The sequence below is a fragment of the Grampus griseus genome (genome assembly GCF_964374135.1).
Source record: "Grampus griseus genome assembly, chromosome: 2".
Classification (NCBI taxonomy): domain Eukaryota; kingdom Metazoa; phylum Chordata; class Mammalia; order Artiodactyla; family Delphinidae; genus Grampus; species Grampus griseus.
Window position 1 is genome coordinate 38,321,166 of NC_139018.1, and position 576,716 is coordinate 38,897,881.

Genomic DNA, 576,716 nt, shown 5'->3' on the forward strand with positions numbered 1-576,716 from the left:
TGGAATCACATGGATGTATAGTCTTTTACGTCTGGCTTCTAATATAATGTCTGTGAAATTTATCCATATTCTTGAGTATTTAGGAATTTGTTCTATTCCAACACTGTGTAATATTCAGTTAAATGAATATACCACAATTTATTTATCCATTCCTCTGCTGATGGACATTTGGTTATTCTTAGTTTAAAAAATTTTTTTAAATTAAATGAAATTAATTTTTTTATACAGCAGGTTCTTACTAGTCATCAGTTTTATACACACCAGTGTATACATGTCGATCCCAATTGCCCAAGTTTATTTCTAGTTTTTGGAGAATATTTTATTTTCATACGCATATCCAATTGTTTAAATGACTATGTCTTCTCCACTGAATTCCCTTTGTCAAAAGTGTGTTGACTGTGACTGAGCCTATTTCTAGAACCTTTACTCTGCTATGTTGGTCTGTATCTGTCCTTTCATTAGTACTTTACTGTCTTGGCCACTAGAGCTTCATATTTTCTTGAAATCAGGTAACAGGAGTTCTCCAGTTTTGCTCTTCTTTAAAAGAATTGTTTTGACTGCTTTAGTTTCTTTGCCTTTGACATAAATGTAAGAAATAGCTTGTTGTTATCTACTAAAAATGCTAGGATTTTCACTGAGATTATGTGGAGTCTAACGACCAATTTGGGAAAAATTCACAACAGTACTGAGTCTTCTGATCCATGAACAGTGTGTTTATCTTCATTCATTTAGATGTTCTTTATCCCAATTCTGATTTCTTTGATAAGTGTTGTATAATTTTCGATATAAAATACCTGCACATATTTTGTTAGATTTGTGTCTGAGGTGCTATTATAAATAGTACTCTTTCTTTAATTCTAGTTTCTAATTGTTAATTGTGAGTATGTTCAAATACAATTGATTTTTGCATCTTGCTAAACCCACGTATTAGTTCTAGGGGCTTTTTTTAGATTCAGTGGAATTTTCTAATAGATAATCATGTTGTCTGAGACTAGATGACAAACTCCATGGCTTTTATTTCTTTCTTGCCTTATCAAATTTGCTAGAAATTACCTCTTTTATGCTCAAACTCTTCATGTGTAAAGTTCAGGTGTTAGTCAATAACTTGAGGGGAATTTATATACAGCTCATGGGGCTTGCTTTCCTGAGGCTCCCTACTTTCTGTGATTTTAATTTTCAAGTTCTAGCTGCTTTGGCCATCTGATCTCCAAACTCTTTCTCCATAGCTCATTTAGACCACTGTATTTCTACTAGGGGTCTATGCTTCTGTTTACAGGAAATGGGAAAGCAACCTCAGGGAAAGCGCCAGATGAATATGCTAAATCTCACCACCTGTTCCTTTCTTCCCGCCTGTACCAAAGCTACGTTCCCTCCAGTGCCCACAGTTATTTTAAAATATTGTAATTTTTCAGTGGAATGATTAGTTTGATACCGGCTATCCAATTATGGCTAGCTTTTAAATGTACCTATTGGAAGCTTTTAAATGTACCTTTAAGTGAAAGAAACAAAAAAAATAAAAGAAGCTGATATCAAGGATTTGGCTGTACAAGGAATTTTTAGACTTTCCCTTTTCTATATGACTCACGCTCATGCATAAGTATTTAAAAGCGTTATGGAACCCCAACCAGATTGAGGAGGAGCTGCTTTGGGATTAATCACAGAAGATCTGCAACATTGACGTTGTTTGCTACCATTGTACAATGGTTAGAATTTCTAAAGTGGAATCCCAAAGTATGAATATGCACACATGACACTCCAGGAACCTTAGGTTTTTCTGGAATCTCTTGATAACACGAGTCCTTAATGTCAATACCCTTTTCTTTACTCTTAGAGTCCAGTCCAGGTACTTTGAGTATCCCTACACTTTTCTTGCTCCAAGCAATGACTCAAGAAGTATTAATCAGAAAGATTCTACCAAAATGTTGCTGATTCCTATCTCCATCTGCAATTTCTATTGCCCTTTCCAATTTTTATCTCCAAACTTGAGGCCTTTTCTATTATGCCATAAAATGCTTCCGTTTGTTACATCTTCCTTCTAAACAAGCTCTTCTGAGTATGTAGCTATACATATTTAATCCTTTCTGGTTTGTTTCACACCTTCCTTTCATAGACTCTTAGCATTTACATTCTCAATTTGATTTCAGATGAGTTTATACCTTTCCTTACCAAAATACAGTGTTGCCTCCCATGCTCTGGACCCTACATAGAGTGTACATTTTTTCAAGAAAAAGACTTTGTCATCTTTGTATTTTGTGCCTACCTCAAACTGTAACAGAATCCTTTGGTTCACAGCTGTTCTGTAAATGTGCTTACCAGCTAAATTACAGCATCATATAATATTGCCTTTTAGTTGCTATATGTATAGTTTTTCAAGGTTATTTTTTTTTCAGATGTTATTGGTGTTCAACCTAAAATTAGCTCCTTCAGTAAACAGTTTGAAGCACAAAAGCTGCTCCAAGACACCATAAATATTTTTGATATCAATTGCCTCTTTAGTGCTATAGGACAGATTTTACCAACATTTTTCCATAAACCTTAACTTCAGGGATTTATAATTGCAAAAGTGAAAAAGAATGTAAATTAAATTTCAGGAACTCATAATGCTAAGCTGTTTTGGAAATAGAGCTAGTGCCGCTGAATGTGTGTTGCAATTTGTTGTAGAAGTATTGGACACTTGGGTCATATGGTATCGTGTCTGAGGTGATGGTGGTGGTCATTCTGCCATGCACAGCAGCCCTCATTTGTGATCCATTAATCTTCTGCAGTTGGCCTTCTTGTGACCAGATTAATTGCAGTAGAAAAGTGTGGACATTTTATAATGAGGCTCAATTTATTCTGGAAATGAAGAACGTAAATGAATGTTTTTCTTTTTATATTTCCTGATAGGACTTCAAATTGAGAGACAAAGATAAATGTTCAGAATAGCTAAAAGTTGGTCCTAGAAATTGAAAATGATCACGAGTTCTTTGAATTACATTTCTGTTAACATGGTGGTCTATTCCTTATTCTCCCCACACTGAGCCTTCCTTTTTTGGTCAGATTAATGTTCCTTCCTTATTCACACAAAAGATTAAAGAGGACATATGAATATGAAACGTATTCTTTTCATTAATCAAAGTTTTAATTCGTCTTCTTGATAGACATCAAAAGACACATTTCTGTGTTAGAATTAGAATTATATAATACAACTAATATGAAGTGGGTAGCTTTATTTTAAACATGTAAAAGTATTTAATATATTTCTTTATTCTCATTTTAGATGAGGAGATGTGTGATGGGTGATACTTTCCCAACAGGAATCACCCTGTTTTTTTGTTTTTTTTTTTTCCTGTAGCAGCCTAACCTTTTCTTCTCTTCGTGGGAATGACAAGGATGTTTGATTGGAAGCAGTAGCTCTGTAGAGGGGGAGAAACTGTATCCAGGTGAAGGAAAATGGAGCTAATTTATTGTGATAATACAGTTCGAATTGTAGTGCTGTGAAAGACATTAGAGATGATCTATTCATGATTCTTATAGATGATGAAAACTGATATTCAGAGTAGAAGTGGACTTGCATGAGATCACATCACCATTTGGCTAAGCAGGAATATAGCCAGGAAGGATGCTCTTTACCACTCCATAATGGTCGCAACCCACAGTCAGTACTCACACTGCTCTTCAGTAGTCGGGAGCACCCTCAACCCCACAGGGTATACAGCAAGGGTTCACGAGAGGAATTCCTGCTTAGGGAATTTCATGACCCAGGGAAACTAGGGCATTCATGCTTCATTTTTAAAGATCTTTGTGACAAGGTACAGTAAAGTCAAATGAGCACCTATGAAGGAGCCTCATTCTCATGCAGGGTATCTGCCAGCTCCCCTCCAGCTACTTGTTCTCACACCTGGTGAGCCAGATCCCATCTGCTAAACCAGGAGCACAGCTCAGGTGAGATTTTCCCAGAGGGAGAGGTAGAGGTAAATGCTACAGCAACTCTAACATGGCTGACTTTTCTGATTGGTGCCAGGTGGTTTTGGCATTTTAGATAAAGGCAAAGTGGTTAAGTGTTGGAATGTCTGGTATTTTAAAAATCTGGGAAAAATACAAAAATGATACCAAACCAAGCCAAAAATGATTGAAAAATACTTAAATAATACCAGAGAAATTTCTTATTCCATCCTCCCTTCTTTGCTCCATGATACCCACTGGCATCAGATAAATGAGATTCCACCTCTTCTTCTATGGTTACACAAACAAAAAGAATTAGGATTTTATTTTGTTTTTGTAAAAATGAAGCTGTGTTCTGCATACTTGATTTCTATCCCCAACAATCATTCTTGGATTGCATTCCATATCAGTACCCAGCTACATAGTATTCCAAATTATGTATTATAACATCTCTGTGCTGAAGGATATATGTTACCTCTGATTTTTTTACTTACAAGTAATACTGGAATGAATATCCTATACCTATCTATGTAATCATGTGTGAGCATTTCCTTTTGCTAAATCTATGGAGGTTGAATTTCTTGGTCAATGCATTTAGGCATTGAAAAAGTTTCTAGATATAGACAATTCATCTTGAGGATTTGATATATAGGTGAAAACCAAGGAAAAGGGATAGATCTATATGAAAGTCCTAAATGTTCTCAGTACCAAAGATCTACAGAGATAAAGAAGTTAAAATAATTGGCTTTTCTTACTCATTTTGGTATTCACTCAAAGTGGCTGTGAACCAGGGCTCCCCAAGATCATACTCAGACTTGATGATTTGCTAGAAGGACTTACAGGATTCAAAAAAGCTGTTATATTCACAGTTATAGTTTATTACGGTGAAAGGATACAGATTAAAATTAGCAAAGGTAAAAGGTGAATGCGTGAAGTCCAGGAGGAACCAGATGTAAGCTTACAGGTCTCTTCTCCCAGTGGAGTCACGTGAACATGCTTAATTCTCCCAGCAATGATGTGTGACAACATGTACCAAGTGTTGCCAACAAGGGGAACTTACCTGAGCCTTGGTATTCAGGGTTTGTAGCTTTAAAAGGTTTCAGGTTGTTCTTGTAAGCATGCAGCACCCACATGATTAACCTTAGCTACACACTATTCAACCCCCCAGAGATCAACCTGGTAGAACATGGCCCAGGACCTCATGCATCCAATAACAGGCATTCACCATGGGTCACATTATTAGCATAAATCATCTGGTCAAACTGATACAATCTTGCCCCAAGGCCTCAGGGATATAAAACCCGTATCAAGCAGGATATTCCAAGGGCTCAGAGGTTGTCTCCTAGGAGTTGGCCAAGGGCCAGTCCTCTTGAGATCAGGCCTTTCTTTAGAATGTGCAGGGGTTTGAGCAACCAGGCCCGAGTTAACCCTTTTCTGTACAGCCTCCTTGAACTTTATTGGAGTGATTCTGTCATCATAAGTCTAGATCTATTTGAAGAGAAGGAGATATTAGGGCTAACTGGAGGATGTTTGATCATTTCTTTATTTTAGAACTGAGCAATTTCTACTTATAATATGGAGCCATAATGCATGTGGTGGGGTCAGTGTCTGATCAGGGCTGACATAACTTGATTTGATCCTAGTCTGAGCAAGTCCTGAATTTGAGTCTGTAGAGACTCAGTTACTCCCATAAAGATCAGGGATTTGTACATGGGAACAAAGCAAGACTTTTCAAGGATGGAAAGATAGTCATGTGTGTTTGAAAGAAGATGTACTTTTGGGGTATTGGTCCTTGGTCTGGTAAGGAAGAAGTGACATTAACAAATGTTAAATATCCAACACCAATTAATATCTATTCAAAAACCACAAACATTTGCTGTATACTTACTGTATGCAAGTACCATGATATCCAGGTGGAGACAGGACCAACAATTTTTCAAGGCGATAGGTGTTAACATTATAAAACTTTGACAACCCAATCAGTGACCTGACTCTAAGGAGAGTAAAATCCAGAACAAGAATACAATTTCTTGGTCATACTGAGATAGCAGGCAGAGAATTCAGAAATTGCAAATCCTACTCTTAAAGGGGAAAACAAGAATCTAGCCAGAGATGCTGGTCCAGAAATTAGGAACTTAGAGAAGGAATAAGAAGAAGAAAGGGTAAGGATTCAGTCACTGGGAGCCTGGGTCACCAGTCAGAAAATCAATTACTGACAAATTGAAGTTTTCTATTAGCATGGAACCAGAAGTATAGCTAAAAGCCAGACTCTTACATTCACTGCGTATTATCAAGATTGGATTCAGAGCCTGAGAGGGACTCATTGGGTCAATTTGTAGATTAGAGCTATTCGGGGACCAGGTGTGAAGGGCTTTATACCACTCTTGTGCCTGTGTGTGGTAACTTTTGTTTTATTAAGAAGAAATGTGTTTTATTTACTAAGTTACAAAAAATTCAGTAGGAGATAGGAGAGTATAGATCCAGTTGGCTTATGGGAAGAGGGGAGGTGGGTGATATGAATTAAGGGGTGATAAAGCAAAAAACACGGAGGAAAGAGTTTCCTAAAGTGCAGTGATTTTAGATGGCTTATTAAAGAGATATAAACTTCACTCACTGGACAGCAGGTGGTGCCAATTCTATTCTGGTCCGTTCTCAGAAAGACTCATCCCTCCTGTTATGGGTTCAATTGTGTCTCTCCCCACGCTCCGAAAAGTGAAAAAAGATATGCTGGAATCCTAGTGATACAGAATGTGAACTTTTTGGAAATACAGTCTTGAAAGAGGTAATCAGGTTAAAATGAGGTCATTAGGGTGGGCCCTAATCCAATATGACTGGTATCCTTATAAAAAGGGGAAATTTGGACACACAGATAGTCATGCACAGTAGGAAGATGATGTGAAAACACATGGGCAGAAGACAGCCATCTACAAGCCAAGGAGAGAAGCCTGTAACAGATCCTTCCCTCATGGCCCTCAGAAGGAACCAACCTTGCCGACGCCTTGATCTCAGACTTCTGGCTTCCACAACTGTGAGACAGTACATTTCTGTTGTTTAAGCTACCCAGTCTGCAGTACTTCATTGCGGCAGCCATATCAAACTAGAGGATCTCCTATATCTGCCTCTTATGGCATTTCTCATCCTGTGCTCTAATTCTAAGGACATGGTCCTTTCTTTGATCCTTATCTTATATTTTCATTTTTTTTATAGATTTTTTTTTTGATGTGGACCATTTTCAAAGTCTTTATTGAATTTGTTACAATATTGCTTCTGTTTTATGTTTTGGTTTTATTGGCAGCGAGGCATGTGGGATCTTAGCTCCCCAACCAGGGATTGAACCTGCACCCCCTGCATTGGAAGGCCAAGTCTTAACCACTGGACCACCAGAGAAGTCCCTATATTTTCTTATCTATCAGTTCCCCTTAAAAAATATATTTGAGTAAACATAATAGGTCAATAAGATGTCATATTAAGTAAGTAATTGGATAGGTGGCAGGTAGAATATAGACTAGAGGGAAGTGGAGAAGAAAAATAAAGAATACAGTGAGTAGAACAAACACCCTTGTGAAAGCACAGAACCATTCAAGGCTATTCAGTTTCAAGTAAGTTGCTGATTAGGATAATAAAAGGAAGGTGAGAGAGAACTAATTTTAAAATCTTTGTCCTGGGGTAGTTTGTTCCTTCGCTGAATGAATAAAACAATTCTCTAATATATTTACACTACATTACTGATAAATTTTGACATGTAGTGATTTTATTTTTGTTATTGTCTATCTGAAATTACATTTTGATCATTTTTTCTTTTTATTTGTAATAGTTTTTGCTTTACTTAGTTGATATAAAAATTTATGGTGGGGCTTCCCTGGTGGCGCAGTGGTTGAGAGTCTGCCTGCTGATGCAGGGGACACGGGTTCGTGCCCCGGTCTGGGAAGATCCCACTTGCCGCGGAGCGGCTGGGCCCGTGAGCCATGGCTGCTGAGCCTGTGCGTCCGGAGCCTGTGATCCGCAACGGGAGAGGCCATAACAGTGAGAGGCCCACGTACCGCAAAAACAAACAAACAAACAAAATTTATGGTGGTTTGTTCCTTCTGTCAACGTAAATTCCTCTCTTTGCTACTTAAGTCTTTGTCTGTAATTGGTATGTGTCCCTGGCTTACTTTTTTATTCTCTACACTTGATAAATATATCTCCATCTTCTTGTTTTTGACCGAACTGCTCCCAATTCACTTCCTAGTGTCTGGACGGCGTTCATGTGGTGTGGCAACTGCCTGGTTGAGGTAAGATCTTATTGTATTTCCACTGCTTCTGATTCCATGAATCATTGTGGCACATGAAAAATCATAATCCCCAGCACTGACTTCATCCAGTGCTCTTCCATTCGCTTCCTCCCTCCAAGGTTCTACACTGAGGACTGTACCTCATGTTCCTTTCCCCCTTCCTAGTTAGTTGGTTCCTTGAAGTTGCAGCCTCCTGGTGTGTGTAAAAACAGATGTTGTACTGTTTGAGCAATCTGGGGAGTGGTATTTCAGAATGAATTGCCACCACAGGAGAGAGACTTACTCAATTTTCCGTTAGTGCAAACATGGAATTTCTAACCTGAGGGCAACAGTAAGTATAATAGGTATTGTTTTTGCCCTCTTTTTATGCATTCTCCCATCTTTTGGTATCAAATTCAAATTTTCTTTGAGAGAATACTCTTTCTCTCTTCCCCAGAGCTGATAATGGGGTGGGAGTAGGGAAGCAAGTGTTCCCCTAGAGCACATTTTCCCAAAGTGATGCTGTCTCAGATAATTAAATCCTTTCAGAAAGTGTGTAGCTTTGTGTGTCCTCACCCACCCTGCAGGTAGAAAATGACAATATGTGATGCGGTTCCACTCAGTCCCTGTGTTTTTAAAAGGTGTCCTTCTCTGCATCTAAGGAGGAGACAGGTGGCTCGGGCACGGCCAATCAGAGAGCACTGCATATTTCCATAGCCACAGTGATTCATTCAAAGGTGGGGTGTGACCTGGGCAGAGCCAGTGAGACATAATTTTCCCAGGCTGAGAAAGAGATAGATGCTCTTTCTTTTTGCATCTGAGCCCAGGAGAATATGATCTTGGAGCTGGTAGGGCCACCACGTAGAGCCTGAAATCCATTCAATTCAGCCTTTTTGAGAAAAGGCAGAGTCAAAACATGAAGAGGAGCTGAGTCTTACTAACTGCCTGAATTTTTATGCTAATCTGAGTTGAATTTCTGTCATTTGGAAGCAAAGAAGCACTGGCTGATATAGTGGCAGAGGAATGGATTGTCTCTCTACTTTCTTTTTGGTCATCTTGTTACCTACGTTCTGGTAGCAAAGGATGACCCATAGGTCACCAGTTATTTTTAATTCCTACTTTAATGGCCTCACAGTTAGTTGAAATTCCTTCCAAATTCTTAGGATACATTAACAGTCAGCCCTAGTTTTCTCTTTCTGGTCCTTGTACTTGTCTAGTGGGAGGTTGAGTGAGAATTAATGAAGGACTCTTTCAGATGCATTTTAAACTGGAATGGTGATGCTGATGACTGAGCTTTATCATGTTCTCATTTGACAATTTTTCCCAGTCCTCTCATGTTGATCCCTTATTAATTAGACTTTTTAAGTTTGGCTGCATGTAGCAGAAAAGCCAAGCGAGAGTAGCTTAATCTAGTTATGTTTTCTGTTTTCCTCACATAATGAAAAGTTGGAGGCAGGCAGGATAGGGATGGCAGGGTGGTCTAGGTTGTCATCAGGGACCTGACTTCTATCTTTCTGCCCAAATATCTCAAGCATGGTTCTCAGTCTTCGGGTCTCAGGGCCTTGATACAGAATTCCAGATGGAGAAGAAAAAGACTGAGGAACAAACACCATGTGCCAGCTGAGTGAATTGTTTAAAAAAGCCTTCTTGGGGCTTCCCTGGTGGTGCAGTGGTTGAGAGTCCGCCTGCCGATGCAGGGGACACAAGTTCGGGCCCCGTTCCGGGAAAATCCCACATGCCGCGGAGCGGCTGGGCCCGTGAGCCATGGCTGCTGAGCCTGCGCGTCCGGAGCCTGTGCTCCGCAATGGGAGAGGCCACAACAGTGAGAGGCCCGCGTACTGCAAAAAAAAAAAAAAAAAAAAGAAAGCAAGCCTTCTTGGAAGCCCTGCTGAGTGACTTCCACTTACTTCTCATTGGCTCAAACTGTCACATGGCCACTGCTAGCTTCAAAGGAGGCTGGATCGTATAATTTCTTAATTGGGCACATGGGTGCTCCAAAGAATAACAGTGTTCTTTTAGTAAGAAGGGAGAGGCTAGGGCTTCCCTGGTGGCACAGTGATTAAGAATCCATCTGCCAATGCAGGGAACACAGGTTCAAGCCCTGGTCCGGGAAGATCCCACATGCCGCGGAGCAACTAAGCCCGTGCGCCACATCTATTGAGCCTGCGCTCTAGAGGACGCAAGCCACAACTACTGAAGCCTGTGTGCCTAGAGCCCGTGTTCTGCAACAAGAGAAGCCACCGCAGTGAGAAGCTCACTCACAGCAACGATGAGCAGCCCCTGCTCGCCGCAACTAGAGAAAGCCCGCGCCCAGCAACGAAGACCCAACGCAGCCTAAAATAAATAAATAAATTAAAAAAAAGAAGGAAGAGGAGAATGGGTAATTGATAGGTGGCTGGCAGGCTAATCTATAAGGAGAATAGGTACTGGATGGGTAACTAAAAGTCTCATCTGTGAAGTCCTTAATGCAACAACCCTTTCTAACATACTCAGTGCTTTGTATCTATTCCTATATTTTTTCATTTTTATAAATATTCTCTATTTTTTTTTTTTTGGCCTTGTGTCTCTTTGCTACAGTGCTCTGTTTTCTGAAGTCTCTGAAGCTCACACATACATATTGAAGGATACTAGTAGATTGCATGTTACTCGTGTTCAGAATTGTATTTTACATATTTAGGCCATGGAAGGACCAGTGGTATGCTGGAGCCTGCTCTACTGTCTCCTGAGAGTTGGTTGTTAAATTTTCAGGAATTTCGCAAGATGGCTGTTAAGCACAGTCATCATTAAAAAGTAAATTATGTAAACTTAACAATGAAATAAGTTATATTAAAAACAAAGGAAAAAACTTCTTAATTATTTTACTCTGTAATTATCCCTATGCTATTGAGGTTACTTGTATTTATTTTATCTGTGTGATGAAAATTAGATAACAGCATGCTACTGTGTATCTCTTCCCAATTCTGAATTCAATGACATCATGTTGGTAGCTGGAAGGGGCCATGGTGGGAATATTTACACCATGGAAATCAGCAAACACTACAAATTAAGGCTTGAGTTATTATTTTGTTGATTGTCTATCTAGACCTAAGAAAGTGGTGGAGGAAAGGCTAATAATGCAGATTAAACTTAAGTTTGTGATGTTTTTAGCTGTTTCATTGTGAATAGCACAAAAGAAGAAAAAATATTCTTTCAGTATTAGGAAATTATTATCTGGCTCAGCAGAGTTTGTTCACATAATTGGCGAACTGATGAAGTTTCAACATACATCTTAACTGTTTCATATTCATCTTTCTCACTAACAGTAACCAAAACATCAACCAAAATTCAAGTCAGAATTACACTTAGAGAGCCAGTTGTTAAGCAGTTACTAGTAAACCATGGCTGGAGCCTAAAGGGGAAGGAAGTTATATTCTTGACTTCTAGACTAGAGTTAGTTTATGTTGGAAAGAAACATGAGAGAACTTGCTTTACTTTTCTTCTAGACTAGAGTTCGTTTATACTGGAAAGAAACAAAGGACTTGTTTTACTTGACTTCTAGACTAGAGTTAGTTTATGTTGGAAAGAAATATCAGAGAACTTGCTTTACTTGTAAGAGTCAACAGAGCATCACTAGACCCCGATTCCAGCTTCTGCCTGCCTCTTACGCTCAAATGGAATCTGCCTTGCACCAGGTTCACTGACGCACTTTGATAATATTCTTTACTTTGTCCATGGTTTTCTTAAGTTATGCTTATTTGAACAAAGGGCTGGTTTGGAGTTTACCTACCTGTTTACCATTCATGAAGAACAGAGATTACTAAATGAATAGTCAAACAGGAAGGTGGAAGCACGAATTTTGAAGTACTTTCCCTGAACATTTGCAAATGGTTTTGTTTGCTGATGTTGCTAATTAGCTAACCGTTAATGCAGATCCTGAGGGCCTCCACTTGGCTGAGTTGTGTCAGTCACTAGGTGTGTTCAACTTACTAAAAAGTAACGTCATTGTATATCCTTACAAATCACCTATAATTAAGACTTTTCACGAATTCAGGTTTTTCTTCAAGTAAACTCAAACAAGTATTATGGTATAGAGTTATGCATAGTTCTTAACTATTATACAGTCAGTTGCATATAAGCTCACTGGAATGTATTTCTCACTGTTGTCAAAATTTTCGCATTTTTCATCCCTTGAGAGTCATCAGCCTCTAGTGTCTTTGTGTAGTTGTGTGTGCATGTGTGTGCGTGCGTGTGTGTGTGTGTACAAGCTAGAGGAGGGAAGAGTCTTGGGTCTTCTCCCCCTCCTTCACTGGATCACTGCTCTTGAGTCTTGTCTTCCCACCCACCACTCTTCATTCTACCGCTAGACATGGCTGTCGTTGCTAGAGTTAAATCCAACAACAAAAAGTCCATAGTACCTTTAAGACAGTGTTGTTCCTGTCTTAAGGGCCACTGTGGAGAGGGTTGTGGAGAAGGTAGAGGTAGTAAACACTTGGCAGGGCTCACTTCTCTTCGTGTTCCTCCTCATTTTCTTTAAGGACTTCACTGTGCTAAGTTGTATGAACAACAAGGATTATATAAATGGAAGACATTTAAAAGTTTATTCGAAGTGCTACCTTTCCCATGGTTCTATAGCAATGTATCCAAGAGCCTAAACCATTGTCAGCCACTTTGTGGGCCATTGTCACTCCCCTGTAACATTTCCTAACTTTATTTTTGTGTCCTCAGGTTTACCTTCTCTTCTAACGTCCTCAGGGTGAATCTCTGCTCATCTTTTGGAAACCTGTTCCACAGGGCCAAGTGTGGCTTCTGGATCTATCTCTTTTGCCCAGTAGTACATTTCTCAAAGTTTGAGTAATGTAGTGTAAAGATATGCCTTAGGGGCTCTAGGGATACAGTGTAGGATGGCTTTTGAAAGGACTTCAGTCTGGAGTCTAGTCCTTTCCCTTTCAAATCTCTCTGTTAAAATGAGTGCAGATGTGCTCTTTATATTCCTTTTTGAGTCATATTGATAAAAGTTTCTCTCTCTCAAATACACACACAACACTAAAACACTATAGACACATAAATTCTCAGATATTAGTTTAGTATAGTATAAATTCACAGATGGAAGAATATTCTCAACTACATTTTAATTTGTGAAGTCACTTACCTCAAAATATAAGATTTCACATCTTATGCAGAGCATAATTCACTCATCTTCATTCATTCCTCTCCATTGCCTCTAAATTGTGCCCCTTCCGTCTCACTGAAGATTAAAAAACCAACCAAATGGTATATACGTCTTAAAGAAAGCATTTAATGAAAAAAAGCCCCAGCTTGTGAGGGCTTCATTAAGCCTTCAGGTGACTTGTCACCTATTTCTTTAGTTTCTATCTGGATTGGAGAACGTTTGGTTTTCCATTCACACTACTCTTCCCCATCAAGCAATCTTCTACTCATTCTTTGTGACCCAATATTGGAAGCTTTTCTCAACTCCATAGACAATTGGTCACTCGCTTCTCTTTGCTCCTATATTACTTTATACGTATCTCTTCAACAGTCTTGGTCACCTGGTAATTATTTTTTTATGTAATGGTCTAGATTGTATCGTCCAATAGGGTAGTCACTAGTCACTTGTGGCTGTTTAAATTAATTAGAACTAAGTAAAATTAAATATTCATTTCATCAGTTGCATGAGTCATATTCCATGTGCTCCATAGCTGCATCTGGCTAATTGTTACCATATTTGGTAAAAGAAATTATACAACATTTACATAATCACAGCAATTTCCGTTGACCAAGCTGGTCTGTACTTCAGACTGTGAACTCTTGTATTACTAATCTTTGTGATCCTGGCCCTTAGTGTAGTGCCTGTAATAGATGCTCAATAAATGCTTGCTGACTAAACGAATGATGAAGAATTCCTTTATGTCACTTCTGAAGTCTAAGTTTTCTACAAATTTTCAGTCTCTTTTTTATTGGAATGAAGAATCTAGAGTTTGTTTCTGAAGTTTTAAGAGTACACTAGAGGTCACAAAGAATGAGTAGGAGATTGCTTGATGGGGAAGACAGGTACAAATAGAAAAACTAAACTTCCTCTAGCCCAGAGAGTAGAAGAAGTAGTTGATAACGAATCTGAAAGCTTAATGTAGTCCTCACAAGCTGGGGCTCTTGAGTGGCTTTTGAACAATGAGGACTTTGCCTGGCAAATAAAATAAGAAAAGGGATTTGAGGAAGATGCACAGAGACAGGAACAAAAACATCAGGTTCAAAGAAATTTGGGGTGGCTTGTCCATGAGATGGGAACTAGTGTCGGGCCAGGTACTGTTCCATGTACTTTACATATATTACCTCACTTAATTTTTAGGGAATAGTATGGTCTCCATTTTGCAGATGGGAAGACAGAGGCACATAGAAGTTAAATTCCTTGTTCAAATAACTCAGGAAGTGACAGAGCCAAGATTCAAACTCAGGCAGTCTGATTTCAAAGCCTGGGCACTACATCTGTAAGTTAAGACTACCTCTCCCCATGAGTGGGAAAGGCTTAGAAATTAGGCTGGAGAGTTAATGAGAGCCAAATCATGGTGGGGCTTTCAGGGCCCCCTGAGGTGTTGAACTTTCCATAGCTGTGGATAAAAACTGTTTGGAGCTTTGTTTTAGAAATATCATTGTGGTTGTGGGAGAGGGGATTGACTATTGGGGGAAGATGTACTACCATGGGATTTATTACAAAAAACCTGGCCAAGAAATGGTATGGGTAGTGTACAGGGGGTAGGATGGAAAGGAGTTGGTTTGAGAGAGATTTAGGTGCTTTTCTCATTAATAAAAAGAGCTGAATGGAGGAAAACACTTCAATTGTTAGCTGGATGTTGTCATCTACCTGTGATATCCAAAATGCTCTAGCTATCTTGTGACCATCAGGGGATGGTCCTGTTCCTGCATGGTAGGCACGCAGAGCAGAGAGAAGAAAAGAACCCAGAGGCTTTAAGATGTTATTCTGAAGCTGAAATAATTGGTCCAAAACTGACTCAAAGCTGCCTTTTCCTTGGTTTTCTAGTTGTGTGACATAATAAAAATTTTAATATTTAGACCTCTGTTAGTTGGATCCTCCATTACTTGTAGCTAAAAGGATCGTAATAGGTTCAACCACTCTTCTGGCATAAAGGTGATGATCCTCAGAACCCATTCATTATTTTATTTTATTTTATTTTTTAACATCTTTATTGGAGTATAATTGCTTTACAATGGTGTGTTAGTTTCTGCTTTATAACAAAGTGAATCAGTTATACATATACATATATCCCCATATCTCTTCCCTCTTGCATCTCCCTCCCTCCCACCCTCCCTATCCCACCCCTCTAGGTGGTCACAAAGCACCGAGCTGATCTCCCTGTGCTATGCGGCTGCGTCCCACTAGCTATCTATTTTACGTTTGGTAGTGTATATATGTCCATGCCACTCTGTCCCTTTGTCACAGCTTACCCTTCGCCCTCCCCGTGTCCTCAAGTCTGTTCTCTAGTAGGTCTGCGTCTTTATTCCCATCCTGCCCCTAGGTTCTTCATAACCATTTTTTTTTAAGATTCCATATATATGTGTTAGCATACAGTATTTGTTTTTCTCTTCATTCATTATTTTATACATTTAATAAATGTTAATTGAACATGTATGTGCCAAGCATGGCCCAGGTGCTTAGGCTACAGTAGAGAAGAGCACAGGTATGGAGCTGATGTCATGGAGTGTTGTAAAAACAGAGAGAAACTTAGTGTGTCTGGAGCTGAGTGAGTAGGGGGGAAGAGTATTGTGGGACACAGAAAGATAGGCAGGAACCAAATTATGCAGGTAGAAAACATTGAAGAATATAAAATGAAGGAGACATGATCAGATTTGAAGTTTTAAAATGACATGCTAGCCTCTGCAGAAGCACTGAAGAAAGTTTAGAATAGGGGCAGAAAGGGCAACTATTTACACTAGACCAGGTAGAGATGAAATTGGTTTGAACTAGGGTGGTCACCATAGAAATGGAGAAAAATATGTGACTTCAAGTTATAATTTAGTGGTAGAATCATCAGGACATGATGATCATTTGGATCTGGGCGCTAAGGGAGAGACCATTGTCAAAGGTGACTCCCAAGTTTCTGGCACTAGGTGGAGAACAGCCCAGCTTTCTAGATAAGGGACGCTAGAGAAAGAGCAGATTGAGGTATAAGATTGAGGCATAAGATACAAGAATTCATTTTCGGACATGTTAAATATGAGATAGCTGTGAGACATTTAAGTGGAAATTTTAAGAAATAAGTTAGAGATGTAAGTCTGGATCTCCAAAAAGGAGTCTGACAACTAAACACATGGGATTGCAAGATGTCTGCTTATAGGTCTTTGGCCAGGAGATCTTTAACAATAAATAGGAGCAAAGTTAACAGGAAAGTGAACTTATGCTCTCAGCCTCATCCTGGTAGACTTCCAACAATGTGAAGTAACCCGCATCTCTATGTCATAGACACAACTCTTAAAATATATCTCAAACTACTTCTTTTGCCCATCTTCACTGCTACCAATATAGTATTTCAACTGGACCAATGCCATAGACTCCTCATATCTCTTGGTGGAGATGAACAAGGCAGTTAGATGTGTGGTTTGGGGAGTTAGGAGAGAATCTGGGAGTAGAGATGTAAATTTAGAGTCATTGGAATAGGTAGGAGTTGGTAGACAAGGGGTCAGCGTAGGGAGTATTCTAAGAAGGAGGATAATGTATGAAAGCACAGAAATATAAGGTAGTATTGGTTTGGGGAACTAAAAATTAAAAAAGGAAACTAACATTGAGTATAATTAGTCACTGGTGGGGAGGGGAAGCTGGGGTGAAATGAAAGTTAACATCGACATATATACACTACCGAATGTAAAATAGATAGCTAGTGAGAAGCAGATGCATAGCACAGGGAGATCAGCTCTGTGCTTTGTGACCACCTAGAGGGGTGGGGTAGGGAGGGTGGGAGGGAGGCTCAAGAGGGAGGGGATATGGGGATATGTGTATACATATGGTTGATTCACTTTGTTATACAACAGGAACTAACACAGCATTGTGAAGCAATTATACTCAATAAAGATGTATTAAAAAATAATATGGTACATTGTTATTTAATCAATATAGCTTAAAATATATATGGGTTGGCACATAGTTCTGGGTGAATGGGAGAGATAAGGCTGATAAAGGGACAAGTATATGGCCAGTCTTGCATACTACACAAGGTATTTAGATTTTGTGCTATAACTCGATTTGTTTGGATGGTGTCAGAGGAGGCTTAGATGAAAACGAAAGAAAAATGTTCGTTCAAATTCAACAAATAATTATTGAGAACCTATTATGTAAGCTCTGGGTGATAAAAAATGAGGCCAGACTTGGTTCTGACTTTTGAGATGATCATCTGGTCAGGAAATGAGACGTGCAAACTAATAACTACATTATGAGGTGGAACGTGAGGCCTGAGGGCTTTAAAGGCAGGAAATGTGGGAAATAAAGATGTTCCAGGGAAGGTGGGTGAAGAATGATGGGCATAGACAAAGCTTTTGTGCATATGCAAGTGCATTTGTTGTCTGTGCAGAAGAAGAAAGGACTGAGATTTTCATAGAGCCTGTGGTGCAATCAGGAATAGATGAAGACAGAATTTGTGAGTAAATGAAAGTCATTCCATGAAATCCAACAAATAAAGATTCAGATTTAAAACAGATAAACTATGTTACCAAGTGATATTTGGTTTTATGAAGGAAGACACTGTAGAATAAAAGCAGTGCTCTCCCCAAAGGTGGTAAGACAGAATTTTATTCAAAAATTTTTCTTTATATAACTTTCTAGCTCTAACTCAATGCAAGGTCTATCTGTCAGCTCCACACACATGCCTCTAGCACTTCTCTTTCGGTACACATGACTATACTGCTACATCCCATTGCCTGAACCTGTATCAACCCCAAAACAACTAGGGGCACACACAAAGTAGAATTAAAATGTAGGTAATGAAAATAGATTAATAGCCTGAGCAGGTAGTTTGGGTGGCTGCTTTGGGGGAGGCTGATCACTTTGCTTTACAAGATCAGGTTATTGTGTAATGTTGGTCAAAATCTGCCCAGGGGAAGCAAACTGCTTTTATCTGTACTGCTGCTGGTTGGCAAACCATTAGACTGATTTTTGTGTTTGTTTGTTTATTAATTCTCCATTAAACCTGGGTAATACTCTAAGCATAAAGCAGCAAGCTTAAAATTAGAAAAAAATTTGAATTTACTCTGAAATCATGGTAATACTTTGTAAAGGAGAAGGAAAAGCAAAATTGTTTGTCAAAGCTAGTTATTTTGCTAGAAAATATTGGAAGGTTCATAAGGTAAAACAAAAAAGTTTTATTTTCATAGTCTGAGATTCAGAGCAAACAGGAGGAAAAAAAGAAAGTCTAAAGATCTTACCACTCATTTAATAACTAGTCCAGTGTCTATTTTAAAAAAACTGCAGAATTAAGACTTGCATTCTGAAGTAGTGTGTTTTTTCAGAATACAGGTCTATTGACGCGTGTATTTCAGAATACAGGTCTATTGATGCCTGTTAACTGTGAGCTTCCCAGATTGGAGGTACACTATATCTTGCAGTTGCACGTGTGTGCGTGTGTTTAAAGCTTTTGCTAAACTGGATTTTTTCGTACCAATCTTCCAGGAGGATTTGTGGAATCCTTTCCAGATATAATATTGCATTATTGTAAAAGCTTTACTCCTCTTATCTTTGTGGGCAGAGCGTCAGAATGGACTGCATATGAGGATTAAAATCAGCCCGTCCTGGAGTCAAATAAACCGGGATGGATTACACAAAACATTTTAACAAATACTGGAGGTTCTGGCTTGCCTTTATCTTTTACCTCTGAGATTTCAGAAGATGTTCCAGGAATATCATTTGGAGGAAAACAGAAATCAGATAAAAAGTTCAGCAGCCATGAAGGCTGAACTTATGTAAAACATGGATCTTAGTTTCAGGAACCACGTAAATGCTTTTAAAAAAAATAGTAGAAATATTCTTAGCTCTTCCTGCATTGGTGAGATGGGGCACCCCAAGACCTTGCCCTATGCTCTGCTCTCCCCAGTCTCTGTCAGAGGAGCTCATTGCCATTCCCTGGTTTCCTTTGTAACCTACCAGTGTGGGTCTGGGCAGTTTTCAGCTGCACTTCTGAGCTCACCTCACATCCGGGGCCATCCCACTGCCTGCGATGCACTAATTGGAAGTTCTGGAACGTCTCTCATTCCATGTGGCTAAAACATAGACCAGTCTCTTTGTTACTTATTTGTTATTGCTAAAGATTTTGTGGGAAAATATTAACTTAAGAGTATATTAATAGTGTGGTCTAGTATAAATATAATACCTTTTCTCTAAAATGTTATAACCTAAGAACAGTTTTGGCCTGCCAGTGCCCCTAGAGAATTAGTAACAATGCCTCTTGCTACCTCCATTTGAAGACAGGTGTTTTCTGTGTAATTAAATTATTAGTAGGTTATAAGTAATTCCTTAATTAATGTTAGTAAGAGTCAGTTAAAAAAAACTCCAAACTACAATGAACAGCATCTGACTTTTGAAGTAGGTAGAATAATTTACACAGGTGAGAGAAATAAACCTCTATCTGGGAGCTGATAGGGGAGAGGGAAAGAAAAGAGAGGAAAATGGGCTGTTGTCCTGTTCTTCTGGACACGCAAATCAGGGAACTCGGAGAAGCTGGTCCATTATTGAGCACATGAATGAATCTTAGAAAAGCAGCAATGCCCAAGCCAATCCACAGGGAGCAGAGAGCTGAAGTGTTCTGCAGATTAAAGATGGGAATTGAGTTTCAGAGGATTCCTGAGGGAGGAGAACTTGGGAAGCATCAAGTCTTTAGGGAATATTTAATGTCCAAATTTTGTTTGCCACGCAGTACATGGTACTCAAACTTCATGCCTTGCGTTTTGGGTAGAGACCAAAGAAAAAGGGTCGTGTTCTTTCTCTGACACAGAACTTGAAGGACAGAGAAAGCATGTCTAGAAAAGACAAAAGCAACCTCTTTTACTTTCTCTCTTTCTGTCCTGCCTCACTTAGGGAGAATCCCTGGTGAGGATGGGCAAGGTAGCCCGTTTCCACTGCCTGGGCATTGAGAAGTGCCTTCCTAATCTCTAAGGTCATCTGAGTTACACCTGGCTGTAGATGCCAGCTTGTTTGGCATTTTCAAAGGGAATTTTAGAAATTAGAAAATTATCTTTGGAGCCATCCTGTCCTGGATTTGAATCTTGGATCTGAAAATATATAAAACCTATATGACTATGGATAAATTTTAAGACTTGTAAAAAAAGTTTGACTCCTCGCCTATGAATAAGGGGCAATGATCCTTGCCCCAGAATGTATTGAATTATATAATATTTGTCAAGCAAGTGGCACTGAGCCTGATATGTGATAGGTATGCAATACACAGTACCTTATATTAATGTCAGCAGATTGAGTTTGTATAATGAAACTTCAGGATGCACTAAAGCTGAGGCAGGAGGAAGCATGGAGGTGGCTTACCCATTTCTCCTCTTGCCTCTTTCCTCCTTTTTAAGAATCTAAATTTTTTATTTTTGGGGGGGGTGCGTTGGGTCTTCGTTCCTGCACGCGGGCTTTCTCTAGTTGTGGCGAGTGGGAACTTCTCTTCGTTGCGGGGCTCAGGCTTCTCATTGCAGTGGCTTCTCTTGTTGCGGAGCACGGGCTCTAGGCATGCGGGCTTCAGTAGTTGTGGCTCGCAGGCTCTAGAGCGCAGCCTCAGTAGTTGTGGCGCGCGGGCTTAGTTGCTCCGTGACATGTGGGATCTTTCCGGACCAGGGATAGAACCGTGTCCCCTGCATTGGCAGGCAGATTCTTAACCACTGAGCCACCAGGGAAGTCCCTCTTCCCTCCTTTTTAACCTTCGTTATCATCTGTTCTTCCGTCTCTCAACTGGCATTGGAATGATGTAAGAATTGAAGCCAGGTGGTAGGGTAGGGATTGCTAGCAGAGAGCAAAGAGGAAAGGAAATGCAAAGATGGGCGCTTAGCAGCAAAGAGAAATTTCCTTGGTCTTCTTGGTCCAGGCAGCATTTCCTGTGCTCACTTGGCTGACAGAGGAGGGATGCTCCCTTCTACCTGACCCTATCTCAATCCATCCTGTCCCTCGGGGCACCTCCTTGTAACTTTGTCTTGGGCACTTTTCTAACAGGTGCTTCCCACAGTTGCCACTACCAGGCATTAGGGGTGGATGGAGGTGGGAGGAGGGACTGGACTGTCCTGTGGTTATTGGATCCCCACTTCAGTTGGCTAATTACAGGTTGGCCCTACTAATTTATCATACAGAGCATGTCAGGAGGTAAAACAGTTTCCCACAGCCTGTTTTCTGTCCGTGGTGCCCGGCCCTCTTCTGCCCTGGACAGCCATTTCCTGCACCTCTGGGTCCTAAATTCTGTCTTCACAGAGGTTTCTTATGATTTTTGATCTTCTGAGTTCTGTTAACTTCTTCTGGGCATTTCCAAGTCTCAGTTCAAGGATGAGAAGGCTCAGTTCTACATGTGTCATCTTTTCCCACAACTCCCTTTGGAAATGTTCTGTTTTTGCATCTCTGATTCTGCTCTGATATACTCAGCCTATTAGAAAGTTTAATTTTTTAACAGGTCTTTTGAATCTGAATGAGTCTACTCAGTATTGTGGAACCTTGGTTACACAGATTAGGTAGGAAGGGAGGGTGACATTGATTTCAGATAAGGAGAAACTCCATTAGGTGCTCATTCTGTGTATTGGAGAGGTATTTTATAACTTGTTAAATGCATATTTTAAAAAGTACTTGCAAATTGACCCAAAGTATAATTTGAGAAAATGGCAAAGTGTCACGCTTATCACTAAACTCTACAGGCTGGGTATCATCAGAATCATCAAGGTAGAGATGTCTTTTTATTTTCAGATCACAGTTAAGTATTCTAGATACAAGATGGAATAACAGATATTAAGAGCCTTCATCACAACATGCAAATAAGCTGTCTCAGGAGGTGAAGAATGCTGGCAATTTAGCTGAATTTGTTTCCTTTCTTGAGGAGGATTTGATCATCTGAAGGCACTGTGTGAAGGAAAACATTATAACTGCAAATCATGCCTTTATGAGAAACAGTGAAAAACCTATTCAATTCAGCTTACTTGCTACATCAGCTTCCTTGTACTACGGAACTTCAAAATGTAATTACTGGGCCAAACAAAGACAATGAATTAAAAAAAAAAAAGTCATACAACCAAGAAAAATCACACTCCCCAATGTTTCCGTGGTGGTGGGTGATCCACACTGCTTCCACGCAATAAACAATCCTTTGGGTTTTCTAAAGCTTTATTAATATTACAGTAAATTAAGTATTCTCAGAGAGTGATTATTTTCCCTTAATGAGTAATAATAATTGTTCTGTGCTGGCTTAACATGGCCGCTTTTCTCCAAAGAACTGATAATCTCTGTACTTTTGTTGCACTTTTGTGTTTATATTTGTGATTTTATTTTTATCCTAGGATATTTCAAAATGAGATTATTACCTATGCTATATCTGTGTCATTCAAGTGAATTTGTGAGACTAGAGAAAACATTAAGTGTTAGCTGGGCCATTTACTCTCTGTGTTGTCTTGGTCAGGTTAATTAATATCTTGTACTTTCATTTCTTCATCTGTATAATGTGACACAACACATGGCGTTTTTTGAAGACAAAAGAGACTATAAATGTGAAAGTTGTTAAAGCATGATACAAAATACAGTTATTAGTTGTTTCAGTTATTTATAAGATAATAATTACCACCATGTGAGAAACAGGTTTGTATCATTTACTCTTTCATATTCTGAGTTTTGGAGCATGTCTGCCTCAACTCAGAGGAATCTTTGAATCAAAATACACAGTGGTAAAAGTCCTTATTTCTAGTTTGAGCTTCTACAGTTACCTTCCTTTTTATTTCTCAGGAGTATATCCCACCAATGAATGGTCTGAGGGAAGAGAAACTTCAGCGCTACCCCACATACCCTACCACCTGTCTCTGTTGTATCCATCCTTTAGTGTGTATTTTACCTGTGAAAACATCTTTCTTCATAAGTGACCTTCATGCTAACAATCTGTTGCCTTTTTTTTTTTTTTCTGTTGCCTTTTAAGAAACGTATTCAGTTTATTTGACTTGATCTATCATCAAGACTCCTGCTTGGGCTTAAGCCATTATGTCCTCTGATAGATTTGCAAACCGACATTTTACCATATCTTTGGGTTCTGCATTCATGGTTTGTGTGGTTCAAGCGGTTCCCCATGTAGCATATTTGCCCTTTTCTGTGATCATTGTATAAAGCAAGCACACCAAAGACTTAAGTCACTCATCTGCCCAGAAGGTTAAATTTGGTTCACTCCTTGAATTTGTTTGTAGGACAAAGGTTTAGACATCTTTAAAAGATGTTTATATCAGTATTAGTTGCTTTGTTTTATTCAATTGACCTTACCCATTTTAGATGGTTTTCAAAAACTTGTTCTATGAATTAAGTTTCTGGACCTCTAGAACTTATAACAATGCTCTTTTGCAATGATGGAGACCCATCTCTCTGACCAGGTTTAAGCACTCCGGGCCTGTGTGCAGCAAGATTCACAGTAGCCTGGAGACACTGCCTGGACTAATAGTTATATGATCCCCCAAAATGTCGTACTTAACTGGAAAATGAAACATGTCACACTCTTACATATTTGTCTTTTATCTTCAATATTGTGACTTTGTAGAACATCTTTATTTGATCTATCTGTAAAAATTTTTTACAGAAATTTCCAAGTGTTCCCATTTGGATTTAAGAGGTCCTTATGCTACCACTTTCAAGTTGATGAAATATGAACTGTTTAAATCCATGCCTTAAAGCGAAATGTCTCAGAGATAAATTCCTAAGAAAGATATGCCGCAAATTGAAAGTTATAATTCATTTTCCTAGGAAGACAGCCAGGGGGTATTTTGATTTTAGATCATTTTATTCTGAATTTCTAAATATTCTATATCATTTTCCAGGCACTTGCTGTACGTTTTTGCCTGCATATAGTCTTCAGTAATTTTTGAAATATGAGTTGTTGGCCTACCTTTGTGACCTTAATGGTGCCTTCTGTTCTTCTTTGACGAAGGGGACTTACATTCATTGAGTACTAGGTCCTGGGTGCGGTGCTGGGTATATTACCTGCATTATCTTATTTAATCCATAGAGGATTATTATGAGGAAATATATTACTGTCCTTGTACAAATGAAAAAAATGAGGAAAAGAGAGCAACATATTCCGACATAATAGTAAACAAACTAGTATATGACAGAACTTGGATTGGATGTCAGACTCTGAAGTTTATGATCTTTCTACTATACCAGGTGGAGGTAAGAATGTTTTAAAGAAATCATCCAATTATAGTGAATTATCACAGTGTGCATGAATTTAATGTGTGTGTGTATTTAATGATAGTCTGCCAACTTGCAAGTAAAGATTTGAAGTATCTTGGAATCCCGGTGTATGTAGAGACCGCAGTTACAGAACCTAAACATGGCATGGTCTAGCATTTGCCTGCACTGTTGAGTCAGCATGGACATGACCCCCGCACATAACTTTGGATGCAGAGATCTTGCCTTTGGGTGTTTCCCTCTGCTGACATCTAGTGCAAGGGTATCATTGCTAATGAATGCAAAGAATTTAGAAAACTGGAATTTAGAAAACTCTAAGTTACCATGCAGTTCAGTGCCAGTGCTGTCCCGCTGGTGGGACTTTGAATCACTATGGGACCTAAAAGACGTAAAGTTAATTTAATCAGCCTGAGATGAAGCCAGTGGTCTGGTTACAGACAGGTTTAGAAATCAGCACTCAGGACCCAGTACTGATAGTGATTCACACTTCCATCCCTCTTGGAAGGAATAGGAATCGTGAGTGCTGAACAATGGGAGGATTAGGCCTTTTCATGATGACTCATATTTTTAAAAAATAAATTTATTTATTTTTGGCTACATTGGGTCTTCATTGCTGCGTGTGGGCTTTCTCTAGTTGTGGCGAGAGGGGGCTACTCTTCATTGTGGTGCACTGGCTTCTCATTGCGGTGGCTTCTCTTGTTGTGGAGCATGGGCTCTAGGCACGCAGGCTTCAGTAGTTGTGGCACGCGGGCTCAGTAGTTGTAGCTCACGGGCTCTAGAGCACAGGCTCAGTAGTTGTAGTGCACGGGCTTTGTTGCTCCACAGCATGTGGGATCTTCCAGGATCAGTGCTCGAACCCATGTCCCCTGCATTGGCAGGCGGATTCCTAACCACTGAGCCACCAGGGAAGTCCCGATGACTCAGATTTGATACAGAAGAAGATTTTAATTCCCCAATTGAATGGAGACTTGGAAAATGCAAGCTTTTCTTATGGCTCTAAATTAGTAATGTGGCATATAGGTAAAATAACCCGGGCAATATGTGGCTTCAAAAATTATTAAAAATCTACCTTTGCTTGAATGTGGAGAAACTGATCATGTAAAGTATAATAACTTCCTATGCAGGGGAAATTATATATGCATATATATAGACAGAGGGGTAGAGCCATTGATCCATCTATCCATCCATCCATCCATCCATCCATCCATCCATGTGCAACATAAGAATTAACAGTAGATTATGAGATTTAAGTGGGTTTTCTTCTATGGTCAATGGAACAACTGCAGTAGTAAAATTGAATCAGCAGTACTAATATCTGGATAAAAAATTTAAAAACCCCTCAATACTTGCAGTGACTCCAGTAAGGCATTATCCTGGCTCTGTGCTTGTATTTTTTCATTAGCAGAACAATGGTGTCCATGTCTTCTCAACTCTCAGAGTCAGGAATCAGAAGTTCTACTTTAACTCCTTTAAGTTTCCCCACATGTAAAACAAAAGAGTGAATTAAGTGATCTCTAAGATCCCTGTGAGCAGCTCAGGATATATGGAAAGAGCTTTTTTTTTTTTTTGAAGTGACCTTATTTATTTATTTGTGCACTCTATACACACATACATCTCATTGATACGAAATCAGGTTTCTATACCCTATACATTTTTTTTCCTTTCATGTAATTTTTTTAACATCTTTATTGGAGTATAATTGCTTTACAATGGTATGTTAGTTTCCACTTTATAACAAAGTGAATCAGTTATACATGTGTCCCCATATCTCTTCCCTCTTGCATCTCCCTCCCTCCCACCCTCCCTATCCCACCCCTCTAGGTGGTCAGAAAGCACTGAGCTGATCTCCCTGTGCTATGCAGCTGCTTCCCACGACCTGTTTTTTTTCTTTTCTTTTTTTTTTTTTTTTTTTTTTGCGGTATGCGGGCTTCTCACTGTTGTGGCCCCTCCCGTTGCAGAGCATAGGCTCCGGACGCGCAGGCTCAGCGGCCATGGCTCACGGGCCCAGCCGCTCCACGGCATGTGGGATCTTCCCGGACCGGGACATGAACCCGTGTCCCCTGCATCGGCAGGCGGACTCTCAACCACTGCGCCACCAGGGAAGCCCGACCTATCTGTTTTATGTTTGGTAGTGTATATATGTCCATGCCACTGTCTCACTTTGTCCCAGCTTACCCTTCCCCCTCCCCGTATCCTCAAGTCCATTCTCTAGTAGGTCTGCATCTATATTCCCGTCTTGCCCCTAGATTCTTCTGACCATTTTTTTTTTCTTTTTTTTAGATTCCATGTATATGTGTTAGCATACGGTATTTGTTTTTCTCTTTCTGACTTACTTCACTCTGTCTGAGTGAAGTAAGTCAGAAAGAGACCTACTTACTTCACTCAGTCTCTAGGTCCATCCACCTCACTACAAATAACTTACTTTCGTTTCTTTCTATGGCTGAGTAATATTCCATTGTATATATGTACCACATCTTCTTTATCCATTCATCTATTGATGTACACTTAGGTTGCTTCCATGTCCTGGCTATTGTAAATAGAGCTGCAATGAACATTCTGGTACATGATTCTTTCTGAATTATGCTTTTCTCAGTGTATATGCCCAATAGTTGGATCGCTGGGTCGTATGGTAGTTCTATTTTTAGTTTTTTAAGGACCTCCATACTCTTCTCCATAGTGGCTGTTTCAATTTACATTCCCACCAACAGTGCAAGAGGGTTCCCTTTTCTCCACACCCTCTCCAGCATTTATTGTTTGTAGATATTTTGATGATGGCCTTTCTGACCTGTGTGAGATGATATCTCATTGTAGATTTGATTTGCATTTCTCTAATGATTAATGATGTTGAGCATTCTTTCATGAGTTTCTTGGCAATCTGTATATCTTCTTTGGAGAATTGTCTATTTAGATCTTCTGCCCATTTTTGGATTGGGTTGTTTGTTTTTTTGATATTGAGTTGCATGAGTTGCTTGTATGTTTTGGAGATTAATCCTTTGTCAGTTGCTTCATTTGCAAATATTTTTACCCATTCTGAGGGTTGTCTTTTCGTCTTGTATATGGTTTCCTTTGCTGTGCAAAAGCTTTTAAGTTTCATTAGGTGCCATTTGTTTATTTTTGTTTTTATTTCCATTTCTCTAGGAGGTGGGTCAAAAAGGATCTTGCTGTGATTTATGTCATAGAGTGTTCTGCCTATGTTTTCCTCTAAGAGTTTGATGGTGTCTGGCCTTACATTTAGGTCTTTAATCCATTTTGAGCTTATTTTTGTGTACGGTGTTAGGGAGTGTTCTAATTTCATTCTTCTACACGTAGCTGTCCAGTTTTCCCAGCAACACTTATTGAAGAGGCTGTCTTTTCTCCACTGTATATTCTTGTGTCCTTTATCAAAGATAAGGTGGCCGTATGTGTGTGGGTTTATCTCTGGGCTTTTATCCTGTTTCATTGATCTATCTTTCTGTTTTTGTGCCAGTACTATACTGTCTTGATTACTGTAGCTTTGTAGTATAGTCTGAAGTCAGGGAGCCTGATTCCTTCAGCTCCGTTTTTCTTTCTCAAGATTGCTTTGGCTATTTGGGGTCTTTTGTGTTTCCATACAAATTGTGAAATTTTTTGTTCTAGTTCTGTGAAAAATGCCAGTGGTAGTTTGATACGGATTGCATTGAATCTGTAGATTGCTTTGGGTAGTACAGTCATTTTCACGATGTTGATTCTTCCAATCTAAGAACATGGTATATCTCTCCATCTATTTGTATCATCTTTAATTTCTTTCATCAGTGTCTTATAATTTTCTGCATAGAGGTCTTTTGTCTCCTTAGGTAGGTTTATTCCTAGATATTTTATTCTTTTTGTTGCAATGGTAAATGGGAGTGTTTTCTTAATTTCACTTTCAGATTTTTCATCATTAGTGTATAGGAATGCCAGAGATTTCTGTGCATTATTTGTATCCTTGTACTTTACCAAATTCATTGATTAGCTCTAGTAGTTTTCTGGTAGCATCTTTAGGATTCTCTATGTATAGTATCATGTCATCTGCAAACAGTGACAGCTTTGCTTCTAATCTGATTTGGATTCCTTTTATTTCTTTTTCTTTTCTGATTGCTGTGGCTGAAACTTCCAAAACTATGTTGAATAATAGTGGTGAGAGTGGGCAACGTTGTCTTTTTCCTGATCTTAGAGGAAATGGTTTCAGTTTTTCACCGTTGAGGACAATGTTGGCTGTGGGTTTGCCATATATGGCCATTATTATGTTGAGGAAAGTTCCCTCTATGCCTACTTCTGGAGGGGTTTTTTCATAAATGGATGTTGAATTTTGTTGAAAGCTTTCTCTGCATCTATTGAGATGATCATATGGTTTTTCTCCTTCTATTTGTTAATATGGCATATCACGTTGATTGATTTGCGTATATTGAAGAATCCTTGCATTCCTGGGATGAACCCCACTTGATCATGGTGTATGATCCTTTTAATGTGCTGTTGGATTCTGTTTGCTAGTATTTTGTGGAGGATTTTTGCATCTATGTTCATCATTGATATTGGCCTGTAGTTTTCTTTTTTTGTCTGGTCTTGGTATCAGAGTGATGGTGGCCTCGTAGAATGCGTTTGGGAGTGTTCCTCCCTCTGCTATATTTTGGAAGAGTTTGAGAAGGATAGGTGTTAGCTCTTCTGTAAATGTTTCATAGAATTCGCTGTGAAGCCATGTGGTCCTGGGCTTTTGTTTGTTGGAAGATTTTTAATCACAGTTTCAATTTCAGTGCTTGTGATTGGTCTGTTCATATTTTCTGTTTCTTCCTGGTTCAGTCTCAGCAGGTTGTTCATTTCTAAGAATTTGTCTATTTCTTCCAGGTTGTCCATTTTATTGCCATATAGTTGCTTGTAGTAATTTCTCATGATCCTTTGTATTTCTGCAGTGTCAGTTGTTACTTCTACTTTTTCATTTCTAATTCTATTGATTTCAGTCTTCTCCCTTTTTTCTTGATAAGTCTGGCTAATGGTTTTTCAATTTTGTTTTTCTTGTCAAAGAACCAGCTTTTAGCTTTATTGATCTTTGCTATTGTTTTCATTTCTTTTTCATTTATTTCTGATCTGATCTTTATGATTTCTTTCCTTCTGCTAACTTTGGGTTTTTTTGTTCTTCTTTCTCTAATTGCTTTAGGTGTAAGGTTAGGTTGTTTGAAATGTTTGTTTCTTAGGGTAGGATTGTATTGCTGTAAACTTCCCTCTTAGAACTGCTTTTGCTGCATCCCATAGGTTTTGGGTCATCATATTTTCATTATCATTTGTTTCTAGGTATTTTTTGATTTCCTCTTTGATTTCTTCAGTGATTTCTTGGTTATTAAGTAGTGTGTTGTTTAGCCTCCATGTGTTTGTATTTCTTACAGATTTTTTCCTGTAACTGATATCCAGTCTTATAGCGTTGTGGTAGGAAAGGATACTTGATATGATTTCAATTTTCTTAAATTTATGAAGGCTTGATTTGTGACCCAAGATATGATCTATTCTGGAGAATGTTCCATGAGCACTTGAGAAGAATGTGTATTCTGTTGTTTTTGGATGGAATGTCCTATAAATATCAATTAAGTCCATCTTGTTTAATGTATCATTTAAAGCTTGTGTTTCTGTATTTATTTTCATTTTGGATGATCTGTCCATTGGTGAACGTGGGGTGTTAAAGTCCCCTACTATGATTGTGTTACTGTTGATTTCCCCTTTTATAGCTGTTAGTATTTGCCTTATGTATTGAGGTGCTCCTATGTTGGGTGCATACATATTTACAATTTTTATATCTTCTTCTTGGGTTGATCCCTTGATCATTATGTAGTGTCCTTCTTTGTCTCTTCTAATAGTCTTTATTTTAAAGTCTATTTTGTCCGATATGAGAATTGCTACTCCAGCTTTGTTTTGATTTCCATTTGCATGGAATACATTTTTCCATCCCTCACTTTCCGTCTGTATGTGTCTCTAGGTCTGAAGTGGGTCTCTTTTAGACAGCATATATATGGGTCTTGTTTTTGTATCCATTCAGCCAGTCTATGTCTTTTGGTGGCACATTTAATCCATTTACATTTAAGGTAGTTATCGATATGTATGTTCCTAATACCATTTTCTTAATTGTTTTGGGTTTTTTATTGTAGGTCTTTTCCTTCTCTTGTGTTTCCTGCCTCGAGAAGTTCCGTTAGCATTAGTTTTAAAGCTGGTTTGGTGGTGCTGAACTCTCTCAGCTTTTGCTTGTCTGTAAAGGTTTTAATTTCTCCATCAAATCTGAATGAGATCCTTGCTGGGTAGAGTAATCTTGGTTGTAGGTTTCTCTCCTTCATCACTTTAAATATGTCCTGCCACTCCCTTTGGCTTTCAGAGTTTCTGCTGAAAGACCAGCTGTTATAACCTCATGGGGATTCCTTTGTGTGTTATTTTTTGTTTTTCTGTTGCTGCTTTTAATATGTTTCTTTGTATTTAATTTTTGATAGTTTGATTAATATGTGTCTTGGCGTGTTTCTCCTTGGATTTATCCTGTATGTGACTCTCTGTGCTTCCTGGGCTTGATTAACTATTTCCTTTCCCATATTAGGGAAGTTTTCAACTATAATCTTCAAATATTTTCTCAGTCCCTTTCTTTTTCTCTTCTTCTTCTGGGACCCCTATAGTTCGAATGTTGGTGCATTTAATGTTGTCCCAGTGGTCTCTGAGACTGTCCTCAATTCTTTTCATTTTTTTTTCTTTATTCTGCTCTGCAGTATTTTTTTCCACTGTTTTATCTTCCAGCTCACTTATTCGTTTTTCTGCCTCAGTTATTCTATTGATCCCTTCTAGAGTATTTTTAATTTCATTTATTGTGTTGTTCACGTCTGTTTATTTGCTCTTTAGTTTTTCTATGTCCTTGTTAAACGTTTCTTGTATTTTCTCCATTCTATTTCCAAGAGTTTGGATCATGTTTACTATCATTATTCTGAATTCTTTTTCAGGTTGACTGCCTATTTCCTCTTCATTTGTTAGGTCTCGTGGGTTTTTGCCTTGCTTCTTCATCTTTTGTGTGTTTCTTTGTCTTCTCATTTTGCTTATCTTACTGTGTTTGTGGTCTCCTTTTTGCAGGCTGCAGGTTTGTAGTTTTTGTTGTTTTTGGTGTTTGTCCCTAGTGGCTAAGGTTGTTTCAGTGGGTTGTGTAGGCTTCCTGGTGGAGGGGACTAGTGCCTGTGTTCTGGTGGATGAGGCTGGATCTTGTCTTTCTGGTGGGCAGGTCCACATCTGGTGGTGTGTTCTGGGGTGTCTGTGGCCTTATTATGATTTTAGGCAGCCTCTCTGCTAATGGATGGGGTTGTGTTCCTGTCTTGCTAGTTGTTTGGCATAGGGTGTCCTGCACTGTAGCTTGCTGTTCGTTGAGTGGAGCTGGGTCTTGACGTTGAGATGGAGATATCTGGGAGATTTTCACTCTTTGATGTTATGTGGAGCTGGGAGGTCTCCTGTGGACCAATGTCCTGAACTTGGCTCTCCCACCTCAGAGGCACAGCCCTGTCGCCTGGCTGGAGCACCAAGAGCCTGGCATCCACACGGCTCAGAATAAAAGGTAGGATAAAAAAAAAATAATATAAAATAAAATAAAAATAGTTATTAAAAGAAAAAATATTAAGAAAAAAATTTTTTAAGTAATAATTAAAAAAACCCCACAAAAACGGACAGACCAAACCCTAGGACAAATGGTAAAAGCAAAGCTATACAGACAAAATCTCACACAGAAGCATACACATACACACTCAGAAAAAGAGAAAAAGGGGGAAAAATATATATATATCGTTGTTCCCAAAGTCCACCTCCTCAATTTCGGATGATTCGTTGTCTATTCAGGTATTCCACAGGTGCAGGGTATATCAAGTTGATTGTGGAGATTTAATCAGCTGCTCCTGAGGCTGTTGGGAGAACCTTCCCTTTCTCTTCTTTGTTCGCACAGCTCCCAGGGTTCAGCTTTGGATTTGGTCGCCTGAGGGCATCTGTTCTTAGCTCAGACAGGACGGGGTTAAAGGAGCCGCAGCTTCAGGGGCTCTGGCTCACTCAGGCTGGGCGAGGGAGGCGTTCGGAGTGCCGGGCGAGCCTGCGGCGGCAGAGGCCGGCGTGATGTTGCAGCAGCCTGAGGCGCGCCGTGCGTTCTCCCGGGTAAGTTGTCCCTGGATCCCGGGACCCTGGCAGTGGTGGACTGCACAGGCTCCCCAGAAGGGGGTGTGGATAGTGACCTGTGTTCACACACAGGCTTCTTGGTGGCGTCAGCAGCAGCCTTAGCGTCTCATGCCCGTCTCTGGTGTCCGCGCTGATAGCCGCGGCTCGCGCCCGTCTCTGGAGCTCCTTTAAGCAGCGCTCTGAATCCCCTGCCCTCACGCACGAGGAAACAAAGAGGCAAGAGAAAGTCTCTTGCCTCTTCGGCAGCTCCAGACCTTTTCCCGGACTCCCTCCCGGCTGGCCGTGGCGCACTAGCCCCCTACAGGCTGTGTTCACGCCGCCAAACCCAGTCCTCTCCCTGCCAGACCGAAGCCCAAGCCTCAGCTTCCAGCCCCCTCCTGCACTGATCCTCTGTGCGGGAATCTCTCCGTTGTGCCCTCCGCACCTCTGTTGCTGTGCTCTCCTCCGTGGCTCTGAAGCTTCCCCCCTCCGCCACCCGCAGTCTCCGCCTGAGAAGAGGCTTCCTAGTGTGTGGAAACCTTTCCTCCTTTACAGCTCCTTCCCACTGGTGCAGGTCCCGTCCCTATTCTTCGTCTTTTTTTTTTTTTTTTTTGCCCTACCCAGGTACGTGGGGAATTTCTTGCCTTTTGGGAGGTCTGAGGTCTTCTGCCAGCGTTCAGTAGGTGTTCTGTAGGAGTCGTTCCACATGTAGATGTATTTCTGATGTCTTTGTGGGGAGGAAGGTGCTCTCCACGTCTCACTCTTCCGCCATCTTGCAACTCCTCCGAGAGCTGATTTTTAAGTCTGACCTATGTTTAAATCCTGGCTTCATAACTTTCTAGTTATATAATTCCTCTGTGTCCTGAATTTTGTCTGTAAAATGAGAGTGTAATAATATTTCATATGGTTGATGGAAATATTAAATTAGAATAACAAAAATGTTTTAGTGCACTGTAGGTAAGCAAGGGATTTTTTATTTTCTTTCTATAACTATAGGGACTAATTGAAATACTAAAACTTAGCTATTATTGTGGCTCTTTATTTTAACGGTTCAGATGAAACTGGTAAAAAGTATAGTATTACATGGGCCAGTATACAACAACTGCATTGAAATAAGCTGTGGTTAGGAGAGAAATATCTCCCAGGGCTGCTGTGGAAATTAAGCAAATAGAACATTTTTAAGTGACTTGTGGTTTCCTCCGTTCAAAATATATTTACTGAAAGGGTGTGTGTGCTGGCACCATGCTGGGTGTACATGGGTGTGTAAAACCAGACGAGGTTCCTGTTCTCAGAAAGCTTAGAGTCTAGAGTGGGGAGACTCTCATTATTCAAAGCAGCATACTGCAGAACCACTCTGTAGCCTCTTCTCTTTGGAGAATAAATCCACATTTGTTCCAAAGGGATACTGATTACGGTAGGCTTCTGGTTACCTGGTGGCGAGTCAGGAGTAGTGCATGTGAAGTGATTTTGATATAAGGAGCTCAAGATCCTGCTTGCCCCAGTTTATCATGAGGGCATCTGTGAGCTGACAAAGGAAAGTGGCCAAGAACTGGGACCATTTTAGAGACCTGGGGAGACTCTGCCTCCTCATGGTCTGCCATGGTCTCTGTGCTCATGGTGTCTTTTTCTCTCTGTGGTTTTTTTTGCCTCTTAACATTGGTTTTCCATGACCTACCATGGCCCTGACAAGATTTCATGGCTTTGTTCCAGCTTCTGCTCACTAGCCCCCTCATTATCTTAATAATGTCTACTTAAAATTTCCAAGAGAGACAACTTGGATCTCCTCACCTTTTTGCTCCAAGTCACACCAGAGTCCCTGACCAGCCTGGAATGCTGCTCCTGATTCATATCTACACTCCTTATCCTATCAGTTGTGGCCAGAGCTGCTGGACTAACTCTCAGCAGGAGGGGTGAGTAGGGAGGCCCTGGGTTGTTTACTGTGGGTCATCAGACCTCTACATAAAACCTGGATGAAATATTTACTCAGGCCATTGGCTTCATATACTCACCAAAACACTTTATGTTAACTCACATGTCTTCTCACGTACCTGACCTTGGGAACATGGGGCTGTGAATAAGTTATGAATGCAATGGTGGCTGGAATGTAATGGTCATGCCATTGAAAATTAGTACACGGATATTTGGTCTGTAGATTCATCTCTTTTTGGGCAGTGACCACCAATCTGACCAGCCTTAGGTGTAATGACAAAACTGAATGTGCGAAGTGGAGAAACACACACTAGAATGGTAACCTTTCCAAGAACCAGGTTTGGTTTTGGAGTCTTTAATCTCATAGCATTTGAACTTGACCACACTCTTTGAGTTCAAATTTGAGAATTAATTTGTTGGGGTACAATATTTGAAATTACTTTATCTACAAAAGTAATACAGAATAAACAGATAAATAAAATACAGATAATAAAAATAGCTTTAATCCTACTACTGAGCAATAACTGCTACTCACATTTTTATGTAATCCTTCCCCAAAGGGTGAAAGAATGTGTACAAAATATACATACTGCTACCTTTATAAACATGGGATTATACTGTTTATACTTTTGTAGTCTGTTCACCTCACAATATTTCTGGAATTTATTTCCATTTCTCTAAATGTTCTTTTAGTATATCTTTATTTATTTATTTTAACATCTTTATTGGAGTATAATTTTTAGTATACCTTTAATGGCTAATGGCATCCTGCTGTATGAACAAAACATATACCTCCTAAATTGTTAGGAAATTAAATGTAGTTCTTGTTGTTACAAACAATATTGGAACGAATTATTTTCCCTAAATATTTGCCAGCCTCCATGAGGACTCCTTTGGGGTACCAGGTAGATTTGGTTGGTGCTGTGCCCAGATCCCCTTTACTAGACCAGTGCATCCATCCCCTAGCTGCAGTGTTTTGGTTGCTAATGACTCACAGCTACTCGCTTTCATCAGATAGATAACAGCTCTCAGCTAATGGGAACCTGCTTGCTAAAAGGTTACAACTTCAACTGCTGGTGGCAGCTGCAAGCCAAAGACTGACTAATATGAGGATATATAAGACCAACCCTCTTGATTCAAGGTGGGGCCACTCGACAGGGGCAGTTTAGGCTCCAGAGCTAAACTTTATCCTTGCTTGACTCTTTCCTCTCCCAGAACTGCAGGCCTCACTCTCTTAAAAATTTTCCCAAAGAGCAGTCCCTCAATACATTATTTGCACTAGAATCCAAGACTCCGGCTCTGTTTCTAGGGAATATGACCTAAGATAATATGAATACCTAGACGATATATTAAGAAAGAGAGCATGCATAAAGGGCCATTGAAATTTTAAATTACATCTTTACTGAGAATAAAATTCATGTACTATACAATTAACCCTTTTAAAGAAATCAAATCAAGGGTTGTAGAATATTCACAGATATGTGTGATCATCACCACAATTTTAGAACATTTCATCACCTCAAAAAGAAATAGTTTAGCTCTCACCCCTTTACCCAACCATCCTTTCCAGCCCTAAGAAAGCAGTAATCTACTTTCAGTTTCTGCAGATTTGCTTAATTTGGATATATCATACAAATGGAATAATATGATTTGTGGCTTTTTGTGGCTGGCTTCTTTCACATAGCATAATGTTTTCAAGATAGATGAACATAGATGAACATAGAACATAGATGTATGTTCATACTAAAATTTCATCAATTGCCTTGTCTTGTTCTTGGAGAGAAAACATTCAATATTTCACAATTATGTATGATGTTAGGGGTCTTAGATGCCCGTCCCTTATTAGGTAAAAAAAGTTTCCTTTTGTTACTAACTTGCTAAGATTTATTATAAACAACTGTTGAATTTTGTTAAATGCATATTTTGCATTTATTTAAATGATCGTGTGGTTTTCCTTCTTTATTTTTTTAACATAATGAATTACACCAATTGGGTTTTAATGTTAAACTAAGCTTACATTTCTAGGGTAAACTCTACTTGGTCATGCAGTATTTTCCTTTTTATTTTGCTGGATTTCATTTCCTAGAATTTTCTTAAGGAGTTTTGTAACTATGTTCCTGAAGGATGTCAGTCTTGATAAAGCTAAAAGAGATGAATTTGAGGCCATAGGTTTATAATGCACACAATTATTGATTTGAAAAGCAGTGTTGAAAGTTTTGACAATTTGTATGAATTTATATATAAAAAAGACTTACAAATCCTCTATTGCAAGTTGTCATGTAGATTAAATTCACAAAGAATAAAACTAGAATTTGGGGGCTTTTAGCTTTTATGTAGCAAAGGTATTCTGTGTCCAGATAACAGAGATTTCTTTTATTAATAAATTGTTCTAACTCTGTGTTTTTTGAATATGTTTAAATAACCTTGCAAAGGTATTATTTATTTTCTTAAAGTTAAAAATATCAATAGTTATGGTTACATATTTTAAAATACTGCATGTAACTATTTCTTATCTTTGGACATTTATGACTTATCTTCTGTATTTTTCTGACAAGTCATCTGGATTTTGCCTTTCCCAAACTCAAACCCCAAATTCAAAATAATAAAATTATTAAGATGGCCTTTATGTCTAAACTATGTTTGAGTTTCCTGGAATGGCCATCAGGAAACTCAAAGATTTCCTTCTTCACCATTATAAAAGAAAGTGTATAGGAATAATTATGCTTGCTGGGCATTCTCTACATTTTAATTAATTCACAAATATTGTGAGAGCTCTTTTGTTTACCAAACACAGGATAAAGGAACAATATATGAAATCAACAACTCAAAAGAGAATTTCAGCCTTCCTAGGGTATTTATGTATAAATAAAATATGTTAATATGAATAGATCTCAGTGATTGTGTATCTTTCATATTAAAATAAACATTATCATGTTCATGTACAAAGGCTGACAATATCTCCAGAAAGGTTTTGTTTCTAGGTTTTAATACTCTTGTCAATCAGGGACAATTATAATACAGTTTATGGGATAAATTAAAGGCCTAGAGGTATGTCAGTTTTCTCACTTTTTATAATATAATCTTTCTCCCAGCATAATCAGTGACTAAATTTTTATAAAATTGATTATGTGTTATAGCTCCGTAGAAGGTTCCATTCTCCTTCATTCTGATATTGTTAGCTGTTATAATAAATTAACCAGAGCATTTAGTTTTATTGTCCACAGGGGTTTTTGCTGCTTCTTTTCATTCCCCTAAAGGCCTCTGATTGTAAGATTAGTACCTGGAATCAATCAATCAATCAATCAATCAATCTCTCTCTCTCTCTCCCTTCCTCCCCTCCTCTTGGGATGCACTCTTGGAAAACTGTCACCATATTGTCAGGAAGGCATTCTGGCCAACATCTCCAGCTAAGGTCTCAACCCACGGCCAGCATTAACCATCAGTCAAGTTAATGAGCAAGCTTTCAGATGATTCCAGTCCCATCCTTCAAGTCATCCCAGCTGGTGCCCAGTAAAGCACGGATGAACTGTCTTTACCAAGCTCTGCTCAGATTACAGATCCATGAGCAAATTAAATGTTGTTTTGAGCCACTAAATTTTGTAATAATTTGTTATGCAGATACAGTAACTGGAACTGGTTTTTCATCTGGAACGCAGTAACTGGAACTGATAGTATAGGGGATACATTTATAAGGATCACTGACCTCACCACCACCAACAGGTGACTGAGTCAGTATTCCCACAATGATTTGGGTTCAGAAGCAGAAAACAACATAAAGCAGGTTGCTTCTTTCCCAGATCATTGGCACAAGACTCCCAGATTCCAAGAGCCACTGATTTCCATGAGCTTCTTGGCACTTTTTGTTTGTTTGTTCGCTTTTATCTTCTTTGTTATTGTTACACTTTTATTTTAAAAGTATTAGTAGGCAGCCCTGTTCTTTCATCACAGTAGTCCCAAATGTTTTATCCTTGACAATTATGAGATATGTGATTAATTCTTCAAATACTGCAAAGTTGAGTAACTCATACCCAAAGTAAAGGAAAGGCCAACTGGTTATCTAAGGAGGATCAAAATAGATTATGGGATATATAAGTATGCTTCAAACTTTAACGATAATCTTTTTCACTGGAAGTAGAAGTCTACAAAAATGATTTTGATGTATTGGAAAATTATTACTCAGGGTAACCACCACCAGAAACAGGTGGAGGATGATTTCTGCATACCGGAATAAACACTTTTTTTTTTATAAGTTAGAAATGTCTTAGTCAATCTGATAAACAAAAACAGGTATAAATATTTTAAAAATTAAGTATAGCCGACTTACAATATTATATTGGTTTCAGATGTACAACATAGTGATTCAATATTTTTATAGATTATACACCATAAACTATTATAGTATTATTGACTATATTTCTTGTGCTGTACATCCTTGTGAATTATGTATTTTATAACTGTAGTTTGTACCTCTTAATCCCCTTCATCTATTTTGCCTATCCTCCCACCCTCCTCCCTTGTGGCAACCACTAGTTTGTTCTCTGTATCTGTGACTCTGTTTCTGTTTTGTTATATTTGCTCATTTGTTTTGTTTTTTAGATTCCACATATAACTGAAAACGTATGGTATTTGTCTTTCTCTGTATGACATATTTCACTTAGCATAATATCCTGTAGTTTCATCTATGTTGTTGCAAATAGCAAGATTTCATTCTTTTTAATGGTTGTTTAATATTTCCTTGTATGTATGTGTGTGTGTATACATATATATATATATATATATATATATATATATATACACACACACCACATCTTCTTTATCCATTTATCTGTTGATAAACACTTAGGTTGCTTCCATAACCTGACTATTGTAAATAGCAGTGCAATGAACATAGCTTAGGGGTCCAATATCTTCTCTAATTAGTGTTTTCCTTTTCTTTGGCTAAATACCCAGAAGTGGAATTGCTGGATAATATTCTAGTTCTATTTTTAGTTTTTTGAGGAAGCTACATACTGTTTTCCATAATGGCTGTATCAGTTTACATTCCCACCAACAGTCTACTACTAGGGTTCCCATTTCTCCATATCCTCATCAACACTTGTTATTTCTTATCTTTTAGATGGTAGCCATTCTGACAGGTATGAGTTGATATCTCTTGTGGTTCTGATTTGCATTTCCCTGATGATTAGTAATGCTGAGCATCTTTCCATATACCTGTTGGCCATCTGTATGTTTTTGGAAAAAAATGCCTGTTTGGGTACTGTGCCCATTTTTTAATCAGATTTTTTTTTGATATTCGGTTGTATGAATTCTTTATATATTTTGGATATTAACCCTTTATCAGACATATCATTTGCAAATATCTTCTCCCATTTAGTAGGCTGCCTTTCTGTTTTGTTGGTGGCTTCTTTCACTGTGCAAAAGCTTTTTAGTTTAATGTGGTCCAATCTGTTTATTTTTGCTCTCGTTGCTCTTGCATAAGGAGACAGATCCAAAAAAATATTGCTACGATTGATTTCAAAGAGCATACTGGCTATGTTTTTTTCTAGGAGTTTTATGGTTTCAGTGCTTAATTCATTTTGAGTTTATTTTTGTATATACTTTGAGAAAATAGTTTCATTCTTCTACTCAATATTGCTTAATTTGAATTTAGTTGTTACTAGTACAGTTAAACTTTCTTATGTTTATTAGATTGAAAAAATTTCTTCTGTTGTGAATTGAATGGTCACATTGAATATCTTTCTCATTAATGGGGTGTTCATACCTTTCTATTGATTTGTAAGAACATCTTATGTATATTAAGGATATTAATTGCTTATCTATCATATATTTTCATACAATATTTAGCTTCTAAATTTAAAAAAATTTTATAGTGTTCCAACATACAGAAACTTGTAATTTTTTTGTCACTCTATCTACTGATTTTTCCGTTATGATCTGCCTTTGGTGTTAGAAAATCTTTTTAAACTCAAGATTACAAATAACCACTTTCTTGTATACATTTGTAATTTCAATTTTTAAAATTAAATATGTATATCACATGTGACTTTTTTCTATGATTAGGATATAAACAGGTCATTTTTATATTTATTATCATAAAGCACAGCAATTAAGATAATTTATCCTCCAATTATTTGTTTTATTTAATTGTAATATAAACTTTATGATGACTATGAAAACACATTTTCCATTATATATTTTAGTATTTTTAGAATCATCTTTTTGAATTCCTACAATAATTTCACAATCTTTCCAAAGTGTGTTCTTAATTTTTCCCTTCTTTTCATTCATTGCGTACTTATTTATTCACTCACCAAACAGTTGTTGAGCCCACTAAATACAAAATGCTGTGCTAAACCTTTCTGCAACATATTATCATGTTACTATTAGTAATGTACTAGTTGCAACTAAAGCAAGAATCATACGTGTTATAGACAAGGCTGTAATTTAGTTACATATGGGAAATGTTGCCCAGCTTATTCTTATTGAGTTGCAATGTAGATGACCTAATTTGGGCAAAAAGTATTTTAATACATATTATAAAAATATTTATTGCATATCTGTCTATTTTGAAATTACTGAATAAAAATGTATCAAAGTTTGAAAAAAAACTATCCTGGTGATTTAAAATAAAGATCTAATCCTATACATAATGGAGAAAATTATAAGCTCTAAAATGAGAGTTGTAGAAAAATATGCTATTGTTTACATTTAATGGTAAAAAGAATTAATGTCTGAGGCCTAGAAAGCACAAATAAAAGTATCACAGGGAGAATCATAAATAATGACAAAATTAGGAACTCCTCGTGTACACATTATGTATGCAACATATTTGTTACTGCTAGAAATTGATTTGTTCTTTGGTAATAATGGTACTTGTAGCTCTATATGTCTCAGATGCTTAAAAATAATTTCCAATCTTGAGACTGTATTGACATGGAAATATTTACAGTTTCTTTCTGAGTGCAATTCTCAAGTCTCCTAAATTGACTTTTGCCCTCTATTTGAAATGCCCTATCCATCCTTTAAGGTCCTGGTTATTTTGCACCCTGTGTCAGGGATCTCCAAGACCACACTACAGTTCCATGATTCACTAGAAGGACTCACAGAATTCAGAAAAGTTATTCTATTCATGGTTGCAGTTTAATATAGTGAGAGGATACAGATTGAAATCAACAAGGTAACCAGGTGCATAGGGTAGAATACAGGTGAGACCAGGTACAAATGTCCAGTTGTCCTTTTCCAGTGGAGTTGTATGGACAGTGCTTATTTCTCCCAGCAATGATGTGTGACAGCATGTACAGAGTATTGTCAACCAGGAAAGGTCACTTGAGCCTAGACCTGCAGAGATCTAATTGTAGGTGAGCTAGGTAAGTGTGGATCACACATGTGGCTGACCTTAGTTACTCAGTCTCCAGCTCATCAGAGATTAAACTGATTCAGTATGGTCCAAGGCACCCCCCACCCCTTCCAATAATTCACATTGTTGGCATAAACTATCTGGCATTGGCCCAAGGTCCAGGTATACAAAGACAATCTTATCAAGCAGGATATTCTAAGGGCTTAGAGGTTATCTCCCAGGAGCTGGTCAAGGATCAGCCTTTTCTTTGTAGTGTGCAGGGTTTGAACAACCCAGACCTGCTGAGTTAACCCTTTACTGCCTGTGTCCCATATTTGACATGCTGAAATCCTGCTCATTCTCTGAGGTCCAGATGATTTTGTACCTATCCATGAAACTCTTCCTGATTCTGTCTCCTCCACCGACTGGCAACAACTTCTACCAGCGTTACATGTTTCAAAAGCACTTTTTATTGAACTGGTCTTATTATAATGCCTAACAATGTGAAAAGGAGTTATAAATTAAGCTAGTGCACAGTGTTTCTTCCCAGCACCTGGGGCAAGAGCTTTCATGTAATAGGTGTTAAACGTTTACTGAAAAGAATTACTGTTACCTCTGCTCGTGTTTTGGTGTTCCTACTAACTGGTGAACTCCTGATGATCAAGGACCACCTCGTGTGCATTTATTTGCTTTCCGCAGAGTTCAAGGCCTTCTGTGGAATGTGATGGTTAATTTTACGTGTCAACTTGACTAGCCTAAGGAATGCCCAGAAAACATTATTTCTGGATGTGTCTAAGAGAGTGTTTCCAGAAGAGATTAGCATTTGATTCAGTAGACTGAGTGAAGAGTACCCCCTCACCAGTGAGGGGTAGGCATCATCCAATCTGTGGAGGACATGCCTAGAACAGAAAAAAACAAAGGAAGGCCGAATTCTCTCTCTGTCTTCTTGAGCTGGGATATCCATCTTTTCTTGCCATTGGACATCAGAGGTCCTGGTTCTCAGGCCTTTGGATTCCAAGACTTACATCAGTGGACCCTGGTTCTCAGGCCTCAGACTTGGACTGGATTATACCACCAGTTTCCTGGTTCTCCAGTTTGCAGATGGCAGATTGTAGGACTTTTTGCCCTTCCATAATCACATGAGCCAATTCCTATAATAAATCTCTTTATAGATACAGATGTAGATATAGATATAGATAATCTCCTATCAGTCCTGGTTTCTTTGAAGAACCCTGACTAATACATGGAATTAGGGATCAATATATATGTTTTTAATGGTATATTCATGAAGCATTGGTTACATAGAAAATGTTATTTAATCCTCACAAAGCCCTATGTAGTAAGTACTATTATTATTTTCACTTTACAGATAAGGGCTAAATCTATGGCCACTTAGCCAGCAAGCAAAAGAACTTGGACTCAGCTGCGCAGTCTGGCTTCAGGGCCCTCACTCTTAACTGCCTCAGAGCCTCCCTGTTCTGACCACAGTGCTACAGTACTGCTGGTGACTTTTATTTTATTTATTTTTTAACATCTTTATTGGAGTATAATTGCTTTACAGTGGTGTGTTAGTTTCTGCTTTATAACAAAGTGAATCAGCTATACGTATACATATATCCCCATATCTCCTCCCTCTTGTGTCTCCCTCCCTTCCACCCTCCCTATCCCACCCCTCTAGGTGGTCACAGAGCACCGAGCTGATCTCCCCATGCTATGCGGCTGCTTCCCACTAGCTATCTATTTTACCTTTGGTAGTGTATATATGTCCATGCCACTCTCTCACTTTGTCCCAGCTTACCCTTCCCCCCTCCCCATGTCCTCAAGTCCATTCTCTACGTCTGCATCTTTATTCCTGTCCTGCCCCTAGGTTCTTCAGAACCTTATTATTATTTTTTTAGATTCCACATATATGTGTTAACATTCAGTATTTGTTTTTCTCTTTCTGACTTACTTCACTCTGTATGACAGACTCTAGGTCCATCCGCCTCACTACCAATAACTCAATTTCATTTCTTTTTATGGCTGAGTAATATTCCATTGTATATATGTGCCACGTCTTCTTTATCCATTCATCTGTCGATGGACACTTAGGTTGCTTCCATGTCCTGGCTATTGTAAATAGAGCTGCAATGAACATTGCGGTACATGGCTCTTTTTGAATTACGGTTTTTTCAGGGTATATGCCCAGTAGTGGGATTGCTGGGTCGTATGGTAGTTCTACTTTTAGTTTTTTAAGGAACCTCCATACCGCTGGTGACTTTTAAAAGACTGCCTCACCTTCCAAAAATATTGAACATTAGTTTTGACTTATTTCTTAAGCTATGGTTTCTTATATAACTACTGTTCAGGACTACATTGTCTTAGTTTAAAAATATGCATCAGCGACATTTATTAGTCAAGTAACTTATTTTCACTATCCCTGAGATTTATCATCCCACTGAGGTATATACACTGTTAAATGTTGATGACTGAAATTACCATGTTATCTTTCAACAGTGGAAGCAGCAGGCAGAGCAGAATAATAATTTTATTTTCTGTAAACCCAGCATTGTCACTAGCTGTATTAGGCATTCTAAAGAAAAGGGAATTTAATATATAAGATAGTGCAGAACACAAGAAAGTTCTTTCTAGTTGGCAACTGTTATACACTGTTATAATTTTTTAAAGCTTTGCCTACAATGGGTGGATTAACACTTGACTGTTTCTACTTCAATTCAAGTTAAATTAATCATTATTTTTCTACCTCATGCATCAGAAGGTAGATACTTTTATGACTGACAGAAATCCTTGCATCTGAAAATTTCCAGTAATTGTTGAATACTCTTTGAAACTTCCAACTTCAACAATATTTCATAAAACTATGCAGTTGGCTTTCCAGGTTTTAAAGCAGATAACATATATAATGTGATTTTTTACCCTCTCCTTTGCAAACAGAAGTACATTCTCTCCTCATTGGCAATATGCTACTCTAGCATAGACCATTGGGCAGAGAGCCTAGTGTTTTCTGTTGCACCATGGTTTCTACTTAAAACATGGTTTCTTGCTCCTATCTCACTGTCAGACTGATTCCTCTTGAACAACAGTAGCAAAAATGATAACACTGTTAAGTCTCTCAAGTTTAGGCTCACCCCAGGCCACAGACCTATTGAAAAAGAGGCAAGATGTATATTAATATCAATATTTTTCCCATTCCTCTCCATTATGTAGTGGGTCTCTCCGGTTTCATTTCTATTCCTCTGTCTCTCTGGCCACACCCTGCCTCTGAGTCTTTTGCTGCCGCAGACAGTGTTTGGTGTCCATAACACTCCAGGCTGTATTTTCTCCCTTCCCTTCCTCCCCTCCCCTCCCCTCCTCTCCTCTTTCCCCCTCCCTCCCTCCCTCCCTTTTTCCACCCTCTCTCCTTCCTTCCTTCCTTTCTTTCTTTTTCTTTCTTTCTCTCTTTCTTTCCTTCCTTCCTTCCTTCCTTCCTTCCTTCCTTCCTTCCTTCCTTCCTTCCTTCCTTCCTTCCTTCCTTCCTTCCTTCCTTCCTTCCTTCCTTCTCAGCTCAGCACTACAGCTTTTGCTCTGATATTTCTTTTCTCTCTTCTTTGCTTATTCATCATTTGAGTCCCAGGATCAACCTACTTTATGAAAATTTTCTTTTACTCACAGACTCTATCTCCTATGTTCCCATCCTACTTTGTCCATTGCTTTGTAAAAGCAATTTTTGTGTATTGAGGTAATTCAACTGCATACATGTAGTTTTCCTTTGTGAGATTGTAAACTTCTTGAAGGGAGAACCTTGTAATAGTTCTCTTTTGCATTCTCATTGCTTATCACAGTGACATGCAAAAATTTTTTGTTGAATGATTTAATGTATAATTTAAAAGCACAGATTTAGTAATTACACCTGGGCTGGAATCTCAACTCTGCAACTTCCTTGCTGTGTAAACTTAGGCAAGCTCCATATCCTCTCTGAACCTCCTTTTTATTAATTAAAGTGAGGACATTATAATCTTCCCCACAGGGTGATTGTGCAGTTTAATGAGATTATGTATATAAAGTTCCTAACAGAGTTTAACATGTATTTTTCTTCTAATAGATAAAAGTAGTTTCATCCCCAACATTTGCAAAATATATGCTCAGTTATGTCAAAAGGATCAAATATAGCAACTGATGATTGAATGTGAGAAAAGACAGTTATGTTAGAATTGGATATTTGTTACTGGGAATTTATAAAATGAATCATCTACATGTTGATTGAAAATTGACCATCCAAGGGTAGAGGTGGGAATTAGGACTATCGGGTAGATTTATCTTAATTTTATCTTGTAGAGGAAACTGGAAGCAATTTTTCCCTTTGTCTTTATGTGACAAAGTACAGTGTTGTCCACAGTGTATGTATGTAGAGTGTACCTACGGTAATAGGTATATTTCCCTGTATACCTGCTGGGATTGGATACCTGGTTTATCACTTCTTTCATTCATTCTTTTCCTATTTAAATTGGTTAGAAATCTTTTGGTTGCAAGTGACAGAAAACATAATTCAAACTAGCATAATCAATCAAGGGAATGATATGTCACCCTGACATATCATTACATATGTCAGATTTAGATGCCAAGGATGCACGTGTGGGTATCAATTGGAACGTACAATTGTTGACCCATTGTAGCTCTAAACTCTTCCTTTTAAATACAAAAATCACTGCTTTAATTCTAGGCTTCATACTCCACTGACTAGGGGAAAGAGAGAAAGCTTCTTCTTCCCAGGAGTGTTTAGTAAAGTCTTTCCACATCTCTTTGGTTCTGACTAAGTAATGTGCTCATCTTTAAACCAATCATGGTAGACAAAGTAGATAGGAAATGCTGACGGACTTAAGCAAAATAGACTCCTCTCCCAGAGCTGGTAGTGTAGTGGGGTCAAGGCCATCTACACCATGTGACTGAGTTTGGGAGATGGATGCTACCAAAGGTGCTTTGGGTACAGTGGAGAAAGGAGAGGGGGCGACAGGGGAATACATTTCAGAGAAGGAGCAAATAAATACCCCCTCCACATCTACTGATTATCTACTCTCTACCTGGCACTGTGGTGGTAAATGCTGCTATTTTTTGGCAGCCCTGCTCTCTTCCTGTTTCACAGGTAGAATATTGGACAAAAGAGAATGCAGAGGAGGTAGGAATGGAATATTCTTTTTTTAAGTGTGCTAAGTAGCACATGTTAATAGCATTATCCTGAATGTTGTTGAGAAGGTGTGAGCTTGCTTGTAATTTAGAATAGAGTCATTTGCTTTCATTTGATTTTTGTTACCATGGGCAGATATATTATGTTGGGTGTTTGTTCAGTTAGGTCCCTTGGGAAGCCCCCTTTTCTCCAACAAAGAGGTGCTTTCTGTTTCCTTTCATATGGAATATAGTTTAAAGCAGAATGGATTTTGAGCATTCCTGACAAAGTGAGTGGATCTTTTGAACGTGACATATGGAAAAATATGTTTTAAATCTTAGAGATGGTTCTAACTTTTTACTTCCTGATTTTATTTCAGCCTGATTCACCTTGTTGCACATAAGACAAAGTGAATTGAAGAGTTAACACATTATAAAAATCTATTGTGTTAATAAACATAATCTCACTCGCTGGAAATTTTATTCCAAATACTCCTACTCTAGGTTTCATAGGTACCAGAATGGAAATTTCTTTGTTTCTTCACTACATTTTGGTCAATTTTTCTACACTTTAAATGTGAAACATAAAGGTGAATGTGTCATGTAGTATGTAATCATTTTACTAGAAGAGAATAATTTTCTTTATATGATTATTATTTTATAAGATATTAATGAATATCTGGTTGAGATTTTATAAAGAAAATTTAAAAGACGTCAGTAGTGAATCACAAAATAAATAGGAGTCATACAAGTGAAGGTTTACTTTTGTGGATCCTTGTTATGGGCTGAATTGTGTCTCCCCAAACTCATGTGTTGATATCCTAACATCCAGTACCTCAGAATATGACTCTATTTAGAGATAGGGCCTTTAAAAAAAGATGATAAAGTTAAAATGAGGTCCTAAAGGCAGACCCTAACACAATCTGACTTGTAAGGAGAGGAAATTTGGACACAGAGAGACACTAGGGATGCACCAGCACAGAGGAAAGATTATGTGAGGACACAAAGAGAAGGTGGCCATCTGCAAGGCAGGGAGAGAAGCCTCAGAAGAAACCAAACCTGCTGACTGACACCTCGATCTTGAACTCCCAGTCTCCAGAACTACGAGCAAATAAATTTCTGTTGTTTGTGCCAGTCTGTCTGTGGTAGTTTGTTACCCTAGCAAAATAATGTAATCGTCTGTAAATGTGTATCTAAAGCCAGGTTACTTCCTTGTGAGTTTATTGAGGTCAGGAAATACGGTGGACTTGTCTATGCTTCCTCAACATCTAACCAGAGTCTGGCCCAGAGTAGGTACATGGGAAGTGTTTGTTGAATTGAATCGAATAAATAGAAACCATGTTTCGATCACAGCAGTGGCAGAGCAGCTGACTGCCAGCCTGGCTCTTTCTGGTTTCCACCTGAAGTTTCCAGACTGTTGTCTGTTTGGTTTTCCCTAAATAAAAATGGCTGTTTTTGTTCTTTCTGATTATAAAGATGTAAAAGCATACACATATAGAAATGTGTGTTCGTTGTAAAAAATAACCTGGTAATGCATCAAAGTAGGAAGAAGAAAGTAGAACTCATCCAGAATTTCACCACCCAAAGTAACTGCTATTCACATTTCAGAACATATGTATTTCTCAAGGCTTTGAGGGGGTTTATATCAATATGGTTATTAATTTTTCTCTTACAAATACATGACATGATATATGCGCTTTTGTTGTTTTTGTAATATGCCTTTTCCATATAATATAATTTGTATATCTTCCATACTAGAAAATAAACAAATATAAATTTATGGTAGCAATTTCAAGTGGCTGAATTAAATTACATTTAAGGTATGTGCAATAACTTATTTAGCCTAACCCCTACTGATAGTAATTAGGTTGTTTCTAGTATTTTCCTTATATGAATACTGCCGTGAGTATTTAGTCTTTTTGTTGTGGTTCTTATTATCCCTCTTTCTACTTCCAATCTCTTTATTTATGAAAAGAGGAAAGTATCAGACAACACACTCTGTAACATGTGTGCAATTGTGGAACTGGTGATATAGACACAGAGGTAATATATTGATAGATGCCTTAAGAGGAAATCCTTGCAGAATTCCCTTGGCTGGGATAGTTCCATCTGCTCCCAGGACCCAAAACCTTTCCTGGGAGCTCCACACTCAACTCTCAAGTTCCTTCCTTGCTGTCTCCATTTTGGATATATCAAATTCAAGATGTCCAAAATGCGTCTTCTGATTTTGCTTCTGAAACATGTCTTTCACTAATGGATCTTTCCCATCTCGGCCGATAGTGCGATTGTTCACCCAGTTGCTGATGTCTGGAACAGAGAAGTTATCCCTGACTTTTCGCTTGTCCTTACTTCTCACACCCGTTTCATCAATGAGTCCTTGTTGATTTTACCTCCAAAATTTATCTCCAACCTGCCCTCTTCTTCCTGTCTCCACTGTTCATTTTGTGGCAGGACACTTCTACCTCTTGCCCAGAGTATGGTAACAGCCTTCTCGTTGGTCCCACACTCTCCTCTCCTGTTTCTTTCTGCTGCAAATTGATCATGCTACACCCCACTGATAAAAGCCTCAATGGGTCCCCTTTGTACTTTGCAAGGAAAAGTTCTAACTCGTTGCCTTGGTCTACACACTGAATAATATTGCATTTGTTTATGTCCAACATCACTTTGCACTGCTCTCGCCTGCATTACGCCACTTCAGCCCCACTTTCTTACGGTTTCTTTAATATCCCAAACTTTTCTGCACCTGCAGCTTATTACATGGGCTTTTCCCTCTGCCTGGTCTGCTCTTCCTTTTACTCCTTTTGGGCTTAGGTTCTTTCCTCCCTCTTAGTGTGCAGCTTAAATGTGACTTCCACAGAGAGACTTTATTATAAACTTTTAATCTAAAGTATGTCCCCTTTCCCTTTTCTCTTTGATCTCCATCTTTTGTTTTTTCCTTTCTTAGAACTTTTTTTGGTATTTGCAGATATTTCACATCTTTATTGGTTTTCTTACCCATTGTCTCTCTCCTCTACTGGGAGCCATGCTTGGATACCAGTGCCAAAGACCTTCAACCTGCAGGCTTATTAACTCCGCTCAGAGGCTGAGGCAGTCTTAGGACTTAAGGAGGTATGTTCCCACCAGATGTGATTTTGCTGCCTAAGCCCGAGGCGTCGTGACGGGGATGACTGCTAGGGGCTTGCAGCATACTGAGCTGCAACTTTCGTCCCATCCCCTTCTCCTGAGCACCTATTCCATATGATGGGGCTTCTGCCTCCAGTTTGGGTTTAAATTTCAGTTGCCAGCTAGGGCTGATGGTTCCTTGACTACAAGCATACCTTGGAGATACTGCAGGTTCAGTTCCAGACCACTCCAATAAAGCGAATATCACAGTAGAGTGAGTGACAGGAATTTTTAAAATTTTCAGTGCATATAAAAGTTATGTTTACACTATACTGTACCCTATTAAGTGTGAAATAGTATTATGTCTAAAAAATTATATACCTTAAATAAAAAATACTTTATTGCTAGAAATGCTAATCATCATCTGAGCCTTCAGCAAGTTGTAATCTTTTTGCTGGTAGAGGATCTTGCCTCAATGCTGATGGCTGCTGGCCGATCAGGGTGTTGGTTGCTGTGGCCATTTCTTGAAATATGACAACAATAAAGGTTGCTGTGTTGATTTACGATTTTTCTTGTAGCATGCAATACTGTTTGGTAGCATTTTATCCACAGTAGAACTTGTTTCAAAGTTGGAGTCAGTCCTCTCAAACCCTGACAGTACTTTATTGACTGAGTTTGTGTAATATTCTAAATCCTTTGTTGTCATTTCAACAATCTTCAAAGCATCTTCACCAGGTGTAGACTCCATCTCAAGAAACCACTTTCTTTAATCACCCATAAGAAGTGACTCCTCATCTGTTAAAGTTTTATCATGAGATTGCAGCAATTCAGACACATCTTTAGACTCCACTTCTAATTCTAGTTCTCTTGATATTTCCACCACATCTGCAGTTTTCTATCATTGAAGTCTTAACCCTTCAACATTACACACGAGGGCTGGAGTCAACTTCTTCGAAACTCCTGTTAACGTTGATATTTTGACCTCTTCCCATGAATCATAAATTTTCTTGATTGCATCTAGAATGGCGAATTCTTTTCCAGAAGGTTTTCCATGTACTTTGCCCAGATCCATTAGAGAAATCACTATCTATGGCAACTGTAGCCTTATGAAACGTATTTCTTAAATAATAAGACTTGAAAGTCAAAATTACTCCTTGATCCATGGGTTGCAGAATGGATTTGTGTTAGCAGGCATGAAAACAGCATTAGTCTTGTTTGTACATCTCCATCAGAGCTCTTGGGTGACCAGGTGTATTGTCAGTATTTTGAAGGAATATATATTTTTTCTGAGCAGTAGGTCTCAACATTGGGTTTCATGTATTCAGTAAGCCATGTTGTAAACTGTGGATGTGCCGTTATCTAGGCTTTGTTGTTCCATTTATAGAGTAAAAGCACAGTTGATTTCACATAATTCTTAGGGGTTCTAGGATTTTCAGAATGACAAATGAGCATTGGCTTCAACTTCAAGTCCCCAGCTGCATTAACCCCTAACAAGAGAGTCAGCCTGTCCTTTGAAGCTTTGAAGCCAGGCATTGACTTCTTCTCTCTAGCTATGAAAGTCTTAGATGACATCTTCTTCCAATAGAATGCTGTTTCATCTACACTGAAAATCTATTGTTTAGTGTGACCTTCATTAATTAGCTTAGCAAGATCTTCTGGATAACTTGCAGCTTCTACATCAGCTGCTTCACTTTGTACTTTTATGTTATGGAAATGACTTCTCTCCTTAAACCTCATGAACCAACCTCTGCTAGCTTCAACCTTTTTTCTGCAGCTTCCTCACCTCTCTCCCTTCATAGAATTGAAGAGAGCTTGGGCCTTGTGCTGGATTAGGCTTTGGCTTAAGGAAATGTTGTGGCTGGTTTGATCCTCTATCCAGATCATAAGAACTTTCTCCATATCAGCAGTAAGCCTGTTTCACTGTCTTATCATTCATGTTCACTTGGAGTAGCACTTCTCATTTCCTTCAAGAACTTTTCCTTTGTGTTCACAATTTGGCTAACTGTTTGGTGCAAGAGGCCTAGTTTTTGGCCTATCTTAGCTTATGACAGGCCTTCCTCAGTAAACTGAATCATTTCTAGCTTTTGATTTAAAGTGAGAGAAGTGTAACTCTTCCTTTTACTTGAACACTTAGAAGCCATTATACGGTTATTAATTGGTCTAATTTAAATATTGTTGTTTTAATAGGGGGGCTCAAGGAGAGGGAGAGAGATGGGGAATGGTCGGTCAGTGGAGCGATCAGAACACACAAAACATTTATCAATTAAGTTCACTGTCTTATGTGGGCACAGTTCATGCCCACAAACAATTACAATAGTAACATCAAAGATCATTGATCACAGATAAGCACAACAAATGCAGTAATAATGAAAAAGTCTGAAATATTGCAAGAATCACCAAAATGTGACACACAGACATAAAATGAACAAATGCTGTTAGAAAAATCATGCTGATAGACTTGCTTGATTCAGGGTTGCCACAAACCTTCAATTTGTAAAAAAACGCAGTGTCTGCGAAGCACAATAAAGTAAGCCTGTATAACCATACCAGGCTGTCTCCCTGCAGTTCGACTTGTTCCCAATTCCATCCCTAGCCATTGGCTAAGATGCTGCCTTTAATCAGAGTATTCTCTTTTACTTGTCCTTCTACTCCTCCCTGCGTGTTTCACCACCTGACTGAAAATTCTGCTACTGTCTAGAGCTTCCTGTCATGCTTCACTCCCAGGTATAAATGATAACCTACACTGGAATCAAGCTCACCACTATCCCTTTGGCTATTAGGATTTGGATTGCTTGCTGTCCAGTTTCATTGGAGCCAAACTGTAGGAAGAGGGGTTTTGAACCAAATAGTTATGAATTTGAACTCTGGTTCTGACACTTATTAGCTGTGTGATCTTAGGCAAGTTATTGACTTCTCTGAGTCTCAGTTTCACCGTCTGTAATATGGGGGTAAATAATATCTACCTTGAAAATTTGTGAGGATTAGTGATTACCTATGACAAGTAGCTAGTGCAGAGCCTAGCATATAGCTGGCACTCAAGCCTCCCCATCTTGCTCGCTCTATCCTCTGTCCCTAGCTTCCTTCTCCCATTCTACTAGCCCATGGCACAGATTCCATCCTTTGACTACAGAGTTGCATGGGCTGTGTCAGGCTGTTCTTTCTCTCTTGATTTGAGCTGAGCTGACTGCTTTAACTTCCTGAGTTTATGTTTTCTTTTTGGCCCCTATCCTTTAAACAAAAATTCCTTTTTAACTGCCTCTAGTTTACACATCTCAGCCACTTTGATCTATTTCTTTCTAGCATAAGAGCCATTTGTTCTATTTGGAGGTAAGATGCATGCCATAGTTTTTTCAAGGAACCCTATAGTCATCTCCAGAGAAGATTGGCCTGGTCTCCCCAAAGATGATGTGTAGGGTGGATGGCATTCATTACATTCACATGCAAAAGCTGTTCTTTTGAACAAGAGTATTTTTTGCGATGAATTTTTAAGTGCACAATTTATTTATTTTTTTTCAAGGTTACAATTAGCATTACATGACCATATGACTTTTCTGGAAGGCATAAGGCTGCTTTCTGGAGCCCAGCACCCTCAGACACCTTGGCAGGAATGGCTGGGATCCCATATGTTTCTTCATTCCTCCTAGACAGTGCTGACATTTGGGGATTTATTCTTAGAGTTTGCTTCTTTGAACATGTTTGGTTCAATTAGTCTACTGAAGCTGAGGTGGAATAAACTGTTTTTTAAAGAAGTGGTACCATATTCAGAACAGGATGTTTGAGACACAACAGATGGGCTTGTGATCAGGCTAAATTGCCATTTATCAAATTTAGAGTAAACTTAAGTAGATCCACAGCACTTAACCCAGTTCCTTAAAAAGTAGAAGCTCAAGAAATGCTGGTTAGAAGAAAGAATGAATCATAAACAACTAATGGCTGGAAATCTGTTGACACCTTAGGGAAAGGAGAATATTTAAATAAGTTGCAGATCATTTAATCTTAGAATGTCAGATGTACTACAGTGTGAATAAATTGTCACTAATTTTCTTTTCTGAGATTAAAAGGTCAGAGCTGCTTTACGTGGTAGTGGGTTACCATTTGTTGAGGACCTACTGTAATGGGCATCTGTTCTTTTTGTTTATCCAGCATCTCTGTTCCTTTTGGGGAACTGCCTGTCGTCGTAGTCAGTGAGATGATTGAATACGGTATTGCCTAGCACATGTTCCACGCTGAGCCAGTTCCTGTACTGTGTACCCTACACAACCATTCTTGGTGCAGGCATAGACATGCAGATGTGTGACACAGGTAGTTCTCATCAGAGTCTTCCTCTGGACTGAAACATAGATATTGAAAAGAGAGGTTTCTATTTGAACTGGGATTACTATACTCAGAATTGGTGAGTCTGGGCATTAGATGCAGGTAAATGTTTAATGGTCGTCTCTGGCTGACTTCCAAAAAATGCATGTAATATATATATATATATATAAATTTATTATAAAGTCGACTGATATAAAAGGCATGTAGCACATAATTTTCAAGAAATATTAAAATATTCAGTACTCTTTCTTATGAATTCCATATAGCCCATTGATTCTCACAAGATACTTTCACTGATTTTTGCTTAACTCTTGAATTTGTGGTCAACCTATGGTTGTCATTGAGTATCATGTAGTTCCAACATAAACACTGGTTGATATTTTCATTTATCTTAATGATAGAAATCCAACAATGAAGCTATATGCTAGAACTTACAGTCATGCTAGTGATATGAGTGACTTCTTTGTTGAATTGTTTAACAGTTTTTGAATACTGGAAGAATATTTCCTTAAATGTTTTGTTGCTATTTACAGTGTGACAGCTATAGACATGAACACTTTAAAATTTAACCCTCATTATTTATAATCTGCATTTTCTCCATCATTTAGATAATCAACAAAACAGTAAATCATTTAGATGATCATTTTGATAATCAACAAAACAGTAAATCAAACCCTGATTTGTAGCATCCAATATCCATGGCTGACGTCAACATTCCAATGTGACATCATTGAACATGGGGTTGAAAATTGATGTGCAGTAGCACACCGGTATAGCGGATTTCCACTGTACAGATATAATAGGAATCAATAGCCTTAAGAGCATGGATAATACTAAAATGTAGTAACATAATTAGGAAGTGAATTTTGAATATTGATTGCCTTCATTTTAATATAATTCATTTAATTGCAAATTACTATAATTTTTATTAATGATTATTTTTAGCCACTCACTCACTAGATCCCTGAAAATTTAAAAGTTGGCTTTCACAAGCCAGTAGAAGCTAGTTCCGGCACATCACTGAACAAGGACTGTTGTGGTGTGGATAATTCCTTCACCTGATAGAGAGGATCTGTCTGCAGAAAACAGGCTCCTCCTCAAGGGAAGCACTGTGGAGAAAGGGACCAGCAGACAGGATTCTGCCCAGGGATTATCTCCATTTCTTTCTGTGTTCTAGCTAGATGGACCCAGACTTTTGTTGCTACCAAATAGTCCTGAAATGTGGAGAGTTCTGTACTTTATATTTATTACTTCCATTTAAAATGGCCTTCATTTTACAGGTGAAGTATTTTGGTTATTAAACGCTGTCTCATTTAATCTTGAGAACAATCTATAAGATGTCTGAATGCATGTTTTCCTTTGTTCTCATTTTTCCGATAAGCCATGAGAAGTTAAGTGACTTGGGCTTGGTTGATTTCAAGCCCAGCTCTGTCTGACTGCAAAACAACTTCCTCAGCCTGCCTTCTCAGCAAATGTAGGTTTACTGAACAGCAAATATATCAGCATCTGTAAGATTACTAAGCTTCTGCCCTAAAGAAAAGAAAACATTTGTTCACTGGCTTCTTCCACCTCTTAGCTCCCTCCCCAGTCTGCCATGATTCCTTAAAGCTCCCTTTTTGGCATTTCTTAGATATTTCATCATTTAATCCTCTTGTTCTCTCAAACCTAGAGATGTTAACAGCTTAGGGAAATACGCTTAGGGAAATAATATTATCCTGAAAGAAGGCAGACAAAAAAGAGTACATATTGTATCATTTATATACTATTCTAGAAAATGCAAACTATAGTGAAAGAAAGCAGATCAGTGGTTGCCTATGGACCAGGGAGGGATGGATTGTAAAGGGGTAAAAGGAAACTTGGGGAGTGAAAGATATGTTCACTACTTGATTGCGGTGATGATTTTAACATCATGTATGTCAAAAGTCAATAAATCCAACCCTTGAAATATGTGTAGTTTATTGTATGTCAGTTATACCTCAATATAGCTGTTTGTTTTTGAAAACAAGTTGCTTTATACTTATTCCCTAGACATTTTATGTGTGTGTGTCTATCTTTCAGACAGACTTTTGCTTTGGTTTTTAATGATCTGTTTAAACAACTGACAGTGAACATTAACTAGAAACATTAAAGTCAGTAGTAACATGAAATATTAATGTATGGAAAGGAAAAACAAAACCCCAATCTTATAAATCACGATTGAGTCATAAAATCTATAGCCTTTTACCATGTTCCAGCTTACAAGTCAAGATGTATGTTGTAGAAATCAATGAATATGTAATGTTGCGCATTACATATGTTTTTTCCATTAGCCTGTATTTTTAAAGATCTTTTCCATATTTCTACATAGTCCGTGAATTTGTCAATTCTAATGGAATTTTGCTGAAAATTAAATTAACATATCATGATTTGCTTGTTGATTTATTCATATCTAAATATTTGGGTCATTTAAGTTTACTAGTAAGAATGCATAGTTTAGTTTTAGCAATTTTTATAAATTTATTTTTTCATTTGAATCATCCCCTTGCCATATATTATTGATATTCCAATGTGACATAGGGGAAAGGACATTGAACATGGTGTCTGAAGAACTGGGTTGAGCTTTGACATGCCACATACTGGCTGAGGATCTTCTAAAAGTCACTTAATATATCTGGGATATTTAAAAAAGATGAGCAATAAAAATAATTATACTTGTTCTATTAATCTCACAAGGTGTGGTTGAGAATCATGGAAAAATTTACAATTATAATTATTATCCATTAATTCATTGGGCTGTTTTTTCATTGGAACGTCTTCTGTATAGATTTGTATTCATTCCAAGCAGATTTTGAAGAAAAAAATGTTTCCCAATCATATTAATTATGAATAATTTTTCTCATTCCTTCAAATTCTTCTTCATCTCCATTATGCTTTCTGTGTATGTGCAGGTGATATAGTTTGATGTAATCAAACCTGCTAACCTTGTTATTTATAATTTCCTGTGCTTCAGAAATAATTTAGAAACCTATTTTAAACAGTTTTAAACTATTTAACTCAGTAGTATATTTCGAATTTATTGTGGTGTATGGTGTGAATTGTGGCTAGAAATTAAAATCTTTAATTCTACACTAAAATTTTCTCAACAGCATCGAATAATTAACAAATCAATTTACTTTGTGGCCTGCATGTTCTAGGTAGGCACTGAATAAGAGCTAAAGAAACATACATATGGAAGACTCGATCTCTGACCTTAAATAGTTCATAGTGTAGTGAGGGAGACAAGTAGGTAAAACCAATCACATATATGATATAATTTCAGTGGGTTTCACTTTCTCTTCTTCCTGGGTGACCTATAGGGCATGTGAGAATCATTCCATAACATGTCCGTGTGCCCATCAAGGTGTGGGGAATTTCTCTGCTAATTAAGGTCCTATCTCTCCAACCATTTCTCCTCTATGGCCTTCTTGGCTTCCTAGAATTCTACCCAGGAGATGAGGCAGATCTTCTCTGTCTTGACTCCCATAAACCTATTGGGGTTTTTGTGATTTTCCTCGGAAATCTAGGGCTCTGCCCACTTTGCAGCAGAGATAGGATGTTCTTACTCTTTGCTTCCTCTCCTGCTTGTCTCCCTTCCCTGAACACAGGGAAATTTTTTCTCATCTAGGTTGGAAGTAAGAGCATTAGGGATAGCTGGTTCTTTTTTATTTACTAAATAACAGTGGTTAACAGAATAGTTAAGCATTTGGACTCTGAAGACAGAATACCTGGGTACATAATCCTGGCTACATCACATACCAGTTTTGTGACCTTTTGTGACTCTCTGTGCCTCAGTTTCATTTTTTGGTTCAATGGGAATAATTTAAACACTTACTATAGTGCCTGGCACATAAATGTTCAATAAATATTTATTTAATTGAATGAAATTCCGTTTTCCTCTACTAAAATTAAATGAGATTAAATGAGAAAATGCCTGTTAAGTACTTAGAACAGTGTCTAGCACCCAGTAGGAGTACACATAGCCTTTATTATAATACTTTTCTTGTTGCATTTCTGCTTTTCCAATGCCTAGGACTTTGAAATTCAGAAGTCAAGAAGGGGTGAGTTATGGTGAGGAGCAATGATGCAATGAAAGCAAGAGAGTAACAGTAAATATAGGGGTTGAAGGGGAACATTTATTAATCTTTCAAAAATATAATCTCTTCATATGCAGGGATCTCTTATTTTGTTTCCCCAATCATGATCTTTTCTTTCCCCAAAGCATTAAAAAAAATTGAGATATAATTGACATACAACATTATATTAGTTTCAGGTGTACAACATAATGATTAGATATTTGCATATACTATGAAATTATCAACACAGTAAGTCTAGTTAACATCCATCACAATGCATAGTTATGAAAAATTTTTTTTGTGATGAGTCCCCAAAGATCTTGTACACCAATCATATACAGATTCCTTCTCCTAAAAGAAGTTACTTTTTTACTGAAAACACATCTTTCATTGCCTACAGAATAAACCCAAACTCCTTAATGATGTGTCCCTAACTGTGTCTCCAATTCTCCCATTTGTCTTTTTCTTTTTTTTTAGTTTTTATTACAGTATAGTTGCTTTACAATGTTGTGTTAGTTTCTGCTGTACAGCAAAGTGAATCAGCTATACATATACATATATCCCTTCATTTTTGGATTTCCTTCCAATTTAGGTCACCATGGAGCATTGAGTAGAGTTTCCTGTGTTATACAGTTGGTTCTCATTAATTATCTATTTTATACATAGTATCAATAGTGTATATATGTCAATCCCAATCTCTTAATTCATGCCACCCCCACCCTTTCCCCCTTGGTGTTCATAAGTTTATTCTCTACGTCTGTGTCTCTATTTCTGCTTTGCAAATAAGATCATCTATACCATTATTCTAGATTCCACATATATACATTAATATATGATATTTGTTTTTCTCTTTCTGATTTACTTCACTCTGTATGACAGTCTCTAGGTCCATCTACGTCTCTGCAAATGACCCAGTTTCATTCCTCTTTATGGCTGAGTAATATTCCATTGCATTTATGTACCACATCTTCTTTATCCATTCCTCTGTTGATGGACATTTAGGTTGCTTCCATGTCCTCCTGGCTGTTGTAAATAGTGCTGCAAGGAACTTTGGGGTGCATGTGTGTTTTTGAATTATGGTTTTCTCTGGGTATATGCCCGGTAGTAGGATTGCTGTATCATATGGTAGTTCTAGTTTTAGTTTTTTAAGGAACCTCCATACTGTTCTCCATAGTGGCTGTATCAATTTACATTCCCACCAAGAGTGTAAGAGGGTTTCCTTTTCTCCACACCCTCTCCAGAATTTTGTTTGTAGAATTGTTGATGATGGCCATCCTGACTGCTGTGAGATGATACCTCATTGTAGTTTTGATTTGCATATCTTTTTTTTTTTAGGCTACGGACATGCAGGCTCAGTGGCAACGGCCCACGGGCCCAGCCGCTCCGCAACATGTGGGATCCTCCCGGACCGGGGCACGAACCCGTGTCCCCTGATCGGCAGGCAGACTCTCAACCACTGCGCCACCAGGGAAGCCCCTGATTTGCATATCTTTGATAATTAGTGATGTTGAGCATCTTTTCATGGTTTGTTGGCCACCTTTATGTCTTCTTTGGAGAAATGTCTATTTAGACCTTCTGCCCATTTTTAGATTGGGTTATTTGTTTTTTTGATACAGAGCTGCATGAGCTGTTTGTATATTTTGGAGATTAATCCCTTGTCAGTTGCTTCATTTGCAAATATTTTCTCCCATTCTGAGGGTTGTCTTTTCATCATGTTTATGGTTTTCTCTGCTGTGCAAAAGCTTTAAAGTTTCATTAGGTCCCATTTGTTTATTTTTGCTTTTATTTTTTTTACTCTAGGAGGTGGGTCAAAAAGGATCTTGCTGTGATTTATGTCAAAGACTGTTCTTCCTATGTTTTACTCTAAGAGCTTTATAGTGTCTGGTCTTACATTTAGGTCTTTAATCCATTTTGACTTTATTTTTGTGTATGGTGTTAGGGAGTGTTCTAATTTCATTCTTTTACATATAGCTGTCCAGTTTTCCCAGCACCACTTACTGAAGAGACTATTTTTTCTCCATTGTATATTCTTGCCTCCTTTGTCAAAGATTAGGTGACCATAGGTGTGTGGGTTTATCTCTGGGCTTTCTATCCTGTTGCATTGATCTACATTTCTGTTTTTGTGCCAGGACCATACTATCTTGATTACTGTAGCTTTGTAGTATCGTCTGAAGCCAGGGAGCCTGATTCTTCCAGCTCCGATTTTCTTTCTCAGAATTTCTTTGGCTATTCGGTGTCTTTTGTGTGTCCATTCAAATGGTAACATTTTTTGTTCTAAATCTGTGAAAAATGCCATTGGTAATTTGGTAGGGATTGCATTGAATCTGTAGATTGCTTTGGGTAGTATAGACATTTTCACAATATTGATTCTTCTAATTCAAGAACGTGGTATATCTCTCCATCTGTTTGTGTCATCTTTGATTTCTTTCACCAGTATCTTATAGTTTTCTGCGTACAGGTCTTTTTCCTCCTTAGGTGGGTTTATTCCTAGGTATTTTATTCTTTCTGTTGCAGTGGTAAATGGAATTGTTTCCTTAATTTCTCTTTCTGATCTTTCATTGTTAGTGTATAGGAATGCAAGTGATTTCTGTGTATTAATTTTGTATCCTGCAACTTAATAAATTTATTGATTAGCTCTAGTAGTTTTCTGGTGGCCTCTTTAGGATTTTCTATGTATAGTATCATGTCGTCTGCAAACAGTGACAGTTTTACTTCTTCTTTTCCAATTTGGATTCATTTATTTGTTTTTCTTCTCTGATTGCCTTGTCTAGGACTTCCAAAACTATGTTGAATAATAGTGGTGAGAGTGGACACCCTTGTCTTATTCCTGATTTTAGAGGAAATGCTCTCAGTTTTTCACCATTGAGAATGATATTTGCTGTGGATTTGTCATATATGGCCTTTATTATGTTGAAGTATTTTCGCTCTATGTCCATTACTGGAGACTTTGCATCATAAATGGGTGTTGAATTTTGTCAAAACCTTTTTCCGCATCTATTAAGGTGACCATATGGTTTTTTTTTTTTTTTTTTTAATTTATTTATTTATGGCTGTGTTGGCTCTTCGTTTCTGTGCGAGGGCTTTCTCCAGTTGCGGCAAGTGGGGGCCACTCCTCATAGCGGTGCGCGGGCCTCTCACTATCGCGGCCTCTCTTGTTGCGGAGCACAGGCTCCAGATGCGCAGGCTCAGTAATTATGGCTCACGGGGCTAGTTGCTCCGCGGCATGTGGGATCTTCCCAGACCAGGGCTCGAACCCGTGTCCCCTGCATTGGCAGGCAGATTCTCAACCACTGCGCCACCAGAGAAGCCCCGACCATATGGTTTTTATTCTTCAATTTGTTAAAATGGTGATTCACATTGATTGATTTGCATATATTGAAGAATCCTTGCATCCCTGGGATAAATTCCACTTGATCATGGTGTACGATCCTTTAAAAGTGTTGTTGGATTCGGTTTGCTAGTATTTTGTTGAGGATTTTTGCATTATGTTCATCAGTGATATTGGCCTGTAATTTTCTTTTTTTGTTACATATTTGTCTGGTTTTGGTGTCAGGGTGATGGTGGCCCCATAGAATAAACTTGGGAGTGTTCCTCCCTCAGCAATTTTTTGGAAGAGTTGGAGAAGGCTAGGTGTTAATTCTTCTCTAAATGTTTGATAGAATTTGCCTGTGAAACCATCTGGTCCTGGACTTTTGTTCGTTGGAAGATTTTAAATCGCAGTTTCAATTTCATTACTTGTGATCGGTGTGTTCATATTTTCTATTTCTTCCTGGTGCAGTCTAGGAAGCTTGTACTTACCTAAGAATTTGTCCATTTCTTCCAGGTTGTCCATTTTATTGACATATAGTTGCTTGTAGTAATCTCTTATGATCCTTTATATTTCTGCAATGTTAGTTGTAACTTCTTTTTCATTTCTAATTTTATTGAGTTCAGTCCTCTCCCTTTTTTTCTTGATGAGTCTGGCTAAAAATTTATCAGTTTTGTTTATCTTCTCATAGTACCAGCTTTTAGTTTCATTGATCTTTGCTATTGTTTTCATTGTTTCTATTTCACTTATTTCTGCTCTGATCTTTATGATTTCTTTCCTTTTACTAAGTTTGGGGTGTTGTTTTATTCTTTTTTCTCTAGTTGCTTTAGGTGTAAGTTTAGGTTGTTTATTTGAGATTTTTTTTTTCTTGAAGTAGGATTGTATTGCTATAAACTTCCCTGTTAGAACTGCTTTTGCTGCATCCCATAGGCTTTGGGTTGTTGTGTTTTCATTGTCATTTGTTTCTAGGTATTGTTTTATTTCCTCTTTGATTTCTTCAGTACTTTCTTGGCTATTTAGCAGCGTATTGTTTAGCCTCCATGTGTTTGTGTTTTTTACAGTTTTTTTTCCTGTAATTGATTTCTAATCTCATAGCGTTGTGGTCGGAAATGATGCTTGATATGGTTTCAGTTTTCTTAAATTTACCGAGCCTTGATTTGTGAAGCAAGATGTGATCTATCCTGGAGAGTGTTCTGTGTGCACTTGAGAAGAACGTGTATTCTGCTGTTTTCGGATAGAATGTTCTATAAATATCAATTAAGTCTATCTGTTCTAATGTGTCATTTAAGGCTTGTGTTTCCTTATCAACTTTCTGTATGTATGATCTATACATTGGTGCAAGTGGAGTATTAAAATCCCTTACTATTATTGTATTACTGTCGATTTCCCCTTTTTTGGCTGTTAACGTTTGCCTTATGTATTGAGGTGCTCCTATGTTGGGTGCATAAATATTTACAATTGTTATATCTTCTTCTTGGATTAATCCCTTGATCATCATGTAGTGTCTTTCCTTGTCTCTTGTAATAGTCTTTATTTTAAAGTCTATTTTGTCTGATACGAGTATTGCTACTCCAGCTTTCTTTTGATTTCCATTTGTATGGAATATCTTTTTCCATCCCCTCACTTTCAGTCTGTATGTGTCCCTAGGTTTGAAGTGGGTCTCTAGTAGACAGCATATATATGGGTCTTGTTTTTGTATCCATTCAGCCAGTCTGTGTCTTTTGGTTAAAGCATTTAATCCATTTACATTTAAGGTAATTATCAATGTGCATGTTCCTATTACCATTTTCTTTATTGTTTTCGATTGTTTTTGTAAGTCTTTTTCTTCTCTTGTGTTTCCCAGCCAGAGTAGTTCCTTTAGCATTTTGTTGTAATGCTAGTTGGGTGGTGCTGAATTCTCTTAGCTTTTTCTTTCTGTAAAGCTTTTGACTTCTCTGTCGAATCTGAATGAGATCCTTTCTGGGTACGGTAATCTTGGTTGTAGGTTTTTCCCTTTCATCACTTTAAATTAAATATGTCCTGCTACTCCCTTCTGGCCTGCAATATTTCTGCTGAAAAATCTGCTGATAACCTTATGGGGATTCCCTTGTAGGTTATTTGTTGCTTTTCCCTTGCTGCTTTTAATATTTTTTCTTTGTATTTAATTTTTGTTAGTTTAATTAGTATGTGTCTCGGTGTGTTTCTCCTTAGGTTTATCCTGTGTGGGACTCTTTGTGCTTCCTGGACTTGATTGACTGTTTCCTTTCCCATGTCAGGGAAGTTTTTGACTATAATCTCTTCAAATTTTTCTCAGACTCTTTCTCTTCTTCTTCTGGGACCCCTATAATTCAAATGTTGGTGTGTTTAATGTTATCCCAGAGGTCTCTGAGACTGTCCTCATTTCTTTTCGTTCTTTTTTCTTTATTTTGCTCTTACAGCAGTTATTTCCACCATTCTATCTTCCAGCTCACTTACCCATTCTTCTGCCTCAGTTATCCTGCTATTGATTCCTTCTAGTGTACTTTGCATTTCAGTAATTGTGTTGTTCATTACTGTTTGTTTGTTCTTTAGTTCTTCTAGGTCCTTGTTAACTATTTCTTGTATCTTAATTCATGCCTCCATTCTATTTCTGAGATCTTGGATCATCTTTACTATCATTACTCTGAATTCTTTTTCAGGTAGATTGCCCATTTCCTCCTCATTGATTTGGTCTTGTGGGTTTCTACCTTAATACTTTGTCTGCAACATATTTCTCTGTCATCTCATTTTGTCTTACTTACTGTATTTATGGTCTCCTTTCTGCAAGCTGCAGGGGTGTAGTACCTCTTGCTTCTGTTGTCGGCCCACTGGTGGGTGAGTTTGGTCCAGGGGCTTGTGTAGGCTTCTGAGTAGGAGGGACTAGGGCCTGTGCTCTGGTTAGTGGAGCTGAGTCTTTTCCCTCTGATGGGCAGGGCCACATCAGGTGGTGTGCTTTGGGGTGTCTGTGAGCTTAGTATGACTTTAGGCAGCCTCTGTGCTGATGGGTGGGTCTGTGTTCCTGTATTGCTGGTTGTTTGGCATGAGGTGTCCAGCACAGGAGCCTGCAGGCAGTTGGGTGGAGCTGGGTCTTGGTGTTGCAATAGATACTCACTCAGGCCGGGGAGGGTACGGCAGCCACAGCTGGGTTGTGAACTAGTTGCCTGCGGCAGCATAGACCAGCAGGCAGTTGCAACAGACTGGGGCACGCTGGCTCTCACTCCAGGCTTATTTTGTACTAGTTCATAATCGCAGAAGAAAAATTTTCTCTTTCCAATAGTTTCAATAAAAGTTCTGTGGTTGATGCTCACTGGAAAGTGCTGAGTTGCTTTCAGTCTTTGTGTTACAGCCTCCTTTGCTGCTGTGATGACCCTGGCCAGAGCCACCTCCTCAGTGTGTCTTGCTGTCTCCGTGGCCCCAGCACAGGCAGCCAGAAACCCCATTTGTCTTTGTTAAGTCTGAATTATACATTTTTAGTCACATATTATAAGGTTTCCTATCATTATGAATTTCCCTTTTTCTAGCTCTTTTACCTAGAAAGCTTTCCTCCTTCTTCTCACTGAGGGTACCCATCAAAGGGGACAAATAGAGGCTGATGTCCAGTTCACAATAATCTCACCAATTGATGTCCTTGCCTTGGACCTATGACTGTCCAAAGAAGACTTACTTTTTTTTTTTTTTTTTTTTTGTGGTACACCAGCCTGTCACTGTTGTGGCCTCTCCCGTTGAGGAGCACAGGCTCCGGATGCGCAGGCTCAGTGGCCATGGCTCACGGGCCTAGCCGCTCCGCGGCATGTGGGATCTTCCCGGACCGGGGCATGAACCCGTGTCCCCTGCATTGGCAGGTGGACTCTCAACCACTGTGCCACCAGGGAAGCCCAAGACTTCTTTTCTTAATTCTCGCAAAGATGCCAAAGTGGCTAGTGGCAGCTCTGGTGAGAAGATAATTAGGATTTCAACTGTATTTGTGATCTTTTCTTTACAACAGTGAGGCAAATGCTACAATAGAAAAAGCATATGGTGGCACTAGAAGAAGACACAGGGAGGGCTCTTTACTAAGTCTTGGAGAATCAAAGAAGGCCTTTTGGAGGAAATGATATCTAATCTATGATCTGAAAGAATATGCCTGGCGATATAGGATGTGGGTAAAGGAAGAAAGAGAGAGCATGGTAAGCACAAGGAACAAAAAGGAGTGCAGGGAGCAGGGAAGTATGAGGATGTGGGGTTGCAGTGGGGAATGGTGAGTGTCGAGACTGGATAAGTAAGCAAGAGTCTGATAGGGAAGGCTAAAGAAAGCCTAGCTAAGGGCTTTGGACTTTCACCTGAGGACATAGAGGAACTTAGAAGGGTGACATAAATAGATTGATGCCTTAAGAGCTTTAGCTACAGTGCAGGGTGGAGAATGAATTGGGTGGAGCTTGGAGATGGAGATGGAGAGGAGTGTGGCAGGAAAACAGTGTAAGCAGCAAGACAAGTTTAAATGACTGTTGCAGTAATTCAAGTGGAAGATGAAACCCTGCAGTGTTTATTACTGTACCATAACCTAGTCTATCCTGACTGATACAAATTACGAATATGCTTTAGGTACATGAAATTGGGGTAACAATAATTCTCAACTCTGATCTGACCTTGAGCAGTACCATCAGTGACAGTAAGAAGTGGGCTCTTTAAGAGATCTCTAGATGGTAGAATGAAGAGGATTGCCTGCCAGGGGTAGGGATAAAGAAGCATGGAAGTTATTGACTTGACAACTAGGTGGATGGAGGTGGTACACATTAGATGCAGAGAATGCTTGGGCAGGCTGCAAGATGATACACTTGTTTTGGATATGTTGAATTTGGGATCCCTGTGAAATTGCCACATAAAGAGAGTCAGTCAGCACGTAGGTAGGCATGTCTAGAGTTACAGGAAAGAGAGTTATATTTTGGAATTCAGAAATTTGTGGATTTCTATATATTCATATCTCTCCTATAAGGATTGGGGACAGCAATTCCTGTTATCAAACACATTAATGTCTGTGCAGCAAAATATATCAATATTCACAGCAAGTGGGATAAAGAAAAAGTACAAATAGCTTCATCACAATTCAGGTCAGCCTTTTCTGACAAATGAGTTTGTGACAAATTTATGAAAAAAAAAAGTTTAGGATTTCAGAGTTTTCAATTTTAGAAATGTTGATACAAGACTGCCTACCAGTACTATCTCATTTAATGCTTAAATCAACCATATGAAGTAGGGACTATTACTGTTCTCTTTTTAGTAATAAAGGAACTCAGGCACACATGGGTTAACTCAAATGCTGAGGTCATGCGATCATTATTCAAAACTAGGCAGTCTAAGGCAGGAGAATGTTTCAAGCAGATGGGGGTTGGAACAGAGTCAATCATCATAGGCAGGTAAAGTGAAATTAAGAATGAAATTGCCTCACTTGATTTGGCAATTAAAAAAAGGTGTTTGGGGGCTTCCCTGGTGGCGCAGTGGTAGAGAGTCTGCCTGCCAATGCAGGGGACACGGGTTCGTGCCCTGGTCCGGGAAGATCCCACATGCCGCGGAGCGGCTGGGCCCGTGAGCCATGGCCGCTGGGCCTGCGCGTCTGGAGCCTGTGCTCCACAGTGGGAGAGGCCACAGCAGTGAGAGGCCCGCGTACCGCGAAAAAATAAAAAAGTCTTTGGGAAGGCAGTTCAAGGGAAGTAGTAAGGTGGAGGCCAATCCGTGGTGGGTTAAGGAGTAGATAGGAGACAAGGAAGTGGAGACACCTACTACAGACTACTCTTCTGAGAAATTGACAGGAAGGGATGGAGCAGTGGAACAAAAGCTGGACTAAAAGGTGAGTTAAGAAAGCATTCTTAAAGCTTATTAGATGTTGAAGAGAGAGGAATGAGGGGACAGTCAGTAAAGTGAAGTCCCTCCAGAGGCATGAGTTAATAGGATCCAGAGTGCTAGTGGAGGGATGGTGAGGGGAATTTCTTCCTATTCACCTAGAAGAAAGAAGAAAAGGAAGAGAGAGCCAAGGCAGGAAATCTAAGAATTGACAACATCACCTATTCTCTGTAAGTTATCTTCTGAGACTGAGAGGTGAGAAGGTTACATCTGAGGTGTGAAAAGACAGAAAAAGCTTTGAGAAAGCTACTGTAAGAGAATGGAATGGATAGTTGACTAGGGATGTGGATAAGGATTGGGCTGCATAGAGAGGCAACTTGATTATGGAGGCCTTGAGTTTATTGTGCGTCAGTCTTGGAGGTTTTGTGATTCTCTCCTGAGAAGCTCAGCAGCTACAAGTATGAAGAAACTCACAGCAGGATATATTAGGGTTGAGTCTTTGCTGGATGGGTGTAACCATAGGTCTGATCCTTGAGAGTTGGGGATCTTGGCACAATATCTAAATCCCAGATATTCTCATAAAGTGCAGAACCATTCCCTGGTGGTGCGGTGGTTGAGAGTCTGCCTGCCGATGCAGGGGACACGGGTTCGTGCCCCGGTCTGGGAAGAGCCCACATTTTTTTTTTTTTTTTTAGCGGTATGCGGGCCTCTCACTGTTGTGGCCTCTCCCATTGCGGAGCACAGGCTCCAGACACGCAGGCTCAGCAGCCATGGCTCACGGGCCCAGCCGCTCTGCAGCATGTGGGATCTTCCCGGACCAGGGCACGAACCCATGTCCCCTGCATTGGCAGGCAGACTCTCAACCACTGTGCCACCAGGGAACCATTGCTCTAGGACAATGGTTCTTAACTTTAATGCACATTGAAATCACATGGGGAACTTTAAAGACTACTGATGTCTGAGTCTCATGCTCAGAAATTCTGATGTACTTGGTCTGGGGGCTGTGGCCTGGACATTGGGATTTTTATAAGCTCCCCAGGTGATTCTAGTATATAGTCAGGGAATTATTGTTCCCCTAATTTCTTGTACCTAAAGTAAGTTCATAATCTGTACCAGTCAGGATAGATTAAGGTACAGTACAGTAAGAAACAGTGCCAAAATCTCAGTGTCTTAACACAACAGAAGTTTATTTCCTGCTTATATAATGCCTACCGCAGGTCTAAGTAACTCTTCCTGCAATGGTTATCCTTGTGTTGCTCTGCATTCCATAGTCACTGAGGTAGCGGAAGAGGAGCATCAAGAACTGAGTCCTGGCTCTTATCTGCTTTTACTAGGAAGTAATACACATCACCTCCATTCACATTTCATTGACCAGAATTAGTTTATGGCCATAACTAATTTCAAGGAAGTGGGGAAGGCACTTGGTTATTGGTGAGCATTAGTAGTGACCACCACCTAGAGTTACTACTGTAAATGAAAGTAGAAGGGGATGAAAAGGGTTATTTACTTAACAAACACTTACATGGTCCTTGTTACATGCCAGGTATTATTTAATAGCTATCGAATAGGATCTCATTTAGTCCTCGTAACAGCCCTACTAAATAGGTCATTTTTAGTCCCCATTTTACAGCAAAGGAAATTGAGGCTAAATAACTTACTCTAGGTTATGTAAGTGGCAGGGACAAGATTAAATTCCAGGCAGTCTGGGTCCAGAGTCGAAGCACTGAACCTCTATACAATACAACCTATATTCTGCTTTCTCTCAACTTGGATTCGGGGGTGGGAAGGAGAAGGAGGAAGGTTATAAGTTTAAGTGTGGGACTGTGCAAGCAAAGGAATCAAACAATCATTTGGATATTTCATTGCTAGAGCAGGGGTAGGGCTCTGGGGGAGGCAGAGAGTGAGATTCGGAAAATAGACTGGGAAGGAGGAAATGTTTGGACTGACACTGCTGCTGATGACACCACTCCTGGAGGCCAGGATGGAGAGCAACTTCTGGCTTTCTGTTTTCTTCCTTCCGCCATTTCTCCTTCAGAGCCACCCATTTAGCATCTGCAGATTGCACCTTAGACCTCTGCTGAGGTTAGCTCAGAAACAGAGAGCAGGGTTAGAGAGAAAGATCATCCCCCTAGAGAGCAGTGGGTGGGCCATTTTCACATAAGGGATCAAACATTGTCAGACTGGACCGATTTTTAATGCATTTTTGAGAGTTTACACATAATTACAGCTACTGTCAAATAAACTATATTTTAAATCCTCAAAGGAAGATGTGCTTGATAAAAGAATCCTTCAGCAAACCTATAGTAATTACAAACCATCATTTCCTAATATATCAGTTTTCTAGCTCTTCACTCTTGTCTTGGTTACTGTTAAACTGGAACACACCTGCAGCTCAGCCAGCTTTCCTTCATTTCATAGCTGTGACTTAGGAGTTCGCAAACACCTCTGGGTATTGGAACTCTTCGTTCTCACAGACAACACCACTCTAATTACAATACCCCAAGACAAATGCTTCTGCTTTAAAATGGAATCTCTGCAAGGAAACAAACAAAAAGAAGCCCTTTGTGTGACATTGAAGCTTTTTGATTCCTGTCTCTCTCACCTGTATATGCTGTGGCTTGGTTACAACAACTCTGTCTTCAAAACACTTATAAAACGCTGTATTGGCACCTGCTGCAATCTGCCAGCACATTCCTTAGGGTCAGTCAGTCCACACGGTGCCAGTGCTGCTCTGTTTTCCTTAACTCTGTGTTGATTAGGAGCTATTGCACGTGATTACCAGCTGTTGCAAGTGATTCTCTCTAGTGCTACAAAACCAGTGATGGCAATAGAGATAATTGGATGCTGCTGGTTGTTACCACACTATGCCAACATCAGATTATTTTCTATTATTTACAAGGAGCTCTCACCACAGGATTAGAAGACCCAGTTCTAGTCATAATGTACCTCTAAAGCACCGTGTCATCTTGGATTAGGCACTTCATCTCTCTGGGTCTTGTATTTTTCTTCTGTAAAATGAAAATTTAAACTAGAGGATTAAGAACAGTGTGTAAACCAAGGATTTGACACTTTATAATGACCATTTTTTAAAATAATTAAAATAATTCCAAAGTTATAATGCTATGCAGTTATTAAGGACAAAGAAGAAAGGATAAATGTCATTTTAATTAAATCTGCAGATGGAAATAAATGGGGACGTTCTACTAGTAATTGTGTGACTGTGTCTTAACAGAGTCCAAAAGAGTTTCCTCTTTGAGAAGTGTGAGCTAATACACCCAGAGAGGAGTGATTGGGAACAGGGATATTTATACTAGATGGGAAATGCTGGGAAGCTGAGATTTTATATCAATACCCAGAGGCGAGATGTGGGCAGCTGATGATGTGCAGAAGAACATATAGATTTGAGACAGCTCCTGTTAATGGTGATGATGGATTTATCATATGTTAAAAGTCTAGGATAGCAGTCTAGGAAATAGATATATTTATTTTTATACATATTTATATATATTTTATTTTAATTTTATATACATATAAAATCAGCCTGCTTGTTCACCACTTCAGTCTGGGAATGGCTGATTAGTCATGGTCTGTACAGTAGCCTAGTCGACATAAACACAGGTCACACAAGACCCACCAGAGGAGAGGCAAAATCCAATTGTGTGTCTCAGCTCAGGTTTCGAGTTCCCCTTCCCCTTGAGGCAGGAGATAGGTGCGCTCCGGGCTAGACATTGACAACTGGCCTCCTATTCACACTTCCTGGGGTGAGAAGAAGATGGGCTCCAGGCTGGATGTTCATTACCAGCCCCCTGTTTACATTTCCTGAAGCAAGAGACAAACGGGCTCCAGGACTACATATTTACGACTGGACTCCTGTCTACATTTCGAGATCTGCACCTCGATGTAGAAACCAGCAACAGAAATAGGGTAAATAACCGGACATTGGACATTTTTATGTCAGGGACAGAGTGGGACTAAACCCTGTTAAAAGATCAAGAGGTCATACATTTCCCATCCTTGGGGCAAGGGAAACATTGCACACATGCTGAAAGGCTCCTTGGGGGTCAAAAAGGACCCATAATATGTGATGCTAAGGCCGTCCCATAGGCCTCCAGGCTGTAATCCATCTTGGAAAAAAGTTGCTCACGCATGTTGGGGAGGGTCCTAGGGCAGGGCAGGTGTGGAAAAAGAAACCAGATAATTGGCCAAAGGTAAACAAACACCTGGAAGAACTGCGGTATATAGATGACTTAACCACCTCTTTACTGCTCTCCTCCTCATTAGGGAGGACGCCCACCCCCTTTCTCTCCAGGTGTGCATCTCTGCCTTGCTTTTGTCTTAACTAAACAGTTTCTCTGTGTGCTCTCCCACTTGCTGTTGTGCTGTGTCTTTAATAATAAACTTTGTACCTGTTTTTTTTAACATCTTTATTGGAGTATAATTGCTTTACAATGGGGTGTTAGTTTCTGCTTTATAACAAAGTGAATCAGTTATACATATACACATATCCCCATATCTCTTCCCTCTTGTGTCTCCCTCCCTCCCACCCCTCTAGGTGGTCACAAAGCACCAAGCTGATCTCCCTGTGCTATGCAGCTGCTTCCCACTAGCTATCGATTTTACATTTGGTAGTGTATATATGTCCATGCCACTCTCTCACTTTGTCCCAGCTTACCCTTTCCCCCTCCCCGTGTCCTCAAGCCCTTCTCTAGTAGGTCTGCGTCTTTATTCCCGTCTTGCCCCTAGGTTCTTCATGACCCTTTTTTTTTTTTTAGATTCCATATATATATATGTTAGCATACAGTATTTGTTTTTCTCTTTCTGACTTACTTCACTCTGTATGACAGACTCTAGGTCCATCCGCCTCACTACAAATAACTCAATTTCGTTTCTTTTTATGGCTGAGTAATATTCCATTGTATATATGTGTCACATCTTCTTTATCCATTCATCTGTTGATGGACACTTAGGTTGCTTCCATCTCCTGGCTATTGTAAATAGAGCTGTATTGAACATTTTGGTACATGACTCTTTTAGAATTATGGTTTTCTCAGGACATATGCCCAATAGTGGGATTGCTGGGTCGTATGGTCGTTCTATTTGTAGTTTTTTAAGGAACCTCCATACTGTTCTCCATAGTAGCTGTATCAATTTACATTCCCACCGACAGTGTAAGAGGGTTCCCTTTTCTCCACACCCTCTCCAGCATTTATTGTTTGTAGATGTTTTGACGATGGCCATTCTGACTGGTGTGAGATGATACCTCATTGTAGTTTTGATTTGCATTTCTCTAATGATTAATGATGTTCAGCATTCTTTCATGTGTCTGTTGGCAGTCTGTATATCTTCTTTGGAGAAATGTCTATTTAGGTCGTCTGCCCATTTTTGGATTGGGTTGTTTGTTTTTTTGATATTGAGCTGCATGTACCTGTTTTTACAGTTTTTGCCTCTATGAGAAATGCATTTTTCACTGGGGTCAAGAGCCAGGGGTGGTGGTGGCTGGGATTCCTGGTTTTCATCCAGGCTACACAGGTTCAGTTCCTGGGCAGGGAATTAAGATCTCGCTTCACACCACCACTCACCGCTGCCTGTCCGAGATCACCCTTGTACACACCCGGTCAACTGCAGGAAGGGAGCTGTAACCTCAGCCACATCTCTGACTCCTGTCATGGCAGGCCAACCACAAAGATCCAATCTGTGCCTGAGTCCCTTGTAATTTAATTAGTCATAATGTACCTAAACACATTTAGAAGGCAGTCTATCTGTAGGGAAATAAACTTGCACCACCAGCCGTGCTTCGGGTAGAAAGCAAGGCTAGACTAGTGTTATTGTACCGAGTCTCTTGATTTTGTGCGGAAAGAATCCTAGCAGAGCCAACTGCTCTTTACCTCGCATCAACCTTCTGGGTTTGCTCAGCCGCCTAAGCACTGCAGGAACGGGTGGAAATTGCAGAGGAGAGGGAGAAAAGGATCCTAAGATAAAGCCTGGATCCTGGCTGTGTATTTATGTGTCTCTCAGCTACAGGCAATGGCCCTTACATCGACCGCTCTGGAGAGGCAGTGATGGTAACCTGAGGCCAGTGATTGGTAATCTAGGGGTTTAGGCAAGACACCGCCCCCACTCCCCCCCGTCCCCTCTCTCCTTGCCCAGGGTAGGAGCCGAGCAGGAGTTGTTTCCTCTGACCTCTGCCGGGGAGATTCCCAGATTCCCGCTGTCTCCGGGTAACCTAACCTTGACCGTTCCTAACAGAGGTTATCTAGCATATTCTTATCTAGCAAAAGGGGACGCCCCCATCCAACTCTCCTTTCGCCTGCCTACTTAACACTTTGCCTCGCCACCAACCTCTCACCTGGCCGCAGTGCACTTTCTGTCCTCACTCCTTGACCCTGTTTATGCAGTCGTCCTTTCTAGACTGGCCCTGGCGAAGCCTCTGGAGGGGAAGCCGTAGATCAGTTCCTCTCAAACTTGAGCGGGCATAATATTTATCCGGAGGGCTTGTTAAAACATTGTTGGCCCTCGCTCCCAGAGTTCCCGGTTTCCTAGCTCTTGGATAGAGCCTGATAATTTGCATTTTTGACAGGTTCTTAGGAGATGCCGCCAGTCCGGGACCACTTTGAGAACCACTGCCTTAGATAAAAGAAGGTGCCGGTGCCGCGGCGTGAGCTCCTCCATTTCTTTTCATCTCTTTCCCCGGTCCCTTTGCACTTACGCTATTTTCCCTTCTCCGTCATAGACTCTGGGTTTTGGACTCTGTTTCTAGCGGTTCCCCTCCTGTCGCCGGTTCCGAGCGTTGGTAGAGAAATTTCCTGCCCACACTCCCCAGTCCTGTGCAGCGTCACCCCCCCCCCCCCGAACCCCGCCTTTACTGTTTTTCCACAGCAAACGCTTCCCGCTGCACTCTCCCTTCTCTTGGGTGTGAATTATTCACTCTCTTCCCTTACTCCTTGCATTAAGTGCAACCTTTTCCGCAACTTAGCAGTGTCTGGGCTCGCTGCTCTCCTGTGCGCTCCGCAGCCCTGGGAAGCATCCCTGTACTGCCGCCACGCTCCTCCGCGGGCCAGACCCAGCCTGGGGCGCCGGGGCCATTCCCGCTCCTGCTCTGCGCTCCGACCCTATCTGGCTCGAGCTCCAAGGTGTGGGCCAGGGCGGGTGCTGAAATCTCCTCTGTTGAGCTTCAGGCGCCGAAGCCCAGAGGGGGGCGGTAGCAGCGTCAGGTGGCTGCTCTGCGTCCCCGCGCGTCGCTCAGTCAGTCCCTGCTGCGCGCTCAGCCCGGACTGGAGCGGGAGATGATCAACACCTCCGCCCCGGGAGCAGCCGGGACTCGGGACCTTGGCAGGAGAAACTGAGATGTGACCCCTCCGACTGCCCATTGCCCTCTTTGGCATCCTGCCTGCTTCTCCCACTTCCTCTCCCACTCCACGGCTCAACTGGACAGCGAGCGTTTGCCTCGATCTCCGGGGAGAGAGGAGCGGCCACCAGGCGCACAGCCGGGCAGAAGTTGGACTCAGCTGGGCAGCGCTGATCCAGCTGCGCCGGAGGGGTAGGCTAGGAAGTGGGAGAGGAAGGCGCAGTAGAGGGTCTGGGAGATAGGGCTTTGAGTGGGCTTTTCCTGCTCCCCCGGCCCCGGGGTCGGGGCAGGGGGAGAAATGCTGAGCCCGCGCCTAGGTGATCGCCGCCGCGACAGCAGCCTCAGCAACAGCTTCAGCATCAGCACCGGCGGGACAGCGACAGCGGGGGCGGCGCAGGCGCACTGTGCCCCGCGGAGCCTGCAGTTCCCGAGCCCCGTGTGCGGCACCGCCACAGTCTGGGCAGCGGCGGCCGGGGGAGCGCTACTACCATGAACTGCCTGGTCCTCCTCCCCAGAGCTGCTCATCCGGGTCGGGCTGGAGACTCAGTCAGGGGACCCCGTCGCCGCCGCCGCGCCCCCTCTTCTTTGGGCTCGATCTTCTCTTCCACCTTTTCCTCTTCTTTCTCCACCTTCTCTTCCTGCATTCCCCCCTCCCCCGCCGCGGATCCTGGCCGCTGCTCTCCAGACCCAGGATGCCGGGGGGCAAGAGAGGGCTGGTGGCACCGCAGAACACATTTTTGGAGAACATCGTCAGGCGCTCCAGCGGTAAGAAGAGTTGCAGTCAGAACACCTCTCCACCTCCATCCTGCCCACCCACGCCCCCCATCCTCCCCGTCCCATCCCTCTCCCAGGGCGGGAGGGGGACGCAGACCGCCCTACCTGGCGGCTGCAGTTACAAGATGGACCTGACTTTAGGTGGGAGTGGGAATGAGGTGGCAGAGGAAAGTTAGTTGCATCCCCTCCCCAAGACGTACTCTCCCCCCTCCCACCTGTCCAGAGCCCAGAACCGCAGGAAGCCAAGGGGGAGCAGCGGCTAGGGTGTAGGTACATCTGGAGAACAGAGTTGAGTTTCGCTTTGTTGAGGGATATCTTTTTTGTTCATCGTTTCCCCACATTTTTAAACAAGTAGGCTGAAGAGACTGATCAAATTCTTTGAGTTAATCTCAGTGGAAGGGTTCCCTCAAGTTGGGAATGGCTGTGAAAGTGGCTACTTAAGATTTAGTCTCTGGAATGGCTTTCAGGCCCAATGGGCACCTTTGAAAGGAGCCTTGTGTATGAGAGGTTAGCTGGGGTTGAACCTAAGAAAGAGAGTCAGTTCTGGAAAAATGGGAAGGCAATCATTATGGTCAAATTTGTGTTTAAAGTTTTTTTTGTTTTTCTGTTTTGCATTGGTCTGTATTGATCTATATGATATATTTGATTTGACTTAAACAGGAGAAATGTGGAAGGGAAGCAATAGCTACTGTGCTTTTAAAGTAACTGGAGAAAGAATTTTAAAAATGCAATTCTACCTTGCTACTGATGTTAGTGTTTTCTTGCCTTAAAGTGTCTTTGAATTGCCATCCATTTATGCATTCATTTCCTCTAAGATATCGGAATGGGGATGGTTATATATTTCACATTTTAGGACCTTATAAACTTTGCATTTTACTGAAATATACATTTTCTACTTGCTTTCAAATCTTTTATATAATTTTCAATTTTGTAAGATATGTAAAGATATCCTTTAAAGATATGTAAAATATCCTTTAAAGTTTTTTGTTTTTTTTCCTTCAGAGACCTGTTATTATATTTTGAGATCCTTTGCTTGGAGAATTATGAGAAAGACATTTCTGCATGTTGATTACAGTAGATTTTGGACCAAAGCAATGGAAATACTCTGTGCAATTCCATAATCATCATTCATTCATTCATTCATTCAGTGAAACAATATTTATTTGGGTGCCTTATACAAGAGACACTCTGTGGGGTCCTTCGGATAAAAAAATGATTAAGACACTTCTGCTCTCAAAAAGCTCCCTCCTTAGTGGCAAGACAGAGGCACACTCAAATGATAATAAATAATTAAATACAATTATGCTCTTCCTGAATTGGTAGATTAGGTTATATTAATTCCTAGGATATGAGCTCTTCTAAAACTAGGCTTGCAAATATTTCCCCTGATTTGGGGACTATATGTAAGTGTCCCAAGGTATTTCTCATCAAGCTCTGACATGGTATTTGGTTTTCATTTGAGGCTTTTGACTTTGTTTCTTCTCATTTGGTCAATGCCTGATACTATACAAGTCTTGAACAGACATTTTTGGGTTCAAAAAAAAAATAGCTAATAGGCCTGATTTAGTGTAAAAAAAACTATAATACTTTTAGCCATTCCAGTGTGATTTCAAATGTGTTTGATTTTTTATGATAATATAAAATATTAAAAAATATATACTATAAATATAAATAAATGGTAGCCAATTTCTATGTTTATACATTACTTTCTTATATTAATATTGTACAGAAACCTAGAGTACAAGGAGATATTACTGTTAAAACAACCAGGTTGGGAAATTTAAAGATTATTGGAATTAGCTATTTAAGGTATATCAGTCTGTTTTTCAGCTCTCTCATCCTCTTGGGTTATTTCAACTCCATGCAATTTGGTCTGTGAGAGGACTTCTCAGAGAAGGCCTTAAAGAATAAAATCTGGAGGCTGTCTATTGCTCTGCGCGGTAACCAGAAAGGAGATGAGAATCCTTGGCTGAAGTTCACTCATATAGCATCTTTGGTTGAAACTTCTCATACAGACTGGAACTATGAGCCAGTTTGTAGAATATCTTTTATTTCTGATACACCATGAAATTAAGACTTACCTTATGTGGCTTAGAAAGAGCTGCTTCCGTTGCCTCCATTTTAAATCTACCATCCAAGTCGATGAAGGTTTTATCTGTTTTACACTTCATGTTATAATTGCTTCACTGGTTTAATGTTTCTTTCCATGGATAGCACCAAGTACAAATGAAAATTTATCTGTTTTTGCATTTTAAGTACCACCTCTAATTGCTTATGGCTAACTTTTTTTTTTTTTTTTTTTTTGCGGTACGCGGGCCTCTCACTGTTGTGGCCTCTCCCGTTGCGGAGCAACAGGCTCCGGACGCGCAGGCCCAGCGGCCACGGCCCACGGGCCCAGCCGCTCTGCGGCATGTGGGATCTTCCTGGACCGGGGCACGAACCCACGTCCCCTGCATCGGCAGGCGGACTCTCAAGCACTGTGCCACCAGGGAATCCCTGGCTAACTTTTAATACCACTACTCAAAACCTCTGAGCTTTGTTTGAAATGTGTTAGATATTTGAGGAAAGTGTACGAGCATGTGTATGTAATCAATAACGGAAAGTCTCAGTGCCACTTGTACAGGAAGAACCTCAGAAATTGAGAATTACGGTACTAAATTTCTCTACACATTTATGTGTGAGTATCCCACACTTGTTGCCATTTCTATATGATTTGGCAGAGAAATAGAAAAATTCATTCTGAGAAATTGAGATTAACAGAAAATTCCCTTCAGGGTTCTCACAGATGGACTGAGTTTGTCACCGTGAAGATTTCATTATTCACTAACTTAACAACATTGAAAGTGAAGTACTGGCAGAGCTTTAGTGGAAAAGAAAAGAGGCAGCACTCCTAATACAGCTAAGACTTGACGAAGATGGGTTACTTTTACCCCATGAAGTGCTTCTCTTTCTGATACAACATCATTTTCTTCTTATGAAAATATCAGATCTTTTAGTGAGAGTCGGAGTAGAAGCATATCTAGAGATACACACAGATAAACATACAGACAGGTATCTACCCAGACACAAAGGTAGATGCAGAGGAAGTAAACTCTCTCTCTGTCTCACACATAGAAAGAGCAAAAGAGAGATGTAAAAAGTAGCAGAAATACAAGGAGAGAGGGAAGGAGAGAGAGGGAGGGAAGGAGTGTGGGAGGGAGAGGGAGGGGGAGAGATAGAAAGAGAGAGAGAGAGGGAGAAAAGGAGGGATACTAGATATGAAAGGGCAATGGACACCAAGAGAAAACGTCAAGCTTTTATTTGTCCACAGTGATCACTAATGAGCTGAAATCTCAGCAAATTAGAAATCTGTCAGAAAACTTATTGATGCAGAAGAAAAGAGCAAGAAGTGTGGTATATTTGGGTATAGCTTTTAAACATGAGGATATCCTAATAAAGTTCCAAACTCCTCAGTTGCAATTTCCCAGAATAACAGTGCTGTATTCTTTGCCTTAGAGTAGCACTGTAGCCTATTTGCCTTAGAGTAGCCTATTTGCCTTAGAGTAGCCTATTTGCCTTAGAGTAGCCTATTTGCCTTAGAGTAGCACTGTAGCCTATTTGCTGTTATTTTACACCTCTTGAGATTGGCTTTTTATTTTCCTTGGTTAGTTGACACAGTCTGTTATGGGAAAACATTTCAAATTGTCACTGGTGATTCAAAGTCTATAAAATAAAATAATGAGGGCCATTGAGTAGGATGGATACAAACATACTTTATAGCCAAATCCCAGAATAGTAGAATAGTAGAAGACGAGGGCCATTGAGTAGGATGGATACAAACATACTTTATAGCCAAATCCCAAAATAGTAGAAGTAGGGAATTCCTCTCTTTAGTTTTAAGATAAAAGATAAGATCATTTTTAGACAAATAAAAGTAATTACAATCATTTTTAACATGTGATTCTAGTAGGTATAGAGTACACATTATTACTCCAAGAAATTGTAAAGGTCAAAAGCATAAATGCAATAGCAAGGTTTAGATAACGTTTTTGGCTAGTAGAATCAAAATATGTTGCTAGGAAGGGAAAGTTTGGGAACCATGTGGTGGGTTCATTAACTGCGTGCAGTGTCTCATAGGAGGCCCCCGTCCAAAATGCCTACTGACCGAATCTGTGTCTGGAACATTATCAGGCCATCTTCCCTTATTTAAACCTTGCACAGTATTTATGCAAGCTATTCACCAATATATTTTGGGCCATAGGGAGCAGTACACTTATGAGTAGAGGGTAGGTACCTGAAAGAAAGCAACAGTTTTTTAAGACTTTTAGGTAGAATTTTAGATTAAAACAAAACAAAACAAAACATTTCCAAGGCCTTCAATCTGATTATTGCTTTGGGCAGTACATTTTATATATATGTTGTCTTTGATTCCTTAACAAATAGGCAGAAATGATTAGTTTGGGTGACAGTAAACCTGGTTGCCATCTCGAAAATTTTTAACTATAAAAATAACGTCTTTTAAATTAGAATGAACTGTTCTTTAATATTTTAAACATTATGAAAAACTAGAAATGTTTTTCTCTTTAGAGAAAAAAGGGGCCCAGGAAAGAAGAAAACAGAAAAGGCAGTATTTTATGAACCACTTAACCTTCAAAAGAAGAAGTCGAGTGTGCTCAGTTACCATTTTGCCTGAAATACCTGCTTGCACAAGCACTTCCTTTCCTCAGTGCTCTTACCTGTAGGAAAATCCAGAATCATTTTTATGCTATAATTAATATTTGTAAAAACTAAGGTCTTAAATGAGAACCTATAGGAGGGGCAATAAGGGAACTAGTGATTTAAAAACAAAACAAAAAAGAAATATTAACTCATAATTCTTATCCAATTAAAAAAATTGTGGAAAACAAATGGATTATTTTGGGGTTTTTTTGGTATCGAGTACTTGATATTTTTTCTTGGAAGATCTAAAATACTACTCAGGAAATGTTGATAAAACCACTTAGAGTTTTTGAAGCTTTGGTTTACCCAGGTCTTATAATGTATCACTTTTACCTTTAAAATATCATAGAGATTGAAATTATACTGACCACTTCCTAAATTATATTTATAAGTAAGCCAGAGGATTGTCCCTTGCTTTAGAGTCCACACTGCCTTGTATAACAAATGCAGTACTTTGTGGACTAGAGAGTTGCTTGTCCCAGGACATTCTTGTGTCCACTAGAAATTGCTCTGTTTGTTTATCTTTTGCTTGATTCCAGAAGCAGAGTATATAAGAAATCCACGTGCCTAGCCATCTGTCAACTGCCCTACTAAAAGAAACATAAAACAGTATTTTTGTTAATAGAAGGGAGTGGCTATGATTGTTCTAACTGATGGTGACTGAGTACATTTCTATAAAGGAGTCTTTTATTTTAGTCAATATTTATCTTTTACTTTCATTGTTAATAACAGCTGCTTGGTAGCATAGAGGAACAATGCTTCCCACCTTCTCTCCAGTGTCTGGTCTAGGAAAAGTTGTACCGTTCTCCAGAGTGCTGTAGTTACCATTCACCACAAGAGGGCACTATAGGTTCTGCCACAGGTGAACTAAGTAGTTAATATCTTTCTGTTTCTCTTTTCTGTCCTTTTCCTCAAGTTTGGGGGTTAAAATCAACGCAGTTAGTTCTTACTCTTGGCAGAAAATATCTAAAACACAAGACATATAGGAAAGTGAAACGAAGAAAGGAATTGACCTACGTTTTGTGACTGAATGTGGTATTAGTAAAAACAGTTTTTGGAAACAAATTCAAATAAATTTTAGACTAGTAGAGTATTTACTTTGGCAGATGAACAAAATTTTATTGTAATAAATCATCTCAGTGTGGTGACAATACGTATGAAATATAAAGTTTTGCAGAATAATAATGTATAAATAATGTTCATACCAGAAGGATGAATATATATTTTCTATTTCAACAAAAATTTTCCTCATCAGATGTCTTGATATAATTTTGATTAAGTTGGTGAAGCAGAATCAATTCGTGACAGTGCTTTGATCTTATTAAAAGATAGTTTACAGATTTACAGTTACTTACCTAGGGTATTATATGATTCTAGTATTTTGATGCTATCCAAACTTTAAAAATAAAATACAGAGCTAAAGTAAATATTCCTCAAAGTTCTTCAAATTTATTAAACTCTCAAAAAAATATGATTGGAGACATATTACTTTAAGAGGTTCTATTTCCTGTCAGTCATCGAGTCTGAATCTTGGTTTTAGGGATTTTTTTCTTTTTGGTAGGGTTAGAAACCATATTTTGAGAGATGCTCTGAAATGTCCCAAACAAAATCATTTTTAATGGGAAAAATTAAAGTATGCCATACAGCACTTTTATGAAGAACAGAGGTACACAGTGAAATCAAATGAACGTAAATAACAAGTCACAAAACCAGTGGTAATTATTGTTGCGGAAATTGAGGTCAAAGAAAGTAGTCTTGATGTGCTGTAAGAAATGGACATTTGTAAAACATCTTTCTTTACTCATAGAATTTTAAAAACTCCAGTCATATGTTCTCACCACACACACAATAAAAGAAAACACTAGCTATGTGAGATGATGGACATGTTAATTAGCTTGATTGTATATGTATATCAAACCATCAAGTTGTACACTTTAAATATATACAATTTTTTTTTTTTTTTTTTTTTTTTTTTGCTGTACGTGGGCCTCTCACTGCTGTGGCCTCTCCCGTTGCGGAGCACAGGCTCCGGACGCACAGGCTCAGCGGCCATGGCTCATGGGCCCAGCCGCTCCGCGGCATGTGGGATCTTCCCGGACTGGGGCACGAACCCGTGTCCCCTGCATCGGCAGGCGGACTCCCAACCACTGCGCCACCAGGGAAGCCCTAAATATATACAATTTTTATTTGTCAGTTATACCTCAACAAGGCTGAAAAAAAAAATCCTTAGTGTGTTCCACTAAATACCCTAGCTTAATAATGTATGATATAACTCCTTTTCATTATTGAAGAATGACTAAAAAGAGTAATTTAAATAGTCTCATTTTATATAATGTAGAAGTTTTAGTATTGGAAAGGCTTGGTCTTGAAAGATACTTGATCAAATGAAGGCTGTGACAATATTGTCACATATATCAGTGTGTTAGACATTATTTTAGTATTTGGTTGTTTATGGATACTGTTACTAATACAGAGAAATATTTCTGTACATTCTAGATAGTAGTTTTGTGATATGTTAAGTTTTCACATGGCAAAAGATAGGAAAAGTAAATAAAAAGTGAAATAGTTTATAAAGGAAGAGTGGTTGAAAAGCTGCTTGAAATTTTATTGAAATGCATTTCCTTCTTTCTTGGGTATGGTCCCATCAGAGAAACATAAGTACAAAATCCTATTGATTTCACAAGTTATATGATTTGAGATCTGAGCTTAGGTGCACAATCAGCAGTTTCTAGAGGTAATGACATGTAACTGGAAAGTTGTGGAAGTGTTGGTATATGGACTAAGCTTCTTGAGGATATGGGTTATACCTTACACATGCACATAGCACTAAGTACTAGTTGAATAAATGGTTTTTTTGCTATTGCCTCCTAAACTAACCAAGTCTAGAATTGATTTTTTTCTAAAACACTGCTGATTAAATCTATTAAGTAAGCTTGTGTCAGTAATTGTATAGTTTAAAATAGTTAGGTAACTAATGTGTATATCTGAAAATGGACACCACATTGTACAGGGAATATCAGATGGGACTCATGAGAGCATGAGAGGTGAATGTATATGTGATCTCACACTCATCTCTTATTCCAACTTGATGTACAGCTGAAATATTTCCTATCATTTTTGTTCTAATCTCCAAGGGCTTAGAAGATAGATTTTTATACAGGAAATAACTGTTTAGAAATTTGTTGATCCTAACTATTGTTTCAAAAACGATTTTGCAGTTAGGAGTTATGGATGGTAAGTTTTATCCTTGGGAGTTGATCCGTACCAGTTGATGTATCTTCTGAGTGAGTTCTGCCTTGAGAAGCAGCTTGCAGTCCTGTGCACTATCCAGAGGAAGAGGCAGAATAGATTTTGGCTTTTTAGAGGCTGCATGGCCAGCCTCAGATCACCAAGTTTAACTGAAAATCAAGCAGCTCACTTAGATTGAGGGCAAATTTCATCTTTATCCTGATCTTTTCTGTAAGCCTTGTCTGTCTGCTGGCATATTTTTGATTGGGGACAAATTATAGCACAATGAGTTTATTTTCACATATTTATGGCATTGAGAGAATAGAGGAATTTTTCAATGAGGGCTAAATAATCCCAGAATAAACTCCCCTAAAAATAACTCCCATCCTTTTGCTTGGTGTTCATTCTCTTTCTAGTTAGTCATTCACTAATTCAACATATATTGTTGAGTGCCCACTATGTGCTAGGCTCTGATCTAAGCACTGGGGATGCACATTGAACACAATGATAAAAATAACATTTCTCCTTTTTTTTTTTCTTTCTGTGAGGGGCAGTGTGCACACTGGTTAGGCACCATAGGTTCTGGAGGCTTGAATTAAAGTCCTGGCTCTGAGGCTTACTAGCTCTGTGACTTACTTATCTATACCTAGTTTTCTCCTTTGCAAAATGCAAGTAATAAAAGTGCCTTAGCTTATGGTGTTGGAGTGAGGATTAAATGAGGAAATACATGCAAAGTACTGAGAACAGTGTTTGGCACATAACAAGCACCATATCAGTATCAGTGTGGTTAGTTATTGTTATTAGTTAGATGTTTAAAACTTCGAATGCACCATCTGTAGCTGATGCCTTTAATTCTTGGTCACCATTTCCTTTTGCACCTCTTTTCAATAGATTTCTGTCTAAACCTTAATGTTGAAACTTCTAGAAGTTTACAGGTGAGCATTCTTCTTGTGAATCCAAAAACCTTTTGTTTGTCCATATTTTTCTGGCTCTGTAGGATTTAAGACTCTGCTCCCCTACCCTCTCCACACAAGTTCATCTTTTGGCTTTCATGACTTTTCACTTTCTCCTGCCCTTTTCCCTTCCTTTTTCTATACACTTTCTATTCCTTTTCTATCCCCCTTTCCCTTCCCCTCTCCTCCTCTTTCCTCTCCTGAAGGATGGTTGTCATTCAGGTTTAACCTTCAGCTGTCTTTCTTACATCTTTACCCTCCTTTTCAGAGCAAGTTTGTCCTCGGTCATAATTTAAAATGTATCCTTTCTGTTCTCCAGTCCTGTATTTCCAGTGGCCTGTAGAATTTCTCTTGTACACCTCACAAGTTATCTAAAACTCAGTGTGGCTAGAGAATTGAATTTATCATTGGTTTTGGCTTCAAATAGACTTACTTTTTTGGTATTTCCCCATTTCTGTCAGAGGTGTCTTTAATATTTTACTCTTTTAGTCTAGAAATCTTAGGGTCATTTTTGGCTTCCCACTCAGTGTAATATTAGTCTTACTTGCTAACCAGATTACTGATCCCTAGGGGTAAGAATTTTGCCCAGTAGTTTTTTCTTACCCTTTATAAGCGCTGTGTGCCGAGTGAGTGAATTCCTCTGCCCGTTCACTCTACTGACTCAGGGCATGAAACATGTCCATTACCGATATCATATACAGCCAGTGTGTATAGGTGTGATAGACCAAAGGAGGAGTAACAGGTTGAAAGAAGAGTTGCCTCACTACTGGGCCCAGAAACAAAAGATCTCCTCTGAGAGTGAGGAATGAAAGGTGTGATACATTCTCCTTGTTCATTCCCAAGCAGCTTCTTTTTCTACTAGAGCACCATCGTCAAGGTAAGTGGTCATCTTTCTGGAACTCTGTGGGGCAGAGAACAGTGCTCTCAACAGAGCAAAGGCATTTCCATCTTGTCTTGACACAGACTTCCGTCCTGACTCTAGCCATTACTCTTGGTGACATCCTAGGGCTCTACAGGATTATAGTAACTACCTTGTGGGTTTGCTGGGAAGATTCAGCAAACCCACAAATGTAGCGGATCTTGCACTGTGCTTCATCATAGCAAGGGCTTAATAAATATTCACCTGTTCCTATTTTCTCTGAGGTAGGGGAGATATACTTTTCTTTTTTTTAACCTGAAGAAAGCAAAGTATTAAATAGTTAAGGCTTTCCTAAGTCTTAAACTGGTGGATCTGAGATTAAAGGCATTTGGATTCACTTTCCCAAGGGCTTACTTATTTGGAGAAAAAACCCAAAACAAAAACAAACAAATAAACACCACTCTTTCCCTCAACAAAAAAAGCTACTACTTACAGTCAAAGAAACATCAGTTCTTTTTACCTCAGTAATTGGCAGTGCTTGGAGAAGCTGAAGAAGGCAGAAATTCAGCCTCTTTTTGTAACTGTCTCAGTGAAATGGCCAAAGGAGAGAAATGAATTGAATTTGTGGTCTGTGTCTTTCCCTTGAACAATTAGTTCCTAATGCATAGATAGTAGAAATTAAAAAAAAAATAGGACAAAGCTTTAGAAAATTAATCGGATTGTAAATGCATTCAGAAAAGCCTCACTTCTATTTTTTCTACCAGGTGTGGAGCTTAGACTAGTCTTTTAATTGAAATTCTCCATTAGTTATCTTGCTGTTAGTGTTTGATTGCCTTAAAAGGTTAACTTCAAAGAAAATAGAATCCCTTTAGAACAGCTGCAGTTCATTTGCAAAAACAGGGTTTGCTTATTTGCAAGATTGAAAAATGATGCTTAAACATTAAAAATGTAATACTTTATTCCCTCTGACAAACATATCTTGACTGATTTAGCTTTTATCCAAGATTATATAACTAGTGAATGTTTTAAGTCCTTAGGTATTTTAAGAAATATCATTGTAATGAAATTCAGTAAAAACTTGTTCTTATCTACAGCAGGGTGAAGGTTTTCTGTTGTACTATGAGACTGTGAATCTCATAGGCCATTATTGCAGTTATCTTTTACTTTTAATGATTCTGACAAGTATACTTTTTAGAAACACATCTTTCATGAACAAAACACCAGTGATTAAAAGTAGAAACTTTGAATTGTTGAACATTTGTGTGTGTGTGTAGAAATATTTTCTATAACAAAATTGCTATTATTCCTACCATTAGAATTTCAGGAATATAAGTTAAAGTATCTCATGAATTCTGAACCACTTTGGCTAGATGGAAAAATGATGAATTTAATGCCATCAAAGAAACACAGAAACTTAAAAATGTACCTTTGATCTTGAGGGAGATGAAAAGTGAAGGCATATTTTTATCTTTGATGACAGCTGAACAAGTTTGAATAAATTAAGTTATTTTTTGCATATTTCCAACTTCCACAGTGATGGTCTTCTTAATGTCACCAATTATTATATAATAATTAGTCTCATTGTGGAATGAGACAGGTACAGAGTGTATGTGTCTACACACACACGCACACACAGGCACACACACACACACATTTCCTTGATATAGAGCTGTAGGATAAAGGTGTATTTGTAAGGACATGAAACATACCAGTTTTATATTCTGTTATTGACATAGTAGAAGTGAGTAATGAACCTACCAGAAATCAACATTGTGGATGTGGGTATGATATATAAATTATTTATGCTTTTGTTTAGCTGTGTGTGCCAGGATTTTATTTAACCCAAATAGAAATGTGCTATATGTGCCTCAGGGATGGTTCTGCTGTTACTGTTCTCTGAAACTTAAATATATCTATAGATATCACTCACCCACTTAAGACAAGTTTGAAAAGTAATATATGCTCCATGAGTTAAACTCACAAGTTTCCAGAGTTCAGGGAAATCTGTGTCGGAACACCTAATTTTAATTTTTTTTACAGAATTGTCAGTTCTTTGAAGAAAAATACCTAGCATAATTCTTATCTATATTCTTGACAGTGTCTAGCATTGCTGTAGTAATTATTTATTGGCCGTATGACTTTAAATAGGAATAAGAATTTTTATATTTGATCATTCAACAAACTTTTGTGGGTATACAGTGATGAACCAACAGACATCATCCCTGCCCTCATGGAACTTGGAGTCTGGTGGGGAGATAGACGTTCAACAAACCCAGACAAAATATAAATTACAGACTGTGGCAAGCACTTTGAAGGAAAAAGGGAGGGTGCTGTGATCGAGTGTAACAGAAACTAATTTTGATTGGGAGATGGTGTCAAGGAAGACATTTCTAAGGAAGTAGTGTTGAATTGAGGCCTAAAGTAAGAGGTAACTAGATGATGAGTGGGCAGAAGAATATTTCAGGCAGAGAGAAAACATGTGAACCATGTGAAGCTTAAAAGCCAGTGTAGTTGGATTGCAGTGGGCAAAAAAAGAGGAAGGCGGGAAACAAGGGTGGAGAGACAGAGGCTTGACTGTTCTGGGTGAGGCTTTTGCATTGTATTCCAAGTGCAGGGGACAGTTCTCCTGGCCACAGGAAGACACTTGCTGTATAACAGCAAGTTGGGTTGGAGGGAGGAACAGTGACAGTAGGGGACAAGCCAGGAGACTGTTGCAATTGTCCACGCAAGAGATGATGGTGGGTTGGCCTGGGAAGTAGCAGTAGAGAAGGAAAGAAGTGGATGCCTCTGCTGGTAGAATTATTAGGGTTTAGTGTTGAATTGGATGGCATGAATGAAGAGGTGTGAAGGATGACTTACAGGGTTTTGGCTCAAGCATCGGGCATAGAGAGAGGTAAGGATGGAGACGAAGAAGACTGAGATGGAGAAAACTGGGAGATTGCCAGGTTTGTAGTGAAGGTCTAGAGATCACCTGCATTATCACTTTGTTATCTAGCTCCCTTTTCATTCCCTTGAAGTAAGTAAGAATGCAGCCAAAGAGAGCTTAGTTCAGTGAGACTGTGTACAGAGGTGATTTCTGTATTCTCCTTACAGAGGTTCAGAAGAGTATCACAGGCCAGATAATTGGCTTGGACCGTCTGGTTGTTCTTGTGGCTTAGAAATATGTAACTTCAAATTTTAACAGGAGGCTAGTTCAGATGAGAAACAAAGTAAATTTTTTTGTGTGTGTATGTATATATGTTTCCGAAGTAGGTTTTTTAAATTGAGGTATAGTCGATTTACAATATTATATCAGTTTTAGGTGTACAATATAGTGATTCAAAATTTTTATAGGTTGTACTCCACTTACAGTTATTATAAAATATTGGCAATATTCCCTGTGCTATACAGTATATCCTTGTAGCTTATTTATTTTATACACAGTAGTTTGTAGCTCTTAATCTCCTACCCCTCTCCCCACTGGTAACCACTTAGTTTGTTCTGTCTATCCAAAGTAAAATTTTGAATAAAACCAAGATTCCCAAACCAAATCTAACTTTATAGTGAATATTTGACAATCAGCATTGTTGAAATACCCTCTTCAGTACTTTTTAGAAAACATTAGTGATTGTTGCATGAGCTTCATTGTGTTGTTGCTTTTAAGCTCCAAATTTCCATTCTTGGCTACTGATTTTTGGAATGTGAATTCTTTAGCTCTTTGAATCAGAGAATTGCAGAGGGTGGGGTAATACTTGGAACTGTGAGCACCTGCACTCAAGTCCTTCCCTCATGGAGGCCCTGGGGTTCTGTGAGAGTGGCTGCAAATAGCCCTTAGCTCAATTTACCGGTTTCTGCCTATACTTCACCTCTGCTGGAGGAGGTCTATGCCAGGGTTTTAGGGCTTTCAGAATAAGGGTGATGATTTCTGGGTGGTGTGCTTCTCCAGGGTTAGGATTAAATGAATATAATGTGAGGGAAAATCTGGTTGACTTTTCTCAGAATCAGCACTAGACCTTGGAAAAAGAATAAATTAGTGAATGTGTTTTATTCAGCATGTTTGGTTTCTTTCTGTGAAGTCCTTTCTTTTCTCACCTCCATGTCTTTGTTCTTCCTCAGTACTCTAGAATTTTTTTGTGCCTTAGGACTTCTTAAAATATCTGAAAACTTCTCTGTGCTTGTGCTTTGAAATACTTCCCTCTAGGGTAATTTGCATAAAAAAGATGAGAGGAAGAGAGAGAGGTTTAACCCCCAAAAAGGTGTTCCACACTTGTTAATGTCCATGGAATTTCTGGATCAGAGAATGGGGTAGTTTTCATAAGAACAAATGAAACGAAAACCTAAATAACCATCTAGTCATGCCAGATACAGGTAGTGTTGGAACAGCTCAGAGGAAAAGATTATTTTCCTGGAATTGCTATAGAAAGGAAGAATACATGCTTTTATATTGTTTTCATTGACTGAATATAACCTTTCTTCTTCCAGAAACTTCTGCCAGCAGAATTATTGACTTCATGGTTTATATGTGATCTCCTTTAGGAATGGGATTAATATGTAGTGGTATTAAATTGTAGTTACTTTCCTTGATGTCTGAAGAAATACCACTGTAAAGAGGAAATGCTTCCTTTATATTAAACGAAAACAAAAGTTTAAACAGCAGTTCAGAAATACAGTGATGAAATAGAAAGTCTTAGACGGTGAGGCCTAATTCTGTCTTTCTCCCCCACTAGATGCCCTTTTCCTATGTTTGCCAAGTCCTCTAACTTCCCTGGCCTGCTTTCCATACTTAAAAGGAAGAAAAGGATGCACAAGATGAGTGTAGTCATGAGCTTGGGAATCACCTGATGATCTCACTAAAATGCAGGTTCTGATTCATCAGGTCTGGAGTGGGTCCTAGGTTCTGCTATGTTAATAAATTCCCAGGTGATACTGGTTTACACTTTGAGTAGCAAGGTACGAGAACAAAGTTTCCCAAACCTGGCTGAAAAGGAGACTGACCTCTGAGGCTGTATTTTTGTGTTCCAATCCTAGGGAGTCAATTCGGTGTGTCTGCATTAGAATTTAGCAATCTGTAGATTCTATTGCAGCTGCCAGCATTTAGGCATTATTGCAGTAGATCAGGGCTTCTCCACCCTGGCTGCATATTAGACCACATGAGAAGATTTAAATAACTTACGCCTGGCTCTCACTCCAGATCAATTAAAACTAACTCTTTGGGGCCTAGAACGAGTAACTCCTGTGGCCCCCTCCAATTCTCCTCAACCTCCATCCCAATCGAATGAATAGTCAAAATTGAGAAACACTCGTAAGGATCCTAGTGGGCATTTTGAATTAGGGGCTGGCGATTTCGTTTTTGACCTTCTAACACTTGAGGAAAAAGTGCTTGTTTTATTTCATGTCCATCTCTGAGAGGATACTCGATGGTCTTGAAAGAATATAATAAGATGTTTTAAAGCCTCAAGCCCTTGCAGAGATCCGTTTGAGAGTTTGTCCATGTGTAGGATTATTGCTTCTGAAATGTTTTACTGGACTACTGCCACCTGGTAGGGATAATTACCCAATTCTTAGAGCCCTCATACAGGAACATCTGTGTATTTAAAACATTTGGACATGATTGTTTAGAAACATCATCAAGGACTGAAACAGTCTGAATCCCAAGGAAGGTTTAATTTTTCAGAATTCATGGCTGTTGGTGTGCTAAGAGCTGTGAGGACAGATCAGAACTGGTTTCCCTAAGCTTGGCTGATGAATGTCAGTGTATTTGTGCTGCTATTACAAAATGCCATAAGTTGGGTGGCTTATAACCAACAGAAATTTATTTCTTACAGTTCTGGAGCCTGCAAGTTCAAGATCAGGGTGCCAGCATGGTCAGATTCTTTTGAGAACCCTCTTCCTGATTGCAGACTGCTGGCTTCTCAACGTGCTCTCATCATTATTATAAGGGCCCTAATCCCAATCATGAGGGTCTCCATCCACACGATCTCATTGAATCCTAATCAAATCTCAAAGGTCCCACCTCCTAATACTATCACACGAGGGGTAGAGTTTCAACATATCAATTTTGGGAGGACACAGGCATTCAGTTCATAACAGTGAGGATGATGATGGTTACTAAGAATTCTGGGCAATTTCTTTAATGACTTTATGTGTCCAAAACTTCTGAGCTGGTCTTGCTTTCTAGATTTGCAACTATTTCCTTTGTAAAGAAGTTATCCTTCAGTAAGTGTATTGCTTTTCCCTGCCATGTTTTAAAGCCAAAGGGAATTAAAATTTTCTGGGAAGCAATTTTAATTACTCTGCTATCTTGTTCTTAATATTTGTTAATAATACCAGATGTCATATTCACCAAAACAATAATTTTTATGACTATAGGGAAATGGAACAGTTGTGTGAATATTTCATATACACATACTGCGTTTCAACTAACAGACAAGTTTCCGAAAGAAGCTCCTGGACAATTTAATACTGAGCAACTTCCCTCTAATTTAGCTTTTAACATTAAAAAAATCTGTCTCCCCTTCTTCTTTCTATCCCCCTTCCTCCTAATACTTTATTTTGTAGTTTAGCTCTCAGTATAATTTTATAGGTTTTGGTTTGCAGGGTCAACATTTAAAAATTTATTTTTTCTAGGTTCTTTGTTTATACACACACACAGAGCTCACACACAGAAAGCTCTCTCTGGGTATATAATACAGTTGTAAAAGAATCTTATATATATATAATAAACAATAACAGTTTATAGTTCATAAAGTATTTTTACTCCAATGGGTAGTTTATAAAGATTTTGCCTACATTACTCCAATCTCCACCAACTACCCAGAGTGGTAGGTATCGTTATGAGGAAGCCAATAACCTAATTAAAACTCCCCAGGTTTTTCACAGTAGCTCCCTTGGTAGTATTGAGACAGGATCCAAATGCTGGCAGAAAATTCGGGGAAAGGATTTTAATAATAATTTGATTGTTATGACTGTTTACCAGTTGATGACTAGTTATATGAAGGACCTAGCACTGTGGTTGATTTTCTCAGTTATAGTTTTATAAAACATTCAGAAATGATAGAAGCAGTTCTTATGCTTGTCTTCCTAACCCCAGAGCACATATTGCTGATGCATAATTATTAAGACCTTGAGGTAAGGGCTAGTAAGCACAGAGTCCAGTTACTTTACTCTCTGTTGGTCTAAATTAATGGAATCAAACTTGAAGCATAAAGATAAATGGAGAGCATATTTCCTCGACTATTTTTTAAAACTTAAAAAAAACTTCGAGTTGCTAGGTTTGATTGAATATGTAAGCAAATACTCTAGAGTGTACCTAGCAATTACCTGAATTGTCCATATTATATGTTATTGGTTAAAATCAAGTATATATTTTAAAAAATAAGACAAGATAGGCAGCATCTCAACAACTCACTTATTTAAAATTTAATTTTTATTTTATACAGCAGGTTCTTATTAGTTATCTATTTTATACAAATTAGTGTATATATGTCCATCCCAATCTCCCATTTCATTCCACCCCCCCACCCCTACTTTCCCTCCTTGGTGTCCATATGTTTTCAACAACTCACTTTTGAGTCCAACTTCTAAATTCTTTTTCCTAAACCACTCCGCCTTCATGCTAATATGAATTGAACTCCCCCTGCCGTGAATTGTTTTAGGACTTACCTTTCATTCCTAGTCTTCTACTTTCCTGTCTAAAGCAAAAAATGAGGCACAGTTTCCCCTAGAAGAGGTTTGAAATTGCAAATGTCTCAGTCAAGAATTAGAATTTGGGCTTCCCTGGTGGCGCAGTGGTTGAGAGTCCGCCTGCCGATGCAGGGGACACGGGTTCGTGCCCTGGTCCGGGAAGATCCCACATGCTGCGGAGCGGCTGGGCCCGTGAGCCTGCGCGTCCGGAGCCTGTGCTCCACAATGGGAGAGGCCACAACAGTGAGAGGCCCGTGTACTGCAAAAAAATAAATAAATAAATAAAAGAGAATTTAAGGAACCTGGGTGCTAGTTCCTGCTTCTGACCTCCTGGGGCACTTGGCGCTTGGTGAGTTTCCAACTCACTGTGGGATGGAGTTGCATGTAGACATCTGGCCCAACACCTGGCAGAGAGTAAGGGCTCTGCTCTCGGTTGCTTTTGTTATTAATTTTGTTATTACACAGAATTACTAGGATGTAAGTGAAATAATATATCAACAGCAAATGGATAGTGAGAGCAGGGCCCTGCTGAGCTGGAGTCTTAATTTTCCCATCGTAGAGCTATTGAAAATGGTACGTTGGGGTGGGGTTACATTTTTGATAGAAGAATTAACTAGGAACAGTTAGAGCTTCTGATCTAAATCCTAAAATACGTCTAGAAAACAAGTCTGTTTATGAGAGAGGGAGGTCTGCAAGGCCTTTGGGGATAGTTTGAAGCAAGTTTTTAAAACCATGAAATACAGCCCTCCATAGGGTGTAGATCCGTTTAATGGGTCTTGACTGGCGCAGTAAAAAATTGAAATAGAACAGAAATAGAGTACATTTCATGTAGTAAGAGTGTTATCTGAGAAATTTTTTCAGTTGTGTGTACATGTGTGTAAACACACATTGAGTCACTCTGTAAAATTTGTTTCTTAATATGAGCTTCAATTAAAGAAAGTTTGAGAAACACTGATTTGGATAGTTTCTGGGGAAAGAAGGCCTCCTGCAGTAGACCTTTAATGTTTATGGTCCTTCTGTTTTAGAACTGTGGGATTCTCTTTCCTAGGATACTGACAGTTCCTTTAATCAATAAGTAATTACTGTATTGTGACTCTTGTATGCATAGTAGGCGTAAACTTTATAGTTCTGAGGACTGTATCATCTATTTGAGAAGACAAAAAAATAGCATATATGAAAGCATACATGAGGTATTTAGAGAGGCACTTCATACCATATTTCATGATATCAATTATATAGAGATCCCTGCAAGAATCTATGAATGAATGCATTTGTTTATTGATATAGTCAGACAATTAGCAAGCATATATTAGATGCCAGTCACTGTGTTAGGTATTGGAGGATCAAATAGAACTTACAGCTCAACAGGCAGATATGCATTAATCATTTCATGACACAAATAGGTGTCATGAGGCTGTCATAAAATTGCAACTTTGATAAGGACTTTGAGTGAGAGGTACATCATGTCTAAAATTATTATGGATGACCTGGTCAGAAGGTCAGGGAAAGATTCACTAGAGTCATGACGATTGAGTTAAGATCTAAATAAATGTAGGTGTCAACCAAATGGGGAGGGAAAGCAATGATGTTCAGGCAGAGAGAATGTCAAGTTAAAAGGTCCTCCTATGGTGGGAGAGGACTTGAAACTTACAAGGAAAAACTTACAAGGAAAAAGTGGCTGGCTGTCATACTCAGGGCAAGGTGCAGAATGGTGAGAGTTGAGGTTTGACAGACTCTGAGGTCGTTATAGGCCCTGCAAACTTGGGAGAGTTCTGAGAGCCCTGACAAGCTATTGACAGATGTTAAAGCAGGGAGGGGATACGATCCAGATTGAATTTTGAAAAGACCTGCCTGGCTTCAGTGTGGATAATCTATTGAAGGAGTCACTCAATGATTCCTTCATTGAGAGGGCCTGAGTAAACCGATTAGGTAGCTCTTGGCATGGTCTAGGGGAGAGATGATGGAAGCTTGGAGTTGGGAGATGATGATGAGGATCTAGAGAAATGGAGAGATTTGAAAGGGTTCTAGGAGATAAAATTAATAAGATTTGGTAATAAATTAGCTATAGGGGTAATCAGAAGGATGTTGAAAGATGGCTCCCAGATTGCTGCATAGATGGTGATCTCATTTTCTAAGATAGGAAACACTGGGAAAGCATCTGATTTCGGGAAATGACAGGTCATGGACATGTTCTACTGAGGTAAATTTAAGCTATCTATGAGGAGAGGTGAACCTGGATATAAAGATCTAGAGTTTATAGAAGAGGTCTGGTTTGGAGATAGAGTTACTGAATCTATGGAGATAGGTGAAAGCAGAAGAGGAATGGACATAGAGGAACTTTAATATACTGACTGGATAAAGAGTATTGAGTCTGCAAAGGAAATGGAGGAGTGTCCAGAGAATCAGGGAAATGTTGTTCTATGTAAGCTAAGGATTGAGACATTTTTAAGGAGGGAGTGGATACCATTGCTTCTGAATTATTAAGTGGAAAGGGTAAAAAGTGTCCTTTGGATTTGGTGACATGGAGAGATTATTGGTTACCTAGGTTGTCTTGGAGCGGTGAGGACGTAAGCCAGATAGGAGTGAGTTGGGTGAATAGGGGCTGAGAAGATAGAGCCAATGAGAATAGACAACTTTTATGAAAAGTTTGTCCTGTGAAGGGTTGGACACAGACAGATATGATGGTAGCCAGAGGATGTGGATTCAGTGGTAACCACTGAATGTGTCATAGAGAAGGGAGAGTTGAACTGGTTCTTAAAAGTTTTGATAGGCAAAGAGATGAAGAAAAAGTATTTCAAGTGGATAGTAGGCATCATGAGTGAGCATCTTTTGAGGATATAATGAGAAAACTGACCTAACTGCAATAGTATGGACTTCAGGAGAATAATGAGAAATATGTTTGCACAGGCAGAGAGGATGAGGCTGGATTTCAAAGGACTTTGTGAGTCTGGGAGAGGATTCAGTGATGTTAACAGTTGGGAGACTTGATCTGGATGAAGAGTGGTAGGATGGAGGCAGGGCTTGAGGGGGACAAATGAATGTTAGTCTGAAAATCAGGGAGACCATGTAGCAAGCTATATGCACTGCCACAGCTACCTAGTTATGAAGTGAGGAACCTGTGGATTAGAGAGGTTAAACTGACTAGGACCTGGCCTGGGCTAAGAAGGGAAAGAAGTTAATTTTTGATGATCATATTACAAATATTTATAATTGATGCTATATATAAATGAAAATATTTATAGAAGAATTTATATTTTATGAAGCATTTTTGCAGGAATAAGATCATTTTAAACTCTAATCACTGTATGTACCAAGGAAACGTAGTATTACCATTCTTATAGCTAGGGTTCAGCTCAAATGCCACTGGTTTCCTAAAACTTGTGACTCTCTAGTCCTTTGTCCTTCTTGTATTTTCTTTTAAGTTTGAGGTATACTTTATATGAAGTAAAACATACAGATCTTGTATACAGTTCAATTAGTTTTGGCAAATGTATATACCTCTGTAGTTTATATCTCTATAAAGATAGAAAACAATGACCTTCTCCAGAAAGTCATCAGTCCCTCTACCATCCCATCCCCCTCAGAAATCATTGTTCTGATCTCTATCGCCATAGATTGACCTTGCCTATATTTAAACTTCATATGAATGAAATTATAGTTTCTGACTTCTTTAAATCATCAGTGTTTTTCAGATTAATTTGTGTTGCTGCAATCTATCAGTAGTTTGTTCCATTTTAGAGCTGAGTAGAATGTCTTGTATGAATATGCCACAATTTTTAATCCACTCTCTTGTCGATGGACATTTGCATTGTTTTCAGTTTTGGGCTACTGTGAATAAATCTGATGTGAACTTTCTTCTACAAGTCTTTTTGTTAACATATCTTTTCATTTCACTTGAGTAAATGCCTAGAAGTGAAATTTCTGGGTCATAGTTGAATATTTAACTTTTCATGAAACTGTTTTCCAAAGTGATCATACCATTTTATATTCTCATTAGCATTTTATAAAGAATTTCAGTTGTTCCATATTTTCATCAACATTTTTGTATTATTAGCTTTTATAACCACTCTAGTGGTTAAGCAGTGATAGATCATTGTGCTTTTAGTTTGTATTTCCCTAATGCATGATGATGGTGAGTATCTTATTCTTGTGCTTATTGGCTGTTGCACATCTTCTTTTCTGAAATGTCTGTTCAAGTCATTTGCCCATTTTGTTAATTGGGTCATTTGCCCTTTGGTAGGATTTTTCGGGCCTATTTTGGATAGGAGTTCTTTCTCAGGTGTCTGCATTGTGAATATCTTCTCTCAGTCTGTGGATTCCCTTTTCATTTTCTTGACAGTGTCCTTGAATGAGCAGTTCATTTTAATTTTGATAATGTCTAATTTATTTATCAATACTTTCTTTTATGGTGATTACTATATGAGTCTTAGAAATTTTTGTCTTCCTCAAAGTTGCAAAGATTTCCTTCTATGTTTTATTTTTAGTTTTCACTTTTGTGTTTAAGTCTATGACCTGTTTTAAATTATTTTCGTGTGTGTGGTGTGAAGTAAGGGTCATGGTTCAATTTTTGCTTGTATGGATAGCCAGTTGTTTTAGCACAGTTCATTGAAGTTGTCTTTATTAATGAAACTGCCTTGGCATCTTTGCAAAAAATCAGTTGGCCATTTATGTAAGGGTCTATTTCTGAAGTCTTTAAACTGTTTCATTGATCTATTTGTCCCAACTCCAATTTCATACTATATTAATTACTATAGTTGTATGTTTCTCCAACTTGGTTCTTCTTTTTCAGATTTTATTTTGGGTTATTTTAGGTAATTTGTATTTTCACAAACATTTTATAATTATTTTGTCAATTACTTCAAAAAAGCCTGTTGGTATTTTCATTGGGATTGTATTAAATCTATAGACTGATTTGTAGAGAACTGAAGTCTTAAAATATCCAGTCTTTCAATTCATTCACATGGCATAGCTCTCCATTTGTTTAGAAGCCATTTGTAAGCAGCATTTTTTAGTTTTCACTCTAGAGGTCCTACATGTATTTTGTTAAATTTATTTCTAAGTATTTTATACTTTTTGATATCATTCTAAGTGAAATTGCTTTTCATTTTCCAATTGTTTAATGCTAGTTAATATAAACAAAATAGATTTTATATTGACTTTATGTCTTGTAACCTTGCTTAATTCACTCAATAATTTTAGATATCCTTTTGAATATTCCTTAGGATTTTCTACATAAACAATCATGTCATCTGCAAATAGAAAAAAAATTACATTTACCTTTTAAACATTTATATCTTATATACATTTTTGGTTTGTTTCTCTCTTTTTCTTTTTTTTCCTTTATTTTCTTAGATGGACCTCTGATGAAATGTTGAGTATAAGGGTTGAGAGTATATATATCATTGACTTTTTCCTAATCTTAGGGGGAAAATATTTAGTATTCTAGCTTTAAAAATGATGTTAGTTATGGATTTTTTAGCAGGTATCCTCTATCAGTTTGAGGAAGTTTTCTTTTATTCTTAGTTTGCTCAGATATTTTAACTATGAATGAGTATGAATTTTGTCAAATGCTTTTTTCTGCATCTACTGAGATATAATCATACGGCTTTTTCTTTTATTCTGTTGATGGATTGCATTGATTGATTTCATAATGATAAATCAACCTTATGTTCATGAGATAAACACTACTTGGCTATGATCTATTTTCTTTTTTTTTTTTCTTTTTTTTTTTTTTTTTTGCGTACGCGGGCCTCTCACTGTTGTGCCCTCTCCCGTTGCGGAGCACAGGCTCCGGACATGCAGGCTCAGCGGCCATGGCTCATGGGCCTAGCCTCTCCACAGCATGTGGGATCTTCCCAGACCGGGACACGAACCTGTGTCCCCTGCATTGGCAGGTGGACTTTCAACCACCGTGCCACCAGGGAAGCCCTATTTTCTTTTTTATATATTGCCGGATTCTATTTGCCAATATTTTCTTCTGTATTTTTGCAACTACATTCATAAGATCTATTGGTCAGTAATTCTTTCTTTAACAGCCCTTGTCAGATTTTGGTATCATAATAATGCTAACCTCATAAAACAAGTTAAGAAATGTTTCCTCACCTATTTTCCGAGTGTTTGTGTAATATTTGTACTATGTCTTATTTAAATATTTGAAAGAATTCCCTGAGCCCATAGCCATCTGGACCTTTAGTTTTCATTAAAAGATATTAAGCTATTTAAATTTTCCATTTCTTTTTGTGCCTGTTTTTTATTTTCAGAAATTTAATTCATTTCATCACAGTTTTATAATTCATTGGCAAAATATTGTTTGCTGTACCTTTATTACCATTTGCTATGTGTACTATATCCAGTGATGTCTACTCTTTCATTCTTGATGATGGTAACTTGTGTTTTTTTGAAGTTCACTCTTCTTTGAATGTTTTCTATTTCACTGATCTACATTCTGACCTTTATTTACTTCCTTCTATTTAATTTGTATTTAATAGCTATTATTTTTCTAGTTTCTTCATAAAAGAGTTTAGATTATTGATTTTAAACTTTTCATTAAAAAATAAAACTTTAAAATGAGAAATTTCTCTCTAAGCACTGCTTTAAATGTATACAACAAACTTATTATCATCCAGTTTAAAATATCTTCTATATTTCTGTTGATTTCTTCTTTGACCCAGTGGTTTAGAAATGAATTGGGTAACATCCAAATACTGTAGATTTTTCTAGATAATTAAAAAAAATGATTTCTGATTTAATTACTTTGAAGTCAGAAAATGTACTTTATGTAATTTCAATGTTTTGAAATTTATTGACAATTTTTGTGGCTCAAAGTCAGTTACATCTTGGTGGAATTTCCACACGCACTGGGAAAGAATGTGTATTCTGTAATGTAGTGTGGGGTGTCCTGTAAATGTCAGTTAGTTTGAGTTAGTTGATAGTGTTGGTGTTGTTCAAATATTCTGTATCCTCAATCAGTTCTTCATCTGGTTGTTCTGCTAGTTAAGGCAGAAGGTTAATATCTCCCTTTATTATTGTGAAATTGTCTATCCTAGTTATGTCATTTTTTTTCTTCATGCATTTTGAAGCTCTTTCATTACTTTCATATGCATTTGGGAGTGCTGTATCTTCTTAATGAATTGACTCCTTTATTATTATTAAATGCCCCTCCTTATTTCTGTTACCCCTTGTCTTCAGCTACTTTATTTTGTATCATCATGGGCAGACTTACTTTCTTTTTTTTTTTTTTTGTGGTACACAGGCCTCTCACCGTTGTGGCCTCTCCCGTTGCGGAGCATAGGCTCCGGACGCGCAGGCTCAGTGGCCGTGGCTCACGGGCCCAGCCACTCTGCAGCATGTGGGATTTTCCCGGACTGGGGCACGAACCCGTGTCCCCTGCATCGGCAGGTGGGCTTTCAACCACTGCGCCACCAGGGAAGCCTCCCAGACTTACTTTCTTATGCTTAGTGTTTGAGTAGTGTATTTTACCTCACACTTTCAATTTTCAAATTAAAAAAAATTTTAAGTCTTTATTGAACTTGTTACAATATTGCTTCTGTTTTATGTTTTGTTTTATTTGGCCCCAAGGCATGTGGGATTTTAGCTCCCTGACCAGGGATTGAACCCACACCCCCTGTATTGGAAGGTGAAGTCTTATCCACTGGACCACCAGGGAAGTCCGTATCTATCTTTTTATACTTTAAATGGCTCTCTTAAAATACTAGACTATCAGTTTCTATTCTGTTTTTAAAAATCCAGTCTGAAAATTTCTGTCTTATAATTAGTGTGTTTATTCTATTTACATTTAATGTAATGTTTGATATAGTTGGATTTAGGGCTACCATCCTGGGGTTTATTTTCTATTTGTCCTATCCGTTGTTTGTTTTTCCCTTCTTGACTTTTTTTGTGGAGGTTATTGTTATTATTATTGTTACTATTATTATTTTTTCAGCTAAAATACCTATTACATTTGTTTTATTGTGATTCTGCTGGCAATGGTTTCTCCCAATTTTTGTTTCTGAGCATGTCTTTATTTGACCATCAATTTTGAAGGATATCTTTGCTCTCTATAAAAATCTAGGTTGATAAACATTTTTCTCTCAGTATTTTAAAGATGTCATTCCATTGATTTCTGGCCTCCTTTGTTTTTCATTCTTTGTATGCTGTATTTATTACACCTCCCCCAAATATAACACATATAAATAATGTATCTTTTTTTGGATGTTTAAAATTTTTTTTCCCTTATTTTTCATTAGCAATTTTACTGTCATCTTCTTACTGTTGCTTTCTTTGGTTTATCTTGCTTGAGGTTTACTGAGCTAAGATCTCTGTGTTGCTATTTTTCATGCTATTTGAAAAATTTTAGTCATCCTTTATCAAGTAACATTTGTGTCCTATTCTGGTTTTTTTCCCCAGACTCAGCTACATATATTTTAGACTGCTTGATATTGTCCCAGGACATCTTTTCTGTTATTTTCTCTTTTTGCTTCAGTTTGCAGTAATTTGCATTGATATGTTTTTAAACTGTCCTTTCTTTTTTATTGTCCAATATATTGTTAAATCTATTCAGTTTTTTATTTCAGAGATTGTATTGTTTATTTCTATGTTCCCATCTCAACCTCTCTATTGCCCATTTTTTCTCTTGATTATTGTTACAGTTTCCTGTTTCTTTGCATGCCTAATAATTTTTAACTGTATACGGACATTGTATTGATACAATGTAGAGATTTTGGACTTCATTATTTTCCTCTGAAGAGGATTTCATTTTATTTTAGCAGGTGGTTAAATTACTGGTGCGTCACCGTAATTATGACTTCAGCTTTTTTTTTTTTTTTTTTTTTTTTTAGTATGAGTCTATTTTCTACATTTTTGATCTTAGACTCAGGTCATAACCATTTATCCTGAGACTTGATTTTTATTCCTGAAGTAAGGCCTTCTGTGGAATTAATGGAAAGCTCAAGGTATTTACCAAGCTTCTCTAACTTGATAGGACTCGAACTCCAAAATTTGTCCTATAGCTTTGGGAAGCTGATGAAGTTTCTGCCTACCTCTTTAGCCTTCTAGTCATTGCAAGACAAGATGGGTTCCTTGTAGTCTCATCCTGTGCATGCAATTTAGGTCACAGAGGAGGATTTGAGGTAGATTTATATACAGGTTTATGGCTCCATATGTTAAAGGAACTCCACCTTAACTTCAAGCTGCTTTGGCGGTCCCAAATTATGATCTTTGACTTTTTAGCCCCATAAGACTTTTCTATTTGAGCTCTATCACCCACGAACTTTACAAACTGAGACGTGCTCTCAGGGGAATGGACAGTTAAATGAATATCTCACCTAATGTGTCTTCCTTTTTTCAAGGGTTTGTCTTTTCCGGTTTCCATCCACTTTTGATTGTCTTCTAGTGCCTTGAAACATTTTTTTCCCATATGTTGGCCCATGCTTCTTGATTTGGCATCTGTTCTGGTAAATTGTACTTGGTTACATATTTGTTTTTCTTCATATGTAAGTTGTTTGAGAGTAAAGGGCATGGTTTATTGATCTTTATTTTATCCCATTGTCTGATCCAGAGTAGTGCCTTTTACTTAGCAGCTACTTAGTCAGTGAATTGCATTGTTATTTATATGAAGAGCAACTGTAAGTCAGAATTTAAACTTCAAGTCATCTACTCATAAGTTAATTTCTCTTCAGTACACCACTCAATATGAGTTCAAAGAAGATTTTTTAGGTAGATATTTTGAAGTATAGTACTCCCTAAAAAATCTGCTTGTAAAATATTGATATTTATTTTAAAAATAATTTTATGTTTTATATTTTAATATTGTTTTAATTTTGATGTTAACATATTTATCATTTGACCTACAAAACCGCTAAAGTTACTGCCTAAAACTGTTGGATTTTCAATCAAGGTATATGCCAAAAGATATTATTTTTTGTATTAATTTTTATACCTAAAGCAAAACCACTTCTCCATGCAAAACAGACCAGAGATGTTTCTTTTATTTAGAATAATGGTAGTTTCCAAATTCTGTGTAGCATGTGGTTGAAAATAATGTCTTTGAATAATTTTATTTTAAAAAGGGACTTCATTTAAAAATTTGATTTTAAATTAGACTTCTCTAGATCAAACTGATGGACAATGAATTTGTCCCATCATGTCAAAATTACATTAATACAGTTTTTGGAGGAGTCATCCAAACTTGTCTCTGTTATTAAGTTTAATATTCTCAGTTTGTAGAGAAGTGACTGTAGCCCTTAGTCTTAATAAATTAAACTGTTTTTAGCTGTGATTATTATAGTCATTAACATTTATTTAATATTAACCATGCTTTGTTTTCATAGTGTACTGTTTACTTGAATGCAGAGAGTATTGTAAACTGGCTTCTTTTCAATGGAGTTTTTAGTTTATATGCAAATCTTGTACTCATTGCAGATCTCAGTTGCTGATCATGCTAAAGTAATAATGCCAGTTTCAAGGATACGTTTTATTATTTGTACCATAACAAACCATAGTTATATTTGTTTATTTTTATGAATATGTCTTTTTAATTACTTGAAAGAAGTACATTGTTAAATGAAGCTAAAAAACTTCCCTTTTCTTCTTTCTCCTTTAGAATCGAGTTTCTTACTGGGAAATGCCCAGATTGTGGATTGGCCCGTAGTGTATAGTAATGACGGTTTTTGCAAACTCTCTGGGTATCATCGAGCTGACGTCATGCAGAAAAGTAGCACTTGCAGGTAGGTTAAGAGAACAGCTCAGGAATGTTTTTTAAAGTTTAACTAAATGTTGAATGTGGTTAAAAGGCTTAAACTTACTTAGATTCACTGTGATTTGGTCTTGCACCCAGTTCTTGGTACAGAGCTCCCAAAACTCTTGGAATTTCTTGTTATATGTTAATGAGGTGACTTTTGGAAAGCCCTTAGATAACCTAAAGATGGGGTTGGCTGCCAGAGGAACCAACCATGTAATTAGTACCATGCCCTCTCCCCAGTCTCCTGGAGAGGGGCTGGAGGTTGAATCAATACCAATGGCAATGATTTAATCAATTATGACTGTGTATTGAAGCCTCCATAAAAACTCAGAGGACAGGTTCTGAGACCTTCCAGTTTGGGCAACATGTGGAAGTGACGAGAGTGGCATGTCTGGTGAGGGCATGGAAGCCCCATACCTTGTCCTGTGCATCTCTTCCATCTGCCTGTTTCTGAGTTATATCCTTTTATGATAAACCAGTAATCTGGTAAGCAAAATGTTTCTGTGAGCTCTGTGAGTCTCTCTAGCAAATTATTCAAACCAAAGGAAGAGGTCATGGGAACCTCTCATATATAGCTGTTTGTCAAAAGTACACATACCAACCTCTGCTTGTAACTGGTGCTGAAGTTTAAGGAGGGTGTCATGGGAACCTCCAATCTGTATTAGGTGGGTCAGAAACACAGGCAACGACCTAGGCTTGTGACTGATTCCTGAAGTCTGGTGGAGGGTAGTCTTGTAGGACTGAACCCTCAATGTTTAACCTGTGGAATCTGATGCTATCTGCAGGTAGGTAGTGTCAGAATTGAGTTGAATCATAGGACACCCAGCTGGTGTCCCTAGAATTGCTTGTTGTTGGTATAGGGAAACTCTCCACCACCACCCCCACACCCAGATTGGAATTGGTACCAGAACCTATTGATTCACATGAAAACTATAGGGTAAAAATTATATTAGAATGTTAAGGAGACTAAACTGTCAATAGAAATACATAGTTTAAGAGCCACTGGTGAGAACTTTTGCAAAGAGAAATATTTTTGCATAGCTGTGAATTTATTAATTCATTCAATAAATATTTTTTGATCACCCTCTATGGGCCACAAACTATTCTAGGTGCCAAGTGATCAAAGGAACATCCTATATCAGAGGACCATTGATGTCATCAGCACTTCTTGAGTTGCTAAAACTGTATTGAACAAAGTAGAGGCAACAACCCCCAACCAAGTAGGACATGGTTTTTGAACATTAAAAAAAAAATCAAAATGAAGTTTTTTCATACTGTGTAAATCACACGTACTTTGTTATGTTGGTACATTGTACCACTGCTATTTTGTTTGACTTATGTAAAACAGAATCTGGCATTTATATTATTTATAACAATTCTTTTAAAATATTCCATATCTGTGAGCTTAAAGAGAGTATTACCAAAAAAGATCATAAAAGAGAAAAGGAAACTCTATATAAGGAACCAATTTAGAACCGAAAACTTTTCACAATATTTCGGTAATGCCAGATGGGATGTTTTTTCCTTGAGTTAATTTTTCTTTAAAGCTCACACTTAACTAAGTACCAAAATCATGTTATTTTAGAACTGCAAGGGGTCAATTTTTTTCTACTCCATATTCGTTATTTTTCAGAGGAAAAACTGAGTTAGAGTTAGGTTAAGGGATTTGCCCAGGGAAGCAGTGATTTATTTATCTTTTTTTCTACCCATTTATGCTGCGAAACATTATATGCATATACAAATATATATATTCTACATCTTCATGGAGGGTAGGGATTTCATATGGAGTCTAAACCTGACTATACATGGGAATCACTTAAGAGAGGTTTTGCAAAACACAGATTCTCAGACCTCATCTTAAACCTATTGAATCAGAATCACCTCAGGTGGGTAGGTGGGGGCAGGAATCAGTCCTTTTAACCAGCAGCTCTGATGATCCTGATGCTTAGCCAGCACTGAGAAATTATCTGTTCAAACATCCTCTTTCTTCGCTTATCCTCTCCCAGCAGTCCTCATTTTCTCTCTACTAAAGTCATTCTCGTATTCAGCCTTCACTTCCAGGCCTGAAATTGGTAGGTAGGAATGATGAAAAACTGTGGCCCCTCGTTGAGAAACTCTCTTTGGTAGCACGGATGTCTCTTGTGCCTTTTTACCTGCTGCGTGGATATTAGCTCTTGGCCTAGCACTGTCACTGAGGTGTGTGTTCTAAATTCTGGGAGGCCAAGGTTTGTATTGAGCATTTCTGCTCCCTTATGTCTCGGCAGGGTTTAGGTTAGGAAAAGGTTAGTTTTATGGTAGACCTAACCTGTGGAACAGGTTCTATAGAGAATTCCAGGAAATGTAGATGCTCCCATACCTATTTCCTGACCTCCCACCATCATCATGCCGGGCTTGTTTCAAGTTGCCATCTTCTACCTGAAGGTGCTCATAACTTTTCCTCCTTTGACTCCCTATAGTTCATCATTTGGCACCGTAATATGGCCTTAAACTAGTTTTTCTTATCCCTGGGGTTTTCATTGCTATTGCTTTTGGTGTCATTTTTGAGATGTATTGCTCTTCATATCTGGATGTATTGTAAAGTCATGCTCACATCTCTTCTTGCTTCCCATGTATCTGCCCCTATACCCCAGCCTGTTTTCTTTGGCACATGCAATTTTTCCTATAAAAAGTTCATTAAAAAATGCTGGCATGTTGTAACACAGAGAATGTATATTCTATCCCCTTAAAGCATTGCTTTCCCTCCTACCACCAGTGCCAGATTATACATGCCTTGAAGGTAAGGATTCCATCTTGTTCACTTTTGTATGCACTACAGGACACAGCTCAGTGTTCTGTGTCAGTATTGTTGAATTGGTTGGCTTGTTTTGCAATAAACCCTAACCTAGGTCTCACAGACTTCTGTATAACATGCTTTTATTTATTGTATTTTATCCCAAGTGTTACGGTATTTGAGGTGGGTAAGAAAGCAGAGAGCTTTGGATTATGTTACACTTTTTCACTGTGGGAAGAAGTACGCAAATCTCCCCCCAATTCTTCTTCACTTTTGTTAGAGATAGTATTTTCAAAATACCAGTATTCTTTTATTTTTTTTAACATCTTAAGTGGAGTATAATTGCTTTACAATATTGTGTTAGTTTCTGCTTTATAACAAAATGAATCAGCTATATGTATACATATATTCCCATATCCCCTCCCTCTTGAGTCTCCCTCCCACCCTCCCTATCCCACCCCTTTAGATGGTCACAAAGCACAGAGCTGATCTTGCTGTGCTATGCGGCTGCTTCCCACTAGCTACCTGTTTTACATTTGGTAGTGTATATATGTCAATGCTACTCTCTCACTTCCTCGCAGCTTACCCTTCCCCCTCCACATGTCAAGTCCATTCTCTACGAATACCAATATTCTTTAAAAATTTTTTTATTGAGGCATAGTTAATTTATAAGATTATATTAATTTCAGGTGTATAACAGTGATTCAAAATTTTTATAAATTATACTCCATTTGAAGTTATTGTAAAATATTGGCTATATTTCTTGTGCTGTACAGTATATCCTTGTAGCTTATTTATTAATCGTAGTTTGTACCTCTTAATCCCCTACCCTTTTCTTACCGCTCCCCTCTTCCTGCTCTCCACTGGTAATCACTAGTTAAACATAACAGTATTCTTAACACAAACAATTATTACTTGATTGCACAAAATGCCCATTGTGTTCTGCTAATCTAAAACTTGCAAGCAATTGAATGCTCTCGCAGAGCAATGAAGACTAGCATCTGATATATGAGCAAGTGTTTGAATCCTATCAGGTTTTCTTAAGGCATAGTTTATTTTAATGCACGCCCCTTTCAAACTTCTACATTCCGTTTAAAAACTAAACTACACCCATTTTACTTTCATTGACGCACTTTTTAGAAGAATGAAGACCTGGAAATAATAAAAATGTCTGGTAATATATTTATTAAAAAATGTTAAGGCAAAGCCCTAACTTCTTACATCATATGTTGGAAGAATAATGACACTGAAAGAAGCTAACAACGTATTACTAAGTAAAAAAATCAACCAACCAGCCAAATGAACAAAAAAGATTTCAAAACAATATCTGCATCATGATTCCAATTTTGTTTACATATAGTTGTTTTCCATTTCCTGTATGAATCTATAAAAGCCTTTGAATATGATACACAAGGAAACAGAGGGAGGAAAGAAACTTTTATACACATTTAGAAATACAGTGTTAAAGCTAATGTTATACAGTTTTGGAATCACTGAATTCTAGTTGAATATGGACATAAATAATTTGATACTGAGGGTAGCCTTATAACAAATCAAAGAATTTTACTGATTTTAATAATGACAAGTTTTAGACAAACATAACAGAATAAGAAGCTACAAATCAGTGAGTATCACTTTGTGAGGAAAAAATATGAATATTTTATGTGCTGAAAAAGAGTCATCTTTGTATACAACTTGCACTAGATGGATTAAAATTGATAGGATTAAAGTGGTAACTGCATAAAGATTACATGTCCTATTTTTAAAATATTCAAATGTGAGTTGTTTTATGGAAAATGACAAATATTAATTTGTAATTTTACAATATCAAGAGGCTAAGATTATTTATACATTATATATTATTATACATTATTTATACATTTGTATATTTATTCTGTTTTCTTATCTTTTTCCTTCTTTGTCTTTCCCAGTCCTTCTCCCATTAGACCAGGTGCATAGAATCAAATTAAACATACTCCTCAGTTTGTCCCAATATTATCATTTGGATCTCTCTAGGCACAGTCTATTTATTTTATTTTAATTTCATTTTATTTGCTTTATTTTGTTTCAACTTCTTTTCTTTTATTTCTTTTCCCCTTCCATTCCCCTTCATCTTCCATAGCTATTCATTTTAGTGTGTTCATTGTATGTCTTTCTAATCCATCTTCCATGTGTTTAATAAATACATGTATTCTTGAAATGATGTTGCTTTGTGTGTGTTTTTAAGGCCTACATAATTCATGCTGTGCAGTAAGGTATACAGTTTCTTACTCTTTTCACTCACCATTATGTTTTTGATATTTTTTAATGTTGCTATATCATAATCTATTTCATCATGTCTGACTGTTTTATAGTGTTCCAGTGTCCTCACAACCTTCATTTTCTTTATCCACTTTACTAGTCTTGAACTCCAACTTCTGACACTTTGCTACTCCAACAAGTTGGAGGTAAACATCCTCATACACATCTTCTTGTGTTCCCATGGGAGAAGTTGTCTGTCTCTATGCCCAGAAATAGAATTGCTGGATAGTAGAATGTATGCAGAAATTGTAAATTAACTGCTGTCAGATTGCTGTCCAGAATGGCCCTCTGTTTCTACTCTCAGCAGCCATGATGGAGGGTTTTCCTATATCCTTGCACTTTATAATAGTAGCTAAATTTCTATTAAAATAAAAATCTGGTGTGTGCCATGTACTGTCTCATTTTTATTTTAGCTAAAATTTCAAAAAATATTTTAATGAAATTTCTGGATTCCTAGGAAGTTCAAATGTTCATTTGATTGTCCAATAATTTCATTTCCAAGCTTTTGGACTGTTGCTGTTTACTGAAGGACACAAAATGTATTGCATGTTTGAAGGAAATTGTATGTAGGTTTTGGGGGGATGGCATTTAAAAACATCTGACCTTATCTCAGGACCCTTAGAAAGCCCTGACATTCGAGACATACTGTCATAGGTCAGGAAGAAACCACTTTAGCATTTTACCCTTGATTAGCCTGAACCTTTTAAAAACCTGTTCTACTTCTTTTAAAATTTACTTTTCATTTATTTATTTTTGTTTTTTAAGATAAAGGGGTGAGAAGAGGAATCAGATAGGTAGGGAAGATTGGAGTAGATAGATGCTTTCAAATACATTTTTTTTTTTTGGAAGGCCCATTAATAATTCTTAACCAAACTATCAAATTAGACAATGAAGCAGAGATATTAAGAGCCACTTTATTGGATGTATTTTCACAGGTAGTTTTATTAACGCAGGGTTACCTCAGTCAACAAGAGAACATTACACATGATGGATGTCAGTCAGTCTGGTTCCATTTGGCCGAGAGCTCTGCTTCACAATGAGCGAAAGTGTTGAAACATTCAGTGTTGACTGAGTGTTTGTGTGCTTATTAGTCCAGGAACATTGTTGACCATTAGCAGATAAAGATTGGCAGCACTCATGATTAGATTATATATTTTTTCAGTTTGTAAGATTCCTTTCTCCTTTGGAAGTCTGTCAAATTATAGCCATACTTACTGTCAGGTGTTATAATGAGGCTGGTTTGTGAGATTTTGATGGCAAAACAAGGGATCCAAAAATAAGTAAATCTTGCTATAAACCAAACTACTTAGTCCTAGAAGTTTCCTAGGGTAAGATATACAGGAAAGATATACTGCCAAATGCTCAGGCAAGCTGGATATGGCCCAAGCCAGGCCTCAGGAAATCTCCCTTACTCCCAAGATCAAGTCTTCCCACAAGTTAGTTGTGTGGCAAGGTAAGTGGCCAGATTATCCAGCAGCAGGCCCTGGGTGAATTTATGCCTCAATGTCATGGGTTCACAAAGAAAGAAGACACACAAAATGATGTGTGTATCCCTTTAAGACACAGGGACCCTGCCCATTAGCAGGCATGGCCCAACCCTTGCCCTAGAATTGTAGAGGAGCAAAGGAGTAGGGTTGGGCTGGAGGGGCTTCTAACCCCACCCATAAGAAGCATTCCAGTAATAAGTCATTGTACAGCACATTATAATTTGCAACTTCATGTGCATTATCCTGTTAATCCCCACCCTCTGAGTTATATTAACATTACCATCATTTTACTGATGAGGCAACTAAGAGTCAGAGAAGTTGTACGACTTGGCCATGAGCCTTACAGATTGTAAGTGGTCCTCTTAAGTGCAGTGGTCCTCTGTTATATTGTGGCTGCTCCATATTATAGCAGGGATAGATTGCTTCTGTGCATCTAATTTTATTTTCCTTCCAATAAGATAACAGTGAAGTTGTAGAAGTCATTTATTATTACTGAAGGGGAGCTTGGCTATCTAAGAGAGTAATTTGAAGTTCTGTAATTTTTTTAGTATTCCCATTATATATTCCTGGAGGATATTCAATAAGAGGCATAAAAAGTATTTAAGATTATTATATAGATATATAGTTTCTAAAGTCTGATGATTATCATTTCTAAATCTTGGTTTCCTTCAAATTCCATTAACCATTCAAAGGCTGCATTGAGCTTCAGCCATCTGCAATCAGGCTGCAGGAAACCTCGGTAAAGAAATTCAATATTTACACATAAAAAGTGCCGAGCAAGTAAGCAAATGTGCCATACACGTAAAATATGCAGAAGCATTGATTTAGTCATTTTGGTTTGGACAACTTCGGGTGGAAACACTTTCAAAGTTTGAATTAATCTCCAGAACACTTGCTTTGGAAGATTGGATAATACATTTCAGACATTCTTTCAGGTCATTTTGAAATATCTTTTGTTATGTAACTGCTGCATTTTACCACTTCAAATATGTGTTCTGTCTCTGGAAATACGTAGTTTTAAAACTTAAAATAAAAATATGAGTGAAACTGCGTAAGAAATAAAACCTATTTTTGAAAAATTATTCAGAGTATAATAAGCTGGGATTTTTTTCTTAAAATGATCCTATTTTCTTAGGACAGTCTATTTTAGCATTGGGAGGGCTAAAGAATGGGTTATAGAATTTTCAGAGTTTATTTGAGAAATTGCTTGTTTTCACCTTCTCTTCAGCATTTTAGCTGAATCAGACTTGTGTTGTATTTCTTCTTAAGTGGTATTATTACATCAATTTCTAAGACAGTTTCTTTTTTTTAAATTTGAGTTGTAACATTTTTAATCCTATTCGAGTTAATTTTTCACCATTTTTATCCTAGTTGCTTGTTATATTATAGATGATTTCTTTTTTATGTTTTTCTGTTGGCCAATTATGAATATTGTGTTTTGGTTTACTGAACTATTGACTCTGACATTTAGTAATAGGAGTAAATACTTTCTCTTTTTTTTAAGACCACAAACATTTATTTAGTTTAATTACCCTTATTATTATTATTTTTTGTATTTTTAATGTTTTCTCTTTATTAGTGTCTTTAGGTTAAAAATAACAGTCAATAAAAAAGTTTACTTGTCTGTAAAAAATATTAACAGTATTAAATAGTGTTTTATTTGTGGGGAGGAAAGGAGGGTGACTTTGTGCACTTTAACTGAGGAATTCTAATTTAATTATAATGCCCTCAGGAGATTTTCATAAAACTCGCATGAGCTGAAACACAGGCTTTGACAGGAACAGTGGCTTTTCAATGCCCTCTGAAGCTTCATGTGTTAGTCTGGCTATAGAATTATGGAGTTAGAGTCTGTCATCCTATTCTGATATTCTCTTGCTTATTTTACTATTATAATGACAATTAAAAATTCCTTTTTTTATAAAAGAGAAAAGTATTGTATTGAAAATGCAGGCCACAGATTGGACAGCCTTTGGTTGGCCTCATCTACTTTCTTAGTTTTCAGAATTCTAGTTGCTTAGGTTAGTGTTACCATAAGATGGGTCATTACTCTGTAATTTTTTTTTTTTTTGGAATTTTTGAATTTTATTTTATTTATTTATTTTTATTTTATTTATTTTTTAATACAGCAGGTTACTCTGTAATTTTCAGTTGTGATATGGTTTCATGGTTGAATCCTGCTAGTTTTGCTGGCTCTTGCTAACAAACTATGCTTTTCATGTTGTAAACTTTCTAGATTGAGACATTCAGGAACAGATTTCCCATGAGGATAAAGAATCTTAACCTTCAGGGGCCTTTACTTGAGTGCATGTCTTTCAAGCCTCTGTACCTAATTTTGTTTTATAATTTTGCATTCCTTTCCTTAAAGACGGCCCCTAAAATTGTATAAGCTTCAGGCCCCGCCGCACTTGGATTTACCTCTGGCTAATAAGCTAATTTATTGAAAACTCGAAGAAAAGCAATAACAAAGATATACTTGAGCCTTCAAAAACTTAGTCAAGTGCCACACATTTTTTCCTGGTGGAAGAAATGGTCTGGACAATTACAGCAAGTAGTAGAACTAGGTATCTGAAACCAGATGCACAACTGATGATTGGCAAAGCATCAGGAATAGGGTTTTGTAGGCTTGTAGTGCTTGACTGAGTTCTGTTTTGTAAATTCTCAGACTATTGGTGAGTTTCTCTTAGAAAAAATAGATAATTTAAAATGTTAGGAAATGTTTGTGTTATGTGGAAATTCACTCTTTATGTTTTGTATGTGCCGTAGTAGTAGCATATGTCTCCTTCAATTTCTCTTCTTTATTTTCCCTCCATTGGCTCTACTTGTACATATTTCAGAAAAATCCTCATAAATAGTGAGAATGCCAATGCAGTATATGTGTAATACAGAGTCTTCACATTTCATTGTAGTATGGGAGTGTAAAAAAGACCATGCAAGCTGAAACCATGTAATAGGATATTAATAACTGAAAAATTATGATTGTTCTGTGACCTTTAACAGTGTTTGTCAAAGCATTAAAAAAATCTCTTACTGTTGGTTATAAGTGCAGGGAAATGAAAATAATAGTCAAACTAATATTTATTTTGTACATTATTTAGTGATCTATAACATTAGAAACATTGAGATGAAAGTGTTTCATTTCTTTGTAAAAAGCTATCACAAGTCATTTGAACAATTCTTACATTCTCGTAATGTATTTTATGATATGAGGAGAGCATTTTTTTTTTATCTCTTAGCAAACAGTCATACTCGTTTTAAATTTGAATCCACTTCTACTCTTTTATCCTTCCACTTTCAGTATCGTGAATTACCTCCTAGGGCTCCTTTAATGTGAAGATTTTTTTACTGGCATGACTTCCTCTGGGAAACCTTGGTCTTTCTTGTAACAAGTCCTTTCCTGATTTATGTTGATAAGTTTGTCCTCACTAGGTTCCTCTGCCTGCATATCTAGAGCCTCTCAAATGACAGCAGTGTCAACATTCCCACTATTCTTACAGAAGAAATAACTGCATTTATGTTTAATTTGAATTTCACTTCCAGCATTATCACTTTACATTTCTTTGGTAGACTTTAATCTTTGATGGCGAATTCCTGCTTTTGTTTATCCGTTTTTGTAAAATGTCATATTAGTTTACCACTGAGAGACAAGGAGACAACACAACTACACACTTTGCTTTCTGTGCGTGAACTGAGTAGTAGTAGATGCACAGTAATACTGACAGGCTTTAAAAGAAGTGGTGTGATTTGTCACTAATTGTAATGTGTACTTGTTTTTTACTAGTGACTTGTAGACTGATGAGCTAGCAACAAAGTTTATATGCTATCATTCACAGTTAATATACTATGAAAACCAAAATTTGAACTGTGTTGTTGGGAAACTGGTATTATTTAACTAAAGCATAGTAACTAAAATTGCTGCATATTGGACTTGTGTAAAGTGAAGACTGCTTCTCCCTCTCTTTCTCTCTCTCTGTATGTTCAAAATAACTTCTAAAGCTAGATTTTAGCAGGAAGTTTAGCAGTCATGGTTAAAACATGGTTTAAATATTTCACTTCATTTTGTGGGAGCAACATTATATTTTGTAACTAAATCCGAATATTTAATTTAAAAAAGACAAATATATGATTTTATGTAGCATTTGAAAAGGAACACAAAACTGAAATGGATTATTTGGTGTTTTTTCCAGTTTTATGTATGGAGAATTGACTGACAAGAAAACCATTGAGAAAGTCAGGCAGACTTTTGACAACTACGAGTCAAACTGCTTTGAAGTTCTTTTGTACAAGAAAAACAGTAGGTATCTATATTACCAATAAGGTGTGTCAACTCTTTATTAATATTACGTCTTGGTAAGTGGTAGTTAAGCTATAGTGTAGAGAGAATATAAAACTTTTATTGCTTCTCTTGGCAGGAGGTACTTGTAAAAATTAGATAGCAAAATTAATGAATAATACTTACGAAAAGCAACCTTTTGAGGACTGAAAGAAAAATATAATGCATTTTGAATGTGATTTTTTTTGTGTCAGGTGACAAAATGTTCTGTGACTAATACTCATGATAAAGATCCTATAGTTGTGACAGCAACTAAAAATGACAGATAAATTCATTCATTTCTTCTTACAGTTAAAGGGAAAGTTGATTGGTGTCAATGGGTGTGTGTGATTACCTTTCTACACATATGTAGATGACGTGAGTATATGGTATCTACCTGAGGTGAATCTTTACCAGTATGGCTGTTTGCTAGACTCAGACTGTTTTTGTGCTAGACTTTTGAGTGGAAGTAATCATTACTTTCAGGATGGGCCATTCACACCTGGTAACTTTGTGTTGCTGTTGTTTGCTGTTCTCCATGATGGGATTTGTGGGTGGTCAATTGTCTGTTATATAATCACATAAGACCTCATGATATGGGTCTTAGGCAATTATGGGAGAGTCTGATGAGACTCTCCATTGGAGTTTGGAGGAAGAAAACAACCAAACAAAAAGCCAACTAGTACACTCATCAAACAAGTCTCCTTTCTGATTTGTTTTCTTTGAATAGTCACTTATTTTATTTCTTTTTTTGCTGCATTTCCAAACAGAGTTTTGGTTTTTTTTTAAAAAGAACAGTCACTGCATAAGATGAGTCAACTTATTTAGTGTTAATGTTAAATGATACCAAAGCCACTTATTACCTTTAGTGGAAATTGATGGTTACTAAATTCTTCCCCAGTTCAGGAAGCATTCTAGCTTCAACAGGAAGCGCTTGTACTGTGTTTAGTGCTGGTTGGGTTTTGTGGAGCATAATTTATCCTCTCCATTGTACCTTAAACATTTGTTCTCTATGGAATATTTAGAATTTTATTTAGGTTTCTCTTTTTATTAATAGACCATCATAGAGATAACAACAACCGTAGACATTGCTTCACAGTAGTAGTGAAGTTCCATTACCAGTATCACCTGGTTATGGGAGCACCGGTCTTCAGTGGTTTTACTTAAGGAACATCTTATCATCTTATCTTTCATTTTAGAATCAAGGCTGAAAATGTATTTCTCTTTGACATCATAGCCAAATGTCCGTTGGCTTACCAACTAGAAAACAATCCATTCTGAATGATCAGCTCTGTCTTCTACAAGAGAAAAGCCAGTTTCTAGGTGCTTTCTGGTTTTTTTTCCACTAGGTCCAAATACATACTGATAAGCTGTAGTAGACCCATATGCCAAAACTCCCTTTCATTGTTTTTTTTGTTTTTTTTTTTTTTGCTGTGCCACGAGTCTTCTGGGACCTTAGTTCCCCAACCAGGGATCAAACCTGTGCCCCCTGCCTTGGAAGTGCAGAGTCCTAACCACTGGACCAGCAGGGAATGCCCCCTGTCATTTTCATATAGGGTCGTTATCCCTCAAATGACTTCAATATGTACCTCGAGTTTAGCAAATAATTTAAGAATATTCCATATTACTAGGGTCATTTAACCCTGGGATTTAAACAGAATAAACGAATCTTTTTCAGATTTTAAAGCTTCAAAGCCAAGTCCATAGTTTCTGATTTTCTCAAAAATACCTTTGTGGAAATTTTGTTTTGTTTAGATCCTTTAAATCATGTTAACAATAGCTTTTTTTTTTTAACGTCTTTATTGGAGTATAATTGCTTTACAATGGTGTGTTAGTTTCTGCTTTAGAACAAAGTGAATCAGTTATACATATGTACCCATATCTCTTCCCTCTTGCGTCTCCCTCCCTGGCTTTAATATTTCATTTCCAAAAGTTTCCTTCCAAGGTGGTTTGGATAGTTTGCTTTATTTTAATAGCTTGTAATAATTGTCTGACCTTTGTTCAGGCCTGCCTGGTTCTTTTCAGATCTATACAGTACCTATACACATGTAGCTGTCTGCTTAGAGCCAGTAGGAGTTATGGCCCATAGCACTATAGATTAAAACTCCTGTCTCTTCTGGAAAGTATCTGCATTGAGTTTTTTTTCTTTCATATGAAGAATAGATATTATCCATGCATTATAAGGCAGTTCTACTATACTTAAAAGCAGCTTTAAAAAATCTTGTAAATAGCTAAAGGCTTTTGAACAACAACTGAAAAAAGTGTGTTCTTTTGACGTTTTTTAATGTTAGAAAAAGTCACATGCCTGTAGAGAACTGTTTTGGGAATGCCTGAATGCCAAGTCCTCCCAATACTTCCATTAAATAATTAGCTAAACACCATTTGCAGACAGGGAGATTGAGGTATCTGATTTAATATGTGTCATGATTGACATTTCAGTTTGCAGCTTCTATTGTTTAGGTCCATTGCTCTGATTAACAGTGGGCTGCTTCTACTGTTGAGAAAGAAGCAGTGGCTCTGGGATGATGACTGAAAATGGATCTTTCTGTTTACACAAAGGCAGAACTGTGATAGCTAGGGCAACTCCAGATAATCAATGCCAGGGCACTGCCTCAAGTTTCCAGCAGCCACAGGCCTTTCTACCTAACCCTCCCAGACTTCCCGTCTCCTTGAACCCCAAATCCAGAATATAGATATTTCACCAACCACTCAGCAACAACTGAGCCTACTTGGAGAAGTCTGAGCCTGTGACTAAGCCTGAAAATAGTATACCGTGATATCTGAAAACAATTTTAAAAACAGCTCTGACTCAATGCCAAAATTTGAAAAGTTGCTGTTTTCATAGGAAGGTATGAACTGTAACATCTCTTTCTGTTCAGATTTCTAGCAGACCTTGGAAAATGACTTATTTTTAATACCCCTTTCTCTCTGTTTATAACCTTGCTGCCTCAAGCTCACTGTGTTGGAACAGCCATAGGCCATGTATCTGCTAGCGTCTGGGCCTGGTGATTTGTCAAACTGTGTACATCACTCACAGTTCCTGGACACACTGTGTAAAATAAGAAGCAGAAAACAAAGAACAAGCCTTTCTGGGAGATAGTGTGATTGTTTTTGAGGTCCCTGTCTCATCCTGTAATCATTTTGGAAAAGGCCGTGTCCTTCTGTAGGCCCCCTGGGGTTGCAAAGGACCTGGTTGTCAGAACTGAATATTTATAGAAATCTCCTCTCTCGAATTCCCTGACTTCTAGCACCCAGTAGTTAAAGTCACCCGTTCTTGGGTAAATGGCAAATTCCCCTTTGTGGTGATATCGTTACCTGACAATTTTTGGCCACAGGTGTGGAGGTACTTCTTATTGGTTTTCATTGGAAGTCACTAACAGGCTATCAACTCTCACCTAGAGATTATTAACAGCTGCACATTTCACTCCCCAAATCCCAAACTGACAAAAGACTTTATGTCTTTAAGAATGAATATTTGGAGAGGCTTTACTGCCTGTGGCTTGGAAAGACTATAATGGAAAACATGTCTTTTTGATTCTGATGGAACATTCCCTCAGTGTTTTATCATTTAATGGGTAATTACTCCTTTGAAGGCATTTCTTGTGTCTTCAGACATTTATTATTTGACCCATTGCCAGTTTCTAATTTGTCCAAATCCTAAACCTTGAATGCTTTGAAACTCTGTGTCCTCTGGAGTCTGTAGGAGCCACTGTTTGAAGAACATGGTGACAGAGACCAGCCTCATGCTTGGAGTGAGGGAGGTTGGAAGCAGTGTCTCATGAAGATGCCTGAGACTTTCAAGGCCTGAGGACATTTTTTCTTTTCTTTAACACTGCCTTAAAGGCTTCAGGTATAGCTCTGTGTACATCAGGCTTCTAGTGTTGCTGACATCGTATCTCTCTGATGTAGGGATGTGGTCAGAGCCACAGAGTTATAAGTCTATCTGACTGATGAGAGAATCTTGAGATAGAAGCAACATTTCAAAAGTTTCTCAAAGAGGAATACTTATCAGAGCATCAGGTATTGATGTTGAAGTCGACTGGAAACACTTCTCAAAGTGACAAGGAGGAATGCTCACACTTGGTGAGACTATGGAAAGGAGGTGGTGAGAGCAGCAGTGGTGTAGGGACCCAGATCTAAAGCTGATGCTGGCATTGCTTAAATAGCAAGACTGCCTTTATTCCACTGCATTGTGAAATGACACCCCATGCTTTATTTCAGATTTTGATATTTTGGGTTGAAAAATATGTTCATTAATTTTTGAGCAACTGGTAGTTGATATAAAATGAAAGTTGTTTTGATTCTTTCCAGCAATTAAAATACTATTGTTTTGGTGCTAATTCTTGGCATAGCAGTTGGCAGCTGAAGGAGAAAGGAAAGCGGGAGACGATATCATCGTGGTGGCTATGTCACGCTCTGTTGTCCTTTCTCTCTTTTACAGGAACCCCTGTTTGGTTTTATATGCAAATTGCACCAATAAGAAATGAACATGAAAAGGTGGTTTTGTTCCTATGCACTTTCAAGGACATTACGTTGTTCAAACAGCCAATAGAGGATGATTCAACAAAAGGTAATTTTCAAGGGAATTACCATACTTAAGGATTAGCCTGTCATTTAAATATATTATTATTATTATTTTAACAGCATCCATTGGTTGAACTTGAAAACAAAATTTTACTGTGTGGCCGTTCTTTTGCTTTATTCATTCTAGTAATTGTCCAGAATCAGTTTTATTCAATCATATTGTTTGAATGGAAGTAGAACATTGAAATATTCATTGGTTAACTTAAATTATAAGTTAAATTATAAGAGGAATTGAGATGAGATAAGGAAGAGATTTAATTTAATAATAGAGCATTATTAATTTTGAATCAGTATAATGGGAGTTTCAACACCTTCTATCTTACTGAGCTTTAGAAACAAAGCTTGTGGGATTGTTTGGGTGATGTCCTATTAGAACACAGTTGATTAGTTGATTGAATTTTGTTACACTGATTAGAGCTTGATTAGTTGACTTTTCCAGGTTACTTTTCTCCCTTTATTTATTTGGTTGTTGTAGATTCTCTTGGGTAGATGTTGTTTAATTACGTAAAGAACAATTTTGTCATCCAGAAAGCGGCTGGCAAAATGCAAACATTCTGATTGGAGTCTTATTGACTATAATATTCAAAGAGACTGCTATAGAAAACATTAGTCAGTGGCATGTGCTTTTACCCCCTTTTATATGTAATTTACTCTCATTTTGTTCTCTCCAATTATGTTTAAATTAGAAACTGGTGTCATATAAATGCAGAATTTCAAATACCCTCAGAAGATTTTATGAAACATTATTTTTCATAATATCTTAGGAGACTAAAAATGGAATGTTTTCTTTACATTTAACAAACATTGCCTTTTCTTACCTCTTTAAAAAAACTGGCACAGAAGTTTTAATCATTTCAACTGTAATCATAATCATAGAAAAATTGCATTAGGTTTATTCCCTGCATATGAATTCATATGTATATTATATAAGCGTGTGTGTGTGTATATACATATGCTTAGTTTCTGGTTAGCAACAAATTGCAAGAGGAAAATTTTATGACGTGCAGAGCATTTAAAGTATGAGAGAAATTCATTTGTGACTATTTCTGAAAATGTGTGTGTTAAATCATCTCCTGGAAGATCGAATATTCACTTTTCGACATGTACTACCTGTTTCTCTGCCTTTACTCATAGAGCCAGTGTCTAGGAAGTTTAGGATAAATTTCAATATTATTTTTAAATAGAATATCTTTTAATAGTGTTTAGGTTTAATGCTCCTTCGTTTTAAAATTCAAGGTGCTCCATCCAATAGCAGTAGAATACATATTCTTCTCAAACTTACATGGAACATTCACTAGATAGATCATATTCTGGCCATAAAACATACTTTGACAAATTTAAAAGGATAGAAATCTTGCAAGGTATGTTCTTAGATCACAGTGGAGTTAAACTAGAAATCAATGAGAGAAAGACAACTAGAAAACCCCCAAATATTTGGAAATTAACACATTTCTAAATAGCCCATGGGTTAAAGAAGAAGCCTTAAGATAAATTAGAAAAATATTTTGAACTAAATGAAAATTAAAATACAACATATCAAATTTCTGAGATGCAGCAAAAGCAGTGCTTAGAGGAAAATGTATGTCATTAAATGCATATATTTGAATGAAGAAAGTTACAAAATTAATAACCTAAGCTTCCACCTTAGAAAACTAGACAAAGAAGAGCAATTTAAGCCAAAGCAAGCTGAAGACAAGAAGTAATAAACTTGAGAGTAGAAATCAATGAAATAGAAAACAGAAAAAACGTTCAAGAGAATCACTGTAACTCAAAGCTGACTCTTAGAAAAGAATATTAAAGTTAACAAACCTCTAGCCAGGCTAACCAAGAAAAATGGAGAACACAAATGACCAATACAAAGACTTAAAGAAGGGCCATTACAACATATTTCATGGGCATAAAAGCATGTAAAGAAATGCTTTGAACTACTTGATAGCCACTGAATTGATAACTTAGTTAAAGTGGGCCAATTCCTTGAAAGACACAAACTACCAGAACACACACTAGGAGAAATAGATAACCTGAATTGTCCTATATCTATTAAATAAGTTAATAATTAATACACTTCCCAAATAAGAAGTGCAGATGGTTTCATTGGTGAATTCACAGTCTCTTCCAGAAAATAGTAGTACAGAGAACTGTCCTAACTCATTTTATGAGGCCAGCTGTACCATCATACCAAAACCAGAAGACATTACAAACCAACATTTCTCATGAACGTAGATGTAAAAATCCTCAGCAAAAGTAGATTGCAGTGACATATTAAAAGAATTACACATAATGACCAACTGGGATTTCTTCCACATATGCAAAGCTGGTTCAAAATTCAAAAAACAATCACTGTAATTCATTGTACCAACAGCAGGGTAAAGAACAAAGTTCATTTGATCATATCAGTTGGCATAGAAAAAGCATTTCACAGTACCCAACACCTGTTCACGATAAAACTCTCAGCAAAGTAGGAATAGAGGGGAACTTCCTCAACTTGATGAGAAACATCTATGGAAAACCTGCAGCTAATAGCTGACTGTATGTTAAAGTGCTATATATATTTTAAAAAAAATTTATTTTATATTGGAGTAGAGTTGATTAACAATGTTGTGTTAGTTTCAGGTGTACAGCGAAGTGACTCAGTTATACACATGTACATGTATCTATTCTTTTTAAAATTATTTTCCTATTTAGGTTATTACAGAGTATTGAGCAGAGTTTCCTGTGCTATACAGTAGGTCCTTGCTGGTTATCTATTTCAAATATAGCAGTGTGTACATGTCAATCCCAAATTCCCAATCTGTCTCTCCTCCCCACCCTTCCCCTTTGGTAACCATAAGTTTGTTCTCTAAGTCTGTGAGTCTGTTTCTGTTTTGTAAATAAGTTTGTTTGTATCTTTTTTTTTTAGATTCTGCGAATAGCAATATCATATAATATTTGTCTTTCTCTGTCTGACGTACTTCACTTAGTATGATAATCTCCAGGTCCATCCATGTTGCTGCAGATGGCATTATTTCATTCTTTTTAATGGCTGAGTAATATTCCATTGTATGTATGTATCACATCTTCTATATCCATTCACCTGTTGATGGACATTTAGGTTGCTTCCATGTCTTGGCTATTGTCAACAGTACTGCAATGAACACTGAGGTGCATGTAACCTTTCAAATCACGTTTTTCTCTGGATATATGCCCAGGAGTGGGATTGCTCTCCAGCATTTATTATTTGTAGTTTATATATATGTCAATCCCAATCTCCCAGTTCATCCCACCCCTCTTCCCCCCTTGGTAACCATAAGTTTGTTCTTTACATCTGTGACTGTATTTCTGCTTTGCCGATAAGTTCATCTGTACCATTTTTCTAGAATCCACATATAAGTGATATTATTTGATATTTGTTTTTCTTTCTGACTTACTTCACTCTGTATGACAATCTCTAGGTCCATCCACGTCTCTGCAAATGGCACTATTTCATTCTTTTTTATGGCTGAGTAATATTCTATTGTATATATGTACCAGATCTTCTTCATCCATTCCTCTGTCTATGGACATTTACGTTGTTTCCATGTCCTGGCTATTGTAAACAGTGCTGTAATGAACATCAGGGTGCTTGCAACTTTTTGAATTATGGTTTTCTCTGGATATATGCCTAGGAGTGGGATTGCTGGGTCATAGGGTAGCTCTATTTTTAGTTTTTAAGGAACCTCCATACTGTTCTCCACAGTGGCTGTACCAATTTACATTCCCACCAACAGTGTAGGAGGGTTCCCTTGTAGACATTTTGATGATGACCATTCTGACTGGTGTGAGGTGATATCTCATTGTAGTTTTGATTTGCATTTCTTTAATAATTAACGATGTTGAGCATCTTTCCATGTGCCTCTTGGCCATCTGTATGTCTTTGGAGAAATGTTTATTTAGGTCTTCTGCATATTTTTTGATCGAGTTGTTTGGTTTTTTGATATTGAGCTACATGGGTTGTTTGTAAATTTTGCTAAAGAGCTATATTTTAAGATAAAATATAAATGATTGGCATATGACTTGTGTCCTAACATATTCTTCAAATGAATTTCTCCTGCCATCACACATGAATGATAGTCAGACTGAGTAAAAAGCTTTTATGTCATAGACTTTTCCCTCAAAAATATTTACACTTTTATTTACATTTATATTTGATGATTATTGTTTTTTCTCATTTACTTTAAGTGATTTCATGGCACAGCTAAAGTTGGCCAAGAAAAGTATAGTACTTTCTCACAGTTCTGACCTGCTGAACGTTAATGATGGTGTCTATTTATGGAAACTGAAAGTTGGCAGCATTTTACAATGAGACTGGGGAAAGGGTGCTAATACTGAAGGGTTGACCTTTATTTCTCAAGTTAGTACCACTCCATTTATCTGCCTCTACCTCCATCTCTCTGCCTTCTCACATCCACTCATTGAGCTTTTCTTTTAAATGCATAATTTTATTCTTACAAAAATGAACTCCATTCAAACAAACTCCAGACAGCTCAGACCACTTGATTTTTGAGCTATGTGTTCAACAGAGATGTAAATTAGAATTTATAGGGAAAATCAAACCCCATTGTGAAAAGGATTAGAGTAAAATATCTCTTTCCAGTGCCAGAATTTGTAGTGGAAGAACTTATTTTAAATAGACTTTTATTTTGAGACTCCTCCACACCTTTCAAATACATAACAGATTTCTGAAAAAGTATTGCACCATGTAACTATGAATGGTGTATATGAGCTACTTTCTATTATTCATGCGAGTTGTAAATATATGAAAAATTCAAGAGAAATAAAATATTTATGACCTTAAGCAATCGTCCTATCCCTGTGAAGCTAGCAGTATCAGAAAGTATGTTTTGAAAACTTGGCACAAAAATGTATCTTTCAACTTTTTAAATTGAGCCAAGGGGACCGTGGAACTTTTGGGAAAGAGCAGATGAGATTTCATGATAATACCATAATATCAAAATGATTTGAGTCTAGAGCATTGAACTTGGACACAGTTATCTTACTTTTGATTCAGCCTTGGGCAACGGAGTTACTTAACATGAGCCTTCTTATGACTCTTCTAGGAGTATTTGTTCTTTTTGTTTATTTTATCTATTTTTTTTTTCCCCAACCAAAAATGCTGATTGAGCAAACATTATGGTGCAGAGACTGTTCTAGGTCCTGGAGATACAAAGTTCCTTCTGTCGCATACTAATGGGGGAGGGGGAGGCACGACAAACAAGTAAATATATAGTGGAAGCTTTGTTCTGATTGCTCTTATTTTCTCAGTAAAAGAGGAAACACAGTTATCAACTGAGAGTAAGGATGGTGAGGAGATGAGGGGGAGGCATGAAACGGTTGTGTAGAGAGTAGAGCAGTGAGTGGCTAAGGTTAAATTCAGCAGGTTTGCTGTGAAGCACTAAGGTCCATGTGAGGCTAGTGGTCATACATTTTATTAGTATCTATGAGCATGATTATGTGTTTACTCCACCCGTGTTTAGTCACAGGTATATAGATGCTGAAGTAGGTGAGCTGGATTTAACCAGAGTTGGGATTTGGTCAGGTGAGCAAGATGAAAAGAATCAGGGAGCTCCTCAGGGATCGAGGAGAAGGGATCAGGGAGCCAAGGATGCTTGCAAGGGAGTAGGTTGAGGTTGTTTGCAAAATGTTGAAGCAATACTTAGGTAATAAAGGCTTGGCCTAGGACGTAGGAAATAGTGTTTTAGGATGCAGAACAAACAAGGGAATTCATGCATTGGAAAGCCAGGATATAACATTTTTCATCCCAGAACAAGGGCATTTTACCTTCTTAATGTGAAAAGAGGCCAGTGATTGGAGCAAAGGCCCACACTCAGACATATGGGTGAAAGACTAAACTGGCTAACTGTGAATTTTATTTCTAAATTGTATCTCGGATAGTAACTATAGCATGATGGCAGACAACTAGTTTGAGCACAGCTCTTATAATGAATCCTATGATCACCAAAACTTCATTCTAGATTAATTTTTCCCTTTGAAGTGAATGGCGCTGAGTGATGTCAACAATATCTTTGACTTATACCATGATGGATGGTAGCAGAAACTATTGAAGGGAAAGAAAACCAGCTTTGTTGGAGTAGTTAATATGTGTCAGGAGCTTTGTATTCGTTTTTGCTCATTCCTATAATTCTGAAAATTAGTATTATTATCTCCATTTTACTGTTGAAGATCCTGACACCCACAGTCTGACTGATTTCCAATCTGATGTTCTCTCTATTACACGATGCTGCCTCATCCTTTCCAGTGGAAACATATTGCTGGGGTTTGGCCACCCTAATCCCCTGCTCTCCTTTTTCCCTACAAAGATGAAGTTGAGAACACTCTCAACTTGTGCTTTCGTACTGTTTTGAATCAACGGAATTTACTAATAATAATTCAAAGAGGCAAAAGTGTTTTTGTTATCTTTTGTTCCTGGTATTGAGGTCTTAGAACTGTTGTTCAGATTATCAGTCAATGGTACCTGATACATCATTTATAATAATACAAAGGGGAAAAATTACAGCCAAGAAATCCATTCTGTTGATTATCCCTATGTGTTCTAAAAGAGACGGTCCTAATCTCTGCCCATTTATACTGTACAATATTTTCAAAGAGATTCCAAAACTGCCAAGACACTTACAGTGTGAAATATCCTGTGCCAAATAGTTAGGGCATCTTTGTGCCAATAATTGAGACAAAAAAAACTTCCTGTAGAATGAAAATAACAGCAAAAATAGCAACCTTCCCCTTGTAGGAAGCCAATGGTTTTCTTTAGAGAGTAAACAACAGATGAAATATGAGTAATTATACCATGTGGTCTCTATGGCCAAGAGTATAATTGTTTACCTAAGCTTTTTTCTTATAGATTAGAGTCTTGTGTTGCAGTCTGGTAGATTGATTGAACTGCCTTTGTGACTTCCTTTTATTTTTAAGATTAGGCAGTCCATGACAAAGAGGTTGATTGCAACCCAATAGAGCTAAACTAATGTTTTATTAAGAAGGAGTTGGCATCCTGAGCTTTTAGGAGAACAAATGTTCTCATAATGCCATGAACAACTTATAGAGCAACTATTAGGCTCTTCATATTAGGCAGTCTGTTCACATTGCCCTGTATCGACCACATCTAAGTAACATCAGCGAACTGTGCTGAATAATCAGTCACACCAGTTAGATCTCAGTAAAGGTGAGATCAGTAAATGTACTGCTGGGAAGAGTTAGAATTGCTGATGTGTCTTTTTTTCCTGACCTAGACAGTGTGGCTGCTCAACGTTTTCAAAGTTTGACTGTACAGAGGGGGTCGCTGACAGATCAAATGAACTAATCTATCTAATAACGTGCACAATTCCAGATCTGCCAAGAGCACAAAGGGATCGGCATAAGAAAATTCACTGGGGCATTGTTAGTGATAGTGGAAAATCTAGAAACCACTTAAATGTTCATGAATAGAATATATACATGATCAGGAAAGAGCAAATGCCTAATTCTCTGAGATAATAAAGGTACAGGCAAGAATCAGGTGCCATTGTGGGTGGGTCTTGAGGTGGAGGGGACAGAAGGGAGGTTGAAGGCTGTTGTGTTTCTCGTGTCTTCAGTTCTTTGATTTTTCTTTTCTTAACTTTTTAAAAGTTGGGATATAGTTGCTTTACAATGTTGTGTATTGAGGTTCTAAGACCTCAATACCAGGAACAAAAGATAACAAAAACACTTTTGCCTCTTTGAATTATTATTAGTAAATTCCGTTGATTCAAAACAGTACGAAAGCACAAGTTGAGAGTGTTCTCAACTTCATCTTTGTAGGGAAAAAGGAGAGCAGGGGATTAGGGTGGCCAAACCCCAGCAATATGTTTCCACTGGAAAGGATGAGGCAGCATCGTGTAATAGAGAGAACATCAGATTGTGCTATATGTATACATATGTCCTCTCCCTCTGGGGCCTCCCTTCCGCCCCCCTCCCTCCCATCCCACCCATCTAGGTCACCACAGAGCACCGAGCTGCGTTCCCTGCCCTATACAGCAGGTTCCAACTGGCTATCTGTTTTACACATGGTAGTGTATATATGCCAATCCCAGTCTCCCAATTCATCCCCTCCCCACCCCGTGTTCACACATCTGATCTCTACATCTGCGTCTCTATTCCTGCCCTATAAATAGGTTCATCTGTACCACTTTTCTAGATTCCACATATAGGCATTAATATACGATATTTGTTTTTCTCTTTCTGACTTACTTAACTCTGTATGACAGACTCTAGGTACATCCATGTCTCTACAAATGACCCAATTTTGTTCTTTTTTGTGGCTGAGTAATATTTTATTCTGTACATGTACCACATCTTTATCCATTCATCTGTCGATGGACATTTAGATTGCTTCCATGTCCTGGTTATTATAAATAGTGCTGCAATGAACATTGGGGTGCATGTGTCTTTTTGAATTACGTTTTTCTCTGAGTATATGCCCAGTAGTGGGATTGCTGGGTCATATGATAGTTCTACTTTTAGTTTTTTAAGGAACCTCCATACTGCTCCCCATAGTGACTGTACCAATTTACATTCTCACCAACAGTGCAAGAGGGTTCTCTTTTCTCCACACCCTCTCCAGCATTTATTGGTTATAGACTTTTTGATGATGGCCAGTCTGATTGGTGTGAGGTGATACCTCATTGTAGTTTTGATCTGCATTTCTCTAATAATTAGTGATGTTGTGCACCTTTTCATGTGCCTCTTGACCATCTGTATGTCTTCTTTCAAGAAATGTCTATTTAGGTCTTCTGCCCATTTTTTGATTGGGTTGTTTGTTTTCTTGATATTGAGTTGCATGAGCTGTTTGTATATTTTGGAGATTAATCCCTTGTCAGTTACTTCATTTGCAAATATTTTCTCCCATCCTGAGGGTTGTCTTTTCATCATGTTTATGGGTTTCTCTGCTGTGCAAAAGCTTTAAAGTTTCATTAGGTCCCATTTGTTTATTTTTGCTTTTATTTTCATTACTCTAGGAGGTGGGTCAAAAAAGATCTTGCTGTGATTTATGTCAAAGAGTTTTCTTCCTATGTTTTCCTCCAAGAATTTTATAGTGTCTTATCTTACATTTAGGTCTTTAATCCATTTTGAGTTTATTTTTGTGTATGGTGTTAGGGAGTGTTCTAATTTCATTCTTTTACATGTAGCTGTCCAGTTTTCCCAGCACCACTTATTGAAGAGACTGTCTTTTCTCCAGTCTCCTGTATATTGTATATCCTTGTTGCCTCCTTTGTTATATATTAGGTGACTATAGGTGTGTGGGTTTATCTCTGGGCTTTCTATCCTGTTGCATTGATCTATATTTCTGTTTTTGTGCCAGGACAATACTGTCTTGATTACTGTAGCTTTGTAGTATAGTCTGAAGTCAGGGAGCCTGATTCCTCCAGCTCCATTTTTCTTTCTCAAGATTGTTTTGGCTATTCAGGGTCTTTTGTGTGTCCATACAAATGGTAAAGTTTTTTGTTCTAATTCTGTGAAAAATTCCACTGGTAATTTGGTAGGGATTGCATTGAATCTGTAGATTGCTTTGGGTTGTATAGTCATTTTCACAATATTGATTCTTCCAATTCAAGAACATGGTATATCTCTCCATCTGTTTGTGTTGTCTTTGATTTCTTTCATCAGTGTCTTATAGTTTTCTGAGTATAGGTCCTTTACCTCCTTAGGTGGATTTATTCCTAGGTATTTTATTCTTTTTGTTGCAATGGTAAATGGGGTTGTTTCCATAATTTCTCTTTTTGATCTTTTGTTGTTAGTGTATAGGAATGCAAGAGATTTCTGTGCATTAATTTTGTATCCTGCAACTTTACCAAATTCATTGATTAACTCTAGTATTTTTCTGGTGGCCTCTTTAGGATTTTCTATGTATAGTATCATGTCATCTGCAAACAGTGACAATTTTACTTCTTTTCCAATTTGGATTCCTTTTATTTCTTTTTCTTCTCTGATTGCCGTAGCTAGGACTTCCAAAACTATGTTGAATAATAGTGGTGAGAGTGGACATTCTTGTCTTGTTCCTGATCTTAGAGGAAATACTTTCAGTTTTTCACCTTTGAGAATGATGTTTGCTATGGAATATCTTTTTCCATCCCCTCACTTTCAGTCTGTGTGTGTCTCTAGGTCTGAAGTGGGTCTCTTGTAGACAGCATTTATATATATATCTTGTTTTTGTATCCATTCAGCCAGTCTGTGTCTTTTGGTTGAAGCATTTAATCCATTTACATTTAAGGTAATTACCAATATGTATGTTCCTACTACCATTTTCTTTATTGTTTTGGGTTTGTTTTTGTAGGTTTTTTTCTTCTCTTGTGTTTTCCGCCTAGAGAAGTTCCTTTGGCATTTGTTGTAAAGCTGGTTTGGTGGTGCTGAATTCTCTTAGCTTTTGCTTGTCAGTAAAGCTTTGATTTCTCTACCAAATCTGAATGAGATCCTTGCTGGGTAGAGTAATCTTGGGTGTAGGTTTTTCCCTTTCATCACTTTAAATATGTCCTGCCACTCCCTTCTGGCCTGCAGAGTTTCTGCTGAAAAATCAGCTGATAACCTTATGGAGATTCCTTGTATGTTATTTTATTGCTTTTCCCTTGTTGCTTTTAATATTTTTTCTTTGAATTTAATTTTTGTTAGTTTGATTAATATGTGTCTTGGTGTGTTTCTCCTGTATGGGACTCCCTGTGCTTCCTGCACTTGGGTGGCTATTTTCCTTCCTGTGTTAGGGAAGTTTTTGACTATAATCTCTTCAAATATTTCCTGAGACCCTTTCTCTTTCTCTTCTTCTTCTGGGACCCCTATAATTCGAATGTTGGTGCACTTAGTGTTGTCCCAGAGGTCTCTGAGACTGTCCTCATTTCTTTTCAATTCTTTTTTCTTTAATCTGCTCTGCAGCGGCTATTTCCACCATTCTATCTTTCAGCTCATTCGTTCTTCTGTCTCAGTTATTCTACTATTGATTCCTTCTAGTGTATTTTTCATTTCATTTATTGTGTTGTTCATCACTGTTTGTTTGCTCTTTAGTTCTTATAGGTCCTTGTTAAACATTTCTTGTATTTTCTCCATCCATGCTTCCATTCTATTTCTGAGATTCTGGATCATCTTTACTATCATTACTCTGAATTCTTTTTCAGGTAGGTTCTCCATTTCCTCCTCATTTATTTGGTCTTGTAGGTTTTTACCTTGCTCCTTCATCTGTAGCATATTTTTTTGTTGTCTCATTTTTTTGGATGGGTGGGGCTGTGTTCCTGTCTTGCTGGTTGTTTGGCCCTAAGCATTCAGCACTGGAGTTTGCAGGCAGCTGGGTGGAGCTGGGTCTTCGTCCTGAGATGAGGACCTCCGGGAGACCTCACACTGATTAATATTCCCTGGGACCTGAAGTTCTCTGTTAGTCCAGCAGCTTGGACTTGGTGCTCTCACCACAGGAGCTCAGGTCCTACCTCTGGCCTGGGAATCAAGACTCTGCAAGCCATGCAGTGTGGCAGGAAAAAAAAAAGCAACAAACAGAAAAGAGCAGAACAATAACAAAGAATAAAAAATAAAATTAGAAAAATAAAAAATATATTAGAAAAAATAACAATAAAAATGAGACAACAACAAAACAAAACAGAACCACACCAGCAAAAATAAAATAAAATAAACAAGAAAATAAAAAATTAATAAAAATAAAAAATTCCCTGGTACCTCCTTTATCAGTGTCCTTGCCCCCATCGTGAGCTACAGCCTACCCTTGCCTCCCCTGTAGGTCTCTGGACCCATTTTTTCAGCCCCACCTCTGCATGTGTTCTCATCAGTGTTTCTTCCTGGAGTTGGCCTGGAGCACATGTGCCCATGCAGGCCACCTGGGGCACAGGCCTCCACAGGCGCACCCACAGGGGCCAGTGCAGCTAGAGGAAGCCTTGGAGAGGGGTGGCATTTGGCCCACCTTGACCCACGTCACCAGAGGAGGCCCTGTCAGGGGCGGCACTCGGGCTGTCAGCACCCGCGTGGCCCTTGGAAGCTTTGGCGAGGGTGGGGCTCAGGCCCAGGACCCACTTGGCCGGAAGAGGCTTTGTTGGGGCAGTGCATGGGCTGTCGGGACCTGTGTGGCCCATGGTGGCTTTCGGGGAGGCCAGTGCTCAGGCCTGCTGGGAACTGCGCTGCCCGTGGAGGCTTTGTTGGGGGGCAGTACTGAGGTCTGCTGGGACCCATGCATCCGGCGGAGGCCTCAGCTGAGGCAGGGCTCAGGTCCAGGACCCACGCGGGCAGAGGGAGCCCTGGGGGAGACAGGGCTCAGGCCTGGGACCCACGCAGCTGGAAGAGGCCTTGGTGGGGCAGAGGGGGGTGGGCAGCTCAGGCCCGGGACCCCAGCAGGCTTGCCAGTACCCAAGCAGGTGGAGGAGGCGTCGGCTGCGTTCCCTTCTGATTCCCCGATCCCCCGAAGGTCCCTCTTCTTCCCTGCTGATCCCCTTGCTGTTAGTGGGCCCCTCCAAGTGTGGGAACCTCTCCCCTCCCACAGCCCCCTCTTAGGTGTGCTGATCCCATCCTGCCTCCACTTTTCCTCCCCCCGCTCCTTCCCACGTCTTACCTCATCACGTGGGGATTCCTCGCATCCCCTTAGGTGTCCGAGGTCTCCCACCAGCGCCTAGTAGGTGCCCTAGTTATGAGGAGATGCTAACTCCACATCCTCCTACTCCGCCATCTTGACTCTGCCCCATCTTATGGTTTTTCAGTAATATATTTGATAAACTAATCTGCTGAGAGTGAGGACAGAGGGGTGGCATAGGGGTCTTGAGAAAAATGCTAACTGTTTAGAACTGAGGACTGCAAGAAAGTCCTAACCAGAGACAAAAAGATCTCTGAGCAGTTCAGGGAGTGCATCTTTTTGTGCTCCCTTTGATTTAAACGTGAAACAAAACATTCCTCAGCTTTGCATTTGTTTTCCAGTTCCAAGGGCATTTTGATATCAAAGCTCGTAAATGGTTACTTGATTAGACCACTGCCTTTGCTTTCTCTAGCAAGAACCCTTCCCAAGTACTTCCTCCTAAACTTCTCTCTTTGAGTAAGTCTGAGTCAGTTTGACAACTGTCACCACCTTTTTTTTTTCTGTTAGCAGCTCCCAACTCCTCTTTTTGAGGGAAAAATTATAATCCTCCACACACTTCCTCCTCAACCCTCTACCACACTGTTTCTACCTTCTCCAACCCAAAGCCCTTCTTTCACAATACCAATGAGTTATATTAGTATCTGCTAAGAGCTGAACATATTTCCTTCTTTATATTCTAATTTTAACTACATATAATGTGGGATGCTGTGTTAATTTCTATTTAACTTTTCTACTGATGTTCTCATTCATTCATTCAAAAATTTTTCTAGTGCCCAGTGTGTGCCAGTCATGGAACTAGACAACCGGGGATAGAAAGAATAAGATCTGACACCTGAAAGTCATATCATGCTGTAAACTCCCTTTTCATCTATATTTAAGGGTGGTCTCACTCAGAATACACTGTGTGAAAATTTTTAGAATGAAGAATTAACATTTTTCTTTCAGTTTCATTCTGCTGTTTAATCAATGATAGTCCTATTTTTACCATGGAGAAAAATGTTGGTGTTTTATTTTCACAGTTTTAAAGCTTTTTCTTCCTTTAGGAAATTGAAATAAGGTAAAGGGATGAAGTATTTCTTGATTTTATTGACTTCATGTGTAAAATGAGATACACCTACACAGGCACATTTGTTTCATATTTAAATGAGGAACTGCTGCTTCCTCATTAAGAAACAGTAGTGTGTGCTCATGATGCTTGAAATAGAAAACCAGAGGATGACAATAAGCTTTCATCATCGTGTTTCTCCTTCCTCACAAGTTTACTTCTTTTTATGATCCTAGAGAAGGAGAGAACACATAGCGTTTGATGATTTGTTTTCTTCCATGTGTTATTGAATTCATTCCTTCAATATCTCCTTTTATTTTTTGAAAATATTTTCTGAATAAACTTTATCACACACAGGGAATGAAACTGGGCTTCTCTTTTAATCCAATAATCAGATGTACTAAGCGGTGCAACATTATCTATCTTAGAGATATGAATCTTCAGTAAGTATAAGATTGACTTGTGGGAATTCCCTGGTGGCCCAGTGGTTAGGACTCTGCCCTTTCACTGCTGAGGGCCTGGGTTTGATCACTGGTCAGGGAACTAAGATCTTGCAAGCCTTGCAGCACAGCCAAAAAAAAAAAGAAACTGAAATCAAGATTGACTTGGAAGTTTCTAGAAATATTCAATGCAATTTTAATATTCATTTGATGCAGAAGAGAAATGATCAACAGGAAATATTTTAATGTAACTGTTGCCAACATAGTTACTGTCACCTGAAGACATCCTCACCATTTTAACCCAATAAAGCAAAAACCAAACCAAAACCCAGTGATAATAAAACATATTTCATGTTTATGTTCATGATAATACAAATGGAGCTTATTTTTAAATCTTATTTTTAAAGTTACAAATAACTTAATTAATTAGTCAATCAATTAAAGGCCTATTTTATGGCAGGCCTCTACCAAGTGCTGAGAATGGAGAGGTGATGGTAGTTTAGTGGGAGTGACTGACATGCTTATCAACAACTGCATTCGTATTGTTAGTGCCATGTGAGGTATGTATTCTGTGGTATGAATACACAGAGGAGAGTGCACCTCTCTCATGAGTGGATCCAAGAAGCTACCAGTGGATCTCAGAATGCTTTAACTGAGTTTGGGGGTACCAGTAAGCATTAGCCAGACAGATGGAGAGGGAAAAAGCATTTCAGGTAGACAGAGTGGTTATAACATGTGAAAGCATGAAAGCATTGAATGTCATAGGGTGTACAAAGATTCCTGGTGGATTTAATTTTACTTTTGCATTTGTTCTTTTAATTTGTTATTGATTTTAGTGAGGCCAGAATACAGAGCGTGTATGAAGAAGTGGAAGGAGATGGAAGCAGAACAAATCTTTAGGGTCAGAAACTAAATGACATGTATACCAAGGATATTCAGTGTTATCCTGAAGGCTTCCAGGGATCTCTTAAAGAACTTAAAATGGGAGAAATGCATGGTAAGATCTGTGCTGTAGAAAGGGCTCTGGCAGCAATGTGCAGAGTTGTTTGGAGAGTATGTGGTCAGAGAGCAGCGGCAATGGTTTTTAGGAGCTACTGTCTAACTCAGGTGAAAGATGATATATTGTCTAACATATTAGGGATGGAGAGGGGAGATTAAATTTGAGGGTATTTATTGATAAGTTATAGTCTGTAAGTCCTGGAAGGGATTGGATATGTGTGTGGGGGGTGGAGGTAATAGTGAAGGAGGATGGTGAATCTCAAGTTTCTGATTCGGACAGCTGGAAATATCATGGGGCCATTCACTAAGACCAAGAATATATTAAATATGCAGAGTTGGAGATGGGGGGAGAAGGTGATGATAAGATTGATTTTGAACATGTTAAGAGTAGAACATCTGAGTAAGAGGTGGCCAATGGCCAATTAGATACATAGGTCTAGTGCTTAGAAGAAAAATCTAAGTTGGTGGTATAGATTGCATGATGGTCTTTTGCATTGATGTTGAATTCTTAGAGAGTTGGTGGCATATCTGGTGCTTCTTTGTTTCTCCAGAACATTGCACAGGGCAAGGCTTAGGGTTGCGTACAATTCCCAAAGCCTAACGTTTTCTGTTCTAGTCACTAGGATGAGGCCCATTAATGAAAAAGAATAAAAGATCTTCTATTAACCAATGCCAGTTTACTTTTTTCCCCAATCCAATTGTTGATACCATAGAAAGAGCTAAATTGGTGGGGCAGTACAAAGCCTAATTGAAGTCAAAGTTAGATTGAAGAATAGCAGTAAAGTATGATGTCACCTACCTGGTATGGTTTGAAAGACATTTGGTTGGTGCCTGCCCAGGATTTCTTCTTTCATTTTCTGTCGCATTGTCTTGAAAGTTCATCATTACCATTAGAGTCATTGCTTTGGACCATCAAGGGTTTTCATTTTTAAGGAGTTGTTTGGTAAATACCCTAGTTAAAGGTAATACCATGGAAACTATCAAATGGTCTTAATGGAGTCCATAATAGATTAGAGCTTTTTGGGATACCTAGAGAAAGGATAATTGAGATACGAACAGAGTATGGCTTGTTTTGTCCTACTTGTTCATGTCTCATTGACATTTCCTTGAAGTTAATTAGCTTAATAATGAAAAATTAATGATTTTAATATTGGAAATAATGGAAGAAATTTCTTTCCTATTAAATTCACATTCCTTCCCCTCAGAAGTTAAGGTTACTACTCTTTTGGAAAACATTATTAAGGATTCTAGATATTCCAAAAATAGTCTTTAAATATCAATGAAATTGTTAATAAGAGAGAACCTTTGCTACGTTACAAAGAAGATGGAGGTGTGTGATAAGAACCATAGTATGTGAGATTTGTTGAAATTGGGCTTTATTCTCTTATGTGTATATATCTTCACATAAGTATACGATAGGACTGTTTTTATTAGGGTAATACTACCTGCTATAGTAAATAACCCCCCAACTTTAAGTGGTTTAACACAATAGAAGCATATTTCTTACTCATATGACAATCCAAGGAAGTTGATCTTTGACATATGGCGTTCTTCTATGCACTGATTCAGTGGCTTTGCCGTCCCCTGGGATTTTGTCACTTGCATCCAGCTGGTAGAAGGATGGAGAAAGTATGGAGAAGTTTCACTTGCTTCTTAAGTTATTGCATGCATGGAGGTGACACACATCAGTTCTGTCTCAATCCATTGGTGAGGACTAGGGACAGGCCCACACCTAGATGCAACAAATGCTGGGAAATGTATTCCTGGCTGGGCAGCTGTTTCCCAGTAACAAACCTATACAATGCAAGGGGGAGGACAGAATCTTGTGGACAACTAGCTACCTGGCTATAGGGACTATATGATAGATATGAGCAAAACACAAAGATCACACATGAAAATTACTTACCATTTTATAACTGCACTTGAAATATATGATGATGTCTGTGTAGAAATTAAGCGCTTTAGATTGATACTTTTCATTAGTTCCGCATGTTATGCTATTTCTGAGATCCCTTGAATATTAGCAAGAATGTAGGCTTCCATATTCATGACGTGTGAAAAACTGAGACTTTCTTTCCTTATTTTTAAGGTTGGACAAAATTTGCCCGATTGACACGGGCTTTGACAAATAGCCGAAGTGTTTTGCAACAGCTCACGCCAATGAATAAAACAGAGGTGGTCCACAAACATTCAAGACTAGCTGAAGTAAGTGCGAGATTAACTTTACTTCCCAACATGGTGGTGGTCATACATTTTTCCCCCCACAAGTATTTCAGTTATTTGAAACATTTATTATTATAAATGGCTATTATTTTACAAACACTTATATGCTAATTGATTTTTCCTTGTAGAATTATAGAAATTTTCTATATTTCCTTTTATGCTCTCCTACTTTGGAAATGGGAAGGTAATTTATGACATCCCAGGTGATGTCTGTACAGAATGAGGTTTTCTTTGAGCAAATGAGATAGGCAGTTCACTCATTCGTTAATTTATGTGTGCAGCACACACTTATTGAGGGTTTGCTCCATGCTTGGTACTCTGCAAAGGATGTAAAGATGAATAGGCCATTGGCCCTATCATCAAGGAGTTAAAGATCCAGCAGAGGAGGGAGGGGTTACCTGAATGAGATGATACCTGGGCTGAGTGAATCTTTTTTTTTTTAATCGAAGTATAGTTGATTTACAATGTTGTGTTAGTTTCCAGTGTACAGTGAAGTGATTTAGTTATATATGTATATATATATATATATATATTATATGTACTCTTTTTCATATTCTTTCAATTATAGGTTATTATAAGATATTGAATATACAGTAGGACCTGTTGTTTATCTATTTCATATATAGTGGTGTCTGCTAATCCCAAATTCCTAATTTATCACTTCCCCACCTTTCCCTTTTGGTAACCATAAGTTTGTTTTCTATATCTGTGAGTCTGTTTCTGTTTTGTAATTAAGTTCATATGTATCATATTTTAGATTCTGTGATATCATATGATATTTGTCTGTGTCTGACTTGCTTCGCTTAATATGACAATCTCTAGGTCCATCCATGTCGCTGCAAATGACATTATTTCATTCTTTTTTATGGCTAATATTCCATTGTATATATATACCACATCTTCTTTATCCATTCATTTGTCAATGGACATTTAGGTTGTTTCCATGTCTTGGCTGTTGTAAATAGTGCTGTTATGAACATTGGGGTACATGTATCTTCTTTTTTTAATAAATTTATTTTATTTATTTATTTTTGGCTGCATTGGGTCTTCATTGCTGCACATGGGCTTTCTCTAGTTGCGGCGAGCTGGGGCTTCTCTTCGTTGTGGTGTGTGGGCTTCTCATTGCAGTGGCTTCTCTTGTTGCAGAGCACGGACTCCAGGTGTGCAGGCTTCAGTAGTTGTGGCTCAGGGGCTTAGTTGCTCTGCAGGCATGTGACATCTTCCTGGATCAGGGCTTGAACCCGTGTCCCCTGCATTGGCAGGCGGATTCTTAACCACTGCGCCACCAGGGAAGCCCTGTACTACTTGATTTTGAAGCTACTTTCTTTTCTGCCTTTGGTTGTCCGTTTCTTTCTACAAATCAAGCTAAAGTGTAGGAGCTTGTTTCTGTGACTGCTGACTTTTGCAGTTATGCTTCTTACTGGGTCTTAACTCATTCAGTTTTTCTTTCTTTGTTAACACAGCTGGGCAAGAACAAGAGGAAAGAGACCATAGAGAGGAAATTTTCCTACCTTAGCACCCTGAATCACTCAGGATAGTTTTTTTTTTCTATATCAAATGGAAAGTTCCTTTCCGCTTGACAGCTTATCATTTTTACTTTTACTTTTGAGGAACTTTCATTCCTGTTTCTTCCCATCTGATTTTTTTCTTTTTTTTTTGCTTTGCCTTTTGATTATTGTTAGTTTCTTTATCAGTCATCCCTAATTCACAAACCTGATTCAAATACCAAACTGCTTTCTGTCAGGTCTTAGGCTTGATTTCAGAGAACATGTGGAATAAGAAGGTTTTCAACAGAGATTTAGTCTGTTTGTGCTCTTAGATCTTCAAAGACTGACCTAAAAGAAGCACCAAGTTAGCAGAAAGATATAGTTTTGCCAGTTGTACTCAGAGTCATATAATTTGCTCAGCTTGAGTATTTGGATTTGCTGTTAAATTTCAGGCTCTTTCACTTTTTCCAACACATATAAATTTTATCTTAATGCCACCAGGCCCCCTAAATTTGGAGCTGATCCCCACTTTCAAAGATCCTGGTCTCCATGTAGGCAGTTCATCTGTTTTCCACAGGTCCTGACATCGTGCTGATTGGCTTCAGCTTCTCACTTGTATCCGTGGTACTGAGTCCTTTAGAGTCAGTGCGCTCAGATATTCAGAGAGAAAGCGTATATCTGTTTCAGTACAAAAATACATCAGTAAATGTGATTTCATCCCCCCTCTACCTAAGGCTTATTGCTCCTGAAAGTACAAATGAAATAACAAAGCGAAGAGTTGTTACTCACTGCCTTATAAAGGAGTCCTAGTGATGGGGCTGAGATTAAAGTCGTGCTCTGCATATGAGAAAGCTCAAAGCTGCAGCACATAGTGAGTCCCTTTCTTTGTTGTTGCCATTCTTCTCCTCGCCTCCCTGCTCATTCTCCTCCTTCTCTTGTAGCAGTTTTGGATTGCTTTACGAATGCAAGTCACCTTCCGAAGAACTGGGTTATGAATGTCTAAAGAAATATAAGACAAGGGTTTTTATTTTGACCTGTACATTATAATCACCTGGAAAGATTTTGAAAATATAGATTCTCTGGGAACCCACACAAGATGAATTTAATTATTTTCTGGCATGGGGTCTGAGTATGAGTATACTTTATTTTTTAAAACTTCTCCAGAAGATTCTAGTTTGTGGCCAGATTTAAGAAATACTGAACTCAAGAGTGATTTCATTCCATCTCTAGAGGAGACATCTTACATTTGTCCAGGGTGCTTAGCGGGGCCGACTTGTCTATTAACACAGTGTGTAGGGCCCACATGATGTTTGAATTTCCACTAATAGTAGAAGGAAAAAATGAACTTTTAGGTAAAAGAATTTTGAATATATAATATTAATTTATTCATCTTTATAAAAAGACAGTTGTAAAATATAATTTTTATTATTTTTATGGAGGAAGGGGTCTAAGAAGGCAAAAATACCCAGGACCCATGAAGGTCCTAATGTACCCTGTTACTGAGTTTATTTTCTAAGTATGATTTCTTTGTGCTCAAACTGTAGACTGTGGTAAAATATTAACATTGAATATGAAGGAAATTTTCATGTTTAACACAGTGAAATTAGAATGAATAGATCAGTGGTTGAAAAGTGAAAGAGAGGCCATGGTTCTGTATGATTCTGTGTATGTAATGCTTTGTCTCAACATGAAGCTTACCTGCCTGTAGGATAATTTGTTGCTAAGTAATTTAAGACCTTATGGGAAAAGTATGACTGGGGCACTGATAATGAGGATAAATATGTAAAAATCTTTATAAATAGTTCTTATAACTCCCAAACTTAAAGCAATAATTATAATATACACCTAAAGAGAATATCAATGATGTTTTTCACATTTTAAAATAGCAATGATTATATTATATACTTAGTTTTCAGTTATGTAAGTTCTATTTATGAGAGACTTTTCAGGATAAATTTCAAGTTTCAAAACATGCTAGTATACTTATTTTGCTTTGTAGCGTAAGAATTACATGCTAACAGGTGTTTTTGTTTACATCTATTTGCACATTCACAAATTTAGTGCATTTATGATTTTATAGTTTGAACTTGTTGACTCCTACTTTCTGGGTCCCATTAGTCCTAGGGACACTAAATACTTGGATGCATAAGATGGTAGAGCTGCTGAAAACATTGTTTATCAAAGTCCCACTTGCAGACTCCTTAATACATAGGTTTACTCAGCTTTAGCTTCATTGATGGCATGGAGCAGAGGTCTCTGACGTGCTGCTTCAGCTCCTTTTCACAATTTCCAGGTTCTAGGTTCTGGAAGGAAGTGCTAAGTCCTGTGTTTGTTACCTTTGCCCAGACCTCTGCTTTTGCTCTGTCATCTGCTTTTTCTCATTGTCTCTTTAATGAGACCTAATCAGAGTAAGTCAAGGTTCATATAACATTACATTGAAATTTTTCCATTTGTCGAAAAGGTACGGAGAAGCAAACCTGAATATTTAGGTTTTTTTTTTTTTTTTCCCCTAAAGGGAATTTGCCTCTGGGCAGGAAATCCAATATTCTTTAAGTCCTGATTGAAAAGAAAAAAGGGAAAAGCAGGTTATAACATTTACACCCCTGATATTGCTGTGCCAGTCATTAGGGCCCTGGCTGAGTCCCACACAACAGCAAGATCACCATCAGTGGGGCCCTGGGGTTCAGCAAGGCCGTCAGAATCAAAGTTATGCTCCTTGAGGTGCCAAATATGTGAAGAATGGATAAGGGTGAGTCATGCAAATAACAGTTGGGCAGTCAGTGAGAGATGTGTGATTCTAGGCAAGCCTGCCAAGTGAGTGTGCAGAACTTGCAGAAGTTGGTGTCCAGCAGTGCTGTGGATCAGTGTTGGTGCTGGGGGAGGTCATCGAGAGCATGGGACTGCGGGTTGACCCTTCAGCTGGACCCAGGCAGTTGGAGGCTCCTTACCCCTACCCTTGTCCTTGGAATGTATACTCTGCTTACCATTCCCACAATGGGGGCCATTTTCAAGGATGCAGGCTTGAGAGAGTAAGGTGTTGTTGAGACCTTCAGGTGTTGTGGTGACCTTCAGTCACACCTCTATATGTGACTGAACCCAGTTAAGGCTTCTATATAAACTTTTAATATTTGGTGGGTGGGTTCAGAGATCTACTGGTCTTGTGGCTGCCCAATAAAAGCCTTGTAAGGGGCTTCCCTGGTGGCACAGTGGTTGAGAGTTCACCTGCCGATGCAGGGGACACGGGTTTGTGCTCCGGTCTGGGAAGATCCCACATGCCGCGGAGCGGCTGGGCCCGGGAGCCATGGCCGCTGAGCCTGCATGTCCGGAGCCTGTGCTCTGCAATGGGAGAGGCCACAACAGTGAGAGGCCTGCGTACCGCAAAAAAAAAAAAAAAAAAAAAAGCCTTGTAAGTAAGTTCCCTTGTATATTAAAACTGCCACCTACCAATCTGGAGTGGTCTGCCTCTTTCTTTGGTCTCTCCCTGCCCTCCATGTATGGGGACCAGTTTTTGAAACAACAGTTGGCCACTGGAGAGAAAGCCAGAGGGAATAGCAGACAGATCAACTTTGGTAGAGAGATTGGACATGGAGTGACTTTGAACAAACCTTGATACAACTTAGGAGAAGAGGGAGATGAAACCACAGAGCCTGACTGGCCTTGAAACCAGGAGTCATGATTAATAGGCTGTGGTTTGGCTGCCAGTAAATTTGAATTCATTACTAACTGTGCAGAGATGTCCGGGTCATTATATATATATTTTCTCTCTTTTAGGTTCTTCAGCTGGGATCAGATATCCTTCCTCAGTACAAGCAAGAAGCGCCAAAGACGCCACCACACATTATTTTACACTATTGTGCTTTTAAAACAACTTGGGATTGGGTGATTTTAATTCTTACCTTCTACACCGCCATTATGGTTCCTTATAACGTTTCCTTCAAAACGAAGCAGAACAACATAGCCTGGCTGGTGCTGGACAGTGTGGTGGATGTTATTTTTCTGGTTGACATTGTTTTAAATTTTCACACGACCTTTGTGGGACCTGGTGGAGAGGTCATTTCTGACCCCAAGTTGATCAGGATGAACTATCTGAAAACTTGGTTTGTGATCGATCTGTTGTCTTGTTTACCTTATGACATCATCAATGCCTTTGAAAATGTTGATGAGGTAAGTTTCTTTTTCTTTTTAGTACTTGAATCACATGTTTCGAGAAAATTAGGATAAAAAGAGTTTACAGATAATACAGACTTCTTTTGAGCCACCACTTTCAATCTTCATCCTACTAAACACTTGCCATAAATTGTCATATTTGATTACCTTATAATTTTCATCTGCTTTTTTTTCTTGATTTCTGGTTGAAAATACTGATTACTAGAAAAATGGCTATGGTTGGAGGTTGTGGCTGAAAGAGGTGGAGGAGAAGAAAAGCCACAGCATTTGGAGTCAAATATGGTTTATGAACTAGATAATTGATTGACAGGTGATGTGTTTTGATGTGTGTTTTGGTTTTATTTTTTTGAAAACTGTGGCATTTTAAAACTCTGTGCACCCATAGGTCTTTTGACTCCTCCTCCTCCAGATAGCAGTGCTTGAGTTAACAAAAAGATACAGAAAATTTTATGGAAGAAAAATTCTTGAATTTTTGCCTTTTTGGTTTCTTTTTTATAGTTTTTGCTTTAAATTTTGTCTAAGTACATTTGTGATTAGAGACTATATTGGATGACTTCTGATGTCTGGTCACATTCAAGATTCTGCTTATTCAATGTTATCTGCACAATGAGAAACACTTAAAACGTGTAATATCTTGGAAGACCATTTTATTCAGAGCTTCTTAGCTTCTAACCTAGTAGTGGATGATTTTCAACTTGCTACACGAAGGATGTATATAAATGAGTCAATATAGAATGTATCTATTATTAAAATATGTTCATAATAATAATTACAAACTTAATTTCCCTGAAGATTTTACTCTGTCCTCATAGACTGTTCAGATGGAAAATTCTGCACTACATTGTTGTCATTGTGTGTGTATTTGGGAGGTAGTTTGCAACTTTTCTTCAGTAACTTTTTCCATAAAATTTCTGCATTCAATCCACTTTAATGATATTAAAAATATTTCCCTGAAAGTTAAGTATAGACATTGTATTTTGATGCTGTACATGTAATTGTTACTTTAAAAATTGGGGGAAAAAAGGAATCGTAGTAATTTGTTTTCTAATTTTAGATTTTACCTACATCAAGCTTGTTAAGGTATATTTATTTCTTCCCTATTTACCTTCTGGAAGGGTTGAGAGGGGTTAATTTTGAAAATGCTAATCATATGATAAGAAGATAATAAGTAGTATTTATATGTTCACTTACTAAATGGATTAATATATTAAGATCAATGCATTAAGATTTCCATTATTTAGAACATAGGCATAAAGATTTTAATAAAAATAATTAAAAGATTGGTTTAATTCATAGAAAAGTGAATACATTAAACATTACATAATAATAAATGCATTTAATATACCATACAAATACATGAAGAAATCCTCAGACTTACTAATATTAAGGAAAATGCAAAGTAAACCTACAAACTACACTGACATACCATCATTAACCACACACACTAGATTGGTGAGAAGGTGGCTAAGGATGTGCACTCTTCAGATCTCCTTTCATGAAAACCTGCTGCATGGAGCACAGTTAGGGGACTCCTGGAAGTGGCTCCTGGTTTGGGAAAGCCAATCATTGGGCATCTCTTTCAAACTCAGCATTCAGTGATATCACACTATCACACTGGTAGCTTGAAACTGGCCACAATGGGAGTATTTACACCCAGAAAGTCACAAATGCTATGAATAAAAACTTTTCTTTAACTTTCTGTGGAATTAGTTGTTAGTCATTTACCAACACACCACTGAACACAGTTGACTGACACCTGCTATGGTTTTCTGATCTGCTGCAGGTCACACATCGAAGCCATATTTCCCCAACATTGTGTCCAGCCAGTGACTAAGAATGGTGGTAACATTATGATTAGTTCACTCCTGCTCAATAAAGAGCTCCTCTATTGAGCAACTTTTGCTCTGGGATTCCCCATTTACCTGTGCTGTGGTTGAGGCTCTTTCTACACAATTCTTCCTGCCCTCTTCACAGGTTTCAAATGGCATTGTGGTCTGAAGTCTCCTCCCTCCTCCGTTTCTCCTTCATAGGCATTTATCTCAGTAAAGATCTTGCATATCTAACCCTGACTTGGCATTACTCTGTCGGGGACCTGAACTGATGAAGCGATGGGGTGAGGCCTCTCATACATTGCTCAAGGGAATGTTGGTAAAACTTCCATGAAGAATAATTGGCAATGTCTCATTTTAAAAAAGAAAAGACACTAGGGGCAACCACTAGGGGCAATCCCCTTGTTTAAGGGATTCTTTGTTATTTGCTTCCATCACCAAACAGCAAGATTATGTACCTACCTCTTGGTTTTTCAGTTTTAGGACTTGTCTTTGACTTCTTACTATGGAATTTGAAGTTTTAGCCTCTTTATCCCTGCCCTAACTGTATATATGCACTTATTTCCCTCACCTCATTCTCGCAATATAGGTATACCATCCTCTTGGTTCCATAAATAGTAGGTATTTATATCATTACTACTACAAATATGCTATTTATAGCTGAACCTTCAACATGCTGTGATTACTTTTCCTTTTCTGCACTTTCCATTTTCCTGAGAGTTGGTTTTATCATTTGTTTAGTTTTATGTACTAATCACTAACTCAATCGCTAAGCTCTATGCCAGTTGTCTAAATCTCCCTCCAGTACATTGATACAAGTAATAGTCTATCAACATCATTTTCTTAAACAGATCTCTCTACACTCTGCCCTCCCACCTGATGGACAGTTTGGCTAGCTGTAATATCCTAGGCCAGAGATAATTTCTCCTCAGATTTTGAAAGACACAGTGCCATTACAGTCTACCTTCTAATAATTCCCTTAAGAAACTTTAAACCATTGTGACCTGTTTTCTCTTTCTGGAAATTTGATGTATCTTCTCTGTCCAGGGTTCTGAATCTTTCCAGTAATATGCTTTAGTGTAAGTCCCATTTTCATCAGTTTTGCTGGGTACTGACTGGGTAGCCTTTTTCAATCTAGAAAAGCACGTCTTCTGTTTTGATTTTTTTCTTATGATGATTTTCTCCATCCCTTTCCCCCCTCTTTTCCATTCTCTCTCTTGCTGGAATTCCTTTTGTTCTTATACCTACTAGACTTCTCCTCTGATTCCTTTTTTTTTCTTCCCTATTTTCCAATCCTTTGTATTTTTGCTGTACTTTCTGGAAGATTTTCTCAACATTATTTTCCACCTTTTCTTGTAACTAATAATGCTTTTTTTTTGCTTAAAGTCTTTTTGGCTTAATACTAATAGAGCCAAACTAGCATTTGTATACTATTTGATATATGTATTTCTATTATTTAACTTTTTATCATTCTAGATTATTATACTCTAGTTGTGTCTTTTATAAATAGTCTATACATTCTAAGAGTCTTTCTAACTGGGAAGTTTAGTCTATTTACACTTATTGTGATTAATTACCTTTTGATTTTCTTAGAGCATCTTATTTTCCATTGTAAAATGCTTTTTCTTCACTTTTCTGTTTTTATTTTTGCTTCTTCTCTGCTGTCTTTTGGATTGATTGAATTTTTTAAATCTCCTGGATTTCCTCTACAGGATTAGAAGTTTTTCTGTTAATTGATTACTCTTAATATTTTTAGCATCAGTATTTGACTTATGAGTATCTTTGCCCTTCTAAATAAATCAAGGGCTTCTGTTTACCTTCTCATCTTTCAAACTAGTATTGTCTTATATTTTGGCTCCGCATTATTTTTAACTTTCTCTTTGAATTATTGGAGGCCTTCTTTAGGGCATGTTTGTTGTGAGTCTTTGAGATGGTGATTCTGGGTCTCAGTTTCCATATTTGTAAAAAAAAGGGAAGGAATGCTTGACTTTTTTACTTCACACAACGGTTTTAAGGAATAGATGGGAAAACAGATATGAATGATTTTTGTTTGTAGAATTGTGCATGTCTGAGGGGATATTATTATTTCATTTGTGCATGTCTGTTTCCTCAGCTTGGTGATAAGCCCTGTGATATTGAGGGATGTGTTCCATCTCCTTGGTAGTCCTTCGTTGCTCTTAGTACATATTGGTGACTCACTGACCTGAAGCAATAAAGTGTTAGCAAGGTTTTAGTAGACTGTACAATGACATAAAACAAAATAGAACTTAAAAATGAGAAATTGAGCTAGTGGTGGCTTGGGAATAGGAGAGTATGAGTCTGAAGATCACAATTTAATCCTTTGACATGCTATGAGTGCAGAATGACTTAGAGGACTTAATAACACTTTTTGTATTCAAGATTGTCTCAGTCAACATGCTCTCTTAAGGCAACTTGATTTACTAGGCATTCACGAACTGGGTATGACATTCTTTAAGAGAACTGTGAGGATGGGAAGACAGAATCCATTAAAGGAAATAATTCTGTTTGAAAAGAAGTACGTAATGTAAATTTCCTAGAAACCATAATGGGGTAAAAGATGTTATCACCAAGAATCCAAGGAATAGAAATAAGCTCATTTGTAGCATGCATTTGAATACAGCTCTGGGAGGTTAGGGGGAACTGAATTATAAGACATCAGAGGAAAATGGGGCAGCTGCAGGTAACACACAGTTTGGTAGCCTGAGTGGACTTAGGAATCGTGATACATGGGGAATTCAGGGGACAATGAGTGGTATTAGTAAGTGGTAAACATGATAAACTAGGTTAGAACAAATTGAAATTGGAAAAATGATCACTTATGTATTGTTTCAGGAGACAAAATGATTGGGCCAGTGACTGCTAAGTGGAAGTATTATAAATATTTTTAATTTCCAGGGAAGTTTATGGAAAATAATTTTCTAAATTATTACTTTCTTGAATTATGCTTGTCAAGTGGCCACATGCGTTGTTTCATTTTAGCATATCTGTTTACATAGCAAATTTTTATCTCTTGCCTAGTCATCAAAACAAGAATTGGAAATCAAAGAAGCTAATTATACTCAAAGATTTTAGACGCTTTTTGTCCCCTTTTGTGGAATTTCAGGCGCTCCACCCAGAATAAAATTTTAGAAATTGCTAGTTAATACAATTTCATCACCATTACTTTTTTTATTAAAGCCTATAGGTAATTGAAATAATGTTTGAGTGGTATAGGTAAGGATTACATAGTATTATTTTTTTTTTAGTTTTACTAGTTTTAATATTATTAAACCCATAGAAACATTGCCAAGTCTACCTTAGAACTGATTGATTTTTCTTATCAATGTGTTTGCTCAGTTGATAATAGACTTTTTTTAAAGAGCTGTTTTAGGTTCACAGCAAAATTGAGAGGAAGGTACAGAGACTCCCCATACAGAGATTGCCCCCACACATGCATAACCTCACCCATTATCGACACCCCCACCAGAGTGAAACTATATTGACATATCATATTGCTAAAAGTCCATAGTTTACAGTAGGCTCACTCTTGGTATTGTACATTTTATGGGTTTTGACAAATGCATAATGGCATATTGTAGTATCATACAGAGTAGTTCACTGTCCTGAAACTCTGTGCCCTGCCTATTCATCCTTTCTTCCCTCCTAACCCCTAGCAACCACTAATCCTTTTATTATCTCTACAGTTTTGCCTTTTCCAGAAAGTCGTATAGTCGGAATCATACAGCAGGTAGCTTTTTCAGATTGACTTCTTTCACTTAGTAATATGCATTTAAGGTTCTACCATGTCTTTCCATGGCTGATAGCTCATTTCTTTTTAGTACTGAATAATATTCCACTGTCTGGATGTACCACAGTTTGTTTATCCACTCACCTACTGAAGGCTATCTTGATTGCTACTAAGTTTTGGCAATTATGAATAAAGCTGTTACAAACTTTTGTTTGCAGGTTTTTGTGTAGGCATAAGTTATCAGCTCATTTGGGTAAATATTAAGAAGCATGGTTGCTGGATCATATGGTAAGAATATGTCAGTTTTGTAAGAAACTACCAAACTCTCTTTCAAAGTGGTTTTACCATTTTATGTTTCCACCAGCAATGAATGAGAGTTCTGGTTGGCACACGTTCTCACTAGCATTTGGTATCATCAGTGTTTTGGATTTTAGCCATTATAGTAGATGTGTAGCGGTATCTTGTTGTTTTAATATGCAATTTTCTAATGATATATGAACATCTTTTCATATGCTTGTTTGCCATCTGAATATCTACTTTTGTCCGGTGGCTGTTCAGATCTTTTGCTCATTTTTAATGGGGTTCTTAATTTTCTTATTGTTGAGTTTTAAGAGTTTTTAAATATATTTTAGATAATAGTCCTTTATTATTTGCAAATGTCTTTTGCAAATATTTTCTCCCAGTGTGTAGATTGTCTTCTCATTCTTTCGACAGTATCTTTCACAGAGCAGTTTTTAATTTTAATGAATTCCAGTTTATTAATTGTTTCATGAATTATGCCTTTGGTGTTATGTCTGAAAAATTATCACCATCCCCAAAGTACCTAGATTTTCTCCCACATAATCTTCTCAAAATTTTATAGTTTATGTTTTACGTTTAGGTCTATGATCCATTTTGAGTCAATTTTTGTGAAGGGTATAAGGTCTGTGACTAGATTCATATTTTTTTGCATTGGATGTCCATGTGTTCTATCACCATTTGTTGAAAAAAACTATCTTTTCTTTATTGTATTGCCCTTGCTCCTTTGTCAAAGATATGTTGACTATATTTATGGGGGTCTATCTGGGCTCTCTATTCTGTTCCATTGATCTGTTTGTTTACTTTTTTCCACCAATACCACACTGTCTTGATTACTATAGCCTTACTGTAGTTGAGTGTCTGTCCTCTGATTTTGTTCTTCTCCTTCAATATTGTGTTGGCTACTTTGCACAGTTTTTATCCCTCCACATAATCTTTACAGTCAGTTTATTGATATACACAAAATAACTTAATGGGATTTTGACTGAGATTACATTGGTAGCTTTAGATCAAGTAGAGAAAAATTGACATCTTGACAATATTGAGTATTTCTGTCCATAAACATGAACTATTGCTCCATTTATTTAGTTCTTTTTCGATTTCTTTCATCAGAGTTTCATAGTTTTCCTCATGTACATCTTGTACATTTTTTTGTTAGATTTATATCTGAGTTTTTCATTTTTGTTGTGCTAATGTAAATGGTATTGTGTTTTTAAATTCCACTTGTTCATTGTTGGTATATAGGAAAGTGATTGGCTTTTGTATGTTGATCATATATCCTGCAAACCTGCTTTAATTGCTTAGTAGTTGCAGGATTTTTTTTTTTTTTTCTGGGTCAAGTTGTTTGGATTTTCTGCATAGATAATTATGTCATCTGCAAACAAAGACAGTTTTCTGTTTCCCCTTCCCAGTCTGTATACCTTTTATTTCCTTTTCTTTTCTTATTGCATTTGCTAGGACTTCCAGTATGAAGTTGAATAGGAGTGGTGAGAATAGACATTCTTTCCTTGTTCCTGATCTTAGTGGGAAAGCTTCTAATTTCTCACCATTAAATATGATGTAATATGACATAAGCTGTAGGGTTTTTGTAGATGTTCTTTTTCAAGATGAGGAAGTTCCTCTCTGTTCCTAGTTTTCTGAGAGTTTTTATCATGAATAGATTTTGCATTTTGTCACATGCCTTTTTTGCATCTATTGATAAGAATATATGATTTTTCTTCTTTAGTCTGTGATGTTATGGATTCTATTAATTGATTTTTGAGTGTCGAACCAGCCATGCATACCTAGGATAAATCTTACTTGGCCATACTATATAATTATTTTTATATATTGTTGGATTTGATATGCTAATATCTTGTTGAGGATTTTTGCATCTATGTACATGAGAGATATTCTTTTGTAGTTTTCTTTTCTCATATTGTCTTTGCTTTTGGTATTAGGGTAATGCTAGCCTCATAAATCTGGGTTAGGAAGTATTGTTTCTGCTTCTACCTTTTGGAAGAGATTGTAGGCAATTGGTATAATTTCTTCCTTAAATATCTGGTAGAATTCACTCATGAGCCCATCTGGGCCTGGTGCTGTTTTGGAAGGTTATTAATTTATTGAATCAATTTGTTTAATAGATGTAGTTCTCTTCAAATAACCAATTTTTGTATGTGTGTGAGTTTTGGCAGATTGTGTCTTTCATGGAGTTAGTCCATATCATCTAGGTTCTCAAATTTACGGGCATAGAGTTGTTCATATTATTCCACTTTGTTGTTGTTATTATTATTATCTTTTTAATGTCTATGGCATCTGTAGTGACATCCTCTCTTTCATTTGCCATGTTAGTAATTGTGTCCTCTCTTTTTTATTTTTCTTAGTTAGTGTGGCTAGAGGCGTATCAATTTTATTGATATTATCAAAGAAAAAACTTTTAAGATTTTGTTGATTTTCTCTACCGATTTCCTGTTTTCAATTTCATTGATTTTTGCTATATTTTTAATATGTCTTTTCTTCTTGTTACTTTGGATTTAATTTGCTTTTCTTTTTCTAGTTTGCTAAAGTGGAAATTTAGGTTATTGATTATAGTTTTTATTGCTTTCTAATATATGCATTCTAAGTTATATATTTTCCTCTAAGTACTGCTTTGCTGCATCCCACGAACTTTGTTTAGTTGTATTTTCACTTTCAGTTAATTAAAAAAACATTAAATTTTACTTGAAATTTTCTCTTTAATCCATGTCTTACTTACAAGTGTGTTGTTTAATTTCCACATATTTTTGGATTTTCCAGGTATATATCAGTTATTGATCTCTAGTTTAATTTCATTGTGGTCCAAAATCAGGTATTGTATGATTTCTATTGTTTTGAATTTGTTAAGGTGTGTTTTATAGCACAGGATGTGGTCTGTCTTGGTGAATATTTTACATGACCTTGAGAAGAATGTGGGTTTTTGTTGTTGTTGTTTTGCTGTTGTTGTATAAAGTAGTCAAAGATGTCAGTAATAGGCAGCTAATCGATGGTGCTATTGAGTTCTGCTCTGTCCTTACTGATTTCTGCCTGCTAGACCTGACCGTCTCTGACAGAGGGATATTGAAGTATGATAGTGGATTCATTTAATTTCTCCTTGCATTTCTATTAGTTTTTGCTACACATATTTTGATGGTCTTGTTAGGTGCATACAATATAAGGATTGTTATGTCTTCTTGGAGAATTTACCCCTTTATCATTATGTAATGCTCCTGTTTATCCCTGATAAACTTAGTTAGTCTGAAGAGTATGAGACTTTTAATGCAATGAAATGTATTATCTCTGGGATGATTTTACCTTCTATATGGGACTTTCTTAGTTTCTTATTAGCCTGCTTTAAAAACTTTTGCTGCAATTTTAAGTCCTATATACCTCCCAGTTCTTCTCTGCTTAAGAAAGCACATTAATAACACTAGTGCTTCTAATAATAATAAAAAACCATTTATATTTTTATCGATGATTGGATTAGTGGTTTATCAACACTTGTCTTTCATCTGTGTGCTCAGGGGAAGGTTTATGAGTGACCCTATTTTGCAACCTTCAATTCTACTTCAAGTTAAGAAGTCAAATCCAACAAGGATCTTTAGAAAACTCAGGGTTAGACCCTGTGCTCATTTCTGGAGGAATCAAACTTAGACCTTATGCTTCCTCAATGCAAAGACTCTGTCTTTCTAATAGCCTGGATTTGCAGTGCCTGACACATAATTGCCATACTATATATATTTCTATTAAAGTGAATGAGGGATTGAAGCTTACAATGTTTCCTAAATATACCTGTTTCTTGTTAGTAATGGAAAAGTTAGGGCCAAAGGGCAGTCTTTGTGGCATAACCTTATCTGTGCCCCAAACTTCTTCATTCAGACAGTAGGGCATTATCCTTTGGCCACTATGCTCACCTCTCTGTTCATAAGTTCCTTTCCATGAATATTCTCACTTAAATAATCTTCCAGTCATATGACCTACACTGCTAGCTTTCCATACATGTTTAGAGGTTACCTTAGGGTTTAGGTTCCTAAGCTGGGATCTCCCACTAGGAGTGCAAAACATTGTAGACTAATGAATACAAAGATGTACAAGGCAAAGTCACTGAACTCAAATGTACCTACCTTCTAGCTTGAGAGAAAAACTTTCTCAAAAATTATGCAAGAGTGTGAATAAAGGAGGAGTAGTGTGAAGGAGGAGATGAGGTAAGGATTTGGAGAATGGGTAAGAGTCAGCCACAGGTTCCAAATTGGAGGATAGTGGCAGTAGGCTGAACTTTTAAATTCTATTCCAAGTGGATATTGGTGGTACAGAATGGTAATAAACAGATTTAAAGATTGATATCTTTTTTATATTTGAAAAATTTGGTGATGCTCCAGGATATATTCTTTGCATTAATTTTCTACAGAGACAAAGTAGTCTGCCTGAGGGAATTAGCTTTGGGAGGATAGGAAGTTGCAAACAATCAGGATAGCAATAGGATTCCTTTATTTGATTTTGTTGTTTACAGGAATAGAAACTTTTATCAGAACTGATCTTCATTCATGATGAAGGCTTCCTATTGTTAAACATTAGGGAATAATTCTGACATGGAGGCAAAGAAGGCTGAAATATATTGCAATATGTATACTATGATCCTTAAAATTTTTTTGCCTGAACTATCTATGGATACTTGCATAGAAATTGCTCTTTATCTTTCTGCATAGTAATTATCACTATGCTTGAGAATACATCACTTCCTTACTCTTCTTTGAAGGAAGTTCTAAACCTCCATCCCTACTCCCTTTGGTCTTTCTGTTACTTCATTTTATTCCATGATTTTATCTCTGCTTTTACATAACACATGCTAACTCACAAGGAACATGTTTATCTTTATATTGGAATTTTTCATCTTTAGGAAGTTTGTTTATTAGACATTGTGGATAAAGGGTTAACAAAACTATTTCTCCTTCTGCATTGACAGATTTTACCTTTGATCAACTGTCTTCCTTTGTTCTCCCAGGGACTGATGAAGGAAATATGCTATCTATGTTTCTAGACTGTATTACTTGTATTTAAAAAAGATCTCTGATTTGTAAATTACATCTGGACTATGAAGAACTTTTAATGAGCTGTAAATAACCTGATGAGGATACCACAGCCTAAGGGTTCCCTGATTGATACAACTCCAAGCATATCCCTTGTGGAATTCTGAAAGCTATACCTGTGTTGTTATTATAGGTGCTGGTTTAGGTGACATTTAAACCTAGACCTGAAAGATGAGTAGAATTAACGAGGCAAAAGGAGTAGTTAGCGGGTTAGGGAGAGTGTTTTTAAAATTCACTTTTGGAGACCCCACCAGGTGAGAGAGAATATAAAAATTTTGAAGAAAGGAAAGACATTTTCTATAACTGGAGTACAGAGAGCAGAAGACAGAGATGCACAAGGGAGACTGGAAAAGTAGGCAGGGGCAGGTTGTGTTAAGGAGTTTGGATTATTGTAAAGGTGGCAGCAAGTTACTGAAGGTTTTAAAGCATCTCCCAACCTGGTTTGCTTGTGCATATATCATGATATTTGAAAAAAAAATCGAGACTTAGGCAATATACCTCTTTTTTGGTGCATATTTTGATCATGCTTTATATTCACTCTGGACCAATGGATATTAATGAGAACATTTTTTTTCCATAATAAGAAGCATTTAAAATTAGTATATCATGGATATTGCTTAAAACAGATGTCTGTCTATCTATTTATCTATCTATCTACTATCTATCTACCTATCTACTTATGCCACTGTGTATTGATAAGAATATAAATAGACTAAAACAGGTGGTATGTACAAGTTATTTAAATTGAGTTTCTCTATTGAAGCATATTAACTAATGCAGGGGTAATTAGTATTATTTCTCCATGGATCTCTTGGTAACATGAGTTGGAGAAATGAGTTCTGAATAGGAAGAAGGCAATAGAACTTGTTATATGGGTTAGAGATGCAGATAACAATTGTAGTTTGCTACATTAGTTTTCTTTCAGTCTTTAAATTGTACTCTACAAAAGGAAATGGAAACGGACTATTTAGTCATTCATGTACAAAATCTACTTAGAATAAGACCCCAATGCTTATAAAACAGAGTGGTTTCTATATAATTGCCTAATATTGTGCTACCCATGAAGATTAAATAACTATTAATTATTAATTACAATATCAGTGCTAGAGGAGTCAGAAATAATTATGAGAGATTTCTGTATTGCTTAGTTTATTCTTTAATTAATGTATTCATTTTCTTAATAAATATTTGGTGCTTACACTGTGGCAGGGAGTTCTAGAGTGTGTGCTAGGGATAAAAGAATGAACAAAACATGATATGAATACACAATCAGAAAGAGACAAATGGCACGAAGGGAACATACCTGGTCCTTTGAGATTATATAATGAAATGACCTGCTCTAGACTAAACCAAAACAGATTTTAGAACAACGGAAGCTATATGATTTTAAACTATGAGTGATTTCAAAAGATAACTCTTATATAGTGTTCAGAATAGAGTGGACGGAGTCAAATGAATGCCTTAAGATTTATTAGAACACTTCCATAGGTCTAGGAGAGAGATGCTAGTAGCATGGTTTAAGATGGTGTCAGTGGCGATAAAGAAAAGTGAATAAATTGGAAAGATATTTAGGAGTTAAAGTTAATAGGGTTTTAAGATAAATTGGGTATGGGAGATATCAAAGAAAGGGGCAACATGAATACTTCTTGGTTTCTGGTTTGTGTAATCAAATGGCTAGTGCTTATATATTAGAAAAGAACCAGGGCAATGTCTGGAATGGGAAGGTGGAGGTGAGAGTAGTAACTTTTTTTTTTTTTTAATGGGAGAGACATGAGATATTTAAATGTCTATGGGAAAGATGTAGTTGCAGGGGGAGTGGCTGGATTTTTGAGCAGAGGAGAGAAAGTTTAAAATATAGTGGATAGATGAATTCATAAGACAAGTAGTAAAATTGCTAGGTGGTTAGGAGATGTTTTGAGATTGATGATAATGAATTTCTAGTGGACTCAATCTGCCCTACTGTTTTACTTTCTTAAGCAGTTCTTAAACACAGCCCTGAAGAAAGCTGATAATTGAGTTAGAATTAGGGTTTTGATACAGGTTATAATGAAGAGACAGACATGCTAAGGAATTCAGGATGTATGGTGGTGTTGAAATTATAGGGCCACATAAAGAAGAAAATGGAGAATGGAAGGGTTAATAGATTAGGAAAAAGCAGATCTGTCAGTAGACTGGAGATTCAATAAGGTTGAATGTTGATGTAATTGGACGGTTTAGCTCAACATAGAAGAAGATGTGGTCAGAAAACAAGATGGTTCAATTCAAGATTTCAGAGCCGGAAAACGTTTTAGATATGAGAAATTTCAGATTATGACCTCGGGAGTGGGCATCTAAGGAAAAGTGAAAAGATTGTTGGAGATGAATTGGTGGAGAAACTGCGAGGCCAGGTTTTCAGCAGGGTCATCCACATGGAAACAAGTTATGCAGGGTGAGGGCAAGCTTTAGGAGAGGTTGGATTTAAGAACTATTTAGGAGGTATATGAAGTAATAACTTGGAGTTCTTTGTTCTCATGGAATATTTACTGGCATAAATTCTTGCAAAGCAAAATAGTGACACGTTTCCCAATACAAAAGGTAAATAATATCTAAAAATTGCATATTAACATTTATTTTATATATTCATATCTTACCTATTTGGAAGAATGTCTTGTTAAAATGAGACTTCTGTATCACATACATATCTGTGTTGCCCCCATTTTAAGTCAAACAAGTATGAAATACTGTGCACATAAATACATGTGCTTTCCTCACATTTGTATCAGTTAGCTTTTTTCCCCCACATAACAAACTACTCCAAAACTTTATGGATAACAACAATCACCATTTATTAAACTCACTTTCCTGTGACCTGAGTGATTCTGCTGACTTTGGCTATTGGCTTATCTCAGCTAAGTTCACCCATACGTCTGCGGTAGGCTGCTGACTAACTGATCCCAGATGGCTCAGATGGATGTCATAGGGCTGCTACTGTGGTCTCTCATCCTCCAAAAGCCTAGCTGCCATTCTTCATATGGCAACTTAGAATGGCCATGGGTTCTAAGACCATGACTGGAGGCTATGCTTCTTGAGGTCTAGGCTTGGAACTGGCACAGTGTCACTTACACCACATTCTGCTGGCCAAATTAAGTCATAAGGCCAGTCCAGACTGAAGTCAAGATGGGGACATAGACCCTATCTTTTGATGGGAGAGGTCACATTGCCAAAGGGTATGGATGCAGGGAAGGAAATGACCCGAGCTATTTTTTTTCCAAACAATCTACTACACATCCTGTGTGTGAGAATGCTAAATGTAGGTGAAAAACCAAGCAACTGGATAAGTCTGTACTCCTGCTCTCTCACCCCCACTTAATTGTCATGTGTCCTTGGACAAGAAAGGTCTTTGATCATTCCTCTTTTGTTTATAAAGCAAGGGGGGAAGAAGGTAGGAAAGAATACTAGCTGAGTTATCTGCCTACTATCCTTAGTGATAATCAAATGAGAGAATTGATTTGTATTTTAAATGGCTTTATCATTGTAAGCCATTATTTTTATGTTGATTACATCCCACATCTCTTTAATGTGGGAATCCACAAAAATATCCTGAAGAGTTAATAACGCTGAGATATCTCCTGGATATTTTTCTTTATGCTCCTATGGCCTGAGGGGCTTTTCAAGTAAGGAAACTGGCTAGAAAGGAAGGCTGATGACTGAAAGTTCTCCATTAACCCTGCTGTGTTCTATTATGCATTTGATGTGTTTGATATTCTCTTCCAGCAGTGGAACCCCAGGGATTTGTGAGCTAAGAGCTCAGAGGTTGGGATAGAGGCAGAATGCCACTGGAGTGCAGAGGAAGGCACAGGAAGATTGGAAAGCATGGAGTGAAATTAAGCAGAAAATGAATGAGCAGACAAAACTGGTGGAAAGCACAGAATCAAGAGGTTGTTATAAAAAGGTGTTAGGACAGAAGGGAGTCATTTTATTTTGGCCTGTCAAAGTATCCAGTATTACTATATGGGTTAAATTAAAATTCCCAACAAGGGATTAAATGTAATTTGAGGCGACTTCCCTGGCAGCCCAGTGGTTAAGACTTCACCTTCCAATGCATGGGGTGTGGGTTCGACCCCTGGTTGGGGAGCTAAGATCCCACATGTCTCGTGGCCAAAAAACCAAAACATAAAACAGAAGTAATATTGTAACAAGTTTAATAAAGAGTTTAAAAAATGGTCCACATCAAAAAAAAATCTTAAAAAAATTACATATACAAAAAAAGTATAATTTGAGGACCAATCTAAAGGTTATGAGGGTGAGTTGTAAAATCTCTTATTTTAGATAGAGTTGAATATGACACCTCTTCCCCCTCCCCAAATCACATGATGCAGAAGAAATCATTAATCTGAATTATGTACCGTGGTGAAATGTTAACCTTAACAACACAACAGTGACTAATGGATTTTCCTTAACATTGTTTTGATATTTAAATAAAACATTCTTTAAAAATTACATCAATATTACATGTAGAGCTCAAGGAAGCCACTTTGACTTCTAATGACGTCTAATCCCTAAGAGTAGTTCCATTTGTATTTAAACTTTTATAAATGGAATCATGCAATATATACTCTTTTGTGTCTAGTCTCTTTTGTTCAGTATGATACCTTTTAGATTCATTCTTGTTATTTCATATAGTTCTAGTCTGTTCATGTTTAGTTCTAGATAGTATTGCATTGAGTGAAGGTGCAATGATTTATCTATCCATTCTACTGGAGATGGACATTTGGATTACATCCAAATGTATTTCATCAAATTTAAGTTTTAAGTTTTTCATCAAATTTTAGAACAAAGTCATTAACTTTGAGTTTTGATGATAGTAATTGCATTAAATTCTTTTGGATACGAAACAGTGGAGAATGAGATAGCTAAAAAAAAACTTTCCAAATAAAGCAAACACTTCTGTATTACTCATTTTGAATAACAGTTTCTGGTTTGATAAGTAGATGAAAGGGACACTGTGGACAAATTAAAGGTGAAACTTTGGAGTTATGTTTGAGAGCAAAAAGGAGTTTGGTTTGACTGGAGCACTATTGCTTGGCAAAGGCATGGTTGGAAATGACCTGGCAGTGTGGACAGAAATGGGGTTGTGGACCTTGAAGGCCTGTAGAAATTGTGTTTAATGTCTATAATGAGCCTCTGGAGGATATGCTCGATACTGTCTTTTAAGAAGATTAATATTGCAGTGATTATTGGGATAAGGACAGGAAGACTGCACAGCAGTTGGCTATTGTGGGAAATGCATGAAGAATCTGCAGGACTAGGTCCATTCCTTGCTAGCTGTGTGACTTTAGACAAGTCGTGTAACCTGTCTGAGCTTCAGTGTCCGCCTATGAACAGTGGAGATAGGAGTCCTGGTATTGTGAGAATGAAATGAGTTGGTCCATGTTAGAGAATTGCAGACTCTCTAGGGTTCTGGGGCCTCCACAGACCCCTAAGTGGGCCACTGTTGGGCCTGGGTGGGAATAAATGGGAGGCAAGGTATTTAATCTCCTTTATTCAGTCTTATAGAGACTGCCTGTATTTAAGCCAAGACTGCTGGTACAAATGTGATTTGTTTATATCTAGAGCACATTATGCTCTAGATATAGTGAGGTTCAGAATGAGGTCAGATAGTGAAGTGCAAGGAGTGTGGACAAGACTGCCTATATTTGATTCTTGGCCCCTCCGCTTACCAGCTGCATGAACTTAGTCAAATTATTTAATGTTTCTAGGCTATGTTTAGTAATGATACCTATCACATAAGATTATTAACTATGCCCCCTCCCTGCCCCACCACACACTCAATTCACCCCACCCACATTTACTTGTGTCGTAAAAAGATTTTCATAATTTGTTGAACGTATTGACTACTTAACCTATTACCGTATGCCATACTTTGTAATTGACACTAGGTATATTCTTCAAGGGGTTTAGAGTTTCCTGGGATACCATACATGCAAACAGAGACTTGTAATAAAGTGCTATTATGATGACTGTTGTAATAGAGATAGACAAAGAGGACATGATAATACAAAATAAGGACACCTAACTCTCACAGTGGGTATAACAATGAAGATGGTGGGGGAGGTAAGAAGATGTCAGGGAAATGGACATGGAGGAGAGAGTCTCTGCCATAAACTATAAGTAAGACCCCAGCCACCAAGAGAGTGGGAGGGAAGAGTGCTTTAAGTACAGGGGACAAATTGTTAATGTGGCATGAAACAGCATGGGCACTCTGGGAACTACACATAGTTGAACATGGCAGGAGTCTAGACGGCAGGAGGAGGACTTGCTGGGAGAGGTGCTGACCAGACAGGCAGATGCTAGGTCCTGAAGGGCTTTGCATGTCATAGTAGGGAGTGAATACTTGATTCTGTAGGTAATGAGCTAATACTAAAGATTTTAGACCAGAGAGGGACATGATTAGATATATATGATGTAAAACGATAGCAGGCTGGCCTCTACAGTGTGATCACATAATTAAAGGGAGTGAGAACAGAGGTAGTATGGCTGATGGAGAGGCTATTCCTGTCACACAGTGAGAAAAAACATGAAGCCATGACCAAGGCATGGCCTTGAGAATAAGAAAGAAGGGATATTTTTGAGAGATTTCTTGAGCACTTTGAATGCTGAGATCCTCAAGACTTGATAACCGGTTGGATGTGACAGGAAAGGGGGTGTTCAGCCCCAGGTCTGAGAGACTGGCTTCATAATGATGTTGTTCACAAGAGTAGGGACATATTACCTTTTGAACACCTATGGAATATCTAAATGGAAATGTACAGCAGGTATTTGGCTTCTGTATCAGGAACTCATAGAAGTCAGTTGAAACATGGGCATGCAGTAAATCAACCAGGAGAGGCTGAGGGTAATCGTAATGAGAATCCTAACACATAAAAGAAGCATGGATAAGGTCAGCCCCAGAAAATGATTTTGAAAGACATGTCCGCTGGAGAGTTGGCTAAGATCTAGGAGAAAGTGGTGACATAGAGCCCATGACAGAGAGAGTTTACGATACTTACCAGACATTTTGTAACATTTAAATAATATTGGACATGGCTATAGAAAATGGTGCTTTTTGATTAAGTGGAGTCCAGAGTAGGTACCCCTCAAGGTGGATCACCTGCCTACATCAGAGGTCAGGGGAGTATGTCCTCCTGTTATTTGGGCCTAATTCGAGTGGGTCCTGATTCTTTACATTCTAGTTGAGGGTTGTGACTAGTTTTTAGTTTAAATGGGGTTAAAGGTTTCCTCTCTGTTTTCTCTTCTTTTGTTTTTAGCTGTGTTTCGAAAAAAGAATTCCAGTAGAAATAATTTTCTCTGTAGTATTGTGTTGGCCAAAAAGATCGTTCGGGTTTTTGTAAGATCTTATAGAAAATCCCGAATGAACTTTTTGGCCAACCCAGTATTTAAATAGAAGTAACACAGTTCCTTTAAAAATTGGAGCTAAGTGGAGGACAACATCTACAATAACACTGTTTTTATTTTTTAATTTAACCCTTTGAGTTTTTCATGCATTTTGACTATGGGTTTCTTTAGAGCAGAAGCAAGGCACATTTGTCTTAATGTCCCCAGGGCACAACTCAGAGCCTGTCATATAGAAATGCTCAATAAAAACTTATTTTTGTCTTTCTTGTTCATGATTATGTAGTTCCTTTTTTGAGAGCTTCCAAGCTCTCCTGAATCTTCTTACCTTTCAACATCTCATTTCATTGAATTATGCCAATTCATCTTCTGAATTTTATTAATGCTACTCTTACTGTCTAAAGTTCAATATCCCTGCCTAAGAGCCAGGCCTAAGGTTATCAAGGTTGAGACAGAAAACTGTCCGGATGCTACTGTTCCTTTTTTTGCTTCCTTAAGGTCTCCTGTTTTTACTTCTCTTTGTTTTCTCTCTCTCTATTTCAAATTTTTATTTTGCAAAATTTCAAATATATACTATCATATAGAGTATAACCAAATGTATTCCCAGCCTTTTTTCACTGTAACTTTACGATGCCATAATTGGAGTCTCATTAATGTTACATCTGTTCTACTGTACCAACCAGTTCCTCCATGTTGATCAGACTTAAGTTCAGAGTAGGTTATGTTAGCTGCCTTGTCTCCTCCCTGGGATATAGAATTAGCAGTAAGGAAGTCATGGACTCTGTGAGACTTGGAGGTGATGATCAGATGAGAGGGTCCTGGGTCACTGCTTTGTCTTTCCCTCATGCACCAGGAATGGCTTTACCCTCTCTACCTGGGTGGCTTATCACATGCTTCCTCAAAAAGTAACTTTGAGAACTTCACTGATTGAATAAAGTCTATGCTATGTTTCCATTTGGATAATGCTATATTTGATGGTTTTTTTTTTTTTTTTGCGGTACGCGGGCCTGTCACTATTGTGGCCTCTCCTGTTGCGGAGCACAGGCTCCGGACGCGCAGGCTCAGCGGCCATGGCTCACGGGCCCAGCCGCTCCGCGGCATGTGGGATCTTCCCGGACTGGGGCACGAACCCGTGTCCCCTGCATCGGCAGGCGGACTCTCAACCACTGCGCCACCAGGGAAGCCCTATATTAAGCTTCTTAACAAAATATGAATTTTCTTGCTGCCATTCCCTTAAAGTATTCTTTTCAATGACTATTGCCAGAAGATGATAGAGTTTTGTAGGTATGTTCCCATTCTAGGTTCAACTCTTCACTTTTTCACAGCTCCACAAATTTAGTGCTTATCATAACTGTGGCAGGAGGTGGTGGAAATAATGGCATTTGCTCATTCTAATATACACAGAAGTATTTCCTGTTTGCTTGACAGTAAAACTAGGATTCCTTTTTCAGAAGTTTTGCTGTTCATAGCATTTATAAAGAAATAAAATTAAATCTTTTAGAGTACAGGAAAAGTTTTGTAGGAAGAAGAAATAAAAGGTCTAAATTCATCACCCTATTTCTATACTCTGAGTATATTGCATTTGAGCTGTTTTCTCCTTTGGTTTTTCTCTGTGCTATTTATACTCCACTTATGAAAATAAACTCCGTCTTCCTTACCTAATGAAAAGTTTTTTTATCTAATAATCTACAAATATCTTTTTTCCTGGTGGGAAGGAATCTGCATTTAAAAAGTTTCTTTATCACTTCAGCTTTTTGTTGTTGTTGTTGACTTAAAGTGGGAGCTGTAGTATGTGTATGTTCTTAGTATATAAATGGTGATTGAGTTCATTAAGGTGAACCACTGTATTGTTTTCCTTAGCCTCTTCTTTTCTGAAAGTGTTGTGTCATTTCTTTTTTTTTTTTTTAATTCAGGGAATCAGCAGTCTCTTCAGTTCTTTAAAAGTGGTGCGTCTCTTGCGACTGGGCCGTGTTGCCAGGAAATTGGACCATTACCTAGAGTATGGAGCAGCGGTCCTTGTGCTCCTGGTGTGTGTGTTTGGACTAGTTGCTCACTGGCTGGCCTGCATATGGTACAGCATTGGGGACTATGAGGTCATCGATGAAGTCACAAACACCATCCAGATAGACAGTTGGCTCTACCAGCTGGCCTTGAGCATTGGGACTCCGTATCGATACAATACCAGTGCAGGGATATGGGAAGGAGGACCCAGCAAGGATTCACTGTATGTGTCCTCTCTCTACTTTACCATGACAAGCCTTACAACCATAGGATTTGGAAACATAGCTCCTACCACAGATGTGGAAAAGATGTTTTCCGTGGCCATGATGATGGTTGGCTGTAAGTATCTTTTCTTTTCTTTTTTTCAAAAAATTATTGTTGTTGATAGTTCTCCAGGCTCCAGTCTCTGACAGGAGTAAATGAAACTACTTTGTCTTCAGAAAAATGTTTAATTCATGTCATTTACATTGGTTTAATTTTTATTCAGCCTTAGAAAATAAAAAGGCAAAATAATATATTTTACTTTTTAGAATGTTTTAGCACATGAAAAGCAGTATGAATGGACTGCTACAAAAATTAGAATGGGAACTCTTTGATATAATTCTGTTCATAGCATTGTACCTGGCAGAGCTATCTCCAAAAGGAGACCAATGTCTAGAAAGGCAGCATCTGGCATATTCCATAGGTTTTGTGGGCAATGCATAAAATTCTGAAAAAGTAGACAGGATCTGATATGAGATACCCTGTTTAGAAAATGTTTTATTTAATAATTAGTTTTATGTAGCCTTTTACAATTAAGACTAGGCAAAGAGTTTATAAGTCTAGTCTCCATTACAAAATTCTAGCTGGAATATATTCCGGTCTGAGAGAATGAAAGTATTAGTAAATGTAAGCTTATTCAGCAGTGACAAAAGTGTCTAGGATGTAGCATATAGACCTGAGTACTAAATGTCTTGATGATGATCTTGGGAGTAGAATTCTCTCTACAGGAGTGAAGGACCAAGTATTCTAAACTCAGACTGAGACTAGATGATACAGAAGATCAGAATTAAGGAAATACATACAAAAGAAAATGTTGAAAAAGGAGTTTTTTGAGGGGGACTTCATCACCATACACACCCTCACGTTGACTTTGATGATTTATCCAAGCCTAGTTCTGAGACCTAGAGTAACCTTAGGACTGGAGTTTTTTGTTTGTTTGTTTGTTTGTTTTTTGCGGTACTTGGGCCTCTCACTGTTGTGGCCTCTCCCGTTGCGGAGTACAGGCTCCGGAAGCGCAGGCTCAGTGGCCATGGCTCACGGGCCCAGCCGCTCCGCGGCACGTGGGACCCTCCCGGACCGGGGCACGAACCCGTGTCCCCTGCATCCGCAGGCAGACTCCCAACCACTGCGCCACCAGGGAACCCCCACACGGGATCTTTTGTTGCGGCACGCGGGCTTTTCTAGTTGTGGTGTGCAGGCTTCTCTCTAGTTGTGGCGCATGGGCTCCAGAGCGTGCGGGCTCAGTAGTTGCAGTGCGCGGGCTTAGTTGCCCCGTGGCATGTGGGATCTTAGTTGTCCAGCGGCATGTGGCATCTTAGTTTCCCGACTAGGGATCAAACCTGTGTCCCCTGCATTGAAGCCGGATTCTTAACCACTGGATCACCAGGGAAGTCCCAGGACTGGAGTTATGATTAGTGTTTTTAGCACCTTTTAAGCCTCTGGGTCATGGTAATTGGTTTTTGGTCTAACCCATCCTTTTTGAGATTCCACATTATAGAATTTTATATTATGACACTAATGGGAAAAATGTTAGAGTCCAGGAATGTCGGCTGACTCGTGAAAGGTCAGTATCTTGGGTCTAAACAAGGTACTTTTCAGAGTTCATAATGTCTGCAGGCTATTGGTCACCAATGTTAACAGTTGTTTAGCCTTCTGTACTCCTTTGTACAGGTACAGAAACAAGAACACACAGGTTCTCTTCACTGCTTAAAAGTAACAGAGGGAGAGTGAGAATTCCAAGTGCTGTTTCCTCCAGAGGCTTTTAGGAGGAAAATGTTCTTACAAAGAGATCTTGATGATCTCTTAATTAAACTACTGCCTACACACTGAAAGTGGTAAGATGTATTGGCAAAAATGGTGCTTTATAAATTCAGAAGACAACGTTTTGTCAGATATAGTATTTATTACTGTACTACTTTTAATATTTATATAATGCATTTTGCCTTATACTTGAGCATAGTTAGATTAAAAAAATTATTTTGAATTACAGATTCACTGGAAGTTGTAAAGACAGTATAGTGAGGGCCTTTGTGCCCTTCCCTTAGTTTCCTCCAATAGTTGTATCTTACATGACTCTAGTACAAGATCAACATTGGCATTGGTACCATGTGTGTATATAGTTCTGTGTTGTTTTATCGCATGTGTAGATTCTGTAACCACCATTGAAATCAAGACACAGAATTGATTCATTACCGCAGAGATCTCCCTCATGTCACACTCATGGGCTTCCCCCAAGCCTCCCTAACCCTGGCAACTACTGATCTGTTCTTTATCTATATAATTTTGTAATTTTGAAAATGCTATATAAATGGAATCATGCAAAATGTGATTTTTTGAAATTGGCCTTTTCCACTCAGCCTAAGTCCCTTGAGATCCATCTGAGTTGTTGAGTGTATTAATAGTTTGTTCCTTCTTATTCCTGAGTAGTAGTCCATGGTTTGGATATACTGCTGTTTAATCATTCATCTATTGAAGGATATTTTGATTCTTTCTAATTTTTGGCTATTACTATAAAACTTCCATGCACGTTTGTGTAGTTTTTTGTTTGGACATAGGTTTTTAGTTCTCTGGGATAAATACCCAGAAAAGAGATTTCTGGGACATATAGTGTCTATTTATTTTTTTAAAGAAATTGTCAAACTATTTTGCAGAGTAGACATACTAGTGTAGTTTGATTTTCAACAAAAGAATAACAGAAAAATAAAATCTATGTAGAGTTGAAGGACACCATTATTTACTTTGTTTCTCAGGCCCCAAAACTTGGGAATCATCCTAGTTTCCTGTTTTTCTCATGTATTACATCTATTCATAACAAGTTTATTGGCTTTACCTTCAAAATACTCCATTCAAACCACTTCTTTAGAAATTCTACTCAATGCCACCCTCCTATAAAAAACCACCACAATGCCAATCACTCTTATTCTCTTCCCTTTAATCTTTTTCTTCATTGTATCTACCAAGACCTGAAACCATGTTTACTCTGTTTTTCTTTTCTTCAGAATGTAAGCTCCATGACACTAGGGCCTTTGTCTACCTTTTTTGCCTCTATATACTCAACTTCTAAATAATTCTTAATGCCATGCTCTATCTAAATTTGTTGTGTGAATGAATGAGGTTGAATATGTCCCTGATGATTATAATAAGAATCTCCTGTCATTGAATCCACCCCAGTTAGGTCTCTGATGAATATACATGCCAGAAAAATGCACACTTTTTGAATTTTAGCCATGACTCCTTTGTGGAAGCCCTGGTGAGCTCACCTGTATTGTCTGCCTGTGGTAGTATAGCAGCTTCTTCAGCTGGATTGCCCCAATCTTGTCTTTCATGAGGCCTGATAATAAGTTCTGAGAGGCTAGTCATTAGAAGCACCAACAACCCTTTCTCCCACCAATTTTTTTTTTTTTTTTTTTTTTTACCATCTACGTTCTGAATTTACCTACATTGGAAATTTTCACATAGATTCAGTTGAGTTTTCAAAACTTCATTTAGTTCAGAGTTGGTCCCATTCTTCTCTACTTCATGTATGGCTAATTATATTGCTATATCAAAATTTCTTTCTCCTCTCTTCGTCAGTTCCTGTCTTAATTTCAAGATGAAGTTCTGGTCATAAAGTGGATGCTTTTCTTCCTGAGTTTCTGCTATCTCCTTTCAACACCTGAATAAACCAATATCTGACATCTTTTACCTGTCGAATTCGGTTTTCTTTTTATGCCTCTGAACAAATCCAGCTTCTATAGCCAAAGTGTTCCAAGGAGATGCCTTTTAATTTCCTTCTTAGTTCTTGGGTCCTTAGTAATTTCATGGAATATTTCCTTTGCAACAACCCAAGAAGCTGATAGAAAACTGTTAAGACCCATGAAGTGTTGCAGTAACTTCCCACAATTCCAAACTAATTAGACACACATGCACAAAATATCAACCAAATGTGGCCATTTCAGCTGTTTGTGATCCTAGTATGATTTTTTTCCTGAGATAGTGTTGCCAAAATCTTGGCTCCCTGTACACTGATGTCAAAATGAGATACAGAGACAGAGTTTTGGAGGAGAAAGAAAGGGTGGCTTTATTCTTTGCCAGACAAAGAGGGGAACACATCAGGGTAGCACCTCAAGAACTGTGCCCCGCTCCCTGGGGAATAGGGAGAGGTCTTATAGTCAGGGCTCATGGTCAGGGGTATGTGATAAGGATCAAGGTGGTAACAGTTCTGCATTCTTCTTTCTTCTGCAGTTTCAAAAGGGTGGGGTTGCTGACAAGATGAGGGTGTGTGCAGGGTCTCCGGTGGTCACTCTCCTAATCTTGATGCGCTTCTCTGGTCCCTTTAATCTTGCCTCAGGTGGTTTCCTGGCTGCAACTGTTCGAATCTGCCCTTTGGAACTCAGGGAAGGTCATGGAGGCTGGAGTCTTGCCTATAAGAAACGGGGGACAAAAAGGCCTCTGTGCCTGGGAGCCCCATAGAGCCCTGCTGTGTGTGTGTGTGTGTGTGTGTGTGTGTGTGTGTGTGTGTGTGTGTGTGTGTGTGTGTGTGTGTGTGTGTGTGTGTGTATGTGTGATGGAGAAGGGGAGTAAGGGAAGAGGGAGATAGAAAACTGGTTTATGCTTTCAGCTGTGCTAGGATCTAGTCAATCTGTGCTGGCTATTTGAGAAGCACCACTTGTAACCTTATAACTCAATAACTGAGAAAGATGTTTTGTCAAAAAGTTGTTGGAGTTACCAAGTGCCTATTTTCTGTTGAGAAAGTAATCACGGCTTGTAAATGATAGCTTCATTTTTCTGGAGAAGTCATCTGAAATTTTTGTGCCTTCCAGCAAAATTTAAAAATTTCAGTGGCAGCAATTCCGGTTCCTAGATATTTTCTGAGCCCTCCTCTTTCTTTAATGGCCTTTCCTCTGAGACTCCTCGGTTCTTTCTGTTACTGAGTCCAAGCTCGCTCTGTTCACCGCGAGACAGGCCAATAAATCGGTAAACGAGGTGTTGAGGCAAGGAAAGACGGCAGACCGAGAAGATGGCGGACTAGTGTACCCAAAAAAACATCTTATGGGGTCTGGATGCCAGTTTCTTTTATAGAACAGAGAGGGGAAGAGTTGAGGAAGAAAAGTAAAAAGGCCATTTGTCTTGCAAAATCTTCTTGCTTGGCCTGCATCAGGGAGGGGATGTGTTAATTTCTTCTTTTCTGCAGCCATTCACAGGTGGGCAGGGTCAGAATGTCTCTCTGTGAGCTGAGCAAAGTCCTTTTAGTTTGTCAGGCAGAGGGTCAGGGTTCCCTGTGGCAGGCCATTATGTATACTTACAGCTGTAGGTAGTGATTATGATAAGAAAAGCAATGAAAAGCAAAGGTAAAAGTTAAAGAAACAGAACCAACGTGGAGTCAGAATTCGCTCTTCCCTGTTAGATTGCCCCCTGATGCTAAATTGCATGTAGGCTCTGTCCTGGACCACAGTCTCAAAGGTCTCCTTGTTGATATCAGACAAATCTTCAAACAAAGTTTATGACCACGGCCTCCCTTCAATCCCAGTCACCTTATGTTTCCCCTTGATCCCTTCTATGTCAGCAGGATCCCAGAGTATTTCTCTTACCTGCTGTCTAGGGATTTCTTAGGCTTATATCCTTTGTTCCTACATTCCCTCAAGGTAGAGAACCCTCCTGCTCAGATTCCAGATCTGGAAGTGTTGTTGTGTTTTTTACCTCAAATTTGTCTTCTCTTAGTTTTGGCATGCTCTATGCCTTGAGTGCACTCCTTGGTTCTGGTAGCAGCCATTACTACCCCAGGACAGGCAGTTCTGAGTGAACCTGACTACTCTGCTGATATTCACGAAATTCACTACTAAAGGGCTTTTGTGAAAAAGAGCATTTTCGAAGTTTAGTTCTGCAGCAGTTATGGAGAATAGCCTACCTTACTTTTTAGATCAAGATGTGGGTAATCTCTGCTAATTTGCTCAGTAAATACTTAGTGATGCCTTCCTGAAATATTTTCAAATCCATTTCATTTATATAATCTTATTATTGAGCCCCTAGTAACATTCTTTTTTTTCCCAAAGATTAGCAGACTGACTGATTTTGCTTCTATTTAGAAAGCACCTTCATACACTGATGATTTGTTTTGATGGCTATAAAACAAAGGAATATGAATTGGAATATTCTGATATGATTATCCTTTTTGTCTTAATGTATTTTTATGAATCCTCTTTTAAAGAGGATTTATCAAGAAAGCAATTGCTTAGCTCCTTCTTCGTTACTAAATAATCACATAAAATATTTTAGTTTAATCCAACAATTATAAAAAACTTTACATTTGCATATTTCACTACAATTTTATAAAAAAAGAAACAAAATAAAAATGTGAACAACTTTTTGCCATAAATCATGTCCAACCATAAATTAGTTTGCTTTTGTTGGCTTTGTTCTGTTTTAATATACTATAAAATATTAAATACATTAGTAAACATGTAGACAGTATATTTCAAAGGACTATAAGTATTTGGGTATTTATTTTATTTAAAAACATTTTTCACTCTTTCCATTGTTGTCTGCTTAGTTGCTAAATTGAGGCAGCCTACCTCACATGGTATATGACACTCAGAATTTGTCCTGGTAGGATGCCATCCAAACTAAGTCCTTAAGAGTAAAGCAAAGCAAAATGAAAAACTACAAATATGAAAATTGCTGAGGTTTAATTGGTAGAGAAGAAACCCAGTTATAATAATGCTAATCTGCAATTTTTAAATAGGATGTAATCCATGACAGCTCAGACAGTCTAAGGACTTTCTGTAATTCACTGGCAAATGGTTTAGCACATTTAGAAGAATAGCAGGGGAGTGGGATGTGTACGACAGGAAATTTGAATCTCCACGTGGGTGGTTAAGAGCCACCAGGGAGCACTTAGTTACACACTGGTCACTCAGCATCACACATCGGAGACTGATGCCACACATCATATTCTCCAGTTCATGGGCTCAGTTAGCACTCTCTGTGGGGTTCAGATAAAAGCCAAACTGAGATTATGGGCATTGCCCTCACCCCCTCCATAGGAAATGGAAATAAATACAAGATGGTGAGACTCAGAGATTGGGAGATTACAGAATAAGGTGGAGCAAAGGGCTGTGTGACCTTGGATGGTTTTTGGATCTCTTTGGGTTTTAATTTTTTCAAGTGTGAAATGCAGATTTGAGATAAATGACTTTTAAGGTTCCTTTCAGTACTAACATTCTGTATATCTAAAATTCGGTTAGCGCAGTTATGCCACTGTCCTTAGAATTGGACTGGTTATTGGAGATGAGGTTAATATGGAAAAGGAAGGGGTGTCACTTAAAAGTTTTAGGGCTTTTCATATACAGTGCATATCTTGTTTTATGGAGAATAAGATGTGTCTTATATGGAATATATTTAATAAAGAATTTAGAGGGAAGAACTTCAGGGAATATTATGGAGAATAAAATTATACTTTTGGAAAGAGCAGTGTTTTTCCATATAGAAGCTAGGAAGACTGAAAGGCATTTGCCTCAGGGCATAGGAATAGACCCCAGGGAGAGTGCCCAGTGGGGACTCTGAAGGATATTTGGCCTGGATGGATATCTAGGCAGGTTAAAAGTGAGTTGTTACACTTTTCCAAAATTAAAAAAAAGTTTCTTTACAAATCTTAACATGAAACTTTAGGTGACACAGATATAATATTAAGTTATATGTTAAAATTTTTCTTGCCCTCACTATTGTGGTGTAGGTAGGAAATGGAGTGTGAACATACTGATTTTTAATTCTGGTTTTAGTTTTAACCAGATGGAGAGAGCTTTAAGCTTAATGTTTATTTTAGAAACTGGGTCAATTCTTTGTATCTGCTTTACCCCTGCTTGTAAAAAAAACTTCTTCTTTTTCTCTTCTCTTTTCTTTAATGAGCTGAGTATCCCATGAAGAAAAATGTTTCGTGGAGCCCAAAGTTCAGGGTTATAGGCACCTTTTTTTATGGTTTAGTAGTTTCAGATGTACAGTCCAGTAGTTTGAAAAAGACTGTGAAGTGGACTTTACTCCCTGTTTCTTATTCAAAACAGAACTTGTATCTTTCGCAGGAATGTTCTTTTATACTCATATTTCTTTTTATGCCTAGTCACATTTTCACAAAACCTCTCAGATTCTACAAAGTTTGAGTTTTCCCAGAAAACAACAGGAAATTTTCTCATTCGCCTATTAAGTAGCCCACGTCTGTGCAAGGATTTGGTCTCTGGAACTACCTTGTGTCCCTGTATTACTCAAAATTATTGAATTCATTCAGCATTATGCCAGGTGTTCTGGTAGTTATTGGTATTAGGGAGACAGCCTGGATACTTCCTAACCCTCAATAAGTTAGCGGTATGGTGAGTGTCAGACAAAAAAATATCACTGAATCCTCTCTCTCTCTCCTTCTCTCATTCTTTTCAACCCCATCTCCATTCCCATCTCAGTCCCCATCGTCATCCCGGACCCTATCTCTCCATCTCCCTCTCCCTCTCTATCTCCATCTCTATCTCATCTCTTTTTGTACTTTGAGCTAAGAGCTAAGACTGAACAGGTGAATAAGGAACTTGGGCTGAAGAGTAAGGCTGGTAAGAACAGAGTCTCTGCTTGTCCTGTTTATTGTATTTTTAGCACAAAGTATTGTGCCTAGTTGGTAGCTGTGCTAATTAAACATATGTTGAATAAACAAATGAATAAACAAGTTCACCTGCCTCAGCCTGAGGAATCCAGGAAGGTTTCTAGGAGAAAGTGACTCTTGAGCTCAGAATACAAAAACAAGTCTGTGAATGAGGCAGGATTTAGGTACTTTCTAGGTAAAGAGAACCCATGTGAAAAAACATAGGAATGAACTGGGTTGGCCTTTTCTGCTGCACTCCGTGTATTTCACTTTGGCTTGAAGAGAAAGTAGATGTGGATGGGGAGGAAGAAAGGAACCAAGGTGCCAAAAGGCTTTGTATAGCTTGAGAAGGAGTTTGTCTTTTATCCTAAAGGTTATGAGCTAAGGCAGAAGTATTTTATTCTTCAGTGCAGAAGATAGATTGGAGGAGATACAGGCTGTGGGCAGAGAAGCAAATTGGGGGCTGTGGCAGTAATCTAGGAAGACATAAATGAGGTGGCAGGGATAGGGAGGATGATGGTATGGCTTAGAATCGGTAAAATCTTTTTTTTTTTTTTTTTTCTGTAAAGGGCCAGATTGTAACTGTCTTAGGTTTCAAGGGCCATAATGTCTTTGCTGCAACTACTCATTGTGCTGCTGTGGTGCTAAAGCAGCCATAGACAGTACACAAACCAATGAGCAGAGCTGTGTTCCAGTAAAGCTTTAAGCAGGTGGTATTTGGCACATGACCCATCGTTTCCCATGGTCTAGCACAGACAGTATCGGCTGTGAAAAGACCATGGACTTTGGAGTCAGACAAATCTAGGTTCGATCTTTTTTTTTTTTATCACTTGTTAAGAATTTACATCAGTCATCTAAACCCTCATCTGTAAAAGAGAGATAATAGTCCCTACATTACAGAGTTATTTGAAATACTCAGTAAAAGATTGTATGTAAAGTTGCTGAAACATTGTTTTAAGTTGTTATGGTGATCAAACGAATGAGTGAGATATGGTAGAAGGAAGAGTTCAAAAGGACTTGTAGATTTCTGGCTAATTCAGCTGAGTGAAAGACAAAGCTCTTTTCTAAGATGAGAAAGAAGGGGCAGGTATTACTGGGGCAAGAGTGCAGTTCTTTTTTGGGCATGTTGAGTGTGAGGGGTCTTCAAGTCATTTGTTAGAGATGTCCATGAGGTTAGAAGTGATAGAAGTAAGAAGTGTGGCTTTTGGGTTCCAGAGACATGAGGCACTGAGAAATCTCTTTAGGAATCACAGTGTAGAAAAAGGAATTGATGTCAAGAGCATGCAAGATAGAGTCAGAATGAAGCTGACCAAGGGTGGACCCTGGAGGAAGGAGAGCCAGAGAGGTTAGGAAGAGAACCCAGAGGGGTAAAAAGGAAGCATGGATCCAGAAGAAGGGTTTGTTGCTAACAAAGAATGAGAGAGAACTTGAGGAAGTAAGGGGGAACAGCAAGACAATGGATATTGAATCAGGGGCGATCTGACTGGAATTAGGAGGCCATGTGACCTTCCATGAGTAGTTTCATTGGATAGTTGAAGGGAGAGAGCCACAGGGGCATTTGTCTTTATGAGCTCTAAGTCTTTTTTTTTTTCTATGTGAAGGAAAATAATTTTAATCAGTAGCCGTTAACCTAGTGCAGGTAGACTATGCTTGTACAGTATTTTTCACTACCAGTGTTGCTTTTATCTGAATCAACTTTCAAGTTCAATAAAATATATTTAAATTAGATTATTAGGTGTATTATATATGCGTGGAGTTTCCTTTCATGTTACAAAATAGAAAACAAAAAACTGACTTTGAGAGAAGTTTTTATGAAATCCCACTTTCTAAGAACAGGCATTTTAGTCAGGGGAGAATTTTATTTACTGATGACTACAAGATGATTTGGGACCTTAGAATAAATTTAGTTTTGATTTCTGTGAATGTATATTGCCAGGGACAGGTTGTTACCTTGTAGGAGAAGTGGTGCTCTGCCGTAGAGAGCACTGGGGACTTGCATGATCCTTACATAAGTAGTATCAAGGATCAGTGGACATATGATTTAAATTTTGCTGGAGATAAAATAGTTAGATTTTTTCCCACAGGTTGAAGGACTAACAAGTCCATAGATGAATATATTTAGAACATGTTAAGATAAATATCATTCCCAAAGACCTTTATGCATGGATTTAAGAACTGCTTTGGAATGCTCCAAGAGGGGATTTTCTTTGGGGCAGTTTCTAAGCCAACTAGTTCCCAAGTGACTGCTTCTAACCTTCTTATTTAATTTTTACAAAAATTGTGGTGACTGAGGTAGGCCTCCCTTGGAGTTCAGGTGCCATGCTCACGGTCTTGGGTTTGGGCTGCGTGTGTAGGAAAGAAGATTTCTATGGGATGAGAACTATATCCAGGTTGACTCTCTGGAAATATTGGAGGCTTTTAAAAATTCTCTCTGGAGATAGCTCTGGAACTACCCTTTTAGATCCTCTCTTCTTTAAAGTCAAATTTATGTTTAACAACCCCCAAAAGGCTTAATATGTGAAAGTCTAATTTGGGAGACTTACAGATTTAAAATGAATCTGTAAGGGAAGGAAACTTAAATTCATGCCTCTGGTTAGACTTTAGCAAAGCAGACAGGTCTAGTGTTGACTCTTTTAATGAGCCTTATGGGGTGGAAGCCAAGACATTGGTAACTTTTCTTATACTGAGCTGCGTATGTGTTTGCCTGTCAGATTCCTTAGAAAAGGCCTCAAAGGACCTTCATAATAGGTGTGTTCCCCCAACTCCTTCCCTTAGCAGGGCCAGTCTTGAGAATAACATCACTTCCCTTCACCTCTCCCCACCATTACTCACACTGACTCTCTAGATTCCATCATCCCTAAACAATTCGCAATCTGGATCTACCTGCCTCTTTTGCTCCTGTTCCAGGATTGCTGAGCACAAGCTGGAATAAACCACACAGCCCTGTGAATAGGTGCCACTAAAATGCATGGTTCACAACCTTAGGGATCTTTACTTATTTTAGGTCATCTCCTGCTCACGTTTGCTGAGCAGCTATTCTTATGCAACTTACAATGTTTTCCTTCCACTTCTCTAAACCTATGACGACCCTTCTCCACCTCAGCAGATGGCCCTCCTTTTATTTCTCTGAAAAAGAAAGGACAACTGTAGCAAACATGCACTCCTTTTGTTCCTGACCCCCTTCTGACAAAGGCAGGGTAGAGGAGGGGTGGGGGTGAGAGGGAGGGGGCCGGCAACATGCACAAAACCTCACAGGCCAAGGTAGTGGCTTTTCTTCTGACTCAGATGGGGGGACTTTTGAAGGTTTGGGGCCAAAGAGTGGTATGATTTGTCTTATGTTTTATAAAGATCAATCTGGCTGCTGCGTGGAAAATGAGCTATAAGGGGACAAGGATGCAAGAGGGCAGACAGGTTAATAATAGTCAAGGTGAGAGATGATGGTGGTAGTAGTTAGAATTGATTAGATTCTGGACAGATGGTTAGGACCAATAAAATGTGAGGGTATGAGAGAAAGTGAAGGTCAGCATCTACTTTTAGGCTTTGGTACAAACAACTGTGAAGCTAAGTTGTGCATGGTCATTTGTCATGTCTAATGGGCAGTTACATATATGAACCCAGAGTTCTGTGAAGTGGTCTTGGGTGTGGACATAGATATGCTTTGTCTCTTGATATTTTATTTCCTCCAATTTTTTGCCCTTCTTTTTTCTGTGTTGTCCATCTCTCTGTCATTCTACTGGCTCTTTCTCATCAGCCCATAAACATGGTCATGTCTCTTCAATCCTAAAAAAAAATACACATATGTGAATAAAACACTTGACTTTGCACTCTCTTTAACTATTGACTATCTACCAATTCTCCCCATTTTAAGTAGGCTTCCTAAAGCATGTGTCTTTACTTTCTTATCTCCATTTTCTACCTATTGAAAGCGGACTTCTTCTCCTGTACCACCTCTCAAAGTACATTTGCCAAATTTCACAAACACCTTTTCATGCATATAGAGACATCTCCCTTGGCTTTGTCGACCTAAAAAACAAGAATCCAGTTCAAGAGGCAAAGTGTTTATTTGGGATAAAAGAATTACAATTGAGTGTATACAGATATAGGTAGAAACCCAAATAGTGTTCTGATTATATGAGAGGGGCTCAGGGTTTTCTCTCATGAGAAAGAAAGGAAGATGAGGTAAGTTGTTGTTTTTTAGAAGTGTTCATTGGTACAAGATGATGAAAAGCTAGATTTGTACTTCATTGATTGGTCAGGTGACGTAGTCACTAGGTAAATGTTCATTTATTATCCTTTCAATAGACAGGATATTCTGGTTTCTTTTGCTTACTTCTTGGACTGGTGGCAGATTGGTCCAGTTCAGAGGTACAGAAAATGGGACGTACAAAGTTATTCCTCTGGAATGGTTGTTCTGGCTCTATTTTAAATGGCTCTACTAATGTCATCTTTCACAGCTTCTTTGATGTTTATCTCTCCCTGGTTCCCCTCCCACTGCTCTGGCTATTTCTTCTCTGTTGCTTTGTTGGATCATTATACTCTGTCTGTCTCTTAAATATTGAACACTGTGATACTGGCAACAAATTATTGAAAGATCAAGGGCAGCTCTCCTGATAGGCTGAGCAGTGTCTCCCTACCAGGAGTGATTTAAGGGAGCCAGCCATCTTTCAGATATATCCCTGATCACTTTGCCTGATGATCCCTGCTTTGCGGGTCCTTCCCTTCAGAAGGCCCCCGTGAAACTGTCATTTTGTTCTCTGAACGGTGAAAGTCTCTAGCCCCCATCAGCATGTCAGCACAGACATGTGCTGTGCTGACAAACTAGCTCACTGTCACAATGAAGAGAAAAGAGATGCTGAGATTTCGAAGGAGGGTGGAGAAAGCATTCGGAGCATGGGGTGCTGCTTGGCAGGCAGGGGTGGAAAGGAGCGAAGGTGATGATGCCAAGAGGGAAGAGACTCTTCCAGAAGGATAGTTTTTTTCTTCCTACCTCTATGGTGGGAAAATAATCAGGGATTGATGATTCATGCCCCCTTTCTCTGGTTTCCTGCCATGAGAACCTTCTTCCAAAGCCTGTCTAAAGTATCCCTGCCCTTTATTTATATCCCATTATCCCTTTATTATGGTCTGTAATTATAGTTTTTGATTCTTTATATATTTACTGCTTGTCTCTCCAGCTAGAATGGGAGCCAGGAAGACAGGGAGCTTGTCTGTTTGATTCAACTGTATCTCTGTTGTAACAGGAACATAGTAGGTGCTCAACAAATTCTTTAGAAATGAATGAATGGATTTTGGTACTCCATATGTGAAAAGTTGTAAATTAAGAGCAAAGCAAAACCATACTGGTTCTCCAGAACTGAGATTTTGGTGTTGGGTTTAAATAGATATACAATAAAACTTAGATATATGAATATGTGATTGACTTCAGTTTTCTGTAACAGAGCTCACTTAGTTTGTGACCCACACCCCCCTACTCTTTTCTACCTTTCAAAGTGCCCTTTGATGCTGCATCTGTCCTGTGGTTGTACCTGTCACTCTGTGTCTGTCATGTCCCAGAATTCTGGATGGGAAGTAAGATACACTTCCCTGTTGTTTTCAGATTTCCTCTCAACCTATTTTAGGTTTCTCTTTTTCACCTATATTTCTTTCCATTCTGCCCACCTAGGTTTCACTGCCCCTTCCTCTGACCCCATGTTTTCTGGGAAAAGAGCTAAGATTTAACAGTAAAAACAAAGCACAATAAGAGTAACAACAAAAAAGCCATTTGCTATCTCAGGGGCCTGGCACTTGCAAAGGAAATCTATGCTTTCAAGATTATTGTTTTGGCTATGGGATTGAAAAATGTCTAATTTGAAATTCAAAGCTATGCTGCTTTCTTTGTTCTCAGCTGTATTTACACTTCCCTTGAAAAGTGACTGCCACTGTTTCAGTGGGAGGATGGCAGAGGGGCCATTAGGAAGAGCAAGGGATTAGAGGGACGAAAATACCGTGTGTGTGTGTGTGTGTGTGTGTGTGTGTGTGTGTGTGTATGTATGTTTGTGTGTGTGCGCACACACACACACACACACAATCTCACGTGTTCCTCATCCTCAATCATAAGTGAGTTTCTGGCATAAGTGAATGAATTTGCCACACTCCCAATCTCTTTCTTTTCTTTGCTTATAGAGGGAAACCACCTGGGAATTTAAGTGGTTTGGAAACAACCATTTGTACCATAGACAGAATTTGATGATAAAGTTTGAATATTCTGTTCTATAGAGGCAACATAAGGTTAGGACTCTTTCAACTTAGGTCAGAAGCAGAGATGATCATTTTTTGGTTTTTGTTTGCTAAAGAAAGAAAATCATATAAGTGTATTTTAGAGAAATATGCATCTTAAAACAAGTTAAGATAATGGAAAGTGTTTCCATTCATCCAAAGAGAGATTTTACTGGATTTTGATGTTTGGTGAGAGGCTTCCTATAGCTGTGTGACTCTGTTAGTTTAGTCATTAGAGAGAAATTCCCAGAGGAAAAAAAAGGTGATTGTAATGGAAGTTGGTTAATATGACAGCACCAGACAAGACAGCTGAGATAAACAAGAAAGAACCCAAGTCACACAGAGGAAGGGACGGAAATCCCAAATATTTTCTGAACCTCTGGTGTTCCTGGCTTCTTTTTAATTTAATTTGAAAGGTAATTCAGATTATCTGCCTGTTTTCTTTTGTTCTTAATTTAATTTTTACATCAAAGTAGTACATACACATAAAGAGTCAAATAGTACTGCTAAGGTTTATTTTGAAAAATAGAGGTTTACTTTTCTCCATGCCTTCTCCCATTTCCCAGAGACTACTTTAAAATATTTTTACTTTTGGGGTAATATTTATCTTTTTTTCCTCTAAATACCATGATTATTGGAGAGGATTTTCAGTTTCAGTCATTAGCTGTTGACTTACATCTTTGGAAAATGCCCCCTGTCCCTTAACCACCACTTCGTACACATATATACATTTCCAATTTTCTATCTTCTCAGTATATTTAGATCATGCATTTGATTGAATCAGTAGTCGGTGTTCATTTTTATGACTTGCAAACACTATTTCTATCTGAGTTGTGTGGTATTCGATCATTATCTTCCCATGCCACATTTGGTTTTCCCCAGGGTAGTTATGGTCATTCCAATTATTTTCTTAGTTTTCCATGTGCTTCTCTTTATTTCATTTCCAAAGTCTCCTGTATTGTGTAGCTCTTTCTCAATATGCTCATATTAGGTAGGGATCAACATCTTGTCTTTGGAGGCACCTTTCTTGGAGCCTTCTGACTATTCTGACCTAATCTCTGGAGTCTGATCCACAGCTCTCAGCCTGATACCTCCCTTCATCCATGATCTTCAGGATTCCCTTTGCCTTTCTCTTTTATGGACTCCTTGTTTTCTCTGTCTGTTTTCAAGAAACAACTCTTACAATATTAGCCTTCAGAGAAAGGATAGATAAAAGATATTTGGGCGGGGGGAGGATTATACATGTTTTAAGATGGCTTTCATTTATCCTTACACTTAATTGAGAGTTCTTCTAGGTAGAGATTTAAAGGTTAGAAATGATTTTATGTCCGAATTTTGGGTCATTCCTCCTTTGAATTTTGAATGGAACTATTCAGAAGACTGATTCCAGTCAAGTCTTTTTATTTTTTAGATTGAAGTATAATGGTCTATAACATTTTTATTAGTTTCAGGTATATAGCATAATGATTTGGTATTTGTATATATTGTGAAATGATCATCACAATTAGTCTAGTTAACATCCATTAACTTACATAGTTACAAAAAATTTTATTTCTTGTGATGAGAACTTTTAACATCTTCTCTGTTAGCAACTTTCAAATATGCAATATATTATAGTCATCACACTGTACATTACATCACCATGACTTATTTTATAACTAGAAGTTTGTACCTTTTGACTCCCTTCACCCAGTTCTCCCACCCCTACCCTCTGTCTCTGACAACTGCCACCAACCAATCTATTATCCGTATCTGTGAGCTTGGTTTTTTCAGTTTTTTTTGGGGGGGCAGGATTTCATTTTTCATGGTTGAATAATATTCTATTACATATATCTATATACCACATTTTCTTTCTCCATTTGTCCATTGATGGGCACTAAGGTTTGTTTCTATATCTTGGCTGTTGTAAATAATGCTACAATGAACATGGGGATGCATATATCTTTTCCAGTTAGTGTTTTTATTTTCTTCAGATAAACACCCATGGAATGGCTAGATCATCTGGTACTTCTATTTTTAATTTTTTGAGGAATATTTGTACTGTTTTCCATAGTGGCTGCACCAATTTCATTCCCAGCAACAGTACACAATGATTCTCTTTTCTCCACATCCTCACCAACACTTGTTATTTCTTGACTTCTTTGTAATCGCCATTTTAACTGGTGTGAGGTGATATCTGATTGTGTTTTTAATTTGCATTTTCCTGATGATTAGTGATGTTGAGCATCTTTTCATGTACCTGTTGGCCTTCATGTACCTGTTGGCCTTCGTGTACCTGTTGGCCTTCATGTACCTGTTGGCCTTTTCATGTACCTGTTGGCCTGTATGTCTTCTTTGGAAAAATGTCTATTCAGATCTTCTGCCCCATATTTAAATTGAATTTTTTTTTTTGCAGTTGTATGAGTTCTTTATATATTTTGAATATTAACCCCTTAAAAGATATCTGAGTTGCAAATATTTTCTCCCATTCAATAGGTTGTATTTTCATTTTGTTGATGGTTTCCTTTGCTGGTCAGAAGATTTTTATTTTGTTGTAGTCCCACTTGCTTATTTTTGCTTTTATTGCTTTTGCTTTTGGTGTCAGATCGATTCAAATCTTGATGCTTGTAAATAATATATTTTTCTCTCTTCTTACTTTCTGGAAACCTTTAAAATCTTTTGGTACCCAGTATTAGGAAATACTATGGTGATGTCTTTTTCTTTGGTTCTGTTTTCATCCACTTTTCTGGATTCTCAATGGGCATGTTTCATCATTTGGATATACCTATTTTTCACTCCTGGGAAATTTTCTTGAGTTATTTTCTTGACAGTTCCTCCTTTTTCTTATCTTTATTGAAACTCCTACTGTTTGGAAGTCGAGTCTTCTGGATTGATTTTCTAATTTTCTCATCCCCTTTCTATGATTTTCTGTAATTTTGTCTTTTTTTTTTCACTCTATGGTCTAGAAGTTTTCCTCAAGCTCATTTTCTAATCCTTCTGTTGAATTTTTTTTTCTCCTAGCCTATGTTAATTTCCAAGAGCTCTCGAGCTTTATCTTTGTTCCTTCTTAAAACATGCTGTTTTTGTTTCATAACTTCAAAATCTCCTCTTTTCTCTCTGAGGATGTAAGAGAGTTTATACACAGTTTTCATATGCTCACATAGTCTCTGTTTCCTTTGAGTTGAGTTTTGGTTTGTTGGTTTTGGTCTCTGTTTCTCATGTAGGAGGCTTTATGCAGATGTCTAGGAATCCTGGCTTTCTTTTTATGGCTGAATTTGTGACTGTGGCCTTAATGTAGGGAGATCTGATTGGGTCATTTTGTGGGGAATACTCAACATCACTATTTTTTACTTCATTTCTGTTGGGCCGCCCATTTTCCCAGAGAGGAATTTTTCCAATTTCTAGTCTGGATATTCCTTGCTTCCAGCTTTCTGGGAGCTGAATGTGGAAATAAGCTAGGGGGTTGACATCCAGTTTGGACACTTTCAAATAATCCCCCTGATTTCAGTAGCTACCCCTACTTGAGACTCTCCCTAGTCTTCAGCTGAGGTGTGAAATGGACAATTGCCCAGCTCTGTGGAATTAAGAAGGCGTCTGGGAGATGGATATCCATCTACTTTTTCAACAGACTTTCAACAAATCCTCCATTTTCAGCTCCCTTTTGCCCCCTCACTTCCAGAAGTATCTGGTGGTAGCAATTCCTGGGATATTTGGAGGTTCTGTACTGCAGATCAGTTTGGTTCTTGGCTTTCCCCGTGCTGGTTTAAGATTCAGCTTTCTTGGATCTGCTAAGTCAGTTACTACTTGTCCTATGCTTTCCAGTTTCAGAAGTTTTTGTTGTTGTGTGTTCTCCTATTTTCTTTGTCCTTGTAGTATCACAATTTAAAGAATCCATTTACTGTTTATTTTGTGGAGTTTTGAGAAGAAGCAGAGGCACATGCATGTGGACAATCCTCCATATTGACCATATTGGCTGAGCCTTTCTGTCTTTTTGCATGGTTCTCTCAGTTATGCTGGTTCTTCTCTTTCCTTTGTTTATTATCCAGATTTATACAGCTCTTGATCTAAAAATTTTCACTGCTATTTACCATTTGTCTCAAGCTACTTGGTTAGTAGGGAATATCCCATCCTTACTAAACCCATCAGAAGTCCACTGCTATAATATCTGTCTACTTAACCTGTAAGTCTACTCCACTGTCTGCTTGGCCTCTCAGCTATGCTCTATGGTCCCTGATCTTTGGAAGTCCTGTGCTGTTGTGACAATCTCTGCTCAGTCATTCTCTCTGGCATTCTTTCCCCCTGTATTCATTAGAGCCAAGCTTTCTCTTATACTACATTAGTCCTCAAGCCCATCTCCAGCAGAGCATCTTTTTCCAATCCCTTAAATATATAGAATGACACTGTAAAAATGATCAAATACTCTGTCATTAGCTAGATTGAATTGGGTGGGGGTGGGTCTAACCTTTTCATGTAGGTTTATACTTTAGAATTAAAGGGAGGCATAAAATTTATCAGTATCATGGATGAAGCCAGACCAAAATATATTCAGTTTCTTAAAGTCAGGATTCTGTTATACTCTTAGGACTAGAAGTGGTTGGCAATAAAGGGGTGAAAGGAAAAACCACTCTCAGTACTGTGGCCTAAATTTAAGTCAATCAGGGCTAAATTCCTCTTCTATCAGCCTTTAATAAACAGCATTCTATAGTCCACAGTGAATTCAGCACAGTGATGTTTGGATTTTGTTGAGAAACCTGTTATTGGTGTTTCTCAGTTTGTATTTGCTCTGAAATACTGTCAGTTGGAATACTTCACTGAGGCAGTCAGTGTGGGATGGGAACATATGTGCCGTTGATGAAAGCTGCTTTGCAGTGAAAATCACTGGGATTCCTGTGAAGCTCTATCTTGTGAACATTGTTATATGAGCACTACCTTTAAAATATTTGGCTTGAGTCTGAAATCCTAAATAGGTTTACAGACTACAGGCCTACCAGCTGAGCAGGAGTAAAAATGAAAGATTTCACTATTGTGTTATGTGGAGCTTTTCTGTTGTCAGATAGAACTTTGAATACATAAATTTTAATCAAGAGAAGCCTGACTAATAAAAATCATCATGGTTAGTGGTAAAAAGTAAGCTTTAAAGGCATTATGATTAAAGGCTGTGTCCTCATTATAAATCACGTAGCCAGAATTTCTGGAATGAAGAAGGGAGAAAATGGTGTGGGATGAGGTCAGAAAGGTAATGGGACCTGATCATTCAGAGCCCTGGAGACTATGTTATTTTGTGGACGGGAACCTCAAGAGTGTTCTGAGCAGACAATGACATGAATTTGCATTTTAACAGGATCACTCTGGCCACTGTGTTGAAAGTTAACTCTAGGTGACAAGGGATGGAAGAGACAATTCAGGGACATTCTTGCAGTAATTTTAGTGAGAGGTGCTGGTGGCTTGGATAAAGATAGTAGCAGTGGAGATAGAGGGCAGTGGGTAGGTCCTAGTTACATTTTGAAAATCAGACATGGTGCATTTTTAAATTAAAATACAGTTGATTTACAATATTATATTAACTTTAGGTGTGCCAGCATAGTGATTCAGTATTTTTGCAGATTATACTCCATCAAAAGTTATTACAAGATGATGGCTAGAATCCCCTGTGCTATATAATACATCCTTATTGCTTCTCTATTTTATACATAGTAGTTTGTATAAACTACTCTTAATCCCAAACTCCTGATTTGTTTCTCCCACCTTCCCTCTCCCCTTTGGTAACCACTAGTTTGTTTTCTATATCTGTGAGTCTCTTTATGTTTTGCATATATATTCTTTTTTTAGATTCCACATGTAAGTGATATCTTACAGTATTTGTCTTTCTCTGTCTGACTTATTTCACTAAGCACAATATTCTCTAGCTCCACCCATGTTGCTGCAAATAGCAGGATTTCATTCTTCTTTATGGTGACTATTCCATTGTATGTATATGTGTATATATATATATATATATATATATATATATATATATCTCCACATCTTCTTTATCCACTCATCTGTTGATGTGGGCTGTAAAAGGAAGAGAGAAGTTAAGGAGGATACCAAGTTATTTATTTTTGTTTTTGGTTCTCTGCACAGGTAGGGATGGAGATGATTATGGGGAAAGCAGAAAGGTTTTTTGTTTTTTTGAGTGAGATGTAGAATGAGGAGTTAAATTTTGACAAGATATAAGTTTGGGATGTTTGTTAGACATATAAGATGTCTAATAGGCAGTTGGGTGAGAAGTCTGGATTTCAGGGGAGAGATTCTGGCTGGAAACATACACATTTGAGAATTGTTGGTATCGAGCTGATATTTAAAGTCTGGGTGAGACTGGTTGAACTCCACAGGATTGAATGTAGTTAGAGAAGCGGTCTAAGAACTAAGCCCTGGGGCATTCAGATATTTAGTGGTCAGTAAGACAAGGTGAAACCAGCAAAGAGATGGGAAAGGGTGCTTTGGAGGTAGGAAGAAATCTAGAAGTAAAGTGTCCTGAGGGCAAGGAAAGATGAGTGAGCATCCATGGCAAGTGCCACTTACAAGTCAAACAGGACGACACCTGGGAATTGATCATTGAATTTTTCAGTCTGGAGGTCACTGGTGATCTTGATGGAATCTCTCGCTTCCTCAAACATCTGTGACAAGAGCACTGTTTTCTCTTTGGCAAGTTTTCCACAGTGTCTTGGGATGAAATCTGATGGGGCCAGAACACATCAACTCTTTTAGAGCTATTGATGTTTTGCTTTCTTTTTTAGTCAGTTTGTCTCCTGTTGGGTTTATGTCTTCTCTTAGCAGTGCTCTTTATAATCTATACCCTAGTCTGAATATCATTCTGCCTGAAGTAGAGGACAGGCCAAGCAGGGGTCAAGGACTTGTGTATCCTTTGTGTCATCCATCATCATTGACCTCCAACCCAAGAAGCAGGTACTATGAACTGAATTGTTTCTCCCCAAAACACATATGTTGAAGCCCTAACCCCCATGTGACTGTGTTGGCTATAAGGCCTTTAAGGAGATGATTAAGGTTAATTGAAGTTAAATGAAGTCATAGCATGAAGGCCTGATCTGATAGAACTTGTGCCCTTATAAGAAAAGGAAGAGGCAACAGAGCTCTTTCTCCACCATGTGAGGACACAGCAAAAGGCGGACTGCTGGAAGCCAGGAAGAACCCTATGCTGGAGCCTTAACTACCAGCCTCCAGAACTATGAGAAAATAAATTTTTGTTGTTTAAGCCACCCAGTCTATGGTATATTGTTATGGCAACCCAGACAGACTAAGATAGTGGAGCTCTGCTTTCTTTCTACTATTTATTCTCAGCATTTTTTCAAACATTAGTTCTTTGGGGACTTTAGATCTCTTAACAATCTAGTTAACAATCTAGTTTACTGTCTGCATAGCAATAACTCTCCATTTAGGCTTTGAAATACTGGCAGCTTCTTTAGCTAAATCCAACATAGTACTTTGTGCTGAGGAGCATCTAAAAGTTTCATAAATCAGAATGGCTATGAAGATGTACTCCTAGCTTATCAGGCTCTTTTGCATTGAATTACTTTAACTTCCCAGAATTAAAGGTTGGGTTGCGGAGGCAAGCCTATCTTTCTTGCCTTCCTTGCATCCTTTTCTCTCCTCTCACTCCCTTATTTTCCTTCTGTACTAATCACTTGCAATATTTCCTGCCTGAAACATTTTGAAATGTTTACTCTATGGTATTCCAGGATTTATGAAACATTCATCCAGTATTGATCAATATGTAGCATTTGTAATTTTTAAAGCCTTTGTAAGCCTGTAGTGGCAAGAAGAGCTTATCTGTTTCTCTGGTTTATGCATTAGCAACAACAAAAAAGTCAGTACCTGTGAGGTCTTTTCTCTGATTCTTCCAGATTTTATTTTTCTTAATATGGGCATTTCTTTCTTTAATATTTTGTCAGAAAGCACTAAAACATTAAACAATTATTTGTAGTCTCTGGAAATCCATAATTGGAAATCTAACTTCAGATTCCAGAATTATGTCTACAAGGGTTGATTATAGGCGGCACTGTGTCTATGTGGTCCAGACTATGGACCATCCCTATAACATAGGGACAAAAGAGAATGGCTACTCACTGGGAATTTAATGGTTTAAAGACACCAGGTGTATGTGCCAGGGGCAATGGAGGGGTTGGTTAATACTTTAATTTCTCTATCTTCTACCTGTGAGATGTAGAATGAATATGTAATATCTGTATTATCTATATGTATATCCTACGTAACATTATATGTCTTATTATATATAAATATATATTTTACGCTGACACTAATGTTGAAGGATATTCATCATGGTACTCAGGGGAAAAAATAAAACTGTACTTGTGGAGAATTTTCAAAAAGGAAGAAGAAACATTTAGATGAACAGTTTACACAAAAGAAAGCCCATATGGTTTAATGTCGTACATTAGTTTGTTTTAAACCTTTTGCGGTTTATTTTTGATTTAAAATGAATATGTGCCTTAATTAGTTTTGAAGTGGGATAGGAAAGCATATGTTTTTTAGTTAAACACAGAGTAATTTATGTGGTATTCTCTCTCTTATTCTTGGTGCTAGGTCTTCAAGTTAACCAAAAAAATGTTGTCCAGAGACCCAGGTCAGCCCATCCTTATTGTGTTGAGAATGTGGTTTTTGTTTTTGTTTTTCTTCTCATTACACTTTGCTTAACTGAAAAGAAAGAATTTCTAGGTCTTTATTCATCTATTAATCAAACACTTATTTGACAAATTTCATATTTATGTATATCTACTATGTAATACAAATTTATATGTGTCCACAGTGCCTTAATACCTGAGATATATTTATCTTTGTCTGGCTATCTTTTTTATCTATCTGCCTATCTATCTATCTATCTAATAGGGATAGGTATAGATATAAATATAGATATCTGGGCCAAAGGATACAAAATGAAATAGAATCCTTTTCCTGCTCTCCAAACCTCAGGGATATCAAAGAAAAACTGCCTTATGAAGTTGAATATGGAAGAAGTAAAATTTAGATACCTGAATGAACTCATGTAAGGTGGAACTCAGAATGTATGTCCTCTTCATCATTGTCTCTTGGGATAAACCAGAAAAAGAGCCTTGGTTATAGATATAATCATACAGTCCTATGTGTGTCATAGTGTTGTTATGAGGTCAGATGAAAGAATGCATAATGAACATGTTTTGTTTTAAGCACAAAAAATTATTGTTGATATTCTCATAATACTCAAAATCCAGCCCCTATGTGTCTGTCTCTGTCAAAAGGAGGCAAGTTAAGATGTATTTTATTCATCATATCTGAGCCCAGAAGGCTGACAGGTGAAAGAATCTGTTCTTGCCCATCCTGAAATCAGGTCATAACCAGCCTGGTGGACACTGAAGGACAGGTCGGCCCTGATTCACTGAAGGCCTCGAGAACAGCCAGTGAGACGGTGCAGAGCTGTTTCTGTGTGGTTCTCTGGTGTGATGCTTTCCCCAGGTTGGTTGTCTGCTCTTCCTGTGTCCAGAGCTGTGTGGCTCTAGGGAGTCATTTGCGGTCATGAAAAATCATGTGGCTTTTTGGAGATTTCCCAGGATGTTGATGACGCAAAACTTGGTCAGACCAGGCTGGAATTGTCTCTCAACTTTTCTCCACCGCTTTCAATTTCTAGGTATGAGCCAAAGCATTTTCTTCTCCTTACTAATAGTCTGTCAGACACTACATATCAGTTAGGGTTTTGAAATTCTATCCACAAAGTCATGAAAGCAGAAATCATACTTTCCTGTGCTTTAAAGAACAAGCTTAATTTATCTTCCATTTATTCATAGAAATGATAGGTTTTTAAGATCCTATTTTTGATTTGCTTTGGATTAATGAGCAGATTTTTGGTAGCAAGAGAGTGAAAATGGAGCCCTACGTCCTTGCAAATGTGTTTAATTACGAAACACGCTGAGCCACATTTGACCATTTTTTGTTTCTGAACTAATGTCAGCCTCTCTAGTCTGCTACAGAACGTGTTTTGCAGCTCCACAACAAAGGATAAAAATAAAATAAATGTTTGGGAAAGCGCTTTGAGATAGCTAAAGATAGAGAGCCACACAAAAGCATACAGGCATTGGTAGAATGACAAATTAATTGTGCTGCCTTTAAGTGGTAACACCGAACAATTAATGCACTTAATTGCTTTATTGAAACAAAAAGCTCTTTCGTAGTTTGCATGATTTCTTTTGTAATGAGAATGTTCATAAATTTATAAGTGAGTGCATAACATCTGATTTAGGGAGTTTTGGTAATGCATCTCTGTTTTCTAAATTTTCAGACAGCATTTTTCTTTCTTATCTTATACATTCAGAACTGAGTTCCTAATGAGATAAATTATTATAAATTGTTGGGAGGGGGAGGGAAGTGAAATTATTTTTAAGAAACTAACAGCTTTGAATAATTTATTGGTGTTTCAGATTTCATGTTTACTGAACCTTATTTTCAAGACTAATTTTAATTTCTTGGGAACATAACCTAAATAAGTTTATCGTGAGGAGTTTTTTCAAAACACAAAACAACACTGAGTCCAGTGGTTTTTGAGTTGCATTGGAGAGTTGAAGATTTCTGAGGGGTCAGCCTGGAACTGGAAGAGGGGTGGGGAAGGTGAGCAGGCAGGCACCACACTGGATGATCCGTGAGGGTTTTGCACCTCACTGTAATCTGGCACTTAAAGTGCTCTGCACATTGGAATAAATGAATGAACAAATTGACCCCCACTCCTCCATCCCTGCTTTAACTTGAGAGACTCGGTTCTTCCCGTTTTCTTTACTGCACTCAGAGTAAGTTTTCCAAAGTTCACTAGAGCAGTTCCAGAGATGATGTAAAATATTCTCTGGGGGGTCCTGCCCTATTGCTGCTACGCACACACACTGAGTGTCCTGGCTACTCTTCCTATCATCTGCCTTCTCTTCCACATTTCTCTCCACCATTCTTCCTAGACCTCCAGCTCCCCTGTACCACTAGCCCCAGTGGGAGTCGGTGTCCTAAAGTGCTGGTCAAGCATCAGTCTGTATTTCCCCATTGCACTGGCACGGTGATCAGAAACACTGCCAACCAATTATGGAGATGGGCAAGCTCTCTGAAAACTGTCATGCACTGTGTAAATGCAAGGTATTAGTAATAGTTTTATATAGGAGTTTATTGATTTGTTAAAGTAACTAATATCATCTTGCCAAAATTGGACACCCTTAGATACCCTGGGACCTTGGCTGTCTGGTCTACCTTCCTAAGCCTTCACTGACCTGTCTACTTTTGGTTTGGAGATATTATATTTAAATTTAATCACGTTCAATAGACTGTTTGACCCTCGGTATTCTGAGACAGAGAAAATGATTCATCCTCTCACAGTGTCCTTAGGTGATGCATGATGAGCAGGTAGATGATAACAATAGTAAATATTTAATGTACTTCCATGACAGGGAAGGATGATTCTTTACAGTATCTCATTTTACAGTGAACAGCTGACATTTTTTTAGGATGTCAGGTATGAATCTAAGTGCTTTACATAATTTGACTCATTTCATCCCCATAATAATTTTCTCGGTTAAGTGATATTATTGCCCATATTTTACAGGGGAGAGAAACTGAGCAAAGACAGATTGAGTAACTTGTTGAAAGCCACCCAGCTTGTAAGTCATGGGACTTGGTTAAGTAGTTTTACTCTAGCCTAGGATGTGAGATGCTCTCAGTTTGATCATCTCAGCAATACTGTAATTTCTTTTTATGTTTTCCTTTTCATCCCTGTGAATCCCAGAATGATTTTCTAACCTTATAAAGCATACAGAAAAAAAAACCTAGAGCAGTTACATTGTTATTAAAATATCTCTAGGGAAGGAGCTATATTCGTTTGCTACTAAGATGAAAATAGCTTCATTTTTTTCTGGTTATAAAAATAATACATACTATTGAAGACAATTGAAATAATACAGAAAATACAAATGAGAGATCATATCACCTGAAGTCCTACTACCTAGAGGTATTTGGGTGAATACACTCTCTGAAATTTCTCCATGTACATGTACCTATAGCTTTTTTGTAAGTAAGACAATACTATACATATTGTTTTGTAACCTATTCGTATGCTCTCAATGTTTTAGGAATGTCTTTTCTGCAGCAGTGACTATAAGTATCTACCATGTGTTTTTTTTTTTTGTATACCATATTTTAAAATGGTTATGTCATACTGCTCTGTTTGGCTGTAACATAATGTATTTAAGCAGTCCCATATTGATGAACATTTAAATTACTTCCAATATTTACATTATAAACAATATTATTATAAACATGATTTCCACAAATCTTCTAGTATGTCGACAGTTGCCTTTTGGGGAGTGGAAGTGGGATTGTTGGCACAAAGGACATTCATATTTTTTTGGGGGGGTATATAGTGCCAAACCTGAAAGGTTGTAACAGCTTAACACCCTACATATATATATATATATATATATATATATATATTTTTTTTTTTTTGCGGTACGCGGGCCTCTCACTGTTTTGGTCTCTCCCATTGCGGAGCACAGGCTCTGGACGCGCAGGCTCAGCAGCCATGGCTCACGGGCCCAGCCGCTCCGTGGCATGTGGGATCTTCCCAGACCGGGGCACGAACCCGTGTCCCCTGCATTGGCAGGCGGACTCTCAACCACTGCGCCACCAGGGAAGCCCTCTACCAATATATTTTTAGTGTGCCCATTTCTTTTGTTTCTTTCTATTGTTGATTTTGTCTATTTTAAAATATCTTTGCCTGTTCGATAGTTGAAAAAAATTTTTGTTTTTATTTCTGATACTTCAATGATTAGTGGGGTTGAATGTATTTATTATGCTTATTGACCATTTATATATATGTATTGCAAATTATGTAACTATTAATGTCATCTATCCATTGTTTTTGCTAGTCTGTGGTTTCCTTTTTATTGATTTTTATCTTTTTTTTTTTTTTTTTTTTTTTTTTTACATATTAAGGATATTAGTCTTTTGTTTATCCTGTGTGTTGCAGGTATTTTTTTTTCCAGTCAGGGGTTACTTCTTCCACCTTGTTTAGTAGTATACTTATGATTTGTCTATTTATTGTTTGCCATAAACATTTAAAAACTTTTATGTGATCAAACAAATTTTTTAATGGATTCTACTGGATTTTGAGGCATTCTTAATAAAACCTCCTTTACCCCAACATTGTAGAAATAGCTTCCTCTTAATAGAACACAGAACCAGGCAATGTAACTGTCATTTATTTGTCAATCACTTTTAAGTTTACTGAGCTTTCACAAACACTTTCTCATTTAAATTAGTTTATAATTTAATATTACTTTTAACAGTTCTCAGATGAGGGAAATCAGATGAAGAGGATAAATAACGTACCTCAAATCGCACATCTAGTAAAGATTAGAATGTAGGTTAGTCTGATGCCAAAGCCATACTCTCAGCCGTGGCACTTCACTATGCTCTCTTACATAGAATGGAAAACAGAGGAAAAGAAAGGTTAAATGGCCTGCCTCATGCTGAAAAGTATTCCCCTTTTACGACAGAAAGATTAGGAACTGAATCCTTTACTGTTTATACGATGCTTCTTGTAGTAATTGGATTCCAGTTGAGTCTTTTGAAAGGAATTTCAGTGGCAAAGCAATTAGGCATTAAAAGAAAAGAGCTATAGAATATAGCTGTATATATAGAATGTTAAGATTAAGAATAATGTGGGGAATGCTTTGGATTTTAAGAATTAAGAGGAAGAAGTCCAAGTAGTTAAATGAATTTATGAAAATGGGTCAATGAGAGAGCACATCTGAGAGCTTGGTCCATTTTCAAGCAGGCGTACAGAACAAATTCTTTCCTCCTCTCATTTCCAGTAAATAGTCAGAGCAAGTATTAAGCAGGATTTTACATGTACAATTAGGAAGGATTTTATCCCTGGTATTATACTGGATTTTGATGCAGATAAATTTCTCATTCACAGAACATTTTCAGTCTTCAGGTCAGAATTTACTGTTAGAGTAAAGTGGTGTATGGATTTCAGTTGATATCACATCATTAACTAACTAACAGCACTTGTATGAATGCACTGATATTTTCAGCAAACACTGTATTTAAGCCAATACAAAAAGTAAATATTTGTTTTTGCCCTCTTGTCCCTCTCTAAGGATAAGTTTGAATAGGCAGTAGTAAGTGGATGATTTCTGGTCTTGCAATGAGATGAACAGAGCTCAGTCTCATCAGAAATATTAGCACATTCAATGTGGAACAAAAGAAGCTATGTGACAATGTAAAGCTCGGTAACAGGAGTAAAGCAGCTCTTATGCTGACTATGGCAAAACAAAGTGTAACCTCTTTCGTGGCAGTTAAACATATTTTAAGCTGTAGGGTAGGCTCCAGTTTTTATGGTAGTCTGTATTCCCATTTTATTGGTGTTAATCCTCAAACCCTAATTTCTCAGATTTCTAGAAAATGAGCCACATTACCTCCCATATGAATTGCTTCTAGATCTTTCAGGATTCTTCTCAGTGATTAAGTGGATAGAAGATTTCCTCACTGTACAATGTGGGCTCTGTTATTTTTACCTTCGTGTGGACCTCTTCCCTTACAGTTGAATTGTCAGTCGTTTGTTAGGATCGAGAGCCCTAAAGGATGAGAAGACTGTTTTCTGAGGCTCAGCATTTATTTGCACCTGTGCCACACTGAAAGACTATTAGTGTGACCCTCTGTCGAGTTGTGCTTCTCTCCTCTCTAGTCAAACCTTTCAGTTCCAGAGCTTCTTTCTCTGTGTTCTCAAATCCCATTAGTCGTGTTTTCTGGCCCAGAGGTTTTCAGAACAGAATCCAGAGTTTATATGGCAGTGGGGAAAGATTTTTTCTCTTCAGAAAAATAGAAGAGGCACCTCGGTGGTACAATAAACTTAATTGTTTTAGTGTTCTAAAAAAGCTTCATTGAACCAGGGCTTTCCCCTGAAGTTAATTACTTCTCACATCAGGATTGTTTTTGTCATAAAATAAAGCAGTGGCCTTAGGAAGAAGCCAAATTTTTGACATGTTATAAAAAATAACACTAAGGAATTTGGAGGCTCAAGAAATGTATTGACCTTTTTAGCTGTGTCTTCCTTTCAGTAGTGTCCCCCCATCAATCAATTATGCCAGGTGTTGCTGTGGTAAGGAACATGACTGAACATCAGCCACACCTGGCTTCAAAGCCTGGCTTTGCCAGTTACTGGGTGAGTGACTTTGGGCAAGTTGCTTATTTCTAAGCCATAGTTCCCTCATTTGTCAAGTGGGCATTATAATGCCTTTCTCTCATTGAAGTTGCAACTTAAGATTAAATGAGATAATGTACACAAAATGCTTTCATAGTACCTGACATCAAATAAGTGCTCAATAAAAAAGGGTTTAGTACTACTATTATGTACTGATTGTTACCAAACTGTTGGTACTTCCATAAACAGCTAACCTTTATAAATAACTTTTGGAATAACATTTTACCCCATTTATATATACTTTTGCTTCAACACCAGTTGAGGACCTGCCATGTGTCCAGCATTGGGATACAGACAGAATAGTACATGGCTCTTGGGAGCTTAGGAGGTCAGGAGATAATGCCACCTTTGCTTTTACTGCCTTCGCTTGTTTCAATATCATGTGTAAATTTTCATGGGATTTGTAGCCCCTAAAATGTCTACTGGGAAAGAGTAAAAGCCTACACCCCCTAAGAATTCCATTTCTTGCTTTGGTGTTTCTTCATTAGATTTCTTCTACAAATGACAGTAGTTCTGGAACCTTACAAGCCTTAAATATTTTATTCAGTGTGGTGCATACCAGAACATATAGTCCCCATTTTCAAGAAATAGGGAGAGAAAGAGTTAGAAGAATATGCAAATTTATATAGTCAGTTGATAGTATTAATTCAATGCAGAAAAAAATACAAAAGCATAATTTGTTCTACCCAAATAATTGGTGGGAACCTCACAAGAGTTTTGACCAGTTAAAGTGTCACAGAGCCAATTAGATAAAAAGATTGTTATTCTTCATATACTGCTTAATTGGAGCAGGGAGATTTCTGGTTGAGACCTCTGGTATATTGAATTGATTCCATAAACATTTATTGAAGGTTTGTTCTGTGCCGTGCACTGGCTCAGCTCTAAAAATACAAAGGTGAATAAGACAACCTGTTCTCAAGGAATATAAAATCCAAAATCTAGTGGGAATTTTCCTGATAATTTATGCTTGAGAATTCACTTTCTGTCTTTTCTCACTGCTCAAATGGCAAGATATGCACATTTGAAATGTGAATATTCTCATGAGTATTTTATCAAAGTGTTCACTCTTTGTCACCTCTCATATGACAGTATTGCATATAATTGCCAGATTATGAGGGGCATGTGTGTATTTCTACAAATAAACACTACTATGTTTAGAAGTAGTGTATTAATATAGTGACTGGGTATTCCTTAAAAAGTAAGAGGAGGGAACATAAAGAAAATATCAAAGAAACTAGCTTCATGATAATTTCTAGTAAATACTTTTTTCAGTGGAATCATACTTCATACTCAAGCTGAAAAATGACATAAGTAAAGAAAGATTAGGTAAAAGCATGTCATTGATTTCTAGACTGTCAAACTTTAAAACTTATATTATTAATTTCAGGTCATTTTCTAGACTAGTACCCACAGACTGGAATAAGAATATATCATTCTTCTAAAGAAGAATTAAGGTAACTGGGAATGTGTAGGCTGCTCTTACTATGACGGATGGGTTCTTCTTCTACTTTACTTTCTTAAGGATGGTGGTGCTGGAAAATGGACTATTAGTTTCCTCTACTGTTGTTACCATTCATAGCTTACTTTCCGAAAATCAGAACTGCTGATGATGGATAACGGTTTTGACCCGTTCTTTCTCCTTCCTTTCTCTCCTGCGTTTACTGAGCACTTAATGAACACCAGACACTGTACTCCTGGGGAAAATGATGAGGCATGCATAGAACTGAGGTTACATTTGAGGTCAAAGTAGTAGGTATAATAATGTAGGTGCCCTAAGGCCATGCAGTAGTAATTCTGCACTTCCTGGTTGTGTCACCTTGGATCACTTATTGATCTTTATAAGGTTTGTTTCTTATCTTTAATGAAAGGTAACACCTATCTTATGGGTCGTTGTGAGGGTCAAAGATATATGTTAATTTGTTCACTCACCAAATATTTATTGCACACCTACTGTGTGTCAGATACTGTTGTGGGCTCTTGGAATACTAGAATGAGCTAAGCAAAGATTCCTACTCTCATGGAGCCTACATTCTAAAGAGGGGAGACAGGTGATAAATAATAGACATAGTAAATAAGGGAATTGATAGTATATTAGCAGATAATAATTAGCAGGTAAAAAAAGGATAAGTAGAGCAGGACCTGGGTGTTGGGGAGGGTTGGGGGCAGGGAGGGAGTCAGGTGTGTTCACTGAGAAGGTGATGTTCGAAGAAAGACTTGAAGGTGGTGACAGTTACCCTGTACGTATCTTGTGAAAGCACCTTACAAAAAGAAGCAACAGCTGATGGAAAGTGCTTTGGTGGGATTGTGGCTGCCATGTTAATATCTGAGGAATAATGAGGAGCAAGCCAATGTGACTACAGCACTGTAAGGGGGATGAAGGGAAACTACACACATGTAATGTGCCCCACACGGTGTTTGACAAATAATAGGCGCTATTCAGTTACATTACTACAGCAGGAGGCCAAATGGTCTGAGGTAGGCATCCAGCTGTTTTTGTGGAATCAGTGGTATTTAAGATGTAACCTAAAGCATAGATAGGACATAGACAATGCGTGCAAATTAGCCTGAATTTTGTTATTTAGTCCTTGCACCAAAAAGGGGCTAGGACTTTACCCCAAACCGTTTTGCCATCCTAGCAACATGATCTAACCAACTCTCTGGTTTTCATTGCCAGAGGTTGGGTACTGTAAGATTTCTTTCCCACTGATATTCTGCATGTTCCTTACGTATCTTCAAAGAAACATGTATATGTAATAAGTGTAACTGTACATGTAACATGTTTTATGTACATGTAGAGTACATGTAAATGTGAGAAGAGGGAAATGAGATGGTTTTCTTTTCTTGCAATAGAAAATTCCCAGGAAAAGAACAGTTCTGCTCACTTATATTATGAAGCTGCATTATAACCATACTTTTCAAATGAAGTTTTATATAAAATCATGATTTTAATGAGCTCTTTTCAGCTGTTTCTCTGTTAGAGGCCAGTTTTACTTAATTTATTCAGTAGGTCCTAGATAACTCATAAACTGGAATTCTGTGGTGGTACAGATCCCTATCACATTCTTTACCTCTATCCCCTCATTTTGTCTCTTCCAATTTAAAAGGGTGGTTTGGGGGCCTCTAGAAAATATAATCATGAGTGAGACTATCCCAGACCACATTAGGCCAACATAAATGATGACTCACCATGAGTAACTCAATTGAAATGGTGATTAATGATTTCTATTTTTGTAGAAGGAATATGGTTCACATCTAAGAGCTCTTTATACATCATTAACAAATTTAATTTTTTATAATAACTCCTGATATATTTCCTATTTTAAGAAAACAAATTAGTGTTCATCTACTCCTAAAAATTCATCCATTTTCACTCTGTGTGTATCCATTACCAGAATTTCTGTGACTGTGTTTTTTTGTTGAAACTCTCTCAGACTTGAGGATGAAGTGAGAATTAATTCTTGATTTTTATACACAGGGTGAGGGATTTTAGTTGGGGAGGTTTGAGGCTAAAATTGTTGCTTCTCTCTCCAAGACTCCATGAACCTATTATAGGAAGAAAGCCAAGAGCAATTTTTTTTTTTAAACCTCAGGGATGTATTACTGCCCTACAGTTACTTGAAAGATGAATAAAATTCTGTGACAAACTGTGTTATTTTAGGTGATAGTTATGAATCATTAAGAATCCAAAGCTTTTTCCAATATGCATTAAAAACCATTTTGGCTTGGATTTTGTAGTGTTCGTGCTCTTTAACTTCTCCAGAGTACTGTAATTTTCTAGGGGATTATATAAATTGAATTTAGAGAGTCTTTATAAATTAGACAAACCATTGCTATATTACCTACAATTCTGAGTCAGTTACCCACCACTACTTGCCAAATACAGAAGTTTCAAATTTATTTTAACATGCGGTCTATTCTTGATTTATGTCACTATTGAATTTTCATGGCTTATTTTATATCCTAGGCCATGAAGATGCATTCGATTTATCCTGTGGCTTCATTTGTCTTGACAAATCACTGCCCTAATCCCTCCCCACTTACATTTTTACTCCTTGGGAAGAAATTTTTAACTAAGTACTGATTTAGAAGTCATTTTCAAATAGATGTTATTTGAAAATATAAATATATTTGTTAGGTAAATCTACACAGTTTAAGGGAAGAAAAACTTACCACTTTTTGCTCTCTGTATTGATTAATAATCCCAGTAGGGGTTTAGATTTAGTAGATAGATGTACCAATCCCTCAAACTTGAAGGGAAACATACCTTGCTATGTGTGAATTACTTCAATGTTTAAAAAAACCCAAACATTTGAAGCATTCCATTCTCTCTTATTTTCACACTCAAAATGGCTTATAAGAGTGGTTAATCTTATATTTAACTGTGTTGAATTTGTGCATGGAAGATTGCTTTTTTTTAGCTAATTATTAAAATAAATCAAGACATAAGCGAAATTAAAAGATAATAGAGCAAGGTAAGAGAATGGAAGATTGATTCTAATGTAATTCAGCAAACATTCTCAGGACTAAAAGACAAGAATAAGATTTGAGCACTCACTCTGCCAGAAGGCAAGGGAAAGAGCTCTGTGGCTGGCTCACAAGTAAGAAAGAAAGCAAAAAAAAAGTTGTGTAAAGTGTTCAGCAGCTCTCTGCATGAAAACACCATGAGAGTTTGGAAGCTCATAATTTGAGTTCGTTGGTGCAAAACTGCAGAAACACAGCTAATCAATTATTAAGACCACCTTGATGTTTCCCTCAGCTCAGTGAAAACAACTGGTTACTCAAAGTCCCCACTGATGCCCTTGAAACACATCTCATTGGAGAGAGCTGTGTGACTGACAGGGTCTTGGAGCTCCAGCCGGGTGTCAGGCTTGTGCCTCTGAGGTGGGAGAGCCGAGTTCAGGACATTGGTCCACCAGAGACATCCTGGCTCCACATAATATCAAACGGCTAAAGCTCTCCCAGAGATCTCCATCTCAACGCCAAGACCCAGATCCACTCAACAACCAGCGAACTATAGTGCTGAACACCCTATGCCAAACAACTAGCAAGACAGGAACACAACCCCACACATTAGCAGAGAGGATGCCTAAAATCATAATAAGGTCACAGACACCCCAAAGCACACCACTGGATGCGGTGCTGCCCACCAGAAAGACAAAACCCAGTTTCATCCACCAGAACAAAGTACCAGTCCCCTCCACCAGGAAGCCTACACAACCCACTGAACCAATCTTACCCACTGGAGGCAAACACCATAAACAATGGGAACTACGAACCTGCAGCCTGTGAACTGGAGACCCCAAACACAGTAAGTTAAGAAAAATGAGAAGACAGACACACAGCAGATGAAGGAACAAGGTAAACACCCACCAGACCAAACAAATGAGGAGGAATTAGGCAGTCTACCTGAAAAAGAATTCAGAGTAATGATAGTCAAGATGATCCAAAATCTTGGAAACAGAATGGAGAAAATACAAGAAACATTTAACAAGGACCTAGAAGAACTAAAGAGCAAACAAACAATGATGAACAACAAAAACAATGAAATTAAATATTCTCTAGAAGGAATCAATAGCAGAATAACTGAAACAGAAGAATGGATAAATGACCTGGGAGATAAAATAGTGGAAATAACTACCACAGAGAAGACTAAAGAAAAAGAATGAAGAGAATTGAGGACAGTCTCAGAGACCTCTGGGACAACATTAAACACACCAACATTCGAATTATAGGGGTCCCAGAAGAAGAAGTGAAAAAGGAAGGGACTGAGAAAATATTTGAAGAGATTATAGTTGAAAACTTCCCTAATATGGGAAAGGAAATAAGTCCAGGAAAACAGAGTCCCATACAGGATAAATCCAAGGAGAAACATGCTAAGAAACATATTAAACTATCAAAAAATAATACAAAGAGAAAATATTAAAAGCAGCAAGGGAAAAACAATAACATAAAAGGGAATCCCCATAAGGTTAACAGCTGATCTTTCAGCAGAAAGTGTGCAAGCCAGAAGGGAGTTGCAGGACATATTTAAAGTGATGAAAGGGAAAAACCTACATCCACGTTTACCCATCAAGGATCTCATTCAGATTTGATGGAGAAATTAAAACCTTTACAGACAAGCAAAAGCTAAGAGAATTCAACACCACCAAACCAACTTTACAACAAATGCTAAAGGAAATTCTCTAGGCAGGAAACACAAGAGAAGGAAAAGACCTACAAAAACAAACCCAAAACAATTAAGAAAATGGGAATAGCGGGCTTCCCTGGTGGCACAGTGGTTGAGAGTCTGCCTGTCAATTCAGGGGACACGGGTTCGTGCCCCGGTCTGGGAAGATCCCACATGCCGCGGAGCAGCTAGGCCTGTGAGCCATGGCCGCTGAGCCTGCGTGTCCGGAGCCTGTGCTCCACGATGGGAGAGGCCACAACAGTGAGAAGCCCACGTAGCGCAAAAAAAAAAAAAAAAAAGGGAATAGGAACATACATATTGATAACTACCTTAACTATAAATGGATAAATGCTCTGACCAGAAGACATAAACTGGCTGAATGGATACAACAACAAGACCCGTATATATGCTGTCTACAAGAGACTCACTTCAGACCTAGGGACACATACAGACTGAAAGTGAGGGGATGGAAAAAGATATTCCATGCAAATGGAAATCAAAAGAAAGCTGGACTAGCAATTCTCATATCAGACAAAATAGACTTTAAAAAAAAGACTATCACAAGAGACAAAGAAGGACACAACATAATGATCAAGGGATCAATCCAAGAAGAAGATAAAACAATTGTAAATATTTATTCACCCAACATAGGAGCACCTCAATACATAAGGCAAATGCTAAGAGCTATAAAAGGGGAAATCGACAGTAACACAATCATAGTAGGGGAATTTAACACTCCACTTTCACCAATGGACAGATCACTCAAAATGAAAATAAATGAGGAAACACAAGCTTTAAATGATACATTAAACAAGATGGACTTAATTGATATGTATAGGACATTCCATCCAAAAACAACAGAATACACTTTCCTCTAAAGTGCTCATGGAACGTTCTCCAGGATAGATCATATCTTGGGTCACAAATCAAGCCTTGGTAAATTTAAGAAAACTGAGATCATATCAAGTATCTTTTCCAACCACAATGCTATGAGACTAGATATCAATTACAGGAAAAAATCTGGAAAAAATACAAACACATGGAGGTTAAACAATACACTACTAAACAACAAAGAGATCACTGAAGAAATCAGAGGAAATCAAAAAATACCTAGAAACAAATGACAATGAAAACACAACCCAAAACTTATGGGATGCAGCAAAAGCAGTTCTAAGAGGGATCTTTATAGCAATACAATCCTACCTGAAGAAACATCTGAAATAAACAACCTAACATTACATCTAAAGCAATTAGAGAAAGAAGAACAAAAAACCCACCAAAATTAACAGAAGGAAAGCAATCATAAAGATCAGATCAGAAATAAATGAAAAAGAAATGAAAGAAACAGTAGCAAAGATCAATAAAACTTAAAGCTAGTTCTTTGAGATGATAAACAAAATTGATAAACCATTAGCTGGACTCATCAAGAAGAAAAGAAGACTCAAATAACAGAATTAGGAATAAAAAAGGAGAAGTAACAACTGACACTGCAGAAATACAAAGGATCATGAGAGATTACTACAAGCAACTATATGCCAATAAAATGGACAACCTGGAAGAAATGGACAGATTCTTAGAAAAGCACAACCTTCCGAGACTCGACCAGGAAGAAAGAGAAAATATAAACAGACCAATCACAGCACTGAAATTGAGACTGTGATTAAAAATCTTCCCACAAACAGAAAACCAGGACAGATGGCTTCACAGGCGAATTTTATCAAACATTTAGAGAAGAGCTAACACGTATCCTTCTCAAACTCTTCCAAAATATAGCAGAGGGAGGAACACCCCCAAACTCATTCTACGAGGCCACCATCACCCTGATACCAAAACCAGACAACTATGTCACAAAGAAAGAAAGCTAAAGGCCAATATCACTGATGAACATAGATGCAACAATCCTGAACAAAATACTAGCAAACAGAATCCAATAACACATTAGAAGGATCATACACCATGATCAAGTGGGGTTTATCCCAGGAATGCAAGGATTCTTCAATATACGGAAATGTTATACACCATATTATTAAACTGAGCGAGAAAAACCATATGATCATCTCAATAGATGCATAAAAAGCTTTTGACAATATTCAACACACATTTATGATAAACACACTCCAGAAAGTAGGCATAGAGGGAACTTACTTCAACATAATAAAGGCCATATATGACAAACCCACAGCCAACATCATCCTCAATGGTGAAAAACTGAAACCATTTTCACTAAGATCAGGAACAAGACAAGGTTGCCCACTCTCACACCTGTTAATCAGTGTAGTTTTGGAAGTTTTAGCCACAGCATCAGAGAAGAAAAAGAAATAAAAGGAATCCAAATCAGATTAGAAGCAAAGCTGTCACTGTTTGTAGATGACATGATACTATACATAGAGAATCATAAAGATGCTACCAGAAAACTACTAGAGGTAATCAATGAATTTGGTAAAGTAGCAAGATACAAAATTAATGCACAGAAATGTCTTGCATTCCTATACACTAATGATGAAGAATCTGAAAGAGAAATTAAGGAAACACTCTCATTTACCATTGCAACATAAAGAATAAAATATCTAGGAATAAATCTACCTAAGGAGACAAAAGACCTATATGCAGAAAACTATAAGACACTGATGAAAGAAATTAAAGATGATACTAATAGATGGAGAGATATACCATGTTCTTGGATTGGAAGAATCAACATTGTGAAAATGACTATACTACGCAAAGCAATCTGCAGATTCAATGCAATCCCTATCAAACTACCAATGGCATTTTTGACAGAACTAGAACAAAAATTTTCACAATTTGTATGGAAACACAAAAGATCCCTAACAGCCAAAGCAGTCTTGAGAAAGAGAAATGGAGTTGGAGGAACCAGGCTCCCAGACTTCAGACTATATTACAAAGCTACAGTAATCAAGACAGTATGGTACCAGCACAAAAACAGAAATATAGGTCAATGGAACAGGATAGAAAGCCCATAGATAAACCCACGGACCTATGGTCACCTTAGTTTTGATATAGGAGGCAAGAATATACAATGGAGAAAAGACAGCCTCTTCATAAGTGGTGCTGGGAAAACTGGACAGCTATAAGCAAAAGAATGAAATTAGAACACTTCTTAACACCATACACAAAAATAAACTCAAAATGGATTAGAGACCTAAATGTAAGACCAGACATTATAAAACTCTTAGAGGAAAACAGGCAGAACACTCTGTGACATAAATCACAGCAAGATCCTTTTTGACCCACCTCCTAGAGAAATGGAAATAAAAACAAAAATAAACAAATGGGACCTAATGAAACTTAAAAGCTTTTGCACAGCAAAAGAAACCATAAACAAGATGAAAAGACAACCCTCAGAATGGGAGAAAATATTTGCAAATGAAGCAAGTGAGAAAGGATTAATCTCCAAAATTTACAAGCAGCTCATGCAGCTCAATATCAGAAAAACAAACAACCCAATCCAAAAATGGACAGATGAACTGAATAGACATTTTTCCAAAGAAGTGATACAGATTGCCAACAAACACATGAAAGGATGCTCAACATAGGTAATCATTAGAGAAATTCAAATCAAAATTAAAATGAGGTTTCACCTCACACCAGTCAGAATGGCCAACATCAAAATATCTACAAACAATAAATGCTGGAGAGGGCGTGGAGTAAAGGGAACCCTCTTTCACTGTTAGTGGGAATATAAATTGATACAGCCATTATGGAGAACAGTATGGATGGTCCTTAAAAAACCAAAAATAGAACTACCATATGGCCCAGCAATCCCACTACTGGGCATATACCCTGAGAAAACCGTAATTCAAAAAGAGTCATGTACCACAGTGTTCATTGCACCTGTATTTACAATAACCAGGACATGGAAGCAGCCTAATTGTCCATCAACAGATGAATGGATAAAGAAGATGTGGCACATATATACAATGGAATATTACTCAGCCATAAAAAGAAACAAAATTGTGTTATTTGTAGTGAGGGGAATGGACCTAGAATCTGTCATACAGAGTGAAGTAAGTCAGAGAGAGAAAAACAAATACTGTATGCTAACACATATATATGGAACCTAAAAAAAAAAAAATTTCTGAAGAACCTAGGGACAGGACAGGAATAAAGATGTAGACGTAGAGAATGGACTTGAGGATATGGGGAGGGGAAAGGGTAAGGTACGACGAAGTGAGAGAGTGGCATGGACATATATACACTACCAAATGTAAAATAGATAGCTAGTGGGAAGCAGGTGCATAGCTCAGGGAGATCAGGTTGGTGCTTTGTGAACAGCTAGAGGGGTAGGAAAGGGAGCCTGGGAGGGAGACGTAAGAGGGAGGAGATATGGGGATATAAGTATATGTATAGTTGATTCACTTAGTTGTACATCAGAAAGTAACACAACATTATAAAGCAATTATACTCCAATAAAGATGTTAAATCATAAAAAACAAAGGAAAAAAACCAGAAAAAACCTGAGGAGAATGAGAAGAAAAGAATAAGATTTGATTGTTGCCATCACTCAGTTTTCAATTTATTATTATAAAATTGTAAAATAATTATTAATACTTAATTTACTGTGTTTATTATGTTAGGGGCATTTTAATACACTCTATTATTTTACATGTAGTATTTCATTTAATTCTCACGATACTGAAGGTAGTCAGGCTTAGGTATAAATAACCTTTAGTCATATATGTATATATATTTTCAGTATATTTTTCTCATTAGCTTCATTGAGATATACTTTACGTATAATACTGGGCAAGTTTAAGGTGTACAATGTGATTAAGTGTAACATGTATATATTGTGAAATAAACAGTGGAGTATGTAAAGCACTTTATATTTCTTTAATTTTTGAACAGTAGCTAGTTAAAATCCTTTATCCACTAACCTGAAATGCTGATTTTTCACACACACAAAATTTTCACACTGGGCCCACTTATCTTTCTTCTATTTTATTGATCAAGATGTCAATTTCTGAACTAATTTCATGTTTTATTTATTTATATATCTTTGTAATATATTCTGATAAGTAGTACAGTACAATTCCAATGTTTGGCTATTCCTAAGCATTAACTCTTCTATACGAATTTCAGAATTATCTTGTCAAATTACATAAAAACATTCTATTGGACTCTATTATATTAAATTTATGGGTTAAATTGGGATCATTAATATATTTATAGCATCAACACTTTCCTTCCGTGCACATGGTACATCTCAGTATATTCAAGTATTGTTATATGTCCTTTGCTTAATATTTTTTGAGCACATACTATTTTTAGGGCACTGTTATAGGTGTTGGGGATATAACATTGATTAAAATGCACCTACTCTTAAGTAACTTATATCCTAGTGGAAAAAGAGAGAAGATAAACAAGATTCAAATATATGGTACGTTTCATTGGATAAGCACTCAGAAGAAAAATAAAGTAGGGTGTAAGGAGAGATAACAATAGAAGTGTGTGTGTGTGTGTGTGTGTGTGTGTGTGTGTGTACATGCATGCACCCTTTTTGGTTAGGGAAATTTTCACTGATAAAGCAACAGAGTTGAATGAGGAGTGTAAGTGAGCATGTGTATATCTTGAGAGAGAGCTGTTTTCCAGAGGGAACAAAAGATGCAAATCTGTGAGGTAAGAGGCCTGATACGTTGAAAACACAGTACAGAGCCCAGCATGGTTAGACTAGAGAGAGAGGGAGAAACATTTTGTAGTTGTCACCATAAAGATGTTGAATATTTTTCAGTCTTGCTCTGAATATCTTTTTTACGTTCTTTCTAAAATTACCTTTCTAACTGGTTATTGCGGGTGTATCAGAGAATTTCTGATTCTTGTGTCTTGATTTTATATCCTGTCACATTACTGAAGTTAGTATTTTAACAGTTGATTTCATTTGATTTTCTATTAAGTGACAGTCCTGCCTAATGACTATCTCTTCCCTCCTAACCATATGTTTTATTTTTTCCTTGTCTCACTATATTTCTATGATGCTCAGTAAAATACGTAGCAGTAGCTATGAAAGTGAGCATCTTTTTTCCTTTCTGTAATTTTAATGAAATGCTTCCAGTTTCTCAATAAAACATGATGTTTACTATGTCTTTCTTTAATGAAGCAGGGGAACTTTCCCCATATTTATAATTTGGTAAGCCAATTTTTTTAAAGTAAAAACTTTTCAACATCTCTTACAAAGCTTGTATGAGTGTGTGTGTGTGTATGTGTGTGTGTGTGTGTAACATGTTAATGTTGTAAATTGCACCTTTATATAGAACTATTCTTCAATTTTCAGACATACATTGATTGAAAAATATTGTGTCTACAGGTGCAGACAATGTTCTAGGCACTTGAGTTGCATCATTGAACAATACACCCCCAAATTCCTGACTTCATGGAGCTTAAATTCTAATGATGGAAGGTAGCAAATATAAACGATAAGTAAAATAAATGTGAAAATCATATTTTTAGTAGGAAGAGATAAGTGCAATGTAAAACAGAGACAGCAGAGCAGACAAGGGGAATCAGATGTGGGGTGTGGGTTTGTACTCTGATTTAAATGGGCTGACATCGCGGGTTCTGAGCACAGTGGCATGACGTGCCTTGTGGCTCTGCAGCCTCACTCTGGACTATTAGACTGGAGAACATGAGCAGAGCAAGAAGAAGGAGACATGTTAAGAGCTCATTATATTAATGAAAAAGAGATGGTAGAGACAGATTTGGTAAATAACAGTGGAAGTGATGAAGACCTACTTCTATTCTGAAGTAGAGCTAACTGGGTTTTCTGGATTTTCAGTTGTATATGGGGTATGAGAAGAAGAGAGAGGTTAAGGTTTTTGGCCTGAGTAACCTGATCACAACCTTTCTTTTAGTAAATGGCTAGATTTGGTTTGCTAATAATTTATTTAGGACTTTGACGATAGTCAAATTAAAATTATGCTGGGATTGTCTGTTTTTCCATAAGCTTTGCCTGGTTATATTAGCCTTTTAAAATACATAGGGCAGCTTTCTGCATGTTTAGGAGAGGTTTGTATGAATTGAGCTTTCTTTTACTTAAAATTTTGGTGAAGCATGCTCAAAAACTCATTTAGACCTTTGCCTTTTTTTGGGTAGTGGAGGGATGTGTCAGGGGTCTCTGAGACTAACCCCAAGTTTGGTGATTTGCTAGAAGGACTCACAGGATTCAGTATTTAGTTGTACTCGGGGCTAAGATTTATTCCAGCAAAAGGATGCAAAGCACAGTCAACAAAGAGCAAAGGCATATAGTAGTGTGTATATGTCAATCCCAATCTTCCGGTTTACCCCTCCTCTCCTCCTTGCTGGTAACCATAAGTTTTTGTGACTCTATTTCTGTTTTGTAGATAAGTTCATTTGTACCCTTTTTTTAAGATTCCACATATAAGCGATATCATATGATATTTGTCTTTGTCTGACTTACTTCACTCAGTATGATAATAAGGACCTACTCTATAGCACATGGTACTCTACTCAATACTCTGTAATGGCCTATAGGAAAAGAATCTAAAAAAACAATGGGTATATGTATATGTATAACAGATTCACTATGCTGTATAGCAGAAATTACTGCAATATTGTAAATCAACTGTACTCCAATAAAAATAAAAAAGGAACAAAGGCACAGGGCATGGGGCAGTTTGGAGGAACCCAGGTGCAAGCTTCCAAGAGTCCTCTATCAGTGGAGCCACACAGGCTACACTTATTCCACCAGCAACAAGATGAATATCTGTGAAGTGTGGTCTACAGGGAAGCTCATTAGAGACTCAGTGCCCAGGGATTTTCTTGGTGGCTGGTTACATAAGCCCCTGTGTATAGCATACATCCAAATTCCAGACAGCCAGAAAGAAAGCAGGTGTTTAGCATAAACCGTACTATTTACGCAAACAGTGTAGGCACAGTGAACCACTCATATAAAGTTTTATGTCAGTGTAGGGAACTGTTTACCAGTCAAGTTCCCAGATGGCAGCCAAGGGCAAACCTTGCAAACTGACCTTTCTAAGGATTGCAGTCACAGACTTGTTACAGTAACTCTTTTCTGTCCAGAGGAATTGGGTGTTACAGAGATAGGAGGTAGATGATATTGATTACTGTTTCAATTTCTTCTGTATTTATTGATGGATTTAGGTTTTTAATTTCTTCATGAGAAAATTTGGGTAATTTTTCTTCAGAAAACTTGTCATTTTAATTTGATTTCAGGTTATTGACAAGTTTATAATATTGTCATATAACTTTGAGATTCTTTTCCAGGCTTTATTCCCTTTTTTATTTCTAATATTTATTTGTAACTTGTCTCACTATTCTAGATTATACTTTTTTTTTTAACATTGCTATTGAAGTATAATTGCTTTACAATGGTGTGTTAGTTTCTGCTTTGTAGCAAAGTGAATCAGTTATACATAAACATATGTTCCCATATCTCTTGCGGCTCCCTCCCTCCCACCCTCCCTATCCCACCCCTCTAGGTGGTCACAAAGCACCAAGCTGATCTCCCTGTGCTATGCGGCTGCTTCCCACTAGCTATCTATTTTATGTTTGGTAGTGTATATATGTCTATGCCACTCTCTCACTTTGTCACAGCTTACCCTTCCACCTCCCCATATCCTCAAGTCCATTCTCTAGTAGGTCTGTCTCTTTATTCCCATCTCATCCCTAGGTTCTTCATGACATTTTTTTTCCCTTAGATTTAATATACATGTGTTAGCATACAGTATTTGTCTTTCTCTTTCTGACTTACTTCACTCTGTATGACAGACTCTAGGTCCACCCACCTCACTAAAAATAACTTAATTTCGTTTCTTTTTATGGCTGAGTAATATTCCATTTATATATGTGCCACATCTTCTTTATCCATTCATCCGATGATGGACACTTAGGTTGCTTCCATGTCCTGGCTATTGTAAATAGAGCTTCAATGAACATTTTGGTACATGACTCTTTTTGAATTATGGTTTTCTCAGGATATATGCCCAGTAGTGGTGTTGCTGGGTTGTATGGTAGTTCTATTTGTAGTTTTTTAAGGAACCTCCATACTGTTATCCATAGTGGCTGTATCAATTTACATTCCCACTGACAGTGCAAGAGGGTTCCCTTTACTCCACACCCTCTCCAGCATTTATTGTTTCTAGATTTTTTGATGATGGCCATTCTGACCAGTGTGAGATGATACCTCATTGTAGTTTTGATTTGCATTTCTCTAATGATTAATGATGTTGAGCATTCTTTCATGTGTTTGTTGGCAATCTGTATATCTTCTTTGGAGAAATGTCTATTTAAGTCTTCTGCCCATTTTTGGATTGGGTTGTTTGTTTTTCTGATATTGAGCTGCATGAGCTGCTTGTAAATTTTGGAGATTAATCCTTTGTCAGTTGCTTCATTTGCAAATATTTTCTCCCATTCTGAGGATTGTCTTCTGATCTTGTTTATGGTTTCCTTTGCTGTGCAAAAGGTTTTAAGTTTCATTAGGTCCTATTTGTTTATTTTTGTTCTTATTTCCATTTCTCTAGAGGGTGGGTCAAAAAGGATCTTGCTGTGATTTATGTCATAGAGTGTTCTGCCTATGTTTTCCTCTAAGAGTTTGATAGTGTCTGGCCTTACATTTAGGTCTTTAATCCATTTTGAGCTTATATTTGTGTATGGTGTTCGGGAGTGTTCTAATCTCATACGTTTACATGTAGCTGTCCAGTTTTCCCAGCACCACTTATTGAAGAGGCTGTCCTTTCTCCACTGTACATTCCTGCCACCTTTATCAAAGATAAGGTGACCATATGTGCGTGTGTTTATCTCTGGGCTTTCTATCCTATTCCATTGATCTATCTTTCTGTTGTTGTGCCAGTACCATACTGTCTTGATTACTGTAGCTTTGTAGTATAGTCTGAAGTCAGGGAGCCTGATTCCTCCAGCTCCATTTTTCGTTCTCAAGATTGCTTTGGTTATTCGGGGTCTTTTGTGTTTCCATACAAATTGTGAAATTTTTTGTTCTATTTCTGTGAAAAATGCCAGGGGTACTTTGATAGGGATTGCATTGAATCTGTAGATTGCTTTGGGAGTGGAGTCATTTTCACAATGTTGATTCTTCCAATCCAAGAACATGGTATATCTCTTCATCTATTTGTATCATCTTTAATTTCTTTCATCAGTGTCTTATAATTTTCTGCATGCAGGTCTTTTGTCTCCTTAGATAGGTTTATTCCTAGATATTTTATTCTTTTTGTTGCAATGGTAAATGGGAGTGTTTTCTTAATTTCACTTTCAGATTTTTCATCATTAGTGTATAGGAATGCCAGAGATTTCTGTGCATTGATTTTGTGCCCTGCTACTTTACCAAATTTATTGATTAGCTCTAGTAGTTTTCTGGTAGCATCTTTATGATTCTCTATGTATAGTATCATGTCATCTGCAAACAGTGACAGTTTTACTTCTTCTTTTCCAATTTGGATTCCTTTTATTTCCTTTTCTTCCCTGATTGCTGTGGCTAAAACTTCCAAAACTATGTTGAATAATAGTGGTGAGAGTGGGCAACCTTGTCTTGTTCCTGATTTTAGTGGAAGTGGGTTCAGTTTTTCACCATTGAGGATGATGTTGGCTGTGGGTTTGTCATATAAGGCCTTTATTATGTTGAGGAAAGTTCCCTCTGTGCCTACTTTCTGCAGGGTTTTCATAATAAATTGGTGTTTAATTTTGTTGAAAGCTTTCTCTGCATCTATTGAAATGATCATATGGTTTTTCTCCTTCAATTTATTAATATGGTGTACCATGTTGATTGATTTGCGTATATTGAAGAATCCTTGCATCCTGGAATAAACCCCACTTGATCATGGTGTGTGATCCTTTTAATGTGCTGTTGCATTCTGTTTGCTAGTATTTTGTTGAGGATTTTTGCGTCTATGTTTATCAAGGACATTGGCCTGTAGTTTTCTTTCTTTGTGACATCTTTGGTTTTGGTATCAGGGTGATGGTGGCCTCATAGAATGAGTTTGGGAGTGTTCCTCTCTCTGCTATATTTTGGAAGAGATTGAGAAGGATAGGTGTTAGCTCTTCTCTAAATGTTTGATAGAATTCACTGTGAAGCCATCTGGTCCTGGGCTTTTGTTTGTTGGAAGATTTTTCATCACAGTTTCAATTTCAGTGTTTGTGATTTGTCTGTTCATATTTTGTATTTCTTTCTGATTCAGTCTCAGCAGGTTGTGCATTTCTAATAATTTGTCCATTTCTTCCAGGTTGTCCATTTTATTGGCATAGAGTTGCTTGTAGTAATCTCTCATGATCTTTTGTATTTCTGCACTGTCAGTTGTTACTTCTCCTTTTCATTTCTAATTCTATTGATTTGAGTCCTCTCCCTTTTTTTCTTGATGAGTCTGGCTAATGGTTTATCAATTTTTTTATCTTCTCAAAGAAACAGCTTTTAGTTTTATTGATCTTTGCTATCGTTTTCTTCATTTCTTTTTCATTTATTTCTGATCTGATCTTTATGATTTCTTTGCTTCTGCTAACTTTGGGGTTTTTTTGTTCTTCTTTCTCTAATGGCTTTAGGTGAAAGGTTAGGTCGTTTATTTGAGATGTTTCCTGTTTCTTAAGGTAGAATTGTATTGCTATAAACTTCCCTCTTAGAACTGCTTTTGGTGCATCCCATGAGTTTTGGGTCCTCGTGTCTCCATTGTCATTTTTATCTAGGTATTTTTGATTTCCTCTTTGATTTCTTCAGTGATCACCTCGTTATTAAGTAGTGTATTGTTTAGCCTCCATGTGTTTGTATTTTTTACAGATCTTTTCCTGTAATTGATATCTAGTTTCATAGCTTTGTGGTCGGGAAAGATACTTGATACTATTTCAATTTTCTTAGATTTACCAAGACTAGGTTTGTGACCCAAGATATGATCTATCCTGGAGAATGTTCCATGAGCACTTGCGAAAAATGTGTATTCTTTTGTTTTTGGATGGAATGTCCTATAAATATCAATTAAGTCCATCTTGTTTAATGTATCATTTAAAGCTTGTGTTTCCTTATTTATTTCCATTGGTGAAAGTGGTGTGTTAAGGTCCCCTACTATGATTGTGTTACTGTCGATTTCCCCCTTTATGGCTGTTAGTATTTGCCTTATATATGGAGGTGTTCCTATGTTGGGTGCATAAATATTTACAATTGTTATATCTTCTTGGATCGATCCCTTGAGCATTATGTAGTGTCCTTCTTTGTCTCTTGTTCTAGTCTTTATTTTAAAGTCTATTTTGTTTGATATGAGAATTGCTCCAGCTTTCTTTTTATTTCCATTTGCATGGAATATGTTTTTCCATCCCCTCACATTCAGTCTGTATGTGTCCCTAGGTCTGAAGTCGGTCTCTTGTAGACAGCATATATATGGGTATTGTTTTTGTATCCATTCCGCCTGTCTGTGTCTTTGGTGGGAGCATTTAATCCATTTACATTTAAGGTAATTATTGATATGTATGTTCCTATTCCCATTTTCTTAATTGTTTTGGGTTTGTTATTGTAGGTCTTTTCCTTCTCTTGTGTTTCTTGCCTAGAGAAGTTCCTTTAGCATTTGTTATAAAGGTGTTTTGGTGGTGCTGAACTCTCTCAGCTTTTGCTTATCTGTAAAGGTTTTAATTTCTCCATCAAATCTGAATGAGATCTTTGCTGCGTAGAGTACTGTGTTTTTTGTTGTTGTTGTTGTTGTTTGCAGTATGTGGGCCTCTCACTGTTGTGGCCTCTCCCATTACAGAGCACCGGCCCCGGATGCGCAGGCTCAGCGGCCATGGCTCACGGGTCCAGCCGCTCCACGCCATGTGCGGTCTTCCTGCACCGGGGCATGAAACTGTATCCCCTGCATCGGCAGGCGGACTCTCAACTTCTGTGACACCAGGGAAGCCGTAGTGTAATCTTGGTTGTAGGTTTTCCTCCTTCATCACTTTAAATATGTCCTGCTACTCCCTTCTGGCTTGCAGAGTTTCTGCTGAAAGATCAGCTGTTAACCTTATAGGGATTCCCTTGTGTGTTATTTTTCCCTTGCTGCTTTTAATATGTTATGTTTGTATTTAATTTTTGATAGTTTGATTAATATGTGTCTTGGCGTGTTTCTCCTTGGATTTTTCCTGTATGGGACTCTCTGTGCTTCCTGGACTTGATTAACTCTTTCCTTTCCCATATTAGGATAGTTTCAACTGTAATCTCTTCAAATATTTTCTCAGTCCCTTTCTATTTCTCTTCTTCTTCTGCGACCCTTATAATTCGAATGTTGGTGCGTTTAATGTTGTCCCAGAGGTCTCTGAGACTGTCCTCAGTTCTTTTCATTCTTTTGTCCTTATTCTGCTCTGCAGTAGTTATTTCCACTATTTTATCTTCCAGGTCACTTATCCGTTTTTCTGCCTCAGTTATTCTGCTATTGGTCCCTTCTAGAGTATTTTAAATTTCATTTATTTTGTTGTTCATCATTGCTTGTTTCATCTTTAGTTCTTCTAGTTCCTTGTTAAATGTTTCTTGCATTTTCTGTATTCTAAGTTATAATAAAGTTATTAAAGTAAAAAATAGTTATTAAGAAAAAGAATTTTTTTTTAAGTAAGAAAACAAAAACAAAACGGACGGACAGAACCCTAGGACAAATGGTGAAAGCAAAGCTATACAGACAAAATCTCACACAGAAGCATACACATACACACTCACAAAAAGAGGAAAAGGGGAAAAAATAATATATCCTGTTCTCAAAGTCCACCTCCTCAATTTGGGATGATTCTTTGTCTATTCAGGTATTCCACTGATGCAAGGTACCTGACGTTGATTGTGGAAATTTAATCTGCTCCTCCTGAGGGTGCTTGGAGGAATTTACCTTTCCCTTCTTTGTTCGCACAGCCCCCGGCGTTCACCTTTGGATTTGGCCCCGCCTCTGCCTGTAGGTCGCCGGAGGGCGTCTGTTTTTCGTTCAGACAGGACAGGGTTAGAGGAGCAGCTGATTTGGGGGCTTTGGCTCACTCAGGCCTGGGGAAGGGGTGGGTACGGATGTGGGGCGAGCCTGTGGCGGCAGAGGTCGGTGGGACATTGCATCTGCCATAGGCGTGCCGTGCGTTGTCCTGGGTAAGTTTTCCCTCGATCACGGGACCCTGGCAGTGGCGGGCTGCACAGCCTCCCGGGAGGGGAGGTTTGGCCAGTGACCTGTGCTCGCACACAGGCTTCTTGGTGGTGGCAGCAGCAGCCTTAGTGTCTCATGCCCGTCTCTGGGGTCCGTGCTGATAGCTGCGGCTCACGCCTGTCTATGGAACTCCTTTAAGCGGCACTCTTAATCCCCTCTCCTGTGCACCAGGAAACAAAGAGGGAAGAAAAAGTCTCTTGCCTCTTCTCCAGGTCCAGACCTTTTCCCGGACTCCCTCCCGGCTAGGTGTGGTGCACTAACCCCTTCAGGCTGTGTTCACGCTGCCAACCCCAGTCCTCTCCCTGCAATCCGACCAATGCCTGAGCCTCAGCTCTCAGCCCCCACCCGCCCCGGCGGGTGAGCAGACAAGTCTCTCGGGCTGGTGAGTGCCGGTCGGCACCGATCCTCTGTTTGGGAATCTCTCCGCTGTGCCCTCCGCACCCCTGTTGCTGTGCTCTCCGAGGCTTCGAAGCTTCCCCCCACCGCCACCCGCGGTCTCCGCCTGCGAAGGGGCTTCCTAGTGTGTGGAAACCTTTCCTCCTTCACATCTCCCTCCCACTGGTGCAGGTCCCATCCCTATTCTTTTGTCTCTGTTTATTCTTTTTTCTTTTGCCCTAACCAGGTACATGGGGAGTTTCTTGCCTTTTGGGAGGTCTGAAGTCTTCTGCCAGCGTTCAGTGGGTGTTCTGTAGGAGTTGTTTCACGTGTAGATATATTTCTGATGTATCTGTGGGGAGGAAGGTGATCTCCTCGTCTTACTCTTCTGCCATCTTCCCCCAAAGCCCCTCTAGATTATACTTTCCAAAAGTTTACCTCTACACCTGAATTGAGATTAATTGTAGGTTAACATGAAGTTGTAAGGAATAATACAAAGACATCCCATAGGCCCTTTACCCAGTTTCCCCAATGGTAACATTTTGCAAATCTATAGTATAATACCCCAGCCAGTGATGCAATATGTTCATCTTACTCAAGTTTCTCTAGTTTTACTTGAACTCATTTGTTCTATACAATATATTTTATTGAACAAGATACTAAATTTCCACCACCTTTTGTAAGCATACCAACCTGCCTCGTACATAGACAGCCTCCCCCATCCTTAACCCCTGGCAATCACTAATCTGGCGATCTGTTTTCCATTCCTAAGAATTTATTTTTCAAATTGTTATGTTTCTCACTCAGCATAATTCCCTGAAGATTCATCCAAATTGTTGTGTGTATCAATAATTCATTCCTTTTTATTGCTGAATGCTATTCCATGGTATATATAAATAGACATCTGGCTATTATGAATAAAACTGCTGTGAGCCTGTGTTGACAGGTTTTTGTGTGAATATACATTTTCATTTCTCTGGGATAAATGCTCAAGAGTGCCATTGCTGGGTGTCATGGTAATTGTGTGTTGCATTTGATAAGAAACTGCCAAAATGTTTTCTGGACAGGTTGTACCATTTTAAATTTATCTGGGGTTTTATCTTGTTCCTTCATCTGGTACATAGCCCTCTGCCTTTTCATCTTGTCTATCTTTCTATGAATGTGGTTTTTGTTCCACAGGCTGCAGGATTGTAGTTCTTCTTGCTTCTGCTTTCTGCCTTCCTCTCTCTGATTATTTTAAAAGAACTTATTTCATTTAGATTATAATTTTATTCTTTATTTAATTAATTTAAACTTTTCCCTTTTTATTTTCTTTGAGTTTATTTTGTTTTTATCTTTAATTTGAAACTTACATCTTTTTGTTTGTATTTTTATTTTCTCTTAAGCATATCTAATTCTGAAATCTTCCTTTGAGAATTTCTTTGGATATAAACCACAGGTTTTGATATATAATGCTCTCATTATCGTTAAATTTTCTATTTCCAATTTATCTTTAAATTTATTTCTTATTACATGAATTATTTTAAATTACTTTATCTCTAAGTTTAAGTTTTTGCTTTGCTTTTTGATATCTTTTAGTTGCAATTTTATTTCATCCTGCCTAGTGATTGTGACTATCATGAAATAAGTTCTTTTGGAATATGATGTATTCCAAAACTTTTTCAGGCTGTGTCTTGCATGTTTGAAAACGATGCACATCCTTTGTTGTTTTATATATATATAAAACTCTTGGATAAATTCTATATATCTATTAATTAACTTTTAATCAAATCTTCCACGTCCTGTTTAAATATTTTGATTTTTTAGCTAGAGAGGTGCATTGAAATCCGAATGTTTGTGGATTTCTCAATTTCTCTTTGCATTTTTATTACATTTTTCTTAAAAATTATGTTGCTTGCTTCATCAGTGTTTTCTTGGTTGATTGTTGCTTTTATCAATATTAAATATTCCTTTTGGTTCTTGTTCTTCTTGCTTTTCATATTGCTGCTTCCCCTCCCCCTCCCCTTTTCCTCCTCCTGTTCTTCTTTTTCTCCATTGCAAAACTTTTATTTTAATTAACTTTTTCGGGGTATATCTTTTTCCCCCTCTAATTTCTACATTTGTGTGAAATTTTGCTTTAGATATATTTCTTTTCAACAGTACTGATGAAAACTTGTGCTTTAAAAATTATGTTTAACATAGTTATTTTTAATTTGAATTTTGCCAAATTGGAATTATTATGTTTCTCATGTTTTTCACTCTTTCACCACATTCTTTCCAGACTTTTGCTGAATTGACTGTCTTGTGTTTGTTGTTGTAGTTGTTTTTAAAATTTATAGTCCCTTAATTATTTGAAAGTTTCTCTTGTTGGCATTCTAAAGTTTTAATGTACGTAGATGGCCTCTTTTTAAAGTAAATTTATTGAAGTACATTGACATGTAACAATATATAATATAAAAACAATAAACTACATATATTTAAAATGTAAAATTTTATATTTTGACATATATTTCAAATATATCTGTTTGATTTACATATAATTATATATTTCAAACATGCATATTTGATTTATATAAAAATATGTATGTTGATATATAACATATAATCAATTCAGAGCCCTGCTAAACATATATTTATTTTTAACATATAGTAAAACATATATGTTATATATATGTGTATATGTATATATATACGTATATATATATTTAACAGGGCTCAGAATTAATTATACACTACTCCACCTTGTCCAAAAAAAGACCTGTAGCATTCTTTTAATTTTCTCCTCTCCTTCCCTATCTCCTGTCAACTATTATGTTGACATTATCTAGAATTTGTTTCATCCTTTTGTAGTTTTGTTGTTAGTATTAACATTCACTCCTTATTTAGAGCTGTTAAGTTTCAGTCCATTCCTCTGGATGTTGCAGTTTTGTTTTCTTTCTTTGTTTAGATGCTGTTTCTCATCTTGCAGGGATTCTCAATAGTTTTCCTGAATGTGAGGTTTGCTGAACGTTCCTCATCTAAGTTTCAAAAGCTATTTTGTAATAGAAATTTGGGATAGGAAGGAGGGACCATGGCATATTCTAAGGCTGCCATCTTGACCAACAACTCAGAGAGCACTTTTTGTGTGAACAGGAGGCAGGCAAGTCAGACTTGTCTGTCACATCTCTGCTCCCCTGACTGCTAACAAAGTAGTCAACCTCATTGAGCTTCACTTTCCTAACCTGTAAAATGGACATCATAGCAGTCTTGTAAAGATGAAATGAGTTGAAGAATGACAAATAGGCTTGTATTACTACATGTTTGTTGCTTAATAAATATTGATTTCTTTTCTTTTCTGGTCAAATAAAATGAAATATGATACTTCTAATCAAACTAAGTTGTAGACATGTGGACTATATTAATCCCCAAGAGTTTGTTTAGTTTGTATACATAATTATGTTTGAAAATCATTTAAATAAGGTCTTTAGGGGACTTCCCTGGTGGTCCACTGGTTAAGACTCTGTGCTTCCACTGCAGGGGGCACAGGTTTGATCCCTGGTCGGGGAACTAAGATCCCACATGCCATGTGGTGTGGCCCCAAAAACACCCCAAATAAAAGTGGTGGAAAAAATATGCTAGTGAAATTTATTTAAAAAATAACTAAAATAAATAAGGTCTTTGGTGACATATTGATCGAGGATTCCTGTGGGATGTCTGGGAATGTACCCCCAATATTTTGAAGAGAGCGTTGTGGTAGATGACCCTGTCTTGCATAATGCCATCATGTGGATCCAGCAGTAGGGGGGCATTGACTATCAGTTGATCGTTGAGTTATTTATGATGCTGTTACATAGGGCAGGTGTCCAGAGTAAGGTTCAGATGCTGCTCTGCTTTGGGCTTGTCTCTTGCCACTGCAGCCAGCAACTTGAGTTTCAGAACTGCTTCCTGCTTTACAGAAAACATGAATAAACAGAGAATGACAAAAAGATGTGACTTAGTATTGAGATCCTACTTTCTTTTAATTTCTAGTACTTGTTACTCAAACTCCTTGTCTAGGTATCAACTTTCAGTTTCCTGATTCTGCAGGCATTCCTGGATTGCAGCTACTTTGTTTCTTGTCCCAGTTACTGATCTCCTTGGATTGTAGGCCCCTTGTTATTTATTAACCTTGGCAGTTGCCCTTTTCTTCAAGACTTTCATGAAACTGTCAATGAGACCATCATGTAGGAGAGAATACAAATGCATGAGAAACTATGAAATAGTCATTGTGGCACTGCGAAGACAAATCATGGCAGACTTATTTCATTTTCATCTCTGATAGAGTGACAGGCCTCATAAACAAGGGGGAGTAATGGACAAGATCTATGTTGCTTCCCTGTAATTACTCCTGAAACACTCCAGGTATGACGGGCCATATTTTATGTTTCCATACAGTTGAGAAACAGGATCTTTGTCACTGGATCTGATTAACTGTCCAGTTTTTCTGAGAGTCTGCATCCAAACTGATATGCTGAATAAGTTGTGCTAACAAAAACCAGGGCAGCAGAGCTAAATAGAGAATTAAAATAACTGTCCATTTAAAAAAGGCCACGAGAGGCTTCCTACATGTGTAAAATTATAGTCAAAATAGCACAAAGGGGTTCAGGTTGTAAGGTTAAGAAAACACATTGGGGCTTGAAGATGCAAGCTATATCTTAACAAAAAATCCAGGAAGAATTGAGAGGGTGTTGTAAATTTTTCAATGAAGGATACAAATTTTGTTCTTGAGACACTTTAGGCAAGGTGTTTGAGAATGCTTTGAAGTGGGTTAGATTGGGATCCCCTCCTTCAATCCAGTAAAGTACTTTTATGCATGTGTAATTTCATGGGGAAAGTGGAATGAGAAAGAATATGGATGTCACCAGAGACAAGAAAAAAAAGGTTTTGTTATTAAATGAAAAAGAAAACAAGCTAATTCGTATCCTACTTGTGGTGGGTGAGCAACATGACTTTTCCATGTGAAAGGTGGTCTATTCATTTTTTCTTTATAATTTAAAAATTTCAATTGCAAAGCAAAGGATAAAAGCCCAGCTGAGTTCTGTTTGTTGTGTAACAGAGATGAATGGGTTTTATATTTTCAGTATCCAATCTTTGTTTTTTAAAGGGAAGATGGATTATTCTCATTCTTAATGGAAACTGTGAACAGTGTTGACCCAACTGAATTATAGATTTGTGTAAAAGAGAGGAAAGTGGTTTTGTTACAGAATGAGATTCTGTGTTTCCTCTACCCCTCAGCTCAATCACTGTTTCATTAGAGAAGTCTTCTCTGACCTCCAGACTAGGTCAGCTCAGCCTTTGATAAATTCACAGCACTAAGTATGTGTAGCTGTCTGTGTGTGACACACATCCGCATACAAAGGTCATATTTGTGATTTTTAATTTAATCTTCCCCAGTAGATAGACTGTAAGTGCCTCTGAACATAGGCTCAGAGTTCTGGCTCACTATTTTCTAACCGAAGCCTAGTGTCTGACACCTATTAGACTCTCAATAAATGAATGTGACAATGAATGAGTGAATGTAGTCTAGATACTAAAATACTTCAAAAAAACCCCTAGACTATGAGGATGAATAAAAATGTGGTCATTGCCCATGAAAGGAGTTTTCACTTAAAAAGTTTTATGGTATGTGTATTACCTTTTGAGCAAGGAAGGCAGCTTCCCAAATATATGGGAGAGGCAGAGTGGTGGGTAGGAGATAATACTGTCACGTTCTGGGTGGGTGGCAGATGGATATGAAGTGGGCCTTGTTTCAGCCTCTGCTCGACCCAATTTCAGCCACTGTAGCTGAACATGTTTCTCTTTCATCATGCAATTGAAAGCCTCTTTAAAAGCACTCAGTGGGTCCTCCTGATATAGCAAGTGAGAGTGATCAAAACCATGAGAGAACTAGACATTGTTGGGACACCCTGGAAGCCTGGTTTTTCACTCCCCTCCACTAACAGTTGTTTCACGGAACCAAAAGTTGGTTCATTTACTGGAGAACAGGAAAGGTAGTAGTGATTTTCATAGCAATTGAACACATTTAGATTAATTTTCTAACTTTTGGCGACTTCATGATTTCATGGCTACCTCTTTGTTGGGAAAGTCCAGGACTTGAATCTTACATCTGTCATTTTGTTTTCTCCTAAAGTAAAGGAGGACAGAGGGAAAGAGATCTTAGCAAGGAAGGGAAAAATAAGATGGAAAGAATACAAACTTTCATCTTGTAGTCACTATGAAATCAAGTCCAGAATGATGGTGGCTTTCAGGGCAGACATGCATGATTCTCACCTCCTACAGCCTTTTCTCTGTGACTCATTATTTTCCATATTCATTAATATTTTTTGTATTAGGGTTATAATGCAAAGGTTACCAAGTGTTTTCCCTTTCACTTGAAGCTAAAACAAAAGAAAAGAGGCTTAATCCAAAGGATCTGATGAACTGGTGAGGTTTTGAGATTTGGAGATTAAAAGGGAAGTTGTGGTTACTTATTTGGACTTCATTAGAAGGAGATATTTTCTTTTCTTAGTCTAGTATGGATTCGATCCCATAAAGAAATAAACTGATCCTCAGAAGTGCATCTAGGTCAGTGGTGGGTAAATTTTGAATTTTATAAACGAATGTCCTTTACATTATAATCTAAGTTACTTCCATTTCCTTTTGAACTGCCTTTTATTTGAAAAGCAAAACTTGAACACATGAACTAATAATTATTACCGGTGGAAGGGTTTGTGGAAGTCAGACACAATCAAATTTCAGATGTAAGGCCTCAGTTTGGCTTGTGGTGAGAGGAAATGAATTGAGAAGTACATCCTGAGTTGGAATTTAGTACTTTTGTCAAAGTCTGGGCTAGAGATTACCACTAGCTGCCACTTAAGCCTCAACTTAAGATGATTATTATGATTATAATGATTGAGATGATATGTCTGTGAGAAATGATAAACATGTCTAAAAGAAAACTGTTTTTCTACCTTTGATGAGGGCTTAATTTCTGTGGAGTGTGTATGTGTGTTTATGTGCCTGTGTGTGAGGTGACCCAAGGCAGCTTCTGCAGATCAGAGAAGGTATTGTTTATGAGGAAACCATTGAGGACCATGGGGGGCCTGGGTGGGTTAGTGTGTGGGTGGGATTTTGCTGAAAATGAGAGGATCTCTGTGGTTGGAATGGAGAAATCAAACATAACACACTCTCCAATATAATGAACTAGGCGACTGCTAACTAGGTTTCCTCTGCTTTTACTTCTGTAATAATAACATAAAAGTGAGATAGTGTGACTGAATTCAGTGTGGTGGAGACCCTTCACTTGTGTGAAATAACAGATTCATGCCAATGAAGGAAAAACATGTGTAGTGATTGAAAGAAAATATTCTGGTAATCTCATTCTTGATGTGTAGAAAGATTGCTTAGACTAAAATTATTTATATGCCAATGTGGAAACAATTACTTTTCAACTTACTTGCATTATTAATGAAGACAATGTGCATTTCTGAGGAGGTTGCATTTGTAACAAATTCAGCAGGGTATTCTTATTTTTATAGGAATGCCACTATTTTTGACATATTGGAAAACCGTACTCTCTTAATTGCACATAAATGTTACAATTCATTAAGAAACTGATGTAAGAATATTTTTCATTCAAGAAAAAAGACTATGGTTGCCTCACAATATTTTCTGAAAAGTAAACAAATACGATTTACAATATGATAAACTTTTTTTTTTTTTTTTTTTTTTTTTTTTTTGCGGTACGCGGGCCTCTCACTGTTGTGGCCTCTCCCGTTGCGGAGCACAGGCTCCAGACGCGCAGGCTCAGCGGCCATGGCTCACGGGCTCAACCGCTCTGCGCGGCATGTGGGATCTTCCCGGACCGGGGCACGAACCCGTGTCCCCTGCATTGGCAGGCGGACTCTCAACCACTGCGCCACCAGGGAAGCCCATGATAAACTTTTTGATGTATGGTATCCGATCAACTTTTTAGTGTTAAACTATTATAATAACATTAGTAATCATACATTTTATATAACTTGATAGCCTTAGGAATGGGGCCAATCATCCATCCATCCATCCATTCATTACTTTTCTAGCTACTTCCTCGGGCCATATGAATGATGCAGTCTAGTTTCATATTTGTCGTTGTGAAACAATCTTTTATTTACTTATCACTGAAACCCTGGCACATTTCCTGTCACTTCTAGATGACTTTTTCTGAGCTCACAGTGACTCAGTGTTCTTCATGGGCTAGTAGAGAGAACTGAAGAGGACCATACATGTTGTCTGACCAAACTTGTCAATGAAACTGAGGTCCAGAGATACAAAGTAATAAGATTGATGACACCAAGACTATTGTTATATTCATTTTAACTGTCTGCATTTCTAGCCCATCTTTCCCTTTAATCTCAGAAGAGAGGTCGCTCCTCATTTATAAAGGGAGAGACTCCGAGTTGGATCCCATTCCTTCCCCGTCTGGGAGGAACCTAATTTCCTTAATAAACACTTGATATATTCTCATCCTGAGATTTTTAGCCAAATGGAAACCAGGAATGGATTGAAATTTGGTAGAATACGGGTATGTGTGTGTGCTTGTGTGTGTGCATGGATGCATGTGTGCGTGTGTGTGTGGTGGTGGTGGTGGTGGTTTGAGGACTCCATCTTTTGACAGGAACACAGAGTAGAGGGAGAGGAAGAAGGGAGGTCTACTGTTTCATTTGGAAAACATTAATTGGAGGACTACAGTATTCTGCTCTTATCCACAACTATTTATTATGCCCTAATGATGGGCCTGACACTTTTTAATTTTGATAATTTATGAAAAATCGCATAATTTTCATCAATGTATTTATAACAGTCTTATGAAATAAATATTATTACCCACATTTTTTCAGATGAGAAAATTATAGCAAAGAAGAATTAAGTGATTTGTCTAAAGTCTTACCAGTAACTACTGGTGGCAGAGCTAAGATTTAAGCCAGATTTCTCCAACTCTTAAGAAATAAACCTTACTGCTTCTATCAGACCCAACCTATGCTGGTCTTAGAGAGGGAATTATGTCATAGTTTCCAAGAGTGGGGAGATAAACATGCAAGTAAAAAATGGGTATGAAACCTTATACCCATTGGTTAGCAAGATTCAGTTATGCAAAGTGAGTAAGTTCTATAGATCTGCTGTACAACATTGTGCCTACAGATGACAATAATGTGTTGTACACTTAAAAATCTGTTGAGGGTAGAGCTCATGTTAAATGTTCTTACCACAATAAAGTTTAAAAATTGTATATGGATTATAAAATAAACATCTGTTTACATATATTTAAAGAAGTATTATGCAGTTGGATGAGGGCAGGAACTATAAGTACTTTTTATTTGTTAAAATAATTTTTGTTGTGTGATATATATATAAAGAGTGTTTATCAAATATATATACAGTATCAAAGCAGTAATATGTACTTACCATGCAGCTTAAAGGAAAAAAAGAAAAACTCTACCAGTGGTTTAAGTGTCATCATGGCCCTTTATAATGCAACACCCTTCCCTCTGCCTTAGAGACCACTATCCTGGTTTTGTTTCCATAGCAAGGAATGTGTCCACACACAATATATTGTTTAGTTTTGCCTGTTTTTGCATTTAGTATAAATGGATTCCTATACTATACGTGACTTGCTTATTTGCCTCAACATTATGTGTTTTAGATTCATTCATCATGATATGTGAGACTGTAGCTCATTTTTCTCCCACAGCTGAAGTGTTCCATTTGTATGACTGCTGCAATTCTTTTTTAACCAGTCCAATATGAGGTAGATATCATGATTATCTCTAGTTCTATGTTTTGTACAAACGGTGCTTCTATAAACATTTTTGTTCACATCTCTCAGTGCACATGCGCACTAAGTATATATACACCTGGGAGTGGAATTGCCACGCACTTGGTCAGTTTTACAAGATGATGTGAAATTTTATTCCGTTACCACCAGATCGCTGGGAATGTGATAACTACGTTTTCAGGTTACATTTCTCTGATTATTAATAAGAATTTTTTAAAAGATGAGAATCATTTCATATGTCTCCTACTATAATGGACCTTTTCAAGCCTTCTGTTCATTTTCATTGAACTTTCTTTTTAATTGATTCATTAGATTTCTTTCCATATTCTGAATATATCCTTTATTGGTTACCTGCATATGTATTGCAGGTATCTTCTCACAGTATGTCACATATCTTTTCATTTTCATTCTGGCATCTTCTTATGAATAGATCTTCATTTAATGTGGTGAAGTCAATCTTTCATGGTTTGTGCTTTTGTCATCTTGTTTGAGGTCATAGAAATATTCTCCTATGTTTCCTTCTGCATATTTAAACTTTTTTCCACTTTTGCTTAAATTCTAGACAGATCTAGAATTTATTTTTATTAGGAAATGAGGTAGGGATTTCTTTTCACTTTCCTACATGTGGATAGTCAGTGATTCTACCACCATTATTGAATTGTTCATTTCCCCCCCACCCACATCTATAGTGTCACCTTTTTCATATATCAGGCTTTCATAGATATATGGCGTTTTTGGGAGTTATCTGTCTTTCCATATAATTTAGTGTGATAAGCCACATTATCAAATTTGTATATGTGTTTACCACATGCCAAACACTGTTCGAAGATAACATATAATCTTTATAAGGAAGGTACTCTTATTATCCTCAATTTATAGATGTAGCAACTGAAGTGCAAAGAGTTAACTTATCCAAGGTCACACTATCCAGAAAGTGGCACACCCAGCGTTCCAGCACAAGCAGTATGGCTCTGTATACTGTGCTGCCTCTCCAGTACTTGTTGCCTCATAGTACTAGAGGTTTATGATTAATGTTAGTATAACGTACAGCAAATCTTCCAATCTGGTGCTGCTCATCTCAGAGTGCTGTGACCTTTCTTCGTACTTTTGTCTTCCATATAAGTTTTAGAATCACCAAATAAATTTATACACACACACACAAACACACACAGAGGAATACCTACGAACTGTTGATATAAATTTGATCTTACATTGAAACTGTAGGTCAATTAGTAGACAACTGGCATCTCATGATATTAAGCATGGTCTATCTTTCCATGTGTTTATAATTTTCTCCATAAAAGTTTTACATGTCTTGTTAAGTTTATTTCTAAAAACATATGTATAAAATATATTATGTATTATATGTTAACTCATTTACTTCACTTGTGAGCTTCACAAGGACAGAAATTTTTGTCTTTTATTTACCTATTTTTAACTTATGAAGTCCCAGTACATGAGCTAGTACATGACACATAATGACCACTTAATGAATATTTCTTGAACTAATAAATTATAATATCATACTTAAAAACTGTGTTTTCTAACCATTTATAGATATTGAATAGGAAAGCCCTTAATGTTTCTTTATTAAACTTATAGCCAAGTATAATGACAAACTTTGATCATTTCTAAAAATTTGTTGAACATTCTTTTGTGATTTGTATGTTATGAGGTACAACATGATTTTTCTTTCAATCCAAACACTTTAATTCATTTTCTCGTCTTATTGGAACTAGCTAGAATTTCTAGTTCAGTGATGAAAGCGAATGTTCTTACCTTGTTCTAGATTTCAGAAAAATACTTTTCTGTTTTACCATCAATTATGATGTTTGCTCTAGGGTTTTTTAATAAATATCCTTTGTCATGTTACAGAAGGGTCCATTTACTCTAGTCTGCTGATAATTTTGTAACAAATAGTCAAATATTATCAAATACTTTTCTATATTTATTGAGATCATTTTTTTTCTCTTTTTATCTGTTAACATAGTGAATTCGAGCAATACAGTTTATAATGATGACTCAATCTTGCATTTTTGGAGTAGACTTATTTGGTCATTATGCATAATTATATGTGGATGTGTAACTTTTTTATAGATTGTTGAGGTTTTTTGGCTGATATTTTATTGAGAATTTTTCATCTGTATACATAAGTGAGAGTGGCAGTAATATTTCTTTTACATACTGCTTGTCTAATTTGGTATCAAGGTAAACTAGCCTCAGAAAAGAATAAGATTTTTCCTAACTTCTCCAGATTCTGAAGGAGTTAAGGTTAGACTGAATTAATCTGTTAACATTCCTGAAAAACCATCTACACCTGGTGATACTTTTTGTGATAACATTAATTCTGATTCATTTTTTTCAATACTTATAGTACCATTTATAATAGTTGTAGTATCAAGAAAAGGTTTTCTCTTTTTTTGAGCCATTTTGCTCTGTTAAGTTTTGCTAAATTACATTTTGTGAAAATTTGTTTATTCCACATACATTTTCACATTTATTAGCATACAGTTTTCATCTCTGACACAAAGTTGTTTTAAGTCTGCTGCACCATCGTTTATATTTATTTTTAATTATATTTTTATTTATTTCTGTTTTTTTCCTTGACCAATGGTTTTAGGCACTTTTATTCTTTTTTTCAAAGAACCAACTTTTGGTTTGTTTACTGTCTTCATCAGATTTTTTGTTTTCATCTTCATTAGTTTTTGCACTTAGCTATTTCATTCATTAAATTTCTTTTTATTTTTTAAAAAATTTCTTCATTTGGTTGCTGAGCTCATTTATTTTCTGCTTTTCATCTCTGTATGGTAAGTATTCAGTACTTACTTTCTCTTAGGTTTATCATACAATTTTCATATGTAGTACCATAATTCATCACCTATTATAACCATTATTTTATATAACACTTAGAAAAAATACGATGATAACATAATAGCTTCTCATCATTTCTAATTTTTATTTTATACTTGTTTAAAGATTCCTTAAACGTTTTAAAACATATAATTGTGCCACACATTGCTCTTGTGCATACATATGAAAAAATATATAAAACTAAATTGGTTAAGATATTTAATAAACTTCTTCACAGCCAGAATTCAACTCTTCTGAATCACTTATTGATTGAGTCATGGACTCTTATTTTTGTCCACATTATGTCATCCTCTGTGCTATCAAGAGCTTTTATTAAAGAGTGCTTTACTATTTTTCCTTGGATTTTCTTCCAAAATGCTCACAGCTATTCTGTGAGTTTTGATGCTGGTGCTTTTTTGATCTTACCAGAAGTATGTCACTGGATCATACTTGGTCAACAAACAAGATTTGTATTTCTTCCTCAAATGGTTCTAAATATGAAATATGAAATATGGAGGGTGAAATTTTCTTAAGTCACCAGGAATAACAATTATGTGCAGTTAATGCAATTATATCTGGTCAACTAAAATTGAAAGTCATCATTGATTATGAGATACATTCTGATTTCAGAAATATTAAAATGTGAAAAACTGCATGCCTCAGATTAGAAGATAGTGCTCAGCTCTAAGTATTTTCTAATTTCTATTTTGATATCTTCTTTCTTCTTTGACCAATAGGTTATATAAAAGCCTATTTTAACACTTCTAAATGCATGAGTGTTTTATTTTATTTTTGCTATTGACTGCTTACTTAATTGTGTTTTTAGTCAGAAAATATATTATGCATTGTACTAGTGTTTTTAAAATTTGGCAAGACTTGTTTTATGGCTTGATGTAGTCAGTTTTTGTTAACATTCCTTGTATCTTTGAGAAGAATTAAATTCTCCAGTTTTTGTGGCTTATGAATTGTGTTATTCAGTATCTTTAATGATTTTTTTATCTGCTTGATAAGTCAGTTAAGAGAGATGTATAAATAGCTCCAATTATCTTTATAAATTTTTCAAAATCTCCTTGTACATTGGCAATTTCTGCTTTATATATTTTAAACCTATATTACAAGCTACATACTAATTTAAAATTATGTCTTTCTAGGGGATTGAAATTTTGATCAACATGTAGTTATTCTGCATATCACTATTATGCATCTAATGTCTATTATGCATTCATTATATCTCTAGCAATAATTTATAATATCTCTAGCAATAATTTTTAAAGTATTAGATCTCTAGCAGTATTTGCATTTATCTGTAACAATAATATTTAGGTGGAAGTCTATTTTGTCTGTTATTAATACATAATTATTTTGATTATAATTTATCTGTCATATAAATTTTAGCCTTTAACGTTCAACCTTTCAGTGTTCTTACACTCTTTTGAATCTCTTGTAAACAGTTCATAGTTGTATTTTTTAAAAATTCACTTTACCAATCTGGTTTTTAACCAAAAATTTTAGTTTATTTACATTAGTTTTAATTACCAATACTTTAAAATTCATATCTATAATCTTACTTTGGGTTTTCAATTTTTAATTTTTCTGTTTCTTTTTCTTCTTTTCTGTTTTCTTTTGAAATTAGTTTTCTCCCTTCTTTTCTGTTTTCTTTTGAAATGAGTTATAACTCCTATTTTGGGAGTTATAATTTCCATGTCTATCCTTTTAGTGATTTCTCTAGATATCTTAGTGTGTATGTTTAACAAAGTCTACAAGTATCTTTACCTTCTTTCAGTGCAATATAAGGGATTTAAAATCAACTTCACTCATTCCCTTCTGAGCTTTTTACCATTGTTCTAATCTTTTATTTCTATTTAATTTTTAATGCAAGAAATTAGGTATCATGGTTACTAAAATATACATAATAGTGAATATTTTTTCTCTTACTTTCTAAAATGTAATCTTAGAATTTTATCCTTTATTATATTATATATTACATTATATTCTCCAGTTTGTGTCCCTAACATATTCTATGCTCCTTAAGACCAAGTATCTGATTTTATTTATTTTTTTAATTAATCCACAGTGCTTGAGACAATGCCATGTACTTATCAGGTACTTAATAACTCACTGGCTCACTGCCTCATCTTGCAATTATACTTGAGAGTTTTCATTAACTGAGAAAATTTAACATCCAAGTTAAAATATTTAGAGATTTTATTTTTCCTTCTATGGTTAGTATTGATTTTTTACGCTTCATTTCCATGGGACTGACTCAACTGGAAGTTCCAATTACCAGGCCAAGCTGGTGTGGGAAGTAGAGGGTGGAAAGAGAGGTAAAGAGAAAAAATGAGGAATGCAAAAAATATTGTTGCATTTTGTGACTATGTGAAAACCAGTAAAACTAATATGGTTCCATTTTTTTTCATTTGCTGCTCTTCTACCTAACTATATTCTTTCCCTTTCAAATTATTGACCTGTGTGAGTTCTCATAACGTTCCCATGCTATAGGTGAGGCAGTGATACATTTTGTTCCTTGGCCTTGTTCTGCATCAAACCAGGCCATGTTAGATCCAGGACAAAATTCACATCTCTTTTCTTCTTATCCATGATGTTGTTTTTCAGTATTCCAGCATCTTTCAGATAAAAACCCTCTTTCTTCAGTATGTGGTAAATACCCTTGTTAATTTTTCAGCCTTATCTTTTCTAATTGGTTCATCTAGAAAAACATTTCTTTCCCACTAATAAAAACACATTTTTTTGCCTTACAATATCTGATCCAAGAATAGTTTAAAAATAAACCTGAATTTCACTTAAGATAATGTAATAAAGACTCCAGATCAGACATCTGTTACTCTTTATTTATAACCTCTGGCTAAAAGTTATGCTAATCAGGAGTTATTGCTATTTACTTCTCAGACTGCTTGCTGAGAAGACTCATGCATTGTCTTTAGTCATTTTCAATTGGCTTGTGATGTCAGTAAAGCATAAATAGAATTTAAAACACCAGTTGTTAGTGGGGGACAGGGGACCATCACCATAAAGCAAGTTAGTGATCAAAATTTGTTCTAACCACTGCCTGGAAGTGACCTTTTGTCACCTTACTCAGTTGTTGAAGAGTAATTTGGAACTAGTAGCTTTCAGTAATTGTTTTCTTCTAAAGAGGGGCAGGGTGCTTTTTACGTATATTCCTCACATGTGGTCGTGTGATATTATTTGTACGATCTTCAACAAGTGTCAAATCCTTCATTGAGATTATTTGCTTTGCTGTTAAATATAGTTACAGGAACCCAAAAGGATCAAAAGAGGGGGTCCTATGGCCTCATGAAGATCTTTGTTTCAGAAAATCTTTGAATTCTGATCAGAATGCCCATAAAAGAAACAGGAATTCATTTCATAGTCTGTAAGTCAAGTAGCAGTTTCTTGTGTAAATTCTGTTGATGGTTGGGCAACATGTACTATATTGTTCATAAAATTGAACTCTGAATATACCTCAGAAAGACTTTTGAAAACATATGGATCAATCTGCTTTTTACTTTTCCTTTAAGGATACTCCCCATGGTAAGAGGAAGGTAGAAGGGAGATTCCCTCACAATTCCCAATATTCACTGGCAATGCAAACTGAAGAATTGAAACAGCTATACCACTAGCAGACCTCCATCTTGAGCTCTCCCGACCCCGAAACACTTTTATGTCAGTTATCTACTATTTGCTGACAAAAGTAAATTGAACTGTCTCACTGTATTGCTATAGAGGTCCTTACGCAGTCAAAACAGAATGTAATTCTGGCTGATTCACAGCTTATAGCTGCAGTGACCTATTGACATTTCAAATGAAAAGAATGATTTGCTTGGTGCCACTGATGACTATGACTTCTGCCCTTCTCCTCCTAGTCTCAGAGTACTGCCATTAAAGAGAGCAACATTGTTGAGATTGTTCTGTAGATTCCCTGTTTCTGGATATACCTATGGACTATTGGATCGAATACACAGCAGAGATTTCCATCATTTCTTCCCACTGGCAAAGCTTATGGTGTTAAAGCAATTTCTTCTTTCTATGCCTCTGCCCTTGGTCATCATTTTCCCTACTATGAGAGTGCATTAAGTCTTTATGCAAGTGGAGTTATTGTTATAACTGTTACAGGAATTCATGGAAAGGAGGGTTCCGTGTAGGCTATCCATGCATGCTAAAAAGAGGTGTTCCTCCTCAGCAATGCTGATGGACCTTCACAAGGTATCTCTTTGGAGTATAAGTCCTATCAGTAGATTTTTGTGAGAAAAAGACATGAATCTTCTGGTTGTCTTAAATTTCAGTGTATTCTTATCATATCTCTGAAATAAGAAAACTGTGATCATAAATGTTGCTGCACATGGTGCATTTCGATTTGTTCTTTGCTCCCATCCTGACTCAAAAAATGACTTGCTTTCTTCAAATCATTATGTTGAATGAGTTAGTGTTGACTAATGAGTTCTTTAATCTCTATTGATAGCACAAGGGTTAAATTTGTGTGGCATTAGGTTATCAGAATTTTTCTACAATTTCCTAGGAGCCTGAAGTAAATAAAACAACAGATGACATTTATAATTAATATTAATACTCTAAAATATCTCAAAATAGAAAGTAGGAAAGAACCTTCTCATCTCACATTTCCAAAGATTAAAAGGCTTAAGAGTTAATTGTGCACGTGGGAATTACATATTATTTGTCATATTATTAGCTGAGTCTAAAACTACAGAAAGGCCGAATGTCAAGTTTCCTTCCATTATTAAGTTCAATGTTATGAATTTAAGGTCTTTCTCTCTGTTTCTGAATTATCATTAGAGTAGATTATAGGCTTGGTTATCTATAGATTCCCAGCTGTAGAAGATGAGGGGAATGTATTCACTCAGTATTTTAGAAATTAAATTAAGAGGAGTTATGTTTTGAAATATCTGAAAAGTTTATTGAGACTTGGTGAGTTTAATTTCAGTGCATTTAATGAAAATCAAAGGTGGATTCATTTAGTTAAGGCCATCAGATGGAGGATACTGTTCTGTACAGGGACTTAAGGTAAGAGTAGAGAATGACTTACAATTAACTTTTGGCTTCTGATTTAGCAAATGGTCAGACAAAAGTTATCTAGAATGGGCTGGATGTTAACCAATGTTAGGTAGCTTTTGTTATGATACAGTGGAAATCATTAGTAACTTTGACTTTTAGGTATTCTGAGGGGTGCAGTTTGAACATTCAGTTTAAATATACTGATAAAAGTAAAGATAGAATAATTTGCTGGAATAAGAAACTGGGATTGAGTCAGTGTTGTTGCTACTTGAGATGGAGGAAATTTATGAGGTGGTTGAACACAAATGCAATTAAAAACACACAAGAGGACAATAAAGTACTTATACCCCTTAGTTATTATAGCTTTTATTACTTACCAATCTGAGCTCTTTCCTTCCCACTTCCACACCTCCTAGGATATAGATCCCTTCTCTTTGATACTTAGATTCTGTATGCATGCATGTTTTGTGGTGTTTGTGTGTGCATGTGTGTGTGTGTATGTGTGTGTGTGTGTGTGTGTGTGTGTTCTAAGTATAGGGTTATAGCCTCAGGGGCATAATGTTTAATTTTAGGTCTTGGTGACTCATATTGATTTGATGCCTGGTTGATCCATGACATTTTTATGACCTTCAACTTCTAATTTTCTACTTAACCTTCTAATGCCTTTTTGAGCAACTGTCTTCAATACTTGTCAGTAACTAGCTTATCTCCTATGTAGTTATATACTCAATTGAAATACACAGGCACTATGCAGGATAATTTTTTGCTATACAGGATTGTTATTGTGCAGAATTTGGTACTTAATGAGCCAATTTTGTCTCTTATCCAAAACGTTGTACATATTAAAATAGTCTAAATGTCAGAATCTGCCCTGGCCTCTCATCTTGTGAAGATTTGATTCTCAAGAATCAGAGAGACAGAGCAATGGGAACTGGGCCAGCAGTAAACCCAGCCCTGCCCTGTCAGTTAATGTGATCATTGACTGCTCTCTAGACTACTGCATCATCTTTCCCCCTGATTCTGGGTATCTGGCTCTTAGTTCTTGCCTCTCTTTGCTTCCTGTCCCTTGGCTGTGCTATTCCTGATATTCTGTTCCCCTACAGTTGAGTTTTCTTTGGTGCAATCTCTGTCTTCCCAGGCTGGGTCCCCATGTGATGTTCTGCTAGAATTTTGTCCAGTGCTCTGTCTTCAGTGTCTAGAACAGGGCTTGGCAGGTGACAGGCTTTCAGTTAATAAATCATGTTGACTGAAATTTACTTACTTTTGTCTCTATCATTTTGTTTTCCTTTTAACTGTCTCACCTTTGCATTTCCATGAGTAGTCTTTATCATCAGGTATCGAACTTGTTACCTAAGGGGTGATATAGGAACTCCAGACAAAACCCCCTCTTTCTTGAAGCTCATGCACATCTAGCTACTTCGAGCCCATGGCAGTCCACTGCATGTTATAACCAAAGATGTTAATGTTACAAGGTGTTATCACCCATTAGAGTGTATTGCAACTGGCACCTAAGGGTAAATTAGAGTCTCCAAGTGACTTTGGCTTCTCCCAAATTAGATATTTTTATGACTAAGAAGTTCTTAGGTTTTATCAAAGAGCAATTTCAGGAAATTCGTAGGTAAGTGGACTTTTTTTGGTATAATATCTACTTGGGTTGGGGTCAGTGATCTTTTCGGTGGCATGAAAAATAAACTTTGGGAAGAGAGACACAGATCCAAATGAATTATATGGATAGATGACAGGAATTCTGCAATCTTAGGAGGTCTACAAGTAATAATATTGTGTAGGTCAAGATGTACACAGTCACTTGCTTCTAATATCTAGTGGCTCCATTTCTGCCACTGAGAATTTATCTAATATAGTTCACTGAGGAGAACCTTAAAATTCTATAAGACTGAGTCTTATAGGAATGTATATCAAATTATTTTCCAACTTAAAACCACAGAAATATAGATCTTAGAGCTGAAATCCACTTTAAGAGATCACATATTTTAGATGCCTGCCTACAGGCAGGTTAGGTGTAATTCGAATTTCACACAAAGCATCCGTCTGAGACCCAAAGAGGTTGAATGACTTTCCTGCCAAGGGTGACATAGCAATGCTTTGAAAGAAAATAAATTCCATCTATTGAGTTATAGTCCAAAAGGGAATATATGTTCTCATAATTTCTGTTTAAATTTTCCTTTCATAGAAAGCTTTTGAAACAATCTGCAGTGTCATAAGAGCATCTTCTTATAACACATGCAGGGCTTTTCAGTCTTTGTAGTTTCAGCTGAATGGGATTAGAGGATAAAATCAAAGATTTTCCCTTTTTTTTTTCCGAGGCAGAGGGTTTATGCTCTTGGTATGACAAAGCACAATAAATCCAGTAAAATATAGCAGACCTCCAAAGTTATCTGTAGAGACTCAAACTCTTGCTTGAGAATCTTCATGCCAACATTTTAAAAATAATTCTTAGGTAAAGGAAATGTAAAATGCTCTTAGAAGCACATGCATTAGAATTAGTAGAAAGGTTTTGTAAAATTTCAGAGATAACTGAGACTAAACATCTCACTCGCAACTTCCTATTTTAAGGAGGAAGAATTGGATCCTAAACATTGATGAGGCTATATATTTGACCACAATTAAGGAAAAAGCATTGGGGCTCCAAAAGTTTCATGCTGAACTACCCAAAGGCAAAGCTCACAGTAGAACACACTTGTTCTGACCGCAGGGCCAATGCTTTTTCCATTTTAATGAAGTGAGTCCTCTTCTAGGAACCTCAAACCTTATATCATGCTCAGCATTATTTTATCTGATGTTTTCAGCACTGTGGTTTAAGTTGAAAGTTTATCTCACAGTTTTTTTTTTTTTTAATATACCCAAATGGTTTTTGAAGCATTAATAACAGGCAATTTTATCTTGTTTTTTTCTTATACTCTGTGTTTTGTCCCCCTACTTTTGGAAATATTCACCATAGAGTTTCAAAAAGTAACATTGATTTGCATGGGCCACACAACTTCTGACCTGAAGTCTTAGGCAGTCCTTATTTGTAATTATAATCTGTAGTAGCACCAGAATGTCTAAACAGTGCTATTTTGCTCTTGCCTCAATCAAGAACTGATTTGGCTTGTATTGCTCTCCTGCTGTTGCCAAAAAGACCACACAAACTAAGTGGTATAGTTCTGAAGTCTACCTGAAGTCCGGGTTAGTATGTGGAAGTGACTAGGCAGTGATTTATGCAGTGATAATAGTAAAATTTATGCAGTGATAATAGTAAAGTGATCATCTCATTTAAATAAGATAGCATAATAACAATTTATATCAGTAAAATTAGGAGCAAAGGGGCTAATTATTCTCCATTAAAATGTCCTTTCTGTTATTGTCAGAGGACTAGGTAAGCCAAATGTGGCATTTTGTTTGGCATTTTCTTATGTCTAGAAGTATTAGTTTAGACTCTTGAAAAGTACAACTCCCCATATCATCACACTACCAGTTCTACTCATATCTAAATGTTCTGTTATTCAGCTATGTCATCTAACAGTCTTATCTGTTCTGGCATTAGCCCCTCACATGTTTTGTTTTTTTTTTTTTAATACAAAGATGTAGTAATTTACCCATTTTTATGCTTTTCTCAAAATGCTCCATAAACCTATTCCAATAGCTGAGTCTTTGGAAGGAAATACACATCCAGCCAGGTGTGTATATTAGCATCAAGCTCAGGTTGACAGGAACCATATTTTTCCTGAAAAGCATGATTGAAGAAGCCAGTTTTACAGACAAAGAGCTCATGACCAGTTTCTTTCAAGGTTCAACTCAAGTTTGACAGCTTGAAGAATTTCATGTAGCAAATGGCAAAATATTCTTTTAAAATTTTCAACTGGTATCACAATCATTGCGGGTTTCCAAACATACCCACAACCCAGTACCAGTTAAAGCCATGGGAAGCATTGCTGCCACAGCTTTGGTGCCACACAGCCTCTAAGGAGAGCATGTGGCTGATTGTGTTCTTGAAAACCTCTACCCAGCAGGATTCTGTTTTTTGTTAGCTTTAAGTGCAGACCACATGGCATAATACAAAAATCAAAGCACGCATTTTTACATGCTACAAGTATTACAGTTTTTGACCAAACTGCTTCATGCTTGGATGTTATCTTTTGGGTTGATGGGTTCCACAGGAAACCAGCTGTGTAATTAGAGATGTTTTTGCATGTCTGTACCAAAGTTGCAGCCTGAGGATGCCCAGAAGAGAGATATTCTTGTGTATGTGTGTTTTCTCTGCAGGTGCTGAATTTTTAAGGAGAGAAATGTTCAGCTTGAGCAAACATGATTAATAATTGTGAGATGTTTATTTGCGAACAGACAAGTGTTGGCAACACAGACTCCAAAGCAGAAATTATTACATTAGAGAAGTGCTATGGGATTCAGGGCTTCATTTTTTTCCTTACAGGCCTAGCCCTTTCTTCGAACATTTTTTCTTTGGAATTTCAACATTTTATTTATTTGTATAAAAACACTATATAATATACTTTCTCCATCTAACTTCGTATTTCATTGTGCTTCTCCCTTCTACTATGTGATGGTAAATAACAACCCTGAAAAACAAAAGGGTACTTTGGTAATGATCTTCACCATCCTCTCAACAGACTTCTGTCCTTATACCTATAAAATTTTAAAGTACTTACTTTTTAACTATCTGCTATTTCTGCTGTAATCTAACACTCCCAAGGGCACAGGCCATGTCATTTTGTCATTGTCTCCTGACTGACTGACACATTTTTAGCTATGATTTTTTATATTATTTGTGAGCCTGGTCAATGACAGAAACTGATAATCTTAGTTATAAACCTTTATCTTTTCATCACAGTCCTGGAAAATACTTTTCCCTTTTATATTCTCCTATAACATTATACACTCACTATATTCTTGGAATATGGGATATGATAATAATTAACATAATTGTCTTAGAGCTTACAAGAGGTTTAGAAATCATGTTATCCGAAGGAAAGATAATCAAATTAAGGTCCAGAGAGATGACCTGACTTGTCTAGTACCATGTTGGTAGGTTTTAGTTTCAGTTGTGGTTGTTTGATTATGTATCTATTTAATTTGGTGGTATTTCAAGAATCTTTTCCTGAACACTAAGATCAAGCATGGAAATGTAATTACTATCATTATCCAATTCATTCTTCAAGAACTGGTCTTTACTTTTTTATTCATTAAAGTAGAATTCTTATTTTTTAAGGATTTGAGATCATCTTTGTTTTTTGTATACTGGCATCCTATAAAGTTATACAAATAATTCATAAATTGATTATGTGCCTTTTTAAATATCTTTTAAGGAAGTATCTAGTTTATGTCTGAATTTATTTACTTCATTCTGGAATTGATACAATTTTGTGTTATAGAATTCAGATGAAAATTTTCTGGACTTTGAACTTGCACTAATTCAAGCTTAGATTTTTAATGTTTGTATCATCAGTATTTTCCACTTACTAGCTTATCATCTAGCTTTCTATTCCTTTGTGTTTGTCATTTGGGTTTTTAAAAACAGCTGGAGTATTCATCGCATATTTATATCCTCTGCATATACATACGTCAAAGCTGTGTAAATGGCAAGCCTAGAATAATAATTTTCATTTCTAAGTCAGTTGTTTGGAGTGCAAATCACAGACCCAGGGAAGTCAGATTTTTGAGTGTGGGTGATATACATACTGACTGCTATTAGTATCATATTATAGGTACATTACAGGTTAAATGGGGTTTTGTGAATTATTGTCCAGTTTTATTATAATTTCAATTAGAAAAAATTATTTTTAATTCTAACAGAGAACTTAAAAAAATGCCCTTTCTTCAGTACTGGTGATTCTCTAAGTGGCAAAAAGGACTGTGGCTATGAGGTAGATACTTCTGGGATTTAAAACTTGTTAAATTTCTGTGTCTGAATAAGAGAAATCAGATGGCTATGTATATATCCAGATAGTCTAACTTGGGAGCAAAGGACATTTGCCTCCATGGCTTAAAGATTCTTAATGTTCACTCCTCCAGATTTACTCTTTCCACCCATTTTTGTATTATTGTTATTATTATTGCTGTAATATATATCTATGGTGGAAAAAGGAACAGCAAGGTGTAAAGTGAAATGTTAAAGTTTCCCTCTTTCATTCCAGTCTACAGACGTAATTAGTGTGATTAATAGCTTCTTGTGTATTTTAACAGAACTTTTATGTACCTACAAGTATACTTCGTTAGTTTATCTCAATCTCAGTTTTTCTCTCTGAATATACCATTTACAAGTCTGGTCTTAATGAACACTGGATTGCCGGCATCTCAGTTTCAAAGTGTCCTAGAATTTTGATATTCTTAATTTACATTCCATGAGTATTTCAAAAGCCCAGAAATAGCAGAAGCAAAGTCAGGGAATCACTGGAGTAGTAATTAGTAAAATTTTATTTTGCTCTATTATTTAATTTATAATATTGTACACACACTAAAGAGACAGTTTGCGAACTGGGAGCACTCAAACCAAAACATGGAAGGAGGCTCAGGGGTATGTGGTTATAAAGCAGCTTATATAGTGAGAAACCAGTCACTGTATATTCTTCACAATGATTGGTTATGATATTAGAATTTTCTTAAATGGTAGGGAATTGGTTAGTAGTCACCTCATATCAACCTTGGGAAACAGTTTAAGTTTGCTTATGATTTCCAGAGGCATAAGCAAGAAACGACCCAGTGATTCTGATAGATGTCATTTGGCCTATGAGTGGCTGCTGATAGGCATTTAAAACCTTTGAGCATATACAACGCACTAGAGAGCTTAATATGGTGACTAAAGGGAACAATAGCCAAGGATCAAAAAATTTCCTGGAGCAGAGATTCCCAGGAGCCAAGATTTAACCAATTAAATAACTTAAATGGGTTATAATTTTTTTAAAGTTATTTACATGGGCACACCCTGATGTATTAGCAATCACATATACTCATGATTACTTAGGACAGGATGGATATGAAGATATTTTATTTCAGGAGATGGTGATGCAGATGAGCTTCCACCTAAATTAGACCTCCGTATGATGTGAGCAATCAGGTATGAGAGGTGTTTCTGTGGTAACAAAAGAAAAACAAAGCTTAGTAGTTTGAACAAATTGTAAATTCAGCTTCTGAGTTTGGAGAGCAGTCAGTTGAAAACATTTCTAGATTTTGAGTTTGAAGCCTCTCTAGATGGTGGAATGAGGATGGCATTTTCTGTCTGATGGATTTTTCTGGTTTGCAGTTTGAATGCCTTTGATGATGTCATCAGGGGTTCTGCCGAGCTTTCTTGAGTGGCCCATACAGCAACAGGCATAAAGTTTGTCCATATGCAACCTGTTGTGTTTTTCTTGAAGTTTACAGGTAGACAAAACCTCAAAGACACTTAACAGGATTAGAATCTCATAATGGATACACTATAGTTTTCTATTAAAACATAATTTTTTATAGTAATTCCATTTTTATCAAATAATACTTATAATGAAACTGATTTGTTTGTGAAATAAGCCTAGCCTTATTGAACTGGCTTGATTATATAGATAAATGGAGTCAGAATAGTAATTCTAGGCATATTCTCAAATATGACATTTCAGTCAAAGTTTTGGTTATATACAAGGGGCTTTACTGGCTCCATAAAGTCAACCTTGGCTCTTTAAAATTGTCTGGTAATAAGGAAACTCAGATTAGACCTTTAGAGTCTCTTTAGGCTAAGAAACTAGGTAAGGACTTGTCCAATTTTGCTCTGTTACAAGGAGAATATATTCTTATTGAATTTATGTAAATGTCTATATTGTCATGAACAATAAGAATACTTAATAAGAGTTTCAGAATTCTAGAAGTATCCGGTAGGGAGAAAAAGATAAATGTTTCAACCTTTGTTGCAAAGATACACTTTACCAAATCGTTGTAAGCTATAGAAAGCTTGAAAGAACAGAGAAAAAAGGGTTGTTTAAATCTAGAAAACAAAACATTAAATAACTAGCAATGTTTTAAATGAAGTCATAATTATAATCATCTTTATCAGTTCATTCAGACTTGTGTAATTAATTCTTGTTTTGCTTGATCTTGGGTTAACAGCTTTATGAATCAGTTTTCCATTAAAGTTTGTAGAAATTCTTTCCCAGTTTGATGTTATAATCTTAAAGTTATTAGAAACTTGCATTCTAGAGTGTTTGTCAGACTCTTTCCTATGGATCTCTTTGAAGATGAAGCATTTTTGTAGGAACACTTTTGCAAAAGCATGAAAGTAAAGCAATAACTGTGAGTGACAACAGGCCTAAGAACAGCCATGGTTAAAGATCTAGTGAGAGTTCATAATAATATAATTGTCAAGGAAATTTGGTTATTTTTGTGATATACAATATTTTAAGATAAAATTTAAAATTTAAGATGGAATTATGATACAACATTATATTAGAACATAACAGATTTCTAAGAATTTCATGTAATTTCTGATTTATTTTAGTAATATATATCCTATATAAATATGATCTAAGAAGGCTAAACATTACTTTTTACTTGATAATGTTTCCCATGCAATTTAATACATCAAATAAGCCTAAATTAAATAATAGTTCTTTATTTTTTTATTTTTTTGCGGTACGTGGGCCTCTCAGCGCTGTGGCCTCTCCCGCTGCGGAGCACAGGCTCCGGACGCGCAGGCCTAGCGGCCATGGCCCACGGGCCCAGCTGCTCCGTGGCACATGATCCTCCCGGACCGGTACACGAACCCGCGTTTCCTGCACCGACAGGCGGACCCCCAACCACTGCACCACCAGGGAAGCCCTAACTAACTGTTCTTTTTTTTTTACTTCATTCAGAATTTGATTTGGGGAAGTTTGTTAAAAATACCAAAAGATTTAAAACACTTGATCAAATAGATCATAGATCACTGTGAAACAATACTTAGTTATCCATTTAATTAAAGTTACAATTAAAAGATTTCAAAGGCCAATACAGAAAGTTACATAGTTGTAAAAAACAGAAAAAACTTCGTTCTTTTAATATTGAAAAAAATGTTTTGTTTTGTTTTTTTCCTAAGTAATCAAAGACCTGATAAAGACAAGGTGAAGCACAGGAAATTACTTTCACAAGACATAGAATTTTTGTTTCCTAGGCAGATTACATTAAAGGTAAAGAAAAACCTTTGTTTACAATTTCTTATTAAGAGCAGATCAGTAATTAAAAATTTTTTGTGATTTAACAGAGAGAAAATCAAATTCTAATTTTGCACCAGTATACTTTTAGTATTAAAACTTTTTAAATTGAAGTATAATTGATTTACAATATTATATTAGTTTCAGGTGTACAACATAGTTGTAACTGAGTAGGACCTTATGGGGCCTTCCCCGGACAGGCTTTTCCCCCATATCCTCTGCTTTAGCTCCTCTCCGAAGTACCTAGATAACAGTATTTGATGCACATTTCCTGAGTTGTTTTACAGATGTGAAAAACCCCCACCAAATGCAAGATGTTAACTATCAATACTTGATGACCATGAGCACATAGGCCCAGGCCTCCTGGAGCCTAAGGACTGATAATGTTAACCCCTGTGACACCACCCTGTTACCTCACCATCAGCCAATCAGAGAACTGTGCATGAGCTGATCACTTACCCTGCAACCCCCCTCCCTCACCTGGCCTCTAACAACGCTTTGCCGAAACCCTTCAGGGAGCTTAGGGCTTTCTAAGGCGTGAGCCACCTGTCTCCTTGCAAGGCCTTGCAATAAACCTTTCTCTGCCCCAGACTCCGACATTTCTGTTTGTTTGGCATCGCTGTGCGTTGGGCACAGGAATGTTAACACAGTGATTCAGTATTTTTACACATTATAGTTCATTCAAAGTTATTACAAAATAATGGCTATATTGCCTTGCTGTACAGTATATCTTTGTTGCTTATTTATTTTATACATAGTAGTTTGTGTCTCTTGCTCCCATAGTGTATCTCACCCCTTCCTCTATCTCTTTTTTAAATTAAATAAATTCCTTTCACTCTTAGCTTGACCACATATAAGATTTCTTTTCTCAAGATCCCTTTTCCACAAACCTTCTGCAACTTTCTATATTCACTTAGCTTTTGTTCTTTTTTCCTTTCTTATTCTAGAATAATCATTGTAATTTAGGACAAAATTTCTTTCTTTTTTTGCCTTACCAAAAACAAACAAACCCCAAACACTTGTCCTTTATACATTTTCTTTAAAAAAAAACCACATTCTATTTTTCTTACCTACTTATTTTATACTGTCATTTTCTTTTGCTCTTATTGTTTCTACTACTTTTATTTTTACATATTGATTATAAACTTTAACATTTGTAATCTTTGCTTTCCAGTGAAAACTAAGAAGCAGGCAATTTTGAACTGCCTATCATTTATTACCATCCTGTAGTAGATTAGCAAATTCATAAATATGTAATTATAAAAACATTTTTGAAGATATGTTTTTTATAGTATAATTTTTTAATGTGACGAGACATGTTTATTAATAGCCTCAAATATCTTTCATTTCTCTATAAAAATTAAGAAGCCAAAGGTGGATAAACGTATGATCAGTAATTAGTGTTTCAGTATTTTATCTTCTTTGGAAATGATTTAGATATTGAATGAGTAAACCTTATCTAGTTTAACTTACTATAAACTTTTATCTTATTTACACTGATTTGAATTACTTGTTTTTAACAATTATGCTTAGATTACACATAAAACAGCTATCATCTTAGTTTTCTTGCAGACAAATTTTGAAGATATGCCTGCTTTCATTAAAATAACAAACTTAAACTAGTTTTTATTTATAAAAGATTACCCCAGATCATGTGAACTTAAAAAATATTTGTGTTATTTTTGAGGAATACTGAATTTTTATAAAAATTTCTCTTTAAGCCAATTAAATACAGCTCTTTAGAAATGGATTATGCAATATCATCTGAAGGTAGAAAAATATCACATATCTAAAACATATGAACATAGACATAAATATACAGACAGATGCAAGCAGAGATCATATAGCTTTTGTTTTAAAAAGTCTAGCCATGTCTCATAAAACTCGAGTTGGATCGAAATTGTATTTCTGGCGGACAAAGTTAACTTTTCCTGCTCAGACAGCCAAAGGTTTTCACTAAAGATTTTTTTATTGGCATGCTTAGAGCTGTTTTTGTTTTTGCTTTTGTTTTGTAACATCTTTATTGAAGTATAATTGCCTTACAATGTGTTAATTTCTGCTGTATAACAGAGTGAACTAGCCAAATATATACACCATATCCCCATATCCCCTCCCTCTTGTGTCTCCCTCCCACCCTTCCTATCCTACCCCTCTAGGTGGTAACAAAGCACTGAGCTGATCTCCCTGTGCTATGCGACTGCTTCCCACTAGCTATCTATTTTACATTTGGTAGTGTATATATGTCAATGCTACTCTTTCACTTTGTCCTGCTCCTAGGTTTTTCAGAAACATTTTATTTTATTTTTTAAGATTCCATATCTATGTGATAGCATAAGGTATTTATTTTTCTCTTTCTGACTTCACTCTGTGTGACAGACTCTAGATCCATCCACCTTACCACAAATAACTCAATTTCGTTTCTTTAATGGCTGAGTATATTCCATTGTATATATATGCCACATCTTCTTTATCCATTCATCTGTCAATGGACACTTAGGTTGCTTCCATGTCCTGGCTATTGTAAATAGAGCTGCAATGAACATTGTGGTACCTGACTCTTTTTGAATTATGATTTTCTCAGGGTATATGCCCAGAAGTGGGATTGCTGGGTCATATGGCAAGTTCTATTTTTAGTTTTTTAATGAACCTCCATACTGTTCTCCATAGTGGCTGTATCAATTTACATTCCCACCAAAGAGCAAGAGGGTTCCCTTTTCTCCACACCCTCTCCAGAATTTATTGTTTGTAGATTTTTTGATGATGGCCATTTTGACCGGTGTGAGGTGATACCTCATTGTAGTTTTGATTTGCATTTCTCTAATGATTAGTGATGTTGAGCAACTTTTCATGTGTTTGTTGGCAATCTGTATATCTTCTATAGAGAAATGTCTATTTAGGTCTTCTGCCCATTTTTGGATTGGGTTGTTTTTTTGATATTGAGCTGCATGAGCTGCTTATATATTTTGGAGACTAATCCTTTGTCAGTTGCTTTGTTTGCAAGTATTTTCTCCCATTCTGAGGGTTACCTTTTCATCTTGTTAATGATTTCCTTTGCTGTTCAACAGCTTTTAAATTTCGTTAGGTCCATTTTTTTTAATTTTTGTTTTTATTTCCATTTCTCTAGGTGGTGGGTCAAAAGGATCTTGCTATGATTTATGTCAGAGAGTGTTCTTCCTATGTTTTCCTTAAGAGTTCGATAGTGTCTGGCCTTACATTTAGGTCTTTAATCCATTTTGAGTTTATTTTTGTGTATGGTGTTAGGAAGTGTTCTAATTTCATTCTTTTACATGTAGCTGTCCAGTTTTCCCAGCAACACTTATTGAAGAGGCTGTCTTTTCTCCATTGTATATTCTTGTCTACCTTATCAAAAATAAGCTGACCATAGGTGCATGGGTTTAGCTCTGGGCTTCCTATCCTGTTCCATTGATCTATATTTCTGTTTTTGTGCCTGTACTATACTGTCTTGATTACTGTAGCTTTGTAGTATAGTCTGAAGTCAGGGAGCCTGATTCCTCCAGCTCCCTTTTTCTTTCTCAAGACAGCTTTGGCTATTTGGGGTCTTTAGTGTTTCCATACAAATTGTGAAATTTTTTGTTCTAGTTCTATGAAAAATGCCATTGGTAGTTTTATAGGGATTGCATTGAGTCTGTAGATTGCTTAGGGTAGTATAGTCATTTTCACAATGTTGATTCTTCCAATCTAAGAACATGGTATATTTCTCCATCTGTTTGTATCATGTTTAATTTAGTTTTTCATTGTCTTACAGTTTTCTGCATACAGGTCTTTTGTCTCCTTAGGTAGATTTATTCCTAGGTATTTTATTCTTTTTGTTGGAATGGTAAATGGAAGTGCTTCCTTAATTTCTCATTCAGATTTTTCACCATCAGTGTATAGGAATGCAAGAGATTTCTGTGCATTACTTTTGTATCCTTCTACTTACCAAATTCATTGTTTAGCTCTAGTAGTTTTCTGGTAGTATCTTTAGGATTCTCTATGTATAGTATTGTGTCATCTGTAAATAGTGACAATTTTACTTCTTCTTTTCTGATTTCAATCCCTTTTATTTCTTTTTCTTCTCTGATTGCTGTGGCTAAAACTTCCAAAACTATGCTGAATAATAGTGGTGAGAGTGGGCAACCTTTTCTTGTACCTGATCTTAGAGGAAATGGTTTCAGTTTCTCACTATTGAGAACGATGTTGGCTGTGGATTTGTCATATATGGCCTTTATTATGTTGAGGTAAGTTCCTTCTATACCTACTTTCTGGTGGGTTTTTATCATAAACGGGTGTTGAATTTTGTCAAAAGCTTTTTCTGCATCTATTGAGATGATCATATGGTTTTTCTCCTTCCATTTGTTAATATGGTATATCACATTGATTGATTTGCATATACTGAAGAATCCTTGCATTCCTGGGATAAACCCCACTTGATTATGGTGTATGATCCTTTTAATGTGCTGTTGGATTCTGTTTCCTAGTATTTTATGGAGGATTTTTGCATCTACGTTCATCAGGGATATTGGCCTGTAATTTTCTTTCTTTGTGACATCTTTGTCTGGTTTTGGTATCAGGGTGATGGTGGCCTCGTAGAATGAGTTTGGGAGTGTTCCTCCCTCTGCTATATTTTGGAAGAGGTTGAGAAGCATAGGTGTTAGCTCTTCTCTAAATGTTTGAAGTATTTGCCTGTGAAGCCATCTGGTCCTAGGCTTTTGTTTCTTGGAAGATTTTTAATCACAGTCTCAATTTCAGTGCTTGTGATTGGTCTGTTTATATTTTCTCTTCCTTCCTGGTTCAGTCTCGGAATGTTGTGCTTTTCTAAGACTGTGTCCAGTTCTTCCAGGTTGTCCATTTTATTGGCATATAGTTGCTTGTCGTAATCTCTCATGATCCTTTGTATTTCTGTAGTGTCAGTTTTTACTTCTCCTTTTTCATTTCTAATTCTATTGATTTGAGTCTTCTCCATTTTTTTCTTGATGAGTCTGGCTAATGGTTTATCAGTTTTTCAAAGAACCAGCTTTTAGTTTTATTGATCTTTGCTGTCGTTTTCTTCATTTCTTTTTCATTTATTTCTGATCTGATCTTTAAGATTTCTTTCCTTCTGCTAATTTTGCAGATTTTCTGTTCTTCTTTCTCTAATTGCTTTAGGTGTAAGGTTAGGTTGTTTATTTGAGCTTTTTCTTGTTTCTTGAGGTAGGATTGTATTGCTATCAACTTCTCTCTTAGAACTGCTTTTGCTGCATCTCATAGATTTTGAGTCATCATGTTTTCATTATCATTTGTTTCTAGGTATTTTTTGATTTCCTCTTTGATTTCTTCAGTGATTTCTTGGTTATTTAGTAGTGTATTATTTAGCCTCCATGTGTTTGTAGTTTTACAGATTTTTCCGTGTAATTGACATCTAGTCTCACAGTGTTGTGGTCAGAAAAGATACTTGATATGATTTCAGTTTTCTTAAATTTACCAAGGCTTGATTTGTGACCCAAGATATGATCTATCCTGGAGAGTGTTCCATGAGCACTAGAGAAGAAAGTGTAACCTGCTGTTTTTGGATGGAATGTCCTATAAATATCAATTAAGTCCATCATGTATAATGTATCATTTAAAGCTTGTGTTTCCTTACTTATTTTCATTTTGGATGATCTGTCCATTAGTGAAAGTGGGGTGTTAAAGTTCCCCACTATTATTGTGTTACTGTTGTTTTCCCCTTATATGGCTGTTAGCATTTGCCTTACGTATTGAGGTATTCCTATGTTGGGTGCATAAATGTTTACAATTTTTATATCCTCTTCTTGGATTGATCCCTTGATCATTATGTAGTATCCTTCTTTGTCTCTTGTTCTGGTCTTTATTTTAAAGTCTATTTTGTCTGATATGAGAATTGCTACTCCAGCTTTCTTTTGATTTCCAATAGTATAGAATATGTTTTGCCATCCCCTTACTTTCAGTCTATATGTGCCCCTGGGTCTGAAGTGGGTCTCTTGTAGACAGCATATTTATGGGTCTTGTTTTTGTATCCATTCAGCCAGTGTTTGTCTTTTGGTTGGAGCATTTAACGCATTTAATGTAAGGTAATTATCGATATGTATGTTTCTATTACCAGTTTTGTTTTTTAGTGGTAAAGTTTTTTTTAAATTTTTTATTTATTTTGTTTCTTTATTTTTGCCTGTGTTGAGTTGTCATTGCTGTTAGAAGCCTTTCTCTACCTGCAGCAAGTGGAGGCTACTCTTCATTGTGGTGCCCGGGCTTGTCATTGCGGTGGCTTCTCTTGTTTGGAGCACGGGCCCTAGGCACACGGGCTTCAGCAGCTGTGGCACTAAGCCTCAGTAGTTGTAGCACACAGGCTCAGTTGCTTCGTGGCATGTGGGACCTTCCTGGACCAGGGATCAAACCCCTGTCCCCTGCATTGGCAGACGGATTCTTAAACACTGTGTCACCAGGGAAGTCCATATTACCATTTTCTTAATTGTTTTAGGTTTGTTTTTGTAGGTCTTTTCCTTCTCTTGTGTTTCCTGTCTAGAGAAGTTCCTTTAGCATTTGTTGTCAAGCTGGTTTGGTGGTGCTGAATTCTCTTAGCTTTTGTTTGTCTGTAAAGTTTTAAATTTCTCCATTGAATCTAAATGAGATCCTTGCTGGGTAGAGTAATCTTGGATGTAGGTTTTTCCCTTTCATCACTTTAAATATGTCTTGCAACTCCCTTCTGGCTTGCAGTTTCTGCTGAAAGGTCAGCTGTTAACCTTATGGGGATTCCCTTGTATGTTATTTGTTGCTTTTCCCCTGCTGCTTTTAATATTTTTTCTTTGTGTTTAATTTTTGATAGTTTGATTAATATGTGTCTTGAAGTGTTTCTCCTTGGATTTATTCTGTATGGGACTCTCTGAGCTTCCTGGATTTCATTGACTATTTCCTTTCCCATGTTAGGGAAATTTTCAACTATAATCTCTTCAAATATTTTCTCAGACCCTTTCTTTTCCTCTTCTCCTTCTGGGATCCCTAGAATTTGAATGTTGGTGCATTTAATGTTGTCCCAGAGGTCTCTGAGACTGTCCTCAATTCTTTTCATTCTTTTTTCTTTATTCTGCTCTGCAGTAGTTATTTCCACTATTTTATCTTCCAAGTCACTTATCTGGTAATCTGCCTCAGTTATTCTGCTGTTGATTTCTTCCAGAAAGTTTTTAATTTCATTTATTGTGTTGTTCATCACTGTTTGTTTGCTCTTTAATTCTTCTAGGTCATTGTTAAACGTTTCTTGTATTTTCTCCATTGTATTTCCAAGATTTTGTATCATCTTGACTATCATTACTCTGAATTCTTTTTCAGTTAGACAGCCTAATTCCTCTTCATTTGTTTGGTCTGGTGGGTGTTTACCTTGCTCCTTCATCTTCTGTGTATTTCTCTGTCTTCTTATTTTGCTTAACTTACTGTGTTTGGTGTCTCCTTTTCGCAGGCTGCAGGTTCGTAGTTCCTCTTGTTTTTGGTGTCTACCCCCAGTGGGTAAGGTTGGTTCAGTGGGTTGTGTAGGCTTCCTGGTAGAGGGGACTGGTGCCTGTGTTTTGGTGAATGGGGCTGGATCTTGTCTTTCTGGTGGGCAGGGCTGCCTCCGGTGGTATGTTTTGGGTTGTCTGTGAACTTAGTATGATTTTAGGCAGCCTCTCTGCTAATGGGTGCGGTTGTGTTCCTGTCTTGCTAGTAGTTTGGCATGGGGCATCCGGCACTGGAACTTACTGGCCATTGGGTGGAGCTGGGTCTTGTCGTAGAGATCGAGATCTCTTTGAGAGCTCTTGTTGATTGATATTACATAGGGCCAGGGGGTCTCTGGTGGTCCAATATCCTCAACTTGGCTCTCTTTACTCAGAGGCTCAGGCCTGACACCTGGCTGGAGCACAAAGACCCTGTCAACAACACGGCTCAGAAGAAAAGGGGGAAAATTTTTTTTTTAAAAAGAAAAGAAAATTACTAAAACAAAAAAAGTTTTAAAATGAAAAAGTAATAAAAGAGAGCAACCAAACCAATAAAGAAATCCACCAATGATAACAAGCACTAAAAACCATACTAAGATATACATAAAATTCAGAAACAAGTCAGTTGCAGACAGCAAACCCCATGTTTACAATTGCTCCCAAAGTCCACCGCCTCAATTTTGGGTTGATTCATTGTCTATTCAGGTATTCCACAGATGCAGGGTACGTCCCATTGATTGTGGGGTTTAATCTGCTGCTCCTGAGGCTGCACAGAGAAATTTCCCTTTCTCTTCTTTGTTCGCACAGCTCCTGGGGTTCAGCTTTGGGTTTGGCCCCACCTCTGAGTGTAGGTCGCCATCAGGCTTCTGTTCCTGCCCAGGCAGGATGGGGTTAAAGTAGCCGCTGATTAGGGCGCTCTGGCTCACTCATGCTGGGGCTTAGGGAGGGTAAGGTAGTTATAATTGGAATGCAGGGTGAGCCTCTGGTGGCAGAGGCCCATGTGACTTTGCAACTGCCTGAGGCACGCTGGGTGTTCTCCTGGGGAGGTTTTCCCTGGATCACGGGACCCTGGCAGTGGCAGGCTGCAGAGGCTCCTGGGGGTGGGGGGTGGGGCTAGTGACCTGTGCTTGCACACAGGGTTCTTGGTGGCAACAGCAACAGCATTAGCGTTTCATGCCCGTATATGGTGTCTAGCTGATAGCCACTGCTCGCGCTCATCTCTGGAGCTCGTTTAGGTGGTGCTCTGCCTTTTGTGAGCAGACAGGGAAAGAATCCCCTCTCCTCGTGCACCCTGAAACAATGGTCTCTTGCCTCTTAGGCAGGTCCAGAGTTTTCCTGGACTCCCTCCCAGCTAGCTGTGGCACACTAGCCCCCTTCAGGCTGTGTTCACGCCGCCAACCCCAGTCCTCTCCCTGGGGTCTGATATCCAAAGCCCGAGCCTCAGCTCCCAGCCCCCACCCGCCCCGGTGGGTGAGCAGACCTCTCAGGCTGGTGAGTGCTGGTCAGCACCAATCGTCTGTGTGGGAATCTCTCCGCTTTGCCCTCTGCACTCCTGTTGGTGTGCTCTCCTCCGTGTCTCTGAAATTTCCCCTCCGTCCACCCCCTGACTCCACCAGTGAAGGGGCTTCCTAGTGTGTGGAAACTTTTCCTCCTTCACAGGTCCCTCCCAGAAGTGCAGGTCCCGTCCTTATTCTTTTGTCTGTGTTTTTTTCTTTTTTCCTTGCCCTACCCAGGTACGTGAGGATTTTCTTGCCTTTTGGGAAGTCTGAGGTTTTCTGCCAGCGTTCAGTAGGTGTTCTGTAGGAGTTGTTCCACATATCGATGTATTTTTGATGTATTTGTGGGGAGGAAGGTGATCTCCATGGTTTATTCCTCTGCCGTCTTGAAGGCCACCTCTCTGAGCTGTTTTTGGAGTCGTTTTGTCTTTTAGAAGCTTCTGTGTACCAATCAAAGAATGCATTCCATTGTCTCTGAGAGGTTTGGCATCCTCTCTTTTAAGGGTTCTCTTTAAGTTGGCGTTACCTAAGGTAAAGTTCCCCAAAGTGGCTACTACAGTTCCAAAAGTTCACTTTTCTCCAAAAGACACAAGAACTTGGCTCGTAGACCAGGTGGAACCCATCTTTGTCTCTAGATTTTCTAAGAAGTCTTAACTGTGAGGGGCTCTGTTTTCCAACAGCAGTTCTAAAACATAGGGAATCACATGTTTTTTCCCTTTTTGAGCAGATTAGGATGACTTATCAAGAAGCAGTGATAAACAAAATACAGGTGTGCACAGTAAAATCTAAGTGCTCAAAACAAAAAGAGAGCAGAGAGCTGGAATCCAAGAGAGACTTAATCTCAAATTCCGGGTTAGTGAGAAAGCAGAGAACTCAGTGAGCTCTGTGGGTATCAGTACCTGTTAGCTTACTGGCCTCAGTCATTGGGGGTCTTCTGTGGATCCCACTTCTGATGCCATGAAATGTCAAAAGTTTAAGAACAACAGAAGTAAAACCAATGAATCTCTGAGGCAGTAATCAGTAAAAATTTATTGTGCACACACCAAAAGGACAGTTTGCAAATCAGGAGCACTCCAACTAAAACATGGCAGGAGGCTCAGGGGTATATCGTTATAAAACAGTTTATATAGTGAGAAAGCAGTCACTGTTTAAATCTTCACAGTGATTGGTTATAATATTAGAGTTTTCTTAAATGATGGGGAATTTTTTAGTGGTTACCTCATATCAACTTTGGGAAGCAGCTTAAGTTTGCTTATGATTTCCAGAGGCATAAGGATGAAATGACCCAGGCTAAGTTTGTCTTGCAAAATAAGCTAAATTAAGCTTTGCTTGTTTGACTAAACTGGTTTTGTCTGCTCAGGGAATTTTTCAAGGCTGTCTCCGTTAGTTTTTGATTTTAACAAGTAGCAGCAGAGTTATCGCTGTCCTGAACTTAGAAGCAGCCCCTAGTTAATCATAATATTCCATACTGAGAAAAACCTATTTTTTTTTCAGGTGAAATCATTGCATTTCCTGGGGTACCTAAGGGACTAACTAATTTACTAGCTTTCTAATCAGGGAAGCTAAATTTTCCTAGACACATTGTAGGTAATTGAATTCTACTGAACTTGGAAATACATCCAATTCTTACTCAAAAAGCTATCCTGATTGGATCAAATAGTTAAATGGACAAATGGAGGTGGGAGGAGAACCATACTTCAGAGAGCAGAATGAAAGTATCTGCTGTTTATCTCCCAGATTAATGAGTGCAGTCTCTTGGAAGAGTATTAACTCATTAAATAGTTCCCACTGTGATTCCTCAATGTAATTTCAGGCTAATCTGATGTTCAGAGACTTAAAACTTAACTGCAGAAGCTTATCATTTTAACCTATTGATAAAACTTTCAGGGACATTAGAAACATTTCTTAGACCATATAGGAGCAAGGAAGTAATACAAAGCTAAAGGCTCTTGTTGTGCAGAAGGTACTTAAAAATTTTTTTAGCTTATTTTACCGAATGTTAATTAAGTTGATCAATATGAGGCTAAAGTTTCATGTTTTATTAATAAAAGCCTTGATTGGTGGTGAATTTGCCTCTGTGTCAAATTCTGAAGAGTTATGCTGTTGAATTAAAATCCAGGAAGCATGTTCAGCATGTATTATAATGGGAAAACAAATTTAGTAAACTGCATGAAGAAAGAAAAGGCACGAAAATGAACATTCCAAACTCAGTTTTGAAGGGACTGTTCTGTGAGTGAGAGTAGTGGCACTATTACTCCAGGGCACATATTACACTATAGGTTAGGACCACAAAAGCATGTGGCCCTGCTCTATAGTCTATGGCTGTATTGTGACTCTGTTATTAGTGTCACAGATGAAGCATGAGTCTGATTACTGAGTGTGTAGCGCATTGCTTGTGAGACTTGGCTAAAGCCCCATGGCTGTGCAGAGTTGAGCATAGAAATTACAGCATCAGCTCAATACTGATTCTGTAATTCACATTCACTCTTCTTAGCGGGAATTATTATTTTCCTGAAAAGGACTTTTAACCTCTCGTGCTCCCCAGCTGACCAGGAGGAGAATGAGGTTGAAGAGTGTTCAGTGGATTCCAGAAGGTCCCTAAAAGATTATTAAATGTTTAAAATAAAAGCTTTCCAAGGGTGGTAGAAATATAGCGACCATCAGAGTTATTTTAGGAGACTATATATAAATCTGAGCAGGAGGTAGGGCTTTGAAAGTAGCCTGAAATTTGACCCTAGGCTTCACTGCGCACTAGCAATGTAACTTTGGGAAATTATTTGATCTAGTGAATATTCTTCTTCTTCATCTGGATCTGTAAAATATGGATATTTATATCAACTTCACAGAGTATTGTGAGAAAAAGTGCTTCTTTTATTTTTTAACTTTTTTGGGGGGTATGCGGGCCTCTCACTGTTGTGGCCTCTCCCGTTGTGGAGCACAGGCTCTGGACACGCAGACTCAGCGGCCGTGGCTCACGGGCCCACCGCTCCGCGGCATGTGGGATCTTCCCGGACCGGGGCATGAACCCGTGTCCCCTGCATTGGCAGGCAGTCTCTCAACCACTGCGCCACCAGGGAAGCCCAAAAGTGCTTCTTAAAGGGCATTATTACTAGCAATATACACAGTGTTAATGAACTATTTTCCATTTATTACAGCATGAGGGATTTCAGGGATTTCAGAAGTGAGACATTCTTGTCATGAGGATTTATAAATGGTGGAACTGATGCAATCTTCCATGGAAATCTTTAGATAAGTGATGTGTATTTAATATCTTTTTGTTCTTCTGTAACTCACTATTGTTTATTTTAGAATCTAAGCTCTTGGAAGCTAAGCACCATATCAGCGTACCATTGACTACCTCTACTGACAAATATGGGTAGAAAAATATGATCTATTAGGTGGCCTTAAATGTCCCCTAATGCATATGCATTTTATTGAAACCTTAATGGTGTTTCTATGCAATATCAATTCAACTGTTGAAAAGTGACAAATTTAGATACATTCACCTCCTACAAAATGGCTGCAGTTTTGCAGCATTTTTTCCCTTTCTGTGTCAATGAAAGGAAGGACTGAGCCATATATCTGTGACTGGCTGGCACTAGCACTCTATGTGGAACCTTTGTTAGTTCCAGTCAGCTTGGCAACAGACACATCCAGGACTTTTTTCTCATCTTCTAAAAATAGGATCATGTTTCTCAGATGTTTTCAAATGGACAAATACTACACTAAATTTATAATGGCTGTTTCTTATTTAAAAAAAGAGGAAACAAGTGAAAGTTGGGCACAGTGATAAAGTTGCCACTTACATTAACGAAAGTCTCCCAATCCTCTCTTTTCTGCTTGCCTACAACCCACTTTCTTTTATCTCTTGCTCTTGTCCCCAAGAACATCTACACATCATCATTTTAATATTGTTCTAAAAACCTATGGTTGCATGTAGTTTCTGGACCACAGTTGACACTAAATAATTTTATTTTTTGAGTGAGGATCTCCTTTTGGCTGTAGAATGCCACAGTATCCTAACTGGTGTGCCCAATGAGATTAAACAGTTTCTCATTGCACCAGCATTGAAAATCAGATCCTCCTTTCTACTTTTTTACGTTGTGAAAGGATTTTTAAAACTCAGTGTTGGATTTTCTTTCTTGAAAATTTTTCTTTTGATATTTTCCCCTTTAGTTTGGGGAATTTGAAGTGGCATGTAAAAATGCATGTGTGTGCATGTATGTGCATTTAAAAAAAAGGATGGAATTTGTAGTTCTAATATATAATTGCACTACTAATGAGCTATTTTTCAAGTGCCACAGTCTATTCCACAGAAAATATAATTGCATGTAGAATGATCTCCTAATAAAGAAATGGTTGCAATACCCTTGATTGTGAAACATGAGGAATTGAGATAAAATGTTTAGTTCGGTGCCTCTCACGAAATATCACAACCAAAAACTTCACTGAACATAAACCTAGATCAATACATTTCTGGTAGAAAAAAATTTAAACACAGCTTGTGAAGCAACTATGTAATAAACACATAGCTTAGTATGCTTGATGATATATTCTTTAATAAAAATGTTCTTATGTGGCAGAAAGTAGACACAAAGCCCTGCCCTGGCTCTGTGAATTTAAAACTTATTATATGGACTATATTATGATTAGAAGACATGACTGACACTTGCTTTTGAATATCACTAAAAGCAGAACTATAAAAAGTCTTTTCAAAATGCACAAAGAGGAAACACAGATAACTTATATGGAAAGAGGTAAACTCCTCTGATAATTAACAAAATGCAGACTAAAAAATAAATTCCAAATCAAATTAGTAAAGGTGCAATAAATTTTAATGCCTGATACTGGGAGAGAGCAGAATGAGATAACTGTATCACACTACAGATAGGAATATAAATTGCTACAAGTTCTCTGGAGAGTATTAGGGAATGTGCTTCAGGGAGCTTAGAATGTGCCTAAATTACCAAAGATGTGGTTGAAGGTAAAGGTTTACCTTTACATTAGAAATAAACTAAATGTTCAATGATAATGGACTGGTTAAAGAAATGCCTTCATTCATTTAATAAATATTTTGTCTATACTCATTATGTGCCACACACTGTTCTAGTCTCTGGGGATATTGCTGGGGACAGATGACATGCACATGATTTGGTACTTACTATAGATTAAAATATTAGAGTATAATCATGTAGATTACATGGGATTGTTGGTCATATGGTAAATATGTGTAATTTCATAAGAGACTGCCAAACTGTTTTTCAAAGTGGTTGTACCTCTTTGCATTCCCATTGGCTATATATGAGAGTTTTCGTTATTCTATATCCTTTCCAACATATTCTATAATTAGTCTTTATAATTTAACCCACTCTGGTGGGTGTGCAGGAACATCTCATTATGAATTTTTATTTGTATTAGCTTGATTATTAATGGTTTTGAGAATTGGTTTTGTTCTTATTAATCATTCTTTTAATTTCAATTCACCCATTTCTCTTACCACCCATCCCCCACATCTATCAACTACCAATCTGTTCTCTGTATCTATGAGCTTGTTTTTTTTCTTTTGTTTGTTTTCTTAGATTCCACATATAAGAGAGATCCTATGGTTTTTGTCTTTCTCTGTGTGACTTATTTTACTTAGCAAAATGCCCTCCAAGCCCATCAATGTTTCACAAATGGCAAGATTTCATTCTTTCTTATGACTGAATAATATTCCATTTCATATATATATATATATATATATAAATATAATACATATACATACCACATTTTCTTTATCCATTCATCCATTGATGGACACTTAGGTTGTTTCCATATTTCCATATCTTGGCTATTGTAAACAATGCTGCAGTGAACATGGGGGTGTATATGTCTTTTCAAGTTAGTGTTTTCATTTTCTTTGGATACTCAGAAATGAATTTTCTGATCATATGATAGTTCTATTTTTAATATTTTGTGGAACCTCCATACTGTTTTCCACAGTGGCTGTGCCATTTTACATTCTCACTAATAGTGCACAGGGTTCTCTCTTCACCATGTCCTCACCAACACTTGTTATTTCTTATCTTTTTGATAATAGCCATTCTAACAGGTGTGAGGTGATATCTCATTGTGGTTTAATTTGTATTTCCCTGATGGTTACTGATGTTAAGCATTTTTTCATGTACCTGTTGGCCATCTCTGTGTCTTCTTTGGAAAAATGTCTATTCAGATCTTCTGCCCATTTTAAAAATTGTTTGTTTTTTGCTATTGAGCTGTATGAAGTCTTTATATATTTTGGGTATTAGCCTCTTGTCAGATATATGATGTACAAATATTTTCTCCCATTCAGTATGTTGCCTTTTCATTTTGTTGATGGTTTCCTTTGATGCGCAGAAGCTTTTTAGTTTGATGTCCCACTTGTTTATTCTTGCTTTTGGTGTCAGATTAAAAAAATCATCACCAAGACCTATGTCGAGGAACTTACTGCCCATGTTTTTTTCTAGGAGTTTTATGGTTTCAGGTCTTACAGTCAAGCCTTTAATCCATTTTGAGTTCATTTTTATGTATGGTGTAAAATAGTGTTGACATTTCATTCTTTTGCATGTGACTGTCTAGTTTTCCCAACACAATTTATTGAAAGGACTGTCCTTTCCTCATTTTATAATCTTCTGTCCTTTGTTTTAGATTAATTGACCATATATGCATGGGTTTATTTCTGGGGTCTCTGTTCTGTTTTTAATGCCAATACCATTCTGTTTTAATTACTATAGCTTTGTAATATAGTTTGAAATCAGGGCTTATGTTTATTATTCATTACTATATGTTTTTTTAAATGAAAAGGTTATGGGCTGAATTGTGTAACCAAAATTCATAAGTTGAAGTGCTTAGTACCTCAGAATGTGACCTTATTTGAAGATAGGGTCTTTAAAGGGGTAATTAAGTTAAAATAAGGTCATTATGGTAGGCTCTAATTCATTATGACTGCTGTCCTTATAGAATAGGAAATTTGGACAGAGACATGCGCAGAAGGAAGATCATGTGAAGACATAGGGATAACATGACCATCTATAGGCCAAGGAGAGAGGCCTGCCAGCACCTTGATCTCAGACTTCTAGCTTCCAGACTTGTGAGAAAATAAATTTCTGCTTTTTAAGCCACCCAGTCTGTGGTACTTTGTTATGGGAACCATCACAAACTAGTGCAAAGGGTCTTTGAACTTTTTGACCATTTTAAGTTAAGATACTGGTTTAAAACATATTCTTTATACATTTTTGATATTTTTTGTATATATATATATATATATATATATATATATATATATATATTGTAAACACTTTCTCCCAGTCTGTGGTGTGAATTTTTATTTTCTAATGATGACACTTTTGAAGTGCAGAAGGTTTTAATTTGTAAGAAGTCCAGTTTATCAATTTTAAAAATATTTAGTGCTTTTGGTGTTCTGTAGAAATATTTTATTTTACCTTAAGCTCAATAAGATATTGTTCCATGTTTTCTTTTAGTGATTTTCTAGCTCTAGTTTTACCTTTAAGTCTATGATTGTACTTTGAATTTTTAAAAAATATATGATGTATGGTAAGCATCAAGATTTATTTTCTTTCATGTGAAGATACTGTTTTTCCACCTCCATTTACTGTGGACTACTACTGTCTTCTCTATTCAATTACCTGGCAAACATCAATTAACCCAACACATGTGGTTCTATTTCTGGACTCTCTATTCTGTTCCATTGATCTATACATCTTACCCATATGGCAATACCATATTATCTTGATAAAGGTCACTATATAGTATGTAATATATAGTATGTTTGTGGAATTTTATCGTTCAGGGTTTAAACATAATTTAGTCAAACTTGTCTTTAAATATTTCATGCTATTTGATTTTTGAAGTATTTTTTTCAAATTTAAGTTTTCTGTTATTTGTTGGTAGTATGTAGAACTAAAAGTAGATTTTTGTTTATTCTCTTTGTGTCTTGCACATGACTATATTCACTTTTTTTGTTGTTCTAATAGCTTTTGGTAGATTTCTTAGGATTTTCTATTTGTGCAATCATGTTATTTGTAAATCAGCTATCCTTCACCTTTCCAACTAGTATGTCTTTTCTTTTCCTTGCATTATTCCACTGGTTAAGATTTCAACATAATATAAAATACAAGTGTTGAGACTGAGTATGCTTTACTTCCCGTCTTAGGGGAAGGTCTTAAATCTTTCACTATTAAATATGATATCACCTTTTTTGTAGATTACTTTTATCACTTTGAAGATATTTCCATCTACTTTTCTGAGAATTTTTATCATTAATGGTTATTAAATTTTATAAAGTGCTTTCTTGGACTCTGTTGAGATGATTGTATGATTTTTCTGCTTTAGTCTGTTATTATGGTGAATTACATTAATTGGTTTTCCAAACGTTACACCAATCTTATATTCCTAGGATAAATCACACTTGGTTATGATCTTTATCTTCTTTAAATGTTGCTGAATTTGGTTTGCAAATATTTTATTGACTAGTTTTAGTGTTAAGGTAATGCTACCTTCATCAAATAAGTTGGGAATTATTTTTAAAAATCTGTTTTCTGAAAAAAACTTGCTTAAGATTGCAAACATTTTTTCCTTAAATGTTTGAGAAATTCCTCAGTAAAACCAGCTGGGTAGAGTTTTATTTGTGGGAAGCCTTTTAATTTCAAATGTCATATCTTTAATAGAAATTGTGCTATTCAAATTTTCTGTCTATTTTTGTGGCAGTGTGGTAAATTGTGTCATCCATGAATTTAAACATTTCACCTAAGTCATCTAAATCAATGATGTGTTGTTTACAGTGTTTATTATTAATGAAAGTCTCCACTTTCATTCCTGATATTGATAATTTTTGTTATTCCTAATCAATCTAGTTAGAGATTTATCAGTTTTATTGCTTCTATAAAAATAACCATCTTTAGGTTTCACTGTTTTTTCTCTTTTTTTTAATTTAAAATTTTATTGACTTCTGCTTTTACCTCTTTATTTCCTTCTTTCTACTTACTTGGGGTTCAATTTAGACTTATTTTTCTAGATTCTTAAGGTTGATCCTTCAATCATCATTCTTGTCTTTCTCTTTTAATATACATGTTTAAATTTACAGATTCCCAATTAAACCCTGCTTTCATTTCACATACTTTTTTTGGATATTTTTCATTCTCAAAATATTTTCTAGTTTTCTTTTTGATTTCCCCTTTAATCAATAACTATTTTAAAAGTATGTTATTCAATTTCCAAATATTTGATATTTTTTTCCAGATATTAATTTGTTATTGATCCTTGTTGATCCTTGGTTTAAACTTTCTTTCTTCCTTCTTTCTTTCTTCCTTCTTTTCTTCCTTCCTTCCTTCCTTCCTTCTTTCTTTTCTTTATTTCTTTCTCTTTCTTTCTGTAGAATTTCAATCTTTTAAAAAATTCATTAACATTTGTTTCATTGTATGGCATATGGTCTATCTGGGTGAATATTCCATATTCACATGAAAATTAAGTATATTATACCATTGTTAGGAGTAATGTTCTATAGTCAGTTAGGTCAAGTTGCTTGATAGTAGTGTTCAGGTTTTAAGTTTTCTTACTGATTTTCTGGTACTTGTTCAATGAATTCCTGAGAGAGGAGAATTAAAGTCTCCAACTCTATTTGTGGGGCTATTTCCACTTTTAGTTCTTGTACATTTTGCTTTATTTATTTTGAGACTCTTTTTTAGGTGCATACACATTTAAGATTTTTCTGTATTCTTAATGAATTAACTAACTTATTATCCTAAAGTATTTCTCTTTATCTCTGTTAGCATTTCTTGTACTGAAGCCTCCTTTGATAAATTTATCCTATCCAGCTTTCTTATGTTTACTGTATCTAGGGCCATTTTAAAATTTCAAACTATCTGTGTCTTTATATTAAAAGTGCACTTCTTATAGTTGGGTCTTTTGTATTTATCTAATCTGACTTTCTCTGCTTTTTTAATTGGAATGTTTAGACTATTTACTTTTAATGTATTGTCACTATGGTTGGGTTTATGTCTACTATTTTGCTATTTGTTTTTGTTGTTTTTCTTTTTTCCCCTCCTTTCTGCCTTGGTATTTAGTGAATATTTTTAAACATTCAATTTTATTGCCTCTGTTGGTTTATTACCTAAACCTCTTTGTTTTAATTTTTAATGATTATTCTATGGTTTGTAATATGTAACTTTAATTTCTCACCATATTTTACCTCCACATAATGTTTTAACACTTCATATATAATGTAAGAACTTTAAAACAGGGTTTATATTTATATCCTACCACTATTCTTGTGCTATGGGAATAATATACTTTACTTTTAAATATGTGTGAACTCTACAATATATTATTTTATTTTAAATAGTCATTTATCTTTTAACTAAGTTTAAAAATGGTAAAATGTGTTTTATATTTACCCATATATTTATTCTTTCCAGTGTTCTTTATTCTTTTATGTAGGTCTTATTTTTCATCTGGAGTTATTTTCCTTCAGCCTAGAGAACTTTCTTTAATATTTCTTATAGTGCAAGTTTTCTAGTGATGAATTCCCCAGTTTTTATTTTCATGAAGATCTTTTTTGTCTTTATTTTTCAAGTATATTTTCATGGGATATAAAATTATAGGTTGACAGCTTTTTTTTTTTCACCAATGGTTTTGCAGTTTGATTATGATGTACTTTTGTTTTCTTTTCTTCTGTATTTTATCCTGCTTGGTGCTTATTGAGCCTCTTCAATCTATGGCTTTTGAATTTTCATAAAATTTGGGAACATTTCATCCCTCTTTCCTTAAATATATTTCTCCTTCTTCATTGTCTTTCTAGGACTCTAATTACATGTATGTTAAAGTATTTGGCATTGTCTCACAGGTTATTAATATTCTGTTGATAGTTTTAGGTCTTTTTCTTTCGATAGTTTCTATTGCTATATCTTCAAGCTTACTGTTCCTTTCTTGTGAAAGAGTCTAATCAGCTATAAATCTTATCCAGTGCATTTTTCATTCTAAATTTTGTATCTGGTTATTTTTATACTTTCCCTTTCTTTCCACTTTATGCTTGTATTTTTATTTAAATCCTTAAGCACATTTATAAAAGCCATTTTAAAGTTATTGTGTGCTAATTATATCATCTTTTAATTCTTTATCTATTTATAGACTGATTTTTTTCCTGTTTATGGGTCACGTTTTCTTCTTCATACATCTAGTAATTTTTTTTTATTTTTAGTTTTTTGGTGGTATGCAGGCCTCTCACTGTTGTGGCCTCTCCCGTTGCAGAGCACAGGCTCCGGACGCTCAGGCTCAGCAGCCATGGCTCATGGGCCCAGCCACTCCGCGGCATGTGGGATCTTCCCGGACCGGGGCACGAACCCATGTCCCCTGCATCAGCAGGCAGACTCTCAACCACTGCGCCACCAGGGAAGCCCAACACATCTAGTAATTTTTGAACAGATGTTGGACATTGTCAGTGTTATATTATTGATTAGATTTTATTGCTTTCCCTTAAAGTGTTTTGAATATTGTTTTTATACACGTTCTTATACACTAACTTGCAAATAAGCTTGATCCTTTTATTAAGGCTTGTTTTTAAAGCTTTGTTAGATGAGTATAAAATCAACTTTACTCTTTTACTAGTTTAACCCTACTCCTAGGACATGACTCTTCTGGGTTTTCTAGTGAAAACCTGTCTATTCAATGAGGTCTCTTCACTCTGGCTGGTTGGAAGGCAAGTCAGTAAAAGCTTTTTATGATATCTGGATTCAGCTTACAGATCCACTAGCTATTTTTGTTTGGTCTCTAGGAGTTTCTCCCTATTCATACACAGTATAATATTCAGACAAAGACTTAAGTGGGGACATATGTATATTTCTGGAGCTTTTTCCTTTGCTTAGCATATTCATTTCTGATTCTTGTTCATGAAAATTTTAGTTTGCTTAGCCTTTCCCAGGTTCTGATCTCAGTCTGGTCAACTCACCTGATTGCTCTCATCAACTTAATTCCCTTTCCTCTTCACTCCCCTCCACCCCATTTTGTGGTCTCCAAAAAGATATCCAAGGCAATTGTTGGGTTCATCTTGTTTATTTTCTGTCCCTCAGAGTAATAGTTATGTCCTGTTTGCTGTCCAACTTCTAAAATCAGTTGTTTCATGTATTTTGTTAATTTTTGTGTTCTTGTTATTTATGATGGGAGGATATGTCTGTTATCAATTACTACATCATGTTGGAAGAGGGCTTAATGTTCCCTAAAACATATCTACCTTAGTTTTAACTTGTTCAGAGATGAACTTAATGGGAAACAAGAAGAATCACAAAAAATGAACCTTTCGAGTCTAAATTAGCCTTCTTACCTTTCCATCTAGTGATACTTTTAAAAGCAGATTTACTACTTTATCATCTTATGGTTATTTGCTTTATGAAGTTTTTAAAGCAATAGGTTACTATTTAAGAATAGTACATAAGAAATCTGAAATCAATTTAAGATAGCAAGCAAATCTTGCTGAAGTTTTGGAATTTGGGATTTTGCTGATCATCTGCAGTCATGTTCTTGTCATGAAAGTGCTTAGGAAGTATTTTTCTGGCTTCCAAAATCTTTATATATGCCAATATGATAATTGAAGTCAGATTTAAATTCCTCATATAACAACATAAAAAGCTGACGAAATTTTACTATTATTTTAGAAATATAGCTCACTTTTCTTGAGTATTTGTATGTGTCAACCTCTGTGCAGACCATTTTATATGCATTATGTCATTTAATTCCCTCCTATAACCATGTAGGCAAGGCATCTTATTTTCATTGTTGTTGTTATTAATATTTTTATGTGAGAAACATAAACTCAGAAAATTAAATAAATTTTACAAGGTTACAAACTAGTCTGTGGTACTTTTGGAACTTGAATACAGATTCATCTGAATCAGATATCCCATGCTCTTAATCTCACGAGCAATTTAAAAGGAAAGAAGCACATTTATACACAAGAGGCTCAGTTGCTTTCATTATGAACTTCTTTGTGAAGTTCAAATCTTCTTTGGTAACAAACACACAAACAGAGTCTCCAGGAAAAACCTCATATCTTCAGAAATGAAGTTCTAGGAGATAAACTTTAGTCTGAACTCTGTTCCTTCCTCTATGGAAAGATTTTTTTTAGTTTGTTTTAAATACAAATTATTTTCATTGTTAGCCTCAAGAGTTTCAGGCCTCCTGTTTGTTTAAGATTTAGTGGGTATTGAATTCCCTAAAATACCCTGTCATGTTAGAAGCCTAGGTTTAAAATCAAAAATAAAAAGCTAGAACTAGATCAACCCTTGGAGCTGAGCCATCAGTTGACCTACACATATACAGAAATCACTTTGTGTCTGTCAGAAGCAGACTGGCGACAGTCACTCACACGATTTGCAGAGTCTAAGGGCTGCTCTCATTTCCAGCTACTTCTATACCCTGCCACCTGATCCTTTCAACTGGGGAAAAATACTGAGAAAGATTTTTGGCATTTGTGATAAATGGGTACAAATTTTTATTATTCTGCTCCATAGCTCAGAAAAGCAAATATTAGTGTTTGATTTTTTAAGTACCTCCAAACAATAATGAAATTCAAAGTATTGGGACATTAGACAATCATCCTTCCCAGATGTAAAGTCCATGATTTAACCAGTTGGACCACTCATTTTTATCAGGTGCCCAAGGATGTATAACATATTGATATGTGCTTGAATCTCTTATGTATAGTTCTTATTATGAGATAAATTATACAAATTTTCATAATGACTGAAAATTACAAAAGGCATTCATTTCACTCAGAAACAGCCACCTTATAGGCTTATATATTGGTAACAATATAGAGAACTCTGTGATCCACATCCACCCTGTAGTTGTGAGCTACAAGTAAAAATTGGTTGTTAAGCAGCTGAGCTTTTAGCTTCTTTTCTCCCCTAGAAAAGCCTACTATTACCCAGTTCTTACAATTGGAACGTGATCTTTGGCAAGGATGTCAATCAGGAGGCTGAGGTGTGATAAGTGCTTAACCAGGACAATGGTAATATGGGTAGGGAGGGGAGGCAGATTTCTCACCTGTAAATGGAGACAATGTTTGTCTCCATGTTTGTTAGAAGGATTAAATGGGACTGTGAAAGCACATGTAAACTGTGAGAGCCAGGAAATCTTAGGTGGCACATTTCTTCTTCATAGTGTTAATGACAGCTGTCAGCCTCAGTCACCCAAACTTTTCATGTAAATGTTCAGTTTTAACCTATTATGCACAACCTGACGGGAGCACTGAAGATCTGTTTCATCACATGCTTATTATAGTTGACATTTCTGCCACAATGATGTGCCCAGTAAAATGAACTTAGTATGGCTTTATTCCATACATGTCAGACTTTGGTACCTAGTGTTACTAGAAAAGAATGAAACTTAGTCATGTGGGAGATAGAGAAGAAGTTTAGTAATATGTCATGCACTGTTTTATGGGATACACGGTGTTTCATGGGATACACCATCTTGAAAATTAGAAAAATGAGGATAATTTTATAGAATCAAAAATTAAAACTTTTGAAACCTATTAAATCAATGACATTTCTGTTGACCTAACAGGTTTATGTTGCCTCCATTCATTATAAGCACTTACCTAAGTTTTACTTTTTAGCCAGCTCCTAATGAATAGACTGAGCATAGAAAGTTTCTATAGACAGAATGCCCAAAGTTTCTACGAATCGTAATTCCCAGGAATCATAAGTGAAGTAATATGTTCTGCTTTTTAAGTTTCCGGATGATGGATTTTTTTCCTTTCTTCATATATCATTACATGGATTTGTTCCTTAAATTTGTTGATGATGTCTTACACATTATAATCTCTTGGTGATTACTCATTGAAAGATCCAATCCTGTTTAAACACAGGATGGGATATTATCTTTAAAAGAAGTCAGTGAAGTACCCTGTCATATCTAAAATAAATGCTTACAATTCATGTTTAACATCAGTTCATTTATTGCTGCAAGCAGTGTACAAGATTCTCCTGGGAAATGCACAATTCATGGAAAATATGTTCTTCTGCATAATAAATTTACACTTTATGTAGAGACGGTAAAAGTATACAACTGAAGTGATTTACAAAAAAGAATTGGGAAGGTACAGATCAACAAAAAGGAAAAAAATACAGACTGATTAGGCAATGTGCCAAGTTATGGCCAGCCCTTCCCAGGCTCTCTAAGACTGCAAGAATATAACTATGTGAAAGTCTACTGACCTAAGTTCAGTTTCTCTCTCTTGCTGATTCTTCCTCGTGTCTTTTGGTTTATATTCTAGATCCTCATTATTTTCCTCTTCATAGAGATTGTGTCCAACCTGGTAGCTTCTTTATCTGTCTTTCGTCTCTTTCTCATTCCAGTACAGCTTCTCTAAAAGGATAAAAGTATGCTTTTTCAAGTAGCCTTTTATCCCTTATTCATCAAACAGTGACTAGTCAATTAGGGAATGCCACTTTAACACCCACAAAGCATAGTGGCAGGGGACTGCAGACAGTCTATGCCTAAAAACCCAATAAGCCTTGGCTAGAGAAAGCAAGGAGACCTGCCAACTCACATATACTATTCTTCACCTTGCTCTCTGCCACTGCCTAGATCTTTAAAACATTTTTTTTTCTGTTTTTAACTGCATCTTTTTTTTTCACATCTTTATTGGAGTATAAATGCTTTACAATGTTGTGTTAGTTTCTGCTGTACAACAAAGTGAATCAGCCATATGTATACATATATCCCCATATCCTCTCCCTCTGGAGCCTCCCTCCATCCTCCCTATCCCATCCCTCTAGGTCGTCACAAAGCACAAATTGATTTCCTTGTGCTATGCAGCAGCTTCCCACTAGCCATCCTTTTTTCATTTAGTAGTGTATATATGTCAATGCTACGCACTCATTTCATCCCAGCTTCTGCTTCCCCCGCTATGCCCTCAAGTCCGTTCTCTATGTCTGTGTCTTTATTCCTGCCCTGCCCCTAGGTTCATCAGTACCGTTTTTTTAAATTCCATATATATACGTTAGCATACATTATTTGTTTTTCTCCTCGTGACTTACTTCACTCTGTATGACAGATTCTAGGTCCATCCACCTCACTTCAAATAATTTTGTTGCTTTTCATGGCTAATATTCCATTGTATATATATATGCCACATCTTTATCCATTTATCTGTTGATGGACATTTAGGTTGCTTCCATGTCCTGGCTATTGTAAATAGTGCTGCAGTGAACATGGTGGTACATGTATCATTTTGAATTATGGTTTTCTCAGTGTATATGCCCAGTAGTGGGATTGCTGGGTCATGTGGTAGTTCTATTCTTAGTTTTTAGTTTGTTTGTTTTGCAGTACGCGGACCTCTCACTGCCGTGGCCTCTCCCACTGCGGGGCACAGGCTCTGGACGCGCAGGCCCAGTGGCCATGGCCCATGGGCCCAGCCGCTTCGCGGCATGCGGGACCCTCCCGGACCAGGGCACGAACCCACGTCCCATGCATTGGCAGGCAGACTCCCAACCACCGCGCCACCAGGGAAGACCTATTTTTAGTTTTTTAAGGAACCTCCATACTGTTCTCCATAGTGTCAATTTACATTCCCACCAACAGGGCAAGAGGGTACCCTCCACACCCTCTCCAGCATTCATTGTTTGTAGATTTTTTGATGATGGCCATTCTGACCGGTGTGAGGTGATACCTCATTGTGGTTTTGATTTGCATTTCTCTAATGATTAGTGATGTTGAGCATCTTTTCATGTATTTGTTGGCCATTTGTATGTTTTCTTTGGAGAAATGTCTATATAGGTCTTCTGCCCATTTTTGGGATTGGGTTGTTTGTTTTTTTGATATTCAGCTGCATGAGCTGCTTGTATATTTTGGAGATTAATCCTTTGTCAGTTGCTTTGTTAACAAATCTGCATTCAGGGTTGTCTGAGGGTTGTCTTTTCATCTTGTTTATGGTTTTCTCTGCTGTGCAAAAACTTTACGTTTCATTAGGTCCCATTTGTTTATTTTTGTTTTTATTTCCCTTACTTAAGAGGTGGGTCAAAAATGATCTTGCTGTGATTTATGTTATAGAGTGTTCTGCCTATGTTTTCCTCTAAGAGTTTTACAGTGTCTGGCATTACATTTAGTTCTTTAATCCATTTTGAGTTTATTTTTGTGTACGGTGTTAGGAAGTGTTCTAATTTCATTCTTTTATATGTTGCTGTCCATTTTTACCAGTACCACTTACTGAAGAGGCTGTCTTTTCTCCATTGTATATTCTTGCTTCCTTTGTCAAAGATAAGGTGACCATATGTGTGTGGATTTATCTCTGGGCTTTCTATCCTGTTGCATTGATCTATATCTGTGTTTTTGTGCCAGTATGATACTGTCTTGATTACTGTAGCTTTGTAGTATAGTCTGAAGTCAGGGAACCTGATTCCTCCAGCTCCGTTTTTCTTTTTAAGATTGCTTTTGCTATTCAGGGTCTTTTGTGATTCCATACAAATTGTAAACTTTTTTTGTTCTAGTTCTGTGAAAAATGCCATTGGTAACTTGATAGGGAGTGCATTGAACCTATAGATTGCTTTCGGTAGTATAGTTATCTTCACAGCATTGATTCTTCCTATCCAGGAGCATGGTATATCTCTGCATCTGTTTATGTTATCTTCGATTTCTTTCATCAGAGTTCTATAGTTTTCTGAGTACAGGTCTTTTTCTTCCTTAGGTAGGTTTAATCCTAGGTATTTTATTCTTTTTGTTGCAATGGTAAATGGGATTTTTTCCTTAATTTCCCTTTCTGATCTTTTGTTGTTAGTGTATAGGAATGCAAGAGATTTCTGTGCGTTAATTTTGTATCCTGCAACCTTACCAAATTCATAGATTAGTTCTAGTAGTTTTCTGTTGGCATCGTTAGGATTTTCTATGTATAGTATGTCATTGGCAAACAGTGACAGTTTTACTTCTACTTTTCCAATTAGTATGTCTTTGATTTATTTTTCTTCTCTGATTGCTGTGGCTAGGACTTCCAATACTATGTTGAATAATCGTGGCAAGAGTGGACATCCTTGTTTTGTTCCTGATCTTACAGGAAATGCTTTCAGTTTTTCACCATTGAGGATGATGTTTGCTTTGGATTTGTTGTATATGGCTTTTATTATGTTGAATAGGTTCCCTCTATGCCCACTTTCTGGAGAGGTTTTATCATAAATGGTGTTGAATTTTGTCAAAAGCCTTTATTGCATCTATTGAGATGATCATATGGTTTTTATTCTTCAATTTGTTAATATGGTGTATCACATTGATTGATTTGTGTATATTGAAGAATCCTTGCATCCCTGGGTTAAATTCCAATTGATAATGGTGTATGACCCTTTTAATGTGTTGTTGGATTCTGTTTGCTAGTATTTTGTTGAGGATTTTTGTGTCTATGTCCATCAGTGATATTGGTGTATAATTTTCTTTTTTTGTGATATCTTTGTCTGGTTTTGGTATCAGAGTGATGGTGGCCTTGTAGAAAGAGTTTGGGATTGTTCCTCCCTCTGCAGTTTTTTGGAAGAGTTTGAGAAGGATAGATGTTAACTCTTCTCTAAATGTTTGATAGAATTTGCCTGTGAAGCAATCTGTTCCTGGACTTTTGTTTGTTGGAAGATTTTAAACTCTAGTTTCAATTTCATCACCTGTGATTGGTCTGTTTGTATTTTCTAATTCTTCCTGGCTCAATCTTGGAAAGTTGTATTTTTCCAAGAATTTGTCCATTTCTTCCAGGTTGTCAATTTTATTGGCATATAGTTGCTTATAGTAGTCTCTTATGATCTTTTGTGTTTCTGTGGTGTCAGTTGTAATCTGTCCATTTTCAGTTCTCTTTTTATTGATTTGAGTCCTCTCCCTTTTTTTCTTGGTGAGTCTGGCTTAAGGTTTATCAATTTTGTTTATCTTCTCAAAGAACCAACTTTTAGTTTTATTGATATTTGCTATTGTTTCCTTCATTTCCTTTTCATTTATTTCTGATCTGGTCTTTATGATTTCTTTCCTTCTACTAACTGAGTTTTCTTTGTTCTTCTCTTTCTGGTTGCTTTAGGTGTAAGGTAAGATTGTTTATTTGAGATTTTTCTTATTTCTTGAGGTGAGCTTGAATTGCTGTGAACTTCCTTTTAGAACTGCTTTTGCTGTGTCACATAGGTTTGGATTGTCATGTTTTCATTGTCATTTGTTTTTAGGTATTTTTAAATTTCTTTTTTGATTTCTTCAGTGATCTCTTGGTTATTTAGCAGCATACTGTTTAGCCCCCATGTATCTGAGTCTTTTACTGTTTGTTTCCTGTCATTGATTTCTAATCTCATAGTGTTATGGTTGGAAAAGATGCTTGATACAATTTCAGTTTTCTTAAATTTTCCAAGGCTTGATTTGTGACCCAAGATGTAATCTATTCTGGAGAGTGTTCCATGTGCACTTGAGAAGAAAGTGTATTCTTCCGCTTTTGAGTGGAATGTCCTAAAACTAACAATTAAGTCTATCTTGTCTATTGTGTCATTTAAAGCTTGTGTTTACTTATTTATTTTCTGTCTGGATGATCTATTGGTGTAAGTGGGGTGTTAAAGTCCCCCACTATTATTGTGTTACTGTAGATTTCTCCTTTTATGGCTGCTAGCATTTGCCTCATGTATTGAGGTGTTCCTATGCTGGGTGCATAAATATATAATTGTTATATTTTCCTCTTGAATTGATCCCTTGATCATTATATAGTGTCCTTCCTTAGCTCTTGTAATAGTCTTCATTTTAAAATCTATTTTATCTGATATAAGTATTGTTACTCCAGCTTTCTGTTCATTTCCATTTGCATGGAATATCTTTTTCCATCCCTTGCTTTCAGTCTGTATGTGTCCCTACGTCTGAAGTGGGTTTCTTTTAGACAACATATATAAGGGTTTTGTTTTTGTATCCATTCAGCCAGTCTATGTCTTTTGGTTGGAGCATTTAATCCATTTACGTTCAAGGTGATTCTCCATATGTATGTTCCTATTACCATTTTCTTAATTGATTTGGGTTTGTTTTTGTGGGTCTTTTTCTTCTCTTGTGTTTCCCACTTAGAGAAGTTCCTTTAGCATTTGTTGTAAAGCTGGCTTGGTGGTGCTGTATTCTCCTAGCTTTTGCTAGTCTGTAATCCTTTTGATTTCTCTGTTGAATCTGATTCACATCCATGCCAGATAGAGTAATCTTGGTTGTAGATTTTTTCCCTTTCATCACTTTAAATATATTGTGCCACTCCCTTCTGGCTTGCAGAGTTTATGCTGAGAGGTCAGCTGTTAACCTTATGGGGATTCCCTTGTATGTTATTTGTTGCTTTTCCTTTGTTGCTTTTAATATTTTTTATTTGTTTTCAATTTTTGATAGTTTTATTAATATGTGTCTTGGTGTGTTTCTCCTTGGGTTTATCCTGTATGGGACTCTCTGTGTTTCCTGGACTTGACTATTTCCTTTCCCTTGTTAGAGAAGTTTTTGACTATACTCTCTTCAAATATTTTCTCAGACCCTTTCTTTTTCTCTTCTTCTTCTGGGACCTCTATAATGTGAATGTTGGTGTGTTTAATGTTGTCCCAGAGGTCTCTGAGACTGTCCTCAATTCTTTTCATTCTTTTTTCTTTATTCTGCTCCCTGGCAGTTATTTATTTATTTATTTTTTATCTTCCAGGTCACTTATCCGTTCTTCTGCCTCAGTTATTCTGCTATTGATTACTTCCAGAGAATTTTTAATTTCAGTTACTGTGTTATTCATCACTGTTTGTTTTCTCTTTAGTTCTTCTGTATGCTTGTTAAATGTTTCTTTTTTTTCTCCATTCTGTTTCCAAGATTTTGGATCATCTTTACTATCATTACTCTGAATTCTTTTTCAGTTAGGTTCCCTATTTCATCTTCATTTATTTGGTCTTGTAGGTTTTGACCTTGTTCCTTCATCTGTAACATATTTTTTTGTCATTTCACTTTTTTTTTTAATGGGTGGGGCTGTATTCCTGTCTTACTGGTTATTTGGCCTGAGGCGTTCAGCAGTGGACTTTGAAGGCAGTTGGTTTGAGCTAGGTCTTTGTGCCGAGATGAGGACCTCCGGAAGGCCTCACTGTGATTAATATTCCCTGGGGTCTGAAGTTCTCTGTTAGTCCAGTGGTTAGGACTCGGCACTCCCACCACAGGAGCTCGGGCCTGACCTCCAGCCTGGGAACCAAGATCCTACATGCCACGTGGTATGGTTAAAAAAAAAAAAAAAAAAAAGGAAAAAAGGAGCAGTACAATAACAAAGAAAAAAGAATAAAATAAAATTAGAAAGATAAAAATATATATTAGGAAAAATAAAAATAGAATTGAAACAACTGCAAGAAGTTGTTGCAGCAAGACAAAACCACAACAGAAAAAAGAAAAAAAAAGAAAACAACTTATAAAGAATAAAATGAAATTAGAAAAATAAAAGATGTATTTAGAAAAAATACATAAATGAATCAACAATAAGGTAAAACAGAACTCCAACCTAAAAGAAGAAGAAAAATAAAAGGCCTTGGGTATGGAAGGCAGAGTTTAGATGGGGGTGGAAGTTATCCAGGGGTGGTGTTTAGGGTGGGATGGGGCCTAGGCAGGGTGACATTCAAGCATGGGGTGAGGCCTCTGCTTAGGACCTGCATGGAAGGGGAGAGGCAGCACGTCCAAAGAGGGGCCTCCGGAGTATGGAGTTCTGGAGTTTGGAGGTAAGGCCCTGGGTGAGGGTGTGTGGGTGGGGTTTAGGCCCAGCAAAGCTGGAGAGGGTCTCAGAGGGGTGTCTCTGAGTGTAGATGTAGGGCCCTGGGTGGGGGTGTAGTGGCAGTGCTTGGGCTCTGCACAGTAGGAGGGATGGTCCGAGGGCAGATGGTTAGGCCTGGGAGCCCAACAGGCTCCCAGGTGCCTAAGTGGACAGGGAAAGTGCTGGCCGCCTTCCCTTCCATTCCTCTGTATGCCCCCCAGTGTCTCCACCAGGATCTTTCCCCATCACTGCTGAACCCCTAAACATGGGTGGGTTCTGCTGAATGTAGGAACTCCTCCCCTCCCACAGCCGCCCCTCCGGGGTGCTGGTCCCATTGGTCCAGCCTTTACTTTTGCTCCCCCTTCCCTCCCTTCAACTCCCTCAGGACCCACACAGCTGGAGGAGGCCTTGGTGGGCAGAGGATCAGGCCCAGGACCTCAGCAGGCTCCCGGGAGCCCAAGTGGGCAGGGGAAACATAGCCACACTCCCTTTTGATCCTCTGCCCTCCCAATGGTCCCTGAATTTCCCCCTTCGGCATGGGATCCCTTCCCCTCCCCCAGCCGCCCGTCAGGGGCACCGGTCCTGTCCTGCCTCCACTTCTCCTCCCCCACTGCCCCCCCAATGTCCCATATCCTACCCAGTTGATGGGGGTTCCACACATCCCCTTAGGTGTCCGTGGTCCCCCACGGGTGCCTGGTAGGTGCCCTAGTTGTGAGGAGACGCGAATTCCATGTCCTCCTAGTACGCCATCTTGACTCCGCCCCCTAGATAATTTTCTGATCAAATTCAAGTTTGACTTCACCCCCTGGCACTCCTACTCTTGCTTTAGTTACAGGTAGGCATTATCTTTCATGACTAGTTCCTTCTCTACATCAGTCTGTGACACTGGTTGATGTAGCACCACCAGTTTTCAGATTTGCTAAAATGGGTTCCTCAGTTGCTGGCCAGCATTAGCATCCTGGGATTGTGGCAACAGTTTCTCATATGCTCCAATGTCTCACCCTGCTTCTTCTTGTCTACTGCCATGATTGTAAAATGGTTTTGCATAGAGATCTTCAAAGTGTTTGTAGGTTTTTTTCTTTTTTCAGTTATATATTCACCTTTAATTTTTTTTAACAACGTTATTGGAGTATAATTTCTTTACAATGGTGTGTTAGTTTCTGCTTTATAACAAAGTGAATCAGCTATACATACACATATATCCCCATATCTCCTCCCTCTTGCATCACCCTCCCATCTTCCCTATCCCAACCCTCTAGGTGGTCATAGAGCACCAAACTGATCTCCCTGTGTTGTGTACCTGCTTCCCACGAACTATCTCTTTTACATTTGGTAGTGTATATATGTCAATGCTACTCTCTCACTTCGTTCCAGCTTACCCTTCCCCATCCTGCGTCCTTAAGTCCATTCTCTACATCTGTGTCTTTATTCCTGTCCCACCCCTAGGTTCTTCAGAACCATTTCTTTATTTTAGATTCCATATATATGTGATAGCATACAGTATTTGTTTTTCTCTTTCTGACTTACTTCACTCTGTATGACAGACTCTAGGTCCATCCAGCTCAGTACAAATAACTCAATTTCGTTTCTTTTTATGGCTGAGTAATATTCCATTGTATATATGTGCCACATATTCTTTATCCATTCATCTGTCGATGGACACTTAGGTTGCTTCCACCTCCTGACTATTGTAAATAGAGCTGCAGTGTTCATTGTGGTACATAACTCTTTTTGAATTATGGTTTTCTTATGGTATATGCCCAGTAGTGGGATTGCTGGGTCATATGGTAGTTCTGTTTTTACTTCTTTAAGGAAGCTCCATACTGTTCTCCATAGTGGCTGTATCAATTTACATTCACACCAACAGTTCAAGAGGGTTCCCTCTTCTCCACAACCTCTCCAGCATTTATTATTTGTAGATTTTTTGATAATGGCGATTCTGACTGGTGTGAGATGATACCTCATTGCAATATTGATTTGAATTTCTCTAATTAGTTAAGTTCAGCATCCTTTCATGTGTTTGTTGGCAATCTGTATATCTTCTTTGGAGAAATGTCTATTTAGGTCTTCTGCCCATTTTTGGATTAAGTTGTTTCTTTTTTTGATATTGAGCTGCATGAGCTGCTTGTAAATTTTGGAGATTAATCCTTTGTCAGTTGCTTTATTTACAAATATTTTCTCCCATTATGGGGGTTGTCTTTCCGTCTTGTTTATAGTTTCCTTTGCTGTGCAAAAGCTTTTAAGTTTCATTAGGTCCTATTTGTTTATTTTTGCTTTTATTTCCATTTCTCTAGGACGTGGGTCAAAAAGGATCTTGCTGTAATTTATGTCATAGATTGTTCTGCCTACGTTTTCCTCTAAGATTTTATAATGTCTGGCCTTAAATTTAGGTCTTTAATCCATTTTGAGTTTACTTTTGTGTATGGTGTTAGAGAGTGTTCTAATTTCATTCTTTTACATATAGCTGTCCAGTTTTCCAAGCACCACTTATTGAAGAGGCTGTCTTTTCTCCATTATATATTCTTGTCTCCTTTATCAAAAATCAGTTGACCATAGGTGTGTGGGTTTATCTCTGGGCTCTCTATCCTGTTCCATTGATCTATATTTCTGTTTTTGTGCAGGACCATACTCTCTTGATTACTGTAGCTTTGTAGTATAGTCTGAAGTCAGGGAGCCTGATTCCTCCAGCTCTGTTTTTCGTTCTCAAGATTACTTTGGCTGTTCGGGGTCTTTTGTGTTTCCATATAAATTTTGAAATTTTTTATTCTAGCTCTATGAAAAATGCCATTGGTAGTTTGATAGGGATCACATTGAATCTGTAGATTGCTTTGGATAGTATAGTCATTTTCACAATGTTGACTCTTCCAATCCAAGAACATGGTATATCTCTCCATCGGTTTGTATCATCTTTAATTTCTTTCATCAGTTTCATAGTTTTCTGAGTACAGGTCTTTTGCTTCCTTAGGTAGGTTTATTCCTAGGTATTTTATTCTTTTGGTTTCAGTGGTAAATGGCAGTGTTTCCTTAATTTCTCTTTCAGGTTTTTCATTATTAGTGTATAGGAATGCAAGAGATTTTTGTGCATTAATTTTGTAGCCTGCTACTTTACCAAATTCATTGATTAGCTCTAGTAGTTTTCTGGTAGCATCTTTAGGATTCTCTATGTATAGTATCATGTCATCTGCAAACAGCTTTACTTCTTCTTTTCTGATTTGGATTCCTTTTATTTCTTTTTCTTCTCTGATTGCTGTGGCTAAAACTTCGAAAACTATCTTGAATAATAGTGGTGAGAGTGAGCAACCTTGTCTTGTGCTTGATCTTAGTGGAAATGGTTTCAGTTTTTCAACATTGAAAATGATGTTGACTGTGGGTTTGTCACATATGGCCTTTAATATGTAGATGTAAGTTCCCCCTATGCCTACTTTCTGGAGGGTTTTTATCATAAATGGGTGTTGAATTTTGTCAAAAGCTTTTTCTGCATCTACTGAGGTTTTTTGCATCTATGTTCATTAATGATATTGCCTGTAGCTTTGTAGCTTTCTTTCTTTGTGACATCTTTGTCTGGTTTTTGTATCAGTGTAATGGTGGCCTTGTAGAATGAGTTTGAGAGTGTTCCTGCCTCTGCTATATTTTGGAAGAGTTTTAGAAAGATAGGTGTTAGCTGTTCTCTAAATGTTTGATAGAAATCGCCTGTGAAGCCATCTGGTCCTGGGCTTTTGTTTGTTGGAAGATTTTTAATCACAGTCACAATGTCAGTGCTTGTGATTGGTCTGTTTATATTTTGTTTTTCTTCCTGGTTCAGTCTCGGAAGACTGTGCTTTTCTAAGAATGTGTCCATTTCTTCCAGGTTGTTCCTTTTATTGGCCTATAGTGGCTTGTCGTAATCTCTGATGATCCTTTGTATTTCTGAAGTATCAGTTATTACTTCTCCTTTTTCATTCCTAATTCTGTTTATTTGAGTCCTCTCCCTTTTTTTCTTGATGCGTCTGGCTAATGGTTTGTCAATTTTGTTTATCATCTCAAAGAACCAGCTTTTAGTTTTATTGATCTTTGCTATCATTTACTTCATTTCTTTTTCATTTGTTTCTGATCTGGTCTTTATGATTTCTTTCCATCTGCTAACTTTGGGTGTTTTTTTGTTGTTGTTGTTCTTTCTGTAATTGCTTTAGGTGCAAGGTTAGGTTGTTTATTTGAGATATTTCTTGTTTCTTGAGGTAGGATTGTATTGCTGTGAACTTCCCTCTTAGAACTGCTTTTGTTGCATCCCATAGGTTTTGGGTTATTGTGTTTTCATTCTCATTTGTTTTTAGGTGTTTTTTTAATTTTTTCTTTGATTTCTTCAGTGATCTCTTGGTTATTCAGTAGTGTATTGTTTAGCCTCCATGTTTCTGTATTTTTTACAGATTTTTTCCTGTAATTAACATCTAGTCTCACAGCGTTGTGGCCAGAAAAGATACTTGATGTGATTTCAGTTTTCTGAAACTTACCACTGCTAGATTTGTGACGCAAGATATGATCTCCTGGAGCATGTTCATCAGTGATACTGGCCTGTAGCTTTCTTTCTTTGTGACATCATTGTCTGGTTTTGGTATCAGGGTGATGGTGGCCCCGTAGAATGAGTTTGGGAGTGTTCCTCCCTCTGCTATATTTTGGAAGAGTTTGAGAAGGATACACATTAGCTTTTCTCTAAATGTTTGATAGAATTCGCCTGTGAAGCCATCTGGTCCTGGGCTTTTGTTTGTTGGAAGATTTTTCATCACAGTCTCAATTTCAGTGCTTGTGATTGGTCTGTTTATATTTTCTGTTTCTTCCTGGTTCAGTCTCAGAAGGTTGTGCTTTTCTAAGAATTTGTCCATTTCTTCCAGGTTGTCCATTTTATAGGCATAGAGTTGCTTGTAGTAATCTCTCATGATATTTTGTATTTCTGGACTGTCAGTTGTTACTTCTCCTTTTTCATTTCTAATTCTATTGATTTGAGTCTTTTCCCTTTTTTTCTTGATGAGTCTGTCTAATGGTCTATCAATTTTGTTTATCTTCTCAAAGAACCAGATTTTAGTTTTATTGATCTTTGCTATCATTTACTTCATTTCTTTTTCATTTATTTCTGATCTGATCTTTATGATTTCTTTCCTTCTGCTAGCTTTGGGGTGTTGTTGTTCTTCTTTCTCTAATTGCTTTAGGTGTAAGTTTAGGTTGTTTATTTGAGATGTTTCTTGTTTCTTAAGGTAGGATGGTATTGCTATAAACTTCCCTCTTAGAACTGCTTTTGCTGCATCCCATAGGTTTTGGGTCATCGTGTTTTCATTGTCATTGGTTTCTAGGTATTTTTTGATTTCCTCTTTGATTTCTTCAGTGATCTCTTGGTTATTAGGTAGTGTATTGTTTAGCCTCCATCTGCTTGTATGTTTTACAGATTTTTTCCTCTAATCGATTGCTAGTCTCATTGCATTGTAGTTGGAATAGATACTTGATATGATTTCAATTTTCTTAAATTTACCAAGGCTTGGTTTGTGACCCAAGTTATGATCTATCCTGGTGAATGTTCCATGAGCACTTGAGAAGAAAGTGTAATCTGCTGTTTTTGTATGGAATGTCCTGTAAATATCAATTAAGTCCATCTTGTTTAATATATCATTTAAAGCTTGTGTTTCCTTATTTATTTTCATTTTGGATGATCTGTCCATTGGTGAAAGTGGGGTGTTAAAGTCCTCTACTATAATTGTGTTACTGTCAATTTCCCCTTATATGGCTGTTAGTATTTGCCTTATGTATTGAGGTGCTCCTATGTTGGGTGCATAAATATTTACAATTGTTATATCTTCTTCTTAGATTGATCCCTTGATCATCATGTAGTGTCCTTTTTTGTCTGTTGTAATAGTCTTTATTTTAAAGTTTATTTTGTCTGTTATGAGAATTGCTACTCCAGCTTTCTTTTGATTTCCATTTGCATGGAATATCTTTTTCCATCCCCTCACTTTCAGTCTGTATGTTTCCCTAGGTTTGAAGTGGGTCTGTTGTAGACAGTATATAAAGGGTGTCAGTTTTGTATCCATCCAGCCAGTCTGTGTCTTTTGGTTGGGACACTTAAGCCATTTACATTTACGATAATTATCAGTATGTATGTTCCCATTACCATTTTCTTAATTGTTTTGGGTTTGTTATTGTAGGTCTTTTCCTTCTCTTGTGTTTCCTTCTTAGAGAAGTTCTCTTTATTAGCTTTTGCTGCAAAGCTGGTTTGGTGGTGCTGAATTCTCTTAGCTTTTGCTTGTCTGTAAAGGTTTTAATTTCTCCATCAAATCTGAATGAGGGCTTCCCTGGTGGTGCAGTGGTTGAGAACCTGCCTGCTAATACAGGGGACACGGGTTCGAGCCCTGGTCTGCGAGGATCCCTCATGCCACGGAGCAACTAGGCCCGTGAGCCACAACTACTGAGCCTGCGTGTCTGGAGCCTGTGCTCCGCAACAAGAGAGGCTGCAATAGTGAGAGGCCCCCACACTGCGATGAAGAGTGGCCCCCGCTTGCTACAACTAGAGAAAGCCCTCGCACAGAAACAAAGACCCAACACAGCAAAAATAAACTAATTAATTAATTAAAAACTCCTACCCCCAACATCTTCTTTAAAAAAAAAAAAAAACTGAATGAGACCCTTGATGGGTAAACTTGGATGTAGGTTTTTCCCTTTCATCACTTTCAATATGTACTGCAACTCCCTTCTGGCTTGCAGTTTCTTCTTAAAGATCAGCTGTTAACCTTATGGGGAATCCCTTGTATGTTATTTGTTGTTTTTCCCTTGCTGCTTTTAATATTTTTTCTTTGTATTTAATTTTTGATAGTTTGATTAATATGTGTCTTGGCGTGTTTTTCCATGGATTTATCCTGTATGGGACTCTATGGTGTTTTTGGACCTGATTGACTATTTCCTTTCCCATATTAGGGAAGTTTCAACTGTAATCTCTTCAGATATTTTCTCAGTCCCTTTTTCTTTTCTTTTTCTGCGACCCCTATAATTTGAATGTCGGTGTGTTTAATATCGTCCCAGAGGTCTCTGAGACTGTCCTCAATTGTTTTCATTCTTTTTTGTTTATTCTGCTCTGCAGTAGCTATTTCCATTATTTTATCTTCCAGGTAACTTATTTGTTCTGCTTCCTCAGTTATTCTGCTATTGATTCCTTCTAGAGAATTTTAAATTTCTGCTATTGTGTTTTTCATCATTGTTTGTTTGCTCTTTAGTTCTTCTGTGTTCTTGTTAAACGTTTCTTGTATTTTCTCCATTCTATTTCTAAGATTTTGTATCATCTTTACTATCATTAGTCTGAATTCTTTTTTCAGGTAGACTGCCTCTTTCCTCTTCATTTGTTAGGTCTGGTGGGTTTTTACCTTTTTCCTTCATCTGCTGTGTGTTTCTCTGTCTTTTCATTTTGCTTAACTTACTGTGTTTGGGGTTCTCCTTTTCACAGGTTGCAGGTTCATAGTTCCCATTGTTTTTGCTGTCTGCCCCCAGTAGCTTCCTGGTGGAGAGGACTGGTGCCTTTATTCTGTTGAATAGCCTGGATCTTGTCTTTCTGTTGGGGTGGACCATGTCCAGTGGTGTGTTTTGGGGTGCTGTGACCTTATTTTGATTTTAGATAGCTTCTGTGCTAATGGGTGGGGTTGTGTTCCTGTCTTGCTAGTTCTTTGGCATAGGGTGTCCAGCACTGTAGCTTGCTGGTCGTTGAGTGATTCTGGTTCTTATTGTTGAGATGGAGATCTCTGGGCGAGGTTTCGCTGTTTGATATTATTTGGAGCCAGCAGGTCTCTGGTGAACTGATATTCTGAACTCAGCTCTCCCACCTCAGATGCATAGCCCTGATACCTGGCCAGAGCACCAAGACCCTGTCAGCCACATGGCTCAGAAGAAAAGGGAGAAAAAAAGAAAGAAAGAAAAAAAAATGAAATAAAATAAAGTTATTAAAATAAGAAATTTTTTAAAATTATTAAAAATAAAAAAGTCAAAAAAAAAGAAAAAGATAGCAACAAAACCAAAAAACAAATCCACCAATAATAACAAGCGCTAAAAACTTTACTAAAAAAAATGTAATAAATAAATAAATAAATGTACAGACATAACCCTAGGACAACTGGTAAAAGCAAAGCTATACAGACAAAATCAGACAAAGAAGCATACAGATACACTCACAACAAGAGTAAAAGGAAAAAAATATATATATAAAAAAGCAAAAGGAAGTGGGCAACCAAATCAATAAACAAATCTACCAATGATAATAAAGTCTAAATGCTAAACTAAGATAATCTTAAAACCAGAAACAAATTAGATGCAGAAAGCAAACCCCAAATCTACAGTTGCTCCCAAAGTCCACCACCTCAATTTTGGGATGATTAGTTGTCTGTTCAGGTGTTCCAGAGATGCAGGGTACATCAAGTTGATTGTGAAGATTTAATCCGCTGCTCCTGAGGCTGCTGGGAGAGATTTCCCTTTCTCTTCTTTGTTCTCACAGCTCCCGGGGTTCAGCTGTTGATTTGGCTCCGCCTCTGTGTCTAGGTCGCCTGAGGGCGTCTGTTCTTCGCTTAGACAGGACAGGGTTAAAGTAGCAGCTGATTCGGGGGCTCTGGCTCTCTCAGGCCACGGGGAGGGAGGGGTGCAGAGTGTGGGGTGAGCCTGCGGCAGCAGAGGCCAATGTGACGTTGCACCAGCCTGAGGCATGCCGTGCGTTCTCCTGGGGAAGTTGTCCCTGGATCACGGGACCCTGGCAGTGGCGGGCTGCACAGGCTCTCGGGAGAGGAGGTGTGGATAGTGACCTGTGCTTGCACACAGGCTTCTTGGTGGCTGCAGTAGCAGCCTTAGCATTTCCTGCCCGTCTCTGGTGTCTGCACTGATAGCCGCGGCTCGTGCCCGTGTCTGAAACTCATTTAGGCCGTGCTGTGAATCCCCTCTCCTCGCGCACCCTGAAACAATGGTCTCTTGCCTCTTAGGCAGGTCCATACTTTTTCCCAGACTCCCTCCCGGCTAGCTGTGGTTCACTAGCCCCCTTCAGGCTGTGTTCACGCAGCCAACCCCAGTCCTCTCCCTGGGACCTGACCTTCGAAGCCTGAGCCTCAGCTCCCAGCCCCCACCCAGCCTGGTTGGGTGAGCAGACAGGCCTCTCAGGCTGGTGAGTGCTGGTCGGCACCAATTCTCTGTGCAGAATCTCTCCACTTTTCCCTCTGCACCACTATTGCTGTGCTCTCCTCCGTGTATCCGAAGCTTTCCCCCAGCAGCCCCTGTCTCCGCCAGTGAAGGATCTTCCTAGTGTGTGGAAACTTTTCCTCCTTCACAGCTTCCTCCCCGAGGTGCAGGTCCTGTCCCTATTCTTTTGTCTCTGTTTTTTCTTTTGCCCTACCCAGGGACATGTGGAATTTCTTACCTTTTGGGAAGTCTGAGGTTTTCTGCCAGCATTCAGTAGGTGTTCTGTAGGAGTTGTTCCACATGTAGATGTATTTCTGATGTATATGTGGGGAGGAAGGTGATCTCCACGTCTTATTCCTCTGCCATCTTGAAGGTCTCTGTTCGTAGGTTTTTAATGAACAAAAAGCATTCCAAGAGCAAACAAGTATGAAAAATGGTGTCTTTACTGCAAGGTTTCTCAGAGCTTTTGATATGATAATATGCATTGTGATATGCTAATGTGAATTGGGACTCTCCCAGAGGGAGAACTAATGTTAAACTTATTTGATCCAGAAAAATTTTTTAAGACAGACATCTGTTATCATCACAGGGAATTATAGTGTTCCAAAAGAATACAGTTTGCAAATTTTGGACTGCACTGTCAAATCAAATTCCTTACACCTTGACCAACTCATTTTGCCTTCCCTAGAAAATACTTTTCTCATCTCACTCATATATTCAAAAAAATTCTCTGTTCATTTTAAACCCTCAGGGTCAGCAAAAAATACCCAGAGTGGTTTCAGCTTCTAGAGCCTTGGTTTTATACTTTATGCCTACTCAGATGAATGTAAAAAGGAATTTGGGGAAGAGTAATACTCTAGGCCAGGAGGAAATGACATGATTCCTTTTAAGCATCACATCAGGCAGTTTGAGAGCTACAGTCATCCAGTAAAGTGATTGTGTAAGTCCTTGCAACATGAGATTGTAGGGCACGTAAACAGGGAAAACATATGAGTTCAGATGTTAGTTGAGATCCCATGAATGGACAGAATTCCTTACAGAGTGAGCTCTGATGCAAATGATCATCAGTTGCCTACAGACCTTGTCTCTTGTAATGAGGGAAGGGGCCACAAAAAGAGGAATTGGAATAAAGGTGGAGTCACTCATGGTGTGTCTTGTTTACCTGGGACAGCCCTCCTTAGCCCTGCTGTCCCAGCATAACTAATAAGATTGCTCTCTTTCACTCTCAGAAAGGTCTTGGTTTGACTGATTAATTGTACAGACACTAGATGAGGGAGAAGACAAGAGCCAGTAGAGGAGCTGTGTGTCCTAAATGTGAAGGAGATAAGCATTACTTAAAGGGAAAAGAGTAATGAAAGTTGTTAAGGGCAATGTTAAGTCAGTGATGATGAGACTGACCCAAGATTTTAATGTAGAACAGTTTCAGTAAGAAAGTAAGGTCAACCTGTTTAGTTTTGATCTTATTGACTCTTCAGGGCATTTTGCCAAATGTATTGTTATTTAATGATCAGGCTTCTTACAGTGTTGATATCAGATTTCTGATGCATTGTTTAGAAGATTTTTAAGAAACATGAAAAAATCCATAATCATTGTTGAACATAGATTTTTACAATCAAATTGCTTCAAGTATTAGTTAAAAAATAAAAATATGTGTATAGAATTGTATATCCCTACATCTCCCATAATGCTTCACATTGTTTACACGCAGTAAGCACTTAATAAATGTATGCTTGATATGTTGATGTGTACTCTGATTATTGGCCAATGCAAAAAAGGCCTAAATATAATTATAAAATAGCTAAAATACCTTCTTAGAAGTTTTGATCATGTGTATACAATTTAATGTCTTCTATACAGACACAAATTAATTATGCTATTTCACCATAAGGGACAGAGTCTAGTTTAGCTGCTGTAATTTTTTCATGTTAGTTCGCCACTTTTGTCAGTAACCCACTTTGTTGAAGAACATTCTAATTATTCTTAGGGATTATGAAGGAAGTAGATGATACTGACTCTGCATTAAAGAGCTTAAAGAATACATTTATTTAAGGATATATTGCCTATCCTCTGATGAATTGTTTGCTATGCATTACATGAAATTTTAATAGATAGTAAGATCATTCAGGTACCATACAGGCAGCTAGAGAGATACATAGTCAGAAAAATCCAGCCTCCCATCCCTTTATTTATAGCCAAGTGAATTTAACTTTTGAAAATTCATTCACTGGGCAAAACTCTGACTTGGTTGGAAAAGAAGTTAGGGATGTGGTTTCTTCTTTCATAGCTCAGTGTAGGTAGGGAAGTGATAAATTAGCTTATGGAAGAAATACAAAGTACTGAGTCTGGCAGATAGAAACTTCTCCCCATTGTATAGATCCCATAGGTTCTCTCAGAGTGCCTTTACCTTAAAGGCTATGTGTACACATTAAACATTTTTAAGGAGAAAAATAAAATCTCAGCATTTTAGGAAATTTTTCCAGGTGGCCATGTGCCGACTGTATTGTAACAGAGACTGGAGATAGAACAATTAGGAAGCTTTTGTGGTAACCTATCCATAGGATGAAAAGACCAGATTCTGGGACCTTAATAGGAAGGAGACTATGAGTTTGAGCTGTTCTGAAGGCAGAATGAAAAACTCTTTGGTAAGTGATTTTATAAATGTGTCATATAGAGATTGGAGCCAGCAATGGAGCTGAGAAGATCAGTGGTGCTGTTGACCAAAATGTCTGCCAGACAAAACTATTCAGAGTTTCACCTTTGAAAAGCTATAATTTTGTTTTCGTTTCCACTATGTAAAGGGTTTATAGGTTACATGCACTGAGGAGATGCTCACAGAATGAAATTTACCATATCTCATCTCCTTTTCCAGCTCCAAAATGAAACCTGTATTCCACAACCCAAAATCCTCTTTATCTGGTTTGGAAACTTGATGTTTGGTGTAGTTGCCAAATTAGAAGGAAGCAAGAGAATAGTGACAAGCACACAGACTCCTGGACCTGGGCAATTTAATCTGCCCAGTGCTTTAAAAGAAGGTGTTCAAAGACTGCTGATAAAAGACATTTATTTGTTCCTGAGTTCAGTGGGCTGACTGTAATATTTGAGAAAATGGAAGGAGGGGCCCTATGAAGGTTGTTACATCATTAAAAATTGATGACAGAGCACCTAAAGTAGATTGTGATGTAGTGCCAATGGATGCAGCATTAACTTAAGAATACACAATTTGATACAACTGAATATACAATTTAATCTCCCCATCATCATCATCAGGATGATGGGGCGCTTATAGATGTAAGAATATATGTAATTTGAGGATGATTATGGGCAGATTATAAATGTTAGATTTATATTACTCATGTTCCCTGGGTATTTTGCCTTCTAAGATTCACAAATTAGAAATTCCATTACTAAGTATGTATCCAATTTTCTTGAATTTTTAATTCTCTCAAAATAAACATTAATTCCTGAGTAATGTTGACGTGTATCATAATGTTTAATAGTGTATCACAGTGAATAAGCATAAGCAGAGTAAACTAAAAATTTCCTTTTATGTTACAGAGATATTACTCAGTAAATTTTCTTTTCTACTGCATTAAATGCTATTTGAGTAATGTTGCAACCATAGCAGATTTAAGGGCTTTTGCCTGTATTCAACCATATCCTAGTTTAGTGATGGGCCCAGAATATCTCTTGGTACTTAATCATTTAAGGGGTGCATGCTGTTTCTACTTGGTCTATATTCTAGCCCTTGGGGGTGCTTAATTATTTGAGATCTGATGTTTACACTTAAGAACTTTTGGTCAGATCTGTGATTAGTAAGCAATTAATATTGGCTACAGAAGTCTGCTGTGGGGTAGAATAATTATTATTTGCAACATTAATCTTAAAGCTGATAAGGGTGTTAGGTTGTGTAGTTGTTGAGACCGAAGCTCTGATCTGATTCTGGGCAGATTAATTTCCTGAATGTGTTCCTTATATTTTACAATGAGGATAAAGTAGTAACTTAGGGTGATTGTGTGAATTTGGTGAGATAATGTACATAAAGCTCATAACAAGTACTAAGTAAAGGTTTGCTATCACCATTAGCATCTCAGGTTTCTTGATGATCTTTTATGTATATGTCACCTGGGAATTAATCTAGTTGCTCTCTAAAAAGATTTATGGCTTCTGCCATTTTAAGAAATACAAGTAAGTTACCCCTTTTGCAAATTTTGGCACTTCTTTATGCTTATTACAAATATTAAGTAATGCTGAAGTTTAAAGAACATCAAAATCACCACAAATCCTATTGCCTAAATATAAGAACTGTTAACATTTTATAAACATCCTTCTAGTCACTTTTCTATGTATACCCATAAATCAACCCTCCACACACATATTCACAGATATAATATTACAAAGAATGAAATTAAGAAAACTTTTTATAATAAAAATATGCTTTTAATTTTTTTCAGATAATATCCTCAGAAATCCCCATCATAATCTTAATGGCTTCCTAATTTTCAGTTGTATTGTTGTGCCATCATTTGTATCACCTAATATTTATTTTTGAACATTTTACTTTTTTCATATATTATAAACAGCACTTCAGTGATCATTTTTGTGTGCTCATTTTATAATGTCATAGTATAACTTCCAAGAAATGGAATAATTTGTCTAAACTATATCCATTTAAACTTCTAACCCATACTTAGTACAGGGATATTTTCTTGATTAATTTCTGATGATATCTTTATCTACAATATTATACTATGACTTAGAATATATTTATTTTTCATAAACTACTAAGTTCCAGTAACTTATGTCCCCAGGTTATAATATTCTTGGTATTAGAGTATTAGCAAATAATTTTCACTGTAGCAATAACTTTTGTGATTTATACCTCTTAATAGCTGTTTTGTTTTTTGCCTTCCATCTCTTCAGACTGGCAAATCAGAATACTTTAATGATATTCTCAGTCAGATTTGACCTGGGATGGTTCTTATGTACTTGCTGTTTGCTTTGCTGTATAAGGAGAATCCTTTAAAGTTAATTCAACTTCTATTTTTCATCTGTTCAGAAGTTATGTGTTTGGAACTATGTTGTCAATAGACAGATACAAAGGAGTTTAAAAGGTAATTGCTTTCAAGAACTTCATTATATTTATAGCATGATATGTTAACACATATAGGGGAATATAAAATATAAACCAAGGCATATAATTACTCTTTTAAGGAATGAGGTATTGATAGGTTCTGTAGAAGAATAGGAGAAATTCCTTTACCTAGGATAATCAGAGAAGGTTTTATAAAGGAAATAATAAGCCCCAAAGAGTGCCTGGGATTTAGGAAGGATGAAGGAAAAGGGAGAGGGCTTTGTATCAGTTATCTATTGCTGTGTAAGAAATGACTCCAAGACAGAGTGACTTCATACCACAGTGATTCATTATTTTTCATGACTCTATTGGTTGACTGGATAATTAGTTCTTCAGTTCATTTCCCTCAGGTAGCTACATATAGTTGGCACCTTGGCTAGGGACAAGGTTCAGCTGGGACCACTGGATAACTATACCTCTCCATCCTTGCTATCTTGCTGTCAGTACATTCCAGGCTTCCTCATGAATGATGATGTCTCAAGACAGCATTCCAAGAAAGCAAAAGCAAAACAAGTAAGTCCCTTAATGTCTCTGGAAATTGCATAATATCATCTCTGCCTTATTTTACTGGAAGTCGTAAAGCCAGCACAGATGAAAGGAAGTAGATTCTACCTTTTGGTGGGAGGAGCAATAAAGTTTCATTGCAAAGAGATGTGCATACCAAGATAGGAAAAATGTATGGTCATATTTTGAGATCCACCACAAAGGAACTGAACGAACAAAGATTTGGAAGGAAGAATAAATTATTTGGAGGTTCAGCAAGAAGACAGGTTATGACCCTATTTTTCAGAATACATAAGAAGATCTTGGCTATTCCACAGATACTGTTCTTAGGGACCTCAACAGTTTATTTAGGTTGTTGGCGATGCCACTTTACTCTTTGGGTCTTGGATCAATAATACTTGTGATTTGGTAAAGAGGTATTTTAATACTATTTCAAGTTTTGTATTTAGTGTTCCCATATTAATATAAGTATAATAGTAATACCCCCTTTATAGATATATAGAAAGAGTAAGTGATCTAATGTTATCCTCTGTTTATTGCTTCTTTTCATATTCTGGGGCTAAAGATTAGAGAAGTGGCTTGCAGGTATCATTAATGAAAAGCGTTAATGAAAATTACTGGAAAACATTGAAAATGTCTATCTAGTACAAAATAATCAGAGAACAGCTGTAAGTAAAAGAAATTCCATTTTTCAACATAGTGAATCCATTCAGTACTTACTATATTTTCTCTTTTTTTTTCCTTTTTTCTTTTCTGTAACTGATAAAAGTAGACTTACAACTAGGTAGAGTGATCTGTTGTTTGCATTTTATAATTTGAAGGGCAAAAGAAAATCTCTGAATCAAATCATTGAACCACTGCAGTATCTGAATCACACCATTGTTGTTTCCTTGTGTTTTAAAGTTTTTTTTTTAATAAAAAAGATATAATATAAGAATATATATAAATACCCTGAAAAATACAACTAATAAATGAATTCAGTAAAGTTGCAAGATACAGGATTAATATGCAGAAATCTGTTGCTTTTCTATACACCAATAAAGAACTATCAGAAAGAGAAAGTTATCCCATTTAAGATCATATCAAAAAGAATAAAATACCTAGGAATAAAGTTAACCAAGATGCTGAAAGACCTATACTCTGAAAACAATAAAACATTGATGAAGGAAATTGAAGATGATCAAATAAATGGAAAGATATCCCCTGCTCTTGGATTGAAAGAATTAATACTGTTAAAATGGCCATACTACTCAAAGCAATCTATGGATTTAATGTAATCCGTATTAAAATACCCATGATATTTTTCACAGAACTAGAACAAATAATCCTAAAATTAAAATGGAGCCACAAAAGAGCCTGAATTGCCAAAGCAATATTGAGAAACAAGAACAAAGCTATAAGTATCACCCTCCCTGACTTCAGACTCTATTACAAAACTACAGTAATCAAAACAGTATGGTTCTGCCACAAAAACAGGCACAGAGTTCAATGGAATGGAAATTAACCCATACACCTATGGTAAATTAATCTTTGACAAAGGAGGCAGGAATATACAATGGAGAAAAGACAGTCTCGTCAGCAAGTGGTGCTAGGAAAACTGGACAGCTACGTGTAAAAGAATGAGATTAGAACATTTCCTCATGCTATATACAAAAATAAACTCAAAAATGGACTAAAGACCTAAATGTAGGACTCAAAACCATAAAACTCCTAGAAGAAAATAGGCAGAACACTCTTGGACGTAATATTATTTTGGATCTGTCTCCTTAGGCAAAGGAAACAAAAGCAAAAATAAATGAGACCTAATTAAAATTAAAAGCTTTTACACAGCAAAAGAAACCATCGACAAAATGAAAAGACAGTCCACTTAATGGGAGAAAATATTTGCAAATGATATGACTGGCAAGGGGTTAATATCCAAAAATATATAAACAGCTCATACAACTCAATATCAAAAAAACCAAACAAGTCAATCAAAAATTGGTAAAAGACCTGAACAGACATTTTTCCAAAGAAAACATACAGATGACTAACAGGCACATGAAAACATGTGCATCACTAATTATTAGAGAAATGCAAATCAAAACCAAAATGAGATATCACCTTCTATCAGTCAGAATGGCCATCATAAGAAAGTCTACAAATAACAGATGTTGGTGAGGTTGTAGAGAAAAGGGAACCCTTGTACACTTGTGGGAAAGTAAATTGGTATACCTACTCTCAAAAACAGTGTGGAGGTTCCCCAAAAAACTAAAAATAAAACTACCACATGATCCAGCAATCCCACTCCTGAGTACCTGGAAAAAAACAAAAATGCTAATTTGAAAAGATACATGCACCCCAATGTTCATAGCAGCATTATTTTACAATTGCCATGGTATGGAAGCAACCCAAGTGTCCATCAGCAGATGAATGGATAAAGAATACATGGTGTATATATACAACGGAATATTATTCAGCCATAAAAAATAATGAAATTCTGCCAATTTAAGCAACATTGATGGACCTAGAGAATGTTATGCTTAGTAAAATATGTCAGACAGAAAAAGACAAGTACTATTTGGTATCACTTGTATGTGGAATCTAAAAAGTAAAAGGAATGTATAGAGCAAAATAGAAACAGACTTACAGATACGCAAAACAAACCAGTGGTTACTACTGGGGAGTGGGTAGGGGAGAGGGACACGTTAGGGTTACAGGATTATGAGATACAAACTACTATGTATAAAATAGATAAGTAGTATACAGCACAGGGAATTATAGCCATTATTTTGTAATAACTTTTAGTGGAGTATAATCTATAAAAATACTGAATCACTATGCTGTACACCTGAAGCAAATATAGTATTGTAAATCAACTGCACTTCAATAAAAAATAATAGTCATTGCCATATAATTATTGAAACTATTTTGATGTAGTTTTTATGATAATCATGGGATTAGCTGTAAACTGTTGAAATGTGTCCAATACTATGCTATAATTTTTTTTTTTTAGAAGATGTTGGGGGTATGAGTTAATTAATTAATTTATTTTTGCTGTGTTGAGTCTTCGTTTCTGTGCGAGGGCTTTCTCTAGTTGTGGCAAGCGGGGGCCTCTTACTATTGCGGCCTCTCTTTTTGCAGAGCACAGGCTCCAGACGCGCAGGCTCAGTAGTTGTGGCTCACAGGCCTAGCCGCTCTGCGGCATGTGGGATCCTCCCAGACCAGGGCTCGAACCTGTGTCCCCTGCATTAGCAGGCAGATTCTCAACCACTGTACCACCAGGGAAGCCCCTATAATTTTGATAAATTTAAAAAATGGTTCCTTCTGTGTATCAACTTATCTTACTAGTTGAGAGTTAATTCAAGTAATGATTCAGTCAACTCATTGTATTGTGTAGAATTCCTCCTCCAAAATTACAACGTCCCTAAGAGGGATATTGTATTAGTTTTCAGTATTTAACACTTAGTATAAAGTAATTAATGAGATTAATTTCTAACAAAATAGTTGGCATGGTTCAGGTACTAGATGAAATGGGGCATAGATTAAGTGAAGACTGGGAAAGAGAAGATATCTGTTTCATAAGTGGATGCCTAGAGGCAGCTTACATATATGGGTAATTGCAAAAGAGCATCCAGGGAAACCAGGAGCCATTATGAGACAGCTGGAAGGAAAATAAAACTTCGAACTTGGAGATCTGATGATCAGCTTCTTCACTTTGTTCTAAGGCCAACTGGAGGGATTTCACGTGTTTTAGCAGGCTGTGTGATACATATAAAATCATACATTGGTGGAATATTCTCCTTCCATGTCTTAAATATCATTATTAAAGGTGGACTTTAGTGAATAGAAATGGAAATGATGGATGAACCACTTATGTGGCTTTAATGGTTACCAGAAATGCATTCTCATGTCAGTATTTTAAATTGCTTAGTCTAAGGCCAATTATTACTTGCCAAGATTTATAAAAGAAAGTTAATTAGGAAAAGTAAATGTTGGATGTCAACTTGAACAGGCACAAAAAGTCTAAAAAATATAAATCATTAATAAGAAGATGAATGGCTGCAGCTTGACCTAAGGAGCAAACAAAATGAAGTGACTGGAGAACACAGTTTATTCAGAGAACTGGATATCATCATCTGATCTGTTATCCTGAGCAACTCATAAGAGTGGAGGCAGAGTTACAATTAATTAGCTAAACGTAGATTTTGTTTGACTCTGCAAATTGTTTAACCCTGAGAAATAAACTATATTTAGTTTATATACTTGGAGTGGCTATAAGTTTATTTGTGAATTTTTGTAAACTGTGGAAAGGAAATGATCATTAGCCTCCTTCCAAAGCATGTGAGTTGGGAGAATTAAAGAATAATGCCATTTGCAGCAACATGGATGGACCTAGAGGTTTTCATACTGAGTGAAATAAGTCAGACAGAAAAAGACAAATATCATATGGTATTGCTTATATGTGGAATCTAAAAAACAGTGTACAAATTATCTACAAAACAGAAATAGAGTTACAGATGTAGAAAACAAACTTATGGTTACCAGGGGTAATGGGAGGGAGGGATAAATTGGGAGATTGGAATTGACATATACACACTACTATATATTAAATAGATAACAAATAAGGACCTACTGTACAGCACAGGGAACTCTACTCAATACTCTGTAATGGCTTATATGGGAAAAGAATCTAAAAAAGAGTGGATATAATTATATGTATAACTGATTCACTTTGCTGTACACCTGGAACTAATACAACATTGTAAATCAACTATACTCCAATAAAAATTTTAAAAATAAATAAATAAAATTAAGGGCCCTGATAAAAAATAAAGATTAATACCTTTCTATAGGAAGTAGTGAATACTATTTGAGAGCAGGGATCATGTTGAATCCTTAGTGACTATTGTAGTGGCTGCATGTAATAAGTGTTCAATAAATATCTACTGAATTAAATGATACATAAATGAATAGTGAAATCTGTGATTGGCTATATGGCATTATTCAGTCTTTTAACCTTTGTCTCTTTTTGAGAACATTAAACATACATTCATGACTTTAATGTATATATTATGAAAATGATAGGTGTTTTTAAGTACTAAAATGTATTAAATGTTAAAAAAACATTTTCTAAAATATGCTGTTGGGCTATGATGCACATCTTAAGGAGCTTGCTACCCTCCTCTCCTAGGTTTTCTAATCAGTTAAGAATCAATCTGTTTTATTAGGCTATTAATAAAACTACTTATTAGAATATTAAAGTTGCATAACTAATCAAAATTAGTGGCTTAAAACAAGAACAGCCATTTATTTCACTCATGAATCTGTAACTTATGCAGGTCTAGGAAGGCATGACTTTCTGGTCCATGTGTTTTCAGCTAGGATGGCTTGAATGGGTCTGAAAAATTCACTTCTTAGTTGGCTCAGCCACATACATGGCTGGTAAGCTGATGTTGTCAAGCTGTGTGCTGCACATACAAGCGTAGATTGATAGGACATTTTCCTTCCTATCTTAACTATCCTTATTAAATATGAATATAAATAGAAAGGGAAGTGATGGTTGAACCACCTGCACAGCCTTAAGTGTTACCAGAAATGTCTTCTTATATCAATATTTTAAATTGTTCAGCCTAAGGCCAGTGCTTAGCTGGGAGCTCAGCCAAGACTATTGACCAGGGGCCTTAATTCTTCTCCATGTGGAACTTTCTAGAAGAATCGGTTTCCTCACAACACGGAAGCTAGATTCTAAGAGCAGGTGTTCTAACAGTGAGAAATTGGAAGCTTCTGGTTTCTTAAAGCTTGGGCCCAGATATTGGCATATGATTATAGTTACCGTAGTCTATTAGTAAAATAGTTATAGAGTATGCCTAGATTCAAGGGAAAGGAATATAGACCCTGCCTGTCAATGGAAGGGGTGTCAGAGAATTTGTAGCCATCTTTAATCTAACATAATTATCTTTAAAATAATCCCCTTGTGGTGAATAAGAAAAATATAAGACTTTTTAGATAAGACATTTACTAGTGTATATGCCAGAATTACCAATTCATTAAATGTGATAAGCTTATAAAATTAGCTTGTCTTAAGTTGTCTTAAGCTTAAAAGGCTACAGGAGAGCATATAAAAGGCTTATCAAATTTTAACAGATTATTCTAATTATTCCTAGTAAAGTAGGCAAATTACGTCTATGGCCTCTCATTCAAAGGATAAAATTCTATAATAGTACTCTGCAAAACTTGCCAGGCCAAGCATGAGCATTCATGCTTGATGAATGACAATAGGCCTTCTTAATTTATTTATTATCTTAACATGGCCAAGGTATGTGTCACCTTAGCTTCGAAATATTTTATTCTCTCACGTGCATTAATAGTGTGTATTCCTTCTATGTTTTTGTATCGCCAGTAGTGAAGTTTGACTTGAAAAGAAGGATGTTTCTGAAAAAACGTTTCCTAGGTTTTTAGTGTGTGAACTTACAGGAAAAAATATCTGAATACTTACTATGTTCCAGGAACTGGTCTGTATTCTGGAAATACAGCAGTGAGCAAAAAGGACAAGGCCCAGGCCTGTACTTACAGATTTTGCATTTCTAATAGGGAAGGTAGATATCAACAAGCAAATAAATAAATGTGTAATGTAAATTAAAGTAGTGATAAATAAGATTAAGAACACAGGTATAGTAAGGGCGTAGAGAGTTGTATTGAAGGAAGGGGATATTCTTTCTGCTGAGTGAAAAATTAGTTGTTTGGGAGCTATTTCCATGATGATGATGATGTTGATGACGATGATACATACATAACATTTCATGGATACTTACTCCCTACTGGACTTTTTAAAAACTGATTTATATGTTATATCATTTAGCACAACTCATTTGTAAAGATTCTAAAGTAACTGTAAAGTTGTAAGAGAGGAAATAGAATCCTAGAGAGAATTAGTAACTGGCCCAGAGACAGATAGCTAGTAAGTGGAAAAGCATATACGCTTAAAGGATGCAAGAATGCTGGTAGAGGTAGTGGGAAGGGGTTGTACTGAGGCTCTATTTTGAAGGGAGAGCCAATAGGAATTGTTGATAGAGTAGAGGTAGGAGAGGAATCAAAGAATGAATTGAAGAATGATGCTTTAGTTTTGGTCTGAGCAACTAGGTGTGGCTTTACAATTTAATGAGATGAAAAGTGCATTTGGTTGTTGAAGAGAAGGTGGTGTAAAATAAGAGTTCTCTTTTGGACTTGTTAGATTTGAATGGCAATGAGACATTCAAGAAGGCTTGTGTGTCTGTGCTTCAGGGGATAGGTATTACTTTGGGAGTTAGCAGCATAGATCTAGTTTCTACTAAGATCAATTTCTTTCGTTATCGTGTGTCATGTCCCAGGGTCACTCTCATTAAAGATGTACCCATTTATCCTGAGAACACAGACTATGGTGGGAAGCAGTATTTTTGCTTACTATGGAATATCATACTTGCTGTCACTATATTTTATGAAATGTGTACTAGTCCTAAATGTGGAAAATATTTTTAAGGAAGAAGTGGTTTCTCTTTTTAAAAATATACATATATTACATGGATCTGTACATGTGATAAAATTTTATAAAGCTGTACACCAAAAAAATGACTGCATGTAAAAAAAATGCTGAAATATATAATGTCTATAGTCTGGTTAGTTGTATTGTGCCATTGTCAATTGCCTGGTTTTGATAAATTACTATAGTTTTGTAAGATGTCATAATTGAGAGAGGTACATGTGGGTATATGAACTTTCTGCATGATTTTTTTTAACATTTCAAGGTAAAAAATTATATATATAATTATGTATATGCTATATATGTATATATAATTATGTGTATGTTACATATATGTATATATACTTATATACATATAATTATATATATAATTGAATGTCTTACCTTAAATTGTGACCTTGATTAGTCCTACCCAGTGCAGGACACCACACTCACATGAAAGTTGGAGGCAGAAAATATCCTTGTAATATACCAAACTTAATGGGATGTTGATTGTATTCTTCATTTATTAATGCTGAAAACGTTAAATACGTTGGCAGTTTTTTTTTTTTTTTCCTGCGGTACGCGGGCCTCTCACTGTTGCGGTCTCTCCCATTGCGGAGCACAGGCTCCGGACGCGCAGGCTCAGCGGCCATGGCTCACGGGCCCAGCCGCTCCGCGGCATGTGGGATCTTCCCGGACCGGGGCATGAACCCATGTCCCCTGCATCGGCAGGCGGACTCTCAACCACTGCGCCACCAGGGAAGCCCACATTGGCAGTTTTATTCATATTTTAGTACTTAAGCTTTTCATATGATTAGAATGTGTGCATATTTAATGTACCCCCAAAGATGAAGTGTGTGGTAATTTGTTAAGCTAAAAGGCAGTAGTAAGACACTTTGGCAAATATACTATATTACAGGCATCTTAGGGAGACAAATGAGTTGAACACGTCAAAATAATAGTTCTGTGATATTTACCGACAACTTAAAATAGCTGGGGACTATCTATTCAAAAACATGATTGTAGCATTATTTCATTAACCTCTAAAAAGCTCATTATTTTAAAAACATAAATCCTCTTTATGTCTCTTTTCAGGAAATGCAAAATTCCATTTGTGGCATAATTCTTCTACCATTAATTTGTTCACATTATTTCTGTGTTCATCTTTCTTAATGCCAACAATGATGGAATAGAATGTTAAGTCTGTGATTACCTCTACTTTTTTGTTGTTTTTAAATATAAGCAAAGATTTAAAGACCCAGATGGGAAATGTCAGCGCTATATTCTTCCTAGTCAGTTCTAACAAAATATCATCTATCTTAAAAATTGTTCTTCACAGGCATCAAAATCCCTAAATAACAGCCAAAACCCCCCCCAAAAAAACAAACAAACAAAAAAAACTGAGTAAATGCTTGTAAAATCATAGCTTCCTGTTGTGAAATTACAATTTATTGTACTCAAAGAGCAACTGTTTTTAAAAAACAAATGATTTTCTGAAAATAGATTGAAGATCTTAAGTTGCTTCACTGGCTTGTTGTTATACTAATTCCATCAAGTGGGATTTGGTTGATGAAACTGTGAAATAAAACAGTCCATACTTTTTGTTTAGACGAGTAATTTTTCAAATGCTTAGAGGGACAAGAATGGAAGTGATCACTGTCTGATATTCCACTTATTTGTGAAATGCTTATGGAATGAATGTGGTTACTGAACATTGTGTTTACTGAATATTAAGGAGAATAAAATATTGCCCTCTCTTCAAAAGAGCTTACTGTTAACAAAGGAGTAAAATCAAAGGGACAAGATAGGCTGGGAGTGGTGTGTGATTGAAGGTGTGTTGATCTGGGGCTGAACTCAATTGCTTTTAAAAGCTTTTTCAAGATCAGGTCAACATTAGTAACCTGACCAGATCTGGAGAGAGAAGAGTTGGTAAATTATTGGTTGAGGGAGGGAGTAGCAGTCAGGGGCATTAAAAAACCCTATTCCTTTCCTAGCCACTGTAGATGAATAACAATGGTTTGCAAACTGACTTTATTCTTAATTAAAATAATGAAATAAAAAAGCCTTATGATACTGGGTTACTGACATAAATTTAATAACTAGAATTTTCAGGCACTCCCAAAGTTTCATTTTAACTGTTAATTCCAACGATGTTTCTCTCTAGAATCTTCTAGAAATGGAACACTTTGATTTGCCTTCCCTCCCTATATTTCTGATGTTCTGTCAGAAATATTGATAAGCAGGGAAGTAATCCAAAAGCTGGGCGAAGCAAGCAGTGAGAAAGAGCATACATTTCTAAACTGGATCATCAATCTCTCGAAAATTTAAATTGATTAGGCTTCATTCAGGAGGACAGGGCTGGAGGATAACTTTAGTCATAAGGCTAAGAATGTCTTAGGCAAATCATAACCTTGGATCATCTAATTCTTCATGAAATCTATCAACCACTCTCATGTTTTACCACAATGACTAGAGTAGTGCTCACTCATAAAATCATGTTTATCATACTAAAGATAACACTTATTGAGTGAACACCAAATTCTGGGCACTCTGCTCAGGGGTTACCATGCATATGCCGAAAAGTTTATAAAGGCATCTCTGTCAAGTGATTCATTGATTTCACCAATATTCACCTCATTTTTTTTTCACTTGGGATAGTTGATTTATTTTCATCATTTCTTCTCTTTCAGCTCTTCTTTATGCAACTATTTTTGGAAATGTTACCACAATTTTCCAGCAAATGTATGCCAACACCAACCGGTACCATGAGATGCTGAATAATGTACGGGACTTTCTGAAACTCTATCAGGTCCCCAAAGGCCTTAGTGAACGAGTCATGGATTATATTGTCTCAACATGGTCTATGTCAAAAGGCATTGACACAGAAAAGGTATGGGTTATTATTATTGTTCTTGTTATTTATTTTCTGTTTCAATAGGATCTTCAGATGCCCATAGCTTTCCCACTCACATATTACTTGTATAATTGCTTTATAAATGTTACTCTGTATTTCATAAGTGACATATCAGTCAATCATATTATTTAGTGCTTGGAAGGTGGAAAATGTTCAACCATTAATCATCAATTAGTACTAGTCATCAAACTCAATTTAGGAATTGTGGTTCCTGAAAACAGCTAATTATTTCATTTCCTCAAAACATTCTCATTACCACTCAGAGTAATTTGTCACATTCCTCTAAAATGCTAACTGTGATGCCATTTCTTTTGCTAGATTTTATTCTTGATTTCTCTTCTGACATTTTGCCCATTTAAAATTCAGAAAGAAACTTCCTTGCTTGTAACTAAAAGATTATATATCTTCTATTCTACCCTCTACTTAAATTTCTCTTCTCTCTATCACACGTTCTACAATGCAACTTATAGTTCTTTGTTTTCCCTTTTTCCCTGCACAAATCTATGAAATGGATATGACCCTTGCAATCCACCTGTCATGTCTAATTTCTTGCTTGTCTTTTCATGGAACCTCTTTAAATTTTTCCCATCTAACTCATATTAGGGGCAAAGAAGAAACCAAAGTCCTCCTCATGATAAACAAAATCAAATAAATTCTCACTTCCTACACCCAGCTGATTCACATCCAATATAGGGAATGGCAAGTAGGGCTTGCACATAAGACTTCTAGAGAAAACTGATCTTAAGCTATTTCACTTTATAAGTATCAGCGAAGGCTTTATTTTTAGGTACTGATTTTTGACATACGATAATCAGATAGCACATAACCTTCCTTGCCATTTCCCACAAATTTTATTTTTTTTAATCATATGAGGTTGACTTGTAGTTTTTCTTTCAGACCTGCTTAACAAGCACCTTTCAATGTCAAAGTGAAAGAGCCAATGAACAAAGTAGATGTTTAGTTAGGGGAATTTCATGAAACAAGTAGGAAGTTGTAAGCCAGAGCAGGTGTTAGGAGCAGAGGATTGAGGGGAGTTGAAGGGAACGGACTTGAGGGTAAGAGCTGAGGGAGGGAAGCCTTCAGAGAGAGTGCAAGTGAGATACTGGAGGCTAGCTATGTGGAAGAGTTATGAAAGAGGGTGAGATTTGCTCTTCTTTTGACATTTTACAAGATGCAGTTAAATGGCCCCTTAAAGTGGAATGTGTGACCACAGCGGGGAAAAGGAAAAACTGCATACCTGTGGAATTTGATTACTGTGTATCTGAACTGATATAAGGTTAGTAGGGAGGGAATCCAAAGAAGGAACAGGATCTTCCTGAGGGTTGCACGTGAGAGTCAGTGTTTAAATCGCTAGAAGCAGGATATTCTCTGAGGTCCACATTCAATGACACTGAGCTCAAGACGCAACCATTTACCTTGTCAATCACTATCTCAGTCAGAAGCTTTTCTTTCCAGAAAATTCAGTGGGGTCTCATGGTAGTTGACAGATAACATCAGTAAACTGATGGAATAATAGCCCTTTACACTAGAAAAGTACCTGACCCAGAGCTTATGCCACAGATATGGTACATGGCAGATTTTTTAGTTCCCTTCTCTAAGTTCCCAGATGCTGGGTTAGTTCGGGAATGGAACCAATAGATTCTCACAAGCTTCCCCTCTAGTACCTGCTCAACTGTCTGCTTCATGATGCAGTTAGGGTGTAATATAAATTTTAATTCACATAAAAAGATTTTTAAAGAAATAAGTAAAAATATTAAAATGAATTAACTTTTGGATAAGACAAAATCATGGATGTGCCTCCTAACTAAATGGGAAATCTTTAGAGTAGTGTTTGACTAGTAGGAAGAGCAGATTTAAAGAACCATGGCACATACAGAAGTCTTTGTATGTATTAATGCAATGGAGTACATAACAAATTAAGTGATGAATAAATTTGGCTAGAATATGTAAAACCTTTCACACCAAAAGCTATGGAAACAAAAATGAGATAAAGCATCTGCAACAAATATCACAGGTGAAAGGTTAATTACCTTAATATGTAAAGTGATTTTACAGATCAATAAGAAGAATTAGAATACATGGGGAAAATGAACTGAACGCATAGAAGACAAAAGTTCAGATTACTAATAAACATACAGAAAGTCTTATTTTCACTTGTAATGAATAAATATTGAAAGAACAAGAGACTGTCAGATATAATGCCTAATATTAGCAAAGGCTGTAGTGACTGACACTATCATATTTTTCTGGTCTGTGTGTAACTTGGTAGGGTGCTTCTTGAAAACAGTTTTACCAAGATAATATCCTAAATTTAGGGATATCTAGACTTCAGTCCTTATGCCTCTTCCCTTTTCTGTCTAGAATCTCTCCTCAGTGATATCATACAATCTCATGACTGTAATAATATATGCTAACACCACCCTAGTATACATACTCATCCTGGACCTACTCCCTGAACCACAGATTCTCCTATTCAACTGCCTACTCATATCCAATGAAATTGTCCAGAACTGAACTCGTAATCATCTCCCATAAACCTGCTCTACTGACATTCTTCCTCAATGCAGTTAATGGAAACTCCACACCTCAGTTGCTTAGGACAAAGCTTCCACGTTGAAACTTCCCCCAAATCCTATTGGCTGCACCTCCATTTCTCACCACCTCCATTGAGATCAGCTGGTTCAAGTCACCATCATGTCCTATCTGGGTTATTCTGTAGCCAAGTGATTGGTCTGTGCATCCACCCCGTCCCTGTATAGGTTATTCTCAGCACAGCAGCCAATGAGCTTGTATGGCTTTCATAATAAAGCTTTCTATCTTCTTTCTCTCTCTTATCTCTCATCTCTATCTCTTTTTTATCTTATTTATCTCATCCATCCATCCATCTGTGTATCTAACTATTTTATATTCATCTTTACTTTTGATAATAAGAATGACATTGGTTGAGCCTGTTAAAATACAAGGGTAGAAAAAAGAAAATGAAAGTTCAATGACAGTAATCACATAAATCCTGTAATTGTAGTCATAATCTTAGAAGTGTAGATTTACTTGAGGATAGCTTCAGTAAACAGCATCTGATTTTTAACAGTTATACCATATTTGATATTAGAGACCTCTCTTAGACTTGCTGTTCCTCAATAAGTGAAATATTTGTCTTCCTATATGTTTCTTATCTTACATTTTGTTAATTGTTTCGAATATTTTATCAATGGTGGTTGTTATCAAATTTAACTTTGAGTATGTACTGAAAAAGATCGAAATATAATGTGTGAAATGAAATGTCTTTGTTCTAATGCTTCTCTTATTAGTTCTAAAACAGCTATTTTTTTTCAGCTGCTGGTACAATAGAATTTAATGATGCATTTCAGCTAATTAGAGAAAACGTTCGCCCCAATTACTGAGATTTCATTCTGTCGCTTCCACATACTTAGTTTTATAGATATTTTGAATTCAGCTTTAACCCACAAGCAAATTAATCACTGTGATTTAATTCAGTCTTAGCTTGTCTTTTGTGAATAATGCTTTCTCTAATACAAATTGTGGGATTAAAATCACTACTGATGTGGAGATTGTAGCATTTTTATCATGAAAGTTTGCCTTAGGCAATTTAAAAATATAAAACAGTACCTAGATTAATTTGATTTGGTTGAAAGTATTTTATTGACTACTAATTACTATAGTTGCTTTAGATTCTTTTCAAATTTAATAACCAAAATCCGTCCTCTGGGCTTTGCTACTTGCTAACATTCTGTGCAGTTAAAAGACAAGAGAAATGGGTGGAATGAGTGAGGATTTAAAAGGGAAAGAGCAGATTATGGGAAAAAAATAGAAAGGATGATAGTTAAAGCTAAAAAATCTATCCTACAGTTTGAAATGATTTTACTGAGAAATAATTCAAATAAAGTAAATGGCTGGGGACTTTATTTTCAGCTTTAGGACTGTATGAAAAAATACATAACTTGTAGCATGTTGTGTAGACCACATATTTCTCATAATACTGGAATCATTTTCAGCTTGTTTTTTTGTAGAATGAAATTTAAAACCTTAAGGTTTTTTATTTTCCACTGTCTAATATTTTTTTTTCTAGCATGTTCTTTGAAGAAACTCAGAAAAAGCTCTTTGGTCTTCATTTCTTGTTTCATGGGTTTTGTAATAAGCATAAAGTTATCAGTAGGCAGATCCCATTATATGAAAAGTTCTGGCAGAATTATGCAAAACATTCAGGCAGAATTATGCCTTTAGAATGTAAAGAAATTGATTTTGAATATTTTAAAATCTTGGATTATTTTTAAACCAGATCTATAACAGAAGCACTTTACTTCTTCCAAATATAGTAGGCAATATATATATTTTTTCTACAAATTAAAGTAACTTTCTTTTAATCAGTTTACTTTTATACAAACATATTTTTAAATTTAGGAAAGCCTGTCTAAATATTTCTTTGTATTCCTAAATGTGAAAAATGGGGATACATTCTTATATATTCATGGTGTCATTATCTTGGTTCAATATTTAAATTATTTAAATGCTTCAAGAAGTTTTTATAGCAATGTACAGCTGAACCCAAGAGTGAAAGCACTAGCCTTCCAAGAAGAGCTCCCCCCAGTTAAATATGTCATGTAAGTATATACATGTGAAGATAGTAAAACAAAACTGAATTGGTCTTAAGATGCATTAATAGGACTTTTGTCTCTGGATCAAGAAAGGTACTAAGCATCCCAATACAGTCCATGTTATTCAGATCATAGATAAAATATTATGTTCAGCTGTCAGCTGGATATTTTAAAAGAAATATTATCAAATGGCAGCACACTTACTAGAAGATAATCATGATGACATAAAGTTCTGGGAATCTTGTTATAAGTTAAAGGAAATATGAATATTTTGTTTGGCTAATTGAAGACTTTGGGGAGAGGTATGACAGGTGACCTGAACTATTTGAAGTATTTAAAGATGCAGTGATCTATCTGCTTCAGGAGGAAATTAAGTCCCTGTGGGTAAAGGATACAGACAGAACATCGTCCAAAATGAACTTGCAGGTCCTGACACTGAAATTACATGACAGCTGTATCTGAATGATTTAGAGTACTATTACATATCATAACCTTTTTACAATTAAGAAACATATATTGAAGAGATCCTATATTAAAAATTACAGAATAAAATTCAGTAATGGTTCAATAATTGTTTCCCAACAACTTTTTATTAGTACATCTAAGTACTGTAGTTTTACACATGAAACTAACTGGTTTTTCCAAGGTAGCAGAACAAATACCATCTTAAAAAAATTATGAGGACTCAGTATCCCTGTTGGGGGCTAAGCCAGCCCAGGCCCATTGGACAATTGGCATGTTTTTCCTGTGGTCTTTAAGTAAACTGCTTGTTTTGCAAGAGACTATGGCTAGTTTATTATTATAGGAAACTATATTTTAGCCTGTTTTGTGAAAGCACCATGGCCCAAATATCTGAAAACTGTGACCTTTATATCTATACCTATACATGGCAAGGGAATTTAACTATTGTCATGTCCACATGTGCTTCTCAGTTGTTACCTAGTGAAAAATTACAGGGTAAGCATTCAGACTTATTATTGACATTTCTCTTTTCTAGCTGGCCTGCAGGCATTACCTGAAAAGGTAGACTTTATCTGAAACCTCAATTATATTTTTCCTTTCATGGATCAGAAGTTAAATAAAATAACACTCAAGGGTTTATTAGAAACATTATAAGTAGATAGGAACTTTAATATTTTCTGTGATAGAAATTTGAAGCATCGAATTATATTTGGTGTGTCATGGCTTTTGGCATGATTTAAGAGTACTCCAATGCCAGCTTTATATTATTGTTAGCTAATAAAATTACTAGCAAACTTTTTGTGTGTCAGGTAGTAGGCAGTATTATTTTTCTCTAGTAAGGATAGGGAGACACTGTATAACTTAGGTTAAAACCTGAGTGGCTTAAACCTTTCTCTAGGAATAATATTAAGTGCATTATTTTTATGTCCCATGTTGAAGTTACTTTATTGCATTAGAGTGGGCTAGTTTGTATTTCATTTTCTCACCACTCTGTCACTAGCCTCTGAGGAAGGGACTACAGAGTCATTTGATAGCTATAGTCCAGGAATGAGAAAGAGTTGTCCATGTAGGGCCATGGATGACTTGCTCAGTAGCCTGGCTTTATCTTGACCATGAGGATTGGTTTCCATGCTCAGTGTTCACATCAACAATGGAGATACCACCACCCACCTTACTTAGTTGTCTAGAGGATGAAAAGTGCCCACAGAGTGCCTGCATAAGGTAAGCAATAATAAGTGTAATCAAATAATTTAGTTTATTGAGGTTACAATCAATTGATTTCCTCCTTTACTAATCATAAACTATAAAAAGTAGGTCATGCCTGGCATCATTTTTACCTTAGTCTTTGCTTGGTATTCAGTCCATACTGTTGTCTTTATTTTTTTTATCAAGCATCTTTTCCGACCATAAGACTAGAAATCAACTACAAGAAAAAAATTGCAGAAAACCACAAACACTTGTAGGCTGAACAGTATGCTACTAAACAACCAGTGGATCATTGTAGAATTCAAAGAAGAAATAAAAAAATACCTAGAGTCAAATAAAAATGAAAGCACAGCAATCTAAAATCTATGGGTGCAGCAAAAGCTGTTCTAAAAGGGAAGTTTATACAAGCCTATCTCAGGAGACAAGAAAACTCTCGAATAAACAACCTAAACTTATATCTCAAGGGACAAGAAAAAGAACAAACAAAACCCAAAGTTAGTAGAAGGAAAGAAGTCATAAAGATGAGAGCAGAAGTAAATGAATAGAGCCTGAAAAAATATAGAAAGATAAATGAAAGTAAGAGCTGGTTCTTTGAAAAGATAAACAAAATTGATAAACCTTTAGCCAGACACATCAAGGAAAAAAAGCAAGAGAGCCTGAATCAATAAAATCAGAAATAAAGAAGTAGTTACAATCAACAACACAGAAATACAAAGGCTCATAAGAGATTACTATAAACAGTTATACACCAATAAAATGGACAACTTAAAGGAAATGGATAATTTCCTAGAAATATAAATCTCCCAAGACTGAACAAGGAAGAAATAGCAAATATGAACAAATTACCAGTAATGAAATTGCATCAGTAATAAAAAAAAAAAACTTCCCAACAAATGAAAGTCAAATCAAAACAACAGTGAGATATCACCTCATACCCATCAGAATGGCTATCATCAAAAAGACCAGAAATAACAAATGTAAGTGAGGCTGTAGAGAAAAGGGAACCCTTGGACACTGTTGGTGGGAATGTAAATTGGTACAGACACTATGGAAAATAGTTTGGAGGTTCCTCAATAAACAGAACATAGAACTACCATATGATCTAGCAATTCCACTCTTGGGTACATATCCAAAGAAAACAAAACACTAATTTGTAAAGATACGTGCACCCCAGTGTTTATAGCAGCATTACTTACAATAGCCAAGATATGGAAGTAATCTAAGTGTCCATCAACAGGTGAATGGATAAAGATGATGTCACACACACACACACACACACACACAGGAATACTACTCAGCCATAAAAAAGAATGAAATTTTGCCTTTTGCCACAATGGGGGACCTGGAGGATATTACACTTAGTGAAATAAGTCAGAGAGACAAGTACTGTATGTTATCACTTTATATGTGTAATCTAAAAAATAAAACAAACGAATGAATATAACAAAAAAGAAACAGACTCAGATATAGAGAAGAAAGTAGTTGTTACCAGTGGGAAGAGGGAAGGTGGAGGGGTAAGATAGGGGTAGGGGATTAAGAGGTACAAACTACTATGTATAATAACTTTAAACGGAGTATAATCTATAAAAATTTTGAATCACTATGTTGTACACCTGAAACTAATATAATGTTGTAAATCAATTATACCTTGAAACCGTGGTTTCACAAGGGGAAAGAAAAAAAGGGAAACATGGTTTTGTAGGATATTGTAGTAATTGCTATGGAGTGGTAAATAAAAGTATACATAGTCCCTGCTCTTGTGTTGCTCTGAGTTTAATGTGAGAGGAAAGACTTAACCAGAGTTAAATGTATGATTCCAAATTGTGATGATGCTTGAAATATAATACAGGGAGCTATGGAAGATTTAAAAATAATAGAAGAGGGAGTGGATCTAGTTAAGGTTCGAGGATATAGGTTTAAGACAGCAATGGAGAAAGCAATAAAATTTGAACAGAAAAACTTGTTAGAAAATGAAACTTCACATATTTTATAACAGAACTCAAATTACCTGTATGCTAATCCTCAAGTAACTGGTCTGAAGATGGAAAACAAAAGAAAGGAGAAAAAGCAAAGGTCTAGTTAGTACATTAGCTACTTAAATCATTAATTAACTATACATAGACTCTACATTCTATGTGCTATGGAATAATTTGAACTGAGTATTCATATTGGCTGAAAATCTTACTCTAAAACCAATAACAGCACATACGGGGGCATATGGACTCCACTGGTTCCCTAGTCCTGATTAAGCTAATCAGCACATATTTGTTTAGAAATGGGTCTGCTGCCTTTGTGGACAAGTATCAGAGAATACATTCATGACCAGAGCATACTTTACACATTCTGTTTTCATCGTTTCTACCAAGGATGAATAAAATGTTAGAAAAAAATATTTTTCTAACCATTTTCCCCCCAAAATGTTTATTTAATAGAGATACATGACTTATATAAAATAAGAAATTAGAGCTAGGCAAAGAAGAAACTATGATAAATCACCCATAATCCCACCACTCACAGGAATGTAGCTTGCCACAAACATACAGTACCACTATAAGAAATTACAGAATGAATGTATCAATAGTGGTCCTACCATCAAACTTATTACTTATATAGGACACCTATTACAAGAAAAAGGCCTGATTCTGTAATCAAAATTTGGTGGAGTACTAGAGTTAATATTCTTGATAATAAATTTATCTTTAATTGGTTTTAAGAAAGTTCTTGTAATAAATCTCCCTACAAACTTACAGAGGAAGAGTTTCATTTCTGTGGCTTTTTGAGAGCTATTGTAAAATGTTCAAAGGTAAGAAAAACCAAAATATTCAAAAATAAAACAAACCAAAACAAACAAGCAAACAAAAAACCCTAAACAGCCTAATTTTTCCTTTTTGATCCTTAGTTTTAAAGTACATTATAGACGATTCAAAAGAACTGAGAGAAAACCTCAAATCTTAATTCCATGACCTTTACTTTCTCACTAATAAAGCGTGAGACCTGATATCACTTAATCTTAATATACCTCTGTTCTCTATTTGCAATGATGCATAAGAATGTTAGTGTCAAAGCACGAGTTATTTCACAGAGGTAAATTTTCCAGTTGACTGAAACTTCTTTCCTGCACAATTATTTAAGAATCTTGAGAAAAGCCTTTCAAATGATGTTACATGTTTTCCTTAAAGAGAATATTATATATTACATAAATTAGGAAAATATTTTCTTCACAAGGAGCACTACACCTCCTCATGAATGTAGACATGTACTTGTTTAATACTTTAACTCCAAATCCATAATAGAGAAAGGCAGTTTGGTTATTATAGTTTTAAGGATAACCTCTTAAAATAGTATATCAAATATTTATTCTTACGTTTGTTCATATTTGTATTGACTTTTATGGACTTCTCATAAAATTAAAATCAATATAAAACAACAGACATGCATAAACACTTCCACATATATATACAAGAAAGAATTAAATACAATAGAGGTGTCTAGCCACCTGGAGTGTCATTTTTACTGAATTTGGTCATATTGAGCATTTGATTTTCTTGGCAGCTAAATTAAAAAGAGAAATGTTGTCTATTAAAGGAGGCAAACACATTTGCCTAAAGACTAATATATTTTCTTCTGGCATTGAATCCAGATAGGACTTTGTCATGCAAATCTTTTGTTTGCAAGCAATAGAGTATATTGATTAAGATCAGGGATCAGCAAACTTTTTGTGTAAAGGACCAGAAAGTACATAGTCTAGACTTTGTGGGCCATGTGGTCTTTGTTTCAACTACTCAACTTTGTCATTGTAGCATGAAAAGAGCCATAGACAACATGTAAATAATGAACACTGCTCGGTCCCAATGAAAGCTTATTTATAGTTACATTAATTTGAATTTCATATACTTTTACATGTCATAAAATATTATTTTCCTTTTTTCCCGCAATTATTTAAAAATGTAAAAACCATTTTTAGCTTACTGGCCATACAAACACAAGTGGAAGTCCAGATTTGCCCCTCAGGTCCTAGTTTGCTGACCTCTGCTTAAGATTACTACATCTCTAGTCAGATTGTCAGATTTCTATCCTATTTAAAATTGCAGCATCTCTACCCTTAAAGTCCTTAGGTAACTTCCACAGTTTAATTTTCTTCACAGAACTTATCACAACTTGAAGTATTTTATATATATAGTTCATTTCTTTATTTGTTAAATGTGCCACTATTAGAATAAACATTTCATGCAGGCAAGGAGTTTTGCCTCTTTTGTTCATTGCTGAGTAATTTGCACTTAGAATAGTGCTTGGTACCTGTTAGATGATCAATAAATTTTTATTTTATCAATGGATATAATTCTGGGGTTCATAAGGACATATACATTTGGAAGCCATTAATATATAAAAGGCCTTGAAGACATGGCTGTGATCACTCAAAATGACATTATAGCTAGGAAAGAGAAAAGAGTTTTGAGAAACTCCTACATTTAGATGAAGTAGATGAGAAAGGGCCTGAAAGGACATTGATCAGTGGTTGGTGATATCAGATCAAAAGCAGAAATATTTTATTTTATGGAAATCAAGAGAGAAAATGAACAACTATCTTGAAATCTTCTAAAATATAAATAAAATGTGAAAAATTCTGCTTGGATTTTTCAACATAGAGCATATTTGTGGACTTGATAAAAGCAGATTTATTAGAGTAGTGGAGACAGATGAAACATTGGAGTGAGGAGGAGTAATGTGTAGTAATTAAGAGTGTGATTTTGGCATAGGGATAATCAAATTGACATATGGTAATGGCGCAAGTTAATGAATGTAAAAATAGCCCCAAACATATGGAGAGACATTATATATGACAGAGATAGGCAAATATACATGAGTGGGAAAGGCAAGACCATTCAACAAATGTTATTGGGCATAGGAAAAAAGTTCAGTCTGACCTCTCCTTCCCACCATATCAATCAATTCTGGGCTTTAAGACTTAAATATGAAAAACCTGTGTCAATTTCATATGGAACCACAAAGAACCTCAAACAGCCAAAATAATCTTGAGAAAGAAAAAACTGGATACATAACACTTCCTGATTACAAAATACTTTACAAGTCTGCAGTAATTAAAATAGTATGGTGCAGGCCTAGAGACAGACATATAGACCATGGAACAGAATAGAGAGTTCAGAATTAAATTTGCACATAAATAGTCAACTGATCTTTGACAAGGGTGCCAAGAATTCACAATGGGGAAAGGATAGTCTCTTCAACAAATGGTGTTTGGAAAACTGGACATTCATATGCAAAAGAATGAAATTGGGATCTTATCTAACACCACACACAAAAATCAACTCAAAATGGATTAAGACATTGCCAAGACAATGACAAAAGACAATCAAGAAAATTTTCCCTGTGTTTTCTCCTAGGAATTTTAGAGTTTCAGGTATTATGTTTAAATCTTTGCAATGATTTCTTGGATATGACACCAATAGCATAGGCAACAAAAGCAAAAATAGACAAATGGGACTGCATCAAACCAGAAAGCTTCTGCACAGCAAGGAAAGCAAATAACAGGTGAAAAGGCAACTTACAGAATGGGAGAAAATATTTGCAAACCTATATCTGTTGAGGGGTTAATATCCAAAATATATAAGGAACTCACACAACTAAACAGTAAAAAAACAAATAACCCAATTTAAAAATGGGAGAAAATGTTTTTTCTCCATAAAAAACATACAAATACCCAAAAGGTATATGAAAATGCTGTGTTATAGAAAGAGCAAAAGGGCTTTAAGTCACCCAGACCATGAATCTTATTGACCTTTGTAAAATGGAAATAAGATCTGCATTGTATAATTTTCATAAGGATTAAAATTGTTGGTGTCATTTTCTATTTCTTTCAAAATATGAACCAATTGAATCTAAGAAAACAATATTGAAATCCCTGCCAAGCTGTGTTTGAACCTGAGGAGGAGGATATTTGATTTGCTACTCTAGTAGAATATTAGATACTGTGATTTCAAAATAGGCGTAAGGCTGACTATCCAGGGCAAGGTTAACTTTCCTTTTTTTTTTTTTTTTTTTTTTGATTTTTTTTAACATCTTTATTGGAGTATAACTGCTTTACGATGGTGTGTTAGTTTCTGCTTTATAACAAAGTGAATCAGTTATAAATATACATATGTTCCCATATCTCTTCCCTCTTGCATCTCCCTCCCTCCTACCGCTCTAGGTGGTCACAAACTACCTAGCTAATCTCCCTGTGCTATGCGGCTGCTTCCCACTAGCTATCTATTTTACGTTTGTAGTGTATATATGTCCATGCCACTCTCCCACTTTATCACAGCTTGCCCTTCCCCCTCGCATATCGTCAAGTCCATGCTCTAGTAGGTCTGTGTCTTTATTCCCATCTTACCCCTAGGTACTTCATGATTTTCTTTTTCTTAGATTCCATATATATGTGTTAGCATACGGTATTTGTTTTTCTCTTTCTAACTTACTTCACTCTGTATAACAGACTCTAGGTTCATCCACCTCAGTACAAATAACTCAATTTCGTTTCTTTTTATGGCTGAGTAATATTCCATTGTATATATGTGCCACATCTTCTTTATCCATTCACCTGTAGATGAACACTTAGGTTGATTCCATATCCTGGCTATTGTAAATAGAGCAGCAGTGAACATTTTGTTACATGACTATTTTGAATTATGGTTTTCTCAGGGTATATGCCCAGTAGTGGGATTGCTGGGTCGTATGGTACTTCTATTTGTAGTTTTCTAAGGAACCTCCATACTGTTCTCTATAGTGGCTGTATCACTTTACATTCCCACCAACAGTGCAAGAGTGGTCCCTTCTCTCCATGCCCTCTCCAGCATTTATTTTTTCTCGATTTTTTGATGATGGCCATTCTGACTGGTGTGAGATGATATCTCATTGTAGTTTTGATTTGCATTTCTCCAGTGATTAATGATGTTGAGCATTCTTTCATGTGTTTGTTGGCAATCTGTATATCTTCTTTGGAGAAATGTCTATTTAGGTCTTCTGCCCATTTTTGGATTGGGTTGTTTGGTTTTTTGTTATTGAGCTGCATGAGCTGCTTGTAAATTTTGAAAATTAATCCTTTGTCAGTTGCTTCATTTGCAAATATTTTCTCCCATTCTGAGGGTTGTCTTTTCGTCTTGCTTATGGTTTCCTTTGCTGTGCAAAAGGTTTTCAGTTTCATTAGGTCCCATTTGTTTATTTTTGTTTTTATTTCCATTTCTCTATGAGGTGGGTCAAAAAGGATTTTGCTGTGATTTATGTCATAGAGCGTTCTGCCTTTGTTTTCCTCTAAGAGTTTGATAATGTCTGGCCTTACGTTTAGGTCTTTAATACATTTTGAGTTTATTTTTGTGTGTGGTGTTAGGGACTGTTCTAATTTCATACTTTTACATGTACCTGTCCAGTTTTATCAGCACCACTTATTGAAGAGACTGTCTTTTCTCCACTGTACATTCTTCCCTCCTTTATCAAAGATAGGGGGACTATATGTGCATGCGTTTATCTCTGGGGTTTCTATCCTGTTCCATTGATCTATATTTCTGTTTTTGTGCCAGTACCATACTGTCTTGACTACTGTAACTTTGTAGTATAGTCTGAAGGCAGGGGCCTGATTCCTCAAGCTCCATTTTTCGTTCTCAAGATTGCTTTGGCTATTTGGGATATTTTCTGTTTCCATACAAATTATGAAATTTTTTGTTCTAGTTCTGTGAAAAATGCCAGTGATAGTTTGATAGGGATTGCATTGAATCTGTAGATTGCTTTGGGTAGTAGAGTCATTTCCACAATGTTGATTCTTCCAATCCAAGAACATGGTATATCTCTCCATCTATTTGTATCATCTTTAATTTCTTTCATCAGTGTCTTATAATTTTCTGCGTACAGGTCTTTTGTCTCCTTAGGTAGGTTTATTCCTAGATATTTTATTCTTTTTGTTGCAGTGGTAAATGGGAGTGTTTTCTTAATTTCACTTTCAGATTTTTCATCCTTAGTGTATAGGAATGCCAGAGATTTCTGTGCATTAATTTTGTATCCTGCTACTTTACCAAATTCCTTGATTAGCTTTACTAGTTTTCTGGTAGCACCTTTAGGATTCTCTATGTATAGTATCATGTCATCTGCAAACAGTGACAGCTTTCTTCTTTTCCGATTTGGATTCCTTTTATTTCTTTTTCTTCTCTAATCACTGTGGCTAAAACTTCGAAAACTATGTTGAATAGTAGTGGTGAGAGAGGGCAACCTTGTCTTGTTCCTGGTCTTAGTGAAAATGCTTTCAGTTTCTCACCATTGAGGATGATGTTGGCTGTGGGTTTGTCATATATGGCCTTTATTATGTTGAGGAAAGTTCCCTCTATGCCTACTTTCTGGAGGGTTTTTAACATAAATGGGTGTTGAATTTTGTCAAAAGCTTTCTCTGCATCTTTTGAGATGATCATATGGTTTTTCTCTTTCAATTTGTTAATATGGTGTATCACGCTGATTGATTTGCGTATATTGAAGAATCCTTGCATTCCTGGGATAAACCCCACTTGGTCATAGTGTATGATCCTTTTAATGTGCTGTTGGATTTTGTTTGTAGTATTTTGTTGAGGATTTTTGCATCTATGTTCATCAGTGATATTGGCCTGTAGTTTTCTTTCTTTGTGTCATCCTTGTCTGGTTTTGGTATCAGGGTGATGGTGGCCTCGTAGAATGAGTTTGGGAGTGTTCCTCCCTCTGCTCTATTTTAGAAGAGTTTGAGAAGGATAGGTGTTAGCTCTTCTCTAAATGTTTGATAGAATTTGCCTGTGAAGCCATCTGGTCCTGGAGTTTTTTTGTTGGGAGATTTTTAATCACAGTTTCAATTTCAGTACTTGAGATTGGTGTGTTCATATTTTCTATTTCTTCCTGTTTCAGTCTCAGCAGGTGGTGCATTTCTAAATATTTGTCCATTCCTTCCAGGTTGTCCATTTTATTGGCATATAGTTGATTGTAGTAATCTCTCATGATCCTTTGTATTTCTGCAGTGTCAGTTGTTACTTCTCCTTTTTCATTTCTAATTCTATTGATTTGAGTCTTCTCCCTTTTTTTCTTGATGAGTCCAGCTAATGGTTTATCAATTTTGTTTATCTTCTCAAAGAACCAGCTTTTAGTTTTATTGATCTTTGCTATCGTTTCCTTCATTTCTTTTTCATTTATTTCTGATCTGATCTTTAAGATTTCTTTCCTTCTGCTAACTTTGGGTTTTTTTTGTTCTTCTTTCTCTAATTGCTTTAGGTACAAGGTTAGGTTTTTTATTTGAGATGTTTCCTGTTTCTTAAGGTAGGATTGTATTGCTATAAACTTCCCTCTTAGAACTGCTTTTGCTGCATCCCATAGGTTTTGGGTCATTGTGTCCCATTGTCATTTGTTTCTAGGTATTTTTTGATTTCCTCTTTGATTTCTTCAGTGATTACTTCGTTATTAGGTAGTGTATTGTTTACCCTCCATGTGTTTGTATTTTATACAGATCTTTTCCTGTAATTGATATCTAGTCTCATAGCGTTGTGGTCGGAAAAGATACTTGATATGAGTTCAATTTTCTTAAATTTACCAAGGCTTGATTTGTGACCCAGGATATGATCTATCCTGGAGAATGTTCCATGAGCACTGGAGAAAAATGTGTATTCTGTTGTTTTTGGATGGAACGTCCTATATATATCAATTAAGTCCATCTTGTTTAATGTATCATTTAATGCTTGTGTTTCCTTATTTTTTTTCATTTAGGATGATCTGTCCATTGGTGAAAGTGGAGTGTTAAATTCCCCTACTATGATTGTGTTACTGTCGATTTCCCCTTTTATGGCTGTTATTATTTGCCTTATGTATTGAGGTGCTCCTATGTTGGGTGCATAAATATTTACAATTGTTATATCTTCTTCTTGGATCGATCCCTTGATCATTATATAGTGTCCTTCTTTGTCTCTTGTAATAGTCTTTATTTTAAAGTCTATTTTGTCTGATATGAGAATTGCTACTCCAGCTTTCTTTTGATTTCCATTTGCATGGAATAACTTTTTCCATCCCCTCACATTCAGTCTGTATGTGTCCCTAGGTCTGAAGTGGGTGTCTTGTAGACAGCATATATACGGGTCTTGTTTTTATATACATTCAGCCAGTCTGTGTCTTTTGGTTGGAGCATTTACTCCATTTACATTTAAGGTACTTATTGATATTTATGTTCCTATTCCCATTTTCTTAATTGTTTTGGGTTCGTTATTGTAGATCTTTTCCTTCTTTTGTGTTTCTTGCCTAGAGAAGTTCCTTTAGCATTTGTTGTAAAGGTGGTTTGGTGGTCCTGAACTCTCTCAGCTTTTGCTTGTCTGTAAGGGTTTTAATTTCTCCATCAAATCTGAATGAGATCCTTGGTGGTTAGAGTAATCTTGGTTGTAGGTTTTTCTCCTTCATCACTTTAAATATGTCCTGCCAGTCCCTTCTGGCTTGCAGAGTTTCTGCTGAAAGATCAGCTGTTAACCTTATGGGGATTCCCTTGTGTGTTGTTGTTTTTCCCTTGCTGCTTTTAATATGTTTTCTTTGTATTTAATTTTTGACAGTTTGATTAATATGTGTCTTGGCGTGTTTCTCCTTGGATTTATCCTGTATGGGACTCTCTGTGCTTCCTGGACTTGATTAACTATTTCCTTTTCCATATTAGGGGAGTTTTCAACTGTAATCTCTTCAAATATTTTCTCAGTCCCTTTCTTTTTCTCTTCTTCTTCTGGGACCCCTATAGTTCAAATGTTGGTGCATTTAATGTTGTCTCAGAGGTCTCTGAGACTGTCCTCAGTTCTTTTCATTCTTTTTTCTTTATTCTGCTCTGCAGTAGTTATTTCCCCTATTTTATCTTACATGTCACTTTTCCGTTTTTCTGCCTCAGTTATTCTGCTATTGATTCCTTCTAGCATATTTTTAATTTCATTTATTGTGTTGTTCATCATTGCTTGTTTCCTCTTTAGTTCTTCTAGGTCCTTTTTAAATGTTTCTTGCATTTTTTCTATTCTATATCCAAGATTTTAGATCATGTTTACTATCATTATTCCGAATTCTTTTTTCAGGTAGACTGCCTATTTCCTCTTCGTTTGTTAGGTCTGGTGGGTTTTTACCTTGCTGCTTCATCTGCTGTGTGTTTTTCTGTCTTCTCATTTTGCTAATCTTACTGTGTTTGGGGTCTCCTTTTTGCAGGCTGCAGGTTCCTAGTTCCCGTTGTTTTCGGTGTCTGTCCCCAGTGGCTAAAGTTGGTTCAGTGGGTTGTGTAGGCTTCCTGGTGGAGGGGACTAGTGCCTGTGTTGTGGTGGATGAGGCTGGATCCTGTCTTTCTGGTGGGCAGGTCCACGTCTGGTGGTGTGTTTTGGGGTGTCTGTATTATTGTTTTACGCAGCCTCTGTGCTAATGGATGGGGTGGTGTTCCTGTCTTGCTAGTTGTTTGTTATAGGGTGTGCAGCACTGTAGCTTGCTGGTCGTTGAGTGGAGCTGGGTCTTGATGTTGAGATGTAGATCTCTGGGAGATTTTTGCCGTTTGATATTACATGGAGCTGGGAGGTCTCTTGTGGACCAGTGTCCTGTATTTGGCTCTCCCATCTCAGAGGCATAGCACTGACTCCTGGCTGGAGTACCAAGAGCCTTTCATCCACAGGGCTCCGAATAAAAGGGAGAACAAGTAGAAAGAAAGAAAAGCAAGAAAGAAAGCAAGAAAGAAAGCAAGAAAGAAAGCAAGAAAGAAAGAAAGAAAAGAAAGGAAGGAAGGAAGGAAGAAGGAGAGGGAGGGAGGGAGGGAGGAAGGAAGGAAGAAAGAAAAAATAAAATAAGATAAAATAAAATAAATTTATTAAAATAAAAAATATTTATTAGGAAAAAAATTTTTTTAAGTTAAAACAAAAAGAAAAACAAAAAACGGACAGACAGAATCCTAGGAGAAATGGTGAAAGCAAAGCTTTACAGACAAAATCTCACACAGAAGCATACACACTGACAAAAAGGGGAAAAGGGGAAGAAATAATATATCTTGCTCTCTAAGACCACGTCCTCAATTTGGGATGATTCGTTGTCTATTCAGGTATTCCACAGATGCGGGGTACATCAAGTTGATTGTGGAGCTTTAATCTGGTGCTCCTGAGGCTGCTGGGAGACATTTCTCTTTCTCTTCTTTGTTCACACAGCTCCTGGGGTTCAGCTTTGGATTTGGCCCCGCCTCTGCGTGTAGGTCGTCTGCGGGCGTCCGTTCTTCAGACTGGACGGGGTTAAAAGAGCAGCGCTTCGGGAGCTCTGGCTCACTCAGGCCGGGGGGAGGGAGGGGTACGGAGTGCGGGGCGAGCCTGCGGCGGCAGAGGCCAGTGTGACGTTGCAGCAGCCTGAGGCGCACCGTGCATTCTCCTGGCTAAGTTGTCCCTGGATCACGGGACCCTGGCAGTGGCGGGCTGCACAGGCTCCCGGGAGGGGAGTGGAGTATAGTGACCTGTGCTCGTACACAGACTCCTTGGTGGCGGCAGCAGCAGCCTTAGCGTCTCATGCCCATCTCTGGGGTCCCCGCTGATAGCCGCGGCTGTGCCCGTCTCTGGAGCTCCCTTAAGCAGCGCTCTTAATCCGCTCTCCTCGTGCACCAGGAAACAAAGGGGCAAGAAAAAGTCTCTCGCCTCTTTGGCAGCTCCAGACTTTTTCCCGGACTCCCTCCCAGCTAGCTGTGGCGCACTAGCCCCTTTCAGCCTGTGTTCACGCCGCCAAACCCAGTCCTCTTCCTGGGATCTGACCTCCGAAGCTCCCAGCCCCCGCCCGCCCCGGCGGGTGAGCAGACAAGCCTCTGGGGCTGGTGAGTGCTGGTCGGCACCGGTCCTCTGTTCGGGAATCTCTCCGCTTTGCCCTCCGCACCCCTGTGGCTGCGCTCTCCTCCGTAGCTCTGAAGCTTCCCGCGCTCTGTCACCCGTAGTCTCCGCCTGCGAAGGGGCTTCCTAGTGTGTGTGGAAACCTTTCCTCTTTCACAGCTCCGTCCCACTGGTGCAGGTCCTATCCCTATCCTTTTGTCTCTGTTTTTTCTTTTGCCCTACCCAGGTACGTGGGGAGTTTCTTGCCTTTTGGGAGGTCTGAGGTCTTCTGCCAGCGTTCAGTGGGTGTTCTGTAGGAGTTGTTCCACGTGTAGATGTATTTCTGATGTATCTCTGGGGAGGAAGGTGATCTCCGTGTCTTACTCTTCCGCTATCTTCCTCAACCTCACCAAGGTTAACTTTTGAGTCACTCAGGTCTTTGGGCTTTCCCAGAATGTTACTCATATTTTGTTGATAAAAGAGTGCAGTAGTTGTTGTTGTTAAGCTATCTTAACCAGTAGACTAGAAACTCTGAAGGTAGTGGCTGTATATATTTTTTTGTCTATATCTGAAAGACAAAACATGTTTCTGGCATTCATAGGTGACCATCAATCGATGAGCAAACGAAATAGGAAACAATGATAGAACTGTTTTAGAGTGCTTTTGAAACTGGTGTAACTCTGATTGGGGCTTGAACCCACACACTGGGACAAAGTGATAGATAAGAAGTGGATTTATTTAGAGAGAACCACACTCCACAGACTGAGTGTGGACCATCTCAGAAGGCCAGAGTGGCACCAGGGTACGGGGTTGTCAGTTTTTATAGGGGTGGGTAATTTCATAGGCTGATGAGTGGGAGGGGTATTCCAGCTATTTGGGGAAGGGGTGGGGATTTCCAGGAATTGGGCCACCGCCCACTCTCTGACCTTTATGGTTGGCCTTGGAACTGTCTGGCCCATGTGGGTGTGTCATTTAGCTTGCTGATGTGTTACAATGAGCATATACTGAGGCTCAAGGTCTAGTCCATCTTGGACCTATTTGGTTCTAATCAGTTTATGTCATTGGGCTATGTCATTCTTTTAAAGGTTGTGCCCTGCCCCCTTCACTCCTGTTTTGCTTTGAAAACCTCTGTGGACTTAGGAAAGCAGTTATACTGCTTTCTTAGTGTATTAGATTAGTTAACACACTTTGCAAAGCTAATATCATTAAAGGATTCATTAACTGGAAAAATAATAATTGCATAAAGATTTTGTTCAGGTCTAAAGCATCACTAAGGACCAAACATACTCTTTGTCTAAATGAGATGTTCAGTACAGTTTTGAAGTGTCTGGGCATTTAAGAAGACGAAACTGGAATATTTTATAGAGAGCTGTTATAAATTGCAAAATTACAGCTTGGTTTCCCAGAGCAAAGGGTTTTTTGACTAAAGCCTTTGGCTTTGTGCTAGAGGCTAATGCCTCAGGTCAGAGGTTTGGCATTTGGTTTACCCTGGGGCAGAAGGACAAACTGTAGTTGTCTCTGTGAGATTAAACCAATCTTCCAGCCAAGGTGGCACATGTAAATCCAGAGCATACAGGCGGTTCTCCTCCTGAGGGGCGTTCTCAAGTATTCTTAGCTTTATGAAAAGTAACACAATAAAGGTGTATTAATGGCACCGAATACAGTGCTCTGTTATTAGTTGATGTTCTAGGAGCTCTGGTTGTTTGAAGGAATATTTGCCCTTCCTGAAAAGGGAGGGAAAAAACTTTTAGTTTTTGTTAATACAAAGCTCTTAGCTTTATTTTAAAAAAACTTTTTATTTTGAGATAATTGTAAATCACATGCAGTTGTTAGAAACATCATAGAGAGATTCTACCTTTCACTCGGTTTCCTTCATAACCAGGAAGACATTGATATGAATCATCAACCTTATTCAAATTTCGCCAGTTTACACACACTAATTTCTCTCTGTGTGTATGTGTGTCTGTGTTTGGTTCTACAACCAGCAATTTTATCACAAGCATAGGTTCATGCAACCACCACCACAGTCAAGGTACAGGGCAGTTCTATCACAGGGTCCCTCGTGCTATCCTTTCACTGCCACAGCCTCCTCTCTCACCCACACCTTCCTAAATCCTGGCAACCGCTAATCTATTCTCCAGCTCTTTAATATTGTCATTTCAAGAATGCTATATAAATAAAATCATGTAAACTTGTGACATTAGCTTTTTTCATTGTGTGTGTAACTCCCTTGAGATCCATCCAAATTATTGTGTGTATCACTAGTTTGTTCCTTTTCATTACTGAATGGTATGCCATGGCATAGATGTACCACAGTTTGTTCAGCTATTCACCCACTGAAGAAAATTTGTGTTGTTTCCATTTGGGGCTATTACAAATAGAACTACGATAAACGTTCATGGACAGGTTTTTGTGTGGATATTAATTTTCCTTTCTTTGGGATAAATGCCCAAGAGTGTAATTGCTGGGTCATATGTTAAGCACATGTTAGTTTTGTATGAAACTACCAGAGTAGATATACAGTTTTGTATACCCACCAGCAATATATGAACAATCTGTTTTCTCTGCATCCTCACATCATTTGAGGTTATCACTATTTTTTATTTTAGGTGGGCAGTAATATCACATTGTAGGTTTAATTTGTATTTCCCTAATGGCTAATAATGGTGAACATATTTTCATGTGCTTATTTTTCATCTGTTTGTTCTCTTCATTAAAACATCCTTTCATGTCTTTTGCCTGTTTATGAAGTGCATTTTTTTTTTAATGTTGAGTTTTGGTACTTCTTATATATTTTAGATATTTGTCCCTTGTTGGATATATGATTTGCAAGTATTTTTTTCCAGTTTGTTGTTTGTCTTTTCATTCTCTTCAAGTTTTATAGTCTTACATTTTATATTTAAGTCCATGATGCATTTTGAGTTAATTTTTGTGTAAGATGTAAGATTTAGGTTGAAGTTTGGCCTTTTTTTGCCACTGTATGTCCAATTTTTCCAGCACCATTTGTTGAAAAGAGTGTCTTTGCCAATATCATTCTGTTTTCATTGCTACAGCTATATAATATACCATAACATTGGATAGAGTGATTCCTACTACCTTGTTCCTTTTTCAATGCTCTGAGCTATTCTAGATCTTACACCTTTCCACTTACATTTCAGAATAAGCTTGTCTGTGTCTACCAAAAAACCTTGCTGGAATTTTGATAGGAGTTGCATTAAACTTACAGATAAATCTGGGGAGAATTGACCTATTTACTATGTTGGGTCTTCCAATTCATTAATATGGTATATCTCTCCATTCATTTAGGTCTTCTTTGATTTCCTTCATCAGCATCTTGTAATTTTCAGAAAACAGATCCTGTCCCTGTTTTGTTAGATTTACTATTTTATTTTATAAATTATAAATGATATTATGTTTTAAGTTTTCATTTCCATATGTTCATCATTACATTTTGTTTTTTTGAATATTTCTTTAGCCTCTCATCTATTGCTTTTCCTCACAGTCAGCACACACCTCCAGCAAAATTTCTAACAATTTGCTGTCTTTGACCTGCCATATACAGAAACTAGGTCATGTTTGCAGGATGTGGGGCTCTGGTAGAGTTCCTTGAAGAATCAAGTGACGTCTGAGGGCATCTGTTCCATGCAGATCTCACATGCGTGTGACGGTCTTTTCTCCTATTCATGGACAGTTTTACTTCTCTTGTATTCATGGCTATTTTCTGGATGATGAGAATTGCAACAAGTTTGATTACTGTCATGTCTGGTTTCTCAGCAATGAAGACATTGGTAGCAAATAGCAATGTAAGTAATACATAAAACAAAATTCATTCAGAGTTAATTTCCCCGAAGTCCCTTTAATAATGTCAACATAGCATGCTATATCAAAAAGATGATCATTTGGTTTCTAGTATATTGCAGAATATTAACGAGTTTTGAAGGAATTTCTTAAACTTAAGAAAACATATGTATGTCTCCTGTGCTACTAAATGGTCTCATGTATATAAGGAAAGTTTGTTTATTTTTGGTCCTTAAAACATTGAAATGGTTTAGTCACCATGACAACATATATACTATTAAGTAAACAGTGAAAAAACTGGCAGTATTTACTGTTCTGTTTTCAGGTCTTATTAACAGCATTGATACAAACTTAAGATAGTAGACACTACATTTAGTGATAGAAATTCGTTATGATGTACCAGTCATTTAAAAAAAGCTGTTTCAACTACATGAAGTGAAAAAAACATAAATATTGATTAATTATAAATGACCAAGATCTCACTTTGGTTTGGCCTGAGTAGATCAGCTCTCTTTTTCCCAAACATTCCTTAATTATACACTCCTCTGAGCTGCTGCCAATAATGTATTTTCCCTAAAGCTGGCTTCCTTTTTGCAACTTGTTCACTTTTCCTTGTAACTTTGACAGACTAGTGAGTTTGGCTTATTTTCCTGGTGAGATAGGCAAGCAACTTGCATGCAAAAACTGTTTGTAACTATTCATTAATGCCACTTCCTATGTATGTTTTACATAAAAATACACTCTATGCCAGTAGTATGTAATTATTGAATGAAATTAGGTAGTTGTGTCTCCTGCAGTGTTCTGTTCCATACATGGTACAACTTAATTCTGTCCAAATTTGCCTAATGCTAATACTTTTAGTGGTTGGAAAATGGTGATAGTAATGATTTTCCATATAGTGTTTTATCAGAGAAAGGTACTCACCCACACTACATACACAAAAATAACCTGTACAAATCATAGACATAAATATCAGTAAGTTTTTATATATGTATATACCATGTAACTGCTACCTAGATCAAGATAAAAACACTTTTATCACCCCAGAAGGCTCATCCCATGCCATGTCCAGGCAATTACTGTCCCCTCCCTACTCCAAATAAACCACTATTTAAAAAATTGAGATATAATTCACATATCATAAAATTCACCATTTTAAAATGTACAATTCAGTAGTTTTTAGTAGATTCACATGGTTGTGTAACCGTCACCCCTCTCCATAACATTTTCATCACCCCGAAAAGAAACTTTATCCCCATTTGCAGTAACTTATTCTATTATCCCCTCTCCCAAGCCCTTGGAAAGGACTAATCTACTCTCTGTCTCTATAAATTTGCTAATTCTGGACATTTCGTATAAGTGGAATCATATGATGTGTGGTCTTTTGTGACTGGTTTATTTCACTTAGCATGTTTTCAAGATTCATCCATGTTATAGTATGTATCACTACTTCATTTCTTTTTAATGACTGAATAATATTCCCTTGTATGAATTTACCACATTTTGATTATCCATTCATCAGTTGATGGGCATTTGAGTTGTTTCCTGTAACCACTATTTTGATGCTAAACTTCACATAAGTGGAATTATACAGTATATATGTAGTATTCACTTATATGGATATATCAAAATTTCTCTCATCATTCTATGGCTGATGGACACGAGGGTTGCTTCTAAGTTTGGGCTGTTATGAATAAAGATGTTATGAAATTTTTGTACCTGTCTCTTTTTTTTTTTTGTGGTACGTGGGCCTCTCACTGCTGTGGCCTCTCCCGTTGCGGAGCACAGGCTCCGGACGCGCAGGCTCAGCAGCCATGGCTCACGGGCCCAGCCGCTCCGCGGCATGTGGGATCTTCCTGGACCGGGGCATGAACCCACGTCCCCTGCATCGGCAGGTGGACTTTCAACCACTGCACCACCAGGGAAGCCCTGTACCTGTCTTTTCATGAACATATTTACAGACTTCTGTAGTATATATACATAGGAATGAAATTGATGGGTTGTAGTATTGGTAGAAGTTTGGTTTTATTAGAAATTGTCAAAGAGTCTTGGAAGTGGTTGTACTATTTGACATTCCCACTAGAATGGGATAGTCCAGTTAACTATCTGATAACTGATAGTCCAGTTGCTCCACATGTTCTCCAGGACTTAGTATATTGTCAGCCTTTTACATTTAGCCATTGTGGCGTGTGTGTATTGGTATCTAATTGTGGTTTTAATTTGCATTTCCGCATACTTAATGGTTTTGAACACCTTTAAAAGTCATATTATCTGTATAGATAATCTCTTGTAAATTGCCCAACTCTTTTTAAATTTTTTAAAATTAGGTTTTCTGCCTATATCCTATTGATTTGTAGAAGTTTTTCATGTTATCTGAAATATGACTCCTTTGTAAGATACATGTATTACAAATATATTCTTTCAATCTAAGGCTTATATTTCATTTTCTTAACTTTGAAAATTATATTTATTGTACGTGCTTTTAAAAATTAGTTTTAATATAGTCTGTATGTTGTTTCTTATAATTTACTTATGCATGAAATACTGCCATAGAAAATCTAGGGGGAATAGTTGAGCATGTAAATATTCAAGTAACTATACTCTTTTGTCTATTCCAGTTGTCCCAGAGAGCTAAATTCCTGAGACATGTTACGAATAGTGAAGGGTATAATTTACAAGGAAGCTTTGTCTGATATTGCTATCCCATTTCAACTATACAAAATAACATAACAGGCTTTATTCAATAAGAACATATTGATCAGGGTCTAGTCTATAAATGTCGACATATTGGGAGAGTGAGTGGAAGAGCTTGGTGTTCTTTGAAAGATATCTGGTTTTATAGTACATAGACATCTTACACATAAACACTGTTATATATACTGTATCTGTCATCTGTATATGACAGAGTTGTGAAAAAATGTTTCAATACGATCTCAGTTGTTCAAACATTGGGATTTTGTTTTATTTTATTTATTCTTCTGCTTAATAATTTCCTAATCTTTTCAAGACAACTTAACTTTCTAGCTGTTATTTTTTTGTATGCTTGATTTTATCCATCTGGATACACACATGCACACATATATGGAATTGTTTGGAATTAGAAGCAATATAAATAATCAACCCACATATCTTTTGCTTCATTTACTACTCATGACTTCTTTTGACTACCTTTACTTTCTACAGTTTATATTAAATTACATAAATATATTAAATTACATTAAGTAATTTGAAAGAGACCCGATGCATATCCTTAGGAACTGAATGGTAGGTTGAGACATGAACATTCATAGTCACAATCATTCTGGAAATAATTGTCACTACTGATTTAGTGGTTCCAATTTCTGTATCATTCCTTTTCTTTGGATAATACCCGTCTGTTTGAAAGTAACTTTTTTAAAAAATGAAAGTTATATAATTTAAGGTGCATAACATGATGATTTGATTACATATACATAGTGGAATGATTACTGCAGTCAACCTGATTAACATATCCATCTTCTCACATAGTTACTATTTATGTTTGTGTGTGGTTTTAAAAGTAAACTTTAAAAGCTAGAAATTGTCATACTGAGTGAAGTTAAGTCAGACAGAGAAAGGCAAATATCATGTGATATCACTCATATGTGGCATCTAAAATAAGGGTACAAATTAACTTATCTACAAAGCAGATAGTTACAAATGTAGAAAACAAACTTATGGTTACCGGGGGAAAGGGGGCATGAGGGATAAATTGGGAGGTTGAGATTGACATACACACACTACTATATATAAAATAGATAACTAATAAGGACCTACTGTATGGCACAGGGAACTCCACTCAATGCTCTGTAATGACCTATATGGGAATAGAATCTAAAGAAGAGTGTATATATGTATATGTATAATTGATTCACTTTGCTGTACAGCAGAAACTAATACAGCATTGTAAATCAACTATACTGTATAAATATTCATTTAAATAAATAAATAGATAAATAAAGGGATCAATTGCATATACCCACTCTTTTTTAGATTCTTTTCCCATATAGGTCATATCCATGTGGAAAGAACATATAGAACATATTCATGTTTTTTCCAGGCATTAATCAACTTTGCCCTTCCAAAGTAACTCATCTGTTGGCTTCAAGAACCGTATATTGATTTTGCCAGTTGCTGCGCTTTATATAAATGGACTTATGTAGAGAATACTCTTTCATGTCAGGCTCTTTTTTAACCAACATTATGTTGTTGAGATTCAGGTATGTTATGTGTAATTGTTTCTTCTTTCATTCTTGTTGCTGAGTAGCAGTCCATTGTGTGAATATGCCACAATGTATTTATCTATTCTAATGTTTACGGATCTTTGGGTAATTTTCAGTTTGGAGCTATTATGAATAGTGCTGCTACACTTGTTCATATGGTTTTGTCCATATATATAGACATTTCTGTTGAGTGTATACCTACAAGTTGAATTGTTGGATGTTAAGGTATAATATATATATATATATATATATATATATATATATATATATATATATATATATATATATATATATATACAACTTCTGTCACCAGGTAATAGAAGTACTAATTCACTTCCACCCACAATATAAGAGAGGAACTCATTCTTTTAGAGATGCTGGGAGCATCATTTGTCATAGATGACTTTTAAAAAGATCATGTTCAGATTGTTTCTAGGATGGTTTCCAATCTTCTGCATAATTAATCAAATTACTTTTAAAGTATAATTTTAGAAAATATTTTCACATGTGTAAAAGTGTTCTTATTTAGTCAAATATATGCACATATAAAAATAGAGACATGAGATAGAGAATAGAGAACAATAGAAACTCTAAATTTCATCAGAGCCCTACCTTTGGAAAGTTAGTAGCCCCAAACAGCAGCTTTAACAAGTTAAAAAATTGGTAACAACTGCCATTGTTTCTTTTCACTGCTCACCCTACTAGAAAACCAAGATCATGAAAAACTTGGTAGAATTGGTTTTCTGTGTTTTTTAAACAAAAACCTTAGGTCTCACTTTTGTATATGAAGTCTAGTCACAGGAAATTTATCTGTAAAGTGAAACCTATGTATTTTAATCTATAATCTCTCACTGGTTAGAGCAGTCTTCTGTCACTAAATATGACCTTTTACTTTTAAAAAATGGAAGTTAATTTACTTTGGTTTTATTTCATTACATGGTTCTGAGTTAATTCTCTAGAGGTTTTGATACCCCCAGAAATTGGCAGACTAACATCCAGACAGCTGCTCTCTCTTGGTCCACATGGCTGCCAGGCTATAGTTAAAAATAATAATAATAAGGTGAGCTTTCTTTTTTTCTTATAAAATGAATGAGAATTGAATTCCTGTAGAGAACACTACTCCACTTGTTGGCAGTCTTGAACTCCTCATTCCCAGGAACGATTGTAAAAATGTTTTATGTGCAAATGTCACTTGCCTGACATTTTCCACTAATTTTCACTAACTTAATACCCACTCAGTTGGATTGGTGAGCAGTGATTAATTAGCAATGCACAACAATTGCATGAAGGGGAGCAGAAATTTTGAAGAATGTCAGTGATGACTTCAATGCCTATCAAAATGTCATCAATGTATTTATTCCATTGCCCTAAGAAAACTGGATCATCTTCACTAATCAGTTATTACTAAAGATAGCTGATACTATATTATTCCTGATACAGGATTTTATAGATAAACAGCAAAATATTTTAGAGCCGTAAGAGACCTCAAGAGGGAGCCTTGTTTAGTTTGCTATCTTCAGGCACTTAAAATACAATTATTCCCATTTTCACACTAGAAATTTGTTGTAGATTGATTAGAAGTGGTCCATCTGTGGTCACTGAACTAGGGAGTAGTGGTAGGAAACCACCTCCACTAAGACTAAAGTGTTCCAGCCTCTGTCTCATGTCACTATACAGTTCTTTTGTTTCAGGTGAAATTGCCATTTGTTTCTCTTTCAAATTAAAATGGGAGATTTCAGAGAGAGATTATTAAAATCATGTAAGATACTCTCATATACTACCAGTCAAAGTGTAATTTGGTACAACTTGTTTGGGAAGCAATTTGGCAAGAGCCTTAAAAATGTTTTTATACATTGCTCACTAATTTTACTTCTAAAAACACTGTCCTTAGACAACAAGATATAGGTGCAGGGTATTTGTTATGACTTGATTTATGAAAGGTAAAACTGAAAATCTCAATATCCAGTTATAATGCAATGCTTAAGTGAATTGTGTTATAATGATATTAGGGATTATTATGCAATGATTCAAATTCTGTTTTTAAATCAATATTTCATGGCATGGGAAATGATTATAATATGACATTGAGTGATTATAGCATGAAATAAAACTTTAGAGACTCAAGTTTTATGAAAATGCTATATACATATATAAATATGTATAAATAATGAAGACATTTTATTTTCTTTTATAGTTTTTTGATTTCCCATGTTTTGTATAATGAGAGTTAAAATACATTTTAAAGTATGTTCAAAGAATGAATAAAAGAGGATAAACCTTCTTCCTTTGACTCTAGTCAAGCATTTCCTTAGAGAATCTTGATTTAACTTCTTGGTTTCTAATTAAAGTATGTAGACTCACTCTTCTTCTAAGCTTCCTCTAAGCACTAATACCATAATGGATGAAAGTGATGGGGGAAGGAATCTACCTGAGTGACATTTATCAAATGTTCTCTCTATGCTAATATCTAGTTCAGATCCTTTCAAGATATACACTACAACTTACATATAAAATAAGGTGACTTCCCTTTGGCAAATGGTAATGGATAAATAAATAATTTGTCAGTGAATCCTCATGTCTTTACTGACACATTCTATATGCATTATATTTACTGGAGCTAAAATGAAAGGGTTTAGTTATAAATGGAAACAAATTTGCAAAGAATTTTGTAGTACACTAAGAACAAGAAAACATCAGAAAGTGACAGATGCTATATTTTATTGCTGGTTGAGCTTCACTCAGGAGCATGGCTTAAGGGCTGGAACTCAACAGTTTTGGATTTTGCTAGTAATTTATCGAGAGGCCTTGAGCAAATCACATAACCTTTATGTTATATATATTTGCATTTTCTGTAAAATGGGGCATTGGACTAGGAACAGTAATTTTTCAAGCTTTTCCTGTCTGGAAGCTCCAGGGAGTCAGGCACCATGAGAATTTTAGCTCATGGATCTGGAGGGCCTGTATAGTAGCCAGCATGTAACTAGCATATAACCAGAGCTCAGTAGCTATGAGTTAAATGAATGAATGTGACCTCTGGAGCCCTGCCTAGGAGTCTGCTTTTCCGTCAGAGTTTCATCCAGCATAATTCTGCTTGTATCTGCTTTACATATTGAGCATAAGGTGAGATTTCATTAAAAAAGTAAAGGATAATTTTATTGCTGTAAATAAAATTTTGAAATCTCTAGGACAAAGTCCTTTCAACTCTGTGATAATTTAATGTTACTACAATGTGCTATTATTTAAAACTACAGATCACAGCACCTTTATTCTCATTTTCCCCTTCTATACAATACCAAATTCTATGATAGAGCTGTATATAAATTGTATTTATGACACAGTGAGAGTTGGTCTGTTTTTTTTGATGGATGAATCAGAGATGACTAGACAGAGAAGGAGATGATGGGGTATGCCAGTCAAAAGGAACAGCATGTGTAAAGGCAAACAGCCATGAGCAATCATGGCAACTTTAGAGAGGTGACAAATATCATGTGACTGGGATGCAGGGTTGAAGGAAGGTAATAAGGGTTGTGGCTGGAGGAGGCTCCCACCATAAAGAGCCTTGTATGCTTGCTTAGAACTTGAGCTTTATCTGGTGGGGAAGCAAGCTTTCAGATTTTTAAGAAAGTGAGATAACATGATTATGTTTTATTAAAAGAGTTCTCTATAAGGACCTACCATATAGCACAGAAAACTCTACTGAATACTCTGTCATGGCCTATATGGGAAAAGAATCTAAAAAAAAAAGAGTCGTATGTATATGTATAACAGATTCACTTTGTTATATACCTGAAATTAACACATTGTAAGTCAACTATACTCCAATAAAATTTTTTTAGAAAAAGGGGTTCTCTAGTCTCAGTGGGTTTTTTTAGGTATTTTTTTATAATTAATTTTTATTGGAATATAGTTTGCTTTACAATGTTGTGTTAGTTTTTGCTGTACAGCAAAGTGAATCAGTTATACATACACATATATCTACTCTTTTTAGATTATTTTCCCATATAGGTCATTACAGAGTATTGAGTAGAGTTCCCTGTGCTATACAGTAGGTTCTTATTAGTTACCTATTTTATATATAGTAGAGTATATATGTCAATCCTAATATCCCAATTTATCCCTCCTTCCCCCCCCTTCCCCCCCCTTCCCCCCTTGGTACCATAAGTTTGTTTTCTACATCTGTGACTTGATTTCTGTTTTGTAAATAGGTTCGTTTGTACCATTTTTTTAGATTCCACATATAAGCAATATCATATGATGCTTGTCTTTCTCCGTCTGACTTACTTCACTCAGTATGACAATCTCTAGGTCCATCCATGTTGCTGCAAATGGCATTTTGTTCTTTTTTATGGCTGAGTAATATTCCATTTTGGGGTGTGTGTGTGTGTGTGTATGTGTGTGTATACACACATACACACACACACACATCTTCTTTATCCCTTCCTCTGTCAATGGAAGGGAAGAAAAAAGACCTACAAAAACCCAAACAATTAAGAAAATGGCAATAGGCACACATATATCAATAATTACCTTAAATGTAAATGGATTAAATGCTCCAACCAAAAGACACAGACTGGCTGAGTTGATACAAAAACAAGACCTGTATATATGCTGTCTCCAAGAGACCCACTTCAGACCTAGGGACACATACCGACTGAATGTGAGGGGATGGAAAAAGCTATTCCATGCAAATGGAAATCAAAAGAAAGCTGGAGTAGCAATTCTCATATCAGACAAAATAAACTTTAAAGACTATTACAGGAGACAAAGAAGGACACTACATGATGATCAAGCAATCAATCCAAGAAGAAGATATAACAATTGTAAATATTTATGCACCCAGCATAGGAGCACCTCAATATATAAGGCAAATGCTAACAGCCATAAAAGGGGAAATTGACAGTAACACAATAAAGAGTGTGGGACTTTAAAACCCACTTAGACCAATGGGCAGATCATCCAGACAGGAAATTAATAGGGAAGCACAAGCCTTAAATGACACATTAGACCAGATAGACTTAATTGATATCTATAGGACATTCCATCTAAAAGCAGCAGAATACATTTTCTTCTCAAGTGCACAGGGAGCATTCGCCAGGATAGATCACATCTTGGGCCACAAATCAAGCCTCGGTAAATTTAAGAAAATTGAAATCATATCAAGCATCTTTTCTGACCACAAAACTATGAGATTAGAAATCAGTTACAGGAAGAAAAAAACTGTGAAAAACACAAACACATGGAGGCTAAACAGTATGTTACTAAACAACCAATGGATCACTGAAGAAATCAAAACGAAATCAAAAAACACCTAGAGACAAGCAACAATGAGAACATGACAATCCAAAACCTGTGGGACGCAGCAAAAGCAGCTCTAAGAGGGAAGTTTATAGCAGTACAATCTTACCTCAGGAAACAGGAAAAATCTCAAATAAACAACCTTACATCTAAAGCAACTGGGAAAAGAAGAACAAACAAAACCTAAATTTAGTAGATGGAAAGAAATAATAAAGATTAGAGCAGAAATAAATGAAATAGAGACAAAGAAAGCAGTAGTAAAGATCAATGAAACTAAAAGCTGGTTCTTTGAGAAAATAAGCAAAATTGATAAACCTTTAGCCATATGCCTCAAGAAAAAAAGGGAGAGGACTCAAATCAGTAAAATCAGAAATGAAAAGGGAGAAGTTACAACTGACACCACAGAAATATAAAGGATCATAAGAGACTACTACAAACAACTGTATTCCAATAAAATGGACAACCTAGAGTAAATGCACAAATTCTTAGAAAGGTACAACCTTCCAAGACTGAACCAGGAAGAAAAAGAAAATATGAACAGACCAATCACAAGTACTGAAATTGAAACTGTGATTTAAAAATTCCAACAGGACTTCCCTGGTGGCGTAGTGGTTGAGAGTCCGCCTGCCGATGCAGGGAACACGGGTTCGTGCCCCGGTCCGGGAAGATCCCACGTGCCGCGGAGCGGCTGGGCCCATGATCCATGGCCGCTGAGCCTGTGCATCTGGAGCCTGTGCTCCGCAACGGGAGAGGCCATGACAGTGAGAGGCCCCGCGTACCGCAAAAAAAAAAAAATTCCAACAAACAAAAGTCCAGGACTACATGGCTTCACAGCTAATTCTATCAAACATTTAGAGAAGAGTTAACACCTGTCCTTCTGAAACTCTTCCAAAAAATTTCAGAGGAAGGAACACTCCCAAGCTCATTCTATGAAACGAGACAAAGATCTCACAAAAAAAGAAAATTATAGGACAATATCACTGATGAACATAGACACAAAAATTCTCAACAAAATATTAGCAAACCGAATCCAACAACACATTAAAAGGATCATACACCATGATCAAGTGGGATTCATCCCAGGGATGCAGTGATTCTTCAATATATGTAAATCAATCAGTGTGATACACTACATTAACAAACTGAAAAATAAAGACCATATGATCATCTCAGTAGATGCAGAAAAAGCTTTTGACAAAATTCAACCCCCATTTATGATAAAAACACTCCAGAAAGTGGGCATAGAGGGAACCTACCTCAACATAATAAAGGTCATATACAACAACCCACAGCAAACATCATTCTCAATGGTGAAAAACTGAAAGCATTTCCTCTAAGATCAGGATCTAGTGTCAGTGTTGAGGTTAGATCTTTGGAGCCTAAGGGGTATCTATTATGATACCTCTTGATCTTGGGTTTAATGAAACTGGCATCATAAATACGCAAATTTTTTTCTTTTTCAGACCATGGCATTCTTCCTTTTTTCCACACTTGGTTTGCAGAATTCTAAAAACGACCCCTTATATACAACCATAGCTCTTCCAAAGAGAAAACTTATTGTCTTAATTAAGAGTCTACTTTGATTTATTTCTATCCTGACTTGAAGAGGGGATAAATAATCAACTTGGGAGTCAAATAAAAGAGGTCACTTTTAACTGAATATGTTCTACTGAAATTCAAGTTCATTTGTTTATAACTATGAGCTATCCAATGGGGAATATACCAGCGAGAGGTTGGATATGACATTCAAGGCAGAGTACATTGAAACTGGGACCAATGGACCAGGTGTGAGAGTCATCTTGCATGATAACTTTATTCTATCACTTAAAACTAAATTTTGCCTTGCTTAAGACACTTATTAGGGCTTTCATTTACAGAAAGAATAACACTATACTCATATTTTGATGACAGACACATCGTGATAGAGCACATGCTCTATATACGGATTGGGAAGGAGCTTGCCACTAGGGGTGACTTTGGTCTATTTAACACTTAGTTTTAATTTGTCACTCTATGACGTCTGGACTTTAGTATATACCTTGAATCAAAATAATGAGGCAATGTCTTAAGGAAAGTGAAAAAAAACGGAAAGATGCACTTAAAATGCAATAAAAATCCTCTTTTGATATGCCACTAAACAGAATATTGCTAACACTGGAAGATTTCATTTGCAGCATGAATCTTGAAAGAAATAATTAAAAGGGCATAAAATGACTATTACCAAAATGAATCGAAAACAATGAAAATTCTGTAATGGGATAGAAATAGATTGATCCGTTTTCCCATTAAGCTATTCAGTGCAATGTTTATGCGTGTGTGTATGTATTTTAAAATTGCTTTTATGTTTTTTGCTTTCTAGCACCAGTTTCATTTTCAACTTGAGGAAAATATAATATTGACGTTAGTTAAAGCTTAAAATGTATTCAGGCTCATGCTGAAATACTTTCTTAATTCTGCTTGGAACCTCATCAAACAGCCAAGAAACAGAATTCAGGCAGGAGTGGAAAATGAAATAAAAAGAGCAAACCGCTTTTTTAGAGAACTAAAAAAAAACAGTAAATTTTGTAGGAATACTCATGTTCAGTAGGGAAGATAAAAACTAGCCTTTCTTTAACTTTTGCCATGTGCAAGACTAAATTGGGCTAACTCAAGTTCTTTCATTTAATTCCTACAATGAACCTATGAAATAAACACTATCATCCCATTTCACAGATGGGGTTTAGAGTCGTTAAATAACTTGCCTTAGGTTACAGAGGCAATAAGTGGTAGATTTGCACCCAGACCCATGTCCTCTTGAGGTTGATCTTTTATGGTACCTCTAAGTCATAAGTAATGACTTCTAGGCAGCATATGCTTCCATGTCACCTTGGCCATGCCCCTGTCATAGCACTTTTCTCACTGTATTATAGTTGTCTCTTTACATGCCTACCTCCCCCTACCTCATGGTTACCTTCCCCAAAGCAAAGAGCATCTTATTTATCTTTCTAGTTCCAGGAATTTAATGCAGTGGCATGCCCCATATTAGAAGCCCAATAAGTGCTTATTGAATGACTCATATTGTCAGAAGTCACTAAAAGTTAATATAGTAAAAAAAAATTATATTATTATGGAAAATAACTGATGTGGAAAGTGCCAATTGCTTCTATATCCCTGTTAGGTGTTCCTTTCCTTAAAGATGAACTCTTTCAGAAAGATAGGTGAGCTGATTGTACTGCATATAGGAATTCAAAGGAGTAAGAAAAAAATCCACAAAGATGCTTAAGTGATGTGAGATAGTATCACAGTACTAGGAGAGGTTAAGGGGAGGGATACTGAAATCATTTAATGAACGGTCTTTACATTTATCATGGGCTCGTCTTCTACACATGGAAGCAACCAGCTTTTCATTTCAAACAGAAATTTCCTTTTCATTGATAGTGAACCCCTAATAAAAGGAAAGTCAGGGGATATTCCAAGCCTTAGGTAATTTTTTAAAGCTTAAAATGCAATTAGTACAGGGAAGAAAACCATTTTATATGAAAACATTATTCAATATAACTTAATGAGGAAAAATCAACTTAGACTTCAGCTTGAGGGATTCTAATTCTATCAAAGAAAAACATTTCTGATTATAAGGAATAGTTTACCAAGGGAGTTGGGAGAGGATTCTATGTGAATTTGCACATGCATCTTTAAATTGGGCAGTCCTGACTTCTATAATCATATCTTGCTTGATGATGCTCTGAGGATAATGTCCATTTTAATCTGGGTCTTTAATTGCCCTGTCTGAAAGCTACAGGGAATGAAAGTTCTGTACCCCTATCTCTCTAAGCATGTTTCTGCCATTTGTTCCCTCTTCTAAAGGATACCTAGAGCTTATTCTGCTGTTGCTTTCTGCAGTCTTTAGGAGTCAAAGACCCGAATGAGCAAGGGCTGCCATGCAACATGATGTGCCCACCTTGCCGTCATTGACATTGCCAGTTGCCTAAGCCCTACAGAAGGCTGGTGAATATTCTTTCCACTCCCTGAGCATGAATTCATTAGTAAAATGAAAATACGTATTTCAGAGTGAAGAAAACACATTGAGAGTGGAGTTATATCAGCCATGGCAAATTGCATGTCATGTTGCAAGGGTGCTTTTGTTGTCTTATAACTGGTTACTACGAATCCATCTCCAATGTGTAGTAAAAGTCCATTATCCTGAATTTTGATTTAGTTATGAAAAAATTCTAAAACAGCAACGAGACTAAAATGAATGTTAATGACCTATCTTAGTTGGCATTTTGATGACATTGTATTAAATATTTTTCTGAGACACTTCCTGGCCATTTTAAGACTCTGTTGTCTCTATGGTGAGATCCATACCCCCTCAGAGCTTTAGTACATGGTGCTGTATTGTAATAGCCCCTATGCTTATCAGCCCATGGATTTTTATATCTTTCAGAGCAGAGCTGTGTCTTGTTACTGTTTTCCTCAATACACTGTTTTGCAGACTGTGTCATAGTCAATAAGTATGTTAGATTTCTGAAATAGTCCTTCTCTATTTTCTTCTCACTTTCTTCAGGTCCTCTCCATCTGTCCCAAGGACATGAGAGCTGATATCTGTGTTCATCTAAACCGGAAGGTTTTTAATGAGCATCCTGCTTTTCGATTGGCCAGCGACGGGTGTCTGCGCGCCTTGGCGGTAGAGTTTCAAACTATTCACTGTGCTCCTGGGGACCTCATTTACCACGCTGGAGAAAGTGTGGATGCCCTCTGCTTTGTGGTGTCAGGATCCTTGGAAGTCATCCAGGATGATGAGGTGGTGGCTATTTTAGGTACTGTGAACTTTCCTAACGTAGTAGCAAACGTGTAACCGTTTTAGAGATTTTACTTCTCAGGTTTCTTAAGAGAAATTTCCTTTGCTTGGTGACTTTGGAAATGGGGTCACTAATGAGATGATGAATCTCAGTGAAAACTAGTAATTCCGTTTCAGCAGAGAACATCAGTATTGGTCATAGCTTAATGGGCTGCATGAGGGTTTGATTAAACTTTCTTTGGCAACATAGGACAGTGCCTTTTAGACTGGAGGTGATCACAGCCTAAGGTGGCTATATCTCCATGTTGGTAAGTGTGAAAATGGCTTGTGAAATGATTGTCAGTTTAGTAACCTGAGTGTTAGTCTCAGAGGGACAATAGAACCCGTGTAGTTCGACATTTCCTTCTAGAGATGTATAAATTGAGGCCCAGAAAACTTTAGTGACTGGCCCAGCTAGTTAGTAAATGAGTTAGGACTTGAGTACAGATCATCTTACTCTAAACCTCTGCGCTTCCTCACAGTGGACCTAAGTAGTGAGCTGAAAGTGATGAGGAGGTACATGAATTTGACCCATTATATTGGAATAATCACAATGCAAGTAAACTTAGGTTTTTAAAGCTGGTTTTGTCCATCTACATTTATGAATCAGTGAAGTTATTCAGCTAATAATAAATTTGTTCTAAAATTCAGAGACCTGGTAGATAGTTGCACTGATGACAAAAGGCAGTGACAGAACATGTGAGTGACAAAATTTTTAAAAATTACATGTTTGGGGACAGTGTAACCCATTTTACATTTTATCTTGGTAAAAAAATTGCTAAATGATATTTTAGGTCATTTTCTGCTCAAATATCTGCAGCATGAAGTCCACATGGATAAAAAAAGGAAGCAATAAAGAGGTCAGAGGAGAATCATTTCTTGTGTTTTTTCAAGTAAAATAAGTTAGAATTGCAGGATGTCAACTCCCTTTTGATCACATTTTTCATGGCTTGTATCTCATGAAAAATGAGCTCAATTTTAAACTATTGGATTTTTTAGCTACTGAGGTCAACCTACCATAGCTTAAATGCCACTTATTCTCATAAGTAAAGACTGACTGATGTATGTTAGAAACTGCAAAAGCAAAATCCAGCCCCAAAATAAAGGACTGATTTCAAAAAACACAATTACTTGAAAAAGACAGAATTGAGAATTGAGAAACAATGACTCTTCATAGGAAAATAAAGTAAAATTTTTATTGTTCAGTAAAATTTGTACGGGTTACAGAAAATGATTCAGTGTTGCAAATGACTGAACACTATTGTTTGTAACCCTTTTCTTAACTGTTGAGAAATAATATTATATTTATGCATAAATTTCTTTTAGAAACTTTTTATTTTTGATTTTTTTTTTGCAAGAACAATGCATACAGTACTTAGAGTCAGCACTCTGGGTGTGTTTAATGCTGCTTAGTGCTGGTTCTGCTTTGTTTCTTGGAGTATAAAGGAGTTATGTAATCCTTCATTAAAAACTGTACATTTTGCCAGAACAATCCTTTGTGGTAAAATGGAGTATATACACACTACAACCGTTCTTGTTTGCTTAAAGAAGAGGATAAAACACAAGCCCAAAACAGGTGTATTTTTTCCCGCATGTTCATGTCAATGGTGGGTGGGAGAACAGACATAAAATATATTACACTAAAGTGAGTACCGTCATGATAAATTACCTTGGCTGTGCACTCATTGTCATTTGCTTTGCCCCATTTTCTTCATTATAGCTTTACCTTGGTAGATTCTTTTCTAAAAAGATGGATGGAGAAAGCCCTGAGTGTAGTACCTTTGGGCTGGATCTGCTAAGCTGGAATCATTTGCTCAGTGAGACAGACAAAATGCATTTTCTTTTCATTTTAAAATAAAATGGTAGCTGGTTTTGCCCAATGACACAGTAAAAATGAACACAGGGCCCCTGGGTATTGGCCCAGTCTCATCATATATCTGTCGTATTTTATTTCTTTGAATGCATGCTTTTTGTTTATCCTCCTCAAAAATCTTGAGATGTCAGAGACTTTTCATCTCTTGGTTTAATGAGTCAAATTGCATATATACGTCTCTGGCAATCTTTCTTTATCGTGTGGGCCTCTAACAAAGATTAGTTCAGCCAAAAGGCAGTCAGAAGGTTTTTATTTAAAAAAAAAATTTTGAGCTGTAAGCGATCTCCCAAAGAGGAGGTAAGTGGGTGGTGGTGAGGCATGGGCTCAAAGGGTCACATAGGTGCCATGGTGCTGGGCAAAGACACTGTCCTCATGGAGTCTGTGATTTGGGTCATTGGTGACAAGATAGTCATGGAGACAAGCTTTGGGAACTCTGCCTTGGTGCTGCACCTTCCGCTAATCTGGCTTTATAGGAAGGCAATCTGAGGAGACTGTGAACTAGAAGTATGGACTCATGGTGACTTTCTGCAGGAGATGGAGTGTGATGTCATACACGAGAGACGACTGCACCACACGCAGTGGTGTGTCTGCCATGGTCTAGATACACCCTTGTGCTCATATGGTTTACAGGTTCCACCCATGAGGCAGCTGAAGTCTGGTGCCTGCTGCCACCTGTGCTTCACCTGAGGGGCATGGAACCTGCCAGAAGGGCCTTCCTTAACGAACCAGCTTCTTGACTTGTAGATCAGTCGTCACACCAGCTCTGTTGTGTGACTTCTCAGTGTGGTTTCCATTGGGGACACATGTTTTCAGATTTTTCTAGATCAAAAATACTTTCTTTTACAATTAAAAAGGTTTTTTGTTTTTTTGTTTAACACTTAAGATGCTTTAGGAAAAGGAGAGGGGAAAATAGTAACCCATCAGCATCACTTCTGACACTTCGTGACTGTTCATTTTTTTTCTATTTTTTCTTCTTACCTTCTCATTTTTTGCTAGCCTAATTACAAACTTAATGAAAAGTTGCAAAAATTATCAGCATGTGAAGTTTGACATATAGCCTTAGGTTTTCTGCCTTACTGAGTAAGTTGATTAGGTCTTCAATATCTTTACTTATTTTTTTTTCCTTTTGATCTATTTTTGGACTGAGAGTGGCATGGTATTTTATTATTAAGGTGTTTTGTCTATGTCTCTTTGTATCTCCTGTAGTTTGTGCCTTATAGCAGTTGTTGCTGTGTTATTTGGTGTACAAATATTCGTAACTATTATATCTTCATTTTGAATTGTGTCTTTTAGCATTAAAATGTGTCCTTTTTCATCATGACCCTTATTAAGGGTCAGACAGAAACAGCATCCTCTCCCCCATCTCAGTATACCTCAAAAAAATGAGAATTTGTTTTAAATTGATCTGATAAATAGGCCTTGCTCTCTCTTACACTGATTTATTTGCCAGTTGAAAGGTAGAAAACTGAAGTCGTTTTAAAATTAATTAAAAATCTCTAAATCCAAAAACCAGGTGCAGTGCATTCTTTTGGATCCTTGCCTCTGAACGGTCTCTTGGTAGGTACCTAATTCTTTAGTGTGTCAGAAGTGTTAAGGTGTTTAATGAATAAGTTCTGAAGCAGAACTAATTAATGGAAAGATAAAAAATGTAGTCAATAAATACCTTTTTTAACACTGAGAGGTGGCTTCAAGTTGTTTTCTAAATAGGGCATAGGAAGATAATTGCAGTTCATGTCTTTTTCTAATGTGAAGTTCTTTCAGTTCTTACACCTCCACCTTTTTTTTCTTTTGACCTTCCCACTTTTTATGAAACACAGAGAATTCCAAACTAAGTTCATGATGCATAATACTATTTTATATGCTTTAATATCGTCTTGCTTTTTAGTTTTTACCCTATAATTACTTAATGTGAACAGAGTTATTGGTATGCCTGAAAGAGCCAGGTTACTTTTAGGTGTCTTGACAAAATATATTGTACCTTATAGAGACTCTAAAAATGGCATTTCCCCACTAACTTTAGACCCAACTCCTAAGATATTTGTTTTGCTGCATTCACATTTTGTCTTTTCTGTGTTCAGAATATACACTTTACTTAAGAGAATAAAATATAAACAGAATAAAATACTTTCTCTTCTGTGATTATTAGAATCATATAGTTGGAATTATTAATATAACACAATCTGTATCTAAGTCTTTTAATTGTAACTTTAAATTCCCAAGAGAACTATGATTGTTTATGTAGAGTTTGGATGGAAGGGTTAGATGGTCCTATCAAGTTGGAGGAAGAGGGCATAAGTGAGGAAGGGAAAGACGGAATTAAATGAACTTAATATAAAAAGGGTAGTTTCTAGAACCTGGGTTAAGATTCCATTTTAATTAGGATCAGTTATTTAGAATCAGTTCATCTCTTATAAACATTTGTGCATTATCAAAGAAAACATAAATTATAGTTATCAAAATTCAAAATCTTCTTATTTTTATTCCAAAAAGAAAAAATCTGAGATGTGAAAGAATAATATTCTGCTGTTTTGAGAATTTGTGAAAATGTGACTTTTGTGTTGTGGTTAAGATTTCTTCCCATATACTTGTTATTAACAGTCCAGTGCTTCACACTTTAAAGTCTTAAAAGGGCTATCCCCAAGCCCCAGAAAATTATTTTCTTTTGCATCCACATTTCTGTGTTTTGAGATGCTGTACTATGAACCAGGTAGGTTTGCTTTACATATTATGATGATGATGAACTTAGTTAATTTAGACATTTTTATAATAGGCAAACCAGTTATTTGCTTTAAAAAATTGCATGCTTATCTTGTTTTAAACTTTCTAAGTAGTGATTAAAACATTTATCTATGGTTTAAATTATGCGCTTCAGAGTTCCTCAGCATGTAGATTTTTGGATAAAATATAGTCTTTATAATCTGGTAGTTTAGACTTAGCTTCAAACCCTCTCTCTACTATCCATTAAAACCAGGTCTTAGGCTTCCCTGGTGGCGCGGTGGTTGAGAGTCTGCCTGCCGATGCAGGGGACACGGGTTCGTGCCCCGGTCCGGGAAGACCCCACGTGCCTCGGAGCGGCTGGGCCTGTGAGCCATGGCCGCTGAGCCTGCGCATCCGGAGCCTGTGCTCCGCAACGGGAGAGGCCACAACAGTGAGGCCCGCGTACCGCAAAAAAAAAAAAAAAAAAAAAAAAAAACCCCACCAAGTCTTGTTCATTCTATCTCCTTGGTGTCTTTTTAACCTATCCTTAATGCCCCTTCCCATGACCACTGCTCTTAAAATTTTGGTTCTGGGTTGTGGCTGCCATCTGAAAAGTCTATCTACTCTCAGTCTGTTATCAACTTCAACCTCCAAATCTATGTTTTACTACCACCCCAATAATTTTTCTAAAATATAAAATATCTTGTTAGTCTCCTTGTTAGGATTGTCATTTTAGCACTTTGGGGATAAAATGTTAGCTCTTAGCATGGCTTATGAAGCTCTTAGCATGGCCATTTAGGTCTTGGTCTTTGCCCTCCTTTCCAGCCTGATCTGTGCCATTCCCTATTCCTACTCTATTTTCACTGTATTGAATTGCAGGAAGTTTCCTAAGCACCAAGTTCTCATATTGGCAAGCTATTGCACATACTGCTTCCTTTGTTTAGAACATTTTTTCTCCTCTTTTTAATTGTCTCTTGCTTCTTCATCTTCTTTTACTCTTTCCCTTCTTGCCCTAGTCTGGATCAGACGCCTCTGTTCTGGGCTTCTACTTCATGCCTACACAGGGTTCTTAGTCTATCCTTTACTTGTTTATACTCCTACTGCATTGTGAGTACTTGAAATGTCTTGCTTATTTTTGTCTCTCTGTCATCTGTGATAGGACCTCTTAAATAGGTTCTCAGTAAAGGTTCAGTGAGCCAAATTAGCCAGCACTTTGTTTTGCCATTAAGCAGTTTTTATAATTGTTTTAGTTCTGGGTACCTACAAAAAATGTGCTGTATTCTGTTGCCATTTTCTTTATGTTTTATCTTGAGATACTGACTACCCTCTGTTTCTCTCTCATCTATATGATTTTAGTAAAATGCATTTCCCTAAGACTCTTGCTTTAGCATAGATCTAGGATGGACTGAGAAAGTATTTTCCTACTGTTAGTTAGGAAGTTTGAACAAGGAGAATAAGAAGAGATAAATGTTAAATATCTCAGGCCACTAACAACTCTTTAACAAAACACTCCTTCCTTGTTCTCCATCAGGAACTCCCAGTAGCAAGAAAGAATCTAACTTGTACTCTGGTCATTGACCATGGTAGAAAAACTTTATATCTGTGGAAGGGGATTTGGCTTTAATTCCTAAAAGTGACATTACTTTTGACATCAACTGGAATGAATAGGTCTACAAATTAGAATTGATTTTACTAGAAAATTAACATTTAAGAGTTAAAAGGGGCTTATGGAAAGAAAAATCATATGTGTAGTTAGTAACTGAGCTTGCCTATACTTAAGTAAAATTTAAACTCTGTAGTAATGTCTTGATTTTAAGATTCCTTATCAAAATATTTAAAGTATATTTTTGAGAAATGAAATCCAGACCCTTTTGAAAGTCTGATTTAAATACCAATAGTCGTTAAATTCTCATTATCTTATAAGCATTATTACATCAAATTCTCTAATTTACTCTGTGAAAAAAGTACTTGCTGTAGTCATCTTACAGATGAAAAAACCAAGGCTCTGCAGTATCAGGTGATTCACCCTAGGTCACAGCTAGAAAATAAGTGGTGGGTATAGGATTTGAACCCAGACTTATCTGACTCAATGTCCATTCTCTTAACAATCACATTACAAATGTGATGCTTTCTTTAACAGGAATTTTAAAATTATACAACTAGTTGGTTTAATCTTGACAGAAGATGGAGGGCCTATGTTAACTTTACCCATTTGTTTCCTTTTATTAAAAACAATTTTTTTTCTAACAACACTAAGTACCACACCAGTGTATGTTACAAAAAACCAAACATGACCCAAGTATAAGATGGTTAATCAGCTACTAAATATCTACAAATATGGTCCTCCTCCAAGTGACTAGTTTACACCAGGCAGGTGTTTAGGACTGGGGAGAACTGGCTCAGAGTGTGAATCTCATGAGCCCTCAGAACACAAGATGAGGATCTTAAGTTCTGCTTATGGGTCTTTCATCTGGGTATTGGAAGAGTTCAGGGTCCGTCTAGTTGGTAGGTATTAAAGTGGAAATGAAGCTTTTAAGAATGCTCCAGGATTGCAAGAATGGCCACGAACCTTTGCAGTTCCTTCCATGAAGAGGTGGAGTCTCTTTCTCCACTCATTGAGTTTGTACTGGCCTTGTGACTTGTCTCAGTTCTTAGGCTGAATCCTCTGCTCTTCCCTTAAATGCTGACAGTCTCTGGACAGAGTAGGGATGCTTGGCCTGCTTTTCTCATTGCTCTTTTTTTTTTCCCCTGAGGTCATGGCATCCACATACAGAAAGCTTCATCCTCATTTTTCCAGATTTCTTATATCTACCTACATATCAGTGTCTTGCTCCCGCTCTCCTTCTCCACCCTGCCTTCCCCTAATCAAGCCCATTATTTCATATTTTCTCAAAAAGTGTCAAGGATTCTTTTGTCTTTAAGGAATTGAAAACTTAACTAATTACAGGTTTAATAAGTTGGTTTCATTTTGTCACTAAGAAGATCAAAGCTGGTCAGTTGTAGGTGTTGGTTTACTTACTTGGTGAATACCATTGAGAATTCAGTCTTCCTTTTGGTGTGCGGAGGGGGAGGTGTTATTGGTGAGTACATGCACATCAAAATTACTTGAATTTTTAAATTTGCAAACTAAAAAACAGATTCAGAAAAATCCCAATATAAACATATAACCTAATGAAACTTTATAATCAAAGATCCTGTAACCATTTCACAAGTTAAGAAACAGAACTTTTACAACCCCTGCCCCCCTGGAGAAGTCCCACTGTGTGACCCATCCTAAACACCAAGTTTAATTTGCTTATTTCTAAATTTGATCTATCTTTTAAATATTTTTAAATCTACAGCTCTCCCCCATCCCTTTCTTTTCTTTGTAATTCTTTGCTGTAGAGCCTGGGCCTTTTGTCCTGCAGAGTTCCCACAGTGTGGATTCTGCTGATTGCATGCTCACTGTAGTTCAACATGTTCCTCCATCCTCTATTTCCTGTCAGTTAGCAGCTGGATCCAGTGGCTTGATCAGACTCAGGTTCAATCCCTTTGCAAGACTCTAGGTGGGTGTGTTCTTTCATCAGATGACGTGTGATTATCTAGTTGCATTTTTTGATGGTGTTAACAACTGTTGATACTCAATGCCTAGATCCATTAATTCACTGGGAGTTGCAAAATGAAGATGTTCTAATTTTATATTTTTGTTTGTTAGTTGGAATGCTTTTATAGAGAGAGACTTCCTCTCAACTACTATTTGGTTATTCAGTATGAAGTTCACATAGGAATGGCCACATATGTGCTTGATACTTCTCCATTATTTACCAACTTTTAAGATAACTAATTGGTTTCTTATCCTCTGAGGGTACCTAGATAGTTTCTTAAAAATATCCTTATGTACTAATGAATTTAAACAAATGGTGAATTTCAGTGCTTTGCAGTTTTGACCATTATTGAAGTGCAAATTACCCTATCTTTGGCAAGTAAGAGCCTCTTCACGTTGGCTCCTGTGTCTTTTTGATACAACAGTCTTTCTTTGCTATGTAATATGACCAGATCCTCATCTTGTATAATTCTGCCCCACACCTGGAATCAGCCATTAGTCATTTCTCCAAGAAGCTTGAATTTGTTTTTGTGAAAAATATTTCACAATCTTCGTCCTACAGATATTCACTGCTACTGAGTTGGTCATTGTCTCTTGGTCCATTTAATAAATAAAATGAGGAGAAAAATATTTGTGTGTGTGTGTGTGTGTAGTATGTATATATATATGTGTGTATTATGTATATATATATGTATATATGCACACACATATATAAATAAAATTTCTCATGAGTTCATACAATATATTTAACTAAAACTGAGTACAATAGGGCTTTATCTATCCATGTCTATATTGCATCTTCAACTACCTTCTTCCATATTGAGAATGCTGGGGATGATAGAATTAAAATATTGCATCATTGCTCAATTGCGTTATGCCACATTACAAATATAACAACCTCAGAATAACAGTACTAATGCCATCACCACGAATATGATTACTGAAAATACATAAAAAGATTTTTGCATATGCTTGTCCCATTCTCCCCCATCCATCATTATTTTTAGTAGTTGTACTATATATTGTTAAAGCATATAACCATTGCATACTGTACCCTCTCCCTTTTAGCCTTCATTTCGTCTTAATTCTACAAGTAACTGTATAGTTAGTGCTACCACTAGTCTTTATGTCAGTGTCTCTTAAGTATTTTGGTTGTATGAAGATTATTCACTAATAGTAGGAAAAATCCATGGGAGCAAAATTCCCTGAGTTCTTTTATATTGGTGATATAGTTTGTATCCTTTATTCTTGAAAATCAGTTTTGCTGGATATGAAATTCTTGGTTCACATTTCTTCCTAGAGTATTTTAAATGTTACTCCTTCCACCTCACTCAGATCAATAGGCAAATCATGGAGCTTTTGTTTTCTGCAATCAGAAAACATGATGTAATGGTACTTCCTTTGCCACTCTTCACACTGTTATTAGTTCTGCTATTAAAGCATTGGATAGGCCATGACTGTCTTTACTTGAAACACTTTTAGTCATTCGTCTTTGAACTAGGATGAAGCAGACTGTTGCATTGCATTAAATGTTCTCCCTCTTGGGTGCTGTGTTTTCCCTCTAGACTTGGCCTTCTCTCTGTGTCCCATAGGTTTCCAGTATTGGGCTAATACTGCTCATCATCCCCTGGGCAGGTCATGCGCATGCTGCTCTTTCACAAAAAGTACTGCTCTTCTCTTGAAGGCTCCCCTGCGATTAAACCCAAACACTACTTTACTTGTGAGGTCTTAACTAAATACCCTCAAATTCAAAACAAATGTTTTTTCTTGTGTGCATTCCCTATCCTCATCCTATAGTACTTATTTTATTTTTTCCTATTTTATAATTTTTTGGACATGTCTCTCTTATTATACATTAAAAATTCTTGAGAACAGGATTTCTATTTCCTGCATGTCTCTATCCCTCCACAGCATAAAGCACGTGTTCTAGCTGAAGGGTAGTATTAGAGCTAGGGTTAGGATGCTAGATGTATTCATTGAATGGGGTGAAGAGGACAGCCATCATTTCTACAATTTGATAGGTGTGAAGTGTGCAAGACTTAGTTATAATATGAACATTATAATAGGCTTCAACTCTAAATGCTTTCTTAGAAAAAGAAAACAGAAGAACTTCAAGATATAACTGCTTTTTAGTTTAGTCTTTTTCTTGGACTTGTTTTTTATAATATGCTACTAACTTTCTTGATTTGGACACATGTTTGGGTTTCTGTATGTAACCAATTTGTTCTCAACACTAATAGTGCCGAATTCAGGATTACCAGCTTGCTAATTACCATATCTTCTACCTCCTCAAAGGCACCTACCATCATCTCTTACTTATCTATCAGGATACTCTCTATTTTTTTACATCTCCTTTTTTTTTTTATAGATCTTTATTGGAGTATAATTGCTTCACAATACTGTGTTAGTTTCTGTTGTACAACAAAATGAATCAGCCATACATATATCTCCATATCCCCTCCCTCTTGAGCCTCCCTTCCACCCTCCCTATCCCACTTAGTAACAGCTATGTGGCTCATTCTTTGTGTGTGTAAATAAAAATTCATAAGCTAAATCAGTGATTTTTTTTGTAGATAAGAATTATTGGCTTCTCTACAAGTGTCAAGGTGTATCCATTATAATTTTTCAACAGAACGACTTTGGACATCAATCACTGAAGATTGGCAGGCACCAATTCTAAATATTTTAAAGATTTTATTCCTACACACCAATATAATTTCTAAAGTTTAATGCTCATCACCTTCTTTCTGTTCTTGTCCTTCAAAATATTACTTTATGGCATTTGCTGTCCGTAAATAGTCCAAGTCAATTTAAAATCACATAATTTAAAAACTCTTAGTGTTGTTCATTTGTAAATGAATATTTTTGTTCACATGTATTCATAATAAAGTTTATGAGCCGACTACAACAATCAGTTATAGTGAAGGGCTGACTAATAAAAGTAAAAATGTGAATTAAGTCCATTCTGTAAAAGAATCATTAAATAGACCTATCAGTACAACCTCACATACACTCACAGGAAACTACCTAAGTAAACTTCAAATGCTATATTTTTAGGAATTCATTGGCTATGGTAGATAGCTGTACTCACTCATGAATAACTGAGATAATTTTTATGAATTCATTTTATCTATGTCATTAACTCACCAAATGATGTGTTTCACATTAAAATAAAAACACTCTGTCTGTAAAACCAGCATGTCAGGGTACCGGCATACCATGATCTGTATTACTCCTTTAATTATTTTGTAACTTTTCGTCTCTGTTTTGCCTTTAAATTTTCCAGTTTTTTGCTCTATGAATCTTTAACATTTACTTCTGTTTTACAATCCCGTTTCCTGTGGTTTGAAAATAAAATACTGCATAAGACTTGATGCAAAGAACTGAGAAAATATTAATAGACCAAACAACAACTTTCATGTTGAGTGTGAGCTTTTCTACTAATTTTAAGGCTTTGGGGGAAGGTTACTTTTCTCAAACTCTAAAATGTTTCTAGCTGAGTCTACTTGCACCCAGTGGGGACTGACCTAAAAACTAGCATCAAATATTCTATAGTTATGAGGATAAACAGGATTTCCCAGTCCTGAAAGTGTGCAAAATCCTTGTGATGAAAAAAAAGGGCGCTTCTCTATTAGATAGTCCAGACATAACCACATGTCTTCACAGCTGTAATTCCTGCTCATTACTCAGTGTAAATGTGCATAATATTTCCTGAAGAAGAACATTAGTCAGCTCATAAATTAACTGATTTACAAGACAACTATCTTTCCACAAGTGCCTTAAACGTTTGTTGTGAATTTAGTGACTATTAGGTGATATAGAACACTGGATAAAGCAAAATAGTTCGAAATGGTTGATTAGATTAATGTGTAATTGATATATTGTGTATCCTAATGGAAATTCTATGTTATAAAACAATTAGTATTGTTTATATGTAATGTGAGTTCTGATGTTTGGAGCAGAATAATTCACATTTATTAATTTCGCTATGTTTCTCTAAACATTTTTAGGGAGAGGAGCAGAGGATAAGTTTTACTTTGGTTGAGTCAGTTAACTTTTTGTGTTACTTTTCAGCCTTATAGACTTTTTATTTCCCCATGATAGTAAAAAGATAAATAACTTAAATTTAAAATTGTTGATAGAAATATGGTGAGAATTTTAATTTCATCAGTTAGGTAAAATAAAACATATAACAGATATTTGAAGACCTCCACAATTTAAATGGTCTATATTGGCAAGGGGAAATTTATGTATATATTGAGTATTTTTTACCTATTGATGATACACTTATCAGTCAATGAATATTTACTATTCTGCAGATCTGTGTACCTGTTTTATTAAAAAGTATAAAGAAAAACGTCTGTGAAAATAATTGCTATTTTAAAATAAAAGATTCATTAGAGAAAAATTTAGAAAGCAAAAAGTAGAAAGAAGGAAAACAATAAGCACATCACTTGAAGCCAATTGCTATAATAGCTATGTGCATTTTCTTTTAGTCTTATATCCCTTTTGATTTTTAACACAATTTATTATCAATCAACAAATTAATAATAACATAGAATATAGAATAATATAGAATAATAAAACAATATATTTTGGTCCTATCAAGATTATTTTTCTTTAAGAAATTAAGAAATAGTAGACTTTTAATTGAAAATTCTTTTAGTCTTAGCGTTTCAGTTTCATTTTTATGTACTTTATTATAGCTATAACCATAATCATTCTTTGTATCTTTATTTTTTTATTTAACATTATAAAATTTGCATTTCTGCATGTTATTTCTGAAACTAGTTTTAATTCTATATGAATTTATATATAGATATAGATTTCTGTTTTCATTGGATATTTTTGCCAATCTGAAGTTATGATTAATAGCACTCCAGTGAATATTACATGTGTTTGTTCTTAATCTTTTGATTGATTCCCAGAAGCGAAATTACTGAGTCAAAGGCACTAGTAATTATTATTGTGGTTACTATCCATGAAAATCAAATAGTTGAAAAGTGATGAGTACTTATAAGTGGGTCAGAGCTTGTATTATAAATGATAACTTGAGAAAAGGTTTCAGAAATGAATCAGAGAGAAATGTAATCATTTTTCATTCTTCAAGGTAAAAGCCAGTAAAGAAAGAGTAGCAATACAATAGAGGAAAAGGAATGAGAAGCGGATCAATGCCCTGTTATTTCCATAGCACGGGGGACTAAGAAAATAAAATAGCTGTTGATCTCTTCTGTTTAAAAAATAATACAAGTAACTTATAAGACGTAATAAAACTCATCCATTAGCCTGTAATGAGAGAAAACCTACTATTTGATGCATTCGCTTTGTGTGTACATGTGTGTGTTTCTGGGGAGAAGAGGGTGTATAAAATGAGATAATACTATATGTATGATTTGATAATCCTGCTTTTGTTATTTTACATAATATGAACATTTCTCTGTTACTTCAAAAAATTTATGATATTTAGTGGCTGCATAATATTCCATAATTTGTTTATTTTTTCATTCATATTTATCTTGTTTCTACCTTTTATGGCTATTATAAATATCACTTCAGTGAACATTCTTATAAGCAATTTTGGTACTTCTGATAATGCAATTAGAGTAAATACCTATAATTGGAATTACTAGTTTAAAGGTAATGCCGTTTATGGATTTCTGAAATTCATCTAAGTGGAGGTAGGGTTTATCTTTTAAATTTCTGTAGTTAAAGTCTCCCTTAGGTTACTTTGATGCTGTATAACCTCAGACACCTTATTTGGCTCTCAGGTCTCTAGTTATCCTTCCTTGGACAAATATATGACTATCAGACATTTAAGTCGTTCATCAGTGTCATGAACTAAAAGGAATTTGGGGAGGGTCAGGTAACAAATGATACTGCTCAAGATTTATTAAATATCTATTATGGTTATTTTATGCTGATCATTTGATCACATGGTGGTTTTAACCACCTCCTCAATAATATATATGTTTTCTCTCTCCATACCAGAGTGCCTCGTGGTTCTCTAAGGATTTCCAAACTGCCTGTGTGGGGTGGGCAAAGAATCTGTAATCTCACTCAGCCTCATCCTCTCTCTCTCTGTCTCTCTCTGTGTCTCTGTCTTGTTCTCTCTCCCTTCCCCTCTCTCTTATTTCTCTGGTTAACACACTATCTTTTCTTTCCAGTGGTCTGACTGGCCTGAAGTGTTACAAGTAGTCTTTCTTCTTCTTTTTTCCTGTCAGTTCTGACTTTAATCTTAATAATGAGAGCAGATATTCACTCATCTCTGTGGTTAGAGTGCAGAAAGAATAAATCTTTGGTAGCGTGGCTCTAGGAAGATTTTTTTTTTTTTCACCTAGAAATATTCCCCGTCTTTTTTCTCTTTAAAACTTTCCCTTTCCTACAGAAGAACAGAGAACACAGTTGACAGCCCTTCAGAAGCCAGGGACACTTATGGAATTGCCTCAGCAGAAAAGCCTTTCAGCACTTAATCTCTGAAGCTTCTTCATTTCCCTTTGTTTGGGCAACTAAGTACTCTTGACTCAGGATGGTGAACTATTGATTTCAGGTCACCAGTGGGCGTTGCTCTGAAGTGAATAGTTGATTCCTGTGTTCTAGAATTCTAGAATTTTAAAAAGACATCCACATTTGACTACAGTACAGCACCCTTTTTGGAACTGTTTATGACATAGCAAATCTGGGCCTCCATGTTTTACCCAATTTAGCCTCTTCGGCTCTATTATTGTGGACTAGAGCTCTCTCCCTGGCCCTGAGGCCTTGCATAAAGTTTGGCTCGGTGAAAAGAGAAGGATATCCTTTGGGAATCAGTGATGGTGAGGTTTTGTTTGCCTGGAGCACAAGACTTAGTTGCTGAATAATGTATGTTTAACGTATGTCAAGTCAGTTCCAGATCTATAAAGGCTATAACAGGAGATCCTTGTATATTGCCTCTTACTGTCATTTCTAGCAGAAGGAGCAGAAGAAAGGATGAGCCTAAGACGTCACCTTTGCTCCTTCTGGTCAGAATGCGAAAAGTTAAGGTGGCAGAAGATAATGAAACTATTTGTTAAAATGAGGTTCTTGGCTTCTCCGTTGGATTTCATTCATTCAAGCCACTCTAGATTTCCTTCAAGAGCTGAATTTAAGATGATGTTACTTTACCTATTATATGAAAATGTTGTACATTGTTACATGTATATAGATGGTCTTATATACTTAGACTCCAAATTACGCTAGACAACCAATACCATATATGAAACTGAATAAAATATCGTGACTAGGATAAAAACAAGTGTAGATACTTGAATATCTGTATCTTAATTGTTTTCCAGGGAAAGGGGATGTATTTGGAGACATCTTCTGGAAGGAAACCACCCTTGCTCATGCCTGTGCCAATGTCCGAGCACTGACATACTGTGACCTCCACATCATCAAGCGAGAAGCCTTGCTTAAAGTCCTGGACTTTTATACAGCTTTTGCAAACTCATTCTCAAGGAATCTCACTCTTACTTGCAATCTAAGGAAACGGGTATGTTGTCTGGACCCACTTCCACTTATTAGCATCTAGAGGGTTAATACCTTATATGCTATTAGTTGAAGAGTGGTAAAGTGATTTTATTTCATAGTAGCACATTCTCATCAATGTAAAGTGACATGATTTTTTCCCCCTTTCTTTATATTTTGTTTACTTTTTAAAGAGGGGATAAAAACCCTGAGTACATGGGTAAAGATTTGAATCTTTATCATTTAAGTGCAAAATGAAAAACAGACTTGAGGAGAAACAAACTGTACTATAATATAATTAGTTAATTCTTGGGGTTTATAATACTGCCATAAAATTAATATCAGTGTCTCTTACTTTATTATGTGGATCTTTTAAAGCTAGTAAGATTAATCAAACTGGTTGCCTACTTTATATTCCTGATTCTCTTTACACCCTCCCTCTCATTTAATAGTCAATTCATAAAGCTCATTCCCCATTAATTCTTTCAAACACACTATCTCAAAAAATAATTAGCCATACTGACATATCCTATAAATAGATTTAGGAATCCTTTACTTTGCATGGCTGCTGCAATTTTAATCTTCTTGCTGTTTTCTTTTTTATTGATGAGTGTGGCACAAATTTAATTTGCATAAAGAAACCTCCTAGCTCTGACTTATAGGTCATTGGACATTGGCGAGGGCTCTTTTATTGCCAACAGTGAAATAGATGTTTGGATAACAGCACTGAAGGAATTTCATCTAAGATGATTACCTGTCTATGATGAAGTATTTTGAAATAACAAGCCTTTCCTTCCACTAACCCCTTAAATAGAACCTTCCTGCTAGTTAACATGGAGAAAAAAATCAATCCAAGAGACAAATTAACATCTATACTGCAGCAACGGAGAAATGTGCATAAGTAAGCAAATCAACGTAATTCTCTGCTCGGGGTTCTAAGAGAGGATAAGACTTCAGGAGTCATATTCGTACTAGTGTCACAACACTTGATTTATATTTGAATAGCAGTTTCAGTTTATATTTTGTTAACAAATAGTTATTGAGCATCCACAACCTGCAAGACAAAATGTAAAGAGCTGTAGAGAGCACGAGGACTAAATACACAGTCGCCACGCTCAAGGAGATGACAGCCAAGTGCAACTATTATGTGAAATGCAAATATGTGAAACATCTATTTGTACAAGTAATTGAGAGTTAAGGTAATGATAAACCTGGAAGAGGGGTACCAGACAGGGCACCTGCTCGTTCATTAGGCAGTCCTGTCTAGTATTACACAGAAATATGTCTCCTTAGGTCTGTGTTCTACCTTCTTTTCTACAAGGCTACCTGGTGGGTATTTGAAACTCTTATTAAATCTTCCCAATATACATTTTGCCAGTTTTAGAACCTTCCCACGTGCTACAAGTTTACGAAAACTCAGATCTGTCCTTACAGTCCTCAGGACAGATATTATTTGTCACTGTCCTCCTCAAAGCACTGTTGTCTACACATCATCTCATCTGATGTTTGTAATATTCCTGTGGGGAAAAAAGGGCAGTTATTTTCCCTTCAAAACACATGAGGGAACTCAGACCTAAAGAAATTAATATTAAGTAACCGACTGATATATTTGCAATGAAAGGTGTCAGAGAGGGATAATTAAGAAAACTCACCAGTGGCAAATAAATTTTGGTTCTTCAAGATGAGTTAATCACAAGGCTCTATCATCTCTTTTTCTCTTTCACACATCTGAGCATGTGCACATTACACATGCGCACACACACACACGTTGGTTATAAGAGCTGAGCACACATACCAGCGTGTCTATCTCTGATGGTGTTAGAGACAGAAAGCTCGTGCTGTTTTTTTAATGGGACCCAGGAATGGAGCTCCTGCCTCTGTAGGTGCCAGTGTGCTAGTTATATCACACGGCTTCTTCCCTTGTTCCTTGTTATAACGTGTCAGGTTTTTTGTTTGTTTATTTTTAAAAAATCTTCCTTGCCCTTTTGCAATTGATAGATGGTCTCAATAACTCGAATGTGGGTGTATTGCTAATCAGTGTCACTTTATTCTCAGAAAAAAAGTATTTTCATAAAGAAGAGAAACTGTAAAGAAATGATTCATGAGAATAGCTACCATTTTGAGAGCCTATTTTATAGCCATGCACTTCAACATATTTTGCATATAATAATTAATCTTATTAAATATCAACAACCCACAGACGAGGCAGTATAATCTCCATTTCATTGATGAGGAGGTTGAGGTTCTGAGAGTGAGGCAGCAAGTTGCCAAATAAATTACGGGTCAGAGTCCATCTCTTTCTGATTCTAAAACCCATATTCTTTAGATTATACCATGTTGCTTTTGTTTGTCAAAATAGCTGACTTTTTTCCCCTACAACAATACCCTACAGGCACACTCTCAACAATGTACAGAGTTTCTCATTCACTCAATTACTTTAACTTCATTCCCCCATTGAGCTATTAACAAAAAATATTTTGTTCTTATTGCTACTATTTTCAGCATTCTTTCAGTGAACATTGCTTGTGAATCGTAGAATCAAGACTATGTCCTTAGCATGCTATTGATATCTCCTAGCTATCATAACCATTAATTAAGGGCTAGCTCCAAGTTGGGGGAGCAGATTTGGGACTCAGGGTTTCAGGCTTCATAGATTACAGCTCTAGCCACATAAGCACATACAGTGGCTCTATAGTGTGTAGTTCTCGGTGGCTGTAGTAGGGAGGAATTTGGTAATGCTTTAGCTGCTTGCCTCCATCTCCATTAAGGAGAAATAAGACGTTTGTTATGCAAATATAGCTCCCACTAACCATCCTTAGGTCCCTCTATATAAAATTTCTAGAACTATAGCTGGTAATTTCATCCAAAAACTAGAGCAGGGGTTGGCAAAATTTTTCTGGCAAGGACCAGATAGTAGATATTTTAGAATTTGAGGGCCATACAGTTTCTGTCTCAACTACTCAACCCCACTATTGTAGCGTGATATTAGCTGTCTTAACTTGGGCTGCCATTACAAAACACCATAGATTGGGTGGCTTCACCAACAAGAATTTATTTCTCACAGTTCTGGAGGTTGTGAAGTCCAGGATCAAGGCGCTGGTCAATTCGGTTCCCCGATAAGGGCTCTTTTATTTCTGGTTTGGCAACGTCTGCCTTCTTGCTGTGCCCTCGTATGGTGGAGAGAGATAGAGAGAGGAAGCAATTTCTCCAGGGTCTCTTCTTACAGAGGCACTAATTTTATCATGAGGACCCTCATGGCCTCATCTAAACCTAATTATCTCCCCAAGACTCTTTCTTCAAATATCATCCCACTGGGGGATTAGGGCTTCAACATATTGATTTTAGGGGAACACAATTCAGTCCGTAGCAGCAGCCAAAGATAGTATATAAATAAAAGAGGCTAGTTGTGCTTCAGTGAAACTTTACTAACGCAGGTGGCTTCTTACGGGCCTTAGTGTTAGAAAGCAAATCTCTACTAATTGCCACCCAGCAAGAGGGTCATAATGAAATGGAAAATGCCATATATAAGAGGTGGCTGCACACAAAAACAAAATCCAAACAAACAAAACAAAGAATGAGGTGGCTACGGGGGCCACCTGTAGATAACACACGTGAGTAAGACAAGGCCATGTGGCTATGAAGACTGGAAAGTTCATACAATATGTAGAAGGGCCGCTGCTACTCAGTCTGCTTGTACATTGCCTTGGAATACCAGCCTACGGTTGCTTGGTCTGCATATTTTTTTTCAGACAAGCCAGAAGTATGAATTTTTATGTGAAATCACATTACTTTGGTAACTAATTTACTTTGTCTTTGAAAACACTATAGTCAAACAAAACAGATCTGCTTGCCCTTGGTCAACTGTTTGTGAACTGAATGGAATGATTTAAAGAACCCCTGATCTTATGATACTAGAAGCCTGAAATTTTTACCTGCATCCTGTAAATTTGGATGAGAAAAATTATTATATCGTTATTTTCTTTAATTTCTAAGTGAAATTTAGCCTTTTTTTCAATTATGAAAGTTGATAACAAACTACAGTGTTGTTAGAAGTACCAAAAGACATTACAGATATTTCCATAGCATAATGTTTTTGTTGAAGACATCCTAAAATGTTGTTTGCACTCATCAGTACTTAATAATTATGATAGTTATTAGACCTGCTGTGATAATAATGTTATTGTGTTAATAAAAAAGCACATAGATTACTATCTTGCAAATTAGTTTTAAAATTTGATAACCGAATTTCAGTACAATATGTTTCCTTTGCAACACTATGTATTTTATTTTGTGCATTTAAAGCAGCTCTTCTGGAATGAGGCCTATTCCACAGGCTTTACCAGACTGCTGGAGATTAAGATCCCCCATATGAGAGTCAGAAACTGGACTAAGTTGAGCAAAAGGACTGGTTGGTATACGTTTTTCAATAATAAGAAGACAGTTCTATAGTTTCAATATGTTTAAACATATTCAGAAAAGGCCTAGGAGAGCAACAGAGGAAGGTTGACTCACTTGCTGATTTTATTTATGATTTATTTATTTTACCTATTCAAGATACCATTTCCTGGAATGACTGAATGGTATTTATTAACTTGAGGACCAGCCCTCAGGGACAGGTCTGAGAAGGCACACAGCACAACCAACACAGGTGATATGTAAATCTTAAAGAATTCTAATCAGACGTTAAACGTAATCGCTGCACTTCTGCTCATTCTGCCTCCTGTTACACAATGATCTTTACCATTGTGTAAAAAGAGTAAATGTAGCAAGCCTGACTGCTGGACTTTGAAAGAACTGCTTACAAAGTGGGTCCTTGGCTGGCATCTGAGAACTTGAACTTCAAGAGAGTTCCCACCACTCTAATAAGAGTGGCTCACGGTACCTGCTACTTATCCAAACAGTGTGGCTAATGCTAAACATTTACTTTCCTTCAAGGAGTGTGGCATTTTAGTATGTGCCAGACAGGACTACCTGTGTGACTAAATTCCAATAAAACCACTGGACACTGAGTCCATAATGAGCATCCTTTGTAGCAACATCTCACGAGTGTTGTCACAACTCATTGCTGAAGGAATTAGAGAGAGGACACTTGGAGGCGTGTTTATGGAGTGGAGCCCATTGGACATTGATCCAAAATGATGCCAAACTGATGCTTACCCTTTAGTTGTAGTCTCAAAGAAATGCCTCCACTGTTGCTTCAGAGACTTATCTTGCTCCTGGTTGATACTCCTTTTTACCATACATTCCTGAATCCCTTAGGTCAAGACACAGGATAATCTGGAACACCTCAACAGAATTCATTTAACCCTTGTATTAGTCTGCTCAGACAGCCATAACAAACTAACACAGTCTGGGTGGTTAAACAGAAATTTATTTTCTCACAGTCTGGAGGCTGTAAGTCCAAGATCAAGGTGTTGGCAGGGTTGGCGTCTGGTGAGAACTCTCTCCTTGGGTTGCAGACGGCTGTCTTGTGTTCTCACATGGCCTTTTCTCCGGGCGTGTGTGTGGGGAAGAGAGTGTGAGCTCTCTGGTGTCTCTTTTTACTGTATAAGGATTCCACTGGATCAGGGGCCTACTCTTACGACTTCATTTAACCTTGATTGCTTCCTTAGGGGCTGCCCCCTTAAGTACAGCCACACTAGGGGTTAGGGTTTCAATATATGAATTGGGAGGGCAGGTAGGAAACAAAAATTCAGTCCATAACGACCCTGTTTTTTTAAAATTAAGTGTGAAGGAGTAATTTTTAGAAATACTCTAAAATCAACAGTTGTGGCTGATACAGATCTGTATTACTGGGGAAGTGCTGCAGTATCAGTATTCAGCATTGATTTTTATAACTTCTAGGCAATGCATAATTATCAATACTTGCAAAATATTCTTGCACTCCTACAGTGATTTAAGATTCCCGTTTAAACTTAGAAAAATTTCCAAGAATGACCAATACCAATTCTAAATTGGAAAATCAGAAATAGAGGTACCTGTAACATTCTTTTCACCCTGTAAAGCCAGAATCCTTTTCCACAGGTGGCACTGTTTTTAAGTTCCACAGGTGGCGCTGTTTTTAAGTAGAGGGCAGCTGAAGCCAGCTGGCAACTTTATGGATGAGTGTAGTACCAGTCGTATATTTTAATGTTCCAGTGGTAAGAAATAGCGCTTTAGACTCACTCTTGAATTAGCACAGGCTCAGAACTAAGCAATGGTTTTTCTCTCCCGAAAACATTCTTATCATGGGAAATCCAGTAGCGCAGAATGTCTTTTTTTCTGTGAGCAACGAAGCATCTCTATAGCAATTACCTTTTGTGGATGGAAAACATACTGAAATTGGATATCAAACAGGCCTAAAGTATTTGCTTGGTGTACATGTGGTGCAAACTACATGTATTTCAGTAGTCATTACTGGCATCTTTGAAGAAATAGTCTAGGAATGTGATAATGGAAGTTCCAACTTCACTACCTTCTCCCCCCCCCCATATCAGCTAAACAAAATATGGGAGCACATTCATTCCACAAATCCATGGTTTTTATCCCGTGAAAAAAACACTAGTAAAAACATTGTCCACAGTTGGAACAAAAGATACATGGTCTCCATAAAACTCAAGTATTCTATAGTATCTACGCTTACTTCTCTCACAGCATTGATTGCGGTACTTTGGTTTCCTATTTACATTTTTGTTTTTTCAATAGAACAATGAGCTTCATAAAGTAGGTATTTTCTGTAATCTCTTTATTGCCAATGACCAGAAGAGTGCCTGTAGTGCCTGCTAATTGAAGGAATGAAACGTGAATCAGACACGTTGCCCAGCACAGAATAATCACGGTCCTTCAGAGAAGCAAATGGTATCCTTGACAACTTTGGCAAAGAGCCTTATGAAAATAGGATTATGAAAATGACCGTTACTAATTAGTGTTAAATCACAATTAGAGTTAACTTCCAGCTGCAGTTTCTAACCATTTATGCCTGCAGATTCTGCACAATGCTAGTGCTTTCAGAATAGTACAGCAATTTTATCACTGTTGAGTGAATTAAGATCGCCTGCTGCCAGGGGCTGGATTTACCAGGTTACTGCCTTAATCTCATTCTAAATAACTTTGAAGAGCAAACTTTTTTCTCGCAGTTTCCTTTGAAGAATCTGCATACCACACTTGAATCTGAGCAGAGTGTTGTTATAACTCTCATGACCTCAACTGAGCATCAGGATTGCAGATTCACTGTGGCCCTGCTGGCAATAGCTCTGCTTATACATTATGGTTTGTAGAACTTTCACCTCTAAACTGATGTAGTTTGCACACCACAGTCATCATCTCATTTGAGCTTCAAATCAACACTGTAGGGAAGTGAACAAAGAGAGAGAAGGTGCCTTGCTCATGGCCACAGCTCCAGCCTCAGTTTTCCAACTCCAAGTGGCTCTCATTTCACTGATGGTGGTAAAAAGGAGCAGATTTTCAGCAATTCCGGAAGTTTGTCATGTGCATTTAGGTAAAGCAGAGACCTAATTATGCAGTCTTTTGAGCCCTTAAGCTGCTTCTATTTAGAGCTCTCTGTTGGTCTGCTTCCAGATAGAAAAGAAACGTTTCCACATTTAGTTACCAGGACATAGGTTCACAGATCTCTCTTCAATAATGCCTCCAAAGCAGTTAGTTAAGGACAGAGTTTCCTAAGTTTTAGAGTGGGGGCTAGATTCAATAATTTACCAACATAACTTGACAGTAGATTATACTCTCTGTCTGACAACTTTTTCCAACACTAGAGTTAATTCTGATTGCAAGAAAGTATGTATATTAGTAGTAAACAAGAAGGAAATGAATAAGCCTGAAGTAGACCGAAGAATATTCAACTAACATGAGAAGGTAGACATTTTATAAATTATTTTTCTTGGGAATTCTCAAAGTAGCCAACAATCATTTGAAACAATCCTTTGTTTTATTTTAGAGCTGAATTCTGCCTTACAGTAGTGCCTTTCTAGGAGTATCATAACTGGATGGCAGACTGTGTATTTCCAATATGTCTACCACTTCTGAATTCTCAACAATTAATATTTGATGAGGGACCATTGAAAGCCCAGTGCTATATCACGCCATCTTCGTTTAAAGGAAAATATTCCTTTTGAATTAAGAAGCAAGGATTTCTGTTAATATTAAGGCTGAAATGTACATATTTTCTTCCCTAATGCCTTTTGGTATTGATTTAAATTTGGAATGCATGCAATTTTTCCTATCCTAACCTGTTATTTTCTTTTGTCTCTTTTTCCTTCTCTCTTCTGGAAAAAGAAGTCAATGGATGTGGTCGTATGTAAAATATCAAATTTGGATCTGTTTATGAATCTGTATTTTAATGAATTTTTAGGCAGAGTTCTTTTAGGGGAGTTCCTTCCTCGCCAGTCCCCAAGACAACAACTAAATTTGATCATATAGTTTGTTATTATAGGGATTTCTTCCTTTCACTTTTTAAGTGGGATCCACTGACTCAGGCTTTTCTGTCCTCTGAGGTACCTGAGAAAATATAGAGCTCGAAAGACATGTGTTCAAAAGCCTTCCATGCTGATTTTGAGAAGTAGCTTTGTAACACTTTATAACAGGACATATTTTGAGAAGAATTTGGTTATTCAGAAGAGGAGTTTCAAGATGCTTATTGTGAATTCAGAGAATATTCTGTGAATTCAGAGAATTCAGAGAATTCAGTGAATTCACATTATATTGTAATAAAACATATCAGTTTATATAAAATAAAAAGCCTTTTAAAGCATTATATACATTTTACAAATGCGAAAATGGAGAACTGCTCTGTGGTTAGATTTAATTTGTAATAGTTGACTGTTATGACCCAAGTAGAATCTGCCTTCCTGGAATGTCCATTTTCTTTCCCAGCTGGGAGGTTCATTTCACAGATTTTGACATTCCGATCAACTAATCTTTTCCCAAAGGAATCAAATCAAGTTGTTCTACTAAATAGGCAGAGACACTCAGATGACCCAGAGAAGCTGCAGTGTTTTCTCCCAGAGAAAGGCCTTCATTTTCTGCCTCTTCTTTCTGAATCAGGTTATACTTGATTCACCCAACACTTTTAGGAGTTGGCATTGATTTTACTGGGGTTTGTTCTATGTCCGCAGTTTTATCCTCTAGAGAGTGATGTCATCAGTAGAAGTTCAGCAGAGGCACTTTCCCTTAGGAAGCTCACACTCTGGAATGGAAACTGCAGAGTAAAAACTGTAACTGCTAATTCTGCATGTAAAAAGTAGCCAGTTTTCCCTGAAGGCAGCACAGAGAGGTAATGCGGGGCATTGAACCCTGTCCAGGAATTTGCTTCCCTCTTTTAACAGCTGCCTTAACAACTAGTTGAGATATGGTTGTGGATGGCGTCATAATTCTAGCATGTTAAATGGGTGACATGGAACACAGGTCCTTTGAAAGTGAGTTTACCGTGACAAGAAGATGCGTGACCCTCCTGAGTGAGAAAATAGTGTTTCTTAATGCTTGGAAATTCAGAAACCAGAATGTAGGATGACCTACTTAGCCACTGTAGAGTGTGCTGTCACATGGGCAAGGGTCTGTCATGCCAGCAAAAAACAAGCATGGAAGATCAAATCCAGCCTGCTGGATTTACGACTCCATAAAAGGAGGCTGACTGCTGGCTTGTTAATAGCAACGTTCCACACCTGGCAGTCACAGAGTGGCTTGTTACTGAAATCACACACTAGGAGGACTTTTGGGGAAGGCTGCTGGGAGTGAGTATGCGGTGGGGAGCAAAGAAAGCTGCCTGACAGGGCCTCATCCCCTACATTCTAATGCAGTTGACTTCTCCAAAGTGTTTGCAAAAAAGGGCTTAATGTGGACCTTTGCTCTGGTGAGAAAACAATGAAAGTAGATTTGTTTTGTTTTCTTTTTAACATCTTTATTGGAGTATAATTGCTTTACAATGGTGTGTTAGTTTCTGCTGTATAACAAAGTGAATCAGCTATACGTATACATATATCCCCATATATCCTCCCTCTTGAGTCTCCCTCCCACCCTTCCTATCCCACCCCTCTAGGTGGTCACAAAGCACGGAGCTGATCTCCCTGTGCTATGCGGCTGCTTCCCACTAGCTATCTCTTTTATATTTGGTAGTGTACATATGTCCATGCCACTCTTTCACTTCATCCCAGCTTACCCTTCCCCCTCCCCGTGTCCTCAAGTCCATTCCCTAGTAGGTCTGCGTCTTTGGATTTGGTAGTTTTGCCAAGCTGAAAAATCTCTGTTGTTGCATTCCTAGGTCATTCTACTTGGCACACTCCTTTTAGAGGGTATTTTAATTATGAACCAGAAATTCTGTGGAGGTTGACAACAGTAATGAAGCTCAAACAATGCAAAAAAAAAGAGAGAGAGAGAGAGGGAGAGAGATGACTTTAAAAATTCAAAAAATCAATCAGGGCAAGTCTGTCAGCAGAAAAGACTTGCAACAAATGCAATTATGTGAGAGTGTATCCGATGCTTGGAGGGTAAGCTGGCTTTACTTTACCAAACAGGACACAAGAGATTTGGATTTCCAGCTTTTGAACAAACTTTATAAAACAAACACATCAATCTCTTTCTGGAAGCACAGGCACTGCTGTATAATTCCAGGGTCAAATATCCACATCCCAGAAATAAATTCATAATTGATGCCATAGAACTTTAAATTATTCAGGCATTTTCTCATTTTGTGCAAATCCTCTTTGAAAAAATATGCCCAATTTAAATATGCTATTCTAGTCTAGATTTCAGACAGTGTTCAACACTCAGATGTGTTCCAGTTTGTCAAAGAGGCAGTGGATTTATTTTGATTAAAGAATATCAGAAATGCAGTTAATACCTCACCAAAATAAAGTCAAGCTAAAATAAATGACCAGGGTGGACTTCCCTGGTGGTTCAGTGGTTAAGACTCTGTGCTTCCACTGAAGCAGGGACGGGTTCAATCCCTGGTCAGGGAAGTTCGGCATGCGGTGCGGTCAGAAAGAGGAAAAAAAAGGAATGACCAGCCTTATAATAAAGGCAAAGTATAGCAATTCATACAGCAAAAAAGTGGTTATTTTAAATGCAAGACAAGGGCAAAGGTATTCCTTTATTGAATTATGAAAAGACTTTTGTTCTCAAAACTTAAAATTTGAGATCACATCTTTAAAATATGGAACAGTGAAATCATCGAGATTTAGACAAATGGAGGAGAGCTTGGGAAAAGAATATATTACGAGGAAAAAGATATGTGCCACTTGAATTGCTATTTTATAAAAGCAACTAGTCACCTATCCTATGACTTCAGCTCCCTCCTCAAGGATCAGCTTTGCCCCTCCCCCGTTCGCCTCCCCACTTGCTCCAGCTGCGCGTGATCTCTCCCTTCTCTGTACTCCTGTACCACCCACCACTGTGTCATTTATTCAGTATTTACTGCATGTTGCTTTGTAGGGTTATACGTATTGAACAGGTGCCCTGTCCGCATACGTTGACTGTTAAGCTCTTAAAGACAGAGAAATGTTTATTTTCCCATACATCCGACTATTCTTTGTGCTCCAGCACTTCAGAGATGTTTGTTGATTGAATGACTGAGTACTGATACTGCAGATTTCATTACTTTAAAGCAATGTGTGTTGCTTCCCTTTCTGGCAGCAGAACCCGATACCCATGGGGGAATAAGTACTGAGAGTAAAGTAGCAGGAAAAGAGGTATCCAATTTATTATTTTTTTAAAATTCTGATAACTACTAGGATCATTTTGAATATATCTTTAAGAAGAATTTGCAAAGATTACATTTTTGAGGAATTAAAAACATTCCTTGGGGGCTTCCCTGGTGGTGCAGTGGTTGGGAGTCTGCCTGCCGATGCAGGGGACTCAGGTTCATGCCCCGGTCCAGGAGGATCCCACATGCCGCAAAGCGTCTGGGCCCATTGGCCATGGCCGCTGAGCCTGCTCGTCCGGAGCCTGTGCTCCGCAACGGGAGAGGCCACAACAGTGAGAGGCCCGCGTACCGGAAAAAAAAAAAAAAAAAATTCCTTGGGAAATTAAAGATAAAAAATGTGGACTTGCCATTGGATTACTATGAGCAGATACATTTTAACTAGTTAAAACCTTTCTAAAAATAGTAAGGGGAAACGGTAACATTTGGGACTCTCCAGGGGGTACCTGAATTCTCTCTTTGCCAGCAGTAGGTATTGAATTTAGAATGAATCTTTAGTTGTTGTTTTGGTGAAAGGAGAAAAGGGGAAAACATGTCCCAAACACATGGCTTCTTCTCTCTTAAACAACTACAGGCAGGAAAAGTGGACCACAGCTTCCACCCAATTCAGAAATAAAAGCAATTTTGTTTACACTCATAGTCAAAGACCATCTATACTCTTTCCTAGGGAATGTTCCAACATCTGTCTTTGTAAGAACTAGAGAGCCAGCTTCTGGTTCAAGAGTATGATCTTGGGCACATGAGTTTACTTACTGTGTCTCAGTTTATACATCTGTAAAATGATATAATAGTCAGTAAATATGCATGGAGTACCTCTTAAGTGCCAGGTACTTTTCTAAATCCAGACTATTTGGAGTGAATAAAACAGATAGGTTCCTGTTCTCATGGGGCTTAGGGTCTAGTACCCTCCTCATAGAGTTGTTGTGAGTGTTAAATGCATAGAGACCATCCCACGTGAGGCCTTAGTGAAGATTAGTGGTGCTGATGGGGATAATGGTGGTGATGGAGATGTTGATAAGGATGCGTTTGAAAAGTGTCAGTGCCAGACTGGTGCCTAAGACCCTCTCAAAATTCTAATGGGAAGAGAAGGTCAAACTTTAGTCTCAGTATTACTGGAGTCTGTCAGTCACTGGTGATATGAAATTAAGAGCAATGTTAGCAAGGCACCCAGGTCTGATCTCTTTAGAAAGTAGAAGCCCCCTCTTAAAAGCCAAATATGATATGTACTAGTGAGGAATTCCATAAGCCCCAATGGAATATGCTGAGAATTGTGGAACTAAATGCTTTTATGCTTGCCCAGAATAATGTTGACTTTTCCCAAAAGAAATGCCTACTTTCTTCTGTTAACACTAAACAATATTTACCTCTGCCTTTTTCTAAACTTCACAGATTCAACATATATAACTTCTATTAGGGGTGAAATCTCAGTTGTGGTCCCTAAATTTGATGAAATGATTTGGCTAATGATACATATTAAGAGAACAGGCAGGGGTTGTGATGTCAAGTCCAGTTCTTGGCCCTTTTAACCCATGGATTGCATTTCTCTAATCTAAGTTAATGAACACACTTCCATGCTGTTTTGCTGTGTGTGTGAAGATGAGCATTAGCAAATTTTTTTTTGAATTTTATTTATTTTTTATACAGCAGGTTCTTATTAGTTATCTATTTTATACATATTAGTGTATATATGTCAATCAGTATCTCCCAATTCATCCCCCACCCCCACCACTTTCCCCGCTTGGTGTCCATACATTTGTTCTCTACATCTGTGTCTCTGTTTCTGCCCTGCAAACCGGTTCATCTGTACCATTTTTCTAGGTTCCACATATATGCATTAATATATTTGTTTTTCACTCTGACTACTTCACTCTGTATGACAGTCTCTAGATCCATCCACGTCTCTACAAATGACCCAATTTCGTTCCTTTTTATGGCTAATATTCCATTGTATATAGGTAACACATCTTCTTTATCCCTTCGTCTGTTGTTGGGCATTTAGGTTGCTTCCATGACCTGGCTATTGTAAATAGTGCTGCAATGAACATTGGGGTGCATGTGTCTTTTTGAATTATGGTTTTCTCTGGGTATATGCCCCGTAGTGGGATTGCTGGGTCATATGGTAATTCTATTTTTAGTTTTTTAAGGAACCTCCATATTGTTCTCCATAGGGGCTGTATCAATTTACATTCCCACCAACAGTGCAAGAGGGTTCACTTTTCTCCAGCATTTGTTGTTTGTAGATTTTCTGATGATGCCCATTCTAACTGGTGTGAGGTGATACCTCATTGTAGTTCTGATTTGCATTTCTGTAATAATTAGTGATGTTGAGAAGCTTTTCATGTGCTTCTTGGCCATCTGTATGTCTTCTTTGGAGAAATGTCTATTTAGATCTTCTGCCCATTTTTTGATTGGGTTGTTTGTTTTTTTAATATTGAGCTGCATGAGCTGTTTATATATTTTGGAGATTAATCCTTTGTCCATTGATTTGTTTGCAAATATTTTCTCCCATTGTGAGGGTTGTCTTTTCGTCTTGTTTGTAGTTTCCTTTGCTTTGCAAAAGCTTTTAAGTTTCATTAGGTCCCAGAGCATTAGCAAATTTAACTTGACCTACAATGTGTACTTTAACTAAATATTCTAAACTCATCCTGAATTTTATCTATCAAGTTTGACTGTCTGAGCACTCTTCTATCTATTGAAATACTGTCCTATTAACTATGCCCCTGTGGATATAGAAACAGTTATTACATAAATGGGTTTATCTTAGCAGGAGACACTCAGGGGAAGCATTGGGAAATATGGAAAAGATCTTTTCCAATCTGTGCTTAGTATTAACCTGGTAGTTTTGTAAGCCAAGAGTTAAGTTTACTCTTTTTATTTTTGAATTTTATTTTATTTATTTTTTGTACAGCAGGTTTCCTCTTATTTAGAACCTCGAGCTAAATTTGAATTGCACTTTTAGAAGTAAAAGGCAACTACATTTTGCTTTCATAAAAATGGTAACTTCACCTGCCCTTATCATTCTGGCATCTTTGAAGGACTTAATTAAAAAAAGAATTATTTGTATCCATTCATCTGCTTGTGAGAAAACATAATAGAGAGGCAACCGGTATGGGAAGAGATCTATTACTTCAATAAGCTCATTCCATTAGTCAAATTTGTCAAAGAGAAGGTGAACTAATATCTTTCTTTTTTATAATATTCCCTGCAAGAAAAAGTTGCTCATTTTATTCATGTTTGACATTTCATAGTAAAGGTAAAATTCATTTTTAATGAAAAATATTCCACAGGGTTATTAATTTAAAGAAATGCAGAAAGAGAGAACTGTCATTTAAAAAGAGCAACTCATGAATTAGAGAATTAGAGAAAGTACCCAGTCAAAATACAGCTCAGTGAAGTTCTTCCTCCAGGATTCAGGCCAGGCAGTGGAAGTGACCGTTACCTGCACCCTGGATGGCATCTGTGTCATCTGTGCACGAGCTGCTTTTGCATCAAAGCTTTGGTAACTTAAAGAAGTAACTCCTTGAGCTTATTACTTGTACCTTTTATTATACTTCTTACATTTAGTCCATTTTACTCACAAAATTGTAAACTACTTGAGGTCAAAGATTGTGAATAGGGTAATCATAGCATCTACAGTAGCATTTTATACTATGATGTTCAAATAATGTTTGGCAAGTGAGTGAATCAATATTGGAGCTCCTCCTATTTGCAAGAGGATTGAATATAGTTATCATGGCATGCATTTACATTCCCCTAACATAAATAATATCTCTAAGAAAAGGTTAAAGAGGTTAGGTTTTTTTAGTTAGTTTGTTTTTTTGCGGTACGTGGGCCTCTCCCGTTGCGTAGCACAGGCTCCGGACGCGCAGGCTCAGTGGCCATGGCTCAGCCGCTCCACGGCATGTGGGATCTTCCCGGACCGGGGCACGAACCCGTGTCCCCTGCATCAGCAGGCAGACTCTCAACCACTGCGCCACCAGGGAAGCCCAAGCCTATATTTCTTGATTTACACTAATGGGCTCCTTGTTCTATGGGATGGTAAGTTATGTCCCTGTTTTCTCGCATCAGAGAGCGACTGAGAATCCCACCATTTGAGCTTTTGCTAGAAGCCATTCTCACTAGCATGGTAATTAATGCTTTGTTGTCATGAAATGTCTGTAGCCACCAGTCTATCTATCCACCCTAGGTGATGACAAACACTATAAATCACTTGTAGGACAGACTTTTTTTTTTTTTTTTTTTTTTTTTGCGGTACGCGGGCCTCTCACTGCTGTGGCCTCTCCCATTGCGGAGCACAGGCTCCGGACGCGCAGGCTCAGCGGCCATGGCTCACGGGCCCAGCTGCTCCACGGCATCTGGGATCTTCCCGGACCGGGGCACGAACCCGTGTCCCCTGCATTGGCAGGTGGACTCTCAACCACTGCGCCACCAGGGAAGCCCTGGAGTTACATCTCTTACATGTCACATTCTTTGAACTAGCTTCACAGAATAGGAAGGCTTTTTCAGAATGGGATGAACGCAAGGGGCAAGTTTAAGTGTAATGTTAGAAAATCAGCAGGGGAACAAAACGTGGTAGGGGGCTGGTGAGCAAGAGAAGAGCAATAGGTTAAAAAGTAGCTGGAACATGGCCACCTCTGTCTGACCACCTAGGCAAGAGATATGATGGTCATCATTATTATTGAGTTTATAAGATCAGATAAGACAAATACACACACACACACACACACACACACACACACACACACAAGGTTGAACAATGGATGGATGGGAGTAGTAACAAAAGGTGTGTCCTTCTATAGTCAAATGTATCCTCACAAATGCCTATATACATACCTTCTGTATATTGTGGCCACATTGTTGTTTGAAAGACATACATTGATATCTTAGTCCATGTAATGATTCTATTACAGACTCCTACTTGACTTTCTTTCTTCTCCTATCAGTTTAACCAGACCTGACTTGTTTAAATGTGTAATTTCTAGGAATGAAAAGCAGCTTAGCTATTTATATGGTCTGTTTGTCAAGAGAAAAGATTCTTAGCAATGCTGATTCAGATGTTAAAACATTCCCATCCCACCCCACCAAAAACACTACCTTACTTTGCTGAAAGGTTTACATTTTATTATGTTTTATGTTTGTGGCCTATCGATAAAATACCATTAAAATACTGTTGTAAATCAAAGACAGTGTTCTACTGGCAATCCTTGAGCTACACAGCAAACTTTCCCTTCAATTCTTCAAACTCCCTGCAGGTTTATATCACAAAGAGTAACCCTCAAATCCCATGCCCTGGGTCTATAGGAACATAAATCTTTGTCTACTTATAATGTTTGTGCAGAACTTTCTCATAGAAGTATTTCCATCTGCGTGATGGTGCCATGATTGAAGCTGGCAGTCCTTTGGGATTTATAGTTTCAATGGGTCACAGAACTGCCTGTCAAAAGTTTTCTCTGTTAAGATGGTAAATGTTGATATTTAGTAGACAACATCTTAGACATCCTCCAACACACTGACATATAATTTCTTGGTTTTCAAATGACGTGTTACTTTAGCACTGCCCTCAAAACTTCCGCTCTAAGAACTCTTAAATATGCTGACACAAACCTCACACAAAGAGCCTTTGTCATTTGAACTAGAGGTTCTAAGTCTTTGGTCCAAATCAAGCCTCAAAGAAGTCTATTAAATTTCTGAAATAGGATTTTAAATGTTTCTTGTCTTGAGCAATGTGTATTCTTTTTTAAAAATATTTATTTATTTATTTTTGGTTGCGTTGGGTCTTAGTTGCGGCACATGGGATCTCTTTGTTGAGGTATGCGGGATCTTTCATTGTGGCTTGTGGGCTTCTCTCTAGTTGTGGCATGTGGGTTTTCTTTCTCTAGTTGTGGCTCATGGGCCCCAGGGCGCATGGGTTCTGTAGTTTGCAGCATGCTGGCTCTCTCAGGTGTGGCGTGTGGGCTTAGTTGCCCCGCAGCATGGGGGATCTTAGTTCGCCGACCAAGGATTGAACCCGTGTCCCCTGCATTGGAAGGCAGATTCTTTACCACTGGACCACCAGGGAAGTCCCGCAATGTGTATTCTTGAGGGAGGTTTTATGTTTTATTAGCTTCCAAAAAAAGCATGTGACCTCACAAGAGATTGAACACTTCTTACAATTTAGTTAACAAGACATGCCATACACCGCTGTCTTTGACTCTGTCACCATACTATAATTTGTACTGGAGAGAAAGTTTACTGTTGACATTATTAATTTCCACAGATTAAGGATGACCCCTAAATATCTATATTGCCCTTAAAACCTACTTACAGATAAAGTTATCACAAATCTGTCTAAAGTCTTCTTGAAGTTTGTACTGCTCCTGGTCAAGTTACTCCCACTGCCTGGCATGTCCTACAGCCTCCCTACTTCTCTTCCTTTCAAGTACTTTAAGACCCACCTAAAATTTTGCCATCTCTAAAAACTCTTCTGTTTTTAGAGAATCCCTGTCAGTTTCCCTCTTTCATAATGCACTTTGTGTGTGTGTGTGAGAATTCCTTCTATTAACGGCTTTTTATAGTTTGATTTGTATTGATGGCTGTATAGTCCTAAGTAGATTGCAAACTCCTGTAAGGGGGAGACCATGTTTTATTCATCATTGTTCCCTCTATCAGGCACAGTGCCTGGCCCTCAACAGATACTTAGGAAATGCTTTCTGTTTAACTGAAGGATGAATTTTAAGTTGATGCCAGATGTCCTAAGTATGATTGCAGGATTTGATAGGGAGATGAACGCAAACTATACGTTATCAATGGAATACTTACTTGGCAGGAGTGTATTAGCATATGTAGTGGGCAGGATAAATTGAAGAAACCACAGTATGATATTTTAAAATATTTTCTCTTTCCTTTTTTATGAAGTGATACACTTTCAGGCAATAATTCTGAGTCTCATATACTCACAGTTGAGTTCTTCGTGGCCTCAAGAAAGCATAAATGTCCTGGGTTCTTAAGTATTTTGCTATATACCCAAGTATGTTCAGTGACTCTTAGCAAGTAATAGCTGTTAATAATGAATATTGCATTTCCCAGCTCCCACTTAAAAAATTTTTAAGTCACGCTTGGCAGGGATTTCTTTGACTTTTTCTTTTTTAGAACATATTTTCAGGAAGCCTGACTTCTCAACAATTAAGAATGCCATCTCTTATTACTTGCCTCTTAACATAGAGCATCACTTTCATTCTATAACACTGAGTGTTTTAATAATAGCTCATACTTACATAACACTGTATAGATTACATATTTACTTTTACATGTATCATCGAAGTTGATCCTCAGAACAACACTGTGAAGTAGAGTGGATTTTATTCTCATTTTCACAGATGAATAAACAGACTCAGACACTACTTACACTTATCCTCGGTAGGTGATTCCATGGGGTATAGAACCCAGGAATTCTAACTCCAGGGGCAGTCAGTATTCATTCTACTTTGTGCTACCTCTAAGGAAATAGAGATAATCTGTTTATTCACTCAGTAGATACACCGTATACATTGTGCCCGATTTCTGCATGTTCTAGGCACTCAGTGTACATCATTGAACAAAACAAACAAACATCAAATCTTTGTTGAGATTAAATTCATGTTGGAAAAACAACAAATACAATAAAAGAAATGTATAGTGTATTAGATGGTGATGATTAATGTGGAGGAAAATGAAGCAGGGAAAGGGATTAGTGCATTTTCAGAGGGTTGCAATTGTACAGGGTAATTAGGCCTCATGAAAAATGACTCTTGAGGCAAGATGGAGAGAGGCTTATGGATATCCAGGGGGTATAAGCAGAGGAAACAGCAAGTGCAAAGGCCTGAAACAGGAGTTTTCTTAGCATGTCTGAGGGACAGAAAGCAGGCCAGTGAGGCTGGACTGTGGTGAACAAAAGAGAGGATAATGGGAGATAAGATCAAAAGGTACAGAGTCTTGGAGTCCACTGTAAGAACTTTGGTTTCTACTCTGAATAAGATGGGAAGCCATGGGAGAATTTTGAGTAGAAGACTAGTATGACATGCTGTATGTTTTAAAAGATTTGCTCTTGCTTCCATCTTATACATGGAGTATAGATTATGGGTTGGGGGAGGGGAAGCTGTAAAAATGCAGAATGAGAGACCAGTGAGGAGGCTATTGCACCAACCCAAGCATTGGGGGCTGCATTAGTTTGTTAGGGCTGGTTTAACAAAGCACCAAAAACTGGGTGGCTTATAACAGAAATGTATTGTCTCACGGTTCTGGAGGCCCAAAGTCTGAAATCAAGGTGAAGGTAGGGCCATACTCTCTCTGATTGGCTCTAGGGGAGAATCCGTCCTTGCCTTTTCTACCTTCGGTTGAATCCTTGGCATTCCTTGGCTTGTAGACATATCACTTCAGTCACATGGCTGTCTTCTTCCTGGGAGTCTTCACATCTTTCCACTGTGCATATCTGTCTCTGAATTTCCCCTTTTTATAAGAACACCAGTCGTATTGGTTTATGGTTCACCCTAAGGACCTCATTTTAACTTGACTACCTCAAGTAAAGGTAATATAAATAGTAAAGACTATTTCCAAATGAAGTCACATTCTGAGGTACTAGAGGCTAAAACTTATATATGTACATATATGTATTCAATTACTATATACATATATTTCAAAAAGTATATACAGATACATATTTCAATTACTGGATAATTTAAATATATGTATATATATACTTATACACCTATGCATATATACATTACATATATAATACCATAGTGACTATTATAATTGCTAATTAGTAGCTATGATTATTTTTGTTCTTAAAATTATTATTATGATCAGATGATCACAGTAGCAACACTGCTTGTAAGAAAACAAGCCTGTGTTTCCTTGGGTGATGCAAGAGGAAAACAGTATCCGTGCAATTGAGGAACATCAGACATCAAATCCCTCTCTTCAGTTCAAGGGGTCCCTAGGGTAGCTCACATGGTCCTAAGTAGTCTTGCCTCACTGTTCTCCACTGCTTGCTCTGCCCTGTAACTGGGATCACTGTCATTCCCGAGCCTACCCAAGTCACTTCCTAACTACAGATGCAGCTCCATCATTCTTGTCACCTCTTTATGTCACCAAAATTGTCACCATCAATTCTCCCTGTTGACCCTACAAGTCCTTGTGCTGCAAAATCCTTCTCCCACTTTCCAAACTGAATATCATTAAGCTATGTTTCCAGCAAAATCTCTAATAGGGTCACAGGTGCAGTGATTGGCTATCAGCTCTCACACATGTTGACATGATATCTTCCTCGGTCTTGAGCCATATAAATCCAGCCTGGTGTGCTCCAAGGACTTGTCCGCACTTGCCTTAATTTCGAGTGAATACACAGTATAGGACCTTACACTGATATATGGCTGCTGCATACAATATATCAATTCATGGCTTAGAAAAACTTTCCTATAATATATCAGAATACTAGGTTTTTCATGGATATCCAAAATGTTTCAATATTCATTTTCTAAGTAGTGACATTGATGTTAAGGAGTAGCAAGAAGCTTGCTATTACTAATAATTACTCTTAGTTTACAAAAATTTATGTTAAATATTTTCTTTAATTTAGGTAACTGTGCTATTCAGTGTTAAAAGACGACCAAGTCGTGTTCCCTGCCTTAGAGCACTTCAGGTTTAATGAGGTAGAGAGAGATGCTAACAGATAATTTCAGTATACTATTTTAAATTCTCTGAGAGATTTTATCATGTTCTGGGAGCCCAACTATAGGCACTTAGCAGCAGGAAGACAGTGGGAAGGGCATAATGCCAGCAGAGGAGGGGTTTATATAATAAACCCCTGGAAAATAACTGTGCTTAGGCTAAAACACTAAGGACACAATCGAACAAGACGGTCAAGAGCAGTTTGGTCAGAGTGACAGATTTCAAAAGGCACGGGGGCATAAAATGTTATGACTTGAACTAGAAATGATAAGCAGTTTGGTATTAATAACACGTAAAGCAGAAGGCATGATAATTCTAGCTGCTGAGACTGAGGGTATAAGTAAGGGTCAGGACGGGAAGAAAGCACTTGTTTGATTGGAAAGAGCTCAAACTGCAGCCATTCAAGGGTCCTAAACAGTGGAGTGGCATGGTCAGATTTTTCACTTCAGAATTTCTCTCTGGTGGAAGCATGAACAGTAATTTTCAATGAATTGTGACTGGAAGATGTTATGGTGGGGAGTGTGGAAGAGAGAGGAGTCTAGGGTGAGTCAGACTTCTGACTGAATAAATGGAGCCATCAGACTAGAGGAAAATAGAAGAAGGAGCAGTTCTGAGGCATTTAGTGTAAGGACAATGATTATAGTATCGGCCATGCTGCACTTGAAGTGTCATTGGAATGTATAGATATTTGTGTCTAACATGTGAATAGCTGGATTTGGACCATGTTGGATATGCTTGATGTCTTGAGAGTGGAGGGATTAACATAGGAAAAGCATATAATGTTAAAAGGGCATTGGGCCAAGAACTGAACACCAGTGTTTGAAGGGATAATAGTAAGAGGAACCCATGAATGAGACATAAAAGGAGAGCAAAGAGAGTATCATGGGTCTAAATCTAAGGAAGTTAATTTACTAAAGAACGGAGTGGTAAACAGTATAAAGTGAAGAAAAAATGTCCAGTAAGATATGGACCAAAGAATGATCACTGGATTTGTCTATGTAGAAACCAGTAATAGTTGACCAGACAGAAACAAAATAGGTTTAGTGTAGGGATGGTGGGACAACAGCTAAGTTGTGTGGGTTGATGACTCAATAGGAAGTGTGTAAGTAGTATCTATATAAACTATTATTTCAAGGAAATTATATCCAACTGGGCTGTAGCAGGAGACAAATGAAGACTCTTATTGGATAATTTGAGGAGGGCTAATAAAAGGCTTATATATGAAGTGTGGGCAGCCCTCGTGGTTTCTCCACATAAGGGATAGTGCTACCCATGGGCTACTTACAGCACACCATTATCATCTATTGACCTAACTGAGATAGGAGAAAGGAGAGAGAGGGGGAGAAGGGCAGGAAGAGAGAGAGAGAGAGAGAGAACCTGTATCAAAAAAGTTGCCTGTTAGGAGCTATGACCTTTAACCAAGAAATTAAACCAGACCATGGAGACACCCCAAGGAGGAGCTGGGATGATAAAATCCTCACTCTCCTTCCTTCCTTAACTCTCCTTCTAGTGCTTCCCATTGACCAAACCCAACTGAAAGCAAGGCAGAAAGTAGGCCCATTGATGTAATCATACAGGCCAGCATGCAGTGGCCTGGAGGTCGAGAAGGGTGGGGAGCGAATCTGGAGGGGTAAATGGAATATAGTCAGTACAAAATTAGTTTGAGTAGAGCAATAAGAAGATACAGTATTAGCTAAAGTGGCTGCAAAGTCAAATGAAGAGGTTGAGTTTTATGAAGTTTTTTTCTCACTATAACAGCATGGGAGAGAACTAAAAGCTGAGGTAAAAAGTCAACAGAAAAGAAGTTCACACTATTGGAGAATTTAAGGATAATTGATAGAGAAAAGTCCTGGAGGATTCAGGTGACAGATAAAGAGTCAAAGTGAAGGGGTGCCTTTAAACAGAAGGAAGAACATCTCGTTTTCTCAGATTGGCAAGAAGGAGAGGCAGAAGCCTGGTTGTATTGAATCTTTACTAAGGGGGAGAGGTAAGAAATTGAGAGAACTGTTGATAGAGAAGGTATGATCATCTGCTGGGCACGAGAGGGTGGAATATCTGCGTGGATTTGGGGAGAGTTAAGTATCTTTTATTGTTTTTAACTTTTAAAATATTTATTTATTTGTTTATTTATTTTAGTTTTGACTGCTTCGTGTCTTAGTTGCGGCAATCAGGATCTTTCGTTGCGGCATGGGCTTCTCTCTAGTTGTGGCTTGTGTGCTCACTAGTTGTGGCGTGCGGGCTTCGTTGCCCCATGTCAGGTGGGATCTTAGTTCCCTGACCAGGGATCAAACCCAAGTCCCCAGCGTTGGAAGGCATATTCACTGGACCACCAGGGAAGTCCCAAGAGTTATATATCTTTTAAATAGACACTGTGGGGAGCAGAAGAAGAAACTGACCAAGACAGGACATGCCCACTGAAAGCCTGGTTAATGTTGGAGATCCTGAGCTATAACATGTGCCCTATATGTTTGACTGAGGGATTTTTCTTATCAGTGGTATATGCACAGCAGCCTGACTGTGTAATGCAAGGCCAGTTAAAGGGATGATTCAGGATACTGGTTTTATCAGATTAGTTTGGTAGTAGGGCAGGACCAAAGGAAATGAGGCCATTGGTGATATTCCCTCAAAACCCATCTTATACAACTGAGATCATTTTATTTACTCCGTCTTCTTTTGGGTGCTAGTTTTAAAGTATATGTGCAACATATATACTTAAACCCATGATAATTGTGGTGTTCTTGGAAATATTTCACAAAATTTAGATAAAATTCCTACAAGTATCATAATTAGCATTTCCATGTTCAGCACAACACGTTTTTTTCTGAAGGTTAAAGCAAGTGTCACATAGGGCAGATAAATATAGTCTAGGTTCAAATTTTAGTAAACACTTGTGCTATATTTTTGTATTTACAATGCATGTGGAAGCCATCAATGGTATTTGCTAAATCCATGCAGCTTGTAGCTAACAAATTAATATCGTATCTCAAAAAAGAGAACTATATTGAATTATTGCAATATTTGCTCTTCATTTCTTTTGTTTTTTTAATCAATATGACTAGTATTTAAAAATGATCTGTTATTATATTTTCAAAATTCTAAAAATGTTAGTTTTTACCAATAAAGTCAATGGAAAAATGATATTGTTGGAAAAGAGTGTCACATGCTACAGCTACCCCCACCCAAATCTATACTTATTGTTTGGAATATAATTAAACATCACCCAGTTGGATGTTGACCTCTGTAGTTTTACTCTACCAGTTTTTAATATGTGTGCCCTTGTGTCAGGGATGAAATCTGCCTATCAGTAAAAGCAGATTTTAATTGTATATAATGTACATAATGTCAGCAGAAATAAAGATTTCTGTGAGTCTATTATGTTCTCAGATTCATTTAACTAATAAACATTTCCATGTGGTTGTTCTTGATTAGATTTGGAAAGAGTTTTCTTCGTTCTGTTAATATTAAACAAGATGAAATAACTTGGAGAGATTTCTTTCCATATAGTGAAGAGTAACAAAGGGAAAATACAGAGGAGGGGTGTGTCATGTAAATTGATCACTGTGCCACTGATTGTAGTACTTGATCCATGGTGGACATTACTACTGTAAAGTTATGGATTTTGCTCTCTTGCAACCATTTCCCCCATAACTATCAAAGGATGTAAGATAATCTTATCTATAGAAATCACTAATTCTAAGGCAATGCTGGAAATCAAATAACTGTACTCTAGTAGCTATTTTATTTTGGCTTTTTAAAAATAAGGATCAGAATATAATACTTTATTCATTTTTTTTGTCCTTGTACGCAGTCTATTAAGTCCCAAAACTATATTTTTATTTAAAGGTATAAAAAGTAATTCCTAGAATAAGTTTGTATTCTTGCAAAGTCTGAAAAGAAAAAAATAAAGAGCTGGTTTGCATGCAAAGTGTAGATTACTTTAACTTACTCTTTGACTTCAACAAAGTAGTATTTATATGACAATATTTAAATCAAACTGAAAATTCACAGAAAATCTGTTACGTTTCTTTGTAAAGGAAATGCCAGCTACTAAAATTAATAACCTCCCGAATTTCAGTATCATAATAAAATTTTAATTGTCATTTATGTAAAAATCCAAAAGAAGTGATTGGTGGGTAGTCTTCCACTGGGTGATTCAGGGACCCAGAATTTTTCCATCTTTTGACTCCATCATTCCTTAGATGCACTGGCCTTTCACTTCTAGCTGACAACAAGAGTGGATCCTGCATGGAAATTATACTAGGCTAGGCCTGGACATGATGCACATCATTTCTGTACACGTTCCCTTAGCTAGGGCTGTCATGTGGTAACTTCTAAGTGAGGCAAGAAAATGTCAGCTAGCCCTGTGCAAGGGAAAAAGAGGAAACAGTCTGGTGATAAATTAGTAATCTACCGTGGAGATTGACTATATGCCTTATCCTTCTTCCTGCACCTAGAACACAGAGTAGACAATAGCAAGTCTCATCTAGCTCAAAGTCTGGCATATCCAGACAATGTGCAGTCCTCTTTCTCAGGTTTGAATGTCAAGCGTTTGTTTTGAGCCATGTTGAGGCTGAGGTGTCTATTGGCTATGGAGAGGTTGAGCGAGTAGCTGGGTATATGTGGTGTCCATATGTTCTGCTTTGCCCAGGGCAGTCCTGATTTATGCCTATTATCTTGGAATAATTATTAATAGGACCTTCTCTCCTAAAATATATTCAGTTTAGATGATATGTTATACGGATATAAAAGCTTGAAGTTTAGACTATGACTACATAAAATTTTTGGCTATTCTTTGAGGTATAGCTGTCATTTAAAATTGTGAACCCTCAGGTACTCTGACATTTAGAAATCAGGAAGAAGAGGAGGATTCAGATAAGGTGACTAGGGCTAGTCACTGACCAGTGACTAGGAAGTGAACCAGGAGAGTGTGGATGTCACATGACGTGCAGAAAAAGTAGAAATAATGACTGCTCTCATGAATCTCACAGTCTTCTGAAAATTTTAAAAAGTAAATTAAATTACATTTCTAGATTAACCTTCCGTCTCTTAGTCCCAGGAAACTTTGACTCCAGGAATAGAGAATAAATCAAGGTTCTTTTAATGCACCATGATCTTAGTTTTCTGCATGTTCTACCAGCTGTGTCCTCTGCCTACACTTCCTTTCATCCTTTATCCCTTTGGTGAATTCCTACTCATGATTCAAGGTCCTGCTCAAAAGTTTAGGAAGCTTTCCCCAAATCCCCACACCAGGCAACATTAGTGACTTCACACAATTGACTAGCATTAGTTACTCCTTCCTCCCAAGATCTATCGCAGGCAAGCTCATTTTATTCATCATTATATCCTCAGCTCCTACAAGCCTATCATGCACACAATAAGGGCTCCTATAAATCTTTGATGAATTATAATACACTGAGTTATCTCATTGCATTGTAGTAACATGCTAATGAGAGAATCTACTCCTACTACACTGAGAATCCTTGGGAATGGAACAAGCTCTTATTTATTTAAGTAAACTTTTAACTGATAAATAACTCATATAGCAATGTGTATAAACCATACGTGTACTGCTTAATAGATTTTTACAAACTGAACACATCCATGTAACCAAAACCTAGCTTGAGAAACAGAACAGGAAGCATGTCAGAACATTTCCTGCTTCATTACATTCACGACGACCCATAACCAAGATTTAACTACTGTGCTGACTTGTAACACTTAGTTATTTATTTAATTGAATGTTACGTTCTTTAAATTCTATAGTGCTTTACAATTTTCAAAAGTTGCACAAACATGATTTCATATAATCCCATAGTAACCCATTTTTTCCCTCTACCCCTATAGTGCTCCTCCCCCATCCCTCCCCCCACTGGTAACCACTAGTTTGTTCTCTGTGTGTAAGTCAGCTTCTTTTTTGTTTTATTCACTGGTTTGTTGTATTTTCTAGATTCCACATATAAGAGATATCATACAGTATTTGTCTTTCTCTGTCTGACTTGTTTCACTTATCATAATGCCCTCCAAGTCCATCCATGTTACTGCAAATGGCAAAATTTCATTCTTTTTTTATGACTGAGTGGTATTCCATTGTATATATACACCACATCTTCTTTATCCATTCATCTGTTGATCGACACTTAGATTGTTTTCATGTCTTGGCAATTGTAAATAATGCTGCTGTGAACATTGGGGTGCATGTATCTTTTCAAATTAGTGTTTTTATTTTTTCTGGGTATATACCCAGGAGTGGAACTGCTGGGTCATATGATAGTTCTATTTAGGTTTTTGAGAAACCTCCATACTGTTTTCCACAGTGGCTGCACCCATTTACATTCCCACCAGCAGTGTACAAAGAGTTCCTTTTCTCCACATCCTCATCAACACTTGTATTTGTGGTCTTTTTGATGATAGCCATTCTGACAGGTGTGAGGTGCTATCTCATTGTGGTTTTGGTTTGTATTTCTCTGATGATTAGTGACATTAGTGATTTTCATGTGCCTGTCGCCATCTGTATATCTTATTTGGAAAAATGTCTATTTAGGTTTTCTGCCCATTTTTAATTGGGTTTTTCTTTGATATTAAGTTTAATTAGGTTCCATTTGTTTATTTTTGCCTCTGTTTCCTTTGCTTTCAGAGATGGAGCCAAAAAGCACTGCTGCAATTTATGTCAAAGAGTGTTCCGCCTATGTTTTCCTGTAGGAATTTATAGTATCTGGTCTTAATCCATTTAGGTCTTTAATCCATTTTGAGTTTATTTTTGTGCATGGTGTTAGAGAATGTTCTAATTTTATTCTTTTACATGTAGCTGTCCAGTTTCCCCAGCACCATTTATTGAAGAAACTGTCTCTTCGTCATTATTTATTCTTGCCTTTTTTGTCATATATTAATTAAATGTAAGTATGTCAGTTTATTTCTGGGCTCTCTCTTCTGTTCCACTGTTCTATGTGTCTGTTTTTGTGCCAGTGCCATACTTTTTTGATGACTGTAGCTTTATAGTATAGTCTGAAGTCAGGGAGCATGATTCCTTCAGCTCTGTTCTTTCTCAAGATTGTTTTGGCTATTCAGGGTCTTTTGTGTTTCTATACAATTTTTAAAATTATTTGTTCTAGCTCTGTGAAAATTTCCATTGGTATTTTGATAGGAATTGCATTGAATCTGTAGATTGCCTTTGGTACTATTGTCATTTTAACAATATTAAGTCTTCCAATCCAAGAACATTGTGTATCTTTCCATCTGTTTGTGTCGTCTTCAATGTCTTTCCTCAGTGTCTTATAGTTTTCTGAGTACAGGTCTTTTACCTCCTTAAGTAGGTTTATTCTTAGGTATTTTATTCTTTTTGATGCAATGGTAAATGGGATTGTTTTCTTATTTTCTCCTTCTGATAGTTTGTTGTTAGTGTATATAAATGCATCAGATTTCTGTATATTAATTTTTATCCTGCAAATTTACCAAATTCATTAATGAGCTCTAATAGTTTTCTGGTATCATCTTTAAGATTTTCTATGTATAGCATCATGTCATCTGCAAACAGTGACAGTTTTACTTCTTCCTGTCCAGTTTGGATTCCTTTTATTTCTTTTTATTCTCTGATTACTGTGGCTAGGACTTCCAAACCTTGAATAAAAGTGGCGAGAGTGGGGCTTCCCTGGTGGCACAGTGGTTGGGAGTCCGCCTGCCAATGCAGGAGACACAGGTTCATGCCCCGGTCCAGGAGTATCCCACATGCCGCGGAGTGGCTGGGCCCGTGAGCCATGGCTGCTGAGCCTGCACGTCCGGAGCCTGTGCTCCACAACGGGAGAGGCCACAGCAGTGAGAGGCCCACGTAAGACAAAAAAAAAAAAAAAAAGTGGCAAGAGTGGACATTCTCGTCTTGTTCCTGATCTTAGAGAAAATGCTTTCAGCTTTTCACCATTGAGTAAGCTGTGGGTTTGTCATATATGGCCTTTATTATGTTGAGGTAGATTCCCTCTATGCCTACCTCCTGGATAGTTTTTATCATAAATGTATGTTGAACTTTATCAAAAGCTTTATTGCTTTATCTGCATCTATTGTGATGATCATATGGTTTTTATGCTTCAGTTTGTTAATGCAGTGTATCACATTGACTGATTCATAGGTATTGAAAAATCCTTGCATCCCTGGGATAAATCCCACTTGATCATGGTGTATGATCCTTCTAATGTATTGTTGGGTTTGGTTTCCTAATATTTTGTTGAGAATTTTTACATCTATGTTCATCAGTGGTATTGGCCTGTAATTTTCTTTCTTTTTTTGTGATATCTTTTTCTGGTTTTGGTATCAGGGTGATGCTTGCCTCATAGAATGAGTTTAGAAGTGTTCCTTCCTCTGCAGTTTTTTGGAATAGTTTCAGAAGGATAGGTGTTAACTCTTCTCTAAATATTTAGTAGAATTCATCTATGAAGTCATCTGGTTTGGACTTTTGTTTGTTGGAAGTTTTAAAATTACTGATTCAATTTCATTACTGGTAATTGGTCTGTTCGTATTTTCTATTTCTTCCTAGTTCAGTCTTGGGAGATTGTACCTTTCTAAGAATTTGTCCATTTCTTTTAGGTTGTCCATTTTATTGGCATGTAATTGTTCATAGCAGTCTCTTATGATTCTTTGTATTTGCGTGGTGTCGGTGCTTGTAACTTCTCAAGTTAAATCTCAAGAGTTAGCTATTGTTCTGACTTTTAACACTTTAGATTAGTTTCATGTCTTTTTGATTTTTAGAGTTATATAAATGGAATTACACATTACATACTCATTTGTATCTGGCTTCTTTCACTCAATATTATTTTGTAGGAGTCATTCATGTTGCCTGTAGTTGTGGTTCATTGATATTCATGTAGAGTTTTCTATTAAATGAATATACTTCAACTTATCTGTTCTAGTCTTGATGGACATTTGGGTTTCCAGTTAGGGTTATTATGAACTATATTGCTACAGACATCCTTGTGCATGCCTTTTAATTTACATTTGTACACAGTTTTTTTGGAGGGGTATATACCTAGGAGTGAAATTTCTAAGTATAGAGTATATTTATCTTTAGCTTTAGTAGATACTCATCAAACAATTTTTACAAATGGCTGTATGAATTTGTACACTCACCAGCAGTTTATGAGAATTCAGTTTTTCTACATCCTCACCAATACTTGTTGTTTTCTTTATCATTTTAGCCATTCTGGTAAGTGTGTAAGGGAAATACATTGTGGTTTTAAATTGTACTGCCTTGATGCCTATTTAAGATGAGCACTCTTCCATATAATTAATAACCATTTATATAACTTTGTCTTGGTAAGATGCTCATTCTTCTATTGGAGTTGTCTGTCTCTATTCTTAATGATTTGTAACAATTCTTCATATATTTTGCATATGAGTCCTCTATTGGATATAGCTATTGAATTTATCTCCTTTCACTCTGATTGTCTTTTGATTCTCTTCATGGTATTTCTCAAAGAACAAAAAGCCTTAATTTTTATGTAGTTAGTTTCATTTATTCTTTTTACCCCTTTATGATTCCCACTTTTTGTTTGCTGTTTAAGAAATCTTTTCTTATCCCAAGGTATTGAGATTTTCTCCTATTTTTTCTTTTAAGAGCTTTATGGGTTTTGCTCTCCTCATTTGGATCTGTAATCTGTCTCAAGTTGATTTTTGTGTGTAGTGTGAAATAAAGGGCAAGATATATATTTTTCAGATAGTCCGTTTATCATATACCTATATTGAAAACATCACTTTCCCCAGTTTACTACACCATTACCTTCATCATAATTTAGTGTCCAAATGCGTATGGGTCTATTTCTGGACAGTCTATTCTGTTCATTTGCATATTTGTCTATTCATGTGCTCCTATAGAGTGAATAATTGTGTTCCCTCAAAATTCGTATGTTAAAACTTAATCCCCAATGTGATGGTATTTGAAAGAGAGGCCTTTGGAAAGTGATTGAAGTCATGTGAGTAGAGCCCTCATGAATGGGACTAGAACCCTTATAAAAGAGGCCCCAGAGAGCTTCCTTCCCCCTTCAGTGAAAAGAGAGCCCTATATGAACCAAGAAGTGGGAACTTACCAGATACCTAATCTGCCAGTGCCTTGATCTTGGACTTCCCAGCCTCTGGAACTGCAAGAAATAAACTTCTGATGCTTATAAGCTACCCAGTCTTTAGTATTCTGTTGTGGCAGCCTGATAGGACTAAGACATGTACTATATACCACACTATCTTAATTACTATAGTTTTTAATAGGAAAATATGGGCAGTATAAGTCTTCTAGTATTTTTCCTATCAATTAGTTTTGCTTTGGCTATCGTGTGCATTTTACATTTCTATATAAATTGTAAAATTAGCTTGTTGATTTCTTCAAAAGATCCTGCTAGGATTTTGATTTGGATTATAACAAATCTGTGAATCAGTTAAGGGAGAGTTTCTTCCATCTTAGCAATAGTCATTGTTCCAAACCATACACATGGTATGTCCCTGCATTTATTTAAGTCACTTATTTTTGCATTCCCTATGCATAATATGTGCCTGGAGCTCAGCTGACCCTCAAAAACATAAACTCTCATACGCCCTCTCCTTCCACTCTTATGTCCTCAATCAACTATGATCTCCCATATTTTCCCCTTTTATACCATGTGATTCTCAACTAAAAATACTTAGTTTACTCCTCAGAGATTATCTTTCATTCAGATCCAAAATTCTCTGAAGTATCAACTGGGCTATATAATCTGTGCTCTCTAAGAAAACAAGGCAAAGACTCTTCTCAAGTTAGTACTTTATTATTTTACCTATGTTAGTAGGAGACAGTACCTCCTATCACAGTTATATATATGGAATATGAGGCCCTTCCACACAAGGATGACACAACTAGCTAATAATAAATAGAAAATGACAGTGGCAGATCTATCTTGGCTGTATAAACATTCTTCCAAATAGAATAAATCACAGATACATGTTTTACTTAACAAATATTAGACTTGGTATCAATATATGAATTTATTTATATAGGAAGCTTCAAGTGAAGTTATCATATATTCTAATGCCATCTAATACATATAATTTTTCAAAATTTGTGCCCCAGTAATGTGCAGAGCCTAGATCTCTTTAACCAGACCTTCCAGTGATGACAGCTCAAACTTTACTCCCATGGGCCTCTGCTGGCTTTGCAGTGTGTATATGTGCATGCACGTTGGTGGGCAAGTGTACTGGCACATCTCGATCACTTAATCAAAAAACAGCTCTTTTTAAAACTGTAGTTTCCAACTTCTGACAATTGCAGCACTAAAGAAACAGCCACGTAACTTCTCATACTCTGCTTTGACTAGAATAACTAATTACAGTTTAGTACTGTAGGGACAAAGTTATTAGCTAATACTCAGCTCTAGACACTGCAATTCAATTACTGGCCTACAATCTTTAGAAGCACAAACCTTGGTAATTAGGAGGAAACTTTCATCTTATCTCAGCACAGCCTGTAAGCAGTTGCCTCAGGAAGAAGCAGAATCAAAACATAAATAAGAGCAGCACATGTATGTATTCTAGATCTGTAATTGTTACTGAGGGTCACAGAAGCCTCAGCAGGGCAGGGTTCGATGCAAAGAATTTTGACACTTTGAAAATGAGTCAAGTGTGCTATTTTCTAGCAAGAAGTTATGTTAGGAATAATTTAAAGAGTGTAAAGTAGATTGTCTTATTTCATAAATTTGAGGATAGAGCTGAAAAGAACTAAGCCTAGCACTGTAATAACTATTTAAATAAAGAAACTAAAGTCCAAAAAGATTATGGGACTTACATACAAGGTCACATAGCTAATTAGATCCCTGGCTAGGACTAGAACTCCAGTCTCCAAATGACCCATCATTGCTGTTTCCATTGCACCCTCTGAACATCAAGTCTCCTGCAAAGGACGTTTTCAAGTTCGAAAGAGGCACCAATTCTGTTCCTAGTAGCCTTTTACTAAGTTAAACATAAAATAGTGTATAATATGGTACACTACTTTTCAGTCTGCGAAAGGCAGGGATAGATGGCCTCCTTTGCATTATCTAAATGTATTGAACAAATTATTCAAATGGAATAGTGTAGAGATGTTCCAAAGAGGCAGGGTGAAATCACTTGCATATCTAATTTAGCTTTTATGGAAAGTTCAAAAATCCAAGTGGTGAATGAAAGAGGAGAGATTTCTACACAAGAACTTGGTTATTTTGCAATCAACAAGTACAGACCCATTCTCAATTCAGCTGAGTGAATACATGCTATATTTATGCCACTCATTAGATTCAACATAAGCAGTTGATGTCTGTTTGACATGGAATAGCTAAATCATCCTGATAAAATAGAGAATTGTTTACTTTAAATAGATATTTAAGTACACCTGATGTTTAGAAGGGCTGAGTGGCTTGGTCAAGTTTATACAGGTAGTCATTATCAGAGATAGTATCCAAACCCTTGCCTCCTGACTCTCAGAGACTTTTTTTTTTTTAATTTTGCCACAGCATTTTAGTCTAGAAATAAGATATCCATGGGGGAAATGGAGAGTGGACTTAGAAACCAGAAAATGAGAGTACTGAATCCCACTGTGAATGACTGGCTGTCCATCCAAATTCCTGTTCACTTGACTCCTCTGAGTTTCAGCTATCAAATTCCACAAAATAAAGAAATACCCAAGAATTATTTTATTTTATGTAAATTTGATTCCAAGTGTAAAAGATTGAAACAGTATTATATTATCTAGACTAGATATACATTTCTAAATCTTTCTAGAGGTTAATACTCCAATAGAGATAATTATTTACCTACTCAATCTGTATTTCCCAACAGTGAAGAATTTGTGTGTGTGATATTAACTAAAAGCTGCATCATTCTTTTAGCATCAAATGCAAAAATTAACACATGTTTAAGTAAATGTACTATAGTTGGTTTTCCAGACAAAAGCCGTGGAAATTTTCTTTCATTAAGAAAATATTTCTTAAGGTGTTGTAACTGCCTTACCTCAGTAATTGTTCTCCCTGAGGCACAGCAATTATCTTACAAGGCAAAAGCTAAAGCCACATATTAGGCGTGTTCCTGGGGACAAAGGAATAGTATCAAATGAGATCCAGTAGGGTAATATAGCTGAAAGTGCATTGTAAACTACAAAACAAAATTATACATAGCATTAGGAATGTCAGCATGGAATAGTGGAAGGAGCACTGGAGTTGATGTCAGGAAATAGATTTCAGTCCCAGCTTGGCCATTTACTAGCTAAATGAGTTTAAGCAAGTCACATAACTTCTCTGACCTTCATCTGTTAAATAGGGATAATAATAATTGCCCTTCCTGATTTGTAGAGTTGCAGTGGGACAGGGGATGAGGTAACATATGCTAAAGTGTGTTATAAAATGTATCATCTTTGACAAATGTTAAACAATGTTATTTTCTACTTGCATACTGAAGAGTCCCATTACATATTCACATGTCTACATCTCCTGCGTATTAAACTTTTAGCCTAGAGTCATGACTTTGGTGTATGCCATTATTAAAGTAATTTAACCTCCTTTATCATTTAATTTCCTTCTCCCTAGTCCTTTGAGCCTTTAAATCCTTTGCATCTCTCTTAAATTTAGATCAGGCATTCCTAAATCAGACTAGTCTAGTTGAGTTCAATAGAACCCGTTGGAAAGCACACTTTGTCTCTCATTAGCTGTGTAGACTTGGGGAAGATTTTTTTTTTTTTTTTTTTTTTTTTTTTGCGGTGCGCGGGCCTCTCACTGCTGTGGCCTCTCCCGTTGCGGAGCACAGGCTCCGGACGCGCGCAGGCTCAGCGGCCATGGCCCACGGGACCAGCCGCTCCGCGGCATGTGGGATCCTCCCGGACCGGGGCACGAACCCGCGTCCCCTGCATCGGCAGGCGGACTCCCAACCACTGCGCCACCAGGGAAGCCCTGGGGAAGATTTAATCTAAGCCTCAGTTTTTAAATCTATAAAATGGATTATTGTGAAATTTAAATGAGCAAATAATCCATGGGAAATACTTAGTAAAATTCCCTTAATCCAATATTGTTATTGCAGTAATTCCAAGATGAAAATATGTGGAAGCAATAGCTACTATGAATACAATAATTATGTTCCCCAAAGCAGTGTAGTCTAGTGGTTCATGTATGGGTCTCAGGCTATACTAGGGGCTTTATTCTTAGCTATTCATAGCAAAACATAATAGACATGGTTTTTCTTCATCAGTTTTGTTCCTTTGAACTTGAGTGTGCTAAAAATTCTATACTAAGAAGTTTGAAATAAAATAACTTTATTCTTCTGAATCTTCTCCTGAATTTTTAAATGCTAACAAATAGTCACAGTTGAAAATTATAGTTATTTAGGAGGAGTCTTTTTTTTTTCTTAATAGTACATAATGTGTTGTGTTCAGATTCTGGGGCAATAAATTTTCTTTTATTCTTGTTTAGCAATGCCTTTACAATTATTTCCTTTTTTAATGTCAGGTTCCCCCAAATTAGTTAGTTTTGTTTTGGTTTTTACCAATATATCAAGTGTGTAAATGACAATTTTCAACTCAGTATACTTAAGACAATGTGGTGTTGAATTCAAATTTCAATCTCCAGTATGTCTGTCTCCAGTAAAACTATGTGAATGTTTGTTTAATTATTACCCCTGCATTGTTCATGACTTATGTAATTATTTTTCTTCTGGGTTAATGATCAATATTTTCATTTGTCTTGGTGAATAGTTATGGAAATAGTCTTAATTTCATGTCTATTTATTGATAAATTTATATTTTTTTGTGTGAGAGGAAGTTTGCGAGTTGAAAGTAATTTTTGGAAAGTTTATGGTTCTATTTTTAGATATTATTTGAATTTTTGTTGGAAAAAACATAACATAAAACTTACCAAGTTAAACTGTACAGTACAGTGTGTTAAATATACTCTCATGTTTGTACCACTGGGGAAAAATGCAATGCTCCTGGGCATGAGCATAAATTGATATCAATAGTGAGACACTGCCACCATTAATTCTAAAATATGTGGAATTAACTTAGCAGGAGTAGAAATAAGTAAGGATATTGATATTTGAGACTTTAAAAGATGTAGACAAATATTTTCCAGTGACAAAACATTCAGTAGAGTGGCTATCTCTGATTGCCTTCCAATGCTGTATTTCTTTTGGAACAGTTTGGAAAGCAGAATAGTATAGTAGTGAGTTGGGGTTGTGACTGGTTACATTTAGCAAGGCATGAGAAGAAAGAGGTGATCACTGGCAAGAATTGGCTGGCTTGTAAGCAGATATGGAAAGGAATTTAGAACAGGGAAAATCAGAAATAAGATTGAAAAGTCATTGTACAAAATAGTCTATTAAGACAGTTTTGTGGCAAAGATCAGATATGACCTCCCATCAAGCCCGATGCCTTCAAAGTAGTTTCCATCATGGAGAAAGAGACAGAGGCAGAGAGCAACAGAGAGACATGGTGCCAACAAAGAAAAGGATTAAACCAGGCTTGAGAATTATATCTAGGAAAGAACTTTTTGTGAGGTTGCAGGAGCATGGAATTGACTATCAACAGATCAGAAACTTACTAAATATCTTAGATAATTATATTGCCAAAGAAACCATAAGCTTGGTCTTAAAAAGTCATTTTGCTATGCGAGCTCAAAACCAAACCTTAGGCCCCCAAATTTGCACAGGCAGGAAGAAGCTGAGGAGGACAAATTCTTGGACAAATTCTCCAATCCCCAAATTAGTTTTGAACTATAGAGGGAAAAGGACAAAAAAGAACATCCAAAGAGATAGAATCAGGAGCCACAGAGAACAATGGATGAGAGAGCTTATCCCAGATAGCAGACTGAGAGGCCAACAAAGGAATTTACCCTACTGCCAGGGCAGAGGGGCCTCACAATGCCTGCCTGGCAGATTTCCTCATTGCTGTGGACCAGCAACTGCTGAGCCTCTCAGCCATTATTCCCCACCCCTTTTTATGGGAGTGTTTAGTCAGTTATCCTGTTCCTGCTCCACTTTTATACATTGTGCACGTTTATATATGCATGTGTGTATATATGCATGCATATTTGTGTGTGTGTGTGTGTGTGTCTAGGGGGGCAGATAACTTGTCTATAGTTTATAGGGCACCATATCAGGTTTCACCATCTCAGAAAACGGTACTGCTATTTATACTTTTGCTTAGCCTAAAGAGAGACTTAAAAAAAAAAAAATTCTCTTCTCTGATTGTTTATCCGGCTCATTAGTCTTACTGGCAAAATAAATCCAGAATTTGACCACTTGTCACTACCTCCATTTCTACTTCTCTGGTCTAAGTCACCATGATGTCCCCCCAGAATTAACTCAAAAAGCCTCCTGATTGGTACCCTCCTCCTATCATTCCGACCGTACAATTTATTTTCCCCACAGCAGCCTGAGCTATCCTTTTAGAGTGGAAGTGAGACAGTGTGAATCCTCTGCTCCAAAGCCTCCGTGGCTTCTCCTCACATTTAACAACCAAAGTCCCTGGCCTCCTCACCAGTCATTCTCCCCATGTACGAAGTGCCACCCACTCTGCCCTCCTTACCATTCCTCAGACACGCAGAGCATCCTCTCAGCTCGGGGTCCCCCTCTCCCTTGGCCATCTGCATGGCCCACTTCTTCATTCCATGACTATCTTTGCTCCAGTAACACTTCCTCATAGAGACCCAACCACTTTGCCACTCTTTATTTTTCTTTGTACCCCACATCATCACCTGACATTTTATGGAGTATTTAAGGGGTTTGGTTTTGTTTACTGATGTATACCTAACTCCAAAACAGGGCCTGAAACATGGTAGGTGTTTAACAAATACTCACAATGTGAATGAATATCTTGTTTGCTGCTGTATCTCAGCATTAATGTGTCACCAAATAAATGCCATTAGAGTGTAGAATAGGATGGACCCAATTCTATCTGGGGCGGTAAGTGAAAGCCTCCCAGCAGGGCTAGCTTCATGGATGCCCAACCCGTGCAGTCGTGCAGGCCTTGCATTTAGAAGAGCCCTGCTCTTGGTTGAATACTCTGCTGCTGCTATCTTGAAATTCTTAATAATTTTGAACAAGGAGACCTGCTTTTTTTGTAGTGATATACTTCACACACCATACAATTCACCATTTTAAAGTGTACAATTCAGTGTTTTTTAGTATATTCACAAAGTTGTGCGACCATCATCACTATCTAATTCCAGAATATTTTCATTATCCCAAAAAGAAACCCCACAGCTGCTGGTAGTCATTCCCCATTTCCCATATCCCCATGCCCCTGGAAAACATTAATATACTTTCTGACTAAATTTGCCTATTCTATACACTTCATATAAGTGAAATCATACAATATATAACGTTTTGTGTTAGGCTTCTTTCGCTTAGGGTCATATTTTCAAGGTGTAGCATGTATCAGTACCTCGTTTCCTTTTATGGCGGGGTAATATTCCATTGTAAAGTTATACCACATTTTGTTTGCTGATTCATCCATTAATAGATATTTGGGTTGTTTCTACTTCTGGTCTATCATGAATAATACTACTATGAACATTCATGTATAAGTTTTTGCATGACTGTATGTTTTTAATTTTTTTGGATGTACACCTAGGAGTGGAATTGCTGGGTCGTATGACTACTCTATGTTTAACTTTTTGGGAAACTGCCAAGCTGTTTTCCACAGAGGCTGTAGCACTTAATATTCCCACCAGCAATGAATGAGGGTTCCAATTTCTCTACATCCTCCCAACACTTGGTATTTTCTGTTATTAATAATACTTGTTATCTTTTAATTATAGCCATCCTAGAGGATGTGAAATGTATATCATTGTGGTTTTGACTTGCATTTCCCTAATGACTAATTATGCTGAACATCTTTTCATGTGCCTATTGGTCATTTGTATACCATCGTTGGGGAAATGTCTATTCAAATTCTTTGACCATTTATATATATATATTTTTTATAGAAGTATAGTGGACTCACGATGTTGTGTTAATTTCCGGTGTACAGCAAAGTGATTCAGTTATACATACATACATATACATATATATATATATACACACACACACACACATATATATATATATATTCTTTTTCAGATTGTTTTCCCTTATAGGTTATTACAAAATATTGAGTATAGTTCCCTGTGCTATGCAGTAGGTCCTTGTTGGTTATCTATTTTATATATAGTAGTGTGTATGTGTTAATCTCACACCTAATTTATCCCTCCCCCTCTACCGTTTCCCCTTTGGTAACCCTAAGTTTGTTTTCTATATCTATGAGTCTATTTCTGTTTTGTATATAAATTTATTCGTATCATTTTCTTTTTTAGATTCCACATATAAGCAATATCATATGATATTTGTCTTTCTCTGTCTGACTTACTTCACTTAGTATGATAATCTCTAGGTCTATTTGTGTTGCTGCAAATGGTATTATTTCATTTTTTTTATGACTAATTCTTTTTTATGACTAACATTGTATATATGTTCCACATCTTCTTTATCCATTCATCTGTCGATGGACATTAAGGTTGCTTCCATGTTCTGGCTATTGTAACTATTTTTAAATTTAAATTTTTTTGTGTTTTAATTGTTGAATCGTAATAGGTCTTTATATATTCTGTATGCTAGATCAGGTATATGATTTGCAAATATTTTCTCCCATTTTGTGAGTTTTTTTACTTTTGTGATAGTGTCCTTTGAAGCAAAAAAGTTTTGAATTTTTGTGAAGCCCAATTTATTTATTTAATATATTTGGTAGCTTGAGATTTAGGTGTCTAAGAAAGCTTTGCCTAATTCAAGGTCACTAACATTTGTGCTGTGGATTTCTTCTAGGAATTTTGTAGTTTTAGCTCTTACATTTAGGTCTTTGATACATTTGGAGTTAAATTTTGTATATGGTATGAGGCTGTCATCCATATTCATATTTTATTGGTAAATATGCAGTTGCTCCAGCACCATTTGTTGAAAAGATTGATCTTTCTTCATTGAACCCCCTTGGCATCCTTGTCAAAAAGCAATTGACCGTAAATGCATAGGTATATTTATTTATGTGTTTATTTATTTATTTATCTTAGTTCTATTTCATTGATATATATGCTAGCACCACACTGTCTTGATTACTATAGCTTTGTAACAAGGTTCTTTTCCTCATGTTCTGGATTATTTTTTTTTTTAGATTCTTTTCCCATATAGGCCATTACAGAGTATTGAATAGAGTTCCCTGTGCTGTACAGCAAGTTCTTATTAGTTATCTATTTTATATATAGTAAATAGTATGTATATGTCAGTCCCAATCTCCCAGTTTATCCCTGCCCCCTTATCCCCTCATAACCATAAGCTTGTTTTCTACATCCATGACTCTATTTCTATTTTATAAATAAGTTAATTTGCACCCTTGTTTTTAGATAATACATATAAGCAATATCATATGATATTTGTCTTTCTGTGTCTGGCTTACTTCACTCACTATGACTATCTCTAGGTCCATCCATGTGGCTGCAAATGGTATTATTTTGTTCCTTTTTATGGCTGAGTAATATTCCATTGTATATATGTGCCATATGTTCTTTATCCATTCCTCTGTTGATGGACATTTAGGATGCTTCCATGTCCTGGCTATTATAAATAGTGCTGAAATGAACATTGGGGTGCATGTATCTTTTTGAATTATGGTTTCCTCCAGGTATATGCCCAGGAGTTGGATTGCTGGGTCACATGGTAGTTCTATTTTTAGTTTTTTAAGGAACCTCCATCCTGTTCTCCATAGTGGCTGTATCAATTTACATTCCCACCAACAGTATAGGAAGGTTCCCTTTTCTCCACACCCTCTTCAGCATTTATAGTTTGTAGATTTTTTGATGATGGCCATTCTGACTGGTGTGAGGTGATACCTCATTGTAGTTTTGATTTGCATTTCTCTAATTCGTTGTAATAAGTTTTTAAACTGGGAAGTATGAATCCTCCAATTACATTCGTATATTTTGATTTTTTTAAGCTATTCTGAGTCCCTCGCATTTGCACCTGAATTTTAGGATCAGCTTGTCAATTTCTGAAAAATAAGCAGTAATAATTTTGATAGGAATTGAACTAAATCTACAGATCAATTTGGGGAATACTGTCATGTTAACAATATTAAGTCTTTCAACCCATAAACATGAGATGTCTTTCTATTTATTTAGGTCTTCTTTAATTTATTTCAACAATGTTTTATAGTTTTTGTGTATAAGTCCTACACTTACTTTGTTAAAATTTTTCCTAAGTATTCTATTCTCTTTGATGCTATTTTCAATGATGTTATTTTATTAGCTTTATTTTCAGATGGTTCATTACTAGTGTATAGAAATACAACTAACTTTTATATTGATTTTGTATCCTGTATTCTTGCTGAACTCCCTTATTAGCTCTAATAGTTTTGTGTGTGTGTGTGTGCGTGCGCGTGTGGATTTTCTGTGTACCTAATCATGTCATCTCCAAATCAGATAGTTTTAATTCTTTTTCATTCTGGATATCTTTTATTTCATTTTCTTGACAATTTCTCTGGCTAGAACCTTTAGCACAATGATGAATAAGGGTGGCAAGATGGTACATGCTTTTCTCTTTCCTGAACTCAGGGGAGAGCTTTCAGTATTTTACCATTAAGCATGATGTTAGAGGGCCTGAATTTTTAGATTGTATTTGGCCCTACATATTATGTAGCTGGTCCTGCCTCATAAAGAAGAGCACAGTTGGGTTGAGGATTAAAGGATAAGTAGGAGCTCCCCAGCAGGTTAGGAGGAGAGAGAACAATATGTGCAGTATTAGATTCTGGATCTCCAAGTGATTCAGTGGCTGGTGTGTTAAGGTCAAGTGAGACTGGAGAAAATAGAGATTGGAGGGGCAGGTAGACTGAACCACGGTAGGCTTGCTGACTTGATTAAAGAGCTTTAGTTTTACTTTGTGATTTTTTGCGTGGGACACTATCATATCTGATACACAACAGCAAAGAATGGAATAAAGGGAAATGAAGCTAGAAATTGAGACAAGGAGGACAAATCATGGATTACTGCAGTATTTGAGACAGTGAATCTAAACCTTGCCAGCTTTACCTTGGAACAGCTATATTCTTGGTTTTGAAGACTTTAGCTTCCTTATTTTATTATTTTTTTAATGAAAAAAAACTTTAGTTATAAAAACATGTAATTGTATCAGTAATTCTAGAATGTCCTGCATTTGCATCTTACTCACCACCCTTATTCACATTAGGCATTTCCCAACACATTAACAAAATCAAAACATATTCTTTTTCTCACGTCCTTTTTCCTTTCTACTCACCTCCCTTCCTTCCTTTTTCTTTACATTAATCAGTTAATTAATTAATTCCTCAAAGTTTATTTAGGACCAAAGAGGCTAAACTAGATCTGTAACACATTCCTTGCCCCTGAAGAGCCTATAGGTCTATGAGTGGCTGAAATGAAGAGAGGCAACCATATTTCTAACAGAGTGTGATGCATCTTGTTATCCTTCAGTCACACATGTTCACCCACCACAGCTGTCACTGTGACCTTTGTTAAGAAAAGTTTATAGCCTCTGATAAATACATGATAGTGTTTAATAAGTACCGCTTTGTTGTATTAGTTCAGGTTGGAATGACTGAAAGGACTAGAGTTAGAATTAGTGACTAAGTTTACAGAAGCAGTAAAAAGAACCAAAGAACCAAACCAACTAGATCCTTAAATAGCAGGTGAACTGGAGCTGCTGCTTGACTGCATATAGCTATAGATTCCTAGTCAATTCACAGATCTGGAAAGTGATGGGTCGTTTCAGAGAGCACACCTCTAGCCTCCAAATTACATAACACTAAATCCATGTCATTAAATAAATGATTCTAACCCCTTTTTTTCCCTTGCCTTTATAGGATTTCAAAGTTCAGTACACATTCAAATTATTTAATTTTGGTATCCCTTTTATGATCAAATGTCCTACTTTTGAAATGGAAAGCTCAGTTGGCCATGTTCCCTGTTAAGTTTAAGAAGATTTTATCATTTAAATAAATTAAACCTTCTAGCATGGGCTCCCCAGAACCTAATGAAGCAACAAGAAGAAAAGCTTAAATGAAATAAACCTCTTTGCTGATAGAGAGAGTACAGACTGTTGTGCATTCTACCAATAAATGTGTGGCTAGAATCATAGCCTGATTCGTGATTTTTCTTTTTTAATTTTGTCCTTAATTTTTTGGTGTTCATTAGCAATTTGATTTGCCATTGGGCAAAAGACACAGAATACATCAAGTGCAGAAGGTTCTAGGTTATTAACACAGAAAAAAAACAAATGTTGCATTTTTTAAAAGCTAATTTGATTATCAAACACCATGTTGATAATCATGGATATATATTTTTTTTACATGATTTAATTCATGTAAGTTGATCTCCTATGAACTTCACTCAGATCCTTTAACATTTTCTAAAATAATGTTTTGGGGGATTTTGTTTTTTAATCTTTGCCTTCTAGGGAATAATCATCATCATTTCCATGTTATCATTAAGCAGAATTCATCTATATAGCTTATGTATTGAATTAACAGGAAAATTTTTACTCTGTGTGTGACACATTACCAATGTAAGAATCAACTGGATTATGAAAACTCATTGTTTGAAGATTCTTTCAATTGCCAAAAAGTAGCATGCAGGTTTTTAAACTAAACTATACACTGTTTTGGAAGGTTTAACTAAATAAAATTTATCAATCTTTCTATTCCTTATTAATTTGAACCATTTTATTTTACATGATTTATATTTACATGATTTATATTTATTTTACATGATTAAAAAGTTAAAGGTAAAAAGCACTTCTTTAAAAGGAAAGATTCAGCATGAGCTCAGATATTTTGAGAATGTTCATACTTGTAATAGTAATGTAGAATAATTTCCATCCTATTTTTTTATGATGAAATGTAGTCTCCTTAGTAATAAAAATAGATTGTTATTCAAACTTGGAGTTTAGGGTCATAAAGTGATCTTCAAAACTATAAGAACTTATAGGGATGGCTTATTACCTTTAAAAGTTTTGAAATACAGTGAGTTTTTTCTTATTTGTTATATAATAAATTTTTTATAACTTAAGATACAACAAAAAGCTATCATGCTTTACATGTAAGACATAGATCAACTGCTTGTGACACCTCAGTAGATTATTAGTCTTTAAACCCTGTAAATATAATAAAATCAACCCTGTTTTTTTGTTTTTAATTTCAGGGCCTATATTCTCTTACCTTGCATTAGGAAAGTTTTGCTTTGTCATCAACTAGAAAATAAGTTCTTAATGGATGTCATTCTATTCTTACAATTGAAGGATTCTGATTCAAGTTCTTTAAAGATTGATTTGTGGGTCAAAGATTTGAACCTGATTCTACTCAGCAAGAATTTGTCAACTCTCTACTTGCTTAACAAGCACAGAGCTTCAATTGTTTGTTCAATTCACCACTTTGAGGGATGGTTCATCATGGCAAATGCTCTATGAAGGGTTACCTGTTGGTTGTTAAACTACTATATCACTCCCTACTTCACCCACTCACCTATCCAGGTTTTCACAGGGTCCAGAAGGTGGTGTCAAAGTTATTTTGAGGAGCTGCAGTAGAGTATAATGGTTAAGACTATTTGTAATCTGACTCCTTGGATTTGTATCCTGGCCACTTACTAGCTGTGTGACCTAATGCAAACCATTTAAACTCTTTGTGCCTCAGTTTGCTCTTCCGTAACATGAGAATAATAGGACCTATCTCATAGAGTAGTTATGACAGTTAAATGAGATAATATGTTTGTGACCTCTTTGTTATATGAAAATTTTTGTAAGTATTTTTCAATAGGCCATAATTTCTGTTCTGCAGTCAAAAGAAATAAAATAAATTTAGTCTCATTCAGTAAACTCCATTCAGACCAATAGTTTTTTTAGAGTGACCTCTGGCTTAAAAGCCTGGTTATTGTAAATAGTTTATCAAATCCAGTTGTGAACTCTTAGGATTCTGTCTTCCATATACAAAACCTCATTCTTTCTCATTTCATTTTACATTTTCTTGGTGGCAAAATATGCCAACCCAGTTCTATTTCATTTGTCCCTTGATGCAGACTGGCAGCCTGGCCCTGTGACAGAATTTTTTTTTTTCTTTGTTCTCAGTAGTTTGGCATTAGGAGTCTTTGTTCTCCACTTAATAGTAGCAGTGCAAATGCCTTTGTTGGTTCTTGGTGGGGTGGGGCCGGCTGGTGGTAAGGGAAACTGGATAAAGAAGGCTTTTTCTTCTGATATTTTACATGGGTACATTATACCCTTAAATCACAAAGCATCCCAAACTTGGTAAGCATACTGTAATTATAAGCAATTATTAGCCATTGTATTGAAAATTTAAAACATAAAGCTGTGGCCTAAGATGTCCACAGATTCTCAGTCTCCAGGAACCCCAAATCTTTCATAAACTGTGAACTTCACATGGCAGTATCAGTATGTCCCATTCAGATAAATAATGCATGATTTCTTAGTGTGTGTCCTAAATATTGCATGGATGTCCTGCATTTTATCTGACACCCCTATGTGCCCTCCTCCACTGTTCATTTGAAATAGATGCTTTTTTCCCCAAACACGAAAGGTAATCTCAGTTACCACACTGCACTAAGGCTATGTCTTTCCAAGGTTAAGTAACTACCTTTAAAAAGGCAAACAAGGTCAGAGCGGAGTGGGAAGGAGGATGTCATGTCAGTTGATGGAATCCCTTTTCAGTGAACGGGGATGATATAGGAATAGAGTATCTGTGTTTCCATGTTTTGATTTGTCCTGTCCAAAGAGTGTTAATATCTTGAAGGTTTAGCACAAGCACTGTTTACTCAGGAAGCATAAGAAACATGTCAACCCCTTTTTTTTTTTTTTTTTTTTTTTTTTGCGGTACGCGGGCCTCTCACTGTTGTGGCTCCTCCCGTTGCGGAGCACAGGCTCCGGCCGCTCTGCGGCATGTGGGATCTTCCCGGAGCGCGGCACGAACCCGTGTCCCCTGCATCGGCAGGCGGACTCTCAGCCACTGCGCCACCAGGGAAGCCCCATGTCAACCCTTTAAAAGACTTCTAATTAAACTCCTAGAACTTTGATGTCAGACTTAGAGATTAGTATTACATTTTTAAAAAATACCCAACTTCATGTGCCAGTAGAGAAGGAAAAATATGCTGGTGTTAATGGACAGTTATTGAATTTAGAGAATATTTATTTTAAAATACAAATTATTGCCACTTGATAAGCTATATTTCGTGTATCAATCTTAATTTAGAAAATGTGCTTTTAGATGGAGGATTGTTTCTCCTTGACTTTTGTGTTTACAGTGATCATCACTAGTATTGGTTTCTAGTACAAGGTCAATGACTATATGTTATTCCTGGAAGCTGCTGAATCTCCAAGAGGTGATGAAAATGTTTTCAAACAGGAAGTATTTTACGAGAGTTCAGGGGAGACAACCAGCATATTTTGAATGTCTGTTATGTGCTGGAGACTGTGTGCTTCACATGTATTTCTAATCTAACCAACAGCTTAATGAGAGAGGGTGATGGAGGTAAGTAATTTTGCTAGCGTCATAAAATTGTCTGATTCTGAAAGCACATTAATATAACTCCCTTGTGAATATTCCTTATAACCCTCATCTGCAGTTATTTTGTTCTTTAGATGACTGATCAAAAATCTCACGCTTACCAGATTCACTTCCAACTCTGATAATATAAGTGGTAATAATTTCTTACATAGCCTTTTAAATTTCTCTTGATGGAGTTGTAACTTTTCCCAGTATTATTTTCAAAATATATTTTTAATAAAATTTATGCTTACTTATTTGTGAATAGTCATCTAATGCTACATGTACTATATATTTAATTTTATGTTTGAATTTTAAAGAATATTGGAATTTGAAGAGTCCAACCTCCTCAGTGAAAGTATTACACAGATAACATTCATATTTCTGTTTGGCTCTTTCAGTGGTGTGAGTTTCATGAGTTTTCAAGGCAATTTATTCAATTAATAGGTAGTAGTTGGAAATGAAATTTGTATACTGACTTGGTATTTACCTTCCAGAAACTTCTAAGTATAAATCCTTGTTCTGCCCTCTGGAGCCACATAAATAAATTTAATTCCTCCTCCCACCCAACCCAGGTGCTATGTTGGTAAGCTGTTTAACTTTTCAGTAGTTTTATAGCCTAGAACTCTTACCGTTTGGCTTCTAAACAGCGGATGGCATTAAAAATGGCTTTGGATCATATCTATATGATTCAAAAGAAAACCTTACAAAAAATAGTGATGTACTGCAAGGAAAATTAAGAGATAAATGTTTTCTTACACATAAAAGTATACACACATGTATATATATACTAACATAAATGTTTACATTTATATATTTTCTATGAAATGGGAACATGAACATGAAAGCAAATAGCTCTGTTCAGTTGTCTCTTTACTATACTCCCTCTCTGATATGCAAGGAACTGGAACTAAGTAAGCTAAGCAAGCTTCATCAGTGTTTCTACGTTGCATTTTAAGTGTATTGCATCTGTTAACTGGCATTGAAATATTTTTCCCTTTAGAAATGATCTTACCCTATCTTCAAGGGTTTTCTTTATAAAACAAAGTACAACTGGTATCTTGTCACACAAGTATAAAGTCATATGTTTTTATTTTTTATTTATTTTCAATAAGATAATTTTATTATTTTTATTATTATTATTTTTTTAACATCTTTATTGGAGTATAATTGCTTTACAATGGTGTGTTAGTTTCTGCTGTATAACAAAGTGAATCAGCTATACATATACATATATCTCCTCCCTCTTGCGTCTCCCTCCCACCCTCCCTATCCCACACCTCTAGGTGGTCACAAAGCACCAAGCTGATCTCCCTGTGCTACGCGGCTGCTTCCCACTAGCTATCTATTTTACATTTGGTAGTGTATCTATGTACATGCCACTCTCTCACTTCATCCCAGCTTACCCTTCCCCCTCCCTGTGTCCTCAAGTCCATTCTCTATATCTGCATCTTTATTCCTGTCCTGCCCGAAGGTTCTTCAGAACCTTTTTTGTTTTTTTTTTAGTTTCCATATATATGTGTTAGCATACGGTATTTGTTTTTCTCTTTCTGACTTACTTCACTCTGTATGACAGACTCTAGGTCCATCCACCTCATTACAAATAACTCAGTTTTGTTTCTTTTTATGGCTGAGTAATATTCCATTCTATATATGTACCACATCTTCTTTATCCATTCATCTTTCAATGGACACTTAGGTAGCTTCCATGTCCTGGCTGTTCTAAATAGTGCTGCAATGAACACTATGGTACATGACTCTTTTTGAATTATGGTTTTCTCAGGGTATATGTCCAGTAGTGGATTGCTGGGTCATATGGTAGTTCTATTTTTAGTTTTTTAAGGAACCTCCATACTGTTCTCCATAGTGGCTGTATCAATTTACATTCCCACCAACAGTGCAAGAGGGTTCCCTTTTCTCCACACCCTCTCCAGCATTTATTGTTTGTAGATTTTTTGATGATGGCCATTCTGACTGGTGTGAGGTGATACCTCATTGTAGTTTTGACGTGCATTTCTCTAATGATTAGTGATGTTGAGCATCCTTTCATGTGTTTGTTGGCAATCTATATCTCTTCTTTGGAGAAATGTCTATTTAGGTCTTCTGCCCATTTTTGGATTGGGTTGTTTGTTTTTTTTGATATTGAGCTGCATGAGCTGCTTGTATATCATGGAGATTAATCCTTTGTCCGTTGCTTCATTTGCAAATATTTTCTCTGATTCTGAGGGTTGTCTTTTCGTCTTATTGATGCTTTCCTTTGCTGTGCAAAAGGTTTTAAGTTTCATTAGGTCCCACTTGTTTATTTTTGTTTTTATTTCCATTTCTCTAGGAGGGGTATCAAAAAGGATCTTGCTGTGATTTATGTTGTAGAGTGTTCTTCCTCTGTTTTCCTCGACGAGTTTTATAGTATCTGGCCTTACATTTAGATCTTTAATCCATTTTGAGTTTATTTTTGTGTATGGTGTTAGGGAGTGTTCTAATTTCATTCTTTTACATGTAGCTGTCCAGTTTTCCCAGCACCACTTACTGAAGAGACTGTCTTTTCTCCACTGTACATTCTTGCCTCTTTTATTAAAGATAAGGTGACCATATGTGCGTGGATTTATCTCTGGGGTTTCTATCCTGTTCCATTGATCTATATTTCTGTTTTTGTGCCAGTACCATACTGTCTTGATTACCGTAGCTTTGTAGTATAGTATGAAGTCAGGAAGCCTGATTCCTCCAACTCTGTTTTTTGTTCTCAAGACTGCTTTGGCTATTCGGGGTCTTTTGTGTTTCCATACAAATTGTGAATTTTTTTGTTCTAGTTATGTGAAAAATGCCATTGGTAGTTTGATAGGGATTACATTGAATCTGTAGATTGCTTTGGGTAGTAGTGTCATTTTCACAATGTTGATTCTTCCAATCCAAGAACATGGTATATCTCTCCATCTGTTTGTATCATCTTTGATTTCTTTCATCAGTGTCTTATAGTTTTCTGAGTACAGGTCTTTTGCTTCCTTAGGTAGGTTTATTCCTAGGTATTTTATTCTTTTTGTTGCAATGGTAAATGAGAATGATTCCTTAATTTCTCTTTCAGATTTCTCATCATTAGTGTATAGAAATGCAAGAGATTTCTGTGCATTAATTTTGTATCTTGCTACTTTACCAAATTCATTGATTAGCTCTAGTATTTTTCTAGTAGCATCTTTAGGATTCTCTATGTATAGTATCATGTCATCTGCAAACAGTGACAGCTTTACTTCTTCTTTTCCTATTTGGATTCCTTTTATTTTTTTTTCTTCTCTGATTGCTGTGCCTAAAACTTCCAAAACTATGTTGAATAAGAGTGGTGAGAGTGGGCAACCTTGTCTTGTCCCTAATCTTACTGGAAGTGGTTTCAGTTTTTCACTATGGAGAATGCTGTTGACTGTGGGTTTGTCATATATGGCCTTTATTATGTTGAGGTAAGTTCCCTCTATGCCTACTGTTTTTATAATCATGTTTTTTATCTCTCTCCCCCTCCACAGATCATTTTCCGCAAAATCAGTGATGTGAAGAAAGAAGAGGAGGAGCGCCTCAGGCAAAAGAATGAGGTCACCCTCAGCATACCTGTGGACCACCCGGTAAGAAAGCTCTTCCAGAAGTTCAAGCAGCAGAAGGAGCTGCGGAATCAGGGGTCAACGCAGAGTGACCCTGAGCGGAACCAGCTGCAGGTAGAAAGCCGCTCCTTACAGAACGGAGCCTCCATCACTGGCACCAGTGTGGTCACCGTGTCACAGATTACGCCCATTCAGACATCTCTGGCCTATGTGAAAACCAGCGAGTCCCTCAAACAAAACAACCGTGATGCCATGGAACTCAAGCCCAGTGGCGGTGCTGACCCCAAATGTCTCAAAGTCAACAGCCCCATAAGAATGAAGAATGGAAATGGGAAAGGGTGGCTGCGACTCAAGAATAATATGGGAGCCCATGAGGAGAAGAAGGAAGATTGGAATAATGTCACTAAAGCTGAGTCGATGGGGCTACTCTCCGAGGACCCCAAGGGCAGTGATTCAGAGAACAGCGTCACCAAAAATCCACTAAGAAAAACAGATTCTTGTGACAGTGGGATTACAAAAAGTGACCTTCTTTTGGATAAGGCTGGGGAGGCGCGAAGTCCACTAGAGCATAGCCCCATCCAGGCTGATGCCAAGCACCCCTTTTATCCCATCCCTGAGCAGGCCTTACAGACCACACTGCAGGAAGTCAAGCACGAACTGAAAGAGGACATTCAGCTGCTAAGCTGCAGAATGACTGCCCTGGAGAAGCAGGTGGCAGAAATTTTAAAAATACTTTCAGAAAAAAGTGTGCCCCCGACCTCTTCTCCCAAATCCCAAATGCCGCTCCAAGTACCTCCCCAAATACCATGTCAGGATATTTTTAGTGTTTCAAGGCCTGAGTCACCTGAATCTGACAAAGATGAAATCCACTTTTAATATATATATATATATATATATATATATATATATATATATATATATGTATATATATATACACACACACACATACACATATATATTTGTTAATATATTAAAAACAGTATATACATCTATATACATATGTGTGTATATACAGTATATACATATATATATATTTTCACTTGCTTTCAATATGATGAACACAATATGGATTTTGATATGTAAATATTGCATGTCCAGCTGGATTCTGGCCTGCCAAAGAAGATAATTATTAAAAACATAGATATCGCTTGTATATTATGCAGTTGACTGCATGTACACTTTACATTTATTTATAATCTCTATACTTTTAAAAGGTATGATTTTTGTTAACCAAGGCAATGTAATAGTTAAAGAATCAGGGTCCAACCTGCCAATGTTGCCATGACAAATTTGATCTCAGGCCGACTGTATTGAGCTGTCATTTCCTCACTCTTCTGTCAAGTTAAAATTATAAATTAATGCCAGGGAAGCATTCAACATTTTAAAATGTTAGTGCCATTTTGTGATCCCTTTCCATAGGATATTTTTCTGTAACTTAGTGTTAGGTTATTTTCCCCAATAGGCAGTGTTTGCTACATTTAAATGACTGTTTTGTTGCCTCAGTCAGATAGCTGTGTGGGATGCTGAGAACTTATTGCTATGGGGTTTGTGCATGAATTGCATTTTTGCTCAACTATACCTCTCCTTTTTTAACATTATACTTAGATAGTAATCATAAACTCTTATGTAAGGATATCCCTACTCCCTCTGTCTTAAATAACAGCCACCATCTTATAAGCTGATTTTTATCAACCCCATAAATATGAAACTATTAAGATAGTGTATATTATAGAAATACTGCATCACAGGGTAAAAGGGCCTTTTAACAACTCATGTTAGAGATGGTGATTTTCCAAAGGTGATGAATGTTCTAACTTTGTTTTTTTAAAAACTTGTTCAAGGGTGAAGTTAAAGGCTCTTAGCAAAGAAACAAGTAAACAAAATACATTTAAGTAATCATATCAAAAATTAAACTAGAATGATATAAAATAAAAAATATAAATAGACAAGTTTCTGTAGCTTATTTGTGACTTAGAAAGAATGAAACATGGGTACAGAATTGTTCACAGCTGATTCTTAACTGCTTCTAGAGGTAATACATGAAATGTGGTTAGAAAACAAAGAAAACTAAATAGTAGATGTTAAGTTGCTCAACTCAGACAACTGCTTTTCTATAATTTTATTCTGGTTACAATTTTCTAAAGCTTTTTTTGCACACAGTTCTACTGCTGGACTTCTGCTGAGTTGATACAATAGACTACCACAGCTCGGACAGATCCGCTTATGAAAGGGGGGTACTAAAGACTGAATTTCAGAGTCTTTTGGGCCACAAATTCTCTTCTTAGAAAGTGCCTATTATCAACCAAAAAAAAAAGTAACAAAAAGCTGTGTATAGCTAGACTCTTAAATGCTGTGTATTGAGAATAAAATGCACACTCATTTGTGAGAACCTAGAAAACTTTATTTCTTTTGACTAAAGTTTACTTTATAAAGTTGATCAGAGAGGCATACTTTTAAATTGGTGCATGCATGACAGTTAACAGCAGGAGCAGGGCAGTTAATGTTTGCATCAAGTTGAAAATATATAGCAGTAATTTGTATATTATTACATATATGACCATCTGTACATATATGTTAGCATACACAAGATGATAGCAAAATCAAAGGAGATATTTTGATGTGTTGTAGCCATTTTTATGAGCTTTTTAAACTATCTCTGAGGATCCCCAAACAAAAACAACAGAACTGAAAAACAAGTTACGACCATCAGACTGGAGAAGTGAAAAACAAAGTAATTTATAAAAACAGTTGATATTTTAGAACTTCTGTTAGAGGTTCTTCACATGCCCACAAGATGTGCCTCTTTAATCCAGGAGTCTCAGAACAGACGTTATGTGCATGGGTTCCATTTTCCTTTCTTTGTGCCCATAGCTTCCATTTCTCAAAATGGAAGTTTTCAGGGGAACACATCTCCATGCTATGCTACAATATCTACCTACCATAGGCACAAGACAGTGAGGTAACCATGGTGTAAGAAATCAACATTGAAATTGAGACTCTGTTGCTTTTATGATGAGGATGGTACCTTCTTGACTTCAGATATTTATTGAATTTCAGGGTATTTTCTATTTAACCATGTATGAGACAAGCTTGGCTAAGCTTTCAAAGTGCGTGGTAAAAATAATCTGAGTACAGAAATGGTTAGTTTAACTTTAGCCATGTGCTTCAGAAATAACAGTTGGTGTAAAGGTATGAGTGACTGTGAAACAGCAGGGCGGTTTGTAGTTGTGATCCATGCCTTTGCTTATTAGTGTTGCTAATATCTGCTGTGTTCTGACATTGACTCAGAGCTTCATCTAATTGACCTACAATATTGATGTTCATATATAGAGGAAACTACGTTAGAACTACTTCAGGTTGTCACAAAAAAGGGAAGAGTATTGGTTGCTTGTTTATGGTGCAGTTATCACAGTATTCTTTTCCAGCCACCTCTGTTCCTGTGTGCATGATATGATGAAGTGCTGAATGCACTCTACTGTTTTCAGCAGGAATGCATGTGTTCAGCAAACATTGTATATAGAGTAGTCTTTTAGGTTTCCAGATTCCACAACTCTTTCCAGTCAAACTTACTCAGATTTGAATGAGGGGTGAGCACTTGCTTTAATACGTGCAGTAATGATACAATCATGTCTGTGTTGCCTCAACCAGCACAAAGACAGTAGATTCTCTTTTGGGGGACCAGATGACTGCATGTTTTATTCTTGTACTGTATAGATGCTCTCAGTGCATCCAGAGTAGAATTTTGTATTATTATCTTTCTGAACAATGGAATAATAGGAGTAAATAGATATGTGTTTAAAATTTGAACATTTTCCAAGCAACTTATACACCTTCAGTATTTTTCTATGATAATGTATAAGATCAGATGCTGTACCCCGGACAGGTGGTTGTAATGTACTGTGATAACAGAAGTCAAACAAAAACGGAAATGTGAGCTGCATATCATAACGACAAGCTTTATCAGTCTGTATTAGGATATTATTGCACTAAATGTGATCTAGTAAATAGAGGAGCTTATGATAAAAGGCAAATAGGAACATGAAAGGCAGATGACAATGCCAAAGCTGCTCGTGTCCCACATTGACATAAATAGTCCTTAGAATGGTCCAGGCATAGACGTTGAATAGAGACACATACTTCATTGTTAAAATGGAAAATTTTTATTATGACACTGGTTTCATCTTACATTAAGTATAGAAGTATGAGTGTCCTAAGTATTCAGTTAAAAAAATTATGTAGATCAGAACAAGAGAATTAGAAAATTTGGGATTTTAACTCGCTCCTAAGAACAAATATATACTCCAGGAGTACCCAGCACTTTAAGAATATTAATTATGACCACTAATTAAACTGTATTTTGAAAGTTAATCTTATAGGAGCCCAAATGAAAACCGGAGCTTCCATCCTTAAATTTAAGGAGATTTGGTTCACCTGTGAGATCTGACCCATTTGCTGTTCTATTTTAAATAACTAAATTCTTTTAGAAACCTTTTTTTTAAAAAAATTAGTCTTCAGAACAGTGACTGTGTTTGAAGTGTGCAGTGGCTACTAGTGAAATTATTTGTCATATCCCTAATAAATTCCACTATCTTTTAAGATATCTATCTCTTCCAAAATTTTATGTAGGTAATAAGAAAATTTGTCTAGAATGTACATATCATACATGGATAACTTTAAAATAAGAATATTTGTAATCACGTGAATGTTGTGTTTCATACTTTGTTATGATAAGTGTATTTCTCTTGTGGTCTAGACGGAAAGGGAGAGAAGAAAGAACAACTTTTTGGAAAACTAGAATTCAAGCCTAGGATGAATATCTGAGCTCTGTCTTGGATTCTGCATCTAGCTTTGCCACAATCGCACTGTAACTTTGGGCAAGTTAACTCTTTTTTGGTGTATCTGGGGCTTCAGTTTCCCTACTGATAAATAATACAGTGAAGGTAAGAACTGCTCCCTTCTTTCACCAAGATGATATTAGGTCAGTGGAAAATCATCTTCCTCTCAGATGAAAATAACATTAAGGCAAATTTTTTTTTTTTCATTCATAGCAGACTAGCCAAGATGCACTTTCTAAATATTCTAGGTTTTAGAGAAGACTTCTCTGGTCAGAGGTTGGTGGGGAAAGGCATAAGTAGCTAAATAATTATTGGCCAATGGCATGTAAGTATAAGACTTGAAAATTATCTGGAAATATAGAGCTACTAATCAAATAAACATGGAAAGAATGAAGAACTTTTAGGAAGGAAGAGAGAAATAAGAGAAAAAGGAATATGTAAATATTATGATTTTTCTTATTCTACCTAATCATACTGCTCAGCAGAAATTCTCAATTTTGTGAGAAAAAGTAAACAACTTGGTGAATATTCAAGGTATAGCCCATCTTCAACTTTAGTATGAAAATAATCATGACTTTCTCAAGATAATGGCTCCACATAGGTAGATGTTCTTATAACAAGATTTTAACTATGAAAGAATCCTTTCCAGTGACTAATCAGTTTTTCAGTGTGTATCTTGAACTGGAAAAAAAACAGTTTTATAAAAGGGAAATCATTTGAATTACATTAGAAAACCACTCATGTTGTATCCTAATGAGAGTGTTTTAATTTTAAAAAGTTATAATTTGTAATTAGTAATATTGGTGACTCAAGGAAGCCACTTAATAGCATGTAAAAATTTATTTTCAAAAATGAGATTCATTTTGTTAACAGTTGTTTGTTCTGCAAAGACAGTCTTGTAAACTAAGAGATACAGTCAAACCTGCAGTCACTACATTTGCCATGACCCTTTGAGTAAAGAAAATAACAAGAGCATGTAGAAACAAAGGGGAAATTTTAATGTACTACAAGAGATATTTAGATCTCTTACTGGGTTTTCTAATCTTTCCATCAAATCAGAATTTTAAAATTGTTATTACAAATTAGGAATTAGGCATTATTTTGAAAACAGACACAATTTCTCAAGCTAAAGGAAGACTAGTTATAAATGCCTGAGACTTTCAAGATGTATTAGAGGAGGTTTAAGGGGATTGGTCATCATTGACCATGACTTTTTACTATGCTTTGTAATCCTTATGAGTTATTTGCTAAGTGGTCAGTAACGTTTATATTTTTATCCACTGTGATGGACCCTTGGCATTCCAACTCACAGTCATATTACATATGTATTTGCATATGTAAATAAATATTTTCAGTCAACTTGCTCTCAGTGTAAACTTTGTACTTAACAGCCTAAATGTTGTTAGCAGCTTAGATAATAAAAACTCTTACAGGTGTGGCATGACATTTATTATTATTTAGAGGGTTGATATAGATTAATTTGACATTATAGGAAATATTCTTCTTATCTTGGTCTAGGAAAACATATCAAGAGGTGATACATGTGGGACTACACGATCAGAACAAAAACAGAGTCAGGTTTTAAGTAGGACAGTGGTACCAGACTGCATGAGTTCACAGGAGTCCAAATCAGGATTTGCATTTTCATGTTTGGAACAGATCTACAAAGAAGAGCATAATGGAGGTCGCAGTTTAGTGCATGGAGAGCTAAGCATGGTCACTGGCAATGCTTATGGGTGCGATCAGATCAACTTTGGTGAGTTTATATAGAATTTATTTTTTGTCTTCCCTTAGCTTTACTGGTGTACATTGCTTTACATTTATTGACTGCTCTGTGTAAGTATGTGCAGCCTTCTCAATGAGAAGGATTGGCTAAGTCTGGATCTTCCATTAGTCATCAAAAAAAAAAAAAAAAAATATATATATATATATATATATATATATATATATATATATATATATGCCTGGGGAATAGATGAGGAAACTTGTCAGAATAGCATAGCTATTGAGATTCTAACACAGGCAGGCAGACCCTGGAGAGAAAACTTCACTTTATAAAATACTGACATTTGCAAGGGCTATCTAGCCCAACCACAAATTTCAGATGTTTCAAAACATGTACTTTTAAAGTTTCCTGAATTTAAAATAATTTTTTAAAATTTCACTCTATTATATAAGTATAAATTTTTATTTTTCATAATAGGTTAGAATAAATGACAGAGGTTGAAGTCATAACTATTGCAAGCACAAGGTGCCCTATCCCAGTAATGAGATCTTCCTTTATTTCTCCCAACAACTTACCAGTAGAGGTAAGTCACCAAATGTGGTTATAAGTAAGAGGCAAGTTGTGGTCACTGGTATTAACATTTCCTTTTCCAACTGAATTTTAACCCAAAGAGGTAATGCATGATAGTCAAGAAAAGCAAGAAACATTCAGGTTTTTTTCTGTAATCTCTCTTAATTTTTAATATTGGGGTTTGGATGAGACTATGGAAATATTTTATTTCTAAAATTTATTTTCGACCCACTGAATTTTAAGTAGATTATGCAGATTTTTTTTTTAATTGTACGACTGTTGGCTTCTTGGCCAAACTACTATTAAATGCATTATCCAAATGAACTGTTTCAGCTTAGAATAGCAATTTGTATTATTTCCAAATTTAATGAGCCTCTTGTATGTATATTTACTTCAGAGAGTTTAAATAATTTTCTCTAATGAAAAAAATGTTAATATTCTTAATGTGATTTATTCTATCCGTTGAGATTTTTTTAAGATAATGTTTTGAGATAAGGAGAGAATACAAGGTATTACAGTATACTCTGGGATCCTCAGCTCAAACCATCTTGTTTTCACTTTGATGACAATACAGCAAGAGGTAACCATGGAAAAGACCATTCTACCTTTTTCAGAACAACTGAGAAGGACCCCAGTGACACTGCATAAAGCTTTTATAGTTAGCTCACTTTCATCCCTGGCTTTTACATGATCACTGTGTTACTATTTAAGTATGGTCATGACTTGTGCTACATCTAAATGCATTTGTTCAAAGAACAATTGACCTAAAAGTACAGTTGGGCCAGAATTATAACTGAGGAAAATAAAAAAGAGGGTTAGGTATAGCTGTTACTTTCTCTTAATGTGTTTTCTCTGTGTGATGCTCTTAACTATTTATTTATTTATTTATTTAGAGATAACACATTGTCATCACCATAGTTAAGACTTTAATGAAACATTAGGAAGCAGTGTCAAAGTTTGTCAAATACTGGGGCTTTAATACATATATAAATGAGTGCTCCCCCATCAACTGAGTTTAGAACTTCTAGTTCTTACCTAGAAGCCCAGGCCCATAAACATTCGGCTGGTTGGGCTCTATCTTCATGGAGTAAAGTCAAGAGGATCTGACCACTCTCTCCTTCATGCATATTTACTAACTGTTGAATGACCAGACCAATCAAGGCCAAAATATCTACACTGATGCCTGAATAAACCAGATTGGGTATTCATAGCAACCAAATTAAGTATTTCACTGCCAAATATTTTATCCTCCTTCTCTGCTAAATCGTCTTTGATGACATGAATTTAACCTCTTCCTTCCATGGTCAGACTGTCTATTGGGAAGTTGGACTTTGTGATTAAAACAACATAAAGATTATTGTAAGTCACAGAGGTGTTGGTGTCATGGATCCCTCATTTGCTCTTCAATTTTTTCCAACCAAAGTATGATGGGAAAGATTCCTGATGAGGCCATGATTGAGCAAACAGGAAGAATAGCTAGCAAACTATGCAAAATCACAATAATGATCCATTTTGAATTTCATGTCAAAGACATTTTGATACACCTGGGTCTTTAATAATGGTATATTATGTCACAGCCATGCATTGTCAGTTTATACAAAAGCCAAATGTACTTTTATTTAAAATCAAGATTATTTAAAATCTTTCAGATTTAGGAAAATCGTGGCAAGGATAGGTTTTTGATCTGTGCAGCAATGTTTTCATGTTATGATTCTCAGTGTTCTTTTTCAAAGATGGTATAAATGTCTTGTTCACTTCCATCTTATTGGCAGCACTGGTGTCTTCCATTGAGCAGTCATCTTCCTCCTTAGATCCAATTCACAGTTAAAGAGAGATAAAACATGCATTTTATATTAGGAACAATATGATTGTTACCACATTGAAATTGGAAACCAATTTAGACCCATTTCTACCCTACACATCCACTGTAGTTTATGGGAAAAGCAATGATTCCTAGAAGTGCTTGGTACTCAGACAACACAAAGTAAAATGTGCATATTTATGATATATTAAAAACTATAGATTTCTTTTTATTCTATGCTCTAGTGACATTGTTTACATTAGTTGCAGCATTTTGTATACTATACTGCAAATTCCTGACTATAACACTAATATTACAATGGGAATTTATTTTTGCAAGTTTGTAAATGTTTTTGCCACTGCAACCATATTGGTGGGAAATTGGGGTATTAAAAATGCCTCTATCTGTAAGGGTTAATTCACTGGAAACAATTTATTTATGTATTGGCCAAGGAAATAATGCAAAAACTTCATGTGATGTTTTTAATACCTTATGCTAAGCAGTACTAGTTAGCTCTTTTCAAAATTTAATTCATGTTTAGCAAATCATTTTTTCTACTTAAACAAAGGTATTGCAATGTGTAATATAGAAATTTTTTATGTACTGTTGACGTCACCTGATTGCTGAGAGAATGTGTGAAAATGTTTTTAACTTTGTGACTTTAGGGTCAATTCTGGAATACTTGTGATCAAAATTTGATTGTGTCTGGGAAGTTTGTGGTGATTATCACTTCACTTAGGATTTGTTCTCAAGACACAATCATTTAAAAAAAATTGAATTGGCAGGTGGAAGTTTCTAACCCAAAAGAATTCTGGGTTTCAGCACAATAAACTGTACTTCATCAGGGAGGATTAACTTTGGGTTTTTTTCCACAATTTATTTAAATGTGAATATTTTTTCATGATACAGAATAAAATGTGCATTTTATGGAACTTGTTTGAATTGCGTCTTTGTTGAAAATTATTGTTTTGAATTTAGTAAATGAAAAGCTCCCCATTACAAACACATGAAGCGCAGTGGGTTCAGAGAAAACAGTCTTTGATATATTAGTTTAAAATGTTATTTTAAACTTCTATAATACTTTTCCTCTGATAAATTGTACTGACAGTATAAGTAATAAAATTAGAGTCATATATATGAAGTTGAAATTTTAAACCCCAGCAGTAATTTTGTTGGAATTAGAAGATATCTCTGTTCCATGAAAGATGGAAAATAAAATCTGGATGGAATTTTGGAGAAAATTTTATTTTTAAATGGGATTTCTTTAATATTTCTTCATTCTATCAATCTATCAAAAATGTTATTATTTTCCTAACATTATAAGTTTATCCCAGTCTGTGAAATTTAGAAGCATAGGGGAAGAATGTACATGGAACAATAGAGTACTTTCATTTTTTCAAAACATTCATAAATGGTTCTGCCACTAACCCTTGAGTCATTAAAAGGTAAGGGTTGAATATATAATAAAGAAAGGCTGTTATAGGAGAATGCAATTTTTTTTCTAGTTGAAGAAACACAGTTTAAGAGGTGCATTTTTGGACATCACTGAAGAGTTACTGGTATCTATTGTTTTTTTGTGCAATGTAACATTTTTGATTGAGAGACAACTAAATAAAGCTTTGTCTTTGCTATGGTTGCATTCGGGTGTATTTATAGGGGATGGAGGTTCTAGAGTCTGCTCTCATTTATACAGGAGCCAAGGATATATGATGATCACACACAACTAAATGAATATCAAAGTAGTGTCATACTTTCTACACAAAATGTCAGTAATTAACGCTTCCTCCACTCTTTCCCCCTTTTTTCCTTCTTTCCTTACACAAACACTCAGAAATATATTACAATCTCTCCATGTAAGTTTGGTGGTAATAACTTAATTGAGAAAGATACTTATTTTCGAAATGTGATAAACCATATTATGAATTTTTAAGAGATTAAGAGGAGGATGAGAGAGAAATTTTTGTCCTATGGGATGTTTTCTCCTGAGGGTGTGATGAAGAACAGAGCATGTATGAACCTTCCAGTTCTCAATCTTCTTATGTTAGTATGCTTCTACTCCCAACCAGCAAGGAGGATTTTGCTTTCTATAAGATTGTTGAAAACAAGTCAGATCCATTTTGCTTATTCTAGGTAAATAAGCATAATGTGCTTTACTTGGATTAAATAAAGATGTGCCCAATGTGAGAAAACCAGAACTGACATTTTACAGCTGGAAGGGATGTTGGAAATGAATCGGCACCACACCTACTTTAAGAAATTAAGAAACCAAGGATTGGAGAGGGTAAGCGATTCTCCAAAGTTATATGTATCGTTATTGCAATTAAATAGGAGCTAGGATTAAAATTCAGTTGTCTTGATTCCAAGTCCAGTGTCTGTTCCACTATATCACATTGCTGTGTGGGTTTTCCACAATGAGCACAAGCACACACACACACACACACACACACACACATTTCAGCTAATGCTACTAAAATGTTGCTAGTCTCATCTCTGAGTGTTGCTGAAATGACAGTTGTCCAACTGTGCTATTGACTTAAAGCTATGTGTCCTTAATTTCAATTTGCTTAAATTAAAAAAGGTATCTCAGAAAAGGTGTACTCTCCCTTTGATATTAATCGTTATTTAGTATCCTACAATCATGATACTCTCTGTATACCTAAGAGTTTTAGAATCAGAACTTAATAGATCAAGTTTGTTGTATCTGGCTAAGGCTGCAAGTTGCAAAAGAGTTCAAGAAGACACAGAAAGATTGGCTAGTTGCTGACCACCCCAGATTACTGTGTGAGGAGCAGAAACTGGAACTTCTGGGCCTCTAGTCTCCTGTGAGTCCATGGGGGTGCAATAAACACTACTTTCCATCTCGCCTGATTCTACTGTTTTCTGGTACTTAAAATTAAGTCTTTAAATGTGTGTGTATGTATATATGTGTGTGTGTTTGGGGAGGATACCTTCCTTAGTTCTTAAAATTCACTGGGACTATTCCAATAAAAAGGGGTAATGTCTGTCTGTCATGCTTTATAAATAACAGTGTTCAATATGGTCAGTTGCTGGTGGAGTAGTGCTAGCATCTTGTCACCTGGAATCATTCAACCCATCAACAAACATTGCTTCTGTGTATGATATGATGACCAAACCGACCAAATACAGCTACACCCAAAGTATGGATCTTAGGGTTGGCTGTCTTCCACATCTGTGAATGTCCTATTGTAACAACAACAGCAAGATTCTGTTGAAATGCTTATGCTAATGACCTTGAGCTATTTAATTTACTGATTGGCAAGAGTGCCAAGAACAATTCCTGGGCTTAGGGAGGTGGAAGAATTTCAGCTTTTTCATACCTTCTTTAAATTTCCACACTCTTCACTCTTAACACCACTCCCCCAAATCTTAACAACTTGGGCAAAGAGAGAAGAGAGAAGATTTTCAGAATCCTGGTTCTTTCACTGCTGCCCATGCACACTATCTGCTGTTCCCTGTAGTTTTCCACTGGGCTCTAAGCAGGGGGAGAAGAAACACTCTGCAGGTGACCTTGAGCTGCAGGCTTTGTGACTCCCTGCCTGCCTAAGGAAAAAAAGGAGGACTAAAGCAAGATATCCAACAATCACCATTAAACTCTCTAAACGACAGGGTCTGAGAGGACAGAGGGCAGGGAGGAGAGCTTCCTTTCAGCACATCAGCAACAAATAAAGACACTTCTGTGCTGGTGGGGTTGCCAGGAGCCTTGCTCTTCTTCCTTTCTTTTGCTAGTGGGTACTTTATTCTTTGTGCAGCCTGGTGAGAGTGCTTTGAAAAGTATAATGGGTTATACAAAACTTCAGATTCTTTCTATTTACTATTAATTTTCCCAGTAGTCAAGTGTAGATCCTAGAACTTATTGAGGAGCCATAACTATTAGTAACGCACATTGACACCAAGTTTCTAGTGAAGTTCCAGGTTTTTTAACCTTCTTTATAGAGAAAATCAGAAAAGATAAAAATTTGTTGAGGCATGGCTAGCAGCTAGAGTGATTTTACTTCCCTGTCAACCATAAAGGCAAACACATACCACACACACCCTCTCCTGTCCTACCTCCCAATTCAGGAAATAAAACATACTTTTTAAAAACCTCAACTTATGGGCTATGTAATAGCCCTAATTTAATTAATCTGAAATTCTCAAGAAAGCAGTGTACCATTTGACATTTCTACTTTCAGTGAAAATATGAGATCTCTGTTACACCAACTGGAAGTTAAATACTGTTTCAGCATTCTTTCTGATTTATGATTCAGAGCTATAAGATAAATTCCCAAAGTTAATGTTAAAGCAGTAGAGAGGCTCCTAGTTGTTGAGTTAGTTTAGGAATTTCACCCAACTTTATTTATTTATTTAAACTTTTTATTTTATATGGGAGTAGAGTTGATTAACAGTGTTGTGATAGTTTCAGGTGTACAGCAAAGTGATTCAGTTACACATTTTCCCATTTAGGTTGTTACATTCACCCAACTTATTTAGATACAAGTGTGGTTGGCAATTTAGAGAGTTTATACTGAACTTGACACAGGGACCAAAGTTCAATACCAGCAACTACATCCTCCTCACTAACCCTCCTTTCTATGCTCTGACAGGATATCTGTGGCTTATACAGAATTACATCTATTGTGCTTTTGCACCTGTTTTTACTGTGTCACTCAAATTGACTTTGATATAGAACCAAGATTCTCACTATTTCGTATGTTGTATATGGATGGATAGATAGATAAGTAGAATTACCTACCATTTGTCAGATAGAGTCCTAGTTACTTTCATGTATAATGCCCCCAATGACCCCATTAGAGAGTCAAGGCCACAGGCTGTAGGCAACTAAAAGCCTTTTCTAAGCTCACATAACTAGAAAGTATCAGAGAAAGTTTTCAAAGCCAGAGTTCTGACTCCACATCAAGTTTTTATTTGCCTCAAAGTGTCCCTCAGACATGTACTAGATACCTGGTTTACATATAAGCACTTGTAGAAATAAAAGAAATGTTACTATTATTTGTTGGGGGGGGGGCTCTTTCGTGGTCCACGGTCCTCACAGAAAATTATCACTGCTCTCAGAACTTCAGGGTTTGGCCTTGTGCTGTTCCTAAGGCAGGACACAATGTACAGTCTCATCGTCACGTGTGGTCTGTCTCTTAGTTTCTCCTTTGCACAGTGATCCGTGTGGAAGAGCCCCACAGGAGTACTGAGATCAGTGCAGAATTCTCCAAGGATGTAGACATGAAGCTTTTCAAAGAAAAAAAATCTTCTTCCTTTATACCTTCCCTCAATGCTTAGAAGTGTGCCCTGTGCCCATTGCAGTCACTACAATTAAAAGTCTTGAAAGGGAGGTGTCCGCTGCACTGGTGAGATGGGGCTAGAAGATGCTCTCCTCAGCTCCTTGCCTGGGTGGGCAAGTCAGGCTCTAGGGCTGGCAGAAATCCTCGTTTGAGGGTCCCACCGAGGTCCCTGGTCAGAGTGCTGCCCCTGAGGGAGCAGCTGCTTGGGACTACTGCTCGGGAGCTGCAGAATGCCTCTGGAATCTGACATGTTATCACTTTGGGACCGTTGGCCAGCTGCTCCTGACTTGGCCACATGAAGGCTTTCACTGTCCCAGTCTCTCAACTGAAGAGAACCAACACTATTAGCATATCTCTCACCACCATGAAGGCAAGGTATTTCAGTGAAGAGTATCAGGAGGACATATACAAATCCCAGACTGGTATGTGCAAGTTCTGAGGAATGAGGGAATAACCCAATGTATCTGGGGGACCTTTGGAGACAGCTGAGACAGAGCTACACAGGGCAGTGGCTGACACCCAACTCATAGCCCATCTTCTCCAGCCGTGTGGCTGACAGGGTCTTGGTGCTCCGGCCGGCTGTCAGGCCTGAGGCTCTGAGGTGGGAAAGCCGACTTCAGGACATTGGTCCACCAGAGACCTCCCGGCCCCATGAAATACCAGTTGGCGAGAGCTCTCCCAGGTATCTGCATCTCAATGATAAGACCCAGCTCCACTCAACAACCAGCAAGCTTTAGTGCTGGACACCCCATGCTAAACAACTAGCAAGACAGGAACACAACCCCACCCATTAGCAGAGAGGCTGCCTAAAATTATACTAAGTTCACAGACACCCCGAAACACACCACCAGGTGCAGTCCTACCCACCAGAAAGACGAGACCCAGCCTCATCCACCAGAACACAGGCACCAGTCCCCTCCACCAGGAAACCTACACAACCCACTGAATGAACCTTACCCACTGGGGGCAAACACCAAAAACAATGGGAACTACGAACCTGCAGCCTGTGAAAAGGAAACCCCAAACATAGTAAGTTAAGCAAAATGAGAAGACAGAGAAATACACAGACGATGAAGGAGCAAGGTAAAAACTTACCAAACCAAAGAAATGAAGAGGAAATAGGTGGCCTACCTGAAAAAGAATTCAGAGCAATGATAGTAAAGCTGATCCAAACTCTTGGGAATAGAATGGAGAAAATACAAGAAACGTTTAACAAGGACTAGAAGAATTAAACAGCAAACAAACAATGATGAGCAACACAATAAATGAAATTAAAAATTCTCCAGAAGGAATCAATAGCAGAATAACAGAGGCAGAAGAATGAATAAGTGACCTGGAAAATAAAATACTGGAAATAACTACTGCAGAGCAGAATAAACAAAAAAGAATGAAAAGAATTGAGGACAGTCTAAGAGACCTCTGGGACAACATTAAACACACTAACAATTGAATTATAGTGGTACCAGAAGAAGAAGAGAAATAAAAGGGCCTGAGAAAATATTTGAAGAGATTATAGTTGAAAACTTCCCTAATATGGGAAAGGAAATAATGAATCAAGTCCAGAAAGCACAGAGAGTCCCATACAGGATAAATCCAAGGAGAAACATACCAAGACAAATAGTAATCAAACTATAAAAAATTAAATAAAAAGACAAAATATCAAAAGCAGCTAGGGAATAGCAACAAGGGAATCACCATAAGATTAACAGCTGAATGTTCAGCAGAAACTCTGCAAGCCAGAAGGGAGTGGCAGGACATATTTAAAGTGATGAAGAGGAAAAACCTACAACCAAGATTACTCTACCCAGCAAGGATCTCATTCAGATTCAATGGAGAAATTAAAACCTTTACAGACAAGCAAATGCTAACAGAATTCAGCATCACCAACCAGCTTTACAACAAATGATAAAGGAAGTTCTCTAGGCAGGAAACACAAGAGAAGGAAAAGACCTACGATAACAAACCCAAAACAATTAAGAAAATGGTAATACGAACATACATATTGATAACTACCTTAAATGTAAATGGATTAAATGCTCCAACCAAAAGACAAAGACTGGCTGAATGGATACAAAAACAAGACCCATATATATGCTGTCTACAAGAGACCCACTTCAGACCTAGAGACACATACAGACTGAAAGTGAGGGGATGGAAAAAGATATTCCATGCAAATGGAAATCAAAAGATACCTGGAGTAACAATTCTCATATCAGACAAAATGGACCTTAAAATAAAGACTATTACAAGACACAAAGAAGGACGCTACATAATGATCAAGGGATCAATCCAAGAAGAAGATATAAAATTGTAAACATTTATGCACCCAACATAGGGACAGCTCAATACATAAGAGAAATGCTGAAAGCCATAATAGGGGAAATCAAGAGTAACACAATCATAGTAGGGGACTTTAACACCCCACTTTCACCAATGGACAGATCATCCAAAATGAAAATAAATAAGGAAACACAAGCTTTAAATGAAACATTAAACATGATGGACTTAACTGATATTTATAGGACATTCCATCCAAAAACAACACCAAGTTCTCATGGAACATTCTCCAGGATAGATAATATCTTGGATCACAAATCAAGCCTTGGTAAATTTAAGAAAATTGAAATCTTATCAAGTATCTTTTCTGACCACAACGTATGAGACTAGATATCAATTACAGAAAAAAAACCTGTAAAAAATACAAACACATGGAGGGTAAACAATACACTACTAAATAACCAAGAGACCAAAGAGGAAATCAAAAAATACCTAGAAACAAAGGACAATGAAAACATGATGACCCAAAACCTATGGGATGCAGCAAAAGCAGTTCTAAGAGGGAAGTTTATAGCAATAAAATCCTACCTCAAGAAACAAGAAAAATCTCTGATAAACAATCTAACCTTACACCTAAAGCAATTAGAGAAATAAGAACAAAAAACCCCCAAAGTTAACAGAAGGAAAGAAATCATAAAGATCAGATCAGAAATAAATGAAAAAGAAAATGAAGGAAACAATAGCAAAATTCAATGAAACTAAAAGCTGGTTCTTTGAGAAGATAAACGATATTGGTAAACCATTAGCCAGAAAAAAAAGGAGAAGATTCAAATCAGTAAGTAACAACTGACATTGCAGAAATACAAAGAATAATGAGAGATTACTACAAGCAACTATATGCCAATAAAATGGACAACCTGGAAGAAATGGGCAAATTTGTAGAAAAGCACAACCTTCCTAGACTGAACCAGGAAGAAATAGAAAATATAAACAGACGAATCACAAGCACTGAAATTGAAACAGTGATTGAAAAGCTTGCAACAAACAAAAGCCCATGACCAGATGGCTTTACAGGCGAATTCTATCAAACATTTAGAGAAGAGCTAAGACCTATCCTTCTCAAACTCTTCGAAAATATAGCAGAGGGAGGAACACTCCCAGACTCATTCTATGAGGCCACTAACACCCTGATACCAAAACCAGACAAAGATGTCACGAAAAAAGAAAACTACAGGCCAATATCACTGATGAACATAGATGCAAATATTCTCGACAAAATACTAGCAAACAGAATCCAACAGCACATTAAAAGGATCATACACCCTGATCAAGGGGCGTTTATCCCAGGAATGCAAGGATTCTTCAATATATGCAAATCAATCAATGTGATAAACCATATTAACAAACTGAAGCAGAAAAACCATATGACCATCGCAATAGATGCAGAAAAAGATTTCAGCAAAACTCAACACCCCTTTATGATAAAAACTCTCCAGAAAGTGGGCAACTCACCTCAACATGATAAAGGCCATATATGACAAACCCACAGCCAACATCATTCTCAATGGTGAGAAACTGAAAGCATTTCCACTAAGATCAGGAACAAGACAAGGTTGCTCACTCTCACACTATTAAACATAGTTTTGGAAGTTTTACCCACAGCAATCATGGAAGAAAAAGAAATAAAAGGAATCAATATGGGAAAAGAAGAAGTAAAGATGTCACTGTTTGCAGATGACATGATACTATACATCAGGAATCCTGAAGGTGCTACCAGAACACTACTAGAGCTAATCAATGAATTTGGTAAAGTAGCAGGATACAAATTAATGCATAGAAATCTCTTACATTCCTGTACACTAATGATGAAAATCTGAAGGAGAAATTAAGGAAACACTCCAATTTACCACTGCAACAGAAAGAATAAAATACCTAGGAATAAACCCACCTAAGGGGACAAAAGACCTGTATGCAGAAAACTATAAGACAGTGATGAAAGAAATTAAAGATGATATAAACAGATGGAGAGATATACCATGTTCTTGGATTGGAAGAATCAACATTGTGAAAATGACTCTACTACCCAAAGCAATCTACAGATTCCGTACAATCCCTATCAAACTGCCAATGGCATTTTTTACAGAACTAGAAAAAAATTTTCACAATTTGTATAGAAACACAAAAGACCCTGAAAAGCCAAAGCAATGTTGAGAAAGAAAAATGGAGCTGGAGGAATCAGGCTCCCTGACTTCAGACTATATATCAAAGCTACATTAATCAAGACAGTATGGTACTGGCACAAAAACAGAAATACAGATCAATGGAACAGGATAGAAAGCCCAGAGATAAACCCACGCATATATGGGCAACTTATCTTTCATAAAGGAGGCAAGAATATACAATGGAGGAAGAACAGCATATTCAATAAGTGGTGCTGGGAAAACTGGACAGCTACAGGTGGAAGGATAAAATTAGAACACTTCCTAACAGCATACACAAAAATAAGCTCAAAATGGTTTAAAGACCTAAATGTAAGGCCAGACACTATAAAACTCTTAGAGGAGAGCTTCCCTGGTGGTGCAGTGGTTGAGAGTCCGCCTGCCTATGCAGGGGACACGGGTTCGTGCCCCGGTCCGAGAAGATACCACATGCCGCGGAGCGGCTGGGCCCGTGAGCCATGGCTGCTGAGCCTGCACGTCCGGAGCCTGTGCTCTGCAAAGGGAGAGGCCACAACAGTGAGAGGCCTGCGTACCGCAAAAAACCCCCCAAAAAAACAAAAACCAAAAAACTCTTAGAGGAAAACATAGGCAGAACCCTCTATGACATAAATCACAGCAAGATCCTTTTTGACCCTCCTCCTAGAGAAAGGGAAATATAAACAAAAATAAATAAATGATACCTAATGAAACTTTAAAGCTTTTGAACAGCAAAGGAAACCATAAACAAGATGAAAACACAACCCTCAGAATGGGAGAAAATATTTGCAAATGAAGCAACTGACAAAGGATTAATCTCCAAAACATACAAGCAGCTTAATATCAAAAAAACAAACAACCCAATCCAAAAATGGGCAGAAGACCTAAATAGACATTTCTCCAAAGAAGAGCTACAGGTTGCCAATAAACACATGAAAGAATGCTCAACATCACTAATCATTGGAGAAATGCAAATCAAAACTACAATGAGGTATCACGTCACACCAGTCAGAATGGTTATCATCAAAAAAATCTACAAACAATAAATGCTGGAGAGGGTGTGGAGAAAAGGGAACCCTCTTGCACTGTTGGGAATGTAAGTTGATACAGCCACTATGGAGAACAGTATGGAGGTTCCTTAAAAAGCTACAAGTAGAACTACCATCTGACCCAGCAATCCCACTACTGGGTATATACCCTGAGAAAACCATAATTCAAAGAGTCATGTACCAAAATGTTCTATGCAGCACTATTTACAATAGTCAGGACATGGAAGCAACCTAAGTGTCCATCGACTGATGAATGGATAAAGAAGATGTGGCACATATATAAAATGGAATATTACCAGCCATAAAAAGAAATGAAATTGAGTTATTTGTAGTGAGGTGGATGGACCTAGAGTCTGTTATACAGAGTGAAGTAAGTCAGAAAGAGAAAAACAAATATCATATGCTAACACATATATATGGAATCTAAAAAAAAGGTTCTGAAGAACCTCTGGACAGGTCAGGAATAAAGAAGCATATGTAGAGCAGGGACTTGAGGACACAGGGAGGGGGAAGGGTAAGCTGGGATGAAGTGAGAGAGTCGTATGGACATATATACACTACCAAATGTAAAATAGATAGCTGGTGGGAAGCAGCCGCATAGCACAGGGAGATCAGCTCGGTGCTTTGTGACCACCTAGAGTGGTGGCATAGGGAGGGTGGGAGGGAGACGCAAGAGGGAGGGGATGTCGGGATATGTGTATAAATATGGCTGATTATTCACTTTGTTTTACAGCAGAAGCTAATGCACCATTGTAGAGCAATTATACTCCAATAAAAATGTTCAAAAAGAAAAAAGTCTTGAAAACATGCTGGAATTTTTCAGGTCTATTGTTTTTAGACCCACTTCTGTTTTGAAAAGCTTTAACACAGCTAACTCATGCTGGAAACCTATTCCTGTCACTTGGTTTTCTGTTTGCCTTTAAGATGAGGAGGCATCACACATCACTTTCACCTGTCTGATGTTACCACGAGGTCCCATTCTTGCCACAGGTGCAACCCTCCCAGCACCACTTAGCATGAAGAGCTCCCCACCGGGCTGGTTCTCTGTCAGCCAGAACAGTGCCTTCCTCTCAGCCCTCAACTAAACAGATTCACTTCCCTGCCAACCCATGAGTTTTTTCAAACAAGCCGGTCACATCCTCATATGGGAACCAAAGATCACTCCCACCCTCTTGTTACTACAAAGCCTTCCCCCCAGGGCCCCTGCTTGTTCTGTTCCTGATTGCAACCCCAGTGTGGCTGTACATGGTATGCAGTGTCATTCTCCCCCAGAATGTGAGTATATGTGACTATAACTGCTATTTTGTCTTTCCAATGTTTTGTGTTGTGCATTTGACCATCGTGTACCATTTGGAATGGTGGATTCTTCCCTCACCAACAAGGTGAATAGGATGCAGTTAGAACAGAGTGTTAATTCAGTTTACTGAAGAGAACTTTAATGTCTATCAACTAACATTACTCATCTGAAGTGAGCACATTGTGTCTCTTTTCACTTTGATGGTTTAATTTAGTGACAGTCTCTGTGTCCTGTGGGGCTTTGCAGTCAAATGTGGTGATAAAATTTGATTGGGTATAAATTTTGAATTTTGTCTTTTGACATGTCACTAATATTTCATAATAAAACCAATTTATTTAGTATAGATTGGGATCGGCCATGCAGTAAAAATCAGTCTCTTTTTATGCAGTTTGAATGTATAGAACAACTCATTTTCCTCATTCACTGTTCTTGATGTTGGAGTTTGCTGATGCAATAAAACAGAAGTAATGATACTTTCCTTCTTGCAAATGTCTTTACTTTCCAAAACACTCACTCTGTATTTTCTAGGTATCAACAGATTTATAGTTTATGTGGACAATTTGATGGTGAGAGACATTATACTTTTTCAAAGTTCTCATGCAATCTTTTGACTACTCTAATGAATTTGGATTGATTATTTAGCCCATTGGTTCTCAGCTGTGGGCAATTTTGCTCCCAGGGGAAATTTGTCAATTTCTGGGGGCATTTTTGGTTGCCTGACTGGGGCAGAAGTGCTATGGGTGTTTACTGGGTAGAGACCAGGGATGCTGCAATGCATACTTCATTGCATAGAATAGCCCCCCATAATAATGAATTATCCAGCCAAATATATCCATAATATGGAGCTTGAATGTGATATTGGTCTTTGTCCCTGTGTCTCTGGGTCTGAAGTGGGTCTCTTGTAGACAGCATATATATGGGTCTTGTTTTTGTATCCATTCAGCCAATCTGTGTCTTTTGGTGGGAGCATTTAGTCCATTTTCATTTAAGGTAATTATCGATATGTATGTTCCTATTCCCATTTTCTAAATTGTTTTGGGTTCGTTATTGTAGGTCTTTTCCTTCTCTTGTATTTCTTGCCTAGAGAAGTTCCTTTAGCATTTGTTGTAAAGCTGGTTTGGTGGTGCTGAACTGTCTCAGCTTTTGCTTGTCTGTAAAGGTTTTAATTTCTCCATCAAATCTGAATGAGATCCTTGCTGTGTAGAGTAGTCTTGGTTGTAGGTTTTTCTCCTTCATCACTTTAAATATGTCCTGCCAGTCCCTTCTGGCTTGCAGAGTTTCTGCTGAAAGATCAGCTGTTAACCTTATGGGGATTCCCTTGTGTGTTATTTGTTGTTTTTCCCTTGCTGCTTTTAATATGTTTTCTTTGAATTTAATTTTTGACAGTTTGATTAATATGTGTCTTGGCGTATTTCTCCTTGGATTTATCCTGTATGGGACTCTCTGTGCTTCCTGGACTTGATTAACTATTTCCTTTCCCATATTAGGGAAGTTTTCAACTATAATCTCTTCAAATATTTTCTCAGTCCATTTCCTTTTCTCTTCTTCTGGGACGCCTATAATTCGAAGGTTGGTGTGTTTAATGTTGTCCCAGAGACTGTCCTGAGTTCTTTTCATTCTTTTTTCTTTATTCTGCTCTGCAGTAGTTATTTCCACTATTTTATCTTCCAGGTCACTTATCTGTTTTTCTGCCTCAGTTATTTTGCTATTGATCCCTTCTAGAGTATTTTTAATTTCATTTATTGTGTTGTTCATCGTTGCTTGTTTCCTCTTTATTTCTCGTAGGCCCTTGTTAGATGTTTCTTGCATTTTCTCTATTCTATTTCCAAGATTTTGGATCATCTTTACTATCATTATTCTGAATTCTTTTTCAGGTAGACTGCCTATTTCCTCTTCGTTTGTTAGGTCTGGTGGGTGTTTACCTTGCTGCTTCATCTGCTGTGTGTTTTTCTGTCTTCTCATTTTGCTTATCTTACTGGGTTTGGGGTCTCCTTTTTGCAGGCTGCAGGTTCATAGTTCCCGTTGTTTTTGGTGTCTGTCCCCAGTGGCTAAAGTTGGTTCAGTGGGTTGTGTAGGCTTCCTGGTGGAGGGGACTAGTGCCTGTGTTCTGGTGGATGAGGCTGGATCTTGTCTTTCTGGTGGGCAGGTACAAGTCTGGTGGTGTGTTTTGGGGTGTCTGTGGCCTCATTATGATTTTAGGCAGCCTCTCTGCTAAGGGTGGGGTTGTGTTCCTGTCTTGCTAGGTGTTTAGCATAGGGTGTGCAGCACTGTAGCTTGCTGGTCGTTGAGTGAAGCTGGGTTTTGGTGTTGAGATGGAGATCTCTGGGAGATTTTTGCCGTTTGATATTACGTGGAGCTGGGAGGTCTCTTGTGGACCAGTGTCCTGAAGTTGGCTCTCCCACCTCAGAGGCACAGCACTGACTCCTGGCTGGAGCAACAAGAGCCTTTCATCGACATGGCTCAGAATAAAAGGGATAAAAAGTAGAAAGAAAGAGGATAAAATAAAATGAAATAAAGTAAGAAAAAATAAAGTTATTAAAATAAAAAATCAAATATAATTATTAAGAAAAAAATTTTTTTAAAGTTAAAAAAAAACAATCTGTCGGACAGAACCCTAGGACAAATGGTGAAAGCAAAGCTATACAGACAAAATCTCACACAGAAGCATACACATACACACTCACAAAAAGAGGAAAAGGGGAAAAAATAATATATCTTGCTCTCAAAATCCACGTCCTCAATTTGGGATGATTCGTTGTCTATTCAGGTGTTCCACAGATGCAGGGTATATCAAGTTGATTGTGGAGCTTTAATCCGCTGCTTCTGAGGCTGCTGGGAGAGATTTCCCTTTCTCTTCTTTGTTCGCACAGCTCCTGGGGCTCAGCTTTGAATTGGGCCCCGCCTCTGCCTGTAGGTCGCCTGAGGGCGTCTGTTTTTTGCTCAGCCAGCACGGGGTTAAAGAAGCAGCTGCTTCGGGCGCTCTGGCTCACTCAGGCCGGGGGGAGGGAGGAGTACGGATACGGGGTGAGCCTGTGGCGGCAGAGGCCAGCGTGACGTTGCAGCAGCCTGAGGCGCGCCGTGTGTTCTCCCGGGTAAGTTGTCCGTGGATCACGGGACCCTGGCAGTGGCGGGCTGCACAGGCTCCCGGGAGGGTAGGTGTGGAGAGTGACCTGTGCTCGCACACAGGCTTCTTGGTGCGGCAGCAGCAGCCTTAGCGTCTCATGCCTGTCTCTGTGGTCCGCGGTGATAGCCGTGGCTCGCGCCCGTCTCTGGAGCTCCTTTAAGCAGGCTTCTTAATCCCCTCGCCTCGCGCACCAGGAAACAAAGAGGCAAGAAAAGTCTCGCCTCTTTGGCAGGTCCAAACTTTTCCCCGGACTCCCTCCCGGCTAGCCGTGGCGTACTAGCCCTCTTCAGGCTGTGTTCACGCCGCCAACCCCAGTCTTTTCCCTGGGATAAAACCGAAGCCCGAGCCTCGGCTCCCAGCCCCCGCCCGCCCCAGCGGGTGAGCAGACAAGCCTCTCGGGCTGGTGAGTGCAGGTCAGCACTGATCCTCTGTGCGGGAATCTCTGTGCGGCAATCTCTCCGCTTTGCCTTCTGCACCCCTGTTGCTGCGCTCTTCTCCATCGCTCCGAAGCTTCCCCCCTCCGCCACCCGCAGTTTCCGCCCGCGCCTGCGAAGGGGCTTCTACTGTGTGGAAACCATTCCTCCTTCACAGCTCCCTCCCACTGGTGCAGGTCCCGTCCCTATTCTTTTGTCTCTGTTTTTTCTTTTGCCCTACCCAGGTACGTGGGGAGTTTCTTGCCTTTTGGGAGGTCTGAGGTCTTCTGCCAGCGTTCAGTAGGTGTTCTATAGGAGAAGTTCCACGTGTAGATGTATTTCTGATGTATCTGTGGGGAGGAAGGTGATCTCCGCGTCTTACTCTTCCTAAACAACTCTCAAGTATCTCTCAAATTACAAATTAAATTAGCCCTTTCTTTTTCTTTCTTTTTTTTTTTTTGATAGAACCTAGTACATTAAGGCTTAAATTGTAGAAGATAGAATAAATGTTGGCAAAAAATATCTTTTCTGGGCTCATTATTAACAATTTTAGAGGAATGCACCCTGTTTTAATTATGTTAGGATTCCTGCCCTTCATCACCCTCCTCGTTCCCTTCTAAGTTGTACAGAGCTCTGACTGACTCATTAAACAATCTTTGGAAGGAGAGTCTGGGCTTAGAGGCAGAGATATGAGCTTGCGTGTGCACGTTAGTGAAAAAACACATTGAGAGCCTTGCCCACATTCGTGTTTCCATTACTGTTATTATTACAAATTCGGACTAAATGTGATGGCTCCTGCATGACCACATGTATACATCATATTCATGTGAGTGGAATAAGCTTAGGAGACAATAACTTATATTAACTAAATAGCTATCATTCTCATTTCTTTGTTAATAACGTGATTCCTAGAAATATTTCTTGACTCCAGCAATTTTGCCTCCCTTACCCCTGCTAGTGATTCACACTTTGTATACAAGTGAATTTTGTCTGCTATTAGAATTTTGTTGCCCAATGAAGATCTATTGGAGAAGCTTTATTGCCCCTTTACAAGTAACTTTTTTGAAGTGTAATTTAAACAGCATAAAATTCACTTATTATAAGTCAATGATTTTTAGTAAATTTATATAGTTGTACAATCATCACCATAATCCAGATCTAAAACATTTCCATCATCCAAAAAATATTTTCTGGGCCCATTTATAGTCAGTCCTCACTATAACCCCAAGCCATGGGGAATCACTGATTTTTTTTTTTTTTTTAAAGAATATGTTGGGGGTAGGAGTTTATTAATTAATTTATTTATTTTTGCTGTGTTGGGTCTTCGTTTCTGTGCGAGGGCTTTTTCTAGTTGTGGCAAGCGGGGGCCACTCTTCATGGCGGTGCGCGGGCCTCTCACTGTCGTGGCCTTTCTTGTTGCGGAGCACAGGCTCCAGACGCGCAGGCTCAGTAGTTTTGGCTCACGGGCCCAGTTGCTCTGCGGCATGCGGGATCCTCCCACGGGCTCGAACCCGTGTTCCCTGCATCGGCAGGCAGACTCTCAACCGCTGCGCCACCAGGGAAGCCCTGATGTGTTGTTTTATAGATTTGCTTCAACTAGAAATTTTATATAAATAGAATCATACAATATGTAGGCTTTTGTGTCTAACTTCTTTCATTGACAGTTTTTTTTGAGGCTAATTCATGCTGTTGTACGTGTCATGAGTTCATTTTTATCGCTGAGTACAGTTTTATCCCACTTTGTTTATCCATTCACCAATTTGATAGACATTTGGATTGTTTCCATTTTTTAATTTTTATGAATAATGCTCCTCTAAACATTTGCGTGCAAGTCTTTGTGTGGAAGTACATTTTCATTTGTTGTGGGTAGATGCCCAGGAGTAGAATTACTGGGTCATATGGTAGGTGTTCGTTTAACTTTTAAAGAAAATACCAAAATGTTTTCCAAAGTTACTATACCATTTTACATTCCCACCAGCAATGTATATGATAGTTCCAGTTTCACCACATCCTTTCCAACGCCTAGTATTATTAATTTTTTTGATGATAGCCTTTCTGATGTGTCTGTAGTGTTATCTCTTTGTGGTTTAAATGTGTATTTCTCTAATGACTGGTGATGTTAAGCATCTTTAATTCGCCCTTCCTGTATCTTTTTTGGTGAAATGTCTGTGCAAATATATTGCATTAAGAAAACATTCAGATTTCTTACCTTTTCCTTTGTCTCTTAATGCCACTATTTTTCAGCTTCATAGGATGCCAATTAATTGATTTATGAGCTCTAAGAGTATATGCTTTTGAGGTATTTTAGTGAATTGAGGGGAGGTAAGAGAGACTAGCACTTTGGGAAAGTACTAACTTAAAGTTACAAAGCTATCTTAGTGCTTAATGTTTGACTGTTTCAAGGAACCCGCTTAGATGATTTCCTAAATACAGCTAGTAGATGCTGGAAAACAATTATGGTGCCAAAGACTTAAATCTCAAAAGAGTTTGTTTATCTCAAAAGCTGATTTTGAAAAAAATTCAGAAGGAATTTATCTGAATGAAGTCTGATTAAAATATAAGAACTCTCAAAGGTAAAGTAATGAACTATCAAGCCATATAAAGATATGGAGGAAACTTACATGTGTATTACTAACTGAAAGAAGTCAGTCTCAAAAGGCTACCTATTATATGATCTAACTATATGACATTATGAAAAAGGCAAAATTATGGAAAAAGTAAAAAATATCAGTGGTTATCAGGGGCTAGGGGGCAGGGAGGGGTGAATCGGTGGAGCACGGAGGAATTTTAGGGCAATGAAACTTCTGTATCATTCTATAATGGTGGATGCATGTCATTATACGTTTGACCAAACCCACAGGATATACAACATCAAGCGTGAACCCTAATGTAAACTATGGACTTTGAGTGATAATGATGTGTCAGTGTAGATTCATCAGTTGAAACCAATGTACCACTCTGGTGGGAATGTTGGTAATGTGGAAGCTACATATGTGAGGGGGCAGGGGGTAATGGGAAACCTCGGTATCTTCTGCTCACTTTTGCTGTGAACCGAAAACTGCTCTCAAAATAAAGTCTATTAAAAAAGTAAAGCTGCATATCTAGGTAAGATATATTCCTTCCAATCCAAGCAACTTAGTGTCTGGACCACCTCCTGTTTACTTTTCAAACTTACTTTGTCAAATTCTTTATTTTGTAGATAAGTCACTTAGATGGTTGTATCCACTAGATTCTTCAGCAGCCTGTAGTTTTTATTGGTGTGTTTATTTGTTTGTTTTTTAGTTAAACTAAAATAGAAAGATAGTTCTTGCTCTGTAATCAAGGAGACATGGCTATATAACAATACTATCAATATATACCAATATTCTCTTTAGAAAAGTCTTAGTTTGGTTCACAAGCTTAGGAAATGCAGCAATACAGAGTTTACTGGCCCACTATTGTTGGTTTGTTTTGCAAACTCATTCTTGGAAATTTATAAAGAAAATATTTTTTTCTTTTGACTTGTTAGCTAGGGTTTGTTCCCAGAATAACCTAATGGGAAAGAACTTGGACTCTTCTGAGCAGAACAGACCTGCTCGCAGTTAGAGGGATTTAGTACTGTTCCAAACTAAGTGTTTTGGCTCACTTTTCTCTGCCACATCTCAAGCCACAGTGAAGTTTTGAAAGAAGATGCCTATTGAAAACTGCCACACAATCCTGGGACCCCAGACTGTGATGCTTCTAAATATACTTGTTCTGTGCTTATAAAGCACAGACTGGCTCTGACTAATTTACAAAAATAAATCCCATTTCCATTGGACTGATTCTGTGACCTAATTCTGTGAGGACTAAGACCGTATCTCCTGGACACCCTTGTTTCCTCAGAACTTGGCAAACAGCCATGCTTATAGAATATATTCAGTAATCATTTGCTGATTAAACAAACATTGATTGTTACCTTAACATTGTTAAATGTTAACACTGTGAAATGTTGAAGGAATATCTGAATACCTCACTGGCTCCCTACTAGAGAGACTATCTTCTGGCTCAGTGTTTTCAGGTTTCTTTAAATTTATTCCTTTTGGTGCAATACAGTTAAAATGAAGAAACCAAGATTTTATGTTCTGGTATGGTGCTAACAACATTATAGACCACGTGGAATTACCAATACATAACTGTGCCATTTTAATTCCCCTGTAATTGTGCAAAAGTAGTTTATTCTACAAACATGCATTAGATTCATAATGTATAAAACTACTATGCCTAGAAAAGGAGAGTACACAGAGGTCAACAAATAATACAAGGGACTTAGTACAAGTGGAAGGAGTGAGGAAGGAAACGGAGAAAACGCTGATTGTGGAAAGAATCACCCTGAAACTTCCAAATGGGAAGATCAGTGATAAGGTCTACCTCAGTTTATATTCACAGAGGTGTAGAGCTGTGAGCAGAAAAGCAGATGGGGGCTTCCCTGGTGGCAATGTGGTTAAGAATCCACCTGCCAATGCAGGGGACAAGGGTTCGAGCCCTGGTCCGGGAAGATCCCACATGCCGCGGAGCAACTAAGACCTTGCGCCATAACTACGAGCCTGTGCTCTAGAGCCCACAAGTCACAACTACTGAGCCTGCGCACCTAGATCCCATGCTCTGCAACGAGAAGCCACTGCAATGAGAAGCCCATGCACCGCAACAAAGAGTACACCCCTCTCGCTGCACTAGAGGAAGCACGCACGCAGCAAAGAAGAGGCAACACAGCCAATAAATAAACAAATGTATTGAAAAAAAAAAGGGGGCTTCCCTGGTGGCGCAGTGGTTGAGAGTCCGCCTGCTGATGCAGGGGACACGGGTTCGTGCCCCGGTCCGGGAAGATCCCACATGCCGCGGAGCGGCTGGGCCCGTGAGCCGTGGCCGCTGAGCCTGCGTGTCCGGAGCCTGTGCTCCGCAACGGGAGAGGCCACAACAGTGAGAGGCCCGTGTACAGCAAAAAAAAAAAAAAAAAAAAAAAAAGCAGATGGACAGAAGGAAATGATGCTCCTGAGTGGCGTACCTAATGTTCAAAGAGTGAGCCCTGCCCCAGCTCAAGGGAGCTGAAGTTGTTAGAATAACCTATACAGAGTTACAGACCTGTCACATGAAATTTTCTGAGCATAGATGTGTTAGTTTACCATATCACCTAAGTTTTTTCCAGAGTCTATTATGGGTTAAGATTTGAAGTTTATGGAAACCATGTTATTTTATTGGATAGAAATTAGATTGAAAATGTGTGGCTTGTATAAATAAAGATGTACCATTTTATTTTCTAATTTAGAAGAGTGTTATTCCAGAGGTTCACAAGTATTGCAGAAGACACCCCCCCCATCTTTATTGTCTGTTAGTGAATGAAATTCGTCATCATTTAGTACTACCCTTTGGGAATAGGGCTACAAAGGCTGTTGACATTTTTTTCAATTCAAACTGCACATTAAATTGTTAACAATATATTCCAGCACTGATATTTTTAATTAAACTTTTATTCTGAAATAATTATAGATTCATAGGCAGTTGTAAGATAGTACGGAGAGGTCCTGTGTACCCACTTTCCTGCAATTGTTACATCTTACCTGGTTATAGTATAATATCAAAACTAGGAATTCAGCATTGGCACAATGTGTGTTTATAGGTCTGTCTTTTTCTCTCATGGGTAGTTTGGTGTAACCACCACTGCAGTCAAAACGCAGAACTGTTCTACCACCACAAAGTTCTCCCTTGTGCTACTGCCTGTTCGTCACAACCCCCCCCCCCGCCATCTCATACCATCCCCCACCCAAGCAACTACTAATTTGTTCTCTGTATTTATAATTTTGTCATTTCCAAATGTTTTGTGAATAAAATCACATATTAGGAGATCTTAGAGATTGAGATTTTTCATTCAGCATAATACCCTAGAGATTCACCCAATTTATTGTATGTATTAATAATAGCTTATTCCCTTTAATTTTTGCAGAGTGTTCCATAGTATGAGTGCATTGAAGTTTGTTTCACCATCGAGGATCATTTTCATTGTTTCCATTTTTAGCCTAGTACAAACAAAGCTGCTATGATCAATTGTGTATGGGCTTCCTTGAGAACATTAGTTTCATTTGTCCGAGATAAATGTCCAGGAGTGCAAATTGCTGTGTTGTGTGGTAAGAGTATGTGTAGTATTTTAAGAAACTGCCCAAGTGTTTTTGGAGTGACTGTACCATTTTACATTCCTACCAGCAATGTGTGAGAGATCCAGTGTCTCCACATCCTTGCCAGCTTTCAGTACCATTGCTGTTTTTCACTTGAGTTGTCCTAATAGGTGTATAATTATGGTGGCTTTACATTTCCCTAACAGCTAGTGATGTTCAGCATTTTTTCATGTGCTTATTTCCCATCAGTATTTCCTTTTCAGGAAAGTGTGTTTTCATGTATCTGTCATTTTTTAAATTGATTTTTTTTATGTTGAGTTCTGTGAATTAGTTATGTGTTCTAAATGTGAGTCTGTTTTTGGATGTGTGGTTTGCAAATATTTTCTCCTAGTCTATGGCATGTCTTTTCATCCTTTTAACAGGGTTTCTTGGTAAAGCCAAGGTATTTAATTGTGATTAAGTTCAATGTGGAGATTGTTTTTAATAACTAATGCTTTTTGAATTATGTCTAAGAACTCTTCACAAATTCCTGGGTCCTGAAGATTTTCTTCTATGCTATCTTCCAAAAGTTTTAGATTTTCGCGTTTTACGCTGAAATCTATGGTTCATTTTAGAGTTAGTTTTTGTAAAAGTGTGAGATTCACACCTTTTTTGCATATAGATGTTCAGTTATTTTAGAACTATTTGTGGAAAAGTTTATTATTCTTCTGTTGAATTTTATTTGCACCTTTGTAAAAAATCAGCTGGCCTAACTAATGTGTTCCACTTATTTATGTGTCTACTGCTCTGCCAATATTGCATGATCTTGCTTACTGGAGCTATGGAATAAATCTTAAAATAGGATAGAGTAATTCCTCCCATTTTATTCTCATTTTTCAACTTTATTGAAAATAAATTAGTTCAAAATTATTTTCAACTATTCTAGTTCCTTTTCATTCCATATAAATTATAGAATAATCCTATGTCTTTAGAAAATTTCATTGAGGTTTTAATAGAAATTGCATTAAACCTGTATATAAATTTGGGGAGAATTAGCGTCTTCACTATCTTGAGTCTCCCAATCCGTGACTATAGTATATCTATCCATTTATTTAGAGATTTTTTTGAATATCTTTAATTATCATTTCAGGATACAAAACCTTATTGGATTTACATATAAGTATTTTTGTGTGTGTGATTGTAAGTGATATTGTATTCTTAATTTGGTTTCCACAAACTTGCTGCCATTGTATAGAAATATAATTTATTTTTATGTTTATCTTGTATTCTATGACCTTGCTGAACTTACTCATTAGTTATAGGAGTGTTTTTATAGTGTCCTTGGGATTTTCAATGTAGACTATTACAGCATCTACAAATAAGGACAGTTTTACTTCTTCCTTTTTGATCAACCCGCCCTTTATTCATTTTCTTGCTTTACTGCACTGGCTAAAACAGTTGATGAGAGATGAAAGAACACATTGGGTGGTTAAGATCTTCTTCAGGGAGCAATGAGAAATTTAACTTGGCAAGAACAAAGGGTACATCTATGTTATCAAACTCTTGTATTAAACTCTTGATACGAGTGGAGGAAGGGACTGGAGAGGTGCTTTAGAGTTAGTTACAATGAGAAAGACCCCAAATGCCAGAACAAATGGCAGAAAGTAACACGACACATAGTATATGATGGCTACAAACCAAAGCTTTTCATAGATTATTTTTCTTACTTTTTCCCTCAAATTGGAAGGTATCACCCATATTTTACATTTTGAAACTTATTAGAAATTTATTCCCAATTAACAGTCTAGATTCTAAGGTTTTTAAAAAGTAAAACAGCAGAAAGTTTTCTTTTTGGCACTGGTTTTGAAGTTTTTATATATTTTTTAAAGCAAAAACAAAGTATGCTCTTCTACTTAAATTTATTATTTTTTTATTTTTCATTTTTTATATTCTCACCTTTGTTAAACAATAAATTCATACCTCCTTATAAATTCTCCTTGTCCAGAGTTATCATATGTTTCTGTTATAGAGAAATCTATTAGAAGATGTTTGAAGGAGCTTCTTCAAACCAAATCAAGGATAAGTGACCAAGGAAAATATTTCTGAATAACATATAAAGATTGACAAATTTTAGTACCCCATTTTCTTACTATAAATAACGGTTGGTAGAAGAAAGTTGAAAATAACTGCTACTTTTAGCATATTTATTAAAGAGCTGTGTAGATGGAAATTTTGTCAAATGCTAAAAAATACAAATAAACAATAGACAAGCTGAAAAATGGGATTGTAGTGGGTGGTTGAAGCATCTTTCTGCTAAATCATGCCATGGATACTTCCTTCACATGCAGACTTGCGTCATTTCTTGCGGGATTTTTGTTGTCATGACAACAAGTTTTACAAGAGCATTTTCAGCTTCCATAGTTAGAAGTGCACAAAAAAGAGTGCACTGATACAATGCAATGATAAAATACAATATGATACAATGAACACAGGTGAGCCTTAGTTATTACATCTGAATAAAAGCTCCCTGCTTTATCACAGTCATATCCTTGAAAAAATTTTAAATGTGATACTTCTTCCCTTTTCAAAGAAAGGTCATTTTACTATAAAGTTTATTTCCTGAGAAAATGAGTTTAAAAGGCTCCAAGTTTTTCTCGGTTTAAATGCTATTAGATTGAAAGGTAATTTATGAGTAAGACATGATGACACCTAATACATGAGAGGACTTTGAAATTATATTCTATTTCTTGTAGAGATGAATTTTGATGATTACTAGTAAGCCTAATATAGTTGAAAATATAGGTTGAACATGAAAATACTATTAAGAATGTGATGGTAATCTGCACTGGGCAAATTATTTTATCTTACTTGAAAGTCTCATTAATATAAAAAAAAACCCTCTCAGGTTGTCTTGTTTCTCTTTTGCAAATAACTCCAAGATAAATGGAAAGTCTTTCTTTGTGTTAATTTTAAATGTGTACACCAATAGAGTGTTTTGTAGCTATGCATTAACAGATAATCATCTTCAAATAATCAACACATAAAGTTTTATCTTGGAATGTTCATTATCATCTTATTTCTAAATAGAGGTAATAGGTGAAAACTCAATATTTTGTGCTCTTTAAAAGCATTTCTTTAATATTCAAATTTCTTGAAGAATTACAAATCATTATTTGAACCAGGAGTATGACTGTATTATAGCAGCTTAACTGGGCCCAAATTTTAGCGCCTTCTTCTCTTCTTCATATTACTTCAAGAATGCTTTTCCTGACTCCAGCTATGTCTCCAATCTATCTTAATAAAAATACTAATATTCTGAAAGCATTCATTTTTATGATCATTCTGGCTTATCAATTAGAATATTATATACAGTGTATAATAAATTGCAGCTAGAACTTGAGGAAACTGCATAGCTCAGTGATTAAGAATGTTCACTCAGGGGTAAGTCTCACTGGGTTCTAGCCCTAGCTCTATCATTTAGTAGGATGTAATCATAGGCAAGTCTTTTCACCTGTAGGCATTTTGTTTCCTCTTATCCAAAATAGGGCTAGTATAGTTATTCTAGAGCCTTCTGGAACTCATGTTCCTTTTAGTTTTCAGATTCATCTTCCCAAGGTGGGATTTTGATTCTCATTATCAAAGATGGCTACTAGAGCCCACTGCATCTACATTCCAAGCAGTGGATGTAGGGGAAAGAAGGGAGAAGAAGACATGGGCCCCATACTTTTAAGGAAACTTCGTAGACATACTATACAACACTTCTGATTACATCTCATTGGCCAAGACTGACTTACAGACCCTATTTAGGTGTAAGAATGACTGGGATATGTTGAACTTTAGCAGTGTGGCAATATGGTTGGCCAAATATACTGGGTTACTTTTGCTAAATAGAAATAGCAGACTGGATTTCAGGAGATAATTTCCAACACAAATTCCTAGTAAAATGTTTATAATGCTGCTTTACACTTAATATTCCAAAGTAGTATGTGAAATGACTGAATGCTTCAATTAGGACAGTACTTGGTAAAACCATCTTTTTCCTCGGTGTACAAAGGCACAGAGCTGATTCCTTTAATGGGTTTGTACAAAGATATTTCTTCAAAATCTGTTATTTGTGAAATATTAAGTTTGATGCTGCTAGGGCTGTAATAGTAAGATACACTCCCCACTTTTATTGGGGTGGTGGGTGAAGTAACTAACCATTGTTTAAGGAATGATATGGTAAGTGCTATAAAGGATCTATAAAGGTTTGGATCTCAAGGGAAAGTAAGTGAAACCTGGAATTGGATGGATGGATTAGAATAGAATAGAATTCCAATGGCTATTGCATTGAAGGGTGGCATTGGGGGAGAGGTAAAGATAAAATATATAACATAAACACAGTTATGGATGTGGGAAATAATGACATTAATTTGGGGGAATGGCTTGACTACACCATGCATGTATTGGAGAGGAAGACATAAAGCTTAGGGAGGCTAGAATAAAGAGGGCATTACATGCTTTACTAAATGGAAAATGTGTTCTAAATTCATTTTAAAAATGGTGAGCCATTGAAGGTGAAAGAAGAGAGTGACATGATTAAAATTATGTCATAGGATAATGAATTTCACTATAATGTATAAAGCAAATTAGAGACAATGAGAAATGGAGGCAAATAAATAAGTATACACTTACCCGAATAGAAACGTACAGATGAGAAGTGAACAGGACTTGGATGAGTCAGGAAAGGTGCTGGAAATGATAGTCCAGACCAGGTTTACAGATGTTTATGGGGTCAAACTCTGTGGGTTCAAATCCTCCTTAGCTAATTACTAATGGAGTCAACATGGACAGGTGAATTAACCTCATTGCATCAGGTTCATCATGCACATGACGATAGCACCTGCCTCATTGGGTTGTTATGATGATAACATGATTGAATACCAGTCCCTGGCTTGTGGTCAGTAATTTGTGTTAGTCATCACGATTGATATAATGATAAGCATTATTATTTGTTAATTGTTAAGTGATTGTAGGAGTCGAGAAGATAGAGGCTGGCAAAGAATATGGAGGAAGAAGAGCAACAGAGCAGGAGCAATGGCTTAGAGTCCACAAGCAGAGGGAAACTTTGTTTCTAGAGTTATAACCTTCCTATGAAGAAGACAAAAAAAATGCCAATAGTTTTGGAAAATAGAACTGCTGAGGTAGCAGATTCAGTAGAGAAGTTAATGGCAGAACCCAGACTTCGAGGGCTTAAGAGGTAAGAAGGTAGTGAAAAAGCAGAAGCGAATAAATTTATCCTATTTGTTTAAAAACAATTGGTACTTAAGGAAAGGAAAGGAATAAGGTTAAGTAGCTAAAGCTGATAACAGAAGAGAGAGAAACTTTTTTAAGATGGGTTTATTTGTTTCTGTATGTTGGGAAAAGGTGAACATGTTGAGAGGTTGTATTATTCTGACAGCTTTTTTCAAGACTTTCCAGGAAAGCATTTTACAAGAGAACCTGGATGTACCCACAGAGGTTTTGCTTTTGTTTCTCAGTTTTTGTTGTTGTTGTTGTTGTTTTTATGATTCATAGCCTTATCACCATTTAGAGGAAAGGCAAGAATATTGTTTACCAATGGAGGCTTGTGCTCATCTTGTGAAGTTTTTTGTATGCTTGACGGTTGTTAAATCTTTATTTTCAATAACATATGGATGATAATTTAGCAGTGTTCTGTTTCCACAGTTATTTTTCATTCATCAACCAATAAATGTTCGTTGGTCCTTTATTCTGTGTAGGCAATGTTGGTGCAGTGGGAAACAAATAAAGGATCTCTGTTTCATTGTGTGCAGGAGACAGTTGGAATCTGGGTAAACACACTTCCTAAAACATTAGAGAAATACGCTCTAGAGTTTTTTCTAAAAAAGCACAATTTGTGTTATTTGTTTATTTTGGTAGGAAGTTCATGTAATTTGCTTAAAGGCTTTACATTGTTTCAGCTATGTTTTGTATGTGATTAATTTATTCCAAAAAATTTAAGAGTGTTACAAACAGACACACATGTACACACTTCAGTAATGTGACTCATTTGAGAAAATTTCTGTTAGAATTACAGAATATTTTAAAAATGATATTCTTTTATTTTCAAATAACTAATATGATTGCAATTCACTGCTAAAAGCATTGATAAGTAGAAAACAAACCAGACCCTTTTTTTTTTTTTTTTGCGGTACGCGGGCCTCTCACTGTTGTGGCCTCTCCCGTTGCGGAGCACAGGCTCCAGATGCGCAGGCTCAGCGGCCATGGCTCACGGGCCCAGCCGCTCCGCGGCATGTGGGATCCTCCCAGACCAGGGCACGAACCCGTGTCCCCTGCATCGGCAGGCGGACTCTCAACCACTGTGCCACCAGGGAAGCCCACCAGACCCTATTTTAAAATGTGACTTTACCATTATTATCAGTTACCTACAAGTAGTTTAAGGCTGAATTACAGAGATACAAATATGGAATTATCCTAAGTGACAATGTCTTGCTGCATGTTGACATGCACAAGAGAAGTGTTGTGGTCCTGTCTTTGCAGGTATGACTGGTGGTAATTATCATCTGTGTGTGAAGCTGTGGCTCAGATGATCAATACCAAGTGGGTGGGCCTCACCACACTGTACCCATCCTACATTGATCCTTGATTTGTGGTTGAAACCATTGTCCACTATAATTTTGCATCAGATAAATTGCATACATACTTTTGTGGTTTAGGGTTACTGATATGTCTTATTTAGAATCTGTATTCTCAATATTTACGCTGTGGAAGCCAGGTTGTAACCAAAACACTCTGTTGCTAAATATTCCTTACACCTCAGTGAGCAACAGGGCCATTAGGAAACCTGGAGATGCAGTCTTACAGACAACACAATATGCTTACCATCACAATTCCTACAGGCTTACTTGAGGCCAAAAAGTAAGGTCATACCTTACATTCTGTCTGCTCAGTTGACTACTTCTACAGTGTCATGTCCAGACCTGAGCCTAGAAATGACTCTTAATTAAGTAAAGTATGTCTTTGGTTCTCCCAGGAGCTCTTTCTCCTCTTCATATCCTCTCTTTCTTATAATTTCCTATAATTAGCCAAAGGCTTAATTTCTACGTAGAAATTCTTGACACTACACAGAGGTATATGCCTTCTTAACAGAGAACATCTTTCATATATCTTGTGAAAACTAAATCAAACCAAACAAAGCAAAAACTATGGTTATTTTGAGTAGGCTGTAGTTTTCCACAGATATATGTTTGTTGCGATATCTTGATGATATATACATACATTACTATATTTCTTCTTAACCTGAAAGACCTAAATTCAACTTACTAAATCTCTGTACATCAGTATAGAGACATCTGAATATCTTCTGACCGCTTTCTTATACTTTCTTCATTGATAACCTTTACATACTTCAAAGTAGTTGTTTTAAAAGATGCAACTGGTAATTTTGTTTCTTGGTCTCCATTTTTATTTTTACTTGGAAACCCCATATTTTGGATCATCAAAATATGTAGAAATTCCTCTCCAGAATTTTAGGGAGGCAAACTTCTCCTATTTTCTGGACTCTTCATTCTTCTTTCTTCCTTAGTTGAACTCCTACAGCATGATAATGACTCCCTGGTATCTAGGATAAATCATGGCATTTGGCAAGAGAGATTTGGGAAGCTCTGATCTAATACCCTGGGAGACAGATGGAGGTCACCTAAGAGTCTTCTCTGACCTTATGTCCTAGTTCGTGCTCCCAAACTGGGTCACTCCCTGTTTCAATTTTCTCGTTCCTTAAACCTGATTCCTGGGCTTGGTGTCCTGCCTTCATCCCTGACTTGATCTTGGCACTTTCCCATCAGTCATGTATTTCTGCCCTCAAACTCCAGGCTACAGCAATCGTCCTGCTATCTGTTCACAAATTCTACAGTGTCCCATTACCCTGTCCAAAACCTCATAGTGCTCTGTGTCTGTGTGCTTTTAAGAGATACTCTTTCTACTAGAGGCTGAGGCCAATATCTTACTACCTTTAGTTCTCCTTGTTCCCTCTCTTCACCTATTTAGTCAGTTGCCACATAGTGTAGGTTTTTTGTTCACCATCTCAAAGGTGTCCCTAACTTACCCCATGGCTGTTGCTCTGATTCAGGCCCCCATTATCTCTTATATGAATATTATAATACAAGTGATCTTATTAGCACTGATGGTCTCTCCTTTCAACTGCTGTAAGTCCATTCTTCTGTGAAAACATTCATGATCTTCACTGAAAGAAGTAGTCCCTTCTCCTTTGCTATCTATCTACATAGTGTCTCTATGAGAGTAATAATTACACTGTATCAAAGCAGTATTTGTATGTATGTCTAGTGCTATTCTAAGAGCTTTACAAGTATTATCTCATTTAATACTTAAGAAAACCTTATTCTACTTTTACATGTGAGAAAACTGAGGCATAGAGATGTTGTCATGTGTCCATGGTACCTACCTAATACCACAACAGAGTCACAATTTGACCTGGAAGTCTAACTTTGGAGACTTTCACAACCTGTCTAATTAAGATTAATTATTATACCCTCTTTAAGGATATTCAAAAATATTCAACAAATTGTACATAAGCTGGCAAGAATAATCTGGGCTTCTTACTTTAAAGAAACTTTCTATTTTGAGTACTAGATGCTGTTTTAACAGGTTTGTTTTCTCTGCTTCAGTAGAGATGAAGTATCTTTGGATATTAGTTATATTAGTGATTTTTTCATCTAATCTAGGCAAGTTATTAATAGTTCAGGATATACTACCTTGAAATAACTAGTCTTCAAGAAGGAGAAAATAGAGTTAAGAATGGTGGAGGCGGCTATGAAGTACCAGAAGGCCTTGAAAGTAAGCACCATATTTTATGTGTATATAAGAAGAAGTAGGCAGAAGGTATCTGAGGTCAAAGACAAGGAGAGGCAGTAAAAATAGAGAGAAAAGGAGAAGCAAAGAGAAGGATCATTTCAGCTTGCTCAGAGGAAAGCAATGGATTGTAAACTGTGAACTCTGCATTTGTCCTTTTGGACTGGAAATGCCACTACTATTAATTGGACACTAGCATTTTATAAAGAATTATAGTAATTTAGTAGGATGTATCTTCTATTGAGTTGGTGTAATGTCAAGAGATGGGGAGAAATGAGAGAAATGCATTTCTAAGGGAAAAAATTGTTAAGTAACCTCAAAATTTCTCCCATAATATTCACTCATGTGATGATTAACTATGACAAGTTTGAAACCTGAACAAAGTTTCAGTTGAATTATTTATCCAAATTTGGTCCAAAGGCAGATTAATATGTGAAACTCTTTCCATTGTCACCAAGAGAGAAATGTTACTCTAAAAATAGCGACTATTAAAACATGTGCTATACTGTGGATAGAAAGTGTCATTCTCCTTGCTGTGCTTTTAATATCTGTAAATATGATCCCCATGGCATATTATCCACCAGGACTATGTTATTTCACCATTGGTGACGTACTTCTTTACCTCCCATTGATTTATTTGATTAGTAAAAAAAATGAGGGTTAAGGATGGCAATTACTATAAACATTGTCAATACTTGAGACCCTTTGTACGTGAGGAAAGATCCTTCTGAAGAAGCCTTTTAATCATCTCTCTACTTCCTCTATTCATGTGTAAAAGCATGGATTTTAAAAGCATAGGAGATGAAAGAAGGGGCAAATAAATAGAAGTTTTGCTCTATTAAACTATGATCATGACTTCCTTTTTAAGTTTGTTTTTCATAGGATATTGCACACTCCTATAAAATATAAAATGAAATGCTTTGGATTATCCTAGTAGCCATGCTTGTCTATGAGGCAACCAAAAGTGGCTCTATTTGCTGATTCCCTCTCATTAAATAAAAACACAACAAAAACAAACAAAAAAACTCCTGAATCCTGCATCTGCTCTATTTATATATCCTTTGTGTAGCAGGCATGCCCAACATGATTCTATCCTTATTCAAGGCTGATAATTCATTATTCGCAAAAGAAAATAGCTGTTTTTCAAAGATTAGTTCTTAGTATTTATTAAGTCCATATTCTGATGCCAGAAAAAAAGGGAAATACATCAAGCTGAACCGATGGTGAAAGGGATGGAGGTGAAAATCACAGATGGCATGAATCATTTGGATCCCTTGGTACCCCACAATCAGCATTCAAACAAGGGTTTGGGCAAACAGGCACCTCTCCACCTCTTCCTCCTGGATTCAGAATATCTTTGAACCACACTGGGTGGTTTTCACAAAGCAGCTGGGCAAACTGCCTTCAATCAAGAAAGCTAGCCAGGGCTGCTAGGGGTGGTGTAGTTCTGGTTTGTTCCCTTTGCTGAAGTATAATGAACGAAGATTATCATATTAAGAAATCTTGGATCTTCCCTAAACAAAACTCAAATTATTGAGCATTTGGAACAGGCTAACTACTAAAAGTGATCCATTACTCATGGCATATGCAGAACTGATCACATCTATGCCTCTGAGGGCCCTTTCCAAGCTGGTTCAGTTTTATTTCTCTGGTGTGAGTGCCTGACATACTGTGCAAACAGCAGTCTCAAAACTTGGTTTATTTTAGACAGTGGTGTGCTTAGAGTATTTGACCTCTGGAGCAGATCATTTTTTTTTTAATACCTTACTCCTCTGTAGAACAAAAAATTTATGGTAATAATATAATAATCAAAAATAATTATTTTAAGATTCTTTCTTTAGTTTTATAACAAAAATTAAAATTAAAAGTGAAAGATAAAAACTGATTTAAAGAAATTATTCAAATTCAGTAAAACATTTTACCTATGAACTAAAACTTGCTCTTAACAAAAAAAAATATTATATCTCACATGTCACACTTTGGTTCACTGTTTTAAACTGTAAATGCAAATAAAAACAAATTACAAATATATTCTATGCATATAGAAAATGTGTGTAAAACTCAATAGTAACTGTAGGATTTGTTTAGAACTTAGGTAAACAAAATAGTTTGTGAGAGATATATTTATCACTGATGTTAAGAATTGACAACGAATGGTGCTAATGAAATATAGACCCTATTTTAGTTGGTTTTATTATTACTGTTCAATTCTGTAGAGTCAAAGCATCCTCTTATTCTCTTATTGCTGTGCCAGGACAGACCTCTCGAACACTAGCCTTGGTACCACTCGGCTTGAGAAGATTCCCAGTATCTCAAATTAGCATCCCCTATGCCCTTCCACATAATTGAAAGTACTTAAGGTCAAGTGAGTACTTTTTGGTGTGCGCAGCCTGTCATTCTTCCTCCTTGCCCACACACATCTCTTTCAAATGGCACTATAAATGATCTTCATGGGATCAGAACTTTTACTATTAACATTTCTTTCTGAAACACCCTGTGAGAACTGTAGTTCTCTTTGATCTAACAGCCAGCCTGAGGGTAATAGATAATACTGGCCATGATGTGATTTATCCCCACGTTTCTTTTAGAATTCAGTTTAGCCCAATTCTCTGCTGCACACCAAGCTTCAGGCCTAAGAAACCTAGAGATTTCTCTTTGCTCATAGCAGGACTAGAAGACAGGTTTTCCTGGTCCAGATTAAATGCATTAAAATTACACATAGATGAAAGTATAATGATCTAACATTCATTTTAAAGCTGTTACCTCCACTGAAGGGGAACAGAAAATAGAATATCTAAAGAAAGGAACATGCATAAATATCATGTTAATAGCTTTCTTGCTGGTTAGGACACAGTGAGCAAATAAAAGTAAGTATAATAATTCACTGTAAGACAGAGGATATTAAAATGAATCATTACCAAAATGGGGCCAAAGCCAGTACTGCTGAAGTAGATTCCTCTTGCAAACTTTATCATGTCTTGACAGTGAGAGTTTTTATTTGCTGAGTATTGAATATCTATATTTACAGAAATTGTTATTGTTAAGCATGGGATCTAATAATCCAAAAGGCCAGAAAGCTGCATGCTTTTCAAAAATCTCCATTCTGGCTATAAATAGCAGGTAATTGTGTGAGAGTCCTCTTGTACTTCTTTCAAACAAGTGTGTATGTTGGTGAGGGGCCAATGGGTAGAGAGTTGCGGCAGGATACACATCTGTGACCTCATTAACTTTTTTTTTTAATTTTATTTTATTTATTTTTTTAAAGAGCAGGTTCTTATTAATTATCATTTTATACAAATCAGTGTATACATTGCAATCCTAATCTCCCAATTCATCACACCACCAACCCCCACCGCTGCCACTTTCCCCCCTGGTGTACAAATGTTTGTTCGCTGCATCTGTGTCTCAATTTCTGTCCTGCAAACCGGTTCATCTGTACCATTTTTCTAGGTTCCACAGATATGCATTAATATACGATATTTGTTTTTCTCTTTCTGACTTACATCACTCTGTATGACAGTCTCTAGATCCATCCACGTCTCTACAAATGACCCAATTTCATTCCTTTTTATGGTTGAGTAATACTCCATTATATATCTTCTTTATCCATTCATCTGTTGATGGGCATTTAGGCTGCTTCCATGTCCTGGCTTTTGTAAATAGTGCTGTATTGAACATTGAGGTGCATGTGTCTTTTTGAATTATGGTTTACTCTGGGTATACGCCCAGTAGTGAGATTGCTGGGTCATATGGTAATTCTATTTTTAGTTTTTTTTTTTTTTTTTTTGCGATACGCTGGCCTCTCACTGTTGTGGCCTCTCCCATTGCGGAGCACAGGCTTCAGACACATAGGCTCAGCGGCCATGGCTCACGGGCCCAGCCGTTCCGCGGCATGTGGGATCTTCCTGGACCGGGGCACGAACCCGTGTCCCCTGCATCGGCAGGTGGACTCTCAACCACTGTGCCACCAGGGAAGCCCTATTTTTAGTTTTTTTAAGGAACCTCCATACTGTTCTCTATAGTGGTTGTATCAATTTACATTCCCACCAACAGGGCAAGAGGGATCCCTTTTCTCCAGCATTTGTTGTTTGTAGATTTTCTGATGATGCCCATTCTAACTGGTGTGAGGTGATACCTCACTGTAGTTTTGATTTGCAATGCTCTAATAATCAGTGATGTTGAGCAGCTTTTCATGTGCTTCTTGGCCATCTGTATGTCTTCTTTGGAGAAATGTCTATTTAGGTCTTCTGCCCATTTGTGGATTGGGTTGTTTGTTTTTTTAATATTGAGCTGCATGAGCAGTTTATATATTTTGGAGATTAATCCTTTGTCCGTTGATTTGTTTGCAAATATTTTCTCCCATTCTGATGGTTGGCTTCTTATCCTGTTTGCAGTTTCCTTTGCTGTGCAAAAACTTTTAAGTTTCATTAGGTCCCATTTGTTTATTTTTGTTTTTATGTCCATTACTCTAGGAGGTGGATCAAAAAAGATCTTGCTGTGATTTATGTCAAAGAGTGTTGTTCCTAGGTTTTCCTCTAAGAGTTTTATAGTGTCTGGTCTTCCATTTAGGTCTGTAATCCATTTAGAGTTTATTTTTGTTTATGGTGTTAGGGAGTGTTCTAATTTCATTCTTTTACCTGTAGCTGTCCAGTTTTCCCAGCACCACTTATTGAAGAGACTGTCTCTTCTCCATTGTATATCCTTGCCTCCTTTGTCATAGATTAGTTGACCATAGGTGTGTGGGTTTATCTCTGGGCTTTCTCTCCTGTTCCATTTATCTATATTTCTGTTTTTGTGCCAGTAGCATATTGTCTTGATTACTGTAGCTTTGTAGTATAGTCTGAAGACTGGAAGCCTGTTTCCTCCAGCTCCGTTTTTTTCCCTCAAGACCGCTTTGGCTATTCAGGGTCTTTTGTGCCTCCTAAAAATTTTAAGATTTTTTGTTCTAGTTCCGTAAAAAATGCCATTGGTAATTTGATAGGGATTGCATTGAATCTGTAGATTGCTTTGGGTAGTATAGTCATTTTCACAATATTGATTCTTCCTATCCAAGAACATGGTGTATCTCTCCATCTGTTTGTTTCATCTTTAATTTCTTTCATTAATGTCTTATAGTTTTCTGCATACAGGTCTTTTGTCTCCCTAGGTAAGTTTATCCCTAGGCATTTTATTCTTTTTGTTGCAATGGTAAATGGGAGTGTTTCCTTAATTTCTCTTTAAGATTTTTCATCACTAGCATATAGGAATGCAAGAGATTTCTGTGCATTAATTTTGTATCCTGCAACTTTACCAAATTCATTGATTAGCTCTAGTCATTTTCTGGTGGCATCTTTAGGATTCTCTATATATAGTATCACGTCATCTGCAAACAGTGACAGTTTTACTTCTTCTTTTCCAATTTGTATTCTTTCTATTTCTTTTTCTTCTCTGATTGCCACTGCTAGGACTTCTAAAACTATGTTGAATAATAGTCGTGAGAGTGGACATCCTTGTCTTGTTCCTGATCTTACAGGAAATGCTTTCAGTTTTTCACCATTGAGAATGACATTTGCTGTGAGTTTATCGTATATCGCCTTTATTATGTTGAGGTAGGTTGCCTCTATGCCCACTTTCTGGAGAGTTTGTATCATAAATGGATGTTGACTTTTGTCAAAAGCTTTTTCTGCATCTATTGAGATGATCATATGGTTTTTCTTCTTCAATTTGTTAATATGGTGTATCACATTGATTGATTTGCATATATTGAAGAATCCTTGTATCCCTGGGATAAATCCCACTTGATCATGGTGTATGATCCTTTTAATGTGTTGTTGGATTCTGTTTGCTAGTATTTTGTTGAGGATTTTTGCATCTATATTCATCAGTGATATTTTCTGTAATTTTCTTTCTTTGGAGTATCTTTGGTTTTGTATCAGGGTGATGGTGGCCTCATAGAATGAGATTAGCAGTGTTTCTTTCTCTGCAATTTTTTGGAAGAGTTTGAGAAGAATAGGTGTTAGCTCTTCTCTAAATGTTTGTTAAAATTCACCTGTGAATCCATCTGGCCCTGGACTTTTGTTTGTTGGAAGATTTTTAATCACAGTTTCAATTTTATTACTTGTGATTGGTCTGTTCACATTTTCTATTTCTTCCTGGTTCGGTCTTGGAAGGTTATACCTTTCTAAGAATTTGTCCATTTCTTCCAGGTTGTCCATTTTATTGGCATAGAGTTGCCTGTAATAGTCTCTTAGGATGCTTTGTATTTCTGTGGTGTCTGTTGTAACTTCTCCTTTTTCATTTCTAATTTTATTGATTTGAGTCCTCTCACTCTTTTTCTTGATGACTCTGGCTAATGGTTTATCAATTTTGTTGATCTTCTCAAAGAACCAGCTTTTAGTTTTATTGATCTTTGCTATTGTTTTCTTTGTTTCTATATCATTTATTTCTGCTCTGATCATTATGATTTCCTTCCTTCTGCTATCTTTGGGTTTTGTCTGCTCTTCTTTCTCTAGTTCTTTTAGGTGTAAGGTTAGATTTTTTATTTGAGATGTTTGTTGTTTCTTGAGGTAGGATTTTATAGCTATAAACTTCCCTCTTAGAACTGCTTTTGCCGCATCACATAGGTTTTGGATCGTCGTGTTTTCATTGTCATTTGTCTCAAGGTATTTTGTTATTTCCTCTTTGATTTCCTCAGTGATCTCTTGGTTATTTAGTAACGTATTGTTTAGCCTCCATGTGTTTGTGTTTTTTACATTTTTTTCCATAATTGATTTGTAATCTCATAGTGTTGTGGCCAGAAAAGATGCTTGTTATGATTTCAGTTTTCTTAAATTTACTGAGGCTTGATTTGTGACCCAAGATGTGATCTATCCCTGCACACTTGAGAAAAAAGTATAATCTGCTGTTTTGGGATGGAATGTCCTATAAATATCAATTAAATCTATCTGGTCTATTGTGTCATTTAAAGCTTATATCTCCTTATTAATTTTCTGTTTGGATGATCTGTCCATTGGTGTAAGTGAGGTATTTAAGTCCCACACTATTATTGTGTTAATATCGATTTCCTCTTTTATAGCTGTTAGCAGTTGCCTTATGTATTGAGATGCTCCTATGTTGGGTGCATATATATTTATAATTGTTATATCTTCTTCTTAGATTGACCCCTTGATCATTATGTAGTGTCCTTCCTTGTCTCTTATAACATTCTTTATTTTAAAGTCTATTTTATGTGATATGAATGTTGCTACTCCAGCTTTCTTTTGATTTCCATTTGCATGGATTATCTTTTTCTATCCTCTCATTTTCAGTCTGTATGTGTCCCTAGGTCTGAAGTGGGTCTCTTGTACACAACATATATATGGGTCTTGTTTTCGTATGCATTCAGCAAGCCTGTGTCTTTTGGTTGGCGCATTTAATCCATTCACGTCTAAGGTAATTATCGATATGTATGTTCCTATTACCATTTTCTTAATTATTTTGGGTTTGTTGTTTTCTTCTCTTGTGTTTCCCACTTAGAGAAGTTCCTTTAGAATTTGTTGTAGAGCTGGTTTTGTGGTGATGAATTCTCTTAGCTTTTGCTTGTTTGTAAAGCTTTTGATTTCTCCATTGAATCTGAATGAGATCCTTGCCTGGTAGAGTAATCATGGTTGTAGGTTCTTCCTTTTCATCACTTTAAGTATATCATGCCAGTCTCTTCTGGGTTGTAGAGTTTCTGCTGAGAAATCAGCCGTTAACCTTATGGATATTCCCCTGTATGTTATTTGTCATTTTTCCCTTTCTGCTTACAATAATTTTTCTGTCTTTAATTTTTGCCAATTTGGTTACTCTGTGTCTTGGATTGTTTCTCCTTGGGTTTATCCTGTATGGGACTCTCTGTGCTTCCTGGACTTAGGTGGCTATTTCCTTTTCCATGATAGGGAAGTTTTTGACTGTAATCTCTTCAAATATTTTCTCGGGTTCTTTCTCTCTCTCTTCTCCTTCTGGGACCCCTATAATACGAATGTTGTTGCATTTAGTGTTGTCCCAGAGGTCTCTTAGGCTGTCTTCATTTCTTATCCTTCTTTTTTCTTTATCATGTTCTGTGGCAGTGAATTCGACCATTCTGTCTTCCAGGTCACTTATCCGTTCTTCTGCCTCAGTTATTCTGCTGTTGATTCCTTCTAGTGTAGTTTTCGTTTCAGTTATTGTGTTGTTCATCTCTGTTTTTTGTTCTTTAATTCTTCTAGGTATTTGTTAATCTTTTCTTTCATCTTCTCGATCTTTGCCTCTATTCTTTTTCCGAGGTCCTGGATCATCTTCACTATCATTATTCTGAATTCTTTTTCTGGAAGGTTGTCTATCTCCACTTCATTTAGTTGTTTTTCTGGGGTTTTATCTTGTTCCTTCATCTAGTACATAGCCCTCTGCCTTTTCGTCTTGTCTGTCTTTCTGTGAATGTGGTTTTTGTTCCACAGGCTGCAGGATTGTAGTTCTTCTTGCTTCTGCTGTCTCTCTCTAGTCCAACTCATTAACTTTTAAATCGTATTTTATGAATTCCGGAAGTGTTAGGACCCCAAAGTTAAATTTAATCAATAAAATTGTTTATCTACATGTTTGTGGACAAAGAAGATTTAAGAAACTAGAAAAACACAACTTAATATGGGATAATGGATCTCTATAACTACAGATGAGAAAAGTAATACTTGGTTAAATAATATCTAAAATTATTTTACCCCAGTGTAAGTAGTGTAGGAAAAACTGATAGCTCTTTGAATTCAGGAACTTCAGTTAATTATTGAATAGGGTCATAGATGTATTTATCTCTCAACTCTACTAAATATAATGGTCATGAAAACGGGATACCTTATTTACATGTATAGAGTATATAAGATGTTGCTTTGTTAAGTACCTCATATATATACAAATATTTCATGTATGGAATTATATATATATATATATATATATATATGTAATCACAGGTAGGTCACTTAATAATTACCCATTTTTGAGTTTTAGTATTTATGTATATTTTATACACCTATTCACATACAGTTTGTTTTTCAAGCCTCACAGCTTGTCACCCCTTCTGGTTCTTCACCTCCTTCTAGCTGCAAGAGTCACTTGACCTCAGTGTATAGCACTGATGAGACCAGCCCTGAATTCTTGCTAGAGTGACAGAATATCAAGAAAATTCTTTCTGGTTCAACATCGAGCCATTGTGATTTGCCTCTAATCTGGGTCTAAGCTTGAGTCCTCATGACTAACTGGATGTTCATCTTGCTCCTTGTATCTAAATTTCGAGATCAGACATGGACTTAGATCAAACTTCACTGAGAAGTGTTCTTTGACTCATCCAAAAAGCCCAGACCCTCAGGCAGAAAAGCTCATTCCTGAATTTGTCTTCCTGAATGTTCTTCCTGCTCCTTCAATCCCTGAGATCTAGTTAACCCCTGTCACCAACAGTCCTCTAAAGTTGATGTTTAATGTGCTTTGGTTGGGGAGAAGGAACCTTTATCAAGTTATGCTACACAGAGAAAATAGTACAAAGCTTGAATTTGGTGCCACAGAAACTTGTGTGGCTTTAGTACTTTTATCTTTTTTTTTCCAGTTTAATTAACAATGAAGCTTTGTGAGGTTTTAATTGGACAATGTATAGCAATGCACCTATATACAGGTCCTGGCATACCTTCTGTCATTCAGGATTTGGTCAGAGCAGCAAAACCATCAGAAATGAGATAGAATAAGGGATTAATTAGAGGGGCTTGACATTGTGCAAGTGTGGGAGTTGGTTAAACAATTTATGTATGGCTGTTGGTTTTGCATCTGGTGCTGGACCTGAAGTGAGCAGGGAGTTGGAAAGGAGAGATGGGTGTGAAGTGAACAAGAACAAGGACAAATTGTAATACAGGAGGATAAGCGGGAACCAAATGATAAGCTGAAAATTGAGTTAATCTGTCACCACCGCTAATCCTATAATTTAGATGAGGCAGGTGACTTATAGGAGAGGCTGACACTCTCTTTCAGTATCCTAAAAATGCACCTGGCTCAGGTGTTGGAGAAACCCAAGGAGGAGATAAGACAGAAGCCAACATGGCGAACCCCATATGCACAACAACATAGTGAGCTGAACTAGCATCTGACCTGCCAAGCAAAACAAGACTCCTGATTCACTTCTAGAGTCCACTCCTTCCACGAATTTCCCTTGCCGTGAGCCCTCACCCAGAATCGTAAAGAGAAGAGAATTCTAGGAAACACATTTCAAGCTTAGTTAAGCTGGCATAGTACAGAGACTCCAAATACCTTTCTTTCTTCCCACTTGTGCTTCAAGTCTATATCTCAAAAGGTATGGTAAAAAACTATATGTAAACTCTTTAGGTCTTGTTTAAATGACCTAATTGAATTGGCAATCTCTGATTCAATCAGCAAGGTGAGCTTATTCCATTTGTCAGGAAATTGGACATCTGCTCAACCCTATTTTTGTCTTTGTTCTTTAAGCCGGATGAAGTTATTTCACTTCTCTTTGCCACAGTTATTGTGTGTATAAGATTTAACACTACTTTTGAGGCTATGACTATAGCAATTTTGTACTTCTTTCAAGCATGATGGGAGGATAATTGGTTTATGACATATGAAGCCCTTTTAAGCTTCTTCAGTGAGCAGGGGGGTGGGGACATTACAGTACCAAAGTTCATAAAACTGTTCATTTAATTGTTTTTACTCCTCCAGACCCACTGCCAATAATCCTGATATGAACATCATGCATTGTTCTTTCAAGGGCAGGGTTATTTTAGATTTAGAAAGGTCTCCAAAGCTTTTTAAACCTGTTTGAGCACTAAAGGTCTGCAAGAGCAATGCATTTTCCACCACATTAAATAATACATTCAAGTGTAAGTGGTTTTCAAAGTGAGGAACTAAAGAAAAGGGCACCAGATGAAGCTGCTCTTGCTGTGTCTCCAAGGTGACTGTTTGGCACGTAGCAATGGGCCTGGCCCCCTGACAAGGCTGGTAACAGTGGCCTTGGTGGAGAGTGACAGTGTAATCACTATAGCCCCCTTCAGAGCTGTTGCTCATAGACTAGACCTGACTAAATTCCTCAAAACATTGAGTTCAATGGTAGAAAAGGAAATAGCCCACTGCCTGTATCAACCTTGAAATTTAAAATCAAATATAATATATTAATGTTCAAAAGAAAGAATCTCTTAAGAACTCAGATTTGCAACATATGCAGGTGCTTGCAGGGAGGAGAATCTGGGAAACACATTCTTGACCAACCTCTAAACAACAGGAGGATAGGATTTTTAAATCCTACTTTAGCTATTAATATTTAAGGATCTCAGTATCCTTTTGCCTGAAAAAAAAAGTAGCATTTCGTAGAATATTTGCAATGTCTAAGTGAAGAATTTATCTGTCATCCCTTTGAATATTGAATGTGTGTTTAAGCACCACATGGAAATGATTGGTAATTTTACTTCTAGTTTCTAAATTAATAGTTTCTGGATCTTCTGGCAACAGGTCTCTAATGTGTCATCATTGATCAGAGATACACTACTATATTAGCAATTAATTATGGCCAAACAGAAACACAGTTAAGACCTCTAGTAATAGTCTAGAGGGAAATAAAAGGACCTGAAGTGTGGCAGTGGGGCCAGGAAGGAGGAGGTGGAATTGAGATTTCTTGACTTTGGTGGTCGGGGAATGTACAAAAAAGCCAATTTGGAGGTTTCTAGCTTGGGCCATTGGGTAGATGGTAATGCAGTGATCTGAGAAATAAAATGGAGGAAGAGAAGCAGGCAGGAGATGAAAAGATCAGTTTGTAGCCAATATCTGGAACTAACTGCTACATCACTGGGTTCATCTGTGGAAGTTCTGAGTGGCTTTCCCGTCAGTATCCATCCTCCTGAGCACCAACGAAAACAGTCTAACCTCTCTCACCATCTGCATTTAGTGAGGAGAATCGCAGCTGCTTTCCATGTCCCCACCGTTGGAAAGCCCCATGATGCTGTCAGCATTTCAGAGTGGTTGGTTGGCACTGGTTCAGTTTGCGGGTGGATTTTATTGTTGTTAATGATAGTGCTGTTGGCTGTTTTCAGGGCTAGTGATTTGTCCGCTACTTGGCCTAGGATGCAAAATTGCTGAAATCAGGGCACCTGGGGGAGAATCTTAAAATCGTGCCCTTTTAAAATGTTAACTAATGAACTTCAGTTTGATATTTTACCAGAGCCCGTGGGATTATAGGTGATAAAAACTAAAAACATAAGGTTGATGTGCTGGAAGCAATGATAAAATTTGCTTTTATGCACTTTTAGAAAATGCATAAATGTTCCAGGTCAGGTGGCACAGTAGCTGTCATAATGTGTTGTCATCATGTCACTCTTACACTTTATCCTCTGCATAGGATTGTGTTTGTTCAGACTCTCAATTGCATTAAGCTGCTCCTTATTAGAATAAAATATACTCAGTTCCATAAATACTGAACTAAATTCACTTGGGTATTTTAATACTGGTTTTTATGCCCAATCTTCATAAGCTCAGATGCACAGCTGCATTAAGTGACAATTGAGATGTCCTTTACCTTCTTATATAATGAGTAGAGAATGGGTTTTCATGAATACTGACTTTCATGAATATTGTGTGGGTGTGTTATACATTAAAATTTTTTTCCTGTCTACACAGGAAAAGTATAACTTTTAATAGAGTGGCCCTGTCCTTGCATTCTTACTTCTGTATTATTCAGAATACCTGCCTACGTATAGAATGCATTCAGAATATTGGTTATAGTTGTTACTCTCTATTTGGAGGAAAATGGAACAAGAAGGAAAATCAGGCTTTCTAAAACATGTTTGGGAAAATTAAATGGATGTATATCTTTTAAGGTATCTGAACATGTCATCTTTTAAAACCTTAAGCCAACTCCCAGTTCTTGCCAAGATTATCTTACTATAAATAAAAATTTGATTTACTTATCTTTAAAGTTCTTTAAAGTTTGGTACTATGAGCATCCCTTTGCCTCACCCCTGGACAGTCTGCATCATTTAATTCTTCCTTCAAGTGCTCTCTCTTATCCATCCGTTCCTTTCACGTAGGTCTTCATCACATCACCTCTGAAGTTACTGAAAGGCTTTATAGCAGGACTTCCTGCTACTAGTCTAGTCACTTTTCATTGTCATATGCCAGTTTAATCTTCTTTAAAATAAATTTCTTCATATTATTCCTCTTTCAAAAACTGTGAGTTCCTTTTTCTTACTATGCAGATATGAAATTGAATCTTTTAGCACTCAAGGATTTTTCACAATCAGAATTATCTCCCTAATTCAATATTTGTATCATTCATCCATTACTCATAAACTGGCATTTTTATTGTTCAATGGCATATCCCTCTTTCCTTTCCCCATGATTTTCCCTTGTTGAAAGTGCCTCCCAACTCCTCTGCCTTTCCAAACTGTACCCACCCTTCCACATTCTGCCTCCAGTCCCACTCCCCTTTGACACTCCCCTGGAACCTTCTCTGACTTAATACTCTCTACCATGCAGTTTAGTATTTAATTAAATGCTATTTTAACATATAGAACTCTGAGGTATGAACTTTCACTGTTTAAAAACTTTAAATTGTGGAAAAATATTTCAACACGTGCAAAAGTAGACAATTTAGTAAAATAAGCATCTAAATATCCAATTGCCTGGCTCCAAAAAGGACCAACTCCTAGCTAGTCTTGTTTGACCTATGCGCCACCTCTTTTCCCTGCCTTAATATTTCAAAGTAAACATCAGAAATCATTGCATTTTATTTTTAGATATTAATAATGTGAAACAAACTTTTTGGCAGCACTGTCTACCTGTTTTTAATTGCCCTGGGCACCTGAATCTATCCTGCAATAATCAGGAGGTGCCTACCCAATCCAAATAGCTATCTCTATCTTCATATTCATAACCATATCTATAACCTTTCTATATCTGTATCTATATTCACATGCATATGAATATATTTATATTCATATCTATATATCTATATCTATAAATAGGTATATCTGAATCTGTAACTATCTCTATCTCTATATCATGTCTGTCTGTCTATATCAATCTATATACCAGAAGGGATTCACAACCACAAGCTGAAGCTGTGTTATGGAATGAAGAGACTTCACATTCTGCTATTCATTTAGCACAAGCATAAATAGCTATTATAAATGATATCTTTTCCACAATAAGTTTCTCATACTTGTTTGCTTCCTTATTAAAGAAGCATCTTCTCTTCTTATATAATTATACAGATGCTCTCTGAGAGTTCCATGCTGCATTTGACCCACATTAATCTATCCTGAGACGCTCAGTAATTTTATCAGGGCCCTTGCCAGGTATTCTTAACTGATACATGAACAAATATTCCCAGTTCACTTTTACACCTTCATCAACCACAATACTAAGGAAGCTTCAGGTCCCTGTAAGATGCTCTGCAAATGCCTGCCACTGATTACTATTGCTCTGGGAAGGAGTGCTCTCCTTGTATCTCACTGGAACCAAGGTTGATCTGAATTCTTTGAAGTCTTTGACCAGTTTCTTCTTTGTTCCACCTTTCTGTTTTTTGTAACTGTATTTTCTTTTCTAGTTGATAGGTAAGAGATACTCCTCTAGGCCAGATGAATAACTTCCCAATTACACTCAGCTGACAGTAGTTCTCCCATTTATTGGAAGGTAGAAATACAGATGTCAGGACACCACCATGACTGTTTCAGTGCAGGGTATTCCTGTTAACTCACTCATGTGTAGACTTCCCTTAGGGGATAATTTTGAATGGTATCCCCAGCTCCTTTTCTGGCAGCAACCATGTTTTATACTTCAATCCAAAGAACACTTCTGAGTACTTACCATGTGCCAGATATTTTATTAGATGTTGGGTCTTTTGGGGTTAAAAAAAAATCACTGTCCCTTCTACTGAGGGCCTTACAGACAAAGAAAATAATTTGTTTAGTAGGGTATTGATCATGCCATTTTTTTTCAATATCTCTCAATCCAACCATTCTGTGTTACAACTGTCTGCAGTTTCGTCTAACTTCTCTGATCATTCATATTTTGTTCCCACTGCAGGCTCCTTTTTTTCCATCAATTCCTCAAATGTTGGCGTGCTCCCATACTCTGTATTTTGTCTTCCTCTCTCTCTGTTGTCCATAGTCTCCCAGCGTGATCTCATATGCTCTATCCTGGTGATTAATAGTGGTACTCCTAACTAAAATATCTCCTTTGCATTCCAAACCCATATATTTCCAATTTGCTGGACATCTTTTCTTTTTCCACCAAATCTTTTACTCTTCTGCCACTGGCACTCCATACCTCCACCAAAGTCTGGCTGTTAGCCCAGATGCTCCTCCATTCACTCCCTACGTGCAGCCCTGACAATTCTTTTTTCTCTTTCATTTCCCAAATTCATTTCTTCTCCCATTTTCCATTAACACTTCAATTTTACTAGTTGCAGCTCTCTTTTCTCTTCCCTGGGATATTAGCAAAACTATCAGATATTCCTGTCTCCTCTTGTCTTCTCTAATTCATTCTTCACACCACAACAACCTTCATATACTATCCCATAAAACATAAAGCACAAAAGGAAAGTATAATATTTCCCTGATTAAAAACTTTTAATGATTCTCAGTTGCCTATGTGATAAACTCATATTCCCTATTTAGGACAGGCTCTCCAAATTCTGACTCTGTCTGCTTCTCCAGTCTTATTTCATGATTCCACCTCTCCCTACTTTCACATCCCATCTCCACCAACATACATTCACCCAAATCACATGCACGACTTCCCTATCTTTTCTCATGCCTGGGAATCCATTCTGGTACTTTCCCAAGAGAACATATCTTCATTTTCTAAGACTTTGTTCATTTATTTATTTTTTAACCTGAGGTGTTTCCTTCTGCTTATGTAGATTTGATTTCTCACATATTGTACCTCCACTGTGCTGTATACATAATTTCATAAGCACCAAACCTGCACTATTGCATTGTCTGTCTGCACATATGTCTTGTATTATAACAGGTTAATTGAAGACAAGAACAAGGTTAAATTCACCTCTGAACTCCTGATACCTAACGGAGCACCTAGTTTATAGAAAACACTAAATGAATGTTTATTGACAGATGGGATGAAAGAATGATGCAAAACTTCCTATTTATTTAATGTTATTCAATTCCATATTTGTATGTTCATAAACTTTATCTTTCGAGGCCTTGATATTCGATTCTCTGAAGAATCTCTACCAGTCTACTCTCCTTGAAGTGACTAATATTGTGATATGATAGTTAACTTTGCTCCTTCAGATGTTAAAAGGAGCATGTTAAAAGTTAGCCATTTTGAGTCTAAAGGTTTTTTTTTTTTTTTTTTTGCGGTACGCGGACCTCTCACTGTTGTGGCCTCTCCCGTTGCGGAGCACAGGCTCCGGACGCGCAGGCTCAGCGGCCATGGCTCACGGGCCCAGCCTCTCCACGGCATGTGGGATCTTCCCGGATCGGGGCACGAACCCGTGTCCCCTGCATCGGCAAGTGGACTCTCAGCCACTGCGCCACCAGGGAAGCCCGAGTCTAAACGTTTTGAAGGAAACATAATTCAAACTTCATGCTGGCTCTTACCACTGAGTGTAGTGGACATGTGGATTTTTTTTTTTTTTTTTGCGGTATGCGGGCCTCTCACTGTTGTGGCCTCTCCCGTTGCGGAGCACAGGCTCCGGACGCGCAGGCTCAGCGGCCATGGCTCAGAGGCCCAGCCGCTCCGCGGCATGTGGGATCTTCCCGGACCGGGGCACGAACCCGTGTCCCCTGCATCGGCAGGTGGACTCTCAACCACTGCGCCACCAGGGAAGCCCCAACACGTGGATTTTTTGACTGCCCGGCATCTGCCTTCCTTTCCTATGTTTCCACTATATGTCTTGGTAGGAGGTAGCGCCTGAATCCTACCACAATTCCAGAAAGCCCAGTTAATTCAGGTTCAAGCTTCTCTCATGGATGAAATCTAGCCTTGGCTAACGAGATCAAGATCCTCGTGGCATTTTAAATTTGAGGGAGTCACACAAAATTCAGAGACAGCGGGACGCATTCATTTGTGCGGAAGCCACACCCATTTCCCAGGTTGGGTAGCGGCAGCCGTGTCCGTTTCATCTCCAGTGGAAGAGGAAGAAATATCTTCACATAACATTTCCTGTGGTCCTGGCACCGGCCTGATATTTCCTTGCTCCTGCTTGTTTTCATTTCATTTGCTAGACTTCTGAGGAGTTTCTTAAATTAATCCAATCTTTTTGATAAAATCCTTCAGCTTCAATTGACCAGAGTCAATTTTTGTTTCTTTCTGCTAACAAAATTTACTAATAACTATTGGTGAATTTTATTTATGTAAAACTGTTTAAGTGGAAGGCTATGTGCTAGTATGCCTCTAATTTAAAATGGATGTATTTAATTCACTAAACACACTGAGCACAGTTATTCCAAGTAATGAACACAGAAGCAAAATATTCTAACACAACGCCAGAGAGCAGACGCTGTGGGTAAATGACGTAAGTAATTTATGGACAATAGCCACTGCTTTGCCTTCAGATATTTATCTCTTTTGTATGCCTTTCCCCAGGTGCCATCTGAAAGGGGAATAGTAGGCAGCTAATGAAGGTGTTCTCTGTGGTATTATAAGCAGTCTCAAGAATAAGGAATAGAGCAATTGTCTGCAATCATAAGCAGATGTTGCAAAGCTCTATAAGCCTTAATGGCTGTTGTTCAATAAAGCTTTTTAGGAGGAAAAAAAATCAATAACACTAAAATAAATTGTCTATGGGAAACATTTACTCGCCATTTTTCATGAGAAAATTACTGTATGGAGACAAAATTATGCTCTTTGGATACAGTTTGAAAGTTGAAAAGCTAAAGGGTTTGTGTTTATGCTTGCATGTTTGGCTTCTGTGAATTTTATGAATTATCATTGGGACATCTATAGAGCCTTTGCAAGTGAGAACTACGCATGATGTTAGACTTTACGCCACCTAAACAATGTGAAAGGAAAACTACATCCTGTTCAGCTGAAATCACGTAGTACTAAATGGAGATGTGGGCCTCAAGATTTGAATATGTCAAAACTAGAGATTCTTTCCTCTCTCTTAAATTGGACCTCTGCTGGCTACGAGAAAAGCGAGCAATCTGTGTGTGAAGCCATCTAGATATTTTCCTCCTATTCATACAACAGATTCATGAACAGGCCAGGCTGTAAATTAACTAGGAGATGCTGGCATCTTAGCCATATTTTGAAAGTGAAACCTTGTAGTCTCTACCAGTGTTTCCCAAAGGATGGCCCTGTGACCACATACAACAAAGTCACTTGGGTTGCTTATTAAAAGTGTAGATTCCTTATCCCCACCCTACAAACTCAAATTAGGAAGTAGTCTTTATATGTGTCTATGATGCTACCCTCTCTAGTATTAATCATTGATAATGTCTCTCTCCTCTTAAATAACCTCCCTAGGACCAGAGTTAATTCTAATCAAAATGTGAATAAGTACAGATTTATATGCAGAACCTTATTTGCTGCCCAGTCCCCTCCCTTCCTAACTCATTTGGCAGGCATATCTTAGCCACTTCCCTACCCTTTTCCACATAATCCATTATCTGGTGCTTCTCCTAATGCCATATGCTTTCTGTGACCCCAGGCACTCAGAATTTGGCCATCACATTCCTCAAATTCTATTCTTCCATTAAAACAACTCTCCTAAGTTTTCTCCCCATAGCCAAGTCATCCAAAGCAATAAGGAACTATTGACAATCTACTCTGTAACTAATTGAGAGGGCTGAAGAAAATACCTAAATAATCCTTCCATCTTGAATGATACTTGAGTATTTAACAGACCCTCCCCTCTGCAAAGCACCTCATCAGTTGTCTCTTCCAAGGGAGTCAATAATCACATAACATTTTGCATATTAAATATTAAATATTTGCATATTAAATATTAAATATTTAATAAATATGTATTAAAAGAATGATGGAAATTACAATCCAGGTTGAAGGGAATGGTAACATGGTGGTAAGCCTATGAGAGAAATAAAGCCACTAGTACAGGAACAGGAAGTGAAGAAGGCTTGCCAGTGACAGGTAAATGATTTAATAGAAGTGAAGTCAGAATGTACTGTGCTGAATGCTCCAAAAAAGTCATTAGCCAAAGAAAGCAGAGAGATATCTACTGCCTGTGTGAGGGGGTGGGTGGTGGGGAGTAGAGTGTGTGGTTCGTGAGTGGTGCAGCAGGGCAAGAGAATTTTAAAATACATCTTAAAGTGCAGTGGTTGAGAGTCTGCCTACCGATGCAGGGGACACAGGTTCGTGCCCCGGTCCGGGAAGATCCCACATGCCGCGGAGCGGCTGGGCCCGTGAGCCATGGCCGCTGAGCCTGCCCGTCCGGAGCCTGTGCTCCGCAACGGGAGAGGCCACAGCAGTGAGAGGCCCACGTACCGAAAAAAAAAAAATCCTAAAGGAACTTAGGTAAGATTTCACTTGATATACCGAAAGGGATGCGAGATGGAGGAAACAGCATTGAACTTGGACCTGTAGAGGTCTAAACTGGAGGTGAGAAGGAGGGAGTTGGCACTGGAGTCATTAAGGAAGAGGAATCTAAAGTGAATTGACTACAGCTGTACACGGGTGTGTGGGAGTGGAAGCTGGCTCTGCTTTCAAGTTCAGATGACAATAAATACGTTGGTAGTTTGAGTGTGATAATAAGCCTGTTATTTTCTCTGAAAGTCCTGCCCAGGTAGAGTTTTGTCCTCTTACACCTCCTATGCATTGGTGAAAACACAACTCCTGTTATCCGTTATTTGCTGAAAGTATCCACGTGGTGATTGTCTTAATACTGGAATTGCCCAAGTAACATTTTTGGGAAATGGAGAAAGGATGTTTGAAAAATGTAGTCTGCTATTCCTTTGAAATGGGAAGCCTAACATTCTTAGTGATACTAGAAACCAGAGATCCTTAATTTGATTTCTTTCCACCACATAAAAACATCATGATTGTTTTGCTGCTTCAGTGAGGAGAAAGAGTTACCCATAGGCAAAAAACTGTAGGGGGAAAAGGCAGGAGAAAATTAGAGTTATTTTACAAATAAAGAAACGAAGAATCAAACGACATTTGGCAGGACCAGTCATTATCCAGGAGGCATTTAGTGTTAAAGTGGTAGAGTCTGTATATCCAATAATAATATTTAGGAAGAAAGTGTAATATCTTTTTAACATAAATATATCTTCCTATCAGGGTAATTTTTTTGAATTCCTGAATTTTATTTAATTTTTTTTATACAGTAGGCTCTTATTAGTCATCCATTTTATACACATCAGTGTATACATGTCAAACCCAATCTCCCAATTCATCACATCACCCGAACCCCACCTCCACCACTTCCCCCATTGGTGTCCATACGTTTGTCCTCTACCTCTTTGTCTCAATTTCTGCCCTGCAAACTGGTTCATCTGTACCATTTTTCTAGGTTCCACTTATATGCGTTAAAATACGATATTTGTTTTTCTCTTTCTGACTTACTTCACTCTGTATAACAGTCTCTAGATCCATCCACATCTCTACAAATGACTCAATTTCATTCCTTTTATGGCTGAGTAATATTCCATTGTATATATGTACCACATCTTCTTTATCCATTCGTCTGTTTTTGGGCATTTAGGTTGCTTTCATGACCTGGCGATTGTAAATAGTGCTGCAATGAACATTGGGGTGCATGTGTCCTTTTGAATTATGGATTTCTCTGGGTATATGCCCAGTAGTGGGATTGCTGGGTTATACGGTAATTCCATTTTCAGTTTTCTAAGGAACCTCCATACTGTTCTCCATGGTGACTGTATCAATTTACATTCCCACAAACAGCGCAAGAGGGTTCACTTTTCTCCACACCATCTCCAGCATTTGTTGTTTGTAGATTTTCTGATGATGCCCATTCTAACTGGTGTGAGGTGATACCTCATTGTACTTTTGATTTGCATTTCTTTAATAATCACTGATGTTGAGCAGCTTTTCATGTGCTTCTTGGCCATCTGTATGTCTTCTTTGGAGAAATGTCTATTTAGGTCTTCTGCCCATTTGTGGATTGGGTTGTTTGCTTTTTAGTATTGAGCTGCATGAGCTGTTTATATATTTTGGAGATTAATCCTTTGTCCATTGATTCATTTGTAAATATTTTCTCCCACTGTGAGGGTTGTCTTTACGTCTTGCTTATGGTTTCCTTTGCTGCACAAAAGTTTTTAAGTTTCATTAGGTCCCATTTGTTTATTTTTGTTTTTATTTCCATTACTCTAGGAGGTGGATCAATAAAGATCTTGCTGTGATTTATGTCAAAGAGTGTTCTTCCTATGTTTTCCTCCAAGAGTTTTATAGTGTACAGTCTTACATTTACGTCTTTCATCCGTTTTGAGTTTATTTTTGTGTATGGTGTTAGGGAGTGTTCTAATTTCATTCTTTTACATGTAGCTGTCCAGTTTTCCCAGCACCACTTATTGAAGAGACTGTCTCTTCTCCATTGTATATCCTTGCGTCCTTTGTCATAGATTAGTTGACCATAGGTGTGTGGGTTTATCTCTGGGCTTTCTACCTTGTTCCATTTATCTATATTTCTGTTTTTGTGCCAATACCATACTGTCTTGATTACTATAGCTTTGTAGTATAGTCTGAAGTCTGGAAGCCTTATTTCTCCTGCTCCATTTTTTTCCCTCAAGACCGCTTTGGCCATTTGGGGTCTCTTGTGTCTCCATACAAATTTTAAGAGTTTTTGTTCCAGTTCTGTAAAAAATGCCATTGGTAATTTGATCGGGATTGCATTGAATCTGTAGATTGCTTTGGGTAGTATAGTCATTCCAACAATATTCTTCCAATTCAAGAACATGGTATATCTCTCCATCTGTTTGTTTCATCTTCAATTTCTTTCATCAGTGTCCTATAGTTTTCTGCATACAGGTCTTTTGTCACCCTAGGTAGGTTTATCCCTACGTATTTTATTCTTTTTGTTGCAATGGTAAATGAGCGTGTTTCCTTATTTTCTCTTTCAGATTTTTCATTATTAGTGTATAGGAATGCAAGAGATTTCTGTGCATTAATTTTGTATCCTGCAACTTTACCAAATTCATTGATTAGCTCTAGTCATTTTCTGGTGGCATCTTTAGTATTCTCTATATATAGTATCATGTCATCTGCAAACAGTGACAGTTTTACTTCTTCTTCTCCAAGTTATATTCCTTTTATTTCTTTTTCTTCTCTGATTGCCATGGCTAGGACTTCCAAAACTATGTTGCATAATAGTGGTGAGAGTGGACATCCTTGTCTTGTTTCTGATCTTACAGGAAATGCTTTCAGTTTTTCACCATTGAGAATGATGTTTGCTGTGGGTTTGTCATATATGGCCTTTATTATGTTGAGGTAGTTTCCCTCTATGCCCACTTTCTGGAGAGTTTGTATCATAAATGGGTGTTGACTTTTGTCAAAAGCTTTTTCTGCATCTATTGAGATGATCATATGGTTTTTATTCTTCAGTTTGTTAATATGGTGTATCACATTGATTGAGTTGAGTATATCGAAGAATCCTTACATCCCTAGGATAAATCCCATTGATCATGGTATATGATCCTTTTAATGTGTTGTTGGATTCTCTTTGCTAGTATTTTCCTGAGGATTTTTGCGTCTATATTCATCAGTGATATTGGTCTGTAATTTTCTTTTTTTGTAGTGTCTTTGTCTGGTTTTGGTATCAGGGTGATGGTAGCCTCATAGAATGAGTTTGGGAGTGCACCTTCCTCTGCAATTTTTTGGAAGAGTTTGAGAAGGATAGGTGTTAGCTCTTCTCTAAATATTTGATAGAATTCACCTGTGAAGCCATCTGGCCCTGGACTTTTGTTTGTTGGAAGGTTTTTAATCACAGTTTCAATTTCATTACTTTGATTGGTCTGTTCATATTTTCTGTTTCTTCCTCATTCAGTCTTGGAAGGTTATACCTTTCTAAGAATTTGTCCATTTCTTCCAAGTTGTCCATTTTATTGGCATAGAGTTGCTTGTAGTAGTCTCTTAGGATGCTTTGTATTTCTGTGGTGTCTGTTGTAACTTCTCCTTTTTCATTTCTAATTTTATTGATTTGAGTCCTCTCCCTCTTTTTCTTGATGACTCTGGCTAATGGTTTATCAATTTTGTTGATCTTCTCAAAGAACCAGCTTTTAGTTTTATTGATCTTTGCTATTGTTTTCTTTGTTTCTATATCATTTATTTCTGCTCTGATCTTTGTGATTTCTTTCCATCTGCTAACTTTGGGTTTTCTTTGTTCTTCTTTCTGTAGTTCCTTTAGGTGTAAGGTCAGATTGTTTTTAGAGATTTTTTTGTCTCTTGAGGTAGGCTTGTATAGCTATAAACTTCCCTCTTAGAACTGCTTTTGCTGCATCCCATAGGTTTTGGATCGTCGTGTTTTCATTGTCATTTATCTCTAGGTATTTTTTGATTTCCTCTTTGATTTCTTCAGTGATCTCTTGGTTATTTAGTAACGTATTGTTTAGCCTCCATGTGTTTGTGTTTTTTACATTTTTTCCCGTAATTGATTTGTAATCTCATAGTGTTGTGGTCAGAAAAGATGCTTGATATGATTTCAGTTTTCTTAAATTTACTGAGGCTTGATTTGTGACCCAAGATGTGATCTCTCCTGGAGAATGTTCTATGAGCACTTGAGAAGAAAGTGTAATCTGATGTTTTTTGATGGAATGTCCTATAAATATCAATTAAATCTATCTGGTCTATTGTGTCATTTAAAGTTTTTTTTCCTTATTTATTTTCTGTTTGGATGATCTGTCCATTGGTGTAAATGAGGTGTTAAAGTCCCCCACTATTATTGTGTTACTGTCGATTTTCCCTTTTATAGCTGTTAGCAGTTGCCTTATGTATTGAGGTGCTCCTATGTTGGGTGCATATATATTTAAAATTGTTATATCTTCTTTTTGGATTGATCCCTTGATCATTATGTAGTGCCCTTCCTTGTCTCTTGTAACATTCCTTATTTTAAAGTCTATTTTATCTGATATGAGTATTGCTACTCCAGCTTTCCTTTGATTTCCATTTGCATGGAATATCTTTTTCCATCCCCTCATTTTCAGTCTGTATGTGTTCCTAGGGCTGAAGTGGGTCTCTTGTAGACAGTATATATATGGGTCTTATTTTTGTATCCATTCAGTGAGCCTGGTGCTTTTGGTTGGAGCATTTAATCCATTCACGTCTAAGGTAATTATCGATATGTATGTTCCTATTACCATTTTAATTGTGTTTGTTTTTGTAGGTCATTTTCTTCTCTTGTGTTTCCCACTTAGAGAAGTTCCTTTTAGCATTTGTTGTAGAGCTGGTTTGGTGGTGCTGAATTCTCTTAGCTTTTGCTCATCTATAAAGCTTTTGATTTCTCCATTGAATCTGAATGAGATCCTTGCTGGGTAGAGTAATCTTGGTTGTAGGTTCTTCCGTTTCATCACTTTAAGTATATCATGCCACTCCCTTCTGGCTTGCAGAGTTTCTGCTGAAAGATCTGCTGTTAACCTTATGGGCGTTCCCTTGTATATTATTTGTCGTTTTTCCCTGGCTGCTTTCAATAATTTTTCTTTATCTTTAATTTTTGCCAGTTTGATTACTATATGTCTCGGTGTGTTTCTCCTTGGGTTTATCCTGTATGGGACTCTCTGTGCTTGCTGGACTTGGGTGGCTCTTTCCTTTCCCATGTTAGAGAAGTTTTAGACTATAATCTCTTCAAATATCTTCTTCGGTCCTATCTCTCTCTCTTCCCCTTCTGGGACCCCTATAATGTGAATGTTGTTGCATTTAATGTTGTCCTAGAGGTCTCTAAGGTGTCTTCATTTCTTTTCATTCTTTTTTTTTTTTTGCGGTATGCAGGTCTCTCACTGTTGTTGCCTCTCCCGTTGTGGAGCACATGCTCCAGACATGCAAGCTCAGCGGCCATGGCTCATGGGTCCAGCCACTCCGCGGCATGTGGGATCTTCCTGGACCGGGGCACGAACCCGTGTCCCCTGCATCGGCAGGTGGACTCTCAACCACTGCACCATCAGGGAATCACATTCTTTTTTCTTTATTCTGTTCTGCAGCAGTGAATTCCACCATTCTGTCTTCCAGGTCACTTATCCGTTCTTCTGCCTCAGTTATTCTGCTATTGATTCCTTCTAGTGTAGTTTTCATTTCAGTTATTGTATTGTTCATCTCTGTTTGTTTGTTCTTTAATTCTTCTAGATCTTTGTTAATCATTTCTTGCATCTTCTCGATCTTTGCCTTCATTCTTTTTCCGAGGTCCTGGATCATCTTCACTGTCATTATTCTGAATTAGTTTCCTGGAAGGTTGCCTATTTCCACTTCATTTAGTTATTTTTCTGGGGTTTTCTGTTTTTCCTTCATCTGGTACATAGCCCTCTGCCTTTTCGTCTTGTCTATCTTTCTGTGAATGTGGTTTTTGTTCCACAGGCTGCAGGATTGTAGTTCTTGTTTCTGCCGTCTGCTCTCTGGTGGATGAGGCTATCTAAGAGGCTTGTGCAAGTTTCCTGTTGGGAGGGACTGGTGGTGGGTAGAGCTGACTGTTGCTCTGGTGGGCAGAGCTCAGTAAAAGTTTAATCTGCTTGTCTGCTGATGGGTGGGGCTGAATCCCCTCCCTGGTGGTTTTTTGGCCTTAGGTACCCCAGCACTGGAGCCTACCTGAGCTCTTTGGTAGGGCTAATGGCAGACTCTGAGAGGGCTCACGCTAAGGAGTACTTCCCAGAACTTCTGCTGCCAGTGTCCTTGTCCTCACGGTGAGAGACAGCCACCCCCTGCCTCTGCAGGAGACTCTCCGACACTAGCAGGTAGGTCTGGTTCAATGTCTATGGGGTCACTGCTCCTTCCCCTGGGTCCCTATGCGCACACTACTTTGTGTGTGCCCTACTACAGGGGAGTCTCTGTTTTCCCAGTCCTGTCAAAGTCATGCAATCAAATCCCACTAGCGTTCAAAGTCTGATTCTCTAGGAATTCCTCCTCCCGTTGCTGGACCCCCAGGTTCGGAAGTCTGACATGTGGCTCAGAAACTTCACTCCAGTGGGTGGACTTCTGTGGTATAAGTGTTCTCTAGTTTGTGAGGCACCCACCCAGAAGTTATGGGATTTGATTTTACTGTGATTGCGCCCCTCTTACTATCTCATTGTGGTTTCTCATTTGTCTTTTGATGTGGGGTATCTTTTTTGGTGAGTTCCAGTGTGTTCCTGTCAATGATTGTTCAGCAGTTAGTTGTGATTCCAGTGTTCTTGCAAGAGGGAGTGAGAGCATGTCCTTCTACTCCGCCATCTTGAACCAGTCTCCCTCCCTATCAGTTCATTTAGCACTTCACATATTTCTGAGATTTGGATTTTAAAAAATCTATCTGCAAACAAATTCTGTCCTTATATTAAACTTGCCTTTTTGATCTCTGAGAAATTTTCTCATATGTACTTTGATTCAGTTACATTTCTTCCTGGATTATATTCTTTTTTTTTTTTTTTCTGTATGCGGGCCTCTCACTGTTGTGGCCTCTCCTGTTGCGGAGCACAGGCTCCAGACGCACAGGCCCAGCGGCCATGGCTCATGGGCCCAGCCGCTCCGCGGCATGTGGGATCTTCCTGGACTGGGGCATGTACCCATGTCCCCTGCATCAGCAGGTGGACTCTCAACCACTGTGCCACCAGGGAATCCCCTGGATTAGATTCTTGGAATGAACCAATCATACCTAAGTATCTTGAAGAAGATTGATATGAATCCACCGTATCAGTCACCTGGCCTCCCTTGTTTCAATTTAAACATATCATCTTTATACTGTTTGCCAGTTCATCTCGCTATTTCTTTAGCTCTGCATAAAGAAATCAATTTTACTCCAGGATTGAGAAGAGATTGTTATCAAAGTATGCGTATTTTTAGGTCCTAAATTGTATATGAAACAAGAAATTTGATTTTGTTTCCCTTAACACAGGTAATCATGTCTTATAAACTCAGTAAGAACACATAATATAAACAAGATAGCAAATAATCTACACATGACAGCATGTTGGCATTTATAATCTTTAAGACTTTCAACTGCCACAAAAATAAACTAAATCTTTTAGTAATATTTCTAATTCTCATTATAATTAAAGTTAATTCTTTACTCCAAAGGGTAGGGAAACATATATAATAATTCAACAGTGATATTAATTATTTAAGCTTCTATAACCCTTTAGAATGTCAAAGTATTTTTCATGATTTTAAACTTATTTAATTTTCACAACACAAAAACTAGGAAAGCAGGACAGATATTATTTCCTTTTGATGCATGTCATAGCTGAGCTGCTAAATGACTAGGCTTAGGTCTGAAAGCTAGTAAGAGGCAAAGCCAGAACTCAAATCCTGGTGGGCTTCCGACTTCAGTGAGCAGTGTGCCAAAAGAGTGCATGAAGTAGTGTCTCCTGATTTTTATATAGGAATTCAGAATAAGGCTGCCACTAATGTAAAAAGGTACAAATATATTTCAGCAATGGATCTTTTTAATATATTCTAATTTTTGTAAAGTAGCTTGTAAGATAGTAAATTTTTTTTTAATTTTCAAAAATTTTAATACAATTTTTAAAGGTTACTTTGCATTTATACTTATTACAAAATATTGGCTATATTCCCTGTGTGTGTTGTACAATACATCTTTGTAAATAGTAAATAGTTTTTTTTTTGATAATAAAAATACAGCATAAATAGTAAAACAATAAAGTTAGGCAATTTCTTTTCAAACTTTATTACAAAATGCTTTGCAAATTTAGAAACTGGAAATCAGAATAAAAGCTTAATGACTAAAAGGTGTATACTGAATTAATATTAAGGAATTGAATAGTAAATTTTAATAGGATAGATCGATTTAAGTACTTATTCTTAAATGGGAAAAAGTAAGATAAAAAAGGAAGAAAACACTCATTTTATTATCACGTATTTTAGAAGCAAACACTGCAATTAGTATTAAAAAAAATCATTATAACTTTTTAGTTTGTTTTCAACAATTTAAAATTTCAATTATTTGGAATACCCTGAATACAAAAATCAGCCTGAAGCCACCAATTCATGAAAAACTCGAGCAAAATCCTTCATATTTTAAAATTATGATATATTTTAGTACTTCTTAATTTAAGCAAGGAAAATTATCACCATAATATATGACTTGCCTAAAGCCACTTGTATCTTTCCATTGGAGCTTTTGAACAAAAAGAATGAATAAAGTTATGGATTGAAAATATGCTAATGTTTTATGAGAACACTAGAAGAAAAAAAAAATCAGAAGTTGATATGAGACTTCATGAAGGCTTCAAAAAAGTTTCATGACCAAGAGCACCAAAGCACCTTGTTAACATAAGAAAGTACATACATATGTCAAGCAAAAAATATGCAGAATGATTTTGGTGTCACCTTCCAGTTCTTTCTGTCTAAGGCTACTTCAGTGTATTTAGGAGAAATGTGTCTCCTCATCTCATCAGATGTCTCTTCTTCCATGGTTCTGATTCTGAATTTCGGTGTTCTAAATTGACCTTCACTGGGATAGTCAATTACCTGGATAGTGCTAGGACAGCAATTTCAAGGAAATTCTCAGTCTCTCTTTGCATTTTTATAAAGTTCACAGTTTAAATACATCATCTGTTTAATTCTTATTTTGCCTTTAAGTTGCTCTTTACAGTTCTGAGAATTACAACTTCAGGAGACATGTAGCTTAACTCCTTCACTGTGTATTATCTGTAAAAATGTCTACAGAGATCCTATCCCAGGAAATATATATAGACTGTCATGCCTTTCAATAAAAAGAGCCTTTTAACCCCTATCCTCCACACCCCACCATACTGCAAGAGTCATAGAGACCTCATTACCTACCATGCTGCACTCAGGAAACCCTGTCCATCTTGAAGACCATCCTCCCATCGTCTTTTGATAACTGGAACACCAATAGGTTAGGAAAGGTATTGGCCTTTTAAGCAAGGCATTGCTTAGCCTAAAGAGGTGACGAATGAAATTTTAGGCATTGGGGCATGGTGAGTGGAAGATATTTATGAACAAAAAGGAAAAGCATTGCCACATATGGGTCACTTTCCATTCTTTTGCTAGATACCATCTTTAGAAAAATCTTCCTGGTTTCCATGGCTTTGCCTTACTGGTTATATTTCCTCATAGAGATGTAAAGATGAATATGATAGTCACTGATCTCATCTAAACATTCAAGTTCTTTTCTTTCTAGACACAAAGCAAGATTAAACTTTCTTCTTTTGAAGTTAGGAGGGATTGTGTGACTTGCTTTGACCCATAATCTATGTTCAGAAGTGCTATGAGTCACTTTCAAGCAGGTACCTTAAGAATAAGCACACCAGTCACCATACTCCCTTTTCCCACCTTTGTAATCTTGGAAACACAGAGATAGATCACCTTAGTCTGAGTCCCTGAGTGTGGATGATATAGGGCAAAACTCCCTCCCCAGATGACTCAATGATAAACAAGTAGCAAGAATATGCATTAATTGTTTTAAGCCAATGGTATGTTGGTGTGGTTTGTCCTTACAACAAAAGCTATCCTATTCTGACAGGTATAAGTATCAAGTTGAGGGCTTCCCTGGTAGCTCAGTGGTTGAGAGTCTGCCTGCCGATGCAGGGGACAGGGGTTCGTGCCCCGATCTGGGAAGATCCCGCATGCCGTGGAGCGGCTGGGCCCGTGAGCCGTGGCCACTGGGCCTGTGCGTCCGGAGCCTGTGCTTCGCAACGGGAGAGGTCACAACAGTGAGAGGCCTGCATACTGCAAAAAAAAAAAAAAAAAAAAAAAAAGAATCAAGTTGAATACAGTGTAGAACTACTTCAAAAATGTTAAAGCTCACATAAACATAAGCTACCATTTCCATGGGAGAGGCCTTTTGTTATTCATAAAACAGGCTCTAAGTTTCATCAGTTCATTGTAAGCAATTTGAGTTTTAAGTTCAGTCTTGATTTTTGTGCTTGATCAATCAATAAGAGTTTTGCTAGTAAATATATTGATGAACAGAGAATTCTGGAAGCTGCCTAAGTAACTTCTTTTGTTTCATCATACTTTTTATTGTGGTAACTGGTTTATAACATTATGTAAGTTTCATGTGTACAACAATATATTTCTACTTCTGTATATATTATAGCATGCTCACCACCAAAAAGTAGTTTCCATTTATCATCTTACCCTGGATCCCCTTTACCCATTTCAACCTCCCCTCCACCCGTTCCCTTTGGTAACCACTACTCTGAGCTCTATCCATGTGTTTGGTTTGCTTTGTTCATTTATTTTGTTTGTTTTTTTACATTCTGTATATGAGTGAAATCATATGGTATTTGTCTTTCTCTGTCTGACTTACTTCATATAGCATAATACCCTCAAGATCCATCCATGTTCTCCCAAATGGCAAGATTTCATTCTTTTTTATGGCTAAGTAATATTCCATTGCATATATATACCATTACTTCTTTATCCATTCATCTATCAATGGACACTTAGGTTGTTTCCATGTCTTGGCTATTGTATATAATAATGTGATGAATATAAGGATGCATATATTTTTTCAAAGTAGTGTTTTTGTATTCTTTGGATAAATACCGAGAAGTGGAATAGCTGGATCATATGGTAGTTTTATTATTAATTTTTTTTAAATTTAAAGTTGGACATTTTATCACTTTAAAGAGAAGCAGAGAAAGCTATTTGGTGGATAATAGATAGTTCTAGGATAGGGATTGTCCTGATTTTCCACCCCAGGGATACATCAAGGTTCATTAACAGAGCAAGAAGCTGTGGACAGTTTTGCTGGCCATCCTGAGAACCCAAGGCAATTTGGCCCTCGTGTGTCTCTTTGTCTCATCTCATTGTCTTCAGGTTTTTTGCTTGGTTATACAATATAGGTCCTGATTATGTTGCAACAGAGTTTAGGGTAAAAAGCAGTTTCCGTGGATTTCAGGACTGCAGTTCTAAGCTATATTTAAAGTCACAGGTATATTTAAAGTGACTATTAATAGTCCAGGCTATTTGGAAGCCTAGAATAAGTAAGAGTTGTGTAACAATATAATGACTGAGAATCTAATGATTTTAAAAAAATAAAAAATAAAATGCATGTCAAAACGATAAAAGGCCATAAAATGTTTTTCCAGTATGTGCTTCTGAAAGGCTAGTATTTTCTCCTTTCTTCTCTCTTTGTTATATTTCTCTCCATGTAATTGAATTCCATCCTTCTGCTCCATTAACTTTCAAAAGAAGCTATATAACCGGTGTTAGACTCAGGCAATGTCAGAGCCCTACAAAAATCCATTAAGTAACAAACACTTAAAATATGTTAACAATTCATCAGTGCATTAAACATTTTGAAAAACGACTGTTAGTAATTAATCATGTTAAATGTTCAGTATATAAGGAAAATGACAGTTGTAACTCTTCCTGCCACCTTGAAAATAAGCAATATATTTATTGATCTGACCTTACAAAGTGAACTTCTAACCTAGAGTTAACTGTTTTGACTCAATCTGTAACGTCTTCCTATCATTATTTGATGTGTTTAATGGAACTTCTTATATCCTAATGTTAAGTGGTTGCTAAACTGTAAGTAGGCTTTTTTTCCCTAAAAAGGATCCCTAATTATGGATATTTTAATTTCTACAATAGCTCCTATGTGTAGAATAAGGTAGTCAATAAAAGCTTTCAAGGTCTGATCAGAAGAACAGTCGCTATTTTTCCTTAACCATACTGCTTGATTTACAAGAAAAAAGCTATTCCATTTGATTATTTTCCTCCAAGGGTTATTTGCAGAGCATATGTGATGTAGGGCGCCCTATTTCGGGGCTTTTTAAGGACAGTATTCTGATCTCTTAGGCTTAACGAGCAGCGTTTTTTAAACTTGGGCAAGCAATAAAAGCATTCCTTCACTAGGGCAACCTGGGAGTCCAGGGAGTTCAGCTGCTTTCCCCTCAGAGGCATTCTGCCCAACCTGAAGTAAAATGCAGAATTAAGAGAATAAAACTACTGGGCTAAAGCAGGAGCAATGTACAAATGAAATACTCAGCTAACAAACTCAGTAGGAGAAAATATTTACACATTTTAATATGCTTAGTGTTTTATTTTTGTTTCTCACAGTACAACTGTGGGTGTGGAAGGTATCTGCTCAAACATGACCATCTGCTTGGAAGATCTATTTAAAATAAAGGTAAAATGCACGAGTGTAACTATATCAACACACACACGAAGACTGGTGTAGTTTTATTTTCTCTTGTAAAGTCTAAATTCCTAAACCTTTCTAATCCAACAAGCTGATAGTTTTTGACTCCAGACTTCCAGTTGACTGCCCTTCCTGAAATAGCCTTTGTGCTTCTTTAGTCTTTAAGCAGCTTGTGTTTTGCTTAGCTAGTCATCCCAGTTTTTTCCTTTTCTCCATTTCTGCTGAAAGAAAAATTGAGATGCGGCCAAACTCAATGATTCAGGGGACTCAGGGAGAAATGTTCTCACAAAATAGTCATTCTACTTCTTCAGACAAACCACTGGTGGTTCATTTCAATGTGTGTCCAAGTTGCTATTGTCTTGCTTGGCAAAATCATCTGAATTTTGAGATGGAAAAGCATCTAAGTTGGGTACACAGTAAACTAGCCTAGCTAAGAAAAGAAAGTGAAACTGATCATGACAGTAAAAGCAGAAGAACATCATGAGAAAGGATTACAATTACTGAAAAGTTAATGTATCAAGCTAAAGAGATTGAAGATATTGACAAGTCTCATCACAACTCATCGGAAGGATTTTACTTGCTGATTCACTGATTTGTTCTCCCAAATGCTATTTCCCTACTCCAATAATGAGAATATTGTAAGCTTTAAACAGTGAAGTATCAATGTGAATGATAAGATTTTTAATAGATTCACTAAATTGTAAAAAAAGGACCAGGTCATTATTATAGTCATCATATTGCAAATGCAACCTAAAAGCTATCACAAACATGAGACATATTGTATTTTTATTGGCTGTTGATATAGTAGGTAGGTCTGAAAAACATATCAGTTTAAGTGTATTATGTAATTATGGCAATTAAATATCTTCTGTGTTTAAGACAAAATGAAAGCTACTGTATGCTCCATTAGATGCACAAATAAAAACCCATAGAAACAATGTAGAAGCTAGATAAGTTTACAAAGTCCTCACAGCCAGCATTGACTCATTACTGGTATTAACTCAAACTCACAATCAAATTTTACTTTTCAAATAATTCTTGAAAGCAGAGCCAGAAAATAATCTGAAAAGAGAGGATAAGAAACTCTGTAAAGTAAACCTACAAAACTTAATTCAGTGTAATGGTTCAGAAAAGTACTGTTGATTATGATTGAGCTTATTCACAGCTTAATCACAATCATTGTACGAACAGTTGACAATAGAAATACTTGTTATTTACATCGATGAATAGCAATCATTACCTTGTAGGTATTAATTGTGCACTTACCCTCTGAGCCTCATTTTCCTCATCTGTGAGGTGGGTAAAGTAATAATCCCTATTCCATAGAATTAATGTGAGGACCGACTGAAGTAATGCTCATAAAGTGGTAAGTCAAGTGTCTTGGTCATAGAAAGTTATTTAAAAATAGAATCCAAATCATTTCTATGTCTTTCTAATTGCACTGAGAATAAAAATCAAACATACTATCAAGGCTTTTTATACCCTAAACATCTGACACTTGCCTACCTATCTCTATCTCGTACTCTATTCCCTTTGCTCAGTATGTGCCAGCCACACATGCTGGCCTTCTTCTGGAAGCTTGAACACACCAAAGAAATTCTCAGTCCAGGACCATTGCCCCTCTTGCTGCCTTTTCCTGGAATGATCATTCTCCAGGCCTTTGAGAGGTGATCCTTTCATCAGTCAGCTCTCAACTCATTGGTTCCATCCTCTAAGAGGTCTTTCCTGACCAGAGGTCTAAAGCTATCCAACCCCTCCTCCAGCTTCATCCCTCTATGTCTCACTAACCTGGCTTATTTCCTTCATAGACTTTAACCATTGTTAAAAGGTGACTTTCACAAAAAGGTAAAATTATAACCCTCAGAAAGACATAAAAATAAATATTTAAAGATTCTATTCTACTCCATACAGTGTTATAACCATTTCAAAAGACAACCTGTAATAGGGAGGGTGGGAGGGAAATGCAAGAGGGAGGGGATATGGGAATATATGTATACTTATAGCTGATTCACTTTGTTATACAACAGAAACTAACACAACGTTGTAAAGCAATTATACTCCAATAAAGACGCTAAAAAAAAAAAAAAAGACAACCTGTAAATCAGACAAATTTGTAGATCAGGCATATTGAAATGAATTTGCAAATGGAGATGAAACTGACTTTTTTGGCAGGGGGAGTGGAAGGAAATGGGGAAGTCGACTGTACCTCCACTAGATGGGACAGAATTTGCAAGTGTACAAGAATAATTTTGCATTGCTATCAGTTGTCTACAATTTATAGAACTACAGTTACTGAAAGATGATGAATGATTAAAAGCAGATAAACTGGAGGGATATCCTCTTGACAGTGCATCATTTTCCATTGAAGCACAAGTATTTTCCATACTATATATTAATTCATTTATTTATTTACTTGTTTATTTTCTATTTAACCCACTTACTCATTTATTGAAGACTGTCCTCATTGCAAGCTTCCTCAGGGCAGGGATTTTGATTTGTATACTGATGAATCCCAAATGCCTGACATATATATTCTCTAAATACAGTTTTAAAAAAAGGCAATACTTGATATATGCTTGTTTTCACTGCTTTTAGGTACCATTTTCACCTTTCTTGAAATTTGTACAATCTTATTCACATTTTTATTGTCTTCCTCTTCCCCTGCTAACTTCAATAGCCTTAGAAACATGGACGTTTAGAGCTGAGGGGGAAACTCAGAAATCAATAAACTTCAAAAACCTTATTTTATGGGTAGCATAATTGATGTCTTGAGTGATTTGACAAATGTTGTTAGCAGAGCCAGGGCTAGACCCTGCTGTCCTGGTATTCAGCCCAGGGTTCTTCCCCAAAAAATATTTTCTTCAATTTGAATAATAGAGTAATTTCTTTTAATATGAATTAAAAGCCTAACTCAGAGAAGCACTGACTTATGAGCTCAGAGTATCAAAATATATTTCAATTGTGCATTATCACCTCAAAAAACAAGTTTATTTTTATAATTGATAAAATATTAATTTAGATTATCAACAAAATAAAAACTACAGATTAAAAAAAATACTCATCTCAAAAATCCTCAAGAATGTATGCATGGATTCAGGGTGAAGAAACACTGAACCCAATTATGACCCTCCAGCCAATCTGATATCACAGATTTGCAATGTTTTTTTCACTATCATTGCCTTCAAATAGATTTTAATTCTATAAATGTCTGCAGTACTTGGATATTGAGAATAAGGTACAATGAGACAGCAAATATAAAAATTAAGAAGTTACAGTCATCTTGAAGAATTTTTGGTCTAATGAAAGAACTAAGACAAATATACAGTAATTAACACTAGGAAAAATATGTGTATTAGTCACAGTTCTCCAGAGATACAGAACCTACAAGATATACACATGGGAAGAGATTTATTATAAGGGATTGCTCATGGAGATCTGCATCTAGCAAGTTGGAGACCTGAGAGAGTCACTGTGTTACTGACCAGGGTTCTTGGCCTTCCCTAATCAATAGAAATTGAAAAGAGGTCAGACAAGAAATTCTGACAAGGCTTTTTTTGGGCTCCTGCTGCAGCAGGGAGGAGCAAAAACAAGTAACAAGTTTCCTTGGTCACTCGCTTGCTGGGGGAGGTGGTGAGCTGGTTCCTTATATGGGGTGAGGGTAGGGGTGGGTCCAGGGGTGGGACCAGAGGTGTGGCTTAGGTGGTTTGCCCACCCCTTTAGTGGTGTTATGTGCAGGGGGCATGCGCAGTACCCTGCTTTTGCTCCTGGTACCATGTTTTTGCTCCCGACTCTTCAGAAGTGGCAGTTGGGTTTTTGGTCTTTTTTGTAACTTTTTGTCCATGATTTTCCCCAGTGGTATATACATGCAGCTATTTTTAGTCCCTTAGAGTGTCTTTGTATTTTGTTGCTCGAGGAGATGTTTGTCCAGGTGCAAACACTGCAGCAAAGGGTCCCAGGTCCCAGATTCCAGCCTGTCTGAAGTGATATAGTTCCAGTTGGAATACATAGACCTGAGAATCAGGATTGCTGATGATGGTGTAAGTTCCTGTCCAGAATGGTAGGCTTGAGACCCAACAAGAACTGATTTTTCAGTTTAAGTCCAAAGGTGGGAAAAGACCAATATCCCAGCTCAGTCAGTCAGGCAGGAAGAGTTCTCTCTCTCATGGGAGGGTCAGCCTTTTTGTTTATTCAGGCCTTCAACTGATTGGGTGTGGGTCTCCCACATTAAAGAAGACAATCTACTTTACTCAGTCTGCTGATCCAAATGATAATCTAATCCAAAAACATCTGCACAGACACCAGAATGTTTGACGAAATATCTGCATACTCCAAGTCCCAGTCAAGTCGATACATAAAATTTCCCAATACAATTTGTAACTCATTGTTAAAAATAAAACTTAATTGCCTCAAAAGGTTTGAAACAAGAGTTCACTTCAGAAAAGAAGTTATTGATTTCCCTCATTTATTCTTCAATCCTATTGTTCACTCATCTGGTATTTATTGAGCAGTTACATGGGAGAGATTCCATTTAAAGGCTGTGATTTCAACACAAAGCCCCACCCCTATAGAGAACGTATGCTCTGGCGATATGGACAGCACCTAGACCACAGAATCATGTAGCATTCCTGCCTGCTCTCCTGCTAAGATCTTGGCCTGGGTGTCTCCATTCCTGCACTTTTCACAGCTTTCTACCTGTCCTTTCTCTTGCTTGCCAATGTTCCTGGCAGATTAGCCATTGAATTCCTCCTCTGTTCACCCATTTCAGATATTCGTTAAGAAAGTTGGTGATTATTGGCTCAGCCTGGGCCTATGGTCCTGCTAAGCCTTTTAATCTTCCTCCTCCTTTATATTGTGCCCGCTGGGTCATGTCCATATCTTGCTGTTGACCTTCACTGCACCTGGACCGCAAAAGACCCTCACAGTCAATGTGGAAGCCACACACATAGAGTCTGTGTGGTCCTTGGTGCCCCATAATACCCTCAGTACTGTTTTACAGATTTTCTCTTTAGGGCAGGCCCTGTGTCACATGCCTTACAGACATTATCACATTTTCATATCCTAGGAACCTTCAAGCTTGGGAGTTATTATGATCTCCATTTTGCATATGAGAAAATGGAAACTTTAAGAGGCTAAAAAAATCTTCAAGGTCACACATCTCAAAAATGATACACCCAGAATTAAAAGTCCCATAGTCTAGTTCTGGATTCCAAATTCTTCCAGCTATGTAATTCTGTCTCCTCTGTCATTATCCTCCTTCTGGGACGCCCTCCAGCTCCCATTACTCCCCCTGGGCTTTTGCTTCTACCTATGTTTCCTTTTTCTATGTCTGCCTTCTCTCTTTCTCTGTTCTATTAACTCTTTCCTGACTCCAAACCTTCTCAGCTGTCTGTATCCTGGAGGGGAAAAAAAAGTCCTAAGTTAAACAAAAAAACACATATCTATCTGTTCAGTACACCTTTCAGTGAGGCACTGAGGCCTGCCAACTATCAGCCTATTTCTCTCCCTTCATGCCAACTTGCAGAAAAAGCAGCCAATTTCTACTTTAAAAAAAATCACGTCTCTCTTTCTCTCAGACCTTGGGTGTAGTCTACATTACTCTCACTCTGCCAGAATCATATCTTTCCATCCCCTATGATGTGCACACTGTCAAACAGAATGGCTTTTTCTGAACCCTTATTCTATATGCCCCCCATGTTCTCTTGGTACTGTGGACCACAGAGTCATTTGCAATATTTCAGCATAGGTTGAATCTCTAAATAGAGCAGTGGTTCTCAACTGGGCAGAGGTCAGGGGAAGGAAATTTTGTCCTCAGGGTACATTTGGAAGTGTCTACAGACGTTTTTTTGATGGACATGACTGGGGAGGAAGTCTACTGGATTCTAGTGGGTAGAGGCCAGGGATGCTGCTAAATGTCTTATAATGCATAGCATAGACAGCCCCTCATAGCAAAGAATTATCCAGCTCAAAAGTTAATAGTGCTGAGGTTGAGAAATCTTTATAGTGAAAGGGAAAGAATTTTTGAAAGTTTCTGTGTTTCAAACTCGAAGTAGATCCACCTGGTTTAAACTGCCATAATCGGATTATAGAAATGTTTATTCTACTTTTATTTTCCACTTTGGTATCTGGCACAGACAAAATGGTAAATGCAGCAGAGAGCACATCATGACCAGACTCTGAGTGTGTGTCAGACTATAACACCGGGTGCTAACTACCAGCTACAAATTCCTAAGAGGTTTTCAGTCTGGACGCCTTTCAAAATCTGCCCATGTGCCATGATATTCAGCTTGGCAGCGGTGTTCCTATTAGTAGTGCTCAAAATCCAGCTTCATGAAACTAATGACAGGGAATTTTCCACAAAGAGCCTTGTTCTCCATATTTCTCCTCATTTCTGTCTTGATTGGAAGAGCTTCCATTTTCTGGTCATCACTGCTCAGGCATAGAGGGATTGTAGAAGGAGTTGGTTGCAAACTTATTAAAAACAAGATTTTATTACATTGTGGAATATCTGAAAAATACTCAGTAAAGTATAGGAAACGTAAGCTTAATTCCTGATACAAAAATTGCAAATGTATTATACAGTTGTAGATTTTCAACAAGTATTTGTTGAATAAGCTACCATCTTTCCATTCTGATTCCATAGATTGAAACCATCAAATCCCCACCCTGAACTCCATGGTCCTCTTCAATTCCAGGACCTATTCAATTAGATTATAGCCTGACTCCCACTGACCTTCAAGTTTAATTTCTCAGTAATTTTGCCTATGAACCCTGCTGTATTCAAGCCAGTATAATTAAAGTTTCAAAAATAGTCTGTTCCCACAAGTCTCTCTGAAGTACAAGACTTGTTCAATAGAAAAAAAAAAAAAACTCTTCTAAAAATGTAAATTCTATGCAATGAGGCCCAATGGTTTTAATTATTTTTATAGGCAATATTGTAGTGTTAAATTTTTACAATATGGAAATTGTATAAAATGGAAAAAGTTGAGAACAAACTTGAGCTTCAATAAAAAACATAATATATAAAATAGGCTCCTATCCAGGGATCTGATGCTAGAACATGTGAAATCTTGCCTCTTAAACAAGTAGAAAAAATCTTGCCAAAATGTCAAAATATGTTAACCACCCTTTTCTTTACCTACTCCATGGACTTCAGAAAAATCCCACAGTACAAAAAGCATTTAACAATCTCCATTTTTGTTACAATATCACCAACCATTAGAGTCTAATGCTACAAAGTTGATTTATATGTGTCATATTTAATACTAAATATACTTCATCATAATACCCTACCTCCACAAATGTCTGGAGGACATGAGTTCCTTTTTTGCCTTGTGTTGTGGAAACTCCTTATTCTCCTAAAATCTTATTGTCCTACCCAGTTTATCATTCTTAACTCCTCATTGCTATTGTTTTTCTTCTTTTCTCTGAAATCCTCTCCTTCCCTGGAAGCTAGCTCCTTTCATTCCAGCTGTGGTGAGGTGGTGTACCAAAGTGATTAAGAGCATTTCGGTTTTGGAATCAGACGTTTCTAGATCATAGTCCACATGTTGACACTTACTAGTTGATACTTGAGGTCTCTCGCCGTCAGGGAAGATGGTTGCTGCTTCTTAGAGCATTACACCCACATTCCTAGCTTAAAGTAAAGGAAAGACCAAGAATGAAAATCCATCTAACAAGGGGTTATCTTGGAAGAGATACTCTCTCCAGGTTTGGTTATATCTAATTGGTTAGAACAGTGTCACATGGCCACTTCTAGATTAAGAAAGAACTGGAAATTGGTTTATTTTGTTCCTCTTGTCTATATTAGAGGAAACTGAGTGATTGAGAAAGAAAGAGGGTCTAATAATTCTCACCCTTTACTCTTTGCCACGTGCAGTTCCACCAGTGCAGAAGGCTTGATGTGGCATCTTTATTCATTTGTTCAATTTCAGCATATTGTCATGTATTTAAACTTACATACTCTTGGTGAGATGGATTTATGGGTTACATTATCTAATTATAACTGAATGAAATCTCACATAAAAGATAAGTATCTTAAAAATGATTTGTCCAAGTAAACTATGATATGAAAATAATACTACTAATAAAAGAAACACAAACTACAATACAGGGTCATTATCACACACATTCTGTGACTAAAATGATCACAATCCAAACAGATCAGACTAGAAATCAGGCAAAAATGTTGAAATTGTCTGAAAGACTTAAGGATAAACTTCACCTAAAGTGTATATGGGATGTTGAGATGCCATATACATGAAACCATTGTGATTTGTCTGAAAAACACTCAGAATTTAAAACATACAACCTCCAAGCATGCAGAATATGAAAACAAATCCTACAGCTTTTTAAAGTAATGTTTAAATTTATGTGAATCTCAGTCCATTACTTTAAATTTTTCAGTGAATTTGATAAATATTTAGTCATCTGTTGAAATTTTCTTCCCTAATAGGAGAAAACAAAGAGACATCAATAGGGAAATACTTACTTCTTTGCCACAGCAAAGTTGGCTGAAATCATATATGAAAAATAATGAGGATGGTGATAAACTGAAATGCATTTCTCTGTCAGCAAGTTCTGTTGGAAGACTTGTGGAGAGGGAGGGGAAACATTGCTCCTGCAGATTTGAGAACATAGTACTATATTTGAATAAATTATCCAGGGTGGGTGAATGACTATAGAGTTGGATAAAAGTAAAAGTATTTTTAGCATCTCTCAGCAATTAAGCTGAGAGATTTTTTTAAAGATTCTTTTTTCAATCATGACTGTACAAATAACTGCATCTTTGTGTACCACTGAAAGAAAATGTACCAGAGATTATATAGTCTCACCATAAAATGAATTATCTAATGTATTCACCAGGAGAGGCTGTGCTATAATTTAGTAACAAATTAAATCAAAATTACAAGGGCTTAACAAATTAAAAGTTTATTTCTTGCTTTTACCAGGTCTTCTATGTGTCTAATAGCTTCTTCCCAAGGGGACTTTCAAGCAATGACCTAGAGATCCAGTGTGCTTCCACTTTTGTGCTCCATCCTCTCAGCACAAGGCTGCCAGGTCACTATAGCAGGAAAAGAAATGGCTGGACCTTCATGCAGGGGCTTTTTACTGCCTTAGGCAGTAAAAAAAAAAAAAGAAAAAGTCACTTCCAATTACATTCCACTGGTCAGAAGTGGTTGATGGCTCCATTAATGGTAAAATGGTGGGAAGTGTCATTTCCTGTGTGCACAGGAAATAGAGATGAACTGAATAATGATGACCACTAGTACAGTTTTCCACATTTAATACACATAATTTTTAAAATTAGAAGTGTGTAAAAGTAAACATTATGGAGCAGTTTCTTTGATGGAATGAGAAAAGGATTCCAGAACAAGATTACAAAGGTAGCACTATATGTGAAACTCATTTACTGCATATTTCACAGACAATGTATTTTAGCAATGAGGTTGAAGCCAGAGTATTATGGATGAGGTTAATTTGAAAATTAGAATTTTCCATTATATTCTCACTAGTATGAAATAAATTTATCATCTACCAGGTTCTTATGTTTGCAGTGATCAGTGCTGTTTAATTGCTCTCTCTTAACTGTTGCAGCAGACCTGCATTACTTTTAGTTATTGTAAATTTCACATTTTAGCAACTGTAGGGCAAGCATTACCCTGATACCAAAACCATACAAAGATATCACAAACAATAAAATTACAGGTCTATATCACTGATGAACATACATGCAAAAATCTTTAACAAAATATTAGCAAGCCAAATGCAATGATACATTACAAGGATCATACACCATGATCAAGTGTGATTTACCCCAGGGATTCAAGGATGGTTCAGTATCTACAAATCAATCAAATATGATGCATGACATTAACAAATTGAAGAAAAGGATCATTTGATTGTCTCAATAGATACAGAAAAAGCTTTAGGCAAAATTTAACATCCACTTGTGATAAAAATTGTCAATGAAGTGGGTATAGAGGGAAAGTGTCTCAACATAATAAAGGCCATATATGATAAGCCCACAGCTAACATCATACTCAATGGTGAAAAGCTGAAAGCATTTTCTCTAAGATCAGGAACAAAACAAGGATGCCCACTCTTGCCACTTTTTTAAACGTAGTATTGGAAGTCCTAGCCACAGCAAACAGACAAGAAAAATAATAAAAGAAATCCAAATTGGAAAGGAAGAAGTAAAACTGTCACTGTGTGCTGATGACATGGTATCTACTTTAGTACAAATCCTAAAGATGCACCAAGAAACTACTAAAACTCATCAGTGAATTTGGTAAAGTTGCAGGGTAGAAAATTAATATACAGAAATCCGTTGCATTTATGTGCACTAACAATGAACTATCAGAAGGGAAATTAGGAAAACAATCCCATTTACAATCACATCAAGAAGGATAAAATACCTAGGAATGAATCTAACTAAGGAAGTGAAAACTTGGAAAACTATAAGACATGGATAAAAGAAATTGAAGACAACACAAACAGATGGAAAGATATGCCATATTAATTGGTTGAAAGAATTAATTTTGTTAAAAAGACCATACTAACTAACGCAAACAACCAATGGCGTTTTTCACAGAACTAGAAAAAATAATTTTAAAATTTGTATGGAAACACAAAAGACCCTAAATAGCCAAAATGATCTTGAGAAAGAACAAAGCTCAAGGTATCATACTACCTGATTCTAAAACTACAGTCATCAAAACAGTATTGTACTGGCACAAAAACAGATCCATAAATCAATGAAAAAGAATAGAGAGCCCAGAAATGAATCCACACCTATATGGGCAATTAACCTACCACAAAGCAGGCAGGAATATACAATAGGGAAAATATAGCCTTTTCAGTAAATGGTGTTGGGAAAACTGGACAGCTACATGCAAAAGAATCAAACTGGACTACTCTCTCACACCATGCACAAAAATAAATTCGAAATGGCTTAAAGACTTAAATGTAAGACCAGAAAATATAAAACTTCAGGGAGTAAATATAGGTAGTACGTTTTTTGACATTGGTCTTAGAAATATTTTGGGGGAATGTGCCTCCTCAAGCAAGGAAAACAAAAGCAAAAATAAACACATGGGACTACATCAAACTCAAAAGCTTTTGCACAGTGAAGGAAACTATCAAGAAAATGAAAAGGCCACCTACTGAATAGGGGAAGACATTTGCAAATGATATATCCAATAAGGGGTTAATATGTAAAATATACAAATAACTCATACATCTCAACATAAAAAAAAACTAATTAAAAAATGGGCAGAGTACCTGAATAGACATTTTTCTAAAGAAGACATAATGATAGCCAACAGCACACAAAAACATGATCAACATCACTAATCATCAGGGAAATGCAAATCAAAACCACAGTGAGATATCACCTCACACCTGTCAGAATGACTATTATTAAAAAGACAACAATAACAATGGAATACTACTCAGCCCTAAGAAAAGAATGAAATCCTCCCATCTGTGACAACATGAATGGGCCTTAAGTGTATCATGCTATGTGAAGTAAATCAGACAGAGAAAGACAAATACTGTATGATTTCACATATATGTGAAATCTAAAAAAAAAAAACAAATGAACAAACATAAAACAGAAGCAGAGTTACAGATACAGAGAACAAACAGGTGGTTGTCAGAGGGGACGGGGACAGGAAGACGAAATTAATAGGTGAGGGAGATTTAGAAGTACAAACTCTCAGTTGTAAAATAAATGAATCATGGGTATGAAACGTACCGTGTGGGGAATATAGTCAATAAATATGTAATGTCTTTATCATGACCTATGATTACTAGACTTATCGTGATGATCATTTTGAAATGTATAGAAATATTGAAACACAGTGTTGTGTAACAGGAACTAACATAGTGTTGTAGGTCCATTATACTTCAAAAACAAACTCATAGAAAAAGAGATCAGATTTGTGGTTACCAGAGGCAGGAGGTGAGGGAAGGGAAAATTGGAGGAAAGTAGTCAAAAATTATAAACTTTCAGTTACAAGATAAATAAGTATTAGGAATATAATTACAGCATGATAAATATAATTAACACTGTTGTATGTTATATATAGAATTTGTTAAGAGAGTAAATCCTAAGAGTTCTCACCACAAGGAAAATTTTTTCTATTCCTTTAATTTTATATTTATATGAGATGACAGAATCGTAGTAAACTTGTGATAATCATTTTGTGATGTACGTAAGTCAAATCATTATCCTATACACCTTAAACTTACACAATGCTGTATGTCAATTAGATCTCAATAAGACAGGAAGAAAAAATTCAAAAAAGAAAGCCATGGAAATAGGATATATATATTATTTCAAGAGTCCAGGTAAGAAATGATGGTGTCTTTTTTTTTTTTTTAACATCTTTATTGGAGTATAATTGCTTTACAGTGGTGTGTTAGTTTCTGCTTTATAACAAAGTGAATCAGCTATACATATACAAATATCCCCATATCTCTTCCCGCTTGCATCTCCCTCCCTCCCAACCTCCCTCTCCCACCCCTCTAGGTGGTCAAAAAGCATGGAGCTGATCTCCCTGTGTTATGCAGCTGCTTCCCACTAGCTATCTATTTTACATTTGGTAGTGTATATATGTCCATGCCACTCTCTCACTTTGTCACAGCTTCCCCTTCCCCCTCTCCATATCCTCAAGTCTGTTTTCTAGTAGGTCTGCATCTTTATTCCCGTCTGGCCCCTAGGTTCTTCATGACCATTTTCTTTTTTTTTTTCAGATTCCATATATATGTGTTAGCATACATTATTTGTTTTTCTCTTCCTGACTTACTTCACTATGTATGACAGTCTCTAGATCCATCCACCTCACTACAAATAACTCAGTTTCGTTCCTTTTTATGACTGAGTAATATTCCATTGTATATATGTGCCACATCTTTTTTATCCATTCATGTCAATGGACACTTAGGTTGCTTCAATGTCCTGGCTATTGTAAATAGAGCTGGAATGAACATTGTGGTACATGACTCTTTTTGAATTATGGTTTTCTCAGGGTATATGTGCAGTAGTGGGATTGCTGGATCGTATGGCAATTCTATTTTTAGTTTCTTAAGGAACCTCCATACTGTTCTCCACATTGGCTGTATCAATTTACATTCCCAACAACAGTGCAAGAGGGTTCTCTTTTCTCCACATCTTCTCCAGCATTAATTGTTTGTAGATTTTCTGATGATGGCCATTCTGACTGGTGTGAGATGATACCTAATTGTAGTTTTGATTTGCATTTCTCTAATGATTAATGATGTTAAGCACTCTTTCATGTGTCTGTTGGCAATCTATATATCATCCTTGGAGAAATGTCTATTTAGGTCTTCTGCCCATTTTTGGATTGGCTTGTTTTCTTTTTGATATTGAGCTGCATGAGCTCCTGGTAAATTTTGAAGATGAATCCTTTGTCAGTTGCTTCATTTGCAAATATTTTCTCCCATTCTGAGGGTTGTCTTTTCATCTTGTTTATGGTTTCCTTTGCTGTGCAAAAGCTTTTAAGTTTCACTAGGTCCCATTTGTTTATTTTTGTTTTTATTTCCATTTCTCTAGGAGGTAGGTCAAAAAGGATCTTGCTGTGATTTATGTTACAGAGTGTTCTGCCTATGTTTTCCTCTAAGAGTTTGATAGTGTCTGGCCTTACATTTAGGTCTTTAATCCATTTTGACTTTATTTTTGTGTATGGTGTTAGGGAGTGTTCTAATTTCATTCTTTTACATGTAGCTGTCCAGTTTTCCCAGCACCACTTATTGAAGAGGCTGTCTTTTCTCCACTGTATATTCTTGCCTCCATTATCAAAGATAAGGTGACCATATGTGCATGGGTTTATCTCTGGGTTTTCTATCCTGTTCCATTGATCTATATTTCTGTTTTTGTGCCAGTACCATACTGTCTTGATCACTGTAGCTTTGTAGTATAGTCTGAAGTCAGAGAGCCTGCTTTGCCAGCTCCTTTTTTCTTTCTCAATATTGCCTTGGCTATTCGGGGTCTTTTGTGTTTCCAGAAATATTGTGAAATTTTTTGTTCTAGTTCTGTGAAAAATGCCAGTGGTAGTTTGATAGGGATTGCATTGAATCTGTAGATTGCTTTGGGTAGTAGAGTCATTTTCACAATGTTGATTCTTCCAATCCAAGAACATGGTATATCTCTCCATCTATTTGTATCATCTTTAATTTCTTTCATCAGTGTCTTATAATTTTCTGCATATAGGTCTTTTGTCTCCTTAGGTAGGTGTATTCCTAGATACTTTATTCTTTTTGTTGCAATGGTAAATGGGAGTGTTTTCTTAAATTCACTTTCAGGATTTTCATCATTAGTGTATAGGAATGCAAGAGATTTCTGTGCATTAATTTTGTATCCTGCTACGTTACCAAATTCATTGATTAGGTCTAGTATTTTTCTGGTAGCATCTTTAGGATTCTCTATGTGTAGTGTCACATCATCTGCAAACAGTGACAGCTTTATTTCTTCTTTTCCAATTTGGATTCCTTTTATTTCTTTTTCTTCTCTGATTGCTGTGGCTAAGACTTCCAAAACTATGTTGAATAATAGTGGTGAGAGGAGTGGGCAACCTTGTCTTGTTCCTGATATTAGTGGAAATGGTTTCAGTTTTTCACCATTGAGAACAACGTTGGCTGTGGGTTTGTCATATATGGCCTTTATTATGTTTAGGAAAGTTCCCTCTATGTTTACTTTCTGGAGGTTTTTATCATAAACGGGTGTTGAATTTCGTCTAAAGCTTTCTCTGCATCTATTGAGATGATCATATGGTTTTTCCCTTTCAGTTTGTTAATATGATGTATCACGTTGATTGACTTGCATATATTGAAGAATCCTTGCATTCCTGGGATAAACCCCACTTGATCATAGTGTATGATACATTTAAAAATTTTTTTTTGGCAGGACACGGGCCTCTCACTGTTGTGGCCTCTCCCGTTGCAGAGCACAGGCTTCAGACGCGCCAGCTCAGTGGCCATGGCTCATGGGCCTAGCCGCTCTGTGGCATGTGGGATCTTCCTGGACCAGGGCACGAACCCGTATCCCCTGCATAGGCAGGCAGACTCTCAACCACTGTGCCACCAGGGAAGCCCTAGTGTATGATACTTTTAAGGTGCTTTTGGGCTCTCTTTGCTAGTATGTTGTTGAGGATTTTTAAATCTATGTTCAAGAGTGATATTGGCCTGTAGTTTTCTTTCTTTATGACATCTTTGTCTGGTTTTGGTATCAGGGTGATGGTGGTCTCGTAGAATGAGTTTGAGAATGTTCCTCCCTGTGCTATATTTTGGAAGAGTTTGAGAAAGATAGGTATTAGCTCTTCTCTAAATGCTTGATAGAATTCGCCTGTGAAGCCATCTGGTCCTGGGCTTTTGTTTGTTGGAAGATTTTTAATCACAGTTTCAAGTTCATTGCTTGTGATTGGTCTGTTCATATTTTCTATTTCTTCCTGGTTCAGTCTAGGGATGTTGTGAATTTCTAAGAATTTGTCCATTTCTTCCAGGTTGTCCATTTTACTGGCCTATATTTGCTTGTAGTAATCTCTCATCATCCCTTGTATTTCTGCAGTGTCAGTTGTTACTTCTCCTTTTATCATTTCTATTTCTATTGATTTGGGTCTTCTCCCTATTTTTTCTTGGTAAGTCTGGCTAAAGATTTATCAATTTTGTTTATCTTTTCGAAGAACCAGCTTTTAGTTTTATTATCTTTGCTATCGTTTCCTTCATTTCTTTTTCATTTATTTCTGATCTGATATTTATGATTTCTTTCCTTCTACTAACTTTGAGATTTTTTGTTCTTCTTTCTCTAATTGCTTTAGGTGTAAGGTTAGGTTGTTTATTGGAGATGGTTCTTGTTTCTTACGGTAGGATTGTATTGCTATAAACTTCTCTCTTAGAACTGCTTTTGCTGCATCCCATAGGTTTTGGGTCGTCGTGTTTTCATTAGCCTTTGTTTCTAGGTACTTTTTAATTTCCTCTTTGATTTATTCAGTGATCTCTTGGTTATTAAGCAGTGTGTTGCTTAGCTGCCATGTGTTTGTATTTCTTAGAAATTTTTTCCTGTAATTGATATCTAGTCTCATAGCGTTGTGGTCGGAAAAGATACTTGATACAATTTCAATTTTCTTAAATTTACCATGGCTTGATTTGTCACCCAAGATATGATCTATCCTGGAGAATGTTCCATGAGCCCTTGAGAAGAATGTGTATTCTGTTCTTTTTGGATGGAATGTCCTATGAATATCAATTAAGTCCATCTTGTTTAATGTGTCATTTAAAGCTTGTGTTTCCTTATTTATTTTCATTTTGGATGATCTGTCCATTGGTGAAAGTGGGGTGTTAAAGTCCCCTACTATGATTGTGTTACTGCCGATTTCCCCTTTTATGGTTGTTAGCATTTGACTTATGTATGGAGGTGCTCCTATGTTCTGTGCATAAATATTTACAATTGTTATATCTTCTTGGATTGATCCCTTGATCATTATGTAGTGTCCTTCTTTGTCTCTTGTAATAGTCTTTGTTTTAAAGTCTATTTTGTCTGATATGAGAATTGCTACTCCAGCTTTCTTTTGATTTCCATTGGTATTGAATATCTTTTTCTATCCCCTCACTTTGTCTGTATGTGTCCCTAGGTCTGAAGTGGGTCCTTTGTAAACAGCATATATACGGGTCTTCTTTTGTATCCATTCAGCCAATCTATGTCTTCTGGTTGGAGCATTTAATCCATTTACATTTAAGGTAATTATCGATATGTATGTTCCTATTACAATTTTCTTAATTGTTTTGGGTTTATTATTATAGGTATTTTCCTTCTGTTGTGTTTTCTGCCTAGAGAAGTTCCTTTAGCATTTGTTATAAAGCTGGTTTGGTGGTGCTGAATTCTCTTAGCATTTGCTTGTCTGTAAAGTTTTTAATTTCTCCATCAAATCTGAATGACATCCTTGCTGGGTAGAGTAATCTTTGTTGTAGGTTTTTCTCTTTCATCACTTTAAATATGTCCTGCCACTCCCTTCTGGCTTACAGAGTTTCTGCTGAAAGATCACCGGTTAACCTTATAGGGATTCCCTTATGTGTTATTTGTTGTTTTTCCCTTGCTGCTCATAATATTTGTTCTTTGTATTTAATTTTTGATAGTTTGATTAATATGTGTCTTGGTGTGTTTCTCCTTGGATTTATCCTGTATGGGACTCTCTGTGCTTCCTGGACTTGATTAACTATTTCCTTTCCCATATTAGGGAAATTTTCATCTATAATCTCTTCAAATATTTTCTCAGTCCCTTTCTTTTTCTCTTCTTCGTCTTGGACCCCTATAATTGGAATGTTGATGCATTTAATGTTGTCCCAGAAGTCTCTGAGACTGTCCTCAATTCTCTTCATTCTTTTTTTTTTTTTTTTTTTTTTTTGCGGTACGCGGGCCTCTCACTGTTGTGGCCTCTCCCGTTGTGGAGCACAGGCTCCGGATGCGCAGGCTCAGCGGCCATGGCTCACAGGCCCAGCCGCTCCGCGGCATGTGGGATCCTCCCGGACCGGGGCACGAACCCGTGTCCCCTGCGTCGGCAGGCTGACTCTCAACCACTGCGCCACCAGGGAAGCCCCATTCTTTTTTCTTTATTCTGCTCTGCAGTAGTTATTTCCATTATTTTATCTTCCAGGTTACTTATTCGTTCTTCTGCCTCAGTTATTCTGCTATTGTTCCCTTCTAGTGAATTTTTAATTTCATTTATTGTGTTGTTCATCACTGTTGGTTTGCTCTTTAGTTCTCCTAGGTCCTTGTTAAATGTCTCTTGCATTTTCTCTATTCTATTTCCAAGATTTTGGATGATCTTTACTATCATTATTCTGAATTCTTTTTCCGGTAGACTGCCTATTTCCTCTTCATTTGTTAGGTCTGGTGGGTTTTTGCCTTGCTTCTTCATCTGCTGTGTGTTTCTCTGTCATCTCATTTTGCTTAACTTACTGTGTTTGGGGTCTCCTTTTCGCAGGTTGCAAGTTCATAGTTTCTGTTGTTTTTGATGTCTGTCCCCAGTGGCTAAGGTTGGTTCAGTGGGTTGTGTAGGTTTCCTGGTGTATGGGACCAGTGCCTGTGTTCTGTTGGATGAGGCTGGATATTGTCTTTCTGGAGGGTAGATCCACGTCTGGTTGTATGTTTTGGGGTGTCTGTGGCGTTATTATGATTTTAGGCAGCCTCTGTGCTAATGGATGGGTTTGTGTTCCTGTCTTGATAATTGTTTGGCATAGGGTGTCCAGCAGTATAGCTTGCTAGTTGTTGAATGGAGCTGAGTCTTGGCGTTGAGATGGAGATCTCTGGGAGATTTTCGCCATTTGATATTACATGTAGCTGGGAGGTCTCTTGCGCACCAGTGTCCTGAACTTGGCTCTCCCACCTCAGTGGCACAGACGTGACACCTGGCTGGGGCAGCAAGAGCCTGTCCTCCACATGGCTCAGAATAAAAGGGTGAAAAGAAAGAAAGAAAGAAGATAAAATAAAATAAAATGAAGTTATTAAAATGAAAAATAATTATTAAGAAAAAATACTTTTAAGTAATAAAAAAAATGGACAGACAGAATCCTAGGACAAATGGTAAAAGCAAAGCTATACCGACAAAATTACACACAGAGGCATACACATACACACTCACAAAAAGAGAAAAAGGGATAAAAAATATATATATATTGTCGCTCCCAAACTCCACCTCTTCAATTTGGGATGATTCGTTGTCTATTCCGGTATTCCACAGATGCAGGGTACATCATGTTGATTGTGCAGCTTTAATCCACTGCTCGTGAGGCTGCTTGGAGAGATTTCCCTTTCTCTTCTTTGTTCACACAGCTCCCGGGGTTCAGCTTTGGATTTGGCCCCACCTCTGCATGTAGATTGCCTGAGGGCGTCTGTTCTTCGTTCAGACAGGACGAGGTTAAAGGAGTAGCTGCTTCGGGGGCTCTGGCTCACTCAAGCCGGGTGGGAGGGAGGGGTACGGATGCGGGGCGAACCTGCAGCGGCAGAGGCTGGCATGACGTTGCACCAGCCTGAGGTGCGCCATATGCGTTCTCCCGGCTAAGTTTTCCCTGGATCACGGGACCCTGGCAGTGGCGGGCTGCACAGGCTCCTGGGAGGGGAGGTGTGGACAGTGACCTGTGCTTGCACACAGGCTTCTTCGTGGGTGCAGCAGCAGCCCTTAGCATCCCATGCCCGTCTCTGGGGTCCGTGCTGATAGCTGCTGCTCGCGCCCGTCTCTGGAGCTCCTTTAAGCAGTTCTCTGAATCCCCTCTCCTCGCGCACCCGGAAACAATGGTCTCTTGCCTCTTCGGCAGCTCCAGACTTTTTCCAGACTCCCTCCCGGCTAGCCGTGGCGCACTAGCCTCCTGCAGGCTGTGTTCATGCCGCCAACCCCAGTCCTCTCCCTGGGATCCGACCTCCGAAGCCCGAGCCTCAGCTCCCAGCCCTGCCTGCCCCGGCAGGGGAGCAGACAAGCCTCTCGGGCTGGTGAGTGCCGGTCGGCCCTGATCCTCTATGCGGGATTCTCTCCGCTTTGCCCTCCGCACCCGTTGCCGTGCTCTCCTCCGCGGCTCCGCAGCTCGCCCCTCCGCCACCCGCAGTCTCCACATGTGAAGAGGCTTCCTAGTGTGTGGAAACCTTTCCTCCTTCATAGCTCCTTCCCACTGGTGCAGGTCCATCCCTATCCTTTTGTCTCTGTTTATTCTTTTTTTCTTCTGCCCTACCCAGGTACGTGGGGAGTTTCTTGCCTTTTGGGAGGTCTGAGGTCTTCTGCCAGCGTTCAGTAGGTGTTCTGTAGGAGTTGTTCCACGTGTAGATGTATTTCTGATGTATTTGTGGGGAGGAAGGTGATCTCCGCGTCTTACTCTTCCGCCATCTTGAAGCTCCTCCTGATGGTGTCTTAAAACATTTGGTTGCAGGAGAATTAAAAATAAACAGATTCTGGAAATATTTAGAAAAAAGAGCAGATATGATTTACTCAAAGGTGTAATAAACAGTGTGAGTGAATGTGAGTGTAAAAAACAAAGTCAAGGACTTGGGCCTGAATGACTAGAAAAAAGCTGTTTCCATTTCTGAGACTGAAAACACTAGGAGAGAGGCAAGTTTGAGATGAGTAAAGAGTTCAGTGTAGGAAATATTAAGTTTGAGAGGCTTGATAGAATGGAGTGAAGTGGAAATGTCAAGTAACCAGTTTTATATATTTGAGAGTGAAGCTCAGGGTAGAAATTGGTGCTCAAGATGTACATTTGAGAATCATTACCAAAGTGATATTATTAAAATTCATGGGACTGAATGACATAATCAAAAATATTTATAAAAAAAGAGATGTGTAAAGCTAAGACCTAGGGCAAACGAATGCTTAGAGGGCTGAGAGATGGGTAAGTATTCAGAAATGTGTCTAACAAAACTTAGGATGTGATATGAAAGGGCAAAGAAAATGGTATTCTGGAGGCCAAGTGAAAAAAATCAGCCACTGTGTCTATAAATGGTTGGCTGATAGGCTGAAGAAGATGAGACCTGAGAAGTCATATTGAAAGTGACGTAGAATTTTTCTGGAGAGGTGGTGGTGATGATGAAAGCCTGCTTGTGGTTGATTTAAGAAATATTGGGAGGAGATGAAGTGGCAATGGTAGCTAGGGTTTTGCTGTAATAGGAATCACAGAAATGTGTAGTAGCTGGGGTAGAATACGGGGTCAAGGCAGTTTTCTATTAAGGTGGGATATATTAGAGCATATTTTTATAACTTTGGAAATGATGCAGCAGAGAGGTACAAATTGAGATGCAGGTAAAAAGTGACAGCTGCTGGGGGATATGAAGTTGAGTGCTTGGGTAGAGATGTTTGACATTATGATTTATGAAAGAAGGAATGGCATAGTGCATGCAGGTAGGGTCATTGATTTGAGAGTGAAAGCATCTTGACATTCTCTTTTTGTTCCTTTTATTTTATCAGTGAAATAACAAGGAATTTATACCAACTGAGCTTGAAATAGAAAGCAATATGTCCAGAAAAGGGGAGAAAACATGAAATAACATATTAGGAGAGTTGGGGAGTGAATAGACAAAGGAATTTAGGAAGATATCTAGGTAGCACTAAGAACTTTGTCCTTAGACCCTTTAGCTTAGTTGTGTGATTTCTCCTGTCACATTCCTCTACTCAAGTGCAGGTGTGGGGTAAGTAAAGAGTTGGATCTAACTAATGATGATAACTATTATGGTAAGAAGGAGAAGTAACAGAGTGAAGAGGATGCAAGAGAATCATTAGAAAGATAGACCGCATAATATAAACTGGGCAAAGAGAGAAGTGAAGAAGAGAAATGGGTTCATGAATGAAAATGTAATAGTATTTGTGAAGATATAGACCAGTAGTTTGAAAAATGTTTTAAAACTGCATTATGAAGGCTGTTTTCTGGGTCATAGTCAGCATTCACAATGGAAGGGGATGGAACTGAATACAAAATACCAGATAGCATCACAGGTAATAAATGTAAATATTATTTCATAAAATGTTTGTTTTAATTATATACATGTGTATATGTATATATGTTTATGTATGCTAGGCTACAATGTAAAATTATTTTTTTAATCTGGGTCCTGGTCAAAGCTCTTTGTAATCTTATTTAAGAGACATGCTGGGACTTCCCTGGTGGCTCAGTGGTTAAGAATCCACCTGCTAATGCAGGGGACACTGGTTCGATCCCTGGTCCAGGAAGATCCCACATGCCATGGAGCAACTAAGCCCGCGTGCCACAACTACTTTTGTTTTGGAAACAAAAGCAATCAACATTTTCAACTTTATTAGGCTGTGAATTATGGGATTCTTATTCAATTTAGATTGCAGGCTGGGGCAGAGAACAGCTCTCTTAGCAGTGCCCTATTTCTTTCCATCTTAGCTTTTTGACTGGTGAGGTCTAGTTTGTGTTCATATTTCTCTATCAAGACATTTTTGCTGAAAATGACAAGATATAATCAGCATACACCAAAAAAATCTGGATTTCCTGCCATTTCCCCTAACACTGCAGACTTAATAGGAACAAGGCTTGTGTTTCAAGTTACAGCAGGTGAAAAAGTGGCCAAATATTTCCCCACCACATAACGAAGGTCACCAATTCTCCATGACAATATGTGTGTCATCCCTCTCAAGGTCCTTATAAGTCAATTCTATATTCTAGCATCTTACTTCCTCTTACCAAATTCTATTTAAGGCAACGATGGTAATTAGCCAAATGCAGCAGAGAATACAAATAATAGCTATTTAAACAAATGAGAATTTACCTTATTTTTCATGTAACAGAATAGCCCAGGGCTGCTGAAGCAACTCCTCCTTGCCACCAACATCCCAAAATGTATCTTTCCATCTAGTCATCTTTGGTTATTTATCTGTTTTCTACCAGCTTTATGCCTATTCTTCTCTACTCTGCTGTGAACTACTGGCAATGGGACTCTGCAAGCTATGTTTCCCAGATTCTTTTGGCAGCTGGCTTCTTGTTAAATTTTGCCAAAAAGAAGTCACTGATGGGAGATTTTAAAGTAGGAGAAAGGAAGAACAATTCTGATTCTGGCTCTGAAAGCACAGGCAGTTGCTCTAGTAGCTCTGGTGGTTGTACGAGTAGTGGAGACCAGATGACCGTGCGTTTACTGTAGCAGGTCAGCTTTTCCTGCATTCCAACTCTGGCAGGTGTAGCTCCATTTGGAAGTTCTAGCCCCTTTGTGCTAGAAAGTGCAGGTACATGGGCTCCACTGCAGAGATGATAGTGGTTTTCTGATTTCAGGGTGACATCTTTTCTTCCTTCTGCTCCTCTAGTCCTTTTCATACATTTTAACTGTTTTCCTGTATTCAATTCTCTATGCTTGAAGTATCTAATTTTTTGTCTTGTTTTGTTTTCCTGAGAAGATCACAACTACTTGATCTCAGGAAAAAGATTATCAAACATAAGAATCTGAATGGTCTTGAACAAAATGATGAGTGCGTTGCCAGTGAAAAGTGTAATCCTGATAACAGTCCATGGCATGGTTAATGTTTGCAATTACTTTAAGTATAATCTGTTTGAGCCAGAGAAAGAATGTATATAGAAGACAGAGCATGGGAAACCGATTGAACACTTGAAGATCCTCTGAAGCAGGTGTCTTGCAGGAAGATGCTCATTCTCCCCTAGTATCACCCCACTACTCCTAATTACTTCTAGACCCATAACTTAGAGCCATAGTACAGGAAGTTCTAGAAGGAAACTTAAAACCTCTAACCAGGATAGAGTTGAGTTTGAACTAAACAATAGAAAGTGTTAATGTATAACAGTAGAAACCTGGAAACTATGTGTCAAAATGGATTCTGAGATCTTAGTGAGGGTTTATGGAGATCAGCTTTTAAATGGAGTTTGTTTAGAGTCTCTCTCACAGTGGGCCCAATGGATCTAACCATCATGTGGTTATTTCCTCAGTTCCTAACTACAGAATTAGAATAAACACACTCAGCAAATGACAAAATCATCACATTGGTTCAGGAACTCCCCTTCCTTTTTGGTGTGTAAACCAGAGCCAAGGCTTCGGATGTGGGAGTACTACAGAGATTAGTGCTCTCATTAAAGACTTGAAAGTTGCAGGGGTGATGATTCCTGTCATGTTCTCATTCAACTGCCCTGTTTGGCAAGTCGATTCTAGAGAATGACTATGGAGTATCATATATGCAATTAGGTGTAACTTCATTTAGAGCTCAGGATGTGGTATATTTATTGAAGCAAATTAAACAGCCCTTGACAGCTGATATACATATTGATCATATTGCTTTTTTCCCTCCATATAAACAACAAGGACAACCAGAGGCAATTTTTTTCACCTGGTGGGGAGAGGGTCCTATCAACCCTTCTCCTCTTAGTTGTAATAGACTGGGGAGAACCTTGACCCTCCTGACATCACATAGATCACTCATTATATTGACTGGGCCTGAGGAGCAGTGCAAGACAGAAATCCTAGAAGCCTAAATAAGACAAATATGTCCCGAGTGTGGGAAATGAACACCATGAAAATTCAGGGCTCTGTTTCTTTAGAAAAGTTTCTAAGAGTTCAGATGTGTGGGGCTTGTTGGGATATTCTTTCCAAAGTAAAGGATAATTTTCCTACCATTAAGAAAGAGGCACAATCATCTCTTTGAATTTTAAAAGCAGGATATACCATTATGAGTGTGTTCTTCTCACTCATTAACTTAGTACCTGACATTTGGGTGAGTCCTGAAGCAAAGCAAGGTCTGAAGCAGGCCAGGCTGCAGTGCAAGCTACTCTATCACTTAGGCCTTTTGACCCAGCTGGTGTCATGGTGCTGAAGTCTGTGGCCATCAAGGATGTTGTATAGACCTCTGGTTCCTGCTTGCTACTTGCCCAGATAAATACTTAATGACTGAATAACGGGGTACCAGGTGGTCACACAACCTGAGTTACCCATCATGAACTGAATGATATATAATCCACAAACCATAATGAAATCTATGGACATCAACACTGTTATTAAGTGAAAGTGGTATATATGTAATGGACCAATGACTAGAGTGTGGTACTTTTTAATTCCATAGCCAAAACACAACAAATTCAGGAATCAAAGGGTGGAAGTGGAAGAGATTCCTTCCTTCACTACTTTTAATAACCCACTCCCCAAAGTGTTGCTTCCTGTCCCCCAAAATTTGAAATCTACTCATTCAGAGATCTTAGTTCCTAAGAGAGTACATGATAGTTTGTATTAAGTTCTTTTTTTTTTTTTAACATCTTTATTGGAGTATAATTGCTTTACAATGGTATGTTAGTTTCAGCTTCACAACAAAATGAATCAGTTATATATATACATATATTCCCATATCTCTTCCCGCTTGCGTCTCCCTCCCTCCCACCCTCCCTATCCCACCCCTCCAGGCGGTCACAAAGCACCGAGCTGATCTCCCTGTGCTATGCGGCTGCTTCCCACTAGCTATCTACCTTACGTTTGGTAGTGTATATATATCCATGCCTCTTTATCGCTTTGTCACCGTTTACCCTTCCCCCTCCCCATAGCCTCAAGTCCATTCTCTAGTAAGTCTGTGTCTTTATTCCTGTTTCACTCCTAGGTTTTTCATGACATTTTTTTTTTCTTAAATTCCATATATATGTGTTAGCATACGGTATTTGTCTCTCTCTTTCTGACTTACTTCACTCTGTATGACAGACTCAAGGTCTATCCACCTCATTACAAATAGCTCAATTTCGTCTCTTTTTATGGCTGAGTAATATTCCATTGTATATATATGCCACATCTTCTTTATCAATTCATCCGATGATGGACACTTAGGTTGTTTCCATCTCTGGGCTATTGTAAATAGAGCTGCAATGAACATTTTGGTACATGACTCTTTTTGAATTATGGTTTTCTCAGGGTATACGCCCAGTAGTGGGATTGCTGGGTCATATGGTAGTTCTATTTGTAGCTTTTTAAGGAACCTCCATACTGTTCTCCACAGTGGCTGTATCAATTTACATTCCCACCAACAATGTAAGAGAGTTCCCTTTTCTCCACACCCTCTCCAGCATTTATTGTTTCTAGATTTTTTGATGATGGCCATTCTGACTGGTGTGAGATGATATCTCATTGTAGTTTTGATTTGCATTTCTCTAATGATTAGTGATGTTGAGCATTCTTTCATGTGTTTGTTGGCACTCTGTATATCTTCTTTGGAGAAATGTCTATTTAGGTCTTCTGCCCATTTTTGGATTGGGTTGTTTGTTTTTTTGTTATTAAGCTGCATGAGCTGCTTATAAATTTTGGAGATTAATCCTTTGTCAGTTGCTTCATTTGCAAATATTTTCTCCCATTCTGAGGGTTGTCTTTTGGTCTTCTTTATGGTTTCCTTTGCTGCGCAAAAGCTTTTAAGTTTCATTAGGTCCCATTTGTTTACTTTTGTTTTTATTTCCATTTCTCTAGGAGGTGGGTCAAAAAGGATCTTGCTGTGATTTATGTCATAGAGTGTTCTGCCTATGTTTTCCTCTAAGAGTTTGATAGTTTCTGGCCTTACATTTAGGTCTTTAATCCATTTTGAGCTTATTTTTGTGTATGGTGTTAGGGAGTGATCTAATCTCATACTTTTACATGTAGCTGTCCAGTTTTCCCAGCACCACTTATTGAATTTTCCCAGCACCACTTATTGAATAGGCTGTCCTTTTTCCACTGTACATTTCTGCCTCCTTTGTCAAAGATAAGGTGACCATATGTGCATGGGTTTATCTCTGGGCTTTCTATCCTGTTCCATTGATCTATATTTCTGTTTTTGTGCCAGTACCATACTGTCTTGATTACTGTAGCTTTGTAGTATAGTCTGAAGTCAGGAAGCCTGATTCCTCCAGCTCCATTTTTCGTTCTCAAGATTGCTTTGGCTATTCGGGGTCTTTTGTGTTTCCATACAAATTGTGAAAGTTTTTGTTCTAGTTCTGTGAAAAATGCCAGTGGTAGTTTCATAGGGATTGCATTGAATCTGTAGATTGCTTTGGGTAGTAGAGTCATTTTCACAATGTTGATTCTTCCAATCCAAGAACATGGTATATCTCTCCATCTATTTGTATCATCTTTAATTTCTTTCATTAATGTCTTATAATTTTCTGCATACAGGTCTTTTGACTCCTTAGGTAGGTTTATTCCTAGGTATTTTATTCTTTTTGTTGCAATGGTAAATGGGAGTGTTTTCTTGATTTCACGTTCAGATTTTTCATCCTTAGTGTATAGGAATGCCAGAGATTTCTGTGCATTAATTTTGTATCCTGCTACTTTACCAAATTCATTGATTAGCTCTAGTAGTTTTCTGGTAGCATCTTTAGGATTCTCTATGTATAGTATCATGTCATCTGCAAACAGTGACAGCTTTACTTCTTCTTTTCCAATTTGGATTCCTTTTATTTCCTTTTCTTCTCTGATTGCTGTGGCTAAAACTTCCAAAACTATGTTGAATAAGAGTGGTGAGAGTGGGCAACCTTGTCTTCTTCCTGATCTTAGTGGAAATGCTTTCAGTTTTTCACCATTGAGGATGATGTTGGCTGTGGGTTTATCATATATGGCCTTTATTATGTTGAGGAAAGTTCCCTCTATGCCTACTTTCTGCAGGGTTTTTATCATAAATTGGTGTTGAATTTTGTCAAAAGCTTTCTCTGCATCTATTGACATGATCATATGGTTTTTATTCTTCAATTTGTTAATATGGTGTATCACGTTGATTGATTTGCGTATATTGAAGAATCCTTGCATTCCTGGAATAAACCCCACTTGATCATGGTGTATGATCCGTTTAATGTGCTGTTGGATTCTGTTTGCTAGTATTTTGTTGAGGATCTTTGCATCTATGTTCGTCAGTGATATTGGCCTGTAGTTTTCTTTCTTTGTAACATCCTTGTCTGGTTTTGGTATCAGGGTGATGGTGGCCTCGTAGAATGAGTTGGGGAGTGTTCCTCCCTCTGCTATATTTTGGAAGAGTCTGAGAAGGATAGGTGATAGCTCTTCTCTAAATGTTTGATAGAATTCGCCTGTGAAGCCATCTGGTCCTGGGCTTTTGCTTGTTGGAAGATTTTTAATCACAGTTTCAATTTCAGTGCTTGTGATTGGTCTGTTCATATTTTCTATTTCTTCCTGATTCAGTCTTGGCAGGTTGTGCCTTTCTAAGAATTTGTCCATTTCTTCCAGGTTGTCCATTTTATTGGCATAGAGTTGCTTGTAGTAATCTCTCATGATCTTTTGTATTTCTGAGGTGTTAGTTGTTACTTCTCCTTTTTCATTTCTAATTCTATTGATTTGAGTCTTCTCCCTTTTTTTCTTGATGAGTCTGGCTAATGGTTTATCAATTTTGTTTATCCTTTCAAAGAACCAGCTTTTATTTTATTGATCTTTGCTATCGTTTCCTTCATTTCTTTTTCATTTATTTCTGATCTGATTTTTATGATTTCTTTCCTCCTGCTAACTTTGGGGTTTTTTTGTTCTTCTTTCTCTAATTGCTTTAGGTGCAAGTTTAGGTTGTTTATTCGAGATGTTTCCTGTTTCTTAAGGTAAGATTGTATTGCTACAAACTTCCCTCTTAGAACTGCTTTTGCTGCATCCCATAGATTTTGAGTCGTCGTGTCTCCATTGTCATTTGTTTCTAGGTATTTTTTGATTTCCTCTTTGATTTCTTCAGTGATCACTTCGTTATTAGGTAGTGTATTGTTTAGCCTCCATGTGTTTGTATTTTTTACAGATCTCCTGTAATTGATATCGAGTCTCATAGCGTTGTGGTCGGAAAAGATACTTGATACAATTTCAATTTTCTTAAATTTACCAAGGCTTGATTTGTGACCCAAGATATGATCTATCCTGGAGAATGTTCCATGAGCACTTGAGAAAAATGTGTATTCTGTTCTTTTTGGATGGAATGTCCTATAAATATCAATTAACTCCATCTTGTTTAATGTATCATTTAAAGCTTGTGTTTCCTTATTTATTTTCATTTTGGATGATCTGTCCATTGGTGAAAGTGGGGTGTTAAAGTCCCCTACTATGAATGTGTTACTGTCGATTTCCCCTTTTATGGTTGTCAGTATTTGCCTTATGTATTGAGGTGCACCTATGTTGGGTGCATAAATATTTACAATTGTTATATCTTCCTCTTGGATCGATCCCTTGATCATTATGTAGTGTCCTTCTTTGTCTCTTGTAATAGTCTTTGTTTTAAAGTCTATTTTGTCTGATATGAGAATTGCTACTCCAGCTTTCTTTTGGTTTCCATTTGCATGAAATACCTTTTTCCATCCCCTTACTTTCAGTCTGTATGTGTCTCTAGGTCTGAAGTGGGTCTCTTGTAGACAGCAAATATATGGGTCTTGTTTTTGTATCCATTCAGCCAATCTGTGTCTTTTGGTGGGAGCATTTAGTCCATTTACATTTAAGGTAATTATCGATATGTGTGTTCCCATTCCCATTTTCTTAATTGTTTTGGGTTCGTTATTGTAGGTCTTTTCCTTCTTTTGTGTTTCTTGCCTAGAGAAGTTCCTTTAGCAGTTGTTGTAGAGCTGGTTTGGTGGTGCTGAACTCTCTCAGCTTTTGCTTGTCTGTAAAGGTTTTAATTTCTCCATCAAATCTGAATGAGATCCTTGCTGGGTAGAGTAATCTTGGTTGCAGGTTTTTCTCCTTCAACACTTTCAATATGTCCTGCCACTCCCTTCTGGCTTGCAGTGTTTCTGCTGAAAGATCAGCTGTTAACCTTATGGGGATTCCCTTGTGTGTTATTTGTTGTTTTTCCCTTGCTGCTTTTAATATGTTTTCTTTGTATTTAATTTTTGACAGTTTGATTAATATGTGTCTTGGCGTATTTCTCCTTGGATTTATCCTGTATGGGACTCTCTGCACTTCCTGGACTTGATTAACTATTTCCTTTCCCATATTAGGGAAGTTTTCAACTATAATCTCTTCAAATATTTTCTCAGTTTCTTTCTTTTTCTCTTCTTCTTCTGGAACCCCTATAATTCTAATGTTGGTGCGTTTAATGTTGTCCCAGAGGTCTCTGAGACTGTCCTCAATTGTTTTCATTCTTTTTTCTTTATTCTGCTCTGCAGTAGTTATTTCCACTATTTTATCTTCCAGGTCACTTATCCGTTCTTCTGCCTCAGTTATTCTGCTATTGATCCCATCTAGAGTACTTTTAATTTCATTTATTGTGTTGTTCATCGTTTCTTGTTTCATCTTTAGTTCTTCTAGGACCTTGTTAACTGATTCTTGCATTTTGTCCATTCTATTGTCCATTCTATCTCCAAGATTTCGGATCAACCTTACTATCATTATTCTGAATTCTTTTTCAGGTAGACTGCCTATTTCCTCTTCATTTGTTAGGTCTGGTGGGTTTTTATCTTGCTCCTTCATCTGCTGTGTGTTTTTCTGTCTTTTCATTTTGCTTATCTTACTGTGTTTGGGGTCTCCTTTTTTTGCAGGCTGAAGGTTCGTAGTTCCTGTTGTTTTTTGTGTCTGTCCCCAGTGGCTAAGGTTGGTTCAGTGGGTTGTGTAGGCTTCCTGGTGGAGGGTACTAGTGCCTGTGTTCTGGTGGATGAGGCTGGATCTTGTCTTTCTGGTGGGCAGGTCCACGTCTGGTGGTGTATTTTGGGGTGTCTGTAGACTTATTATGATTTTGGGCAGCCTCTCTGCTAATGGGTGGGGTTGTGTTCCTGTCTTGCTAGTTGTTTGGCATAGGATGTCCAGCACTGTAGCTTGCTGGTCGTTGAGTGAAGCTGGGTGCTGGCGTTGAGATGGAGATTTCTCGGAGATTTTTGCTGTTTGATATTATGTGGAGCTGGGAGGCCTCTTGTGGACCAGTGTCCTGAAGTTGGCTCTCCCACCTCAGAGGCACAGCACTGACTCCTGGCTGCAGCACCAAGAGCCTTTCATCCACAGGGCTCCTTAATTTGGGATGATTCGTTGTCTATTCAGGTATTCCACAGATGCAGGGTATATCAAGTTGATTGTGGAGCTTTAATCCGTTGCTTCTGAGGCTGCTGGGAGAGATTTCCCTTTCTCTTCTTTGTTCTCACAGTTCCCAGGGGCTCAGCTTTGGATTTGGCCCCGCCTGTGCGTGTAGGTCGCCAGAGGGCGTCTGTTCTTTGCTCAGACAGGACGGGGTTAAAGGAGTCGCTGACTCGGGGGCTCTGGCTCACTCAGGCCGGGGGGGTAGGGAGGGTCACGGAGTGTGGGGCGGGCCTGCGGCGGCAGAGGCCGGCGTGACGTTGCAGCCTGAGGCGCGCCGTGCGTTCTCCCGGGGGAGTTGACCCTGGATCCCGGGACCCTGGCAGTGGCCTGAAGAGATTTCCACGCGTAGATGTATTTCTGGTGTATCTGTGGGGAGGAAGGTGATCTCCACGTCTTACTCTTCCGCCATCTTCCCGGAAGTCCTACCTCTGTATTAAGTTCTTTAAAGGCGCTCAGTTAGTCCCACAACAGCTTAGTGAGGTAAGTAAAGAAGTTCCCTTCTTAAGTTGAGGTTCAGTAATCAGCCAGAGGTCACCCAGCTGTTAGTAGGGGGCAGTGCTGGAATCTGAACTTAGATTCTTCTGCTTCCAAAGCCTGTGCTCTTTCCCACTACATAATTTTAGCCTCAAAGATAACTGCAAAACGCTACACCTCATCCCTAGCACAATGGGAACCATGTCTTGTTGGCAATAAGGAGCCATTTGTCTGCTTACCATTGCTGTGGAATAACCACCCTAAAACAATCACAGCTTTTAGTTTGTTCGTGGATCTGAAGTTTTGGCAAGGCTCAGTGGAAATAGCTCCACTCCACTAATGGCAGCTTGAAGCTTGAAGGCTAGAATCATCTGAAGGCTTGTTTACTCACATATCTACCAGGGGATGCTGGCTATCACCTTGGACCTTACTGGAGCCAAAGGCTGAAACACATATGCATGGCCTCACCACAGAGCCTGGGCTACCTTACAGCATGATGACTTGTTCTCATGGGTGAGCATAGTAAAGTAGAGAGAAGCAGGTGGAAGTTGTATGGCCTTTGATGACTCAATCTCAGAAGTCACACAGAGTTATAGTCACCCCTCTGTATCTTTGAGTTGCACAGGTATGGATTCAACCCACTACAGATCAAAAATATTTGGGAAAAAAATTCTGGAAAATTACAGAAAGGAAAACTTGAATTTGCCTCATGCTGGCAACTATTTATATATCATTTACATTGTATTAAGTATTATAAGTAATCTAGAGGTGATTTAAAGTATACAGGAGGGTATGTATAGGTTATATGCAAATACTGTGCCATTTTATATTAAGGGACTTGATCATCCACAGATTTTGGTATCCCAGGGGTCCTGGAACCAATCCCCTGAAGATACAAAAGGATGACTGTACTGCTGCATTCTATTTATCCCACAAAGTCTGGCCCAGTTTCAAGAGGAAAGCTGAGAAGATGAGTCAATTGCTTATAACTTGGAGAGCAGATTAGGCCTATATATTTTTAGCTTGTAAGAAATTCCTTAGCAACTCACCACCCACTCTCCCCACCACCATAAAAAAAGAGCCCACTCTACTCAATGTATCATGTCTGTTGAGTATTCTGCCAAAGTGTCTCTGAGTACAACAATGAATCTTTACTGCCTTCTTTGAGTGGGTTAATACCAAATGTCATGAAGACAATTTTTATGAGGAAATAGCACCTTGTTCCCACTTTGTCATAATTTTATAAATAAAGTGATTATTAATTACCAAACCACTTTATACAGGCAGAAAAGTTGAGAAGAAAATATATGAGGAAGTCATGTTATATAGAGAGGGTAAAAGTCAGTCTTACTTTGTGTCCTTGTTTTCTCCCAGAAGTTGAAGGAGAAATGTAATAGTTTGATATATGATATGCTACATGAGCACTGACACACTAAACAAAGAACAGGGATAGGACAGCAGTACAAACTAGTGAATGACACTCAATGGTTACCTGAGTAATTCCTTGACTTGGTGATGCCAAGTTTCTCAGGGCCTCACTAGCTCATTGACCTTTGGCAACCTGCCCCATACAACTACTTAACCCCTGTTCCATCATGAGTGTCAGGAGTGAGCCCAGGAGTGAGGGTGGGAGGAGAGGATGCTTGATGTCTTTATAGACTGTTTTCTCATGTTCTACCTCCTTCCTGCGAAAACTCTCATTTCCACACCAACATTGTTATCTCCCCACGCTCCCCAAAGAGTAAGACCCCTTCCTCACAGGGCCTGTGCTGGGTGATATGTGAAGCACAGGAGGAGATCTCTGCTAACCACTCCATCACATGCAGCCACTTGACCTCTCACCAGAACCCCAGGAAACCAATTTCTTCAGTTTCCCCCTCCATTAACCTGGCACACATTCAATAGGTTGAACTAGAAATTGATGGCAGAGATAAGCGCTTCCAGACTATTTGTCCCCTGGGCACCTCACAGGCAACACCCATGTTTTCAGCTATGCCCAGATGAGTAGGGATCTCAGTATAGGCTTAGTATTGGGCCTCTATTATAAATACTTCATTTTGCAACCCTTTTAAGTCTTTGCAATATCCCCTAAATGTCATGTTATGTCATGGGTAGTGATGAGATTTGGTGAGTCAGGCAGGACTCATGACCTGGAAGAAGAGTCTGGACTGTGGACTCAGGGATTACTCTGGGGGGGAAAAAAAGCTGGAAATAAGGACAAGGCAGAGGTGGGATTGTTGAACATGTAGCCGGAAGCCTGATCGGATATGTAAGAACCAGTCACTGAATAATTACTTCCATTTCCCCTCAGACCCATTTACTTTCATCATGGAAGAGCTAGATAGGGACAGAAGTGGATTTATTGATTACAAAGATTAAACATTTCTAAAGCCTGAATTTTATTACCTCTTTTCTTAATTTACATCTTTTGGTAGCTCCCCATTGTTTTCTGAATAAAAGCATAAACTCCTAAACGTGGCATATAAGGACCTCACTAATCAATTCCTTGCCTTTTTAGCCTCACCTCCTGTATTAGTTTGCAAGGGTTAACAAGGTACCACAGGTTGGGTTGTTTAAATAAAAGAAACTAATTTTCTCATGATTCTGGAGGACAGAAGTCCAAGATCAAAGTGTGATCATGATTGGTTCTTCTTGAGGCCTTGCTTCTTGGCCTGTAGATGGCCTTTTTCTCCCTGTGCCTTCACATGGTCTTTCCTCTCTGTGTATCTGTACTAATTTCCTTTTATGATAGGGACACCAGTCACATTGATTTAGGGCCCACCATAATGACGTCATTTAAACCTAATTACCTTTTTAAAGATTCTACCTCCAAATGCAGGCATACCTCATTTTATTGTACTTTTCTTCATCACACTTCACATGTACTGCATTTTTTACAAGTTGAGGGTTTGTGGCAACCCTGAAGCATTGAGCAAGACTTTTGGCACCACTCTTCCAACAGCATTTGCTTACTTTGCATCTCTGTTTCACATTTTGGTAATTCTCACATTATTTCAAGCTTTTCCATTATTATTATATTTGTTATGGTGATCTATGATTACTGATCTTTGATGGTGTGGTTGCCACTGTTTTGGGATAAGATGGTGAACTTAATCGATAAATGCTTTGTGTCTTCTGACTGCTCCATCAACCAGCTTTTCCTCCATCTCTCTCCCTCTCCTCAGTCCTCCCTATTTTCTCAGACACAGCAATATCGCAATTAGGCCAGTTAATAACCTTACAATGACCTCTAACCGTTTAAGTGAACAGAAGACTTACATGTTTCTCAGTTTAAATCAAAAGCTAGAAATTATTAAATTCAGTGAGGAAAGCATGTCAAAAGCCAAGATAGGCTGAAAGGTAGCGCTCTTGTGCCAAGTAGTTAGACAAGTTGTGAATGCAAAGGAAAAGTTTTTGAAAGAAGTTAAAATTGCTACTCCAGTGAATGTGCAAATGATAAGAAAGTAGAACAGCCCTATTTTTGAAATGGAGAAAATTTTAGTGATCTTGATAGAAGATCAAACCAGCCACAACACTCCCCTAAGCTAAGCCTAATCCAGAGCAAGGCCCTAACTCTCTTCAATTCCTTGAAAGTTAAGAGAGGGGAGAAAACTGCAGAAGAAAAGTGTGAAGGTAGCAGAGATTGGATCATTAGGTTTAAGGAAAGAAGCATCTCCATAACATGAAAGTGCAAAGTGAAGCAGCAAGTGCTGATGTAGAAGCTGCAGCAAGTTATTCAGATGATCTAGCTGAGATAATTAATGAAGGTGGTGACACTAGGTAATAGATATTCAATGTAGACAAAACAGCCTTCTGTTGGAAGAAGATGTCACCTAGGTTTATCATAGCTGGAGAGGAGAAGTCAATGCCTGGCTTCAAATCTTTGAAAAACAGGCTGCCTCTCTTGTTAGAGGCAAATGTGGCTGGTGACTTGAAGTTGAAGCCAATGCTCATCTACCATTCAGAAAATCCTAGGGCCCCTAAGAATTATGCTAAATCTACTCTGCCTGTGCTCTATAAATGGAACAATAAAGCCTGGGTGATAATGTATCTGTTTACAACATGGTTTACTAAATATTTTAAGCCACCATGACGACCTACTGCTCAGGAAAAGAAAAAGATTTCTTTCAAAATATTACTACTCACTGACAGTGTGCCTGGTCACCCAAGAGCTTTGATGGAGATGTACAAAGAGATTAATGCTGTTTTCATGCCTACTAACACAATCCATTCTGCAGCCCTTGGGTCAAGGAGTAATTTTGACTTTCAGGTATTATTATTTAAGAAATACATTTCATAAGTCTATAGCTGCCATAGATAGTGGTTCTTCTGATGGACCTGGACAATGTATATTGAAAAACTTCTGAAAAGAATTCAGTATTCTAGATGCCACCGAGAACATTCATGGTTCATGGGAAGAGGTCAAAATATCAAAATTAACAAGAGTTTTGAAGAAGTTGATTCCAACCCTCATGGATGACTTTGAGGGGTTCAAGACTTTAATGGAGGAAGTCCCTGCAGATGTGATATAAATAGCTGGAGAACTAGAAGTGGTGAAGATGTGACTGAATTTCTGCAATTTCATGATAAAACTTGAACTAATGAGAAGTTGCTTCCTATGGATGAGCAGAGAAAGTGGTTTCTTGAAATGGAACCTACTTCTGGTGAAGATGCTGTGAAGATGGTTGAAATGACAACAAAGTGTTTAGAATATTACATAAACTTAGTTGATAAAGCAGTGGCAGAGTCTGAGAGGATTGACTCACTTAATTTTGCAAGAAATTCTACTGTGGGTAAAATTCTAGCAAACAGCATTGCATGCTACAGAGAAATCATTCCTTTATGGAAGAGTCAATTGATGTGGCAAACTTCATTGATGTCTTATTTTAGGAGATTGCCAAAGCCACCCCTACTTTCAGCAACCAACAGTCTGATTTGTCAGCAACCATCAACATTGAGGCAAGATCCTCCACCAGCAAAAATATTACAACTAGCTGAAGGTTCAGATGATGATTAGCATTTTTAGCAATAAATTATTGTTTTAAATTAAGGTATACACTTTTTTAGATATAATTCTATTTCACACTTAACAGACTACAGTATATTATAAACATAGCTTTTATATGAACTGGGAAACCAAAAAATTCTTCTTACTTGCTTTATTTTAATATTTTGCATTATTGCAGTGTTCTGGAACCAAACTGGCAGTATCTCTGAGGTATGCCTATATAGTCACATTCTGAGATACTAGTTGTTAGGACTTCAACATAAGTTTTGGGGATACACAATCAGTCCAAATATCTATTAACCCTTTTTCTCCTTTTCCTTCAAAACACACGCACACACAATCCTTTAGTTATACCTAAAATTACCGTGGATTCTTTTTGCAAATATTGTAACTGTGTTGGAATGCTCAATAAGTCCACTAAACTCAGCTTCCTTAAAAGGCTTCACTGCAGCTCTGTTCCTCAGATTATGTTCGCATAGAACCTTCTTTAAAGTTCTATCATGTTGTCTATCACATGGAATTTTTTCTTTGTCCAGGGCTAGGATAAGGAATAGAGGTAAAAGGTTGTCATTAAATGCAGATTCTGGTGCGTAAGAGTATGGTAGGGGCCAAGGCAGCATGGAGGTTGGAGCAGCGTGGGCTCAGAGTAGGCAAGTCTGGGTTCTAATGGTGGCTCTAACTCCCCAGCTCTGCTTACTTTGTGCCTGCAGGTAAGTTTCTTGACTTCTCTGAACTTAGTTTCCTCACAATAAAAGTGGTGTTAATAATGACTGTTTTGAGTTGGTGTTGTGAGAATTCAATGAGATAACATATAAAGTATGTAAAATAATCATTATTTAACCTTTAAAAAGATATTGATATGTAAGTACCCCAGATTTGTAAGTGCATTATTAAACATAAAATTCACATATCGTTGTATGGAATTTGCAGGAAGAACTCCTGACTGCAAGGAACCTCATTTTGACATCAAAAATCAAGGTCAAGTCTAAGCTGCAAATATAGGTTCTATGAGTGAGTTTCTATGAGTAAGGAAAAAATGGAGTTGCAGTACTTTTGAGTCTTATTACACTGTGATTGATGAAGGTCTTAAGCATTGGGATGTTCCTCTTCACATCCAAATCTTTGTGTCATATCATCACAAATAGAAAGTGGAATACTTAAACTTGAGGAATTAAGCCAGAGAAGAGTTGTCTCTTTTATGTGTTTCAAATACCAGGCAAATTGTGCTCTGTGTCAATGGTGACACATTTAAATATAGTTAACCCTCTGCCCCAAGTACATACACTCTTAAGTAGAAAATGTTCATTTTGGTCCAATCTGGTTACAGCTTAAGAAAATGGGGTGGCTTTGATGTTTCCTATGTCTCCAATAATGTCAATGTCATAGCATAGAAGGTTGGGGCCTGATCTCACTTTTTAGTCTTCTAGTTTCAACTTATAAATAAATAATTAAGGTGATAGGATTTAGCAGATGAATAAAGCTTCATAAATTAAAAATATAAAAAGGATATTGATGAAAAAAGCTTTAATGACATGGAAACATTTTAATAATTAATAGAAAGACAATAAAATTTTTTTAAATTAAATCTACAATATGAACTCAATTATGTAACAAAAATTAGACACATACACACAAACACAGACATTTAGAAAAAAAAGACTGAAAGCAAATATTCCCTTATGTTAGTTGGTTCATACAGGAAGCACACGTCATGATGGAATTAGGAGTGTAAGTGCTCTGTTTGTCAGGGGAGTGAAAGATAAAAGGAGGAAGCAGGATTGGGTAGAAGTAGCCATTAGACCACTATACAGATCTGATACCTGTGACATGGGAGAGTAGAGAAAGCCCTCTTCACAAAGCAGATCTGACCATCTCTGCCAACCCAAAAGAGAGCTCCAGAGCAAAGGTGGACCATTAGAGGAGTTTCATGTTAGGTAGAATTAGTTAGGATGTGGTACATCCACCATGCTCAGTTACTGGCTGGGATGAGCATGGCCTCAGCTCCAAAGCTGAGGAGGATCTCCAAGGTGTTAGGGGCTGAAGGCTGGCAGCTAACTACATTCCTTGCAGCTGCACTGAGAGTTCTTTCTTGAAGGGAGATCCAAGTGACTTATCTTCATAGCTGCCACACCAATTACTCTTTTTTTGTTTTTCAAGTATATAGTACAGTTTTATTACTATAATCATTATATTGTACATTAGATCCCCAGTGGTTCTTCATTTATAACTGGAAGCTTGTAGTCTTTGACCAACATCTCTCCTTTTCCCTCAACCCCCAGCCCCTGATAAGCACCATTCTAGTCTCTATTTCTATGAGTTGAGCTATTTTAGTTTCCACATATAAGTGATAATATACAGTATTTGTCTTTCTCTGTCTGACTTATTTGACTTAGCCTAATGCCCTCAAGATCTATCCATGTTGTTGCAAGTGGCAGTATGTCCTTCTTTCTCATGGCTGAATTATATCCCATTGTTATAATACCGTCATTCCCAGGTATCTATGGGGGATTGTTCCAGGACCCGCTGCAAATACCAAAATCTGCAGATGCTCAAGTCCTGTAGTTAGCCCTCCATATCCCCAGTTCTTCCTCCATGGATTCAACCAACCATGGATCGTATTTATTGAAAAAAATCTGCATATAAGTGGATCCACACAGTTCAAACCCATGTTGTTCAAGGATCAACTGTATATACCACAAATAACACATCAACTGTATTATACAACAGATGAATCTTTATCCATTCACGTGTATTGATTTTTAAGAAGAGAAAGAACTATTTCCATTTCCTTCCTCATAATCGTCTCTATTTTTAAAATTTCTTATACTTTATCATTCATTCTCTTTTAGTCAGAAACATATTTTAAATTATGCCCAGAAAAAAAACTTTCAACTTCTTTTATAAATAATAAGACAACCTGTAATGCTAGAACAGTTGTAGTTTTAATAATGATATGTGTAATAACTAATATTTTATTAATTGTATATTATAGGCCAGTCAATGTATTAAGTGCTCAGTCTGTGTTTTCTTATTTAGTCCTTGTGATTGTATTATTTTTCACATTTCATCTGTCAGCATTCTTAGAGGAAAACAATAGAACCTGACTTGGGTTAGCTTAGAGAAGAACTGTGTTGGATGGACATGGGGAAGCTAACAGAGTCTTCAGGAAGGCTGGAGGATGGGGTAGGGAGCTGGTACACCAGGGGTGGGAGGAGGCAGCCAGCTCAGATATTGCTTAAGGCTTCTGCTCCTGGATGCCCCAGGCTGCCTCTGCTGTGCTTTTAGCATCATCCAATTCTCATCTCTCCATATATGTGTGCACTCCTCCTTCCAGAGGCAAAGCCTCAGCAGGAAGAATTGTTGGCCACATGCTGTAGTCTTAACTAATAGGATGGGGGTGGGGTTGGGTTGAGAGGATGTCTGGCCTCTTTGACCTCCATGGTGGGAAGACATACAAGTGGTAGATTCCTCAGAAGGAAGCAAAGGAATGTTGTGTGATGCCAGCTAAAAAGAAGGAGGGGAAGGATAGAGAAAAGAAAGAACACAAGAGAGAAAAAAGAAGTGGAGAAAAAAATAGGAGAAAAATTCCTTCTGTTCCTATTTTATAGATGAGATAACAGAAGTTAAATAACTTCTTCTCAGACTTACAGAGGCTAAGTAATAGAGCCAAGATTCAACACCAGGCAGCCTGATTTCAAATTTTGTGCTTTTAATCATGCTGCTGTTCTTGCACCCCAGACTCTGACAAGCGAGAAACATAGAAGAGAATGTACTAAATACAAATTTCTGCTTTCCCAAGGTCACCTTACCTCCTAGACTCTGGAGCATTCCAGACTGAGTGCATAACTGCATACTAGTTGGATGTGAGCACTACCTCTGCTCCTTAAAGAAGCCTTGTACTAATTGAGAAAACAGAGACCCCTGTACACTTGAAGCAAGCCAGAAAGAAAAAAAAAGGCTGATCCCAGCTGCAGACTGGGATGTCTTAAGGTAAAGCACATGTGCTGATACGCAACTTTTCTTAGGTCTAGCTCACAGCCCTTCTTTCTGTCCCCCGTTAGGCAGGAGCAAAACCTGACTGGGACTGTTGCTTTAACACCTCAACTCTGGTCCTTGTGTGAGCTACAAAAAAAAAAAAAAAAAGAAGCCTTTTTATCCTTCAAAGAGAAAGACTTATTCTGGGGTTTTATGTTTCACATCAATACAATAATCTAACTTCCTGAAGTGTTTAAACTAAATGCTCAATTTTCTAAAATGAGATCTTCCACTTGGACAGTGACCTGCATGCTTAACAAAAATATTCCTCATCTCTTTCACTAAATGTATTGCTTCCTATAGATTTTTCATTCAGGATCCTATCTCTCACTTTGTATTGCTCAGTTGCCTGGACACTCATCTCATAAAGAGACTGACACTGGCCATTTGAATTTCTCTCTCCTTCTAAAAGACACTTTTACACTATCTGTACAATGTGGCTCACGTTTTGCTCACCACGAGGTTCCAGAAAGAAGAGAATTGTTCCTGAAGTGCTCAAAGATCAGATGGCAACTAAAATGAGGATCTTAACAATCATCCAGGAACTGGGGTGATGAATGCCTCCAAGGGGTGAACACTATGACATGGTAGAAAGAGCTCCTGCTTTGCGTTTAGGAGAGCTGGGTCTCAACCCCAGAACCATAATGTATAAACTGTGTGACCTCGGGCAAATCATGTATCCTTTCTGAGCCTTGATTTCCCCATAAATGAGAATACTCAATTGTGCATGCCTGGGTGGATGTAAAGTTCAAGCTGGATAATGGGCGAGGATGAGCTTGGAACTGGCCAGTGATATGTAAATGATGTTATCTTTTTGCTGTGGACAGTCTGGAAAGGGTCTTGGAAGCTTAGAAAAGTAAGTTTCAAGTCTTCTTGTCTTTCAAGAAATATCAAGTTTTCTTTTGACAGACCTGAAACAGACCTTCCCAGGCAGTGGCCTATCATAGATAGTTCCAGGCCAGGGCAGGGGGCATGCCTGGCTGTCAGACAGCAGGGTGCTCACCCAGCTGGTTCCTGGCCAACACACCAATGCACCTTGACTCAAGCAAAACAATAGGCTGCTCTGCTCACACTGGGGCTGAGGAATTGTGAGCTCACACCATTTCTGGGAGCACTGCTACGCCAGGTGAAAGACGGGGAGGAGATAGCTGCTTAACAATTTATGTTCTTACATTCTGCTCTTTACTTCATATCCTTTAGCATAAATTATAATCAGGCTTATTTTTGTGAGAAAATGTTTAATGCTGATCTCTATTTCTATAAGTTCATTAAAACATGGAAGTGTTCTATTTTTAGCACTTTTGAGTTCTCAACACCACACCAGTGTCTGTCATAGTCACTTGAGAAGAAGTTAGTGAATAAATTTATGAATAATAAAGTATTCTTGGGAAACTTAGCAATCAAATGTGGTACCACAGTGACTATCATCTTGTGTAGGAATATCTCCTTCCCTTTCAGCATCCTGTAAAAGTGGAATCATAGGAGAGGGAGTTAAGAATTGATACGTATACAAGGTTCTATGGAAACATTGTATTTTCTCCATTTCAAATTTAGTCAATTATTTGAGTAGCTAATATTGACTGAGATAATGTATTTTGTTTTTCCTTTTTAAATCTCCTTTTTGATTTCTAAAGAATAATACATAAATGAAGTGTTCAAGCTTTGCTTCGTTCTTCAGAGATCCTTTGGGGACACTGTACTTTTAGATGAGACCCCAGAATCTCGGGGACACCACTGTGTAAATACGTGAATGACATTCATCTCCTTAGCGAAGAAAGAGACCAGCATAGAAACAGTTGGGAGCCATTTTTGAGACGTGCATAAACATTTCCCAACTCACTTTCCTTTTTCTGTGTACAGACAATTCATGCAGCTAATGACAAATGTAAATTTTGGAGAGCTGTTTTCTGCAAGACATTTCCAGAGACTATCTACAATTTACCTCATCAGGCAAGAAGTATGAATTTTCTTTTCTTTTTGATTGTTAAGAACAAAAAAGATGCTTTCTCAAATTCACTCTGGCATTGACTGGGAGGAAAAATGAATTTTAGTAGCTCTGAGATACATCGCCCCCAACCATCACTATTAAAAACCCATCATAAATTCAGAATTATGGTTGTTGCATGCATTGAATCAATCATGCGATCATTGCACAGTGCTTTGCAGGCAAGCCCAATAACTAATGGTTTACAGCTGTCATGGCACTCCAGTGAGGGTTAATAAGAAACACTCTAGGATGTCTATGAAAGCAACTGGAATGCAAAATAAGCAAAGCAAGCTGAGTATTCTGTCAGAGAGAGGGACCTCTCTCTGTGTACAGACATAATGAAATGAAATAATGATAATGAAAGTGGATGTAAACAAACACTACAGCATGTGAAAGGGGAGCTAGACTAGACCAAGTTCTTCATAGAGGGAAGAGGTGTGTCTTCATCTTTGTATATCTTTAGCTCTTAGCCCACTGCCTGGCACATGTATTCAGTTCTTCATAAATACTGAAATTGGTGAGAACAGAGATGCGATTAAGGACCTTTAGAATATAGGAGTTCAACTTTCCAGGAAGTGACAATTGAACAGAATTGTTGATGACAGGGACTAAACAAGCAAAGAAAGAGACCGAGAATATTCTAGGCAGTGAGAAAAGTATGTCCAAAGGAGAGGAGTGATTGAGAGTGGGGCAGTTTCTTAGAACTGCAGAACAGTATTTGTTACACCTGCAGGACAAGATGAATGGTAGGGAATAGTCAGACGTGGGGCTGGACAGGCTACAGGGACCAGATCTTAGAGGATGTCATGCTGAAGAGCTTGCATTTTAACCCTGAGGTGATTGAAAAACCACTGAAGCATTTTAAGCAGGGAACTGACATGACTGGGTTTACAGTAGTAAAAGGCCACTATGATAGCTTTATGGAGGATCACTTAGAGGGGCGATAAAATTGTAGGCAGAGTGTGATAGAGAGGCTTTGAAATGATCTAGACAAGAATTGATGGGGACTTGATAAATAACGGTGGCTGTGAGGATGGAGATAGGTGGACTGATTTGAGAGATATATAGGAGGTAGAACTGGCAAACCTGGTGATCATAGGCAGAGGAGAGAAAGGAAAAGGTGTCAGGAAAAATGCTGAGGGTTCTGACTTGGGCACTGAGGAGAAGGATAACACCATTCATTGACTGAGGTGGTGAATATTGAAGGGGAGAGATTTGGCCGACGTAGATAATAGTGGTTCTCTTATTTATGTGATGAGCTTGAGGGTCTGGGGAAATTCAAATGGAGGTACCCAATAGGTTGTTGAATATGTAGGTGTATAGATCAAAAGAGAGCTCTAGACTAATGATATAACTTTGAGAGTCGTTGACTTGTACGACTTGTAATTTTAGCGTAGAGACTGGATGAGATCCTGCAGAAGAGAAGGTAGAATGAGAGGAGAGTCTGCAGAGGAAAAAGAAAAGTTCCTCTGAGTAGCTTGTTTAAAATAAGAAGCTGAACAAATAGGAAAAGAAATAAGAAAAAAAGGTGAGCATCTAGAGTATATGCATATCCACTAAAGAAGCAGCACTCCAAAAAAAAAAAAGAAAGTAAATAAAGGATAAAGGATGGGTCAACATCTTGTCTCTAAGAATATTGCTTAATTTTACATTTATTGTCTCCAACATTCAGCATTCCCAAATAATAAATCAAACATACCAGAATTGTACATTCTTTTTTTTTCCTGTGCAAGACGAAAATGTACCTGTTCGATGATAATATCGTGACAGGAGAGCCCCAAAGAAAAATAGCTCCCATTTGGGAATCAGGGTATAATTGCAGCTCACTCCCATCTCTCCTGATAAAGCTCCTGTTGCTTATTTTGGGATACGTGTTGTGAGGGTGACGGGGGTGGAGTGAGTGGAGTCTAAGAGGAGGAAATCCTGAAAGATGACATAAAGTGTAAAAGGATTTAAGCTTTATAGAGCTTTGAAAAAGTGTACTCCCTGCAAAGGATGTATTGATTTGTTTCAGCTATGCCTGAGGTGGTGATGGGCACCACACTAGCAATACGATTTCCGTCATCACCTCCGACACTGGGGGTTTTATGGCTTTCCTTTAAATCTGTTTTCTGAGGCTCTGTTTTTATAATGCTCTTCCTCTAATTAACTTGGTTATTTTGAGGATGTAAAAGTCCGCTTTACTTGTCAGCTTTGGTGCTTAATTTGGTGCCTAATTCCCACTTTCAGTGGCATCGGCAATCATCTTTAAAATGGCAATCACCAAAATGGATTCAGAGTGTCCACCTATTTCCTGTGTGCAGCTGAGGGGCCTAAAATGGCCTAGCTCAGGTCAGATCCAGTGTTGATTAAAACGTCAGTTATTCCTGCCTCATCCTATTAAGAAGTAAAATGCTTATTTATACTTGTTTCTGGGTATAAACATTTTAATGTACACTTTACCTACAACAAAAAGCAGCATAGTCTAGATATGCATTAAAATGGAATAGTGAGGCCTTGAAAACAAGAAGGAAAGAAACCTACAAATCTTCCTCCAAGGAATAAACTCAAATGAAAGCACTTTGATATAAAGCAGAAACTAACACACCATTGTAAAGCAATTATACTCCAATAAAGATGTTAAAAACAAAACAAAACAAAAAAGCAATAGCTTTATTTTCAAAGAAAACCACTTTTAAAAGTCCTTTCACACTCATTACTTCGTTGCCTCACTACCAATCCTTTCAACCCCCACTTTACAGATGAAGAACCTGAAGTAGGTGGAGTAAGTGACTTAACAAGGTCAGAGCTAGAGAAGAGATCAAAAATAAAACCCAGGTCGTCCATAGTCACCTGCCAGAAATCATTCTTTATTCCATGGAAATGGAGAACCGGTGATCTGCAATTCTGTTACGTAAGAAATGATTGGGAAATCATACACTTCCAAAGTGCATTGAAAGCCTCTGGATTACCATCCTTAGGAAACAGTCTTGTCCAAATAAAGACACATTTAGTGTGTGTGTTTTTGCACTTGGTGTTCATTAATTAAAAATTTCTTAACAATTAGTATATTTCACAGGTGAAATTGAACTGTTCTACTGACAAGAAAATTGATTAAATAGTGTAATAAGAGTCCTAGTTTAATTTTTTTCCTTTTCAAACAATGCAGTAAGCAAAACTTACTGTTTCTTTTCTGGTTTGTTTTGGTTTTATGAACTTATCTGATGTGAATATTCCAGGGTAGGCAATTTATCGAGTTCACAGTGAGCTCACTAACAGCCAGTATGATCAGGCCATCAAGATGGCTGTTCTCCTGTTCTCTGTACATCCTCTGCCTGACTAGTCCATGCTTCACCTACACCCTACTCACATAACTAGCCAATCCTCTTAATTATAGGGCTTAATCAGTAATTGCCTACAGGCTTGCCCCTGCCCCAGCTGCTGGTTTCTCTGGTAACTGACGAGCCAACCTGACCTCAATTCCCCATCTAACTAGTAGCCTCCTTCTTCCCCCTCGGTAGCGAAGGTGCTGCAATGTCCTGCCTGCCGTCTGCTGTCCGTGGCAGTGTCAGTGCAGGACTTTTGCTTCAAATGTGTAAGATTACCTATCCAATACATTGTGGGTGTCTCCAGACTCTTTCTTCAGTCTCGCAGCTGGGAAATTACAAGGTTTGCAGGCCTGCAGGGTGCAGCCAGACACTTTCACTGGAGCGTATTTTAATGAACATCTTTTGGTAAGTGACAAACATTTTTTGTAGCTAGATGTGAAGGTTTTCTTTACACATATATGTAATTCACATGTAATATATATGCATATTCTTTACTTATATATAAATGTACATGTATTGGCAAATACATTGATAAACAAGTGAATATATATATATATATATATAGAGAGAGAGAGAGAGAGAGAGAGAGAGAGAGAAAAAACAAACTCAGAAGATCCTGAAGCATTCTCCTTTTATTCTAAAAAGTTTCTAATTCTTCTAACGGGTCAGTCAGAGCTATTCTGGATCAAAACTGAATTGAAGAAAGTCTAATTGGATTCTATACTGAGATTGAGATATTTATTCATTTCCATGTGAAATAAGGTGTATGATATATTTTAGAGCAGGCTTTTCAACAAGCCTTTGTAAGAGTTTTAATACTTAATTCAAAATAAATAGTTTAATAACTCTGAACTGCACTAAAGAGCAGTCCAAATTCTGCTCATTTAAAAATCAATCCAAATTTATGCTCATTTGACTCATGGCTGACCAGGAATTTTTACATTAACTTGTCTCCCAAGCCTTCTATAATCCAGGAAAATGTTTCAAATTTAACTTAAGTTAAACGCACTTGTGTAATTGTGTCATTGCAATGTTTTATCAAGTCAAGCATAAGGTATATACTGCTAATAGTTAATGGTAGGAATATTCATACATTAAATATCTCATTTAATATATTTTATATTGAAGTTTATCAATCCTCTTTCCTCAGAAATATAATTTAATCTTGGTTTAAGATGACATAATATTCCTAGGTATTTTATTCTTTTTGATGTGATGGTAAATGGGATTGTTTCCTTAAATTCTCTGTCTCATCTTTCATTGTTAATGTATAGAAATGAAAGAGATTTCTGCATATTGATTTTGTATCCTGCAAATTTACCAAATTCATTGATGAGTTCTAGCAGTTTTCTGGTAGCATCTTTAGGATTTTCTATGTATAATATCATGTCATCTGCAAACTGTGATAGTTTTACTTCTTTTCCAATCTGGGTACATTTATTTCTTTTTCTTCTCTGATTGACTTCCAAAACTATGTTGAATAAAAGTGGCAAGAGTGGACATTCTTGTCTTGTTCCTGATCTTAGAGGAAATGCTCTCAGCTCTTAACCATTGAGAAGGATGTTTAGCTGTGTGTTTGTCATATACGGCTTTTATTATGTTGAGATAGTTTCCCTTTATGCCCACTTTCTGGAGAGTTTCTAATCATAAATCGGTGTTGAATTTTGTCTAAAGCTTTTTCTGCATCTATTGAGATGACAATATGGTTTTTATTCTTCAGTTTGTTGATGTGGTGTATCACACTGATTGATGTGTGGATACTGAAGAATCCTTGCATCCCTGGGATAAATCTCACTTGATCATGGTGTATGATCCTTTTAATGTATTGTTGGATTTGGTTTGCTAGTATTTTGTTGAGGATTTTTGTGTCTATGTTCATCAGTGATATTGACCTGTAATTTTCTTTTGCTGTGGTATTTTTGTCTGGTTTTGTTATCAGGGTGACGGTAGCCTGATAGAATGAGTTTAGGAGTATTTCTTCCTCTCCAACTTTTTGGAAAAATTTCAGAAGGGCAGGTGTTAACTCTTCTCTAAATGTTTGATAGAATTTGCCTGTGAAGTCATCTGGTCCTGGGCTTTTGTTTGTTGGGAATTTTTAAATCACAGTTTCAGTTTCAGTACTTGTGATTCTGCAATCCCACTCCCGGGCATATATTTGGAGAAAACCATAATTTGAAAAGATACATGCACCCCAATGTTCATTACAGCACTATTTACAATAGCCAAGACATGAAAGCAACCTAAATATCCATTGACAGAGGAATGGATAAAGAAGATGTGGTACCGTGGGCTATTAGCTATAAAAAAGAATGAAATAATGGTGCAAAATGGTGCCTTTTTCACCAACATGGATGGACCTAGAGATTAACATACTAAGTGAAGTTAGTCAGGCAGAGAAAGACAAATATCATATTATATCACTTATATGTGGAATCTAAAAAAAAAAATGATACAAATGAACTTATATACAAAACAGACTCACAGACTTCAAAAACACTTATGGGGCTTCCCTGGTGGCGCAGTAGTTGAGTCCGCCTGCCGATGCAGGGGACACGGGTTCGTGCCCCAGTCCGGGAAGATCCCACATGCTGTGGAGCGGCTAGGCCCGTGAGCCGTGGCTGCTGAGCCTGTGCGTCCGGAGCCTGCACGTCTGGAGCCTGTGCTCCACAACGGGAGAGGCCACAACAGTGAGAGGCCCGTGCACCGCAAAAAACAAAACAAAACAAAAACACTTATGGTTACCAAAGGGAAAACATGGTGGGGAGGGATAAATTAGGAGTTTGGGATTAACATATACACACTACTATATATAAAATAGATAAATACACACCACTATATATAAAATAAATAATCAACAAGGACCTACTGTATAGCACAGGGAAATCTACTCAATAATCTGTAATAACCTAGATGGGAAAAGAATCTGAAAAAGAATGGATATATGTATATGTATAACCGAATCACTTAGCTGTACACCTGAAAGTAACGCAACACTGTAAACCAGCTATACTCCAAAAAAATTAAATTTAAAACATGTACATTAAAAAAAGATGATATAATAAATGTTATTTTAATACATGGACTTCTTTATTTCAATTTGGAGACTACCGCTTTGCCAGGTTATTGTTATCCTTATATTTCAGAATTTTTCTGGATATTCTTGTTATTTTTTCCATGTGAATTATAGAATATCTTGTCAATCTTCTCACCCCCAAAATTTATACTAGTGTTTTTTAGAGTCAATTTTATTGAAGGATAATTTACATAAATTGTACTCACTTAAATGGACAGTTGAGTAAGTTTTGGTAAATATGTGTAACTGTATATTTCCTTTACCCCACAAAGTTCCCTAATGCTTCTTAACAGCAATTCTCCTAACCTGGCCCCAAGCAACCAGTGATCTGCTTCCTATCACTATAGATTAGAATTTCATGTAAATGGAATTCTACTATATGGACTCTTGTGTCTAGCTTATTTTATTCAGCATATTGGTTTTGGTAGCCATTCATGTTCTTGGTATAGAGTAGTTTGTTTCTTTTTATTGCTGAATATCGTTCCATTATATAGGAGTACCACTTCTTTTTTTAATCCATTCTGGAAGCACAAGGGAATTTTTTTCTGATTTTTCACAGTGAGAACCCAATGGGGTTCCTGGAGGTAAATCACATGAAAGTGTGGGGATCCCTTAAGAATGGGCCCCCTTGGAAATATCAACACTCAGACTACCCTACACTGAGCCTCCAGTAGTTGATCAGTTACAGTTTGAAGTGTTCCCACTGATAGGGGCTTCTGCTCTCTACACGTTGTGATTCTCTGTATCTGCTTGTCTGTCTCTCCGAATTTCAGAGCAGTAGTTTGTCTTGTGACCTCAGTTTTCTGATGGTTCTAAGAAGAGTTGTTGATATTCAGTTTGTTCAGTTTTTTTTTCTTGTTGTGAGGATAGGAATGACAACTTCTAAGGTCAGCTTGGAAGCTGGAAGTGCTCTTGCTATACATTTTTTTTTAGTAATTCACCTCCTTATTGAGTAAAAGAGTTCTTTATATTTTGTGGATAAAGGTCCTTTGTCAGATACATGGATTTCAACTACTTTCTCTTTTAGTTTTATTTTTTAATTGTTCATTGTTAGTATAGACCCCCCCCAAAAAAAAGAAAATGAAAAACCTCATCCATATGGAAAACTAATTTACAACAAAGGAACAAAGAGCATACAATGGAGAAAGGGCAGTCTTTTCAGTAAATGGTGCTGGGAAAACTGGACAGTCACATGAAAAAGAGTAAAACTAGACCACTATCTTTTATAGCATACACAAAATTAATTCAAAATGGATTAAAGGTCTTGAATATAAGACCTGAAACCATAAAATTCCTAGAAAAAAAAGTAGGGTAACCTTATTGACATTGGTCTTAGTGATGCTTCTGTGGCTCTAACTTCAAAGGCAAGGGAAAAATAAACAAATGGGACTACATCAAACTCAAAAGCTTTGACACATCAGAGGAAACCGTTATCAAAATGAAAAGGCAACCTACAGAATTAGAGAAGCTGCTTGCAAATCATATATCCAATAAGAGATTAATATCAAAATATATAAAGAACTCCTAAAACTCAACAACAAAAACCAAAACAACCCAATTAAAAGTGGGCAGGGCATCTGAATAGACATTTTTCAAAGAAGATATACAGATGGACAATAAACACATGAAAATATCTTCAGCATCACTAATTATTAAATCAGAAACACCTCACACCTGTTAGAATGACTGTTATAAAAACACAAGAAATAACAAATGTTAGAAAGGATGTGGAGAAAAGGGCACCCTCATATGCTGTTGGTAGGACTATAAATTGGTGCAGGCACTGTGGAAAGCAGTATGGAGATTCCTCAAACAATTAAGAATAGAAATACCATATGACCCAGACATTCCACTTCAGGGCATTTATCCAAAGAACACAAAACATTAATTTGAAAAGATATATACAGCATTATTTGCAATACCTAAGATAAGGAAACAACCTAAGTGTCTATGGATAGATGAGTGAATAAAGAGGATATGGTATATATACAGTGGAATACTACTCAGCCCTGTAAAAGAATAAAATCCTTCCACTTGGGACAACATGGATGTAACTTGCAGGTATTATGCTATGTGAAATAAGTCAGAGAGAGAAAGACAAATACTGTATGATTTCACTCATAGGTGGAATCTAAATAAACAAAACAAACAAAAAAATAAACTATAGATACAGAACAGATTGCTGGTTATCAGAGGGCAAGTGGGTTAGGGTCTAGGGGAATTGGTGAAAAATTGGTGAAGGAGGTCAACTGTATTGTAATGGATGGTAACTAGACTTACAGTGATCATTTTGTAGTGTATACAGATGTCCAATTACAATGCTGTACACCTGAAACTTAAAGAATAAAAAACCCTGATTTTTGTATGTTGACCTACTATCCTGAAAACTTGCTATATTATTAATTCTAATAGCATTTTTGTAGATCCTTTAGAATTGTTTATATACACAATCCTGTTGTCTGCAAATACTGTTTTACTTATTTTTTGCTATCTGTAGGTATTTTATTTCTTTTTCTTGACTTGTTGCACTGTCTAGAACTTAGTCTACAGTGTTGACGGCATGAGAGCATACATGTTTGCCCCATTCCCAGTCTTAAGAAGGAGAGTTTCTCTTTCACTATTAACTACCAAGTTTGCATGGATGTCCTTTATCAGGCTGAGTGTTCCCTTTTATTTCTAGTTTTATGAAAGTATGGGTTTCAATTTTGACTAATACTATTTTTCCAATAATTTTGTTTCCTTGATGAATTGACACTTTATCATTATGAAATGTCACTTTATTTTGTGTTGTAGTATTCTTTGTTCTGTAGTCCTCTTTGGTATTGATATAATGACTCCAATTTTCTTATGTGTTTTTATGATCTATCTTTTTTTATCTTTTACTCTTAAGCTCTATATTTATTTATATTTAAAATGTTTCATGTAGATAGCATATTTGAGACTTTTTATATCCTGTATGGCAATCTCTATCTTTTAATTTGAGTGTTCAGAATATTTATATTTAATGTAATCACTTACATGGCTAGGTTTTAAGTCTATTATCTTGATATTTTTTCTATTTACCCCATATCCTTCATTTTATTTTTCCTCTTTTCCTATGTTATTTTGGATTAAGTTAGTATCTCTTAGTATTTCACTTGCTCTCATTTTGGTTTATTAGCTATACCTATATCCATTAAATTAGTGGTTGCTCTGGTGTTTAAAATATGCATATTCAGCTTATCATGATGTATTTTCAAAGAATAATATACCATTTCCCAAATAATACATGGAATTTAGAGCAGTATGTTACCCTTTACCCCTCTTATTCTTTGCAGTTTCTTTTCATACCTTTTACTTCTACATATGGTTATATAGCCAAAATACAGTGATAATATTTTTTTTGCTTTCACAGTTATCTTTTAAAGAAACTTAGAAAGGAGAAAAATTGGGGGTTTTTTAAATTTTTTTTAATTTTTTTAAAAAAATTTACTTTTGGCTGCGTTGGGTCTTCATTGCTGTGCGCAGGCTTTCTCTAGTTGCGGCGAGTGGGGGCTACTCTTCGTTGCCATGCACGGGCTTCTCATTGCGGTGGCTTCTCTTGTTGCAGAGCATGGGCTCTACACGTGCGGGCTTCAGTAGTTGTGGCATGCAGGCTCTAGAGCGCAGGCTCAGTAGTTGTGGTGCACGGGCTTAGTTGCTCCGTGGCATGTGGGATCTTCCCGGACCAGGGCTCAAACCCATGTGCCTGCATTGGCAGGTGGATTCTTAAGCACTGCGCCACCAGGGAAGCCCCACTGTGCTACATATCCTATACGAACTATTCCAAAATGTCTAGAAGCACAAGTCTCCCTGTTACTCTTTTATTTCTATATATTTAAATTGAAAAAAAATTTCCCAAAATATGTTTCATTTTTAATTCATATTAGGATGTATAAATATGAAAGAAAAACACTGTGCAGCTGGAAACAATTTGTATGTCTATTCATAAATATAGCTTTATGTATTAAAATATTTTGTATTATGTATACATGCCAGTTACCTTTCATTAACAAATACAAAACCAAAGGTGACCAAATATTTGAGGAAAATAAATAGAATGAAAGTTATATAACATGAAGTAACAAAAAAAATGCCCCTGAAAAAATTAGAGATTACTACAAGAAAGAAAAATAATTCTAATTGGTATCCTCACAGTGATTTGAAATGATACTGCATTTGTAAAGTAAGAACTGACTGATCTGAAGAAGAAGTTATCAGAAAACAAAACAACAACAAAAATTTTTGAAATTAAAATATTGGGAAAAAATTCAACATGCGGGATTAAAAAGTACAGATGAACTGCTCTAAGGATTATTTCAGCATCCTATTAATGCCAACCACCTAGTAAATATGGCAAAATGGTCACAACAGGAGACAGATTTAGTGGTCAGCTCAGCTCAATGTAAAAGTATTATCATCTTTATTACTATGAAAATAATTACAAAATTCTCTCAGCTGTCCAAAGCATCATTTTGGTAAAGAAAGGACAACACATTGCAAGGTATTATGAATAATAAAGTTTTCTCCTTAAAACCATGCTTATGCTATATTTCCTAGCTGTGCATGCTTTGAACTGTTTCTAATTCCATTGTCCTGGTTAGAAAAGAGAAGTCTTTCAATATTTAATTAACACCAGGAAAGTATTAGAATCCACTTAAGACAAAGGAAAATAAGCTAGAGTTCCTTATCTTGACCAGCATTGCTACATCATGAATCACAAATTCAGATTAACCTTTATTTAATTGCCTGTACTTTTAGGAGTAAAATTGAATAGCAGAACTGAAAATTTTGCTTGTATATGATACAATTATAAAATTAGAGTCAGTACATTCATAAATAATTGTTTGAAGGTTGACAAGAGATACAATAAATGAATTTGATTGTCTGGACCAAATTATTGAGCATGGAAAGTTTGCTTTGCATAAAAGTAACTTACATAAACAAAGCACTGATGAATGGTTAACACCAGGCTGATGTTTACACTAAATCAAATAAGTTGGGCTACTGTAGACACAAGCTAATACAGTAGAACGGGCTTTGTTTCTTTAGGGTAATTGGTATAAGAATGTTTATTATGTTAAGTATGACTGACAGTTACTTTTTATGAATCATAGTAATGAGCTTAAGTCATCAAAATGTCTCAGATAATCAACATTATCATCTAGCGTTTTGTATATCCAAGATATTTGCAGTCAACATGTTTTTCTTTCAAATTACTGTTCAGGGCATTCTTGTGTTTTTGTCCGATCTCGTTACTGCTGGTTTCCAATATACACGATGTTATTTTGCACAAGTTTGTTTATAAGTTAAGGGTTTGAAATGATAAACAACATTAAAATGGTGACTTTATTCAAGAGTTTTCTCACCACCATTGTGAAAATAATATGGTTGAATACTAAAAATGTTATTCTCTTTCTCTTTTGGATATCCAAGACTAGTGCCGAGCTCTTCTAGAAAGAGTGGCAGTCATGTACTCTCTTATTTCTATTGATCCCAATTATGCAGTTATTTTTATTTTAAAAGATGTTCTAAATTGCCTTTCTAACCAAACAATGGAATATCTGGCATCAATGCCAAATATATGTCAGGTTGACTATAGGTTTGTGAGGAAGCAACAGTCCTTACGATTATCCTTGAAACATGGACACAGTTATTTGGAATGTTGTAAATTAAAAGAAATGTGCTTTTTTTAAAAAAACAACTTTAATTCCTTGGAGAAGGGAAGTTGAAAGACATGATCTGCAAAGAGAGAAGGTGTAAACCAGGTAGTTGCTGGGAGTAATCCCTTCAAGCCACAGCCTAGGATGCTAGCTTCCTCTGCAAGAAGTCTGGCTTCTGGCCAATGTCCCTCTTTTCAGTCTTTTCTACAAAACTTCATCTCTCTACCCTGAATTTCCTCATATTTTCCTTGTCCTCAATCCCTCTCGTCTCCCTTCCCTGGCAAGTTATGTTAAACAAAATCAAATAAGACTATCACTATGTCAGCAAGTTAAGTTTATAAATTAAATAAATATTTATTTTCTTCTGAAGCAAAAACCTGAAAGCATAAATCACTTCCTCAAGTCTTTTCATTCTCTGCTTTGTTCTCAAAATCTTTTAAATGTCACAGACACTGAGCTGATTATCTCTATGTCCTCTCCTCTTCTCATTCCCTCCACTTCTCTCCAATCTGGTATATTTGCTTATGGTGTCTGTCCCTATTTGCATAACATGGTGCCCATGTCACCATTGGAAAGACTGAAAATTGGACGACCAACCCATCGGAGCTAACCAACATCTTTTACTATCTCAGGTATTTAATAGTTAGTGCATATTGTGCTGGCTAATCACAATAGAGGAGTCTGAAGTAATCCAGGATCTCCACTTGGGAATAGTCAGACAGGCAGGTTAAGAAGCATAAGAAGCTTAAGTTCAAATCCACAGGGAAATAGAGCATAGGGTGGGAGAGCCCGTAGTGATTTCAAGCTGTTAGAGAGATAGGTCCAAATTTCCACATTTTAAATATGTGAGGGGGCACGTCTGTGTCATTTCAAATAACTAGAGTGCTTCTATATAAAACACCAAATTAGGTGTTATGGAGGACAAGAAGAGAAGAGGAATATGGAATCTTTATCTATGAAGTGCATGCTGTGTAGTTGAAACATTGAGATGTTTAGTCAAATGGTGTAATACAATATAAGAACATGTCAAACAAAATACTACTAATTTTCTATGGTTTTAATAAGAATAGAATTTTATCTGGATAGCAACTGTTTTATATTACATATCTCCACTGATTACAGAGTAAGAAAAAATGAACATAAATTTAAGCCAATGGGTTTGATTATAAGGAGTATGTCATGAAAAAAAGATGGTGACTTTTTTTTTAAACAAAATAACAGTGGCTCTGCTTTCATAATGGAAATTGGGAAATACTATTTCATGGTTCCTTTCAGTCCTATGTTTTAGATAATAATAACTATTAATTATTTTCATTCTCATCAGCATTTTTATTTATAGATGTATTTTATCAGCATATTTCCACAGTAACAAATATACTGGCAATTGAAATGCATTAGTTAACCATGTTATCTTTCTTTAGTGTTTTTAACTTGTAAAGGCATTAAGTACTATGTTACAAAGCAATAAACTACGAAGTATAAGAGTCATAATTAGCATTATGGTAAAATAAAATGATTAGACAAATATAGCACACATTTAATGACATGCAATTATCATAATATAAATGCAAAAATATAGATGGTCCATAGTCCATGTAAGTGGCAAATTTGTATTTCTTTTATGTGATCAAATAGTTAAGCAATCATGTTTCCCCTATATCTCTCTCTCTCTCACACCCACTCACACAACACAATTTTGAAAGCAAAACATCAAGAGCTAGCAACCATAAGAAGTTTGCAATCATTTTATTTTTTTCAGATAGACATATCTAATTCTCCCATAACCTGTTCATTTTAATGTATAGATTTTATGTATTTATATTTCTGTTACATTCCAGTAGGTAGATGTTGAAATCTAAGAGACAAACACCCCTGTCTTTAGGTTGGCCAAGTAGATTTATGCTTAGCTCTGATTTTACTTCCACACTGAATTCTGATTTCAAAATATAGCTAGGAATAAAAATGATCTAGTTTTGACATAATATTCTAATGGTATAAATTGAGACCAATATGAGGAAAACAAACTTTGGTCTGATTATTTATGTTTCTTGATAAATCCAGGTAATTCCAATCAATGTTTCTCTAAATTCTGACCCTCTCCTAAATGCAAATCTCCAGTTTAGTCTTAGAGTCAAAATATAAAAATAGAGAGACGAACTCGTGGTGAGGCACAGCATACAGTGCTATTGTGGTTTTCAGTATGGTTAGAACACAGTTTCTATTTATTAGAGACCTAGTACTTACACTGAAATTTTTTTGAGCAAAACTCTGGACCAATGTCAAGCAAACAGGCTAAATCAGGAAATAAAAGAGTGGGAGTCAAGACTGGCATCATGTGGGATGCAATGCAGAAACAGAACTATCAGATAAACACACATATCAAAGAAAAAATGAGTCATGATGACTGGGGTGAGCAATTTTCTGAGAACCAAACAAACTATAAATAAAAAAAAAACAAAGCTAGCTAGAAAACTGACTCAAATAACAGTATTAAGATGAGGTACTCAAATAAGGCAGTTGTTCTGGCTTGAGTTATGTGCTTTTATCCCTATTACTCAGAACTGCATTGTCCAATATGATAGCTACTACCCTTGTGTGATTATTTAAATTTAAGTAATACTTAAAGGTCCAGGTCTTCAGTGTCACTAGCCACATTTTAAGTGCTTGGTAACCGTATGTGGCTAGTAGCTCCTTTATTGGGTAGCAGGGGTGTAAAACTTTTCCATCATTGCATAAAGTTCTCTTAGATAGCACTGACCTGGAAAGATGAATCGATCCCATCACCAAATCTAAATGGTTATAAAGAAAAAACTCTACTAGACTCATCCTCTTCTTGTAAATAGTCATAAAACTGAACAAAATATATGAAGCAATAGCATTCGGGCACTGTACAACAGGCAATACAAAAGTGCAATCCATGAGAGCTGAGAAACTGAAGGTGAGATCTGTAATCAGAGCAGCTACCTACCTGGACATCATATTCTGACCACAGCACACTGAGCCAGAGTACAGCATGGAAGTCATGCTGAATTTAGGAGTCAGATATCAAGACCTCCTGGCAACTTAAGTCATTGGAATATGTGGGGAAAGACATTGGAGATTAGGCAATTGTGTAGAGGGTTTCCCAGTGGGTTCTTGGCAGTGGGGCGAACTGTGCATGGGCAGGGCAAGACAGCATGGGGCTTACTGGATTACAGCTGGCATGGAATTGAGCTCAGCCAGAGTGTAGAAAACTTGTAAACATTCTTCTAACATGGTGGACATTCAGCTGAGACATTAGAAACCCCTATCTTTAAAACAAACAACAACAAAAAGGACCTACTCTAGATCTGCCCTAATAAAGGCTAAAACCCTGCCCTGGCCACGTATACAGGGGAGGCAGTGTTTAAATATTGAGTCCTATCAAGTTAGAAGGGCTTGGGAAATGTAGTAAGCTTCTTAGAGATCCCCATTAACAACATGTAAAACAGCATACACAAGTTCATGATGTTCAGCCAGGAACTGAACATTGAATTAGAACAATAATCACCTTCCAGGGGAAGATAACAGACTTCAGAGTTTCTAAAAATGTCTCATTTACAATGTCAAGTACAAAAGAAAATATTAGTAGACATTTAAGAAATAGAAAACTATGACTTAGAGTCAATACAATAAAAAGTAGTCTATAGGAACTGACGCACAGTGACTCAGATGTTGGATTAATCAGGCAAAGACTTTAAAGCAGGCTATGATAAACAAATAGGTTCAAAGAATTAAAGACAAAGACGTTTAAAGGATTAAGGGGAAGAAGTAAGTCTTTCCTCAGGGTGTGCTGGCAGCTATCACCCCGGTATGGGGTGGGGTTGGAGATGAAGGGGCTAGAGCTGACGCCAGGTGCGGGGCAGGACTTCCTCTCTGTGGCCATCACCACCCTATTGGTGGGGAGGCCTAATCCCAGATTTCTGGAGCAGAAGCCCTAAGGGTCAGGCCAGAACTGGTTTTGTTCCCTCCAAGTGTCTGTTTTGCCCTCTCCCTGAACCCGGTGGGAAGTGCTAAAGCACTGGGGCCTGTGCAGGCTTCGGCTCAAGTCAGTCACAGGCTGAGGTCCAATGCGCGGCCCGGGCAGCCTCAGGTGCAAGTCTCCTTTGTCCCTCACAGCCCATCACTGCCCTTGGCTTCCGCCACCTCTGCCCTGTCGTGGAACCGCCTGCGGGGCAGGTGGGACCCATGTGGGCTCTCGGCATGTACTGGGGATGGGTGAGCTGTGGTGGAGCGGCGCTGTCAGAGGTCTGGGCTGCTTCCGAGGCGCTGCTTGAATAAGCGTCAACAATGGCTACAGCCGCCCACCCAGCCTCTGCCCCAGGACGGGGTTACCTCTGCATCCCATGGTCAAGTCTTTGACCCATGGTCAAGCCAGTCCCATGGCATGGCTACCAAGATCCAGTACTGCACTGTGGCGTACAGTGAGCGGAGCTGGAGTGTTTGCTTGGCACAGCCTGTGGCACTCAGTGAGTCAGTTGTGGGAAACCCTGCAACCGCAAGCATAGACTTCTCTCTGCCCTGCCTGGAATCAAACCAGCGAGCGCCAGTCCAGGCTTCTTACAGCCCTTCTGTTAGTCACAGTGGTCCTCCAACCAGCCAAGGAGGCTTGTCTCTCCCTCCTGGGACCCCAGGACGGCAGCACTCAACCTGCGGCTTGAAATGCTCACTCCTCAGGTTATGTGTCCACCCGTATAATCTCCCTTTTTCTCTGAGTCCCCTCCCAGGGGCACAGGGCCCAAATGGATTGCTTTTCTCCTCTTCTAACCCAATTACCTGTGGATCTTTCTTAAAGCTTTGGTCTTACAGAAGTCCTTCTGCCAGTTTCCAGTTAGTTTTCGGTGAGAATTGTTCTACACGTAGATGTATTTTTGATATGTTCGTGGGCAGAGGTGAGCTCCATGCCCTCTTACTCTGCCACCTTGATCAGAATCCCCCTGTTGTACTTATTTAAACTATATTTTGTGTAATTCAGTGTCGTTTGGGCACGATAAAAAAACACCCATTTATTTCTTGACTCATCATTTAGTCATTACTTGGAATTGCTGTTTTTACAACAATTTTCCTGTAATTTTATCTAAATGCTTGTACTTGCCGTTATTTGAAATCTTTGGGGTTGTTTTTATCATACAGATCTCTACATTGAAAGCTGCCACTTGAATCCCACTGGCAGTTCAAATTTTATTTATTCAAAATTGTATAAATGTACTCTTCTTTCCACATCATCATCTCTCTGAAATCCCCACAGTCCCTAGCATCCCATGTCCAGTCAGTCTCTGTTACGTTCCTCAAAACTGGTTTGTCCTTTCTTGTCCCATTTCATTAATTCAGACCCCATTTTTATCTGGACCCTAACTATCATAATGGTATTACTTCCAATCTATTAATTTTCATACTGTTTTATTTCTTTGTTTCAGGATGCACCCCCCTAATGCCCACCTTAATCATTACAGAAGGCAACAATCTCTTTTACTAGGTATCCTTTGAGACTGGGTGTTATAGATACTGTTATTTGGAATCCACGTCACAATGTGTGATATATAGTAGGGAAAGAGAGGCCATTCCCATTTCTCCAAGGTACATGGCATGGCTCCAGCATTCTGAATGCTTCAGGGAATGCTTCGTTATTTCATCAATTGAAAGATTTTGAAGGCTTAGAAATAACCAGTGTACGAATACCCTAGTGAATAAGGAAATAGATTTCCCCAATATCTGTGATGGTGATTAGGCAACAGTGAGATCTGTCTTAGGGTGGATTTTTAGGTGGTGAACATTTAGGATTATCCCCTTCTCTACCATCAGTCCTCACTTAATGGAACTGTCTTCCAACGATTACAGGCATAGCTAGTTTTGTTGTGCTTCACTTTATTGTGCTTCATAGATGTGACATTTTTTTCTAAAATTGAAGTTTTGTGGCAGCCCTGTGTCAAGCAAGTCTAACAGTGGCATTTTTCCAACAGCATTTGCTCACTTTTGTCTCTTTGGTAATACTCACAATATTTCAAACTCTTTCAAAACTATTTTTTTTAAATATCTTTATTGGAGTGTAATTGCTTTGCAATGTTCTGTTAGTTTTGCTGTACAACAAAGTGCATCAGCTATACGTATACATATATCCCCATATCCCCTCCCTCTTTAGCCATTATATTCGTTATTGTGATCAATTATCTTTGATGTTACTACTGTAATTGTTTTGGGGTGCCGTGAATTGCAGCCATATGAGATGGTGAACTTTATTGATAAATGTTGTGTGTACTCTGACTACTCTCTCCACTGGCAATTCCCCCATCTCTCTCCCTCTCCTTGGGCCTCCCTATTTTCTGAGACACAACAATATTTAAATTAGGCCAATTAATAACTCTACAGTGGCTTCTAAGTATTCGAGTGAAAGGAAGAGTCACATGTCTCTCACTTTACATCAAACCTACAAGTGATTAAGCTTTGTGAGGAAGGCATGTCAAAAAAAAAAAAAAAAAAAAGGGAGGTTGAAAGATAGGCCTCTTGTGCCAAACTGTTAGCCAGATTGTGAAGGAAAAGGAAAAGTTCTTGAAGGAAATGAAAAGTGCTATTCCAGTGAACACACGAATGATAAGAAAGAAAGAAAACAGCCTTATCGCTAATGTGGAGAAAGATTTAGTGCTCTGGATAGATCAAACCAGCTGCAATATTCCCTTAAACCAAAGCCTAATATCCAGAATAAAGCCCTAACTCTTTTCAATTCTATGAAGGGAGAGAGGTGAGGAAGCTGCAGAAGAGAAGTTTGAAGCTAGCAGAGGTTGGTTCATGAGGCTTAAGGAAAGAAGTCACCTTATAATGTAAAAGTGCAACGTGAAGCAGCAAGTGCTGAAGTAGAAACTGCAGCAAGTTATCCAGGAGATCTAGCTAAGATCATTAATGAAGGTAGCCACAGTAAACAATAGATATCCAATGTAAACGAAACAGCCTTCTATTAGAAGAAGATGCCACCTAGGACTTTCAAAGCTAGAGAGAAGTCAGTGCCTGGCTTCAAAGCTTCAAAGGACAGGATGCCTCTCTTGTTAGAGGCTAAGGCAGCTGCTGACTTGAAGGTGAAGCCAGTGCGCATTTACCATTCAGAAAATCCTGGGGTCCTTAAGAATTATGCTAAATCTACTCTTCCTGTGTTTTATAAGAACAACAAAGCCTGAATGATAGCATGTCTGTTTGCAACGTGGTTTACTGAATATTTTAAGCCCACTGTGGAGATCCACTTCTCAGAAAGAAATATCTGTCTTAAAATATTACTAGTCACTGACAATCCACCTGGTCACCCAAGAGCTCTGATGCAGATATACAAAGAAACTAATCTTGTTTTCATGCCTGCTAACAAAACATCCATTCCGCAGCCCTTGGATCAAGGAGTAAGTTTGACTTTTAAGTCTTATTCTTTAAGAAATACATTTTGTAAGGCTATAGCTGCTAAAGATAGTTATTGCTCTGATGGATATGGCAAAATAAATTGAAAACCTTCTAGAAAGTATTCACCATTTTAGATGTCTTTAAGAATATTCCTAATTCATAGAAAGAGTCTAAATATCAACATTAGTAGGAGTTTGGAAGAAGTCGATTCCAACCCTTATGGATGACTTTGAGGGGTTCAAGACTTCAGTGGAGGAAGTCATTGCAGATGTGGTGGAAATAGCAAGAGAACTAGAATTAGAAGTGGAGCCTGAAGATGCGACTGAATTGCTGCAGTCTCATGATAAAACTTGAATAGATGAGAAGTTGCTTCTTATGGATGAGCAAAGAAAGTGGTTTCTTGAAATGGAATCTACTCCTGGTGAAGACACTGTGGAGACTTGAAATGACAACAAAGGATTTAGGATACAAATAAGTTGGTAAAGCAGTGGCAGAGTCTGAGAGGATTTGACTTTGATTTTGAAAGAAGATCTGCCATGGGTAAAATGCTATCAAACATCATTGCAATGCTACAGAGAAATTATTCCCGAAAGGAAGAGTCAATGGATGTGGTAAACTTCATTGGTGTCTTATTTTAAGAAATTACCAAAGCCACCCCAACCTTCAGCAACCAACAGCCAACACCCTGATTTGTCAGTAACCATCAATGTTGAGGCAAGATCCTCCACCAGCAAAAAGATTATGACTCACTGAAGGCTCAGATGATGGTTGACAATTTTTAGCAGTAAATTATTTTTTGATTAAGTTTGTACATTGTTTTTTAAGACATAGTGCTATTGAACACTTAACAGACTATAGTATAGTGTAGGCATAACATTTATATGCACTGAAAAACTAAAAAATTTGTGTGACTCACTTTATTGAGGTATTCACTATTGTGGTCATCTGGAACCAACCCATAATATCTCCAAATTATGCCTGACCAGACTATGCTCTAAGGTCGTAAAATTATCCATCTTGTTATGATGATGTTGATGGTGGTTAAAATAAAGCATTGAAGAAGGTGCCAGAGTGTTTAGCAATAAACACATAAATAAAAAGAAAATTAAGAAAAACCAGCTTTATCTAAGAACAGAGTAAAAATGCAAATACATATAGATCTTTTTAACACAAAATTTTTGTTAACAAGGTACAATGGAGAGGGAATATCTAGTCTCTATAATGAAATAAAATGAAAATTGAAGAAGCCATAAGTACAAGCCAAATATTGTTGTAGGACAGAGGGCACTATATAACCATAGCAAGTGAGGTTTTGGTAAAGGAATAGTCGATTTGAAAATGGGAAATGCTCACTTTCTTGGTGCACTGGATTAGTTAGTCTTCAATCTCAGTAGTCTAGACCAATGCTGCTCAACATATGGTCTGTGAATTGATAAAGGCCACCAACTCTGTTGCAGATCTGCAAAAAGATAAGTACTATAAGTGAGTGTAAGCATTTATATTTTTTATAGTAATTTGACATTACTGTGACATCCAAAGGCATGATAAATGGATTTGCCTTTTTGAATAAGATTAGACCAGTTCAGCTGTTGAATTCGTGGTATGATTTTCATATGGTGAGAGGTGCCTACTACTATGCCTTATAAGACAATATAGTGAGATGTGATGTTTTAAGGTGTATGTCGTCGCTATTTCAAAAGATTTCAGAATATAAGAAAATATAAGCTTTTATGTTTATAACAATATTCTATACTTTAGATCAATCAAAAATTTTTTTTCTAAATTTAATATTTATAACTCCTAACAAAATTAAGGAAGCCAGTTTTGAATTATTTATTTTAAAATATAACTTACATGTGGCTAAACAAGCTTCATCATACTCTTTGTCAAGCAAAGACACCCTTTTTCCTAACATGGCAATAGTAATGAAACAAATGATAAAAATGGAAGTGATTCTGAAAAAATACAAAAAAAAATTCATGCAGGTTATATTTAATTTTGTTTTGTAAACATATTTGATGATGAAGTGAGAAAACCACAGAGTATTATTTGCAGAGATATACTATCTAATGAAACCATTAAAACCTAATTGGAATTTTCAAACAAACCATTACAAATAAATTCACCTGAAAATAATAATTTGAAAGGAAGAATATTGAATTATAAAGTCAACAGAAGACGTTTATTATGTTATATGTGAATATGAATAATCTAAAAGGCACTCTTTCAGTGAACAAATATAGCTTTTATAATTATTTTCATTTTTTAAAATTGTATGTTCTGATTACACTTTTGAAGGTGATTCTATGTCTATTGAATCTAATAAAGATCAGGATTTTATATTGTATTTATTTCATTTTAATATTAATACATTTTTATTGTATGCTAAGTTATATTGGTCTACAATGGATATAAACCACACACAAACAAAAAATTAAAAATATTCACAAATAGTTTAAGAAGCTCTTCTCTAGGCAGCCTATATTTTAGCCTAGTGTTTCTCAGACTTTAAAGTGCATGCGAATCACCTGGGGATCTTGCTAAACTGAGCATTCTGATTCAGTATATTCATAAGACCTGGTATTCTGCATTCTAAAAGGTTTCCAGATGATGCTAATGCTGCTGGTCCATATATCACAGTTTGAGTATCAAGCCATTATAATTTTCTCTTATATGCTCTCCCACTTTACTAACACTGATGAGTATGTGTATGCCCCCCACCCCCACAAAGAGAACAGGAAGCCAGTAGCTATAATGGAAGTTTTGAATGTGGATATCTTAATTTGACTTGGTAAAGAAATATTATCAGGAGATATCTGGAGTTTTCTTATAGGGGTAATGATTCTATGCAGATACCCTAAAGGAAACACTCTTACACACTTTTTTCAGGCAAAAAGGGTATGCTCTGTCCAGATACACCAGTGCTCTTTCACCTGTGAACCTCTGACTTAAGTGCTGGCCCCTCATGACCTGAAGAGGGAATCTCAGCACCCCTGGAGACTGCTGGCTGCCTCTGTCTGTAAATAACTCCCTCAAGGGTGAGATTGTGGCACATAATCTTATTGGTTCAAGTGCTGGAACTAAACAACAATTTTAAAAAGGGGGATGGGGTTGTATTTCTTGTTAACAAGACTAAACATAAAATAAGAGGCAGGTCCATGGCATGAATGACAGCTTCCCTGGCCTTCACTATTATAACATGTGATATCCACAAAAAATGGTAAAGGGGGCGTACAGATTCCAGTAACAGCAATGTGGAATGCTGAGACTAAACCTCTAGCAGATGCAGCAGAAAGAGATACCAGATATAAAGTCGAGGTCAAACATATAACATCACCCAACTGTATGAAGGCACTGGATAGTGATCAAAATCAGGTAGAAACTGGATGGGAATCTTCCTTTGAGAGACAGGAAAGATAAGATCCTGGCAATATTTGTAAATTTAAAACTTTTTTGTCTGATTCATACCCCAATCTTCCCATGGCTCAAGACATCAGAAAACTGTTCAGGGTGTCAGAAAACTTGAGCTTTACTAGCTTTATATATCAGAAGACAACGTTTGAGACTGGTAGAACAAAAATTAAGGGGCAGAGAATCTAGGAAGGAGGAGGTCCCACAGATGGAAGCCCCCAAATCTGCAGGTAAAATGTGAAATCACTGAAATTTTTGGCTAATCGAGAAACTGTGCAATTGCAGAGGAGACACCAGTGTCTACAGTAACTTGAAGGTGGAAGAACTCATCAGAGATTTCAACTGCTGATCTAAACAAGAAAGCTGAATTTGAAGTTTGACCTAGTTGAGTTAATTGTAGGGTAGAGTAAGAATTAATCTCGAGACAAAGATAACTAAATTCAGAATCTCTACAATGTATCCATCATAAACTTTAGTATCCACCTTAAAAAAAAAAAAAAAAAACTAAACATGTGAAAGAACAGAAAAAATTGACTCATACAGAAATAAAAAAGTCTGGGCACCCAGTGTTAGACAAGATAAATTAACAACAGTGCACCCTATTCATTCAGAAATTTAAAACTAAAACCCTGAAAGAAATAAAAAAAACTATCACAAGTCTTTGAAAGTGGGAAAAGGAAGTCAAATTGGCTGGAACCTTGAGACTCAATGGATAATGTTTCAGTGAGTTTCCTAGGATAAGCATATATTTGTCTCCTGGTAACTAAAGCAGCTTGCAACTCAGAAACAACAATCAATGCAGACAAAATTAGCCTCAAGGAAAGCCCACACCCTAGCCAAGGGCTGAGAAGAGGACTGACCTACAGAAGAGTACCCTTTGGACTACCAGACCTATTATAGGCAAGTTCTACAGAAGGAGTTGGACCCCACCCTCACACCAATGGGGTTTTCAGAGACTGTGGGACAGAGCCTTGCCAATCATGAAACCCATCTTTAAATATAATGCTATAGATGGGTTTTCTAAAAAAGCATTATAAAAATATAACCTGTAAGTACTAATCAAAAGAAATCTTCAGTGGTTTTATTAACATCAGATTAGTGGACTTCAGGGCAAACAAAATTATCAGGGCTAAACGTGGCAGTTCACCAAGAAGACAAAACAATCCTGAATGATGGTGCACAAAATAAAAAATCTTTGAAATGTGTATAGCACATGTATTTATGTAATATACATAAAAACTGAAAGAACTGAGAGAAGAAATTAAAAATACCCTTAAAATTTAAGAAGACTGAAATCATTTCAAGTGCCTTTTCCAAACACAAAAGTATGAAACTAGAAATCAATAACAGGAGGAAAGCTGGAAAATTCACAAGTATGTGGAAATTAAACAATACAATCCTGAACAACCAAATTGTCAAAGATGAACTCAAAAGGGAAATCAAAAAATATCTTGAAACAAATAAAAATGGAAACACAAAATATCAAAGCTTATGGGATACAGCAAGAGCAGTGGTAAGAGGGAAGCTGACAGTGATAAGTGAGCACATTAAAAAAAATCTCAAATAAACAACCTAACTTTATGCCTTAAGGAACTAAAAAGAAGAAAAAACTAAGTCCAAAGTTAGAAGAAAGGAGATAACATAGATTAGAGAAGAAATAAGTAAAAAGCTCAATAAAATTAAAAGTTGGTTTTTGAAAAGAGAAACAAAATTGACAAACCTTTAGCTAGACTTTTCAAAAAAGACAGTGAGGACTCAAAATTAGGAATGGAAGGGGAGACATTACAACTGATATTACAAAAATGCAAAGGGTCATAAGAAATTACTATGAACAATTATATGCCAACAAACTGGATAACCTAGAAGAAATGGATAAATTCCTAGAAAACATATAACTTATCAGTATGAAATAATAAATAAAAAATCTAAACAGATCAGTAATGGATAAAGATATTGAATCAGTAATCAAGAACTTCCCAGCAAATAAAAGCCCAGGACCAGATAGTGAATTCTACCAAACATTTAAAAGAAGAATTAATGCCAATCTTACTCAAACTCATCCAAAATATTGAAGAGGAGGGAGTACTTCCAAACTTATTTTATGAGGCCAACATTACCCTGATATCAATGCTAGATAGTGATATTGAAAGAAAAGAAAACTATAGGCCAGTATTCTTGATGAATATAGATATAATAATTCTCAATAAAATACTGCCAAACTATATTAAACATAGTACTGTAAATCCTAGCCAGAGTAATTAGGCAAGAAAAAAGGCATCCAAATTGAAAAGAAAGAGGTAAAATAGTCTGCTGGTGACATGATCTTGTACATAGAAAAAGCCTAAACTCCACCAAAAAATTGTTAGAACTAATCAATGAATTCAGTGAAGTTGTAGGATACCAGATAAATATACAAAAATCCGTTGCATTTCTATAAACTAATTATGAACCATTTGAAAAAGAAATTTAAAAATCTCATTTACAATGACATCAAAAATAATAAACTATTTAGGAATAACTTAATCAAGGAAGTGAAAGATTTATACACTGAAAATTATAAGATATTGATGAAAGAAACTGAAGACACAAATAAACAGAAAGATAGCCCATGTTCATGGATCAGAAGAGTTAATATTGTTATGATGTTCATACTACTCAAAGCCATACATATATTCAATGCAATCCCTATGAAAATTCCAATGACATTTTTACAGAAATAGAAAACACAATCAAAAAATTCATGTGGAATCACCAAAGACCACAAATTGACAAAGCAACCTTGAGAAAGAACAAAGCTGGAGGTATCCTATTTCCTGATTTAAAAGTATATTACAAAGCTATAGTCATCAAAACAGTATGGTATTGACAAAAAACCAGATACATAGACCAATGTAACAGAACTTAGAGCCCCAAAATAGACCCTCACATATACAACCTACTAATATTTGCCAAGGGAACCAGGAATATACAATGGGGAAAGGATAGTCTCTTCAATAACTGGTGTTGCTAAAACTAGATAATCACATGCAGAAGAATAAATTTGGATGACAATCTTACACCACTAACAAAAATTAAATTGAAATGGATTAAAGATTTAAATATAAGACCTGCACTGCAAAATTCCTAGAAGGAAACATAGGAGAAAATATCCTTCATACTGGTCTAGGCAACTTTTTTTTTTTTTTTGATTTAAGCACAAGCAACAAAAACAAAAAGAAATAAGTTGGGCTACATCAAACTAAAAAAGCTTCTGCACAGCAAAAACAAACAAACAAACAAAAAACAAACAAAATCAAAAAAACAAAAAATCAACCTACAGAATGGGAGAAAATATTTGCAAACTATCTATCTGACAGGGGTTACTAATATCCAAAATATATAAGGAATTTATATAACTCACTAGTTCAAAAAAATCTGATTTAAAAATGGACAGAAGACATTTTCCCAAAGACAACATACTGGCCACACAAATGGTCAACAGAAACATAAAAAGTTGTTCAACATTGCTAATCCTCAGGGAAATGCAAATCAAAACCACAGTGAGATATCACCTTACACCTGTTAGAATGACTATTATTAAAGAGACAAGCGATAACAAGTGTTGGTGAGGATGTGGAGAAAAGGAATTCTCATGCAGTGTTGGTGGGAATGTAAATTGGTGAAGCCACTATGGAAAACAGTAAGATGTTCCTCATAAATTACAAACAGAACTACAGTAGGATCCATTAATCCCACTTTTGTGTACATATGCAAAGAAAATGTAATCAGGATCTCAAAGAGATATCTGCATTCTCATGTTCATTGCAGTATTATTTGTAATAGCCAAGATATGGAAACAACCTAAGTGTCTCCTATGGATTAATGGATAAAGAAGATATGGTATATATACACAATGGAATATTCAGTCATAAAAATAATTAAATCCTGCCATTGTGCCTTATGCTAAGTGAAATGCCAGAGGAAGACAAATAATGTATGATCTTACTTATATGTAGAATCTAAAGACATCAAATTCATGAAAACAGAGAGTAGATTGATGGTTGCCAGGGTCTGGGTTGTGGGTAATGGGGAGACATTGATCAAAGTGTATAGACTTTCAGCTACAAGAGAAATAAGTTCCAGGGATCTAATGTACAGCATGGTGACTATAGTTAACAATACTATATTCTACACTTTAAAGTTGCTGTACATGTCGATCTTAAATGTTTCACCTTTTAATAACAACCCAAAGATGTGAGGTCAAGGCTGTGTTGACTAATTTTTTACATTTACTAATTTTTAATGTTTACCTTATTGTGGTAAACATTTTTCAATTTAGATGTATCAAATCATTATATTGTACACCTCAAATTCATATGATGTTATTTGATGATTATATCTCAATAAAGCTGGGAAAAAAATCAGTCAATATACTCTACATCTTATAGTCCAAGGAAGGAAACACTCATGATCATATTATCAGATGCAGAGAAATATTTGAATCCCCATTTATGATAAAAACTCTCAATAAAACAAGAAGAGAGAGGAACTTCTTCAAACTGATAAAAAGCATGAACAAAAATCCTACATCTGTCATCCTACTTAAAGGAAGAAGACTGAATGCTTTCCCCATAAGATCAGGAACAAGGCAGAATGACTACTCTCACCATTTCTATTCAGCATGGTATCAGAAGTCCTAACCAGTGCAATAAATCAAGACATGGAAATAGAATGCATATATAGTATAAAAAAAGAAATAAAGACTTTTCCAATTTGCACATGTTAAGAAATTTAAGATATCACAGTCTACAAATAATCTGGAATTTATAAATGATTTAGCAAAGTCAAAGGATGCAAGGTCAATACACACAAAAAATCAATCATATTTCTATACATTAGTAATGAAAATATTGTTAACTAAAATTAAAAACACAATACCATTTGAAATAGTACTCTTAAGATATATAATACTTATATATAAATCTAACAAAACAAGTACAAGACCTATATGTTGAAAACTGAAAGTAGATTAAAATAAATGGTGACAAGTACTGAGTTCATAGGTTGGAATAATCAGCAATGTAAATAAACAATTCTCCCTAAATTAACTATAGACTTAATGTAAGCTCAATCAAAGTCCCAGCAGAATTTGTGCTACCTATAAATAAGCTGATTCTAACATTTAAATGGAAGGGCAAATATATTAGAATAGCTAAAACAATTTTGAAAGAGGACAAAGTTGGAGGAATCATACTGCTTAATTTTAAAACCTTAACATAAACCTACAATACCCCCAACATGGGTATATTGATGAAGGGAAAGATACTGAGATCATGGTCCAGAAATAGACCCTTACACATATGGATATTTGGGGGTGTTTTTTTAAGTTACACAGGAAATTAAATGTAGAAATGATGGTCTTTTCAACATATGGTGTTGGAATAATTGCACATCCATATGCAAAACAATGAATCTCAATCTAAATATCATGCCTTGTACAAAAATTAACTGAAAATGGATCATAGATCAAATGTAGAATTACACATTTTTTAGAAGAAACCATAGGAGAATATCTTTGTGACCAAGGCTACATCAAAGAGTTTGTAGACATGATACTAAAGCACAATAAAAAATAATAAATTGGACTTTGCAAAATTTAAAACCTCTGATCACCAAAGTTCATCATGAAGAAAATACACAGGCAAGTCACAGACTGAGAGAATATATTTGTGAAACATATATCCGAAAATATCCTGGTATTCAAGATAAAGAACTCCTACAATATAATACTAAAAACATAAGAAAAAATTGGCAAAGATTTGAACAAACACTTCATAAAAGTATGCACATAAAAAAATGGTCAGTGTCATTAATTTACATCAGGAAAGTGAACGCTAAAATCACAATGAAACACGACTACATATCAACTAGAATGGCTGAAAGAAAAATCCTGTCTAGAAATATTATTTGTATTTTATTGTATAGCCAAAAACTGAAGAGTCCAAGTGTTCATCAATAGGATATGGATAAACAAACTGTAATATAGACATTCAGTTGGATAATACTTAACAGTAAAAGGAACAAACTATTGTCTTATGCAAAAATATCGGTGAATGTCAAAAACATTGAGTAAAGAGGCATTACACAAGAGTATAGATTGTACGATTTCATTTATATGAAATTCTAGAACAAGCAAAACTAATCACTGTTAAAAATATATATAAGAACAGAACTTGCCTCTAGGAAACGGGAGGGACTGAGAAAGGTCAGGACGAAACTTTCTAGGATATTCTATAATGTATCTTAAAAGGGATAGCAGTTAGATAAACCCTGTTTACAAAACTTATAGAATAGTACACTTAAAAGTATTCATTTCCTTGTATGTAAATTTTATCTCAAAAGAAAAAGAAATGTGAACGAAGATGGAACTTAGGTTAGTGTGAACACATTGAAGTACTATGGGATACCTGCACTGATGTTTCACTTACTTGGAAACATATCAAAAATTAGATGGACTTATGTGTGGGCAGACAGATAAATAGGTGGACTGGTATGTAATAAATAAATTACAGTGTATAATGTCAAATATAGAATCTAAGGGTTATGTATATGGTTTTCATTGTAATATTCTTTAAACTAATTTTTTTTACATTTGAACATTTAATATTAATTATTGGAGGAAATACTATTCATCAAGCTTTATTATACAATGAAACTACATTACAAAAGAAGAGCTAAGTTCTGAGGGGATTGTTAGAACACCTATCAGGGAAGACCTTTCTGTAACATGGGGAAATATTAAAGTGGCAGGCAATATTACTGCATTGTACACCTCAAGGGGAGACTTGTACAACATGGCAGCCCATACAGAGGAGCTAGATTAGGGAAGGTAGGAAGGTACCATAAACCATTCACACTCCCATATTTTTGTACCACTAGGTAAGAATTTTTATTTCCATAAGCATAATGAATGCCATGGGTTCAGAACAATACCTTTTTATAAATTTGACCAAAAAGTCAATTTCTGTTTGCCCATTTTTAAAAATTCAGAGTTTCAGATGAGTTTTACTAGAAGGGCACAAATTCATATATGTAGCTAAAATAATTTATTTATGTATAGACATTTATAATTCTTTTAGTTCAATGCATATATATCATACAATGAGAAATAACTGAATAAAATAACACTTTTATTTTTTACATTATTTTGCAATCATCCTGAACACTTGAATTTAGCATTAAGTAAAAATGGTTTATAACCAATGCATTATTGGATCAGCAGTTTTAAAAAGATATATTTACAACCTTCCAGAAAAAGTGAATCCTCAAATTGATAATGACATATTTCCTTGTGCTTGTTGACAGGATTTCTGTTCACTGCTTTCTTTCTTAGATGTAAGTACATGTACCTTCAGACTCAAAAGCATGCATCAACAACATCCTTTCATGAATAATACATTAACAAGCTTTCAGATGTTTATAGTCATCTCTCCCACTTAAAAGTGAGAAGAGAAGGATCAACTAATTTGTAGAAGGCAAAATTTCTGGGCTCTCTACTGACTCACTTTGTGAATTCATCCTTCCAAGCCTGTCTCTGGTTATACAATGTAATGACATATACTACCTACATTACTATTGAGTACAAAGCTTTAAAACAAAAAACTTGGCTTCAGGGATGCTTTTGTCTTCAGAGAAACCTAAGTCTGTTGCACAAAGTGATAAAGTTTTTCAAAGATGTCTATCAATATTTATGTGCACTTGCTGTAAGGTAGGGTGTATGTTATAGAAACCTGCTATATTGTACAAATAAAGTGCATGAAACAGCAACATAGCACATTTACAGAGCAATACATGTATAGGGTTATACAAAAATACAAATCTGTACAGAAAAATATATTGACATTAATTTTTTTAATTTATATTTTTCCTGTCTCCCCGCTCCGCCCCCAGTTTCATGCTAAGTGGGCTACGGAGAAGCCCAATTGCAAGGAATAACTTGAAATGAAAGGCCTCACCAAGCCTGGCCTCCCTGGAATTAATTATACCAGGAGGCAACTGATTCATGGGACAGAGTGAAACACAGTGGAAAGGAAAGGGCAACCTATGAGGCAAAGTGAACAAAGATTAGGAGTGTTCAAAATGGAGGGCTTCTCTTTAGTGGGGTACATAAACTCACGTTCCCCAAAACTCCTACAATCCAGGATGAGGTATCTGAATTCTGTGAAACAGGCTACCAAAGATCCAGTGAGGGAATTGCATGAGGAAGTGACTGTGCTGTAAGATATCCCCCTGGAGGTCACAGATACTTAGATTCCCTGCACAATGCAGAGGAGTCGGAGACCACTGATCTCAGCCCAAGCTCAGCCCAGAAAATTTTCACAAAGAAGTTATAAGTTCAGTATTAGTTTAACTTCTCTAGTCTCCTACCTATTTCCTTTTCCCTCATATCACCATGGATTTAACATTAACATGGGGACAAGAAGATAATGATGACCTTATTCAGAATTTTATTTATTTAGAAACTGTTAAATGCTTCTATTCACTGTGCACTTGATTAAGTGATGGAGACATGATTGTGAGCAAAAAAGAAGCTCGATCCATGCTTTCATGGAGCTTTCTGGGAGAGGGAGAGAGATTAATAATAAAATCTTGCTAATAAATAATTACAAATTTAGATTGTCCAAAGGAAAAGACATTATTCTATGGCAGTGAATTACAGGGAACCTGATTGAGACCATGGTAGTATTAAGTGACCAGATAAGTTACTAAAGGTGAGATTTGAGGATGGATAAGGATTAATGAGGTGAGGGCTAGTGGGGAGAAGTATTGAACAAAATATATTAAAGTTCTAGAGCAGGAGAGAGCATGGTTTATTGAGAAACTGAGAAAGACCGCAGTTGTTAGAGAAAAGATATAAAGAAAAACTGGCACAGAGTGGAGAGGTATCTAATATCTATACCATTAGATCATTTTGACCTTGCTGAAGATTGAAGTCTTTGTCCTAAGATCAATGGACAGCCCTTGAAATGTTTTAAAAGATAATGGATGCATCATGATTTTTGATTTCTGTTTTGAAAAGATCACACCTACTGTAATTCAGAGAATGAATTGTGATGGGGAAGGCTGTCAGAATAAAAACTGAATTACTAGTTAGTAGGTTCTATAATAATCCCAGCAAGAGAGGATGATGTCCAGGACTAGGGGACAGTGGATAGAGCCGAGTGGAATGGATTGGGAGTTAGTTGGGAGATTAAGCTGGACCAGTTTTAGAAATCAGTGCATGATAGCAAATGAGGGAGAGAGCAATATTACAAATGCCCTCCAGATTTCTGGTTTTCACTTGGATGATTTGTGGAGACTTTCATTAGTACAAAGAATAGTAGAAAAGGTCTTATTAGATTTGGGGTGGAGGAGAATCAATTGACTTCCATCCTGAGTACTTTGAATTTGAAGTACCTATGTGACATCCAATAAGAGACATTAGTAGATGTTAGACATATATGTTCCAGAGCCAAAGATATACTTTGGGAGCCATTCGTGTAAGGGGAGCATTTGGAATCATGGGTTGGGAGAAATTGCCTAAGGGGTCTCCATAGAGTGAAATGAGAATGCAGCCAAGAACCCATGCTTGAGGAACTACAACATTTGATGCCTGAGTGAAGGAGGGCAATCCTGCAAAAGAAACTACAAAGGGAGCCTGTGAAAGAAAGAAGGAAATCTAGGAGAATGTGGAATGATTAAGATCAAAAGAAGTTTCAAGAAAGAGAGAGCAATCAACTGCGTCAAATACTCCTACCAAATCAGATACAATAAGCAATTCATTAAACTGGCCTTTTGAGGAAGATAGAGGTCATCCGTGATGTTTGAAAGAACTGCTTTGGTGAATTGATAGGGGGGTGGATTGGGGAATAAGTATAAAATAAGAAAGTGAGACAGAAAATATGTACATATTTTCTGTACATATTTTCTGATCTTCTCCCCTGTGAAGGGGAGAAGATCAGTGAGGCCATAGGAGGAGGATTTGTGATTGAAGGAAGGTTTCACTGTGAGACCTGTACATGTTTTATGTAACCAGCAGAAGGATCACTACAAAAGAGACAAGGGATAGTGGAGTGAAATTCCTGAGAAGGGCAGAAAGGGTCATATCTAAAGCACCAGTGGAAGAAGTGGATTTAGGTAGGAAAAGGGACTCATCTGATGAAATAGGAAAAAAAAAAGTAAGAGATGATGAGGACAGATGTACGTAGGTTTGTTGGTTTGGAGGCAGTGAGCTGGCGAAGTTTCCATCTGATAGCTTCAGTTTTCCAAGTGATGTATGAACTGAGGCTATCTGTCAAGAATGAGGAAAAAGCTGGAGAGATGGTATACAATTCTGAAAAGAATAGAGAATGGTGTTACTGTTGAGAGTGGAGCAATGAGTTGATCAGAACAACATAGTAGGACAGCATGGCATTACCAAGCATGCATTCGGGATGGTTATTGTGATTTTGAAAAGAAGCTAATAGCCCTGTTCTGAGACTTTCTTAGCAGAGGACTGGTCTTATTCTCTGAAAGACCATTGTATACCCTCCACACACTAAGCCAAAACCATTCTCCTTGGCTTTCTCTTCCTTATGTTACAAAAATCATCATCACCATCATCATCCTAAATGGCATATATCCAGTGAATAGGAAAAGAACATGCCTCATTCTTCTCCTTTTATGACACGTATCTTATTCACTGGGATCATCCCTCCCCTAGCTCAGAAGCCTTCAGACATTAGCAAAGGCATTCTAAAGTGGTTATGGCATAGACACTCCTACATTTTTTGGCTTTGCCCTTTTTATCCCCTCTCACACATCTTCTCTCCTTTTCCAGATAATTGCTTTTCATGGTCATTCTCTTATTTCCTCACTCCTGAAAGAAATGATAAGAAAGCCATTATGTAAATTGTGATTTTTGGAAGGTTACTTTAATTTAAGGAGATAATGTCCTAGCAGGCAAGGTTGGGGGTTGGGTGGCAGGGAGGAAGACCCAAATGTTTTCCCATCAGATTTCAGTCAAGTTCACTCTAAACGTTAGGTCTTCTTATGCTGCTTTATATCCAGTTTCTGCAGTACTACAGCTCTGCAACATTTTTTTTTTTTTTAACATCTTTATTGGGGTATAATTGCTTTACAATGGTGTGTTAGTTTCTGCTTTATAACAAAGTGAATCAGTCATACATAAACATATGTTCCCATATGTCTTCCCTGTTGCGTCTCCCTCCCTCCCACCCTCCCCATCCCACCCCTCCAGGCTGTCACAAAGCACCGAGCCAATATCCCTGTGCCATGCGGCTGCTTCCCACTAGCTATCTACCTTACTGCGTTTGTTAGTGTGTATATGCCCATGACTCTCTCTCGCCCTGTCACAGCCCACCCTTCCCCCTCCCCATAACCTCAAGTCCGTTCTCTAGGAGGTCTGCATCTTTATTCCTGCTTTACCCCTAGGTTCTTCATGACATTTTTTTCTTAAATTCCATATATATGTGTTAGCATACGGTATTTGTCTTTTTCTTTCTGACTTACTTCACTCTGTATGACAGACTCTAGGTCTATCCACCTCATTACAAATAGCTCAATTTCGTTTCTTTTTATGGCTGAGTAATATTCCATTGTATATATGTGCCACATCTTCTTTATCCATTCATCCGATGACGGGCACTTAGGTTGTTTCCATCTCCGGGCTATTGTAAATAGAGCTGCAATGAACATTTTGGTACATGACTCTTTTTGAATTTTGGTTTTCTCAGGGTATATGCCCAGTAGTGGGATTGCTGGGTCATATGGTAGTTCTATTTGTAGTTTTTTAAGGAACCTCCATACTGTTCTCCATAGTGGCTGAACCAATTCACATTCCCACCAGCAGTGCAAGAGTGTTCCCTTTTCTCCACACCCTCTCCAGCATTTATTGTTTCTAGATTTTTTGATGATGGCCATTCTGACTGGTGTGAGATGATATCTCATTGTAGTTTTGATTTGCATTTCTCTAATGATTAGTGATGTTGAGCATTCTTTCATGTGTTTGTTGGCAGTCTGTATATCTTCTTTGGAGAAATGTCTATTTAGGTCTTCTGCCCATTTTTGGATTGGGTTGTTTCTTTTCTTGTTATTGAGCTGCATGAGCTGCTTGTAAATTTTGGAGATTAATCCTTTGTCGGTTGCTTCATTTGCAAATATTTTCTCCCATTCTGAGGGTTGTCTTTTGGTCTTGTTTACGGTTTCCTTTGCTGTGCAAAAGCTTTGAAGTTTCATTAGGTCCCATTTGTTTATTTTTGTTTTTATTTCCATTACTCTAGGAGGTGGGTCAGAAAGGATCTTGCTGTGATGTATGTCATAGAGTGTTCTGCCTATGTTTTCCTCTAAGAGTTTGATAGTTTCTGGCCTTACATTTAGGTCTTTAATCCATTTTGAGCTTATTTTTGTGTATGGTGTTAGGGAGTGATCTAATCTCATACTTTTACATGTACCTGTCCAGTTTTCCCAGCACCACTTATTGAAGAGGGTGTCCTTTCTCCATTGTACATTACTGCCACCTTTATCAAAGATAAGGTGTCCATATGTGCATGGGTTTATCTCTGGGCTTTCTATCCTGTTCCATTGATCTATCTTTCTGTTTTTGTGCCAGTACCATACTGTCTTGATGACTGTAGCTTTGTAGTATAGTCTGAAGTCAGGGAGCCTGATTCCTCCAGTTCCTTCTTTCGTTCTCAAGGTTGCTTTGGCTATTCGGGGTCTTTTGTGTTTCCATACAAATTGTGAAAGTTTTTGTTCTAGTTCTGTGAAAAATGCCAGTGGTAGTTTGATAGGGATTGCATTGAATCTATAGATTGCTTTCGGTAGTAGAGTCATTTTCACAATGTTGATTCTTCCAATCCAAGAACATGGTATATCTCTCCATCTATTTATATCATCTTTAATTTCTTTCATCAGTGTCTTATAATTTTCTGCATACAGGTCTTTTGTCTCCTTAGGTAGGTTTATTCCTAGATATTTTATTCTTTTTGTTGCAATGGTAAATGGGAGTGTTTTCTTGATTTCACTTTCAGATTTTTCATCATTAGTATATAGGAATGCCAGAGATTTCTGTGCATTAATTTTGTATCCTGCCACTTTACCAAATTCATTGATTAGCTCTAGTAGTTTTCTGGTAGCATCTTTAGGGTTCTCTATGTATAGGATCATGTCATCTGCAAACAGTGACAGCTTTACTTCTTCTTTTCCAATTTGGATTCCTTTTATTTCCTTTTCTTCTCTGATTGCTGTGGCTAAAACTTCCAAAACAATGTTGAATAATAGTGGTGAGAGTGGGCAACCTTGTCTTGTTCCTGATCTTAGTGGAAATGCTTTCAGTTTTTCACCATTGAGGATGATGTTTGCTGTGGGCTTGTCATATATGGCCTTTATTATGTTGAGGAAAGTTCCCTCTATGCCTACTTTCTGCAGGGTTTTTATCATAAATGGGTGTTGAATTTTGTCAAAAGCTTTCTCTGCATCTATTGAGATGATCATATGGTTTTTCTCCTTCAATTTGTTAATATGGTTTATCACATTGATAGATTTGCGTATATTGAAGAATCCTTGCATTCCTGGAATAAACCCCACTTGATCATGGTGTATGATCCTTTTAATGTGCTGTTGGATTCTGTTTGCTAGTATTTTGTTGAGGATTTTTGCATCTATGTTCATCAGTGATATTGGCCTGTAGTTTTCTTTCTTTGTGACATCCTTGTCTGGTTTTGGTATCAAGGTGATGGTGGCCTCGTAGAAGGAGTTAGGGAGTGGTCCTCCCTCTGCTATATTTTGGAAGAGTTTGAGAAGGATAGGTGTTAGCTCTTCTCTAAATGTTTGATAGAATTCGCCTGTGAAGCCATCTGGTCCTGGGCTTTTCTTTGTTGGAAGATTTTTAATCACAGTTTCAATTTCAGTGCTTGTGATTGGTCTGTTCATATTTTCTATTTCTTCCTGATTCAGTCTTGGCAGGTTGTGCATTTCTAAGAATTTGTCCATTTCTTCCAGATTGTCCATTTTATTGGCATAGAGTTGCTTGTAGTAATCTCTCATGATCTCTTTTATCTCTGCAGTGTCAGTTGTTACCTCTCCTTTTTCATTTCTAATTCTATTGATTTGAGTCTTCTCCCTTTTTTTCTTGATGAGTCTGGCTAGTGGTTTATCTATTTTGTTTATCTTCTCAAAGAACCAGCTTTTAGTTTTATTGATCTTTGCTATTGTTTCCTTCATTTCTTTTTCATTTATTTCTGATCTGATTTTTATGATTTCTTTCCTTCTGCTAGCTTTGGGGTTTTTTTGTTCTTCTTTCTCTAATTGCTTGAGGTGCAAGGTTAGGTTGTTTATTCGAGATGTTTCCTGCTTCTTAAGGTGGGCTTGTATTGCTATCAACTTCCCCCTTAGAACTGCTTTTGCTGCATCCCACAGGTTTTGGGTCGTTGTGTCTCCATTGTCATTTGTTTCTAGGTATTTTTTGATTTCCTCTTTGATTTCTTCAGTGATCTCTTCATTATTAAGTAGTGTATTGTTTAGCCTCCATGTGTTTGTATTTTTTACAGATCTTTTCCTGTAATTGATATCTAGTCTCATGGCGTTGTGGTCAGAAAAGATACTTGATACAATTTCAATTTTCTTAAATTTCCCAAGGCTTGATTTGTGACCTAAGATATGATCTATCCTGGAGAATGTTCCATGAGCACTTGAGAAAAATGTGTATTCTGTTGTTTTTGGATGGAGTGTCCTATAAATATCAATTAAGTCCATCTTGTTTAATGTATCATTTAAAGCTTGTGTTTCCTTATTTATTTTCATTTTGGATGATCTGTCCATGGGTGAAAGTGGGGTGTTTAAGTCCCCTACTATGAATGTGTTACTGTCGATTTCCCCTTTTATGGCTGTTAGTATTTGCCTTATGTATTGAGGTGCTCCTATGTTGGGTGCATAAATATTTACAATTGTTATATCTTCTTCTTGGATCGATCCCTTGATCATTATGTAGTGTCCTTCTTTGTCTCTTTTAATAGTCCTTATTTTAAAGTCTATTTTGTCTGATATGAGAATTGCTACTCCAGCTTTCTTTTGGCTTCCATTTGCATGGAATATCTTTTTCCATCCCCTTACTTTCAGTCTGTATGTGTCTCTAGGTCTGAAGTGGGTCTCTTGTAGACAGCATATATAAGGGTCTTGTTTTTGTATCCATTCAGCTAATCTGTGTCTTTTGGTGGGAGCATTTAGTCCATTTACATTTAAGGTAATTATCGATATGTATGTTCCTATTCCCATTTTCTAAATTGTTTTGGGTTCGTTATTATAGGTCTTTTCCTTCTCTTGTGTTTCTTGCCTAGAGAAGATCCTTTAGCATTTGTTGTAAAGCTGGTTTGGTGGTGCTGAACTCTCTCAGCTTTTGCTTGTCTGTAAAGGTTTTAATTTCTCCATCAAATCTGAATGAGATCCTTGCTGGGTAGAGTAGTCTTGGCTGCATGTTTTTCTCCTTCATCACTTTCAGTATGTCCTGCCACTCCCTTCTGGCTTGTAGGGTTTCTGCTGAGAGATCAGCTGTTAACCTTATGGGGATTCCCTTATGTGTTATTTGTTGTTTTTCCCTTGCTGCTTTTAATATGCTTTCTTTGTATTTAATTTTTGACAGTTTGATTAATATGTGTCTTGGCGTATTTCTCCTTGTATTTATCTTGTATGGGACTCTCTGTGCTTCCTGGACTTGATTAACTATTTCCTTTCCCATATTAGGGAAGTTTTCAACTATAATCTCTTCAAATATTTTCTCAGTCCCTTTCTTTTTCTCTTCTTCTTCTGGAACCCCTATAATTCGAATGTTGGTGCGTTTAATGTTGTCCCAGAGGTCCCTGAGACTGTCCTCAGTTCTTTTCATTCTTTTTTCTTTATTCTGCTCTGCAGTAGTTATTTCCACTATTTTATCTTCCAGGTCACTTATCCGTTCTTCTGCCTCAGTTATTCTGCTATTGATCCCATCTAGAGTACTTTTAATTTCATTTATTGTGTTGTTCATCGTTGCTTGTTTCATCTTTAGTTCTTCTAGGTCCTTGTTAACTGATTCTTGCATTTTGTCCAATCTATTGTCCATTCTATCTCCAAGATTTCGGATCAACCTTACTATCATTATTCTGAATTCTCTTTCAGGTAGACTGCCTATTTCCTCTTCATTTGTTAGGTCTGGTGCATTTTTATCTTGCTCCTTTATCTGCTGTGTGTTTTTCTGTCTTCTCATTTTGCTTATCTTACTGTGTTTGGGGTCTCCTTTTTGCAGGCTGCAGGTTTGTGGTTCCTCCTGTTTTTGATGTCTGTCTCTAGTGGCTAAGGTTGGTTCAGTGGGTTGTGTAGGCTTCCTGGTGGAGGGGGCTAGTGCCTGTGTTGTGGTGGATGAGGCTGGATCTTGTCTCTCTAGTGGGCAGGTTCACATCTGGTGGTGTGTTTGGGGGTGTCTGTGGCCTTATTATGATTTTAGGCAGCCTCTCTGCTAATGGGTGGGGTTGTGTTCCTGTTTTGCTAGTTGTTTGGCATAGGTTTTCCAGCACTGTGGCTTGCTGGTCGTTGAGTGAAGCTGGGTGCTGGTGTTAAGATGGAGGTCTCTGGGAGATTTTCGCCGTTTGATATTATGTGGAGCTGGGAGGTCTCTTGTTGATCAGTGTCCTGAAGTTGGCTGTCCTACCTCAGAGGCAGAGCCCTGCCTCCTGGCTGGAGCACCAAAAGCTTTTCATCCACAGGCTCAGGATAAAAGGGAGAAAAAGTAGAGGGAATTAGTAGAAGTATGAGGAAAGAAAGAAGGAAAGGAGGGTAGGAAGGAAGGAAGAAAGAAAGAAAGAAGCAAAGAAGGAAAGAAGGCAAGAAGGAAAGAAAGGAGGGAGGGAGGGAGGGAGGAAGGAAGGAAGGAGGGAAAGAAGGAAAAAAGACAGAAAGAAAGAAGATACAGTAAAAATAAAATACAGTATAATAAAGTTATTGAATTAAAAACTTCTTATTTAGAAAAAAAAAAAAGGGACGGAAAGAACCTAGGACAAATGTTGGAAGCAAAGCTATACAGACAAAATCTTACACAGAAGCATACACATACACCCTCACTAAAAGAGGTAAATGGGGAAAAATCCTAAATCTTGCTGTCAGAGACCACCTCCTCAATTTGGGATGATTCGTTGTCTAAAGGAGGGAAGGAAGGATGGAAAGAAAGAAAGAAAGAACGAAGGTAAAGTATAATAAGGTTATTAAAATTAATTATTAAGAAAAAAAATTAAAAAAAAAAACATGGACGGATAGAACCCTAGGACAAATGGTGGAAGCAAGACTATACAGACAAGATCTCACACAGAAGCATACACATACACATTCACAAAAAGAGGAAAGGGGAAAAAATCATAGATCTTGCTCCTAAAGTCCACTTCCTTAATTGGGGATGATTGGTTGTCTATTCAGGTATTCCACAGATGCAAGGTACATCAAGTTGATTGTGGAGCTTAAATCCGCTGCTTCTGAGGCTGCTGGAAGGGATTTCCCTTTCTCTTCTTTGTTCTCACAGCTCCCAGGGCTAAGCTTTGGATTTGGCCCTGCCACTGCGTGTAGATCGCTGGAGGACGTCTGTTTTTTGCTCAGACAGGATGGGGTTAAAAGAGCCGCTGATTGGGGGCTCTGGCGCACTCAGGCCGGCGGGGACGGAGGGGCACAGAGTGCGGGGCGGGCCTGCGGTGGCAAAGGCCGGCGTGACTTTGCACCAGCCTGAGGTGCGCTGTGCGCTCTCCCGGGGAAGTTGTCCCTGGATCCCGGGAACCCGGCAGTGGCGGGCTGCACAGGCTCCGCGGAAGAGGGGTGTGGAGAGTGACCTGTGCTCGCACACAGGCCGCTTGGTGGCGGCAGCAGCAGCCTTAACGTCTCCCGCCCGCCTCTGGGGTCCGCGCTTTTAGCCGCGACTTGCGCCCGTCTCTGGAGTCCGCGCCCTCAGCCGCGGCTCGCGCCCGTCTCTGGATTCCGCGCTTTCAGCCGCGGCTCGCGCCCGTCTCTGGATTCCGCGCTTTCAGCCGCGGCTCGCGCCCGTCTCTGGATTCCGCGCTTTCAGCCGCGGCTCGCGCCCGTCTCTGGGGTCCGCGCTTTCAGCCGCGGCTCGCGCCCGTCTCTGGGGTTCGCGCTTTTAGCCGCGGCTCGCGCCCGTCTCTGGAGTTCCTTCAAGCAGCGTTCTTAAACCCCTCTCCTCACGCCCCAGGAAACAAAGAGGGAAGGAAAAGTCTCCTGTCTCTTCTGCTGGTGCAGGCTTTTCCCCGGACTCCCTCCCGGCTAGCTGTGGTGCACTAACCCCTTCAGGCTATGTTCAAGCCGCCAACCCCAGTCCTCTCCCTGCGCTCCGGCCTCAGCTCTCAGCCCCGCCCGCCCCGGCGGGTGAGCAGACAAGCCTCTCGGGCTGGTGAGTGCCGGTCGGCACCGATCCTCTGTGCGGGAATCTCCCCGCTTTGCCCTCCGCACCCGTTGCTGTGCACTCCGCAGCTTCGAAGCTCCCCCCTCCGCCTCCCGCAGTCTCCGCCCGCGAAGGGGCTTCCTAGAGTGTGGAAACTTTTCCTCCTTCACAGCTCCCTCCCACTGGTGCAGGTGCCGTCCCTATTCTTTTGTCTCTGTTTTTTCTTTTGCCCTACCCAGGTACGTGGGGAGTTTCTTGCCTTTTGGGAGGTCTGAGGTCTTCTGCCAGCCTTCAGTAGGTGTTCTGTAGGAGTTGTTCCACGTGTAGATGTATTTCTGGTGTATCTGTGGGGAGGAAGGTGATCTCCGCGTCTTACTCTTCCGCCATCTTCCGCCTTCCTCTCTGCAACATTTTAAAAGTAAGTCTTAAAAATCCTACAACACAGGTAAAATGCAAAAAAAAAAAAAAAAAAAAAAAGAGAGAGAGAAAAAACACAAAAAAATTAAATAAAATGCCCTTTTAAGTTCTAAGTTGTTAAAGGTAATTAACTGGCTACAACCCAGCTCTCCAGTCCATAATCCTTAGCCTTTGAAAGAGTTGATTTTTTTAGAAGACTTTAATTTTGCTTCTCTCCTCACAAGTGCCGAAATCAGAGAAAAACACAGGGAATAGAGTAAAGGAAGAGTCTAATTTCTGAGAATATATCACTTTTAAAAAACATTTTGAAAACAATATTTAAAAGGTTTGTAATGAACTATTTTATACATATAAAGAATTATACATAACATACATTGTGCAAAGAATTTAAAACCTGAACATTCATGAACATACCACAGCTAAAAAACTAGAGCATTCTGTCCTTTTTCACTGCCATCTCTGAAGATATCTTCAGAGAAAAGGAAAAAGAAAGATTAAAAGAAATGGAATTACCTCAAACCAACTCCTGCCCACATGAAGGTGACCTCAATTACCCAAGGAAGCTCTCAGCTTAACCTCCAAAATAATATGGCAGTCTTCTTAAATTACACGCCTGAGACAGAACCCTGGGGAAAGAACCAGCCTCAGAAGATGGGCCCCTTGAAGCTGAAGAAAGCACTGAGACACTCAGCCCCACCATTTTTCAGATCTTAAACAACTTGGTAAATAATAAATTTCAGGTGAGACTCAACAGAAACTGTCCCTTGATGCTGGTCCTGCCAAAAGAAGCCAGGATGAAGTGCTGTGTTAATGACTTTAACATACTCCCTGAAGAATGCTGTCTTTATTGCTGCCCAACCTATGACATATCTTCTTTCCTATTAAATGAGAATGAAAACATGTCAGAATTTAATAAAAGTTTGTCTTTACCTATAAACAATTCTAAACCAAATGAAACAACAGTCCTACTCTGGCAGATGTTACTTAAGCTCTTCAGAGATGTTAACCCCAAAGTCCTCACAAGCCAACTTCCAAAAGGAAAGTTTGTATTTCAGTTGCTCATGTAGGACTGAATCATTGAACCTCAAATTAAAACATGCCTCAGGCGACAAGAGAATTTTTGTGTTGCTAGTCTCTCTACTGCCTGACTGTAATGTGGTATATGTCAGAAGCTTCTTGAATATCCACACTGCAAGTTTCAACTAAGTAATTAATGCTATCAAAGTGTGGTTTCTTTTCTCTCCAGTAATTCTTCTAAAGTCTGATTTTTTTGCCAGACTGAAGCACTTTTCACAGGGTCTAGCGTTGAGGTAGCTGGAAGGTGAAATTGCTAATGCTCATACTGATGCAATAAAAGACTGTCTTGGAATTCAAAGGAACATGTAATGGACATTGAGATTTTATTAAAACTCCTTATAAACAATAAATTAATGTATAAATATTAGACATTAAACTTAACTGTTTATAAAAACTTGAGCATTGAAAAGATTCTACTCTTCCATATTTTCACTCCTTTGAAAAATAAAACCTAAAACCTTTATATGAACAGAAAGACAACATGATGTGAGAACTGCAACAGAAATTGCTCTGTATCAGGATTTAGAAGATGAGAATCTGTGTGGTCAAAACCAGTTTCTTCACTGAAAGAATAGGGAAAATAATTCCTGCCTGCTATACTGTATGGCTCAAAGAAGATCACCATAGTATGTAAAAATGCTTTGACCACTGCAAAAATACAACATACATGTGACCTATTAGACTTCTCTTTTCCATTTTTATGCCTTAACTTTTGTCCTCATCAGTTAAATTAATTCTTATTGTAATAACTTGATTTAAGTGGCTTGAAGATACTTCTTCAAATGTAATCTCATTTCTGAATAAATAAGCAGGAAAAGAAATTGTTATTAAATATTTATAGGAAGGAAAATGGATATATGTGTATATGTATGTATATCTATGTATACACATACAAACATACTATAGGTATACTGGTAGAGATGGTGTATTAGTCAGGGTTCTCCAGAGAAAGAGAACAATGGGGAATAGATGGAAAGATAGAAAGATGGATGAACGGATGGATAGATAGATGAGTCTGAGAAATCTCCTGATCTTCTGTCTGCAAGCTGGAGACCCAGGAGACCTGGCAGTGTAATTCCAGTCTGAGTCCAAAGGCCTGAGAACCAGAGGAGACAGTGGTGTAAATCCTAGTCCAAACGTAGGTGAGGACTGATACCCTAGATCAAATGGACAGGCAGAAAGGGAACAAATCCTCCCTTGCTCTGCTTTTTGTTCTATTCAGGCCTTTAACAGATTGGATGATACCCACCCACATTGGGGAGGGCAAGTACCTTCACAGACACACCAGAAATAATGTTTAATCTGGGCACCCCATGGCCCAGTCAAGCTGATACGTAAAATTAACCATCACAGATAGAAGCACCTATTAGTTATCAGGTTTTTCTCTTCCCCTAATCGGCTTCTACCTTCATCCTTGTTGACTTAACCAGATCTCCTTACATAAATTTCATTCAGCCTCATTTCTAATCCTTTATTCCTTATTACAACTGGATCAGGCTTGTGCTTGGCCATCCCTTCAAACTGCTGTACTTTTTACTCACTGGATTTGTAGGCTTACTTCTCACCCACCCCAATATCTTCTGCATTTTTAAACATTCTATCTTGCCATGGCCAACCATATAATCTGTCCTCTTATGTGCTCCCCTTACTCTTCTTAGATCCTCTCCCTCACAACTTTATTCTTCAGGTTTCTGTCTCCAGGTCTCCAGGACACACATTCTCTTGTGTCCTCACTCCTAAAAACATCACTTTTGCCTCTGCTTCCCATTCAACATACTCTCCCATGCTAAACTAATGTCACAAAAAGTCATGTCTGTTCACTCTCTCCATTCTTTTTTCTTTACTCCTCAACCTTAGGAAGTTTTAATTTGGCCATTACATTGTCTCTGAATCTTCTCTGCCAATGGTCACCAATGCCTACAAATCATCAGGACCAACTCCTGCTTTTTGTACTCCATCCAACTTGGCTTCCCTAAAGCCTGGACCACTCCTGCCTCTTCTTGCCTTTTTGGTTCACTGTGCCTCCTCCCTTGATGCTTCCACTTCTTAAGCTATTAAACACGGATATTTCACATGGTCCCCTCCTTAGTAATTGCTATATTTTCCTTTTCTGGACACCTTCATCCACTGCTATAAACCCCAAATTTAAATTTGATGCAGAGGACTCCCAGATCTACGTTACTAACCTTGGCTTCTCTTGACCTGAGTTCAGAGTTTCCAGCAGTTATCAGGACATCTTCACATCGAACCAAAAACTCAATCTACTAACAACCAATACTAATTCTATTTCTTCAGTGTTGCTGATTTCTCTTTCCTCCCTCATCCCTATTGCCATTGTACTCACTTGAGGACCAGTTACTTTTTGTTTGGACTATTGTGACAGCCTTTAAACCAATCCTATCTCTCTGTCCCCACTATAGCCACAGGCTTTATCTTCCTAGAACACTATTGTGATCATGACCCACTCCTGCTCAAGCACTGCTAATGTTTCCTGATTTGCTACAAAAATAAAGCCTGCATTCTTTAGCATGATATTTGTGGTCACTCACTTCATTTTTATCTCCCATTAAAATCTTCCCTTCCCCCACCCCCACTTCTACCCTCAGACGAGAATACTAGTTGTCATTCCCCAAATTTTGTAGTCTCTGGGCCTTCATTGCTTCTATTGGTCCTTCTGCCAGAATATTCCACCCTAATTTATTGTTTATATCCAGATACAGGTTCAACTACGATGCCGTTAAGTCATTCCCTAATTGCCCGAGTTGGGTTTTATTTTCCTCTGTTCTGTGCTTATAGGACATTTTTACCATGAAAGCATAATTGTGACTTGAATTTCACTGTCTATATGTCTACTTTCTTCAGCAGATTCTCATCATTAAATTCCTCCACAGCACACATACTTTGTGCAAAATAGTAATTTGATAACTGTATTTGAGTTTGAAATGTTTCTCATGGAAAGATTTTTATATCCCTGAGCAGTACCACCAAATGACCTTAATCAACAGTAACAGCTGCCTGTTAGCGTGCGTGTAGAAATGCTAAATGCTGAATTCAAACTTTTTTTGGTTACGGCACATCAAAATTTCCTTAACTTACAAAGTTCTTTACTTTTTTCAGGAGCATGTTAGCATTGCTGTTAATATTAGTAATTGCTCAACAAATACTTGTGGGATGAATGTCAAATGAATATATTGGTATAGATGTTCATTTTTTTTAGTTTTTAGAAAGTGAAAAATTATATTGCCTAAGAGAGGCTTAAAAGGAAACTTTCAGCTCAAGTTCTAGAGGAGGCAGCTCCTTTTACACCTGACTAATAAAGTGCTGCAGGGCTGGCTTCCAAGACCTGTTTTCCTTATCCCACAGGGCAGCTACTCTCCAGAGAATGGCTTCATTTCCTCACAGCTGTCATCTTTTAACCTTATTTTTGAAATCAGATCTATGGAAAAAAAAACACCTGCTTTTCAAGCAGGTGCATGGGGACATGCTTTAGTGGGAACCAGCAGGAGTGGCTTCCCAATGCCATCATTTCACGTAGATTAGCCAAGACTACAGAGTGGTGCCCTCACCTTTCAGGTACCATTTAATCCAGAGTGTGCATTTCAGAGCCAGTCCATTGTAGCAGTCACTGTGACATCTCATATCTGCTTAATTACCAGGTTGAAAATGCACCGTATTTTGAGTTTCTGGTTAAGTCCAAGTCGTTTTTCTTCCAGCCACACACTGCTTGACAGCAAGGAAACATTTCATTAGCAATAAGAATGACTTTCATTTTTTCCTTTCATTTTCAGCTTTTTGAAGAATTCTTTAAATGAAAATGCTAGCAAAACTTGATTTTCATTTCAACTCATTGTCACTTTGCTTTATTCTCTAAGCAACCAATGAATGGGAACATAGAGCAAGCAATAAAAATGGCATTTTTCTTCTTCTTCTTTTTGAAAGAACACTCTCATTTTTGCTCAAGGAAGCTTCTTCTCCAATAAGCCAAAGTATTGATCTGTTGAGTAGATCTGAAATTAAAGTTACCCATGACAAGAGGATTTTACTTGTCTTACTACTAAGAGATTTCTTTTTCTATTGAGAGTTGATATATGTGTGTGTCTGTTTCATATGTGGGTATAAGTGTGTGTATATATGTATATATTTACACACTAAAACATTCACACTATTTCATACTAAGACAGATTTCAAATAAACTAAGTTAAAATAAGACAAAAATATTTATCTGATCCACCCTATTTTTAATTCTTCTCACAGCCCTTATTTATTATTCACTGAAGATCTTTACAAATCAGAGATGAAGAAGTACAAAATAGGAGTTAAGAACAATCTTAGAAGTTAGACAGATCTAGGTTAAAATTCTGATTGCATTATTTCCTAACTCTAAGGTCTTGGACATTTTGCTGCTATCTCCGAATCAGTTGCTTGATCTATAAGAGAGGAATAATTTTACTTATTGCATGGCATTTTTATGAGAATTATGTGGTAACATATTTAAAGCATTAACATCAAGCCTAAAACACAGGGGTAGCCAGAAGTGATAATGATTATATTTAATCAAAGCACTGTCATGTGAAATTGGAAAAATTAATGAATAATATGCATCCAGTATAGATGGAGTCACCATCCTCGTCCCAACTACCCTCTAACTGAGTGGGCTCCTCAATTCCTGAGACTGACTGACCAATAACAGAGTAGCTGCTCTACTCTGAGCATTAGGGTCATAGACAGTCAAGTTGTCCAAGAGCTTAAAGATCATTTAGCTCAAACACCTGTCTACTCTCTTCTATTTAAACATAAAATAAACTTTTCTCAATTGAAGATTTGTCATTCAATCAATAGAGTTAGGTTTTAAAAATAAAAGTAAGAGATCATGAAGAAACCTAAGAATTTGTCCTGATTTCTTCTTTTCCAGCACCTCTATCTTCCATCCAACAGCTAGTACTATTAGCTATCCCTCCAAAATGCATTGATAACCTTTCTCATCAATTCTACTGCTACCATTCTAGACAAGGCTACAACTGTCTCTCATCTGTGCTTCTGCAACAGGCCCCTAACTAATATTTCTTTTTCCAGTTTTGTCTCCCTATAGTCCATCTAACTACACAGCAGTAGAGTGATATTTTTAGAAAATAATTCAGAACATGGCAACTTTTCTTTTTTTATTGAAGGTTAGGTGATGTATAATATAATATAAATTACAGGTATACAATATAGTGATTCACAATTTTAAAGGATGCTCCATTTAGAGCTATTATAAAATATTTGCTATATTCCCCCTGCTGTATAATATATCCTTGTAGCTTATTTTATACATAACAGTTTGTACCTCTTAATCTCCTACCCCTATGTTGCCCTGCCCCACTGCCCCTCCCCACTGGTAACCACTAGTTTGTTCTCTATATCTGTGAGTCTGCTTCTTTTTTGTTATATTCACTAGTTTGTTGTATTTTTTAGATTTCACACATTTATCTCTCTCTGTCCGACTTATTACACTTAGCATAATACCCTCCAAATCCAACCATGTTGCTGCAAATGGCAAAATTTCATTCTTTTTTATGGCTGAGTAGTATTCCATTGTATATACATATATACCACATCTTCTTTTTTTTTTTTTTTTAACATCTTTATTGGGGTATAATTGCTTTACAATGATGTGTTAGTTTCTGCTTTATAACAAAGTGAATCAGTCATACATAAACATATGTTCCCATATGTCTTCCCTGTTGCGTCTCCCTCCCTCCCACCCTCCCCATCCCACCCCTCCAGGCTGTCAGAAAGCACCGAGCCAATATCCCTGTGCCATGCGGCTGCTTCTCACTAGCTATCTACCTTACTGCGTTTGTTAGTGTGTATATGCCCATGACTCTCTCTCGCCCTGTCACAGCTCACCCTTCCCCCTCCCCATAACCTCAAGTCCGTTCTCTAGGAGGTCTGCATCTTTATTCCTGCTTTACCCCTAGGTTCTTCATGACATTTTTTTCTTAAATTCCATATATATGTGTTAGCATACGGTATTTGTCTTTCTCTTTCTGACTTACTTCACTCTCCACATCTTCTTTATCCATTCATCTGTTGATAGACATTTAGGCTGCTTTCATATACTGGCAATTGTAAATAATGCTGCTATGAACATCGGGGTCCATATATCTTTTTGAATTAGTGAGGTTTTTTTCCAGATATATACCCAGGTGTAGAATTGCTGGGTCATATGGCAGTTCTATTTTTAGTTTTCTGAGAAGCCTCCATTTTGTTTTCTATGGTGGCTGCACCAATTTACATTCCTGCCAACAGTGTACAAGTGTTCCCTTTTCTCCACATCCTCGCCCACATTTATTATTTGTGTTCTTGCTGATGATAGCCATTCTGACAGGTGTGACTTGATGTCTCAGTGTGGTTTTGACTTGCATTTCCCTGACGATTAGCGATGTTGAGCATCTTTTCATGTGCCTATTGGCCATCTTCATTTCTTGGAAAAATGTCTACTCAGGTCTTCTGCCCATTTCTTAAACTGTTTTTTTTTTTGATGTTGAGTTGTATGAACTGCTTATATGTGTTGGATGTTAGCCCCTTATTGGTCATATCATTTGCAAATATTTTCTCCCATTCAGTACATTGTCTTTTTGTTTGTTGATGGTTTCCTTTGATGTGCAAAGTCTTTTAAGTTTAATTACATGGCATTTGCTTATTTTTGTTTTTATTTCTTTGCTTTAGGAGATGGTTCCAAAAAATATTGCTACAATTTATGTCAAAGAGTGTTCTGCCTATGTTTTCCTCAAGAAGTTTTGTGATATCCAATCTTACATTTAGGTCTTTAATTCATTTTGAGTTTATTTCTGTGTATGGTGTTAGAGAATGTTCTAATGTCATTCTTTTACACGTAGCTGTCCAGTTTTCCCAGCACCACTTATTAAAGAGACTGTCTTTTCTCCATTGTATATTCTTGCCTCCTTTGTTGTAGATTAATTGACCTTAAGTGCATGGGTTTATTTATGGGCTGTCTATTCTGTTCCCTTCATCTATTTTTCTGTTTTTGTGACAGTACCATACTGTTTTGATGACCATAGCTTTGTAGTATAGTCTGAAGTCAGGGAGCCTGATTCCTCCAGCTCTGTTCCTCTCCTCAAGATGTTTTGGTTATTTGGGGTTCTTTGTGTTTCCATACAAATTTTAAAATTATTTGTTCTGATTCTGTGAAAAATGTCCTTGGTATATTCATAAGGATTGCATTGAATCTGTAGATTGTCTTTGGTAATGTAAACATTTTAACAAAATTTATTCTTCCATTCCAAGAATACAGTATATCTTTCCATCTGTTTGTGTCGTCTTCAATTTCTTTCATCATTGTCTTATAGTTTTCCAGGTATAGGTCTTTTACCTCCTTAGGTCGGTTTATTCCTAGGTATTTTATTCTTTTTGATGTGACAGTACATGGGATTTTTTCCTTAATTTCTCTTTCTGATAGTTTGTTGCTAGTATATAGAAACACAATAGATTTCTGTATATTAATTTTGTATCCTGCAACTTTACCAAATTCATTGATGAACTCTAGTGGTTTTCTGGTGGTATCTTTAGCGTTTTCTATGCACAGTGTCAAGACTATGGCAAACTCTTAACTGCAAGCTTCTAATAACTTTCTGTGGTACTTAGAGTAAAATCCATACCCTGACCATAGCTTACCAGGTCCTATGAGATTAAACATCTGCCCCCCTCATTCTTATTTGTCCCATCGTATGCTTCATTCACCTAATCTAAACATTCAACTTTTGGGGACTTCCCTGGTGGTCCAGTAATTAAGACTCCGCCTTCCAGTGCAGGGGATGCAGGTTCAACCCTTGGTCAGGGAACTAAGATCCCACATGCTGCAGGGCAACTAAGCCTGGGCACAGTAACTACTGAGCCCACGCACTCTGGAGCCCATGCACCACAACTACAGAGTCCATGCATTCTGGAGCCTGTGTGCCACAACTAGAGAGCACACATGCTGCAACTATTGAGCCCGCATGCTCTGGAGCCTGTGCACCACAACTAGAGAGAAGCCCATGCACTGCAGTGAAAGATCTCGTGTGCCACAACTAAGACCCTACACTGCCAAAAATAAATAAATATTAAAAAAAGAGAAAAACAGCTCACCTTTTTAACTTCTCAACTCTGCTCCTTACATAGGCCTAGCTTATTTCTGACTGATCTTTCTTGACTATCAATTTAAAGTTCTCTTACAATTTCAGTCTCTATCATATTACTCTATTTTATATTCTTTATCTTGTTTATATCTTTTTATTTATCTTTCTTTCTTGCAGAATGTAAGCTCTTGTTCCCCAACTGTGACCTCAGCACTTGCAGCAGTACCTGGAACAGACAGTGCTTAAATATTTGTTCAATTAATGAATATGTAAATGCTTTACATTTTAATTAATAATACTTTCCTAAATCCCTCAAAGATAAACATTATATTTCATCCATCTATGGATCTCTAGCTGCTGTGGTCCCTGCTCTCATGAAACATATTCTGTGGAGGAGATAGAATGTAAATGAGTAAACAAATGAGGTAACTTTCAGATGGTGAGAAGTACTAGGGAGAACTTAGTTTCCTAGGGCTGCTTTTACAAAGTACCAAAAACTGGGTGGCTAAGAACAGCAGAAATGTATTGCCTCACAGTCCTGGTAGCCAGAAGCCCATACTGAAGGTGGCTTGTGGCAGCATAATTCCAATCTTAACCTGGTATTTTCCCTGTGTTAACATAGGGAAACATAGTTAACTTTCCTTATATACTTGTACTCTCTTCTCAATTAATTTGTAAACATTTCAAGGCGAAAGACCAGGTTGATGGTCTCACATTCCATGTATGTGATGTTCAGACTTAATATATATATAGCTAGAAATAAATGGGCCCATTTTATTAGAGAGCAGTCAGCAATAGTAGGAATGAACTTGTTATTCTTATTAGAGTGAATAGATCTTTTAAAATCCCATGCATTCCTACTGTTAACTGACCCCAGAGGAAGCTGGAAATAAATTGTTTATTAAGGGAAATAATATTTTATGGCCCAGAACTTTGCTTTAAACATATCTTAGCATATAAATTTAGATATTAGGAATAGTCACAGTGGTATACACAGAAAAGACTTGTCAAATGGAGCTATAATACAGATATCAAAAAATAAAAACTTCTCAAAAGGACATTCTGTACCTTCAACCTTTCTTTCACCTCTCAGTTAACTAACCTGATAATGGGGTTCTGCTATGTCAGTAATTAGAGCTATATTGGAGTAATAAGCCTGCCGTCTGTTTCCCTACCATTTCACTGCATTTAATATGCTATTGCTGATGTTTGGCTTATAACTCTTTGGAATGACCTTTACCAAAGATGCGGGACTGAGAAGATGGCACAGTGAGGACTTTTAAGTTTAGAAGCTCACCCTAAGTGTCTGAGAATAGAATTCCAGTTTTACTTTAGGCTCTCCTGTGACAGTCTTCAGAAGACAGCACATTAGCCGCAGAGTTATGCTGTGCTATGGAGTGATTTCCTGCACATCCTAATCAAGGTACTTAAACTCTGAACTCAAACAGCATTGTCAGTTGATAGTTCTACCAGTTGTACATAAGTCTGGAAACTTAGATAATTTTTTTTCTGTATGCATGCATTTACAGTTAGAAAATGTCTTTCATGACATTCTATATATTTGATTATGTTTTCCAGACTTTATGGACCCTCTGTTTTCTCTTGGGATTTTTCTGGACTCTCCAGAAAGTTGTAGAGATATAGGATCTTCTTAAGGAAAATTGACATTTTTGGTACAATTTTACTTCTAAAAGAGTTTATTGAAGAGTTTGTTGAATCCTCAATGTCTACTGTCTTTCTCGAGGAATTTTGGCAATATACATCAAAAGCTTTAGTGTTTTGCATCCTATGAATTAATAATTCTATCTTTAGAAATTTATCATAAAGACATAATCATGAATGTGAATAAAGACTTAACTGTGTAAATGTTCATCAAAGCTCTGCTTGTAAGAGGGGAAGCATAAGTTGTATTTTGCTGCAAGGCACAGAAAATCATATTAATAGTGTGGAAATAGTCTACTCCTAGTTTGATTTTGCAATCCGATTGAGAAACTAGGCTCTTTCTATCCTTCTTCTCTGCCATCCTCATTGGGCAGCATTTTTTTAGTCCTCTTTCTGTTGGCCATAAAATTATGGCCACAGATCCAAGCAGCAACCTGGAGAAAATGAAGTAAATGATAAGTAAATATCTCCATTCATCATGGGGAGGGGTGATCTTTCCCAGAAGTCTCCCTGTCTCAGTAGATTTGCGCCTACCTGTCATTGGCCAGAAGTGGGTCATATGGCAAATTCTAGATGCAAGGAGGCTGGGGAAGTAGGTACCTGGAAAAAGAGATAGAATTTCCATGATTTATATGGAACACTCTTCAATCATTTCCTAGGGGATAAATACACTGCAACCCCAAGAAAAATCGGGGTTAAATTGACAGGAAAAGGAGAAAATATGGCCATTGGGTAGGTACTAACATTCTTGCCACTCATATGTGAAATAATTAGGTATGGATGCAATGAAACTTTCAAAGTTATGTTATAAATTTACTTCATACCATGGAAAGTAATTGTTAACTTATAAATATTACAGTTCTCTGTACTTTGGAAGATTAAAAAAAATTCCTGGACTCAAAATATGGAAGGAAGACAGTAAGGCTTTGCACTAAAGTATTCCAAAATTCATCTCTGGGTATAAGGAATTGTTAGGAATCAGAGTGAGCTTAGAGTTTTGGTAGGTAATATTTGACCAGGTAATCAAGTAATACTGGACTTCCATCCCATATTTCAGCCATTCTTCTACACAAATCCTCCAAGGAACAAATTTGTTATCTGGCAGTATATCTAACATCCCAACAAGCTGGTGCCCCAGGATAAAGATATAAATAATCTCTTCTAAATCTAATGCTCTCTCAGCCCCCATTTCCCTCTACTCCCAAGTCCAGCCTTCATCTTGGGACCTCTCTTTTCTCTTGTGGCAGAGAAAAGAGAGGGGAACAGACAGGGTCTCATGAAAGGCCTGGATTCAATTGCAACTACTGCCTCCTATTTGGAGGTGTGAAGAGGGGAAAAAATTTCATCCAGTGTTTAACTTTTTAAAATATAATGACTCTGACCACTGGAAAATATACCCTAGCAGCATTCCAATCTATAGCCTATAATGTTAAATCTCTATTTCAGAAAGTGAAAGAGGAGGAAGAGAGGAGAGAAAAAATGTTTCCCTCTCTTGGTCCACAGGATAATTTACATTTCATATGAATCTTCTAAATTTTCTACAATGAACATATTTTAATTCTATAATAATAAAATATTATAATAGCATGACATTTTTGACATAAGTTGCATATTTAATGAGGTGTTATTTCCTGACAGACTGTTTTCCACTCTTTTAGTTTCATAGGTCATAACTTTTGCTGCAGTAAATAACATGCAGTAGTCAATACTGGGGAAGTGATTTTTTATAACTAAAAGGAATGGGATCAGGAAAAGGAATATAAAGAAAAAATTAAATGAGATAGAAAAATAATATCTTAGATTTGAAATGAAGCTTAGAAGTCATCTACTTATTCTAATTTTTCACTCTCAAAAAGCAATCACCTCTTGACATAGTCACTTAAGTTCTGCTTGAATGCTTTCAGTAACACAGCATTCACTATTATTTATATTAGTATAAGTTATATTACCACTGTTTAGTTATTACCAGCCATTTCTTGTGTTGTACCAAAAACTTTTGCTTTAAGATCCCACCTCCTCTTCATCTCATGGTCTAAACTTGCAAACTTCCTGATATGTGTCTGGTGAGATGGATGCAGATGGATCATGTTCTTTCTAAAAGTTTTACATTATTTATTTTTACTCAAAAGATCATAATTTCTATCTATGATCCTAATAGTATTTAAACCCCCATATTTTCAATATTAGGTATAATTCTAATATTCCCTACTCATTCATTAATTGATAATTCTCTTGATTTTCTTATCTGAAGAACTTTTCTTTTTATGTGTCTTGCAAGTTCTGTCTCCCTTTTTATGATACCTTTCCTAATTCTCTATCTGACTCTGCCACTTTTTTATTCTCCTTCTTGATGACTTTATTCTATTGGTTGCTATCTTACTGTGTGGCTATATCACAATACAAGACAAAAGTATTTAAGTTTCTCTTTCTATAGAATTCTGAATTATTCAGATAGGCCGTATGTTACAGAGGTAGTTCTACTATGTTTCATCTGCTCTTAAAGCACAGGTGGAAGTCTCCATGTCTTATACAAATTTGTGTCATCCAGTGCTTAACAGAGAACCTAACTGTAAGGTCTCTACATAGGGTATGCAAGGAAGCATACTATATCCTTCATCTATACTATAAATATTAGCTATATGTGTATATACAATATTGATAAAATCAGATATATATATGTATATATGATAATGAAAAATTTATAGTGAATCTAGTACACTGAAACTGTTTGTCTTTTGAACCTTTAAGAAGCCTGACTGTAAGCAATACTAAGACCATTGGCTTTCTCATCAGCTGACTCTTTAACTAGTTAATAGTTCTTCCAGAAGTGAGCTTCTTGCTTCTGCTGATAATTTCTTGGGAGTACTGAAAAAAGCATTTTTAAAAAGCTAGTATTACAGAAAAGATTGTTAAGTGAAAGAGTGATTACAAAACTATGGAAACAATAAGAAATTTTGAGTTACAGCCATTCACCCGAGTGCAGGATTGATCTTCTTGCCACACTTATGCTCTGTCCATCTTGTGCAATGACTGTTTTTTCACATAAATAGGATCCTTTTTGGAGTATGCCAAGAAGGATGCTAATCTATGCTTTTACCTATAATGGTGTATTTGCTCTTAAAATACAAAATTACTTATCTTCATTTCTCGTGCATCATCACACAAATATAACCAGTCTGTCTGGTTTTAATTAGTGATTCAGATAAGAAACAAATCGATCTTAAAGAATCTTTTAGATTTTCTGCTACTGAATTTCCATTTATGATGCAGACTCCAGAAGTCACCCATGACTTCTCTTGATGAATTTTATCACAGTTTTGAAGAATGTACAATTTATCTGCTGTAATTAAAGATTTTACACTCAGTCTTTTTCCTCCAAGCAATATTTAAAATTCCAAATATCCACAAAATGTAAATTTTTGTTAGTTCTCCTTCCTTTGAAAGAAATCAGTGAGGAAAAAGATACGTAAAGGAACATTACCGAGCAAATGAGAAATACATAATTTAGAAAGTGCACTAATGGTATTGCTTTTGTAATTGACATAAAGGCAAAGTGTATAGGAAAGTTTATTGTTTTTGAGGTCACTCACACCTGATTCAAACTCCAGGTCGGTCCATCACTTTCTAGGTATGTAATCTCATGATATTTATTTAGCATCTGCTTCATTCTTCTTATCTCTAAAATGGGGATGATAATATCTATCTTTTAGCATTGTAATGAAACTTAAATGGAAACATGTATATGAAACACTTAGCTTAATGTCTGACATATATATTATTATTATTAATGTCAAATATAGTTTCTCTTCAATTCAACATTCTATTGGAAGTTCTAGCCAGAGCAATTGGAGAAGTAAAAAAAAAAAAAAAAAACCATAAAAGACATCCAAATTAGAAAAAAAGATGTAAAATGATTTCTGTTCACAGATGACATAATCTTATATGTAGAAACCCTAACTATTCCACAAAAAAGTTAGAGATAATAAATTCAGAAAGTTGTAGGATATAAAATCAGCATGCAAAAATCAGTTGATTTCTATACATTAACAATGAGCAATCCAAAAAGGATATTAAGAAACAATTTCATAAAAATAGCATCAAAAAGAATAAAGTACTTAAGAATAAATTTAACCAAGGTGGAAAAGACTTGTACACTGCAAACTACAAACCATTCCTGCAATATATTAAAGAAGACATAAAAATAAACTTAAAAAGTCCCACATTCATGGATTGGAAGACTTAATATTTTTAAGATGGCAATACTATCCAAAGCCAGCTGAAGATTCAAAGCAATTCCTAACAAAATGTCAACAATGTTTTTTGCATAAATAGAAAAATCTATCTTTAAGTTCATTTGTAATTTCAAGTGACCCCACATAGCCAAAACAATCTTGAAAAAGATAAAGTTGAAGAACTCATACTTCTTGAATTCAGAACTTGCTACAAAGCTGCCATAACAAACAGTATGATTCTAGCATGGGAAACAGATACATAGATAAATGAAATCAAATCGAGAGTCAAGAAATAAACTATTGCATATATGGTAAATTGATTTTTGACAAGGGTGTCAAGACCACTAACAGAGAAAGGACAGTCTTTTCAACAAAGGGTGCTGGGAAAACTAGATATCCATATGTAAAAGACTGAAGTTATACCCTTACCTTACACCATATACAAAAATTAACTCAAAATGGACTAAAATCTCAATGTAAGAACTAAAACTGTGACAACTTTATTAAAAAAAAAACCTAGAGGAAAATATTCATGACATTTGTTTTGCCAATGATTTGAATATTGTCATAAAGTACAAGCAACAAAAGAAAAGTAGATAAACTGGACTTCATTAAAATTTAAAACTTTTGTCCATTAAATGACATTATCTAGGGAGTGAAAAAGCCACCCTCAGAATGAGAGGAAATATCTGCAAAGCATTTATTTGATAAGGGATTGATGTCCAGAATAAAGAACTCCTATAAGTCAGCAACTACTAAAAAATAAACAATTTAATTTAAAAAATACATAAGGACTTGAAAAGACATTTCTCCAAGGAGCATATGCAAATGACCAGTGAGCACATGGAAATATCTCAACATTATTAGCCATTGGGTAAATTAAAATTAAAATCACAATGAGATACTACTTCACACTCATTAGCATGGCTATTATAAAAAACAGGAAAATAAATATCAGTGAAGATGCTGGAGAAATTGGAAATCTTGTGCATTCTTGAAGGGATATAAAATGGTTCATCCACTGTGCAAAACAGTGTGGTGGGTCCTCATAAAGCTAAAATAGAAGAATTACTATATGATACAGCAATTCCACTTTTCATTATATACTTAAAAGCTTTATTCAAACAGATACTTGAATGCCTATGTTCATAGCAGCATTATTCACAATAGCCAAAACGTTGAAAACAACCCAAATATCCACAACAGGTAAATGGATAAACAAAATGTGGCATATACATATAATGGAATGAAATGGTTGAAAGGGATAAAATTCTGATACATGCTACAACTTGGATGAGCCTTGAGAACATTTTGCTAAGTGAAAGAAAGCCAGACACAAAAAAACAATCGTATAATTCCACATATACAGGTACCTAGGATAGGCAAATTCTTAGAGACAGAAAGTAAAACAGATGTTATTAGGGGCTGTGGGGTGGGGAGAATGGAGAGTTATTGTTTAATGGGTACAGAGATCCTGTTTCGGATTATGAAAAGTTATAGAGTTAGATGGTGGTGATAGTTGCACAACATTGTGAATGTACTTAATGCCACTGAAATGTACACTTTAAATTGGTTAAGATGGTAAATTTTATTTTATGAATATTTTAGCACAATAAAATATTTTCAAGGAACAGGATACAAAAAGATATCCCATATATACACTAATCAATAGAAAGCTGGAGTAGATATATTCTGTCAGAAAAGTTTATATTGAGTCAAGTAAAATTACCAAGAGTAAAGAAGGAAATTACAGTCAACCCTTAAACAACATGGGTGTTAGGGGCACCAACCCTAGCACAGTCAAAAATCCACATATAACTTTACAGTCGGCCCTCCATAGTTTCAGTTCCGCACCCAGATTCAACCAAATGTGGATTATGAGTATGTATTTATTGAAAAGATTGCATATAAGTTGACCCACACAGTTCAAATCCCTGTTGTTCAAGGGTCAACTGTACATACAATCAAAAGGTCAAGTCAGGGCTTCCCTGGTGGCACAGTGGTTGAGAGTCCGCCTGCCGATTCAGGGGACACGGGTTCATGCCCCGGTTCGGGGGGATCCTGCATGCCGCGGAGCGGCTGGGCCCGTGAGCCATGGCCACTGAGCCTGCACGTCCGGAGCCTGTGCTCTGCAGTGGGAGGGGCCACAGCGGTGAGAGGCCCGCGTACAGGAAAAAAAAAAAAAAGTCAAGTCAGCAAAAAGACACAAAAATCCTAAATGTGTTTGCATATAGCACATACCAATAGAATTTCAAACTAGAAGAAACAAAAACTGATAGAACTAAAAGGAGATATAAACAAACCAACAATAATAGTTTGGAGATTCAAAACCCCTTTCTCAGTAACCAATAGAAAGTCAATAGGATATAGAAAAAGAACCAGATAACACCAGTAACCAACACACGTGGCATTTTGAAAACACCCCAAACTAACAGAAGAATAAACATTATTTTCAAATCCTATGGATCATTTGCTGAAATAGAGAAAAAAAAAAGACAAACTATATCTTAAAACAAAACTACTATATCATATATTCATAAATTTATGGATCCTCAAAGTACTCGAGATATATCCCAGAATGATAATGGCTCATTGGATTTCTTAAAGATCAAATCAAATCTTTATAAAACCCAAGAATGAAGAAATGCCACTGTCATATTTTCCCAAATTTATTAATACTATTCACATACTATATGACTTTCCTTGTGTGGCCAAATATAACCATTTAGAACACATATTCTCAAACTTTAACATGCCTCAGAATCACCTGGAAGGCTTATTACAACCCTATTTGCTGTACCCTACTTCCAGAGTTTCTAATTCCGTAGGTCTGGGGTGAGGCCCAAGAATTTGCAATGCTGACCAAATTCCCAAGTGAGGCTGAGGCTGATGATCCAAGAACCACACTTGGAGAACCTCTGCTTTGGAGGATTGGAGCCAAGTTGTTCCAGATTTATATAGCCGTTTCACTATAATCTATAAAAACATTCTTTGACTTTCTTACGATCAGGTGGCAAAAATTATACATTACAAAAACGAATTAAGACCAAAATAGCCATAATGTTTTCAAATAGATGTTATTTTGAAATAAAATATTATATTAGAAGTACTATACTGAGAAAATATGGAGTTTTTTTTAACTCAAATTAAAATCTGATAAAACTCTTATATAGATCAATTTTGTAAGTATTACAAAGTATTATCACTATTATATTTAAATGATTAACTAATTGCATACCTAATATCTCTTTTCTCCACTTGATTTCTCTCACTTGCCCATAAGGGCAAAGACTATTCTCTCCTCTGTAGTTTACTGTTGTATCTCTATTGCCTAGTGCAATGTGTAATACATAACAGGTATTTTAAAAATAATTGTTGAATAAATGAATAAATAAACTTTAAAAAACTACTATATCTTAAACCAAACATTAACCAAATTTAACATAATTGAAATTATGCAAATTATGTTCTCTGACCATATGGAATTCAACAAGAACTTAATAACAGAAAGATAACAAGAAAATCTCCAAATACTTGAAAATTAAACAACATATCTAAGTGATACGTGGATTAAAAAGGAAGTCACAGGAAAATTAGAAAATATTTGGAACTGAATGAGTATGAAAGTCCAAATAAATGAAAGTTTGTGGGATGTATCTCAGGCAGTGCTTAGAGGTAAATTTATACCCTTAAATGCTTATATTAGAAAAGAAGCAAGATCTCAACTGAATAATCTATTTTTTCACCTTAAAAGCTGAAAAATGTTAAATAACCCAGAGTAAGTAGAAGAAAGGAAATAATAAAAACCAAATCTATTCAATAAAATTGAAAAGAGAAAATCAGTGACCCAAGGATGATTCGTTGAAAATATCAATAGAGAAAATCAGTGAAACCCAAAGATGATTCTTTGAAAACATCAATAATAATAATAAATTAATGCTAACTTCTGCCAAAACATACAAGTAAACTATAGACAAGTATTTCTCTTAAATACAAACACAAAAAATCTTCAATAATATACCAGCAAATCTAATCTAATTACATATAGAAAAAAGAGTACAACATAACTGAATGATGTTTAATCCAGGAACAGAAAGTTCGCTCAATATTTGAAAGTCAGTCAATGTAACCCACCATATTAACACAATAAAGAAAAAAATCACATAATCATATCAGTTGATGCAGAAAAAGAATTTGACAAAGTTCAACATCACAAAAACTAATCAAACTGGGAATATAAGGCACTTCCTCAACTTGATAAACAACATCTACAAAAACCTACCACAAATATCACTTAATAGTAAGAAACTAAATGTGTTCACTCTAACCTTGTGAATAAAGCCAACTGTCTACCCTCACCAACACTAGTCAACATTATAAGTCATAGTACAATAAGGTAGAGAAAAGAAATAAAAAGCATATATATCAGAAATAAAGAAATATAACTGTCCCTATTCACAGATTACATGATTGTCTAGGTGAAAATGTTCATGGAATCTATCAAAAACTTTCTAGAACTAATAAATGTTTTGGAAAGCAGCAGGGCGTAAGGTCAACACACAAATATCAATCTTATTTCTATGTACTAGCAATGAATAACTGGAAAATGAAATTTTGAAAAATAGTATAACTTACTTTAGCACCAAAACTTGAAATTTGTAGGTATAAATCTACCAAAACATGTGCAGGCTCGCTATGCATAATGCTACGAATCAATTGAAATGAAACAATTCAAGGATGATGTAAGTATATCAGAAGGTATACTATGTCTTGGACTGAAATACTCAAAATAGTTAAGATGATCTTACAATTTTCTTTGTCAATAATACCTCAGCAAAGCTGAAAAAAAATAGTTAAGATGTCAATTTTCTCCAAACTAATCTACTTATTGAAGAAAAATCCCAACCGGAATTTTTGTAGATAGATACTAGACAAGTTGATTCAAAAATTTATAGGGAAAGGTAAAAAAATAGAATAACCAAAGTAATTTTGAAAAAGAAAAAGTCGAATGACTCACATTACCCAATTTAAACACTATAAAAATCTAAATAATCAAGACAGCATGGTCCTAGTGAATGAGCAGATACAGATATCAACAGAACAGATAGATGTTTCATTGAACATAGAATCCATAAATAGTTCCTCATAAATATGACCAACTGATATTTTATTGTGGGAAAATACACATGAAGTTAATCACATTTATGCTTTTAAATGTACAATTCAGAAGAATTCAGTTCATTTGGCCAATTGATTTTTGACAAAGTTGCAAAGGCGATTTCATACAGAATAGATTGTCATTTTTACAAATGGTGTTGGGATAATTTGACATGCAGAAAAACAATCTTGACTCAAACCTCATCCCTTATACAAAAAATAATTCAAAATGAGCCATAGAACTAAATTCAAAACATAAAACTATAATAAAACTTTAAAATAGGAGAAAATCTTTATTACTGGGATTTAGGTTAAAAGTTCCCAGACACGATTTTAAAAGAACAGTCCATCAAAGAAAAAAAAAGATTGCCAAATTAAACTTCATCGTAATTAACATTTTTTTCAGTGGATACACTGCTGTGAATACACAATGAAATACTGCTAAGAGAATAAAAAGACAAGCTGCAGACTGGGAAAAATATTTGCAAATCTGATATCCAACAAAACATGTGTATCCAGAATACATAAAGAATATGTAAAGAACTCTCATATCTCAACAGAAAGGAAAAAAACAACCCAACTAACACATGGGCAAAAGGCTTGAAAAAACACTTTACCCAAGAGAATATACAAATGGAAAATAAGAACATTAAAAGTATCACATGCTAACCAGAAACAAAGATGAAAAAGGAATTCTGGGAACTTTAGTTCAGCATGACCAAGTTGGCACATAACAAAAACATGACAATTGTTAAGTAGTATTCTATGATATGGATATACCACAATTTGTTCTTCCATTTGACAATTGACAGATATTAGGGATCTTTTCACTTTTAGACTTTGATGAATAAAATGGCCTCAGAATTTTTTGTTCAAGTGTTTTGATTGAGCTGTGTTTTAATTGCTCTTGGGCAAATATCTAGGCATGGGATCCCTGGATTCTATAAATGTATATTTAACTTCACAAGAAACTGCCAAACTGTTTGTAAAGTAGCTGTACCATTTTGAATTTCTAGCAACATTTATTCAACATTCTTGCCAACCCTTTGCATTGTCAGTCTTTTTGATTACAGT

General features: G+C 37.2%; 1 protein-coding gene across 1 annotated transcript; it reads left to right on the forward strand.

Annotated features, from left to right (window-relative positions):
* Positions 1-75,769: 75,769 nt before the first annotated feature.
* Positions 75,770-400,799, forward strand: KCNH5 (potassium voltage-gated channel subfamily H member 5; the record flags this gene model as incomplete). The annotated part of the gene is made up of 11 exons (XM_082649042.1): positions 75,770-75,842; positions 103,852-103,975; positions 114,732-114,838; positions 119,298-119,426; positions 136,612-136,727; positions 142,004-142,396; positions 162,639-163,065; positions 296,289-296,488; positions 333,501-333,753; positions 349,237-349,433; positions 399,852-400,799. 11 exons carry the CDS (start codon positions 75,770-75,772, stop codon positions 400,797-400,799), a joined length of 2,967 nt encoding a protein of 988 aa, XP_082505168.1.
* Positions 400,800-576,716: the final 175,917 nt, after the last annotated feature.